Source organism: Aythya ferina (genome assembly GCF_964211825.1).
Source record: "Aythya ferina genome assembly, chromosome: 21".
Classification (NCBI taxonomy): domain Eukaryota; kingdom Metazoa; phylum Chordata; class Aves; order Anseriformes; family Anatidae; genus Aythya; species Aythya ferina.
In genome coordinates, this window is record NC_140319.1 from 3,559,976 (window position 1) to 4,012,239 (window position 452,264).

At 49.4% G+C, this 452,264-nt stretch overlaps 9 protein-coding genes and 5 long non-coding RNA genes across 43 annotated transcripts; 7 read left to right on the forward strand and 7 right to left on the reverse strand.

Annotated features, from left to right (window-relative positions):
• Nucleotides 1–26,849: 26,849 nt before the first annotated feature.
• On the reverse strand, nucleotides 26,850–33,073 carry UBIAD1 (UbiA prenyltransferase domain containing 1). Its single transcript, XM_084494809.1, has 3 exons — nucleotides 32,844–33,073; nucleotides 32,183–32,734; nucleotides 26,850–30,945 (listed from the first exon to the last, which is right to left on the reverse strand). Exons 1-3 carry the CDS (start codon nucleotides 33,052–33,054, stop codon nucleotides 30,458–30,460), a joined length of 1,251 nt encoding a protein of 416 aa, XP_084350935.1. The 5' UTR covers nucleotides 33,055–33,073; the 3' UTR covers nucleotides 26,850–30,457.
• Nucleotides 33,074–33,365: 292 nt separating this feature from the next.
• On the forward strand, nucleotides 33,366–98,489 carry MTOR (mechanistic target of rapamycin kinase). 2 transcript variants are annotated; one of them, XM_084495407.1, is made up of 59 exons: nucleotides 33,366–33,492; nucleotides 34,458–34,620; nucleotides 34,996–35,104; nucleotides 36,408–36,640; nucleotides 37,013–37,213; nucleotides 37,977–38,111; nucleotides 38,563–38,838; nucleotides 39,144–39,252; nucleotides 40,113–40,299; nucleotides 40,485–40,613; nucleotides 41,422–41,666; nucleotides 41,823–42,038; nucleotides 42,318–42,523; nucleotides 43,063–43,185; nucleotides 43,589–43,678; nucleotides 43,772–43,864; nucleotides 44,192–44,326; nucleotides 44,666–44,795; nucleotides 45,016–45,266; nucleotides 46,124–46,165; nucleotides 47,176–47,262; nucleotides 47,850–48,017; nucleotides 48,275–48,387; nucleotides 48,795–48,957; nucleotides 49,217–49,309; nucleotides 49,999–50,145; nucleotides 50,963–51,105; nucleotides 52,152–52,314; nucleotides 52,457–52,602; nucleotides 68,801–68,876; nucleotides 70,960–71,099; nucleotides 73,758–73,858; nucleotides 75,045–75,160; nucleotides 76,523–76,600; nucleotides 76,981–77,088; nucleotides 78,461–78,586; nucleotides 79,233–79,364; nucleotides 82,405–82,520; nucleotides 83,827–83,944; nucleotides 84,701–84,907; nucleotides 85,508–85,608; nucleotides 85,875–85,971; nucleotides 86,606–86,704; nucleotides 87,296–87,418; nucleotides 88,018–88,200; nucleotides 88,850–88,984; nucleotides 89,284–89,458; nucleotides 89,736–89,871; nucleotides 90,463–90,610; nucleotides 91,304–91,426; nucleotides 91,880–91,962; nucleotides 93,500–93,572; nucleotides 94,076–94,150; nucleotides 94,659–94,794; nucleotides 95,093–95,158; nucleotides 95,851–95,931; nucleotides 96,230–96,310; nucleotides 96,823–96,928; nucleotides 97,505–98,489. In XM_084495407.1, the coding sequence occupies exons 2-59, from the start codon at nucleotides 34,501–34,503 to the stop codon at nucleotides 97,518–97,520; spliced, it is 7,608 nt and encodes a 2,535-aa protein (XP_084351533.1). In that variant the 5' UTR covers nucleotides 33,366–33,492; nucleotides 34,458–34,500; the 3' UTR covers nucleotides 97,521–98,489. The 2 variants fall into 2 exon arrangements, with proteins under 2 accessions (XP_084351533.1, XP_084351534.1); XM_084495408.1 differs by lacking the exon at nucleotides 46,124–46,165.
• Nucleotides 53,056–60,185, reverse strand: ANGPTL7 (angiopoietin like 7). Of its 2 annotated transcripts, none has more exons than XM_084495410.1 (5): nucleotides 59,221–60,185; nucleotides 57,400–57,500; nucleotides 56,869–57,063; nucleotides 55,817–56,015; nucleotides 53,056–54,580 (listed from the first exon to the last, which is right to left on the reverse strand). In XM_084495410.1, the coding sequence occupies exons 1-5, from the start codon at nucleotides 59,597–59,599 to the stop codon at nucleotides 54,411–54,413; spliced, it is 1,044 nt and encodes a 347-aa protein (XP_084351536.1). In that variant the 5' UTR covers nucleotides 59,600–60,185; the 3' UTR covers nucleotides 53,056–54,410. The 2 variants fall into 2 exon arrangements, with proteins under 2 accessions (XP_084351536.1, XP_084351535.1); XM_084495409.1 differs by having other exon boundaries at nucleotides 57,400–57,503.
• On the forward strand, nucleotides 98,338–113,649 carry EXOSC10 (exosome component 10; the record flags this gene model as incomplete). Its single annotated transcript, XM_084494781.1, has 27 exons — nucleotides 98,338–98,367; nucleotides 98,518–98,598; nucleotides 98,772–99,062; nucleotides 99,531–99,667; nucleotides 100,185–100,308; nucleotides 100,616–100,720; nucleotides 101,124–101,289; nucleotides 102,078–102,189; nucleotides 102,481–102,556; nucleotides 102,695–102,805; nucleotides 103,224–103,367; nucleotides 103,675–103,865; nucleotides 104,559–104,715; nucleotides 105,242–105,390; nucleotides 105,688–105,738; nucleotides 106,497–106,608; nucleotides 107,276–107,326; nucleotides 107,893–107,971; nucleotides 108,147–108,268; nucleotides 108,605–108,700; nucleotides 109,351–109,425; nucleotides 109,902–109,989; nucleotides 110,182–110,255; nucleotides 110,845–111,013; nucleotides 111,492–111,553; nucleotides 112,809–112,885; nucleotides 113,470–113,649. 27 exons carry the CDS (start codon nucleotides 98,338–98,340, stop codon nucleotides 113,498–113,500), a joined length of 2,961 nt encoding a protein of 986 aa, XP_084350907.1. The 3' UTR covers nucleotides 113,501–113,649.
• A 2,081-nt stretch (nucleotides 113,650–115,730) lies between these two features.
• Nucleotides 115,731–122,191, forward strand: SRM (spermidine synthase). The gene is made up of 8 exons (XM_084495411.1): nucleotides 115,731–116,023; nucleotides 116,212–116,332; nucleotides 116,600–116,692; nucleotides 117,886–118,039; nucleotides 118,858–118,941; nucleotides 119,305–119,450; nucleotides 120,365–120,487; nucleotides 121,039–122,191. Exons 1-8 carry the CDS (start codon nucleotides 115,878–115,880, stop codon nucleotides 121,054–121,056), a joined length of 885 nt encoding a protein of 294 aa, XP_084351537.1. The 5' UTR covers nucleotides 115,731–115,877; the 3' UTR covers nucleotides 121,057–122,191.
• A 5,387-nt stretch (nucleotides 122,192–127,578) lies between these two features.
• LOC311422138 lies at nucleotides 127,579–132,913 on the reverse strand. 2 transcript variants are annotated; one of them, XR_014685200.1, is made up of 4 exons: nucleotides 132,467–132,608; nucleotides 131,389–131,507; nucleotides 130,617–130,892; nucleotides 127,579–128,226 (listed from the first exon to the last, which is right to left on the reverse strand). It is a non-coding gene; the product is annotated as an uncharacterized lncRNA (long non-coding RNA). The 2 variants fall into 2 exon arrangements; XR_014685201.1 differs by lacking the exons at nucleotides 127,579–128,226; nucleotides 131,389–131,507 and adding an exon at nucleotides 129,933–130,063 and having other exon boundaries at nucleotides 132,467–132,913.
• Nucleotides 129,645–132,845, forward strand: LOC311422137 (somatostatin-2-like). The gene is made up of 2 exons (XM_084494864.1): nucleotides 129,645–129,833; nucleotides 132,528–132,845. Exons 1-2 carry the CDS (start codon nucleotides 129,732–129,734, stop codon nucleotides 132,729–132,731), a joined length of 306 nt encoding a protein of 101 aa, XP_084350990.1. The 5' UTR covers nucleotides 129,645–129,731; the 3' UTR covers nucleotides 132,732–132,845.
• A 20-nt stretch (nucleotides 132,914–132,933) lies between the features above and the next one.
• MASP2 (MBL associated serine protease 2) lies at nucleotides 132,934–169,784 on the forward strand. Of its 17 annotated transcripts, none has more exons than XM_084494875.1 (13): nucleotides 132,934–133,056; nucleotides 134,815–134,978; nucleotides 142,826–142,922; nucleotides 150,036–150,255; nucleotides 152,163–152,340; nucleotides 152,590–152,721; nucleotides 158,651–158,847; nucleotides 159,410–159,557; nucleotides 160,110–160,228; nucleotides 162,123–162,201; nucleotides 162,907–163,044; nucleotides 163,516–163,590; nucleotides 164,875–165,819. In XM_084494875.1, exons 4-13 carry the CDS (start codon nucleotides 150,097–150,099, stop codon nucleotides 165,648–165,650), a joined length of 2,001 nt encoding a protein of 666 aa, XP_084351001.1. In that variant the 5' UTR covers nucleotides 132,934–133,056; nucleotides 134,815–134,978; nucleotides 142,826–142,922; nucleotides 150,036–150,096; the 3' UTR covers nucleotides 165,651–165,819. The 17 variants fall into 17 exon arrangements, 15 of the variants coding, with proteins under 15 accessions (XP_084351001.1, XP_084351007.1, XP_084351013.1 ...); XM_084494881.1 differs by having other exon boundaries at nucleotides 132,938–133,056; nucleotides 163,510–163,590; XM_084494887.1 differs by having other exon boundaries at nucleotides 132,949–133,056; nucleotides 150,032–150,255; nucleotides 163,510–163,590.
• Nucleotides 168,022–177,491, reverse strand: TARDBP (TAR DNA binding protein). 4 transcript variants are annotated; one of them, XR_014685204.1, is made up of 7 exons: nucleotides 173,825–174,067; nucleotides 173,257–173,509; nucleotides 172,361–172,524; nucleotides 171,177–171,317; nucleotides 170,326–170,496; nucleotides 169,370–169,957; nucleotides 168,022–168,896 (listed from the first exon to the last, which is right to left on the reverse strand). XR_014685204.1 is itself a non-coding variant. In XM_084494890.1 (7 exons), exons 3-7 carry the CDS (start codon nucleotides 173,492–173,494, stop codon nucleotides 169,427–169,429), a joined length of 1,245 nt encoding a protein of 414 aa, XP_084351016.1. In that variant the 5' UTR covers nucleotides 173,495–173,509; nucleotides 175,269–175,330; nucleotides 177,381–177,491; the 3' UTR covers nucleotides 168,898–169,426. The 4 variants fall into 4 exon arrangements, 2 of the variants coding, with proteins under 2 accessions (XP_084351016.1, XP_084351015.1); XR_014685205.1 differs by having other exon boundaries at nucleotides 168,022–168,864; nucleotides 173,825–174,066; XM_084494890.1 differs by lacking the exons at nucleotides 168,022–168,896; nucleotides 173,825–174,067 and adding exons at nucleotides 175,269–175,330; nucleotides 177,381–177,491 and having other exon boundaries at nucleotides 168,898–169,957.
• A 10,576-nt stretch (nucleotides 177,492–188,067) lies between these two features.
• Nucleotides 188,068–442,717, forward strand: CASZ1 (castor zinc finger 1). 8 transcript variants are annotated; one of them, XM_084494867.1, is made up of 23 exons: nucleotides 188,068–188,761; nucleotides 213,916–213,993; nucleotides 300,488–300,631; nucleotides 347,510–347,595; nucleotides 378,795–378,949; nucleotides 393,629–394,198; nucleotides 399,644–400,484; nucleotides 402,529–402,597; nucleotides 407,439–407,529; nucleotides 409,501–409,665; nucleotides 412,150–412,322; nucleotides 413,050–413,918; nucleotides 415,304–415,445; nucleotides 416,188–416,251; nucleotides 418,606–418,766; nucleotides 422,071–422,193; nucleotides 423,538–423,873; nucleotides 425,412–425,610; nucleotides 426,143–426,314; nucleotides 429,241–429,389; nucleotides 431,306–431,540; nucleotides 432,931–433,224; nucleotides 436,598–442,717. In XM_084494867.1, exons 5-23 carry the CDS (start codon nucleotides 378,931–378,933, stop codon nucleotides 437,851–437,853), a joined length of 5,928 nt encoding a protein of 1,975 aa, XP_084350993.1. In that variant the 5' UTR covers nucleotides 188,068–188,761; nucleotides 213,916–213,993; nucleotides 300,488–300,631; nucleotides 347,510–347,595; nucleotides 378,795–378,930; the 3' UTR covers nucleotides 437,854–442,717. The 8 variants fall into 8 exon arrangements, with proteins under 8 accessions (XP_084350993.1, XP_084350992.1, XP_084350995.1 ...); XM_084494866.1 differs by lacking the exons at nucleotides 188,068–188,761; nucleotides 213,916–213,993 and adding an exon at nucleotides 269,804–270,004; XM_084494869.1 differs by lacking the exons at nucleotides 188,068–188,761; nucleotides 213,916–213,993; nucleotides 378,795–378,949 and adding an exon at nucleotides 269,804–270,004.
• On the forward strand, nucleotides 256,775–258,213 carry LOC311422409. The gene is made up of 3 exons (XR_014685323.1): nucleotides 256,775–256,881; nucleotides 256,986–257,207; nucleotides 257,459–258,213. It is a non-coding gene; the product is annotated as an uncharacterized lncRNA (long non-coding RNA).
• On the reverse strand, nucleotides 286,470–288,373 carry LOC311422394. The gene is made up of 2 exons (XR_014685313.1): nucleotides 288,152–288,373; nucleotides 286,470–287,626 (listed from the first exon to the last, which is right to left on the reverse strand). It is a non-coding gene; the product is annotated as an uncharacterized lncRNA (long non-coding RNA).
• Nucleotides 289,553–290,386, reverse strand: LOC311422144. The gene is made up of 2 exons (XR_014685206.1): nucleotides 289,895–290,386; nucleotides 289,553–289,797 (listed from the first exon to the last, which is right to left on the reverse strand). It is a non-coding gene; the product is annotated as an uncharacterized lncRNA (long non-coding RNA).
• LOC311422145 lies at nucleotides 407,641–409,724 on the reverse strand. Its single transcript, XR_014685207.1, has 3 exons — nucleotides 409,456–409,724; nucleotides 408,560–408,692; nucleotides 407,641–408,276 (listed from the first exon to the last, which is right to left on the reverse strand). It is a non-coding gene; the product is annotated as an uncharacterized lncRNA (long non-coding RNA).
• Nucleotides 442,718–452,264: the final 9,547 nt, after the last annotated feature.

Here is a 452,264-nt window from a genome sequence, read left to right on the forward strand (position 1 = left end):
ATTTAAGGTGTGGAAGCACATTTGTGCAGGAGACCTTTGTGTAAGTTTAGCAAGACCTACATGTTCACAGGAGGTGGAGAGATGCTCCTTTCATACAGGTTTCCAAGCCAAATGGTGTTTATAAGAACTTTCAAGACAATATTTGCTTGATCTGAACAAAAAATAAATAAAAAATAAAAAAGATGAAAAAAATGTTTTTCTGGGGAAATGGCACCAGAAAAAAAAAAAAAAAAAAAAAAAAAAAAAAAAAAAAAAAAAAAAGCGCCAAGTCTGTCATGCTGGGTCCTTGCTGTCAGACATTGAATTTAATAGGGCAACACCTTGGGTCTCTAGGCCACCTTTGACCTTTGATGGTGACAGAGCAGGTCACCTTTGGTGGTACCAAGAGGACAGGGCTCCAACTTCTGCCCAGGCTCCTGGAGGGCACAGTGCTTGCTCTGACAACTGGAAGGAATTTAGTACTGCTCCAGTTAAATCACCTGCAAAAGCAACACGAACTGCACTTACGAAGAATCTTTTGCAGGTGTCAGTAGTGTCTGTACAGAAGAAAACCAATGCAGGGAAATGACCTTTGCAGAGCTCTGTCCATTCAGGTTTTTTCACACCTCTTGCTGGTATGACTACCTGGTAAAACATTACCACCAGCTCCAGGGCAGAATATAAAGTGCCTTTCAGCTGCAGACCTGTCAAGGACATGGGACTATGGTAGGCAGGAGTTTGAAAACACTCAGCTGCAAAATGGGAAGGGGGCTGGTGTTAGGTATTTGTTTAATCCATATCTGAGACAGAATTGGGTCAGACTCCTGAGAAGATGCACACACAGCACTGGCCGGGGAGGAGGGAGCCGGGAGTCCTTGTCTTACCTACTTACCAGCAAACACACTCCCAGCAGTGAAAGGGCTTTGCTCAAGACGTGTAATGTACAAAATCCCACCTAGTAACACCCAGAAGGTTTACATTTGTTTTTGCACTGTTCCTGGGTTGTAATTATTAAGCAAGGATCAAAGAGATTGTGGCAATGTAGTTTGGGCAGAGAAAGGAGAGAGCAGGGAGGGTTTCTAAAGGATTCAGACAGCTGAAATATATTTAGGTGTGCTTGGGACACTTTGGGGAAGTGGGACTGGGATGGGGCTATATTCCAGCCTGGCTATGCACCTACTGGGGACAGGGGACTGCTGCTGGGCTGCTGCTACTGTGATGGCATTAAGGCAGTGTGAGGAGCAGGGATGCCCAGCTGGCAGCCTCCATCACCAAGGGGAGCACAGGATGGCCCCTGTGGGACGCACAGTGCTCGAGCCGCGTGTATCCTACTCAGCTCACTGCTGCTACTCCACAGGAGAGAAGGGGCAGTGGGAATGCTTCAATACATACCTCTGCATTGCAGCAAGTATGCAGAGCCCCAGCACCCCGCAGAAGGGGAAGGGACCAATGTGTCTGGCCCCACCCCGGTCCCACCCACCTTCCCCAAAACCACAACTCAGAAATCCACTCTGGCTGGCAAGTCTCTCCCCTTCCTCCTCTCCTCCTTCTACCTACCTGTTTGCCAGGGATGGTATAACAGGGGCAGGGGATAAATCAGATGCTATATCAGAGTGTTCTGTCCCTGACTGTGTAAAGAGCAGCTTTTGTGACTTCCTGATGTGATTTACCATACAATGACAACCTTTAATGTCCGCCAGTGTTATAATCTACTTTATCTTAATACAATCTTCCCCTGCTGAACTCTCTGGAGTCTTAACTGCTATTTTCAATGGAATTTTTTTTATTATTATGACTTGATACTGTGATTACTGTCGCACTCCCGCTCTTTGTGGAAGGGGAAATTAATAAGTTTTTTCTTAAGCACTTTGCACCAGAGCTGAATACCAATCAGCCCCCAAGCTGGGTTCCTGTGCCTGCTGGATTCAATTATGATCCTTTGCTCTGACTTTCCAAGACACAGCCGTTTTCAGATCAACAGCATGTCAGCACATCAGGCCCTGTTTCACTTGCCAAAGGTCCTCATTGTGGGGAAGAAATATGACAAGCACTGGGTGGGGGAATGTGTGGCTTTGCTACCACTCTCCTATGGCTACCACATTCACAGTGATCTCCACTCACACATCCCTGTATCAGGGCATTTGGACTCATCATGCTATAGAGAGGAGGGTCTTCTTAAACTTTTACTCTTCTTAAACTTCTAATTTCTTCTGCTCAACAGAGTCTTCTGCCTTTCTGGTCTCTACAGGCCAGCAGAGACCTGGTCTGCAGCATTTGCCCAGAGAAGCTGTGGATGCCTCATCCCTGGAAGTGTTCAAGTGCTTTGAGCAGCCTGGTCTAGTGGAAGGTGTCTCTGCCCATGGCAGGGGGGTTGGATCTTTAAGGTCCCTTCCAACCCAAACCATTCTATGATTCTATGATTTGTATAAGCAAGCAGTAAAAGGAAGGCTTACCCACAAAATGCCGCTTCCACCATGATAACATCATATTTCTTCCAGTACTGAGTGCATTCGGTCTGTCACTGAAGTACTTCACTGTGAAAGATGGCTGGCTGTCCCGATTCCTCAGCAATACACTGCGATAATTGAAAGGCAGAGAGAGCGTCATTGCTTCCATGCCTTGAGTTAGATTGATCCCACTTTGCCTTTCACCATACTGCTAGCTATGGCACAAAGTGATTTCCTTCTGCGAGGTAGCATTTCACACCTTGTTTGGACAGGTGTAATTGAGCACATAAGGATGAGGACATGCAGGGGAATACACTTGAGCTCTCATTTTCTACAGTTTTTCTTCTAAACAAAGGCCTGAAACGGAGGCGCTGGGTCGGTATACCCGGCATCCTACAACTGGGAACACACGTGGAATGGATGTTTAATTCAGAAGGCTCCACAGAATAGATACCCAGCCTGCCTCAGTGCAAGCAGCTACAGGCATTTCCTAACTCTCTGTTAAAAACACCTAAGGTACAAACATCTAGATGGAGCTGACTCTGAAATACTGCAGAAAGAGATCAGGGCAGAATGTGGGCATTGTGTGTGTCCTAGGCTCTTGGGGATGATGCTAGAGCATTTGCCTTTCCCTTTCCAGTTCTTTCAGGACCATCAAGCCCCCTGACCTCCCACCTGGCCAACTGCTAAGGCAGCACTGGCTGAGTGAGCAGCCAGGCTCAGAGCCCAGGCAGCAGAGCTATTGCCAGTATTGACCAGGAAAACTGAAAAAAGTGAACATACTCTCTGTAATTAGTCAACTTGATGGATGTCATCGGGTTTGTTTGCTTCCTGCAAAGATGCCAATAGCCTAACAGAGCACACTTCCCCATTATGTAATAAAACCATACAGGTAATTAAAAAACTCCTGGCAGGACTACAAACAAGAACATTATCTATGAACTGTTTCAGTGGAGCAAGAGGAAATGGAAACTGAAGATTCCACTTCATTTGAGGGGAGATGGATTCAAGGGATATTTGAATAAAAGCCGGGCCAGCAAAGAATCATATATACATCAACATCACCTTCTATTCTGCTACAAAATAGCCCTTGTCTATTGCAGCATTCCTAAAGGTCCCAAATTAAATTAGGGCCTCTGTGCACTGCTTTTATTCTATATCAACACCTCCGAGATTTTATAGAAAACCAGACAAAAATAGGCACGTCCTATTTTTCAGTTGAGAAGGAGAGACACGGGAGTTGTCCTCTGTCTCACCGGTCAGCTCCTGAAGTGCACAGATACCTGTTCTCTTAATGTCTCATCCAACACCCTGCCAGCTCACTCAGCCCCACTTTACAAGGAGTAGAGGCTGCAGCTGAGCACTGTGATGGAAAAACGCTTGGAAAGCAAGCAGCGGACAGCAGTGGCAGGCTTTGCTGGCTGTCAGATTCATCTGACTTGGCGTTACAAGGGAAAGAAGGGGCAGTGATGGGATAAACAACCTAAAACTGTGGGCTAAGCAGGAGGTTCGGTGAGGATCTTGCACCCTGCCTGAGCTAGCAGTGAAGAGCCCACTCACGAGCAGGGACAGAAAACAGAGGAAAGGAGGGAGAGTGCAGGAGGTGAGAGTCAGACCTCAGCACAGTTCCCTGTCGCAGTGGCCTGTGGGTGGTTTCAAATTCCCTTTTTATGGCTACAGCAAGCAGCTGAAGATGCAGCTGGAGAATTAAATAAGCTTACTGGCACACTGACAGCTCATTAGGTATGTAAGCCCAGCAGCACGCAGCGCAGGCTGGTGCAGAAGAGGGCACAGAGCAAAGGCTTTGCAGCGGCAGCGCTCTTGCAGGGGTACCCCAGCAGCACACCACACCGGCTCTGAACAGCTCAGCGAGGACAAGGCAGGCTGCCCAGGTCATGGTTCTTAGGATATTCATAACTGCAGCAATATCCTTTCTTTCTACCAGGGCTTTTCTCCAAAAGAACTGACTCTCCAGGTGCCTTGCAGAATATATCAGGCCCCTTTTTGCTCATTACTGACATGCCGCCTCCACCTCAGTGAGCCTCTGATACTTATCCACTGACAGGGGCAAGAAGCAGAGAGCGATGTGTCCTATTTAAATGCACTCAGCACCTCATCACACCAGTGGCTGGCAGCATAATAGCTTCATACAACTCCTGCTGAAGCCAGAAAAATCTAAGTATGGGCTTCAATGAGAGCCTGGAAAAAATCACAGATTTATGACAAGTCCTTGCCAAATACTGTAAATCACTCCGATTTCCTTCCTCTGGTGTACCTGAGAAATATCACCTTCCTATCCAGGATCATGAGCAAGCAACTGTGACCTTAATGCGCATCGATATTAAAGGGCAGGTGCCCCGGACAGCAGCTTAACGGGAGATTTTGGGCAGAAAGGTCGACCAGCTATGCCACACGCAGAACAGATTAGAGCAGGTTTAAGTCAGAAAGCAGCATTCAAGAGCTAAGGGGACAATTTTCATCCTGCTATTCCTGTCAGTCAGAAATCAATCAGGAGGCCTTAGGTGACCTTTCCCTGCCTCAGTTTCCCCTCGATCACAACGCAATTAATTTGTTAATGCTTCTGCCCCATTAAGGATTAGCAGGCGGTGCTCTGGGCATGTGGGCTAGTCCTTTGCCAGGCACAGAGCCTCACACGAAGTACTGACATGAGCACAGATCACAACCAAATGGGATACTAGCTACGCAACGGGGAGAGGCAGAGACACAGATTAGAGCTGTATCAATCGGGTGACTCACCAGAATCCAAACAGTCACCAGGGCTTAAGTGTGGTTTATTTATAGCTGCTGTGAGCACAGAGCAGCTAGATCTCACAAAGACAGCTGAGAGAGGAAATGTGTTGGTTTTTTTTCTCTATTATTTTACCCCTGGGGAATTTATCTTGCTCACAGGAAGAGATAATTAAATCAACAATTAAAGCCACAAAGATTCCTGAGTCACAGACAATAGTGCATTGTATCTGACCTCTTCTGCCGTGCTTACAAGGCTCAGAAGTGATCTTGCTGATCTAAGAAATGCAACCCTCTGGTACAGGAAAGTCACAGGCAGCCAGAGCTGAAGTTGGAAGAAAGCAGAGAAGCAGCCAGGCGGGCTGGAGAGGAACGGGGTGTACAGGGACTGCACCGCTTCTGCACCGCTCAGCCAGGGCCCTGATCTTCCTTGGGGGCCTTGACACTACAAATAATGAATTTTTCAAACTGCGCGTTGACAGAAATAGTGTGAAACTACCCTGAGGTAAGCAATTTCTTCCAACACTGCTCCTTCAGGTCTAGGAGACAGGCAGTACCAGCCAGCTTGGGAGCTAGAAAACAGCTCAATAGAGCCTGCCCAGCAGCCCCAGAAGGAATAATGCCATTCACATTCTTTGCCAGCAAGAGCTCTCTCTCTTCCACCACTGCAAGAAAACAGCAGACCCCTTTAACCTCGATAAATAGTTCTTGTAGTTTACAGAAGCATCATTAAAGAAAAATGTAAGCATGCAAAAGAAAAAATAAGGCAGAATTTCTCCTAGCAGTCTTTTGGTGGCAAAGCAGCCTTCTTAGTCGATAGGAGAATTCCCAATGCAGCCTGTGTTCTAAAACATGTGGGAAATAACATCTCTCGGTGACTTTTCTCTGACACAAAAGGGTTTGTAACAACAGTGCTGACAGGATCCGAAGCTGGAACTCCAGATTTTCAGCTTTGACAATGGAATTATTGCACATTATTCTTTCTAAGTGAATTAAACCCATTAATCATCATAATTAGTAATGCTCTGTGTCAGTGATATGGTAACAGAGCTAGTCATTATACCGTGCTATTAAGAAACTAAAGAATGATACCACAGCCACTACACGCTGCTGCTGCCACTGGCTGCCTGCGGAGGAGGATGTTAATGCCCAAGGCTTAAGAAGGACTCCAACATCAAAGAGATATGAGGTTGGCAAGAGATACCATCACTCCCTTGCTGGCATTCAAGCCCCAGAGGTGCTGAGAAATAGCAGAAGAGAACAAATCTATCCTTGGTGTGGTTCTGCTTGAGCCAGGTCAACGATGGCAGAAATGATTTTGGCCCACGAGGCTTCCCTCTTGATTTGTACCTACAAAGGCCAACAACTGTTAAGTGTGATGACAGTTCCAGTCCTGTGGCACCAGGAATGGGATGGGTTGCAGGATAAGTCTGCAAGGATGCTGAGCTTTGGCACGTTTACCCCAGTGCTGCTCTCATCAACATTTAATCACCATGTATACTGGAACTGCCTTAATAATGTGGCTACCAAATATTAAATATCTATCCATTAACAAATGACTGACCGATAAACATTTATCGTGATGCAAGTGCGCTATACTAACCCAGAATACATAATACTCAGATATTGGACATCTGTTGAGCCTTTACAATCTATTTATGAAGTTTGGGAAATCTGATTGTAGCCCACTTGCCTTTGTTTTAATTTAGTTACATGCACGGGCTGCAAGTGTCAGGGGGTACCCCATGTGCTAGGTGCAATACGACCTCAAAAAAAACACCCCTGATGATCCCTGCCCCAAAGAGCTTACTTACCAGGTAAATCACAACAAAAAACTTTTTCAACCAGTTTTTCTTCATTATTTTGCAAAATATCTCTTGAGAGAGGGAGATTTTTTTTTTTAATCTAACAGATTTGTTACCTGAAATCAGTTATCAAAATGTTTCACTAATTTCATTTTCTATCCCACTCACTAGTCAAGCTAGGTTGCTTAGTTACAATTGTCATTTCGAATTATTTCTGCTTCATTTGTCTGATTCGACAAACAATGAGTTCCCTGATTGATTCTGATGTTGATGCTGACAGAAACTGAATTTAAAATTTCCTTCCTCCCTGTTAGGACTGCATGGTATGAACATTATGGAAAGGGAACACAAAGGAATCAACCTCAGCACCTCATACAGAAAGGATGTTCCTCCCTGTGACACCAGTGAGACAACTTGCCTGGGGTGTGTGAAAGGCAGAAATAAACCAGTGCAAACAGATGAGTATTTGCCCTTTCATCCACGTATACCTCTGCTGGGCGAGAAGCCATTGTCCTGCAGTAGTTGTCCTTATCAGTCATAATTCCACAACATGTTCTTAGGACAAGTGCCCAAATTATCCATAAATTTGGCATGTGGCAGACCCTCACAGAACTATGTGCCTCGTTGGATTGCAGCTTAAATGTTGTTAAAAGCACCAGCCCTCAGCTCCAGGCACGTAGCAGCCCGTTCTCTAGCACCCCCCTTCTTTAACACATGCTCCACTCCATTCTCTTCACTTCACATCAAATCTTTCCTCCTTACCTTGCCACCCCTCCCACACCAGCTTCTAAAAACTGCTTCTTAATAATACATTTGGGGCTCCGAAGCCAAGTATTTCCTATATTTTGAGCTCCATCTAGTGATGTAACCGAAGCCTTGTCTCCAGCCAAGCTTCACACTGCATGCAAGGTATTTTGTGCTGGACACGAGGGGTGTGGGATTGAACAGCACTGGGTAAGAAGCCTTTCTGTCCGAGAAGACATCAGTAACTACAGCTTGTCAGCATCTCACATGGCTGTGTGGCATAGGCTACAACATCACAGGAATGTATTTTCACTGGCTGTTGGGGGGCTAGGTAGAAAGCTAGAGGAAAATCCAGGGTAGCCCAGCAGATTCCCAAAGGATTGCCTTTATATTCAGCACCACAGCTCCTGGCTCTTGCCCTCAGTGGGACAGCTCTCCCTCTCCAGCTCCTCCTGCAGCCGTAGGACTGTCAGGAGCTAACCACGTTTTAGTGGTGCCTTCTCACAGGGAACGGGCTGGCCTCCCAGCGTTACAGAAGGATGCTTGGTACTTGGCTGAACCACGTGGACTGTGCAGCCTGAGGGAACAGTGCTACCACTCGCCGTGTTCTGCAGCAGCAGCGCACTTTGGTTTCCCAAGCCACCAGCACAAGGCATTCCATCAGCACTTGTTAAATTGAGCAACAGAGGCCAATTAAATGATGTCAGAGAGGAATAAAGCAGAGTTTTTCCCTGCATATCTGGCTGCCTTTGTATCTGCATGTAACACGGATGTGCACTGCACAGCACCACGGGTCAGGGGGCAGTTCCAGTGAGCCCAGGATCTCGTGGCAGCTCTCAGGCTGCTGTGGGTGCCATCCCACTTCTCTGCAGGGTCAGTGCAGCATCGAGCTGTGTGCCTGCACAGAAGCAGAGCAAGCCATGGTCATCTCACCCAAAGAGAAGTTTCCTCAGCTGTGAGCTTCCCAAAGCTTCGATCAGGGATGCTGCAAAGTATCTTCATTCTTCCAACCAGATCAGCTGAAAAAGTTTCTCAGCAGAAGGATACCAAGTGCTCCGTTAGCCTCCCGTGCTCTCACAGAGCAGTCTGCTCGGAGTACTTCATAGAGCGTCTGGGGAACCTGAGACTTCAAGCACAGAGGAAAAGGGGGGCTACAGAACAAATGTGGATATAATCCTTTTCCCTGGGCTTTCAGATATCCATACTGACCACTAAACTTCATTGTATTTTAGTGACAATGAAGATGGATGGGCCTTGAGGAACTATTTATGGAGGGAACAGACTCCAAAACAGGATGGAGGCTAGGAAAGAGAATGAGGATCCTCTGTATGGACCCTCAGATCTTTCCAATTCCAGGCACAGCACCTCTGGAAACAAAGCCAAGGAAGTCTCTAGCATATTTCTCTCTCATTCCCTGCTCAGAAGGCACTTGCTGCCATATCATATTTCATGATTTTTGACCTCTTGCCCCCACGCACAGCTAATGAGCTGGCACTGAGGCTGACACACTTTTGGAATCACAGGCAAAGCTCTGAAGATCAAAGAGGATTAGATTCCCAGCAGGGGAAGAAATACAGCTACTTGGAATAAGACAGAGAACTTTCTTGTAAGCCTGCAAATCTCCAAATTACATCCTTTCCTCAACATCCCTTCTCCACTAAACCCTCAGCCTGCTGTTTGCATTAAGCTATCCCGTAGTGCTCGGTTGCTTCTCTTCTCTTTGGTATGTGCTCAGCCTTCCTGGGCATGGTGTGGCTGCCTGAGGTCCCAGGTCATTGCAGTGCTGAGTTCTGAGCATAGGCTGCACTGAGATCTGCCTCAAACCCCAATACAATGAGAACCGTGATAGAAAAATGCCGATCCAAAGAGAAACGCAGGTTATGCATCCTCTAGCTGCTCTCCCCTGCTCTCCCCCTCTTTGGCAGAATGGCAAATTTTGTTTCCTGGAGACGTTTTACTGGGCCATCAGCGGGGAATCAGGAGCACAAATCAGATTATTTATTGCCAGCTGAAATCGCAGAGGTTCCACAATAAATTGGAGTGCAATCTCGTTTACCTGCTTTATCCCACTCCTGCTTTAGAGTAACAATTTCACAGTCAAATCTTTTGTTTAATATTTAAAATGTTCTACTTCCCATTTCTTCTGTCGAGGGAGATCACAATACTCTGAGACAAAATGTTCAATAGATTCTCAGATGGCAAAAAAATAATATAAATCGTATCCAGATTGTTCCTTAATTTAAAGTGATAATAATTTACCAAGACATTCTTAGTCAAAATAAATGTATCTGTATCTATCTGTATACATATATATCTACAGCGTTTAGGACTTCATCCCTCATTTTTGTAAGATTCATGAAAGATTTATGAGTTATTCAGCTACTCTGAGTTCCTGGAATATTGCTAATAAACCTTTCCCTTATTCCTATTGTTACATCTCATCAGCCTCTCAGCCATTTCAGGCTTTTGAAGCATACAGAGATTCTTTTTCGTTGAAGAATTTTAATATCTGCTTCACTAAGATGAACGTCAAGTTTTGTTACTTGGTCAAATCCATCATTTTCCACTCTCCAACACAACTTAAAAGCCAGGCAGACAACACATTAATCCCTTATTAAGACAGGAGTGGAGTTAGATGAGGGGAACCTCTGAAACCAGATAATGAATCTCTACAAATGCTCCAGCCTTTAAAGAATTAAGCTTTAAAGGTAGCTTTCCCTGCAAGTCAATTCAGGACTATTATCATCTCAAAGAATGGACTGATACACATCCCACTCTGCCAAATAAAAGTCTACAAATGCCTTTAAGGGCCCATCCAAGCATGAGTCTCATGCAGCAAGAGCCATGCTGAGATTTTTATTTTGTTGACTGCTCCCCAAGAGAGGATTCTCGCCCCAGACCTACTCCCATGCCCTCCTTTCTCCCTGCCACCTCTCATTCTCAGCTCCTGAGCAATTCATACCAGTAATTTCAAGGAAATCTCTGAATGCTTGTGGATTAGCCACAAACTGCTTCTTTAGCAGACCACAGACTCTCAGAGCTGAGAGATAGCACTTGGTGTAACTCCTACTCACTTCCCAAAGATAAACTGGCATAACAAGGATGTAGTTGTCTGCGTTTAGCCACAAGACATGCTCGTGAGCAGCCCGCAATGCCTAGGATTTTCTCAAAAGAAACCAAACACCAAATCGAGGTAGCTCTAGTTATCGTTGCCCCAGGAAATAAAACGAAGTTAACCCCATCAAACACAGTCTGTTACCTACAATCTAGATATTTCAGCTCAAGCTTCCAGCTCTTCATGCCTTATCTTCAAGGCATTTTCCCTCCAAGCAAGGGTCTGAAGAGGCTGATGCCCAAGCGCTGTTCAAGGTCAGGAACATGGCTGCTCAGCCTGCTAATAGAGACACGGTGACGTTCCTCCTGTCAGCACTAATATAGAGATCCACGCAGCATCTCCAAGAGGCTTCAGTCTGAGCAGATTCTCCAGAGCACATAGCGGATGAGTCCTTTAGATTTTAATCCTTTTGCTTTTTAATCTTGCTTTCCTCGCAGTCTTATCATGCGCTGCAGAGTTGCCAGTGATTAAGCCCGCAACCGAAGGAGGTGAAATTGCCCTGTAGACAAGAGCAGAATAAAAGGAAGGAAGCCCTGGTTCTGCTTCTTATCAGCAAGCCCTATCCCAAAACCAGGCCTGGGGAAATCACCTAGGGAGAAAAACAACTGAAATTCCATCTTAATTACTGATAGAGCTTTCACCACAGCAGTAACTGCATACCTCACCTCGTTACAGACCTATCATCACACTCTCTGGCACGATGAGCAGAACTATTATGCCCATTTCACGGCACCAAGACCAGGGAAGGGAATGAACTAATCCTCCACCAGACACAAAAGCTGCCACTAAGCACAGAATTTACCATGCAAGTTGTGGACTAATGCCTTAACCACTAGTTCCTTCTATAATTTACCTCCTAAGCATAAACTTCAGTAGGAAGCAAGCCTTTAACTATCTTGGTAGCATTTTGCCTCTCTTCCCAGGACAGATCACTGCAGCGGGCACAGACCTGCACTAAATATTACCGTTGGAGGCTCCGAGTCCTGAGAACCCCTTCCCACAATGTATCAGAGGAGATTTTGCTGGTAGCAATATACACATCCTCAGCCAAGTGTCGTACATCATTATGGGTCATCTCCTCTGGACCCAAGTGATCCAGCCTGGAGCCAGCCAAAGGTGCCTTTATGCCCCGTGAGACAGCACCTGTGTGTCAGGGCATGCAGGCAGAGCACAATGTGCTCGGTGCCCTTCCTGCCTGATGTTGGTGTGACGCAGCATTGCGGGAGCTCAGGAGGGCAAAGGGACTCCAAACTCCTGGGGATTAAGGAGCCGGCTTTCCACAGACTTGTCAGAAATGAAGAGAACTGACAACTCTTGGGATTTCGCTTCCTTTTTACTCGGAGAGCATTCTGTTCTTAATTACAGTTGGCAGCCACAGCAACCACCTCATTTGGCTTTGTCAGGGCTGAATTTGACTGCATTCAGAATGGGAAACAATATGCCTTCCTTAAGCCCCTATCACCTTGGACACACGTCCAAAGCTGCTTCTTTTGTGAGGAGTTCCAAGGAACAGGGACAGTACAGGGGGAACTCCTTTGGGCTTAGAGACTTCTCAGCACACCTCGCAAAGAATGACCCTATTGTCCTCCTTACCCCTAAACCCATTCTCCCTTCACCATGAAATGAATTATGAAACAGGAAAAGTAAAGGAGAAGCAAATAGTTTCATCTCCTGGCTTTACACGTGGTACACCGCCAATTCATGGGTGGATTTGAGCAGGCTGCTTCAGTGCAGTGCTCCCAAATGCCCCAGGGAGATGCAGCACCGCATGGCTGAGAGTCCAAGGACAGCCGTTACCCTCCGCTGGGGAGCATCGAACGAGACAACCCGTGTATTGCAAGTGCACTGGCGTTGGCATTGCACAGCGATTCTCCTGAACGCTCTCAGAGCTGAAAGAACTGACATTTACAGCTCTTGCCAGACGAAACACAGTCACACCCTAGAAATCCTGTTTTTACAGTGTTATCGATTCCTCCCAGTTAGGCAACACAGAGAGAGAGAAATGCGCCCACGCATCAGACAGAGTTCAAGCGAAGGGGATCTCAGCTGCTCCTCTTCATGGCACTCTGGTATTTCCTTTCCAGCATGCAAATACCATCATAGCACAGGTTGTCTCTGCCCAAGTCTAGGATTTTACTGAGCATCTGCAAAAATAACTGGTATAAATTTGAATCTTGGCAAAGATCACCCCTTTGCATCTCCAAAAAGTATATCCCATGTTGTTTCATTCTGGATTTTTCTTTTTTTTCTTTCACAGCAAATTAAGCACAGTAAAGCTTTGGAAAGCCTGTGTCTGCTCATTGCCCATCAGCATACCAGAGTCCCCTGCCATGGGATATCAGAAACAACCGCTGTCAGACAAGTCTCCTGCTGCATCCAACACAGCAGCACTTTCAAAGTCTGCAAACAGAGAGGACAACCTGGGAAGCTTTGCTAAAGCAGCCTGGAAACTGTGAAAAATCTGTGTCCCTTTCTTGCTAAGCAGACTGCAGCGCAAAGAGGCTCCTTACATCTCTTGCTAGCAATAGCATCTGGCTGATGCAGAGAAAGGCAATGAAAGTTAGGGAAGGACCCTTGTAGAAAACCTCAGGGCCACACAACACGGAGGAGATAACCAAGACTTCATGTGCCCTGTAGAAGTGCTCTGAAGTTTCAAGCACAGGGAAAAAATAAATAAATAAAATAAAATAAAATACAATAAAATAAAATAAAATAAAATAAAATAAAATAAAATAAAATAAAAATTTGCAAATTGGGACCTCTAGGCTATAAAATGTAGCTCATGATAGAGCAGAGCTCAGCTCTGGAGGTTTTTGAGGTCTGGTCTATTTGTCTGACTCATGTCCCTGTAGCAGTCTGCCTGCCAGAGGCGAGAACCTTTTATCATTCTCTTCTAAAATTTTCCAGCACAACTAAGACCTTGACACACCGAGATGGAGAGAAAAGAGCCTGCACCAAATCTTCAGAAAGAAGGCACCAAACACATTTCGAGGCACTCTCGATCTAGCATCTCCCTTTATTCCCCTTTCAGCAGCCCTGGGAGCAGCTGGGATTTTAAGCACTCAGCACACTTCAGCACAGACTGGAGGATGGAGGGCATGGGAAGCACAACAGCAAGGAGCTGGGGGCTGACAAGAAAAGCATGAGGGATGCAGGTGTTCTGAGCACACAAGGTTTATGGATGACTTACACAGTAAGACACCATCCATTATACTGGTGCTGTCTCGGCTGGATTAACTCCTGGCGGGCAGGAGGCAGCTGGGGAGATGGATTTGCTTTTCTGTCACTCGTGATCAAGCCCAGCGTTCGCCACTCATTCAAACAGGTACGTGTGCTCTGCTGCACAGGAGCTACTGACAGCTTCACGCATTTCGGCAGGAGTCGGCCAACCATCTCCTGCTTTCCTACCAGACTTTGGCAGGTCAGCACAGGGAACACAGCACTGCTGCTTCCCCCTCAGTGCCATCCTACTGCTGCTTGTCTGGGACAAACTCTAACAGAACCAATTGCACTTCCAGGTGAGCAGCCTCCCTGCTGTCTACAAAGAGCTTTAAGATGCTGGAGGGAAGGATTCCCCCAGAGCACGGTGTTTACCAGCAGCACAGCACCACATCTGATGTGAATCATCACCCACCAACGTCACAGCCCCTGCAATCAATCCCGAAGTGTACAATACAAGAAGAAGAGGATGATGCCTGCCTGTTTTTTTTTTTTTTCTCCAGCCCTCCTAGCTAGTCAGTCATCGCTTGTTTGTTGTTTGCGAAGGGAGTTTTTGTGCTTGTGGATTTCTGTTCCTGCCTCTGGATCTACAGTAATCCCATAATTGTGATGCCAAGCAGCACCTGAGGACAATTTTATCACATTCTGCATAATGTGTAAATACCATTAAGTTAGACGGATTTTCTCATTAATTCTCCATCCCAGTGACAAGCCAGGAATTAACACAATTGATTTTCCAGTCCCTGCTCATTATCGATCATCCAGGAACTTAGTCACATCTCATCTGTTCCACCTGGGTCCCAGCATTTATTTGTAGACTTCAACATAGATTCAACTAATAAAAAACAATGGGTGTAGCAACCTCTGTGCCCCAAACCCAGACGAGAACAAATTATATGTGTTCCTAACTCCTTTGGTGGGAAAATTCCCACTACAGACCAGTATCCTACAGAGAACAGGCAGTGGGCAGGTTAAGGAACAGCCTATTGTACACTGCCTGTTGCTCTAACATTTTCCAAATGATGGAGCACACCTCCACGTTGATCCCTAAAGACTTACAGAAAACGACAGTCCGTAGGGTGCTTGTTTCCCAGAGGTGCTCTGTTTGAAAGCAGTGCAAGCAGTAGTGCCTGCAAGGGCCTTCCATGATTTAATCCACATTCTCCTCATTCCTGCCCCGTAATTCTTCCAGCTTTGCTGCTTGTCTCCAGTGACTGTAGAACGGGTGCTGCCTGGCAGTCCTGCAGCAGTGGGGAAGACAGGTTGTCTCACTCAACAGGTAAAGAAAAGAAAGTGAAAAATTTAGAAAAATGTCTAAGGCCAAAATGAAAAGCAGTAAATATATCAACAAAAAAAATCATTTCAGATCTATAACAGGTTCTGTGAGGCTGCAAATGGAGTACAAGAACAAGTGGTGGTACAGAAAGGAATAATCTCAGTGTCTCACAGTGCTTCACCTGTTTGTGGGGCTCTCACCATATCCGTCCCACTGTCAGACCAAAGAAGAAGGAAACATTCCCACAGCATGCTGCAATTGTGCGCTCTCGAGCTTTCCTGACTCCCTTCACTACCATCTCCTGGACCAGGAGTGGAAGTCTGGCACACACAGATTTTTCTGCAGAAATCTACAGGCAGGGCAGATCCTTAAATAGTAGCCTGGCAAATGGCAGTGCTGTTAGGAAGCAGATGTGCTTTCAGCTCACACAAGCCTCACTGGGCCTCAGTGTAAAACTGACATTCTTCTGGATCACATCTTGCACTCCCATTCACTAGCCTGCATCTTCCATCTCTCACATATTCTCTTGTTCCATATCATACTGCTCATGGGATTACAAACTGTGTAAATTTACCTGTTCATCTGTAGCTCACCCAAGAAATGGGGAACCCAGAGAGCCACGCACTCTCTGGAAACAGAAACAAGTGGATTGCTGCAGACAATACACGGTTTCGAATCCCCCTTTCCAACATCGGCTGTTCTTGTGGCACACACAGGCAGAAGGTGACTCACAGACCCAAATCACCTCCCTCTCTCATCCATTGCAGAAAGAGCCATTCACTCTGGCTGTCGCAGATTGGCTGAGTACTGAATGCTTTTGCTTTGCTAAATAGTGTAGGTAAACCTCTCCTTGACCCAATGATCATTTTAAACCTTGCAAAGGTTTAAATTCCCACCACTATCAATATAACGAAGCATCTGTCTTTTATCTGCATCTGCAACACTGTCTTCGGTGTTGTTCTCGTGGATAGCTCTCAGTTCTGTCACGCAGTGGTGAGTTCCATAAATCAAACCAGAAATGGTGGGGCAGGACGAGTAAAGTCTCCTCCCAGGTATTTGAAAAGCACAGCTTAATTGCCCAAGCCATCTGCCTTGCCCTTGCGCTACAGGGTCTGTAAATAAGTGCAGTCTTTTAGAGCCATCACCTCGCTCTCTTTGGCTCATCCAGATCCAGAAAGTATTCAAGACAGGCTCAGAGATGGAATTATCAGTAGATAATAATAATCTTTATGGAAGCTATTTAAGGCAAATTCAAATCTTTTTTATTAGGTGACTTTTGAAACTTCCAGCGCAGGGAGATGGAACAGGTCTGGAATATTAAGCACTAAGAGGTTAGAAGGGATATTTCAATCTGGTGGCTGTTTCTCCAGATAATTGGATTCCTAATCCCTGTAAGGTTATGATCTCAGTTTACTCTGCTGGGACAGAAGGTGCCCAATTAGTCTGATACGACATGACCCAGCGCAGGCTCCAACACTGCCTGCAAGAGGAAGGTAACAATCTGGAAATCATCACAGGAGGGGAAAAGTGAGGTTGCTGCAGATACAGGCAAGTCAGGTGCTGACAGATTGGCTTCTGTCTTGGGTTTCTCACTGGAACAGCCAGTGGCATACGCCTCTCCTGCTGTGGAACAACAGCCCACAACACCTGCAAACACAAGGAATGACAAAGTCCATTCTCCAAAGGGAGCTAGCTTACACGAGAGCCTGCTCCTGCCTAAGCAGAGCCAGAAAAATACATCTCCAGCCCAGATCTGGCAGTCCACAATGAGGAGCTCAGAAGATAACTTGTCTAGGTAGTATTTCTGCTGTGTTGTCAGGGATTTTTGAGGTTATGGTGCTGACAGGCAATAGCATTTAGCAGAAAAGCATGGGGATGTGGAGGTGCTCTGTTCTTTACAGAGAAACTGTTACATCACAAAATTATCTCTCAAGGACCATGAAGTGTTTGTCTACGGCACAGAGGAGCTTGGAAATACAGGGGAACCAAGCTCTTGCAAAACATCTTCATAAATGGGATCAAAGCACAAAGGACAAGTCGAACACGCTGTTCCCATCTCAGGAGGAAATAAACAGAAAACATTGCTGGGCTTACATCTAGTTTTAAATAAAAATAAACATATATATATATATTCTTTTTTTTAAAAAAGAAGCCCAAATCAACAATGGTTTGTGAAGGTCAGTTCACAGAGGCCCATGAACTTCACAGTCCGTACTCTATCTGATGTCTCCTTGGTAGCACTGCTGCTATCAGCAACCACCAAATGTTTGGTGCAGGGACTCTACCAATTAACAAGGAGAAGGAATGTGTCTCTGGAAGAGAAAGCATCCTCAAGGAACTGCTCATTTCTAAATGAGACACTAGACAAAGACTAGTGCTGAAAGAGGAATAAAAATCATGGACAATCAGACAAAATGCTGTCACCTTTCAGGTCTCTAAATTGGCTGTGGCAGCACAAGGAACATTGTGAAAAGAACACCCAACCCTCATGGCTCCTGGGGATAAATCAGACAAACCCACTGGCTTGTTCATATTGGTAAGACTTATTGCACACAGACGATTTTGCAAGTTTTTAACTGCACCTTTTGAGCAGCCAGGGATCTGTCTGAATCCTCTCACACGCCAGTGCTGTCTCATGGATGACATTCTGCTTTTTTTTTTGCCAATTCACTGCGGACCACAAAGGTTTGCACTGCAGTAGGTAAAAAGAATTTCTAACAAGTGTGCTAAGAGCCTGCATGAGAAAAATACAGACACTTTTTAAGGTTATGCTGAAAATAAGACAAAGAAAAAATCTGTCAGGAACCAAGACTTTCTCCTTTTTCAATGGCTCAGTTCATTTCCCCCTGCATCCTGGTAAATAGATCCATTCGTGAGCAACCAGTTTTACGGCAGACTTCAGACTAGAACAGATTTTTATAGCCCAACCTTGAACTTTAGCGAGCACAGAATCCCAGTTGGTGAGACAATAAGATAAGCTGCAGCATCAGCCTGAGCCCTGCTCCAGGACAAAGCACGGAGACCAACATTAGGTGATGCAGTGAGCTAATGGGGCATTGGGGGCAGGGCTGAGTACAATGGCTTGCTTGCTAGCTGGCTCCTTCATGACCAGCAGGACTCTTGACACATCCCAGCAAGGACCTTGCAGATCTAGGACTATGCAAAGATCTGGCAGAGCCTTATTCCATTTCCAGTCTTGCTTGCCTATACAGCTCTTCCAGCTCATTTCCCTCCCGCCTCGCAACCACATATACCTGCTATTCTGCCCATCCAGGGTGTCTACAGTGAGCAGTGATTGAAATGATATTCATGAGCTAGGCACCAAGCCATGGGACTCTCTTCACTGTCACTCACTTAGCAGTGACTGGAACAATTTATAGCAAATTGAAGTATAAGGACTTGATAATGAAACTATTTCATTTCCATCTCTGATTCAGCTGCCACCTGTAGAACTGCAGCCAGGAATGGGCTCTGAAAACGCATTATAAGGCCATTAGAGCTCCTCAAGGCACTGCCTTCATCTTTATGCCTTTACTTCTATGTCCACCCACATCAGCTTTGTTGTTGTAAATGACTCCTCCTCTGGCTGGTCCCTGAAGTGATCAAGGTCTCCAGGCTGATTTATTACCCAAAGGACACAGAATAATGCAGCTCTCTGCACCTTTTTACAGACAGTATCATGTGCAGAGCTCCCAGCACTCAAATGTCCTTTCCTGTCCGAGTGTCACCCCGGTAAAGCTGAAGTAGTGCCTGCTGGAACACCGTGGTCTCTTTGGACTTGTTTCACAGCAAGGACATGAACAGGCCACAGGCTGTCTGACCATCAGCATTTTACAAATGCGAGCATTAGTGTTGTGAACAGCCCTCCTGTCACTGGAGTCAGTTTTTCCCGACACGGGGCCTCAAAAGAATTTCAACTTCCCCCCACAAACAGTTAGCAGGAGAGTGATGTGTAGGATGCTCAGGTTTTGATTGTAAGAAGAAGGATGTACATCAAATTCAGTTTTCCCTAGAAAGTACAAAGCCTCACTGAAGTAAATGCTGAAAACATTTCTTCCTTTTAACTTTTTCTTCATAAGATGCTTTTTACACGAGCTGGAATGAAACAACACTCCCTCCCACACACAGAAGCATACAGATCTCTACAAAACAATCAGCTTGCTTCTCCTGTGGGTTAGCTTGCTGGAGAGATTGATATTGGTTTTGTTACGTCTCAATCCTCAGGAGACAGACAGAGCTTCAAAATTAGATGCTTTTCTTCACCATCTAGAGATGAATTAACTCTCAATGGGAATCTGCATCACTTTCATACACATTTATGCATTCATTCCTTCCTGACTCACAGAAAGCACAAACACCTTGGTGCCACTGCCTCCAGCCCTCTTCAGTCTCCAGGTGCATCTCACGCATGTATCTACATATCAGAAACTGCAGAAAGGGAGAAAGGAATTTAGGACTTGGCTGTTTCTGGCCACGAGCATTGTCCAAAACTAGAGTCCTAAACACAAATAAAGTGGGTACAGACCCATTTCTTGTTTATGGTTCATCTTTCTGAACAAGACAAGGAGAATGCCAGTAGACAAATACAAAGAATTTCTAATCACAGAAGGCACATGCAAAATTTACACACTGGAGCAAGTCACCATCCCAGGCTCCTCAGTCATAAGAGTCACATCATTGTCTTTGTAAAAATGGTGAATATCTCTGGATGAAACAGCACTGCATAAAATACTAAAATTCCCTGCATATAAGAGAGAGATCAGCAGGATTTGTGCACTTTTTATGCAAGGATATTGACAAAAGAGCTACAAAGCCTGGGATAGTGTACGTTCAGCTTCCCCTGCTCATCCTTTCTCTTGAATTTGAACAAGTTAAAATCCTGGGATCCAGTGACCTTGAAAATTATTAGGGATACAGATTTTAGAATTCAGGCTATCACTGCTGAAAGAACAGAGGCAGGGAAGTTCTGTGTGAACGCTGACCCCTTACTGCTTACAGAACAGCATGTGATTCCTGCTTTGTGAGCCAGTTAAAAAAAGGGAAAGAAAAGAATATAATAAATTTTCTGGCACAAAGAAGTAAGAGAGGATTTCAGCTTCTGAGTATCATAAATATATCTGTCCTCTCGAGTCCCTTCTTGATCTTTCCCCTTAATTCTCCTCCCACTGTCCATGTGCAAATGTTGTCCCACCTTTGCCTGGAACCCTCAACTGCAAAGGTCTGAGAAAGCAGGGACACTACGGGGGAATAATGCAGCAAGAAACTTTATAGAAAGCTTACAGCACATCACTGGGGAGGAAGCTTTGTGTTTCTGGGTGGCTAATTAACTTTTACTTAAGAATTAATTTAAAGAAGGAAGACCAGATGAAGAACAGCATGGCACAGCACCAAATATACTCTCAAAGCTTTATTGCACTCCAGAACATAAAAAAGCAAATGAATCTTTAGCATGTTATTCCCATCCTCTCTTTTATTTATATTGACTGGAGCTAAGGTTTACACCACAGTGGAGCTATTCCCCACAGGATAAAATACGACTCAGCTGTGCCATACAGCAGCCTTATGCCACACAGAGGGTAATTAATAATCTATCCGAAATCATTTCATCAGCCCCTGGGACAATGGCTAACAGGACTGGGAAGATGGTTTATTAAACCATCTTTTCATTGGGTCAAAGTTTGAGAAACTGTTTTTTCCCCCAGCGCAGTGATGCTTCACAGCCCTATTTGCAAACAGAGACTGTGCAGGATGCAAATGGGCTGAATTTGCCCACGATAAGGAACAGGCATTCTGTTTATCCCTTTACCACCAGTAAATCAGTCGATTCAGGGAGGGGCTGCCTTTTTTGGCTTGCTGGGACAGCTTAAAACATGTATCTTCTCCATTCTTTGTGCTAAATCAGTGACAAAGCACTGCTTCCTGCACTGATTGAAGCACTGCCTGGAAGAACTTCCCATCCTCCCCTAAAAGAAGAGGAAGAAAGGAGACTGTAGCCTTCCTTGTTAACACTGCTGGGCTAGGCAGCGTTTCCCAGTGAAGGAACTGGCTACTGACCCAGCACTAGGTTCCCTCAAACAGGGGGAGCACCAGAAGGCTGCACGTGCCACCCGTGACAGGAGGACTGAACTCTGGGTCTGCAAACATCTTCGACTTATCAGCCCAGGTAGCTGAACACACGGGCTTTGTGCCTGCTTCACCCACGGACCAGTGCTTGACCTCCATCACTCCCAGTGCTGGACACGCACGTTGCACCAGTTACAGCCATTAATTTCCTTTACCAGTGCCTTATTTGCAAATTTCCACATCTCTGCACGAAGCAGGTGACCTGTCCAATAGGGATTAATAGGAATAATCACCATCTCTCTCTTCTATTTTCCACAACATGCAAAAGCTTTAGCCTAGCCAGGACCTGCAGTAAGACAAAAATCGACTTCTCCATAGCTTTGAATACCTGATTCTCTTAGGCTAATATAAAAAACTCATTGCTTTCCTTGTTCTTACAAACTTGCAAAACATAGCAAAATCAGATCCTGCAGGGGAAGATTTTAAGTCAAATAAACTGCTTTCATTGATTTTTTTTTTCAGCCTCATGAAAATATCGTTTCTGCACTAGTCAGATTTGGACTCTGTTAAAGCAGCTACCTATGTGGGCAGTAGAACCACTGAAGTGTTCTGTGGATTTGTGTCTCAAAGCTGTGTATAAACTCCCAGATGTCTGCTAGGGGCTGGGTCTACTTCAGCTTTTCAGTGTATGAAGGCACTTTTAGGGTCACCCTTCTCAGCACAGCTATGTATTTTCTCAAAGCTTAACAGAATTTAGTATTTCTGAAACCTCTGCCAAGTTTTATTAAAATGGGCCTATGGCTCCACAGCTTTCAGGATAGGATGGACAAACAAATGTGGTTCTTTCACATTGGTGTCATTTTCTTTTGAAACATTCAGTACCATTGCTTTTGACTGAGTCCACCTCATGATTTCCCAACAGGAACAGATAAAGGAAACTGGGGCTAGGAGAACTTGACAGAAGCAGGGAGATTCCCAGGTCAGCATGCAGCTGGATTACTGCTGGGTTGAGAAGCACCTACGCAGTAAGCCCAAGTGCAGTGGACTTCAGGATCATTTTGCCTGTTGCACAAATCCCCCTCTGTAAAATCCAGGATCTGCTCTAAGAGGAGATGATCAACCTTCTGGCCTTCCCTTGGGTAAATACTGCACGAGTTTTGCCAAAACATAATAATAAAAGAAGAGCAGATACCAGGATCTCCCACCTAAAGGAGCACATGATATTATTGCCAGAAGAGCAGAGCTGCCAAGTGCTAGTCTGGTCTAGGACAAGACTCCTGAAAGGCAACAACAAAGAGTAAGATTGCATGAAGCAGATTCTAACCTCTTCTTCCACTGCTGAATTCTCATCGCTTTCAAGCTCTTAGAGCAGTATGCCAGTGTTTTTGTGAGGTCTTCACTGCTTTCCTCACTCCCTGACAAACTGCCTATGTGACACATCACTCGGCCAGCACGTTCACCTTGATTCATTATTGACAGAGCCATCTGATTAATGAGATTCTCCTCCTTGTTGTTTTCATGAGAAAGCAGCATAATGATGCCATAGATTTTTAATTCATCAAACCTCTCTGGCTTTGGCAGCCTTACATGAAGTCAAAAGAGGTCAGGCAGGTGTTACGATTTTATTTGAATTTGTTCTGTTTTTAAAAATTAAAAACATTTGGGTTTTCACATGCCGAGGCTGTGAACTGCAGTGCACAAACTTCTCTTCCAAGACAGCATGAGCATGAAGTCTGGGGCAAGATTCCTTCCAAAAGGATAGATGCACTCGGTCACCCATGCTGTACCTGCAGACCAAACAGACTCAAACTCTGAAGCAAGTCACACCCACCATCCAAAAGATTTCAGAAGCCCATTCTCTGCTTTCAGTGAGAGAGCACCCTCTCGGCTGACCCCAGAGGAATACTATGTCCTTCAAATATTTCCTTCAGACAAATCCACGTGGCCACTAAAACATCTGGATTCAACGGTGGACTTCCCCGGGATCTATGAGACAACTGCATAGATAGGGTGAGCACTGACAGTATTAAGTGTTACCAGAAGAAGGTGTAAAAGAAAAATTGATAAACATGTTCATTTTGGGTTGTACTCTGAGTTATACAGAAGTGCAAAAAACTTATTTCAGGCAGTAAAGCATGGACATTACTCCGCGCAGTGTGGGCCTATGTTTCCTTTAAACATACAGCTGCAATAAGACAGCCATGCTGAGTTTTATTAAACCTTATGAATTTTTTAGCAGTTCTGGGAGCTATAGATTTTAACTTGGCTAGATACTTAGAAAAATAGCTTAAAAAAGCCAGAGCAGCATTTCATTCCTTAAATATGTAATTCAGCAGGAGCAAAATTCTGAATATAAGGCAACCAAAGGTGATTTAAATACAAAATAATGTACCACAGACCTACAAGACAAGCCAATATGTGAGGGGAAGGGCCAAGTTATTAAGGTAACAGACTAGAAAGGAGAACTGTTATGTACTCTTCTCCAAGTGCATGGCCTTGATTAAGCAGCAGACTCAGTCTACTCACCTAAGAAATGGGGAGAATATAACCCAAGCCTTTAATAGCACTATAGAATTATTAAGATTTTCCAACAACGATTCAAGATGTGAGTGTTAAAAGTAATTGCCTGAACAGAAGTGCATCTCAGTGCCCACGGAGTGTGCAGACGCTGCACTTTTCCCCCACACTGATGGTTATTTTTGTATTAACTGTGATGCACAGCTTGGCCCCACTCTTTTGAAAGATGCTCTCAGCATCTGACCACAATAAGCTCGTTAAGCCATCAGCAAAGGGTTTAAAAGTGTAAGATAGAGCTGACTGGCTTTCTTCAAATGCCTGTTTCTGCCGTTACCTGCCTGGGTCAGAAGCATCTGTCAAGCCATAATCTGCACATTAGAAATTCATCTGCAGCCATTTACCTTTAAAATGGAGAAGAGACCAGAGGAGACCCACTGAGGTACCAACACTAACACCAGACCAACACCAATTTTTTTTTTTATTATTATTATTATTATTTTTTTTTTTTTTACAAATAGAGCTAAACTGAATTCCTGTGGAGACAAAAAAAAAAAAAAAAAAAAAGAGGTAGTTTTAAGTATGTATTTGGAAAGTCTCCCTTCTCTATAGTCCTGCAGATTTTTGATCCACTATCTGAAAGTGGGAAAATAAGCAACTCCTAGCTGCCATGGCTGCAAATAAATCCTCCCAAATAAAGAGGAGTGCTGACCTGAGCCTGCGCAATCCTTAAAATCACCATGCTTCTTTTCCAATAACAGTATGGGTTGCTGCGGGAAACATTTTGCAACTCGGTAAAAGTGGACCTCGATTCTAGATCAATTTTGTAGAGCAGCAGCCCCCCTGGCAGAGCAACTCAGCCTCGGGCCCAGGCACCGCAGGATGCCGCAGCGGTACGGGCAGAGCGCTGCTGCCACCTGCGGACAGCCGGAATCACAGCCTCCTCCTGGGCAGCCCTGCACAAAAAGCTGCTCAATTTTGCATGAATTTCCAGCATCTAAACATTTCCTGCTAAAGGTCCAGTTTCTTTAAGGGGAGTTTATTTAAGGGGAGTTTAAGCTGACCGTCAGTATACTAGCTCGTCAGGGATTTGTTTGCAAATGCCCTAGAAGAAAAGCACAGACTGTCAAAACAGCTCTTAGCAGAGGGGAAAAGAACAAACAAACACCACCTTGGGCCAGATCTGTGACAGCACCACAAAGAGACTGCACACTTACACCACAGACCAGAGAATAAAGACAAAGCCACTTTCTGGTCCTTTCTACTTGCTACCAGAACAAAACAGTGTGTGTTACGAGCGAGTGCAGAACAAGTCCAGCAGCAGCTAATCTATCACCCAACAGGCTAACCTGCTAGAGGACGCTCAGCAGACTGGTTTCGACATTCAGGAGAATAGCTTTATCATATTGCTTTGAAAAGATTCCTGGGTTCAGCCTATGTGTGTGGATGCCATGCTGTTCTGCACTTTATTCTCTGAAATTATCTTCAGATGCTATCACCTTGAGCACACTCTGCACCTCAGAAAGGCTGACAAATATTCCCCATGCCTCACTGTCTCTTCTGACTAACACATTTGTTTCAGCATTAAAAAGAAGACAGTGTTCCAATTCTGAGATGGAAAAACTTTGGGATTAAAGCTTTAAATCTACCCTGAGCTCAGCTCATCACTGCAGCTCCTGCACCTCTCACAGTGTCCCTGCCCCACCTCCACAAAAGATCTGTACACACACAACTTCAACAGCAGCAGCCAAATTTGCTGTCTTCTTCCCAAGGCCGTGGTGGAACAAGAACAGTTTCTGTGATGTTGTGTATTCCTCCCCCTCCAAGCATGTATATAATTCTTTATCATTTTCCATTTATCGTTAGCCTTACACACAGAACATTTACTGTACAAAGGACATTTTGTTCAGAAGTGTAACATCTATAATCTGAGGGGAAAAAAGGGGAGCTGTTGAGAGACTTTATCATAAAAATGAATTTACTGATACTCCTATATACCGTCTCTCAAAAATCAAATTTAATGAAATTGCTGAAAGCAACTTAAAATATTTTTCTAATTCTGCTGGAATCAGTGGAATAAGCACATATGCAGTATGTGCTGGGGTGCAAATCTAAATGAGGGTAAATTGTATCTGCTTCCTAAGAAGCTGGCTCAGGCCACAGCTCTGTGCAGTTGGTCAGAAGAGAGCAGCACATACTTTGTTCCAAGTTTAAAGGCAAGTTTGAGTCAAAATAGGGTGGGGGAAAGGAGGGAATTGCTGCAGTTCTGAGAATTCTTCAGGTATCAGCAGAAGGTAGCATGTCTCACCTGCCTTAAAAATAAAGGGTCTCATTAAAAAAATGCCAAGCCTCCTCCTGTGACAGTTAGCCTGACAGGTCTTTAGTGCAGAGTCCATCAGTGCTATTTCAAGGATAGCAAGTGAAACAAACAGCACGGTGAAGGAGGGGCTATCAAGCCTGTTAAATGAAAATATACAGCACAAAGAAAAGGTTTCCACCTTGTAATGACTCCAAGGGAATAACATTTCCTCCCAAACAGGACTGAACATCAAGCCCCAGAACGTGGTGAAGAGGAAACGCTGCCGCAGTCAATATAGTCCTTGGGCATAGCCCTTCACTGACCTGAAAATGGACTTTAAGAGAATATAAGTGGTTTCAGTTACACCCTCAGGTCTCTCTATACTGGTCAAACTACTTTAACCACATATGAAGAAAGCCAGAAAGCACACAAGACAAATAACAGCCTCCTTAAGCTAATTGGGCATGAATTTGTATAGCCAATTGCACCAGTAACCAAGGCAGTAAAATTTCAAACCGTGCTTTAGGCTTTATGACACACAAGGGGAGGCATTATGCAGCCACAGTCCTACAGAGCAAATAAAACCACCGCGAGCCAAGAGCAGAGACCATGGCACTGGAAGAATGGCAGCTCACACAGGTGAGGATGAAAAAGTCCATCTTTATTAAAAAGATTAAAAGTTCAGCTGAAACCGCCTTACAAATGCTGAACAGTATGTGGTACAGAGAACTGCATCAAATGAAATTCTGCTCGTTGATGAAAACATTTCCACTACTCTGATGTCTGCCATTAATGTACGGTGATCACTGCTACTGAACTTTGTACCCGATGATATGAAAGGACAGGACTGTGATTCATAAAAGGATTCTTCCACACAAAGAGGGTATGAGCTTTCATGTACTTAAACTACAACCACTGCAGACAAAGACCCTCCTCGTTCCAGGAGAATTCACTAATATATGTGCAAAACCAGAATAATATAACATAATTTAACACAGCATAGTTAACAGTAACATTCAGACATTCTATTGGATAAGAAGAAAGGCCAGAAGGTGCTTTAGGACACATTTACAGGTGGGCCCCAGATCTGCTCATCTACCAGTGTAGATGCATCACATCGCAACACAGCTCATCAAGAGAGACCTGTAAGAAGTTTAAAAGGTTTATATTCAGGGAAGGTAGCATGGGACAGGGAGGAGAAAGATTTGGATAGAGAGCCAGCATCCTGATCACAAAAGAAACCAGTAAAGGAGCCTCTCTTACTACTCAATGTCTGTGTGGAGATTATTTTGGTCTACTTACATCAGTTAAGTCACCTGTTAGGTTAGTTCATACCCAAACCTCTTCCTAATACTAGCATATAATACTTTTGGAAAGCAGAGATAAAGCACTTTTTGCTTTCAAAGCTATGACAGTGATGTCGGCTCAGCATCCCTGTGAGGTAGGCAAAAATTAGTTGTTTTCTGGTACACAAAGTGAAATGACTTCCTCAAAGGCATGGTGAAGAAAGTGTGATGCATTATCAGTATCCCCAAGAACCTGGAATGACACCTTCACAGACAGGGAATTGTAGGCAACCAGCACATGCTAGGAAGCAAAAGCATTTTAGACTGATTTTAGTCTCCTTCTTACTACTAAATTGCTCTGAAACTCCCCTCCCTGAAAAGTGTTCTATAAACACACACACAATAGTGAGCTCTTCCTTCATCTCTGTAACAAGAAGCACTGGTCCTCCAGCAGCACAGACACCCTGCACAGCCTAGACACAACTACAATTGCACACATTACTCCAGCAACAATCATTTTCTAGATCTTTCTCTCCACCAGTTCAATCACAGTTATTGGACATATGACCCATGTCTTAGTTAATTTAACGAATTTAGCTCAAATACTCTACTTGCATAGGAAAAAAATAACTTTTCTGTTAAACTGATAGCTATATAAAAACAAACTATCATAAAATAAAGCACACAGCTGCTACAAAGGGTAACAACAAAGCCATGCTGAGATTAATTTAATAAACCCATCTATCTATGAGTTTAAGATTAACAGATTCACAGGCTCAGTCCACATCTCTAGAAATGCTTTTACTTTGCAAAATGTGAAGTGGGTCTCAGAGCCAGGCTCTTCTTTATTATGTAGGTACAAAAGAAAAAAAAAACAAGAGTAGATACAGTGTTGTGTATGTCTGTATTCAAAGAAGTTTCCGAAAGCTTCTGGATATCTGCCTACATCTACCTGAGCTGAAATTTTGCTTTTTCTCATGTTTCTAATCTGAACAAGTGTTTTGCTGTAGGAAGCAGCAGACAGTTGCTGAAGCCCATCTTTTCTCATCTTGGGCCTAGTCAGATTAGAAAGATCACTTGCCCAATTTTATTAAAAACCAAACCGGTAGCTTGTAAAAACTTGTGGGCAAGGAATGCTCCTCATTGTCTACAGCTCAGCTATAAAGGAGGAGATCAACAGCTGGATAGCACAAAGCCATAAAAAGTCATTTAACCATCAATAACTTGGCATCATTAACTCAGCTTCACCACTAGCAGCACGCTGCCCTCCCATAATACTCAGTACTCTCAGATGTGTAACTTACCTAGGACAGATGGAGGATGCTAAGTTTATTGCTCATGTTTAACAGCCCTTGATAGGGTGGTTAGCACGCTCCTACTTGGTTCAAAAGCAAAGCTGTGCTCCAGGCACTAACAGCGCTAGTGCAACACCAGTATCAGCTCCTGGGAAGCTCTTCACAACTCCTGTAAACACATATCTCACCAAAACCTAACATACAGGAAATAAAGACTTCTCCTTCAACACAGAAGAGAATTCAGTTGCCACTAAGTAACACAGAATGGAACAAATTTATCTTTGCACTGAAAGTCACTGGATTTTTCCCAGTTGTGTTTGGCATGGTTTGTTTTTTTGTACTGCTCCATATTTATTGAAACAATCAGTTCTCCAAATGGCCAAGTAAGTATCAATGGGTGACAGCTGCAGAAGAAAATAAAACACTGTGAGGTGCAGGTGGAGGAAAAGAGGTGGAAAACCTCACTTCAAAGATCTTAATATTTAAGTGTGATTCAGTCATGCAAAAAATTGGACTCCCTTAGAAAAAGTCTGCTACCAAAGATGACTTCTTCCTGTTCCCAGTTCTAATTTGTATGCAGAGCCAATGAAGTAAGTTTCACAAACCCTGTATCTTTCTCCTTTGCTGCCACATGGGCTTCTTCTAGGTCTTGCATTAGGACATTTGATTATAATACTACAGGTCTCTGACTAAGGAGAGAATGGCCATCAAAAAGATACATTTTTTTAATCTGTTCTCCCACTCCACTAATCCCTGTCCAATCAGAATTTTGGCACCCTGTCCATCAGCTCCCCTTGAACAGAAGGTTGTCCTTTCAGTTAATTCTAAGCAAATACAGAACTGGAAACTGTTTTTCTGCACACTGAGGGCTATTCAGTTGCATGGTTTGCATTTACAGGTTTAGCTTTTATGGCAGAATATAAATTCACTGGTTTTGGCTTAAAGCTTGTGCAGTGGACTAGTTGTGCTCCATTTTAGCACCAACACACCACAGAAATGAGTAATTTTGAATTTTCTAGGCTATAAGAACCAAGCAGAGACAACAGTGAATGAGTCAGTATCTAGTACTTTTCAAGGGGCTTGGAAAGAAAAACCTCAAAATTTGGCTAGGAAAAGAAAAACAGCAAAAATTAAAACATACAACTGATGAAGATGAATTATGCTCACACGGGAGTGAAGTAATAGCACCTACATCGTTATGATGCTAAACAAACATTTGGCAGTGTTTTCTGTTTACCACGCAGGAGCCACTGGACTCCTTGACCATGGTACGGAGTGGTAACGGCAATCGCCACGCTTGCGAAAGGAAAGGACAGTTTACATGAGACTCAATCTTACTTCATTAACAGGAAAAAAAAAAAAAAAAAAAAAACACTCAACATCCAGCGGCAGAAGGGTGGCCTTCTTTAAACTCTTTTTTGTCCTCAGGTCACATTGCTACTCCTGAAGCAGAGCCGTGCAGTTCCCCCTTTCCAAGGAACTGACAGGGGGCTTCTCTAAAGTCTTTTGTACAAGCTAACCAAGACCAGAAGTGATGGAAGTCACGTACAATCAACAGCTCAAAACAGTCTCTGTTCTTCCCACTGTCCGTAAGAGGTCAGCTACCCGCATCATCCCCTGTTAATTGGCATTAATACTGCATTGTGAGGCCTGACTCCACAGCTCTGTTACAGTTTGGGCAGGGCACCAGGCGGTGCTAGTGTGATACCAAAAACATAGAAAAGCCCCAAAAGGAGATTGAGCTTGGCTGTCCGCTGAGGAATTTTGTTGAAGCTTCGACTCCGAAATTGCCTCTCCAGTGAGAATGCCATCGGGATGGTGAGTAGTGGCAAGGCCATGCTGATGGTGTAGCGTGTGGCCAACACACAGAAAATCAGGTAGGGTAAGAAGAGCAGCATGGTGTAGAGAATATAGGAGAACGTAGGGCCGATGAGGATAGCCAAGGTGACAATACCCGCCTGCCGGTCAGATTCCATATCTCGGGTGTTGTTGCTGTGCAGGATGGCCTCAGTGCTGAGCGCTAGTGGGACAGCGTAGAGCAGTGGTGAGACAGACAGATAACCAACCTGCACAGCATGGGCAAACATGACGGCCAGGGGCCCAAAGGTGATCAGGATCACCACGTCTCCAAGTGCAACGTATTTAAATCCAATTCCTGTGGCAAAACACAAGCATAAAACAAAGCATCAAACAACTCAAGTGGCAGAAGAGAATGGATTACAACAGATCAGCCCTTCCCACAGAAATACTGGAAATCAACCAGCACATATATAGCTGTGGCTGAGAAGCTTCTTTCCTTTTTTTTTTTTTTTTTTAAAGCCAAAAAGAATAAAGGAAATGTAACTTGTTAATTTCCCCAGACTCTCATGTTTGTACCTACCCAACCCCGGAAAACACTAAGAACAGGGTCTTCTTACTCAAAAGAAACACATGCTGTTCTACATTCTCAATGAAACTCCATCTAAAGAATATCAACATTCCAAATCAAAACATTCCACCAGTGGAAAAGAACATCTGCAGTGAGCTATACAGCTCAGGAATGTGAAAAATGCATCACAAGAAGTTTCAGTGACAGTTCTGAAGAACACCTAAAGCCATACGTAAATAATGCCTCGTTGCTACAGTCCAACTGAAGAACTTGGTGCGTCCATTCCCACAGCAGTCAGTGGGAAAGAACAGCAGTTAATGGACCAGTGATCTAAAAAATAAAATCAAATACTTTTAATGGCAGTTAACTAGACCATTTGGGTCTTCCAGAAGCCCTCTGACAGGTCAGCTCATTCTGTCCTGGTTTCAGTTAGGACAGAGTTAGTTTTCCTCCTAGTAGCTGGTAGAATGCTGTGTTTTGGCTTAGGATGAGAAGAGTGCTGATAACACCCTGATGTTTTAATTATTGCAGAGCAGTGCTTACACCAAGCCAAGGACGTTTCAGCTTCTCATTCTGTCCTGCCAACGGGCAGACTGGGGGTGCAGCAAGAGCTGGGAGGGGACAGACCCAGAGCAGCTGACCCAAACTAGCCAAAGTGGGTATTCCATACCATCTGACGTTGTGCTAAACAATATATCGGGGTGGCTAGCTGGGGTTGGGGGGGCTGGGCTGCTCAGGGTTAGGCTGGGCATCGGTCAGCAGGTGGTGAGCAACTGCATTGTGCATCACTTGCTTTGTACTCATTATTATTAGTAGTACTATTATCATCGTTATTATTGTTATTATTATTTTCCTGTCTTAATAAACTGTCTTTACCTCACCTCACAGGCTTCACTTTCCCATTCCTCTCCCCCATCCCAGAGAGGGAGGGTGAGCAAACAGCTGTGTGGTGTTTAGCTGCCGGCCAGGATAAACCACAACACATTCACATTCAGGCTCAACACAAACAGGATTCAGCACTTACCTCCAGTGTAAAGGAAGGAACTGGAAAGTCCCCCAAAGTAAATCAGGGCCAGGTGCTCCAGCTTCAGCGTTGAGACAGCATAGAGCCCCGCAGCACAGATACAGCCCACTGTGTAAAGAAAGACCCCGAACCGGACTACATCCTGCGGCTCCAAAATCTGGTCCACCAAAGTCCTGTCATCGCTCTTCTTGTGATCGATGCCTTTGGAGAAGTCATAGTAGGTGTTTACCAAGTTGCCAGCTCCGTGCACGGCCAGGACGGTCACAGCACTTCCCAGGAGCAGCCGCGGATCCAGCGCTCCCTCAGCCCGGTACGCCAGCGCGCTACCGAGGGCCACAGGCGTGAGGGAAGCACTGAAGCTCCAGGGCCTCAGTGCCAGCACGTAGGCCTTGCACTTCTGCCTCCAGGTACCGGGAGGGCCGCGCTCTGCCCCCGCCAGCACGGCGTTGGCCTCGTTCCTCTCACCGCCCCGGGGGCTCTCAGCGCTGATGCTGACCTCCGGCTGCACTGGCCCCATGCTCTCCTCGACGCCTCGCCTCACAGCTACGGCACCTGGAAGGAGGAGAAGGGCTGTGAGGGGAGAACAGGAGGGGAAAGGGGACGGCCCTGTGGGGCTCTGAGGGGGTCGGGAGGCGCCTGAGGGGGGTCGGGGAGCCCTGACCCGCTCGCGCCCCAACGGCCGCCGCTGCCCCGTCACCGCCACAGCCCCGCGCGGGGGGTTCCGCCTCAGGCTCCTGTCCCCGCGCTGGGCCCGTGAAACGCCCCCAAGGCTCCGCTGACGAGGAGCCCGTCCCCGCCGCGCCCCACGTGCCGTTACGGTAGGCGAAGGCCTCTCCGCCGGGCGCCGCCCCGGCTGCCCTTGGGCCCGTCATGGGCGCCCGGACGCATTTGAGCGGCGCACAGCGGGCGCGGCCCCGCAGCGCGCCTCAGGCTCGGCGCGTGCGCACAAAGCGCAGGGGCGGCAGCGGAGGGCACCCGCCAGCCGGCGCGCGGGGAGGGCGGGCCTCCGCCTCACCAGCCCCTCGCGTCCGGCCTTTCTATTGGCCGCACGCGCCGCCAGTTACAGCCAGCCGGTCTCGCGATTGGCCGGGAGCTGACGGGCTCTCCTTGCGGTTCCTCGGGCGGAGCGGCGGGGCTGAGGGGCGGGCGTCTCTTCCCTTTTCTCCGTCTCTATTGGACAGAGGCGGTGCCTGTCAAACCCTTCCCGCGAGCCCATTGGCCGGCAGCGACCCGGCGGGCCGACGGCTGCGGGGGAGGGGAGGACGCAGGGGCCCGGAGCGGCGGCGGTGGCGGCGGCCGGGGCGGAGGCGGTGAGTGCGGCTGCGGAGCCTCCCCTCAGGCGCTTCCCCTTCCCCGTCCCCTCAGCGCCCGCCGCGCCGGCTCCCCGCGCCCTGTCAGCGCCCAGCGGCCCCCCAGCCTCCCCCTCAGCCTCCCCGTTCCCGCTGCCGACCCCCTCCGGCTCGGCCCTCAGTGAGGGACGGAGCCCCCCGGGGGGGCGGCGGCCGCTCGCTGCCTCCCCTCAGGAGCCTCTCCGGGCTCCCAGCCCCGAGGCCGCCTCGCCCTGAGGGGTTTTATGGCCGCCCCGGGGGGATCTGGGGAAGGGGGTGAGGTTTTGGGGCCCTGCTGTCAAGCTGGCGTTTGTGTAAGCTGCAAACCGGGGGCTCAGAGCTTTAAAATGTTTTTTGCCTGAAGAAGCACTCGTGAGGAAGTTGGGGTGAGCGGTGCGACAGCGAGCATCCCGGCGCAGTGACTGGTGTTGCTATAAGTAGGCTGCCCCTCTCTAAATATCTCCTGGGGAATGCAGCGCTTGTCAGGCCGTGGCTGGGGCCTCCCTGTGCGGGCAGAGCAGCGGGGTTGTTGTGGAGGAGCTTGGGTGGAAATGGTGGTGCAGGAGTCAGGTAGGGTAACGGCATCCTCGTGGGAGTGGTTGTGCGTACTTACTATGCAAAACTTAATTTTGCCCTGGTTTGTGTTCAGCTGTTGCGTGACCCTTGGCTTGGAGTTAGAGCGCTGTGGGTTGGGCACCTTACCCACTGCAGCATCTTGTGGTGTTTAAGGAACTAAGGAGCAAAAGGGCTGGGGGGGAGTGTCACAGCCTTATGCAATGATAAGGTCTTATCACAGGGCTGTAGTGCCCCAGGAAGCTAGTTGTTACTTGTACGATTTCATGCTTTTCTGGGACAGCATCCTTCATGCAATGGGTTATGTATTTTGGAGTTAAGAAGTCCAGAGATTTCGGTAACTAAAAGCAGTAACACAAAATGTGTCTGTGAAGAATTTACAGGACTTGATGCCCCGAGCCCCAGCGTAACACCATCATGTCGGGCACTGTATCCATTCTCCAACAATTTGCCAATGGCTTGAAGAGTCGCAGTGAAGAGACGAGGGCGAAAGCTGCCAAGGACCTGCAGCATTATGTCACCATGGAGCTCCGCGAAGTGAGTGCTGCAAATAATTTCTCATCATCTGTCAGATGAGTATAGGGCACTGGCTGGGTGCTTTGGGAATGGACATTTTGGAATACGGAAACTGGCCTTAAAAAGGAGGTGGGGAGTAGCACAGAGCTCTCCTGTGCCCCAGCATTTAGAAGAGGTGAGCAAGCTGGTGACACGGACTGGGTGGTCAAGCACCAGAATAAATAAACTCAGTGGCTCTAGGGCACAAAGAAGAGAAACTCATTTGTGTTTGTGATGTATACAAGGAAATTAAATCAACCATTTAAGTAACCTAGGAAGCATTGTCTTTATGGAGGTTTTGGGGCTGGCAAGGAGGGACAGAATGCTTTGAGCTGATGTGGATTTTTTCTTCTACAGATGAGCCAGGAGGAGTCTACCAGGTTTTATGATCAGCTGAACCATCACATATTTGAGCTGGTCTCTAGCTCTGATGCAAATGAAAGGAAGGGCGGCATTTTGGCTATTGGTAAGTAAAAGTACTGTATGCCTTTGGTGAGTTTTCTCTTCATGTGCCTCCTCTCTTGGGACAGATTTTCCAAAGCAATGAACTTTCGTAAGCAGGGTGTTACGTCTGACTGCTCAGTAAGCTGGGTGCGTGCTTGTTGCTGGGCTATGAAATCTGTCTGTAAGTGTCAGCATGGGAGCTGCTGAGTGCTGAGAGTGGATGAAAACCTGGTGCTTAATGGGCACTGAGCTCTTCTGGGAGTCAAGCATCAAATGCAAGTGCTGATCACGTGAAAATTCTGTTCTCGAGCTCAACTGAGAACAGTTTGTGCTCTTAATTTTATATGCATCACAGTGGGCTGACTTTCTGAACTCTTTTATGCCTGAGTAGATGGATTCTTGTTTAAATTTACCTGCTTCAACAACAGCAGCTCCCATCCCTGGGAGGGGCTCACATGGCTTTGCTTTGACTCTCATCAGCTGCTCTGTCAATTGCTCTGGTTGTGCTTTTGCTGTGATGTGGCAGAGCTGCCTGTGTTTTGACTCTTATGGAAATTAGCTTGGATAAATACCTGTTTTCTGAGCAAGTAGCTTGTTTTGTGGCAGTTACTTTAACAACCAAATAGGAGTTGCCTATGGGTTAGGTTCACAGACATAATCATCCAATCCCAACATGTTTGAAGACAGCGGAAGCCCCTTAGGTAGAGAAATCTTTGTTGACATCTGCTTTTAAGCTGACAGTATCACTTTAAAATTGTTTCTGTGAATTTAGTGCTGTTGAAAGGTGCCGGCTTGACAACCCTGGACACTGATGGCCTCTTTATCTACAGAGCAGGTACAACCCAGGCACTGGCAGTGCAAGCTTCTGCCGCACTGCCCCCTGCCAGCGTGCCTCCACCCTGGCCTGGAGAGACCACCTCCAGGGTTGATGGAGGAGAGCAATTTCCTCGGTCCATTCAGTCTTTGACTTCTCTACTGAGGTGGACCAGCCATGGTAGTTGCATGTGGATGGATGCCTTTCATTTGGGAATGGGTCTGTGGTCCCAGGGTGGACTTTTTTTTTTCTTAAACTAAAAATGGGGAAAATCTATGAAGCTACTTGAAGCATTTTCCCGTCCGCCTAACAAGTTCAGTCTCGAAAGAACGGTGACCTTCTCTTATTACTTGATTTATTTTTTTTTTTCCTGTGGATTTGCAGTTTAGGAAGAGTTAATGGGAATCTTTAAGGAATGGATAGAGAATACTAACTCTCAATCAGGGATTACCTACTGTCTGCTCCACTGATTCTTGTGGACAACCTACAGCACTTGTCCCTTTCTCTACAGCAAGCCTTATCGGTGTTGAAGGAGGTAACGCCACCCGTATTGGCAGGTTTGCAAACTACCTGAGGAACCTTTTACCATCCAATGACCCTGTTGTAATGGAGATGGCCTCCAAGGCTATCGGGCGGCTAGCGATGGCTGGTGACACCTTCACAGCCGAGTACGTGGAGTTTGAGGTGAAGCGAGCTCTGGAGTGGCTGGGGGCTGACAGGAATGAAGGTCGAAGACATGCAGCTGTAAGTCATCCTTTTTGTTGTCGTCACCTGTTGTGGAACGGGGTGGTTAAGCTTGGTTAACAGTGGTAGGAAGTGAGCTTGGAAAGCTGGGGAAAACCTCTGATTGGGAAACAGAGTGGCTGCCAGTCCAGGTCGAAGGATCTGTGACGTTCTTGTAGCAGATACAGTGCTTCTTCATCGCTGCTACCTTAGAAATGCCCATTGACTACATGAGACACCATTGCCCTATGAACTGTAAAAGTACAGAGCTGGATACAGCTCAGGCTCACAGACATTAACAGTTGAAATAAACAGTGCTACGCTCTAGAAAATGAGTTTTGTCCATGGATGTTCATCCTCACAGATTGTTACTGTTTCTCTCCCCACCTCCAGGTTCTTGTCCTGCGTGAGCTGGCAATCAGCGTGCCTACCTTCTTCTTCCAGCAAGTGCAGCCATTCTTTGACAATATTTTTGTGGCTGTGTGGGATCCCAAACAGGCCATTCGAGAGGGAGCTGTTTCTGCCTTAAGAGCCTGCCTTATTCTCACCACTCAACGGGAACCAAAAGAGATGCAGAAGCCTCAGTGGTACAGAGTAAGAAAATAACTTTATTGTGAAACAGCTTCTTCATAATGCAATGCAAATGATCAAGTGCCAGTTTCTATGAAAGTTAAGCTAAGAACCTGCTTCACTTGTGTCAAAACATCTGCTTTATCAGCAGAAAACTGCCTCCCCTGGAAAAGGTTGGAAACATAATGGATTACAAAAGGAGTAGTTCCCTTAGCCCACTCTAAAAGCAAGCAGGAAAATTAATTTTATCAAGAGCCCATTGCTTTATCTGCAGCTCATCTTATGCTCTCGAGTCTGACCTAGTTTTACAGGCACACAGTCTTCCATGTATTGTCATCTTCTCTTACTAGCAGATAAGTTTTTTCTACGCTAGTAAAACTGACTGGATTAGGCACAGATTCTCCTGCCTGATCTTCAGCTTTGCTGCCATTGCCACATGGATTCAAGCTTCATAATATCAATTAAGGTTTGAAAAGTGCAGGCAGATGTTGTGAACTTTGATTCCTCATGGTCAAGTAAGCAACACAGATATTGATGAAATTTGTACCATGGCTTGGCTGGCTGTTTGATTAATGCTGTTAAACATACTGTGTTGCAGAGTCCACAACTTCCGTGTGATTCTTAATTTTGTGGTATTATATTCTCCTCTTGTTCAGTTGAGGTTTGTGGCTATTGGAAAATTACAGGATGTCAGTAACTCTTGACTGGCAATATTACTCCATTTTCACAGGCTTTGCCTCTGTTATGGTCTTTGAGCTTTTTCTTATTTTTTTTTTCTTTCCCCAAGCATACATACGAAGAGGCTGAGAAGGGTTTTGATGAGACTTTGGCCAAGGAGAAAGGAATGAACCGTGATGACCGAATCCATGGTGCCTTATTGATCCTCAATGAGCTAGTGAGAATCAGCAGTATGGAGGGAGAGGTGAGCAAATGAACAAGAGGAGGATTACGGCTTTTGGCTGCCAATTTATTGATTAACAGTTGGTAGCAGCTCAGTAATCTGTGGAAATAATCTTCTGTGTTTGAAATGGGGTTGTTGGGCTGAAAAGTTATCTGAACGTGGACTCAGAGTGTTGATTATTTTAAATTGAGGGGTGTTGGGGAAATAACAGCAGCATGTTTTGGCTGCATAGGTGTCAAGCTCTGATGGAAAGAGTTATTAATTGAATTAATTAAAATGTAAAAGAATTATACAGAATGCAGTTTCTCTTGTTTCATATCAGATACCGAAATATTTTTGCTGGATTTTGCTTAGTTGCTGTTTTCCAGCCATTTGGATATCAGTGGTAAAGGATGCTGCTCAGGAAACGTAGGTAGCACTAGATTGGGCATCTTTTAGCCGGCTACCAAACATGCTTTTCTACTTTGTCTAGCGCCTTAGAGAGGAGATGGAGGAGATCACTCAGCAGCAGCTTGTGCATGACAAGTACTGCAAAGACCTGATGGGCTTTAGTACCAAACCTCGCCACATCACTCCCTTCACTAGCTTCCAGTCTCTTCAGCCCTCTCAGTCAAACGCTTTGGCTGGTCTGCTGGGGTACAGTGCCCACCAAGGAATCATGGGCTTCGCAACCTCACCTGTGCCAGCAAAGTCTACCTTGGTAGAAAGTCGATGCTGCAGGGATCTAATGGAAGAGAAATTTGATCAGGTAAGTGTTCATTCTTGTCTACCAAAATTCACAACACTGGTTCTTGTCATATAATTGCCTGCCTAATAAGGATACAGAGGTCAATGCTGCCTAATACTGAACTGAGGTATCAAACCTGATATTCTGGTTGCGTCACTGTCTGTTAGAGCAATGGTTTAATTTCTTTGGAAGCAGTCTTGATTATCTGTCTTCCTGATAGGTTCTGAAGCCAAATGTCAGTGGAATGCCTTCGGGCACCCAGGTAATAAATGGTCATGCATTACTACCAACAGCCATCCTTCAGAGCTCAATCTGTGTCCTTTCAGGTGTGCCAGTGGGTTCTCAAGTGCAGAACCAGCAAAAATTCTTTGATCCAGATGACAGTTCTCAATCTGCTACCACGGTTGGCAGCTTTCCGTCCTTCGGCATTCACAGGTGAGGAGACAGATGGCTGGATGTTAGTGTTGCTGAAATTGGACTGGAAGTTAGCCAGCTCTCTTTTGTCCAGATGAGTTTGTGCAGGCGATGCAGCAGTAGAAACATTGTGCTTGGAAGATGAGCAGATAAATTCCTCCATGCAAGTGGTGGAAGGGCAGGTGTTTTTTTGTTTGTTTTTTTCAAGGCCAAAATGTTCCTCTGATTTAGTGAATGGATTGAAAGTTATTTTCTGAATTCTGTAATCAGTACCCTAAGAAGTAGAACCTCATTTTTGTCTTTTCTCAGTTCAAACTTATGGTTGCATTCTGCTCTCTTGATTGCAATCCGTATAGCCCTAATATTATCAGCAGAGTTGTTTTCCTCTTTCTGTTACATCTGCCAGGAAATCTCAAGGTAAAATGGGAAATAGCTGCTGCTTTACTGCAGTTCAGTTGATTTATCAAGCAAGTTTAGAAGAACATCTGAGTTGGAGGCATGTCATTAAACTGATCCAAGTAGGTTGGAGAAAGTTTCTGTTGTCTTTGTTATAATGATTGATTGGAAATTTAGAATAACAAGATGCTTGCTTCTTGTTCCTGTATAGAATCTGTAGGAGGTGTCATGGGTCACCTGCTGCAATGTTCTCTTGTAACTCTTTCATTTTGGTGAAATTTATTTAAAAAAAAAAAAAAAAAAGCCTTCTGGGCTTTAGAAATGCTATCATATAGCAGTGTGTTTGCCACTGCTGGTGTCAGCAAATTTTATATTGCAGTGGCTCTCCCCTGGTTTTATACTTGTAAAGGCTTAATTGCAAATTTGATGCAACTACATAAACCTAAAGGACCTCCAATATCTGTTTTGCTCTCTCTTGGTGGCAGCTGATCAGTATCTTCCTGACACTATGAACCATGTTCTCAGCTGTGTGAAGAAGGAGAAGGAGCGTACAGCAGCCTTCCAGGCCTTGGGTTTACTTTCTGTAGCTGTGCGATCTGAGTTTCAAGCTTACCTGCCAAAAGTCCTTGAAATCATAAAGGCAGCTCTTCCACCAAAGGACTTTGCCCACAAGTAAGTATTTGAAGGTTAGGTTTGAGAAGAAACTGAAACACCAGTTTTGTATAATTTTTATCATGTGGAGTGAGATTGCCATGTTAAAATCAAAGGTATTTTTGTTAAGATGGACAACACAAGTAGGATGAGAAAGTGTTTAAAAAATAGCAACTTCTCTTAACTTCTGTGTGGTCCCTTTTCAGGAGGCAAAAGTCTGTTCAGGTTGATGCTACAGTCTTCACCTGTATTAGTATGCTGGCACGAGCCATGGGACCAAGTATCCAACAGGACATCAAAGAGCTTCTGGAACCTATGCTGGCTGTGGGCCTGAGGTAAATACAAGGCACAGGCGCATGTCTTTCTGTCAGCCACTGGATGGCATTGTTGGCTATGCAGAAGGAGATCTTAAAAGTGTTCAGATTGAGAATGAAGATTATTGCTTTTAAGTAGTCTGTATTGATTGCTCTTTCAGAAGAATAATATGTTTTAAGCATCATATGTCCTTTGAATTTCTTAAAAGCATTGGTATCTGCATAAAGTAGTCTTAAAAAAAAAAAAAAAAAAAAAAAACAAACTAATGAATTCAAAAGCAATCTCTGTTACTTCCTACGTTCAAACACATTTGGCAACAACCCGCAAAAATTTAGAAAGCCTCTGAAGGCCTGCAGATCCTTGCTGTATCATATTGACAGGGAAGGAGAATGCTGAATATTTGCACCTAGCTTCTGTCACCTTCAGAGTTCAGCCTGATAGTTCCTATTGGAAATCTCCTAGGTCGTGAATATGTCAATATGGGAGAGTATGGAGAAATCTAAGTAACTCCGTGCTACATGGATGTTTAATGTTACCACCTGGAATTGAATTTAGTTGGTTTTGTGTCTAAAAAGCACAAGTACAAGGAATCACTTAAATTTGTAGTAACATATGCTGCAGTCCAAGTGGTTTGCTCACCAAGTTCATACAAGAACTCAGTTCATATGCCTGAGTTCATACAAGGACCCCTATGCTCTGCTGGTAGGCGTTGCTGCGATGTGCGAATGCCCACAAGTATCTTCTGATAGAGAAGGCATAAAGAAAAAGGTGAAATATGCACCTCTTACTGTTTCTGTTCTAATGACTTTGTCTGCATCTTACCTTCAGCCCTGCTCTAACAGCCGTGCTGTATGACTTGAGTCGTCAGATCCCCCAGCTAAAGAAGGATATCCAGGATGGGCTGCTGAAAATGCTCTCCCTTGTTCTAATGCACAAGCCTCTGCGACATCCAGGCATGCCAAAGGGCCTGGCTCACCAGCTGGCCTCCCCCAGCCTCACCAATATCCCAGAAGCCAGTGACGTGGGTAGTATCACCCTTGCCCTGCGTACACTGGGCAGCTTTGAGTTTGAAGGTAAGAAAGCAGATGAGTAGGGGGTATGGGAAATAAACATTACTGCACTGGAGCACAAATAGCAGGATAACTCAGAATATTCTCTTCAAAATCCTATTCCCAATAAGGCCAGTATTCAAGGGGTAAACCTGTATTAAATTCCCATCTTCTTTCTAGGTCATTCGCTGACTCAGTTTGTGCGGCACTGTGCAGACCACTTCCTGAACAGCGAGCACAAGGAGATCCGGATGGAAGCAGCCCGCACTTGTTCTCGCTTGCTCACGCCTTCCATCCACTTGATCAGTGGCCATGCCCATGTGGTCAGTCAGACAGCAGTGCAGGTTGTGGCTGATGTTCTCAGCAAACTGCTTGTGGTTGGAATAACAGACCCAGGTTAGTTTGGGGTTCAGTGAAATGGATTCTCGTACTGTAAATTCATTTTGCACATGAGCAGGTGAAGATATAATGGTGGTGGTATGGCTTGACCATATTTGACATTAACTTAAGAAACTAGCTTGTTTCTCATGGGTAAAACATTGAGGTAGTGTCTTATGCTGGAGAAGCTCTCGTCGTATTTCTGAAGCTGTGAAGAGTGTTTGAGGCCAGTTGTGAATAAGGGCAATAATAAGAACGGTTTATGGCATTTAAAGAAAAACGAATATGTTCTTGCAGACCCTGATATACGCTTCTGTGTGTTGGCTTCTCTGGATGAGCGATTTGATGCTCACCTTGCCCAGGCGGAAAATTTGCAAGCTCTTTTTGTGGCCCTGAATGATCAAGTATTTGAAATCCGAGAGCTGGCCATCTGTACTGTGGGTCGCCTGAGCAGCATGAACCCTGCTTTTGTCATGCCTTTCCTGCGCAAGATGTTAATCCAGGTAATGGAGAGGGATGGCTGCAGTGAGAATGGAGTATTTGGTAATTGAGATTAAAATGGTGTTAAAGAACTGGGCTACCCAACTGTAGTGAATGCGGGGGGAGTGGGTGGATATATTCATCACTCAGCTTAGCAGGTTTCAGCAAGTCTTTCTTCTTGATAGATGTACTGAAGCTCTAGGGATGTATTAAGGAGGAGAGGATAGTAGTCACTGTTTCACCCACATTAGTCTTTCTGGAGTGCTTTCAGTCTGTATTGAGGAAGAATGTTCTGTGCTGCTTTTAGGTGAATGGATGGTATTGTTTCATCCAGGTAGATCAGTACTGAAGCCATAAATTCCAGTTAATGTTGATTAACTTTAGCTCCATTTAGACATAACTGACTGGACAGAGTGTAAATGTAGAACACCATTTACAAGTGCTGAGATTGCTTTTTCCTTCTGTTGTCACTGGACAGGAGAAAAGGAAATCCAAAGAGTTTTTACCTACCTTTTATCTTCCCTTTCTTATGCTTCTGTTGTCTTTTTTTTTTTTTTTACAGATTCTAACAGAGCTGGAACACAGTGGTGTTGGTAGGATTAAAGAGCAGAGTGCCAGGATGCTGGGTCACCTGGTTTCTAACGCTCCACGCCTCATTCGTCCATATATGGAGCCTATCCTTAAGGTAGAGTGAGGCTCTATCCTTCTCTGTCTCCCTCTCTCACAGACACACATTTTCTCATGGCTTTGGAGTGAGATGATATAGCCAGTGAATGCATGACCCACAGCCTTTGTCAGAAGCTGCTGTTCTGCTTCATTGTAGCAATAGAAAATCAGATTGGTGTGGATGTCGCCTACAGTAATGCATGTATAGCCTAACATATAGACAGTGCAGCCTAACTTGATTCTGGATTTGCACAGCATATGTAAAACCAAGTTTTCATTTACTGTTGAAGTAATCGCCATGATGCAAGGTCAGCCCCTGAGGGATTTTGGGCATAAACAAAAGGAAAGAACATTTTCGGTACTGTATGTACAGCAAGAAGTCTTCTCAACATATTATAATCTGTTCCTCTGTCACCTACCAGGCACTGATAGTGAAACTGAAAGATCCTGATCCAGATCCAAATCCAGGGGTGATTAACAACGTCCTAGCTACCATTGGGGAACTTGCACAGGTAGGGATACTGTAGGTACCTCTTGACCATGCTTGCCAGTTGTCAAGCTTCTGGCAGTGCTAGATGAATAATTTTTTTTGTCATTTTCAATAGGTCAGCGGGCTGGAGATGAGGAAGTGGGTAGATGAACTCTTCATTATAATTATGGATATGCTACAGGACTCCTCCTTGCTGGCTAAAAGACAGGTAAGTTTTTGACAATTTGATAAGGGACTGCAGTGCTTCTTTTGAGAAGTGCTGCAAAATTAACTTTTTGAAGGAAAAGAAGAAAAAAAAGGTGAAGCGGTATTTTTGGAACACTCAGACTCGCTTTTGGTGCCTGTTTGAATTGTAACTCTGAGTAAGGGCAATTAAATCAATCACCTGGTCTAATAAATTGTTGATTATCACTTTCCTTACTATGACTTATTAAAAACACTTGCTATAGAGGCTTTCAAACTACAGACTGGATTGCAGCATGACATACTAGTTTTGAGTAGTGAATTTATTCTTCTCTGCGTTTGATCATTCCAGGTGGCTCTTTGGACACTGGGACAGCTTGTGGCTAGCACTGGTTATGTGGTGGAACCATACAGGAAGTACCCAACTTTACTGGAGGTGCTTCTGAACTTCCTGAAGACCGAGCAGAACCAGGGCACCCGTAGAGAGGTATGAACACAAAGCTGTCTCACAACTGTTTCTATCAGCTCTTTCAAGAGAGCTTTCAAATAAATCCCTCTGAATATCTATATTTAAAGAAAAAAAGGTGAAAGATTATTGTTGTGGCTGATAAAAGTACAATAAGCAAAACTAAAAGGGTAAAAATTGTCAGTGAAATGGCCTCCAGCAGTTGAATGGAAAGGACAGGTGCTTTCTCCAGGCAATCCTTTTATATCCAGGTCTTTTCTCTTTAATTCTCAGCACCTTTCCAAATACCTGGATTCATGTGTTGACTTTTGATTAGTGATGCATTTCTGATTAATTTTCTTTCCATTTCTCTTTTGTCAGGCTATTCGTGTGTTAGGGCTGCTGGGTGCTCTGGACCCCTACAAACACAAAGTGAACATTGGCATGATTGATCAGTCACGTGATGCTTCAGCTGTCAGCCTCTCGGAGTCCAAATCCAGCCAGGATTCTTGTAAGCATCTGGAGAAGCATCTATTTTCACTTCTCTTTCAAATGAATACCTTTGTGATCTACAAACAGACCTTTATTTTATTTTTAATTTATTTATTACCCATTTGTCTTTTTCTTCTGAGCAGATTAGCATGCGTATTTCACTTAGTACTTGGATGCTCCTGAAATGGTATTGGAGAGAATTTAATACGTAGCTTGTGACACTACCTTCTTTCTCCTAGCGGACTACAGTACCAGTGAGATGCTGGTGAACATGGGAAACCTCCCTCTGGATGAATTCTATCCAGCTGTCTCCATGGTGGCACTGATGAGAATTTTCCGAGATCAGTCCTTGTCCCAGCACCACACTATGGTAGTTCAGGCCATCACCTTTATTTTCAAATCCCTTGGGCTGAAGTGTGTGCAGTTCCTGCCCCAGGTCATGCCAACGTTCCTTAATGTAATAAGGGTTTGTGATGGTGCCATCCGAGAGGTGAGTGTACTGGGGATCGCTCCTTCCCTCCTGTTCCCCTGCCCTAAAACAAGAATACATTTAAAAGCAAACGCAACTGGCTTTGGGCATTGCTGTGCTATGTGTTGCTGTCAAGCATGCTGCAGAAGTGAGGTACAGCTCTGCTTTTTCTTTCCTACGAGCGTTTGGTAGAATATCCAGTGGAAACAATTTTTCTGCTGCTTATTAAAATAGTTGCTTCTGAGCATAAACCTTAGATGAACAAAACCTGATCCTGTTTTTTTCATTAAGCTAGTCTTTTTCAGGAAAACAGCTAATGCTGCTCCCAAAGCTTTCAGCGATCTCTGCATTAATGTACTGTTGCAAATAGTTATTATATAGCAGAGGTAGATTCTTTAAGTTTCTGATGCAACCATGTACTTTGACTCATCTGTGAGGAAGAAAATTGAATTTGCTACAGTCTGCTAACATTCAGAGCAGTGTGGGCGTTGATTCCACAGCAGCATTTTCTCTTCCTTCCCACTTAAGTTACAGTTTTAGAAGGAAATGAGAATTGTGTGAAGATGAGAATGGGCCTAATCTGCATCTAACCAGAGATGGCTGCTGTTTGCTGAGCCTTTTTCTCAGGCTGCTGAAAACAATCTCTGGGGTGGAAAGGGCAGTTTGTACTGGTTATTGCTACTGTGTTGTGTACATGGGATGGGTGTTCCCTTGCAGAATCCCAACCCTGCTATAGGGCCACTGTTTTCTCCCAGACTGAACTACTACTCAAATTGGAAGAAAAACCTCTCGTGCCTGGGGTTGAAACTCCTAGACCTGACTAATCTGATTTGCTTGAAAGCTATGCAGTTGTGCACACTCTGTTTAAAAATTTTCAGGTAAAAGAAGATGGTGAAAGTGTACTGGGGAGAAGAGCTGAGGTGGGTACACGTGACACTAAAGCCTAAAGGAGGCAGGTCCTTGTCCTGTATTTAAGCACCCTCTCTCAACACCAACAAAAGGCACAGTACAGGAGCTCAGAGTTCATTTTTGGTAAATATAGGTGTACTGCTCTCACTAAAGAAGCTGATCTTATTTCTTACTCAGTTTTCACAAAACCCTGTAATCTTTCTCTGAGCTCCACTTTCACTGTATCTTGTCACTGTAGTCTTCAAATACTGCATGAATGAATGAAATTTAATATTATAATAATTTACATATTCCTATTTTCCTAGGAAAAAGACTATATACGTGTATTTTATGGACAAGGAGATTTTACCCACATTATTTCATATAAATTTCCAAAATAAATTCATTGCCATGAGTGAATGAAAGACTGTGTTAGGGGAAAAGGAATTGCAAAGCTGTCATAGTATATATGGATAAAATTGTCTCAGTCAAAATTCTCTAATGGTATCAACCATCCTTCAGAAAAAATTGTGATATATCTGGCAATATGTCAAGGACCAAACTCTCTTTCCCAGTAACTTTTCACCAATACATCTTGGTGGGGATGAGGAAGAGTGCAGAAGGAGTATCTTAAAATTTGTTCCAATTTTGCTTACAGGCAGGGGGAAAAGGCTATGGGCTAAATTTTTGGAAGCATTCTTCAAAGATGAATTACAAAGCTCTGTAGTAGCAGAAGTCTTGGAGTTTGTGCTTGCAAGTCTATTCTGACACATTCTAAATTTGCTTACCTAAATGTTTGTGTGCTTGACTGTATAAGGCTTTGAGCCCATCATTTTTTAATACAAGTTTAAAATAAATAATAATAAAATTACCCCTGAGATGAAGCTGCTAAGAATTTAGCCCCAGATTTGGAGCATATAGAAGCTTTGCATGCTGTTTGTTCATTAACTGAGCTTGCAATTTGCTTGTGAAACACAGTTCACCCAGAGTTTCTCTGATGTTTAAATAGCTACATTGATTACTGCTCATTTTTTCCTTCCAGTTCCTGTTCCAGCAGCTAGGGATGTTAGTGTCCTTTGTGAGAAGTCATATTCGGCCCTATATGGATGAAATTGTCACCCTCATGAGAGTGAGTACAATTTTTAAGCCAATGTTTCACTATCAGAAAATGCGGATAGAGCTTCTGTCATTGTCAAATGCATCAATTCCTTCATAAGTTAAGCACAAATTCCGTTTATTTGAAGCAATAATTGCATTTTGAAATAACATCTATTTGGAAAAATAATGTATATTATTTTGAGTAACGGCAATAAGAGCAGCTCCTGGTATTTGCAAGTGCCTGAATTCTTTAGAGTTCTTGGGTTTTTTGTATTTAATACTTTATAATACATAGTTTTAACAAAAGGTGTTTGGAGTTCATAAATAGATGGCATTTCATTTCATTTTCATGTACTGTTTGCAAACACTTAGAGGTCAGGAAAAATCTATTGCCTAGAGGTTGTTTTTAACAGCTCTAAACATACTGGAGAGGCACCAAATGTTTTTAAAACAAACCAGAACCACCCACTTATATAACTACAAGAGAAGTATAGTTCCTCCCTGCAAGCCTGAATTTAACTAGATACTGTCTTCCACAAGCTGCTTTTCTTGCAACTGGTACAGCTCAGCTGAAAGAGAACCACTTTCTTTCTTTCTTTCTTTCTTTTTCTTCTGCAGGACTTCTGGGTCATGAACAACTCCATACAGAGCACAATTATCCTACTTATCGAGCAAATTGTGGTGGCTCTAGGAGGCGAGTTCAAACTCTATCTGCCTCAGCTCATTCCTCACATGTTACGGGTCTTCATGCATGACAATAGTCAGAGTCGTATTGTCTCTGTCAAGGTGAGTGGGAAGCTGCAGCCGGCTGGGTTGATTTGGGGTATTGCTAAGGCAGGTGCAGGCTATGTGCCTTATTCCAGAAAGGCTTCTACAGCTGGTGTGTTGCAAGCAGGTTAGAGATGCAGTTCAGCTTAGGGTGAAATGACACAGACGATAATGTGTTTAAAGTGCAGGGTCAAAGCAACTTTTCACTGGATACTGATTTACTTAGAATGCATCTTTCCTGACTCTGGGTCACATTGGGTCATTTTTCCCTCCAGCTACTGAATGCAATCCAGCTCTTTGGAGCTAACCTGGATGACTACCTTCATTTGTTACTACCTCCCATTGTAAAGCTATTTGATGCCCCAGACGTCCCAGTAGTGGCTCGCAAGTAAGTGTTAGTGGCTCTGCAGACTTTTTTTTTTTTACCTGTGATATTCAGGTTCCTCAGTAGTTGTCCTGGCCATGTGTAAATGAATTACTGCCTAGTTTCTTCCACAGGTTTTCTCTGTGTTAACTCATTACGGAAGGTTATTCTCAGTTGGACATCACAGCACTGTTATTACTTTACTTGGGTGTAGACAGTATTTTTCTGTTTCTCACCTGCCAGAATTTTAGTCTCTGCAACTTGCAAGTTGTCCTGCAAGTGATAGCTGCATTAATGATTTTGGTGACATGTTTTTGGCATTACTGTTGATGGCTAGGAAATCTGAGCATGAATCACTAATATTTTTACATTCTGTTTCTCTTGTACTGTGAGAGATTAGAAGTCTTCCCTTCTTTCTGCTCTGACCTTAGAGCTGCTCTAGAAACAGTGGACCGCTTGACAGAGTCCCTGGATTTTACTGATTATGCTTCACGGATTATTCATCCCATTGTGCGAACACTAGATCAGAGCCCAGAGCTACGAACAACTGCAATGGACACACTTTCCTCTTTGGTATTTCAGTTGGGAAAGAAGGTAATATTCTTCTAAGGCTTGCAAGCTTATAGAGGCAGGAATTGTGTCAAGGATCAAGAACTTAAAGTTGATTGTTTGTAGTACACTCATTCTGGATTTTTAAGGAAAACACGCTTTCCTGCTCTTAGTTGGTTCTGGAATCAGGAGTTACTGAAATCAGACCTTCAGAATTGTTTTCTTATAAGATCAGTCAAAGGTAGATTTTTACTGTTCTTGGTGAGACTGAGTAACCCAGCTTTTGATGCATTCCCCTGTACAGTACCAGATTTTTATCCCGATGGTGAACAAAGTTCTGGTGCGACACAGAATTAACCATCAACGCTATGATGTTCTTATCTGCAGGATTGTAAAGGTGAGCATAAGGATACTTTGGGAATGTTTTCATGTTGAAACTGATGTAGCTGTAGTGAAGGGAGGCTTCGCTTCAAGTTACTCATAAGATGAACAATAGTTGTTGCTGTATGTGTTAAAATATCCTTACAGAGCCATACTTGAGATTACAATGGGAAAATTGATGTCAGCTGGTATCAATTACTTCCTATAGAAAAATCACTACAAGTTCTAGGTATGAACTTGTGTTTGCAACCAGTGTCATTACTTTTTCTCTTGGTTGTTTTTAAATGTGGATTTCCTGAACTGTTTCCACAAGTGCCAGGATTTAATACTAAGGTAACAATGTCTCCTTTTCTGTAATAGGGCTCACGTTTCAAAAACCCAGTAGTTGCTTTGTAATTTGATTAGTATAGGACAAGCAGCATGCTGCTGTCCCAGACCTAGGAGCAAGACAAATAGGAAAGAGTGCTTATTTTCTGTCCTTTAATACTAGGAGCTAATACTTATTAAGTTATCTTAAATGGAAAGGGACTATCATTTGAGTTCACTGGTTTATAAGCTGTAATAATCATTATGAATCACAGTTGTTTGCATCACAACTTGAGCTGTAAGATTAGATAGTGCACTGACTTTATCATCCATTTGGCTTGTAGAAAATTGCTTTTATGTGTGTGGGTGTGATTTTTGTTGTAAACCGTTTTATTGTAGGGTTATACTCTAGCTGATGAAGAGGAGGATCCACTGATTTATCAGCACCGGATGTTAAGAAGCAACCAGGGAGAAACCTTGGCCAGTGGTCCAGTGGAAACAGGTCCAATGAAGAAATTACACGTTAGCACCATCAACTTGCAGAAGGTAGAAGTTCAGCTCTGCACAGCAGGAGTTTGCCACTGAAGGGAGGACCTATTGTGTCTCAACTGAGGAGTTTGTCCAGTGCATCTAAACAACGTTTGTTTACATCTCTTTTCTGTTGCTAGTTCTGGACAAGAACTAAGGTCAAAGTAGTGTCTGAGACTCTCTTTAAAATCAGAAGGTTCTAAGCAACGTAAAAGATAGGAGCAGTTGAATTGCCAGGCTATTAACAACCATGAAGTAATCCTGACACTTTCTCTATATGGGAAGTATGAACAAGACTTCCTTGATTACAAAGAATCATCTATAGCTTCTAGACACATTATTTCAGAGCCCCTGCCTCTTTTTATTAAACCACTTCTCATATCTTCTCTTATATTCTCTTCAAGCCAGCGTAGATCTTAATATAGCTAAATATTAGCTAAGCTACTTTCAACAGTAAATGTATGCAGCACTCAGTGCAATAGCAGGATGGATTAGTTTGAAAATGCTGGATTTAGAAATGTAATTCGAAATGCATTAAGTATTTTTAAGCTGATCTTTCAACAGTGGTTTCATCTCTTGATGTATTTTTGTAGGGAAAGAATTATTCATGTTAAATATTTGTCATGACAGGAATACATTTAGGGAAGATTTCTTAGAAATTAGACTGAACAACTGCAAATGATTTGGACAAGGTAAATGGATTTCAGGGAATTGAAAAGGGAATTTCAGAAATGTGATTTGGAGCTATGAAGAAGTAATTCTGCCTGGTGATGGATTTCTTCTGCTTTTGGATTGTGCTTCATTTGAAGTTAAATTGTCTTGCTTTATACTTCAGGCCTGGGGAGCAGCAAGAAGAGTCTCCAAAGATGACTGGTTAGAGTGGTTAAGAAGACTGAGTTTGGAGCTGCTCAAAGATTCCTCCTCACCGTCCTTGCGCTCATGCTGGGCCCTGGCTCAGGCGTATAATCCCATGGCTCGGTAGAGTATTTACATGTTTTTCAGATCACTTGAAATTACAGATGCAAGCCAGAGATCGTAAGGAGAAAGTTACTTAAAAGCTGTTAGGTTCCATAATAGGGATAGATCCTGCTTTGGGACAAATCAAATAGTTGGCAACTTGATTTTATTTCCAGCCTTCACAATTGGCAGCTCCATGATATGCACAAAATCTTTCAGTGGAGTTCTTCGTATTAGTTGAGAAATAACATAAGGCACATAAAAGCGAAGTTGGAAAAACAGCAGAGTATGAAATAGCTTCAAGGATCTGCTGTGGGTGGATAAAAATTCTTCTGAAGGGAATAAGCTGCTGGGCATTATTTCTTTTGCAACCAGTATCTGGCGAAACTTAATGTTGCTGTAAGGAGTTGCTTGTGTATCTCTGCATGATGGCATAGCCTTGTCATCTAAGTGCATAAGAATCTGACTACTGCTGTTCATCCCTGGTTTAATTTTGTCTTAATGTAAGCTTTATCACTTACAAAATAGAAGAGGAGACAACGTGATGAAAGGTCAGCACTTCCTAGGGAGGCAGAAGTAATGCTAGTGTCCTCAATGCATATTTACAAATGCATCTCAAACTCATTTCACAGTATTTTTTCAGAGTGTTAGCAGTGACAAGGGCTCTAACTTTCTGTTTTTTTCATCACCCTGCCTTGTCTCTTCTCAAGCTTTGCCACAAATACAGTCTCCAGCTATTGCAGTCCTCTAGTGAGCACTGAAAGTGTGTCTGTGTGTGTGTCCAGAGAAATGACCAATCATCCTGTTCAGTGCTGCTCTGGAGAGTCTGTCCTAATGTAAAACAATTGCTAGCATATGATAGTACAACATTGTACTACGGCAGTGTCTCATCCTATTATGTATTCTTAAAATGCAATATTTGGTGCAGAAGTTAGCTTTTGTAAAAGCTAACCACTATGTATCGCAGGTAGAGAGATATAGGTAGTTTTCTCTGAGTAAACGGGCAAGTACCCTGTCAAATATACTTTCTCATCCCTACCTCTTGCTCTTTTTGTTTTCCTTTTCAGAGATCTTTTCAATGCTGCTTTTGTTTCATGCTGGTCTGAATTGAATGAAGACCAGCAGGATGAGTTGATCCGAAGCATTGAACTGGCCCTGACTTCTCAGGACATCGCAGAGGTTACTCAGACGCTGCTGAACTTGGCAGAGTTCATGGAGCACAGCGACAAGGTAGAGATGCTGTCAGGCAACTCTTTTTTCTAATTCTGGCTAGCTGGCTGCTATCTAGTATATGGAAAGGGTGTGAAGAATTCATGTATACTTCCCTCTCTCTCGTACTCAGTTTGCTTTTGATATTTGTGATTTTACCCAGGGTCCATTGCCTCTGAGAGATGATAATGGCATTGTCCTCCTGGGTGAAAGAGCAGCAAAATGTCGAGCATATGCCAAGGCCCTTCACTACAAGGAGCTGGAATTTCAAAAGGGTCCCACCCCAGCCATTCTAGAGTCTCTTATCAGGTAGGACCACAACTGATGAGGTTTCTGTTTTCATATCAGTACCCAGTTTAGGATACCATCAGGATGAATCTAGATAATTCTTAGGATTTCATTTTCTGCCACAAGACTCTGTTGTAGGCTTACCAACTTTGCTTGCATGCTCCTAGCTGCTAAGTTCTGCCCTTTTACTATGTGATTAAAATTCCAATAGAAGCCACAGGAAGTGGAAAGGATGGGGGAGTTTTCTGATTTCCACCTCTCACCCTTCAGGTTCTAATTTTTTGGAGCTGTGCTTTCTTGTTTTTTGTTTTGTTTTCTCCCCTTCTATATTCTTTCATCCTTAGTCCCCCGTTACATTTCTGAGGAAAAATACAGAATTCAGTGTGTTCCCTTTACTGGTATCAGTCATTTGTGCAGCTGTTACCTCTGTATCAAAAGGCAAGTTAAGGAGCAAAGACTTGAAGTAAGTAAGAGTTAAAAATGAAAGACAATTTTTTATTAGAAATTAAAGCGTTTAGAAGTTTTTAAAATCCACTTTATAGACCACGGTTAAAGTAGTTCCAACTATAGTTCCATGCAGTTGAAATTTACAGTATTAATAGTCAAACGTACATAAAGCAGTTCCCGAGACACTATCTCCCATTTCACACAAGACTGAACAATTTAAATTAGACTCAAGTCCTCTGTAAGGTTAATAAAAATATTAACCATAACTATCTTTTCCAACGTATTCAATCAACAGTATAGCTATGGGAGGAGTCTTTGTTTTTTAAATGTTATTTGCAGCACTGTGTTACATAAGGGAGAAACAACATACTGATTTACAACGTGAAATCTCTTAACTTTTAATTGGGTAATATACAGAACAGATTTTATTATTTCTCAGGCTGGTATATTAGCATATGATTTAATAACTTCTGGTGTGTAGTAGTGTTTTGCTTTTTGGAAACATTGGTTTTAAGTGTTAAGTTTGAGTTGAGTTTGTTGGTTGGGTTTGGGATTTTCTTGGCTAACTTACTGTTCTCCTTTTCCTAACTGACATATAGCACACCTATGTTCTAACATGAACGTAATTTGATGGCAGCCCAGGAAGCAGCATTTCAGTTGTCAGGCTTTAGGCGGTCTCTGAACAGGAATAAGTATTGTAGAGAAAAGTCCTTCCTCCGCAGTTCTACCTGCTGAATGCAGCCCTCTGTGAGGACTTATTTGAGACAACAGCTGGAGATGGCAGTAACACATCAGAAGAGAACCTGTGCAATATTAGTTTATCCAAAGTTTTTTAGCTTAATTTTTTTCCTCTGTGGGAATGTAAGCCATTTACCATATGCTAAAGAAAGGTGCATCGAGGACAATTCTTATTGGTGATTCCTTTTTCTAGAAACCACTGCCATTTTTGTGATTTCAGTCCCTCTTGAAAGGAGTTACTCAGCAATGTTTATTCTAGACACTGATGGAATGGGAATCAGGAGGCTTTCTTTTTGCAGTCCTTGTGTAGCTGGTTAATGCAATCCGCTAGTTGCAGCACTAGTGAGAACACCAGTAAGTTTTCTGAAGGTGCTGTAAGTGCGGGAGGTATTTTACATTTTGTCCTAAACTATTATAACACAGTATTTATCCCTTTGGAGGGTCTTAAGAGGATGAGATAAGTTTGAGCCCTGATAACACTAGTGACTGTCTGGTGTTTAGTGTTCCTCAGTGACTATGTGTGTACATAGTTTGTAGTTGTTGCGCAGATGAAGTGGACAATTATATGGTGGGTTTCGTGTTGACAGCTGCCCACCTTCTTGGTAGTGGCATCACTTAGCTGTATGATCAAATATTGCTTTCTTCTATGGCTTGAAATCTTCTGGTCGGATCTTCATCTCAACCCTTTTTAGGGAATAGGTTGATCCATGCCACCCGTACCAGGTGATACCGTCCATGTTTTTGGTGTGTTCTCCTTTGCGGTAGTAAACCCCATTCAGATTGGAATCTGTGCAGCAGTTGTACCAATATCCACCTTTTCAGAAAACAAATTAACAGATTCCGGGTGAGCCATTTATTTAGAACAGGTATGTTTTCTATTAATAACATGAATTATTGCTGTTTGCTAAGGAAAGTGTCCAGAGTGCATATTTAATCTCAGTCTGTGGCCCTAATACAGGTAAATGGAAAACTTAACATAAATACTGAGTACATAGAGGCTTTACAGTCAAACAGTTAAATTAGTTCATTAGCTTTTCATTTGGTTGATTGTTCCTCTTAAAATATTTCCTTGCCATGTTTCTGTCTCTGACTCTGAGAGTTAGCATAGGAAGTAAATTTGGTTTCTTAGTATGGTCACGTTAAGGCCACTAGAAGATTTCTGGACTGCCACTAAGCTGCATTATTTTGGGATAGATATCAACAGTTTTATTTGTGTGTCAGACAGGGGTGGAACAGAAAATTTTAAAGTGTAAGATGCAACGGAGAAAGTTACATGAGGTCTGTCACAAAGATGAAGATAACAGATCGAATGAAGAGTGTAACTTCCTGAGAGGTTTTTAATAGAGTAGGAATAGAGATTATAATTCAGGTTGAACCTTGAGATGGGCATAGCTCCCCAGGAGAGTATTTACAAGTCCCTAATACTTGAAACTTCATTAAAATATTTAAAAACAAAAACCCTTTTAGATATACTGAAACAATTTCCTACATCGTTGAATTGCACCAACATCTGAGATAGTCCGGCAAATGAGGCAGTAATAGGCTGGCTAACGGTATGTGGATGTGAGAGCGGGCACTAAATCATTCGAAGAGCACTGATGTTTATAACATACAGGCTGGCTGTGCTTAAATCATAGGATCATATCACAGAATCATAGAATAGCTTAGGTTGGAAAGGACCTTAAAGATCACCTAGTTCCAACCCCCATACCATGGGCAGGGATGCCACACACTAGATCAAGCTGCCCAGGGCCTCATCTAATGTGGTTTTGAACACCTTCAGGGATGGGGCATCCACAGCTTCTCTGGGCAACCTGGTCCAGTGCCTCACCGCCGCCTGAGTGAAGAATTTCCTCCTAAATTCCTCCTGATTTCCTAAATGAGCTTTAATAGCCAGATCTCACATGTAACTGACAAGCGTGTGACCAGTTCTGGAATACCTTTCCCTTGATTTTGCCATCTAGGTGCTAGTTATTTTGCAAGAGTCCTGTGCACTCAGCAAATTACCCAGAGAGCTCGCTGAGGCCTGGAAGGCACTTGGGTGCTTTACCTTTACGGAACTGGGCACAGTCATCCACGCACTTGTCGTTATCCTTGTCCTTTGTGCTGAAGGCTGTGTTGTTGTGGTACCTGAGGGAGTCACGCCCTGTGTTGCCGGTGTAGTTCCCCACAAACAGACGGTAGCTGTTTAATTCATTGCTCAGGGTGAATTGCTTGTACTGCGCATAGCGTATGTTACCTTCCCAGTCCTGTCACAGAACAGTGAGGAAATAAGCCTTAGAATAGGTTTGAAAATAATCCACAGTCTAGTGATATACAGCACACATTGCATGTCATTTCTCAGTCCTAGTTTTTTTATGCACCTTTTCTATCTCAGGAATGCACTGCTGAAACTTCTCTGCTAAGACAAAGAAACTTCCCTGAGCCAAGCCTCATATTTCCAAGTCTTCTCTGCACTGATAATGAACAAGATGTATGGAAACCTACTGTGCACCTCGTACATTTAACACCCTTGTTTGATAGTGTGCTACCTCAAGTCACTTTGTTCTCTATGAAAGAGCAATTTCTAGATTTTCAGCTCATCTTTTCCCTTGTACATGGCCCATCCTTCAAAGTTATTGTGCCAGCCATAAGCTAGTCCAAGTCAAAACCAAGCCATTATTAGACTGTAGAAATTTTGGGGTGTAATACAATGCAATCCGTTTTGTACACAGACTGAAAAGAAGTGCTGCAAAAGGAGAAGACTCAGCCTTTAAATCTTTATCAGATACCTAAGTGAATCTTTAAATCTGAGGTGGTCAGCAGGTAGATTTCTGTCTGCAGTAGATTCTGCAGGATTCTCTAGAGCTCATACATTCCTGAAGACACAGTCTGTATGGAGACTGAAGGCTGTACTAATGACTTTGCTTGCTGGAGAACATAATTTTGCCTTGTCCTTGAATCTGTCACTAGGTCCCTCCTACCTCCTTCTCCTATAATTAAAGCATGTAAATTCCTTGGACCTTCTATAGAGATAGGAGATGGTATCTGCTACAGAAGAATCACTTCATAAAGAAAGAAAAGAAACAATTGGGCTGCTGAGACCGAGAGCAAATTAATTACCTCCAACTCCACTCGCAGAACAGTGGGCCGTCTTGAAAGTCGGTAGATGTTTTCATTTCCTAGCCAGAAATCTCCCCGAATATTGCCAAATCCTTCCTTGTATTGTTTCCAGTCCCTATTGAAAGATGTCAAACCAACTTTACGTCTTTGGATGATAGTCCAGCCACCTCCATCTGTCTCCATGTCACAAAACACCTAGAACAGGGAAAATGTAGTGCTTACCAGTAGGCTTAGGAAGCTTAATTTCTTCTGAAATGAGACAAGAAACAGTTCTGTTGTAGATTTCACAGGTTGAAGAACTTCCTGTTTTGTTTAAAAGCTTTTTAACAAGAAGAAAAAATTCTGCTATCTGAACTTTTTCCATTTTTCCTACTCAAAACTACATCCCTTCCAAATTTGCCTACATAAAAATGATGGTTCAAAGTGCAGAGCATCATAACTCATGCTCTCTTCCTTTCTGTAGTAGATAAGGGTTTTTTTGATTATATTTCAAAAGACATGCAATATACAGTGTGGACTTGACATCCTTACCTCCAGCTCTGGACTCCCCAGAAATTCATCAGGAGGTAGCTTGTAAACCCCAGAGATTCGGTAGTTCCTCTGATAAAGTGATGAGCAGTCATAGACAGCATCTACTTGAATCGGAACCAGAAAGTAAGAATCTGAACAATAAGAATAACCCCCTCCTATGTGTATAGTTTCTGTAAAGCTTAATTTTGGTACAAGGAGTAATTAAGAGAATAAGACTTCCTGCAAGTCTGTCTTCCTGAAATGGTTTACTTTTGATCGATGCATGCATTAGAACGAAGGCGAGAGCACTGGGACCTCAAGTGATGTGTTTTTTGTGTGTGTGTGTATTATTTTTTATTTTACCTCTCCTATCCAAAGAGAGATCTTAGTAGTTTTCTTTTCTTATTGCATGCGTGTGTGTTTTGGAAGGTAAGAAGGTATTTATTTTCTGTCCTGTTGTCTGTCAGTCCTCCCCTTGCCCAACCACCCCCAAAAAATAAAGGCTTATCCGGTAGAATGGATAGGCCTGCTGCCAGGTGCCTGTTTTGATTGTGTGCTTGGACAGGTTAGCTGAGTTTTGTGGGTGAGGCATATTAACTTAGCAGTTTTTGTACCAGAGCCTGTGACTGAGGCAGTGGCTTTTAAGTTGCAGTCAGTCTCTGCAAGCCTCCTTTCCTTCCTGTGCAGGAGCTGACTTGAAGCTGGTGATGTGCACAGGTATTCTGAGGAAGATAAACTAGGTGAAGCAGGGCTTTATCCGTTCTGACAGTTTTCAATTTAGTACAGACTAAACATCTCTTACTTGGTGGAGTGAGACATGTCTGTTTAAATACCTTCTGGGCCAATTTCTTCTGTTATTTTTTCCATACCTTTACTACAGCTCCAATGAGATTCATTCATGGTAAAATCTTTAAGACCTACTGTAAACATCGAGTGGTGTGTCAAAACTAACCAAATGGAACTTCTTGCAAGCAGAATATAGTGAATAGATTTAGAATTTTTTTTCTTTGCATTAAAAAAAAATAATCCAAATTAATTTTTTTTTTTTTTTTTTTTTGCAAATCCAGTCATCCCAGACAACAGCAATCTTTTTAAGGAAGTTTTAAGCTTGTTGAAATTAATTTCCTTTTAAAAGAAAAGCCAATAAAACCTAGAAATTTCTTTACAGGTATATGAGCTACAGAATGCACCTGCATTCCACATTTATTACAGGCCTGTGCAATCACTGTGTGCAATAAAATCTTCCCCCAGGGAAGAGAGAATTTTTGAACAATTTAAATGTGTTTTGGCTAGGCTTGTACCCAGCTTGCATCATCTCTACCATCGGATTTTTGAGAATTATTCAAATAATGGATCACTCTTTTACTCTGGCTCAGAGATAATCATAAAGACACAATTACAAATCTACAATGATACTTAGAGATCATTTCTAATCGTTTTACCCTCTTCTGGTCCCCTTATCAGCACTGTGAGCTGAAAGGATATTACTGCCAGAGCCATTCCCTGACAAAGGCAGCTCCCTTTCTTGGAGTGGTACTTCAGTGCTCAGAAAATGAGGTATTAGACCAAGTTCATCACTGTGTTAGCACACTATGCTCAGTTTTTCCACTCCCTGATAACAGACATACAGGTAATAAAATATAGCTGGATCTTTGGACATCTGACATGAAGTTGAATTGCTTTCCCTCAGGATCACCTGCCTATGAAGTACTTTAAGCAGAAATATTCAGAATGCATACTTGATAATCACATTAGTGGGACATGCTAGCATTAAGAACTAATTATTATTTAATTTTTTGCATTAAGAGTTGCATCTTGGGAGCTTGGAGTCTCCCTCCTTACCAGCTGAAGTTTGTGTGACCGTCTGAGCTGCCTGGAGTTGCATGATATCTATCTGGTTGTTCATTTCAGAGTATTTGCTCTCAGCATCAACGAGGCGGGACTCCATCTGCTTGGTGCTTCCTTCCAGCTCCATCACTTGCATGACCACATTCACCCAGTCACCTTCCTGCTTCTTGCTCAGCTCCTGCAGCATTCTGCTCAGGTTGGCTACTTGCAACTTGAGCTCTTTAATCTCATCACAGCAGCCTGTCATCTTGGACTGTGCATTCCCATTGATCGTCCTCCTTTTGGGAGGCTTTTGCAGCAGTGCTGGATAGATCACCACAGACACGGTGATAATGCAGAGCCACGCCAGCTGAGCAGTCGATCTTCCTGGCATTTTTGCTTACAGTAACAGAAAACTTCCAGCTGACTGTGAGTCGTCTGAATGCAGCTGGGGTAGGTATGAAAGTTTCAGCAAGTGCCACAGCAGGCTGGTACCTAGCTTTCTTCCAATGAAGTGAGTCTCTGAAGGTGGAGCCTGAAGAAGCAGCCTTTTTTCAGACCCCTCCTGTCAGAGTCTGTGCACTTCAGAAGTTTGTCTCAGAGCATCTTAAATAGTATTTTTCTGTTTACTTCCACCCCCCTGGAGCTATGTGGAACTTTCTGGCTCCTCCCTGTTCATCTGTTCATATCAGGTGTTTACAGAGTGAAATTGGAACAGGTTTCTGCCCAGAAAGGTTGGGGAGAGCCGGCAAGACTTCACTCAGCTCTGTCCCAAAGGGGTGTGGAAGAGGGACAGGAAATGAGGAAAGTTTCCAGTAATTATTGCCTATTGGATTGTAGCCCTCTTGGTGACTAACTCTGGCACTACACTAACATAAGAGCCTTAGAGGTCCAGGACATGAAAAGTCTGTCCAAACAACGTGAGTTTTAAAAAGTTCAAGGAAGGTAGCTCCCTAGCAGGTACCCCTAGCTGCAACAAGTCCTACTAACATATTGCCCAGAAATTGTGCGTGGGGTAATAACTCTATGCAATATTCCTGCAATATTTCTTAATTTGGGGAATATTTTAACAAATTCACCGGTTTAGCATCTAATCCTCCTCTCTCTGGACACTGTCTCTGAAGTACTTGTTTTGTAGAATTCAGTGCTGGTCTTACCAGAGAGGGGATATCTAAGGGTGGAGTGCACAGAAGTCTGCAAAATAGGTAAATCAAAACCCATGCTTCAGTTTACCCATAGTGGACAAGCAAGAGGACATTAATGTGAAAGACAGTGATTCAAATTGACAGGAGATGTGTTTGTTTGTTTTTTTTTCCTGTTTTTTTTTTTTTTGTTTGTTTGTTTGTTTTTTGTTTTTTTACAGGAACCAATCAGTCTAACTCCAGTGTAATGGAGGCTAGTTTATTAATACAATTTTAAGAGAGGAAGATCATCTGTGGGTAATTAAAATGCCCATGGCTATGTAAAGTCTAAAGAATTCCTGAATCTTTAGACATTCAGAGTATAGGTCAAACATCAGCTGACAGAGATACAGAGAGTTCCCATCTCTGCTTTTATATCCTCGAACAGTTAAAAAGTTGAGTATAGCTGTCTGAAGTAGAAGAACTTCTTCAATGGGTGCAGCCTTTTGCAAAAGGTCTACAGCTTTTGTTTTAGATCCTTGTGGATGTGTTGTTTGTCTGCAGCTGGGCTGTTCTGCAATTGCAGTGCATGTGGGTTCTTGTATCTCCTCGCAAAGCTTATGATTGTGACAACTGGCAGATAAGATGCAGTGAAGGGGTAAATGCTGTGAAAGCTTCTTGGTGTCCACGAAAACAAAGTAAAGCTAATCTTGCTCCTTTTACAAAGAAAAAGAGAATAAACACAGCAGATGTATTTTGCCATCTAGATTTTTTTTGCTTGTCCAAAGCGGCTGCAGGATTTCTGCTTAATTAAGATTGCTTAATTAAGCATTGCTGATCTCCCATTCTCGTTTTTAGAGAAATGGGAAGCATCATCCAGTTGATGCAGTTCCTCTTCCTTTGTAGCTTTGTTATACTTGTTGCTAGATTTTTTTTTTTGTTTCGCCTCTGAGTTGCACCACAGCTGGCAAATGGCTTTTCTGTAGAACAGAAATGAGCCTGTTCCCCCTTCCCCTGGGTGCAAAGATTTGGGAGGATAAAAGCATCAAAGTACTGGAGGGGTGGAACACAAATACAACTGTTGTGTAACATTGACTCCTTTCTAAGAGGAAGAAGAGAGGATCTTCTGAAGGGGATCAGAATTAGAGATCTCTAAGGCAGCATGGGTGTCTTGAGGTTTGTTGTGGGTGACTGCCTGTGTGCTGTACTTCAGGCAGAAACCCTTGTAGTCTGTAGTATCAGCTGGTGGGGCTACCGTGTGCTGTCGGTGACCTGAGGTATCATCAGAGATATATGTAAGTAGAATTTCATTAAAGTACTGAGAACAAATCTACTTAGAGCAAACAGTTGGCTTTAGTCACATTCTTGTCGTGGGCATTCCAGAAGCCTTCCATAGCAAAATTGCTTTACTCCTTCAGACCAGAAAGTGCCACTGTGCACGGACGAAAGCATGACCTTTTTGTTCTGCCTCTAATCCTGTCTGAGCCCTCTTCCAGCTGGAGCTTCTGTCATTCCCAGGGGCAAATTCTTCTCAGGCTGCCTGTGATGAGAAACATGTTTTTGTGGAAGCTGGAACAAAGAGCAGGACAAGCCAGACTTTGGCTACCCCACCCCAAATAGTCACCCTGCTAACACCCCCATCATATTACATAGTACTCCGATCCTCTCTGCTGCTTCTCTAGCTTACCAAAACTCTTCTTTGTTTTGTGCAGTCCGAATTTCCCCACACGCATGCTCACATCATGAGGGGCAAATCTAGAAAAGGGTAGCCCCTGTCCTTGCATTCCCTCTTGATTTGAGTTTTGGAAGTACCAAGCATTCAGGCAAGCTCCTTGTTGCATCCAGATGTTACAAAGTGGTGCAGAAAGGCTTCTGAATCCCCACTCTAAACTATTTAATTGAAAATGAGTCAGACAGGGTTTTAATGCAGATTTAGCCCCTGAATAGTGTATCCTACTGCAAGATATCTTTCTCCTGCATACTTTGATTTGCCTGTTTTAAAAAAGATATACTTATTTGCTCTATCATTTTGTGTGCTGTTACACCTTACAGAGAACATTATGCAGGACTGGAAAAGAGCATAAATCTTCACATCTGTCATTACTTTCGAGGAAGCATTAGGAGAGACTTGGACAGACATCTCTCTTGGCAGAGACTTTAGCCTTAATGGAATTTGGCTTCTTTGAGTATTTGAATCTCTCCCTGTTGTGTGGAGAACAGAGTAGCCGTCTATTAGGCAGCAGTACCTATTCATGCAAGTCACTGCCATATAAGATCAGCTGTAGAAGTTGACGATCTATAGGAGTTGATTCCACTGGTGTGTACTGGTGTATTAAAAAATAAATAAATGAATCCTGAATTCAAGTTGTATTTTGGAAAGTGGCATAGCTGTGGGCATATCTAGGGAGAAACTAGTTCCCTGGTTGCTGAGTAGGTCTTCGTCCTACTTTTGTCTTTCCCCTGGCACTAATAGAGAAATCTAGTAGAGAAATCTGGTCAGAAATTCATTGCCTTATTTTTCTTCCATTATATTTTGTAGGTAGCGATACTCTGCTACATGATAGCTAAAAAGATGAGTTCTCAAGGTCAAGAATATTAGGCAGGTCCTTTTTAACTTCATTAAGGGTGTTGGTTTGAAGTGGTTGGGAGAATTAAGTCTAAACATCATCACAGTTAGCGTGTATCCTATGCCTATGATGTTGGTTGACGTTACCTAATTAGAGAAGTGTATTAGTATTACTTAATTAGAACTAGATATCTGGCCCCAGAGGGCCAGATTAAATTAGAGGTGGGTGTAAATGACTGCCTTCGCTGGGAAGTTGTTCTGGCAGGTGTATGTGAAGCCAAGAGAAAGAAGAAGAAAAGCTGTGCCCCATGGGTATTTATTTGGTAGCTAGTCATTGCAAAACCCTTAATATGTATCCGGCAAACGCTTCAAATCTAGCATTCCTGGTGCTTGCTGAGATGGCAAAGACCCTCAGCAGCTCTCTGCTGGCAGACCTCAGAAGTCCATGCTTTGCCAAGCTCTCCAAAACTCTGCTTTTCCCTTCCAGACAGCCAGGAAGCATGAAACTGTTTACCTCTGTCTTTAGAGATACTCATAAATGTTCTATCATTCACTTTGCTAAACCTTTGCATTAATGACTAAATCCCTAGTAAAGTCAAATAAAATTGTAGTCTACTGCAGCTAGTTATAAACACCTGAAGTTACTTTGGAACCAGTGAAACAAGAAAGGACTTGATAAGAAACGAGCTATGTACTTCCTACAATGACTTGTGTTATTTCATGTTGATCTAATAGATCCTTTCTTGCATAACCAACACACAAAAACTCTGTTTCCATTTCACCTCTTTCAGCTAAATATCTTCCTTAGCTATTTTTTGCCTTCCCTCTCTTCACTGACTCTGGTTAACAAAGAGTAGGCGATACAAAACTTCTTGCAGCCTGAGTACCATAGCTGGTAAGAATTGTCTTAACAATTATCACTGCTTTTCCTTTCAAAGCTCGTGAATGCCCTTCTTTGCTTTGCAAGTATTTGTATCAAGATTGAGAACGTGGCCGATTGTAATGCCTCTGAGCACGTGGTGCACTCTTGTTGAAAAGGTGAGGTGGGGGGCTAGCCTGGTCTGCAAGTCACCACAACTGAGCAGCTCATTGCTGGCAGTGTTTTCTCAAATCTATTCATTCCTGGCATTGGAATAATTTTTAGTGGCATGATGGCAATGTTGTTTTTTGGATTGTTGGGGGCTGGAGTACAGGACGTGACACAGGGAGCATTTGGTTGTTTTCTGAAGTTTGTTGAATCAAGAATTCAGGGATGCCTGAACACAAATAAACTGTAGAATTGGGGAAAAGAGCCTATAAAGCCAATTTCTTGTGCCAGAGGATTATCTGTTCCCCAAAATATCTGCACTGTATCAATGCCTTCCACTTCTAATCCCGGAAGCAAGCCCTCAACGTTTCAAAAGGAAAAACAGGCTTAATTTAGGGGGGTAAAATCTGAGAGATAGAGGTTTAATTTTAAACAGAGTTGGGGAGACTGAAAAAGAAGTTTGGCTACTTGTCCAGACATTGCATACAAACTGCTTTATTGCAAAAATCAAGTTCTTCTAATAAGTTTTGGGATGCTTTTTTGAAATAGAAGATGTGTGTGTTGTCTGACAGATAGGCTTGGGACCTCTTGAAGAGGTTTTAATATAAAAAAAAAAAAAACCTTTAGGGAAGATGTGTAAGTGTTCAGTCTCTTGAAGATTCAATATATTTTGAGTGACAGAATGCTGTTAGAGACCCTCAGAGATAATGGATGACTGGAAAGCACTCAGGATTGTACAAAAGAGAATATTTCTAGTAAACATTAGACATCATGCCTGCATTTCGTCAAGGAGAAAATCCATCATTTGAGTGTTATTCCTGCTGAAGCTGGTAAAATTGTTTTTTGTTCCCAGTTCATGTCTGGTTTCTGTTTAAACAGCCTTTAAAATATACAAGCAATAGGAGTGTGTTTCTCTTAAATAACGTTCTTATTTTTGTGATTCTAGCTTAGAAGTGAATGCTGAAAACTTACGTTTTTATTTGATGTCTTAATAGTCAAACAATAGGGTCATATAAGCTTTCACTGCTATTAAAGTAGCTCAAGACTTTTGTCCCAAGATTTTTATATCAGTAAAGCCTTTGACACGATCTCCCACAGCATCCTTGCAGCTAAACTGAAGTGTGGACTGGACGATCAGGTAGTGAGGTGGGCTGTGAACTGGCTGAAGGGAAGAAGCCGGAGGAGCTTAAGCCTCTCCTGAAAGTTGACATATGTAACATATGACCTGTCAGGCCTGTACCTAAAGACTTCTAAGAAAGGGAATTGTCATCTTCTTTTACGTCCTGCTGCTGAGCTATCATGTTGGTGGGTAGTGTGTGGTGTCGGTAGTTGTTTTTTTGTTTTTTTTTTCTTCTAGCTTCTAAACAAAAATGAACTGATTAATTTGTTCTTCCCTTATTGAAGAACTGATCTTTGCCTGAGTATTAAACTTTGTATTATCCAGAATTAGGAACAACTGCAAGGACATCACCCAGTAAACAAACACTTCAGTTACTCTCTGCTGGATTAGCCAGCACCATTGTTTCTACAATGCTTCCACCTTGTCCTTTAATCCAAAAAGACTGTAGGAACTTTTTCCAGGTACAAGAAGAACTATATCCCCCTGACTTCCAGCAGCAGCACTGTGGCTAAACTCCCCTGGAAACTCTGCCTGGCTGGAGTATTAGTCCTTTGGGGCTTTTTTTTTTATGTGCAGGGATGCTTTTCTGTAGTGTCCAGTCCCTAGCACAATATCTAGAAAACAGCTTTGTAATGGTTTTAAAATGTTGTAGAATTTAGGGTGATTTTGCCTGAGCACAGGCCTCATTGTATCTGCAGGGAGAGGGGCAATGCTGTAACAGTGGGGAGAAGAAAGGGAGGGAGGGAAGCACAGAATGGCATGATTTCTGAACATATTTTGAATGCATTAGCAGAGCTCCACGTGGAAATGCTTTTCCAAGAGAAGTACAGTCCGCTGGCCCACTATCAGTAATTGTATGCAGAGAGTTGTGGGTCTGTTAAAAAACACATTTATCAGCTGCTGCAGCAGTGATTTTGGGGACCTGTCAATATGTGTCCAATGATCAGAGCACACTGCATCCCGCAGATGAGAAAAAGCAGAAATCCAAGCTCTGTTAAAGCAAACAGAAAAGCCACAAAACCACAAGGTCAGAACTTAATTAATCCACAAACCATTGCATATTCTTTTGTGTATAAGACTGAAAAGCAAAAAGATGCTGTGCTTACCAAGGTTTTATTGCTCTGAAGAAAGTCTGTAAATATTCAGCCATGTCGATAGAAGCCAATTTGCATGAATCTTGCTTTGGAGGGATTTTTGTGTTCTCCGTGACAGTTGACATTCTGCGTGCAGGTCTGTTTTTGCCAAAGCAGTCAATGTTTTCTATTCCCTCTATTTTGTGTAAGCACTCTCTTAATGTGCTATAACAGTACACTAAATACCTGACAGCTTTCCCAGGCAGTGGTTTATAACAGTCTATAAAATTACTTATCTTTACTCACCGTGTGGGTTAGATCACTTATTACAAGAGTAATTAATGGTTAATAATCACAACGCAGTGTTTTATCTCCTGCTGTGTATTCTTTTAAAGCCAAATCTTTCTTCTTCCTCTTCTCTTCTTTCCCATCCCTTTCCTTAAACTTAACAAGGCAAAGCTTTGAGTATGAAACATTTCATTCTACTTTGGACAGCCAAGTACAAAACAAAAAAAAGAGTAATTGAGTGCATCAGGGAGCATTAGCAAAAGTGCAGTACTAATTGTTGTAGAATAAAAGATAACGGCCAATTTGTCAGGATGCGTTGACAAGAAAGATAAGTTGGAAGTAATTAACTGTCTGACATACTGGAAGTGATGTTCCTGCCAATGGCTCTCTAAATTATCAGGATATGAAATGTGACAGCCATTTATCACTTTTACGAGGCTCTGCTGTCTAGCTTTCCCCTGGGAAGCAAGGAGTAGCATGTTCTTTGACTGTTGTGCTTTAAAAAAGGCAGGGATGTACTCCAAGTGCTTCCCATTTTTGGGTGCCTATCTTCTAGAAATGAGACTGCGTTATGGTCTTAGCCTGACTAAGCCTGATTTGAAAAAGGAAATTTTATTTGACCTTTCCAGATGCCCATAGCGTGTCAACACGTCCGGCCCTTTGGTTGTTGGGAAAGGAGACTGCAGGGACAGCAGAAAAGTAGCACTTGAAAACTTTCTTTTAATGTTGGACTATAATGTGTTTTGTAGCACGCTCAGCTGTTGGGACATCACTTTGAACAGTTTGCACTTGTTCTCTGATGCCAAAAGGGAAAGAGGAGAGCAATGAGCCAGAAACTGTTCATAAATAAGCTTTATAAAATAGCAGGAGCTCGATTAAAAAGTTATTTTCTTCTTTAAAGAGGCATCGAACTAAAGCACTAATAACCAAGCACTGATGTGGAGACAGAGCCGCTTCTGACTGTAGGGACAGAAGGGCAATGTGTGTAACTCCGTAGGACGGTATGATCATTGGTGAGAGCTGGCGTGATGGTTGCTGTTTCTGGCATGATCTTGAAAATTAGAAAAAGAAGAATACCAGTATGGGTGTGCACCAGTGCAGAGGTATTACGTGAAAGAACGTTGGATTGAATCTTTTCATTTTCTTGGGGACATTTTTCAGCTGCTCTAGTGATGTAGCTTTTTTCCTGGAGCATTAAAATCTTGACTGATTTGTAAAGAAGTTGGTGGTCAGTTTAAGAGAAGGGGAGGGATCTGTGCTGTAAGGTCTTTAGTAAATGCAGCTGGTATTTGATTGCAGGAAGGTCTTGTAGGCACAGAGGTGGATAAGATTAAGAAAAAGTCTCAGGAGGAAGTTCCAGCTTAAGAACATGAGATTCTGAGGAAATTAAAATGAAGAAATAGAATATGAGAAGCAGGTGCAGAAGATTTGCTCAAGTCCCTTTCTGCTCACTGTGTTAAACCCTGTTTGAATCCTTAAGTTTAGTGGTAGAAAGAGGAAAAGTGATAGCCAGGGAATTAAAACAAGGAAAAGGGCAGAAGAATCCTTTCCATCATAGTGGCTGGTGATTCTTTAAAGATGGAAGTCTTTCTTTGTAGGTATGCTCGCATGCACACTGATTTGGCAACATCTGCACATTGAGTACCAACAGATATATGCCCTTCTGTGAAATCAGTTGTGCACAACTATGAGTTTCTGGGCCATATGCTTGCCTCTTTGTGAAGTGGATCATCATCCTACACATATACTTCCAAAAGGAATTATGAGTACTAGAGGAATGACTTCGTATCAAAGTTCTTTTTTTTGCAGAGAATCCAAATGGAAATCTTTTGAATCAGTAGTCAGGAAATGCTCTGTGATCCAGTTTTATTTCCAGCATGTAGTGTGTTTGGTATAGACTTTCTTGACAGTGCACCCAAGAAGCTAGTTGTAATGGTAAAGAAAAGCTAAGAAAGATTTCCATTCAGGTATGTTTTCTGGTGATAGGCATGTACTCTGAATTCTTGTTCATGTCAGAAATCCCAGAAGTCTCACGTTCAGCCTGATGTTCTCCTGCATGACTTCTTGTCTTACACTTCTCTGATAAATTTTGCCTCACAAACTAATGGGAATTGTTCTCCTTCCTGTGCAGACTGTTTAGAATTGATAATCATACACAGTCACTGTTCTGTGTAACAAGTCCTGAAAATATATGTAAGGAATATATGTGCACCTATTGTTTTGCAAATAGTCAGGGTGTCTCTAATGTGGTAAATGATTCATTTACTTAAAAGTTTGAAAGAAAAAGTAGCGTTTCATCGGTATTTCTAACTGACACAGAGTATTATCAAGGAGAAGCTCATACCAGCGCCTGAGCGCTGCCAGCTGTGTTAAATGATCTTTCTCTTTCCACCTCTGCAGCATTAACAATAAACTGCAACAGCCAGAAGCAGCTGCTGGGGTACTGGAATACGCCATGAAGCACTTTGGGGAGCTGGTGAGTCCTGCTGGATAATTCTGTTCATCATACCTAATGTTTTCTTTGGGGCTTTTTTGAGGGGGAGAGAGGGCCGGACACGTTCTGTGGTTTTTGTTTTTAAATTAATCACATTGAGGTTATAGCCCATCTTGTAATATTGCATCATTCGGAGTGTAGGTCCCTTGCTGCCTATCGGGAGGTGCGCAGTGCACTTAGCAAGCACTGTATAAAGGGAAGGTAGCTGGGGAAGTCCGCACCCAGAGCTAGGCCCTGCAGTTCAGCAGATGTGCAGCTGGAGGAAAATAAGACCCAGATCATCAAATGCTGTGCTTAAAATTAGTTTAATAATAGCTTATTGCTTGTGCAAGAACCTGATCTGGGGAAGAATTTCACAGCTATAGCTGACAATGCAGGTGTGGGAAACCAGCAACTTGACCAAATAAGTCATTTTATGTGAAGTCTGTTTTTCCTACGCCTTGGGAAAGAAGGGAGTAAGTTCCTGTTCTAAGCTTTAAATGCTTGAGGGATTTTGAGAAACTGCATCAACACCTTCCAGGTAGGAATTTAACTTTAAATTATGCCTCTTTTCTCCCTCATCTAGGAGGTACGTGAACCTATCAGAGAGTTCACAGATGGTATTTTTCAGAGTAGTATGTTGGCTAGTCCCTTACAGCTTTGACTGTTCACAGAAAGAAAACAACACCCTTCTGTATCTGTGTCTTTCTCTTTGTGACTTACCTTTTTTCCTTCCTTTTCTCATTAATAATAATTTCATTTGCATTCAGGGTTTCAAGTATCCGTATTCTCCTGACAATTCTACTCTGTTAAAAACATTATTTTGCACTAATAATTCTTGCAGTTTCTTAAGGCATTTGGGAAGAGAAGGCAGCACTGGGAGCATGGCAGACTAGCTTTTTTCATTAGGAACCACTAGCAAGTGAGAACAGGTATAAGCACAGAATGGTGGAACTCAGTCAGACTGAATTCCTCTGGTGTTAGGGTAATGTGAAGTTTCAACCTAGACTGGAAAAAGAGATGCGTTCTGGTAGAAGAATGGACTTCAGACCATCTTTACAGCTTCTTGTGATTCCTGGGGCGGATTGAGCAGAGCAGATTGTTACCTAATTCTGACCTCACTTTTAGCAGTAATGTAGTTCAAAATGCAGAGTTTCTCAGAATAAGCAATGAAAAGAAATTAAGAGGGTCTGCAAGCTCTACTTTCAGGAACTTAAAATATTATGACTGAGCTGAGAAGTTAAAGGGCTGGTATATAAACATCCCAAGTAGAAGACCTGGCATGCAGAGTGTGGTTTATATTGATTTTGCCTGCAGGGCTGGGAAAAGAATCCACACTGCAGCATATGTTAAGAAGTGAGCTGCCAAGGGCTGAGCAGAAAAAATATTGGCAGAGATCAGGATGGAAAAAATATCAAAAAATCAAGTTGTTTTATTTCTTGAAAATTAGAAACAAAATCTAGAAACAAGAGAAAGGTTTGTGCAGCTGATAAGGATTACCACTTGTTTTTTTTAAGTCTATGTTATTAACTATAGCCTTCACTTGTAAGGGTTATCGTTAGACCCCAACATCCTGCCTGCCTGCCTGCAGTCTTGGAAAATGGACTAGCAGTAGCCAGATGCACTGTGTGGTTTGTGTGTTTTCTTTTCCCCAGTTCATCACTCCGTTCCTCAACACAGGACTGTTCTTCTTACTTGAATACAAGCATGTGCAACAATAGCAAATGGAATATTTTATAAATTTACCATTTTTCCTATTTCCCGCTTTAACCCCCTTAGTCCTCTGCTCCAAAAAGAAAAGCCTCTGGCACAGCCCAGCTACTAAGCTAGTATTTCAGTGTCAGGGAAAAGTGGTGGATGATGTTGGATTGATCTCTCTGGTAAACCTTTCTGTGCAGGCTGGGCGATACTTGGAATCTGTGTTTTCTCTGTATCAGAGAAGTCCATGGGGATATTTAGAATGAACGAAGGGCTAAATGATCACCACAGAGACAGGATTTTCCAGGAAAAGTAGCAGTAGTTAATACAGAATGGTGAATGCAAATGCTGCTATTTATTCTGATTTTTTTTCTTCTCTGTCCCCCAGGAAATTCAAGCCACCTGGTATGAAAAGCTTCATGAATGGGAAGATGCTCTGGTGGCCTACGACAAGAAGATGGACACAAACAAAGATGATCCTGAGCTGATGCTAGGACGGATGCGTTGCTTGGAAGCACTTGGAGAATGGTAAGGGGGAATGCCTGGAGATTGAGAAGAGGATAGTTATACTGGGTAGTCTATCCTTTATTAAGATCATCTGCAGCCTCTCCTCTTGCTGTTTTATATTTCCTTCTAGTTTCAGAAATTCAAGTTACTGTACTTCTTAAAAATCTTGCCTAACTCTTCTGTGGTTACCATCACTTGGGTGATTTTTTTGGCCTGAATTCCTTCTTAATACTGCTTACCTAATAGTTCGAGCATTTCCAGCAATTTCTTGCCCTTTTCATGGTAGTCAGAAATGGAAGTACTATCTCTTAGTGTTTGGGGATGGACTGTCTGATAAGCTAAGGTCTCTCTTAAAGGGAATGTGCAGCCTGATCATCAGATCAACTCAATTTTTAAGAGAAAGAAGTTATTAAATAGAAAAGACCTCTCAGGAAATGTTAACTGGGCAGCATTTGTCAAAAACAACCATAAAAGGAGCTTGTCATGGCCCTACTTTGTAAACTCTATTATTAAAATAGAAGAGATTTCTGCATTTACTTGTGGTCAGACCTTATGCCTATCCAGAACACAGTCTTCTGCACAACTGCTATTGAAGTTCTGCTTCCCAGTAATCATTGGGGGTAAGATTATGCTGAACAAACTGCTCCCACTTTAAAACCCTCTTACCACCTCTTTTGCAGACGACTGCATTTTTTTTTTTATTATTGCTCTTCTCTTTTAGTGCCAATTAAGCATTCCCTCTGTGTGGATATTTGGGTTTTCAAACCCTGTGTAAATGTGTGTTGTCAACATGTAACTGATTAGAGTAAGTTTTCATGAGAAGACGACCTGGTAGTGACTTACAGCCTACTAGTTAAGTAGGGGCTTCTGTTTTTCTCCCCGCTACCCTCAATTCAAAGAAGCTAATTGGAAAAGACACATCCTGTGCACTGCAGTGTGCAGTTCTACCCAGGGGCATAACTGATTTGGTTCAGGAGCCGCCTTTTGTACTGAACTCTTCGTGTCACTAGAGCTCTCTGCTGATGGGTCCTGACGTGAACCCGTGGGATGGCACACAGTAAGGAGATTCCTCTTCACTAAAGTCACTTCACTGTTAGAGAAATGGAGCTGTTTGAGAAACCTAATTCTGACACCATTTTTCTACTGTTTTTGTTTCTAGATGATGGTGAGGCATATTGGGTGTGTGTTTTTTTCAGTAGGAAAAAAAGTATTTTACTGGGCAGTTTTACAGTCACCTTTTTCTAGGAAGTAGGCAGTTTCCAGCAGGGATTCCTTCCTCCTGCAGAACAAATATTTGTGTGATCTACCCTTTCTAAGCCTTCTCCTTTCTCACAAGTTAGTAACAAATATATCACAAAATAATTCCGTTCTTCTGTGGAAACTAGACATTAACTTAAACATGTTCTTGGAGACAATCTTACAAAGATCCGTGAGTTTGTCATTATGGATCTGTGTTGCATCTGTATGCAGATAGTATTTTTGTGTATGTTTTCCTTCACAATGCGGAATTGCCATTGCAAAGTGCTGTCTTCTACCTTGCAACTGACTACAGAGACATCATCCCAAGACTGAGGATTCTGTGGTTTGGTTTCTGATACTCTTCAGAAGTGTTCAACATGATTACTTTGTTCTGTTAGAGTCTGCTTGGCATAGTACAAGATTTAATAGATACTGCAGAGCACCATTATTTCAGTACTGTGTGCAGTGACATTTTGAAAATACAGACAAAATTTTCTTAGCCATTTGTCTTCTCATGTAGTTATGTCTGCAAGATCCACATGACTTTATTAGCATCTTAATTTACTGCTTTTGCTAGGTTTGGCGTGTTTTTTTTGTTTGTTTGTTTGTTTTTCTCCTGGGCTGTTAAGCTGTCAGGATGACTATCTTGCCTGTGGCAGCCCATTGGGTCTGTTTGACTAACTGATCTCCCTTTTGGGGAGGGGAGAGGATGACCATAAAGAAGGCAAGTTGGCAGCTATTTCACTGCTACAAAGAGTATCCAGCCTGAGAAATTCTGGAACTGCATCACCCACAGTAATTGGTTTGATTAACAGAGCATTCACAGTTGGTTTAAAAGACGCAATATAAAAAAATCCTGATCTTTCCTCTCTGCTGGAGATGAAAGATTCAGAGTCCCCTCTGAGATCTTGCCATGACAAGTCTTCATACTATGTTGCAGCAACACTGATTCTTTAATTTCAGTTTTCAAACTCAGTGTGTTTATCTAAAGTGTTTGATATTGTGAGCCATTCACAAGCTACTCAGATCATATATTCCTTGTAATGATTCTTGAAAAAAAAAAATCCCTTGTTTGGTGACTTTTGTGTTGTTTTTTGTTTTTTTTCCCTCTTGGAATATTTTTTCCACTGGATTTATGGGCTGGATTTGACAGATCAGTTCATAAAATAGGCATTACTAACTGCTGAGGAGCAAATGCAAACTATTGTCTGGATTTGTTTTCTAAGCCTAGTGAGTTCTTAAATTATTTCTGGCTGGTAGGGTGTTTATTATCAGACTAGTGTGTCTCAGTTGGCCAAGAGAAAAGGCAAATCCTGTTCTCCACTCTGCATAAAAAGAATTGGGGCTGGTTGTCTTCCAGTATGTGGATACTGATTGTTTAACAAGACATAATTCTTAGAAGAGGCTTTTCACTGATTAGAAATTGTGGATTCTTCTTAGGGGCCAGCTCCACCAGCAATGCTGTGAAAAGTGGACACAGGTTAATGATGAAACTCAAGCTAAGATGGCGAGGATGGCTGCTGCTGCTGCTTGGGGTCTAGGTGATGTATCCTTCCAGCTGTGTGTGTGTGATAGTATATGACAGCCAACAGTGTAGAAGCACAAATAGTTTTAACATTTGGAACTACAAATTTTAAGAAACAGATGAATCAACACAATTACTTACATTGGGATATGAAGTAGGTGTCATTCAACACTGAAGCCCTTTGGAAAACCTGCACTCACATAAGGTCTTCCTGTACAGTGCCATGTAACAGAGACTGCCTCATGGGTCTGAGTAGATAATCAGTTGCTTAACTGGTCCTTTTTGCTTAGTTTTATACTGAACGTAGCTCAGGCCTGAAGTGAGGCTAATAGAATTCTATGATTTCTGGCAGACCCTTATTTACAAATTAGAACTGTCTATTGAGCATTTTGATGTGTTGTGTTGGCTGAGTGGACAATCATAAGTGCAATATATCTATAAATGGTCCATATATCAGTGATGCTGATAGCTAGGTATTTACTAGATAAGCTCGTAAACCTCTTGCTGTCTGCCATCCATTGCTGAGAAAAGTTAGTCTTCTGCTTTGTAGGACACTAACCCATTCAGATGTTCTGGAAATGTCAGCATTTCAACTTTTTAATCACAATGAATGCAAGAAACTTCTTGATGAGAATAACAACCTGCCTAGAAGAAAAATTATCTGGTTGTGCTTGTATATAACTGTGCGCATGTGTATGTATACAGAGAGAGAGAAATCAAAACATGCTTTGTTCAAAACTTTGGACAAGCTGCATACCAAGACATAGTGATAAGTGTCCCATAAACAGGCTTGCATTACATTAATGCAGAGCCCATTAAACAATCACCTTGACTACGCAGATCAAAAGTGCTTTGCTGGAAGTGGTGGATGGTTCCTCTAGGCCAATGTCTGGCAGTGGCAAAGGGACTCAGAGAATGTTAAAACCCCCGTGATTAGCGTACCTAATCATGCAGTGTTAACTGAGAGTCTTTTGACATCTGTCTTGAAGTAGAAATTGATTAATTGTAAAGATCAAAGAGAATTGATTCAAACAGGTATCAATCTCCTATCCAAGTACTGTATGTAGAGGGAACCAATAGAAGTACTTAACTACCATACTGAATTCAAGCCTAGTCACTGATGCCTAAGCACTGTAGCATAATTCTGCTTTTATCTCACAGAGAGAGCTGCTGTGTTGCTGAGGATATCTGTGTCTCTGCAGGTCAGTGGGATAGCATGGAAGAATATACCTGCATGATCCCAAGGGACACCCACGATGGTGCCTTCTACAGGGCTGTGCTGGCTCTTCATCAGGACCTTTTCTCACTGGCTCAGCAGGTAACTATCTTCCTTGTAGGCTTCCCAAAACCTAGTTTAGGATGAACTACATTTAGATTACGTGGCTGCGTGAAAAGACATGCTGTTCTAAAGCAGTTGGCTGTAACATATGAATTGCCCAATAATCTTTTCTTCTACTGATGTATTAGACCTTGGCAATGGAACTAGTTTTGTATTTCTAGAAACACAGTGGTGAATATCTGTGGAAATAGAAGAGGTCCAGAGCTGTAGAGCACAGAGTCTTAGTCATTCTCAGGCTTATTTACTTTTGTCTGTTTTTTAGCCAGACAGTGAAAAAGGATTATCTTAGCAGTGATTCCATTCTGCGAGATCCTGCTTTATAGAAGGCATTACTGAAGTAAGACATGCATAAGATTCTCTACGAGTATTCTGTGCACTTGTATCTGTTGCAGTTTTTTTAGTGAAGTGCTCATATACATCATGTACCTGAACTTCTGCTCTGATTTTTCTGGTAGCAGTGATAAATCTTAAATCAAGATGAGGAATCAAGACAAGGAATGAGTCCGTTAAACAGAGCTGTAATTGTTATGCATACTTGCTATAGAGGAGATTTGCAGAGGGACTTTTTCCCCTCTGTAGATGTGAAGCATGTTGTTTACTTTCCAAGGGAGCTCAAGTAGCATTTCTCAGAATTCTGTGCAGACTTGCCAACTTAGATAAAGGAGTAAGTAGTTCAGTCTGCTCTGTCAAAACCCATACGTAGATTTGGAGTGATGTGCACAGTAAAATTAGCCAGGTATTCAAAGGGGTAGAGTTTGTGATTAACCTTTTAACACTTTGAACAGAAGAAACTATAGATAAAAGATTATGTAATGACTGGAACCAGAGGAGGACTTATTTCATGCTTGAAGAGCATGGCTTAGTGGCAGGGAGAGAAATGGAATTTGCAGGTCCTGTAAAATTCATAAAAACCTGTTGGCTTATGTAAAACAGTGAAAACCATTTTCTGTCATGATATTTTAAGAAAGAGACGTTTCTCGTGTCTTTTTGTAACTGACTCTCTTGCCCTAAAATGTAGAATTCTTTTCCTCCATACATGTTATTGATGGTGATCTCTACAGTGGCAGTAGGATTAGAAGTACTGCAAACTTTGATTTGGTAGAAGGACAAATTTCACAGACTGTTCAAGTGATACATGAAGGCCCCTTCTCCTATATTACCCACCCTTGGACACAGCTTTCCTATCAATTCTTTCTACTGGTAATATCCTTTGCTGATTCTTGTTAGAGATTAGGAACAATGCCAGCTCTGTTCATGGATGGAACAGATGAATAGCAGTTTGAACAGTTGGCTCTAGATAAAACACCCCCACCTTCCCTCAAAAATCTTTTTTCATTTCAGTGCATTGACAAGGCCAGAGATCTACTAGATGCTGAGCTGACTGCCATGGCAGGAGAGAGCTACAGTCGAGCCTATGGGGTAAGCATCTATTAGCCTTCATTTCCATCATTACTGCTTCATAATATCTCGAGAAATTAGGTAAAATTTCTGAGTAGTGTTTGTATCAAACATAAGACCTTTGTAGGCCCACAAGTTAAATGGCTTTTGTCATATAATTAGTACAGTTTCACAAGAACAACTTACAGACAAATTAAATAGTGAAATGAGCTCCACCCCTCAAAAGAAATAATTGACATTTACAAATTTTGAATCAGTGGATCATCTGCATGTCAGTATATAGCAGCCTGTCCTTTACCTGTTAGGAAGCTTATGTACTTAAGATTTTGATGCCAAAATACTGTTCGTTAATTATAGATTCGTCTGTAGTGATTGGGATGGAATGTGATTGTTTCCCTCAGGCTATGGTATCCTGCCAGATGCTGTCAGAGCTGGAAGAGGTTATCCAGTATAAACTTGTACCAGAACGCCGTGAGATCATCCGCCAGATATGGTGGGAAAGGCTGCAGGTACGTCTGTGTAAAGATCAAGGATGGAGAGGCTGATATGTCAAGCAGGAACAGCTTCCTTTAAAGTCAGTTCGATGGCTCAGCACCTCTTTCTCTTTCTATCCCAACAGCATATGTGCTTACATGACTACGTGCTTTTTGTCTCTTCTATGTCTGTCCCTGTTGACTTTTAGGTTAGGCTGCCTGAGGTGTCCGCTGATGTGACACCTTAAAAGGGTGATTTCAGCCTGGAGATGGATGTGTACAGAATAGACAGGTTACTAGCTTCTCTAAAGCTGCTTATCTCGATGTCGGATCTCACTCCAAAATACTGGTTTTGATAAAACTAGAGCTTTTTACCTGACTTATCTGCATTTTAAGGAAAAGGGAATTCTCTCACAATGCTGGTAAACTGGTCAAAGAATTCACTTGTGTGTTAAAGATTGTACTGTTCCTTTTTGGCCTCTTATGAGAATATTTCTAATTGATTAGCATTGTCTTCTTTTAAATCAAGTTTACCAATGCTAATTTTCCTGTGTTTGAAGAAAGTTTGTGCCTTTCTTACTGCCTTCTTGCAACAAAATTCCAGAGCACCTCTGAACATCTAAAAACAGCCAGATATTTTGCACTGCAATTTTTTTTTACTATTAAAAAAAAAAAAAAGCATAGTTGGGGTAAAACGCACTAAATACACCAAATTTTGGTAGGGTGCATGGAGAAAAGAATTTTTCCTCATGCAGAGTTCTCTGCTGCCACTGCTGTATGTGCCTCATTATGAAAGCCTGTTGCTGCTGCATGTTTTTTAGCTGTTTGGGAAACTGTGACAAAGGTTTTAGTCTCCCATCTGCACTCCTGTCTGGAAAAGCTCGGGAGCATTCCGCTGGGGTGGAGAAACTGTGACAGGAAGTGTAATGTCTGAATACAGCTGTTTATGGTCCTGAAAGCAGTACGTACAGTTCTTGTGCGTTTTCTAGCTTCTTTTTAATAATTTTCAAACGCCTATTGGATGAGTTGTTTATTTGGGTGTCAGGGAACAAGCTTTGTCCAACTTCCCAGCCCTTAGTTTTGGGGAAAAATCCAAAAGGAAAAGAAACAGATGCTTTGATCCTAAGGTGCTTGCTGCAGTTGGGAATTCTCTTATTTACCTCAAAATTAAATCTAAGTCGTCTGTGGATCAGTACCAACTTCAGAGCAGGTCAGACACTTAACCAGCTTCAACACTGCAGTACTAAGGAAAAAGCCAGATAGTTCTTTATGTTGGCCTGCTGTGATTTATGGGTACCAGAGGCTCTCCATCTCTGGAAACGTCCCTTCAGATTCTGAATTAGGCTTAATTCTCTGTGGAGCAGATTGCAGATACAACACTAATGAGTTTTCTTCCTTTTTCTCCCAGGGCTGTCAACGGATTGTGGAGGACTGGCAGAGAATATTAATGGTCCGGTCACTTGTTGTGAACCCTCATGAGGACATGAGAACTTGGCTCAAGTATGCCAGCTTGTGTGGCAAGAGTGGGAGACTGGTGAGCATTATCAACCTCTACAACAGGTTTTTAGGCAGCTGACTGTGTCATGCCACTTCAACCTCCCAGCTTCTTTCATTGCCTAAATGGGATGAGCTCTTCTGTGAAACAGACTGGTCAGAAAATGTTGAAATGCTAAAATTGTAACCAGCACGGAGTTGATGCTTGTAGCCAGGGTTGTTCTTGTGAGACTAGTATTATACCTGAGAACACTTTTGAGACAGTTTTTTGTTACCTGCTATTCCTGAAAGTTGTTATGCAGCACTGGTAATTATTAGTAATAGCGCTCTCCGATAGAGCACTCTTTGTCAAATCTAGAAAATGATGATAGTATCATGAAATGTGACTGTTGAAATTGGATTGTAACTGTACTATTTAGTACCAAAAATATTTGAAACAGACTTTGCACGCTACTGGCTTCTGAAATGATAATCTAATGCTCAGGTCCAGCAAAGGTATACAATTTATAACGTGGCATTCTTATGAGTCCAGGAAGCGGTAAAAAGTCTGCTTTGTCTGTATTTTATATGGAGGGTTTGACTTTTTCTTTTTTCTCTTAGTGGCAGGCAGGTCTGGGGTGAATGTGAGATGGAGGTAAGAATGAGCATGTTCTAACCTGTTTTTTCCTCTTTGTAACTTTCTCCAGGCTTTGGCCCATAAGACGCTTGTCCTGCTCTTGGGAGTAGATCCATCTCGACAGCTGGATCACCCACTGCCAACAGTGCATCCCCAAGTGACTTATGCATACATGAAGCACATGTGGAAGAGTGCCCGTAAGGTACAAAAAGAACATAGTACCCTCTACATTTAATTGCTTAGGTTTTGTGCAGTGCCCATACATGTTAGATCTTCATAATCAACACAGAACAAAGGCAAGGCTGAAGGTGTTATTTTCTTCACCTAAAAAAGAGTAACTGCTCCCTTTCCTTAATGTTATTCAGTAGACAAGCTTTTGAAATTTTATTTCAAATCTGCGTAGTGACAGAGAAGGCCTGGCCCAACTTATTTCCTCCATGGGAAGATTATCTTTGCTAAACCAGTATCAGCTACTAATGGCATACAGCTAAGATTAATGGTCAGTAGTAGCTCTTCTGTCCTCACCAGGGTTTTATTGTGTAGGCTCAGTACTTGACTTTTAGTCCACTGTTCTGATTGCCAGGTCTCCACGCTGTACATATGGTCAGGGTTACACACTGAAACGGGGAAGGAGGTTTTTTATTTCCAGTGTTAGAAGAATTTCACGAACAATTTGTACTCTAGCTGTTGAGTAGGACTGACTTTTATTAAGGACATGATTGAAAACTTCTAACTGAAAGACAGCTGAAAAGTACATAAGGTTTTGTCAGGGGAACAGTTTGGCTCTGAAGAGCCTAGGGTGAATGTTTTTGACATTGCAACACAGAGAGAATTTACATACTCAAATCCAATAAGCTTCAGTCTGGGTAACTTATCTTTTTTTTTAAAGATACATTAAAGCTTCCATTTATTCTCATGTTCTGCCACATCTTTTTTTTTTAAAAAACTTTTTCTGCCTTTGGGATTGCCAGCACTGGAGCAGAGCCACTTCTATGGGACGATTGCCATGACCTAACTATTCTTTATTTGAATTTAAAAAACAGAAGGGGATGCTGATGAGGCCCTGTTCTGTTGGCTTTGTAAAACAGTGTAATGGTCTCTTGCTTTCTTCATTCAGGAGTATATGGGTCATCTCTGCCTGCCTCTCTGACTAAAAGTGGGCTTTTCTTTTTGATCTGTGATAAAGAAATAGGAAAAAAAATGCACAAAGATTAGGGGAGGGAAGAGAATATATTTAAAATAAACTGGTATAAGATTTTGTGGAGCCCATGAAGATGGGAAAAAATAGAAAAGCAGGAAATACAAGAAGGAGAAACAAACGTGGCTGCAATCACAGCCTCTTGCTTGTTGAATGATTTCCTATTTTCCTGCAGCACATAAGCTGTGTAAATAGGGACTTTAATACATTATAAGTGGGAGTTTACAGTGCTGAGGGAGAAGTACTTTCCCCAAAATAGCACTAATGTTAGACCTGCATATATGTCCCAGTACTTTCTGAGAGCACGCGTCTGCTGGAAGGGCTGACTCAATGATTCAGACTTCTGTGGCACTTGGAAAGTATATGCTTAGTTTTGTAATTCATAGCTGAAGGTGTGGCTCTGTGGCAGAAGGAGCTAAGTTAGGGTACAGTGAAGTCTGCAGTCAGACTCCAGCATCTGTATGTACCAAACACTGAAAGTGTCTCGGGAATTCTCCTGTGCTGGTACCAGGAGCATTACGTGGCTGGGTGTATGCTTCTGCACTATTTTGAGGTAACTAAACAATACATGGTCAGATGTAGTGATGTGCATAGGCCAGAGGTTTAGGAGAGTGTGTTCACTTGTTTTGGTATCCTAAGCAACAACCCAGTGAGGTTGGCTGGCACGGTATGAAATGACCATTTCCTCTAGCTGAGGAGTTTAAGTTTGATTGGTTGACCTAAAATATTTTCCTTACCATCACTTTGGCATTTGGCAGATCCAGCAGGAGACAAGCTGGGATCTGGATGGAAACCTGCTATATAGCACCTGGAAAGCTGCACAGTAATCTTTTCTTAAACAACAGATAAAAAGGTGGAGAAGTAAACCCCACTGCATTTTGTTCTAAAAAGGACTTTTGCTAGCACCGTCTCTCTGCAGACATACAGTATAGCAAAGCTGCATGCAGGTTTAGGAATTCAATTGTTAGCGAAAACATACTGCTTTCAGTCTGAAGTGCTCTGCGTGTCAGTTTCTGGTGATTAATTTTCAATATTAATGGAAACTGAATAATTTTACCCTGTGTTTTGACTCCACAAGCAGACCATTGGGTGTGTCCAGGTACGAGAGGGGACACGCAAATATTTGGCAATGTCTTTTTGTCTTTTTTTTGATGAATGTCTGGCACAACAGCATTACCATATTTAAGGTTATTCTTCCCTCCCATTTCTAATTAAGTATCTAGGTTATTAGTTGTGGAATGCTCCCACCCTTAATAATGTGATACTTTAATTTTGCCTTGGGCAAATCCCTTTTTCATGACAACTGATTTGTGCATGCTGACATTTGAACTGGACAGATAAGGCATTTCAGCTCAGGTGATTCTTGTCTCACTCTGAAGTATCTCATTCCTGTAGGTGGAACAGAAGTAAATTGGACTCTTCACAGCACATTCTGCAGTTTCTGACCTGAAATGACCTTGCAGATTGCAAGAGCTTTACTCTGATTGCTTCCAGTGAAGCATACACACTTTTTTTTCTTAAATCGTCAGTTTCTTTACCCCATAATTCTTCCCAAGGAATTTCAAAGCATGTCCCCCTAGAATTTAATAGTGGAAGTTGCTTTAGCACTACTGCCCAATGTAGTCTGCTGGCAAGGGAGCAACATACATTTGTACTTCCTAGACAACTTCAGAAGGAATCTAGATTTTTCATTTGTTGAAATAACTCATAGCTTAGGTGCTGTGGCGTGTCCTGTAAATCTAGCCAAAGCTCGGGGTTTAGGAGGGAAGATCAGGAAGCTGCAAATTTCCCTTTAGGCGGTGTTTCTCAAATTGTCTTCTCCAAGCCATAGCATATTACAGATAGGCTTCCCAGGAACTCATTTATTAGGCACAACAGACCTGGTACAAATTGATTCTAGAGTTATATAAATGGATAAAAGGCTTTGAAAGAAAACAAAGCTGTATTTTTTGCATTCAGTGAAGTCTTATTTCCTCCTTGTCTTTCTCTTGCGAATTTTTCTTTAACCCCAATGGTCCTTACCACAACCATCCTCCGATTACAGATTGATGCGTTCCAGCACATGCAGCTCTTCGTACAGACAATGCAGCAGCAGGCACAGCATGCTATTGCGACTGAGGACCAGCAGCACAAGCAGGAACTCCACAAGCTCATGGCACGGTCAGCACCTGGTCCTTGGAGACCCTTTAGCTGTATGGTGACACTGATGTTCTTCCTGAGGTTGCAGGGTCCATGCAGATGATATGTTTCAGACAGGGCCCACTCTTTAATTAAGAGGAATGGGGGATTTATCATTTAGATGGTAGAAACCCCTTTGGTACACATCATTATTTACCTCATAATTTCTGTAAGTGTTATGATGATACATCAGTATAAACGAGCTTGTATTTGTCCCTGGCAGCTGTTTGTGTTTTTCCAGCACTGTGGCTCACTGACAGAAGGCATAGCTCTCCTCTTTCTTTTTTCAGGAGATCCAGTCAGTAGGAAAGAAATGCTTCCCACATGCCTGGCAGATCTCTGCTTGGCAGTGTGTGCCCTTAGTACAACAGCAGTGCTTTGGGCATTCGGTGCTCAGCATGTGATTGTCTCTTAAAATATTGTTGTATTAAAAATACATCTCATAAACTCTGTTTTCCTCCATGAGCCTCGGGTTAACAGATCAGTTCTTTCCAATTTAAAGAAGAAATTGCATAGCATTCACTACTGAACAGATTGTATTTTTTTTATTATTATTTTTAAGGGACGCATGCACTTAATTTAATTTTATGAGAATGGAAACCTGATAATAGCATCATCTTAGCTTTTTCAGACTAACTATCCTGGAAGACACGTTAGTAATGAGTTATTTTTCTTGCACAAGGCTTGCTGGAAAACTCAAAATTTAGAAAGGACAGCCGTGTAACTGTGATATTTAGTCTGAAGGAGCAAAGTAGTAAACCTTGCACAGACCTTTACAGCCACACCCTGCTGCAGTGAAAATATGTTGTTTTTCTTTCCTCTGGGAGGGGATGACTTAACGGGGTTCTGGCTTGGGGGAAGAGCATTCAGTCTGTTTCCACTGGCTGGGTGGTGGGTGTTCTCTCTAGAATTCTAGTTTATATGGTGATAAGTATAGCTAGTCAGCACATATGCTGTGTGCCTTTTATCATCACTAATGAAGTCTTTTGATGCTTTTGCTAGTTAGTTCTGAAATGAATTTTATAACTGGGGACCCAAGTTTGATCCTTTCCTTGCTTCCTAAAAGTGAAACCAATACCTACTTAGCTGCATGCTTACAAGCAGGATGTAGGTGTTTTTGAACCTTACGTGTTCATGCATATGCTCACTGTGTGTAGAAGAGGCCCACTGAGTGGGTTTACCAAACGAATACCTTTCCAACTTTGGATAAGAAGTCTGCCTCTTAAACCAGCGGACTTTGTTTTCATTCTAGGTTCTGTCTGAGTCAATAATCCTTTTGCTTAACCAGGTGTTTCCTGAAACTGGGTGAGTGGCAGCTGAACCTGCAAGGCATTAATGAGAGTACCATCCCCAAAGTCTTACAATACTACAGTGCTGCAACAGAGCATGATCGCAACTGGTACAAGGTCAGTAAGGAAAAAGGTTCCAGGCACAATTGCAGGGAGATCAGTGAATCTGATCACATCCAATAACATAAGAAAGGAAGATAGCCTGTAACCATCTGCCTTGTTATTCTGGGTAGGATATGAAAAACAAGAAAGCAATTATGAGATCCTTTTTTTGAATTTTATCTGGCTGGTACAACTAGGCCACAGTTCAGTTTCTACCCCTCCTTTTGGGACTTTCTCTCCTGTCAGTTAACCATGTAGGAGAAAGGATAATCTAAATGAAAAACATTAATCTTGTATATATCACTCAGTGTACTTGAACTAGGAAAGGACCCTTGTCACTAATTCTCCAAAAAGCCTTTGACTTCAAGGTTGTGAATTAACATTTGATGCCAGATCTTTGGGGCAGCCATCTCCTGCATCTCCTCCCATTACACCTCCCCTAGTCCTAGCATATTATTACTCGTTTTAAGCTTTGAAAAATTAAGGAGCATGGGAATGTAATCTGATTTAATTTCTGCTCCTTTGATGCTGTAATGTCCAACATGAAGCTCTTAGCCAAGAACTCACCGTGATGTTAGGATAATAAGGCAATTAAAACTACAAGTGATTAGAGAAAGCAGAACACCGTGTTGTCTGCAGGGCATTACTTACTGCTCGTCTGTGGACTCAGAAAGGTTGGATTATTATCTCTAATAATTAGAAAGTACAGGTTGTAGAAAGGGTTTCATCATCCTTATGATTTTTGTTGAAGTTCTTCTCTCCTCTTGGCAGGCCTGGCATGCCTGGGCAGTGATGAACTTTGAAGCAGTGCTTCACTATAAACATCAGAACCAGGCCAGAGATGAGAAAAAGAAACTACGTCATGCCAGTGGAGCCAGCATCACCAGCGCCAACACCGAGGGCAGCAACAGTGAGAGTGATGCAGAGAGCACAGAGAACAGTCCCATCCCATCTCCAGTGCAGAAGAAAGTCACTGAGGTATTCATCTTCCCTGCTTAACTTAAGAGATTGGTACTTATTGCTCAGAAATGAGAAAGGTTTTTGGTGGGGAGCAAGCTACTGTGTAGGTCTGGTTTGAGGACGTTGTCTGTGTATATATGCTCATAGCTACAGCAAAAGTGAGGAAGCTCAGGTTAACTCAGTCATAGGGGAAGAGGACTAAAAGTACAAATGACCATAAATTTTATGTGAACAAAGAGCAAAGGCATGGAAGGCTATCCTAGGCGATGCAATGTGCGTTAACAAGTTCTACTGTCTGAGCCCTTTTTGACAGACTTTTACTTACAAGTTATAGCAGAGTTGTAGCTTTTAGACTTCTTTGCTGGTCATAGTTTTGCCAACAAACTGAAGTATAAAAACATTTCACAGTATGTTCCCTCCCATGCTGCAAGATCTATATAAATGCAGATCAACGTAAATATACTTTGTCAAGCAAAAATAAACTTCAGGAGCAACATGGCCTGTGAGGGGTATAAGCAGAAGTCAACTATAACATGGATTAGATTTGTTTCCACTTTTAGGATTCCTGTGGATTGATATTCCTGTGTAGAACTAATGCAGCAATTTTCATTCCAAAAGGATTTATCTAAGACCCTCTTGATGTACACAGTCCCAGCTGTCCAGGGTTTCTTCCGATCCATATCTCTGTCTCGAGGAAACAACTTACAAGACACTCTCAGGTATGTAATAAAAGTGAGTGAAATCTAGCTGATAAAGGCACATGGTTTAGGAATAGGTAAAATCTATTTCTGCTGTTTTTGTTGTGGCTAAACTAAGTGAATGCTTAGTCCAAGCAAATATACATTAGGTGGATGAGCCTTTGTCCTCCTGCCAGTGCTTGGTTCTTGGAAGAGGAGTTTCTTGGAAATGGGTCTGAAGTTATTTGACTGGAATGTTTGGTTATTTTTGTTGTTTCATTCCTAATGAATGCGTTTCTTCTTTTCAGGGTCCTTACTCTGTGGTTTGATTATGGCCACTGGCCTGATGTGAATGAGGCTTTGGTTGAAGGAGTCAAGGCAATACAAATAGATACGTGGCTGCAGGTAAGAAACACAAAGCACTAAGGCAAATCATAGTTTTAGCAGGAGCTTGGGGATCTGTTACATGTTAGGCATCGTGATCCTTTGCTAAACAATTCTGTAGGTGAGTCCTGAGAGCTGTGTATTTGCAGTACAATTTGTAAATGATTTAACAAACATCTTGAATAGACATGGGAGAAACATTCTTGCACTCATTTTTGTATTTATATGTAGACTAGTGCATATGAATGGGAGTGAAGATTCTAAAATTAAAAATGATATGCGTTCAGTGGTGATCAAGTATAAAACAACACTGCTGCTCTGTAATCCAGACAGTGAGTCTATTTCAGGATGGATTTCTAGAATGAGTCTTGTAAAAACAACTTAATTTCTTATTTGAACATTGCCCTTCCAAGACACATCTTACTTCTGTATCAAGGTCCTATAATAGTTTTGCATGATCCTTGTCATCTCACTGAGCCGTTCTGCATTTCGGATGCTGGTTGGAATTTTGCTGTATTATTCTCTATCTCAAAAATGAATGATGGGCCTCTGTCTCCTTTAAAGACTGTGAGGTCTCTGACAGACGGCAGAACAGCCTGTGAACTGAACACAGGATTTGACAGGGATGTTTGGTTTTGCTTATTTTTACCACTAGGTTATCCCTCAGCTCATTGCAAGAATTGACACACCTCGACCACTAGTAGGACGTCTCATTCACCAGCTCCTCACAGATATTGGGCGGTACCATCCCCAGGTAAGCTTTGGCTTAGAGGATGAATTTCATTAGACTTGTAGCCAATGAAGGCTTTTTCTGTATGTTCTATTTCATTGAGTCTAGATACCTGCAGTGGAAGTCACAGCAGGTGAGAATTGGGGCTGTTGTAGTTCTGAGGGACTATTTCACCTCATCCCTCTTCAAATAAAAATGGAAATAATAGGTAGATGTGCCATGCAGCAGGGCAACTTCTCTCCTTCTAATAGAAAATTGGATAGCGCAGATCACCTTCTTAAATCTAATCTAATTAAGTGACTATTAAGAGGCTGCTCCAGAGATGATTTATCTGAATTCTTCCCACGGTGTGGAAAATCACAAAATGCTAAAGGCAGTTTTCTGTTCTTCCTGTTTAATACAGGCTCTTAAAGTCATTCTGCTATTCAGAAAATTAGTCTTCTGAGCTTTTCAGGTTGGAAGATGTCAAATAGCAAGTTCCTACCATCTCTCTCAAGAAGCAAGATTACTTTCTCTTGTCTGCCCCTAAGACTGCTATTAATGTTTTGCTAATCTTTCCATTTATGAATCTCTTCTGTATGGTTCTAAAATGCTGTTGGTTTGTATCTCTTGTAGGCTTTGATCTATCCTTTGACTGTGGCCTCTAAATCCACAACCACCGCTCGCCACAATGCTGCAAATAAGATCTTGAAAAACATGTGTGAGCACAGTAACACTCTGGTACAGCAGGCGATGATGGTGAGTGCTTAGTGTACAGTGAGATGTATTGTGTTTCAGATACAACAACCCAGAAGTGATTGTTCAATGTTCATTTTGTTCAAGTAGAGGCTTTGTTTTGTTGTTTTTTTTTCTTAATTTGGAAGTACTTATAGTATTAATATAAATTAATGAGAATAATTTAATATAAAAAGAACCTTAACATTCAGACACTGAGATCTTCTGTCTCCTTACAAATAGAGATGGAATAGATGAAGAATCATTGTTTCACAGAAAGATATTTTTACTTAATGAAAAGTGGAAACAAAACAAGCATAGCATGGAAAGAGTGATTTAATTCAATTGCTAAAACTTTATATGAATAAGTGAAAAGTAATGCTTTCAGGCCGTGTTATACAAATATATACAAAATTTCAAAGGCAACAAATACAGTGAGAAAAGCCTGATCAACTTCTTGGACAGAGAGGAACAGCAGAATTGTGGGAGTATTTGTAGCTCCCTCTAGCTGACAACAACGATTATTTCATAATCACTAGAAAATAAAGTAGTTTTTCATTAAGTTAGCATGCATTCATAGTGATTTTTTTGACTATTTAATCTTTTTTTCTGTCTCAAAACAGGTGAGTGAAGAGCTAATCCGAGTAGCTATCCTATGGCATGAGATGTGGCATGAAGGGTTGGAAGAAGCATCTCGCCTATACTTTGGAGAAAGGAATGTCAAGGGAATGTTTGAGGTGCTGGAACCACTTCATGCAATGATGGAGCGTGGGCCTCAGACTTTAAAAGAGACATCCTTCAATCAGGTATCAGCAAATAAACTTCTGTTTGCCCTCAGAATTAGGTGGGACAACCATCTGCCCCAGAAGAATTCCAAGAACCACTGCAATCTAATAGAAAGAGGAAGGCTGTTGAGCCTGATTATGTTAGCTGCAGATTTCATTACTTTTGCTTGTTTCTGGATCTGTATGATTTTGGGTGACTATTGTATTACATGGGAATAGCAACGCAGATATGTAGTCAAATATATTTGGAGTCTTAGGTCAGCTGGGTGTCTGAGGTTTGGAAAATATAACTGCTTTGCAGTTGACTCTTCTAACTGCAGTCTGCTTTGCTTTGTGATAACCTCTAACATGGATGGTAGACTTGACCTCTCTCAAGTAGGCAAAAGGAATTCATTTGAGCTTGTGAGTCTGCTGTTAAAGGGTGATTCTATTCAGTTGCCTCCTATTGGGAAGTGCATTTGTAAGTAGCTTTGCCTCGTAAACTCATCACCTGTCTTAGATCTGGGAATCTCGGGATCTTTAATTCCAACATGCTATAAAGATGCGGGGTCAAGTATTTGTAATGCAGTTTGAAAAAAGACTGTGATGCTCTGTGTTGGTATTAACTGGTCTCCACCTGTTCCACTGTAGTCTGTAGAAATGTTTTTCTTGTTTTCCACCTCCTCTCTAGGCCTATGGCAGAGATCTAATGGAAGCTCAGGAATGGTGCAGGAAGTACATGAAATCAGGAAATGTCAAGGACCTAACCCAGGCTTGGGATCTCTATTACCATGTGTTCAGGCGTATCTCAAAGCAGCTGCCTCAGGTGAGCAGAGAGGTTTAGTTCAGTTGTGGGTCTCACAGTGCAAGTTGTCAATACAGATCTGTTTCGTGTTTCCTGGTTATTCAAAACATTCAGTATTCTGGGAACAACTGCATGTGATTTGCCCAGAAGCTGCATAAGCAACAAACTTGCAGCTTACAGAGCACTTCCTGCAAGCAACAGAAGTATTGACAGCTGACTCTGAACTGTTCTAGGCCCTTTGCCAGCATGAACTCTTCAGATGTTTAAATGAGTTTTAACTGAAATGCTTAGGGGGATTATATTTCATTTGTTTTTGGTAGCTCACTTCTTTGGAACTACAGTATGTGTCTCCAAAACTCTTAATGTGCCGGGATCTGGAATTGGCAGTGCCAGGAACGTATGACCCCAACCAGCCCATCATCCGCATCCAGTCCATTGCACCCTCACTGCAGGTCATCACTTCCAAGCAGCGGCCCAGGAAACTAACGTTAATGGGTAAGAGGCAGCAGTTTTTTCCTTATTATTCTGGTATTTAAACAGTTGTTGCTTGTAGGTTGTACTGTGTGTATATATACATATATATATATATATATGTGTGTATATATGTATATATATATATATCAAGTAAAACTTCTCCAACTCTTCCATTGATGCGTTTCTTAGTAGTCTGGTCAGTCTGACTGCCAAATTTCTCAGTTGTTGGGTGCACTTCTGTTTACTCTTCTATGTTTGTTCAGCAACAATAAACTTTTGCCTATTAATTCTTCTGCAGGAAGCAATGGGCATGAGTTTGTATTCCTTCTGAAAGGTCATGAAGACCTTCGCCAAGATGAAAGAGTGATGCAGCTTTTCGGGTTGGTCAACACTCTGCTAGCAAATGACCCAACTTCTCTTCGTAAAAACCTCAGGTATGTGTTAGGATGATCACTGAACGTGCTTATGCACAAGTGACATCCAGCAAACTTACAGTTCCCAAGGAACCTTTGGCACAACCAGATGGTTTGTGATGAAATGGAAAACCTTGTAACTAAGGTGATTTGAGCACACGAGAGCGTGCACATTTGTAGAAGTCAAATTTGGAAGAAATGTATCTTGAGGGAGTTTGTTTTCTTTAATTAAAGTTGCATCTTGTGAATTGTTGTTGTCTTTAAGAGAACCCCTATTTCAAGATAGCTTGAGGTCTGCCTTAGGGATCCTGAGAGCAGTCTTTTTGACAAGGATTTTTTTTATTATAGTCACTAAATAGCTTGGTGAATAGTCACTGGTTGCAGTTCTGTACACTGTCTTTCAACCATAAACATATCAAACCTCATGTGCAAATTATAGGTCATTGTGGGTAACATAATATGTACCTTCTGAAAGCAGTCTTTCAGAGAAAACCATATAAGCCTTCCAAATGGATGTTCCAGGTCTGTTTGGAAAAAAATAACATCATGTAGAAATGTAGCAACTGGTAACATACAACAATTTGAGCTTCGATTCTCCATTTTTTCCTATAGCATCCAGAGATATGCTGTTATTCCACTGTCAACAAATTCAGGCTTGATAGGTTGGGTTCCCCACTGTGACACGCTGCATGCCCTCATCCGAGACTACAGAGAGAAGAAAAAGATCCTGCTCAACATTGAACATCGCATCATGCTGAGGGTAAGGGGTGAAGCTAGCAGATTTTTTGGTACATCCTTTTAGGACCTCGGTGTCTAAGTGCATAATAATGGTGCACATGTTTTTCATGTTTTACCTGTATTCTGATTTGTTGTTGGTACCAGTAATAAATGCAAGAATATCAGGTAAGAGTTCTAAAACGCTACACAAGAAGTGACATTGGCCATAAATGCAACTGTTTCTCCTTTATTGTTTTAGCAGTGACCACAAGTTGTTACCATCTGGTGACTAAAATGTGTTTGGAGTTTTGCATGAATATGATATGCCTTTATAGGAGGTGCCGTGGTGCTGGCATTTGCAAACATTGTGACTAAGGAACAGGGCCAAAATTAGACAGACTGGAGAAACAGAACATTACTAGAAAGGTTGAAATTGCTTGCCAAAAAGGAAAGTGTGTGCCAGCCCAGAAGACACATTTGGAAAATGTTTTTCAAAACATTTACCTCACTGGTATTTTAATTAAGTATGGCTGTGGACTATTTTGTGGATGCTAAATCGCTCATTGTCCCATTTCAAATGAATTCTTCACTGTTGGGTAGTCATACTATGTTTTTTGAAAACATACTGGTCAGTCTACAAATATTTTTTTATCAAGTTTTTGTCGAGTTTACCTTGCAATTATTTGTGTATTATAAAGATTTTTTACAGTTACTGAATGTCACTTCTTAATTACAGATGGCTCCAGATTATGACCACCTCACGTTGATGCAGAAAGTAGAAGTCTTTGAACATGCTGTCAATAACACAGCTGGAGATGACCTAGCCAAACTGCTGTGGTTGAAAAGTCCAAGCTCAGAGGTTAGTTCAGCACATGTATTGGCTTGTGTTTGGCAATCAGCATTATAAGAAATTACCTTCTCTGCAGAATGTGGGAGAGGTGGGTGTATTTACACATCACAAACTACAGATGAATCACTGCAGAATGTGTGTCCCATGACAAGAAGCCTTATAGGGCTCAGATCGCAATGACTGCCAGAGTGCGGTCAAAAGCACAAGACTGGAGAATGAAGTTTCATATGCTGTGTATGGGGAGAAATAAGCAGGAGCCTTGGGATATATTATCGTAATGGCTTAGACATCTAATTCAAGGCCACAGTACGTTTGAACCCCATCAAGTTACAAAGTGTATTGAAACCTAAATATATCACAGTTTAGCTTTGTGCAAAATGCAGTGGTTAATGTATGAGTTTAAAATACAAGCTGAAACACAACGTGCATGACTGGCTTTTTCTGTTTTGTCTCCACTTGTAGGTGTGGTTTGACAGAAGAACAAACTACACTCGTTCACTAGCTGTGATGTCAATGGTTGGGTACATTTTGGGCCTTGGGGACAGGTGAGTATAATTGCAAAGGCTTCTTTTAAATAAAAGCAAAGGCTGCGTAGGCTTCTCAATTTGTTCCTTGGATCTGTTCTTATGATAACATCTTTCAGTGTGGATATTGCTGAGTTGTAATGACACCATCTTTCAAGACTTAATTGTGCTGACATTATTTCCAACACTACAGAATGTGCTGTAGGGTTTTTGTGTCTTGAGTACAGATAAGAGTTTTGGTTTTTTCCTGTTCCGAGAAGAATACGTGCAGGACTATGTCAGGAGCCACAAGTTCTAGTTTTGGCCTTATCTGTCACATATAGAATGGGAAATCTTTCTCCATCCTTCCTATAAAATGGAAATAGTGTTGACTCTTGCCACCAATCTTTGTGCTTATCTGTGCTTCATGCATATGACATTTTTTTTTTTTTGTGATAGCTGTTATGACTGCATATATACACTCAGATTTCTGAGGAGGAAAGACGTGCTATGATCAAGCATCTGTTCTTATTCGCTGAAGTAGCAAAAAGAAATTCAAGAAGTATTTAGTGGCAGAGTTCCCCTCCAAATGGGTTCAATACACTACTTATTTTGCAGCCTGTTTTGCTTGATGGGTATATATTCTGTGAAGCAGGAACCTCCAGTGCTGTGTGTGCTCACAGCAGCTGTCATAGACACATGAATTCCCCAATAAATACTCCTCAAAGGCTGCTCTAGACTGAAAACAAATGAGAGTTGATGTTGGCTTTGAGTATTATTTAAGATGATGGTTTTTTTCTGATCTGCAGTGCAGATGTTTACTGGATGGAAGTACGTACCTTAAACAATTTGTCAAAAGGAAAAAATAAAATGAACAAATATTGGATTTAACATGTGATTTACTGTCAAAAGGGGGACTCATAATTTCCAAAATATTTTTTAGGACAATGGAGTTTAGAATTAAGGTCTGTAGTGCAAAAACAGCTAAATCCTCAAATGTTTTCATGAATAAGTTTTATTCCTGAACTTAAACACTTAGGATGAAATTTTGAACTTAAGGACTTAGATGATGAAATTTTAAACCTTTGAAAATTGGATTAAAACAAAATTGGCATAAGTCGACATGAATAACAGCGTCTTTGTTTCTCTTAGTCAAGACTGATTCTCTTCTCTTCTAGTGGTATCCAGTTTGCATTACTTCACCTCTAGCATAATTCATTACATATTTCTATACTGAAAAAAAATGAAAAAGCATAAAACAAGTAGAACTTATCCTAACTGAAAAATAGATGTTCATATCCAAGAGTTGTACTGATGGCTCTGGTCCAGTGGGTTGTTTATCTTCTATGGTGAGACGGTCTCTAACTCCTGAGAAGTAATTACAAAAATAATGTGATAGACGCACTGTCAGGAAGCTCTTCTGTTCACCCTGAGATTGAAGATCTGAGACAAGAAAGCTGTCACTGGCTGTTCTCATTCATGAAGATAAATATCATTTCAGACTGGAGCTGTGATTTACTCTGTTTTTTTTTTCTTAATGATCTGTCATTCTGCTTTTTCTCCTACTCCTTTATCAAAGACACCCTTCCAATCTGATGTTAGATAGGCTGAGTGGAAAGATCCTGCATATCGACTTCGGGGACTGTTTTGAGGTAAACCTTTGTATTTCAACATAAATTTTAGTAGTATTTCACATTTTCTGGCGGAACAGAAATAAATCTGTTACCCAGGACAAACTGGCCTTGGAGAGTGGTCCTGGGCAAGCTGTTTGGCTCTTTTATGGGCTTCACTTTACCTACTGGCAAAATAAAAATAGTGGATGCTCTGTCTGAGAGGCATGTCTTGGTGATTAGCTAACCACTCCAGAACAAGTAAGGAAGTGCTAGCATCATTTTCCATAAAATTTTTTGGAGCAATTTAAGCTGATGCAAGGCAGTCTGTTGCTTAAAAGTAGCAACAGGGGCACATGTTTAAGCTTTCCATGTTACCTAGTTCATTATCCAGCTTCTCTAAAGAATGCGTTCAAACTCAGAACAACGCTGGGACTTATTTTCTGTTTGTAATACAACCTTTAGGGTTAAAGCAAGAAAAAAAGCTTTTATTAATTCTTAAATATGTTCGCTGCTAATTTATTAATTCTCTATCACGTGTTTAGGTTGCAATGACAAGAGAGAAGTTCCCTGAGAAGATTCCCTTTAGGTTAACGAGGATGCTGACAAATGCTATGGAGGTATACATCCCCTCTTTAATATGAAGGGAATTATTCCTAGGGAAAATGGCACTGATTTATATTTTTTTTCTTCTGTATTTACTGTTATGGGTTGAACTTCTGCAGTCCTGCACAAAGGAGAGGTGTTAATATTTCAGCTGCATTGTCTGTAAGTTAAAATATCTCTTGTGGACTTTACAATACGTTACTATGGAAAGCAGCTTTTTCATTGATGGGGAAAAAAAAAAAAACACTTCAGTTTCTCAGGCCTTCCTCAGTTTCCTTATTTCAAATAGCTATTTGTGTCAACCAAATGCAGCCAATAGCATGGTACTTTACAGCGATCATCTTGATGGCAGAAGGGAGCACAGAGTATAATGAACATGTATCATGTTCTCCTAATGAACAGGGAATGGCAGAAGAGAATTTCAATTCAAAGCAGAAGCTGTTCCCTGCTCCCTGAAGAATAGGGTTGGAGTGGTATAGCAAACAAAGCAGCGTGGTTGATTCACTTCTTTCTTTTCTGAAGGTGACAGGCCTTGATGGCAATTACAGAATCACCTGTCACACAGTGATGGAAGTCCTGCGTGAACATAAGGACAGTGTCATGGCTGTGCTTGAAGCCTTTGTGTATGATCCGTTATTGAACTGGAGGCTGATGGACAGTAAGTTATTCTGATAAACCACTGACAGCAGGAGACTCATCACTCTGATTCAAGTTTTATTCATACAAGAAATCCAGAGGCCTAAAACCCGGTGTCAGTTCGAGGACAGTCTGATTAAATTGTTGGTTTGCAAGTGCTATTTACTGCATATGCTTTTAGGGATTGTAGTGTAAACTTAGCATTGTGGTTAAAACCCTTCTGCCATTAAACAGATGCAGAACTTAGCAACACACAAATTTGCTGCAAAACACTCAAATTCCAGTTGATACTTTTCAACTCTTTTTTTTTTTTTTTGCAGCAAATACAAAGGGCAATAAGCGCTCACGAACAAGAACAGACTCCTACTCAGCTAGTCAGTCAGTAGGTGAGTAAAAACGATGTTATATATCATAAATGTTTGGAGCACTTTTTGACAGTGTACAAGGCTGGGAAGATATTTGAAGTCTTCTTTCTTCTCAAAAGTAGACAAAGAGCTTATTGTCATTAGCTTTTGGACTGGAAGTGGCAAGTTCAGTACTTTGACTCAAAGAGGAGATCCTCTTTTACAGTTAAATTAACACCCTTCTGGAACATATAAACTGATGTAATCCAAGAAATAATTGACATCTGATAGTTATTTACTTATCTAATCAATTTTAGTGTACAAAACTTGGCAAGTAGTCATCTGAGTGTTGAAGATTCATTACATTGAATCTTACCAGTTTGCTTTTGGACTAAATAGTGGCAACATTTCATATGGAGTGTTGTATGGATAAACATTTTTGACGTAGTTTCAGGTTAATTGTGTATCACTTCAAAGTATCTTTCAAGTACACTTTCGTGCAATGTTCCTAAAGGTTGGATCAGGTCTTTCAGTATACTAGCAGGGGAAAAACAATGTTTGCTCCTGTGATACATTTCTGTTAGCAATAGATATGTGTAATGTGGTTTGTCACAATCAAGTATACTATTCAAAGGAGCTGATAAAACCATTTTATTAATGTATCCAAAAGTATGTTATTTTACCTGCCTTTCAGTTTTAAGTTTGTGTTTTTGTTTTCATGTATTTATCAAAAGAAATGTTGGACAGTGTGGAACTGGGTGAGACAGCCCATAAGAAAACTGGGACCACAGTGCCTGAATCCATCCATTCCTTCAGTAAGTTTCTTTGATGTTTTCACACTGATGCAGAAATTGTTCTTAAATATTGAAATTTCACCTTGATCCTGATATGGTCACCAGAGACAGGACACACACAGTTTATTGTCAGCACAGATGAGGAATGTAATTACCTGTGTTCTCAATTCCAAAAAAGGTGACAGAAAATGTACTGGTATTTGGGTTTGTTAGCTCTCAGAATGGTATTTGGGAACGGCAGATGTAACAGTAGAGGAATGTTTTTATTGTTTAGATTGTCCTAATTCTTTTTTTTTTTTTTTAAACTTCTGTCTTGTAGTAGGAGACGGTCTAGTGAAGCCAGAAGCTCTAAATAAGAAAGCAATTCAAATTATCAACAGGGTTCGAGATAAACTCACTGGTGAGCATGTTTTTATGTTTATGTGAGATGCACGTAAAATCTGATGAGATGGATCTGTGCTACTTTTAGTGTTCATATTTTGTGTTATAGTCATATTTAGTATTCATATTTTAAACATAGATTGTTGATGGAAGTCTACTGTCCTGCTTTATAGTTGGCAGCATTCAGTTGTAAAAATTTTAGGCTTTCAAAGTTTTATGTGAAAATACTCTCCACCTGCCAATTAATGCACTTGAAGTGATTGGGGACTAGGATTCCAGCTACTGGAAAGTCACCTGTTGTTAGAAAACACTTTTTAATCTGTTATCTGAATAAGATGGAAGGAAGAAACCACAATGTCAAAAACAGGACTCTGCCTTTAGATGCTCTCCATCTTTGGAAATATTTGTATTTTAAATACACTAAGGGAAGGGAAGTAATAGTCCCATCAGTCCTTAACTTGACACCCAGAAGCCGTTTATATTTAGGACCTGTGACTTCCATTTATGTTTTTTCATACCTTAATTTCACAGGTCGAGACTTCTCTCATGATGAAACCCTTGATGTACCCACACAAGTAGAATTACTCATTAAGCAAGCTACTTCTCATGAGAATCTGTGCCAGTGCTACATTGGATGGTGAGTTTGTCATTTAGCTAACCTTGTAAAAACCTTCTCTGGAATGAATAACAAGAGTAGAGAACAGCCAACAAAAATACCACTTCTTGTGTACTTAGTGATGTGTTGGAGCCTTCTGACATGTTGCATCTGCTCTAGCAAAATTTGCAAGCTTATGACAGATATCCCATAGACAGTCCACCATAAGAAAGTAATTTTTTTTTTTTTTTTTTATGAGTAGTGATGGGGATTTTAGGACATTTAACTGCAATCAGCCTGAGTATTTTAAGTGTTTGAAATAAGGCTTGTGTTGGTCACTGATGCTGATTACAGCAAAGAACCACATGTTCTGAAGAAAGCGTAAAATGACAGATACTTAACTAAATCATTTGAGAGAGAGTTAATATTGGACTGTGCTTAAGGAAACAGACCTTTTTAGGTTTTTTTTAAGCATTAGTTTAGAAAGAAGCGTGGGGATTGCTTGTCAACTATTCCTATAATATGTCTTTAAAAAGGTACCTTGGTAATCTCAGTCCTTCTCAGTGTTGTGAAACTGTGTGCAACTCAGCATTACTACAATATCTTTGTTTTCTTTAGGTGTCCTTTCTGGTAACAGAAGATTCCAAAGTATCCACAGCCTTTTATTCTGGAGGCTTTTGCACTCCAATTTGCTCTTCTACAGACACAAACTGAACGTTGGACTGATATACAGCCTTTGTCAAATATTTTGAAATGTAAATGTAAAGAGTTATTGTATATTAAAAGTTGGTTTAAGCCAATTTATAGCTGCTGTTGGAAAAACACAAGCTGTCTGAAACACAACACTTGATTTGGGTTTCCAGGACAGTGAAGACTGATTGTACCACAGATGTCTATGGCTCCACTTGGTCTTTGGGGAACTGGTGATCCATTGAATATAACTATATACGGGTTTTGACTCACTTTGCAATGTAACTAAGTCAGTTGGAGATTAATTACTGCCCTTATCAGTCGTATTGATGTGACTGCAGTGAGCTCAGTGCAGTTTTGCAGGAGGTTTCAGGAGGTTTTGTTCTGGGGCTGTGAAGGATAAGTGGAGAGGGAAGAGAAGCAGAATTTGTTTCATCCTGTTACCTTGTTGTCAAACTCGATTCTTATCCCCAAATTGGAAACTGTTTATCTGCTTATTACATTAGTGCAGGAGTTCTGTCTCAGACTAGAACTGGATTTTGGTGCAGACATAAGAATTTAAGACCTTGAGCTGAGCAAAATCGGGTGCCTCTGTGCAGACTGCTCGGTGGCAAACTGGGTGCAGGGTATAAATGAAATACCACTTGGGAGCTTCGCACAGCGTCCGGATTAAAAATCAGTATCAGGAAATAACTAGGGCAAATTAATAATCGGCATAGGAGGCAGAAGGGGGGAGAGCTGGTCGTAACTTGAAACAGAAAATGGTTATTAAACGTGAGGGTGAAGATAAAGTTATGATTTATGAATAAAACATATTAAAAACAATGCACAAAATACAACAGAGTAGCCATGTTTAGATGCCATGTTGTATTTGAATATTTTTGTGCCAATAAATTACACCAAAACCGAGAAACATTTGACTCTTCTTGTTTATTCGTAAGAAACTTTTAGGCAAAGACGGGAAAGCAGAGGAAGATTTTCCTGAACGAAAATGCTTCCTGGAACGACAGTTTCTGCAGCAGGTCAGGGGTTTGGATAAATTTCACTTTTTCCGGCAGCTGGAGGCAAAATTAAAGAGTGGTGGCCGTCAGCTGTGGGAAGAAACGGGACTGGAAAGCCTCCGGCGGTCGTCCCCTTCCCCCTGAGGGGCGCTGAGGGCCCCTCAGTGCCCGCCCCCTTCTCTTCTTCCCGCCAGGGGGCGCCACAGCGGAGCCTAGGCGCCGCCTCCCCACTGCGCATGCGCACCCCCTACTCCCGCCTCCTCCCCGCCCGCCGGCGTTCTCGCGAGAGCTCCCGAGCGTCGCGTGGCTGCGGGGGCAAGATGGCGGCCGCCGTTAGCGGGGGGAGCGGCGGGGCGGCGGCCGGGAGCGCGGCGGCCCGGGAGGGGAGCGGCGGCCCGGCGGAGCGGGCCGGGGAGCCGGAGCCGGAGGCGAAGCGCGGGGAGGCGCCGCTGCCCGGCTTCGACGACGCCGACGCCTTCGTTAAGGTGTGGGGCGGGGGGGAAGCGGGGCGGGTGCGGTGGACTACAAGTCCCGGCGGGCCTTGCGCGGCGCGGGCCGTGGCTGCCGGGCGGTTTGCGAGTGAGGGGACCGCGGGGCATGCTGGGGGCTGTAGTCCTGCCCTCAGGGGCTGCGGGGCTGCCCGCGGTCGGTGCCGTTAACGTACCGCAGCAGCCGTCTGCGTGCCGGCGGCTCCAACGAGCGTTATGCCCGGCCTTAAGTACCAAAATGAGCCTTGGGAGCCCGTTGCCGTTATATTTTGTCACTTTAAAGGAATTCTAGCAAGATGCCGTGAACTTAGTGGCGTGAAAAACCCCGAGGGTAACAGGTCTGAGGGGCAGTCGTGCCTCGGGCGGGCTCGGCGTGGTGCGTTTCTGTCAGGTAGCCCCCAGTAAAGGGAATAATCTGGGGAGGTGCTGATAACGGTGTTCTCTGGTAACGGTGTTCCTGCACAGTACGCGCTGGGCACGGTGGTGGCAGCAACAAAGGCCTCCAATGGGCTCCCCCGACCTGGTGACGAATATGACTTCTACCGAAGCTTCCCTGGCTTCCGCGCCTACTGCGAAACACAGGGCCATCGCCTCCTCCACTGGTAAGGGTGTGCTTGAGTCTGTGCCACTGACAGTAGCCTCCGATCCAGAACAGCACATAGCATCCCCATTTGGAAACTCCAGGCTAGTTGGAGATAAAGGGAGGTTTTCAGAGTCATAGAGTCATAGAAACATAAGGTTGGAAAGGATCTACAAGAACATCTAGTCCAACCGTCCTCCTTTTATGTCACTTACCAAATTTTAGCTACTCTTCTATCAGTTCACAGTTTAAATAACAAGTTTACAGAATACTTTTCATAATGGTTTAGGTAAAGAACTATGAAGTGAGCAGAGGCTGATAAAATGTACTAGTCTATCTGTTCAGAAAGTCACATGATTCCAAAGAAATTTATTATAACAGTATTGTATGGGTGTTTTTTGTATTCACTGTGCACTCAACATCACATACAGGTACTGCATTTGTTCAATTTTCAAACTTCTAAGGTGTAGAAAGTTGAAACGAATTGGATGGCTTAGTGTTCATTTAAATTGCTAATACCTGTGCTGTTCTCTTGCAAGTATGAGCAGGGTGATGCAATACCATGGCTGCCGCAGCCACATGAAAGATCACAGCAAAGTAACAGAGCTGGAAGATAAATTTGATATGCTGGTTGACTCCAATGACGTCATTCTTGAAAGAGTGGTGAGCAGATTATTTCTCTGTACTGTTTGTGTAAGCTATTCATCTGTCACAGGTTTGTTCGTTACATAAATTTCAGAGGTAGCACTTCTACAATTAGGTTTAGCGTTTCTGTAATCTGTTGACTTTTCATTTTATTTAAAAAGCTTTTCTACATACTAGACCAGTGTTCACAGCAGCTAAAGCAGACAAGTCATGGCCCAGAGGTAGTGAAGATAATCTGTGACCTGTGAGGAGACTAAATACAGCCTGACATAATAACCTCATAAGCTGAGAATGGGTCTGTAAATTTTCTTTTTCTGGAATTTAGGGTATTTTACTGGATGAAGCAGCAGGAGTGAACAAAAACCAGCAGCCAGTCCTCCCTGCTGGGTTGCAGCTTCCACAGACTATTGTTTCCAGCTGGAACCGCAAGGTGAGGCCTCCGCACTCAGTTTGCTGTGCTGTCATAGCTTTTTGTCCTAGCATTGGTGCTACAGGTTTTCTAATGGAGTGTAGTAGTTAAATGTTTCCTCAGATTTTTTTTCATGCATTCTTACTCCTTTTCTTTGTGTAAAACTTGATTGTAGAATCTCTGTGCTTTCAGTTGCCAACTTAGCTTAATGCACGCAACAGCTTTACTTTTACTCAAGGAATTCAGAGACCTGATTCAGAGAACTGTCATTCTGTTCAGAACTCTTACTGCAGAAGAGTGGCCCGCTTTTGAGTTTGGGGTGTAATTTTATTCCTCTGAAAATTGGGTCAATCTGAATAAAATTGATTCTAGACGTTTATTAAGTCATGTTAATTTTACTTGTGGTTTGCTTTCTTTTTAATAGGCAGGAGAATCCCACAAAAGGACCAAGTCCGAAACCTTCCGATTGCTTCATGCCAAGAACATCTCTCGACCACAGCTTAAGTTTCGGGAAAAGATTGACAATTCCAACACTCCCTTTGTACCTAAACTTTTTATCAAGCCAAATGCTTTAAAACCTTTGCCTGAAGGTAAGATGCTTCCCTTTTGTTTGGTAATCTGTTGGGAACATTTGACACAAATCTGCATTCATAATACAGGAGAGTAATCGTTGACTGTAAAAATGAGTAACAGCAGATGTTGACCATTTAGATGAAGTAAGCTTCGTGGCTCTGTTGTTTACATACATGCAGTGTAAGGGTCGGTCAACATATAACACATTTTTGTTGGTGTAAAGTATTTAACCTGTTCTAAACAGGTATTCTGCTGCTTCTTTTTGCCACCATTGAATGTCCATGGTGAGAGTTCCTCTGGCACCAGGAGTTGTGTTGACTGGTCTATTATGTCTGGCTGGCTTTACAGATAACTCTCTCTAATTACTTAAGAGCAGCAGGTGTAGGGTTAGACCTAGATTCGGTTTGGCTGCTTTATCAAAGCTGCCAGTGAAATATCCTGTCTCGACAACTTGTCACTCTGCTGACAGTGACTCATCCGTGGTCTGCACTGATGTGGGTTGTGCTTTAGTGCATGGGAGCGATTGAAAGATTTTTCTGAAGATTTTTCAATCTCCTTCCAAGCTCTCAGCAGAACCACCTTGCATCTCACTTAATGACAGCCTGATAAAACCTAGTAACTGAATTATCATTGCAGGTGCAGACAGAAATCCTGTTGGCAGCAAAAGCTGCAGGTCTAAATTACAAAGTTTTTGATAGCTCCTGATTTTAATGGGATCCTATGATGGGTGGAGGGAAGAGAGTAGTAGTAGGCAGAGAATGTTGTGTGTGGGACCCGGTCCAGTTGTTCCATATCGGTTGTTCAGCCCTCACAAAAAGTGGACGGGAACGAAAGGAGCGCCCTGAAGACTTGGATGTACCAGCTGCTTTGGCAGACTTCATACACCAGCAGAGGACGCAGCAAACTGAGCAAGACATGTAAGAAATTAAACTGACAGCAAGGTGCTTGGAGTGCATTGATGAACATGCACTTCTATGGTCCCCTTGTGCTGATGATATTTATGTGTGACAGCTCTGCATGTGTCTGTGTCTGTACGCTGCATTGCGTGTGATTTGCTTTAGTCAACTGCAGTTATTTTAAACCTGTCCTTAACAAGAGACAAAATTTCTACTCAATGTGGAAACTACCAGAGCTCTCAAAGTCTCTGTGCACTGGCTTCAGAAAGATGACTGAAGTTTAGTCCGTGCCTGTTTTCCTAATTTCCACAGGTTTGCTCACCCTTACCAGTACGAACTGGAGCATTTTTCTCCACCAGATGGAGTTCTCAAGAAACCAGAGCCCCAGGTTGGTGCCCACGTTAATTTACTAGCAGATGCAGTAAGTTTGCAGCTGGCCGTGCTTGACAAATTTCAGAATTGATGGTGGAGGTCAGGGGTGGGAATTGACAGAGAACATAGCATTCTTAATAATTTGCTCTGCCAGATGTACAGGCCCATCAAGGAAACACCCTGTCATTTTATCACCACACTGGATGAGCTGGTAGAACTAAATGAAAAGCTTATGAACTGTAAAGAATTTGCCCTGGACTTAGAGGTAAGAAACTTGGGTTTTTTTTGTTTGTTTAAAAGTTACATGTATGCTGTTAGAGCCTAAGAGACGATTACATTCTTACTGGTTTTTAGTCTTCTCTCTATCCTGCTGTTAGCATACTTTTACATGTATTTGCTTCGTGGCCCTAATCTATCAGATATTGTCTAGGAGGCTGAATCAAACAGTGGCAATATTTTAATGGCAGTAATGGTTGCACATTTCGTGCTGGATTTAATCCTTTTTAAATTCTGCCCATGCTGCTTTTTGTCATGCTAGAGCCTGCAAAGAGAAAACTTGTTCATCTGATTGTCTTTTGCTTTGAGAATTCCTCTGTTAATGTTTCTTCCTTCATTTGGGGTGCTGTATTTTTTTGTAGTATTACTTCTGTGGTAGAAGTAATAGCTCCCTTCATATTTTTCAGCACCATTCCTACAGGAGCTTCCTGGGCTTGACGTGCCTGATGCAGATTTCCACCCGAACAGAAGACTTCATTATTGACACACTGGAGTTGCGCAGTGACATGAACATTCTCAATGAGACTTTCACAGACCCTGCAATTGTGAAGGTCAGCTGCCAAATTCACCAGAATTCCTCATGGTTTTTTTTTGATTTTTTGAACTTTATCATTGAAAGCACAGTGTATGCTCTGTCTTGGTCTCTTGGCTTTCATTATAATTTGTTCATGTGCCTGTTTCCTTGATGCAAGAGGGAAATTACTTACTGAGTGCACTCATTTAGTTGTCCTGCACTTAATGCTGAAGGTCAGAGAAAAAAGAAATCTGGTCCAAGACACATGAATATGAAACCACAGCACTGACAGCATAGGGAAGAAATGTTTTTCATATCATTCCCAATTTCTGTTGGTCTTCAAGGTCCTTCATGGTGCTGATTCAGATGTGGAATGGCTGCAAAAAGACTTTGGCCTGTACTTGGTGAACATGTTTGATACTCACCAAGCTGCTCGTCTTCTCAATCTTGGCAAGCACTCCTTGGACCACTTGCTGAAGCTGTATTGCAATGTGGATGCTGACAAGCAGTACCAGTTGGCTGACTGGAGGATACGGTAAGAACTGAGCCCTTAGATGTGCTGGAGCTACTTATCCTTGTTTGTATTTTGGGGCAGAAGTGTATTTCTAGTCGCAAGCCCACAGCTGGAGGTTAATCTCAAAGTCAACAAGCACAGCATATACCTGGCAGTGCTTGAAGTTCTTTTGAGCATTACATTTTCCTATGTTTCTTTAGAAATTTAATTATTTGGGGTAGGTGAGGGAGTATTGGTTGATAAAAAGCTTCTGGAATCAAGCTTCTTAGGAACAGCACTGAATCACTGCAGTGTTATGGAGAAGGTCAGTATTTGGCTTCTCAAGAGTCCCCCAAAAATGATCGGTCACCCATAGTAGATGGTGCAGCATTCAGTTAGAGCAGTGAGCCTGACTGTGGGACACAGGTCCCAGATTTAGTTTATGTAGGCTCTGCAGAAAGAGAGAAGTTGTGACAAATACTGCAGCAGGTAGTTCTGACATCTGACTTAGCTACACAGTATCCAGCATCTGAACAAGATGTCATCTGAGTAGGAGAGTGCACAGCATGTTGCTGCTGTTGCCCAGCAAATCCTTCAGGAAGGAAACAGAAGAATTTCCATATTAGTTCTTGGCATGCTTCAGATGCAGTTTGCCCTAATGGGCTCTGCAAAGGGAAGAAGCTGATTGTTTGGGGCAACTGAAATACATTGGTGTAATTTTGGCTCTTTTTCTAGTCCTTTGCCAGAAGAAATGATTCAGTATGCCCGTGATGACACTCACTACTTACTCTACATTTACGATAAAGTGAGGGAGGCACTGTGGGAGAGAGGGAACGAGCAGCCCACTCAGCTCCAGATTGTGTGGCAACGCAGCAGAGACATCTGCCTGAAGGTAAAGCTTCAGCTTGTTGGATTACCTGGATCAGAATACGGGCTTACTAGGGCATCAAGTCCTTCGCCTGTTTCGGCATCTGTTGCATAGACTCATTTTCAGTTGTGTCGTGTGCCTGGCCTCCCCCCCACCCCATATCTGCATGTCTGAAATCAGCTGTATAAATTCACACTGTTATATACTGTCACTTGTTTCGCTAGCCAAAATCCTTGGGTTCAGATTCTCTCTTGCTGTTTTTTGAATGCTGGCACACCTTGGCCTCCTGATGCTTTCAGGTGTACCTTTCCCTGGGGAGATGTTACATTTCCAGCTCTGCTGGACATTCCTAAAACTTCAAAGCCTTGGTGGAGTTGCATTATGAGGCAATTACATTGCATGTGTGGAAACTACCGACTCCGGGATATGTTATACCTGAGTTTACTCCGTTCCCTTACATCTGCATGAGATTTTGTCCTGATGAAGCAAGGCAACTAGAAAGCACTGGTTTGGTAACAGATCATGAGCGTTTCTTTTTTTTCCCATCCAGAAATACATCAAGCCCCTCTTTTCAGATGAATCCTATCTTGAACTCTACAGGAGGCAGAAAAAGCATCTCAACACACAGCAGCTAGCAGCATTTAGGTTGCTGTTTGCATGGAGAGACAAGACGGCACGTCAGGAGGATGAGAGTACAGGGTAGGAAGTTATTTATTACAAATACTGGCTTAAATGAGTCTATTGAATTGTGCAAATGCCCCCAAGAGGGGACAATTCTCTTACGTAATGGAAATTAGTGTACTGAATCAGACAACTTTTTACATTTGGAACACAAGTCCTGTTATGATAGCACTAAATTCTTCTGGGTATCTAGATCAGCCCTGCTTAATATCTTCTTAAATGATTTCATCTCTTCAGATGTTGTGAAATGAGGTAGGCTTGTGTATTTTGAAGGTAATTCTTCACTTACATTCACACTGCCTCTTTGTGTTGTAGATACGTGTTACCAAATCATATGTTATTGAAGATAGCAGAGGAACTGCCCAAGTAAGTTTTGCTCATCCTTGAAGAGTCTCACTTGATTTTAATACCCAGCAAGGTTTTTCCTAGTGTGTAATTACTTCTGCAGTTGGTCCCTTTCTTCCAGCTGACAATACTGCTTTTCTCTGTAGCTCTTCAGTTTACAAGACAAATAAATTGCAGTACTTCTTCAGAAGCCTCTAGAGTTCTGGGATATACATCTCTGTGTTTTATTAGTGGAATAAAATCACATTCCTTTGCATTGCTTTATGTCACACATTTCCCCACCCCGCCCTGAGATTCCTACAGTATTACAGAGCAAGTAAGAGTTCCCCTATAACATCTGTTTTTGTCAGTTCTTAAAGGGAGCTGAGTGGAGGCAGATCCCTTTCAACGCCTATTTTTATGCAACGTTTTCCTCAAACACTTGGCACTCATCATCTAATGTTCCATGCTTGAGAATGATAAAAATGCATCCTTAAATGCAAGTCCACTGCCAGCTTCCGTAGAGGAACGCTGAACAAGGAACAAAATGCAGATGAGGGCAGACAGACCACAAAAAAGATGAGTGAGTGGAGATCTGCATTAACAGTTTCTTCTTACCTGCACAAACTGAGTAGAAAAAAAAAATTCATCTTGGAGAATGAATTCTGACAGATTAATCTAACTTGTCTTGTCCTGTCGCAGTCAGGCCTGTGGTTATATCTGGTTGTGCATCCTTTGAATGCAAATGCTTAACATCAGCCATAAATACAGCACACTGAATTTTTCTCATCTCTCTTTAGAGAACCCCAGGGCATCATTGCTTGCTGTAATCCAGTCCCACCACTAGTTCGCCAGCAGATTAATGAATTGCATCTTCTCATTCAGCAGGCCCGAGAGATGCCGCTTCTCAAGGTAGGAGTAGCTTGTATCACACAAGAGAGTCATCACTTGCTTTCCATAACCCAGGTACTACAGCTAAATGGTGACCTGTGGTGCTGAGTTGTCTGCTGAAGTTTGCTTGAACATTGAGTGTAGTGTTCTGTAGTGGAGCAGGAAGATATATGGCAGTTTTTTCTTGCCCATCTATTGTCTGATGTGTACTGGCTTAGACATTATGTAGTTCCTTGGAAAGCTAGAGCGGGACAAGAACAGGCCCTACTTGAACAGCATGCAGTTGCCTGTACAGTGCCATATCCTTACACTGCACATTTACTTGTGTGAGGAAGAAATGGACCTTGTAGAATTAGTAGGCCATGTAAATGGGTTCATAAATCTTTTTCCACTGTGGCAAAGCAAAAAACAAAACAACAACAACAACAACAAAAAAAAGAACACTTGAATTCATTAAATAAAACCCATCATCAGCATGTAGATATCAGTACGGTCTTCTTCCTTTGATAAAACAGAACCATTTGTGAGCATGAACATGTGCTTTCTGTGTGAGGCATTTAAATATATCCATATGCAGGAAAAGAAGAAATAAATTAATTTTAGCTTGTAATAGATATATTGTGAGGAGGCTAACCTAGAAGAAATAGATCAGGTGCAGTTAACTGATGATGTTTCTCTCCCATTCTAGTCGGAGATTGCTTTGACAGTCAAGAAGAGGGCACCTCTGTCCAACCCGGAGGTAATGTTTGCATAATATTTGTTACCTGATGTCTCAAGCATTAAACTCGAATTAAAAAAAAAAAAAAAAAAACATAGCAAAATTTTAACTTCTGGTAAATTCTTTGTTCTAATCTGTTTTAACAGGTCTCTCTACTTTAGCTTAATGTTTATTTTTCTGTGCTAGACTCGTAACATTACCAGCTGTAAATTGGTATTTTACAAACCACCACAACAACAGCACTTAAGGCTTCATCAGCAAACACTCTAGATGCTGGGCAGTTGCATGTGTGTCAGCCTATATTGATAGATCTTTAAGAAGGGAAGTCTCAGATGAGTTTCTAAGGCTGCCTCATTTATTCTCCTCCTGCTTATGAAGTAAAGCATCTCCGCTAGCCTGTGGGTATTTCCACAGATATGCTTTTGATGCCATTTGTAATGTGCTCTGGCAGGTGAGTTATACTAAAAATACTCAGTCTCTGAATTTCTCCCTTTTCTTTGAATTTTAAGTATCTCTTCAGTATCTGAAAACACATAGATTCATAGAATAGTGTACTGATGGTGTTTGCAATGTGAATCTTTCTGCAGAAGCTGGAGAACACCTTATTTGGACCACATGACAGTTCCCGTATTCCTATGGATGATTTTCAGAGCAACTCTGCATTGGGTAATTAGGACTTAACCTAAAAACTGTGATAATAATGACATGATATGGCTTTGATATGGGGAAATAAGCAGCACTGAGGATACTTTCAGTGAATGTTGTTACACAAAGAGCAGTATAATATACAAGTATCTAATAAAAAAATGTTTTTTGTTTTTTGTTTTTTTTTTCAATGTAGAGTCTGCACCAGTCTTGGAACACGATTCTCTCTTTTCAGACAGTGAGAGAACAATGAATATTCAGGGTGGCCAGCCAGAGTCAACATGCCTCGTTGCTACTGCCACTGTCAGCATATTCAGTGTAAGCAATGTCTGTGATACTGTCAGTGTTTTAAGTATAGGAAAACATTCTTAATAATCTGGTAAAACTGTGTAGTAGTGTTGCAAGAAATAGTAAGGTAAGATATGCATAGGCACTGGCAGGTACTGCCTTCCTGTCAAGCATATGGCATAACCGAGATAATTAGGTAAGGAGGTCAGCAAATTAATTAAACCTCTGCAGAGGATTACTGCCATCACTGGAGTTTCAGATAAAGTGAGAAATAACATGCCTGTAATGGCAGTAGCCAAAGCTAAAAATTATTAATGTTAATGTTTCTTCTCTCTCTCTCCTTTTTTTTTTTTTTTTTTTTTGTAGGAATGTGATGAAGATGATGGAAATGAGAAAGTTTTAACAACTGCACAGAAGAAAGCTCAACGTATAATGGAGTCCTTTGAAAATCCATTTAGAATGGTAAAATTCAAATTCAAAATTGGGTAAAACCCAGTATGTATTTATAATGGTACTGATAAACCACCCTGTGTGGAGGATGCTCTGAGCTGTTTTTCCAGGTTACATGAAAGATCTTGATATAGCATCAGTTGCTGCTTTCTTACTGGAATTGAGAGATTGCCCTTTGGAAGCATACACATGTGGTTTTGTTTTCAAAACATGTTGAATTGCCTCTTAGATATGTCTTCCTAAGTCGTAAACAGACCTCTCATTTTTTTTAATCGAGGTTGAGGTTTCTTTAATTTGCATCACATTTTCATCTCTGTGCCTGAAGTTAGTGAGCTGATTTTACTCCTCTAATAAATGAAACAAGAACAATAGAATACTTTGCTAGAGATTGGGAGTGGCAGATTACTAGGAAGTAGTATCAAAACAACTGTTTTCTGATGTGTGTTTGGGGTTGGTTTGTTTGATTTTTTTGGGTTCATGGTGTGGGGTTTTTTATGTTGATTGGTTATTTTTCCTTTAATGTTTCTTCAGCTATAGCTGTGGTAACTACAGAAAGAAAATGTTTCAAATGGTTTATGTTTAAGTAGCATTGTAGCAATGAGCCTATGAGCACTAATGTCACATGCTGTATTTAAACAAAAATGTTTTTTTCCTTTCTACAGTACTTACCTTCAGAACAGAATCCTGCCTATGTCTCACAGTCTGCGAAGTTTGATCCATCATCAAAAATTTATGAAGTAAGCCTAATTTTAAAATTTCCTGCCAAGTACTACAAAAGAAACAAATAAGTAGACTATTTTACTTTGGGAACATTAGCAATTTTTTTTCTTGGGTTCTTCTTAGAAAAAAGAATATAAGTTTTGAGAAACTTCCTGTGTTTCTGAATCAGTGGTTCATTGTTTCTATAGCATTCGTATTCTTCAAAGAACCTAGAATTGGAGACCTTCCACTCTGCAGTCCCTGTCTGTCAAAGCTACAAACTACTACTGAAGTCTGTATCTGCCTTTGTTCTCATTGGGCTTGTTTGTAGCTCAAGAACTTTTAAAGCACATGGTTTTACTTTACATGGTGCAGCAGATCTTAATCTCTTTTACAATCCAATTTGATCTTTTGTACTTCTTAATGAAGACCAGCATGTGGTAGCAGGTTTATAAACTCCCTTTTGCCATAAAACTTCAAAGAAAATGATCCCAGGTAATTTTTTTCATCATAGATCAGCAATCGATGGAAGTTGATGAGTCAGACACAAGTACAGAAGGAGCCCAAGGAAGAAATAAAAAAGAAAGCAGCCCAGCAGTCAGGTAAAGCCATTCTTTTGCTCATCAATGTGTTGGCTAGCATGCTTTTTCCTGATACATTTACGTTGTTTCTCAGTCATAAGAATACCTTAGGAGATGGATTTTCAAATGGATGAGATTGCTTGACAGAGATTTCTCTAATCTCGTGCCTAATTTACTCCTGCTTTTTACAGTAATGCTTGTCTGTTTCCCTAGCTGATCGTGACCAGGCACAGAAGGCATATAAAGAGGCTACAGAAAACATTGTGTCTGTTCGTCAGCAAGCTATGGTATGTCACTGAATTCCATACTTACAGCCTTTGCCTTTTTTTTTTTTTTATCTTCTTAACGTAGTTCAGAATGAAACCCCAAGCTCCCTGTTACTCTGAAATATTCCCTGAGTTGAAAGCAGCTCATTTCAGGTGACCCGAATGACTGCCTTGATTGGCAGGCTGTCTGTGGTTCTGCCCTATGTATAGCAGCAGGCCCCTAGCAGCTGTGCTGTGCAAATCTTTGCATCCCTCTGTGTCTTCAGAAGGGAATGCGTTCCACTGCTGCACCTCACTGCTCCTTCCTTGCCCAGGTTCCTCAAGATCCGCCTGTGCATTGACACCAGATCTCAGCCTCTAGTATCCTGTGAAATGACAACTTGGCTTTTTGCCTGAAAAGCCCCTACTCTGAGGACAGTGGGGGAACAGTTCAGGCCCAAAGAAGAACACTGCTTTCTTCCTGCACTTTTACTGCTATAGACAGTCCCCAGTTGTCACTGGAGCCCGAGTCCACTGACAGTTCACTTGCATGCTGGTGTTCATGCCTTCACAGAGATGTTTCATTCTCCTGAACTTGTCCTTGTTTTCATTCCACGGGTTGCTTTCACAGCAGGAACAGGCTAATAAGAAGAGGGAGAGGGTCATCAGTGAAACGGGAACAGAATTGCCAAAACAAGAGAAGAAAAGGCCAAAAGCCTCCCAGCAACCAGAGGAGCTGGAAGCACCGAAGCAGTTTACCCCCTTTGATTACAGCAAGTCCAACTTCAAAGTGTTTGCGGGTAAGATCTGGATCTCTTGCTAGAGTGCTGCAGGCTGTGGAAAATGTTGCGAGCTGAGCCCTGAGAAGGCTGTATGTGAACACAGATGCCAAGGCAGTACAAACTTCCAATTCACTTACCTTACAGTGGGGAAATATTGAAAGAAATTTACCTGGGGAATCAACAATTTAGCGTTCTTTTTCTGGTTTGGAAACAAAAATTCTGAAACAGTTGGCTGAGGGGATTGTGGATTCACTGCTTGCTTCTCTGCCCTGTAGAGAAAAGTCATTGGTTTAATTGGACCCAAGGAATTAGGAGGCAAAGGAGATTTGACTCCTTTGTAATAAGCGTTCATTCAGAGGCTTCTTACACCCTTCAGAATCTGTTCTGGATTTTAGCATGAGAGACTGCAGTGAGATCTCGTTGTCAGAGAAAGACTGTGGATTGTACTGTTCTTTCTGGAAATGTTTAGTGATACTTCCTCTCCTCTTTCCCATAGGAAGCAGCAAATCGAAGCAGTCGGCGCAGTTTGATCCTGCTAAACAAGCTTACACAGGCAAGGTACAGACATGTCATGAAAGAAGGAACGGAAATGTTGATGATATTGTGTACCCAGGTGGGGAGTCATTGGGAAAGGTAGCGGACTTTCTCAGGATCTGCAGAATGCTCTCTAACAGCACTTTGTACTGAGGTGCAGCTTCCAATCACAAATTCTTGTGTTATAGCCTGTTCCCATTCAGGAAGAGCTTTCTTAGGGCCCCACAGACTCTTCCATTATTTCTCCCTTTTATACATTGTTCACAGCTGTACCCCCAGCATGACAGGCACACTGCTTAGACCACAGCACTCCTCCACAAATTCACAATACCAAATTAAAGGCACTCTCCAAAATCTCAAAGTCACTCCAGTCACCCCAGGCCTTGGCAGGTCCAGGTGTTGCCTACATTCTCCACCAACTGTTTTTTGTTTGTTTGTTTGTTTTTTGTTTGGTGGTGGTTGTTGCTTTTGTTTTTTTTGTGGGTTTTTTTTGTAAATTAATTAATTGGTAATTAACAACACAACCTTCTGATTGGGAGATTGAAGAGAAGAACAGACAACTACGATCTTAGGGAAACAAATCTACTTGTCTGTGACCAGCACAGGGCAGTTCTTGTCCCCTCCTCCCCCCACAGGTCACTCTGGCAGACCTGGGTTACTATATCCTGTGTAGCACTCACATATGGAGCATTTGGGTGCTGATGCATGATGTCAGTGGGCATTCAAGCATGAAGCAATAGGTGCCCATCTGTCAACTCATTGGGTGCTCAGGTGTTCGTTACGTTCTGAAGCTCATTTCTTGCATTTCAGCCTCTTTCCTGTACCTTCTGCCTTGTGTATTTAATCGAAAGGCAAATAGTACCAGGAAGCCTCTTAGACATTCATTAAAAACATTTTTTAGAAGCAAAACAGGTTTATGCCTGATAGTGTGTAAAATACAGTTTCCTGCAGTCTCTTTGCTGTGTCAGTTTAAACTTGTTTCAGAGAAGGGGGATGGGGAGGAGCAACTGAACAGTGAATTTGGGAGGTTTTAGACCTGTATGGATTGCTCTGTATAGATGGGTAAACGGATACTGTGGCTCACGTGTCATGGTTAAACCAGCAAAACAGCATTTATTCAGGTGCATTCAGTGCAAGTGCATGAAGTCCTAAAACAAAGCTCAGAGTGTAAACAAGCAGTGTTCCTTGAAGTAGGAGGGACCTAACAGGACACGTATCACGTTGATTATACTGTATTTGGCAGCTACCTCACTGTGTTGTTTGTTTTTTTTCCACACAGAAATTTGCTGGAGCTAACAAACTCCAACAGTCAGCTGGAAACCGAAGCATGTCCTACCTGGCAGGGAAGGCTGACAGGTGTGTCATCAGCCTCCTCTCATCACGCGTGGAGCATTTTTACTCCTGTGCTCCAGAGCCATGGGCAAAACGTAGCTATTGTCCTCTGCTGCTGTGGGAGCTTAAGCACATTTTATGGGAAGCGGTTGCATAACACTTACTTATGTTATTTTCGCAGCTTGACGTCAGTTTAAAGGAAAAAAGAAAAGGCTTAGTCAGGATTAATGCAAATAAAGGACAATTCTGGGTGGAAGGTTTGAAATACTGATCTAAAAGTTTGTGTTAATAGATGTGGGAGTCGCTTTCTTTGGCCACAAAGATAGGCAGAGGTGGGGAGAACATTTGTCTAGCTTGGGAAGACAAAAAACAGTACTGCCAAATATGAATGTTCTCGTTCTGAATATACTTACTGTCTAGCTTCCCGGGCTTGATTCTTGTGAATTATTTAGCCAAAAAAGAGCAATGCTATGTAAGGGCAGCCTTAGAAGCAGAAAGATTCTGCACCATGACCCTTTCTCAAAAGAATCATTGAAAGTTATTGTAGATTTTTTAATCTTGAGTGAATGTAAAGCAAGAGTTAAGTCTTCTGTAACTCTCTTTTGTAGGGGTTCCAGACACCACTGGCCGAAGAGATAGTCCTTGTTACGAGACCTGTGGGAGTTGCTGCTGAACAAAACAATAGTCATAAGTACTGTCACCATGGAAAGGCAAATATTGGTCACTGAGCAGTTTTTGTACAGAAATCTTTTTAGCCCATTAAAATCCTTTTTTTCCTAAAGGATAAACATCTCAACTGGTTTGGCTTTTATTATCTTCACATTGTTTTTTCTAATTATACTCACAATGTTGCGTTGTTTCTAATTTTGAAAGTTTATCCTGTGTCCTCAAATACAGTTAGGCTAAACTTGTCAATTGTTTGAAGTTCAGAACCAGCGTGTCAGTGGAGTATGGAGGAATCCCTTGGCATCTCTAAAGCCAGCACAAAAATAATGGAGAGATTCAGTAGATGTGACTCAAACCCCAGCAGTCCAGAGGAAGAAATAAAGCCAGGCTCTTTTATGTTAGACTCTGCTTACAAATTGAACGGCATAGCTCATCTTTTACAAGACAAGGTAATATCAAAAAGAGTATATTTTCCTGTCAGTATTTGTATTTTTAAGCAAAGATTTTAAGAAGAGGGAAAGTGCTCAGCTGCTTTTTGGATCAGACATGGTAGTTACTTTTTCACCATAATGGTGTAGACAGAAAGCAATGCCTTTAGGTAGAAAAAGTAATGACACTGTACAATACTGGCTTGGGTAAAGCCAGTAGGGTTCTGTACTACAGCCGCAGTGAGATTCAGTTGCAGTAATGTTCTCATAGTTTTAAATACCCAGAGCGAGTTACCCTAATGTCTTTGTTGTCTTTGTAGAAAGAGTCTCAGACTGTAAAGTGATTCTAGGATGGCAGAGTTCACTCTAAACAATTGAAGACAACTGAAAGCCAGTGATGCTCCTGTGAAAGAGGTAGACAACGTAAACAACGTTGCCATTTTGGAGTGGGATAAATACAACTTTGCTTGAAGTTGTATTAGATCAGTGGCAGAGCTGCATCCTGGATTGCTGTTCACTGCTGTGATGAATGGAGCTTGCTGCCCTTCCCAAAGGCCTTATCTCTGCTCCATGATTTCCATTTCTGCCTGAAGATTTTCCATTGCATGCTCACGTGTTTTGGCAGTTACCATTATTTCTCTGTTATGTTAGGCTAGGTGCAAGGACTGAGTGGGTAGTGGTAAAAACTTGCTTCTGCATTCCTAACCTGAGGGCTGCATTTTAAAAGACGTGTCAGGAGGTTTGGTTTTTTGTTTGTTTATTTTCAATCATTTCCAATATCTCTGGTGAGTAGGGAGTGGAAGGAACAGAGGAGGTTTATTCTCCTTGCGTATCTTAGGGTGAAGAGTGCCAGCTGAGCAGCATGGTAATGTCGAGACAAAGTCCCTTTCTGCTCATAAAATCTGGCTGAATGGCTGAATACTGGAGAATGTCTCTGAAAAGAGGCAGTTGAATAGCAATTTATTTAAGTGCATTTGCAGGGATTTGACAGTTCCCCTTCTTGTCAGCTTTATGCCTTCTGATACTTTGGTAATTGAAGAATGAGTAAAACTTCCTGAAAGCCCCATTGGCTGCAGAGATATTAAAAGTACTCGGTTTCTTGAAGTTTTCTATTTGCAGTTCTGTGCCAGGTAATGTTTCAAGGATGATCTTAAATGGAAAATAGAATATGGCTGAAACTGTGAGTAGTGGGGTGCTGCCATAGAAGCATTAAAAACATTAAAATGCTTTCAACGGCAGTGACTTGGGTACAGCTATGGAGCGTGTGGAGTCACACGGGGTCCTATCCTCTCGTTTTATCAGCCTACTGTCGCTCAGGATTATTAGAAAAACCTGGTTGACTTTTCGGTATACCCATGGTGAATTTCTCCCCGATCCCGCTCGCTGTTCTGTAACTCTGCCTGCCCGCGAGCACCAGGAGGGCGCCCCTTTTCCCCAAAAACTGCTCGTGCGTTTGCCTCTCCCCCCTCCCTAGAGCTCGGCCTCCCCCGGCCTGCAGCTCCCCCGCCGGCTCCTCGGGCTTGCTGCCGCAGCCCCACGTGGCCGCGGGGCGCCGGCCTCCCCCCCCCCCCCCCCCCCCCCAGCTCCTTCCCCTCCTGCTACCGCTGGCGGCGGTGCTGGCGCTGCCGGCGCTGCTGGCGCTGCGCCCACTGCTCCGACTGCTGACGTCACGGCCTCCCCGAGCCAATGGGCGGCCGCCGGCTCGCGGCTCGCCAATGGGGAGGCGGCGGCGGCGCGCGCTGGCGGCCGGGGCCGGGGCGGCGCGTGGGGGCCCCTCCGCTGCGCCCCGCTCCGCGCCCCGCGCTCAGGAGGCGGCGGCGGCGGCAGCGCAGGTGCCCGGCGGGGGGGGGGCGGCGGGGCCGGAGCCGGGGCTGGAGCCGGAGCCGGGCTCGGGGCCGGGCTCGGGGTCGGTTCCCGGCGGGATGGAGCAGGGAGCGGCGGCGCTGATCCGCGAGGGCTGGTTCCGCGAGACGTGCCGGCTGTGGCCGGGGCAGGCCATGTCGCTGCAGGTGGAGGAGCTGCTGCACCACCAGCGCTCCCGCTACCAGGAGATCCTCGTGTTCCGCAGGTAGCGGGGGGGGAGAGGGGAGAAGGTGGGAGGGGAGGGGAGGGGGAGGCCGGCGCCATGCGGCGGGGCCTGGCGGGGCCGGGGGTTGGGGGCTGGGGGCTGGGGGGGGGGAATTTGGGGGGGGGGCAGCGCGGCTCCGGGCCCGAGGCGCGGCCCCGGTTCCGAGCGCGCTGCCCCGCTCTGCCCAGCACCACCTACGGCAACGTCCTGGTCCTGGACGGGGTGATCCAGTGCACGGAGCGGGACGAGTTCTCCTACCAGGAAATGATCGCCAACCTGCCCCTCTGCAGCCACCCCGACCCCCGCAAGGTGAGTCCTCCCCGTGCCCCTTCTGCTCCTCCTGGGGTCTGCGAGCGAGCTGTGCCCGCAGACCGGCCCCCGTCCTCCCCACTGCCGAAATTTCAGCGTGGAGCACGACCGTGGCACAGCCTGCGTGGCCCCCCGCTGCCGCACGCCTCAGCACCAGGGTGGGACGAGCCCGAGTGGCGCTGGGCTCCCTGCCCCGGGCCACGCTGCGAGAGCTGCTCCCCATCTCCGCTCGCTGACGCCCCGGTTTCTCCCCTCTCCTTGTCCCAGGTGCTCATCATCGGTGGCGGCGACGGGGGCGTGCTGCGAGAGGTGGTGAAGCACCCGACGGTGGAGTCCGTGGTGCAGTGCGAGATCGATGAGGTGCGTTGGGCTGCACGGAGCCGCCCCGGGGCTTCGCGCAGGCTGCCGAGCAGAAAGCAGCCCGTCCTCCTCAGCATCCGCGGAGCTGCTGCTGCTTCACCTGCTGTCCCTTGTCAGTAACGAGCCTGCTTGCTAACGATTCTGCTGGCACCACACTGACAGCGCCACCTCTTTGCCTTGCGAGTCATCTACGTGGCAGCTGGCTGCCTCTCATGTGCTCTCTCTCTCACACGTACGGTAGAGGCCCTTCCAGGCCAGCGGGATCCGGGGACTCGTGCTGTGTAGAAGGGGAGCTCTGGCGTGGTGGAGGTGCTGCTTTTCCCCTTCCCCTGCTGCAGAATGGTGCTTCTCCTGCCAGAGGAATAGTCTCTTTGTTCGGCAGGCTCCTTCCACTGCAAGCAGGAAATAAGCGGGGGGTATTTGTTTCCGTGGCAGATGGGCTGCTTGTCCTCGGTCAGTTCGTTCTGATATTTTCCTTTATTAGAAAGTTTCGCTGTCTCCATGAAGCGAGGCTGCATTAGAAGTGGGAAATGCTGCTATATGAGCCTCTGTGCCCTGTCTCTCAAACTACATAGGCATACAGGCTTGGTTTTCAACAAGCACAGCCCAACATATAGGCATATTTTTTGTTTCAGCCAGCTGTGAGAAGCTGGTAGCGTTCGGTGCAGTTGCTGGGCCTTGAGCCATTGCTGTCTCACACGTGGCTCGTAGGGGTTTCAAAGAGAGAACCGCATTCACGAGGGCATGGATGATGACTATAAAGCAGAGGTGGGGATGTTTCTCACGTCACATCCAGAAACCTGCTGCCATGGTCTTACTTAAAAAAAAGTCTTCAGCTGAGATCACCTCTGCCAGTGATGTCCCCAGGGAGAGCGAGCACAGAGCAGTCAGATCTGTAATCAGATTCTCGTAGTTCCTCGGGGAGCTTTTGAAGCTGCGAGTTCCTCTTGTTGAGTTTGGCATGGGCAGACAAACAGTGTCACTGAACCCTGAGGCCGTAGGAAAGGGCTGAGTGTAGCGTGTTGGCTGAAGATGCTGACAGCTCTTGATGATGTAGCTAGTGAGTTAGATTTGTGCTGAAGGCATGGAAGGAAATGACTCATAGCACTGCTCTTTCGGTTGCAGCTGCACAGTAGCCCAAGAAGCAGCTCCTTGTAGTCCCCACTGACCCGCTCGTGCTCTCTGTGTTGCAGGATGTGATCCAGGTATCTAAGAAATACCTCCCGGGGATGGCAGTGGGGTACTCCAGCGCTAAGCTGACCTTGCACGTGGGAGATGGTTTTGAGTTCATGAAACAAAATCAAGAAGCCTTTGATGTGATAATCACGGACTCGTCTGACCCCATGGGTAAGAGCTGTGGCCATACAAGGGGACTGCTTTCCACCCTGCTTCTGCTTTTCTCTTTTGGCTACCTCCTGGAAGTAATGCTGGCCTGCCCCCAGGCTCCATCCAAGTGGAAAGGCCATTGCTGATTTGATTCTTTTGGTAGAGAAAGGGAAGGGTGACGACCAGAAAATGGTATTAATAAGGCTTCAAGCCCAGTGTCATGTTTCTCCCCTCAAAATTCAATTCTAGCAGCTACTGCTTTTGGCAACAAGGTGATCCTTGAGTCCAGTGATCCCACAGGGAATACAGCGCTGTGTTGGCACAAAGTTTTGTATGTGTGCCCTCTAGTGAAGCACTGGCTTGCAAGCTCTTGGTGGATCTGCCTAGCCCAGAGATGGCTGTGGTGAGGTTGCTGCATTTTTGAAGGTGAGAACTGAGGGAGAAGGGACCAGCCGTAGTTAGGGTGCCTGAGTTCCTTTCATTTTTGCTGCTGTTGCTTCTCTCAACACAGAGAGAGGCACCTCTAAGGGACTGACTGCAGCAGCAGTTCAATTTGAACAACGCTCACTGAAGCAAGAGGCAGCTGCTAGGACTCTGGTAAAGGTCCTGGGGTTGCTACTGAGCAAAGCTAAAATCGTGATGGTTCTGGTGTGGGCTGAACCCCAGGGTCAAAACTCTTTGCTTTCAGATCACCTCCAGCACTTGTGTTAACTGAAAAGCCATATTTGAGGTGTCCCTTTTCTGGTGCAGACCTTGTATAGCCTGGGCATTGAGAAAACTCAGAAGCCTGCCTTCTTCGCCTCTCTCTGGACATACCTCTTTACTCACCTTTCTCACAGGTCCTGCAGAAAGTTTATTCAAAGAATCCTACTACCAGCTGATGAAGACAGCACTGCGAGAAGATGGCATTCTCTGCTGCCAAGGTGAGGGTGCTGTCCCTGGGCAGAGGCTGGTGTTAGATCATGCAAAGTGTGAGGCTCAAAGGGGACTCTTCCTGGAGGGACATGACGCAGGGAGTAAAATTCATTTCAGCCGTGACGCAGGGAATTAAATCCATTTTAGCTCCCAGGTATGGTCGTGGTTTTGATCCATATACGTCAACTCATTAACTGCTGGACTGTGCTTAGTGTAAAACTGGCGCAGTGGTCTTATCTTGCCTTTGAAACCACATGAGCTGTGTGGAGTAAAGCAGGTTTGGGCTTGGAGCTGCTGTTGACTTGGCACGGGCTTGTGCAGTGAAGAGGGGCAGCCCTCACCTTACGCCCTGTCTTGCTCTCTCCCCGTAGGTGAGTGCCAGTGGCTGCACCTGGATCTCATTAAGGAGATGCGTCAGTTCTGCAAGTCTCTGTTCCCTGTTGTGGAGTACGCCTATTGCACCATCCCCACATATCCCAGCGGGCAGATTGGCTTCATGCTCTGCAGCAAGAACCCGGTGAGTTTCAGGCACGTGAAGTGCCCCTTTCTGCTCCCTGGAGGTACCCACAGAGCCTGCCCCAGGGGCTGGCCCCTATGGAGCCTGTGCTGTGGCCCTGAGCGATACCAGCTCAAGGGCCTCTAGGCTTCTGCTTGTCCCCAGCTCAGGGCACTAGAGCTACAATGCAGCTTGCTCAGTGCTCAACAAAATGCAGAGTTAACCAGTAATGTAACCAGTCGCTTTAGAAAAAAAACATAGTTTTATGTCCAGTACAACTAACTTGTAAGGGTGGAGGCCAGTATCAGTTTCCAGACCCTGTTCAGGCTTTGGCCTATTGATGCTGGCTGTTTTAAAGCGGGCACCTGCCTGATAAGAATCAGCTTGCAGTGTGCTTCTCTGCAGTTACAGAGGCCTCCAAGTGAGAGTCAGCATCAGCATGTGAGCTGGTGACTCTCCACCTTCTGACCACTGAGGTCTGCTCTCTTCCCAATCCGCTGCCTTGCAGCTAGCTTGTAACACAACTGTCACGTTGCTGTGGGGAGCCAGCAGCACTTCTGCTGCTGTATTTGGTTTATCTGGGCCACTGGCAGCATGCGCTGTGCTTGACTTAACACAGATGTGGCTTCTGCTCTGACGAGCAAAAGCCTTGCTTCTTGGATGCTCAGGCACAATCTGACAGCTTCATCTGGCACAGTCTGACCTCATATGCAGACATCTGTATACAGTGGAACAAGGGCTAGTCACATGAGGCACGGAGTAAACTCCAGCCCTTTTGCTGGAGCTGCACAGAAACTTTGGCCTCATGCTGAAACAGAAATTCATCTGTTCTCCTGCTAGTCCTTTTGGTTCTCTGCCATGAGCTGGGATGTCCATCGTGAAGCGCTTTGCTTGTTACCCAAACACTACAGGGCCACCCGGCTTCTTTATTGCAGAACACAAATTTCCGGGAGCCTGTGCAGCAGCTGTCAAGGCAACAAGTAGAGGAGAGGAATCTGAAATACTACAACTCTGATATTCATCGGGCAGCTTTCATCCTGCCGGAGTTTGCACGGAAGGTAAGCGAGGCTGTGCTACTACTCCTCCAGCAAGGATGAGGTGTGACTTTTCTTTGGCAGGGTTGGGAGTACACAGGACTGAGGATTTCCTGCTGCCCTAAAGGCTTCTGTGGGCAAGTTGGAGCAGGGTGGCATTTTGTATGACATGGCAGCGAATGAGTCAGCCTAGTAAGGCTGCAGTTCAGTTTGGAACTGTTCTTGGGGTTGGTGTCCCATGTCTTCATGGCAGATCCCTCCTGCTCCTAGCACAAACAAGTCCAAAAGCCTGCAGAACTGGTGTTTCCCACTGGAAAGCTCCAAAAGTCTTAGAGTGAAACCTGGTTGTGGTTTCTAGTGCAACCCAGAGAGTATAAAAAGGATGGTTTGGTGTAGTTCAGGCTGCCTATTTCTGCATCATTGATTTCTTAACTGATCACAACTGCAGGTTCTAGCAGGGAATGCCAGGGATGAGGGTGCATGCCGTGGGTGTGTTTTAAAGCCATGTTTCTGTCGAGGACCATGAGAGCTGCCCCGGGTCCCTCCTGACACTCTTTGTTTTTGGCTGTCGCCAGGCCCTGAGTGATGTGTGAGACTGAGAAGCTGCTTCCTCCCTTCAAGTTGGACCCTGAGATCGTCAGTGATGTGGTGGGGACCTTCCCAGCAGGCTGCAGATTCGCTCTCCACTGTGTGGGATTATTTAACCCCTTGCCAGCCAACATTCCCTTTGATGCGTTAAAGATGGGATATCAGCTAGATAAGACTATTGGAAAGGTCCGCTGACATTGCGTGAGGTCAAAACTGTTGTTTGCAGTACTGGAAATGTAACATGTCTTCTTCCCTTCTCTCTCCCCTTTACCCGTTCTAAATTTGCCCCCACCTCTCCCCAAACTGACACGATATATTTATAACTGACATGTATTTCTGTCTGGTGATCTTCTGAAACTTGGAACAAGTCCAGGAGGTTCGCCGACTCGGCCTTAAGCACAGAGAGCGAGGTCTTTGTGCGCAAAGTTAGCTTGCTCCCTGCTACCAGGAGCTCCCTGCTGATGAGACGTTTTGACTGGTAACGGGTCTGAGCCTTCACGTCCCCCTGCCCTCCTGTGACGCCTGCGCTGTGCTGCAGCACGGCCGGAGGGGTCACGGTGCAAACTGTTGCCATTCACAGTAGGTCTCCCTCCAACCCTGATGGAGTAGCAGTATTAAACACCAGCCAGCCAGCCGGGCTGGCAGCAAAGTCTTGTGGCTTTTTTTTTTTTTTTCTAAATTGGTTGGAAACAGAAGTGCTGAGGTACTAACAGGCCAACTCCTGTTCTTACCCCTGCCATCAGAGTGGTTCCAAAGAGTGTTTATCAATACGTGATAGGCGCTTTATATAAATAAATATAAATATATATATATAAAAAACAAACCTTAGATCCATTGCCTGCTGTGAAGTACTGATGCTGGGGAGTCGGATGCGCTGACAAATCTCTTCTCTCAGTCGTGCTGAGATGCCTCAGGCCTGGGTATTAGCTGGTCCTTAGGAGGCATCGTTATTCCTAATGCTGCCCCCAGACGTGTAAGCTGTTTTTCATTGTACTCTGTTGTGAGATGGATCTGCCTCGTCTGTACTTCTGTTCTAAAGACTCGGTTCCACCGCTGTGCAGTGGGGATCTTCCCAGCACAACCACGGGGCGATTGTCACTCCCTTGCAATCAATTAAACACTCGGCTCTGGTTAAGGTGACATCAGTGTGGGTCGGTGTGCTTCTTTGGGGATGCTAACAGATCCTGCAAGTTTGCTCTGCTTGTCAGAAGACATCCGGGGCACTCAGTAGTTGGTGTCTCTCTTGTCTCCAGGGATGACAAATACCATCAAAAATAACCTCCATTAAAAATGATGCCATTGCTTGTTTTGTGTTGTGACCTCACTGCCCAATAGCTCTGGCTTCTGTCACCCTCTGCACGGCAGAAGTCAGTACCTTCTATCCAAATTGTTCTCTAGACCAAATGTTGCCTCTCAAACACCTTTCCAAGCTGTTCTGTAGCTGCCCATCTCCCTGTAAGCGTCACTTAGCTCCTGTCAGTCGCTGGTCCCACTCAGCTGCACCAGCTTTTCCTCCAAAAATTGTGTTAGCTTAGTGGCTCCAAGGGCCTGAACTATGGAATGAACTCAAGGTGCTGAACAGGCTGGGAACAGTCGCTAGGTGGCATCAGGAGAAGCCAAAAACAAACCCTACGCTCCTACTGAGGGAGATTTGGGCTCGAGAGAAAACTAGGAGCAGAGATTTGCAATGGTTCAGGCTGAGCTTTGCCATAATTGTGCAGCATAGGAGGTGCAGCCACTGACTGCCTCCAGCAAGGGGTTTCTGTGGTCTCAGTACATTCCCTCCTGTTCTCTCCCTTGGGAGGTTTACCACTTTTCCTGATTTTCCCTACTAGTGTCAGTAAAGCTTCTTTGTGGTTATAAGGGTTTGCAAAAGCATTGCTGAGCGGCAGAACCAAATCTGGATCCTGTTTTGGTTGTGTTGAGAAAATCACAGACATTTTGTCTCTTAATTGTCTGGGTAACTCTCTCCCATAGCTACCAATCGGTTAGATTTGTCCTCATGCAGGAAGCTACTGACTCATTTTCATTGCCCAACTCTTATTTTTATTATAAAGAGCAGGCCAGGATAATAGAGGCTGGTTCCAGTTACCCCTCTTTAAATTGCTGTGGGACCTGAGCCCCGTTCACCCTTGAGAGAAAACAACTTCTAGCACCCTCCTTCTGGAACAGGAATCAAGACCAGGACTGTAGTCCAGAAGGCCTTAGAGCAGCTGCCAACTAGTAACATGTTCAAGCTTTCCACCCGCCCTTGGTGAGTACAACAATGCCCAGGAGCAAAAGAGCTCCCTCAAACCTGTTGCTAGCTCTTCCTTCTGTTTCTCTCCAAAGCTGTAAATTCAGCGACTGGGCAGTGATGAGAACAGGAAGGTGAGGCTGTTTGCCATCCAAGGTGCACATGCTCTATGCACAGGGCCCTCTCTACAATTTCTGCATAATTCCAAATCACTCTTCTTTACAGGCAGCATCAAACACTTCAGTGCCTTGCAGTAGGTGAAGACACCTCGGTGTCTGAATCTTCTGAACAATGAACACTCATGAACAGTGCAGCAAGAGGGGTAATGTGGATTTGTGCATCTGTAGCTGGTTCCATCTGAACAGCTCGGAGCACTTCAGGACTGTTAAAGTCCCTCCTGTGCTGCTACCACAAGGTGTACGTGCCATTTAAGCTGCTAGAGCAGTATTTAGCGTGGCAGCCACCTGCCAGGCAGTTGTGCCTACAGATCGATTGTCCCTTCCACAGATGTGTGAGGACTGAGCTGTTACGCTGGAGGATGCTGCAGCACGAGGATGCCAGGGACTGAAGAGAGGCTGGCAATTTGGGTTATGCCCAACAGGAGGAAAGTAATGGACTTCATGCAGAACTGAGCAGGAACCCTTGAAAGGTATCAGCAGTGTCTGCAGGTGGGCAACTAAAACACCTGAGTAACTTTTCTGGAGTCTTAGCTGGCTTTTGTCCAAGGCTCGTCAAGCGAGGCTGTTCGTAAGCAAAGATGCTGTTTGTCTAGACATGCTGCCGTCATGCTCCAGCACCTTATTAAGCTCGGAGCTGTAGGAACAGGAACAGGCTTTGTCCCAAGAACCGTACAATGCAGTATCAGTCAGAGCAGGTGGAGACAGACAAGGTAACAGAGCCTGATGGGCTTCAGCACATCAACTGCTTAAGCCTCTTGGCGCCTCTTGAACTGTCAGACTCCCTGCTCTGCGCTTCACTCATTGACCTAACTCAATTTTTAGGAGTTCAGAAAAGAGCTTAAAAAAATTAAGAGAAATCTCTTGCCTATATCTCTTGAGCCCGTTCAGCTAGTTAATTGGCATCAGCATCTTATTCATCTAGAGCTAATGTTATCGAGGCCTGGCTGAATTATTGATGGAGCTTGGCTGGAGCAAGAGAGACTGCTGAGGTAGGAATGACAATCCATCTCTCATCAGAGAGCAGCAGCCTCAATAAGCAAACAGTCAAAAGAAGCAATAACAACTGCCACCAAGTTCAGGGAGAGGCCAGTGCCTCTGATAAAATGGTGGGGGAAGAGGAGGGAAAAGAGTAGACAAAAGCATGAAGCAGCAGCTCAGTCTAGACAAAGTCAGATGAAATGTCACTAAAAAGTAAGATGAGAATTTTAACTAAGCTAAATGCTGAGAAGTCTCGGTGAAGTTCTCTCGGTGGTCGTGTATAGGGTGGAATTAAATGCTTTTAAAACATGCAGAAGGTGGGGAATGAGAGACAGGGGACCTCAATTATAGCACAGCAATGTGTGAAGCAGATGAAGGCCGGGGGGTCATTAGGAGCACTTAGGGATCTCGGTGGCAGCCTCTCAAGGATGCCAGCTCCGTGTGGGGTGGGACCCGTGGAGGGGGCTACCCTCTCCTTGGTACTGAACGGCTGCTGCAGCCCACGGCTGGGCATGGCCAAGAGGGAATTTGCTTCAGAAGGCTAATTCTGCAAGCCAGGAACAAGGGCGAGATGATGTGTACGATGACCTTCCGTGTGCTTCAGCTGCAGGGGAGGAATAACCAGAACCTCACCCTCCAGCGTGCGTGAATTCCCGTGTAAAGCTCTCCCTGCCAAGCAGTCCCTTCTGGGTGCTGGCAGCCTCCCAGTGCCATGTTAACGTCAGTGGCCTGCCCTTTGTGATCAAATTCCCACGGGGTACAGAGCACGTGCAATCCTCCGGGAATCCCTTGCCACCGATGGGATGAGGCTGGTGTAACAGAGGTCTGTTTGTGTGTCAGGAGGCAGTAACCCCAACCCTCAGCCTGCTTAACAGCACGAAATCCCTCCTACTTGGAGCCAGGCCAGACGTTCTCAGTGGGAAACAGAGGTATTTTGAAATAGGTGCCTCATAGCAAGTAGTTGCTTTATTGAGGAGGATTTTTTTAAGTGGAAAAAACTGAAATGTTTAACTTTGCATATTGAAATAAAAGGTTCAGAGCCTACCACTGAAGCTTTGCACTCGCCCTCCCCTCTTCATCCTGCAGTCCCCTTGGGGTTGACGGACAGAGAAGGCAGCACAACTTCCCCAGCTCTACCTCCCCAGAGAGCCGTAACACACTTGTAGCCGTGTGTGCTCTGACAGCAGCGTCCCTGCGGTATTCCCCTCCTCCTCCCTGCACCTGCTCTGCAGCTCTTATCAGAGATGAGCAGGAGCTGTGGGCTCCAGCCCACGCTCAGGCAGTCTCTTCCTTGGGTTTGTTAGATTAGAGCCGATGAAAGCCGTGGCTGGAACAGCCACCTGAATGCTTCTCCGAGTCCTCCGGGGAGTGCGATGCAAGGGAATGCTGCAGGCCTGGCCTGATAAATGAGCTGTGATTTCAGGCCCATGAACAAATTGGTTTCCCCTTCCAGGATGGCTTGCCACTGTCAGCTGCCTATTGCTTTATTTATTGCATTGCCCTTTGCAACCAGGGCCTCTTGAGGGTGGAGAGGAAGACTTCCAGTGACAGGAAAGCAGAAGCATTTCAGCCCTTCTTGAGCTGCAATTGAGTGCCTCACCTTGGGGAACCAGACATTGTTCTGGGAGCCTGATGCAATTCTCCTACGTGCCTCACAAAGACCCGATGGTCTGAATTCAGACCAGGCAACAAACGGGCAGAAGACAGCAAATATCCAAGCCATAGAGAAAAACAACTGAGAAGTTATCTCAGTCCTTAATGTGGCATTTGGTGCCATACCTGGTGTTTGCTTTTGTGTTCCAGCAGTGCCCAGTCTTCACTGCTGTACAGACACACTGACGAAAGGGCAAGGACCTCCCTCCTCAAAGACAAAACCTCTCCTATTGCATATTACTTGTTCACCCTTTATCACAAGAAGGTTGTTGTTGTCCCAAATGGTGGTGCAGGCTTACCCTGCTGTACTCCTGAACCCGCTCTGCATTAGTGCTGAAGCCACCCTTACTGTGAGCCAAAGTCCTTGGTGTCCACCCAGGCCTTTTCAAGTTAGTCTGTGCTGAGCTTCCACCTGGAGCATCCCCACCTAGCAGGCTCCCCTGGACACGTTCACAGGCATGCTGACTTCAGATAGATCTGTCCTCACTGTAAAGTGGTAGAAACACACGGAAACCATACACAACTCCAAACAGAAGAGAGCATCGAGGAAGAAGACTTCTAAAGGGGTGAGTCAGATAAATGAGATAGAGAAAGTGGTAAGAGGAAATTAGGGGAGGACCTTAAATTTCCCTGTGCAGTGACAAGTGTTTACAGGTAGGAGAAGAGAAATTTGGGCCACCCGAAAGGTCCACCAGCCAGTGTGGTAGGGAATAGGGAACAGTAAGCATAAAGAGTAATCCTGGTGCTATGTGTTGATGTGTTTCCAGTTACTAAAAAGAACAAGTTGTATCGCTAGGGAGTTATTCTGCTTCCTTTGGAAAGGAGGTGGTGCTATAGCCTGTGACCGGGACAGGGTCAGCAGTGAAAGTAATGGAACCAGCAGGGGCTCTGCAAAGGGGCCGGAGGACCAGGGCTTGAGGAGGACCAACTCAAGGGGAAGCAGCAGAGATGTGAGGAAAGGGAAGAACACTAGGGGAGACGGAAGAATCTGTAAAAAAAAAAAAAAAAAAATTAAAAAAAATTATCTGAGACTGAAAGATGCTGTAGCAGAGCAGCTGAGAGAACTTGTTTGGATTTAGAGATCCAGTCCCACTTGTGGATACTGAGGTCTGAGTGCTCTGATGTGTGCCTACGCCCCTGCTCCCAGCTGGGAGGAGACCCCAGCCTTACCCAGGCTAGACGTGCAGCTTTTGGTTGCATTGTTCAGGTCAGCAGAGCCACAGGTTTGGTGCTGGCGTGTCTGGGCAGAAAGTCGCTCCAAAGCCACCCCCCAAGAGACAGCAATTATTTTATTATTGCCCTTTAATCCCAGGGCAGCCCTGCTGCAGGCTGGTCGCTGTTTACATCTCTGCGGACCTTCCCAGAAGCGATCTGCTCTGCCTTGCACATCATCCCTTTTTTAGAAGAAGAACATTGTCATACTTGTGACCCCATTCGCTCAATGAAGCATTACAGAAAACAGCCCATTCTGAAGGCAAAGCTGCACACAAAACCATATTTATTAGAACAAGCAGTTTGGTTAGACCAGATGGCCCCCAGCATGGAGACCTGGTTGCACTGCTTCTGCTGTCTGTCTAGCTTTTGGGCTAATCAGCCCATGAGATTTAGTCCTGACTTGTAAGCAACGGTACAGAATTCACCTGCCTGCCTGTCAGCACAGGCACATCTCACACAGGTACATGCCCTTTGTTCCTCTTGAGCAACCAAGTGTGCTTTCTCCATTTGCTCTTCTCCTCCTGCTTTTACCTCTCCCGGAGCAAATCGGCTGTGGGTCATTTAGCAAGTCCCTGTGATTTGCTTACTTGCTGGAGCCTGCTATTTCGCTGCTCTCTGTCTCGAGCCCCAGACAGGCTGGGAAGTGTTTGACAGAATCCATTATGAAGGGGTAATACAGCAATTCTGATAAACTAGCAAGATCAGTTTAAAAAGAAATGGGTAATGTTCCATCTGAAACGGACGCATGGAAGTTTGCTCTCACAAGGAGGGATGAGAAGCAATGGGGTTACAAAGTTCTCAGAAATATCCATTTCTGGGTTTAATTCAATTGCTGGATTGTCACTTTTCCCCACAAGTCTGCATCACTTAAATTTTTTTCTTCATAACTTTCAGTGAGGGAATTCGGGATTTCTCTGAAAAAATGTATGGAAGAGATGGCATCTTTGCTCTCAAGAGCATCCAGAGTGGTGTAACTGGCATTAGGAGCTGGATTATTTGCAGGCAGAGATTCATCGTGCTGCTTCCAGGATCTGTGACACTGGTAAGCAGTGGAAGTGGGGCACAGGTTTTTCTTGCCTTCTGTTCTTAGTTCTACCACGGCATCCCTTTGGCCATGTCACCTCACTGTGTTTTTTCATGTGCTAAATTAGTATAACCATTTACCTTTTGACTGTTGGGGTTAGTTGTTAAGGTCAGAAAGGGGACTTGCCACGAGGTGAGTGCTGCTGGGTTAGCTGGGAGTTGGGATCCTTAGCTCTGTCTGCATCTCACAGAAAGGAGGCAGCAGATGCCATCCCCACATGACAGGGGCAATGGAAAGCAGGCAGCAGTGCTTAAAAGCACCTGTGGGCCCACAAACCAATCTCTCAGGTGTGACAGCATTTGTGCTGAGGGAGAGACATTCCTAAGTCCTGCTAACCAGAGACCAGCAATGGCCAGAACACGTACCAAGCAGCCTGCAGTCAGTGTCAGTACATCACAAGCTTTTTTCTGAAGTCTCATTGAATAGAGCAGCTTCAGCTTTGACCAGCCTTTCAGTCCTTTGTTTTCCCTATAATACAATTAAATCCAGCGTCTCCAAGTTGGGATTCACTGTGTTGACCTATACTTTTGGGATTGGTTCAAGACACATTGAAATAGTGGGGACTGTTAGCGTTAGGTCAGAGGTTGGACTCGATGATCTTGAGGTCTCTTCCAACCTAGAAATTCTGTGTGATTCTGTGTGACACTAGAAACAAAAAAAACAATAAGCACCAACTGGCTTCCAGGTAGCCTGAAGTACATTTACAAGATATTAAATATTACTGTGTAGCTGCAACCTGTGTCCCCATGTTACCAATAACGGGGAAGCCAGGCTTACTGGTGTTCCACTGTGAGATGCGTTGCTGGATGCAGAGATCTAGGTCCAAAAACCCCTCAAGGCCAGAGCTGTTTGGACATCAAGGGCTGAGGGTCCAAGTCTGTATCTATACTGGTGGCCAGGAGTTTTGCCTCTTCCCTCTGAATCACCCAGCATTGGCCAGAGGTTTGTGCAAGCTGGTGGCCTATTCTAGCCAACATTATGTTCCCAAGCAGAATTCAGCTAACTAGGGGAGGCACAGATAGTGCCTACAATTTGTGGGGGTGAAGAAACAGCATGTTACTGGAGAGTCCCAAACCTTTGCTTCCTCAGTGTCTACAGGTCTGGCACATGGAAAGCCCAGAGGCACTGAAGTATCCCACTCAAGCAGCCAAGTGTTAACAACCTCTCCAAAGTCTAATTTGCCTTTGATATAGACTTAATTGTTTGCGTCACCCACTGGGCTAGGGGGAGGGCTATAAAAGGGGCTGCAGCCATTGTCTGAGGCAGAAGAGAGCCCAGAAACAGCTCCCTCTCCCAGTCTTCCTAATTCAGCACGGTAGTCACAGCCTGTACATCATGCAGCTGGTGGCCAGCCTGGTGTCCGTTCTGCTGCTGGTGTGGAGCGTGAGAGCCACTGCACTGCCCGGAGAAGAGAGACTCGCATTACAGAACAGTAGGGTGAGTATAATGCACCCTGTGCAGGAGGCTGGGTGGGATGGGAGCATGCAGAAGCAAGCTGAAGCCAGGGGAGGGGTAAAAAGGGCAACTGGGCTTTACCTGATGTAAGCACTTCCACCTTTTTGTATTTCAAGGCACTACAGAGCTTCATGCACTGCTGAAGCAGGGGTTGTTACTACAGCTTACTAGCCAGTTTATTTAGGAAAGGTACCAGGGCAGACTTCAGAGATCTGTAAAAGTGAAGTCTAAACTAAGGAAAAACTGGCAAAGAGAACAGAGCAGAAAGGAGATGGAGAAGGAGAAAATAAGATTGCTGAAAGATCATGAGAGAATGAAGCGGAGTACTAGGGAGGGAGAGAAAAGATACATAATTGGTAAAATGATCAAGGGAGATGATATTTTAAATAGGACTCATGGGAAGGACAAATGTTTAAAAGATGGGTTCAGTAGGAAAGTAACAGAGGAATAATAAATGAAGTAATTATATCAGAATAAAATTGCTTTTTCCAGAGTAGTATTCACAATGGGAGTTATACCGACATAGTTCTGCTAGAATAATTACACTCTGAACCAGCACAGCTCTGTGCAGTGGCAGAACTTATTATAGCAATATAATTATCCTACCAACTGGCAAAACTCTAATGTTATAATAGCTACAGCACTATAATAACTTTGTTTTGCTGGACTATTTCCCTAAGAGGCCAAAGGGGTAGGAAACAATAGCATATCGTTATCACAAGCGAGTGCTCTGTGCTGCTTGCCCTTGCCCCGCAGTTTTCTCACCTGCTTGTTCCTTGCCATCCCTGAGGTTCCTCTGAGCTGTGTTCAGTCGCACTCTGCCGCTCCAGTTCACAGCTGTATCTGTAATACTGCTGTATTTTCAGTCCTCAATAGGAGCTACCCTGACAAGTGAAGGATCCCAATGTTGGTTTCAAAGGCACTAACTTCTCCTTTGTGTGTAACCATATCATTCTTTCTGTCTTAGCGCTGGCTCCAGCTCATGCATCAGTGTCTTGCTGCTTTAGGAGTGGTCTCACATCCCATTAACAACAAAACTGGCTGTAAGAAAGAAACATACAGGGTGAGGTGCTAGGGATAGCTTTCTGCTAGAGATCAGGGCTTCTGCAGCTGGCTGGGATTAACCCTTCTGGGGATAACTGTAAACTTTCAGCTGTACATTCTTACAGCAGTGAATCCAGTGCTTAAAAAGTGAACTCTATCTGGAGGAAATGCTAGCTGCCAGGAAAAAAAGAAACAAGTTATATAGAACAAATCGGTAAGTAAGGCTCTGATAAAAAATGTATTCAAGTGTAATGACTCTGTCTTCTACAAGATTTCTTACAAAATAATGACTTCAGTATCTATCAAAATAGATATAATGATTCTCTTTAGAGCATTCTGCAAACTGATAAAAAATCTTAAATACCATTGAAGCAATGTCTACAGTCACCACTGGAGACTGTAACTCAAACAAATGGTTTAAGTATGAAGAATATCAGAATTCTATGTATAAACTACCATGAAATGCATAACAGTGCAAAAGAAAGATCTGTACGTTCTGATGTGCTGGTGGAAGCAGTACAGGGAATTGAGTGCGTAGCTACCCAAAGGTGTGCCATAACCCATCAGTGCTAAGGTCTCCAGCTGCTTCCAAAGAGTCTTCATCTCATGCAACTCAAGAAAAGCAAAAAACAGAAAGGATGTTAGCAATGGATTGGTGTGGGGAAGAGCTGTCTCATTTCACTAACAGCCACAGCCAATCATGCATAAGGAATATCCTCTAACAGCCGGCTGAGCTCTGCCACCCCTGAGTCTGAGGCAGCTAGTTCATCTCCTGAGAGTTTTAGTATAGCTACTTCATTTCTCTTCACTAAGGAGCTGAATCTTTAGCAGATGGCTTTTAACGTCACAGGGCTCGTCTGTGGCTCTACTTGGAGCAGGTTATTTCAAAATATAGCACTTACAGCTAGGAAAGCAGCTTATGAGGAAGACATGACCCAGGAGACACATTTAGCCGAGTTCCCATGTCCCAGCCCATCTCCCTAAGGTTCAAGACATTTCTGTACTTTCAGCGCAGGACTAGGAACCCAGGATGGGCACAGACTGGCTTTTATCTTTTCTGCTGCTACAAACATAACATCTAATTTCTCTTTGTGTGGAAACAAGTTTAGTAATTAGTGCTAAGAAAATGCTTCAAAAATATCCGTAAACATTCTGTGAAGGAAACTCAATACAATTGCCGCTGCCTGTGTTTGTCCACCTTATAAGCTCACCAAATGGTCCTTAGCAAATGCTAGTGCCAACAGAGAGCGTGGTTAGAGAGTACCTGACCCTCCCCTGTGTTACATTGAATTCTCAGCATTTTGTGGTGGGTTGTGGTCCCCAATGTGCTCAATTTAACACTGCTCAGTATTCTGTGCCTCTTCCCTGACCTTCCCAGAATGGATGCTGGACAGTCAGGACAGTGAAGGGAGCCTGGGCTTACTAGGAGAGAAGGCAGCTTGGCATTCACTGGAATTTAATTAGCACAGGCAGCAAGGGACTTTACAGCTAATTTGTGCCTATTTGTTAGCAGCTCCTTTCCAGTTACATCAACGTACATACGCCTTCCCTGGGTGAACTCTGCAAATTACCTGGGGGGTGTCTGCACAAGGGCTGGGACCTCTGTCACCTTCCCCTCCTCTCTGCCCACAGGAGCAGACCAAACTGCGGAAAGATGCCATACTGAAGATGCTGGCGGGGCTGCTGGAGAGCGTGGACGTGGCCTCTCCGGACCTTGAAGAAGAGGGCAAGCTGGAGGAAGAGCGGGCGACGCTGGGGCGACTGGCCCAGCTCTCGCAGCGGGACCGCAAGGCCCCCTGTAAAAACTTCTTCTGGAAAACCTTCACCTCCTGCTAGTGCCACCCTGCCTGGCCCCGCTGGGCTCCCTGCCCACCTGTGAACCCCCGTCCCGTCCCCCGAGCTCCCTTCCTTTACTCCTGCACCCCTGAGAATAAAGCATGGCGCCTCGGGGACTCGTGTCTGCCTCTCTGCGCCCTGCTGGGGCTGGGGGGGCCATAGGAGGCGGCCGCCATTTTGGGAGGTGGCCATGTGGGGAGGCGGCCATTTTGAAAGAGGGCTTCGCAGCCATGAGGGGGCTCAGGGTGGGTGGTGGGGCCGAGGCTCTTTCTCTCCCCAGTCCTTAAGGCTCCCACAGCTGCTTCCTCATCCTCCGAGGGACCAGGTGTGTGTGTGCAGCCCTGCTGTGGTGGGGTAAGGCCCAGGAAGTGGCTTTGCCCTGGCAGTGCATGGGCAGCAGCAGGGTGGGAGATGACTGAGCCCTCTGAGGGAGTCCCCAGTCAGGAAAAGGTGCCACAGAGATTGGTTTAAGCCTGGGTATGTAGGAGAGCAGCCCCCTTTTGCCCTTTTCTATACTGGCTGTAGTCGGGGGGGGATGCTCCCATCTTCATGGTGGCAGGGGGATGTGGCAGAGGGGTGGCTGGGGCTGTGGGAGGAGGGCCTGGCCCTGGCCTGCCTTTGGTGTGACACCAGGTTGTCTTGAGAGCAGCTCCCTGGTGCCCTTTGGCTGTAAGTGTGTCTGAAATGTTGGGCTCTGCATCTGAACTGGGCTGGAGTAATCCCATGAGCTAGGCTCAACTCTGGTTCTCTCACGGTTTCTTGGAGTCCTGTCACCTTGTCTTAAAAAAAAAAATCACAAAACTCCACATTGCTGCTGCTCCTCTTCTTGGGTGCCCTTTGCTGTCTCCACAGCAGTAAGGACTGTGGCTTTACTTCTTTTGGCTCACTGAGGAACTTGTTGAAGCTTCATTTTGGAATTGTACAGATTTTATGGGTAGATGTGTTTGAGGGATTTGTAGGAGGCGGCTGGGGTCCTGTTCTTGCATCTTTAGGTCTGATTTGCAGGAATACCTTGGGGCAGAGAGACATACGACATTCAGTTGCTCCATTTGCTTAAATGCTTAGTAGTAGCAGTTTGTGTTGGGGTGCTGTGTTGTATTTCTGGAAATGGTCACACAAAGAAGACAAGTTACTGAGCCTGCCTGCATAGCCTGACTGGCCACTGGTGAGAAGTAGAAGGCAATTATTTGTAGTGGCTTGGTTTTGAGCCTTTACATTCTGTTTTTGGAGGCTGGCGACCACGAGGTCTCCCATCTCCAAGCAGCATTTTGGATTAATCAGCAGCCAGCCTGTTTTCTTCCAGCTGAAGAAACGCTTCAGACTCCCCCGCTCTCCCCGAATAATGAGTGATACAACCACTCCGGCACCCAGACGGCTGGCTTGCCTCTGCCACTTTGCTCTGTGTCAGGCTGCATTTTCACTGCCTCGTTTGCCATCGAAATTTCTGGCTGTGTCTCTCTGGCTTGCAGGAGGAGTTAGAGCCCTGTGGCTTGTTTTATTTTTCACTCCATAATGAAAAATAAGATCCTTGCTGGGGGAACTCAGTGACTCAGTATATGGGTAATGGGATATGGAGCTTTCCAGCTGTGTTGCCTGGAGCACCCAGCTGGGATGCAGGAGACCTGGTTTTATGCCTTGCTTTGCTGCTAGCGTTCACATTTTATCATTACTCCCCTTTTAATACCTCAGTTTCCCTGTATTTATAATGGGGTGGTGATTCTCATCTCTCAGTATTATTCTTCTAAAGGTAGATGGATGAGAAGTTCCATGTAAGAGCCGTTATTGTTAAGACCTCTGTTGCAGCATGAGACAAAACAAGATACTGGTATCTTGGAATTATTCTAGTAGGAGTTGCCTTATTGTCTACTGCTAAATCTCATCTGTGATACTAATGCTGAAGACTATGTATGGTGAAAAGGAGAAACCCCACAGCCCATGGAGATAGGGATTACCCCTAACAGAAACGGCTAGTTCAGCAAACTGCACTCTGTATTATTTAGTGGTTCCTGGAGGAGAGAGGAGTGAGGCTATTCTTGAGGTTGGAAGTCAAGCTGGAAGTTGAACTCTTCTTTCATCCCCGCAGATGGTTCCTGCTAATGCAGGCAGAGGCGCACTGGCTGAGCACCCAGCAGGAAGTCTGCACCACCAGTGCACGTGCTATGGATAGGGGCCAACACAGTTGAGCCAGCTTTTTTCATCAGTGCTGAAATCAGTGCTTGAGTTGGATGTGATTCTGCAGTTTCCTTGGTAAGTCGGTGTGCTGAGGCTGAAGTGATGCTAGATCCTGCCCAATGACAGCATCTAACATTAGGGGCTGTAGCGTGGTAAATCAGGTTCAGTGGGAGAGGCATAACTGAAGAGTTATAAATAATGTCATATATGGGTGTTTTATTATTTAAACGTTTCACTAAATGACTGTGGGTCTTATAATAGTATATGTCAAGTAGAAGGGACTGTGTTTTTTTTTATTTTGACTCAGTAGCCAACGTATTTTAAAATCACACCTCAGAATACTTGTGCGTGTGCACATGTATGAATGAGCAAATGAATAATGCCTATGCACTACCTCCAGATTAAGGAAAAAGAAAAGAACAAGTGAAAAAGACATGCTTTATTTTACTAGGAGGGAAGCTTTCAAAGTCAGTTGTATACATTGATCACCTAACTCAGTGCATGGTACGGTGGTAATCACTACACACACACACATGCACACACCCCTCAAGCTATCTCATGCTTATGCATAAAGCTTCAAGCAAGTGAAGAAATTATTGCAGGGACAAGCTCAGCTGTGAAACTACAGTATATTCAGTAGCTAGACGTAACTCTGCATATTCTACCCTGTGATAAATATGAAGGAGACCAAGGTAGCTTGTTCCATGTTGAAAACAGAGTAAATCTCATGTACTCTGAGATCAAAATGTGTAGGTGGACAGATACCAGGGAGGAACTAGTCAGGTATTAATGTGATATTTAGTAGCTTCTCTGATGACTTGTTTGTATGTGCTTTTAATAGTAAAAATCACATTTTAATGTGTACTGTCAGATAAGCTAGTGGGGAATCAATACTTCACTGTTAATTTTCAGCCTGGGAAAAGGGAGGAAGTTTCAGTCTGACCAGACTTCACCAAGGTTCTGGCTGGCATCAGATAGCTTGCAAGTGGAATTAAATTTAGTGGGAACAGAAGTGTGCTGCATAGTCTGGTGGTTTTGTATCTGTCGTTTTCAAAAAACGTGAGGCCTGTGAGGAGCCTTTAGTATCGGTAATAGTTACTGAAAGCTGAAGTTAAACCCAAAACTGCAGGAAGAATCTAGTATATGGTTGGCCAAGGTGTCTTAGATTATCTTCTTCAGCTCTGCTTAGAGGCATTAAATGTGGATTTGAAAAGTAGTGAGTCCACGTATTTTAAAAAATAAAAAATAAAACTCTGTTTTGAGCTTGATGGAATATAAAGGGTCAGATACAAGCACTGGGCAAACTGGGAAAAGATCAGCTGGGTTTGTACTAAAGGGGTGTCCTTTCACCACTAAGGTGAGTGGATTCTGGTGCAGCCCTTGGCCATGGAGAATGATCCAGTGGCTAACAGACTGACACGAGGGGTGTTTTTGACAATCTCCATCTGATAAGTTGATTTTTTAGATAGCAACAAACGACAATATTTCTGTGACACAGAAGCACTGCTGTTCTCGTCTTGGCACTCTGGGCTAGATTTGCCTCACGCCTTGGGCTTGGTGCTGGGAGATAATGATCCAAGAGACCGTGCTCTCTGCCGTGTTCCAGCCATGATGCCACACGTAGCTCTGCTTGTGGCTCTGCTGCCTGTCCTGCCACAACTCAACTTGTGTTGAGTAGAAGTGTAACCCAGGTCAAATAAGGCCTTTGTTCACCGCCTATTTGTTAGTCACTGTAAATAGTTTGTTCAGTGACCTTGTTCTCTAAGCTCTGAAAGCCTCTCTTACTTGTGAAGTGGGCTTTGAAGATTTAGCTTCTGTTACTTCTCTGAGCTCCTGTATTCACACAAACCCTCAGCAGCAGGCTGTAGATGCATTTTATATTCCACAAAGACTGTTCAGTGATAGAAGCTGTTACCTTGACCGTTCAGAGTGCATGGAAGCTTTATGTAAGACACGCAGCATAGGAAATCCTGAGTACCAATTACCTCTCGGTAACTTGGGGGAATGTCCTACACAATGGATTTTTCCTGTCTATGCAGAGTTTGAGAGGGGGGATGTCAGGGAGCAGGTGGGAGCTGCCAGAGTGCTGCAGTATTTGTAGAACAGGTCAGAGGAACAGGCAGTGTTAGTGTATGGCGGGTGTTGGGGAAGCTGTAGTGTGAAGGTCTGAATGTTGCAAACACCAGAGACTGGGAATTGGAAGGTGTGCTCTGCTGTTCCAACAGAGATTGAAGAGATGTAGCTTTTACTCTGAGATTCGTAAGGAGTTACAAAGTAACCACTACAGCAGTGGTTGTTTCATAGCGTGTTCTGCACATGGAGATGAAGAAGTACAGGTACGTAAAAATCAGTCACCCAGAGACACACAGCAAACTGGGGCTTGTCAGCATCGGGGGGATGTTTCAGAATGAAGATTCTGACAGATCATTACTGCAGAATAGCTGTTCTGGTTAAAGATGTGTTCTTTATCTCATAATAATTACCACATTCTTAAAGCAGGAAATATTTGGGAGTCAAAGGGCCTGTGCCACCTAAGTGAGACAGGAACTGATGGAGAACACCTCGAGTACTTGTGTGTAGATTTGGGCACCAAAATATAAGAAAGACATAAAACCAGGAGCTTTCCAAAGGAGGGCTACACAGATGGTAGGGGTCTAGAGGGCAACACGTCTGAGGAATGTCTGAGTCCCTTGGTTTGCTCAGCCCAGAGCAGAGCAGGCTGAGGGGAGGCCTCATGGCATCCTGCAGCTCCCTCACAAGGGGAGTGGAGGGGCAAGTGCTGAGCTCTGCTCTCTGGGGACAGCAACAGGACCCGAGGGGACAGCATGGAGCTGGGACAGGGGAGGGTCAGGCTGGAGGTTAGGGAAAGGGTCTGCACCCAGAGGTGTCGGGCACTGGGACAGGCTCTCCAGGGACACGGGCACGGCTCCGAGCCTGCCAGAGTTGAAGAAGCATTTGGACAATGCTCTCAGACACCGGGTCTGATTGTTGGGTGGTCCTGTGTGGAGCCAGGAGTTGGACTCAGTGATCCTTGTGGCTCCCTTCCAACTCAGGATATTCTGTGAACAGCACGCTGTTGTTAATCAGCTTGGGTGAATAAGCCTTTACATTAGGCTGGGAACACAACCAAAGACTCTAGAAGCTATCAGGCTGTAACCCAGACTACTGAGGAGCATTTGTGTGTCACACGAAGGGAGATCAGTTTAACTACCTGTCCTGAGCCTGTGAGCCCTCTTGTAGCAGGCATGTCTGGTCTGTGTATTTCTCTTTGCTGACTCCAGCACCTCTGGAGCTGACTGAGTTCTCATTCTTAGATTTGTATCTCATTTTGCAGCCTTGAGAGGGAGGTACTTAATGAAAATAAGCCAATATTTCAGTCTCTTAAGATAGGAGCCTTGGAGAGAGTTGTTGGAATCCAGATTCAACCCTTCCAGCATGTCTGCTTCTCACTTGTTAAAATTATGTAGGGCTTGTATAAAGTCTCAGAGGAAGTATTTTGGAGGTGAAGGAAGCCCTTCAATTCAAAACAGTCACCAAAAAAATCCTATGTCTTCTGCCTCCCCAGAGAATGGCTTAGGTTGGGCCGGGTAAGGGTTTTTGTCTAGCAGGACTGCAGTGCACAAGGAAATCAGTAACTGTGCCAGGAAAGAGCATAATGTCTCTGTGGGCTCAGGGCATTCAGCTGGGAATGAGGAATTATCTGCTCTAGCAGTACCTTGGGGGCCTGGAGGACTCTTGTTTAAAAGTAATTAACACGTAATGTAAAAAATTATAAGTGATCTTATAGCTGGGACCTTGCTGAATCTGGCTCGAGGTTAAGCCTCCTTCCTATCGTGAGATTGTTTCCTGGCTAGGTAAGTCTGCTGCTAAAAATGCCCTTTGTCTCACCAGCCTGTGCTTGGCTGGTCTGCGTTAGTTTCCTCTTGACAGAGAGGAAGAAGCCAAGGATTTATGGCAGTGCAAAGCTGCCTGTTCTGGCTTGTGCATTGCAGAAATTGTCCAGGAGGCTCTTGGTCCCCTAGATGATGGTTTTAGAGCCCATCATTACAGACACATCTGTAGCTTTGGTCACTGTTGCGTGGAAGGAAAAGAGTCTGCAAATCTAGCTGATGTAGTTGTGCCTTTTTTATGTATTTGAAAACGAACTGGTCGTCTGGATGGCACTGGGTGTGTTGGTCTGCGTTGACTGGTGAGCTTAGCACAGGCAGCAGCTTAATTCATAGAGAAAGGGGAAGGAGAGTATTTCCAAGATGATATTTTAAACAGTGCTTTTAATTCTTCTAGCTGGGACAAGACTGCACGGTGAGTCCCCTGCTGCAGAACAAAACCCTGAGGTCAGGGCATGTCCCCACACAAGCCTTTGCCGTGAGAGCTCTGCCTCTCCTCTTGGCCCTGTGCTGCTAATCTAGTCAGATGTAAATCAGTCCTGTGGTGAGAGGTCCCTTGCCAGAAGCTTAGGTGCAGGTGTACAGGCAGGGAGCTGCAGCTGCCTAAAAAGCCATGGATGTTCCCTTTTGGAGCCCAAAACCATGGGGAGCAAACAGCAGTCTTTTTGCTCTTAAATACTGGCTCGCAAGCAGCGCTCATCTTCGTCTGTGAACTGATGAATTTACCCACTGCTGGGAGCCAGCAGGCTGGAAAGTGCCTTGTGATTGCTCTTCCGAAAAGGCTAACTGATCCACTTTGGTGCCTGGAGGCAGCTCATCATGCCGTGGAACAGAGTGGGCTAGAAGCAGAGTAACTGAGAAGAAATGCCACTGGTGACCTCTCACTGCATTGCCGAGTAAAAATGGGAATGTCTCCGTATTGCAGAGCGGTCTCGGTTGTGTGTGACTCACACTGCTGCGAGGGGCTCATAAACCCAGGGCACTGAGGTAAGGGAATGTCCTCCCTCACTTCAGCATGCTTCATTTTGACAATATTCTGCTTATTACTGTGGCATCATACTAAAATATGAAGCTACTGAGTGCGTACAGAAAAAGTGCTATTTCAGACGTGTATTTGTATATTCTTCTTTTTGGATAAGTTGTAGCTTCCATTTTTAATTAACTAGCAGCTTTCAAGAAGGAGTCTTCATGAGATGATCCACCTTTGCTAGGATTCTTCTGCATCAAATGAGATTATCGTTCCTGTTTAACAGGAGGCAAAGTTCCAGCTGGTGTATCAGAGATCCTGGAAGAAGCAAGCATGAGTGTGATCACAGTCTAGGAAGTCTCTTGGGGTGCGAGCTACGTCTACATCCATATTGCTGCACCTGGTTCAGGGGTATGTCCACCTCTGAACAGTCCCAGCCCCAAGAAATGCTCCGCATGGAAGAAATGTGCCAAGAACTCCCCATCTTTGTCAGCTCCTATATCATTTGTAGGATCTCGGCAGGCAGAGAGACAGGTTAATGTGTTTCCTGTTGCTCGAAGTCCTGGTCTGACAGCCGGTCAGTTCTGGCTGCAGGCCTTCATGGCCTTTGAATGGCAGGCCGTAAATCAGAGCTGGCACTTAAAAGAAGAGCTGTAATGAAGGCCGAAGGATTCAGGGAGAATTGTTTTCCTGCGTCCCATCCCATTTTCGCACGTGCACTCACAGACACTCGCCCTGTCTCTCGGAACGTGTGAGCAGGCTTCACCTCTCCGGGAAGATAGACTGCCTGGTAAATGAGATGTCATGGGCCAACTGCCCTAGCATTAAGGAGATTATTTCCAAATGATTTGGAAAGATTTAGCATGAGGACAGAAACCATAAATAACAGGGAGCACTTTGGAAAGGTAGAGATGGCCTCACGAGCTCCTGGGAACTTCCCAGTGAGAGGTACAAGCCCCGAATGTGAGGGAACTGCCTCCTCGAGGGTGCACCACGGGACACATGGGGAAGAGCAGCCAGCAAAGGTGAGTTTGTTCCACGTGGCCCCCCAGGTGAGTGTGACAACGCAGGCTGTGACCAAGTCCTGACCAGTCCTCGTGCAATTCAGTATCTGATGCCCCAGGCTGGCCACCGAGAGCAAGTTAGCCCAAGAAATGGGCAGAAATGTGTGAAATGCTGTTTGCAAAACACCTCTTGGCTGCAGGCTTGCAGTGGCACCCTACAGCACAGGACATTTGGCCCTAGACACTGATTGCGCCCGCCTTGCAGCGGATGTTTGCCTATTGCATGCCTCAGCTCTGCACATCTGTTGCAGAGTGAGTGGGACCACGTTGGTATCCTTTAAAAGATGAGCCTTGTTTGCCCACAAATCACATGGAGGTGTTTTGACTCCTCCCTGGCATTTGGACTCTGCTTGGGCCCTTTTGTTCTTGGAATTCGAGCACTATTAGCAGCAAGAATAACTTGAGGAACAAGGAGTCCTGCTGGGAGATGACCCTGGACTGGCATACCCGCTGTGCAGTCCCCTCGGTGATGTGTTCCTGTGTGTGGCTCTGCACTCTCCTTTTGCTGTGGCTGTGTTCATCGTGGCAAAGCAGCTGTTTAACCAAGCACTGTCTGCAGACATCCACATCCAGTTAGAGTGTGCAACGCTGAATTCCTGACCTGCCTGAAAAATGGGGTGGGAGGGGGATTACGGTGGTACACAAATAAAAACCTCGCCATCTTTTGAGTCTTTCTTAAACGAAAATATGTTTCCAAGTGGAAAGCCGTTTGGTCCATCTGTGTCCCATTACTCAGCTGGGCCTGTCATCCATTTTCATTAGGCAGGGCCCGAGCGTGTGGGTGGGGACGGAGGCCCAGGCAGCTGCCCCGGACGCCAGGCTAAAAAGCAGCATATGGAGAAGCCTAATGTATGTTAACAGGCAGCAGAGACCAAAATTGAAAGAGTAATGGCCCATCCGCACGCGGTAGCCTCAATGAGACAAACTCTCAGCACCAATCTGTCAGCTGCAATTTGGGGTCATTACAGCGCTGCTAAGCAGAGGCTAACAGACAAGTCAGAGATCTGACGTCACCAAGAGCAGTTCTTTTAGCCGTGCAGGCACTCTGGCTCAGTTTCCTCCTCGCTAACATGCATCAAACAAAATATCTTCCTTTCCTTCCCCACAGGGATTCTTCCTACCAGGCCTCCGGGAATCCCAGCCAAACATTTCAATTACATGCAATGATCTTTTAATTTGCTCTCTCCTTGGTGGCTCTGCATCGCTCTTGCCCCTTCAGATAAACTCATGTAGAGCAAGAGCAAATTCACAAAATACAGCGAACTGTTTCCCTCCTGCCAACCCCACAGCACCTGAAATGTTTTCATGTTGACCCCTCTGAGTTTGTAGCCTGCTGTTGTTAGCCAGGGAGGCTCAGTGCTGCGTGCTGGGAGTGCCTTGGCATTCAGGGTAGCGTCCAGGTTAGATCCAACATCCTGGAACCAAGTTCACTCTGCGTTTGGCCAAATGCTTTTGTTTACCTCGGGGCTCAGCTTTGCTGTAGCACAATAAGCTCCTGAAACTGGTGGCTAGCTGAAGTCACTGGCGGGTAATATAACTGGGGGAATTGAGGGTATAATTTCACAGAATCCATGCTTAATTTTAAATCAGAAGGCTCCAGCATCCACCAGGCCTCTCTTTGCTTGCCAGCAGGCCCAATGCCTCTAGGGTATGTCAATTTCTATTATTTTTTTTTTCTGTATAGAGCTTTGAGACTCAGCAAGTTGTGGGCCTGCTGTTAGCAGGTGAGAACAGGTGTCAGTATGGCCAGCAGGTCTGAAAAACTCACATATGTAATCACTTACGTTCAGCTCCCTTCTTAATCCAGGGAGTATTTAAGTACCAGCACCCGAAAACTTGTTTTTGTGCAGTCAGGTTACAGCCTTGCCTATCTCCAAAATGCAGATTTTTCTGAGACAGGACACGTTGCTGTGCTGGCATGAGCTCACTCCCGCTTTGTAATGCTTCTGTTAAAGTTCTGCTTTGGGAAAACTGCATGTTCATGCTTTAATTTTCTATTTGCAGACTCCCTCTGTTGTTCAAGTTTTAATCACGGTTCCTGCGAAACTTCGGTGTTATGAATTTCACTGATCCTGCTGAGAAGTGACAAAAAGGAAGCCAGGTAACTGTCCCACTCGTTTGAAAGGAAAAGCTAAATTTCTCTGTTAAAAAATCACAATTTCATCTCAAATCCAAGCATTTGTCACTACCCAAAACAAAAGCACACAAGAGCAAAGGATATTTCACTGGCTATTGCTTTGTGGAGATTTCTGTGAGAAAAGTAAAAATGAGCAAAGAAGGTGAGGAGTAAAGTGTCCATGCAGGACAATACTCTTGCCCTGCATTTGTTGTTGTTGTTGTTTTATTTCTCTTTATAGCAAGAAGCAAGAGCTTTAAGATGAAATTTAGGCAATTTCATTCCAGATCTGGCATGAAAGATGCTGTCCAGTTTGAATGCTTACAGTTCTTTGGGGCAGAAACAATTTTGTCATTCCTGCCTGAAAAGTAAGATACATAAGAGCAGCATTTGTAAACAGTATACATCTAGAAGGGACCACACTTACCCCTGATTTTTTCTCCAAATACAGGAGAATAACCAGGAATCCCAGACTTTCCCCAAAGAGGGGCTGATTTGAAATAATTGGGAAAAGTCCATTGCTCCACGGAGGTGGCAGGCAGAAGTTTATCACAGCTGGTTGCTTAGTAGGTAGTTTTGTTGGTGGTGTTTGTTTTTTTCCTGGAGTGCTACAGGCGTTTTAATATAAGGGTTCTGATTGATGCGACTGTTGGCTCTGACATGGCCTTCAATCTATTTTCTTCAGGGCAGGAATGAGGCTGTGTGCATTCAGAGAGGGATTTAGCTGGAGGGAAGATCTGTCCATTTCAATGTATCATACTAGCTCTTCGGTGTCTGAGCAATAGCTCTTATTTTGGGAGTGCTTTGGACTGGCTTTACCGTTTATCTAGATCAGTGGGTAATAGCCTCTGTGTTAGAAAAAAATGAGGTTATGGGCAATTGCAGAGGAAGAGAAATCATGAAAAATGTTTCTGAGTTGACCAGGGGTAAGTAGAAAATGCATTTGGATGTATAGATTGACAAGAAGCCTGCGGGTTTAATGAATTTGTGAGCCCTAATGCCACTGACACCTTATTCTAGGGTGTGTTTCTAGCTTCTCCTCATGCTTGTAGGGGGAGGGAAACTCAGGAGCTCACCATCTCCTCCAGTCTCAGCTTGTTTAGGAGGAGAATACAGTTCTCTGCAGTGTTAATTACTGCATGTAGAGGAAGAGCAGTCTTGAAAGAAGAGGGAAGAAACCAAAGACTGAAATGGAGAAAAGCAGTCAAATTCTGAGTTCCAAAGGCAGACCTCGTGCTCTCAGCTGAGAGTGACTTTGGTGTGGAAGATGAATGAAATCTGGGCGCCTCTGCTTTGAAAACAGGGATTTCCACCAAGGATTTCCTCCCAGACATGAACCAAAGTGGTGGTAGCTGGAATCTCCAGAGTCTGGGTCTGCAGGCTGGCAAGGGTTTACGTTTCGTTCAAGGAAAGATAAGATGGTGGTGAATTGCATGGAAACTAGAAGGAGATGGATGTGGTTGTTCTGCTAAGCTTGCTTTTCTCTGCTTCCTTGACAAAGGGTTCTTTGGAAAAGGCTGTTGCTCAAGTGGATCCTCTTGGAGGCTGTGTTCTGGAGGACAGGGCTCACACTGATAACCTGGTTTAAGCTGACAAGTGACTTTCCAGGCCTGGTGTGTAACCTTGTGGCAGGTGTGTAACCCCCAACTGCTCCTCCTAGCTGAAATCCAGTAATTCCTGGGTGCTGTTTTGGGAGCCAGAAGGTCTTCTAACTGCTTTGCAGGACCAGGCTGCTTGCTGAATCGGACTGTGATAGGTTCAGAGAAGGCTTTTGATTAGCTTCACTCAGTTCACAACAGGGAGTTCCTGAGGAGATCAGTTTTGGTTGGTCTTTGTGTCATCCAGTGCAGAGCTTTGTTGTATTCTTTGTGGTTTTCTGTGCTGTAGCCCTCAGCCTACCTTCCCTGCTTTGAGACTCTGTGTTAGACAAGAGGTTCATGTTAGACGTGTGTTACTCACTCGTCCTCTTTGTTCCTCTCAGCTGTTTGGAGGCAGGCTTACCCCAGTAAAATGTGTTGGCCGCGCCTGTAACATGCATAGCGTCTCCGCTTGGATAGAAGACAGCAGTGTATTTTATAGCTTTGGCTCTAGCTGCATCTGAATTGCAACCAAATTCTCTTCCCAGCACAAACAGCTGCTCCAGTGAAGTCACAGGCTTGGAGCTGGCCCAGCAGACACATTGCAGCTACCAAGGATGTGGGCGGGAGTCAGCCGGTAGCTTTGGGAGCTGGTTCAGTGTTTGAGACCCAAGTGCAAAGGACTGGGGAGGAAAGGAAATGGGCAATGGGAGAAGATTTTGACCTATGCAATTCTTGTGTTGTCGTCTTCATGGCAGAATGGGAGCTTTTCCAGAAGGCAGAAGGATGTGACCAGCATTTCTTACCTGTGTGCTGTCATTTTGTCTCCCAAGGGAGTAAGTGCGTGCAGTGTAGGGCTCTGCTCTGGAATTTGTGTAGTCGTGTGTGTGACTACATACACATACACCCAGGCAGTGGCTGAAATGTGCTGGCTTACATGGAAACCACGTGCTGTTGGATTCTGCAGCTGGGTAATATTGCACAGAGGTTTTACAGGTGTTTACACAGTGTCATTTTGATTGTGTGCACATATATAACGTGTAAAGTGTGCACACACTCACTTCCTAACATGTGCATGTGCACATGTACACACACACAGGCATGCACATGTTCAGAGGCATTTGCTTTGCCCCTCTGAGCTCTGTGGTGCACCCGGAGAGGTTGTGCTTCACAGCCTGACACCAGCCCCATGCTGATGACAATTACCCTTCTTTTGGGTACCTCTATTGATGGCAGAGGAGAAAAACTTTAAACCAGTATTTTCAATCCAGAGGTTTTGTTACCTTCATGGACACTTTCAGCTCAGATCCCAGGGTGCTTTCAAATGAGGCCCTAGAATTGCCTTGGCTGTCCTTTGGAAATCAGTGTGTACAGGGCAGAGAAGGCAAGTCCAGTGATTTTTCAGCGCTGGAGAAATGTGCCTTGGCACTCTGCAGCAGCTGGAGCCTGTCTTTGCAAACAGAAGCTAAAACAACCAGGTAGCAGTGGAGAGTGTGGGCAGGAGGTGGGATGGAAGAAAACCATACCCTAATTGAAGGGAGAAAGTATCTTGCTTCATTGCTTGAGCTTTCTCTGCCTGCTGTTTTTACCTTGACAAGATGTTTTTTTTCCTATTTCACAGCAGCTATTCTCTTTCCCCTGCCCCGCTCCATCTTCTGCTTGCTCCGTCTGTGTGCCTGTCTTTTGATGTCAGTCACGCTGGTTGATTTGCGACGAGGAAACGACGCCTCTTCCTCTGCTGCATCCTCCCCCCCAGTCCTCCGAACCCCTCAATGCAGAAGGATCGGATTTAGGCACGGAACAGCAAGCATCAAGGCAATCTCTTAGGGCTCTGCAGAGACAGCTGGCATTTGAGAACTAAGGGGCAATGGGGAGCGAGGTCTGTGGGGACCACAACAAGCAGTATTGCGCTCATTTGTTCTCCAGGTTTGTGATGCGAGGATAGCCACTGCTGTGTTCGATGGAAAGAAGATGGAAAGGAAAAGCCTTTGCAGGCTTCTCCTCCATTGATTAACCAGCCCCCTCTTTGGCACTGTCCCCGTGTCTCGGATGTGGAGGCATGGTAGATGGTCACCGTCCTGCTTGGTGCACCTGAAGCTCCTGATCTTGATGATGGTCAATGGTCACAGGGCTTTTGGTGCAGCTGCTGTCAGAAGGCAGGAGCTGCTTTCAGAAGCCCAGAGGTGGTTTTCTCCATGGGCATGATGGCCAAGTCGGGATTTCCTGAGACGGTGTGAGGTTTTGCACAGTCCATTAGGTAATGGGACTGGGATAAATGGTCTGGGGCTAGATAAATAGTGTGGGACTTTCCTGATGAAGTGGATTTGGGGCTGTATTGACTTTACTGCTAGATCTCAGAATTTGTCCCAACTGAAACTGTTCCCATGGGAACATGGCTTTGGCAGGATTTACATCAGGTAGTGTTCTTCCACTTTGAAACCTTCTTGTCAGATGAAACAGCTACCCCAGGGCTTAACCTGGACCTCCTAGTTTTGATGGGGTCCCTAGCTGTGCCAGGTTTCCAGCTTTTTCCTCCTTTCAGTTGCTTCCTGCTGCTGTCTGGTTTTGCAGGAAAACAGAGATCAATTCTGTGGACCACAGTGGTGCCACCCTGAAGGGCACAGCGTTGGCTGAGCAGCTCTGCTCTTGCTGATTTATTCATGTGCCTGGCTCAGCTGTCTGCACTTGCTGTTGCCACAGGAGGGATTTGAAACCTCTCCTGGATAGACCTCAGTGGTAACAGTAGTAAAAGTGTATTCTGAGTCACAGTACAGGGGCTGAAGGAGAATTTGGGTGCACACGGGGTCACTTCAGTATCTTTGTTAGGCCTCTCTCTGATCCTCGGCTTTCACAAGTGCTGGTGGTTCTCCTGAAAATGATGGCTTGTGTTTGCACTACCCCAGTCCCTAGGCATGGAAGGAGGCAGGGGCACAAGAAGACAGCTGGGCAGACTTCACGAGAGGCATCTGTCGTTTCAGATAACACCCAAGCTTCCTAAAGTGGGTCAGCAACTTGGCAAGTCACAGACATCTGGAAACTGCAGTGACATGGATGAAGTCCACTCGTCCTTCAGGCTAGCTTAGGCCTGTGCAGACAAAAGGGAAATTGTTGGCAAGAGGAGCATCTGTGGGGCCGGAGGTTGGCCATCTCAGTGCTCAGGGTACTGCTCTACCTGGCTAGCAGATGCCCAGCAGGCTTTTGGAGCTGGAAGAGTTCTGGGCACAGAAACAGGACAATGTTTTGGGTACTGCTCATGTCAGGTGTTGAGGACTAAAATCACAGTGGCGTTATCTATCCAAGGATCACACCAGAGGAAGGCCAGTATGTGCACTGCACCAAGCATTCCCAGTTTCTCAGACTCCAGGATTATGATTTGTTAAGTCAGATTTCTTGTGTCAGTGCCAGGCAACCACCAGTTTCAGGGACCACATCAAATTCTGGGGCTGTGGGAAACTTCCCAGACCTGAGATCAGAACTGATCCACGCCTCTGCTGCTAACCTGCGCAGGAAGCCTGATGTGAGACACTTCTGGAAGTATTTCTCTGTAGGAATCAGGTACCAGCTCAGTTAGGCAGGTATTGATTTTTTGCAAATTTTCCTTTCTGTTCCCTCTCTCCCAGACAGTATAAAGTCCACATTTGCATGTGCTGATAGAATCACTTTAGCAACCCGTGGGCCTCGGGAAAGCCTCAGCCCCTCTGGGTTCTTGTCTATTAACCATGCTTGTGGCAACTGCTATTACTCAATTGATTACTGCTACTGGTTGCTCCTTCACTTTTATTAAATGGCATTTTCTGATTGCAGTCTGCTGGATGGTTTGTTGGCTTTAGTTTTTTTCATGTAATAACTCCTGCTTTCCTGCCAGCACCAAATTCACTGCCTGGGGTAATGCTTTTTGGCTGTTCAAAAGTGGATATGAAGAGGTGTCCATTTAATTACGTGGCATCTCGGTATAAATTGCCTGCGTGCATAGTGTGGGAGTCTGTTCCCTGCTGCAAATCAGCTTTCCTGTTCTCTCTCTGTTTTTGTTGGGGAGAGGTGGGACATGGTTCTGCATTAAAGCCAGATACAGGCTTTTCACCCTCATTTATTATGCCTATCCATGGGTCTTTAGGAAACCTAAATGCTGATTTGGGAAGAAACAGTCTGTGAGCAGTGGCATTAATAAAGCTTGATGTCCTACAGCATTGGTTCTACCAGTTGAATTCCATGGGGTCTGTCAGGGTTCTTTGTTTGGAAGTTTGTAGCAGTGTGAAATCCCTGAGTGGACTCCCAAATACTTAAAAAGAATTTGAGTTCGTTTTGCAGTCTTCTCCTCAGAGTTTGCCTAGTAATGGGAATTCATTTTTCTTTTTATCCATCTGCCTGTTTCCAATACATTAACATCCCTGAAACTGTTTCTCTTCTGCCAGATTGGGTAGAAACTGACTGTGGAGCTTTTAGAGTTCCTATGCTAGGGTGCACAGGAAGATGTGAGCACATTTCCCTAGCAAGCCAGGTTCAAAACACTTCATTTTTCACATATACCTTTTTACCTTATTGGTGTTCCAGGGTGGATAGGCTAAAAAGGCATCCACATGTAGAAACAATGCACGGGGCAGGCTGCAGTCAACACGGGCTTGCACTGGGTTCGGATGAGCAGCATCTCTGAAACTTGTGTCTGCTTGCTGCAGTGCAGTGCCTGCCCCGCTACTCAGAGCTGCCTAACTGGGCCTGCTCACTACTCTGAAATCCTGTAGCATGCCCCACTACATCGTTTTCAACACTTTCCTGCCTGGACAGTGGCAGGAATTGTGCTTCCAGGAGCGTGCTCTCTGCATTGACAGTAATAGCCGTTGGTTAGAGGGAAAGAGCATCACCCAGCTCCTCACACTCCCCCGTGCACACACTGGAGCCACCCCATGTACCTCCTCCCACTGCATTCCTGCAGAGCTCTGATACTGCTGCTCCCTCCCGGAGCCAGCAGCACTCCTAATCCTGCCGTTCCTCTGCTGGCTGCCTCTGCCTGTCATTGACGGAGGCCTCATGCACTGAAATAAGGCTGGTTTTCAGCAATTGCTCTTCTCAGAACTCAGCAGGCTGGAGGGGGGTGGAAGGGAGATAAACATCAGAGTTCAACATCCAGACAAACACAGCAGAGCACACACAATAAATACATCCGCCCCCAAATGCAAATACATCAGAAGAGGTTCCTGCCCCAGGGCTCGGAGCAGAGCAGGCTCAGGCAGGAGAGCAACAGGATGAGGTGAGTGCAGTCACAGGGACCTTCCCAGCTCCCCTGGCCACCTGGCTCTGTGCAGGCCTTGCAAGGCAAGAGAATGATTGTGATCTGCAGTGTGACTGCTGGTACCTCCTGATTCCTGCCACTGTCAAGTGAGAGGGGTGTCTGCCATGAAGGTTTCAGCTAGCGCTGGGATATCAGTGATCTGACACCAAGATCAGCAGCTTGGATGCATGGCAGTCAGGGTGTAATGAGCTGACACTCACTCTTTCTCCTTTTGTTTCTGTTCCTTTGAGGCAGGCTGCTTCTCTTGCTAGCTGCGCTTTACGGTGGAGTAACTGGCAGTATCGTGCTGCAGAAAATGTATGGGAGGATCACCTCTCCTGACTTTCCAAATACCTACCCCAATCACAAGGAGAGAATCTGGAATATCACCGTCCCCAAGGGATATTCCATCCGCATCTACTTCACCCACTTCAACCTGGAGCTGTCCTACCTGTGTGAATACGATTATGTGAAGGTACGTGTAGGTCAGGTACACCCTTTAAAACTGTCTGTGTGTGATCCTGGGCACATGCAGAACCAACATAACTGTTATAAACAGTTGGTTCTAGTATGCTAGTGAAGTTCAGGCTCAGCTGATTTGTAAATGATGTGTTTGCTGAGGCCCACGGGACCAGGAAGTAGGGCTGATTGTCATGTTGGAACATTTGAAACTTAATTTTGTTATGCTCAGAAGACTCTGATGTTTCCCTTTTGTGAAGCAAAAAGTTTGAGATGTTGCCCAGAACAACATTTGAGCTTCATTTTCCAGAGCTACAGTGTATGTTTTACGTTAACATGTAGTACTGTACCCAGCGTATAATGGGAGACATAGAAGTGTAAGTGGTAGTCTAAACAAGATATGTCAGCTTGTCCAAACATGCACTTGCAACACTCGCTATTGTGCTTTTGCTAGCTAATGTGAGAAACAACCTCGGGAAGAGAAACAGAGATACTGGCTTCGGGAAGTGTTTGGGTGATGAGCAGTGTCCCTGAAAGGTTTGTACTCCATGTGCTAGCGTGTGCTGCAGTTAGGAAACCTGGCTGCTCATTTAAGGCCATCCTACCGCTGCCCCATTTTGTTGTTTGGGTAGACCTGATATACATCAGAGAGGGAGCTGTATGCACAGGGAACGTGCAAAACCACTGCCCTGACAGTGCTTCAGAATCTGATGGGACCAGGTCAGACAGCCGTGTCTAGGAGGATCTCATTTCTATGGTTTTATATTCTTTGTGTCTAAAGAAGGGCAATAAAGCTGGTGAGGGGTCTGCAGAACAAGTCTTAGGAGGAGCAGCTGAGGGAGCTGGGGTTGTTCAGCTTGGAGAAAAGACTCAGGGGAGACATTATTGTACTTCACAATTACCTTAAAGGAGGTTGTAGTGAGGTAGGGATCGGTCTCTTTTCCCAAGCACCAAGTGGTAAGACAAGGGGAAATGGCCTCAAGTGGCACCAGGGGAAGTTAAGGTTGGATATTAGGAGAAATTTCCTTTCTGAAAGGGTTGTGTGGCATTGGAACAGGCTGCCAGGGAAGTGGTTGAGCCACCATCCCTGAAGGTCTTCAAGAAACGTGTTGATGGAGAGCTTAGTAGTGTGGTTTAGTGGTGGACTTGTCAGCACTAGGTTAAAGGTTGGACTAGATGATCTTAGAGATCTTTTCCATCCTGAATGATTCTGTGATTCTAGATGGCAGGTTGCTCCCGTTCCCCACATCTGTGTTGTTCTTCCTGCAATTTTCTTTGGGCAGGACAGAGTACTCATTTCTGATAGCCTGTAGTGTATGCACTACAGGCTATCAGAAATTTTCAGATTTTAATAATTTTAATAATCAGATTTTATCGCTACCAGGGACCACATGACCCCCATATATCAGAACATTTATCTTGTATTAAAAAGAAGATAAATGAGGAGCTGCAACTGTAATAAGTGAATCACAGAACACATGAGTCACTGGCTTAAAGAGACCTTTTGTTATACATTTGAATTTGTCAGTGTATGAAACCTTTTTATCCCAGTTATCTCTAGCTTTGGCCTCAGTCAGGTCTCCTACACACAAAGATTTGACTGTCACTGAGAGCTCAAAGTTAACAAGAGCATTATGTACAATAAGCAAAGCCTGGTGCTGACAGCCCGGGATGGCCTCAGCTTTGTGTGGGCCTTTGAAAAGAAAAAGGGAGATAAAAGTATAGGCTTAAGTCACAGAGAATAGGGGAAATCCTCTTATGTGTCACTGGATCTGGATTAACCTCCAGAAGCACCTTTTGAGAGCATCCAAGTCTAGAAGTGGCCTGAAGCACTTCTCACACACCATTAAACTCATGCTGTCCAAGCAGGTTGGGAAGAGCAAAGCTCTGAGATCGCCTGGTAGATCTGTCTGTGTTTTGCAGCTGAGCTCTGGTGGGAAGACCTTGGCTACACTATGTGGAAAGGACAGCACAGACACCGAGGAGGCTCCGGGCAACAAGACGTACCTCTCCACTGACAACACCCTCACGGTGGTGTTTCGGTCTGACTACTCCAATGAGAAACCATTCACAGGCTTTGAGGCCTTCTATGCTGCTGAAGGTAAGAGCCCAGACCCACTTGTGTTGGGAGAGACCCAGCTGTGGTGGGGTTGGTGCTTCCCTGGGCTCTCACTGACTCTGGCTCCTGGTGTTAGGTGAGAGAAGGCAGCCTCAGTGCATGGAGACAGAAGCAGAAGGGCACAGACACCAAAGACAAGCAAGCCACCCTCATAAAAGCAGTGGTTCAGACCAAGACCGAGTGCTGTTAGAAGGTGTTGGTTGTCTAATTCTTTTGTGTTTCACCCATTAGATGTCGATGAGTGCAAACATCTGTTTGATGGTGAACCCCTCTGCAATCATCACTGTCACAACTACGTGGGGGGCTACTATTGCAGCTGTCGGGTCGGCTACACACTGCATGAAAACAAGAGGACGTGCACAGGTGAGCCCTTGCAGATCAAGAGAGACTTTCCTAGCTACAACATCCACTTAAATTTAGGTACAGCACTGGGATCAAGATCAAGGCTGCTTTTTTGGGTTTTGTTTTTAACATCTCCTGTGGGATGCTCCTCCTAGAGCAGCTGGAAGGAGGTGTAGGGGCTTAGTCACGTCTGTGAGTAGAGAGCATGCTTTGCAGAGTGGCTGTGGGCTAATTGCAGCCGTTAGGGCCAGCAGTATTGTGGTGCAGTAAAATGGTGCACTGGCAGTTGGCAGGTCCAGAAGAGAAGCCAATGGCTGGTGTGGTGTGAAGGTAACTTGCTTTGGCTACTCCTTAATCAGCATCCACCCCTGTTCAGCTTTAGGCAGGTTGAACGGGGAAGCAAGAAAGTCATCTTCTGCTGCCCACTGCAGACACTACCAGGCTTCGTGGCTGTCAGTACAGCCAGCCCTGCAACACCCGAGTTTATCGTGCTGTCTGGGTACTGAGATACCGAGTGTTCTGGACCTGATTTGTGGATGTGTTGGAAAAACTAACAGTCGAGTTGCCAAGTCTCATGGAGAAAGAGTTTGCTTACTGTCCCTGGAGGGACCCAGGCTGAGAAGCAGCACAGTCCACCCATCACTGACAACAGATACAATCATCCACTCAGTAAATGAGAGGCAAGGCCAGGCACAAAGCACTTCTTCAGAAGGACATACAGCATGAGGTGTACCTAGCTGACTCCTGCCTGGCTGTGCTGTTCAGTGCTCAACTGGGGAAAGCTTATCTGCTGGCAGGCGGCGAAGTGTCTGAATCAGCACAGCGATCAGCTCCTCTGGATTCACTTTGTCTGCAGTGGAACGTGTGCCTACACATGGTAGCACATTCAGCCTTGGTGCGTGCAGCTTTGCCCACCTGGAGCTGAATCCTGTCTGAGAGAGCCAGTGCACAAAACTGCTCACAAAATACGTCGTAGGTGGGCAGATAGTCTCTTTGTGCTTCCTAGGGCTGAAATGCAGAGCTGGGTGTAACTTAGAGTGCTTATGGCAACCGTGACATTTCACTTCCCAACTACAGCCCGTTAAAAACGCTCTCCAGCCATGGCTGCCTGGGTTTGATTCGATTCAAACTCCTCATATCTCCACTGTATTAAAACAGACCTATCCGTTGTTCAGCCTCTCCTTCCTAAAGTGATGGCTTTTAGCAGAAGTGTATCAACAATACGGAAGGGCTGGGCTACCGTGCACTGCTGATGGGTGGAGGCATGTGTGTTGGGAATTGTGGTGCAGCCGATGTGCTGGAACTTGTTCGCATTTCAGAGGCCTTCAGATGCAAGTGCTGCAGCCATTCCAGCTCCCGGGCTGGGCTGGAAAGCAAAGGTCTTCATTGCCTTCATGACATGAGGGCAAAAGTTGCCCCTTTGATTTTTGGTTCCTGTCTGGGTGGGCTGATATTGACAGGCTCTTTTTTTCTCTCCTTTATTTTCCAGCGTGAGATAATTAAGCTTCTCCTCGCTTAGGCAGAGATGGAGACAGATGTGCTGGGAAGAGCTGCTGTGCCCTCCCCCAAGCCCTGCCTGTTGCAGTCTGACCAAGGGCCGCAGGCTTCTCTTGCTTGGTGACTTGTATGTCTCGTTTCCTTGCCTTTCAGACCTGCTTCCTGCAGCCAATAAAGAGGCCATTCCATGTTGAAACCTCATGGCATCCTCTGGGGCATTCATTCTCTTGCATTTCCCATGTGTCAGTAGGGAAAGAATGAATTAGATAATGCAGGGGCTCTTAAGAGAGAAGCTGAGCATCACAGCTGCCTGAAGCCTTTTGAAATTTCTTGTCCAGCTCTTGTTGCTTGACCTTCCAGAGTTCTTGAACTACAAAAAGACTACATGTAGAACTGCACATGCGTTCCCTACTGTTACTTTTAGGTAAGCTCTTGTCTGCACCCAGACTTGTAGATTGAAACTATTTATATTCAGAGCCCACTCCTGGGAAAGGTTTGATTTTTTTTTTTTTCCTGGATCCAAATTTGGTGACTCTGACCGTATCTCCTGAAGGGAACCGAGTCATATTGCTGAAATTTGGTCTGGTGAACAAAGCCTCAGAGTTCCAAGAGTATGGCAAAGTGATGAAAATGTCACCAGGGCAGTTTAGGAGAGGACTAGTGTCTTGCATTCATACAAGGGAAAGCAACAGTGCCCCCTGCAAAGCTGATGCAGCACAAGGAATGCTCTTCCGTGCAGTTTGCAGCACTGGTTGATAACTGTCTGAGTCCCTCATGGTGCCCCTTACTACTCCATATCCATATTAATTTGTTGTCCCTTTACACTGTACCCTTTTAGGGCAGGGACCATCTTGCAGCATGTTGGAGGACTGTTGTGCTTGGTTCTTTGTCAGAGGGTACAGCTCCCCTTCTCTGTGGCGGAACCAGGATGATAATTGCAAGGAAGAGGTTAACAAGGCAGAGCTGAGCAGCTGAAGGTGAACTGCTGGAAGATAAAACAAGGCTTTGTTGAAAAAGCTCAAGGGATTAAGGATCATTAGTCAATCAGCATTTCTTTATTTCTGCAATTTAGCAGGAGTGCTTTTAATCCTCATTTATGAGGCTTAGTGCTTCCAACCCCCGGCTCTGCTCTTCAGTGCCTGGAGTAAATGGGGAGGAACCCTTTCCCAGGTGAGCATGGGAGGCACTGAGAGTCTTGGAGATGAGACGCTTGACTCGTTTCGGGTCGCTGCGTTTTCAGGCTTCTGTGTGATCTCGAGCAAGTCACTCAGTGCTGGCTTTGACTGTCCACCTGCAAAAGGAGAGGTAACATCACTGCCCCGACTTACCTGGAGATGCGTAGTAAGTGTCACAGAGGGTAGATGCTGCAGGGGACTGCTTGGTGGTGGACTGGTTGTGCAAGTGATTGCCAAGAGGGCTGCTTTATGGTCACAGTGAATTTGTGATCAAAGCAGCTTGAGTTTTTGTCATGGCTCAGCGACACAATTTATGATCCACTTTTCATTAGAGACCTAATGAGCCAATGACAATGGACTTGCAAGTTTTGAGCAGGTCGTTTTTCAGAGTTCAAGCCTCTGGCAAACAGCTCACTGCGGTTCTAATAAAAATATGACCTGAGCATAATTGAGTACTCTCTGGACAGCCTTAAAGCCTGGACAGAGAAGTCAAGGGACAGCATTTCTTCTGGGAGATGTTCAAAAATTATTTGATCCTTTTTGTGCTGGCTAGTTTATGACTTTGTTGCTTGCGGACTTACGGAAAAAAAAAAAATATTGCCCTGACAAAGGGAACTCCCAGCAGCCACATGCAGGAAATCAGAAATGAAAGGTAAAGTCCAAGCCTCTCCATCTTCAAGCTGCAAATTTCTTTGGACTAGTACAGGGAGGGTATCTTCTGTTGGTTCAGCTAGTTTGGGCTGCTCATGTGAACTCAAGTCAAGAGAGCTTACTGGTGATGACTAAAAATTTTCCAAACAATATTGTGAAAATCTCCCATCAAAATCAGTAAACTGAATTTAAGGGAGAAGGATGAAACAAAGAGTGGAGAATTATTAGTCTGTATCTTTCCCCTTCTTTAGTCCCCAAAAACAAGGTGAAAAAAAACATTTTCTGACTTACTGGGATATTAATGGTGCACTGGTCTTATTACTTGTACCTGCGTATTCCTTCTTTACGCAACGGATCCCATGCCCAGGCAAAAATGGTTTTGTAGGTAATAGGAAGGGATTCTGATGCAGAACTAGAAGCAGATTTCAGATTTTACCTTCTTAATGATTTCAGTGGGGAGTTAGGGGTGTAAAGATAGTACTCATTACGTTGTGGTTTGTATGTTTAGGATAAGACTTCACACTGAGTCTTTTTACGCACTCAAGGATTTATATTTTATCTCTTCCTATAATTGCCTCCAGACTACTCCTTTCGGGGCTGTAGAACAGCAATAGATATTATCAACGCGAGGAAATTTCAGTTCTTAAAAGAGACACGGATTTTTTTTCCACTGCCATAGCTGTGAACTGTAGACTGCTAGAGCTGAATATCAAGTAGGTTTCGGGTTTTGGGGTGTTTCTCAGCCTGGGTTTGCAGCAGGTGGGAAGAAGTATTATAGCAGGACCTTAAACCTGGGAAGAGGCAGTGAACTCTATGTGTCCCTGGCAGTTATCGTAAGTAGCACCTGCAGCAGCGTGGCAGAGTGTGCTGGAAAACATTCTTTATTCTCATATAGCCATGAAATGCCTCTGTAGTTTGAGGCAGAATCAGTGGAATTACAGAAACGTGCATTTAGCTGAGAAGAATGAGATAATAACAATTAAGAAAAAAACCCACTTGCTGATAATTCTCTACAAGTGCAGCATGAAAGGAAAAGATTTAATTCCCATTGTAGCTCAACTGATTTCTTCTGGTGCAGAACAGTGTGCTGTTAGGGTAGATGCAGAGGCAGCCAGAACCTCCATGTGAATTAGTTAAGCTTTCTCTGCTTCTTTGGATTAAGAGGGGCATTTCAAACAGGATTTTAAAATTAGGAGACTGCTCAGTTTCCACAGGATAGGCCTTTATAGGTATTTGTTGACCGTTTTTCTCTGTGTCTTTGTGAATTGTGTTTGAAAACCTAAGACAATAAATTCAGAGTACAGCACATACAGATGCTCAGTCACTGTGATGATGGAAAGGTTTATGTCAAATAAAAGCAGTTGCTCATAACTTTCTGGGAAGATGGACAGAGAAAGATTGTTCTAAAATTGCAGCTTCTTCTAAAAGAAACACACAGGGGTACCCAAGTGCATCATTACTTGTGTTGTGGTATTGTTGTGGTAAGAGTCACACAAACATAAAACAAAAAGATAATCCTTCTACCTGCTCCTGCTTTCTTTTCCAAGTAAAAACATACCAAATACTTCCTAAAGCAGCAAGCAGTGCTGTTGCATAGATTATAGGGTCGAAGCAGGTTTCATTCTCTGAAGTAAAAAGAGCTTAGAATCCTGGCTAATGAAATCCGCAATTAGTTAAGGGACAGTCACGTTCATTTTCTCATTCAAAATTCAATCCTTTTCCATTAAAATTACAACCATAAACTGCATGGTCTATTTTAGATGATAATCTGTAAATAAGGACTGGCTAATGGCATTTTTGTTGATGGAAGTTAGCACAGTGTATTTGAGGATACGATTCAAAGTCAAATGATTTCCCTCTTACAATTAATTCAGCATCACAGTGGTGCAAAAATATGCCGGTGTTATCAGCCGGTCCAGCATTCCTCATCAATTAAAGGATTGCTCATACAGCTCTTGCAGCACATCATAAAGCCTTTGTTCCCAGCTGATCAAAGCACCACTTCACAGTGATCAGATGCTGTCAACAAGCAGAGATCCTCAGGGCACTTGTGGCTGTTCCTTCTTGCTTCTCTTCAGCAGGGAGCATTTGTGGCTCCAATTGTGTCAGCAAGAGGCACAGCTGGTTTTGCTCAGAGAATACAATTACATTCTAAATGTCTGGCAACAAAGGCATTAAAAAGAAAGAACTGCATTCAGAGGCTTCTGGAATTGAGGAGCTGATAGCTGTCCTAGCACTCTGCACACTCTGGTGTAGCAGAGGAGCTACAAATTTAACACCTTGGAAGGTTTCTGATGAGCTTCCAGCCAGCACACTTCAGACCACCAGCCCTGTGGCTAAGTGGTGCTCCTGCTGATGTCCTTCCCCACGCTGCTTCAAAGGTAGGAGTGCAGGATAATGGAGGCCTACCCCAACAGAGAGGGGGCAGCTTTCTCAGTGGTGACAAATGCCTGCTGGTGGAATGGGCGACTCGTGTTTCAGTTCATAGGTAGTTAAATCCGTGGTTCTGAAGCTTTCTCTAATGGACAACAGTAGGAAAAGATCAAAAGATCCACAACTGTTCCTCAGTATGGCTCGACTGAGTTAATGCATCTGTGATCATTTTCTGTTATTTTTTTTTTTTCTAGCCCTGTGTCAGAACCATTTTTTTACTGAAAGAACTGGAGAAATCTCCAGCCCTGACTATCCGGCACCTTATCCCCCACTCAGCACCTGCAGCTACAACATCCAGGTAGAAGATGGCTTCCTGATCACTCTGGAATTCGTGGAGACCTTTGATGTGGAGACACACCCAGAGGTGCTGTGCCCCTATGACGTCCTTAAGGTAAGGTGAGGCTCTCACAGCCTTTGTGAGACAAGCCCAGCTCTTTTACTCCATCTTTCTCAGTCTGTGTCTTGCTCTGTCCATTTCAAGTTTTGTCTCTCTCTGTATCTCTCCTCATTCGTTTTTCTTCTCATCCCTTCAGTTTTATTGTTCTGTTCTCTCAGCACCTTTCTCCTTTGGGAAATTCACCCAAAACACAAATGCAAGCTCACATGTCTGTGATGACTTCAAAGATTTTGGATCATCATAACTTCTGCCCCCATCACAGACCAGTGATAGCAGGGAACTCAGTTAAATTGTTTCCATCCAGTTTGCTTATTGATAAGACGGATCCAATGATCACTTCCCAGGAATTCTGTAGCATTTAGGATGCTTGGAGAAAAGGCCCTCTGTGAGTTACTGGAGTGGCGAGCCATCACTCTAACCAGCTGCCTTTCTTTTGTGTGCTTTGCAAGAAAGGGCTAGTGAAGTTCAGGGAGTCATTGAATTAAAATCATTTTGTTCTTCAATGAGCCTCGTGGGGGAAGGAGTAAAGACAGTTTGTTTATCTTCTCCATTTTAGATTAAAACACCCAAAAAGCAATTTGGCCCATTCTGTGGGAAGACTTTGCCTGCAAAAATTGAGACACAAACTAGTGCTGTGAATATAACTTTCATAACTGATGCCTCGGGAGCACACACTGGATGGAAGATGAAGTACATGGCAGCAGGTGGGTAAGAGACCTCTGTGCAGTTCTCAAGTCCCAGCTACTTTGGGATCTTCATTCTGGAAAGGCATGAATAGTGCCTGAATAATCATGATTTGAAGCAGTAGTTTCATACTTAGTTTTTGGTAGTGTATCTATTGAACAATGTATCCACTAAGTAGTTTACTTCTGAAGTAAAGTTTTAAGAGAATCCCAGAATTCCTGCTGGCCTTACAGTTAACCTCTAGTTTAGGCATATGATTTTATTTTAAGGAATAAGCTTCCTAACCAATGAAAAGTTAAGAGATGTGTGTGTAGGCAACACGTACTGGGCCAACCCTGTCTGCGTAGCCTGCCTCTGGACAGGTTGCTGCACACTTTTGATGTGAGAACATCACGGTCAGTTCACGTTTTTTTTCTCTGTTCTCAGTAATTTTAAATCTGTGTGTGAGTGAAACAGCGCAGAGAAAGAGCAGAGAGAGCGTTGGCATCGTCCCCACGCCCTCCCCAAGGGCCTTGAGCGGTAAATAGCAAAACCACTTTAAGGGGAATACTGTGTGCTCTGATTCTCTGCAGGTTTGCCATGCCCCAGTCCTGAAGCACCACCTCATGGTCACATAGCACCAGTGCAAGCGCAGTACACTCAGGGCGACCGCTATGCTCTCTCTTGTGACGTCGGATACGTGCTGCTTGAAGTAGGTGAACCGCGGCAGTCAGCCCTATTGGACGTGATTTCTTAGGGGTTAAACCTTTTCTCATTAACAATTTCTGGTGCTCACATAGAATCATAGAATCATAGAATCATAGAATATCCTGAGTTGGAAGGGACCCTTAAGGATCATCAAGTCCAACTCTCGACACCGCACAGGTCTACCCAAAAGTTCAGACCATGTGCCTAAGTTCACAGTCCAATCTCTTCTTAAATTCAGACAGGCTCGGTGCAGTGACCACTTCCCTGGGGAGCCTGTTCCAGTGTGCAACCACCCTCTCTGTGAAGAACCCCCTCCTGACGTCCAGCCTAAATTTCCCCTGCCTCAACTTAACCCCGTTCCCGCGGGTCCTGTCACTGGTGTTAATGGAGAAAAGGTCTCCTGCCTCTTGACAACCCCTTACGAGGAAGTTGTAGACTGCGATGAGGTCTCCCCTCAGCCTCCTCTTCTCCAGGCTGAACAGGCCCAGTGACCTCAGCCGTTCCTTGTACGTCTTCCCCTCCAGGCCTTTCACCATCTTCGTAGCCCTCCTCTGGACACTTTCCAACAGTTTCATGTCCTTTTTATACTGTGGTGCCCAGAACTGCACACAGTACTCGAGGTGAGGCCGCACCAGCGCAGAGTAGAGCGGGACAATCACCTCCCTTGACCTACTAGCGATGCCGTTCTTGATGCACCCCAGGATACGATTGGCCCTCCTGGCTGCCAGGGCACACTGCTGGCTCATATTCAACTTGCTGTCTACCACGACCCCCAGATCCCTCTCTTCTAGGCTGCTCTCCAGCGTCTCATCGCCCAGTCTGTACATGCAGCCAGGGTTTCCCCGTCCCAGGTGCAGGACCCGGCACTTGCTCTTATTGAACTTCATGCGGTTGGTGATCGCCCACATACTACAGTTATGAGGCATACTCAGTACACTGAATTTGTCAGCAATTGCCCTGTCTTTGACATCATCCCCAAAGACCTGTGTCTCCGTGTTTGCCTGTGTGCATGTTTGCTGATGTTGATTGATCACTGCTGCTTAGAGATTTGCATCTAATTACATTGGAAGAATAGAGTGATTTTACAAAAGATTTCATGAGAGCAGCGCAGTGAGAATTTCTTGTTGTCTTTCATTTGTTATTTCATCTCTCCAGGGAAGTTAAAACTAGGATACTTGGTCATTCCTGCTGAATGCAGCATTTCACACTTGGTTCTTAATAGCATTGTGCTTCCCAGCAGGCAGTTTTGGAAGATGCTTTAGGCTGTGTATGCGTACAGCAAAATTTTACAATCACAGTTAAGTGGCTGTGTTTTCAGGGAAGCACACGGACTTATTTCAACAATTATTTTATAATCTGTCTGGTTTGGTAGTTCTACAAATTTACTGTTTATGTAGAAACAGAACACAGCTAAACTGATATGCCAGTTAGTGTTCATCAGGAAATGGATAAGAAATATGGATGTGTGTGGAAATAGATAAACACAGGCTGTGGTCCGTATTGTCCTTGAAATGCGCTGACTGGTTCTGTGTGCTGTCATTACAGGAGACAAGGCAGCTCTAAGTGGTAGAACTGCTACCTACAGCAAATGCAAATTAGCCTCAAATTTCTAGATAGGGTAACTGTCCCTCTCATTAACAGCCATCCGCTATGGGCTTTATTAGCACATTGAAGAGATTAATGAGGTCGGTGTAGGAACGACTTACTTTTCTCATTCAGAAAGTAGTGCAGCAGAGCAGTTGTAAAGACGTTTTAAGCAAATAAAAATCTAGTTACTGTGTTTTTGCCTTATGAGTGAGCAAAGAAATGTGTAACTGGTGCTGTTTTTTCTCTAATTAACACTGTTAATTTGATGTGAAAGTAATACGACCTTTTATTTCCATTCACGCTTCTTGGAGAATGAAAATGTTGTGATGTCTTTTATAGCGGAATGCCAAAAGAATGCTTCTTGGAACAAACCAATGGCAAAGTGCATCAGTAAGTCAGTGCTAATATTTGTGAATTGGAAAATTTCTGTGTAAATACTGGTTATAAGAAATAACAGAAGAAATACATTTCTTCTGCTTGGTAACTGTTCCTTTCTTGTCCAAGTGCATTTTGGATTTGTAAGTTAGATGATGTTTCAATTTCTACCATTCTTTAAAATCTCTGAAAAATAATGGTGGTTATTTCAAAATAAATAAATACGATGGTCCTTTGAAATACCTGCACCATCTTCCAGCAATTTTATATAACAACATCAATTTTAAGAATTATCATTGGAGAAAAACAACTAAAGTACTTGTACTCATAGGGATTTATCTTTATTTTAGTTAGTACGTGTTCCGTAGTAGATGCATTAGTTTCCTCTGTGTATGTTGTATGTTGTGAGAGCTGCGCAGTCACAGCTTGTCTCATACACGGGGTTGCAGATTTTCTGAGAAAACCACAGCCTCTACCAAAACCTTTACAGCTCCTAGTACTCAACCATGGTGTTATTAATGTCTGTCTTCCTGCCTAATTCTGAGCACATAATCTTCACCAGGATTTCTGTTCTTGGATACCTTGAAGAAAGAGGCCTTTTCCTGAATGAAATGTTGAAATCCTGCTTGGTTAGGTTGACGTTGAGCCGACTAGCTTTTGTTGTTTTTTTGTTTGCTTGTTTGTTTTTGTTTTAATACATACGTTTTTGAATTGCTTTAGTTGTTGACTGTGGTCAGCCTGAGGAGATGGACAATGGTGCCTTCACATACCTTACGGGGCCTGAGAAGACCACCTACAATGCTGAAATTCAGTACCACTGTGAAACCCCCTTCTATGTCATGAAGGCTAACAGTAACGGTAGGTCATAAACACCAGCTTGAAAATGGTTCCTGGTTCTCTTGGTATGAAGAGGGAACACTGACTTACATAGACATACCTGTGAAAGTCAGCAGGACCTTTCCAAAACATGGTGCAAAGGCTGAAAACTTTGGGAAATGTTATTTGTCTCTTTAAGGACTTGTACGTAAGAGTACTGCAATGTCCCCAGGTGGGCTCAATTCAGTAACAGTTGGGAGCTTAACACATTTTTATCATTCCCCAGTTAGTGGCATTACGTGCTTGCGTAGTAGTGAAGGCTTCAGGAGTATTAGATCCTGAGAACAGCCAGAGGGGAAGTACGTGCTGTAGTCACTTTCTGATGAGTGCAGTAAACATGAAGGAGCCCTAAAACACGATGACATTCTGCAGCCATTGTCCGACACTTCTGAATTGCTTGAGAACTATGCCCAGCTATTTTATGCACTTGGTTTTGTTTTCTCTGAGATGCAGGTAAATATACATGCAGTGACGACGGATTCTGGAAGAACTCCAAAGGAGAAATAACACTGCCTGTCTGTGAACCAGGTAATGCAGGGATGTATTACCATTGTTGGAATTAGCAGTTACAGAAGAATCATAAAGCTGTCAGCTAGCACTTACTGCTGTTGGTACACAGTCATGCTTTGTTACAGGGATGCGAGGTAGACTATACATAGGTCTACGCTGAAGGAAGCAGCTTGTTTTTGATGTAACACGTCTAAGTGCATCATGTTGGAACTCAAAAATTCTTGTGAAGAGGCTAAACTCTATCCTAAACTCCTAACCTCTAGCCTAGTGACCTACAGATGCTGGGCTCTAATGAAGTTACTCAGCTAAGTTTTTCCATTGTTTATGTACCCAGCTAAGTAATAGATGTCATAACACACATATCTTATAGTTTAAGTACCTTTAAGTTGATGAGGCACTTTATTTTAGAATGTTCGTTTTAAAAATCAGACGACCGTCTTTATGTTACTACGATTTTCCAAAACGGCAAGTGCAGTAATAGCTCCTTCAGCAGGGAGGAACAATAAACTAAAACTGTTCCAATAATGACATAGTGTGACTGGCACTCCTCATAGTTATCCATACCGAACTTATATTTTCCTGTTAAATTGTTCACTGTTTTTAACAAATATTGGTCTTACCAGAGGTTCTCTACTTCTGCTGGTATTGGAGATTAATGCCAGAAACTCTGTAGTTCAGTTCCCCCTGAAGAGAGTAAAAAGCTGAACCATTTACTCCAGTTCCATTCTGAAGATTGCAGTTTCATAACTAAATAAATTCTTGTTTTTCAATTGCTTGGAATTGTTTCTGACAGGAAAATTGAACCAGTCTCCAGAATTATTTGAGAGGGGGAAAAAGCCACTGAATACCCTTAATGCAGAATATGTTTTGTTTGTTTGTTTTTAGATGCTCAAACTGCTAAATTAGTTACTCTGTAAAATTACTCAAGATACAAAAATGAGTTTTGGGAGAAACACTTTGCAATATAAAAGCCTAATTGTTCTTATCTTTTAGATTAGAATGTCCATATATTCCAATTACCTTAATTTACATTTAGAACAAATGCATCGAGATCTCTACGCCCAAATTCTTAAGCAAAACTGTCTCTCTTGATTATAGAACTTTTCCAAAGGCTGTATGTTCTACTGACTAATGAAAATTGTATGCTAAATCAAACATTCATTTGGAAGCAATTTTACTATTCAGAATAATCTAGGAATTACATCTAGAATCATTAACTTAATTTTACCCATACCAGCATAATGAATCAATGTCCACATCTTTAAATGTTAACATTTATTGCTGCATTCTTTGTTTTTGCAGTTTGTGGAGTGCGGAGAAGTGGAACTGTGGAACGTATATATGGAGGAAGGAGAGCCAAGCCTGGAGAATTTCCTTGGCAAGTGATGTTAATTACTGAGCATGGAGGTTTAGGAGGTGGTTCGCTTCTGTACGACAGCTGGGTTTTAACAGCTGCTCACGTTGTAGTTGAACAGAGAAACCCCTCAGATTTGAGGATTAAACTGGGGATTTTGAACAAACGTTCAGATCACTATGAAGAAGCCTGGGCAGAAAAAATTTTTATTCATGAAGGTTACAAAAATGATCCTGTTAATTTTGATAATGATATTGCCTTGATTAAACTGAAACATAAAGTCCCCATCAGTACCAATATCACACCCATTTGTTTACCAGGAAAAGAAGAAAGATTTCAAATGAAAGCAAATTATATGGTAGCTGTATCGGGTTGGGGAAAGACTGAGACTAGGAGCTCTTCCGTTGTACTGCTGTACACCGAGTTGATAGTTATCAGTCAGAAAGAGTGTACAGATGCATATGCAAATAAATCATTTAATGGAAAACCTCTCATGGTAACAGAAAACATGCTGTGTGCTGGAGCTGAGGGAGGGGGCAGAGATGCATGTAGTGGGGACAGTGGAGGACCACTGGTGTTCTTAGATGCTCAAACCAAAAAATGGTTTGTTGTTGGCATTGTGTCCTGGGCTTTAGACTGTGCTGTTTCAGGGCAGTATGGGGTCTATACAAGAGTAACCAATTACATCCCTTGGATTGAAAGCATCATTTCAAATAATTCTTAATTGTCAGTTAAGTGAAGTTACACCAGCTCTTCACTGTTACTTGGGTTACAGTACTAGCTAGAATATTTATGTACTTGAAAAGCACCACTACATCTTTAAATGTTTAACTTTGTTATTGAGTTAACTGTTGTTTACATATAATATAAAAACAAATGCTTGAGTATCCAAACATTTTTCATCTTTGTATTTTCTTAGGGGCTGTTAAAAGATCTTTAGTCTATGACAGTTTTGTAATTTCAAGAAACTTAAGACTTGTGTTGCTCTTTAAAAATACAGTTAACAAAATAATTTTGTTTTCTTTCAAATAGCATTGTGGATTCTTGTAGGACTGCAGCATTACCAGCTAGCATTTGAATGAACACCCGTCCACTGACAGCATGCGGAGCATCAAGGTATTTTAAACCACCCCCTAGCGTATAGAGGTAGTTGAAGGATGCCAGTAGTACCAGCAGCCCCCGAGTTGGAGAGCACATGTATAGTGCTCTCTGCTTCAGAGAGACCCCACCGGCTCTGTAAGTAACTGCTGTATTAAGCATAGGTACAGCTGTGCAACTCTTGCCTTAAAGGGCTTCCTGTTGTCAGCTGCAAAACCTGTTTCTCTGAACATAGCTTTCACCTTTGAACATAGAATTTCAGTACAGCATCAGCTGACAAGGTTGTCAGAACTAACTGGAAGCAGTTACACATTGTCTACAGTAACTCTTTTACTAAGTGTGCCCAAATGGCATATCCCCTTACACTCATCTAGAATTCCTGTTTCTTTTATATCACATTCTTTTGTTAGTTATACTATCATAGAAAGTGAAATACTGAAAATTAAATCTCTTTAAAAAAAGACTCCAAACACTTCAATATAATAGCAATAGCATTTTATTTACTCACTTATAAATACTAGAGTTTGCAAAGCAGTTAGAAAATATTACTAAAACTTGAAAAGTCTTCTAAAACTTTCAGAGATTTTGTTTGAGGGTCAGGGAAGGCTAAGATTATTCGCAAAGACTTAATGCTGCCAACCCATTTGCTAAAACCTAGACCTGGACTTAAACAAGTTAAACAAAATTAAAGCCATGCTAATCACAAAAACTTACCATACAGTTCCTTGCAGGGCTGTCACAGTTAGTCTTTGGAGGTCCAAGAATACCATTTTTAAGTGTTACTCAGCAGAAGTAGCTGGTAATAGTGCAAGTGCTAAAATGCAAAATTCACAATGGTACAGAGTTTGGAGATTATTCTGACTTAAGTGCAGAAAAAAAAAAAAAAAAAAAAAAAGATCTAAGCAACTTTTTGCAGTGGGATATGAACAACAAGCCCGGGACTAATTTTCAGCCTGAGTGTTTGCCAACCCCCCTTTAAAATGTACATTGAGACCTAGATGATTTAATACTGCAATTCGAGTGGAAAACTAAGAGTAGTGCAGTTTTCTAAGAGTAGTGCAGTTTTATCAGCTGTTTAGCTGGTCTATTCACAACTAGAGGTCTATTCACAAACCTCAGTATAATATTCAGTAATTGAGATATAACTTGAAAACCTAAAGAGGTTAAAAACCTGAGTAAATCCATACTCAGAATAGCTATATAGCTACAGCGCAGCAGTACACTGTATAAGAATATGGATCAATCTTCAGTAGGCTTCAAGTGCAAGTAGGTTAAACAGTTCCTCAAGCTCCTGCCACCCGTGGAAATAATTTTCCAACAATTTCCCCTGAAACATCCTGCTCTTTGTTAAGAATCTGCTTCTTGTTGGCGCTTTTGCACTTGTAGTAAACATTGTTTTCCAGATAAGACTTCTGACAAAATCCACATACATTCATCTAATGCTTTATTCAGCTGGGAAGTCTTTTCTGTGACTAGTTTTAAAAATGAATTTAGAGCTTTCTTCTTAGCTAGATGTGTTGCAGAACCCTACTTCCCATCAAGGGGGCTGGTCTAAAAATACAGGTTAAAAGCCTGCATCCCCAAAGGAGATGCCACAGACAGAAATACAGCTGACAGTGTTTGTCCCCCCTCCAGACTTCTCATGAACCCCCCCACACGCCAACTCCTGAAAAAATAACTTTCCTTGGTATAGATGCAATCTGGAGGGAACTGCTTACCATTCTAGGTGCAGACACCCAAACTTGTGGGAACTGGATTTTAGATATATACGCATCACTGAACAATGCAAAAATACAATGGCTTAAGGTTGGGTGTCAGGTATCGATACGTGATGAGTGGTGGCTCCGTTTGACTTGTCAACTTTTAGAGCATGCTTATCTGAAACAAACCGAATTACTGCAAAAAAAAAAAACTTTACAGAAGTTCATCTCAAAAGAGTAAAATTAATTAACTGCTATGAATTCTTTGCATTCAGGGCTGCAAAACAAAGACACATATTACTTAAATCAGTTTTATTTAAGAATTTCCTACAGTGACAAATCTTATAAAAAGCATCCAAACACGAAACTGCAGCAAACAGCATTCTTATGGATATCTTACACAGTGGAGCTTCCACCCTGAAGAGGCACACTGAGCTCGCTAGTGATCTCTGCTGCATGAGCTACTGCAAAGCACACCACAAGCTCAATGTTCTCATCGCAAACCCCATCATCTTCAATTCACATTACCACACTTACAAATCATTAACAGAAAAAAAACACACACCATACAGCATTCACAGCAGTTGACATAAGGGAAAAAAAATACAAATATTCGTTTCACATAAACACATTCAACTAATTGATTAACTAGGTATAAAACCCACTTAAAGTCTTCCACATGTGGATGTCCTTTGAATGCAATAAACACTCGTACTTTATTTGCTATCATTGCTCTCTGCACACTCTCTCACCAAAGCCACAGGATTGAGAGACATCTCGCCAAGTAAAATAAAATCCCATAATGCACCACCAGGTCTCTGCATGCGCTCTCTCCTTTATCTCGCACATACCAGCCCTCTCATGCCTCGGCACCACCATCAATCCCACACAAGGTTTCAAAAGTTCAAACAGCCTTCTGGTTCCATCTCACAGCCTTGCGTTCATAGCGTTGATACGACTCCATGAAATAAAGAGTAGCGGATAAAAATGGAACACCCACCGTCTAAGACGCAGCATGTGCAGTGTGATGAAGTATTCTTGGATGAGAAAGCATGTAGACAGAAGTATTCCTAAGGCAGAATATTTACAGCACTGCTTTCAATGAAGTGCTTCTTCCATACACATTTGAAATGAGATGAACTGCGGAGATTAAATGAAGCCTTCATATCGTACTTTAGTATGGAGGGGAGACAGTGTTAAAAAAAAAAAACAAAACAACAAAACAACCAACAAACAAAACAGAAAAACGACACTGTGTTCTCCAGTTGGGGCACTTGGAGATTCTTATGGTGGGAGCAAATTAAAAACAAGAGGGAGAGAATGCTGTTTCTGACCAATGGTTTCCATTTTGAACATGCAAAGAATTCAGGTAGCCGGGAAACAAGGGATAAAGTACTACAGGAGAAACCTTTCCTATTGATTGTAGTGTTAGTTTACCTATCAGGCAAACAGCAGTCCACTTCCAAACATTCAGTATTCCAACAAGTTAAGTAACAAAATTTATAAAATTCCTTTTACCTTTCTTCTTCTTCTTTTTTTTTTTTTTTTACAAAAGAAAAATGTCAAAAATACTGCTGAATATACTGCACATTGAACAAACTGATTTGGAAAACTTTAGTATATATGTAATTTACAGTATACTTACCATGAGTTAGAAAAATTTGACTTCCCACCATAGAGTCAGTATCAGAGCCCACTGCGTCTACATTCCCCAGCCTGACGATTTGGAATCCATGCTTGAACCAAAGCCTCCGTTAAACCCACTGCTGGAGCCCGCGTTCGAGGCCGAGCCCCAGCCTATTGCCGCTCCCGAGTTGGAACCGCCGTAAGAGTTATTTCCTGAACTAAACCCCTGGTTCTGCTCCCGCTGCATGTTGCCTTGAGGCTGGTTGTTTCCCGACGGCCCTGACTGGTTCTGCTGGCTGGCCAGCATGCCCATCATTCCCCAGCTGCTCTGCAGGGCTGCCTGCGCTGCTGCCATCATGGCAGGGTTGATGCTAAAGGCTCCGAAGTTCATTCCCCCACCCATGTTACTGCCCTGGTTGTTACCCAGCCCTCCCCCGCCTCCCCTGCTGTTGCCAAACCCCCCCTGATTCCCAAAGCCTCCCGGATTACCACCAAATCTTCCACCTCTCTCTAACTGTCTATTGCTATTGTGCTTAGGTTCAGCATTGGATATATGTACGCTGATTCCTTTAATGATCAAGTCCTCTCCACAAAGAGATTGGGCAACCTATAAGAAATAAGGGATTAATTAAATATAGGTTATTCTTTTTGATTTAAAAAACTATCAGCAGTATAAGACAAAAAAAGCCCACAAGATTCTGAGCAGATATTTAACCTGCAAAAGAAGTGTACGTATACTTAATCCAATTTGAGGTGTTTTATCTTCACACTTGCTACTGCACTAAGTGCAGAGTACAATCAGTCTGTCCAAAAGCATCTGAGTAACCCTACATAATGCCGTAGATCAAGTCAAGCTAACGCCACTGGAATTAATGAGGCAGTGGACAAGTGTTTCATGTGGCATTCCAGATACAAACACACTATCAAGCTGAAACACAGGTTGCCTGAATTTGAGGTTAAAATATTTTAACTTACCTGATCATCTGCAAACGTAACAAAAGCAAAAGCTCGGAAGGGTTTAGGAATGAAGACATCTACCACTTCTCCATACTGAGCAAAGAACTGCCGGAGATCATCTGCTGTCATGTCATCAGTGCAGCGCCCAACGAACACTTTTCTGCTGCGCAAAGGTTCGTCAGGACTTTGCTGAAGAGAATTGAACAGAGCAATTAACAAACCTCACAATTACTCGAGAATTGAGCAACTTTCCCATAAGGGCCCCTTTTAATCTAGCCTGTCCTACAGACTGACAAGGAAGTTTGGAAGTTTAAGACTTAAGACGTTCTGTTCAGAGAGAGAACCTGGTACACTCTGCACCCTGGTGCAGATCAACTGTTGCTACCTTTGTTTCTAGTTAAGGACAGTGACAAAGCCATTGCAGGACAGGTCATTCTGCTGTATGCAACTGTGTATACACACAGGAAATACACAAACAGAAGCTTTGGATTTGGTTCTCAATTCAACAAAAGACTCATTCTGACCTTTCCTAAGTTGTACATTCTGCCTCCTTTATTCTCCATTTATTCACACAGCAGACAAGTTAAGCAGGTCCTGCTCAATGGTAAAACATGTTATTTTCAGGTTTCTATCCGTACTCAGTTCCCTGATGTAACTATTTCCCCAACACTGCTTTTCACTCCCTGTCCACCCACGTCCTCATTATTTTCTTTCCCTACTCTCACCTGTCCTGTCTATTCACAGACTCAAAAGTCACATCCAAGAAGGGATGGTTAATCTGTTCATCTGCTCACTTAACACAGTTGCTAAAAAAAAAAAAAGTGTACTTGTGAACGTTTGATAAAATAAAATTGGCAACATGAAAGTACCTTCGAATTGGGAAGCTTACAGTCACACCATCTTCCATCTATCATGTGTCGCTGAGACATTACTTTCACCTGGGTTTCATAATCCGTAAACCGAACAAAACCAAAACCTTTTGAGTGACCAGTTTTAATATCCTTCTTAACCTAAGATTAAAAAAAAAAAAAAAAAAAAGCAGACTTTTAAAAAGAACACAGTAGTGTGCTTGTATTTGTGACATAACAGTCAAACTATTTATGAGTCATCTCCTCTATCACCCTTGATACTAAGATCACCAGGAAAGAGTACATACAAAGTTTTGATTACCCCCTTGCATGCAAAGCATCACAGAATGTTGGGGACCCTGAAAGAATATCTAGTCCAATCCCCCTACCTGTTCCTAGTGAACTAACTCTAAAGCTCTGTAGTCTCAGCAGAGGCCTGTGATGCCTACAACTTTAAATTTATTCCAGTTGCTTTGAGCCCAAATATTAGCATACTAAAACAACATAACCCAGAACAGGATACAAATATTTTGTAGCATTGCAACGGCATTGCCAAATGTTCTGTTTGAGCAGTGCAACTGCCAAAGGGGTAAACAGGCATGGCTGCACAAAAGGCTTTTTTGTTACATGGCTGTAACAAAAGGTACAGAACATAAAGAACAAACTGAGTGTCCCGGGGTCAGGTGAGATCCCCCCTTTTGTGAGAATAAAAATATCCCGCATGAAAAGAGAAGACAAGAAAACTGCAGCAAGCTTGTCTTGTGCTAACAAAGTAGTGCTAACACAGGAGTAGCCACCTGCTTGGAACGTGCTGTTCCTGAATGAGTTTATTAAAAAGTTCTGTTTGAAAGTTTATCAGGCTTGTAAACGCTCCCATCACAACAATCTCCAGTTCCTTAACAGATACGTATAAACACACACATATTTAGCTGCAACAATTAATAACTAATATAAATTGAAGAGCTCATAAAAAACCCTGTACCATTAAGTCCACCTGCATGAATTACCACTTCCAAAGACTTCTGTCTCTGTACCTACGCAAGCCTGCAGCTACAAAGCTCATGGAACAAAACACCGCCTAGGAACAGACACGCTGCTTCAGATCTGCTCTGAAATTACATGACTCCATTTCTTTCCACTGGCTTCATCTGAGGACTCCTTTCTGAATAACATCCCTCCTTTCTTGAACTGCAAAAGGATTTTACCTGCACCATGAGAACTTCTCCAAACGTACTGAAGTATTCCTTTAAGTCTTGCTCAGTGGTTTTCCAGGGTAAACCTAGGACTATCAAATCTGAAGTCTTCTGTACTGCTCGTTTTACTTTCACGGCTGACGATGCATCTGTTTCATCCATTTTTCTCTTATTATCTGAATATAAAGATGTTCATTAGAAAGCATCCTCCTAAGTCTGGAAATTGCTTCCGCTAATTATGAACAGCACGGTATAAAACCATAGACTACAATGAGAAAAAGCAGGCTAGATAAACAAGTGCTTGCTGCTGGTGCTTATTATGATGATCCATAGCCAACTGTCTGCAAGTATTAGGAGAGAAAAAAAAAAAAAGAACAGTCTACATTTAATTCCTCCTCAAAAATGTAACCTGAGTTTGTGTTATTTTACTAAAGTACCATCTAGTAACACTGAGAGTCCTACAAGGACATGGACAAGTCAAGTGTTTGAAACAAGAACTTTAAAATAAATTTTTGGAGGGAATGTATGTGCATGTATCAGGCTGCTCTTCTCCTGAGCATCTTTCAAAAAGTACCTTTGACCAAATCATGGCTTGAAGAGAGGCCCTACCTGTGAGTAACACAGCAGTCTTCAGAAAGTCTGTATTAGACTGCAAACTCTTTCAAAGATAATGCAAAACTTTGTTACGATAGTGCCTCTCCAGCTAGAGAATTAAGAAGACTACTGCACATGTGAAAACTCAGTGGAGTCAACTTTACTCTGCAGGACAGACACGTGATTAAAGTCACGGCACTTCTGTAAATCAGGTTTCAAAGCAGCCGCTGCCATGTTACATTAGCAGCAGCGCACGTGGACCTCTTCACTACAACCGTACGCTCGCCCCAAAGCCTGAAGGAGCACTGACAAACCTTTGGGGTAATTAACGACATAGACCAGGTTCCCCCAGCCCGCCTCCGGGGCGTGCAGGATCCCCTCGACCAGCCGGACGCCCCTCATGCACTGCGACACCGGGTTCCTGTAGCGCAGCCCGCAGGCCCCGGGGAACTGTGCCGTGACGGTGGACAGCAGCACGGTGCCGTCGTCCTCCGAGGGGATCTCGATGGGCTCGTCGTTCTCATCCTCCGTCACCCGGATATACTCCGACATCTTCGCGGGGACTCACTGCGGCGTGCAAAGGGGGGGGGGGAAGAGCCATAAGCGACCGCCCTCAGCGTCCCGTGGCGCTCCCCGTTCTGCCCTCACGGTGCCACCCCCCCCGTGTTTCCCACAGGACGCCCTCAGCCCCCGCTCTCGGCCTCGGCCCCGCCGTACCCAGGCCCCACAGCGGCGGCTGCCGGGGCCCGGCGAAACTTCCCCAAGGCCCGGGGCCGGGCCCAGCCGCCGGGGAAGGGCTGAGGGGAGCCCCCGAGCCCTCCAGCGCCCCGCCTGCCGGCAGCCTCGAAGCGAGGGGACCCCCGAGCGCTCGCTGCCGCTCACCGGGCACGAAGGGAGCGGCGTCTCCGGGAGCCCTGTGCCGCGCAGCGCCCCGCCGCCCTCCGCTGCCGCCGCACAAAATGGCGGCCGCGGCCCCCCTCAGAGGCCGGGCCGGGCCGCGGGGCGAACCACCCGCAGCACCGGGGGGGGGAAGAGGGGGAGAGAAACAGCGCGGCGGGGGCACGCCTGGCTGCGGGGAGCGCTACGGGACCGGGGCTGCGGCTCGGCTCGGCTCCATCCGAAACGGCAGACAACGGAGCCAGGGCGGCGGCAACAAACGGAGAAGGGGCGGCTGCCGGTAGTGCTGCCCCTCCCCGCGAGGCACCGGTGGTACGGCCCGGGCCGCGCCTGCGTCGCGCGCGGGGCTACGGGAAGGGGCGGCGGCCGCCTCAGAGCCCCCTCACAGCCCCCATGGCGGCCGGGCCACCCCCCTGAGGCGCCCTCCTGCCCGCCCTGTGAGGAGCTGCGTTAGCCAGGCCGGCCGGCGGCAGCTCGGTTCCGTGCTCAGAATTCGTTAATCAATCCCCCCAGGTGATTTGTTCTCGCCTCCCTCCCCCGGACGGGGGAAGCGGTGGGGTCAGAGCGGCGTCCTGCTATGGCCTGAGGTAAAATAGTTTTTAGGAGTGGTGGGAGTTTGTAAAGAAAGGTGTAGGAGTTTTAACGCTGTCCTTTAGTACTTAAGGTTTGCCATAGCACGACTTAGTGCCAGACAGAATCTCCTCGCTTAATGAAGAGGCTCAGCAGTTAAACCTCAATATACAAACTATCAAATTTAGGAACTCCAATGGCCAAGGCACACTCAAGCCACTTTTCTGACACTTATAAAAGCCGTGAGAAGAGCCAGCTGCGCGTTTTCCCAAGCTGCAGTCACAGCTGCCAGCTAGGCTGCAGGGCTGACCCTGATCTGCTCCATACAGGTGGTGCAGAACAGCCACCTGAGAGAGAAAGGTGCCAGGAACGTGGTGATTGCCACCTGGCCTGGTTCCTTTTATAAGACTGATCTGCTTTTGGTACCATAATCGTCAAGATAAACTCCACAGTTGTGTACTTCACAGCGATAACACCGTAAAGCTATAAATCGGTAGCTATTCTACAGTTCTAAATACTTTATGTCTGGATAATTGCCATTTCACATCTCCAAGTTATTTTATTCTGATACTTAACTAAATAAGCATATCTGGTCCATTAATCAGTCACATTAGTTGCAAGTTACAGCAGAGACATCTGTAACACAACCCGTTCCTGCTTCAAGATACGAATGGGAAGCCACCCAGGGTGGTTGGTGGCAGGATTGTGAAGTCCTGCCTGCCATCACCATCGGGTGAGAGAAGAGTGTACTGCAGGGCTTACTCCAACCAGCTCAGCTCTGGGACCTAACCAGTGGGCTACGCCATGCCACCTTTATGAAAATAATTCCACCACCACCTTACACCTCCTGGCTTCCCACCTGGTCCCTTGTGCCACTCCTCCAGTCCACATGTGGGGTATGTGACCTTCCTTGCGTTGCTCCTAAAAAATAGAAATAAGAAATCTTATTGGTAAAGATAGAGACCCTACTGCTAAGAAAGGCTAATCCAGTCCCTTGCATCAATCTATACAGAACTCCTGAGTATTTCAGATTCCCACTGAAGATTTCTTGGAAAAGTAGGCTGCAGCACCACTGAAACCTAGCTCATCTATGCCCTCGTTACCTTAGTCTCAGCCTTATTTAATTACCCTTTCCCACTAGAGTTCTAAGAGGACTTGACAATACACAGACTAGCAAGATAAGCTTGTGCTCCACCTAAGCAGGAGAAATTCCTACATTTTCTGGCTATCCACAATACACATCCCAAACCCAGTTCTGGTGCTGCCAAGTCAGCACGGAGGCAGCCGGCGTTGTTTGAACACGTTGTGAGGACTGAGTGTAATTGCAGCATGTCAACATTACCTACTGCACTATTTCAAGTCAAAGCTATAGTTTAGCAATCATGCTATTTGAAGAGGTTGTCATGGCATTCAGCCAAAGTGACCTCTATCTAACAAATCATCTGGTGGTAATTTCATTAATGAGCAGAATAAGCATCAACTCTGAACTAGATTCTGTGCAGGCAGGAGCCTGGAGAGAGCAATGAGCTCGATGCAGCTTGCTGCCTGTAAAACAGGCAGGGGAAGGAGGGTAATTACTCACAGAGACTGTTGCCTCTGGAGCTTGTTCCTCAGTTTTTGCTACAAACAAGCTTAAAATTAAACAAATGTGACTATCCATTTACTGTAAAAACTGGGATTCTTACAGTGCTTTCCTTCTGTTGCTTAGCTTTATGATTAGATTTAAGTTAAGCAATTAGCAGTAGTATTGCTCTTGAAGTAACTACACCAGTGGGCATGCAGCTAGTTAATTCACCAGTTCTCTCACACTGGCAATTCACAGTGCCCATGGGTGCAGACAAATGCAATACCGTGGTACTCGCCATCATGTATATTGAGTTAAGTGTGCCCACAGGCACAAAACAAAATGCAATACAATAACTATTTGCTGCTCTAGGTTAAGCGTGCTCATGGGTACAAGCAAACTGAGTGTAATGATCAGCTGTTCACTCTCCCCAAAGCACTCGGGGTGGAACATCAATGGGCATCTAAATATAACCTCATGATAAAAGGAAGAGACAAACCAACAAAACGGGTACTGATAAACAGGGAGTGCTCGGGCCTATTTCTAATTTTAGTTAGATCAGTAAAAAAAGATTTGAATAATGATGGCTTATCAGTGCAGTCAGAACCTAGCTTGGCTTTGCCAATAGTTTATAAGCTGCATCTCTCACCCTTACTCAGTGGGAATCTCTTCTTCACATCAAGTGTCTCCTGCTTTGCTCTGAGTGGAAGGATGATGATCACATTTACGCCTCTCCGGGCACAAAACAAGCATTCTCTGCAGAAAAGTCTGAGCAACTTAGAAACATTGCATTCTCTGTGATGGTTCTCATTCTACATACGTTTAGTGAGAAAAAAAGAAAGAGAGCTATATTGTCACTATCCCAAGGACATGCCTGTAAGCAGCCTGCATCCTTTAATCAGCCTTCCCCTGCTCCTTCATAAGCAGTGTCCTCTCTGCCACGTGCACCAAGTAGAGCCCACCCTGGATGTAGTAACCGAAAGGAGCAGGTCACCCTTCGGTTACGTATTTCTTTTTGTCATTTAAAGCCATTTGAGCCTCCAGTTAAACAGGCTGTATATCACAGATACCATTCCCCTGAAGGAACAGGATCAGTAGTATTTCATTTTCCTAGCTACAGTTGAAAATCCGTTCACACACATGCAAAAGAGAGAGCAGTGTTTTACAATACTGATCTTCCTTGGAAAAAGCTGTCACCACAAGGACATTTGCAATAATTACTTCCTCCCTTCCCCAGAAATGCCTACCGTAAGTAGAACTTTCCACACACAAACAAAGGAGAATGAAATAAACATATGGAATAAAAGCAATCAAGAACGTTAACTGTGAGCTCCCCAGTACGGATTATCCATCTCACCAGAACTTTTTTTTTTTGTCTCTCCAAGCAGAGAACACACAGAGCCATACCTTACAGAGCCATAAGCACACCAGTCCCAGCCCCTGCTACCAGGCTGCTGATGTTCTTCCTCCTCTCCAGCTCCCAGCAGGCAGGAACAGTCCCACCATCACAAACCCACTGTGGTGGTGTTAAATCACTCCCTGTCCCTGAGGGGTTGTTAAAACGTGAAAGTGTTCGTTAGTCTTCACTTTTTTTTCTTTAAGCCTTAAATGCTGAACCCAATCTCACATCAGCTTTGCAGTAGTTTTACAAAGGAGATCACAAACATTATTCAACTCAGTTCATTTGCAAGTTATCAATGTAAAAATTTACTAATACCTAGCTGCCTAAAACAACTACTTACAGAAAGGCTTCTGTTAAACAAAACAAGCAGCTTCCGCCCATGTAAAGTACCTGGAAAGATCACTTAGTCCATTGTTCTCACAGCAACGCTCCTCCTAATCCCTTTAGTTAAAGCAGCTTCTGAGACTTCATTACAGTGCCTGACACATTTCAGGCAATTTTTCCCATGATCCTAAAAAGCCATGATTTCAATTACCTCAATTTTAATGGTTTAGTCCTGTTCCTTAAAGGGGCAGGGTTTCCTCCTTCCTTATTTTATGTCCTTATTTACTTAACTCTTCCAAAACTGATTAAAACTGATTTTTTTTTTTTTTTTTTAAGCACACAGCAAATGCAATTGAAGTCAGATTTTTTTTTTATATGCTTAACTCTTGTAGAGACCTAGAAGGACTCAGTGCCCATCAGCCTGGGTCCTTTCAGCACTAGTAGTAGTTTTGAAAGAAAGAAAGAAAAACAAAACAAAACAACAACAAAAAAAACCACCACCACCACCACCAAAAAAAAAAAAAAAAAAAAAAAAAACCCTTTGTCCATATTTCCCTAACTGAAACCCTACGTAGAGTCACTGCTGTGTCTTGTTTTACCACCAGACTTTGAGTGTTAGTGGAGGAAGAAACAATCCGAATAGGCAGTGAAGGTATCTGAGAGAGGGGCTGACTAGATCGATGTGGTTGTGTCTTGGAAGCAGCTGGGATCGGCCACCCAGGTGTGGTGGCACCCCATGGCATACAGAGGGGTGCACCTGGCTGGGAGCTCTGTGAGGGAGGAAAATCACTGTGTGGTAGTTGGGACCCAGCAGTGGTGACAAAAGACACTCTGAGCTCCAGGGGTACTGGTGGCAAGTGGGTGCTGACGGCTGCCTTTGCTCCGGAGCTGCAAATAGCTTCAGAAAGCAGGTGGAAGCCATGGAAGCAGGAGTGGTGCTTCTGTTGGCTGTGCACAAATGGCCTTCTTGTTGCAGCGAGCAAGCAGCAGTGCTGGAGCTTTTTCTTACGGCTCCTGCTGACGCGGTTACTAATTCTTGCCTATTAAGGCAAAAGTAACCCACGGTAACGCCAGAGCAGTGCTCTCAGGAAATGCTTTCCCTGATTTTGTGCTCTAGGCTCCCAGAAAAATGCCAGCTAATATACAGGCAGAGCAAGGCTAGCATAAAATATCACCCACTTGTTTTAGCTCGCAGAATTAGGAGCAGACACGGCATACTTGGAGGATTTAAGTTAGTGGAGTTTGTCATTGTGATTATATACAGGAGTCTTGCCTTTAGAAGCTGAAAATCAAGGTTCAAAGCACAGCACCAGGTAGTATCTGACATCTTCACCATCTTGTTTGATTGGTACCTGTGGGAACTGCCAAATGTTTGCATCTTGTACACAGAGAATGCAAAAATTAACTTCATTCTGTTTTGTTTGGCAGAGTCACATCACACCATCTGCAAGTCACCTCCCTAGTCTTTCTGGACCATCCACAGCAGAGCCTGGGAAGATTTTCCACCCGTGATTCTCAGAGGAAGCTAGTCAGTTCCCAGAGCTAAGTTCCTGGTGAAGATGTGGCAGGTATCTTCCAAAGGAATTTGTTGTCTTTTACAGTATACTGGAGCTGGGATTCAGAGACTTTTTTTTCTTCCCCCCCCCCCTCTAGATTTTCAAGTAACTCCCAGCACAGGAGTGGAACTTCCATCAAAACATATTATCATAAACCAAAGCACTAAATCCACAGATGGGGAGCTGTGAGAGCTAGCTTCAGGTCCTTAAAATTGCAATTGTTGGTGTATGACAGAGACCCTAAATATTGAATACAAACATTAGCATTTACACTGGAAGTTAGAAATAGAATCCTCCAAAGGCAAAGCCATAGGTGGCTTGGGGAAGCTGTAGCTACTGTTCCTGTAAGATCTGGAATAATGTGAAGGACAACTTTGGAAGAGTTTATTTAAAAGCTATTTTGTAGCATTTTCCTTTTTTTTTTTTTCCCCCTTTTTTTTTTTTCTTTTATCTTAAGGGGTGGGCAGAAAGGCAGGGTATTTTTTCTTGCTGTTTCTGAACCATGCACACTGAAGCAAGAGCTCAACTGTAAGACAAAGACTGTTTTTAAAATGGTTTGGTTGTACTGCCTGCTTGGTGATATTTTTTGAAGTACATTTGCTGAAGATTTATGTAAAATCTATCTTTTGTCTACTTAAAATACGTCAAATGGATGTACGGGGCAAAATTTAATGCATATGGGTTTTCATTATTTTAAATCATTTGCAATATAAGTGATTTACTGTGACATCAAACATTTGTTCTTTGGCTGTCCACCATAAATTGAGGTCCACCCAAATTTCCACTCCTAGCTATATTTCTGCATCCCTCCCCCAGTATCTATAACCTCAGTTCCGTGATTCTTCATGTAAATGACTTTCAACAAGGAGAGGAGGAGAACACATAATTTGCCTTAATACAGGTAATTTTGAAAGAAGAGCGAGACCTTTACATGAGAAATAGGTGACAGCTATGGAAAGGGGAGAACTAATGCATGTAGAAGACAAAGTCATTCCTGATGAGAGTGGTGAGAGCTACTGATCAACCAGATGTGACCAAATGGACTTTTTGTGCAGTTGAAACTGCCAGGGATGATAGACTTCTATCTTTCGCTTTCTGAGTTTTTTCATGTCTTTTTAGCATCGTTACATTTATAATACAATTAATCCAACCCCAACCAGTTAATCTGAGGTAAGCCAGTTTGCCCAAGGTCATTCTGAAAGTCCATAGTGCAAAACTGGTGACATGTGACACCCAGAACTGTGCTCTCATGACAAACCTTCTCCTAACAGCTGTAAAAGCCTTGAGACACTCAGACTTGTTGAAAGACCTTGTGGGAAACCACATTCATTATAGCTTTTACTGGTTGTGTCATGTCAGTTAATAGGACACAGACCTTTGGACCCATCCTGTATTTGAAGCCTTCCCAGTTCAGTAGTTACTGAAAATTGGTGCTACATGGTAGCTCTTCAGCAGCCTATACTACAGGGATTAAACACCTGAACTCAGCCCAGTTTCTCATCCACTGATGTCTTCTCAAAACCTACTAAGTTAGCAGACTGTGTTGAGATCCTAATTTCTATCCACTCAATTGAAAGACAGTTCAGTTTGAACCAAACATATTTGTGCAGGCTTCCCCGACCTATACCACATATCTAAGCTTTGCCATGACTCCTTCTCACTGCCAAAGGATTTCACTATTATTGCCTACTCCTGCCTTTTTAATAAGGCATCCCAAATTTGAACTACCTAAAGATTTGTAGCAATTCTGAATGATATTATAAACTTCAGCAACATCCTGAAGGCAATCTCGCTTCTGACATCCAGACTATCTGCCCAATTCTACAGCTACAACTGTCTGACAATCACCATTTACATATTTGATGTCTTTCCCACAATGCTAGTCCTAAATAGCCCTGCCAATTATCTTAATCCTGAAGTCAGAGCAGGTTTAGATGCTGTGGTGGGCCTGCATGTGCTCATCTTCATTCTAGCCTCCAGTGGCTCTACTCCTGCAAGATCCAATTCAGAAAAATGTTAGCACAGCTCTGATTTATGTGCAAAAGTGCAAAGGAGAGCAGAAGCTTTTAGTATCTTGGGAAGTGGTTAGGAATTAAGGCCAAAGAAAGGACAGTCATGTCCATTATATCCTTAAAAAAAAAAAAAAAAATTAGACCGAAAGTCCTGGCTGCTGAACCGTGCCTGGGCTGGCAGATGTTCACAGCTCTCTTGGCAGATACTGTAGAAAGCTAATGGGCCCATTTAGAGCCCCTCCCTTACACAGTGGCATTGAGATGGTTTTGCAGTTGTGAGGTAGGCCTAGCAGGGCTGTAATAACAATTTCAGCATTTTTCCTGAAATGAAGTTAGGGAATACATTAAATATTTTAACAGCTCCGCTGATCTCAACAGGAATCTCCACTGAACCTAGCACATCATTCCAGATGTGGCTGAGGGAAGGAAATCTCATGTGAAGTGCAAGGCTGACACCTGGAGGGGACTGCTGAGCTGCAGCTACGCGAACCTGGAGGAGTCAGGCAGGGATTCAACACACAGCTTGGGTTAGGAAAGCTCAGAGGAGATGGCAATATCCTAGGTTTTGGAACTGCTTTTTTGTAGTGAAGGTGTACTTTAGATATTCTTCCCTCTCCCCTTTTCTAACAAAGAAAAATCCAGATTTCTGTTTCAGATTTTCCATGTATATTTTTAGGAGGGGAGAAGAACAAAGAAGCAGACTCTGGATCACCCAGTTCTTCACTTCTTCCATGTTCAGGAATACTTAGATCAAAAGTTATCTGTCCCAGTAAGCTGCTACAAAATGCAGGGTTAGTTTGTCAGTCGTTTATCATGAAGTCTTTGAATCACTACATGTCAGTAGTGATTCTTTCTGCTGCTTCTTCACTATTTGTATAACCGTGCTGTGAGTTTCTGGAGTACAGACTTGCAGGGCAATTCCTGCTGTCACAGCTGAAGCTGGCAGGATTGTGTTAGGTGCAGCACGGTCTTTTCATGTCTGGCTCTGTCAGCATGCACGGTGAGGCTTTTCTTGAAGCTGACCTAATCAAGGAAACACAAGACAGCTTCTGGGACGAAGTCTTCATGCCTTTGGAGGTTTGCTTCCCAGCCTGGCAGTCACCCATTCACAGCACTTACTCAAACCTTCTCAGTAATCTTTCTTCTCTGCCAGGAATCATCTCAGTATTTGTGAAAGCTGTTTTTTCTCAATCTAATTTTAGAATATGTTAATATATGAGTTATTTACTGAGCTGGCATTACCATACACTTAGTATCTCAGGAACCCAAAGATTATATGTCCATTACATCTTCTTAATTCTATTTGTCATTGCCAGTGTGGTTCCACTCACCATTACATTTGCTTAGCAATAAATAGTTGTTTATAGAAATGGCCAAAAAATTACACTTATTTTCAGAATTCTACTAATTCACCTGCAGCATACCTTCCTCAGCCTCCATATGTCTTCACTGGTATACCTCGATCCTAACTGACTACATATCTTTCTCTTCTAGCCATCAGACCCATAAAATATCACCAATATTAAGTTCACCCTGATGAGCATACTAAACTACTCCACGTACATTCCCCACACAGACCAGCTTCATCAGTGAGCTTGCTTCATCAGAATACTTGCTTGCTCCAGGCAATGGGGAGTAGAAGAGAGGCAAACTGCCAACTTCAGCAGTAAGTCAAGACATTCAGTGTGCTGGGGGTGCTTCTTTTCAGCCCTGAAACCTGAAAAGTATAACACCATCCCTACGGCTCCTGTTTCTCCAGCATTTATTAACAGTGACATGATTCTAAAGAGGCAATAACATCTTTCCTCCTCCTCCACCCCAACAATATTGCCGAAGCTGGATTGTCAGTTATGCTAAATTATACTGGATCACATGTGGTTATTCAGCAATGTAGACAAATACCAATTCAAGATCAAGGGTGAACTGTGGCCACTAAACTTGTTTCACTTGTGACTCATTCCAGACTTAAAACCTGGCTCTCGCTGACATTTTATTAACCCAATTTGTCATCCTCCTAACCCCCATTATCCAACCCAGGCAGATTATTTACTTTGAAAAGATGTGTAGATAGAATCCACACAAATCTTAAATAGATCCAGGTGCCATAGCTAAATTCCAGAGGGAGCTATGGTCATAAGATATATGTGCTAGTCGAGTAACTTATATCCTAGATACTTTCAAACTCAGTGACATTCTCACTGTTTAGATATTGTCTGGACTGTCACTCTTACAAAGCAGCGAGCAGCCTGGCACATTCTTCAGGTCTGTGCGTGGTCCTAAAGTCATCAGGAAAGGTAAATTTAAGCATATATTTAAAGACATGCTAAATATACTCCTGTTTTGGAGTCTGAATCAGTGAATAGCCCCTCCTCAGCCACTCCCTTTGAATCTTTGTATTTGTCCCAAAATAAAGCATTCAAGCCAAGAAACAGCTTGCTAGCTTCTAGAGAATTCATCATTTCCAGTTTGCAAGCTTGAGGAGAGAAATCCAGGAAGCATCAATAAATCCACTCTGACAGCAGAGTAAAGCACTGCAAAAGGAGTAACATGTCAGTGATGTGACTTAATTTCCCAGAGAAAGATCTTCTTCTTTATAGGTGAAATAAAAGTGCCAGCAAAGTCAAACAGCAGGAATTGTCACACTTGATTGACTCTCAGGACAAAAAATAAAAAGGCAAGGTAAATTATGTGTTTTTACATATAGCAGGTAATAACATACACTGAGAACCTCTGCACAGCAGTATGATAAAGGCATGTGTTCCCACATCAGCATTCATTTAATCAGCATGTTTTAAACAAAATGAAGGTTACGTGCCAAGGAGCTTTACGATTTGGTGGGATTCACAGATTGGACATGAGGGGGCAGTCTTATCTGCAGTTTATTGATGGCAAAACTCTGCTGTGCAATATCGAGGCAGGGTCATTATGGGCAGTTTGCTTTGGAGTCCCAGGTTGCAATGTCAAGATCTGGAGCTTTGCCTCTTTCCAAACAAGGGTCTCATCCAGGCTTTTCAAATGTCTTTATTCAAAGCTGAATACGGTCCCTTTAAATAAGCAGAGATCTCAGTCCGAATGGGGAATGAAGCCCAGGCTACCAACAGTTATGAAACCTCTCTTTTTGAGCTTACAGGCTTAGGGGCCGCTGCTACACTCTGAGGTTAATAATCAGTTTTAATATTCACTTAGGGGGCTGTAAAAAAAGAATGAAAATTTCCTAATTTGAAAATGGACTTGATTGGCAGCTTTATTATCTCTGTAAGGTGCGTGGCATTCCACACAATCAAGTCGTTTTTTAAAATAATCTCACTGCTTAAGTCGTACACGCTGCTAATTGCATTTTAATAAGTCTCTTTAAAATCTTTCCATATTTTTTAATATCCTAATATTAGATAAGTGATTGCTGGGGACACTGGAGGGCACTGAAGTTTATAGAAAGAGGAACACCATAATGAAGCTTTATTGGGATGGCATCACCAAACAATTGCTGTGATAGCAACACTCCCAAGCCTGGAAAAGTGCCAAACATTCCCCCTGGAACTGACTCAGACACTAGCCTCTCTGGCTCAGGACTGACGCAGAAAATGGATGCTTTCTGGTTCATAAAATGGCCTCTTTCCGGCTTGGAAATGACTGAGGAACTGTCCACTTTTGATTTGGAAAGAACTTGGGAGCTGGTGTTTCTCCATAGAACAAACAACTTTGAAACTCACCTCTTCTGCTTTGAATTATGGCTTGAAACTAACTATAAGATTTTTTATTTTTTAATTTGACTAGGATGAAACAGAAGGCTTTTTTTCTTCCTTTAAAAAACAAACAAACAAACAAACAAAAAACCATAGCTCCATCCAATAGCAGAGGTTGTGAAAAGCTTCAATGGGAATTAGAAAACCACTTCTTTCAAGTGGAAAGATAACCTTCCATCTCAAAGATCAAACCCAGTTAAGATGGAGAGTATTTGGAAAAAAAATACTACAGCATGGGGTCATTGGGTTTCTATACCTTATGCAGGGAAGATGGAAGAGCATTCAAGAATACCAGCAGTGACACAGACTTGATCACTCTAAAATTAAAGAAAAAACTCTATAAAGACAGTTGGACTGAACTGACAAATTCTAGATTCAAACACTCCAAACTACAGAGAATTTCAAACTCCCATTCAAGCTGGACCCTGCACGCGCATCCACAGGGTCAGCTATTGCATCAGTTACAAGCCAGTGGTGCAAGAAGGTGCCCCACAACATCTCATATGAAGTGTCCAACGCTTTTCTGTCTGAATTCTGCCTTTGGATTCAGTGCTGTGTTCCCTATCTATGCCAATTGCGTTTCTCCCAATTACGACTGGCGGACAATTGATGTCATTTTCAGTGTCATTTAGTAGCATCATCTATGTAGAAAAAGAGGAAAAAAAGTAATCCCAAATTAACACAGCCAGAAGCCAAATTAACATAATGTAGAAGACAGCATAACTGGCTTCTGTGAAACTTCACCAAGATAAAGGGACATTTTTTGCCAAAACAAAATGGAAATGCCAAGTTTTACATTATACTGTATTTTGTCCTCTGCAATTCCAGTTTATTGGGGCCTTGGATTAGAAAATTCTTTTGAGAACAAGTGACCAATACATTGCCTGTTCCTATATATTTTATCCTTAATCTCATCCTCTGAAATCATACTATAATAAATCACAATGTCAATTTTGTTTTAAGAAATATAGAGCTTCCAGTAGTTTCCTAGTGGCAAAGAAAATGTTCTATCTTCTTAAAGATTCAAAACCTAGGAAACATAAACAGAGAGTGCTTAATTGACTTTTTTCTTTTAAGTCTCAATATTCAGGTTGTTTTGCAGAACCCAGCTATATGAGTTTTAATACTTGAAATGGGCAATACTGATATAAATATCTTGCATTAGTTTGTTTGAAAGTGAGCCATTTTCTTACTAACTGAAGATCTGTTTGTCTATCCACATATTTCTTCTGTACATCATCAGACACTCCTTGGACTCAGTCCACAGCATCTTTAGGTCTGATCTTATTCCCACTGAAATCCAAAGGAGTTCTGCCACTAACTCCCAGTTAAAAGTGGGATCAAGACCTTGCCACTGTAAAGGATGAGTAGGAACAGGTTGTATATTAATACTAAATTTCGTATTACTAGTTGTGTTATTTTCTGGGTTTAAGGTGAATGAGATACCACTGTAAAGAAAACAATATTCCTGAAATTAGCTGTTAAATAGAAAAGAGTTGTCAGTTTGCAAAATTTCCTGTCTTCCTTCTCTTCTCCCTTTTTTCTTTCCCTTCTGAAAATGAGAGCAGAAGGTCTCATCCCGCACTGACAGGCTGGGAGGCACATGTTCAGCGAACTTCTGCACAGGAAGTGAATGTCCAGGTCATATTTATCCCTTTTCATGTGGTTCTTTTAATCCCCCAGATTGAGTTTCAGAAGAGTTTTACAGTTTCAGTTTTACAAAGCAAACCTTCCTTTAATGTTGGCATTTTAAAGAAAAAGCTTCAGTCAAAACATGTGTGTTTTACATCAGCCAGATGTGATGTTTGGGGGAGCAGGCCACAATGTGGCAGCCAGCTCTGCTCCAGCAGCCAGCTGGGTTGGTGCTGGACCTTGAGTGGGAGCTACTGGTTGCAGTCTGGGGATCGGCCTCCTGACTCTCTCCACCAGGAGAAACAATAATAAAAAAGTTCCTAAGCAAAGTTGAAGTGTAGAGTATGGTCAGTGTTGCTAATGACTTGCATCCCGGTAATCTAGATGGACACAACAGAATACAACAGAATACAAACTCATGACCTCAAAGTCTATTCTTATCTTAAGTTAAAGAGGAGGGGGCAAAAAAAACACCTTAATTTAAAGAAAAATGAGGTGCTGAAGGTAGCAGAGGTATGCTGACATGCTACTCAGCACTGCACTGGTAGTCAGTGCTCTAGAAATAAATTTTCTACGTTTTCTTCTCCCTGAATATCACCATCTCTGTAACCTGCTGCTTCCAGAAGCTCATCTTTGTCATTTTAATTGAAAACTAAACAATAAAATGCACTCAGAGGCCTATAACCTCAGCAGACTGCAACTTAGCAGTTATGAGTTACACCAGTCTATAACTTACCAGACACACAACCTCAGCTGGGCAGGGCACTTTCTTTTTTTTTTTTTTTTTTTTTTTGAGCTTTCCTCTCTAAATCTCAGCCATCTGTGACAGGGTGGGGGCTTTGCTTCTACCTTCAAAAGCCTTTCTTGGAAGCCCTGCCTTGGTAAGGTTGAAAGGACATCGAGGTGCTTGAGCGGGTGCAGAGAAGGGCGACGAAGCTGGTGAGGGGCCTGGAGAACAAGTCCTACGAGGAGCGGCTGAGGGAGCTGGGCTTGTTCAGCCTGGAGAAGAGGAGGCTCAGGGGCGACCTTATCGCTCTTTTTAGGTACCTCAAGGGAGGCTGTAGCGAGGTGGGGGTTGGCCTGTTCTCCCACGTGCCTGGTGACAGGACGAGGGGGAATGGGTTTAAGTTGAGCCAGGGGAGTTTTAGGCTAGATGTTAGGAAGAACTTCTTCACTGAAAGGGTTGTGAGGCACTGGAACAGGCTGCCCAGGGAAGTGGTGGAGTCACCATCCTTGGAAGTCTTCAAAAGACGTTTAGATGTAGAGCTTAGGGATATGGTTTAGTGGAGGGCTGTTAGGTAGAGCTTAGGGATATGGTTTAGTGGAGGGCTGTTAGCGTTAGGTTGGAGGTTGGACTCGATGACCTTGAGGTCTCTTCCAACCTAGAAAATTCTGTGATTCTGTGATTCTGTGAAATTTGCACTGGAGAAATAGATCCTAGTAGCTAGGGCTGTGCCTAATGGGTCCACGCTGCCTCAGGGCTGCTGCCCCTGTGAGGCAGGGTACACCCTAGTGGGCTGCTGTTTCTCTCTTCTTTTTTTTAACAACCCCCCAGGGTTGTTAACTTGGTGCTGGAGCACTGGTGGTACTGGTGTCCGGCCTTGCTGGCTGTACAGGAGCCTGATCCTCCTCATCCACACAGCTCCCTGTGCTGCCTCAGGGAGGAGCACGGCGCCATTGGCCGCCATTTTGTGGCTCTGAGAGCTCTTTGGGGTTGCCTCAGGGCTTGTTGCTGCTCTGTGCTGGAGCACTTATGGAGGAGCTGGGGCAAAACTGAGAAATCCCAGGGCTGAAAATCCACTTTATTGCCTCTGGGGACAACAGGTTTCTCACCTGTTTTCTTCTGTCTGCTTGTCAGTTTTCTTCAGGCAGGATAGGGCCCTAAGGGAGCACCCTCTCTGAAGGCAGCCTGTGGAGAGCTTGCTGTGCCCTCAGTTTGGGACAGCCTGAGGAGAAACTCCTGCAAGTGTCGCTCCTGGTGTCCCACCAGGCCTGGTAGCAGCTGGGACAGAGTGAGGGGGGTTTGTTAGTGTGAGGGTCTTGCCTGCGTGGTGTGTGTTTGGCCATTGAGGTTCCCTGGAGAAGCAGCTCTGCGCCTTGGCTCCTGTACCAACAACAGGTGAGTATTTTATTTACCTGATTTCCAAAAATCCATCCCTAGCTGAGCATTTTCTTAATCAGTAAGTTGTAGGGCTCTCTTTTGAACTCTCTGGAAATAACAGCTGTGGTCTCTTGAGCTGACACCATTATTTTTTTCCTTTAAGTTTTGTGTCAATCCAAGGTCACTGGCCTCCAGGCCTGGGCTCTCCATTGATCTCTTTGAGTGATATAAATAGGTTTTCAACAGAGTTGCCTGCTTTCCTGACGGCAGCTAGGTATAGATTTTGTCTTTACTGTGGCTAAATGGTATGGTCAGATGGCTTGTAGTAAATTTGGCAGGGGGTTAATTTGATGTCCTGGAGTCTGAGAGACTGGAGGGAGTTGGGCTGGAGTGTGTTCCTTCTCTGGGGTAAATCTCAAGTTGGTAGACACTACAAATTATTTTGTACAAGATAGCTTTTTATAATATGCTTGAAAGGAGTATATAGTACCATTTTATCCCTTTGTGGGGGGGCTGGGTTGAAGAGGATGTTGTTGTGGCACTTGGGATTATCTGGGTGGACCAACTGACTGCCTTTTTTCCTGGGAGCAGGTGAAAAACCATAAAGATGAGGAGAGCTGGGTAAGTTATGTGCACTGACTGGATTCATTTAAGCCTTTTGGCACCGTGCCAGGGCTGCATTGAGTCATGGTGGACTGAAGTGTTTTTTAAAGGGTTTAGCAGGTACTCTATTTAAAAACAGATTTTGCTCAGAGTTGGTTGAATTTGTGGAAGCCTGCTGCAGTTTCTTACACAACCCATGTGTCTGCATCTTTCTTTGGCTGATAAATGTCTTGGTAGATAACACAAAGAAATAAATATAAACATGTGTGGTTGCGTTTCTCTTTTTTTCCTTTTGAAGTGCACGAGTATCGAGAACCTGATTGTTATTTATCCTTCTCGGCTATTCCTCTTATCCCTGCTCTAGGTTTTCTCATCTTAATAACTGACATTGTTGCTCTCAGGTTCTGCCTAGCATTTTTTTAATGCTCTCCAACAGAAGTCAAGCTTGAGCTTGAGTGACAGAACTTCATGACACTATCTTTTGGAAGTACTGATCACTAGCAATTCCTTCTGATGTCATTTGTATGTAGAACTCTTGGCTGTCTTTGTAAATTTATCCTGAAATAAGGAAGAGTGAGCAAGCTAAACTCTTCCTCAGGTATTATGCCATTGAAGCTAGAGCATCTGCTGTGGATAACTGGATTAACGTCTGCCTAAACTCTTGCATAAAAATTGCTCTATCAGATATAAGAATAACAAATGTGATAGGAAACTAATGTGCAAAAAAGTTAACTCCCTTTTCAGACTACTTCTTCCTCATACATTAGGAAGAGAGTCTCAGTGTAACTGACTAACATGGGAAGGAGGCTTTCCTTTGTGCATCCGGATTGCGAAACACCTTCAACTATGGAAAAAGGTCTAATGGATGTGGCCTAAATCTAGGATATGGAGGATTAGCCCGTCTTTGCCACAGATTCTCTGTGACTGTCCATTTCATTCAATCTGCCTTATTTTTGCATGCAACAATCCTACAATGCAGAGAGGTAATAGAATAAAATCCATCAGTAGTTGTGAGGCACTCAGCTGCTGTGGTCAGATAAGTACCACAGTGAAGGAAATTCCTCTAAGCATCTATTAAGGACAGCACTTCACAGGGCTATTGCCCCTTCTATCCAAGGTGCATGAAGCATTCCATCAATGCTACTTGTACTCCTTCAATACCCACGAGAAGCAACGCATTATAAATCCCATTTTACAGATGGGCGAACTGACTTTTCCCCAAGTCCCAGAGTGGTTCAGTGACAGAACTGGGAATTGAACCATTAGACATTTTCCTCTTCATGACAGCTCTGTACAATCCCTGGACTCATTTATTTTCCCTATTAAAAAAGAAGTAAACAAGTATTTTCTTTCTGAGACCCGCTGAGAATGGGGGATTGGGGAAAAAATGGAAGTAAAATTAAAAATAAAATGACATAAGTCCCCCTTGGCCCTGGGTTGTCCAGTCTCCTTTACATTCACACTTCTCTTTGTTATGTTTCCTTGAAGTTGAACCTCCCTAGAGAAGGGAACCTCAGAGTTTCTGGTGCTGGGGAAGAAATGCTTCAAGAAAAAGAAAAATAATCGCAGCTGCAATGTTAAAAATAAGAAGCTAATCAAAGGCAGCCCATGTGGGCGCCACTTTCATCTCTCATCTTCAAAGAGGTGCAAACAAACATTGTCGGCGTGCCAAGCAGCAGCCTCGGCGGCTGACGATCCCATTACTCCTCCAGCGTCCACCCTCCCTTTCCATGCTGCTGAGCCTGTAGGCATGGGACTCCAGGATCACTGCCAAGGTGGGAACCTCTAGTCACCAGAGGGGAAGCCACATATGGAATTCCTCTGTGGATTCAAATTATTTCATAACAAACATGCTTGCACCCTATAGATCATTCCTTGTGCTATTGCCTTTAGATCCTTTCTAGTAACAATAAGAGAACCTTTCATTACCCAAGGAGCAGAAAAGCCTCTAGATCAGAGGTTTTGTCCTGGATTTTTTTTCCAAAGATTTGGTTATTAAAAATAGCCAGGCTCTGATGAAATCCAGATGCACTTAGTGCAGTAGAAGACTGTGGATTAGTAGTTAAAGCAGTGGTACTTAGGCAATCTGCAGTACTGGTTTTACTTCCAACACCTGAGAAGTTGTGCTGAAATCAGTGCAGCTAACGTCTTCGTGTCTGTGCACCCTGCATTTACGTACCTTGATGTAAGCCTTGGCTGTGCCTGCACACCCTAGTACAGTCCCATGTAATAATAAGATAGCTAGCTCTAAATACGCCAGTGAAGGTACCAAGGCTAATAATGAGAGGCTGTGCCCAGGCTCATATCATGGTATTCATGTTCAGTGTGTTAATGCTGTGATATTGCTGCTTTTTCTGAGCATTTAAAGAAAACTTTGGTTTCTGTATGTGTTGTATGGTGCAGCACAGTTTACCCCATATCAGATAAGAGGGCAAAGAGGAGAAGGCAAGGGGACTGAACTCTTTTCCCCACTCTTGAGATTTTCAGTGGAGGAGGGTGAAAAAGAAGTTCTGCTCATGCTGTCCTACCTCATTCGGGGCACAGATGAAGCTTTGTACGTGGGCACAGGTCTGCTACAGAGACATTATCACTTCATGGCTAATGCACTGGATGAAAATGTAGGATCTGTTCAACTCCTGTGCTCTGCCACTGGTCTTTGGGGAACTCTTGGGCTACTCCACCAGCTGCAAAACCCTGATGTTTTAGCTAAATGACTTTGAAAGCCGTACATTGAAAGAAGTAGGCGTTATTTCTTAGAACTGAGCCACATATTGGTGCTTGCCAGAATCTTGGCAGAGAAGTTGCCTTCACCACCTTGTACCTGTCTGGGGCTTTCCTGCTCTGCTAACCTCATGAGCAGCATTACAGTAGCTGCAGGAACAGTTCACTGGTGCGGTCATCCACTGACAGAAGCTCCGCGTTGTGTTCACAGGGAAAGACCGGGAGATGGAGGGAGGGAGTCGAATTGGATCCAGCTCATCGTAATGAGGAAAGCCTGTCCCAGCCAGGGAAGGATTCAATTAGGAGGCCGGAGAAATATGGATGATACGGGGAGGGCACCAGGACATCTGGGGCTGCCACTGCGAGCAAGAATAAAGGTGCTTTGCATAAGAACAGGATGCAATCATAAGGGAAGAGAAATCTGCTCCCAAGTAGCACTGATTCCCCCTCCCCTCTACAGTGCACAACAAGGTACAGATTAGACCATTACACCCAGGGGAAGCCACAGAGTCGCACTCTTTTTCATGGACAGTAGCAGGAAATCAGTGGATTGGAACCAAATGGGAGGCCTGACTCAAACCAGATGTGACCCCAGGGAGATCAGAAATGCAGAGATGTTTTTGCTCTGACATATCCGCCAGTGTTGAGGATGGGGGAAGGCAGAGGGTGGCAGCAGCCGATTAGATGCTGCTGGATTATATCATGCTGGTAGCAGGCTGGCTGGGTGTCAGAGCTGGGTTTCAACAACGAGGAAAGGGTAGGGAACTGTTCTGCTGCTTCACAGTCAAAGCCGTGCATGCATCCCAAATTTTAGCTGGCTCGTCACCTGCTTCAGCAGCAAGACTGCTGGGACCTTTGCTGTCACAGCCACTCTCCTTGGGTTAACCACGTGTGACTCTTGTCATCAAGCACTGCTGGCTAAAGGTACCCTCTATTTCCATTCAGCCTGCCTTGTAGAATAATCTGAGTCTTTTAGGTTTTAATTAATGAAAATTAAAGCATAGAACAATGAGAACGTGCTGTGGAGCCCCATTTAGGTACCAGGAGCTAAAACACAGCTTGGTGTGGCTGGGGTTTAGATTAGCTCTTCTGTGCCTAGTTCTGGCCCCTTACTTAACAGTGACTTGTTCTCAGACCTCGGGGGCAGTGTAGAATTGAACTGGGTGGACAGTTTGCTTAAAGTCCCAACTATGGAGTCCTGTGATTAGGTGATGTTTTTATTTTTTTTTAACCTTTCATGAATCAAAAGCAAGTTCTGGCATCAATAGTCTCCAAAAGAAGTCTGAAATTGTATCACTGGAAAGGCACTGAAGTCAAGTCAGTACAAAGTAATCCAATGTATTCATTCATTTTCAGATCTCATGATTATAAAAGCCTGATGCGTGAGTTTTTTGCTTATTTGATTCTGGCAATAATGAAATGAAATGACGGGAAATCAGTTTCTCCCCTGGCGCTCTCACTCTCTCTTCCTTCGTGCTCTCCAAGCAAGGAGTCCGGAATTAACTTCAGTTAGCATTAGGCTCTTTGAGGCTTTGAAGACAATGACCAGTGTGTCCTTTACTTTGTGCCAGGCCGCAGGATGCTGGTAACAGGCGAAATCCCTTTTCCACCTGTTCGCTTCCCTGTCAGTGCCTTAGACAGAGCAGTTGGTTGGTGAATGATCCTGGCTGAGGGAGAGCATGCAGGAGTTTATGTTTCACGAGGAAGTCGTGCAGCTTTCTCGTGGTCCCATACCAGCACAGACTTTCCTTTTAATGGACTGCCTGTCCTTATTGTGCAGACACTACAGTCAGGTTTGATCTGTTAATTATGAATGGTTCTGTGGGTGAAACTACTGCTCTTCTGCTCTTCTTAAAGAGCCTGCACCTAGTCAATAGCCACTGAAATCCATCACTCTCCTTCTGCCCACTTTTGGGGGCTTGGGGACAGTTGGGAGGTCTCTGCTTAGCCTAGAAAATAATTCTGTCCTTTTATATCTGCTCCACCAGCTGGAGAGGCTGGCAGATCAATAAGGGCTTATCAGAAAGAGCAGAAAGAAGTCAAATCCTTTCTTCCTTTGTGCCATTTAAACGTGGAGCATGTGAAGGACAAATGCTCCACTTGTTTGACTGGATGGCTTTGTGCTCTCGTAGCACGGGTGCAAATGTGAAGTCAGGGGGAGGAATAGGGCAGACCGGACCTGGAAAGAAGCCCGTGGCTGCCTGCAGAGTGTCTGTGGCATCAGAACGCACCCAGATATCATCCAGGAGGAGCCCGAGATGCGGTGAATATGGACCTGATGATACAACAGGAGTATGTTGCTGGAGACCCTGTCAGCACTCTCGTGCTTTACAACTCTATCTGACCCCTCCCAGGGATGGAGGGTGAGTTTCTGGTTTCCATTAAGCCAGATGAGACGCGGTGTTGACAGGACTCAGCAAGGTTTGCAGGGGAGTTCTGTTAGCTGGCCACCCCAAGCAGTAACGGGGCCGTGCACGGGGGGCTGTTGTCATCCGGGTACCTTCCAAGGCAGGCCAAGCTCGCAGCTTCTTCCGTGGTGGAGCGGAGCCTCCTCCTCCCCCTTTCCCAGCCTCTTCACTGAGCAGAGCCCACAAGCCAACCTAGCTGTGAAGGAACAAGCTGCATTTCACTGTGCTGCTGGTGGTGCCTGCATGGTGTTCAGCATCAAATGTTCTTTCCCCAGTGTGGAGGAAAGGTTAGGAAGTTCCTGCTTTGGTGTCTCAGCCCTAAGAGGAATGAGTTTATAGGATGGGCATCGCAGAAATCCCTGTTTTCAATAGGGAGAACTGTCCCGGTGCATCGGTGATGAAACAGTACAACGTGCTGCTGACTTGTGAACATTTCCCTTGCAGGAAGATGCGGTGGGACAGCAGAGGGTCTTCTCTGGGAACCTGTATTCCACATCCTTCGCTTACCCTGCAGAATCCCTGATAAGGATTGCTCCTGAAAGTGAGCAGGTTTCTCCAGGCTGTTACTTGCTAACTAACAAATGAAAATAATCTGAGCGTTGGGGTGTGGTCTCGCCCTTTGTTCCTAATACCTTGGCACAGTCGAGCTACCCTGAGAATAGGGGAATTTTGTGAAAGCAGAGTTTTCCAGGCCTGTGGAGGGGCAGGGCCTGAAGCTGAGACTGAATCTGTGAAGCAGTGCATTAAATAAACTTCTGTGCTATGAGGGCGGTGAGGCCCTGGCCCAGGCTGCCCACAGAAGCTGTGGATGCCCCATCCCTGGGGGCCCAAGGGCAGGTTGGATGGGGCTGGGGACAGCCTGACTGAGTGGGAGGTGTCCCTGTCCATGGCAGGGGGGTGGAACTGGGTGATCTTTAAGGTCTCTTCCAACCCAAACCATTCCATGATTCTCTGAAATAATGTTTTACTTTCCTGAAGAAAATGAAAATTGGCTCCTCAGTGAAGCACTTTCCAACCAGCTTACATAACTCTTGCTTGGAAACTAAACTGAATTGACCAGTTTGTGATTTATGGCAATTTCCTTTGGCATGTGCTTCAGTGTGTTTGCTCCATTGCCATGGCAGTGAAGGAACTACGTATTTGTCCAGCTACCTCGGCACATCCTGGCCTTCCATTGGAGACAAAGGTGGAGCTGACTCAAAACGGCAAGGAAAGCTACTTAACACTGAGGAACTTGGAGGTCAAATGTCGTCTTTTTTCCTATTTTTCTGCCGCTTGCACATTATCATTTCAGGCTGAGAAAGAAAAGCCTTGCAGAATCACTCTTCACATTTATAAAGCTGCTTTTATCCAAGGGTCTTAAGGGCTTCATCAACACTTAAGGGCTTCATTGGGGGTTGTGCTTTCTGGATCCGTAAAGCTATCCTGTCCGTTTCTTGCCTAGACCTGCATAGATCCACAGATCTTTTTTTTTTTGTCATCTCTTCACAAAACTGTGGTGAAAGTTTCTGGGTGTCTTTGGCCTGCATGGTCAGAGTGTTAAGGATTTTCTGCTTATGCAGAGCCAGCATTAAATGAGCAGCACAAACTCAACAGTGTGAAAAAGGGTATGAGAAGTCAGAACTGATTTTAAGGCCGTAGGTGGAGTAAGCTGCAAAGCCAAGGGATATTCGTTCTCCAAAACAAGGGATCTCATCCTTTTCTGTAACATGGGACTGAGGAAAGACAGAGAGGGGTGTGAAATACTAACCACTAGTAAGACTGAAATTCAAGACTGGCTGTTGGATTCTTGTATACAAACACGTGAGAGCTTGTGTGTGATAAAAGTGGGGCCCAGGAACTTTGATTTTGAGATTTCATCTGCTTTTGAAAACCTCGTTCCTCTCAAACAGTAACTCTTCAGTTCATGGATCTCACCTCAGCTTTTGGAGTCAAATTCTTGGCTGGGTACACTGAATTTACTTAGGTGATCACATCTCTTATTATGGTTCTTGACTGTTGTCACAGCATCTTTGGGATCAAAACGAAGTAAGCTTCCCTTACCAGCTGCAGTCCAAGCTCTCACATGAGCCAGAAACTGCTGCTCCTGCAGTGATGGTTAGATACTTGGGTTTTCCCTTCCATGATGTATTAACACCATGCAGAGATTACCAGGAGCTGCAATTTCAGAGTAAGTGGCTCTGTGGTTCCCAGCCGTTATTGCAGGCGTAGCTTTTAGCGTGGAATGAGTTACTTGAGGGTTTCTCAGCTGCCTTTGACAGGCAGCCAGTGTGCTGGGATAATGGTGTCAAAAAGGGAGCCGAGCTGGGATGTTCCTTTAAATAGGCAGACCAGGCATCCTTGGGGAAAGCTGATGATGGGGGCAGATAATTCACTCTTCATGTTAATTCTTCTCCGTGGAGCCAAGGAACAAGCCTGTTAAAGTGTTTGCCCAATACTTCGGGGCCAGCAGTTATAATTACACTTATTCTAATACATATCCATACACTTGATGACTCACTGATGCAAATCTGACTCCTTCCAGAGGGGTTCTGCAGCAGAGGGTGGCAGAGGAGGAGGCAGAATCTGATCCCGGGCTTTGAACCCAAGAGTGAGACTTCTGCTCCCTTACTTCTCCTTGCAACTGCGATGGACTTCAGTGGGGAGCCTGGATTTTACTTCTGGTTTAGCTGTGGCTCTTCAGTGAGACCTGACCGAAGTTCTTTGCTGAGACAATGTAATTGGGACATAAGTGAATTCCAGTCAGTTCAGGAAACACATCCTTTCAGTTCCTGAAAACATGCTATTATTAATTAAAGAGCACAAATACTAAGGGGGCCGCACGCCTTTCGTTCGTTGGTCTCAGACTTATGTCTCTCCATTCGTCTCTTCTTGCTAAATTTTTCAGTGTTTTTAACATCAGACTGATGTTACGTATAATTACCAACTTTGCACCAAAATTATATTTGACATGGCTTGTGTGGGAAATTAGAGCATTTCAGAGACTACAAATTCACCTGGGAAGATGAGCCAGGCAAGACAAGGCAGCGCAGAGTGGAAGTAATTTGAATATTACATGTGCCCTCCTGAAAATGCCAAAATCATTTAAATTGCTAGAAAGGATATTTTCCCTAATTAACTGTGTGTGCTGGAGGGTTCATAATAACGCACTGGATGTGGAAGAATGGACCGGCAGCACGGAGGCTGCCTGCGCACCGCAGGGGGCAGCGAAGAACTGGCGGTAGGAAGGAAGAGCCCCCCCTTGTCCCTGAAAGCTTCAAGGTATTTATCCCTGCAGCTGTTTACCTCCAGCGAGGGAGGTGTGCTGGTGTGGGGAGATGCCCAGCTCCTGGTCATCCCTGGTGCCAGCTACCGAGGGGAAGGGAGCGCGCAGATCCTTGGCTGTTTGCTGCTTCAGGAGGCTCTAACTGCCTCAGCTCTGCTCCACCCACAGGCATCGCCGTGCTGCTCTCCGACACTTCTTCAGCTTCACAGGGTCCCACAAATACAGTCTCCATTCCCCTCGCTTTGCTCTTTACTCCCTGGGGCCCTGCTGATATGTTCTCGCTTCCTTCCACAATTACAGTGATAGCCCCAGTTAGACCAAGCCAAGTCTTTTTTTTTTTTTTTTTTTTTTTCCCCTCTCTAAATTACCCTGATGACTGTAGACGTTCTGGGGAGATGTATGCAGGGAGAGCAAGAGGCGGACACTCTCTCACGGATCTTCTGTCTTCCTGACATCGATTGTTTAAGCACTAAACCATTCGCTGACTCCTGTGACTCTAAATGATGTGGGGCTTTTTCGAGGTTTTCCTCCCCACAGCTACAGAAACCGCACTGGAGCGCTCGTCCCTCTAATGCGAGGGCTTCCACCTGTGACTGCGGAGTGAGACTGCTGCCGGTTCCATCTCCTTTTCTGCCATCACCGTTCCTGTGGTTTCTGCTTAGTTACATATTCATTTTTATAATGCAATTATCATCTTGTGGGATAAAGGAGGGGAAGACACCCTAATTAGCTGCTTAAAGCACTTTAAAACTGCATGTGTCCGTGTCCTTAAAGGAGACAGGGCTGAGTGGATGCCGTCGCGCTGTGCTGCGTGCTGCCCGTGGCGAGCAGGGACCAGGATTGTGCCCACGCTGGCTGAGCCCCTGCCATGGCAGTGGTTTCCCGTTGAACTGTCACGGGGCCTGGGTCCCTGCTGCTTCCTTGCCCCACGAGCTATCATTTGCACCCTGGCAAAGTGAATGTAAATCATTACCTTGTAGTGCAAGTGGGGAGTTTTGGCTCGGGAGCTTTTCAGAGCTGCTTTATACAGAATGAATGGTAATGTGGATTTCAGGACAGGGTGGAAATGGGCTTTAAACTCTCCCACACCCACCTACCTGCCTGGGATCCTGAAGCACTGTAGTCCAGGTTCACAGATGCAGAGGCATCTTATTCCCAGAGAAATTGGAATGAGGCGCCTGCGTTCCCTGGGGATCTAGCCCTTAGCTTCATGGAAAGGCTGCTTTGTAGCAGCAAGAAGGAAAGTAAATATTGGCCAAGGAAGCCAAAGCTAACACCTGCGTTTTGGGAAATTGCCCTGGCATCTTTAGTGTCCACAGAGTGGCTGGGCCTTGTGGTTAAGATTTCAGCATGGTCCTTGGCTTGCTTCCCTCGGAAAGATGAAGAGCTGAGCTGATTTGAGAACATTACTCCTGGATAGCTCATTGATCCCTCGCTTGCTTTCTGAGGACTGCAGGCAGGAGCGATGCTTGAAGCCTTCCCAAATGCACACGCCCCAAACTGTCAGCTTCATGGGCCCGTAGCCCCTTCCCAGTGATGGCTGCCTGGGAACTTCAGTGCGAGGGCTCAGCGCCGCTGCGGTTCCATGGCCTGGTGGTGATGGCTCCGTTCAGGAATGATGAAGGATGATGTGCCTGAACGGGAAGTGGAGTGGCTCCAGGAAAGCCTGAAAAACAAGAAGCCTTGTTTAGTTTTAAATGCTGATTGTTTTGTGTAACTTCGGCAACTGTTTACTCTTCTTGCTGGGCAGGAGAGGAGGGAAGTGGATGAGTAATGCACCCTGATGAGCGACTTTCCTTTGCTCATAAAGTGAGAAGTTACACCCTCTGTCAGATCCATTCTCATGTAGGCTGTGGCCTTGATATTAACTTGTGTCATCTTTCCTATTCCTTTACTGCTTAGTGAGGCAGGAAGAGGTCTCCAGAAAGAGCAGTCCATTTTTCAGCCCAGCCAATGGCACTCCTGCTGCTGGACTCCAGAGTTAATTTCTTTACCCTCGAGGCAGCCACTGATAGCAGAGAGAAAGGATGGATGGATGGATGGATGGATGGATGGATGGATGGATGGATGGATGGATGGATGAGCTGAACCTCTAGTAAAAACACCTTACCCAGGCTTCTCTGCATCATGTTGTATCTCCTTACTTGTTGCAGCATCTGAAAATGCTTCCACTGTGCACAATGAAGGTCTGGTCTCCACCTGTGACATTCCTAAAATCCCCATCTCAGCCACTGGTGCTTGTGCCCTGTAGTGGTTCTCCACACACCGGGCTTGGGATCCTCCGCCTTTTTTGCAGCTTGTACCTGAGTCAGGGCACTTCACGAGCTGCCTCCTGCACTTCTCAAGCCCTTCTTCCAGGCAACTCAACCCCTGCACATTTCTCACCCTGATTTAATCCAAACACCCCTCTCTCGTGCCATCCTTAGGCTCCCCCTGCTGTGGGCAGGCCGGTGGGGAGGCCAAGCAGCCTGGCACGTACAGCCCCACCCGTGTGAGCAGCGCTGCTGCTAAGCCCAGCAGGAAATGCCCTCTGGGCACCGTAACACCTTCCCTGTGGTGGCATCTCGTGTCGGTGGTGTGCTACAAGGAAGGATCCACCATGCTCAGAGCACCTGGAGGTGGCAAGCGCTTACTGTGGCCTCCTTGTGCTAGCAGAGCTGCCCCTCCAACCCAACCAAGCAGATTCTCCTGGTTTCCTGCTCTCTCCTCTCCTGCGTGATTTCCGTAGTCTCTTTTCTTGGCACTAGATGGTGCCAAGAACCCTCGTGCAGTTGCAGTGAGTACGAGGCCTCTGCTTGCTTTGTACCTCAATGAGAAGATGCCTCTGGCTTGGTATGCAGGCTTTTCAGGAACTGTTTTTCGCCTAGTCCCCCAGGGGCTGTTTCCCAGATCTGCCTCTCAGTGACTGTGCTTGCAGGCCCTTGTGTTTCCAGCAATCAAGGAAGAGATTTATGAAGTGGAAAGATGTCACAGAGATGAGCTGGCGTGAGGGGAGGGAGGGAAAGATTATCTTCTGGGCTGTGGGCAGAATTTTCAGAATGTACAATTCATAATGTCTTCTCTGGAATTGCCTTTCTCCTTCTTTTTTCTTTAAAGAGCATAACCTTTAGTGAGAGGAAGGAGACTGCACGGGCTATCCAAACGCAGGTACGCAGTGAGCTCTTCCCTGCACAGCTCTCTGCCCTTTAGGCCTGACCTGAAGCAGCTGCTCAGGAAGGACTTCTGTCCAGCAAGGTGGCTGCACACCTCGTTCCACCAGTGCACCTTGGCTCTGATGTACCGCCCGCAGCTCACTCCCAAGCAGGGGATTCTAGCATTCATGCAATTATCTTCATTTGAGGAACCAGCGTCCTTTAAGACAACCTGAAAGCAGCAAATTTGGTATAGCCATGTTCTTACAGGAGCTAAACACAATGCCGAGTCCCATTAATGCTGATTATCTCCAGAGTCCTCAATCTGAGTGAGAGAGATCCTTGTTTATTTTTGGTAAGCCATTTTAAGCATCGCAGCTAATTTCAGGTGCTGAGAAGTGAGCAAGTAGCGTATCTGGGGATGACACCCAGCTTTGTGTGTTAACCCCTCTCCAGTTCCCAAGAGCAACTCCTCCAGAGCTGTGCAAGGCTTTAATTCATCAGTTTCCGACGCGTGTTTCCTCCATCTGGGGCTTCCAAACCAGTTGTCAATAATTCCTGGCTGCTGGAGCAGACCCTTTCTTCCAGACCATTTGAAGTCAGCAAATACAGCAAGTTTGATTTTTGCTCCTGTGTTTGCTCTGCGATAGAGGTAATTTGCCCCACTTTTGTAGAGTAAATGGGCACAGCAGCAGCAGGTGTATGTATGTCATGGTTTGCTGTGGCAGGCAGTTAAAAAGTAAGATGATTGCATTCCTACTTCAGGTAAATATTTTCCTTAGTCTTGCCCTGTTGCTGTACTTACTTTTTTCCCCCCTAATTTATTTATTTTCTACTTATCTCACTTCCCCCCTCCTCCCAGCCCTCTGGCCAGCCTGCCTCCCCTCCCCTTCTCCCTGTCCTCCAACTGACTGCCCATTCAGGCCACCGGCAGTCACATCCTCTTGACATCATCCCATCAGCAAGCTGAGGCCGTGCCATGTTAGCGTGCATGATACGTTGTGACAAAAGCAGTACAACCAGAGAGGGAACCGGGGGGATCAAGTACCCCCCGAGGCCTTCGGAGAATCGCAGGGAATGAGAGGGAGAAGCTGTTTGTTACCAAGGATGTGCCCAGATCCAGCTGTTCTGGGGATGTTAGATCCGGCTGTCAGCTGAAATATTTAAAGGGGATGTTTTCTGTGCTTGGAATAAATACTGCTGCTTCACTGCGGCTCACCTCCACTTTCCACTGGTACTCACCTGGTGTCCTTTGCGTTCCTGACTTCAGCAGCTGCTCTCCAGGCAGGTGTGATCTTGAGACCTCCAAGCCCCTTCTCTGCGGTGAACGCTCGGTGTTGGAACCAGGAAGCTGAACGGGGCAGCTGGGGCCGGCTGTGCAGGTTGCGGGGCACTGGAGACCAAGCAGTGGCAGGACTGAGCCTGACAGCTAAGGCGTGGGGCTGGGAGGCAGGGCGGCAGGAGAGTTTAGCAAAGATGGGGTGGGAAAGGGACCAGTGGGGAACATGGGACGGTCTCTGCCGGCAGCTGACTCCAAGATGTAAGCCCTGCGAGTAGATGGAGACCTGACGGAAACAGCGGGACTGATTCAAACGCCCAACGTGCAGGAGAAGGAGTTTGGCAAGTGGAGGCTGCAGGGGAGGCTCCTTGCTGCCGTGGGACCTGGCCCTCCCCACAGCAGCTCTGTCAAGCAAGACAGGTGCCACGTGCTTTGCTCCGGTGCCAGGCAGTTGTCATAAAGCTGCTGTGTTTGTATTGCGGCAGTAACAAAAGATGCTGGGGCTGGACTCCGAGGTGTTAGGTGTGCTGTGCAGAAACTGAGGGAGGGAGCTAGGACTAAAAAAGCACAAGTTCACTCAGATAAGGCGAGCCGGACAGAAATTAATGGTTGGAAAGGGCTGGCTCAAAAGCAGGAGGGACTCTGCGTTTCTGAATGTCTTCTCCCTTTCCCTGCCCTTTCTCTCCTTCTAGAATGCAGACCAGTGTTCTCCTGAAAGTACAAACCCCATTTCCTTGACTAGTCATTCAAAAAAGTACGGCGTTTATTTCCTTAAATATCTCATCTTTGGCTCTGCAATAAATACCGACCCAACCTAAAAATTGATCCCCATGGTCCTCTGAATGAGCTTCCAGAGCCACCTGGTAATGAGAGCAGTGGTAAACTGCTGAGGAGCCTTTTGTGGTACCCTGTTCCATCAGCGGCTCTAATACCTTTTTGATTATCTCAGTGGACACAGATATAAATGCTGTGCCTTGGATCCCTCACTTGCAAGCTATCTCCATATTTTTTTTGCATTTTCTTTTTAAAATAAAAATGACTGCTGATGTTTATGCCCCTGTAATACATTATGTATTATTTTGTTTTAAGCGCTGCCTTTTGCATCCTGACAGTAACAATAAAATGTGAGTATGGGATTCCTAATACAGACAGACTAATGTTTCCACTGCTAGCCTTCCCTATCTCTTCTTTTTTTTCTTTCTGCTCTCTAAGCACTTTTCTAAAGGCTCCTTTTATATTCCTAATAAAATTAGAGCAAAATACATCGATTTACTGGAAAAGAGGGTATGTTTTTTTTTTTCTCCTTGGTGATAGCACTTTCTTCACCCCCACCTTAAAAACGCTGGTGAATGTTCCACATCAAAGACCTCCCATTTCTTGGGGTTTTCTTATCAGTTCCCTGAATGATTTTTCCCTGGCTCTGCTCGAGAACACTCTGCTTGGTGCCCCCACCACAGACCATTTTGGCTGTGCTGGTATTCTGAGGTAATCACCTCTCATTAATGCATTTTAGTCCTATCTCCAAGCACCAGCAAGTGGCTGGTCTGCACATACTGGGAAATAACCTGGATGGCACCTTTTTACTCTGCGTCCACCAATAGATCCTACAATCCATATCCTGATGTCTGACTTTTTTTTAGAGCTAGGGTTCTCCTGTTGCCCCACTCCTTTGCTTGTCTCTTACACCGAGTTGAGCCAGCTGTAAATTGTTATCAGATCAAACTTGGTGGTGGTATTACACTGGTAATGATCATACCTGATAAATTAGTGCTGTTGTGGTCGTACAGCCGAATCTCATGGCTGCTGTGCGTTGGGTTCTTTATCTCCTATTGAGATTTAGGCTAATTCCATTTTTTTGGAGCTCTCTGATGGCAGCCTGTGTGTAGTTACAATAAGGGGAGGGGACGATCGAAGCCCATCGAGTTTGTTCATACTCTGCGCAACTGGAAAGCTTTCAGAACCCGTCACTGTGCTTTGGGGATTTTAAATTTCCGAGATATTCTCTTGGTTATGGAATGGGCTAAAATCTGTCATGCTGATTTAATGAGAGAGTAGGGGAGGGAGGAGACAGACACACAAAAAAAGCAATTTTCCTTGTAACAGTTGTGTTAAAATATTGATACAGATGCGTAGTGGAAAAACTTAACGAGTTGTTAGTGTTAGAAATAATGCCAGCATTAGACATCTCTTGTGTGTGAGTTTCCAAGATGGTTTTCAGCATTTCTGGGAAAGAGATCTCCTGAGAAAAGTGGAATTGCTGTACCTGGGTCAGCGACGCCTCAGCCTGGTGTCCTCTCCCAAGGCCTGCCCTGTCCTTCACCGCAGGAGGTAGCACTGAGGGAAGCCGTGGTGTGGTTAAGACCCGACTATTTTTACCAAAAGCTCAGAGTAAGGCTGGGTGATAAATGTTCCTCGGTGCCCTTTGTACTGCATCTCTTACCGAGGGTGTATTCAGAGTTCAGAATCAAGGTTTTGTGGTTAAGGCAGTGCGCTGGCACGTGCACTTAGCTGGTCTTGATTCCAAACCCTGCTGCAAGCATTATACCTTGGGCACATCGCTTTTTCTGTGCATTACGTTTATAAAATGCATTTTTTGGGTCTTTTTCTCCATGTAAAACCCCAAGGTTCTGCAGGGCTAGACACACAACAGAAAGGGAAATGGCTGTCTCGTACAGTTGCACTGGTTTTGGTACCGTGATTCCCCAAAGCCTTGATGAAGGCTTTGGTTTCTGGCATCCAGCTACCACTGCTGCTTGGGTCCCTTGTTGAACCGAGAGGTCTCAGACTTCTCTTTCAGATGGTGGCAAACCATCCGAAAAAACCCCGGGCTTGGGTTTGCCTCCCTCTGCTCTGGGTTTACCAAAGAGATTCTGTAAGATGGACACAGGCCATAAGTGGGACTTCACTGGGTGGCCCATGAAGTCTTCCAGTGGTTTATTCTAAGCGTTGGGCTCCTCCACTGGTGCTAACTCCCGGACAAATCACCAAATGAATCCATTCTGCAGAGCATAAACCAAATGAAACTGGGTGTGCCGGGCTCTGTTAATACAGATCTCTATCCATCGGAGACTCAGCTGAGACCACTAAATCTGAGCATTCCTTTTAAGATGAAAATGAGAAAGGAATTAATTTTAATGAGTGATGTTTTTGCTGCCGCTCGCCCTGTCGTGTGCGGCCCCTGTGTGCGCAGTGTGATCTGCCATCATGTCAGTGCTCCGTGATCAAACCCCTTCCAGGAGGGGATACTTTACATGGGTTTCTGTGTCAATGCCAGTCCCTGAAGAACGTTGCCAATCCATTAAGAGCCTGGCAGCCTGTACTGGGAAATGCTAGCATGAGCAGAGAAGAGAGAGACAAGCCTGAGAATAAGGAGGCAGGAAAGAGGAAGAAAAGATTAATCTGAGCAGAAATTCTGCATCAGAAAAGGGCTTCCAGGGCTTGCACTTTGCCGAGCACTGTTCACCTTGCTGAAGGGCTTAGCAAGAAGACTTGCTAGTTGAAAGGACTTTCCTTAGGACTCTAGCACCATTCCTGTAGTGCTCTGACTCTTGCATGCCAACACCTGATATTTTCGAGACCTGAGCTATGTATGTGCTGGGGCTGTGCTCGTCTGACAGCCTGCTGCAGACGAAATGCTCGAGCACTCTCCAGTAATACCCTTTGAGTGTCTGGCCCTTAGCGTTACTGAAGGAGTGTGGCTGTGCATTGCATTCAGTCAGTGTTGGTTCCGTTCTTGGTCAGAAATTAAAGACAAGAAGAACTGATGGATCTCCTCAGTCAGTCCGCTTTCTTTCTGCATCTCTGTCTCTGTAGAAAGCAAAGACCAGGCCAAGCCTGTGGCCGTGGTATCTGTTGCTGCTCCTTCTGGCCACAACCTGGGCTGAGAGCTACCAAAATTTTTGTCTTGTTTTAAACAGTCTGACACTGGGAGGGGTACGGCTCCCAGGCAGGAAGGGTAGGGCTTTCCTTTGGGGGTGATGCTGGGGTAGGAGCGTGTGCTGGGCTGGAGAAGGCTGCAGTCAGAGGGGGATTGCACAGCACAGCATGTGGAGGGCTCGGTCCAGATTCCTGTCAATAGCAAATAAACTTGCATTTGATATGAATTGGTGGGGGAGGAAGGACAGTAGCTTTTAATAGGAATCGCTTATCTGGAGGTAGATCTGCACAAAACCCTCCTCTGTCCCCTTGTGTCAGGGCTTCGGTCTGAATTCTTCCTCTTCCCTTCCCAGTACCAAAAACGCCACTGTCTTCCCCAGCTGAAATACTGATTGTTTGAGCAGAAGGCAGAGAGAGCTCCATCGAAAACCCACCACATCCCCACAGGTGACCACAGTGACAGAGCAGCAATGTCTGAAAGGGCAAGGAGTCGGTGGAGCAGGGCTTGCTGCAGCCCTGCCATTAAATGATCTTGGGTAGGTGAATGGCACCGAGTGCCCAGCTGCAAAAGCTGTCTCGTGAGGGAGTTCCAGCTTAATTATCGAGTGTCCTGCTTGAGATAACAACACCTTAGCAAGGAGCTAGGCAAATTATAGAGCAGGCAAAATCTCAGAGGCTTTTTTATTTTTTATTTTGAGAGGATGAAGGGGGATGGTTCCCAGTTTCCCCATCTTTGCTCCGTTCTGGGTGAAAACCGCTCAAGGTGCCTGCCGTGCTGCACATTGCCTACGAGTGGGAACCCCCAACTTGTTTCCTTTCTCTTTGCTGGGCTTACCTTTATGAAAGGAGCTGGGGCATCCTGTTCTGCCAGACCCCCAGCCAGCGTGAGCAAATTACCACCAGCCTCTTAACGAGAGCACCTCTGACTGCTGTTGCCTCCTGGGCTCGCAGTGCGACTGACCCCGTACTGCGGACAGAGAAAGGAGTTGTGGGTTCCTGGGGAAGGCTGATATATTGGGTTCCTTTCTGGCTGGGCCCCTGCCCGTGCCCTCGCCTGTGGGCTCTTCTCCCTCTGCCAGCTTCCCCTCGGAGCACCAAAGTGCCCCACAAACCGCACGCCCGGAGTGCTCCATTCAGGTTCGCCCGTCTTCAGCTCCCCGTTTGCCTGGTCCCTGAAGCGGGCTCTGAGAGCAATCAAAGCCACTGCAGTGCAATTTCCGACGGAGAATTTCCTTCCTATTTCTGAGTGTGTGTGTGTATGTGTGTGTGTGTGTGTATTTACGTGTTTAAAAAAAAAAATCAAAACATTTTGGTTTTGTGCACTAAGCACTTTTGAGGGCGATATGGGGCCCTGTAATACGGAGGTTTATAACCTCCTCAGCTAATGCTCCCTGACACTCTGTTTTGATATCATTACTACATTATACTCACAATTTTTGAGTGAAAAAATACAGTACTTAGAAAGTCGAAATTCATAAATAAATTCATGTCAAACCGCACTTAATATTGATTTTGTTAGTGTTCAGATTCAATAATAAGGTACTGCGTGCATGAATATTTAAATATAATCATCATTTCTGCATCTCCTAATGGCCTCTGCTCTTCTACACTCAATTTAAACACAATTTAAAAACTATAATGTATTGAAAAATACTAGGATTTAGCAATAAATCACCATTGGGATACTCCAAGCCTTTTATAGGATGGCTCAATATCTGCTTCTCAAGGGACAGCACAATTAGATTCATGTTTTTAAACTTCTCAATTATCCATATACCATAATTTTATGTGAAAGTTTGTTTCTCTTCCTCCCCCCTCCACCCCTGCTCCCACTCCTCGCCCCCCACCAGATACTCTCCCAGTAGGAAGCGGAGAAATCGCTAAGTGTTCTCTTAGCTGGGTTAGTATAGTAAAAAGGAGTCAAAGGTCACAGTCCTCAAACTGAATTAAATCCAGAGGCTGTCAGGGAAAGCAGAACGCTGACTCACTTAATCACATTATTTGGGGAAAAATCTAGGGGGAGGAAAGAGATAAAATGACTCAAAATGAACTCGCCAAGGAGGAAGCGGAGTTTTTATATTTATTTAAAAAGCAATATTCGTCTTTATCAAATAGACGCAGGGTGGTTCGATGAGGATGGAGCTGGCTGGACATTTGCGCAGTCGCAGGCAGGAGAGCGCTGGCAAGCGTTTTTCTCCTTAGCAGGATCAGTGAGGCAGTGAGAGGAGGGGAGGATGCGGTGCCCTCGGTTCCTCCCGTGCCAGGCTGGGTGGTTTGTTGGTGGGGGGGGTTCTGTAGTGCTGGTCGCTCACCCACCCGAACGGCACGCCCTCTGAGGTAGGTCGTTATCGTTACCCTCATTTTACAGATGGGGAAACTGAGGCACTGGCGGGTGAAGCAACGACGGCAGAGCTGGGAGCTGGTCCTGGGCTTGCTAATGCTGGAGCCTCTGCCCAAGCTGTACGGCCGTTTTCTCTCTCCCGCCAGCATCCCTAGAGCCCGTGATGGACACGGGGTAAAAGCGCTCAGGCGTTGGGATCTCAGCAGCACTAACACGCCAGGAGAGCAGTAGGTCTGATGGCGCGGTATTGGCGCTGCGATGGCTCGCCCGTTCTGTAGAGAGCATTTCTGTCCCGTGTGAGGAGACGGCCAGGAGGTCAGGAGAGGCCGGGGAGCCCGGTGTCTGGTGAGGAGGCCGTAGCCGTGCCACGAGGTGCCGCCGGCCGTGTCATGCTGGGAGCACCCTCGCTGCTCTATACAAAGTGAGCACCGCGCGGGGACGGGAGTTGCAGCTGGCCACGGATCAAGGCGTTGCATGAGGAACACGGCACACGCCCTGGTGGCGGGGGGCGGGCGCAGGTTGGCTGGGCTGGGCAGGGACTGCCTGTGCAAGCCTCCTTCGGGCCGTACCAATCTGACCGGTTCACTTCTATTGCCTGTTTCACCGAAATTCGTTACGACTGTTTTCTACAGAAGTTTACAGCGTGTCACTGGAACTGATTTTTTATCTGTTCGTCTGGGGAAGCGTCAGCTCCGACTGCATCGGGGTCATGAGCAAATCTGGGAAGTCCTATGGGTGGTAAGATGGAAGTAATCAGTGGTGGAAAAGGCCAACCCAGATGTCATGTAACCGCGTGCCGGCCACTGTGATTTGAAGGTCTGCTCATTCAGTTGTGGGAGGGAAGGCACCTTCCTTCCCTTATGAGGCAGGAGCCACTGTCACCTTTCTCTAATAGTCCTAGAGCTCCCTTTGCTCTCTCTTCCAGTGGTCTGCAAAGTATGTTTGTAATCCTCCTGCTGAATATTGTCCGTCTGGTGTTTGGCACAGAAGAAAGGAAGGGATAGCAGACCTCTCTAAGAAACAGGGAAGCAAGGAAAAACTATTGCAAAAGTTATGTGGATATTTCTGAAAACTTAAGGTGTTTTTTTTTCCTTTCTGTAATGACTGTGAGCTTCTTTAAAGTGTCAGAGTAGATGCAAAATCTTATCCGAAGGGAACTGGTGTGTACCCTTCATGGCAAGTGCAGCTCATCCCATGGATTTCACCAGTTTTTCTGTGAATCTTCTCTTCAGATACAGAAGCAGTGTCGGAAGTACCTGGGCCTGGGAGTGGTGGTGTTGGGGCACCACTGGCCCATGGCACTATATCTTAGTGGAAGCTGTTGGTAAAACCTTGCCAAAAGGCAGAGATGTACCTGCAGGTGGAGGTGCAAGTTCCAGAGGAGCCCTCGTAGGTGTGAGAGGTGTGAGTAGAGGCAGAGGAGCCAGGAAAAAAATGGCAGCAAGAAAGCATTGAAGGTTTTGCACGTCCTGCCTGCTTGTAGATCCTGCTCAGCCACATGTGACACAGCAGTAGGAATTTCCTGCCCTGCCTAATGTGGTTGTGTCTTTCCTTTTTATTTTTCTGTGTCAGCGAAATACTTGAAGCTGCTCATGTTTTAAAGCCATGGTTCTATTTTCAGGACCATCTTATTGCAGTAGATGGAGGGGGGTGAATTTAGCACTCACGTCTTTGTTCTTCCAAACCACCAGCCTGTTGGGCCGGCATCCCCCTGTGGCATGCTTCCCTGAAGGACGGTCACTCTGGGAGCTGGAGGCTGGGCTTCTTAAAAGCTTGGCTTCTGGGGGAGTGTAATGAGAAGCCCTGACCTGTGAGTGGTGCGGGGCACGGCAGGCGGAGTGGCTGTGCCTTGCAGGTGGGCACAGGGAGGTCTTGGCCCTGGCCACAGCCCCTGCGTGGTGGCCCAGCAAGGGCAGAAGGGGTGGAGGAGCTGCTCTGTGTCCCCGTGGGGGGACACGAGATGCGTGCGGTCACAGGACGCAAGGGTCAGCCTAGTGCTCGTGGGTACCAGCTGAGCATTGCTCAAAACAAGTGCGCACGGTGAAAAGCCACTGGTATCTGTGGACCGTCCCAACAGATGTCACCAACAAGTCTGTATTGATTGCTGGGGTTGGTGTTTTGGCAGAGCTGGAGGCAGATGGCACATTGCTAATGAGCAACGAGCACTGCTGGCACGGGGTGCAGAGCAGTGTTGGGTGGGATAGCGGAATGGCACGGGGCCACGGGCAAGTGAGAGCCATGTTTGACCGTCTTTGTCCTCTCCGCATTCGGTCCTTTTTCCTTGCTGCATGAAATCTAAATTTCTTAATCTCTTCTCTGAACATTTGGTCTCGTTCCAGCTTCCTGTGCTAGCCCGCTCTCTTCCATCCCATCTATATGTGCTGCTCCTTTTTTTCTTACTTGATGCTCAGGCCTTTGCCTGGGATGTTTCTGGGTCCGGTTGCCAGTTCCCAACAGCATCCCCTTCATGCCTACACCTCACCGGATCCTGTACAGGAGAGGGAGCAAGGACTAAGGCTGCTCCTACTGGCTGGTAGAGAATAGGGTGGGGGTCACGCTGAGCCTGAGAGAAGGGCTGTGGATCGCTTCGGGTCCCAGCTTGGTGAGACAGACTCAGCAGATTGGATTTTTGACTATTATGAGACTGTTGCTTCTATCATACGGAGACGAGCATGCAGCCCTGCTGCACGGAGTATTGCACGGGCTGGTGCTTGGGCTGTCGTGGTGGTGAGCATGTGCACCGAGCACACAGACCCTTCAGCTGGGGGGGGTGCTGGCTGCAGCACTCACTGCTTTTGTGCACTTGCAATTCTATTTATACATCATAAATGCTCAAGGGTGGCTACCACTTGAGATCTTTGAATGAAAACAATTCTTTCCAGCTCTCTGGTCTCTGAAAAAAATTAACTTACATGAAGAACCCAACCCACAAAATTCCCAATCCAAACCTGAAGTAACCAGGAACAAGGTAGTTCAGATCTGGTTCAGACACAGGATAGAAGCTACATCCAGTTGCAAAGCTCAGATCTGTATTCCCACCACTCATCTCTTAGCTTTCCACAGTCGGGTACATGGGACTGAATCAAATGTCCATTAATGTATGTCTGTATAATTTTTTGAGACTGTTTTGTGGCTACTTAGATACCACAGCATGGTGCGAGATGCCCATTTCTGTTGATGGCAAGCAGCAGGAAAGTATGGCTAACCCAAGCAGACATTCTGCTGTGGTTCTTTGCTGGTATTCCTTTGTTACTGGCTGCACCCCCAGGTGCCGGATTCCCCTTATCCAGCTGCCTAAATTCCTCTTAGCACGGAAGAACCATTTCCTGTAAAAAGTTATCCAAGCTCAGCACCTCCAGCTTCATTTACTGATGTTGCATGCGACAAAACTCAGTCCCCAGCAGCGCAGAACCTGGAGGTTCTTTAACCACGTGCCCTGCAGCTGGAGACCCCTGGGGCAGCCTCCACGGCTACTTGCTGCCCTTTGTCTTGCTAGATCTGTCTGGACTAAAGCTGATGATCAGAGGAAACTTGGGCAAAGAAATGCACTGAAATGTGAAGGGTAAATCCCTCGGTCTTCAGTTGTGATCCAGTAATTTTTTAGTATTTAGAGGTAAATAACTGTGAGTTCCCTTTCGTGTGATGTGAGCTGTTAACTTCTTTCTAAGTTGTGGTTCTCCTTGTTGTAGTTTCTGGAGGAGGGAAATAGTTTGATTCTCCTTCAGAGCCTGACAGGAATGGCCAAAAATCTAGGGTGAGGTGCAGCTACGGGGAATCCGTTTGAGAACCCCCTCAGTCTCTGCAAAAGCCAGCTCTGCGGTTGCCCTGAAAGCTTCAATTTCCCAAAAAAGGAAAGGGCAAAAAAGCCTTGAACACTGACTCTTTGAAAGCTGTGAAACTTAGAACAGGTGTGAGCATAGGCAGCTGCCCGGGCGCTGTGTGCAGATATTCCTGCTAATGCCTCCTTAGAACTTAATCTCTGAAACCATCTGCTTATGGTGAGCACATGTCCCCGAGGAGGGGAGGGAGCAAGAACAAATCCTGCAGCCCCTCTGCTTCTTCCACTGCAGCCTGGGTAAGAATTTCCAAGAGCAGAATGAGCTGGAGCTGTGTGCCAAGAGGCCTCACTCCCAGCTTTTGTGAGGGAGGGAAACTCTCATGGCAGTTCTGTGACTTCAGGCTGGTTGCTGTGGGGTCGGAGATCAGGATCTGGCTCATGACTACCTGAACAAAACCAACACGAGACAGGCTTTGGAACTGCCATCAGCAGAGCCCTTGGTCCCTGCAAATATGTGGGACCAACTTTTCTTATTTGGGGTCAGTGTCTAAGATCAGCCCAAACCTCCAGCAGAAACCTGACTTGCATTGCTTTGATTTCCAGTCTTCAGTCCCTGGGAAGCTGATCCTGTAGGATGTCATCTTCTGCGCAGTTATCCTAAGAAACTCCAGTGGAGCCACCAACAGTAACTCTGAGGAACTCACATCTCCTCATTATGCCTTTTTTCTCCTCAAGTTTCTTTGCTTTTTGACTTTGGGACAGACAGCCAATATATCCGAGGGTCATAGAAGTGACCATGGGTGACTCAAAGCCACCCACCGCCCCTTGCCATGCTGCCTGCTCTGCAGCTGTGGCAACTTGCAGAGGGCAGAGTGCTCTGAGCCGCTGACCTGTTAATGGAAAGCTAGTTCATCAGCTTTGGAAAAAAAAAAAAACAAATGTACAACGGGCCACTGTTGCCCTGCGACTGCCAGAAGCAGTGTGGTGACAGGAATGGGTCATGCTGCAGCCCATGACTGAAGGGTCCCCAGCTTCAGAGAGACATTCAGGGACTTCCTCTGCGTTTGGGGCTGGCCATAAAAAATTGATCATCCTTTGTTACAGCTTCACTTCTGTCACTTTCCATCCCAGAGTCTGTTTTTTACAGAAAACAAGCTACATTCATCAAAAATGACAGAACACAGACTTAATGTAATCATGTATGGGAACATGAATTGCAAATGCAGAACACAAGCACTAAAATGTATTTTCCATTACCGCCACAAAATGAAATAATCATGAACATTTTCCCCCAGAATGAGAACACATGTAGAGTACACTGACACCTTAAAATGCTGCCGTGCCCTGGCCTCAGGTGCAGGTAGGTTTGGTGACCGCCGGCAGGGCAGAGATCTGCTGGTACCAGGAGCAGTGGCTATCTTCTAATCCTCACCATGGAAACTTGTGTTGGTTATTAGTTACAGCAGCTCCTGCAGTCGTATTTGGGTGACATTCTGGTCATCGCTGGTTGTTAAAGATCTCACGGTACTCTGAAGCACAACTCAGCAGAAGTGCTGAGAAAATAGACAGTGCTGTGTATCTCCTTATTTCTAGATCCTGCTTCTAACCACTGTTGGATCACTTGCTGCTAAGCTGGAACAAGTCTCTCACCCCTACTCTGCTTTCAGACACCAGTTGCAAAAATGCAGATACACCTATTTCAAATAATCTGTTGCTAACCAGTTCAGTTGGCACAGGACGTGTTAATCAAAGTCTTCCTTTCCCTTGCAGATTCACTGGACCACAGTTTTGCCATGCTCTGAACATCTGCTGTGTTGCACTCCAGATGCGGCTGCATTTCACAGGCAGGTAAAGTTATGCTTGTATTTCTATGTGAGTCTTTTAGTTGTTTGTAACTTGATTTAGTATAAGAAATAATGTAAGGGGCTGGATTGCTTCTGTTGATCAGGGTCTCAGTAGAGAGAGGAGAAAAGGGTGACAGAATTGGGAATAACCTCTCTGTAAACTAAATTAAATCCAGTAGTTGTTCAGTTATTTAGATTATTTTAAACACATGCAAGTTATCCAGCCTGTACTTGCCACAATTCTGCAAATACAAAGCCACTAATAAGAGGGGTTGGAGCCTGCCCCGCTGAAGGATAGTTGGATATGGATCATGATGATGTCTGGAAGGGAAACTAGTAGTTTGATCAAAGCCGTGTGCTCAGCACTGAGTGCTGATGGAATGATATAGAGAGAATAAGGCAGGAAGACAGTGGCTGGTTTACATCTCATCTACCAGAAGCTGCTATGAGGGACTTATTGATCTCTGATGCAGCCACAGGCCGTGGGTTAAGTGATGGGATGTATCTGAGAAAGACCAGTCTAACTGCACCCAACAGGAGGTGCTGAAGAGAGCAGCATGCTGTGCTGGGCCAAACTTCTTTCCACCCACAGAGAAGGTGGGACCCTGTCATAAAGAGAAGAGGAAGAGATTTTATTCTAAATGAGTTAAAATGATGTCTTTGCATGAGAGCACTTCAGATTATAAAATATACATAAAACAAATAGACTCAGCAGCTGTAGAATCCAAGAGAAAATCTGGATTTGGAAGAGATTCTTAACTTTTTTGTACTACAACAGTAAGTAAAAACATTTGGTCTTATGCATTTTTCCAGCTGTTTACACACAGTCTGCATTCTCGCCAACAAGTTTGCTTAAAGACCTTTACAGGCATGTTCTTATGGTCATATAAATGCAATCTGATGTATATGCACATATATCCGCATCCTTGTACGTTTGACACACTTTGTGTATGTGCATCATCTCATAGAAATTAACTTCCTCTTTGAATTAATGTGCTTTTATGCATATACATCAATATGTCCCAGGGTGCATATATGTATCTTTGTTCATATTCCCATATATGCATGAGGTGATCAACATAGTCAAATTGAAAAAATAAGTTATTCCAAATCTGTGTTATTTCTCATTTCGTTCCCAAGGGGTAAATGGAACCGTTCCAAATGAAAGGTAATCTTGGGACCTGAAGTTTTACATTTCAGCATACAGCGTGGTTTTAATGCTCTGTACCTTAGACTGTAAGCTCTTCAGGGCAGTAAGCAGATTCCCTTCTTTATTTATGCAACAAAAGCAATGACAGATTATTTAAGACTTCAGGTGCTAGGACAATGCAAATTAACAACAATGGTCAGATTTTATGGAAATATGAGTTGGACAGGAAGATGCCCCCAAAGAATCCACAAAAGCCAACCTTGTAAACTTCTGCAGCAGGTTTGTCACTGTTTTTTTTTTTTTTTCTCTTTCACTGGGTTGAAATAGTTTACCTACAGCTTTGAACACATACCCATTTCAGTGTTCTCTTTGCATGGCTTGTAAAATCTAGCACACATGAGCAGTGCACACTTGTATCTAGAACTAGTATACACACACCTATGTGGTAAAAAACCCAAGCTTTCAGAAATAACTCGTAAACATTCATGGAAAGCAAATGTGTCATCCTCTCAGGTAACCAACTATGTGCAGCATATATGTGGCATTGGAAAAAAGTGTGTCATGTACATAAATCTGTGTAAACTAATAGAGAATTTATGCTTCTGTATGTTTATTTTGGGTATATGTCCGTGTATTCATGCGAATGCTGGATCGGGAAATCAGTAGAGGCAGCGTGTACGCACCTTCCAGAAGAGGGCATCTGTCTCCCAGTGCAGGCAGCCTTGCTTAACCAATGGCCCCCAGCCTCTCACACCTGGGCACTCGCATCTTGCTTGCCAATTTGAGGTTAACAGTGCCAGCACAGAGTGAAATATTAAGGCAGCCGCTTGAAATTCAAAGTGTTTCTCTTAATTAATGGGTGGATGCCACAAGCTGATCCAATCCAGCTCTTAAATTAATCTTAATTACACGGATTTTGTAACTTTGGCATTAGCCAGCCACACAAAATATGTATTTCATAATCCTAGAAACGGGTGAAAAAGACTGCTGCTGAGCTGAGAAGTCAGCTGATGATTTTATCAGCCTCTGTGGCTGTGGGTGTAAGTGTCATTGGGGTGTGTCTGAGATCGTATCGGGAAGACCAAATTAATTCACTCCTGCAAATATCAAAACAAGCTTTTTTTTTTTTTGCCGGCAAGTAGGGAATAGGCAAGAGATTTCTGAGCTGCTATATTTGGAGTTTCTGTGCCATCCAGTGCATACAATAAAGAAAAGAAGCATCAGGGAAGTTGGTGATCCATCGTGTTTGGTAATGATTTATGAGTGCGTACGCAAAGATTACAGCTTGAGCCTTTAGTTGTTTCCATTGTACTTGTTGATTTGGAGGAAGGGTCAGGAGCTTTTGTAGCTCTGCCAAGGGCTTACTGTGTGAGACTGGTGAAGAGGAGGGAAGCTCTTTCTCCCTGTGCTTCCATTTTCCTTCTCTGCACGTCTGTCCATTCAAATTATTATTATTTTTTTCTGGATAGAAGCTGCCTCTTAGTATGTGTCCATTCAGCGTAATACGGCATCTAGGTGCTACTCTACTCCAAATAATGATAATGGATAAATTGAATTATCTCAGGAGGATTTATACTGGTACTCTGTTAGGCACGAGCATACAGGATCTCTCCAAGCATCCATCATGCCAACTTTAAATAGAAAACAGAGCTGGGAATAGATCGTCAGGGATATTCATAGGAAATGCAGACACACAATTTGCCTAACCAGTCACTGCATATTCTTCAAATGGGAAGCACGGCCTCGTCTGTCCCCAGGGATTTGTGTTGCCTTGGGATTAGCACTGCTCGCTGGATTACACCCCTGCTCCTGCAGATGCAACTTGAAAAATGACGGGTAAACCTGGGAGCGAGCACGGTTGTAAGCTGTTCTTGAGTCGTGCTTTAAGTCATAGGGTCAGCACAAGAGCAGGCTGTATATAGCCCAGAATGACTACTTGTGAAGTGCATTTGCGATTTGTTCCCTGCCATTACTGCCAACCTGGGCGGGGGGAGGGTGGTGAAAGAGCAGAAGATGTGTGTGTGTGTAATTCGCCCACGGAGAACCATTTGCTGTACACAGCTCTACGTACATGAGCTCTACGTACATGCACACTCGTGCATGGAGGTACACATGCACCTTTCATTCATGCCTCACAAGCATCCCTTTTTTCATTTGCTCTACCGTACAGGCATCAGAAGTGCTTGTAGAGAGATTTTTTTTCCCCTCGAATGGGCTTGTAAATGCTATTCTTATGTCTGACCTGTGATTTCTCTCAGTGCCTGTCTGTGTGAAGCACATTGTTTGGAGGCAGTCTGCCCATATTCTTACAACCGTTTTGTATTTGGCTAATCTGATATACTTGCGTCTTTCTGGTTAACATTTTTACCTTCTAAAGCGTTTCCTGAAGTTGCTTTACAGGGCAGGGTTAGTTTGGATATCAATTTGGGGGTTTGTTTTCATAGTACTTTTGGAAGCATAAGTGGGAAAATGTTAAACCTCATGTCAATTTGCCTAATTGATGTGAAACTTGATTGTGGCCGGGGAGGAGTGGATTTCCCTACTTCAGTCTTATGAATAATTTGCTCATCTGAAAAGAGAGAGAAAATCCAGTAAATCCTGGCAGCCAAAGCAACTATTCTCACAGCCTGAGATTCTCCCAAAATACCGAGAAAAAAACAGGGAAATTATGTGCCTGACACCCTTGGGACCCTTTGTAATGCTGAACCTTTGCATTTTGTTTGTTTTGGTTGGAGCCGATGGAATCTTCCTTGGAGTCAAATTATTTTTACTCCAATTTTGTGGGATTTCTTGTGCTTTTCTCTAAAGCACTTACTGCGCAAGTAACGGTAATGGAATCTGGATTAGGCAGACTGCTCATGAAATACTATATCATTTTGGTGTTCCTGAATGCTAGAACATGCTCAGTTCTGAATTTTTTCGATCTCCAAGGCTTGCTGGAGTTGGTGTGGCTCGAGTAGGAATGACACAGAACTTCCTGGGTTCTCAAATTCAAAAACCTCTAGATATCTGAACTCATCCAGCAATGGGGAGGAAGCCAGCAGGCAAATGGAGAAACCTTTCCAGCTTTCAGTGGAGGTAGGAAGCAGAATGAGTTAATGTTGGCCCAAAGGGCCACAATAAATAATGAGAGCTCTTCCAAGTATATCGGGGGAAAGAAATATGAGAGAGAAGGTAAGCCCATTAATAAATTAGGAGAGAGCTGGAATCAATGGTGATTCTAAAATGGCTGAGCTACTTAACTTTTTTTTTTTTTTTAATTGGTCTTTAAGAAGAAAAATATAGAAATGGAATATGGACCATTAGGAAGTAATGAGCATCTTGGCACCCTAGCTGTTGATGTAAAGCAGATAAGGGAACACTTGAAAGAATGGATAGCAACAAATCAGCAAGTCCAGCTGATGAGCATCCTGGGATGTTTAGGGAATTGGCTGCTGAATTCACTGAACTGCTGGCAGGTATTTTTGAAAAGTTGTGGATTAAACAGGCAGGTCCTTCATGATAAGTCCATATTAGTAGTTCTGGAACAAAGACCAGCCTTGCAAAGCTATCGGGAGCGATCCCAGCAATTACCACGTTACACAGCCCATTGCCTTTTCAGTTTGAACAAATGCTAAGAGAGGAGTATGCGAGTTTCAGGAAGTGTAAGTTCATAAACCGGCCAGGCTGCCAATCAAACCAGGTAGTTCTTTTGCTTCACATAATCAACATTACCACTTTTGTCTTCTCAGTGAACATGCACAATTCGACCAGAGCTGAATCAGCTGTGCCGGTGAAAACCCACCTAATAAACTCACCTAATGGTTTGTGGATTTCAGTTTAGCTTAATGTTTGAAAACGCGGCTCCTTCAAGCAGTTCACTACATAGATCTGTTGGTGTAAGCTTTCTGCTGTAAGACTTCAGGCTGCTCCGATTCTTCTTCCAGATGAATTTCTTGATTTTCAGCAGCCTGGTGCTGCTGTGTGAGAGGCTGAAATTTGTCTTTTTTACCTGCTGCTAAAGTTGCTCCTTCGAGGTGAGGTACAGTAGGCTAAGCAGGTCATGGGATGTTCTAGACTGTCAGGATGACAGCCTCGGCCTGCTGATCCAGCACAGCAAAATCCATTCTCCGAGTGTGGGGGCAGTCAATACGGTGCCACCTCTACAGGCAGATATAGGGAAATGGGGGTGGTAGCTTTCCTTGAAAAACCTGTGGGGTTTCCAAGTCTGCAGATGGGATCCTAGCTTTTTCTCCTGATTCTTTGTCTGGACTTACAGAGAAGATTGATAAGCAGAATGTAGTGAGTGATACCACTGGATAGTATTCCTATTACAAAAGGATTTCTCCTGTAAAAGATGCCTGTGAAAGGGCAACGCTTGCCAGCATGGAAGAATCACCACTCTGAACGTAATGTGGCTAGTGGAAGGCAGTGTGTGAGCGCTGCTCAGGACAGAGGGCCTTGGTGAGCTGCCACGTAAGATGCTGTTGCTTACTGGAGGCAGGTGCTCTCCTCATCCAACGACTAGCTAGGTGGTTTTTTAATTATTATTATTATTATTTTTAACAGAAAGAACTATAAAATAGACGATGAATCATTTACCCAGATCAACGATTTACTTAAGGTCTTATTAATGCCCTTCTCTGAAATTTAATGAACAAAGCACCCAGCAGTGCAGAGCTTCCACAGATGATGGTATTTCAGGGCAACAAAGTTTTGTTTCCCACATTTTCTTAGGAATTGAGGTAATTACCAGACTTTTGCATAAAGTTATCATTGCAGGTTAAAAGACTAGAACTGTCTCTGTCCAGTAACAATACCTGTTCCCTTTCTAACTTTCTTCCCAGGGTATTCATTCTGATTTGATATCTGGTTTTGCAGAGTCCTGAGTTAACCCCGAAAGCCTGCACTCAGGCAGCACCTATCTACCAGCGCAGCTACGATTTGGAGCTTGTCAGGAGGCTGCTGGCCACTGACTTTGGGGATCAGTGCCAGCATCAAGCTTGGGGAGGATCAAGATTTTGGCGATCAAGTCAGGATGGCTTGCTAACCTCATGCACGTGTCCCCAGCTCTGACACGGACAGGGACACCGCGCTGTGTCTGGTCCTTCAGAGTGCGTAGCTGAGAGATGCAGTGGGGGAGAACTCGCCCCAGGTGTTTGATACCTTTATTGCAGATTTTTTTGCCATTTGCAAATAATGTATGGAATATATTAGCGCAGAAGCTGAGATTCTCCAGCAGTTACATTGCAATTGTCTGTCTGTCTTTCAGATTTCTCCTCCTACGTGCCTTCTTTATACCCCCCAGTGATAGAGAAAGCTTAGGCTTAAACGATTTCAGTGGGTGAAAGGCAGGAGGTGGGGAGGGAACTAATATGAAAATTACTTTAATTTAACAGTCTGTCACTCACAGTGGCCCAGAGGAGCTCTAAGACCATTATCAGTGACCCTACTAGCCACCCTTTCCTCAAGCATAAACTTGAACTATTATGCACGCTTATGGGTGAGAGCATACTTTCTTCCCTACCTGCCAGTTAAGAGGTAAAACAGGGAAATGTTTGTTGATGGAGGTTGAGGACGCTATGAATACGGAGCCAGAAGTTGCCTTGCACAGGGAGTGCTCAGAGGGCTGCAGAGCACTGGGTAGGTCTAGGTTTAGATGCCTGGTAAAGCAGGGGTCCCAGAAGGCATCATCCCCATGCGTGGTCACCGAGGACGCAGCTCTGGGCTAGCATTACTTATTAAATATCTCTGGTGATACCGCCCAGGGACCCAAATGCTGGTGTGTTCGACAAGGCCCTAGTGGAGGTTGAACAGGGACACTCGGCTGTCTGATCTCTCCGGTAATGGAGCCCTGGTTCACGGCTAAGGCTCCTAGGTCCACAGTAATGAATGTAATTAGTTCTAATAATGGGTGAGGTGATGCTGTCAAATGAGAGGTGGGAGGGTTCGGCTGGGTTCTTAGGGCCCCATTCTTGTTTATGCAAAGGTTGTTTTACACCCGTCTGGCAGCGCAGAGGCCTGAGAAGTTAGGAGGCTGCCCTGCGGGGCTCTGGCTGTAACCTCCACCTCGGCTCATCCGACAGCGCTGGAGGGCATCAAATACCGAGCCCATACGGTGGACTAAAGTCTCCACTGGTGTAAATCTGCATAACTCCTTTGCCTGCGTAGAAGCTATGCTGATCGAGGCCAGCTAAGGACTAGATCCAGGCAATAAATGGGTTTTGCCTTTAGTCTGTCTGTTAGTCAAAGTCAAGTCCTTCAGATGTCGTGTCCCGTGCAGTGTTAGAGAAGGTCACGTTTCGCCTCCTCTCCACCTGGGCTGTCCCCTCTCCTCTGGATAAACAGTATTTCCCCATTGCATTCCCAGTCCCTCACGCTTCACCAGAATTAAATTCATCATTCATTTTTTATGGTTTATACATAGCAGTAATTTATGTTTTCAAATATATTGAGGTCACACTTTAGCAGAAAAAGAGTGTTTCACATTTAAATTGAAGGCATGTTCATTCCATTAAACGGAGATGTTTTGGATAATTTTAAAAGGCTAAAAGTAGTAGAAAGTAACATTAAAATAAAATTTGAGAGATGTAATTACACCTAATCGTACCATAAAATAATCAATACTGCATTACATTATTTCTGACTTCCCCAGTTATAGCCTTTTTTTGTTAAGCTTTTGAATATTGATGAGGTTAGTGGGGTCGCAGTCGACTCTCTGAGGTCTAATGGAGGTGGAATTAAGGTGATGTCCTCTCCTATTATATCTGTGTGGGGAGGTGAGCTCTATACTTTCTCAAACTGGGGAGATAACATGGCATCAGAAGCCAATACCTCGGCAACATTTCTTGAGCTGAGATTAGGCTGTCAGTAAGTGCTGACTGGGAAGCTGGCAGCGCTGTCTCCCCATCACAGCCCCACTCAATTACACACGCCGGGACGCAGAGGAAATGATGTTCGCGTCAACAGAGATCATTAACAGCTGGAGACCAGCGTGTGCGAGGCGACAAGAACCAGTTCCTTCCAGTTCAGCCAGGGCTTTCTGCGCTTCCTCTGTGAGCCTGAGAAGGGGTTTTGTTGTGGCTCTTTGCTCCCCGTCTCCCCTGCCCCTTTAGTCCCTTCCCCCTGCACCTGACCCACAGCTCTCCGTTAAACCAGCAGCCCCATGTCTGGACTGCACAGCACTCCTCCCTACCAGGCTGTGCCCGTGGGCATGCAGGCAGCAGGGTGCTGGGCTGTGGTTCAGCGCCGATGGTGGGTCTGGGACCTCGCTTCCACCTCTGTTTGTCCCCAAAGGTACGGTCTGACCGCAGCTGCGGGGATGCCTCTGCCGCCACAGAGCGCTCGGTGTGAAGGGCTTGCTTTTGTCCTGGTCAGTGCTGCCCTTCGTTTGGGATCGTGAAGCCTTCCGAGGGTTTATCTTTGGGAATTTTGGCCTGTGTAAAGAAAAAAGTCCCCTGCTGGGAGACAGTGTTGGGAATTTTCCCTTGGCTCAGCGTGTACCCTCCTAATGCTTCCATGGCGTGCAGTAGGGCAGTTTTTAGCATCTAAAGCAAGTGATGGAAGGCTGGATAGCCCAAGCTCTGCACCCAAATTTCTGGTATTGTACTGTTCTGTGCCTTCCTGCAAATGTTTGACCCTAGTTTAACCTAGGGAAAAGGGAGGAGATCTGACACTGAGCAATAATCGTAGGATTTGTATTTTGCCTTCTGTGCCCATGTTTCTCCCTCCATACAACAAGCATAATGCTCTTTTTACTGAAGTCTGTTTTGCACAATATAGACAGGAAAAAAAAGGTTTCTTAGCTTTTGGTAAACCCTCTGAAAAAGGCAACAAAATGTCGTTATTTTCCTGGGTTCTGATAATAAATATGGATGGAATTTTAAAACAGAACCAAATCTAGCAGTGCCCCTGCATTATCCATTTCACATTGCCACAGCATCCTCAGATTACAGTGCTCATAACAAAAGGAAAGATAACGAGCAGGCCCATATCATTACCATTAATAATAAAAACGATATAATGTATTTTTAAAACTTTCCTTAATGCAACACCAGCCCAGTCATCCCAACACTCGAATTATCACAACTGCCCCAAAATACGTATACAAATACGTAGATAAAAGTTTCAGGACACAAAATGCAGTTCAGGTGCTGGGTGTCCCCCTGCCCACCCTCTTTCTGCAGAGGTTCACTCTCCTTTCCCCCCACCCTTCCCGCAGACCAGCCGTGCCCCAGCCTTGCAGGCTGCCCGTTAAATGATTCCCCCCTTAGACCCAGTGCAGTCTCAGGGGTCTGGCTGTGTGCAGCCCCCCCACAGCCCTCATCCCTGCCGTGCCATTGCTGAGGTATCTTCCTGGTGCCTGTTCCCAAACTCTGCTTTCCCCATCCTCTTTTGCTCCATGCACCCCGTTTTGTTCCTGCTCTGAATCCAGCTGTTAAAGATCGTGGTGGAAGGTGGTCATTTGCCCACGAGCAAGCAGTGGCCAGCCCTGTACTGCAGACACGAGGCACCCCCCTCTTCTGATTAGGCTGAATTGCTTTCAATTGACTAATATAACAAGCTGCTGCTGCTTTTTCTTTTTTTTTTTTTTTTTTTAAATTTGAAAATGGAAGGGACACTATTAGGAAATTTACATTTGCGAATATGATATTTAATTAGCAATATTAATAAATTAATAGAAGTAAAGAACCTTGTCGAGACTCCAGATTAATAAAACATGCTCTCGTTGAGTAAATGAGGTGAGCCAGGGATGTGATGCCTGTAGAGGATACGGGGGAAATCTCACTCCCTAAATACCCCTTAAAAAAGGATGAGGGGCAATAAGGCGTTGGGGCAAAACTTTCTCTGTCTTCTAGCACCCCTCACGGTTACATGCTAGCCCTTTCCCTGTCATGCCACAATACTTATATATGAAATGAAGTGCAGCTTTTCTGCCTGCATTCAGCCTTGCCCTGCCAGGAAGCTGAATGAGTCAGTGGCAGGGAGTGGAGGAGAACCAGAGCTTGCGGGTGGAAGGTAACAGAACGGACAGTGACAGGGTAAATGCTTGGAAATGTTTGGTAGGATCCATTAGAAAGCAATAAAAGAGACTTCTAATATTTTCTGATCTGATCCCCTGCCTACCCTGCTGCACGGGCTCTCACTTAGCGATGGCAGCATCCAGCTCAGTCTCTGCAGACCAAGACGTGGGGAGCTTTGCCCTGGAGGGATGCTCGGTGCAGATGGAGCAGAGCCACGCAGGAGGCGACGTCTCAGCGCAGGCTCAAGGAGGGGAAGTGGCACAGCACGGGCTGGGCTGAGAAGAACGACTGCGTTAGGCAGAGGTCAGGCACCGCAGGAGAGAAACGGCTGCGAGGTTCACAGGGGTCGGGCTCAGCGAGGTGTCCCAGTCTCAGCGTGCATCTGTCTCGGGGGCTCACCCAAGCTGGAGCCCAGTCCTCTGCTGCTCGCTGAGCCACCCGTCTGCAAGGCTCCCCAGCAGAGGCTCCAATTTAGGCATCCCCTAACTATTGATCGGAGCTGTGGCCGGTCTTTCTGTAACCTCAGCTGTCCTGGAAAAACCTCTCTGCTGCATCCAGCAGGGCAGTGAACACAAACGAGGGTGGTGCAGGCCTTCCTTCCCTGCTACCTGTACTGCTGGTGCTGCAGGCACTGCTGCAGGGGAGGCAGCGGCGTCAGGACCCCAGGGATGGGTCAGGCAGGAGGCTGCAGTGCCAGGTGACTTCAGTGCCTCTCGGTCACGGTAAGTCTGGGACAGAAAGGGGAGAACGCAGCTCTCCATAACCTCTAGATATGTGTCAGGAAGCCTTTGCAGTGTGATGGCAGTGAATCATGAAGTGCACAGAGGTACCGTAGCTGGTGAAATATTCCTGTGTCTGTCTGCAACTGGGGCAGCCTCTTTCCTTGATCCCTGGCTCAGTCGGGAGAGCAAAGGAGAAGCTGGCCCCTCGGGAACGCAGCTAGCAGTCAAAGCACAGCTCTCCTAGGGCCCGTGTGACATTCACACACATCACTGTGAAGTCACGCTCTCCTGCAGAGCATGGGAGAGGTGATTATTTATTAATGTACCGAGCACTGTCCCCATGCATCACTCTGCCTGCGCTGCAGCCTCGGCAGCGAGGCGCGGGGACACCACAGGGCTGGGGCCCTTTGCACACCAGGGGAAGGCACCGCAGGGACCCCACGGAACAGCAGTGGTGCTGGAGGGAGGAAGGCAACCACATGAATTGTCTGGCACGGTGCTGGGTTTTGTTTTGTTTTCTGCACGTTCAGCTCTCGTGGATCAGCATCAGACCCCAGAGCAGCCAGCTTGGTGCACCACATGCCTGCCCTAGGAGCCCAGCTTCTTTTCTGCTGTGTCGTTAATATTAGTGTGGAAATCTTCCTGTTCCCTCTAACTGCTGGGGATATTGGCATGTCTGGGCCATTCATGGTTCATCCTGCGCTGTCATTCCTCCCTTTTGTGCCAAGTGTGTGGGAAACTCTCCCAGTTTTCCCTAACTCAATGAGAAGGAGCCTGAACTCCAGGGGAAGCACTTTTCTTTGGGAAGGAGGACAGGCAAGACACGAGCAGTCTTCTAAAATTTGTACAAAGGAGGATAATGAGACGAACATGACCACCCTTCCCAATCCCCTGGTGCCTCAGCTGCTCTGCTCCCTTCCCCAGGGACAGCTTGTCCCTACTACAGGGTTTGTCTTACGCTCCTGCCACCGACACCTCCACTCCTTGTGGGAAAGTTAGCTGCTGGAATGGCATGTGCACGGGCCTCCTGGGAGAGGTGGAGCTCCGGGAGCAATTAGGAAATGGCAGAGGCACTTGTGGACTCTGGCTCGCGGTGCCACTCTTGGCGTAGCGAGCGCAGGGTAGGTGTGGCAGAAGAAAAAGGAGAAAAGTTGGCTTGGGCGGGGTGCGGGGAGTAGGGCCGGGTGAGGAAGGCGTGAGCTCAGAGGTGCAGGCAGGAATGGAGCTCGGCGGCATGTGGATGTGAAATATGCATTGGGATCACGTTGGGATAAAGGAGAAGCCCCGGTGTAGGCAGTCATTAATCTGGGAGATGTGGGCCACGATGAGGCGTTGCGAAGCTTAGCCCGGAGGTGGGGCTGCCTTTGATGGCAGCGAGCGCATCCGCGGGCTCTGGGGCCGTGCCTGGAGCGAGGGCGGGCGGCTCCTGCCTCCCCTGGGCGCTCCCTGGCACCACGGCCGCCTTGCCCAGGGTCTGCAGGGGGCTGTGGGCACGAGGGCAGTGCCACCGAGAGCTTGGACTGACATTTCTTTGGTGATAGAGGCCGCTGGGGGCTCCCAGGTTGCAGGGTGGCAGCCCTTGGGTCTCGAGCTACAGAAGCCCAAGGCTTTTGTTCCCAGTCCCAGGGGTGTCCCCTCCCTCCCAGCTGTGTTACGAGGCACTAGGAAAACCCCACAGCAAATCCGACGGAGCTGGGCTGGCTCTTGGTGCTCGGAGCCCGTTTCAGGGCCTGGCGAGCATCCTGAGAAAGAAATCCCGAGCCGTGCGCTCTGCCCCAGGCGCCGGTGCTTATCACCCCTGTGTGGGCCTGACGCAGCCCAGGAGCTGGCAGCAGCCTGGGAGCTCCCACAGCTCTGCCCCACATCGCCTCCTGACCTGCTCTTCCCGTCCTGGCTCTGTCTTTAGCTCGGGCTGCCAGACGGCTGCTGGCTTGCAGGAGAGCACAGGCCACTCTGAAACCATTTCTTCCCCCGTCACCTGGGCCTGAGGTCGCTCACGTGAAAGCCTGGGATCAGAAGCTTTCCGCCGCGCTCCGGTTCAACCCCCTGCCACCAGTGACAGGCACCCGGGGCAAGCCCCAAGGGGTGTCTGCGTCCCTCCTGCCCCCGTAAATGACAAGGGAGGAAATTGCAGGCCCAGAAGAGGTGGGGAGGGGGCATTGTGCAGAGCTGAAGGACCAGGGGGACAGTCGGCACATCCCTGAGCCTGACCCTTGAGGACACGGATCTCAAAGGGGCATCTTGGTGCCCTGTGGGTGCTGTGCAGCCTGCCTCCAAGCCCTGTGCTCCTGCTGCTGTGCCACTGCTCGAGGCTCACAGCACGGGGACCAAAAACCTCTCGGTGTGTCCTCCTGGGGGTGCAGCCCTTCTGGGGGGCTTCTTGGTGGCCTTGAGCATCGCACTGGGGTGCTGGGGGGCAGCAGGGGAAGCGTCACTGTAACCCCAGCCCTTCCTGCACTGCTGCCTGCCCCGAGCAGGGCTTTGCGGGGTGGCAGGGGCAGCCAGCTGCAGGGAATTAACGCCTCCCGCTCAGGACACGATCCAAAACCCCAAATCCCCCAGTAAAAGTCAGCCTGGGGACGGTGCATTTTGGGGGAAAGAGGTGAGCCCAGTGGGGCTCCTGCGACGTGGAGGTTTCTCTGTGCCACTTCTGCACCGCACCCTGCAGCTCCCAGCGACACGGCAGGCACCTCCCGCACCCCGTGCTCCGAGAAACGCCTTCCCCTGAGATCCCTTTGGGGCAGCCCCTTCCTTCTTGCCTTTTTTCCTTCCTCCCTTCCTTCCTTCCTTCCCCCCGTCCCCTCGGTCTCCGGGCGCTGTGCAGCAGGGGGCGCCCGGGGCACGCCGGAGCGGCTCGGCACGGCCGGGCTCGGCTTGGCACGGCCCGGCACGGCTGGGCTGGGAGCCGCAGCCCGGCAGGCAGAAGCCGGCCCAAATTTTGGCAGCTCGGCCGGCCCGAGAGCGGCCCGGAGAGGCGTTTGCGGCTGCAGGTACCGCCGGCTGCTCCTGCCCACGAGGGCTGAGCGCAGCCCGGTTATATAAAGTTTAATTAGAATACTTGGCTCTCGCGAAACGCTTTCTATCTGGAGATCTCAAAGTGCTTTCTAAGCATTAAACAAGCCTCGCAATGCCCTCTCCTGTCTTCATGTGGGAGGGTTTGCTACACCCTTTTTTTTTTTATTATTATTTATTTGAAATGCTGTCAGGAGAAACTGAGGTGCGGAGATGGGAAACGACTTGCCTGGGATCAGCCAGCAGGTCAGTGGCAGAGCTGGATGCACGACTGAGAAGTCTCCTTGATTCGTTCCTGGCTTTAATTCCTCGGGAGTGCTGCCTTCCTCTGGGAGCAGCTGTGCCCTGAACCCACCGGGTTTGGGATCCCAGCGGCCCTGTGCTGATCCCCAGGGAAATGCCTCGATGGCCTGCACAACTCCCAGCAGGGTCGTTTTTTTGGGGGCTATTCCCCCATCCCTGCCCGGAAAGTTGTGGCCCGAGCCTGCCCACGGTGGCTTTTCCCTGTTTAATCTCATGGACTGCTGGCAGGAAGGAGCGGGGCCTCGGCTCAAGGTCTCGCTATCAGAGGCTGGGGAGCCAATTTGGCTGCAGTGCCTCTACCTCAGAAGGGACCATTCCCTGGCATCTCCTTCTCCTTCCCCATCCCCCTGCATGAAAGGTCAAGGAAATGAATGGGACAGCGCGATGTGCGAGCCTGTAAATATTTAGCAAGCCGCTCGCTTTTACATTGCAGATTTTGCTCCGTGGGCATGGCCGTTAATATCAGTGAGGCATTAGCTCCGAAAAGCGCCCGTCACACTGTTAACACTGAAAGTGCTCCGTCAAAGCGCCTCGCCATGAATTACGGGACTCGAGCTTTCTTTATTAGCCCGGAGTTTGTACAGCAGAAACATCAACCTCAGACCCGCGGCGGCGGGAGAGAAGCCCTGGGAGGAAATGAAAAGGAAAGAGCTTTACCTGCAGAAGGGTAATGCCCTGCCAAGGGCTGGGACGGGGAGCAAGCTCTGCTTCCACGCGGAGAGCTCGCCTCGAGAGACTCCTAAAAGTAGCCCTGATCTGTGCCACCTTTATCAGAAGCCACGTTATGAGCAGGATGATTTGGGGGGGCGGGGACGGCCGTTCCCTTGGCTCTGTCGCTGTGGCTGCGGAGATTTTTTTTGTCTAGGGGTAGGGGTGGTGAGGTTTTGGTGCTGGGGGAACCTCTCGTCCCCAGCCCCCCGACTGCAGCCGCTCTGCGGTTACGTGTTGGGCTCAGGGTCACAATTTGACTCAGATTTCGTTTCATTTGCACAAAGACTCATTGACGCCCGGGCCTAATGAACATCAATATTCTTAATGACAAGGAAAAGATCTGTTTTATGGGACTCCAGACAGGCAGTGTCTCCGTGCTCCTTCTGCAGAATCGCAGGAAAATAGCCCCAATCTGCACACATTTGGGTTTCCACCGTTACAAAGTTCGAGCCCCCAACCCCAGAGGAAGCTCCTCAGATAAGAGCATCTTTCTTGGAAACCTCTGTCAAAGTTTTGCAGAATTAACTGCTGCGCTGTCTTCTCAGCCTGTCTTCTGTGTTTCCAATAAGCAATCCAATTACACACATTCTTTCTTTAGAGTTGTGATGATACTGTTGGTTTTCCTGCCAAAAGATTGATAAAAACACGATGGGAGTTTTTGTTGTTTTCTGATTTTTTTTTCTTTTATTTTCCCAAAACTAAAAATTCAAAGGGAAGTATTATGAAAAAAATAATAATTGCTGCAACTGAAACACAAGATTGAATGGGCTGCGTTTGTCAGCTTCACTTGCACTTCTGTTTTGTTTTGGGGGGTTAGGTTATGTTTTTTTTTTTCCATATAATTTTGCATTTCTACCCTCAGCCTTTTGCATCTTTGGCTACCAGATGTGTCCCACATTGAAGAATTATTTCTCCTCCCTAGAGTGAAATAAATGCAATCAATATGAGTATTGCTCTCAGGGCCTTGAAATATTACATTAATGTTCCATGTGGTGACATTTTAGCTGGAATTTTCAAATACATTATGATGGTTCAAATTAATATTTATCAGATCAGCTTTTATATTTTGCAAAAGAGAGAGAGGGAGAGAGAGAGAGTAAGCATTATTAAAATACAAAATGCAGATGAATTCCAAAATCGATGGTCCATTTTACCAGCACTTTCAAGGGGCTGTGTTTTGCTTTCTGGTTTTGTTTTTAAATTTATTAGTTTTACAGGCAAATCTATTTATCTTCCTTCATTTATTTTTTTTTTCACCCGTTCAGGGTTTTTCAGTTGTTTCTTTCTTTCACTCTTCTTTATTATCCCAAAATGTAAATTATGACGTTAGCTGGGTTTTTTCTTTTTTTTTTTTTCTTTTCAGTGATTAAATCTGCTACATGACATCTTTGTCCTTTCTATAAATTAAATCATCTTTGCTTTCCACCTTTAGCCACTGCCAGCAGCAATACTCTGATTGCCAGCAATAAAAGTCCTCACTTTACGGTCTTTATTTCCTACACAAAGCAAACCCCCCCTCCTTCTTTCCCCTGTGCTCGTGGTGCTTTTTTTTCCCCCCTTTTTTCGCCAAGGGGGTGGTGGGACTAACTCCTGTTTTCAATGTTTCTCCATAAACAAGGAATTTGCAGAGAGAGATTGTAGAGGAAAAAAAAAATCTAAACCACATTCCACTTTATTTCAGTCATTCCTAAACAGATTGTTCTATGAGGTGGAAAATCCAGGCAGATTAATGGTGTCATTTGTTTTGCTTTTTTATATTTCTGTCTCCCCCCCACCCCCCAGCCCCCTTCCCACCACTTTGGTTTGGTGAAAATGTTTGAAAAGTACCTTTTCTAGACTAAATACAGCTTTAAAGATTTGTGGATTATCAGCTGAATTTATTTGGTTGAAACAATGCTGCTTGCAGAATAACCCTCTTTTCCCCCCACATGGAAAATTGTAGGAACTGTCTAGGATCTTACAACATTTCCTTAAAAGCTTTTGCAATTCCTAGCGGAGAATTTTTGGAAGGGTTAATATTCCGGTTCAGAACTGAACGCTACTTCCAAACTTTTCCCACTTCCCAGCTTTTTTTTTCCCCGTCTCTGAAATACTTTTGCTGTAAGAACATCTCGTTTGTGGCGTACAGACAGCCACAGGACAGAAACACACAGGTACGTGTGTGCACACGTGTGTACATATTTATATGGATATATAAAAACCTCTTTATGTATGCTTACATACACACTCGCGTGCTCTCTCTTGCTGTCTCTGGGTGTATAGATGTACATACTCCAGGCTGCCCTTCCTATTTTCCTTCAATGCTGATCTGGGCAAAAGAACGACAGGAAACTTAAAAAAGAAAAGGAGGAGGAATCGATTGTTCGACCCGCACTTGAACTCTCCTGAAAGAGATAAAGCAGAATTTTCAATAGGTCCCCTGCCCTTTTCACCAGGAGGGAAAGAGGAGAAGAAAAACAAGAGATATTTATATGACAGCAGCTGCTGAAAATAGCATTTCAGAGCAATAAAAAAAAAAGGCAAAAGAGATTCAATGGTAAAAAAAAAAAAAAAGAAAACACAACAACAGAGAAACTCTTTTTCTTGTGCTCCCCAACAGGCGCATGAGCGGCTCGTCCTGGAAATGCATGCATGCCTCCTATAGATCTGTTTGAAATTATAGTTGTCATTGAGAGTGAATTTATGCTTCTATTGATCTGCAAAAGGAAAATATTAAATGGTTTGGTTTTGATCTTTAGCTGACCTCGGGGTCAAGGGTAGCCTAAGATTAGTATTCATAGAATTCATCAACAAATTGTAGTCTGCATCTACTTTATGCAAACATAGGGAAAACACTGAAAGATAAATACAAAGCAAAATGACAAACAATTTCACCACCACCCACCCCATCAAAAAATCAGCCCTCTGACAATAAAAACAAGGAGATACATACATGCACAAACCCAGGTAATTGCACACAACACAGACGGGGGAAACAGCAAGAAAATACAGAGAGAAGCACACAGACAGAGGCAGTGAATTACACACACGGGAAAAGACGCACGACTCAGAACAAATATCAATGCACAACTATACTGAGACATGCCCGCGTGAACGCTCCAGCGTGAGTGCAAGGGAACATCTGAAGAGCAAGATGAATATCAAAAGGACACTTTTATACAGATGTACCTACCCGGAAAAAAAAGATGCACTTCGGTAGTGGAAAAGAAAGGAAAAGGGTATGTTCACAGAATCTCACGCAAAGCCAAAAAAAAAAAAAAAAAAGAGCAAGCAGAAATACAGTTAAACAGGTGCACATACTGATATATGCTGACAAACAGTGATACACAGTTGTAAAAATGTGATGACACACACACAAATGCAGACACTTCTGGTGCGAGGCATTGTGGACCTCCCTTGTCCTTAGTAAGCGTGACACAAAGTTAGGGAAACAAAGCAGAGAGAAACGTGCTCAGGTGGGAGTGAAACGTGCTTGTGAAAGTCCCCCACCAGGTCAGCCCAGTTGTTCAGAAATTCAGGGCTGAATGCTCAGAAGAACAGCGAGGCAATTTCACTTCCTGACGGACGTTCCCCATTCCTGTTTACGTAGTCATCCCAGACACAGAGGAAAGCATCTGTGACTGTGTGGACAAAGCCAAAATTGCCCAGAAACTCACTTGGGCACCCTGAGAAATCTGAGTACAAGAAACCCGGTGCTTTCCAGGGAGACCCAGCAAATACCCGAACAGGTGAGCAGGGTGGAAGATGGATTCTTAGCTGTGTTTCCAGAACTACATCCCCTTGTTCCCTGGCAGCCGTGCTTTGCACCAAGTCTTTGCTTCTGTGTTTTCATTGCCACTGAATACGTGCCAGAAGGCATGGAGCACTTGTAAATGGGCAAAAATGTGTGACAGGAAACAAAAACGTTGATGCGTATTGTTATAGTCAGGTTTCTGCCAAATTCAGCTTTTTTGACTAAAGCAAATGTTGTTGAAAATATTTTTTTTTTTTAATTTCCTTTTTGTGTGCAAAATAACAAATCCAGCATTTGCTGAGAATATAGCCATCTTTCACTTTGTTTATTTTCCCTGCTGTAATTAAGATGCATATTTTCATATAAAAGCCTCAGTCGGCTCCGAGGCCTGCCGTGCTTTGTACCAGGTACTCGCATTGCTAGAAGCAGCCCTCGTCCTGAAGAGCTTGCAGTGCAGGCAGGGGAGCAGAAGAAGGAAGCTGGAGCATCTCTGACTTAGCAGCGAGGCCCCGAGGAAGTGGCGTGTCCAGGCTAGCCGTGGAGGCTTGGCAGAGGTAGGACTTGGAGCTCCATCCCCTGATCCACAGCCCGTTGCTTTGGGAATGAGATCATCCTCCTCGCTTGATTTTAATACACCTCGGCATGGACTACTAGTCATTTAGTATTTGGGTGATCCAGTTACCTAATGGGAGCAGTACTGAATGTGAACAGTTTTTGAGCTCAGCTTGTGGATAGGCAGGGCTAATTGGAATGTATTAACATAGCCGAGCCATGAGAGCCCAGCTCTGACCTCGCTCGTCTGGCCTAGGAGCACGTTTGCTGCTGCAGCTATAGCAAATCCTAGAAGGAACTGCATTCTATCACAGGATTTCTGACACTGAGCAGCGTGCGTTGCTGGAGATGGGTTCTGTAAGTCACTCATCTTCCATTGCATGGGCCCCTAAAGTCAAGGAGAGTGAGGAGAGTGTGAGCTGTGCAGCCTGGCCCTTCCTTAAGGCCAGATCTCCCTACAGCACAGAACCAGTGCTCACCACGCCAACAGGATGTTCTTCGTTACAGCTGCAGGACAGAGCTGGCCCCTTGCACGGTCTGTTCATCGCATTCCATCTTCTCAAGGTGATCAGGAAACTATACGGTGTAATGGAAGCACGTCCCAAAATCCTCCTCATGGTGGGAAAAGCCTTGTGTACAGGTTAGGCATTCAAAACTACTGCACCCCTTCCTGACACAACCCCACTGGCATTAAACTTGAATGAGGTACTGGCTGCTTTGTGGCTGGGGATAGAGGAAATGCAGCTCGGAGAGCAGAAAAGATGAAAACATTTTCCCCATTTGCTCAGTGCCCAGCAGTTTTAGGTTGTATTCTACTAGTAGCTTTTATTCATCGACTCTACTGAAATACATTTATATATTGGGCAGCTGCTTCTTCCCAGGCTGTGTCAGAGTATGGATTCAATGATGTTTTCATCCTTTTGGCAGAGGTAGGGGAAAGGGTGTGAAGGAGTCAGGGAAGAAGCAAGGTGCAGAGGTGGAGGCAGCAGGAGAAACTGCTGTTGTCGTTTCTGTTTCATTGTTTACTGTCTATGACTTTGTACAGCTTTTAACTCCGCCGTTTGGCAAGAAAGCAGCTGGCACCACTTGCCTTCTTTGGAGTGCGTGTGCTGCCCAGAGAAAGAGCCCGGGTTAGCTAATGGGAGAGATGGGATCTCCTCCCAGCGAGAACGTGGGCTGGAGCCTCAGACAGCGGTGAAAACCTCCCAGATCTGACCTCTCCCTCTCCCTTGGATCTCTCATCCATTTCCAATCAGCTCCTTTTCTTTTTGTGCTGGTTTACTTCAAACAAGCTCCTGTATCTTTGTTCCTCTTTAAAATACCATACAGCCATCTCCCTCCCCGTCTTCCCTTCTGCCACCCATGGAGAGGCCGGTAGCTCCCTCTGCTCCCCGCATTAATGCTGAACCAGTTTCCCCAGCTCGTGCTGCTGGCAGCGCTCCTCGAATGGCGTTGAAAACCAGGTCCCTCCCATTTGTCATTGTTAGCTTTCCGTAGCACTTTCTCCCCGTGTAACAACTCAAACCTGGGTCTATTGACTGAGTCCTAAATGGCTGATGGCCAAAAATTCTAGGCAATTTCAGTGGGACCTGATACTCTTCATTTCTGGTCATAACTTGATCATATAATTTGGCTGTGTACTCTTAAAGAGCTGCTGTGGCTGGTGAAGTCATTCTTATATCCATAACAGTTTGTAAAGCACTTAAGGGTACCTTTGGATGAAAAGCACTAAATAAACGTTGAGCGAGATGATGTTATTTATCCGTGTAATCACCTGTCACTTCCACCCAATTTTTGTTCCTCCCTGTCCCATCCAATCGGCCATATTATATGCTCATGCATATGGTCATGCGCTCATCAATCCACCTTTATCCATATGCACAGACACTCAAGTGTTATGAGAGCTACACGGAAAGACAGATGCATGCATCTAATCCTTCCCTGCTCATCTGTCCTCATCCAGCTCATACAGACACAGAGCAACATTTTTTAAGCACTTAAGTGACTTAGGATCCTAAGGTTCATTTTTGAGAGGCTTAGGAGTTTAAATGCGCCTGGAAGTCGGCGAGATGTGTTCTCTAGATTACAATTCCTCAAGTCCATAAGTGTCAGATTTTCAAAGTGCTCTCTTTATCTAAAGATTCTGATAGGCACCTCGTAGATTATCAAAACTGTTTAAGATAGGTACGTAAATCCATCCGATTTTAATGTAGCCTGCCTTGAAAATTTTAAGACCCCTCTGGGCACTTATCTTTCAAAGGCATCTAAATCCTTCTGAAAAATTGGTACCAAGAGCCCCTGAGATCCTTTCAAAACCAGTCCTTAAGTTACTTGCCCATAGTGAAATATCAGAAGAGTGACTGCTACCTTTGGTAAATCCGTACCTTAAAGATGGGAGTTACAAAACAAGGCTGTCTTTGCCTTGGTATCTGAATTAGTGAATGAAATATGGTGTTTGGTGAGCCCACGGCCACGTAAAGACATCAGGAGAACCCCTTGTCAGCTCGGGCAGCAGCACTGGCCCTGTGCCGATCCCACCCATGCCTGTGCTCCCTCATTGAGGGACTTCATCACCAAGAGGCAGGGGGACATCTGTGGATTTGACCATCCAAACCCAGGTTGGTGACATTTCTAGGTGGGATGCTGGTTGGTGGTGGCCAGGGAGAAGGTTTGTGGGGAGGGGCTGCTGGCTCTGGCGCTGGGACAGCCTCACTGCGTGCAGCGGACACTCACTCGTGCCGGTTCCAGCGTCCCGTCGCTTTAGACAGGGGTCTGCAGAAAAATCCCATCAACCAACCAAACTTTCCAGGAAAGAAAGCGAAGCAGAAAATCCTGCCCCTCTTATAAATTATGCCCAAGTAGGCTGAGCTGGCAAGCACGCCTCCAAGTGTGAAGTTCTTTCCATTTTATGGCTACGAGTTCCCAAGAGCCCATCTTCTTTCTTAGGGTTTTTTTTTTTTTTTTTTCATCTTGAAGCTTTTTTTTCACCAGGGTTGGAGGGCAGATACTGTGTACATGATTTGGCTGCTAGGGGCAGGAATCTGTCAGCAGAAAAAAGGCCGTCAGCAAGAGAAAGTGAGCTGCAAATTGTCCATTTCTAAACTGCTCGTTCATCTGACACTTGCAGACTCAGAAGCCACCTGTTCAGCCATCAGTCACCAAGTGAAAATGAAGCTTTCCTTAAACCAAGATTCTGACATATACAGAAAACTAAAAAGAGAAAAAAAGAAGAGAAAAGGAAATTCTTTTAAATTTGCTCTGCTGTGAAATGGGAATAGAAACTAAACCTAAAACCCAAGCGAAGGTTTTTATTTCCCCTTCTCTCCAAGCTGTAATCTAAGTGCTTTTTCAAACAGCAACACAAACAAACAGAAAAATCCAGCACCTTTCACGCAACATTTCTGCAGAAATCCAGGAGTGTTTCTGAAGACAGAAGTCGCCACCTCCCCACCGCCCCCCAAATAGTGGCAGATTTTTGGGGTGTGACTGCCTCCTTGCCAAAAGAGCCCTCCGCATGCTAACAAGTGGTGCAGCCCTTTGAAGTTGCGAAACTAAAGAGTGGATTAGCTGTGATACCAAGTGCCGAGTAGGCTTTCCCCTTTCCATGCAAGGTCAAATTAAGACTGGACCAGCCAGGGACCCAAAAGTAGCCCGCACCAAGCAGCTGATTATTTTTTGCCCTCTTCGGGCGCAATGCATTCGCCTCTCTGAAGGAGAATTTCAGGGTAGCAGCCAGCAGGGTAGGCTCTTACGTGCGAGGTTTTTCTGGCTGACCACAGAGCACATAGCCGATGCGCCTGATCAAATAGCTTGTTAATTTCATCATTTCAGACTTTTATGGTTTTTCCAGTTGCTGCTGCTTTTATAAACAAGCATTTCGGTGACCTTCCCCTCCGGACATCAGCGCATTCAGCTCTGCAAGAATCCCAAGCTCTGAAAGTTTATAAATAAGCCTTCTATCAAGTTCCACAACAGGTGTGACCTCCCCCCCTGTCCTAAAACTGAACAGTTTCAACAAGCAAATAAAGGCTGCACAGTCCTGTCTTAAAGGGGAAGCACTCTGGAAAGTAGTATATAGGCCCTGGTACACCCCACGGAGCCTGGCCCGTCTGCGAGCAGGGATCGGGTGGCCGTAGCCTGGGGACTCCTGTCTCTTTTAGGTGGCCTGGGTAAGCCAGGGTAAGAGGCACAGAGTGGAAGGTTCTCCCCGTGACCTCCATCAGCATGACATTCCCGGGCCGGCCCACGCACTGACCCCGGAACTGCTTCTGGTAGGTGCTGAGCGCTGCGGCTGCCTGCCTGGCAGGAGGTTTAGGAGGCTCCTGCCACCAGCAGGAGATGCCCAGACGAAGCCTCTTCGCTCCTGGTGGGGGTCTTGCCACCGTGTCCAGGGCTGGTTGGCAGCACTGAGCAGAGGAGGAAGGGTCAGGTCTTGTGAACTGCGAAGCGGACAGTCTCAGACTGGGGTGAATTTGCTTAAAATGAGACTGTTCCCCTCATTTCTGGTGTGTTGCATGCATTGGACCTACTGCTTTTCTGCTTTCTTCAAAATATTAGAGGGAGGCCGGCCTCTTGAAGAGAGGAAAGTCATCCGAGAGACCAGTTTCTTTCTGTGGGTGAGCACCTCCAAAGCTGAGGTCAAGACAAAGATGGGGCTTCCATCTGTGTCCGAGGGTCTTACCGGTGTCACCCCCTCCATTTAGCTGCGATACGATCTGAGCAGAAATTGTGAATTAGGGTCAAGAGGCATTCACTTATGGGAAATAATATTTATTTCTCTCTCTCTGTTCATTGCAACTGGATGGTGTTGTCTGATTATGAAAGTTTGAAAAGAACCCAGATGACTTGAAGTGCCTAAGAGGGCTTTTGGTGTGACAGGCATATGGAATCCCAGCATGGTGCTCAGTGGAAAGATGCTGGGAAGTCTTTGAGGCTGCAGGACATAGGGGGCACTTTGGCTCCAGTATAATCCACTATAACTGGATCTTAGTATCGTTGTAAAAGAGACTGGCTATAACCACTGAGACAGGAAAATACCGATATAACTGGTGCAGCTGAGGAAGCCAATGCAGCAATAAGACAGGAAGACCCAGTACCCTCGGTGCGGCGAAGGGGGTCGGTACGGCCGCTGTGATGGGGAATACCTGATGCAATCGATACGTGCTGTGGTGCTCTGAAGCTCGTGGGGTGGTGTACTGGGGGACAGAGTAACTCCACGACCAAGAGGTTTGATAAAACAGATCAATAGATGTAAGGAACCCAATGTGATCAATTGGAAAATGGACTGAATACTATCAGTGGGTGCAGAGGCAATGATAATGATATAATCAATGGACAGAAAGTATTCTGGCTTTCAGGCCTCACGCTGCCCATCCTTGACGCTGGAAATTGCTTTAAGGAGTAGCTGCTGTTACACACACAACAGACGGTTTGCAGGAGTGTGAGCATGTTGCTGTGAAGCAGAAGCAGTGCCAGGATGCTCCACAGTGGCAACCTGCCCTTGTCCATGCGGTCAGGTAAATGGGTGCGTGGAGCGCGTGTAAGTGCTGAAAGGCGTGAGTTTTATCCGATGTACAGAGTCAGCGCTGCTGCAGGTCTCATGCTGCAGTCCTTTTTCTGCAGCATTATGGAAGGATTTGGTTCTAAGAACATCCTAAGTACCCTGCGGAGAACAATAAGAGCAGCCATTTGGCTCATGGTGAGCCCCCGTCCCTTCTAATGCACTTGCCGTCCCCCAGGGCCACGTCTAATTACTGCTCAAACACAATAGTTGCAACGATGCATCATGCCAAAACCATCCAGAATAAGCCTCACACAGTGGGATTTGTTGTCAGTCTTGCCTTTTTTTTTTCTTTGTTTTTTATTTTTGCGCAGTGCTGGTAAGAAAACTTTTAAACCCCCATCCCTGTTCAAGGATCTGCAGCATCTGCATCTGGCAGGCATCCCCAGGAGATCCTAAAGAAAAGGTTAATTCTGAGCTCCACGAGGATCCCTGGATATTTTCCACCTTGGTGAAGAGAAAATCCCTTCCTGGGAAGTCCCTGCACACAGAGGCTGTGGTGTGGGCAGGTTTTGCTCTCCACTAGAAATTAGAGTCCAGTCCTTCCCTTCAACTAAACTCAGCCTCTGGTGGGATCTTCTCTCTCGGGCACTGAGCGCCCTTTAACAGGACGAGACAAGCTCTCTCTGAGAGGGATGTGTGTAAGCCATACATGTAATGAGCTGCCATTTAAAATAAAACTGATGTATTTGTCTGCTGAAAGGGCCAAGCTTCATCTCCACCTGATCCCTTCCTCAGACACTGTAAGCCCTGGTAGTCATTCCCCCCCCCCCCAAGTTCTACCCTCAGAAATTGCCGTAATTTCTCAGGGATTAGGGTGTGGCCATTTACAGCAAACAAAGATAACGTGGAGCTTGCATGCAGGCATATGATGTAAGTACACAGGAGGATGCCTGCCTGTGCTCAGGTCTCTGCAGAAATGCCTGGCTGCGCGTTATCTGCACGCACAGCAGGCAGATGGGCACACACAGCCCCAGCCCCTGGCAGTTGTTGCAGGCGTAGCGCGTACCTGGCGGCAGGAGGCTGCGGGGTAAAGATGCTCTCTCGCTGGTGAGCTTCTCCCAGCGCAGTGAGCTCGAGCCCTGCCCCACGGGCAGTCCGTGGTGCTTCAGGATTTCACCAGCAGTGCCTCTGCATGGTCAGGAGCCTTCCAGAGGAGCTAGTGGAAGCTCATATCCATTTGCCAGCACGGATGGTGACTCAAAACCAGAGCCCAAATGCAAGAGCTCCCTACTATAAGGAGGCTTAACGTTTGGATCCCCATATGATGGCCTAAACCTTGTACGATTGTACCTGACACTAAAGTCAATTTGTAGTCACTAATCCAAGCAAATTTGCTGACTCCTGTACAGTCAGGCATTGACCAGTGCCCTGCTATAGCCTGAAGAAAGAGCAATAACTTCCATTTATGTGAACTCTCATGGCTGGTGGGAGCAAGGGGTTGCTCACACCTGGGTCTCAAGTCCTACCTGGGGGCTGGGGGAGCGCTGCGTTGCGTTACTAATTAAAGGATGTGCAGGTGAATGAGTGGAAAAGTGGGAAATTCAGAGTGTCTCTTCTTTGTTCAGTATACTTTGCATGGTCCTCATTGGCAAGAATGGCAGATAGAAGAGTGCAGTGGGAAGGAAACACAGCAGTAACACAGCTCTGCAACAGCTCTGTAACACGGCCAGAAAGCCGTGCGTGTCCAGGAGGTAAGCCTAGATTGAGAACCCGGTGCTCCGAAATCTCTGGTTACTAGCAAAAGCATTTGAAAGCAAATATAGACACAAATTAAAATGATACCATTTTTGACAAAGTAGACAGTAGTTGAAATATAATGAGGCACTGTAGAAAAATGCCCCTCCACCAAGTGAGCACTTGCCGGGCGGATTAGCCAGCATTCCTTCTCCTCCATTGAGTGGTGTCACAAGCTAATAAATATTTCAGAATTGGCTGTATTCAATCCAGCCCTTGTCCCGGTTGACGTCTGTTCTCTCAGTTTTCAGAAGGAGACAGGTGCAGAAGGATGAAAAGGGATTTAATTACTAAACATCCCCTACTCCCAGAATCCAAACACATGCTGTACTGTACATATGCACCACACCTACTGTACTCACAAGCACATATAATACTCCTGCACACACAGCTACACCTACTACACTGCGACACACACTTATCCAGTCCACAAACGCTCACAGATTGGGCTTTGGAAGCAGAGGATTCACATTACACTGCACCGATGTGTTTTGGCCACTGGGCACTGGAGGCACATGCGTGCCCCGCAGCTACAGCACGTATTGCTGCCCTAGACCCACACACCCACTTGCAGAAACTCAGGAAAGACAGAAATGGGTTGTTTGTCCCCTCCTTGTGGCCAGTCCCTAAAAGAAGAAGAATTGGTTACAGCTGCCAAACAGCAAATGTAAAGAGTGCGTCTGGGGGGTTGTTCTCGTTCGCTTTTTGTGCCAAATGTCCTGTGCTTGGTCCCTGCCACGGGGCAGCCGCCCAGAGCCGTGCTGTGCCGCGGGACACCCGCGCCCTGCTCCCCACGCATTCCCTCGCTTCCAGAGGGTACATTACGTGCCTGCATACACACGACTTATTTGCTGTATTAATGGCTGCTGCGTACACCGTTTGCTCTGATACAAGGAGCGTACAAAGGCCTGAGCTCTAACCTGAAATACTTTGTCCTACCAGGCTAGATTCTCAGGTAGGCACAGCTGGGGGCAGGTTTTCCAGAGCATCCATTTAGATGCCACGAGGAGCTGGGGAAATGGTGCTGCTCACTTGGTTGGCATCAGGGCCCCCGCCGTGGGGATGCCATCTTCTCTTCCAAAGATGTTCCCGCTGTTTGGCACTGAAGATCTGGTAGCACTTTGCACAGTGACAGGCAAGGAGCGGTGAGCAAATTTCAGCATGAGAAGCTGCGTCCAACTTCTTTGCACTTTCCTGACACTTCCAGCCCCAAAGGCTGCTCCTTCAGTTCCTATTCCCGGCCTGGCCGTCCCTGTGGGTTGTCAGCAGCAGTTGTGCCCCGCCGCAGGGACAGCTGCATGGCAGAAAGGGCAGTGGTGGGCAGCGTGGCTGAGCTACTGGAGCCTCAAGGGGCCTGGGAGGGAACGTGGCTCCTCCGTGCTGCCCCTCGCCCATTGGCACAGCTCGGGTTGTTTTATGCCAGTTGCCTCGGTTTCGTCAGCTGTAAAATGAGGCTAGTAACATGAACTTCTGTTGGAAAGTGATTTGAGATTGACTGAGCTAGCAAATACTTGTCTGGGTGGTGGATTGGAGTGCTTTGAGATCTTTGGGAATGAGGGACTCCTGAGTGTACCGGTGCAATGTGTTGCTGCTATACAGCTTTAGCAGGCACAAAAAGCAGTGGAGAGGAAGAAAAGGAAAGCTGGGTGCTCCCCGAATCCCTCTCCCCCTGGAATTGTGCTGTTGACTCCAGTCTGAGCAGGATTGGGGCCTGGGAGCTCAAGGGATAGATGGTGATAAACACCAAGAAAAGCAAAAGTGATGGATGATGAAAGCAAATGGTTCCGTGTCTGGGCTAGAAGGGGTTTCCAGATAATGTATCACTTAGGTCAGATGCAGAACACCATCAGTTTTAAAGCTAGGTAATTAGTGTATCAGAAAATTGGGGGAAATTATGTATCTTTTTAAGATGGGCTATTAAAGAAAGCCATGAATTATTGAGAAGGGAAACTGCTTTCTTTGTTTTATTTAAGTTAACCTTGGAGAGCAGAGAAAGAACACCAGCATGGGTTTTTTTTTGGGACACATGTTCTGTATAAGAGCACATATGGTTGCAATGATATTAGGCCCCCCACTGCATCTCATACACCACAAACACACGCGTATGTGCACATATGTGCATTCACGCATACGCACACAGTAGAGTCTGCAAATATTCTTGCAGCACGTGCCCGGTACACACATGGATATGCATGCTTGTTATCTTTTAAATACAGAGCTCTGTGCCCACTCAGAATAAAAGCAGTTAGACCTGGTATGTATCACCCAAATAGTTGGAATAGTATACTTAAATGTTGCACATAGAATAACACATGATAAATATAGCCTGTTCCCACCGTGCTTACACGACTCCAAATACTTCTGCAGACTCATTTATAGATGCAGAAATGTTTTATTAAAGTAATCTTGGGTTGCGTATGCATCCCTAAATTGTGATCATAAATTCATATTATCTTTACACAAATACTTGTGCAAATTATAATGCTGAGCAGAAGTGCTGTGCAAGTTCCTGGATGGTCCCATGTTAAGATTTTTGTTAACCTGCAGATTTTTAGCTTACAAACTTTGCCTGTTTACCTACAAATATTTGGATCCATATACATTTGTGTATGTCCTGTTGTTGGACTATGTGCAGTCAGCACAGAACCCTGTCCTCCCTATAGCAATGGTTCAGAAGCTGAATGATTCAGAAGCTGAGTTGGACCACATTTTCCATCTGACTGGAGGATTTTAGGAAAATTTCTGTGGAACTCCATTTCCATTAAAGTCTACAGGGTTTTTCTGGAAGAGACGGGCTGCTGGGTTAAAAACAGGAGCGCTAATTAAGTTGATTCCACTGTAACTCTCATGGTTGGTTGGCTCCACTGTCTGCGTGACCATAAGAGTGTTAATTTGATTTCATGTATAAAGTGTGTTTGTTTCCCTAAAGTATGCTCTGGGTCCCTGGTTCTTCAAACACACGTACACAGGCTCAGGTTCTGGTGCAGGAGGCCCCTTTGGCCTCACCACGACTCGATGGGTTGGCACAGCAGTGTGCATTGCTATGTGCCCATCTCAGATTTTGCAGAATCACAGCTTAAACTGTACAAAACTGTCCAAAAGAGCACCCAGCACAAGCACCCAAAGGATCGGTTCATTTAAATGGGATTCTCACCATTTCATAACCCAATTTTCTTGTAGTCTGGAAAACCTCAGTGGGACCACAGGAGCCCAGGTGGGAAGCTCTCGTTGTTGGCATGGGGACTTCTGTAGGCGTGCTGCTGCTTGGGCAGTGGACATCATGCAGTCCCTCGTCGTGTCTCGTGTTTGCTGTTGTAAAGCTCCACTATGACCCAAACCAAGCGTTTGTATCTCTGCATCTCAGAGCACTGAGCAAATCAGATCCGATTCCCATTTTGCTGTTGGTGCCCATCTGTCCTGGTTGTGGCGCAAGCCCTACTCTGCAGCTGGGAACCTGGGTAAAACCTCTGGCTTCATGCACGGAGCAAACCCCAGCAGGATTGTTCCTTTCGTTGCAGGGGAGAGGACTCCCCTGTAACGATGCTGAAATCAGGACCCTTCACCAACATTGGTGCTTTTTGTTTTTAAGCTTACCAACCATTCCAAAACAACAGGTTGTGCGATCCAGTGAGCCTCAGTCTTCCAGTAGGGATAACGTGGAAAGAACAAACCTCGCCTGTAATTTATTTGTAAAACCATAAATTAAAACCACTGTAGTTTCTTTCTTATGTGTGATTCTGCTGTGGCACAGAAGTTTTCTGTCCATGGAGTGACCTGTTTGGTTGCCTTTGTACCTCAGGATGGTTGGGATGCCTCTCCTGTTTCTGTGTGCCATAGGTTGACCTTTATCAGGATGAGATTTGGAAATGTTAAATTATGAAAACTTTGACACTTTTGCAGAAATGCTCATCTATAAGGGATGAGGCCTGGGAAGTAGGAATTCAGTTGCAAGAAATAATGGGCTTAAATTGCCGCAGGAAAGATTTAGGTTAGCCATTAGGAAAAACTTTCTTACGATAAGGACGGTTAAACATTGGAATAGATTGTCTAGGTAGGTTGTACAATCTCCATCAGAGGAAGATTTTAGGAACAGGCTAGGCAAACAAGAATGATGTAGATATGGCTGGTCCTGCCTTGAAGTGAGCGGCCAGACTATGTGACCTCTAGAGCTCCCTTCTAATCCTATATTCCTAAGATATTAAGATTTAGCCTTGCTTGGGTTATAGCTAATACGGCATTGTGTGCAATGGGATGGATGGGTAGTTGGATGTTGAGGACAGATAAATCCTTTCTGACATTAACACTAGTCGTAGTTATGGTCCATCTAAATTCCAGTGCATTGCTTAGAAAAATGTGCCCTTTAATTTCCTAATAAAACAGCTGGGTAAATTCTTCTACTTGCAGCTAAAGAAAAAAAAAAGAACACTTGAAATGAATTTTTAATACAGATTTGAGTGGGATTGCAGCAGGCGCTTCTGATCTGATAATTGCGCTAGATCAGCCAGAGTCGTCGTCAGTTTGTGCCATCAGAAATTTAGCGTGAGAGTTTGGTGCGGGTGCGGGCTGCTGGGCCGGGGGCGTGCAAGGTCTGCAGGGTGCCGAGAGCAGGGAGCTGGGCAGCAGCGGGCACCGTGGGCATGGCCCTGGCAGCCACCAGCAGCCGGTTCTCATCCCTCTGGGTCTGCTCAGGAGGAACTGGAGAGATCCTCACCATTTATTTAACCCGTGGCCTCTGCTGAAGTGGCCCAAAAGAGCACGCAGCCGGCACCGTGTGCGGCACAGGTTGCAAGTAGGAGCTAAGACCCCTCTCGCTGAGCCCAAAGGACTCCAAAGGACTAAGAAAAAGATGTTTGGAGGTTGTTGTAAACAAAACCACTTTTTTCCTTCATGCCTCACTTTTATAAACATCACAGGAGCTGCCATTTGGGGAGTCACTGACTTTAGGACCAGTGAGGCTTTGGAAGAGTCCTCTGCAGGTGGAGCCTTTACGGGTCCTGCTCTGAAGGCTGGCTGTAGCCTACTGAGGTTGATCTCTGTGTTCCCTGTGCAGACACAGGCAGAGGCACACTCGCCTAGGTGCTGGTTCAGAGAAGCAGCAGACCTAGGCACCGCCGTTCGCGCTCTGGGGCAGCCTCTTTCCTTCCCTGACGTTGAGAGGTTAAGGCTAAATCTCTCCGGGCAAAAGGCAGCCCATTCGAGTACCTTCCCAAGTTTGTTTTTTCTCCCCCTTTCCCTCTTTAAGACTATCCCAGGCTCATTACACCATCTTACTGACTTCCCTAATTGACAGCGGAACGTGTTGGCTGGTTTTGCTGTCAGTACATCCTACTAGTGAGACGGAGCTTGGATCCGCCAAAGAGTGCTTTTGTTGGCTTGGCATGACTTAAATTAGTTTCTAGAGGGAAATGAGCTATCTTGGTAAAAGCACTTTGGTTCCTGTATCACTGCAGCTACACTCCAGCTTTTGGTAGCGTAGAAATGCAGTTAAAAAATCACGGCCCTAATTGACATTACCATAAATAATTCCTAGCACAGACCTGGCTCCGAGTGAATGGGGAAGTACAGCAAGAAAAGCCTCCGTGCCCCGTTACCAGCTGCCCTCAGCCAAGTCTTGCCTTCCAGTCCTCCCAGCTCTGCTCCTGCGGCCTCACAAACCAGAGACTGGTCCAGTCCCCGGCCATCGGGAGCGTGGTGGTGAACAGGAGGGGGATTCAGGCTGAAAACCCGGGTGGACTTGGGTTGCCTTCCCCTTCCCCAGGCTCTCCTGAGCACTTGGTTTTTCCCTCAGCCTGCCAACGCTTCCAACCAGACAGTTTTGCTACGAGATGAAAGGGCAAAGATTCTCCGTGCCTCGCTCCCTGTTTTTTTCTTTTTCCTTTCTTTCTTTCCTTTTTTTTTTTTTTTTTTTTTTTTTTGTGCCATTCTGGAGAGCCATTGGCTGCTGCCTGAGATATCCTGAGAGATGCGGCAATTAATTTTCTTTTAATCAAGGTCGGATGAAGTAAATTGGTGCGGCTCTGCAGCCCCTCATTTTCTGTTTTTGCAGTGATGCAAAACAAATATGATCAAATTATGCTCCTTCTCACCTTATTGAATTAGGAAGCGTGACTGATCCGGGAGAGCTGAGATGTTATATACTGTACCAATCCGCACCATCCCCCCTCCCTGACAAAGCCATCGGGAATCTTTTTGCAGGTTTTTTATTTCCAGTTCGGAGGCAAGTGTGGGAGTGGGTGTGGGTGGGGGGGGAGAGTCCTCTTTATTTTCTTAGTCAGTGGGGTGAAGCTGTGTATTTCACCTCACAGTGCTGTGTGAGTAATCGCGGTAATCAGGTCCATCTGGCCTTGGGAATAGAAGCTGACAGGAGGACAAAGAAGTTAAAGAGCAGGCCTGCAAAGAGAAGGGCCCTTGGTCTGAGCCGACAGCAGCTCCTACCTGCCTGTCTGTTTGTCTTTCTGCCTGCCTGCGGCTGCGTGGCCGGGCATCTGCTGGGCTCTGGGGCTCATGGAGGGTGCTGGGGGGCTCCCGCCCGCTCTGCCCTGCACTTCGGCAGCCTCAGCCCCAGCGCCCTGCCCCTCCATGCCCCAGCCACCCTGCCTCTGCACCACGGGTAATGAAGTTCACCGTGAGATTCGCAAATGAAAAGCACTACATAAGAGCTAAGCATTATTTGCACTTTGTTAGCTCTTAAGGACTATTTTGTGTTAATTTCATTGCAGCGTGCCAGAGGAAAGAGCAAGGAGGAGAGAGCCATGCTAACACACAGAGCTGTCTCACGGAGCTTTTGCTTATGGTTAGTTTATTCATGTAATCTAAAATGAATGTTATGCTGGCTGACAGCATCCGTTTGGTCTCAGTACATGGAGGAACATTACAAAAGCCGTGATCAATACCACTATGGACGTACAAATTGCAGTGTCTATGGTCTTGGAACCCAGAGCCGAGACGTCTCAGCATCCAGCAGGCTCAGGCTGCTGTGCTGCCATTTATTCCAGAGGGTCTCTAGTGTGTGGGTAAGGGCTGCAGGAGGAGGTTCCTCTGGTCAAAACGTACAATACCCTGAAGGGAATGAAACATGGAGATGCATCAGGGAAAATGCATAATGCTTGGGCTAATACGTTCGCTCTTCTCTGAAGGGTACTCAAGGTGGATGTGAGCTTGACCTAAAGGGATCCTTTCCAGCATGATATTCATAGAAATAGACAGAGAAGTCTCCTGGGAGGAAGGAAAGTATGTAGTCCATCTTCTACCCTAAGGCAAAATCAAGTGATGACTGCAGGATGAACTTTGCTGGTACGTCTTAGAGGAGCCGGCCCCAGCGAGCGTGGGTCAGCAACAACAGGACCCTGGGACGGGATCCCACTGAACTGTGAGCTGGTGCTCTGCAGGCAGCACGAGGCTCTCTGCACAGATAATCTCGTTTAGATGATCTCAGTGGTCTCTTCTGGCTTCAGAACTGATGCTTCCATTAGAAGCAGTGCTCAGTAGGTGTGGTGGCTGGGACTCAGAACAAAAGGGCAGGCTGAGAAAGGCAGTCTGCCTCTGACCTGGATGCAACAACTGATGTTCCTGTTTCGATCAGAAGCCGATGACACTCAGGACCCCTGCTAGGTAAAATACTTCCCTGGATCTGCTGTGTGATCCAGTAAATTGGGGTTATTTGGCTTTTTATTTTATTTTTTTTTTAAGAGAAAGAACTGGAGAGAATGTGCTTAGACCATAGGTGTTAACATAGACTTTAGGTGATTCATCGCCCTGACTTTTTTCCATGTCCTGTCAGTCTTGTTAGGATTGTGGGACTCCTTCTGCTTAGTCAGAGCTCAAAACCAGCTGCTCGATCTCTCCTCCTTAATGGGGAGTGAAGGAAAAAAGAAAAGAGGTAGGAAACAGGAATTCCTGTGGAAAAACAAACAGACATAGAGAAAGTCCTCATCCAGGCTGAAGAAGAGGGTGAAATTTCATGGTAGAGAGAAGACAAGACACCAAGGTAGTATTGGAGAGCATTTTCTTGTTCACATTCTTTACCCACCCTTCTCTGCATGTCCATTAATCCCACAGCCTCTTCCTTTCTTTGAGACACTTCTCTCTGAGGTGTGTGGCTCATGACTGCAGCCAGTGTTAATCGAAACTCTTCCCAGCAGGAGGGGAAAACTTGAAGCTCTCTTTGGTCTCCCTGAAAACTCTGTTCCTTCAAAGGCTGTGCGTACAAAAGGGCTTTTGAAGCACGCTCTGTGTACCAAATTACAGGCTGGGCCAGGACCCTGGCTGTAGTTAATGACAATGCTGAGGGAAGGAGATGCTTCTTGGTCGTATGGTCCAAGTTTAGGCTGTACCCAGCAGAGCATAAACAGAAAGCGGCCCTGAAGAGGAGTCTCCAGGACTGGAGGGATTCACTGGGAGATAGGGCAACAAGGATTGATCACCTCTCTCCTTCTGTCTCCAGCCCCCCCGGGTTGCCCCATGCCTTAGGACGCAGCGTATCTCCTCTGTGCCTTTCCTACAGGTTCCCTTAGCAGTATCACGCAGCTGCCAGCCCCCATCAGTGACCAGAAGTCCTCTGACCACTGATTTAAGGCCCTGCAATCGCCTCCTGCTTTGCAGTGTTCAGCGTGGCTCTTGGCTCCCACCACCTGTGTCCTCTGTCTTACGTAGGCTTGAATCTTCTTTCTTTTCTCTTGCATTTTTCTCCCATTCCCTCATTTTTTTCAGCTCCTCCCTGTAGAAGATAGATCCAATTCCTTCGGGGAAATAAAAAGCATAGCAAGCTACAATGCAGAAACCCACCAGCTCAGCAGATTTCACTTGGTACAGTTTGGCATCTGATCCTGCCCGTATTTCTGTGAATCATTGTGCCATTCGTGATCAGAGCTCCAAATGAAACTCACCAGGAATTTTTATTACTCCAAGAACAGTGAAGTAATAGTCCCAACTACCAATCACTGGAGCTGCCAGGACAGGCTCCCAGGGGAGCACAGGGCAGCACCACTCTAATTGTCCTTTTTTTTTTTCCCTTTCCTTGACAGTAGGCAAGGAACCTCAGCCCCTTACAGCTCTCCCATCCTGAATTTTCTTCCAGAAACTCAGATCCCGTAATTTCTGTTGCCTGTGAAAAACACGTTTAACTTTTGGAATCATGCTGCCTTTGTGGCTGGAAGTAGTTGCCGAATTGCTTTCTTAGAGTCCAATTGTTACAAATCATTAATAACATCCTCCACTTGGATTAGCTAGTAATAACCTCGTCGCTATCCCTAGATCTCGAAGCTTTGTGTGAAGGAGGTGAGGATCATTATTGCCATTGCACAATAATTGTTTTTTTCACGGAGGCACTAAGAGGTGGGTTGCTGTGCCTGCCCAATTCTGGAGCCTCAGTCCTTGGGACCACGCTCCTCACGACAAGCGATGGCAAAAGCTCTTCCCAGCCTGCAGGACCCAGACTTTACCAGGAGCCAGAGGCCGACATAGCAGAGGGCATCGAGGAACTTGCTGCGAGGAGCAGAGGAATGCTGGTTCAGGCAAGCCCACACTGGTACGGATGCCACAAGGAGCTCTGGTGTGTGGGGAGCTGCTACGGGCTGAGGCTCAGCCTCTTGCAGGTGGGACAGGAGGACAGGACCTTCTCGGGAGCAGCTGAGGGAGAGGCACAGGACAAGGAGCTGCTCTTTGGGTGACTTCTGGCACAGCACAGAGCCCCCCTGCGTGCTCACCACCCTTTGGGTAGCAGACTTCACCTCCAGCACCTCTGGGTGCAGGTGCTGAGAGCAGTCGGCCGTGCCTGCGGTGCCCTGTTTCAGCTGCCCCTCCCGGAGGAATGCCCTTCACTCCGCACGCAGGGCTTTCTCTCGTCCCATCGAGAGTGGGCTCGGTGCCACTTTATACTTTGGAGGATCATTAGCAGAAATCATTAGCTATAATACAACCTCCCCCATAAATCTCCCCTGCACCTGGATCATTTGTCCATGCCTAATTTCCATCTCCCTAATTTTATGATTTGTCCCTCATTTGATGAGGGTTCCTTCCATTAATTGTGTAGTAAGTGCTTCCAGATAAAAGGGCTGAGGAGCTGACCCCATCTTGGAAAGACACGGTTTGGGCTTTTTTCCTGAAGGGTAGAGTCCCTCTGAAATATTCTTGCTTTCCTTTCAGAGGGCATCACTCCAAATCTTAAAGGCACCACAGCAGTCTCCCGCAGGGAAAATGCCTCTTGCAGATAAATCCTGCTCGATGGAGGCGCTGCGAGGCAGATGAGAGCAAAAAAGCTGAAGCCCAAGGTGTCCTCTGCCACGTGGAGAAGTCTGGTGGGCACGGGCTGCGGAATTCAGTCCCGACCAAGGAGTAACCCCTGCTCTTCGCCCACCGTGCCCCTCCTAATTACCACACTTGCCCAGAAGCAGTTCTGTGTCCTCCCTCAAAAAAAATCTCCTCTGCTGAACTATTTGGTGTTGTGCTAGGCTGCAGCAAGATCCTTCGCCTGTGTGACAGCGGGCAGGGGGGAGCTTCCCATCAGCAGAAGGGACTTTGCAGCAGGCCTGCAGAGCTTCCAGCTTTCTGCAGACCTTCTGGGTGGTCCCAAACAAGGCAGCGCTCTCAGTGCCTCCACTGCCATCTAAATAAGATGGTGATACTAGCAGTAGGGTGCCATGAGAGTTTAATTAATTAATTTGCAAACTCTGTGAGACCCTGGGATGAAATCCGTTGCATCAGCACAAAGCGGTGTTCAATCTGTGCTGCATACCCGGGACTGGGAGCATCCCAAAAGCACAGAAAAGCGAACCCAGAAGAGGTGCAGCCAAGCTCTCTGAGCACCTCACGGAATAGCTGCTGCCTGGCTCCGACAAGCAGGAATTCTTCCAAATCAGAGCACTTGTCCTTGAACTTGCCTCACACTCTCGCTCAGTGTGAGGCAGCTGAACAGCTCGCACCGGGACAAACACGACCCGCTGGAGCTCCCCGAGCTGAATTTGACCCAGTGGATCTGCTCTGCTGCGCCATTTGCCCTCCTCCCAGCCTGATCCTCCCCATCTTTTCCCATTCCTGTCCTGTGTTTGATGTGCTTGTTACATTTCAGAGGGAAGGCTCGAGCCAAAATTGAAGCAGGGAGCACAGGAGCTACCACCGAGCCACCTCGGCTGCGAGTGGTGCAGGAAGCCGGGGGGGATTCTCAGCTCCTCTCTCACTGACTCGCCTGTCCCTGGAGGTTGGTACAGCCACGAGGATCTGTGAGGTTCTTGCCCTGGTGCTCTTTTCTCCTGAGTTTCGGAGTTTCTGCCCGCTGCAGGGGTAGCACAAATTCAGAAGAAGGGCGTAGGAGAGGAGGGAGGCGCAGTGCTGGAAGCAGCTTGCACATTTTACAGGTAACATTATCTTTTATTGGCATCCTAAAAAGAATGTCAGGCACTAGAGTGTTTTTTTTTTTTTTTTTTAATTTCTGCTTCACTGCCATTCCGCTGCAGGATTTTTATCACATCCGTGATGCCAGCAGAGGCAGGCAGTGCTCAATGACACAACTGGCCATTCACAAGATTTCTGGAGGCCTTTTGTCACATCCTCTGGAGCAAGCTGTGAAGGTCTCGGTATCATTTCTCTCTAAAGCTGCAAATACTCTGCGACTGAACGAGGCACAGGGCTCTGTGCTAGGCAGCCAGACCAGCGCTGAGGCTGTCCCATTGCTTTACAAGTGGGACCAACACTTGCAGTAGTTTATTGAGGCAGGTTTCCAGCAGTCCCCCAGGCCATGGCAGGTTCCTGCTCTCTCTGGCAGTCAGCAGACATTGCTGGTGATGCCTGGGCCCGGAGGAGCATGTCACTGGCTGAGCGTCTCTGGGCCCAGGTAACTCTTCTCATGGACACTTTCCATGTGCCACTTGTCATGGCTTCTCATTTTCACAGCAGCCGAGTTCTCTCTGGTCAAAGTTTGTGGGAAGAGAAGACCCTGCGGACCAGCAGCAGCAGCTCTGGTGCCAGCAGGCCGGCCTTGCAGCCTGCCTTCTCCTTCCTTCCAGCCTGCTGGTTTGCCCAACTGCTTCCCTGGCAGTAGGCAATAAAAATAGAAGTGTGACTGCTCTCTGTGCCAAACCCATGGAAGAGTAAGGACGGCTGTGCTGCTGCACAGAAAGCAGGAGTGCGAGATACCAGGTTTTGGATGGCTGGGCTGTTTCAGGGGAGAACAGGAGAAGACTGAGCACTGGGACTGCTAGAGAGAGCGGGCTGCTGGAGCACTGTCAGCTCAGCCCTCCAGAGCAGCAGGCACGTGTTTTAGGGCCCCTGGGGGTTTGCAGAGCCCTGTGTGACAGCAGGGCCGCCTCGGTGGCTGTCCCTCCCGTGGCCATCACCCCAGCCCCGAGGCCGCCTGTGCTGGGAGCCCTCCAGGGGCAGATTTTTGCTGTGGGACTTGTGCTGCCCCTCGGAGCCCAGCAGCAGCTGCAGGGAGCCGGCAGCTGAGGTTGTTGGGGGTGGATGGAGGGGGTGGGACCAGGCTCTGGGTTCTCATCCTGAGTTTTGCAGTTGCTGTCAGTCCCCGCAGAGGCCTCTCCTCTCTTCTCACCGAGGAGAGCAGCAACCAGCACTGCGCACCTGCCCTGTGTTCCCTCAGCCTTGCAACCTTCTCCTCCTGCACGGAGCCATGCAGTAAGTGCTGACGTGTCCCCTATGGCCAACGCGATGGCATGAGAAGGAAGCTTTGTCTTGGCTACCTTAGCATCTGCTGTGGCCCATTCCTTCCAAATTCAGGTGTCCCAGATATCAGTGACGGCAGATAGAGAGGCAGCTGGATGCACACACTCATGTGCATCTTTTACTTGTGCCAGTCTTCAAACAAACCAGGAAAAGACACGTAAGATGGTGTGAGCTGGCAAAGCACTGCCTGGGCTTGCTCCCACCTGAGGGAGGGTCTCAACCCCAGTGCTCCTCCGCCTTGTTGCATTTCTGAGGAATAATTTCTGCTAACTTCCTTCCCTAGATTCCTTTTGCCAGAATTATGCTTTTATGAGCTGACATGAAATTTTGGTAAATGCCATTGAAATTCACAGAGCACTGAATTCGGAGCCTTGTGGCGATAAGCAAGATACAACTGATTGTACTGATTCACGGCGTTCTCCGAGAAGGTGACACGGGTCAGAGTTAAAGCACAGAGAGTGGGAAGCCCGCTGTTCGGCTGCGTGGTTTCAAGGTGAGGTACGCAGCAGCACACCTGGCCTGCAGCAGAGGCAACTGGAAAGCCAGCCTCTCTGGAAGGGCTGAAATCATTGTTTTCCCTCGCAAGGAGGGACACTAAATTAGCTAATGACTAGAGCAGGATCTAGGAAACAGGATTTCTGAGTTCCTCACCCTGCTGTCCCACTGCTTTGCTGCACGGACGGAGGGAAAGCATTCCCACACTCTTTTCCTCAGTTACCATACTCGTGAAGTAATGCTGTGCTTTATAGAAGAGTTTATTTTCAAGACATACACGGCGTGTCTGCATGCCATGGCACAAGGACTGGGTGTCACACACAGCTGAGGGTACGGCCTCTGAATGTTTGCACTGAGCTGGGAGGTATCAGGCAGCGGCGAGCAGAGGAGCTCCCAGCACTGTTGGTAGCAGCGCCAAGGGTTTAGGCAGCTCCCACCTGCGGAATATCCAGCTGGGGTTGAAAATGGTGGAGAAAAACTGATCTCAGTTGTTTCTGGCAAACAAGGACGGAGTGGGTAGCTGTACAGTCCAGCTTTGGGAATTCACCTGAGTTGCTCTGAATCTCCTCTGGAGCTGTCTCCTTCCCTGCACTGTACTGGAGAGCTCGGACTCCTCAGCTGGGTGCTCCGCAGGATCACAAGCTGGGCGTGTGGCTTAGCTGATGGAGATCGTGGGTACACCCCAGCACGCTTGAAGCAGGTAAAGGTGGCCTGCCACCAAACCTGCAGTGTGTGAGAGCCCAGCCACACAGATCTGCCCCAGGGTCAGAGCAGGGCCTGATGGCAGCAGTGACATCCTGCAAAACTCTGCTCGGGTGCAAATCTCTGCACAGCTAGCGAACCTCGCCTCTCCGAAAGTGCTGCTAGGATCTGCTGCTGATCCAGGCTGCCTAGAAAGCTGGATCTGAAGGGACAGGAAAGTGCAAAAGTAAGGGCTTTTGGTTTTTTAGGTAGTCTGATTTTTAACTATGTAAATTCACAGGGCTGTATTCTGATGATTCAAACACCCTGGGTATGGAACAAACACTGGAATTCCTTTCCAAAAGTATTTCCAACCCACTCAGCATTGAGAGGTCTGATCTTCCTTTTGCAGTTACCGTACTGTGCCGGCATATTATGGTCTGGCTGTCGTCTGGATGTGTGTGTACGTGTGTGCACGCGTGCACGTGAGGAGTGCTACTGCAAGTGCAGAAAAATGTGGAAATGGGAATGTGTGGAAACGCCTGTGAGTGGGAACACGTGCAAGAGGCTCTCTGTGTGTGACAGAGGGCACGTGCGTGCCTACAGGCTTGTGCTCATGTGGGAGTGTGCATGTGTGGGAGTGTGTGCACGTATGTAATTTTGTGCCTGTGTGGGAGAGAGGAAGGGAAAGCATGGTAAAGTTATTTGAACCTGTTTGAAGGTCGGGTCTCCCCAAGGTTATCTGCTTTTTTTCCCTTGAATCTGTAAAGTAATGGTATTCACACTCACTACTTGAGAAGTGTTTCTTTTTATAGCTCTTCCAGATGACAAATAATGCCTGTTTTTGAAGTCCTTTTTAAGTCATTGTTCCCTGGACGCAGATACCATGTTTGGGTGCAGGAGGGGAACGGAGCGCGGAGCTATTTCCCCTTTCTGTCTGCAGGGAGCTTTACTGGGACTAGTGAAATTCCAGCCAGGATCATCCAAGGGGCTGCAGCCTCCCAGCGTATGAGCTGATAGGACACCCTCTCCTTCAAGCCCCGTGACACGGGGCGACACAAGCGGCCTCAGGCACCACGGCCCACCCGAAGTGGTTCTGGTCGGGACCACGGGGGCTGTAAAACCCAGCCGAAATCGGCGCTGGATTTCCTGGAGTAAGCCGCCCCGAGTCAGCCCATTGAGAATAAGCCAAATTCAGCCTGGGAGAACGGACAGGTGTCTGGATCAGAGCCACCCCTTGTTGGGGGCTGGGGCTGGCTGCATTTTGCCCATCCTGAAGTATTTTGGGCGCTTGTTGCCCCCTGTGGGCAGTACAGATGTGTGGGCAGCACACCAAGTTCTCTGCCCCCAGCAGACGGGCGCCGTGCTGCAGGCACTCGATGACACTGTTCCCTCGCCCAGCCCTCGCTTTCCTAAAACCAGCCCCTTCTCCCTCGCCTTCCCTTACTCCCAAGTGTCCTCTCACGCTGCCTGAGCACAGGGGTGTAGCAGGAAGCCTCATTTTGTGCTGCTGTCCTGGGACAGACACCTGGTGCACGCCACCGAGCACCTCGCTGCCCAGCCTGGGGCTTTGGGGCACTTGTCCCCAGTGAGCACTGGGCTCGTCCCCATCTCCGGGGCCTGGCCACGGGTGTGCGGTGCTGCTGCAGGTGGGATAACCCTGCTGCTGCTCAGCGCCCACCGTGCTGGCAGCTCGCTGTGCCCGGTGGCTGCGGTAGGAATATTTGGTCAAATAAAATGAATGGGGCTTGTGGGGTTTGGGCCCAAGGGGATTGAAGGTCCCCATAAAGGCGCTGGGCTTCGTGCTGGGAAAAGCTCACAAAAATGGCTCGTGGGGAAGAACGAGGAGGGCGGTGGAGAAATAGGGAACGGAGAAGGGTCAGCAGGAATCGAGGATTAATCCAGAAGAGGGGAGGGAGAAAGCCTGGCTGAATGGGTAAACGGCCTGTGAGCAGGAAACGATATCTGACTTAATGTATTAGTCAGACAGAAAAATTAGATGGTGTAAACCGATCCTTCCTGCAAGGGGTGCTGAACTTTTTTGGTGACTTTAGAAGGCCATGTTTACAGTAACTTCAGCTCGTGACCAGGCTATAAAGGCAGGCTCTTTGGGACGGGGAGGAAGGAGTGTTTCATTAACGCACACACCTGCCTCCACGGGCAACCTGGCCTTGCAGTTACCAGGCTTTTTTATTGTAAGATTGTACTTTGTTTTTTAACATAGAAATATAAAATATGCGTGTGTATCGCTTATCAAAGATGATAACATTCACAGGTAAGGGAACATAAGTCCACTTTATAGCAATAAATTATCTTCCCCACCCTTTTGGACTGATTAGCAGCTGTGTCTCACCTCAGCTTTCTGGAGTTTTCCTTTTAATTTTTCACCTGAATTGTTTTCTCCATTTCAGCTGCACTCGCAGGGGGTGTTTGTATAAAAGCGCCTACAGGGATTTCCGATCGGTGTTCCCACTGAGCCCCTGAAATTACACAGTCAGTTGTGAGATGCTCGCCCTGAGCGTTGATTATCGCAGGGTTTAATTTTAAGAACAAGAGGCAAAGGTTATTTGAACGTGCACTAGATTTCTGTTCACCTGTGTGAAGCCCCCCCCGTTTGCTCTGCTTTGCGCATTCCATTGACGAAGCGAGTGTTAAATCTTCGGCAGGCTGAGGGTGAAACCGCAGAGCTCTTCACCAAAAGTCTGGATTTTAGAAGCTGTGTGCAGGGAGTGGTGCACGCCTGCTGGGGACAGCTCGGCACGCAGCACGAGGGAACCCAAGACCCTGACAAAGCGTCGCAACCCGTGGAAAGGCAGCGCGTCTCCTACAGCACCAAGCCAAATTTATTGGTATTGGGGAGCGATTCAAGTCAAACTGCAGCTTAATAGGTAACTAGTAAAGTCGCTGCACTAATTACTGGTGCTGTTCCAGAGCAAAATGTGGCTGCGTGGTGGCGTTTATGTTGGTTCCAACAATTGTGCTCTCCTGTATGGCTGCAGTTGGTCAGGAGCACGGTCAGGTGCTGCCTCGCAGTTGAGGCGGGGTCGCTCATTAAACTGCAGTAATTCAGCTACCTGAGATAATTTGTGCGTAACCTTAGCAAACAGGCAATCCCCAAACTTTTCCTGTTGCCTTTCAGGACACAGCCATAAAATCCACTTTTCCAAGTCTGTGAGCCTGTTGGGAACACAACTTCGTAATGGTCTCACAAAGAAACAGTTGAGTAACAGAGGGATGGATAAGCAGAAACAAAACTCATGGTTTTCCCTTAAATCCACTGAAGGAAGTAGGCGTGCTGAGGGAGATGTGTGCGAATCATGATCCAGGACTCCAGAATGTGAGCAGTCCCTGGAGACAAACTGACTCAGGAGTTACTCAGAGGTCTTTGGTACCACTGGGACCTTTCCAGCACTGGTGGCTAAGCGAGCGCTCAGCTTGGTGGCTGCTGTGTGCCTGCTGGAGCCAAGCGACACGCAGAGATGTCAGACACTTCCCGCTTTAAATGTCCTGTCTGGCTTCGGCTGTGTGAATGGCCCAGCCGTTTTGCATCCAAGGTTTATTCCCTGGGTCCTTTGCTCAGGTTTTGTACAAATGCAACCCGAGCACCCTCCCCAGTACCTGAAGTAGAGCAAGGACTGGGCACTGAGCCCAAGACCGCTCAGGAGACTTTATGGGAGCTTCTCCAGCACATGGAAGGAGCAAGACAGAGCGGGGCTACCTGGGGCTCTGCTCCCACCTCTCCCAGGACTGAGGGCATCGCACAGAGGTCAGACCCAAGCAGGTCCCTGGGCGTGCTGAGCGTCCCTCCTTCCTCTTGGGAACAGGCGCTGGCAAACGCTCACCCGCGGCAGCGCGGTGACCTTTGTATTTCCGTAGGTATCGCAGGTACAGCGTGTTTGTGCTGTCGGAGCAGGAAGGAGAGCGCCCTGGCACCAGCCCAAAGCACCCACAGGGAAAGCAGGAGCAGCTCCGGGCACCCCACGGGCTGAGCGTGGGGCTGACATAGCCAGGTCCCCGCGGGAGCTGGGACCCCTTACCCCCAGCTCACCGGGCTTTCTGCCCAGCCTCAGAGCCACCCTCTGGTTCCAGACATGAACCAGAACCAGGGTCCGGCGCTGTTCCCTCCGCTGGCTGATTTCCTGCTTTGTTCAGAGGTGTTTTCACAGGGAAATTGAACCCTTGGTGCTCGTAGAGCCGGATTCCACTGGCAGAGCTGGGCGGCAGAAATGTGTGGCAAAGGCAGAATCTGGGGCTGGGAGCTGGGAGTGGGAGGGTGGCACGCACGCTTTCCTGGAGGATGATTTTCTGAAGGTGAGGAAGCTCTGCTGGTTTTGGTATCAGACTAGAGGACAAATGTTCCTTGCCTTTGATCTGTAGCCTGTTTCACCCTGTAGGATTTTCACAAGAGGATTTATCAGCCTGTGCGTTTGTTAAGTTGAAGGCGGAAAGGGAAAATAGTCCCTTCAGTCTTTGCTGCTGGAAATTGCTCTGTATGGAAACCTGGTACACAATGAGAAATAAATAAATTGAAACCCAGAGCTGAGAAATAAACAATCCCTGTGGGAATAGTGTGATCACAGGAAAATAAGAAGAACAATAAATTGCCCTTCTGTGAGGTTTCAGGGCTCTTAAAAACCAGCAGATCAGCCTCACAGCTCCTTCTGACCGTGGTGGTGATCTTTCCCCCCTGTTTTACAGATGAGGATGCCGAGGTGCAGAGTGGCCAAGCAGTACAAGTTGCAGTGTTTGGTGCGTCTGTACATAGCAAACACCTCGTAGAGACACCTGAGCTAGCTTGCTATCAGAAGGGTGCAGCTGTAGTAGTGCAGGGATGTGTCTGGTATAATTTTCCACTGCTTGCAGGGCTTCTTTAGCAGTAGCTTGGGTATCTCTAACCAGCACCGTATTGTTCTGTGCCGTCATACTTGTAATCTGATTCATAGACTTCTCGCACCATTGTGATTTTCTGTCTGACCTCTTGCATAGCGTGGGCTGAGGAATCGTCCCAGGCTCTGCATTTTGCAGGCAGCAGAAAGCAGAAAGCAGAAAGCAGAAAGCAGCCCTCCCAGGTGGTAGCGAGCGAGTCCAGATGGGACAACGCAGCATTTGCCACCTCTTGGCTCGGAGGTTTCAAGGTGCATTTTTCCAGATAAACCAATTCTGGGCTGATTGTATGATCTAGCTGCTGATGGATGCTTCTTGGCTTTATGGTGTTAAAAACGAGCAGGGGCTGCTTCTCCTGGAGGCAGGAATTTGGGAGAAATCTAAAGGAGAGGGAAAGGAGAGTGGCCCCCAGCTGGAAGCGGGGGGTTCCCCTGGCTCCTCGGGACTGGCCTCTGGGGGTCACTGTAACTGCAGCCAAGGGGTTTGGCCGGGGCATTAACCAGGCTGCAAGGAAAGCCCAGTTTAAGGCTACGCTTCCAAAAGGTGGTGCAGGCCTGGCCTGGGCTCTTAAACTGGTTCTCTGCTTGCCCGAAGGTCACCATCTCAGCGGGGTTGCAGGGGGAGCCTTTCCGAAGCGCAGACGTGGACTGTGGAAGCAAGCAGGTCCTCCCATGGTTGCAGAAGGAGGCCGTAAGCCTCTTAGAGGGCAGCGGTTTATAGGAAAAATAGCCATAAATACATCAGGCAATGGATTAGTAACGTGTGTGTGTGGGTGTAGTACATGTGCATACATATACATACAGGCGTGCAGACACACGCAGCGCCGTTTCTGCCAAGCGTATGCTAAGTGGTATCGCTGAAACAAACTGCCAGCAGAGGTAGGATCTTTTGGGTGAAAGTGTATATGTTTGAAAACACAGCGCTAGCAATACTTGCTTTGAACAGACCACTGGGTACAGACGGAATCCCACTGCCGAGGCTCGGCAGAGAGTGGCCTGAATCAGGCTGCGTGCAGGAGCTGGTGAAACGAGTCTGCGAGGCTGAATTTGTTGGGGAGCTGCTGCTAATTACACCGCATTGAAGGCTGTTTGCAGACTCAAGGCTAACCTAAAAAATCCGAAGCATATTAATTATCGCTACCTGCTGCAAAGCCCCTTTCCCTACGAGTTGGTTTCACAGTGCCCTGGGCAGGGGGAAGGAGGGAAATTTGCAGACACAGAGGGAGAAATTGCACTGGCTAAGAATCAGCACTTTAGGCTTCCTTGTTGCTTGGGAGCGGTGGCTTCCATTTTTGCCCACGGATCACAGCGAAATGCTGTTCTCACAGAAAAACTCTGCAGATTTCAAAGGGCGAGGAAGATCCTGTGCGTGCTGGAGGAGAGTGGCATGCAGAGATGTAACGCGGAGATACAATATTTAAAGAGAGTAATGAACAACTGTGGGCTTGATCCAAGCGTCTATTGAAACTGATTAGACTCCTTTCCCAGACTTCAATGGGATCGGGTCCTTGATATTTTCTAAAGACAGATATATATTTAAAATTATTTAAGAAAGTTAAGATGATAGAGAGATTGTCAACTTCCAGCAGCGGTGGTTAGATAGTGCAACACCATCCTCCTAAGAGATAGATGCTACATCAAGATGATCAGGGAATTATGTGCATAAAATAAATCCTCGGGCTTCAAGATAAGAACACACTGCAGTTTCTTGCCATATGGTTCAGACTAAAATTTCTTGCTAGCCCAGCTCAGATTCTCTTCCTTCTCCTTCCTGATATGCTCCAGCTGAGCTCAGCTATTCTTGGGCTGGTTCTAAGCGTATTAAGAAAAATGTGTGTCAGTGCCCACTGCAGCTTCTTTTCTGTGACCCGAGCGTCCCGGGGCTGCCCTGCGTGGCCGTGTCGCACTCTGATGGCTTCGGGGGTCTCTGGCCGTGCCGGGGGTCTGCCTGCATGTGGCAAGGAGCAGGGCAGGGAGCTCGACCTGGAGAAAGCTTTGCCTCACCCCAGCTGTGCTCCTGCTGCCGTGGGAGGCGAGTGCTGGCTGCAGCAGGGAGCAGAGCACGGAGATCTCACGGGGAAGAAACGATGGGGAAAAAAGTCGTGGTTTGGGCCAAAGCAAAGAGGAACCTTCCCGTTCGGTCAGGATAGAGGCTTTTGATGAATTTTTGCAGCCGCTCTGTTTCACACGAGCGAGGGAGAAAGAGAGAGAGGGGAAAAAAGAGAAAGGGAAGGCAGTTAATTTGACTGAATAAAGATAAAAGAATGCAAGTGCCGCCGAGTTTGCTGTTTCTCTGGACATTGTGTAATGCTGCGGAATCGGACGTGGTGCTCGGGCTCCTGCACAGAACTGCCCAGGGAGGGATCCAGCCTCTCTGCTGAGTGTTTTTCAGAGGAGACTTCCTCACCTCTTCTCCTCTCCACGAGGCATCCACTTTGAAAGCAAATTTGTGGCACTCTGGGCTTCCTAAATCAGAGCAGTTTGCCTTTGATCTGAGCAGTGAATTTCTGTTTTCTCCCCGCCGCAGGGAAATGCCAGGATGCCTGAGCGCAGCCCTGACACACGCTGTCCCTTACAGCCCGGCCGGTCTGGGACGACCCCGGGCGTTCCTCCCAAGTTATTTCAGCTTTTTGGGGTGGGACGGAGGGCTCCAGGTGCTTCATTCGGGAACAAAGGAGGGAAGGCAGCACTGCAGAGGTTGCAAGGCAGAGCAAAGCCCTTGGATTGCAGAAGGTCTGCGAGGTCCCACCAGGTCTGGATTGATTAGTATTCAGTATTTATAATATCTCCATAATGGTAAAACAAAAGAAAACAAGCCCAGAGAATGCATTTTTAATCATCAATCATTGCTCTTTGTTTGTCGTGAATGAGCGGCGAGGGGAAATAGTCTCCCATAATCACCTCCCTTCACATCGCCTGCCACACGGGCCTCAATGATGTGCTGAAAGGGAAATAAACAAACAAGCAGCAGATCTCCGACTAAATCCCAGGGACCTGGGTGCTACGTGGGTTATCACACCCGCAGACGGGGTCCTGCTGAAGATACAAGGTGGGGGATGGATGTGCAGAAGCAGGAGAAGTGAGCATGGGTGGAGCATTAAAAGCAGGACAGAAAGAAGGGCTGGGGGCTCAGAGGGGCAGCAGGTGGAGGAGGAAGGAGTGAGCAGTGGTGAAATAATCGGTGACCAAAACGCATGTAAGGACAGAGGCTTCACACGGGACGTGGGACATTGGGGTGGAAAGCTTGAAAACCCACCTAGTCCAAAAGAATTTCAACCTTTGCAGTACCCGAGGATCACGTAACTTTAGGATTTCCACATGAAAAAAATGTGTGTGTTTTTTTTTTCAAGGATAGCATTCACACTAGAAAAAAAAAAAACACTGAAAAGCCCACAGTTTCTATTAAGAGCCCCAAACCCCATATCTTATCAGGAGCAGCACCACGCTGAACTTCTCCAATGGGATCCCCACTTTGATCTCCCAGCAGTTCTCACAAGGCCTTTATTGTAGTCCCAAATGCCTCTTGGGAGGGAGGGAAACATTATAATTCTCCCTTAATAAGCGAGATAACAGGCTGCTGGGAGGGTAAGGCCCAAATTTCCTAAAGCAGGGCTGGTGACTCCACACCCACTCGCCGCGCTCAGCTGCATGTTCTCAGAGCCGGGAGCCCCGAGCCATCAGGACGGGCTGTAAGGAGCAGACACGCTACATCTGAACCCTATTGAAAAATAATAAAAAGGTAATGACTTTGTCATTACTGGACATGGGTTTGTCTGTTGGCGAGGGGGGAGGCAGGGGAGGTTTTCTGCGTTCAGGCTATAAATAACGTTGCCCATTATCCCGCGCAGTTCCCGTGCATTCCTTAGCCCCTGCTTCGCCTCCAGTGCTCTGGGCAGCCCATGGAGCCCCCCGTGACATCCACCAGGCTGGCACACACCACAGGGAAAAAGGAAAGGGCCAAGCATGTTTGTGCCCATGCACCAGCACCAGCAGGACCATAAGGACCCTGAGGAAGGCAGAGCTAAAGCAGTGGCCTCTTCTTGCCCGGGAGGTGGGTGCGGGGTGACCACACGGGAGCAAGTGTCAGCGCAGGGCACATATTGGAGGGATCACGTTTCAGAAGAGCCCTTCGATGAAAGTGCCTCCCTCGATAAAAGCTCTCCGTGATGCTGAGATGGAGTGCCGGGGGGTGCCGGCTTGTAGTCGGCTCGACTTCACCCCCCTAAAGCAGCCACGGGGCCGTGTGGCAGCTCCACGAGCAGCTGGAAGTTGGTTGCAAAGCCTGGCGCTGGAGAAGTTTAAACCAATTAGTAAAAGGCCAGAATAAACCGTGGTGGCTCTGTCGTAACCAAAACCTGGGCACTCACCAGTGCTGCCTCTCCATTTGGTGGAAGACATGCAGAATTGCACATCTCGCTGGGTGGAGTTCCCTGGTGCAATGGGGACGGGAAAGTCCCGGAGAGCTGCTGGGCCCTGGGACCCACCTGGAAAATAGCAGCACTTAAACCAAAGGTGTGTTTGGGAGGCAGTGTCCTGAAATGTAGATGCCTACAAGGATATTTTTAAAACTGCATTTATATAACTAGCTTGATATAATTAAGGACTGATTTCAGCTCAAACAAAATAACTCCCTCTTGCACCCAAATTGGAGTCTCCACACTGAGAATTGCATCTGTTGAACTAAATTAGTCGGAAAATCAGGACAGCTTTATGCTGTAAACAGACGGAGAGCCGTGGAGGATATTCCAGTTCTGTGTCCAGCTCTGCCACTGATTCACTGTGTCCCTAGGCAAGACTCTTAAGTTTTCCCATCTATAAAGTGCAATAAAACCTGTGTAGGTGCCAGGTGATGTAGTGCTTAATTAATTAGTAAATTAATATAATGAACTCTAACTTGAAGGTCTGTATCAGCACAAATGAATTGTTAATATAAATTTTTATTATTTATTGCTATTTAGTTGATTATTTTCTAACACAGGCAGGCTATTACAAACATACAACTTCACACTTGAATTCCAGTTTTATTATTGTTGTTGCTTATTTATTATTGTTTTCTTCTGCATTTATTTATTGTCTTTAGTAGCCTCCCTTAGGACTAAGCCCCAAAGCAGTGGATATTACCCAGGTGCACAGAACAGTGAACTCAATGGAAAATTTGGGGGCAGAACTGGGCTTAAATACCAGATCCTTCTTGCTAAACGCCAGGACTTCTGCTTGAACCTTTATACAGATTTAAGGCAAATAAAGCAGATAAGAACGGATTCTAAACCAATTCTTATCTCCCCCACTGTATACCAGCCAAAAACCCGTCTTAGTCTGTACACCTATAATATGCCCCACGCAGTTTCAATATTTTTATTACATGCTTGCGTGCTGATAATTGTTATATATATTTCTAAACAAAAGTTGGAAGTTTCAAAACTCGGGGCCTGATCCTTTTCGATACAAGTCTTGCCCCACTGCTGCCGGTGAAGCAACGCCTGCTGCGCTCCGCGGCCGTGGCCCAGGGTACGAGGGGACCGCTCCGCTCCCTCTTCCTGCTGGTCTGCACGTGCAAAGCAATGGTTAGCTGCCTGGGAGCAAACGGCCCTTGACAAACAGTGGCCACAGGTTATTCTGTGACTGCTTGTGCCACTCTTGTGATAAAAGAGCGAAGGCAGATAATGTTATGTCTGCGGCTGAAAAAATGCCTCCTCCTCCTGTGCAATGACTTTTCATTTTCCATTACGAAACTAAGCAAATCCACAAGATTTTTCTAGTGCATGTCTGGGTGATTTCTTCATTCTGCCAGCGAGCTGTGAAGCAAGAGGAGAAGTCCTGGGTAGCACCTTGGTGTGCTCTAGGCTTGGCAAAGGTTGCTTGGGATGCCTGCTGGCTGGGGGGTCGTCCATTTGGGGCGGATAACTGGGTCCGGTTTGGTGGACCAGTCAGCCTAGAGCTCGGCCTCCTCTCTTACAGAGATTAAATGTCCCTTGGAGGAACTGACGTGGCACAGAGGGCAATGTAAAGCATGCCAGCTGCTCTGGGAGGTCAGGAACGAGGCATCGGGGCCTGAGGCTGTGTTGCCCCGTGCCTCAGAGCTCCAGGAGCCCCTTTGGTGCAGCCCTTCGTCTTCCCCTCTGCACAAAGCAGTGGCCACATCGCAGCAGGGTGAGCTGAGGACAGCGTTCGAGCCTTCAGCGCGTAGTTCTGTGCTTTTGTCATTTTAATCCAGGCCCTTCTTGTGTTGTTTTAGCACCATTTTTCTTGTGTGAGGAATTTCGTAAGGCTAAGAAAGTTTTCTCGGGCTGCACATGGAAGGCTTAGCCAGGTGGGAGCGCGTCCTGGGGTTACCGCCTGGCCTCAGCGCTCAACCCACAACAGCTCTGCTGTCCTCGATCCAAATACTCCCTTCTGTAGGGCTTGCACTACTCCTCACGCTCATATCTCACCGCTTCCCAGCAGTGCATGAAGGAACTTGACAGATCCTCGCTCTCTGTGTCCTTGCACCCCGTAGGCGATGGCGGCGTGCCTGCACAAGCTGCCGCCACCCCACCCGGGTGGAAACCAGAGGACCCCAAGCAGAAGGGGGGAACCGTTCTCAAAGCTGGGCTCGGGAGAGGAATTTCAGGATTTAGCGGCGAGTTTTGGGCAGCTGACATAGAGGACAGTCTAATAATGAGTTTGGATGTTATTATTGCTAATTGCTGAATGATAAATAGCAAGAGAGGTGTCCTACAATTTCAGTCCATGGAAATTTATTTGAAATATGTAGTTCAATACAACCAATGTGTTATGGGCAGGCAGCTTGCAGTGAGCAGGATGTCCTCTCCCCAAGGGCAGCAGCTGATGGTGTAGCTGCATGATACGGTAACTGAAGAAAGACTGGGAATACACAAAACCTTTTTGGAGACGGAGGGGCATGTGGAGTCTGGGCTGCCAACGGTCTTGTGCAACCAAACTGCTTGTTTGTTAAATGTTCAGGCGAGCAGGAAATAGCAAAGGCAGGACCCATAGCTGTGTAAGGTCTGACTGGTTACAGTACGTACTGGTAAACTGGAAGGGGAAGGGAAGGATGGTCATGTCCACAGTTCCTTTTTTTTTTTTCCTTTTTCTTTTTTTTTCCCCGTTGTTGTGTTGTATAGTCAAAAAAGAAAAGAGCAAAAATGAGAGATGTTTTGGTTAGAACTGAAAAGTCTTCAATCCCAACGGGGCTGAAGTGGTCTGGTTTGAGTCAGACCCTGAGCAGTGGGCAAGGAATCTCCCCTGGCAAGAAAGTGAGTCTGCGCTGAGCTGGCCCACTCCTCGCACACATCTCGCTCTGCTTCTGCTAGCAAAGGCGTGGCGGTGAATTTTCCACTTGGTGGAAATGCTTTTAAACCATTGCAGAGATGTGGGGAGAAAGACAGTCGTCTTCCAGTGGGCATCAGAGTGAATTTTGGTATGTCCAGAACTGGAAAAAGGCTCTTGAGGTTGCCTCCCCAGTGGCCATCTTGCTCCTTTCTTAGTCTTCCTGTGCTTCAGACCCACTTTTATGATAGATGCAGATGCCGGTGCTTATGGTTTGGGGGCAGTATTGACACAAGAACACAAAGGACTTCTGAGGGTGGTGCCTTATTACAACACTAAATTAGCTGGAGAGAGATTACTGCACCACTTAAAAGGAACTCCTGCAATGGTTAAATCTATACAACATTTTCATCCACTGTTCAACACGGAAGTAAAATTGCTTTGGGTTGATGACAGGAAGATGCTGCATAAATAGTTAAGTATGCATCATTTGCAATTTGCTAAATTATTTTATTTCTATCTAGACCGGGCTGTGCAAGGTGTCATTACCTCATGCTCTATCTGATGGAGGAGCCTTTGCTGGGAACTGCCATGGCCGGCACCAGCCCTGGGCTGCGCGGGGCTTTGCGCAAGCGAGCTTCGGAGAGCAGGGACAGAAAGGTCAAAAGACACCCGCAAAGCCACCGAGCTGGGCTCCGAAACCAGTGTGGAGAGAGCTTTGGGGCAGGCTGTGCTTGGGCTTGAAGGTGTTTGAGGGGCAGCTGTGGGGTGCCAGAGCCCTGCCGCCTGCAGGGAGCGGCGAGCTCTTGGCGAGACGCGCGACCGCCGCAGCGCTCCGTCCTGTCCCCAGCCCCTCCTAACGAGGGCACGCCACGGCGCTCCAAAATGAGCCGACTTGCAAGCAGGAGGAAGACCATTCAGTCTGCGCTCAGCACCTCAGATGAGAGAAATGCAAAAAAGCGAAGGAGAGAAAATAATAAGAAGTAAATGCAATTAAAAATAACGATTCAGACTTAATTAAAGGGCCCTCTTCTCCCAACCCTTCATTCTTCAGGGATGCCTCATAAGGAGAAGAATCCATAGCTTAGGACCTGCTCTTTCATACTTTTCTACCAGAAGCTGGGACAGTTCCTTGCAGAGACTCATGCTTTTTAGCCTGACAGTGTCTCTCCAGCATAAGAATTCAACAAGTTTGGTCTTTTAACTTCAGGACTCTGTAAGTACTCGCTGCAGTCACTCGAACAGCCACACAGTTCTATTTACTTCAATAATCCCGTTTTCATCCCTATTCTCCTGCTTTCTTATTGTGAGCAGGTAAAAATACAGAACCACGGCGTGACAAATACCAAACAATATTCCAATAAACAAAAGCCCGGCTTCTGCAAAGACGCAGACGCTTCAGACGCTCCGAGCATTTCCCCAGAAGCGCGGCTCTGCGCCGTAAATTCAGCCTGCTTAGGAGCCTGGTCTTCGCAGGGACCTAAATATTTCACCGAGGAGATGTACATTGCTGAACTTGTCTGTTCAAAATTCATGAGTCAGACCCCCCGCCAGCTGCCCAATTACAGGATTTTCTCAAAAGCTGTTAAAAACCCATTTCTTTGGAAGGTTCCTACTTGTCCCCTGGCTTCTGGGGCTTTGGGGAGCACGAGGCCACATTTCCAAGCTCCCTTGTGTAAACACAGGCGCTAGAAACATGTCATTCCAGGGGCTGGGGATCAAAGCAGAACACCAAATATTGGAAGACTCACAATAAAAGCTCAAGAGCTGGCAGCGGTCCTGCAAACACTCATGTATATGAGTCACTTTTACTCACATGAGTCGTCACATCGAAATCAGAGGAATTAGACTATTATTATTAATTATTGTTATTATTTACGTGTGTGGCAATAGCACGTAGGAGCCGCGATCGCGGAGCCGGGCCCCATTGTGCAAGGCACCGGTAAATCCAGTGCAAAACCGTGGTTTCTGCCCCAAAGACCTTCCAGTGCAAGCATCTGACAAGAGACAACAGGTGGAGACAGACACAGGCAGGGAAGCGCACGGGAAGAGCGAGACGCTCCTGCGGGAGGCTGTGTGTGGGTGTGCTGACGCAGAGCTCCCTGCTCCCAGCGAGTGAAGTTGGTCGAGAGTTTACAGGTCTGCAGAGCCGGGGCCTGGGGCAGCCCCGATCCTGCAGGCCAGAGACGGGGGCAGCTGCCTTCAGCGGTGTGCAGCCCCAAGGGACGAAGCCGCGCGAAGGCGGCGGTGCCGGTGTGTGCCATGGGGTGCCAGTGGGTGCCATGGGGTACCGGTGTGTGCCATGGGGTACTGGTGTGTGCCATAGGGTGCCAGCGTGTGCCATGGGGTACCAATGTGCCATAGGGTACTGATGTGTGCCATGGGGTACTGGTAGGTGCCATAGGGTACTGGTGTGTGCCATGGGGTGCCAGCGTGTGCCATGGGGTGCCGGTGTGTGCCATGGGGTGCCAATGTGCCTTAGAGTACTGGTTTGTGCCATGGGGTGCCAGTGTGCTATGGGGTGCTGTTGGGTGCCATGGGGTACCTTTGTGTGCCATGGGGCACAGGTGCGTGCCATGGGGTGCTGGTGGGTGCCTTAGGGTACTGGTGTGTGCCATGGGGTGCCAGTGTGCCATGGGGTACTGGTAGGTGCCATAGGGGTACTGGTAGATGCCATGGGGTGCCGGTGTGTGCCATGGGGTACCGGTGAGCCCCAACTCTTGAGCCCGTGGTGCCCTCGCTGTGGATGCTGTGGCAGAGCCGCGACCCAACCTTCCCCCCCAGCCCTGCCGTGCAGCACTTGCAGCAGGACGGAGGACAGCGGAGAAGGAGCAGGCTGAACCCCAACCCCGTGCTCCCAGCTGGGGGCTGCGCTGCCTGCCCGCTGCCCGCTGCCCGCTGCCCGCCCGGCTGCGCGCACCCAGCGGGGACCCCCCCGGTGCCGCTCCCGCAGCGCTCCCCGACTCGCGAAGTTCGCAGGGAAGCGGCCGGGAGCCGGGGGGGGGCTGCGAGCAGCGCGGGGCACGGGGACGGAACCGGGGCGAGCTGCGAGGGGGCCGGGGGGGGGGGGCGCGGGGCCGAGCGCGGTTCCCGGGGGAGCTCCCGGGGCAGCCGCCCCCCGCCGCTCCCCGTGCCCCGGGCAGCGCGATCCGCTCCGGGTTTTGCGGCCGCCCCTCCCTTTCCCCGCCTGCCCTGCCCGGCTCCGCTCCGTGCCGGCTCCCCCCCCCCAACCCCCCCCAGCCCCTCTCCGGGCGGGCCGGGCCGGAGCAGGAGCGGCGGCTGCGAGGAGCGAGGAGGGAGGGGAGAGGGGAGAAAGGGACGGGGGGGGGGGGGGGAGCCCGAGTCCGCTCCGCGTTTTGCAGCGCGCCCCGCTCGCCCCCCCCAGGTAGCGCTCGGGGCCGGCGGAGCGGCGCGGGGAGGAAAAAATCCGGGATCAGGGCAAGTTTGGATGGCGCATGCGCCCTGCCGCCCGCATCCCAAACACACGCACATTGCCCCGCGCTGCACAACTCGCCGAAGCCGCCCCGGCGCAGGTAAGAGCCCGCACAGCCCCCCCGGCACCGCACGGCCCCCCCCCGGCACGGCACGGCCCGGCACGGCGCGGGCAGGTGGGCACCGCACGGGCTGGGGGGGCCCGGGGGGAAGCAAGGGGGGAAACGGGGCGAGGGGCGGCGAGCGGGGAGCGGGGGCGCCGGGCGCTGCCCCCCACGGCCCTGCCCGGCCCTGCCCGGGGAAGTTTCCTCCGCGGGACCCCCGCAGCCCCCCGTTGGGCAGGGGCCGCGCGGTGCCCCCGTTGCGGCAGGTTATTTTTACCCGGTGGCATTTGCAGAATGCGCAGCTGATTTGCCGGCCGGAGCCAGGAAGTTTTTTCTCCCCCCCCCCTCTCCCTCCCTTCCCCTCACTCCATTCCCCTCGCTCCCCTTCCCCTCCCCTCTGCTCTCTCCCCCCCCCTTCTCCCCTCCCCGGGGGTCCCGCCGGGTGCCGGGGGCCGCGCACAGGTGGCGGCACCGCCGGGACCCCCCCGGGCACCTGCGGGGAAACTTCGGGGGGTTCGCACCGCCACCCCCTGCCAGCCCCCTGCCAGCCCCCTGCCCCGCTCCCATCCCCAGCTCCCCCCCCCAGCTCCCCCGTCCCCGTGCCGGCTGCGCCAGGTGCCCTAACCCTAAAAACCCTCAATTCCCCGCACAAAAAAAAGGTAAAAAAGCAGCTTTGGGACTTCTTTCCAGGAGTCCTGCCGCTGCTTTCCACCTCCCCTTTATTTATGTGCTGCTGCCACCTTGTTAGCTACCCGAAAGGTGGCTCGGAAGAGTTTATGGGGGAATATTGCTGAACTTCGGTAATCAAGTTTCCAGATCTTATGCCTCCTGTTTAATTTATTAGACTAGTTATTTATTCTGTTGATGATAATCTGTTGCTGGTTTCTATGGAGATGTTAAACTGATCTCTTTCAGAAATCAAACTCCATATGCACTAAAACGTTTAAAGGAGCAGTGTCCCCTTTTGTTGTCAGACTTTGTACCTTTTCGGTGCTTTTATTGGGCTCCCGTATATTCCGTATATTGAAGTCTGAAGTTGAGGCTTTGTGCGAGACAGAGCTTATTATGGCTAACAGAAAGTCAGGGCTTTGATCCTTTTTTTTGCATCATCATTTAAAACAGATCATTTTTCCCCCCTCATCACACGAGATAGCAGAACCCTTTCAAGATCAAAGCGTCCAGCTAAAAACTATTGTTTAAAAAAAAATAGAAAAAGAGCCTGTTAAATTAGGGGGATGTTTCCTTAATCTGCTTATTTTGTTCTAAAGGTTTTTGTAGCGGTGAAAACAACAACAGCAGCAGCAGAAACTTGTGGCAACTATATTGTTATTTTTATACCTCCCAAGTCCTTTTAATGTTAAAATAAGTTCAAAGTCAAATATCCCTAAAGATAAAGTGCTTGTTAGGGTGTTTTTATTACTTGGTTTCCGAATGTGGAAGGTCAGAATCCAGAAAGCAATCGCATTAGAGAAGGTTTTAATAGTCTTTGTCTCATCTTAATGAGAGAGAAATCTCAAAAACATTTTCCCCGCAACATTTATCAATTATTTTAGAGAAGTCTCCCTGCCTGTAGCTCACTTTCGGGTATTTGCTAACTTATCCATCGCCTTCTTACGTGCCATTCCCTGCGGTATCGCCTCGTACAAAGTAATCGAGGTGAGAGAAGGGAAAATTGTGGTGCTTAAAATTTGTACAACTCGGACTGGGCTGGTCAGGCTGACGGACACAGTTGGGGTTTTTGCTCATCTTCTGGAGGAAAGTTGAAAGGTTTGCAGAGAAAATGCTACCAGCACGCTGCGTGCTTCATGTAGCAAAAAGCCCTTCTTGTACTTTCTCATGGTGCCTCTTCAGAAGGTTTCCCCTGCCTGAAACAGAGACGTTTCTCCTCTCGGTACGCTTCTGCACTCAGCTTAAAAATAAAGGAATAATCCCAGAGGAAATAGTGCGTGGAGCCCTTATAACTCAAATCTATTTGCGTGTGTGTTTGTGGATATATACATATATTTTACATATATATACGTGCATATGGAAAACACCTAGGTGGTTTATGAGCTGTCCATACCAGACTTTATCTGTTTTTTCCTCGTTAATTTTTCTCTTTTTTTTTTTTTTTTGTGATTCTGAGTGTGGTGGATCATTTAATTTATTTTTTTTTGTAAATCTTCTGTTTATTTGTTTGATTTGAATTGCAAACAGAATTGACTCTGTCAAGTAAAAAGAGGAGGGGGGAAAAAAGGAAACACTATGGCTTTAAACTCAGGAGTTTGCATATTCTCCTTGTATCTTTCCCCTTTGCTAATTATTGTGTTGTTTTCAGAGCAAATATGTCATATCCATGGCGACCAGGCAGGTTTATTGTCTTTCAGAAGCAATAGCTCACATAAGTAATTAATGACTTCTTTTTTTTTCCTCTGGCTTAGGTTAAACAGATCATTCAAGGAAAGTCATATCTCTCTCTCCCTCTCTCTCTCTCCTTTTTTTTTTTTTTTTTTTAGCCCAGTGACATAAGAACATGAGTTAGAACAAGAAAATACTTTAACCAAGAAGTCAACAGCTTATTTTTCCTCATTTCTTTTTAAAAGCTCCAAGTGTCAGCTTTCCCCACACATGACGTTGTCATTCTCGCAGTTTCAGAGCGAAGCCTTGGTAGAGGGAAAAGCCACTGAAAGCTGGAGTTCAGTTGGTGGCTGTGCAGCTGAGCAGAGCGTGTGCGTGGCTCTGGGCGGACATGTGTGGGGAGGAATTATTCTTGCTTAAGGGTTTTGCTGTGCACTGGGAAAAAAAAACATTTCCCTCGCTCTTCCCTCCCTCCCCCCCCCCGTTCTATCTGCATTAAAATCAGTGTTAAAATAAAGGTGTGTTTTTGTATCTTACAGATTGTAATTCAAACAGTTTCCAGGAAAGAATTAGTAATTCATTTTTATATACGGCGTATATACACACACGCTTGAGCTCCACCCAAAACAATCAAGCTAGCTGGAAAAAAAAAAAAAAAACTTATTTCCTTTTTCTTTTCAAGCCCAAACAAACTTGCACAGTGACTTTCAAAAGCTTATTGCAAATAGCCCCCCGTTTTTGCCAGGAGTTTGCTGCAGGTATGGATCTTGCCCCTTCCCTTCCCAACTCTGTTTCTTCCTATTAAAGCAGAATTTGCTATCTGTCCGAGCCAGGGGCTGGTTATCCGCTGTGATTTACTGAGGTGGTGATTTTCTCCCCCCCGCCCACCAGCACCCTCACTCCTGTTTTGTTTTTGCTAATTTCATTTTCCGAAGGATTTATACACGGTCCAGCTATATAAATTCCTCGGGAGATAAAAGCGCCGCACACTTCCATAAACAAAAGCTTTTACTCTCATCCTATGTTCCTTTTTTCTTCGAGTAAAAAGGAAAAAAAAAAAAAAAAAACCCTAAAAGCAAAACCCCAACCCATCTGATTGAGGCAGGTATCGTAAATGCGTGCTGGTAATGATTCTGTATTCCACAATGCTGCTACTTTAACTTTTAAAATCTGTTTCCTTTCTGGTTTGTAACATTAATCAAAGAGCCGCTTCCTTCCAATTTTTCCACAGACTGGGGCTAATTAGAACCACTCGAATCATATTTTGTAAATTCCATGTGGATGTTACTTTGGGTTTCAAGATCGCAAATGCCTCAGGTTCAGCCTGCCTAGGCACTCGCAGGCTTATTTTTATTAATGCTGCTGCCTCCCAAACCAGTGCATGGTTTCTCTCCATCCAGCCCAAATAGATCTGTGGGTTCGCACGTGGGGTGTGTAGGAAGCAGACGCGAGTTAAGGAAAAGGAAAGCCAAGAAGGAAAGGGATTTTGCACCGTGGTTTCCCCAGAGCAGCAGAGAAGCCCTAAGTAACGCGAAGCTGAGGATTCAACAGACTTGATAATTGAGCCCTTAACCTCCTGATGTCTATATCAGAAAAACAGAGCCTAGCAGAGGGAGACAAAGAATAAAAGCAAACAGTGGCTAGGAGGAAGCTGGGGAGACGGCCGAGATGTTGAAGTATGGTTCAGGATGCGTATAAATCTCTATATTGCGTTTCCTTAGGCTCGGTTTTTCCCTCTGGCGAAACGCAGCAGGTTTAAAGGTGGCTTTGGGAGAGCCCTGATGCTTCGAAGGCAGCCGCCAGCCTGGCGTTTGTGTGGCACCAACAGCTCCAACTTGGGGAGACTTCGGGAACGGGCGCTCCCGGCTCCCTCCTGCCTTTTGTTTTTTGAGGACCGGGCTAGTGATTTTTTAAAAAAATATCTTTGTGGGCAGTTAAAGAGCCAGAAGTTGGGAGTTTGAGGTCGTGTTTGTTAGGCTGTGCTGAAGGGATTTGAATCGAAGCACTTGGAGCACCCGGCAGGGCGAGTGCCTCCCCGGCGCCGGGGGCAGCGGGCTCGTGCCAGGGACCTCCAAGTTCACTCGCTTTTGGTGAGAACCCTGCAGCTTCAAGGAAAAGCAAGAGCGCGTCGTAAATTTTGCTAAAATTAATCAACCGTTTAAGAGCTCCACGTTAACGAGGTTTTCCAGGCAAGCAGCTTGCTTCTCCTCTTCTTCTTCTTCTTCTTCCTCCTCTTCTTCTTCTTGCTCGTTCAAAGTCCGAGAGGGCTGGGGGAGAGGGGGGAGAGTGTGAGCGAGAAGGGGAGGGGGTGGGATTGGAGCAGAAATAATAAAAACAAAAAGGCTGGATTTGTAGAATATAAATCCTCATGTGTCCTTGATCCATATTGTCAGGTTTTTTTTTTTTTTTTGGTCGGATTTGTCCTGTGTGCCTTTGACGGAAAAGGCACGTAGAGAGAGAGAGAGAGCGCGAGCGACAGAGGGGGAGAGAGAGAGACGTGTCACTGCTTTGGAGCTCATTATCATTCTTAATAAGTCTTAAGGAATAAAGAGGAGCATTGAGTGTAAATGCTGGGTAATCCTAACACTCCTCAAGGTGAGAGGAGTCTCGAGGACACAGAGAAAGAGAGCGAGGAGGAGGGGGCTGCTGCGGGGGCAGCGGAGGAGGTGTGGATGGAAGCGGTTTTAGGGAAGGGGCACGGCTGGTGGGGCGCCTGGCCCTGCCTTGGGCTTCGTCCCACGGCCTGCACCGGGAAAAGTTGGCTCCAAGTTGGCATCCCGGGACCGTGGGCAGCCCGTGGGGCGAGCTGCGGGCCCGTGGTGGTCTCCAACAAACTTCTCTAGGAGCAAGGAGCCCGCTGCCCTCGTGCTGGAGGGTGCCATGTGGGTCGGCGATCCAGCCGTGCCTCGCTCCGTGCCGCCTCGCCGCTTCCATCCCTGCACACCCCGTGCTCGGCTGCCCCCAGCTCGCCCTCGCTGGGTGCCAGGGCTCCTGCTCCTGCTCCTGCTCCTGCTTTCACCCAGCCGCTGCCCTGCGCCTCGGCCGTGCGGGCAGGATGCGGCCGAGCGGACACTAGGTGGCTGCCTGCGAGGCGCTCGGCTCCTCTAGTCCTGCTGGTGGGCTCCTTCGCTCAAACTTCAGGCTGGCAGCAAAACGCGGAGAGCTCTCTGATCGCGCCGAGGATTGCGATGTGGCGCTGCCTCCCCGGCAGCCTGCTCGCAGCCGGGTCCGAGCCCGTGAGCCCCTGCGGGAGTGGGAAGGGAGGCGAAGGCAGGGGCTGTGCTGCTGGCTGCCACCCTGAGGGGTCGGGAACCTGCCTGTGCCGCCGGGTCCTCCCCTCTGCAGGCTCTGAAGGGTGCACTGTGCCTTTTGGGGAAAGCGTTTGGGGGTTGGCAGAGCCCTTCTTACCGTGCCGGGGTGGAAGGGAAGGTGCTGTGCCCGCAGCCGTGCCTGCTGCTCCTCCTCTCTGCTCTCCTACCCCAAGCCCGGTTACAGGCACGTGAGTTGGTTTCTGTGTTCCCTCTCTGGTGCAGCCCGTAGCTGCTGGCTAACGGAGGAGCTTTGCCTTTTTTAAGAGACTCTGCGTGCCTCGGAGCAGGTGGGAAGGGGTGGCGATCGGTTGGCCTGGAGGAGAAGCCGAGCACAGTGAACTCTTGCTGAACGCTGATTTTCTGGGCCCAGGTGCTTGGCTTCAAGGTGAAGTGTTACATTGGTAATATTATCAGGTATTAAGGTATTAGTGATAGAACTGCGGGGCTTGCCTGGGCTTGGCAGGGAACCACTGGGGACCTGTACTGGGGCTGAGTTCATCCCGGTCACTCCGGTGGTGCCCTTCCAGCCTGCCCCAGCCCGGAGCTGCAGGCAGCAGCAGGCTTTGTGCATCCCTTGCCTGCCGAACCGTCCTGAGACCACCGATGGCATGGACCAAGGAGGGACGGGTCCTCAGACCCAGGGGTCTGCCTGCAGCCCCTTGCACTCGCCCAGGCCGATGGCAGGGGGTGAGATGTCAGCTAGGGCCTTCCACACGTGGCTGAGCTGGGCAGATGGGCGCTGGAGGTCTGGGTGCCTGTGGAGGCCTCGCGTGTAACCAGGGTGGCAGGGGAAGGCCTGGTGTTGGCAGAGCTGTCGGTGATTCAGGGCCTGCGGCTCCCTGCCCGCGTTGGCGTTTTGGGCTGGTTTCCTCCAGCAGGTTTCCCGATTTCCTTCTGCCACCGGTGGCACTGAGTTGCAATAAAACTTTTCCATTTTGGGCCCAATGCTCTGTAAGGACAGCGTGCAGCGGGAGCTTAGCATGGAGAAGGATGCTTAGCGGGAGTGGGGCTGGCTGCCTTGCGTTACCTGCTGGCACAAACCCGCCTGGGAGGTGCAGGTGGCCGTTGGCTGTCTCTGCTAAGCCACTTGTTTCTTTCCTGCTTTTGCTCCTACAAGCGAAGGGAGCAGGGTGCTTTACTCCCTGTCCGCCCCGCGCCTTCCCCAGCATGGCGAGGCAGAGCCCTGTGAGCAGCACCGTGTGAGCGCAGGCGACACAGACGCATGCCGGGCGATGCCATCGCGGCTCGTGGCCTCAAGCTCCCTCCCTGCCACCCTTCCCAGCCTGTCCCCATGCCGTGGGAGCAGGGGCTGTGCAGATCCTCACTGGCCTGCTCGCTCCATGATGCGGCTGGCAAACAGCTCCTGGCCTGGCTGCCTCCCCAGGCGGCCGTGCCCGCAGAGCATCCTCTCGGAGGGCTGCTGGTGGCGAGCCCCTCCCTGCGCCCGGCCGGGCTTTATAGCGGGGGAGCAGTGTCCTTTCACACTGGTGAGCCAGCAAAATCTCTCCCCGGGGTTATTGTAACCTCTCTGCAGCGATTTGCAAACAGGCGTTGGGAGATAAAGTCTGGGTGCCGAGCTCGGGGCCAGTAGGGCAGATATGAAGCGGCAGGTTTATGAAAGGGAAGGTGTATGAAATGCAGCCTGCATCTCCCATTTCACTGCGCTATGCCAAAACACACAGTTTCTTATTTCAGTCACTGTGATCTTTCAAGGAGGTTAATTTCCATGACGAACTCCGGGCCACGTGCTCGGAGGATTTATCTAATTAGACTGACACTTTTCTTTTTTAAAAAAGAAAATTAAGCTGCACCTTGGAGGACTTAAGTATTTTAAACTGTGGGAGCGGCAGCAGGCAGCGTGATCCCTGCTCGCAGAGCACGGAGAGAGGAAATTTCCCCTTTTCCAGTTTCCCCTTTAAGACTTCACTAAAGGTCCCCGTGTGCTTAATTCTCGTGCATGGTGGCTGGATGCTAAAGAGTGCTTCATCCTGCCTGAGCGAGTCCCTAAAGCCTCAGCCGGCTCTTTAACTCGTGCACACTATTGATGTTCTTGGCTGGGACGTGTTCGGGACGGAGCGGAGGGTAAAGGGGAGACGCGTTAATGCTCCTGAGCCACGTCCTAGAAAACCTGCATCCTCCCCAGGCAGAGCAGAGTGCCCGCGGCGATGCAGCGGCGAGGTGCTACACGGCCCTCATCCGGCACCGGGTCAGTGTCCTTGTCTGGTGCGTGGCCCCATGGGAGACAGAGACCCTGGAGAGCCCCCAGCCCTTCGTCCAGTTTGGTCGTGTTTGGGATTCCTGCTGAAAACGCCTTTTAGATGAGCTGGGACTGGGTTGTAATAAAAACAGAGGGGTTTAGGCTGAGGCTGGTCCGTGCGTGCGAGCGCCGTGCCTTGCTGTGGCTGGAGAGCTCTCCCGCTGCAGGCAGGGAGTGATGCTGAATCTGTTCCCATCAGAGGGCTCCTGGAGTCCTGCTTTCCGCTCGCTGCCTGCTGCTTGGCGGGCTGCTGCTGCTGCTGCTTGTGAATCCGGGTCCAGACCACTTGAGGACCGGCACTGCTCCAGCCCAGGAGAGGCAGGGAAGGTCTGTGCAGGGCGCTGTGCTTCTGACAGCCCGGGCTGGGGCAGAGCAGTGTTTTAGGGGGTCTGGTGTGAACAGGGGGAAGTGTCCGTGCAGAAGGTTAGCTTTGCTCACTGGTGGTAATTCCTAACCGGTGATAATTCACCGAGTCCTTCGGAGCTGTTCACGTTGCAGCGCTGCACGGAGCGAGGAGAAGGCACCAGGCTCGGCCAGGGAGGTGTCTCTGGGTGTGCTGCGGTCCCCGGCTGCTGCACTGAGGGGTCCGCGCTGGGTTAAGCCTGAGATTTAATTTCAATTTGTCTTTGGAGAGGAAAGGAACAAAAATAAATATTTCCTGTCCTTTCCCCCTCACCCCCCCCCCTCTGTAATGCAAAAGAAAAGGAGAAAGAAAAATAATAAAATCTGCCAGGCACTCAAAGGTCTAACCAATAAGAGCCCTGGCGGCTGGGGAGCGATCGTTCTGGCTTGGTCAGCCATCCCTAACAAGTTACGGGTTGTATAAACTCCCAGCTTACAGCTGTAAATTTACTCAATTTTGAATACAGCCACGAGCTGGCTCAGCAGGATCCGAAGCCGTCTGCTCCAGTGGTCGTGGTATGCTCGAAATGCCCTGCTTCGGGGGGCCCCGGCTTTGGCCACGTCAGCGTGGAGTGCTGGGTCCTGCACCGTGCCACATGTGGCTGCCCAAAGCTGTCACCGTGCCAGTGCCAGGAGGGCAGGACGGGGTCCCTGCACAGCCCAGGACCCTCCCTGCAGGGCTCGGAGGCCGGGGGTGGCTGCGAGGAGCCCGGCTCTGACGTGGGTCGGTTGCTGCAGAAGGGCCCGGGCTCCCCGAGCACCTGAAATGGTGCAACAGCCTCCGGTGCTCCTGGAGAGCTGAACTTTGGGCTCCTTGGTGCTGAATCCTCGCTGCAAATGGGAATGGGTTATTTGTGCTGAAAGGGAATTTAGCCCAGGGATGGAAGTGAATTGTGGTCGCCCCTTAAATGCTAAGAAATGGGGCAGTAAGCAGCGGGGTGAGGTGGGCTGGGGGCAGAGCGGTGCACCTGCCCGAGCCTTCCCCCTCCCGTGTGCTGCATTTCATTGTGGCTCGGATGGGGAAGTGTTTTGTCTGAGAGAAATCCTTTTGTCTTGGAAGGAGGTGTGGGGTGCTGCCTGCAGCTCTCACTGACACCTCTGCCTTCACCAAAACCCCTGTGGTGCTCTCTGCTTGCTGGGCGGCAGGGATGGCTGGAGCCTGCCTGGGCCGTGCCCTGCTCGTGCCATCTCCACAGCACGGGCAGCTCCCTGGGCTCAGGCTCCCCCAGGTACAGGAACAGCGGGGGAAAGGCCGTGCGGATAACCTGGCTCTGAACACAGCAAGTGCTCGCTCCTGACCTCAGCTCAGAAAGGAACACGGGGGGATGCAGACGCCAGGTTTGGGGCCGGTTTCCTCCTCGCCTTCCTCCTCCCCGCTGCGGAGCGGTGCTGGCTCCCCAAGGGTTAAGGTGACTCATGGCCCTCTCCCCAGCTCGCTGGCAGAAGCTCCATCCCAGCCTCTAATTGGTGCTGTTTGCTCTGCACTTTCTCGCTCTGGTTTTGATGAAAACATTTAACCGGGAGCTTAGTGTGCAGAGGCTCCCAGCTGACAGCCGCCGCGCCGCCTCTCCCGACTTGTCCTTGCTGTGTAAACCCGGCAGCCCGGCTGCGGGGCGCAGGGGAGGACGAGTGTGCCCAGCCCCTGCCCCCTGGCTCCGCTCCTGCTGCTGCTTCACCTGCCAGGCCCTCGGGGTCCAGCCCTGGCTCCGCTCTGCTTCACCCTTCAGCAGGTCCTGTGCCACGGAGGGAGGCGAAGCTCTGGGCTCTGTTCCACGAGGGTGACCTCCTCCTTCCTTCCTGTGCCGTTAGGGAGCTTGTGCAGGGTTTTCCCAACACCATTTTTTGTTCCAGCTGTTTCAAGCAATAAACCACTTGTCTGTAAGCTCTTGGAATGAGTTTCACCCCAAGAAGTCTTGGCTGCTTTTGATTTTTGCCACGCAAGTGGCGGAGAAGTTACCAGGCCTTGGTGGAGACAGTCCTGGGAGCGGGCATGTCCGAGCCGCTCAGCTCCTACCTTCCAGAACCCGTAGGCAGAGCAGAGCTGAAACAGCCCCCGGGGGAGATGCCAGTTTATCTGTGTTGCTGCTGGAAAACACATTCAAATTTCTGCCCAAACAAGAGATTGTGTCATGCAAGAAATTCATGTGAGCCCGTCGGGGCTGCCACTGCTCTGATATTTCTTTACGTTTCTTGCCTTATCTCTGGTATCTACCCCATGCACGGCAAAACAAATCCAGATGGGAAAATGTATAAACCAGAAAATCTGGATTCTCCGTTCCTGGAAAAGCATGGTTCCTTGTTCTCAGCCGCCTCCGTGTGTCATGGGGTCTGCCATGAAATGATGCCAGAGCTGTTGAAAGAGGCCAGGGCTGCGCTGAAGGAACGCGGCCGCGATCCAGCGCCCTGCACGAGCGGTGGGCAGGGGCTGGAGGCAGCAGGGATTGCCCTAGGGAGGGTCGACCACCACGGAGACACTTCTCGTCTTCAGATCCACCTGAGGACCATGTTCTCCATGGAGCTGAGCCCACTGAAGGAAATTTTCTGCCTCTTCCCTGACCCTGAGCTCAGGTAGTTGGGAGCCAAGCGCATGAACCTCGTTAGGAGCAGCAGGGGCTGGGCCAGGCGCCCGCTCGGCACAACGTGCTGCCTGTTATCAGCCCCGAGAAAGGGGAGCGAACAGGTGTAGGCTAACAGCGCAACTGAGAGAGACCAAAGTGCATCATAAAATAAACAAACAGGCAGTGCTCCAGCTCCCCCAGATGCACCATTGAGTTGCAGGGTCTACGGCGTGCTTTTGAACGTGCTCCAAGCAAGCGCCCGCCTGGGGCACCGCTTAATTTGCAGCCAGCATCGGGCTGCTGCTTCCCCGTGCTGCTACAGCCTGGAAGCCCCCGGCCCCGACGGCTGTTTTGGGGCAGCGGGAGGGAGGTGGCGTGGATGGGGCTGGGGTCGGGAGAGGAAGCAAAGCAGCCCTGGATGCAGAGAGGAAAGCAGCATCCGTGTCATCAGCAGGGATCGTAACCACCCCGTGCTCGCCTTCCCAACCTCTCCGGTCTTTAGGGAGGAGCGCGTCCGTTCTTGGCATTACAGCCTTCCATCCAGAAATGTCTCCATGTGAAGAGCTCCTTGCCGGGTTTGGGTCCTTACTACACGAACCCCGTTTGCCCCGTGTTGCTCGGGGATGGCCGAGCTCGCGGCGGTGCTGCCGGCGTTTTGGTTGCGTTTCGCGGAGCAGCGGCTTGGCTCCCTGCACCCCGTCAGCAGCCAGAGCCTCGGTGTCTTAGCGTGACTCAGCCGCTGGAATTGTGCTTACCCAACAATACCTTTTGTCCTTTGCCCAAAACTCTTGGCCAGGAAAAACGAGGGGGGGGGGGGAGAAAAGAAAGAAAAGATAAAATTCTGCATTTCGTTGTCCTTTCATCGCAGGTGGTGCCAGTTGGTTTTCGCTTTATTTGTACAGGGTGGGGAGTAAAGAAAAAGAAAACAAGGTGGAACTCGGACAAGGCCCAGGAAATGTTTGAGCCTGACAACAAACTTCCTTTTGTTCAGGGGAGCAGGGGGAAGAGAACAGAAAAAAAGGGGCAGAAGACCAGCTGAAACCAACCTCAGCACTGTGCTCCTGGGCAGCTTTCTTCTTCCTACGTGTTTTTGTTTGAGGTTTTTGTTTTGCTCAGGTGTCTTGTGATAGCTCTGTTTGCACTGGGGCCTTTGTGTGCTGCCTTCCAGAAGGTGGATGGATGAAAGGTTTCCTTGCGGACACCGTTGTCCTTGGAAGGGGGGATTTGTGATTTAATGTAGGGTTATCTGGCTGACTGATGCAAGATCCTTCCCCTCTGGCCATCCTGAAGGGTGGAAGGAAGGATGAAGGACCACGCCGTTCGGGAGAGGCAGAGGAACAGTTCAGAGGACGCAAGTCGTGGTTTGAAAAACAGAAACCAGAAGGGTTTGTTGGTGAGAAAAGGAGGAGGACTTAGGAGGCAGCTGTCAGGGATCCTGCCAAGAGGACTCCTGTACCAGCAAGTGGTAGGAAATAGACCCAGCCACAGGAAAACTCTCTGAGCAGCTTGTTGTTGGCCTGAAACCTCTGCTGCATCGCCCACAATGACGTTCTTTCACAAGAAGAATTGGGAATCGTGGAACAGCTGCCTGAGAGGCACTAGGAATCGCAGTGACCTCGTGCTCTGTGGGGCCAAATGGATTCTGGCGGGGCCGGGCTCCAGCAGGGGGTTCCAGCCAGCTCACTGGTGCTTTCTGCTGGCACCCTGCGGGCCACGTGGGGCCCTGAGCTCCGTGGGGCACTGAGCCCACGTGGTGTCTGTGGGAACAGTGGGGCTGTGAGCAGCCTGGGGTGAAAGGCTGGAGGGTCTCCTTGGCCAGGCAAGAAGGGTGTTGCACTGCTTCATTTGTGACCTCACATGGGCACCACGATGTGCTGCGTCAAAAGGAGTGAATAAAGTTGGATCAGCAGCGAGGCAGGTGCTGGCCGTGCTCTCCGAAGAGAGGTTGCGTGTTTGGGGTCGGGGTGTAAGGGGGAGTGCAGCCGGAGTGCACGAGAAGGAAGAACAGAGAGAGCTAACATCATGGAGCTGGAGCGATGCTGTCTGATGCTGCGCTTCCCTCAGGTCTCTTACCGAGGCTTACCCTTTTTCTGATGATGGCCAAAATCAGCGATGCGCTCAGTATAATAGACGAACAAATTCCAAATCTGCGTGGCACTGGGGAGGTGCATTCCCTGCAGTTACCTTGAGGTGCACCCTTGGCGCCCTTCCTTTTCGGCACGGGTTCTCCCGAGTTTCACCCGGCAGTGCTGGGGCTGCTCTCTTCCCAAAGGTGGATCAGAGCCCCCTGGGCTGCGGGACACGGTCCCAGTGAGCAACACCAGCACACAGCCTGGCCTCGGCGAGTCCCAGGCGAGAGCTGGAAGGTTTCAGCGACAAAATAACGCTCCCGCAGCTTTACGCTGGGAGCCACCGCGCTCGGGCTGGTCCTCAGCCCGCGCCTGAGTTTTTGTCTCTGCACAATGGAGAGAATAAAACTTGTCTGCGCCGCGGCTTGGAGCGGAGAGCTGGGGGCCAGTGCCAGATGAGAGGCAGCTCCGCAACGCGGGCTGTGCTCCTGCTGCTGCTGCTGCTGCTGGGTTTGCCTGGAGTTGAGGCGTCTGCTGCCGGGGGGCTCGGGGGGTCCGGGGGAGCTGCCTGGGGGGGCTCGGGGGAGGAGGAGGAGGAGGAGGAGGCTGGCAGCGGGGTGCTGGCAGCAGGAGCGGTGGCGGCGAGCGAGCGGCTTCCCTGCCGCCCATTCCACACGCAGGAATGACTGTGGGGAACGATTTCAAAGCCACCACTATGGAGATTAAGGGGATGAGAATGTAAATCTCAAGTAAAAAGGTAATTGAATGTAATAGCAAACACTGCTCGGTCTATGTTAATTTTAGCTCTTCCCCTGGATACAAGGCGCTGTATTAGTGTTTTATTACCATTTTGTTTGCACTAATAAAATAGTAAAATTTATTTCAAGGAAGTTGAAGGATGGTTTTACAATGCAAATTTGAAGAAATTGGACTTTTCATTTACGCCACTGCTATTTTAAACCCTGAAGGGTGTAAATTAGCCTCCTGTGCCTGGGTGAAATCCACCGCTTCCACAAGCAGGGGGAGGATTTGATGTGGGGGAGAGGAGAACAAAACCAAATCATCTGAATATTTCAGAGAGACGGAGATGTCTGATAGGAGAAGGAAGGCCTGGGACCACCGGGGGGACGGGCTGGAGCCGAGTGGGAGAGCTGCTGGGCAAACTGAGGTCTGTGGTGAGCATCAGGAAGGGCAGAGCAGGGCACTGTGCCCCGTGCTGGCACATCTCCACACCTCCTGCTGATGAAAGAGGCGATGGTGACCGGGGCCCACGGATGCTCCTGGTGGTGGAGAGCTCCCAGCAGCACGGAGGCTTTGGGTGGGTTGTGCTGGAGCTCCCGGAGCCCCATGCTCACGCTGCCTGTACTTTCCTTCTGCTCTGCTGCCGTCGTCTGGGTGCCGGAGCCCAGCCCATGGGCGGCCGGGCTCTGATTCACCGCTGAGTCACGGCGCTGCCCGCAGCGGAGCCTCTGCTCCTCCAGCACGGTGACCTCCTTCGGGCAGGACTCCCCCGGTGTGCCATGGAGAGGGATGGGCGCATGCTCTGGTCCCTTTCACCTCCGTGAAGTCGTTTATCGCAGCTGTTCCCATCACACTGTCTTGCCACTGCTCAGCCTTGCTATAAACGATGCTGTAAAGGGCAAAGACACGGACTCGGGGCCCTGTGTGGTTCCAAAGGTCCCGTGCCACTTGGCCACGTGCCTCGGGGAGCCGGGCGTCTCCAGGTGTGGAGGCATCCGCTTGGCAGCTCGCTTGGACCCTTCCAAGCTCCTGCAACAGTTCGGAAAATCTCACAAGGTAATTTTGGGAGCTTCGTTCTCCTCGTGCCAGTTACTTCTGACCGTGTTCACCTGCACACGTGGCTCCGTCTTCAAGCAACGCTAGCATCAGGGGAACCATGTTTCTCCTGCATGGCTGAAAAGAAGATTTTTTTCTGGTTCTTGAGTGAAATTATGCCTTCAGTCACTGTCCGGGCACCTTCTGGCTCCACCTCACTGCATGGGCTGCCTTTCTGGAGCAACGCTACGCATTGTGTGCCCACCCTGTAGGGCTGAGCTCCTGATTTTGGTGTGAAGCCCTCCAAGAACCCTTTTCCTTCTGGTAGCAGACTGATGGGTACCTGAAGCACTCCTTCTTCCCTGGCAGTCTCTGTCCACAAGTGTCAGTGACCCTGCTGCCAGCCCGGTCACACTGCTGCAGGCTGCTCCTGGGTTGTGATCGCCGAGGCACTCGCGTGGTGCCTGTGCTGCTGGCCTCACTGCTGCATTCCTGGCCAGGTGGTACGGAGGGAGCTGGGGAGGAAAAACCAGCTCCGTCTATCTGATCGTGCAGCCAGGCAGATCTCACGGCTTTCCTTCGGATCAGGAATATCATCTATTCATGATTTTAGCCTCAAGAAGCCTTTCAGGACAGAAACCACTGCACGCAAAGGTGGGACAGAGCTTCGCCGTGCTGGTGTTCGTGGTTCAGAGAGCAGCAAATCCACTGGGAAATTGAGGGCAGGCTCCAGGGGCTGAGTTCTTGCCACTGTGCAACCTCTCCTAGCGCTTTAACGAAGTGCCAGACGTTTGTGAACCCTCTTGAAGGCTCAACTTGTAGCACGAAGCCGCTAGCCCATGGGTGGCATCAGGCAGCCCTCAAACTCCCTGCCCTTCTTCTTTGGTGGATGAAGCAGAGGCTGAGCCAAGACCGAGGGCGTTACCAAAGAAAGCAACGACTTATTTTTGGCATTGAGATGGTTTCCTATTCCAGGCAAGTCTGGGGAGCAGCGTGGTTGTGTACCCAAGGATTTAAGCAGTACATTAAGCAGAGGGGTTACACTCCGGGTGGATTTCAATCAAAAACTATAATTACATCAAATAGCAAGCGGAAATGGAAAAAGAGGATTACTAACTCGACCCTGAACGCTGTTGGCTGCTGAACCTGCTCCATTATTCACACCCCCTCTATTGCCCGAGGTGGGGTGTGTGTAGGCAGTAAGGCCCCCCCTCCTTTTCCCATTTCCTTCATCCGTTTGATGAAGTCAGAGGCCCTGTGTTGGTATCAGTGCTCGGAGGAAGGCTGGAATTTGCATGACTTGGATTTGGGACTTTGCAGGGCAGGTTTGGTCTCCCCGTGCAGCTCTTCCTGGCTCGGGGCAGGCAGCAGGGCTTGGCGCAGGCAGTCGTGGGAACCCCCAGGCCCCCGAGCTCTCTCGCTCTGTGTCGGTGGCAGGCTGCTGCCCTGGGCTCATCGCTGGCCATCCTAAGGAAACCGGGAAGCTCAGGAGTGGAAACGTGGAAGTAGAGAGCTGGGATAACTGTAGAGGTGTGCTGGGGTTGTTAGAGCCGTCCCGTGGCTGTGTGCAGCCTCTGAATGATGCTGGTTTGCTGGGGAAGACACCCAGCCCCCTGCCCTCTTAGCATTTACTGCGCACCCACATCCAGAGTTTGGTTTTGGGAGCTCCCAGGCTTGCTCTCTGGTCCAAGAGACTTCCAGCAGTATTTTGAGATCCTGCCAATATGCAGAGAGTGCTGTACCTGGCACCTGCTGTACCTGGCACCTGCCTCCTGGTCTTCGCCTGCCTCCTTTCCCTCGTCCTGCTCTCCCAGCCCGTCCTTGCAGTCCCCTTCCTTCCTTCCTGGCCTCATCCACTTGTTCCCCACACGTCCATCTCACACCTGGGGTTGGGACGATGCGGCTGAGCGTGCTGAGATGGGAGCGCTCGCCAGACAGGGAGGAGGAGGTGTTCAGCCACCCTCTGCCTTCCCGAGCCTGCTTTCTCAGATGGCTTTCCAGATGCCTGATCGCAGATTTCACAGCCCAGCCCAGCTCCCGTGTGATGGGATCTCTTCTTCCCTGCTCACACTACGGGGCAACCTCCTGGACCCTCCCCGAGCCTGCAGCCTCCTTGGGCAGGCTCATGCTGGGAGAAGCAGTGCTTTCATGGAAGGGAAACCCCAAAACGCTGCGTTGTGTGGGGAGGCAGGAGGACCATTGGGGTCTGGGAAGAAGCAGGAGGGGACCGCAGCCTTTCCATAGTGGCAAACATGCACGGTGAGGCTTTGCCAGCTCCAGTTCCTGCATCAAAACCGTGTTAAAAGCCAGCTTTTGGAGCATTTTGCTGTGCTTGGCCTCGTGCTGGCATTGTCTTGCGCTGAGGGACCTGGTGGGGACGTGGTCAGAGCCTGGGTGTCCTCGTCTGCTGGTGACCAGCACGTTGCATCTGCCCCGGGCTGCTTCTCTCATTTGTCTTAAAAAAACAAGGGGTGGCCTCTGGCTTTCCTGCAGCTCTTCTTTTGGACTCTTTTGGGGACGAAGGGCCTGACTGCCTGCCCAGGAAAATTGGTGCTAATTCCAGGGCCTCAGGTGTTCCTTGCCCGTAGGAGAGGCCCCTGCATTTTGCCCCACACCTTGAAGGCGTTGGGTGGCACCGCCAGTTCTCTGCAGGAGATTTTAGACTTTCTTTCTTCAATGCTGTAATTTAGGAGTGTCCCTCAGCTGGTGCCTGTGAGGACGAGCTGTCTCCTTGCACAGGAGTGGGAAATTCCCTGGGCAGTGGGAATTGTCCCCGTGCTCCCGGCTGTGCCCCACGGCCGCGCTGCCTTCCCCACCTGGAGCTGCTGGGAGCAGAGGTGCTTTGTGAGCCTGAGATAAGACTCCTTTCACAGGGACAGATGTTTGATTTCATAACACAATACAGCGAGCTGTAAAAAGAAAGAAAAACAACACAACTATCCAAATGTAGGTTTCATTGAAAATCATTTTATTTTGTATATTAAGGAAACAGCCGTGGCTAGAAACCGAAATCCCCGTTAGCAGGTGGGAGAAGGAGTAATGTTACTGATTCGAACAAACTCTCCTTTTTACACAAACAGGGAAAAAAATCTCAAAGACAAAACTCTGACCAGGAAAGTTTTGCATTGTGCATTTTGCTTACTTTCATTTTTAAGTTATTTCATGCTCTCTCTGCAGTATCTAGAGTCAGATACAATGGGTTGGGGGCTAGTTCAAGAAAACCAAAAAGTCACGCTGGTTATGTTACTGTCCAAGAGAGGAAAATGGGAAAAATAAATGGTGAGAAATAAATTACATCAAATATTCTAAAGCTCATCTTAATTTCATATCTGGTTCTGTTGCGCACTTTAGAAAACACAAAAATGCAAACATTAGGAAAAAATGTGTGAGAGATGCAAGAAGAGTTGTCCTGCTTTGTGCCAGGTAGAATTTACCTCTCCTCTCTGCTGCTCCGAGTCCTTTCCTGCAGCCATGAATGAGCCGGAGGCAGGGGATCAGCTCGTGTGCCTGGGTCTCTTCTAGTCCTGGGCCTCAGTGGTTTCCATGTCCAACTGTGACCCGTCTTCTGTTTCCTTTTTTCCTTTCCTAACATAATTTTGGAAATGACAACTCCTTCCGTTCTCTTGTCCTTCTGTAAACTACAGTTACCATTCATCGAATGATACCACCTCTCCGTACATGAAATAAAAGGTTTGATTTTAAGGGGATATCATTTACAGGTGTGGAAAAATAGAAGCAGGAGGTGAGGCTGAAAAAGAGGAGCAGAGCATGCAGGTTGAGGCACCCATCTTGGAGAGGTGTCTGGCCCGTGGGCTCCAGCTGAAGCCTTCCAAAGCTGCAGGTGCTCAGAAATTTGGAAGAAACGGGTCTGTACTTTTTTTTTGCCAAAGAGAAATGTGCACATGCACGAGCATTTCGAGTTGCCATCAGACCTCCTGCGTGCCCCAGCTCAGCCGTTATGGCACCGAAGGTCCCGCTGCTTCCCAGGGGCCGGCTGGGAGAGCGGCACCGCGGCGCGGGGAGGAGGGAGCCGTGAGCCTGCGGCCCCCTGAGAGCAGGAGGCATCTCACCTCGGGGAAGTGATCTTCATGGGTTACTAGTTTTATCAGCACCACATCCTTTTTCTAGTGAGAGAAGGAAGAGGGGAGAGAAATTCCATCCGGCTCTGCTGATTCAGTGGAGTAAAGAGGTGGAATTCATTAGGAAAAAATTGTTTACGGCACAGCTTTAGTCAGAGGTGCTTCCATTTTAACATTCTGCATTTTTATGATGGATTGTTTAAAAGACAAAGCAAGCACTAGGGGCTTCTCGGTGTTTTTGTTTTTATTTTTTCATTAAAGTTTAATTGCATGACTTGTTATGTGATGTAACTTCTGGAAATGCCTGTTGTAGTTGCTTGCAAAATGATTTTTGATTTGTTATGTTTGAATCTGAGGTGCAGGAGCGTTAAACCTCAAAGAGGTATTCAGACATGCATATAGAGAGGAAACATAGATATATATATATAGGATAGGTCCTGGCTAATGAAAGAAAAGAACTGAAACTGCTGTGAGAGAAGAATCTCCTTTATTCAAAAGCTCTTCTGCTACATCACTAGGACAGAGACTAAGGGCCCTAAAATTAGTATAACTATAATTTATATCCACCTTAAGGACACTCTGCCTCCTGATCAGTAATGGAGCCTTAAATATAAATGGATCCTCATCTTGCAAACACTCAAATATTTTCTTTACTCACACGAGGAGTCAAAGGACGGGTTTGTATAAGGAAAGTGGGGCATTTGCATAAGTACTCACAGCATCAAACAACTGGGAATTTGTACTGCTTAAACAACAACAGTCACATTAAAATCATACCGCTTTAATAGTTCAGAAAAAAATACAGTGAAAACATTGAAGCTGTAATAGATGTTGCTGTTTGTATTGGTATCGATTTCATAATTTGAGTTGTCTTAATCTTGGGTGGGTGAAGATTAAGAATCTCCGCGTAGAGGTGTGTGCGCAATGAGCGGTAACGTCTTCAGCAGCCTCACTTTGCCTGGAGATGGTGATTTGAGGGCTGAATGTTTCCTCCATAAACCCTGCGTTTTGGAAAACAAAGGGGGGGGGATCTTGATAAATAAAAATCTCGAAAGGAAAACATCCATTAAACAGTGAGCTGGCGGAGAAAGTGCTTACTTCAAACAAGTTCTCCAAACTTCGTTTGCAGTGTAAACACGACAGCAGAGACCTCCGAGTGCACGAATCACACTGACTTCTCCCCGCTGTCCAGTGCATAAATGCCCAGATTAAATCCGGAGCATGTATGCTGAGAAAGGGGAGAAGGTGGAAGACGTCTTTGTATTATATAATCTGAAGCCTTTTACATGCAAAGCATTTACAGCAGTTTGAGATACGGTGGTTAAACTGATAGCCTGCATGGAAGTAATTATTTTGGCTCAGTGTAAATTGATTAGTAACAAATTTCTACAAAATAAAAAATAAGAAAAAAAAAATAAATAAAAAATAAAGTTAAGAGATTGCTGGGCTTTAAACCAGTACAAGTTTGTATGAGGTAATTTCTCCTCCTCATCTGTAAAAATCCATGTCTCTGAAATGGTCAAGTAAGAAAACTAAAATGTAAGGAAATTCACTCTGCAGAGCATTTGTGAATTAAGGTCAACATGTTCGTAAAATGATGATAAAAAAAATTAGCAGTGGTCACCTTCAGCTGTGGTTCATTTGAAAGACAGCTGAGCCTCATCAAAATAAAAAGCAATTCCTTCAGAGCTGGGGAAAGGAGGCAAAGTTAACACTTTACCAGCAAACAGTGGCTGCTTTTCCCCAGAAGTGGTGCCGTGTTTAGGGATTTCTTGCTTCCCATTTGGTTTATGCTCACCACTGGGGACTGGTTTTCACAGGAGTGATGTGATGCACATGTCTGGGGTGTGCTTTTGCACCCAAAATGTGTCTTGCTTCTTGGTGCAGGTAAGTGCAGGTTTCTGGAAGGGCACACGCTTCTTTCCTCTTACCGTCCCTGTGAAATTTGTGCCTCTACTTCTATTTTTTTTTTTTCTGGGATTTTTTTTTTTTTGGACTCTGTTGCTCTGTGTAATTTGCATGTTTGTATGGCAGCGTGTTCTGGGCTGCGGTTCCCAGTGCAGCCCACGTGCCAGAGCAGGCAGGTCTGGAAGGGGGCAGTTCTGTCTCGGGATGTCTGAACCTGTGGGCGCTTGTTGGCAGGGGTGGGAGATGAGGCCGCCTTCCCTTCTCAGCATGGCAAAGAGCATTTGGGTCCTTGCTGCCTGTGGCTTGAGCGATTCTTCTCTGTGAACCAGAGAGGAGCTGAAGCCTGGTCCTGGACTGATGCCCTGCTGAGCAGCTTCGCTCTGTGGGCTGTCAAAAAATAAATGTATAAAATGGAGTTGGGGGGAGCGCAACAAAATAAGCTGGAGAAACGGTCTTCAAGTGTAAATAGTAATCTCCTCTTAGACTGAGAATTTTATTTAGCAAAGCAGGGGATAACCTAGTGGTTAGAGCCCAGGCAGAAATCTTATCTCCTAGCTCTGGCTAAATGGCTCCTTGAGTTTGCTCAGGTTACTTTAACTCCTTCTCTTCCCCACTTCACCAGGAGGTGAAGGGTTCCCCGGTGGCGTGGTGTGCCATAAAGCTGGAATTGTGAGCAGCAGCTCTGTCTGCAGGCGTGGCGATTTCACATCAGAAACCTCCGAGTTCCCATGCACTTACTCTTTTTTTTTTTTTTTTTTTTTTTTTTCCTAGTGAAATAATTCTGGCTTTTAAAACTAGCAAAAGCAATTAGTTCACTCCGGGGACCAATAGGTGGAAACATGTCATCTTAAAAAATGGATTTGGTTGTGGGGATCTCTGAGGCTTTCTGCTGGGCTGGAATATTCCTGCTGCAAGCCATGTCTGCAGGCACGGGGTGTGCTCTGTGCTGTGAGGGAGCCGGCCTTGCTCAGCGCCGTGCTGGGGGTCGCTCCTGCACGGGCATCCACGGGAGCTGGACCCGCGGCGCGTAATTGTCCCGGGGAACCAGAACACTGCGTGTGCACTTCTGAAATTGGCCGGGTTAATAAAACGTGCTGATTGCTCCCCGAGGATATCAAGGCGCTGGATGATATTAGTAAGGGTCACCGGTTCAAATCTGGGGCAAGTTGGAGACTGCGCCAGGCGCGGTGCGTCCCCGCGCGCTTCCCTGGCGGGCAGGTGAGCGGCTCGGAGTGGGCAGCAGGAGGGGGCTGAGGGGGGCTGCACCGAGCTGCAGAGAGAGAGCACTGCTGTCCCCAGCCCTGCCCTGGGGTCGCAGTCCCCTCCCCTGTATGGTGTTAAAGCAGGGGGCTGCTCACCCGTGTCCCGTGGGTTCGCAGCCCGTCACGCACCTTGCAAATTCGGTCGCGTTATTTACCTATTTGTGGTGTATTGGGAGCAACAGTTAATTTGAATGCCCCGGTGTATGTTTTTAAACAAAGATGGTTTATGCCGAGGCTTCCAAGAGAAAGGGGAGGTGGAAATGACCGGTGGTTGTAGGGATTCAGGCTGCCAGCCCGTATCTTCCACAAGGGGTGGGAACATTTTCTGGCCTCCCTGGGGAGGCAGTGCCAGCAGTAAACCTGCCCGGTGTCACCAAAAAGGGTTTGGTAGAGGGAAGGCAGCGCTCTGGAGCGGTGTGATCCTCCTGCCCAGAGGCTGAGCAGAGCCTTCCTGGCCTTCAGCTGAGTGCTGCTGGGGGGCTGCTGCTGCTCTGTGCACAGCAAACCAGCGGCTCCTGGCTGCGCTCCCTGCAGCATCCTGCCCCCCGAGACACACGGGAAGCTGCACGACGTGACACGCTGAGCGGGAGGGCAGCTCCTGGTCAGGCACTTGTAATTTTGCTGCCTTAGCTGCTGTTATAAATTCCTCGCTCTGGCCTTTCACTTCTGATATTTTTTCCTTTGGCCAAATCCAAGACGGTTTTGTTACCTCCGGCTCCCTGCGGACGCGGCAGCTTCGGGCAGTGAAATATGCTGCAGCCCTCGGAGGGAGGACGGGGCCGCTGCTGGGAATCCGCGGTGCAGAGGGGTTCCGGGAACAGGACGGGGCTTTCGCCTTCGTTTCAGCACTGCCTGCCTCCGTGTCCAAGCACAGGAAGAAGAAACCTGCCGGTTGTGTGCCGGGGGAATAGGTGGAGGTGCTGTGGGATTTATGACGTGGAGTGAAAACCCCACAGCAGCACGGGGCGTGAACTGGGGAGCTCAGAAGTGCTCCTTTGGGCTTTGCTCAGCGGAGGAGCCCTGCACAGCAGGCGCCTCTCCTACCCTGTGAGCGACCACCCTCGTGATGCTGGGGATGGGTCCGTAGGGAGGAGAGGAGAGCAGAGCCCAGCCTGCTTGAGAGGCAGTGCTGAGGGTTAGGGGACGCCTGTGAAGGGCAGAAAAAACTCCTCAGATCCTGCGACGTGATCATCCCGTTCCTCCCAGGGCATGGTGGAGGGCTGTAGGATTTGTTTCAGAGCTGAGAAGTTGAGGGATATCAGTGAGGTTCCCCGAGGTGGCTGGGTCGGGGCCCTTTGCGCACTCCCTCCCCTACACACGTACAAGTTTTCTCTGCAGATCTGGCCTCTCGCAGTCAGAGGGGAGGGCACAAGCTTCTCCCAGGGGTGCCCCTGTCAGGCACCACAGCCAGGCAAGGTGGGGAACCCGGCCAGCGAGCGGGCGGGCGCAGGAGCGATGCTGGGAGCCAAGGCTAGTCCTGCTGATGTGGCCCTTTCTCCTGCAGCGGATCATAAAATATGGCTCAAATTTTCATTACGGCCTCTATTGATTATCTTTTGGGACAGATGAATTATAGGGAACATTAAATTAAAAAAAAAAAAAAAAAAGGAAATATTTGAATGAGTTTGGGAGGTCGATGCCAGAAAGGCTGACGCACCGAGCCTTACCGGCACTCGCCCGCCTCGCGGCCCTGCTGGGGTCCCCCCACGGCTCTGTGGGGTCTGCTGGGGCTGTGAGCGGGGACAGCCCGGCCTCGGTGGCTGGGGACAGCCTGGCCTTGGTGGCCAGAGCCTGCCTTGGCTGAGAGGTGGCTGGGGAGCTGCCAGGCTGAGCCTTAGATGGCACTGGTGGGGTCTGGCTGGCAGCACCTGGCAAACGGAGGGGCTGTGGATAGAAGAAGGCCAGCTCGCTGCTTCTGGAGACAAATCCAGGCGTAAATACATGCAGTGATGGGCTCCCAGAGCTTGCCCTCTGTCCCTGAACCAAAAGAAAGGTTGGTGCCCACCTAACTGCCCCCTGCCCGTGCCAGGCTCCCCGGTGTGCTGCTGCGTGGTCGGGCGCTGCTGGCACCTGCTGAGCCGCCGCGGTGTTGAGGGAATTGGGCTGGAGCAGGGCTGCGTGCTGAGGCCATTTTGTGGCAGATGCGTATCGGGTGCCTCCGTCCGCAGATGGCTCTCTGGGATGGCCTCAGAGCGCCGGGATCGAATCATCCCCGTCATGCGTCTGAGCGAAGGCAGAGCAGGGGAGGTCGGGCTCCTCGCTGGCTCTGCTCGGCGCTGATTTTTGAGGCGGTTCTGGGAATTTGTTCCTGTGGGTGCTCTCGGAGCCAGGTCAGCGTTTCCAGGTCGTGCTGTGTGCCGTGCGATGCCCTGTGCTGCTCTGCAGGAGCCAGGCTGCACCCTCTGCTCCCCTGCAGTCCCACAACCCCAGGTGCCTTTAAATCCTGGGCACTCTTTCTGCAGCACAAAGTGAGCAGTAAATTGATGTCACCTCCTCCTGCGGTAGCAGGGGTGTCCTGGAGCAGGCACTCAAATGAGCCGGGTGGCGTTAAACACCCTTCTGTGCTCTGGGGTGGCCGCTGGCAGCCAGTGCTTCCCAAAAACTCAGGTTCCTTTTCCAAGACTGAGAAGGACGCAGCCGGGGTCCCTCTTGGCCACCCATCTGTGCAAGGCAAAACCCCCCCGGCCACGCGCCTGCAGCCAGACCCGGGGTCCTGGGGCTCGGGGAGGCACACGCCAGCCCCACACCCTGCTGCTGGCTGCCTTTATTTGCACACAGGTGGCTCTGCTCGGGTGCCCCCAGCGTGGAGGAGCACGAGCGAGGCACCTCATGCATTTTCTGGGTGCTTCGTGGTGCTCAGAGCATGGACGGCGTCAGGGGAGCGCCAGCCTTCAGCCCTGCTTCTGGGGGCTCGGGGCAGGTGGCAGGGGCTGGCGTGAGCGCTCAGCACACGCTTGCAGGGAGGCGTTCGGCTTCCTCGCGGGTCCCTGCGGCTTTCAGAAGCCGTCCACAGAGCGTTGGCTTCACCTGGGCGAATGCAAAGAGGTGGTGGTTTCCATGGCTGCCCGGCCTGGCCCTGGCGGCACACCCTTTTTGTGTAAGCTGGCTCCCTGGAGTCGATTGTGTTTTGGCAAACAGCTTCATAAACTCCTCCAACAATTAAACCGAAAAGGAGGAGAGAAGAAAAAAAATAAAACAAAACACAACAACAACAACAAAAAAAGCAACGAAACCCATGCATTACGGGGTGAGACGGGCAGACAGCTCGGAGCAACTCCCCTGGAGCTCGGTCCCCGTGCCCGGAGCTGCCCCAAGCCCCCGGTGCCGGCGGGAGGCAGCCCCGGCCGCTCGCTGGACGTGGTGCTGGGAGGTGCCCACACGGCTCCAACCCACCGAGCTGCAGCGAGCTCACAAACACGAAGGAAAAGGTCATGTTATTAGCTTTTCTTTTCTTTTCTTTTTTTTCTTTTTTTTTTTTTTTTTTTTCAAAGCTGCAAACATCTCCCTCTCTGGGAGGGGAGGCTGCACAGATGCCAGCTCTGATTAATTTAAATATTTACCAATCCCATTTTTTTAATTGTGTATGTTTGCGCTCTGTTTGTGTCCCATAAAATACCTGGTGTTTTGGGCGTACCCCGTTTGCAGGGTGCATGAGATCACACTGAAAAAATGCAGTGAAAAACATTTTCATGCCACGACACATCAAATAGGATTTTGAATTAAGATGAAGATATATTTTTTTTTTTTCCCCCTTTATCTCTGAAGTTTGGGTGAAAGGGTTTTTCTTTTTTTTTAATTTATATCAAACTAAAGAGGAATCGCCCCACAAATTCCTCTAAGAGCTACTTCTGCCTCGTCGGGCCGGGCGATGTCCCTGGATGTGTGCAGGTGAACCCAGAGCACCGAGTGACCGTGGCGTGGGCACGGGGGCTGGTGGCTGTGCGTGCCCCGGAGCTGAGCGTGGTGCAGGAGCTGCTTGGGGCAGAGGCTCCTCGTGGCTCCTCGGCCTGGGATTTTGTGTGCTTTTGGCCATGGCGGCTCGCAGTGCTGTGGGAGGGAAGGTTTATTTGCGGGTTCAAGCAATGAAAGTGCTGCCCATGTTCACTCCACCTCCTGGTAATTGCTTTCCGTGCCCATTGGGTCAGTCCCAGCCCAGCTGGGGTGGCACGGGGCTGCTCCTTGGGAGAACGGGGTGTCCCCAAGCAAGGGTGACGTTGCTGGGACCTCGATCGTGCCACCTCCTCTCTGCTGTAAGACATCCCGGCCCAAAACTTGAGTCCTGGGCAGGGACTTTCCATTTCTGTGCCTACAGCTGGAGGTGGGCTCCATGAGAGTCCCCTCCAGGACACTCTGATCCTGCAGCGGGCCCAGCTCCAACCTCCCGCTGTGTGCTGGGGAAGGGAAAAGGAGAGCGGAGAGGTCGGGGTAGGTGTCGGGAGGCAGAAGTTGTCCTTGGCCGGGCCATTCGCCAGGCTCTGGAATTGGACCTGTTACTTTTGAGGAATGTAGGGCAGCGCAGGAGAGATGTCACGGATGCTCACGGGGCTCTTGCCTCAGTGTCCTAGGAAAATGCCAGAGCGTGGGATGGCGAGCAGCAGTAATTACCCCACAGCTTCAGCTCCACCACTGCACTCTTTGATCACTTATTACTTTTCTATTCCTTCTGCTTCTTGCTGTAATTGTTACAAAATCTCCCTGCTTTGGGAGGGGTCCAGGACTCCAGGGCCCAATTGCATCTGCCCTGATTCAGAAAGTGGGTCATGCCGCTTGGTCTGGGAAGAAGATACACATCTTGCTTAGCATGATATTTATTAGGAGATAGGGAAGGGAATGCAACCGCGCTGTTGCCTAGAAAATTGCTCTGGGGGGATAGCGAAGGACTTGTGAGGGCAGAGCACGGGAAGCTCTTGCGCACCCGGTGCCTGCCGAAGCCGTGCCACGATCCCGGCTCGCCCGCTCCCCTGCTGGCGAGGCAGGCGGCTGGGGAAGTGAGGATGAGGAGGGGACCCGTAGCTGTCCTCGCCAGCTCTGGTGGGCTCCTCGCCTTCCTCAGAGTGAAGGCTGGTGGGAGCATGAGGTTTGGTTTGGTTTGCGCACGAGGACGTGCTGCTCCCGGAGCTCCAAGCGAAGCCCTGACCTGGCTGGGTTTGGACGAGCGAGCAGCTCTGCTCCCGCTCCCCAAAAACGCAGCGAGCCCGGGTGCTAGGTGACACAGAGCAGGTAGAAAACCTGCATCCAAAGCCTAGAGCCATCTCCTCTGGTGTCGCTCTCATTAAAGAAAGGAGAAGGGAGCCAGGTAGCAGCAGGGGGTGATCCTCCCAGCCTCGCTGCAGCAGGGTCTCCCGTAGGGACGCTGCCCCAGAGCGCCCGGCTCGTGGGGGGTAGGAGAGCGTGGCCGATCCTGCCAGGCTGGCTGGGCCTGTGCTGCTGCTTGCTGCGAAATCACCCTCGGGATTATCCAAGAGAAGAACTGGCAGCTCCAGTAAGTTGGAGGGCCGGATCCCCAACTCGTTTAAATTGGCATGACTTCACTGGAGCCAACGCGACTGCGCCAATCGTGCACCAGGTGAGGATCCGGCCCAGAACCTTCTGAGAGACCAAGAGGGCACGGCAGAGGTTCGATGGAGCCCGCTTACAGGCACGGGGGCTTCTGCCAGGGGTGGCCCCTTGGTTGTTCCCTTCTACCCTGGGCGGCTTCATGGGGCTCCGAAGTCTTGTGGCCATGGGGAAAGCCAACACAGGGCTCGCTCAGGAGGAAGGGGATGCATGACACACAGATCGGGGGCTGTCTTCAGCCTTACCCCGTTGCCACCACGAGTTTTAATTTCTCCTAGGATGGAAGGAGAGTTTCCACTTCAGCCAAGTGTCCGCGTAGCCGATGCCTGCTCCATTGGGCAGCGTTGGGCACATGCAGCCAGAAATTGCGGGTTCAATATTGCTTTCCCAGCTCCTCACCTCGTTCTCGAGGCGTTCTGGGGTGTGTGAGGAGGAACATCCTGGTGTGTTTGTAGGGGTTGTTTGCTGCAGCAGCGGGCTCCGTGCGGGGCTGTGCAGGATTCCCTCCAGCCCCCGGCGCGCACTCACATCCGGGGTGGATCTGGACGGTGCTTTGGCAACTCCCGGTGCAGCGGCACAGGGCCGGAAGTGAAGAAGGGATAAAATATCCAGCTGAAACTGCTGTAGGATGTAATTACCTGAGCTGGAAGGGGGCCAGGACGGCAGGTATCGTCTGCATCATCTGCCGGTAGTATCAGAAGCGCCCGGTGTGGCAGTGGTCAGGACGGAGCAGTGACGTGGTTGGAGCGATGGCAGCATAACGACGTTTGAAGTCGCTCGGTGTTTGTCTCCACGGCTGTGCCGTGCACGTGGTACCCACGAAATGCTCCTGGGGAACGGCAGGCCACGGATGGATGGCCCTGTCCTGACGCTCGTTCGAGTGCTCCTACTTTTTCCATTTAAATTAAGAGAGGGGAAAAAAAAAAAAGCTTAAGGAAAAAAATACAAAAAAAAAAAAAAACAAAAACACAACAAAGGAAATTGACTTCCCAAAAATTGCACTAAGCTAACATTTGAGGCCTGGCACAAATCCATCTCAGCCAGGAAACTCCGAATTAACCAGTGCGTTCCCACGCGGCCGGGAGGGCGCGCACGGGCCGGAGCTTTGCACGGCGGGGGCTTGGGGCTGGGACCACCCGACCTGCGTGGGGCACGCAGCAGAAGCTGCCCTCGTGCTCCTCCAGACCACAGCCTCTTGGTGCAGGGCAGCCGCTGCCGGCACCTGAGCAGGGCACCTTGCACCAGGGCTTTCCCCGAGGGCTCTGCGTTGGTGGAGCAGGGACAGGGCGATGCAGCAGGCACCTGCGAGCTGGAGAGCTTCCACCCGGGCTGCAGGCGAGGACGAGGTTGACAATTCTTCATTCCCAGCTTGCGCGTGATGCAGCGAGGCGTAAATCACCGTGCCTGACGCCGTGGGTTCGGGTCGGGTTAGAGGGGAAGGCAGGGAAGCGCCGGCCAGGCCGGGGGGCAGCGCTAGGGCTGGGAGAGCCCCAGGGGTCACGGGGAGAGGCCGGGGCAGAAATAGCGCCTGGTGCCGCGGGTCAGAGGTGGCCGGAGCTGGCAGGGCTGCGGGAGGCTTGCAAAACACCTGCTGAGTGCTCCTCGCCTCGGCACGATGCCGGCGGTGCCGCGTGTCTGCCAGGGCTCGTTTCGCTCTCGGGTTTGGGAAGGGAAAGGGCCGGGCCCCGGGCACGCTGCGCGGGGAGCTGCGGGCACGGCGGGGCTGCCGGCCCCTTCTGCCCTGAGCCTGCACGGCTTTGGGGTGCTGCAGGCACAGGGCTTCGTGTCGGGGCCGTGATAGCATCTGAGTGCAGGCGCTGGGGGAGGTAGGGATGTGTTAAGGCTGAAAATATTTACAGGTTTTGAAGTTGAAACGCAAACAGGAAAAGCCCTTTAAAAAGTGAGTGTAGTGGATATTCAAAACAGGGATTGCCATGGAAACGCCACAATATTTGCTTAAATTGACACAAAGGTTGCTGGTTGCAGGGTTCTGACTTCTTTGGCTCCATTTTCTTTGGCCCGGCACCTATCACAAATTGATCTCAACAACCCTCTTTTGTTTTGCTTCTTTTATTTTTGTCTGATGGAAGCTTAAAAAAAAAAAACACGCGCCACCGCCACCAAAACCCTCCCGTGTTCAGCTCCCACCTCCCAGAAGAGTCCGAAGCTTCCGAGCTTCTGTCAAATGTTGGAGCTGGGACGTGGTTTAATTTTGTAAGTAAGGTAAAAGTTCTTGTTCTCTTAATCTCTGCATTTATCCATTTCCTGCGTTGGAGGAAATGGAAGGGAATTGTCTGAACTGTCCAGGGAGCACGGGGAGAAGGGTGAAACCTGTAGCAGAGGTGGAAGCGTGCGTCCGAGGAGAGCGCGAAGGGGGAATTGGGACTGGTGTGGGCCAGCTCGTGGCCCAAAATGTGTGAGGTTTAGTTCTGGTTCCCAAAGCTGCCTCGCATTTGCCAAGCAACCTCTGACAAGCGGCTTAATTACCGTGTGCCTCGCTAAACTGGAAATAAGGACTCCTCCTTTGGTGTGGTCGTGTTTGTACCGTGTTCGGGGGGCTGATGGCAGAGCTCCGTGCTCCCCGTGGCTGTGACACCAAGCAGGGACGGTGTCGCGGCCCCACGTGTGCCCGGCGGGCGCGGGGGGAAGCTGCTCAGTAAGTGGCTTAGCGCTGCTGCTGCTGCTGCCCGACCTGGATTTCTGGCTGCCTGGGGAAAGTCGGAGCCTGCGGCCCACCGGGCGGGCACCTGGGGGTTGTGCCGTGACCCCTGGGCTGCCAGCAAAAGGGCAGCGGGACGCGGGGCGCGTGGGGCAGGGGGAGCGGTGCCGTGCCCTGCTGGCCGTGTGTGACCCGGGGCTGAGGTCCGTGGGAGGCTGTGACATTCGGCGTCACCGCTCGTGATTCACCTGAGCTCTTGTGCTGCTCGGCAGGGAATGTTCACTTCCTTTCTGCACCTCTCCTCAGGGCAAAGAGACTTCACCAAGTGAAGGGAAGCCATCAAAGTCGCCCCGTCTTCTGCTGAGACCGCCTCCAAAACAAAGACCCTGACCCCTCTCCCGGCTTTGTACACTGGAATGGACCTTGAAGCCTGTGACTTCTCAATGCAAGGTACGGGCTTCATTCTATGATCAGTTTTGAAGTAGTGGGGTGGCTTTTGCTCTCCAGAGCCTCCACTCAGATCCCTGGGGCCTATAAAGTTTAGAAGAAGTACTGAAAATCAGTGTTTGGGTCACGGATGCATGACGGGGTCTTGGTTTGTCATGGGCTGGCTCACGAGCAGCCCCTGGCCTTGCTGCCCATCTCTGCCCGGACAGAGGCACCCCCTGACCCAGCAAAATGCTGGTTTGAATAACTGCCGGCCGTAGCCAGCTTCTTCCAAATGAGCTGGTGTGCAGTGTTAACAATTAGCTCAGTGGTGTGCCAGAACAGGCTGGCACGGGAGTCCCCCGGGTAAGTATTGTGTGGGATGGTTTCTGATTGACTCGTCTCGCAGCAGAAGAGGAGTTTGAGAATGTCTGTGGTCACGGTGGGAAACTCAAAAGGGTTGTGTGGGGGTGGGACTCTGTGTTTCTAAAAGCCATTTTACTTTCTTCACTGCTTGGCTCCCGTCAACTGCTCCTCTACAAAGAAAGGTAGGGCAAAACATGGCCTGGAAGAAAGCAGCTGTGGGATAACATCGGGGATAACGCGTTTCTTTCCAGTGCTTTGAGGGTTTGGGAGGTACCCGGTGGCACTGCCACGCTGCTCCAGGTGGAAGGGGCTGAGGATCCTGGCTGTGTGTGATGTTAGGGCTGATCTAGATGATCTTTAAGGTCCCTTCCAACCCAAACCGTTCAACGTTTCTGTGATCTGCAGGGGTGGAGGTTTTATTAGGGGGGTACCTGCGTACTGTGATGGCACCGCTAAAGGACGATGGTGCCTCAAAGAAGATCAGCAACCCCAAGTGCCTGTGGGGATTGTTTATCACCGTGTTCCCCTGGTTTTGCTGCTGTGCCATAAATGGTACCTGGGCTATGCCGTGGTGAGTCACAAACACGGCTGAGACCTGGGCTGCGAGGAGCAGGGCAGAGGAGCTGCGTTGGCTCAGAGGGGAGAAGTCCCGGAGCGAAGATGTAGCTCTGGGGCTTCTCTGGCAGCTCTCCCCGGCCGTGTGCGACATGGGGGAATTTACTCATGTTCCAAACGTCCTACCAGAAAGAGCAACAGCCGTGATCCTCTAAGGCTCAGCAGGGCTTAGCGCTTGCCACGTGTTCAGAGCCTACAGAAGCGAGTGCTTTCAGCAAACCTGCCAGTAAATAAAGCGTGCCTCAGGAAGGGATACGGGTGAGCTGTGCCTTTCCACACCTTCCTCGTGCTGAAACTCCTCCAGGGTCTGGCATGCTTTATTTGGACAGCTTGGTTTTGAACTATTAATGTAGGGAACTCTGGCTTTTATCCCTCTGTAAGCCACTCTAGTGCCTGTGTCCCCTTTTAGAGCAGTGGCATGCGCCTTCCCCAGCCTCCAGAGGTGAGAGAGCTTCCCAAATCGGAGCTCTGCCCAAGGGGATGGGGTGCTGGACCACGGCAAAACCTTGATGGCTTTATGAAACAAGATATAATTTTCCAGGTTGGCTGCAGCAGGTGAGTTTTCCATCATACATTGTTATGTGCCTCTCCAGAGAGGCCCCGCATCCAGGGGGAAGAACTGCTGAGGAAGTTGCTGCATGGGCTCAGGGTCTGCTGACCTTTTCGCTGCTTTCTGCTGGGATAGCTCCTGCTATTGAAAGCCCTGTGTGTCCGTCTGGCATGGGCAGCACCTCTGGGACAGGAGGTTTGGGAAGGAGACTGGCACATCAGAAATTCCTTATGTGAACCTTAAGATTTGGGTTCTTGTGGATCAGTAATCCCTTGGGATGTTTGCCTTCTCCTAGCAGCTCCTGGGCGCGCTCTGTCTGTGTGCACTTGGGTCCTTCTGGGGCTGGGCACAGAAGCTCATTAGAGACAACAGAAATATTTCCCTGAACTCCAGCTGTTTTCCGAGGTTCCCCTGCTTCTGCAGGCATCACTCCAGTGAAGGGAGATGCGTTTAGCCTTTCAGGCATGTGGCTTTGTGATCGTTCGTGCTCTGGACCAGAAATCCCTGTGCTCCAGTCTTCAGCCCCGGAGCAAGCTGTATGGCTTCTACTTTCAAAACAAGCTCAATTTACTTTGGGCTACAGAGGCTGCTTGCACGTTCTCCAGAGCCCATCCCTAGGCTGTGCTTGCTGTTTCACTTTCTGTTTATAAGCACACAGTGCTCAGTCCTACAGCTGTAGGGGTTGGAGGGCTTTTCTTCTTGAGCTGATGAAGGGGTAGCCTTTTAGGCAGGAAAAAAATGTAGATAAGTACGTGGAAAAGTGATTAGAAATACCTGCTTTATCTCTCTTTGAATTTGCAAAACGTTTCCCCACACTTCGACCCTACAGTAAGCCTAAATTTGGGGTTAGCTTGGGCTGAGGGTGTTGGGCTGGGAGGGGGGAGCTGTGCTGGGGAGCAGGGAGCAGCCTTGCAAAATCCTTGTGGAAATTTACCCGCCTGCGTACGAAATCAGCTCGCCTGCCTTTGCCAGGAGGAGTTTAGCTGGCCCATTACAATATCCATCTCTTTATGTATTACTCGTTCTGTGAGAGAAAACTTTCCCAGGCGGTTACAAAACTCAGTCTAGACTGCAACGTGTGGCACCTGGCGGTGCCGCGCCACATGCCTGGATCTGAGCGCAGTGCCTGCCCGGGCACCCTGCTGGGGCTCCCAGCACCCACCTGCATCGTGGCGAGGGCTTTCCACTCGCAGCACGCTTGGTGCAGAGAGCTCTGGCCCCGCTCCTGCCCGTGCTGGTGTGAACGGGGCTCTGCCCTGCCCGCTCACGGAGCCAGGCAGGTATTTTTGGGGTGCCTGTGCTCAGCCCGGCGGTGCCCGTGCAGAGCGCATCCAGCGGAGCAGAGGAGAGGGAGGATGCTAAAAGCCTGCCTGGGATAAGAGCGGGGTTGTCACATCCATCTGCTCAGGCCCTGACGAGCAGCTGATCCATATTGTTAACATATTGCCTGCCATATGGGCTAGCTCAGCTCTCCAGGAACGCTTGGGAGACCTGACCTCTAGTGTGACAAGACGTGAGCGTGAAGGACGGGTTGACAACAGCCCTTGGGTCTCGGAGTGTGAAACCGTGTCCCAGCCGCTTCCACCGCCCTTCCCTGCGTCTCTCTTCCCTCTCTTCTCTCTCCGAGGGTTTTCTCCTCCCTCCCTTGTTTTCCGCATCCCTGGTCTGCGCTAGATCAATGACCTTCACTCCTAACCAGACTGGACAGTTCTGACTCCCTCCCCCGGGCCTTCGATCAGATGTTTGGTTGGCGGCTGTGGAAAGCTGAACGGGGGAAGTGGAAGGCGGGGAAGGAGCATCGTGTGCTTGGCAGGTCCTGTCCTCACCCTGTCTGCTCCGGGAGCAGGACAGGGGCCTGATCCTGTAGGGTCCTTAGCACGGCCTCACGGGCAGGCTGCTGCAGGCTCTAAATGGAGGGCTGGGACCAGCAGAGGCATCTACACAGGGTGAAAAAGCTCAGGGCAGGGCCTGATTTTGTACCCAGAGCCGTCCACACGAGGGGTAGCAGTGCAGAGAGTCCCTCCTGCAGTGAGGGGCTCAGCCGGGCAGGATTCGGCCCCGCTGCCGGAGGAGCCCCGAGGCTCACGTGTGTGGGTACGTGCAGAGGCTTAGCCCTAAAGAAGCCCAGTGCTTAAGCGAGGGCTGGCAGCTGCCTGTCACACAGCAGAGCAGCCTGCTCCAAAACTCGGGTGGAAAAAGGATGTTTGGTGCCAGGGAGATGGGGCCGGGCCCTGGTACGCTCAGACCTCGCCTTCGCCGCCACCGTCAGTTCTTTGGGCTCCTGCAGCTGCTGGTGGTGGAGGTGGCTGTCTCTTTCTCAAGGCTTCTGCCTTCACACTTGAGCTTTCTGGAGATTAAATCCTGGCACAAGTTTTGACGCAAACAGTCAGGATTTCAGCCCTGGTTCCTCAGAAGAGGATCGGGATGTTTCTCAATTGTTCTCACCCATCGGCTCAGCCATACCTGCGGGCGCGAGGTGGCTTCTAGGCCGCCAAGAGAGGGCTGCCTTCTTTTAAACTCCTGTCCCGTGGAAGGGAGTATCTTCAAAAAGGTGGTGATCTCACCCTGCTGCTCTTCCTAAAGGTTTTAGGCTGGTTTAGGTGCTTTTTCCTTCCCCATCCATCTGCAGTTGCGAGGAGCACTGGCAGTGTTTGTTTGTAGAGGAGCCCACTGAGGTATTGCAAAATAAAAACACGGCGATGAGTCTTGGTTTATTTACTCAAGCTTTGGTGATGTAACAAACCTGATTTTATGCTAATAATGACTCAGAAGCAGAGCTGGGAGGAGAAGCCAGATCTCCTCATTCCTTGAACCATCTGACATGTTTCTTTCTACCCTCACCAGATCCCCCAGGTCTCCTGGGTGGGATGCAGGCACCCCGGTGAAACAGCCAGCTCAAAGAAAAGATGATGGGTGCTCTGCCAGGCTGTAGGGCTCCACTGAACATTTAGGAACGTGTCTGGCTGTGTGGGGGACCTCCTGTCCCCCAGCTGTCCAGCAAGAGCCAGCGGGGCGCTGACCCAGCGGGGTTCCTCAAGGAGAACGGGGCTGGAAAGCACTTGGAGCAATCAGTGAGTGGGCACCTGAGTGTTCAAGGGAAATGCATGTTCAAAATGTGGTTCTTGGAAATCTGTTGATAAAACGGGGAAAAAAAAATGTGAGAAATGAACAAATATTGTACCGTGAACGTGATCGGCTCGCTGACGTCTTCCACTGGGGCTCGTTCCAGCGCGGGCGCTCAGCCCACGGGGCGGTGCTGCAGGTGAGGCTTATCTCCTGCTGGAGCTGCATATGGAAAGGCTGTTTTAGCATATTGCCTCTGACAAATTATGTATTAATGCCGGGGCTTTTTGTTGTTGTTGCTGCAGTTATATATTAACCATTAAGAGCCACAGGTAAGCCATCTGCTGATGTAAAGCAGCAGAGCTGCAGTTTCAGCCAGCAGAGGTATCCTGGTTTTTGCCGGGGCAGTTTGCGATCTGCCTCGGTGTCTGTCTTGGGATTCTTGCTGAGTTTGGCTTAGCTGGGCGTTAATAGGATGTACAGGAGAAAAGAGGAGAGGACAAACTAAGGTGAGTTTGAAAGTAAAATGAGCAAACACTATCGCTAGCCTTGTCCTTCCAGAAGTCAAGAGCCGCTCCCCTCCTCCCCCCAATTATAAGGCTCCCTAACGCCGAGCTTTCTGTGTTTAGGATGTGCAAAGATCACGTTTCAGGTGGCTGTGCCCTGTCGGTGGGAGGGCAGGGGGAGGCACTGTACCTATACCATGGTACAAAGCAAAAACCTCACATAGCTGGTGAGATCCCGGGCTTTAAGGAAAACACCGAGCACCGCAGGGGTGCTGAGTGCCTGGGCTGCACATCCACGCCGTGGCCCTGGCAGAGCTGCCTCCCACCCGTCCCAGCTGCAGAGAGGGCAGGGAGCACCCCAGGACCCCACCACATCGGGCACCCGGGCTTGTTCTTTGAGCCCGGCCGTGCTACCTGTCCTCCCCTTACCCCGTCCTCTTCTCCCTCGTTCCCCAGTGCTGCTTTTTATGGGTTCACAGAAAGGAGAGGAGATTTTTCTTTCCCTCGTTTGCTTCACTCCATCGCTCCCATCTGTCCACCCAGGCCCTCAGTCCCTCGGTTTTTTGGAGCCCTGTGGTTTTGGGCTCCCTGGGATGCTCTTCAGGGCGAGGCTGGTGTGGGCAGGAGGTCTGGCTCACAGGCCAGCGCGCGCAGTGGGGGCAATGTGCCTCTTCAAATTAATCAGTTTTCTCCTCCAGAAATGCTAATGGGGGAAAAGCAATTAAAGCAGCCTGTTTTTTATTAAGTAATCTGTGTTAAGAGCTTGTAATGAAGTTTAGTGCCGTTGTGACTCGATATTTCAGCTTCACCGGTTTGAGTCAAAACAATCCAAAGTGGGAAGGGAGCGAGGAGGTGAGCTGCCCCCCGCTCAGCCTCGCAGGTGGAAAGCTCAGGGACCCCCATCCTCCTCCTGTCCTGCCTGGGGGCTTGAAAACATGCATCCAAGGATGGCTTCCTCTGGTTTAAAACATGTTTGCAAATTGGGGATGACTTTGGCCCCTCGGAATATCCTGGCCTCGGTTCTTGGGGTAATTACAAACACCGAGTTTTCCGCGGGGAGCGATGAGCGGAGGAGGAGGGCGCAGCAGGAGGTTTGTGTCCGGCCGGGTGCCTCTGAGCAGGCTCCTGAAGCTCTTCCAACACCTGGAGAAGTTTCAGCAGCACAGGGTGAGGGGATGGCATCTGCCAGGGCCTCTGCTCCCTCCGTCGGAGCACCACGTCCCCGTGCCCAGGGCAAACCTGCTGGGTGCGAGCAGCACTGGAGCCAGCCCCTCTCCTCTTCCTCATCTTCCTCCCATCCCAGGAGAAGGCAGGAGGGGAGGGGGGGAAAAAGGGACAGTGTCTCTTTAAACAACTCCATGCCAAGCCTCTGCCGTCCTGTTTTATCTGAAGTCCAACCGCATGTTGTTCCAGGGCCGATCCGCTTTAGCTAATTAATAATCTGACAGGAGCCACCCAAGGGATTAGCTGCTGAGACGAGCTAGACCAAACCCCCAGCAAATGAGCCCCGCGCTCCCCGGGGACTCGGAGGTGACTTTGGGGGGCAGGGGGCTGCACCACGTGCGGGAGGGTGGCGAGGCCCTGAAGGGGATTTATGGCAGCTGGGAGGGCGAAGGGGGAGGCGAGGGGTTGCGATTTATGGGATGTAAACTAATAAATCAGTTAGTTGAGGAGGGGAGAGGGGGAGCGCCAAATTACAGATAAGGCCTTAAAGGAGCAGCGTGGGCTGGTGGCGCCCCTCGGGCAGGGGGTGCCAGGAGGGTCCCTGGGGTGGACCCCTCGTGGCTTCTCAGGACAGAGAAAGAGGGGACTGCAAGGCAAAGGCACGATGGTGCTGGTGGGACCGAGTGGGGAGAGGTGGAGAGCTGCAGGGTGGTGCCCACAGCTGGTGGCTCGGCTTTTGTGGCGGAGGTGGTGACACCACGGGGAGCTCGAGGCCACCTCTCGGGATCCCAGGGGACAGGGCTCTGGCAGCTGCGGTGCCCCTGGCCTGGAGGGGTAGGCAGGTGTGGGAATCTTGGTGCTCCTGTGCACAAACCCACCTGCGTGGCTTCAGCCTCACTCATGACCACGTTGCTGTGGTCCTGCTCACAGCCCTGCTGCTGCGTCCTTCACCCCCTGCTTCCCTGCCTGCTCCACACGGTTAGCGCAGGGGCGTGCTCGGAGCAGCACGAGCTGCTGTTAGGAGAGCTCTCAAGACAGAAAGCAACACGTTGGCTTCTCCAAACTTCCTTCTTCAGTGACTCTTCAGGCAGTGGCCAGGTTTGGAGTTTCCTCCCGAGGCAGGACTTTGGTTTTGTTCCGGAGGCTGGCACGGGCCCGGGATGCACTGAGGCTGTGGGGACGCGCTGAGGGTGTGCGTCGGTGCTGCTGCTCCTCGCTCCAGGAGCCACGTGTCTGCTGGGTGGGGTGGTGGCCATGGGTGTCGTGTTTTCCCCTGCCTCTTGCAGTGAGCCCTTCTGCCTCTTGTTTTTCCGTACTGGTCTCCTCCAGTGCCACGAAGCCTCTCCCGGGCTGAGGTTGCTCCTGAGCGCGTGCCCAGGCCTCCGCTCTCTCCGGGGGCAGCTCTAATGCACAGGGTGGTGCACAGTGGGGTTTCCAAAAGCCTTCTTAGGCAGATCTGTAATCCCTGCCCCAGCTCGGTGCCAGACACAGCCACAAGCTAATGGAGAGAGACCTGGGCGAGGTCTCCCTGCAGCCCTCTAGCGAGCCTCCAACCCCTCGCCAAAGGCGCAGCTCTCAGCATGGCTCCAGGGGGGACACTCCTTTCTCTCCTCCCTCCCCGCTTCTCCTGCGGCAGCCCCAGGGGCGCAGGGCCCCTGCCCGTGGCCAGCAGCGAGGCTGTGGATGCGGAGCAGCCCTGGGAGCCGGGCGAGCTCCTCCTGCTGCTCCCCAGCCCGCAGCACCCCGAGGCTCGAAGCCAGCCCGGCCCCGCCAGCAGCTCCGCGGTGGGCGCTGGGGGAACGCCTCTGCTGACGGGGTCCTGAGCTCCTGTGGGAGCTGCCCTGGGGGAGCACAGCACCCAGCACATCGCTCTGCCGGTGGGGCGACTGCATTAAGCAAACCAAACTCATCTGACTTCTTCTTTTACATATCTCCATCTCCAGAGCTATCTCACAGGGTCCCCGGCGCAGGCGGGCTGGGAGCTCGGCGAGCCCGGGAGTGCTGGCCCCCACGGAGCTGTGCTGGGCTGCTGAGCCACCTGGGCTGCTGGAGCGCTCCACAGCCATCAGAAAACCTCTCCCTGCCCTCCTGCTGGTGCTTCGCATCCTCAGCCTCGCTGCTGGGGCTGAGCTGTGCGGGGAGGCTCCTCCGGAGGCTGTGCTGGCAGTCGCGCCGTCGCAGGCTCTCCTGCACACAGCCGCGGTTTGGCCTCCCTCCTGCAACGCTGCCAGTGGCCCACGCTGCCTCCTGACCAACATCATTAGCGCGGGTATTTATATTTCATTAACGACATTAAGCCAAAATGGTATTAAAAGCAACACCAATGATAAATAGCTTATTAATAAACGGGCAATCGGCTGCACCACGCGCAAATTCAAGCCCTTCCCAAACGCGTCTCCTGCCACTAAAACCAGCCGCTTAACTCCTGCCCTCCTGGAGAAAATTGAAGGGGGCTTTAGGGGAGGGGGGGATGCTTTAGGGGCCCCAGCAGGTGTCTGTCATTGATCCTGCTGTCCTGAGCCCTCTCTCCCCACGATCGCAGCCCTCTCCCTGCCGTGGGCAGTGCCCGTGGCCCAGCCTCCCTCGGCTGCAGCAGGCGCAGGCTGTCGCTGTGACCTCTGAGGACAGCCAGCCCCGTCCTTACTGTTCCCCGTGTGTTTATCCTAGGGATTAAGAATGTTAAAAATGTGGCTTTTCATGTAAGCTTGTCAATCAGTTTATTTTTATTTTTTTGTTTTTGTTTGCCCCCAACTCATTAGGCTCTGAAATGACTTCCCATGCTCCTGCCCCACCCTAAGTACAAAGGCTCTTTTATTGCTCTTCCTGCTCCTTCTTTCAGCAGTAAATTAATTGCATCAGAAACTTGGATGACTTTGGAGTTGGAGGCCCCTCTCACACCACTTCTGGGTTTCTCGGAGGAGAGGTTCCCCTCGCCAGACGTGGTGCCTGCACTTTCCCAGCGGGGAGGACGTGGCGCAGGGCTTTGCCGTGCTCGCTGCGGCTGTGCAGCACAATTCACTGCCTCCCTTGCACCTGGACACGTGGGTCCCCTGCTCCCTGCCCTGTGGGGTCAGCAGCACGCGTATACAGCTCCCAAATTCCAGGGCAGCTCTCCAGGTGGTCAGGCTCACCCGTAGTGCTCTGGCCGTGCACCGTGCTGGCTGGGCCTGCAGGTGTAACGCGGTGACCGCGTGCTCTCCCTGCCGAGGGCTGGCTCACCTTTCAGTTTGCGTCGTGCGAGGGCTTTACATGGAAGGCGAGACCTCTGTCCTAGCCTGGCCATGTCTGAATGTCACCTGGCTTGTAGCACTGGGCTTCGTTTTCTGCACCTACGTTCCTAGCTCTAAGCACAGCGGTGGTCCTGAGGTCAGGATTCGAGGTTTCAGCTGCAATTTTCCTGCCTCCTCCTCTTCCAGTCCTTGGTCCCTCTGTTAGGGGCTGTGCTGGGGAGGGAGCAGAGGATTGCAGAGCAGCCTGGGTTCATCTCCACGACCTGTGCATCTCGTGCTCCTACCAGGAGAGCAACTGAGCTACAAAGGGGGGTGGGCAGGGTGCAGACCGGCAGCATGGGGCTGCTGCGAGCACCTTTGCTGTCCCCTGGGGATCACCACGCCGACCTCCCCTGCCCAGCAGGAGCTGCTGAGCACCACTGCCTTGGGTAAGGGTGGTGCTGAGGCTTCCTGGGACTGCGGGGGATAAAACCAGGCTTCTCCCTTCGTCCTTCTCCGTTCTGCTCCTTTCCGTGCTTGCTGAAGGATCCCGTTCACATAAACCACCGGTGCCAGCCAGACCTCGGGCTGTTTCTCTCCTGTGAATAACCAAACCAGGACTCGAGGTCTTGAGTCGTGCGTTTGATGGGGGAAGACTGGTGGTGGAGACTTGGGTGGGAAGCAGCAGCATGACTTCCCCGTCTGCTCAGGCACGTGCTTCGTGGGAAGCCCGCGGTGCTGCTGGGGGGACGGCTCGTGGCTGAGGGCTGTGCCCTGCACCCTGCCTTCAGTCCTGGCTGTGCCGGGGGGTGCCCGGGGCAGCCCCCCCAGGGTCGTGCTGCAGGGGCGTGGGGCTGCTCAGCACCCAGCCCCCAAAGCGTCGCGCTCAGCGCCCTTCCCTAGCAGTTTCCCAGCCCCACGAGCTGCCTGCTCCACCGCGGCTCCGCGGCGCGTCTTCCCTTGAAAGGAATTTTAATCAAACTTGACTGAGGAGTTCTGAAAAACACGAGGAAGTAATTAGAAATATGAATTTACAGCCTGCTGGAGTACCTCCCTCTCTTTCCCTCTCGCTGCGTAATGCCTGTGTTTGCCCACGTCTCCTACCGTTACCGGCCTCATTCCTCAAGCCCTCCTCCGCTCCACCACCTCGCTCCAAACCCCGCCGGTCAGATTTGTGACCCTCGCCCAGAGGAGACAAGGGGGAGCCAGCTCTGCCGGGAGGCTGCAGCCCTCGCCTTCCCCTGCGAGGCAGCGAGGAGCCAGTAGGACAGTCCCAGGAGGAAGTTGCAGGTTCCCTGAAGGAAATTGGCTGGAACAGCCTCCCTGATTGTCTGTGATTTCCCAGCTAGATAGGCCCCAGGGGAAGGGGTAGGCTGGAGCAGGGTGGAATCAGCCTGGAAATGAGGATGGGCTGGATGCTTCCTCCAGAAAGTGGTGGTTGCTGCTTCACGCTCTTCACGAGGGTCTTTTGGGGTTCTCACATGGGAAACCTTTATCCTGGGAAGGCGCCGAGCTCGGATGAGCCTGGGCTCCATACCCAGCTCCCAGGGCAGGTCACGTACCCGGTGTGGCTCATGGCTCACACCGCAGTGCTGGTGGCTCTGCCCCTGGTTCCCATTTGTGTGTCCTCCTCCTCTGGTCCCACGAGAGCACGCGGTGAGTCCTGGGGTCATCGTACAGCCGGGCGAGCTCTCAGCTCAGTGCTCAGCTCACCCCACGGCTGCGAGCCCTTCGCAGAGCGAGAAGAGCCGCGTGGGTGAGGCTCCAAACCCCGTCCGGGTGCAGGAATTAAGGGGCAAGGTGTGAGCGGTGTGTGGGGGCAGCAGGGGGGCTACACCACTCCGGCACTGCTCCTCCTCATCTTCATAGTTCTTTCTTCTTAGAGCAGCAGCAGAAACAGCTGGGAGATGGTGGGAGCTGGGGACGTGGCTCTGCTCAGACAGTTGCCAGCCTGCGCGGGGATTAGGAAGGGCTCTGAATCCGCGGGCGGAATTTAGCAGAAATGGGCAAATCAGTGGCTTTGTCTGCGTGACCCTTCAGCGGATTAACGACCAAGCTTCTAACCTGTAGCTTTCTTTTCCTTTTTTTGAGGGTTAGGCCCTGGGGGTGATATCTTTTCCTCGGCCCAGAAGGGGCCAGCCACCACGGTGCCCATGTCTCTGCCCGACGCGGGCTTGGGCTGAGAGCCCCCCGGGGTGCCTGGCTCCGATCCTCATTTCCCTGGCAGGGATCTCTTCCTGACAGCAAAAAGAAACCGATCCCAAACGCCGTCCCCAAATCTGCTATCAAAGAGGCTGCTACTGCGGCCTTACCCCGGGCTGTTTGGTAAGAAGGAGAGAAGGGGGAGTATCATAAGTACTCCCTCGGGATCCCCTCTTACACTCTCATTTTCCTGTAACCACTTTGTTTTTTTGGCTAATTAAAGACTCTGAGCAGTTTTCAGCCTGTGGGGTTTCTTTTATTTGGTTCCTTAGCAATTAACTTTTTTTTTACTGAGCAAAGTTTTGACAGAGCTGGGTAGGAGCTGGGGCCCACGTCTTGGATTAAACTTCCAGGTCTGTTCTCCGCAGCCTTGTGAATCCAATCCCTTTCCTGTCCCTTCAGTGGCCCGGTGCTGCTTTCTCATCCTCCATGGATAGATCTCAGTCCCACCCGCTGCCTTTGTGCTTGCTTCTCTGCCTTCACGTCCCCAAGCCTTTTTGGAGACCAAGGAGCCTTTTTGGGGACCCAGGAGCCTTTTTGCCCCATCCTCTGTGGGCAGCGAGCCCCGTTTGCCCCGAGGTGGCTTCCCTCTGTGCAGCAATTTTCCCAGGACCATCCCATGGGGTAGGAGGAACCCAGCCTGCAGGAGGATCCTTGCCGTGCCCGGGGGTCTCAGGGTGCTCACAGGCTTTGTGCCTTTGTGCCCTTGGGACCCCTGTGCTCCCCCAAGCCCCCCCAGGACATGCAGCCGGTAACCAGCATCGGGTGCGTTTCTTATTCCGAGGGCTGGGGCTTTTTGTTGTTATTTCCCTGCGAGCTGTTCCCTTTGCTGCCACGCAGCGTGGGCGGCTGCCCCTCTCCACAAGGCGCGTGGGCACCGCAGCACCGCCCCGTCCCGGGGCTGCTTTGCACCCCCTCGCCCCCAGCCCCGATCCCTGCGGGGAGCGTGCCCACACCAGCACGGTGCGGGGCGGGCGTGCACACCTGCAGCACGGGTACACACACACAGGCACCAGTAGTGGTGCTGGCACCGCTGTGCCCGCTGCCCTCAGCCCCTGGTTTTGTCCATCCAGCCGTCCGTCCTTCCATCCATCAGGTCCTCCACGTGGTCCACACGAGGCACGGCCGGCAGCAGCTCTTCGACGTGCAGGAATCTGTACAAAACTTTTTTAAAATGTTTTTTTTTTTTTTTTTTTGCTGGTTGCTGCTTAAAAAAAAAAAAAAAAAACACCACAAAACGCAGCCCCCCCCCCAGCCCGCCCTGCGTGCGCTACACCAAACTTTGTCATCTGCAGGAGGTGCCCAGCCCCGTCCCCAAGCGCTGGAGGTCTGAGACAGTTGGAGTGCAGGAGGGAGAAAAACCGTGGTTTCCAAGGACTGATTAGATGGCATGCCAAGTGTATTAAATTTTGCAGACATTTTAACAGCAATATGCTAGATAGTTGGGTGTCCCCTGAGGCTGCTGGATTTTTTATATCCTTCACAGAAGGTCAAAGCCCTCTCCTGCCTGCCCCCTCCCTCTCTCTCTGCTGTCTCTCGCTCTCCCTTTCTCTCCCGTTCCGTGTCCCTTTCTCTCTCTGCCACCATCCCTCTTTCCCTTTCTCTCTCTCCTTTTTTTTCCGCACTTTCTCCTTCTCTTCTGCTCTGTGCATGTGAAATAAAAGATCAGGCATTTGCGAGTTCCCTGGTGAGTGGAAACTCATGCGCTCCCTGTGGTCTCCCGGCACAGAGATGTGTGTGCTGGGGCTTTCCCCTCTCTTTTCTGCACTTTGTTTTGGGGAAAATATGTTTTCCTCCCTTCACTCCCCAAACATCAGTGTTCTCTCCCCCCTCTCCTTTTTTATTTTTTTATTTTTTATTATTTTTATAGAAAAAAAAAAAGGCAGGAAAAGAATCCATCTGGCATATGAATAATTGAAATGGCTCAACTCTGTTCCTGTTGCTGTTGTTTGCTCTCAGTTCCTCCTCCCCCGCCCCAGCCCCAGCATCCCCCCCGGGGCTGGGAGTCGAGGTGAGGCCGGATGGATCCCCGCGGGAGGAGCAGGGGGCAGCAGGAGCTGGTGGCTGCCCCGGCCCTGGGGAGGGCGGGTGGCCACGCTGCGAGCTGGGGGTGCTCGTGCCGGTGCCCGTGTGGGTGCCACCCCCCCTGCCCACCCCAGGACCCGTTCCCCACGCCACCCATGGCACTGCCGGCCCCACGGGGCTGCCTGGGGGCAGAACGGGCCCCTCCTGAGCGTGTGGGGCTGTGCCCTCAGCATCTTCCTCTCTGCCTGCTCCCTCCTCTGCCTCGCGCATCTCCTGGCCGCTCTGGTCCCCACCGTGCCACAGCTCTGCAGGACTGGGTCTTCTTCACTGGGATTTTCTGCAGCTCCCTGCTGCTGCTGTGCAGGGCCAGTGCCATCAGCATGGGGCATCCCGTGTCCGTCCGTCTGTCCCAGCTGTAGGGCCAGGCTGCGGACAGGGTGCCAGCAGGGTGAGACACCTTGCACCTCGCTCCCCGTAGGGTGGGCGCTCTGAGTGATGCTATGGGGCAAAACTGTCAGCAGCCTAAAAGAGCACACTCCTTCCTTCCTTTGCTTCCTCCCTCCCTTCTTCCCTCCCTTCTTTCTTCCCATCCTTCCTCCCTTCCTCCCATCCTTCCATCCCCCACGGAGCACTCGGGTTCCCTGCGTGGCCCCCCGGTGCCAGCCCCGCCACCCACCCTGCGCCCGGCACCCAGCGCAGCGCCCGCTGCCTCTTCCAAACCATTCCGAGTGAAAGCAGAGACCTTCAGCACATTCATTCTGGATGAAGACAGGTCTCCAGATGACAGCCTGATCCATCTCCTTCCCCACAAGGCAACTTCCATCCTCCTCCCTACCTCCCCCTGCACACACTCTCCTTCCCCTCTGTCCGTCCGTCCGTCTGGCATCTCCCCCAGCCCGAAGCGGGGGCCGGACCTTCAGACACCCCCCTGGAGCTGGAGGTGGCAGGCTGCCTCCGACGGGTTGTGTGTTTTGCAGAACGTCTTTGCTGTGTGCATTTGCGATGATACTTGGCAGGCGTCGGTGCGCGTGGTGTGTTTTTGGGGGATGTTTGTGTATTGTTGGGGAGGAGTTTATATTTAGGCTCTGTTTTTTGTGGTTTGGGCAGGTAATGTGTGTGCGGGTGAGCTGTGTGTGTTTATCGAGCTGTGTGTGTGTTTTCGGGCTGTCTGGGTGTTTGTTGTGTGGGCACATGCCTGCAGAGCGTGTGGATGGAGACGTGGGGATGTTTTCTCTTGTGTGGGGCCGCTGTAGGAGTTTGGGCTCGACTCCTGAGGGGTTTGTGTGCACTCCGGGATACACACCCCACGTGTTACCTACCGCTCTCGTAGGCAGTGTTTGTGATGTTTACTAATTTGATTAATTCTGGTGTTTGGAGGGATGGGTTTTGGTGAGTCTGGAGCGTGCTTGGAAGGAGTTTTTGTGAGTGTGCGCTCACGGAGGGCAGGAAAGGAGGCGAGGAGGGAAACCTGCTGCAAAATGCAGAGTTGGGAGCGCCTCGTCGATACCGTCACTGGTGGGCTTTGGAGGGCAGGAGAAATCATGCGAGCAGGCAGATAGTTCCTCCTTCCTTTTTCTTTCCCTTTATTTTTATTTTTTTGAATCTTTTATAGATCTAGGAAAAAGCAGAAGTATTTCGGATGGAATTCAAATCAGGGTCATTTAAATATATGTAGATACACAGGTCTTTTTGTATAAAGACTCCTACACATGATAAAAAAGTTGCATGTAAAATCTTTGGTAACCCAGCACTTGGTACAAATAATGAGATATTTATATCTAATAAAACTGGTTTGATGGGGAAATCATTCTCTTCTCTGCGCATTTCCATTTGAAGACAAGTTTCGGTGCTGGGGTTTGTTTTTTTTCTGACAATAAAACCAAGGGTTTGGCACCAACAAAACAAAACTCCCCGTAAATATCTAAATATCTGCTCTCTGCCATAAACACTCGGAGATCTGCCCCGTCACGTCCGAGGAGCCTGCGTACGCGCTTGGGGCTTTTCATGTTGCTCGCAGCGCGCTTTGCGGAGAGCCGAGACCCGGAGCGCGCCGCGGGCAGGCAGGGCGACTGCTGGCACCGGCACAAAGCCACCCGCCCCGTGGCCCCGAGGGGCTCCTGCACACCCCGGGGCCCCGTCACCGAGGGCATCCCGAGCCCCTGGTGTGCCTCAGGGGGGCACAGGGCTGGGGACGCACCGGTACCGGCGCCCCGCAGCGGGGATCTGTTGGCGCAGTGCGTGGAGGTGGCAGGTCCCCGGTGGCTCCTTGCTGCCCAGGACAGATGAGGACACCCGTCGTGGTGGGGCTGCCACCAGGTCATGCTGCTGAAGGGGACGCCTTTGGGATCTGGCAGCCCCGTTGGCAGGGCAGTGCCCAGTCGGTTTGATTTTTTCCCCCGTTCTCAGCCAGGAAGAAGTGTGTCACGCAGCCAGTTGCTGGTCCTGGTTATCGACCGCCGTTAACACAGCTTTCACTTGGAAATGCTGCGCTGCGGGCGGCTGCAAGGGCATCCAGCAAGGAGCTGAAGGGTACGGGATGGGATTCACATCCCTGCCCCAGCCATGGATATCCCGGGGTAGCCGAACCGCTGTCCTGGGGCTCCTTTGGTCTCCACGTGCCTGTCCCGGTGCCTTGTGCAGGAGGAATTGGCAGGGAGAAACCCCGGGGCTGGTGGCCCTCGTTGTGTTTTACATCCTGTTGGGTTAAACAAAGGCAGGAGCTCAGATTCTGTGCCGTTCTGAGCCTCGAACTGACATTAAATGGCAGCCGAAAGCAAAACGTTGGCGCGTGCGGCAGGTTTTCACTTAGCAAGCATCCAAGTGAAGTGCTCCAAGAAAGCCAGGCTTGCTTTTTTCTGGGTGGATTCGTGCAAAGTTGGACCGCTGCTCCATGGAGGCTGCTCATCCCAACAAGTTTTGGTAAAAACACGGTTCTGTTTGAGTGGGAAGCTTTGTGTTCAGTCTATTCTACAGAGGGTGACTCACAGTTTGTATTCTGTTAGACTTTGACAGCGTTACCAACATAACGTAACGTTGCATCTGTTGATTTGGGGAGGTTTGTGTTCATTTAACTAAGCTGAGCATTTTTGCCAAGGCTGGAAAGCCAAAGGCAGAGACCGGAGATGCTGCAGGGAGGCTCGGAGGCCCCACGGTGCCGGAGCCCCAAACTTTCAGTGCAGCTCCCCCAGGCCCCGGCAGGATTTGTCCCCTCCATGTCCGCGTGGTGATGCCCACATCACTCCCCGGTGCTTTATCCCCACCACCACTCAGAAAAGTGCCACCAGCCTGTGACAACATCCTTCTGGACGTGACGGGCTTCGCTCCACGCCGGGGTTATCCTGCTGGAGGTGTGGGGGAGATGGGGAGCACGACCAGGGCCCTTCCATCAGCTTTAATAGCGCCTTAAAAAAAAAAACAACAAAAAAACAGCAGAAATTAATTCACAGTCCTCCCCGAAGAGGAACAAGATCTTAGTAATTGGCACCTGGAAATGTCACTCAGATTTCCCCTCCTTGTCTCCAGCACTTTGATGGCGTGTGTTGCTGCTGGATGTGACTTTAACAAAAAAGTTAAAAAAAAAAAATTAAAAAATAAATAAAATAAATTTAAAAAAGCCCTTCCTTCATGCATATGGAGTTTTTTGGAAAAAAAAAAAAAAAAAGGTATTTTAATGCTTTCTATTAAATTGGGACTAAAAGTGGTGTCTTAATTTGCATTCATTAGCATATTTGCATATAGATCACTGAAATGGTGGAAGAGGAGAAGAGCCTATAAATGAAAATTCTTTTAAAGGCGCAGGCAGCCTTTTAGGTACTTTCAGCCTCTCTCCCCTTCGCCAACCTCTCCTTGACCTCTGACTGGGGGGCGTTCGCCACGGGGCTGGAGGCTGCATGGGGTGGCCGGGGCTCCTGGGTATTGGGGCTCCTGGTGGCCAGGTTTGGGATTTGGGGCCTGCGGCCAGCTCCGGGGCAGCAAGGAGAGCTGCGGGTCCCCATGCCTGAGGTTTCCAAACCTCCTCGTTCATCTCCTTCTCTGCCAGGGGCCTCTTGCCTGAGGAGCTCAGAGCATGTGGGTGGCGATGGGGGCGAGAGGAGGGCTGGGCCACGCGAGTCCAGTGGGGTTTTTAGGGGGTTGCCTGGCTGGATAGGTGGAAAAGATGCTCTCGCAGCTCAGCTCTGTCCTCCAGATCTGTCACTGGGCTTTAATTCCTCTGCTCTGCTCTCGCATGCTTTCTCTGTAGTGTCTCTTGCAAAAAAAAAAAAAAGATCTTTTTTACATCATAAAACAGGGGGAAAAGCGTTTGTAATTCTCCCCAGGCTTTGCACTGATTTGTTTGTGGTCGGTTATAATAATAAGAGGCACAGTTATTCTCTTTTTTTTTTTTTTTTTTAAATAAATTGCCCTGTGATGCGAGGTGCCGTGCAGCTACAGACCTTCACCCTCCGGTTCTTGCCTGGCGTGCCGCGCTGCCGGGCTCCGAGGAGCAGTTCGAGAGGCTCCCGGGTGCTCGTTGCAGCCCGCGGGCGGCTGCGGGTTCCCCCACAGACAGGGCAGCTCCTTCCAGGCCAGGACTGGAGCACGGAGATGGATCAGTGAGGAGGAACACCCCTTCCTGGGGAGCTGAGATGGGGATGGAGAGGGGAGCAGCAGCACCCAGCGGGGTGTGACGTGCCCAAGGTCACGGAACAGGTCGGAAACGGAGCGTGGAAGAGCTCTGCCCTGACACGGAGCCGTGCTGCAGGCAGGCTGGAGTGTGTCTGAGGCGAGTTCCCCGGCATTCAGGAGAAATTCAGGCAAAGGCAGCAAGATAAAAACGGCGACTGAGGCTGCAGCTGGCGCTGAGCCGGGCTGATCCTGGGTAATCAGATTGCCGGCCGTGTCCGGGAGATGATTTGGCCGGGCACGAGCGTGCCAGCGCCGCGCTGGGCGCAGGGCTCCCCGCTCCCCAAATGTGTCCCGGTGATAAAGCGGGGAGAAAATGGGATGAGGGAGTTCAGCTGGGGTGGGAAACCGAGTGTCTGAGGAAGGGAAGGAGAGGGATCGGTGCCCCAGCGGGGCTCAGCTCCATCCCTAACGTGGGATTTGGGTAAACACCGGGCAGCCCCAGCATCCCATGGACACGGCACGGGGAGAGAGGCTCCTGCCCACGCTCTGCTGTGGTTCCCCGGCCCACACGGAGCTGAATGGGCTGGAAACGGGGAGGGCTGGGGCCGGGGGAGCCGGCGCTGCACCGCTAATGAAAATCGGAAACCGATGGCACAGCGCAAGGTGCCCAGGCAGCAGGTTGTGGAAATGAGGAGGGGAAGGGGGAGGGGGCGGGGGGCTAATGGAAGCTTCTGCGAAGCGGATGTCGTATTGATTGCTGTGTGTCTATATTTATATATTATCAAGTATATAAACTTCAGCAGATGTATGGCGCATAGATAAATAAAATGCATGCTGAAAAATTAATGAAATGTACATGCAAATCCACCGCCATCGATCACACCGGCTGCCAGGACCAGAGGGCTTTTTACTTTTAGGCTTTTTCCTTCCTTTCTTTCATATGCTCTCTCTCCTTCCCCTCTGAAAAAAAAGAAAAAGAAAAGAAAAAAAAAAAAAAACACCACTTGAGAAATTCCTCAGGCTGGGCCCAGCTGAAACGTGGCGGGGGCTCATGAGAGCCGCGGGGTCTTGGAGGCGAGGGGAGGCAGCGGGGCTGGGGCAGGGCATTGCTTTGCCATGGGCAGCGAGGGCAGGGGTCTGGTGGGTGTAGGAGAAGTAAGAAATGTTTTTTTGAAGTGGAAGGGATCAGTCCTGTGCCCACCACCAGCCGCTCCTCTGGCGGTGGCGGGCAGGAGGCTCCATCCAGGGCTGTGCTGGGAGGAACCAGCAGCGTGAGGTTTGGGCCTCTGTGGGGTTTGTCACTGAGTGCTGCAGGAGCAACGTGTAGGGAGAGCTTCTGGGGTGGTTTTCCATCAAGGACAGCAGGTTTCTGAGGAGCTAAACGCGGGGATCTCCCTTCGCATCGGGACGAACCCAGTCCTGCAGGGCTTGGAGGAGCGCGGTGCCGGGCGGGCGGCTGGCCCGGCTCCTGCCACGTTAATCCCCAAGCTGCAGGTATGTCCTGTCTGCTCCTCACAGCCCTCGCTGGGGTTTTCCTTACCCAGCGAGGCAGCTGGAGGCAGGAAGCAGAGGGCTCTGTGTGCAGGGTTTGGCTCCCTGTGCTCTCCCTGCCCTTCCAGGGACACTTGCACGTCTCTGGTCCCCACGGAGGAGCAGCTGGAGCTGGGCACTTCCCGACAGCCTTTCTGCCTGGTTTGTCCTTAGGTGCCGTCCACCTGAACGGCAGCTGGACATTGCTGCTCTCCCTTTCCCTGCTGCTGTGTCCTCGTGCCCTTTATGCTTTCCTTTTTTACCCCCTGATTTCAGCCCCTGGGGTGAGCCGCCGCTGTCCGTGCTGCCTGCAGGTGGGAGCACCGGAGCCCACCTCCCTCCCACCGTGGGTGCTGCCAGGGAGGAATTTCCTCCCCTCGGCAGCCCTCGCTTCATGCTGGTGCCACAAACCAGGCGACGAAGTGGAGATTCCTCCTCCCAGAGCCCTCCTCACCCCGCAGAGGAGCAGGGACACGAGCCCGGCACCTCCACGACGGCACAGGACGGGACCCCCGGCCCCATCCCTGCTCCCTCCCGGAGCCAGGCAGGCCGGAGCTGGCAATTAAAAAGCGAAGGCAGCCCCACGAAGAGGAGCAGCGAGGCAGGGCGGATTTTTCTTTGACACTTTTCCATTCCCCCCCTGCTCCGTCTTCTCCCGGTGTTTCCAGGAGACTCTCTCGTCGGCTCAGAAAGCTGCGTAGGCCCATGGCGGCTCAACCTTTCCCTCTCCCCGAGCCCCGGTCTAATCAACCCCTATAATTTATGCAGAAAATATGATTTATATTTAATTTCACCACACTTGCATTGTTAATTTGAGATGTAATTAACCCGTCGCTATGACAACTAATTTCGTGATGCCGTAAATTACCGCCGTCTTTTCATCAAAATTCAGTTACTTTGGCTCCTGTGTGCAATGTACTGATGCAATTAGGTTGCTAAGGGCAACCCAAAAGTGTTCAATTTCTTTTGTGTATCTGCAGTGGGGTAGAAGCTCTGGTGTGCTATCCCAAAGTCCTGTTTTCTTTGCTAAAGAGCAGGGCAGACGAGTCCGTGGAGGAATGCGCGCGGGGGAGACGGAGCGGAAGAGTGTCCTGCGCCGGGGCTTCCCCGCGCCAGCCTCCCCGCCGGGCACTGCTCCTCTCGTCTGAGCCCAGCCGAGCTCCTGCTCCTCTGCCCTGCTCCCTCCCGAGCTTTCCTCCTCCACGGCTTGGGGAGCGAGCGGGCAGCGAGCTTTCGGCGCCGCTTTGATGCCAAGCCCCGGCGGCGAGGCTGGGTCCTTCCCAAAGAGTTTGTGTCCCTCCGAATCCGTGTGCGCGCGCGGAGAGAACTTGTTTATATAGATCTTCCCCCCCCTTCTTTATTTAAAACAAAAACCCTCTGTGTTGCTTTTGTCACGTTAATTCCCATTTTGCCAACACCAGGGGCCCAGGCAGACGAGTTACCAAGGAACACAAAATTTTAATTAGTGTATTTTAATCATTCAGGCTTTCCGAGCTAATCCACATACCCTAGAGAATTCCCGAGATGCAGCACTGCTCTGCTTTACCATTTATTGTTGAGTCTATTATAATTACTGTTAGCAGGTGGGGACTGGGAGATGTTTATTATGAGTTTTTCATCTTTAGTATAATTACCGAAAAAAAACAAAATAAAAAGATGTCGGTGCATTTTGTTTTCCTAGAGGTTTTTTTTTTTGGGGGGGGCGTTTTTATTTTGTTTGTTTTTCTTTTTTTCTTTTTTTCTTTTTGGGTATTTTTCCTGCTCTTTGCAGGCAGGTGCTCACCAATTAGTGCCTCTTTCTCTCTGTTTGTTTTGCTGAGCACTGCCTCACCTTTACTTTTTGGGGAAGGAAGCTGGAAGCCCGCGGCTCCCAGACGGAGCGAGTTCACTTCATTTTGGGCAGGAGATTAACCGAGACAGAACAAGACACATTCAGGATCCCAGCCACCGTGGGTGGCGGGGTGTGCTAAGGGGGGACGTCTCCGTTTGGGGCGAGTTTGTTGTTTTTTTTTGCCTTGCTGCTCTTTCTGAAGCGGTCGAGGTTGACCGGGGGGAGCGGCGCCGAGGCCTCGCTGCGGGGCCGTGACTCGAGGCAGCACCTGTAGTTTCACCATCCTGGGTCCTCCGGGTTTGATCTCGCTGTGGGTTCACCCTCACCAGAGGAATGAGCTGATTCTGGAGCACTGAGGCACTCGCTGCGCCCTGTCCCTGTGCTACGGGCTCCTGGCGGTGAGCACCGGGCTCTGGTAGCTTAGCCAGGCCCCCAGGCGTGAGCATTTCAGCCTCCTGTCTGCATATCCCAGTCTGCAGTTTGGTGGGAGTCCCAGAGCCAAGTTCCCCGTGTTTTGGGGCTTCTCTGGGAGGGTGCTGTGCTGGCCAGGACAGCTCTGCCCCGAGCCGTGCCGCATGTCCCCACCTCTCCCCGTCCCACAGAAGTCAGCCCCTGCTCCACCCGGCACGCCAAGGGCTGAGGTCAAACATTTTCTTCTCCTCGATGATGATTTTCAAGTTTTCCTGGAAAATTCCACATCTCCGCATGAGGCCAGGGCCCTGGCTGGGGTGAGAGCAAGCAGGATTAATTAATAAAGCTCAGTAGCGCACGCAGGAACTCCGTAATGTAATTGTAGCTGCTGGAAGAAATGGCCCTGGAGTCGGAGGAGTCTGTGAGCGCGGCACGGGGCTGGGAAGGGAGCCCCTTCACCCCGCACGTCCCTCGTGCCCTGGCTGCCTCTTCCCTTTGCTTTCCAGTTGGGAAGGGGCTGCTGGGCCCCCGGGTGTCCCCAAGGCCTTTGCTACTGACCCCTGCTCCCTGCCCTGCGCTGCCTGCCTGGCTTTGGGGCTCTGGGTGCATTCACCTTTGGCACGGCCCCGTGGCCCCAAGGGGTGCGGGGTGTCCCCTTCTGCCCCCTTGCAGCTCTCCGAGCTCTCTCCCTGCTGCTCCAAGCAGCTCCATCTCCACCAAACCCCCTTTGTGTCCCCTCAGCCCCATCCTGCATCGTCCCCAGTGCCGGGCTGCTGGCACAGGCTGGTGCCGGGTGCTCGGTGCCCGGAGCGAGCGCGGCCGAAACGCCCCTGGGGCAGCTGGGGACGGATCCGTCCCCCCGGGGTGACAGCGCCGAGCCCGGGCGGCGGGGGAGCCCTTTTCTTCTGCTGCCTCCAAACTTTCCCAGCCCCGGCCGCGGCTCTACAAAGAGGCCCTGGCCCCGTGCGCGGGGCCTTCCGCACGGAGGGGTCTCGCCAGCTCCTCTTTATTGAGTCTTCAAGCGCTGGCAGGACACTCCATTAAAAAGCCATTCGCCTTTGTGTCCCCGGGCCCCCAGCCGGCTCCCGCTCATGTGACACTGGCCACAGTTGTAAAACAACAACACAAATAGTTGGCAACTACCGCGGGTTTTTTCAGGCCGGGGTCGGCATGGCAACTGGCCCCAGTCAATCACCGGCCAGGCGGCCGCCGAGGGGTGCGCACCGAGCCCAGGAGCCCGACGCCTCTCCTGCACCTCTGCTCCTGCTCGAGGCCACAGCTTGAGCCTTTGCTGCGTGGAGATGGTGCTGCAGGGGGGAAAACCCCAGCTCTTGACCCCAAGCAAGGCTTCCTGCAGCTCAGACCCCTGCCGCGGGGTCCCCGTTGCCGCTGGCAGGGCGCCACGGGGAGAATCCGTCAGCACCCGGCGCGGTGCCAAAGGGGGCGTCCGCCCCCCAAGCTTGGCACGGCGCCGGGGTGGGTGTGGGGGGGGGCATCTGAGTGTCCCCCCCCTGCCTCCTTCCCCTCGCACCTGGCAGCGAGCCGAGGGGCATCTGAGTCCCTCTGCCCGTGGCGCCGTGCCCAGTGGATCAGAACGCGGCGCCTCGTCCCCGCGCGTGGCCCCGTGCCAGCTCCCAGCAGCGGTGTCGGCCCCCTCACCTCTGGCACGAGGACGCAGGGCCGGCAGGAGGCTCGGTGCTCCCCAGGACTCTTTGTAGGCAGTGTGAGCCCTGAGTTCTTGCCCGGAGGAGGGAGGTGGCACGGCCGGGAAGGTGCTGGGCTGGCCCATTTCGGGAGCCCTACAGCCCGCTCCTCCCACCCCCAGTCCCTGGTGGGTCTGTGGGACCGGCTGGGTCCCTGCTCCTCTGCTGGGCTTCAGAGCACCTCAGCGCTGCTGCCTTTCCCAGCTCTGCTTTAGGACCTGTTTGCCTCTTCCCTTACATCCCAAAGCTTCCCTGAGGCCTGCCAGCCACCGGCGTGGACGTGGCTGACCCCAGAGCCGTGCCTGCAGCAGCTCGCTCGCCTGCGCCCTCACCGCCTCTGCAGGTAGCTCCCAAGGCTTCCTCAGCCCCGTGCTGCTGCCGTCACCTCCACGTCTCCGCGTGAGGCTCCCCGGCTGCCTTGAGTAACTCCTGAAGGGGAGGAATGTTCAAAACCCGCCCGTGTAGTGAGCTGGCACCACATCCAGCCACCGTCTGCTCTGTGCCAGAGCTGAGCAAAGCGTCGGCGCGGGCGGCAGCTCCGTCCCATGTGCCAGCGCTGCTTGCACTGCACGGGAGCTGCTGGCCCAGGCACGGGAGGAGTGATGCCGTCTCCTTTGCCTCTTTGCATCTTCGCCCCTCTCTGTCTTGGTTCTCTCATTCATTTGTTCTTAATTATTCGTTAATTTCCTCCCCTCCTTCCTCAATTTGTTCTCTCGGTCGTTTGTTCTCTCGTTTGTTTTTTTTTCTTCCTTTTCCTTCTGTTGTTTGCTGCTCGATTTCCTTCCTTCATTCCTCTCCCACTTAGCTGTTCTTTCACTCATTCCTTCTTTTTTTTTCCCCGTGTTCCCTCTCCCCTCCCCTGGGCATTCTCAGTCTCGGTGGCTTTTTCCTCGTGCCGTTCCCCATCCCAGGTGCGTGCCTTCCCTTCGCAGCCCTGCCTCTTGGCTCAGCCCTCCCAGACCCGGTGCTCGGTGCCATCCCTTGAGCTTCCAGCCTGCCGGGTGACCATGGTGAGTGACACCCGACGGGGACAGCAGGGACGGAAAATCCCTCGCACCCTGCCCACGGAGGCTCATGGACAGGCCACCAGCACCCTCCTGCACCCACGCCTGCCCCCCTGGCACCCCTTCCCCTGCCCCACCGCCTCTCCCCGCACGCTGCCAGCTCGTGCAGCAGCTCCAGCGCCTCGGCAGGCGTTGGGGCCGTGCCCGTGCACATCTTTGCTCGCGTGTCTCGCCGTGCCATGTGCTTTCCCATGCAGTAAATTACCGCCCGCCTTCGGCCCACCTCCCGCCCCCCTCCCCGGTACCCAGGCCCACTGAAGTGCTGTCACATAGTAGCTGGGTGAACTCGGATCCAAAGGTTAATATCAAAATCTGGAGCGGATTACCTAAAAATTACTTACAACACCATTAAAATTCTGAACTCTTTTTGTTGTGGCTGTAAATTAATTTAAAATGTCAGTTTTTTTGAGAAATCCAATAAGAAATTGAGCCAACGGAGCAATCTGTAAACTGTCTGGCACAGAGGAAAGTGTGTCTTTTCAATCGACAAGAAAAAATATGGGGCTTAACTGGAACCATATGGCAGCGCACTTGAGAGAAATCTGCTGGAGAGGAGGGAGGGAGGGAGAGAGGGGGAGCCCGGGCGGGCAGAGCCGCGGCTGCCGGGAGGGGAGCGGGCGCCCGGAGGGGCCCTGGGCAGGTGCACGGAGGTGGCCGGGTGGCACCGGGGTGGCCCAGGGCCAGGGGACATCCTAGGAGGCCTCCTTGAGCCCCTCGCCATGTGGCATCCCACACGGAGCCTGCAGGAGGGGTCCCCGGGTCCCGGCACCGTGTGCGGTGTTGGGGACGGTGCCGGGCTCAGCAGGGAGGGCGCAGGAAGGTGGCGGGGTGGCAGCGGGTTTGCTTCCCCTTGGTGGCCCTCGTCCTGCCACCCAGCCCCTCCTGGCGACCCCTCCTGGTGGCAGGGCCCTTGGGTGGCTTCCCAGCCCCGACCCCAAGGGAAGGTGGGTGCCGGGGGGCTGGCGGGGCCGGGCTGTGAGGCTGTGTCCCCTGCCCCAGCCCCCTCTGTGCTGGCTCGCGGCCCCGCAGCATTCCTGGTGCTGGTGAGAAACCCGGCTTCCCCTCCGTGCCTCCTGCCTGCCGACATGTGTTACCCATTAGGCCTTAATTTCAGAAGATTTACAACACATTAAGTAATTTGTAGGTTATTTCAACTTTAATCTGCTGAAGTCGAGAAAATCAAAATTAAATTCAAAACACACGGATCTTCAAAGTAGCGGGATTGGGGACGGGAGGGGGTTGTTTACCAGCCCTCGCTCCTCTCCTCTCCCATGCCACTGCCGCGGCGTCTCCCGGCCCCTGCTGGGACACGGCCCTTGTGCCACCTTGCTGGCAGCAGGCCCCAGGTGGGGCTCAGCCACCTCCTGGTTCTGGCAGAGGAGCACCAGCGGTGCCGGGAGGATCCTTTTTGGAGCTCCTCGGGCTCAGAGGGGGCCGTGGGGTTGCCTGTGCCGGCCACCTGCATGGCACGGGCTGGGAAGCGCCGTGGTGCGCGGTGGCAGAGCCTCTCTCGTCTCCTGCACACACAGGGCAAGGGCACGCGTGGCTCTGTCCCTCCCCACGGTCTCCTTCCACCTACAGCAGGATCAGGGGAGTGCTGTGCACGCTGTGGGTATACATTTGATGGTCTCAGGGGGTTTATCCAGCTCCGTGTGCCCAGTGCCCCCCTGCAGCTCTCTGCACTGCTCCGCCGTTGGGTTCTGCACTGCTCTTCCTTAAGCTCTTGGGGAGGGAGAGGGAAGGAGCTCGATCACGGAGCTGGGAACCTTTTCCGACAAGCGGAGGCTGTTAGGGCGTTATCTTGGGGCTCAGGAGATCTGAGACCTGTCCCAGCTCCCTGTGCCAAGTTTGCTGTTGATCAAGCAAGGCGCTCGCCCCTTTGTGCCTCCGTTTCCCATCGGCGTGGCGGAGGCGTGGGTGTGAGGAGCAGGGGATGGATGAGCCAGGGGTCCTGGCGGCCGGGCCGGCTGTGTCCTGGGGTGGGCTCCCCAGGTGCTCTCCGTGCCTCAGTTCCCCATGTGCGCGGGGTAAATAACAGCTTTTTCCTTCTCCCCGGAGTTTGATGAATGGAAAGTGTGTGTGTCACGGCTCTGCTATTCAGCGCCGATCTCTCCACCCACATCCCAGACGGTTTCCGGGTTCCCAGCCCACCAAATCCCTCAGGCATCTCTTCAGGGGCCCTTTCCTCTTCCAGTTGAGAGCCGCCTTATCCCAGAGCTGGGTGGCGGGGTGCAGCAGACATCCCATTTGGGAGCGATCCAGGGCTGCTGAAAGGACGGGCGTGCTGACGAGTTGCTTTTTGTGCGTCCCTGCCTTGCAAGGGTGCTCAGCCCGGAGCTGACTCTCCTGCCTCCACTGTCTGCGAGCCAGATCCTCTGGAAGTCGGCTTTATCAGGAAATGTGTCACCGAGTTACACGGAGGGCCACGAGCCCTTCTGAGGGCGATGTCCCCGCTTCTGCTCCGGCGAGGAATCTGGAGGTGCAGGAAGTCCTCGAGCACGTTGCGCCTCATCTGCATCTGTAGGTTTTCCTGCTTCAGGCCTGAATACCTGGCTCTGTCCATCTCCCGTTCTTGCCTGCGCTGGGAAATTTTTATCAGTCCCATCGTAGATTTGTATTTTCTCTGAGATTGCTTCGCACGCCTTACGCAGCTGCTCTGACCTGTTTGAGGGGTAGATATGGATGCAGATGTGGAGAACAACTCCCGGATTTTACACAGACCACTGGGCAGCCACCAGAGTAGTAACTTGCAGTCCCTTTTGGCCTGGGTTGGTTTTAAACCAGATGTCAAAGCATGTGTGGTTTAAAGCAGAAATTGTTTTCCTAGTCTCTGCAGAGTTCATCTCCTGGGTCTTCTCTTCGTGAGGAAGAAAGGAAAGGATTTGTGTAAAGCAGTTGTTTGCTAACCTTTATGAAAAGTCTTGTGTAGAAAAGGTAAAAATTAATTTCGATATGTATTAGCTGGTCAAGCTAAACCCGAGAGAGTTCCTCAGATTCGCACTAATAAGCTAAAACATGTTAAAGCTCCAACCTGCCTTATCAGCGCGAAGTATATCTCTGTTGGAGTGGATGGCAGAACTCCAGTGACTTCATTAAACCCCCAATTTCTCTTCAGGGTTTTGGTGGTGTCAGGCATCTGCCTTCTTTTGCTGCAGACCCATCCCAAGACCCTGAAGGCTCAGTGGGACACGTGGTGTGCACAGATCTGTGCCTGTGTCCTGCTGGGGAGTGGGTGGTGTTGGAAGAACCCCGAGTTACTGGAGATGAGCAGGACATTTGAGGATCTCCTGGTGGAGGGAGGTGCCATGGGAGACGAGCTCTCCTCTGGCAGTCCCGATGCCGTTTGGTTCCCACCTAGCGCCCTTGATCCCCTTGAGAAGATCAGTGAAAGTTCAGGCTTCGTGCAAGGCGAGTGAGCGTCAGTGCTTTCTTGGAGCGAAAGGGGAAATCGAGGCACAGGAAAAGTTAAATGAATAATTTACAGGTGTTGGGGAGCCTGTGGCGGAGCAGGGAGTGGTGCTGGAGCAGCCGCCTCTCAGCCCTGTGCTCTGACTTCCAGATCAAACGTTCCCAGACTGCCTTCAGTGGATGGGAGGCAGCCGAACAGAGAGTTGGCCTGATTGATGCCCTTTCTGCTCATAATCACAGAATCTCCCTGTGGCAATTCCAGCAATTGCTTACGTGGGAGGTAATGGCAGGAAAATACTCACAGTAGGATTTGTATGTGCTTTGTGTTTGCCTAAACCTGATCTCCCTGAAGTCCCAGAAGCGGGGCTCGCCTCCTCGGTGCCACCAGCACTGACCCCAGCGCTGGGCACTCGGGCGAACTGGTGTCGCCTTCTTGCTTCAAGTGCAGGTGGTAGCTGGGGAGAGGAGGAGGAACCGGCCACGTGCGAGTAGTCAGCTCTCCATCAGGTGGTTTCCTAGGACGAGTGTCAAGAAAATCCACTGGGAACCTCTGTTTCTAGACCCTTCAGCCCCTTGGGATGCGCCCCAGCTGCTCGGCCCACACTACCCCAGCCAGCTGCCACCTAGACGTGGCCTTGCTGACTTGCTGTGCCCTTTCCCATCTTCTCCCTCTTGCTCGTTTCTGTGCTTTGTGCTCACCGGTGGGCAAAGAGGTGGTGCCCGCTGTGCGCAGCGCGTGCGCTTGGTGTGCTCAGGGTACGGCCAAGGCGAAGGCAGGTCGTTGGGTTAAGGGCACTTGGGAAAGGTTGGGCGTGCTCTGCCCCGGTCCGATGGCGTTTGGTTCGGTGTCTTTGGATCAAAACCACTTCCCGGTTGAAGTGCTGACTTAGAACTTAGAGCTGCAAACGTGGCCCAGAAATGCTGAGCTGGGCAGCGGCGAGGTCCCAGCGAGGCGCATCTCCCGCGGGCACCTCTCCGGGAAGGCACAAGGCAGCACGGAGACACGGAGAGAAGGGTGACACCAGCAAATCCCCGGGTGGCTGGGGGACATGGGAGCACCTGGCCCAGGAGGGGGCACAAAAAGCTGCCCAAAAGTGCCTGGTGTGCCGGGGGGGCTGCCCGTACAGCGGGAAGGGCCCCGGCGCAGCGGTGCGTGCCAGGCAGGTATCTGGCTGCCCTGCTTCTCCTTGGTGCCTGCGAGTCTCCGAGTCCTGGTTCACAGCTCCCTGCAAGCCAGGGATGGAGGAGATCCTATGAAAATGATGATATGTGACAATCAGTCACAGCAATTAGTGTTTTGGTTAACAGGCCTTTTTTGTTTTCTCTCACCCAGACAGAATGTCACAAATAAATCCTCGCCTGCATTTGCATATTAATTGGATCGGAGACGTCAAGCATCTTTCATTAAAGAAAATGATCTGCATATTTGGAGACATAAAATAGTTATTTTGATGGGTTTTTTTCATAAGATCAGGGGGTGGGGGAGGAAGGTGATGGGAGCAGTGGAAATTGAGGTAGAGTGAAGGCAGAGAAAGCAGCTTCTGCGGTTAACCCCGTGTGGCCCAGAGCTAGCTGGCACCCAAAGCGACAGCAGCGATATAAATAAATAAATGTCGGGGCTCCCAGCAGCTCGCAGAGCGTCGTCCCCTCCGCAGTGGGGCCGTGGGGATGGTGGGTAGCCACAAACACGCTTCCATAACGCCTTTCCTCGCCAACTCTCCCCAGCCTCGCAGCTGGGTGGTTGCAGGGCTCTCCTCAGCTCTTTCCTTTCACAAGCGCACCTCGGCCTCGTGGCACCTCGGCACCATGGGGTCTCCGTGCTGTGGGTGCTGTCGGTGCCATAAGGATGTGGCAGCCCCAGGGTGCCACAGCTCGCCTTGGGGATAGGCACCCTGCCCCTGGGGACCACCAAGGGACATCTTCACGGCCTCGGGCTGGTGTCACCCCGCTGCCGGCTGGCACAGCGGTCACCAGGGTGTCCACCAGCTCCCTGCGTTCCTCCAGGGGCTGCTCTTCCCTGCCACGGGCTGGATTTGAGGCAGGGAAAGAACTCCCCCAGCCAGCGCAGGTCGGCGGCGCTGCACCAGGTAGGTAGGAGGCTTCACTCTTGAACTCGTGCATTGCTACCCCAGACGTGGAGTAGTTTTTTCCTTTGTTTTGGCAGCAGCGCTGCCCAACAGCCCAGGGCGGGATGTAAGGAACCTGACCCTCTGCTTTTGAAACCGTCTGGGGAATTTCTGTAGGCAGCATGCAGTGGCTTGAGATGGATTTTGGCCAGGACACTGAGGTTAGCGCTGCGATGGGATCCAAGGGTAGGTGCGCGTGAAACTGCTGGTGTTCGGGCAGGTGAGCAAGTCACCGCTTGTCCGCCGCGCTGCGGTACGGGACCGCGAGCACGCTCCCTGCCTGCTGCGAATTCCAGGTAAAACGGATTGCCCTGAAACCACCGGCAGCGTGGTCTGGGCGGCGGGGGGAGCAGCCTCGTGTCTGCATCCCCTGAGCCCCCTCCTGCCCTCGCAGCACCAAGACCTCCCCAGGCTCATTTCCCTGCTACATCCCCCAAGGACGAGCAGCTCCACGCCACCGGCTTGGGGCAGGGAGGAGGTGACAAGGGCCAGCCAGGTCTGCAGACGTGGCACGTTGTTTGCAGAACGCCTTGCTTGGTGCTTCCTTGAACACTAACCCGTGGCAGAAATCCCCCTGAGGACGTCTGCTGGGGTCAGCGCTGAGCACTTGCACTGCTGTGCTTCGGAAAAGAGGAGATTTGGTTCAGAAAGCCCACCTGCCTGCTGGGCAGAGCGCCGGGCTTGCTGTAGGGTATCTGGGCTCGAGCAGAGCTCTCCGAGGCCTCGTTGGCTCGGGGCAGTTTCCCCACATGGCAGACACAGCTCCCGCGTGAAGCCGAGGGGGCGAGGGCGAAGCAGAGGCTCTGGTTAGACGAGTCCTCCGGAGCCGTCTGCAGCCGGAGCCCGCAGTGCGGGGGTGCCGGGGGAGGCTTAAGGAAATCAGTTGGGAATAGATGCGAGATCGTTTCCCTTATCAGCCCGCCGGGGGCAGGTCTCTGTGGGCGTCTGCTGCAGCTGCCAGGAGCTGGGGAAGTTGGGACATCCCGGGGCGCTCGGGGCTGGCGTGGGGACCCGGGTCCTCTCCTCGGCTCTGCCGCGACCCACCCCACCTCAGAGGCGACTTGGACAGGGCATCGTGAGATGAAATCCTCTCTCCGAGCCTCGGTTTCCCTTTGTTTGGCCCAGTCTCTGCGGGGCAGGGGCTTCTTTGTGCCCGCTGGGTGCAGGGGGGCTCAGAGCCCGCAGCCCTCTTCGGCACAGGATAAAACCTCGTGCCCCGGCTGGCAGGGCTGTGCCTCACACCCCTGCCCTGCCCCGGGTCGCAGGAAAGCCTGCAATTAGGCAGGGTTCCTCTCCTCACCCCACACATCGAGGCCCGTTGCTGCTGTTTTGTTGTTTTTTTTTCAGAATGCTGATCCTAGGAAGCCATCAGCATCCAGGGAACTTTATCACACACACTCGAAATAACCCAGAAAGCTGCCAGCCCCATATTAGGGAATGAATCCCCGTCGGAAAGTAAAGCGAATGCAGAATTTATTGACAGGCTCCTGTGACTGCAGGCGGTTTGCCACCCAGCCCCCACCTTTACCTCCACCCCTCCCCGTGACCAACAACCCCCAGACCCGCTTCTGTCCTGCAGCCTTTATATTTAGCACGTCCGCATCCCTCGGCTCAGCCCCTTGCATTCCCCAGGGGGGGGAAACCCAAACTGCGGGCAGGGGGTGCGCACGGTGTCCTCCCCCCCTGCCCCACTCTGCGGTGCCCTCCAGCTCGGTACAAATGAGTTAATGGGAAAATGGTCAATGGGATGGGAACCCCACAGCTGCCAGCCTAAAAATCCTCCTCCTGAGCTCCGACTGCGGCAGGATTTGGCACAGCGAGGTGGGTCGGTGAGCTGCTTGGAGCAGGAGGGGAGCAGCGCTGAGCCCCTTGGCCCCACCAAGGATGGGGCTACTTGAGTTGTTCACGTTAATCCCCAGCGGCTGAGTTTCCCCGTTTGTAGCTCTGTGCCCTCGCTGCAGCCTCCAAACACCTTTTGGAGATCCCTGGAGAGGTTCCTGGCGTTTCTGGAACGTCTGCTGGAGTGCGAAACTCAGCTCAAAGCTCGGGGTGCTCGGCTGTGACTCCTAACCAAAGGTTTTCTTTGTGAATTTCGTGAGCGGGGTGGTGCAGGAGTACCCATGGGACAGCACGGCCATCAGGGTGCGTGGCTGCAGCGGTGCCAAATGTCCTGCACTGCGCCCGGACAGGACGCTGGCACGGGGAGGTTTTTCCCTCGCAGTTCCCTCCAGAGGCAGGGGACCCCCAGCCTGCACCGTGCCAAGCCCACCAAGGCCAAACGTCCTCCCGGGGGGCTCAGGAGGCCGGGGGGAAGGCAGCAGGAGGGCGGCGGGGGCTGCAGCGGGGCCGGGGAGCTGGGGAGGGAGGTGAGGTGTGGGGGGAGCCGCAGCTCCGAGCGGGGCTCCTGTGGTGTGCGGACAGGAGCTCCGGATCGTCTCCCCTCAGCGCCTGCTGTCCTTTAGCAGTCGGCCGGCACCATCAATCACACCCAGACACCATCAGGAAATGATTCCCAATCAATTATAATTGCTCTTCACCTACTTCCTGTATAAATCACCGATGTTTTACTGCAGATGCCAATGAAACAGGGGAGCGAGAGTCTCTTCCCTCAACTTTCTGCGTGCGCCGGGCCCACCCACCGCGTTCCTCGGGATGGCCCTGCCAGGCTGCGGAACAGCAGGTGATTGGGATGTGAAAGCACTGGCAGGTTTTATTGCTCCTCAGAGCAAGGACGGAGGGGAGGAGGCGGCGGCTGCGAGCTCTCCGCGTCCCCGGGATCCGTCGGCAGGTGGGGAGAGGGGCCGCGAGGCAGTGCTCCCTGCACAGGCCCCCGATCCTGCTGGAGCAGGTCCCGAGGGAGCTAATTTCCCAAGGGGATCCCTGCTGGAGGTGGCCAGGCCGGTGTCCTCACTTTTTTTGTTGGTTCTTTTCCTCCTGCCTCTCTTTAATGGCTCCTTGTCCTTCGCCTCCCCCACGCTTGTTTGCCGTTCAGGGAGAGGCGCCGCGGTGCCCGGAGCTGGGTTTGAACCTGGGCATGAGCCCTGGGTCGGGCAGCAGAGACCAAACTCCGCTCAAATTCAGGGTATCAAAACCTTACAAGCTCTTCAGAATGGGATGGGCCATCTCTGGGGAGGTTCAAGGCTGAAATACCCCCTGGGGTATCTCAAAACACCCAAATTCAGCGCCGAAATACTGCACTTGGATGGAGAGGGGCAGAGAGCCAAGGAAGGAGAGCTGCTGGGGCAGCACGGATGGAGAGGAGGGGAGCGAGGGGGGCTCAGACTGGGGGCAAGGACGTGGACGTGGGTGTGCGTGGACGTGGGCACAAAGGGCTGGGGGAGCCCGGCCGGGATCGAGCTCGCCGGGGCGGGTGCGGGCGAGCGACGGCAGCGACTTGCAGGCAGCTGATGATTTTATGGAGTCCTCAGAAGTCCAAAGTTATGTGTGTTTGTTAAGCGCCGTAACGCCGAGTTTATTTAATGTGGTTTTAACTGCTGCACGCTTTTATAAATCAAAATAATTAAAAATAATAAATTTGAAGGTTAAACAACAGCCTGCGCCGTGGCAAAGAGGAGAGAGCGTGGCTGCGGGCTGGGGCTGCGGGGAGGGAGTCGGGGGCTCCGCCGGCTGCCTGCAGTGGGGCCGCGGCGGGTTGCAGCCCGGAGCAGCGAGGAAAGGCAAGGCCAAAGTCCAGGCTGCGGCACGGCTCCGGCTTTTCACACCCCGTCCTGGCCAGCACGAGGAAAAGCCCTTCCGAGGGGCAGTGCAGATCTCCCATCTCCCTTTCTCTGGTTAAAAACACCTCCAGACTCCCGGCTTTGCTGGCCTCCTGATAGGATTTTCCGGCCGTCGATGCTCTTCTTGTTGCAGGGCATTTCTATCGATGCCACGTCTCAGCCTGCGTTATTTACGTGCAGCTCTCGAGGCTGTCCCGGGGTTTGGGGCAGCCGGACCCGACCCGGCCTCGTGCCCCGACACCAGGCACCGAGAGGGACCCCCGTGGCGTGGGCGCCGTGCTGGGGACCCGGGGGCTGGCAGCAGCCCCCCCTGCTCGTTCCTGCTCACAAAGAGCACCCGGAGGCGCCTGGGCCGGGGCCGTGGAAGGTGCTGGAGAGTGTGTGTGTCTCTTTAAATGCTCTTTGTGTCAGCGTGATAAGGAATTTGATGGCTTTATCAGAAATACCAAAGCTTTATTTAGCAGGGTGAGGCGAGCGCCACTCGGCTCCACACAATCTGCTGATAAATTGGAGGAAAAAAAAAAAAAAAAAAAAAAGAGGGAGCGGGGGGAGGAAAGTCTAAACTTTCCCTGATTGCACGTGGGAATGGCCCGGCTCCGGGCACCTTCCCTGCAGCCAGGCGGCGAGGCTGGGGTTGTGCGGGCGTCCTTGCTCAAGACCAGAGCTCTTGTGGGGGATGCAGGCAGCTCGTTTTCCCTCTGCCCATTTCCTATCCCACTTTCTGGTGTCCCTGCTGTCACCCAGCCATCTCCTGCATCCTCCCTTTGGCCAACAGCTGGCACACCACACGTGCCTTGGGATGTTGAGGCCCTGGGATTCCTTCCCCATCCCTCCATCCAAGGCAAGGCTGAGCAAGGAGCCTGGGGTGGATGGCCCCATCCTGGTGGCATTGTGTAATGCTCGTGCTGCTTTGCTTCCCGAAGGGCCAAGCCTTCACCTGGAGGTTAAATCCCAGCACTGGGGCTCCAGCCCCATGGGCTCCATCCCCAGCTCTTCCAGCAGCTCCCTTGTGGATGTCTGCTGCCTTCTCCTTGCCCCTGTCAAGGGCTCCAGAGCAGCAGCCGGGCTCGCAGCGGAGCAAGGAGCAGCGTGCGGGGACTGCCCATGGCCACGGATCCACCGAGGTGAGGGATGTGCACGGCCGTGCCGAACCAAGGCTGCCCCGTCCTGCAGCACGTGGAGAGGAGGCAGAGCCAGGCCCAGCGTTTCTCCTGCTCCGTGGTTATCATCAGCACATGACATCCATTATAGATCGTTACCATGTCTCGTTGTTCATCGCGTGCCTGCGAGCAGGCCACACACATTGGGACAATTCGGGGCCCTTCCTGATCTCGTGCCTCCACACCTTTTCTTTCCATCCTTCTGTTCATTCTTACTCCTCCTCTTTCCTTTCTCTCTTTCTTTTGATTCCTCCTCTCCCCTCGGCTTGCACGCACGCACACACACAGGCGCGCACACACAGGGCCCGTTCACAGTTGGATCATCTGTTCTTGGCTCTCGCCCACATCTCTTTTTGATGTGGTTTCTGGAGGGTTTGGACCAAGTCCCCCATTTCTCTCTCTGTCATCAGGAAGCCTGCTGCAGCCTCTGATTCCAGCCGGATCTCGTTAACTCTCTCTTAGGAAACCTTGCCACCTACCAGAGCAAGCCCGAGCTGTAAGCCTGGCTGGAGAGCGGGGAGAGGGCTGGAGCTGCCCCAGGTTACAGCCCCGTGTGAAGCACTTTCAGGTGCAAAGCACTTTCAGCCGTGCTCCCAGGCCAGAGCATCTTTTGGCTCGCTCCAAGCCCTGTTTGGTGTATTTCTGGCCCTGTAGCCCGCTCGTCTGAGCAGCACAGAGAGCGCCGCGGTCCCCGGGCAGCGCAGTGTGGGTCCCGCAGGCACTTTGTTCTCCTTGGAAGGCAGCACGGAGATGCCGTGGTTGTGCCCGCGTGAGGGTGAGCGGGCGCATTTCGAAGAGGCTTAGCAGCAATTAGGTTTTAAATGACCCCTCTTCTCCGGGAGGTTTTTCAGATCCCAAATCACTTTTGGGAAGAGAGGCTTTTCTGAGTGCTCCGTGTCTGATCTCCGCGGCGGCTGCAGCGCAGCTGGCTGCTCTCAGCAGTGCGTTGGAGTCCCCTGGGGGCTGCTGTTAATAGTTGTGCTTTCAGCACGGAGCCAGTGGATGGGACAGGGGACAGAGGCAGGGACGCAGCCCTCCCCGCTCAGCACCCGTCCTGCCGCTCGGCTCCGCTCCGGTCCCGTTAAGGCAGTGCCAAAGCTTTGGCCAGCCTCAGTCCAGAGCAAACATTTTCAGGCAGGTCAGTTCCAGGGCTGGGGATGGGGTTTGGAAGGAAAGACCCGGGAGAGGGTTTGATGTGATAAAACGGGGAGGGAGGCGAGAGTTAGATTGCTTTGGGCATGGGTAATGGGGCATGGAGACCTCGCTGACTCAGCCAGCGCTGCGAACTGTCCCGGTCACTCGAGCAGCGGCCGCTTGGCCTCGTGTCTGAAACCAGCCCATCATCTCGGGTGGCTCCCCGGCAGGCTGGTGGCCCTGCCACAAAGCATCTGCCAGGGCAGCGCTGAGCAGCCCGTGCTGGCCGGGAGCTGGGACCCGAGGGGCTCAGACCCCCGGCTGCCCACACAGCTCAGCATCGAGCCGGGGAGGGTGCTCCTCGGGGCTGCCCAGAGCCACTCCGGGCACGCAGCCCCTGGGCAGACTGTGCATTCGCTGCAGCCTGGGATCCTGGGCTGAATGTGCTCCTTCCTAAAGGAAAATGGGAACAGAATGGGGAGCAGAATGGGGAACAGAATGGGGAACAGCCTCGGGCTCCTCGGCCGTGGGGCTGGGGTGCTGGGACGGCAGAGCTCCTCCCCGAAGCCGGCTAATAGAAATCAGTCCTGATTAGGATTAGTCCAGCCAGCACTGAGCTGGCAGGCTGATAATCTAATAAAAATTCCCAGGATTGGTTTACTCCGGGGAGGATTTGCGCTGGACGCGGGAGGAGCAGGATTAGCCCAGCTGTGTGTGGGGAGGGAGGGCGGGCGCGGGTGGGCAGGGAGGCTGCCGAGAGGGTGGGGGCAGGCAGACAGACAGCAGGAGTAAGTGGAAGTGACAGGGTCAGAGCAGGCCTTTGTCCTGCAGCCTGATTAGAGAGTCTGCCCCCAGTTTCTTACACTTTGGGATGTTGTCGAACAAACCGGAGCTTAAATCTGTCAGAGCGCGGCAGAGATTGGAGTTGACGTCCCGGGAACATATTCCTTGCTGTGCAGAAATCCAGGCCCTGCTGGGAAAAGGGAAAACACCCGGCCCAGGCCCCTCGGAGCTGCAGGACGAGATGCTGCTCCTGCAGGCAGTGTTGGGCAGCCTGACTCTTGCAGACGCCAAGGAGCACACGTTGCAGCCTTGCCCTGATTTTGGCAGCTCCGCACCCCCCTGGAGTCCCCTGGGGAGCTGCTGGGGGGCCTGGTGCAGTGCAGGGCACGGGGAGCACCCATCAAAGTCAGGGCAGCCCTGAAACGTGCGTGCCCGGTTCTGTGATTCTGAAGCAAAAACAGGGAGGGGAGAGAAGAAGAAGGAGTCAGAAGTTTTCAGCCAGAGGCTGCACGAGACAATAGGTGGATTTTTCCCAGCTGTGTTCTAGGGCACGGTCTAAAGGTGTCCTGGCAGCCTGCTCTGGCGTCCTCGGCTGTGGTGCTCAGTGCAGGGAGGAGAGAAAAGAGCTCCACAGTCTGCTCGACTCATCCTTTAGCTCCCTCTGACTCCCTTCTCCTCCCCTTCGGTTCATCCAGGCTGCCTCTTCTGTTCCTTGCCTGGGAAGTCCATCGCAAAACGCCAGCCTCTTTGAACTCATCCCATCCCCGTGGGGACGCAGCAGTCGGAGGAGGACCTTGTTCCTCAGGGGGAGTCCTGCCTGGAGCAGGGGAACCAGGACAGGCACCCCCGGTGTTGAGGGGCACGAGGCAGGGGCTGCCCAGGATGCAGCCCCCCCGAGCCTGAACTCTGCAGGGAAATTAGGGAAATGCCCTCACGGCTCTGGAGGTCGCAGGTTGTGCCAGTTGTTTTTTTTTTTTCCCTTTAACAGCCGCAGCTGCCGTGGCTGGGTTGGAGCCTTTCCATCTGAGGGCCTCTGTCCGTGGGCCAGCATCCGAAAAGCTGCAGAGTGTGGTAGCTGCTCGGGTGGTGCCCTCCAGCCATCGGCCCTCACCCCCAAAAAGCAAGCGAGAAAAAGCCTCCGAGATGAGCCCGAGCTAACTAAATAACGAGAGCAGTGTCCTCTCCAGGCTCGGGTAGCTGCATATATGATTGTCAACTTGATGAAATCCCCCCGGATGTAATGAGCTGATTTTCTGCTGTTAATATTGCATCTGCTGATGAAGGATTCGTTAGGATAATGGAACGAAGCTAAAATATAAATGACTCGCTGTCAAGAAGCAGCTTTTGCTTGTGTTCTCCTGACAGTTCCCCGGCCATGGCGAGGGAGTTGTGTGTGCTCCGCACACGTCTGCGAGGTGTGCGCGGTGCTTCGGCCCTGCGTGTGCGGGGACACACGTGTCACAGCGGGCTCCCTGCGAGCCCACAGCCCGGGGAGCCTGGTGCCAGCGTGCCCGGACCCACCGGGGGCCAGGTCTGTGCCCCTGGGGAGCTGCCGACAGCGAGCAGAGGCCAGGGAGGGTCCTTGCTGTGCTGGTCTGGGGCTGCCCCGTGGGCTTGGGGCTGCACTTCACTCCTGCTCCTTCTTTTTGTAGCTGCCCCGTTCCTTTCTCCCGTGTGTTTGTTTGCAGAGCAGCGGTGTTTTCTTTCCAAACAAGAGAAAGCAGCACTAAGTGCACTAGGAAGCGAAAGCGCTCCCCGCTCGTAAAGCTTTTCGAAATGCAGAGTATTATTTTCCTTGACAAATGCAAAAAAGGTTTTGAGAAAGGCGCTCGTCTCGCCGCGGAGCCGTAATCTCACACCTGTGCCTGCAACCTCCAGGTCACTCAGAGCAGGGGGCTTTCTGCTCCGTGCCCGCAATGCCACGGGACCCCCTCCCTCGCCGGGGCTGCGGGTGCTGGACCCTCGCCGTGGGATGTGCAGGGAGGGGAACCCAGGAAAATGTTTCTGAGCATCTTCGGCACCTCGGACTTTCCGTACACTTCCTAAAAGCATTAAGTGAAACGTAGCATTGCCAGCCCTTCATTTTACCCTGTGCCTAAGGACATTCGGTGTTTTCCCTCCAAGTCTGTGTTTCTGGACACAGGAGGCCGAGTGAGAATCTCAGCTTTCATTATTTGTTTGTGTGTTGTTGTTTTTTTTTTCTTTTTAATCGCATTTCTAGCTCTTCTGATTACCAAGGAGGAAAAAAAAAAAAAAAAGAATGAAAACACGAACTGTAATGGCTCAAAAATGAAATTAAAAAAGGCCCTGCTTTCCATTATTATTTTTCAAATCACATTTTTAGCCAATAACGCCGGGGATCGGAGCGGTGATTTTTTTTTTTTTTAATAGCTGGAGCTGACACTGGGGGCTGCGATGCTTCTCCCGAGGTGTGAGGCCGCGACGCCCCGGCCTCGTGCACACCCCGGGAGCGCGCTCGGGCCCCGCCTGGCCCCGCTCCCACTTTTGGGGAGTTCCTCTGGCTGCTCAGGGGCTGCTGGCGAGGAGCGGCGTGCTTTAATTGAATCGTTCTTTACAAAAGACCATGCATATAAATGAGGGGGGAGGGAGGGGAGGCACGGGAATACCGCGGTAGAAATTTTGCGTCGGAATATGTTGGGTGGAAAGCAGCGAAATCAAGGGTGTCCGTGGGGGGGTGTAGGCATCCGCGTGGTGCTTTCCCAGCCCTGCTCCTGGAAACACTTCTTCTCTTCTCTCTCTCATTACAAACCTGACGTTGGAGAATGTTTCCAACTCAAGTCTGGCTTAAAAAGTCTGGCCATGCCTCTGGCTGGAGGGGCTGGGTGCAATTATGGCCTGCCCCGGCCCCCAGGAACCCGTAAAGAAGCCTCCTTGCATCAGGATTTCCTCTGGCGAGCCAGAAAAAGCAAAGTGGGGACACGCAGCAGGGGATGGGAGGTACCCCCGGTGGGAAGGTGGGGCAGGAGAGGCGGGGAGCCCTTCGTGCCCAGCACAAGCTGTAAAGCCCTGGGCGCGTGGGGGAAGCTGGTGACCAGCAGCAGTTCCTCTGCTGCTTCTCAGCTGTATCACAGCCAGTCCTGGCAACCCCAAGTCATGAGCTGGGCTCCAGAAACGTGAGCTCATCCCAGAAGTTTGGAGACGGAGCAGGGAATGCCCAAGGCTGCGGCGTTCCCGGCCTCGCTCTCCGAACCCTTCGCTGCTTCTGGGCTTCTCTCTGCCTTGGCGAGGGGGCGGAGGCGGGCAGGGAGCTGTGACCAGCGGCCCTCCTGGCATCCCCGAGGCTTTTTGTGCTAGGGGCAGGGAGCCAGACCCCGAGCCAGCCTAGAGCAGCCCTGCTCCCTGCCTCACACCCACTCGGGCTCTGCTCCCAGCCTCGGGAAGCTCTTTTGAGGAATTTGATTGCAAATTCGGGCGCTGCTGGGCTGCGACAGCGCGGTGCTGCCGGAGGGACCTGGCCTCGGGCAGGCTCCACCTGCAGTGAGCATCCTGGGGGAGATCACAGCCCCCCCACGGCATTTTTCCCCATTTTTCCCCATTTTCACCCCCATCCAGGTCCCCAAGAGCCCCGCCAGCCCCCGCACCCCTTCCCACAGGCCGGGTCTCCCGGGCCAGCGCCTGGCGCGTATCGGCGTGTTTCTGTGTGTCAGGCTGATTTTTTTCTTTCCTGGGGTCCCCTGCTTCATCATTATCTTAATCACTGTTGTGTTAAGTTTCATGCTTCCTTTGACCTTTATTTTCGGCCTGGTTATGCTGTTTATCTGCCTCTGACACTTGTCCCCTGGTGCTATTGCCAGGGAAACCCAGCGCAGAGGCCTTTCCCTTTTCCCCCCACCCCCTTGTCCCTTTCTGTTCAATTTTTTTTTTTCTTTCCTCCTTTTTCTTTTCTTTTTTTTTTTTTTTTTTTTTTTTTTGTCTTTTAACATGGTTTTCCTAAAAAGTTTTTTAATCAATCAAATTCGAGGCAGAAAATAGGCTTGGTCACGCCTGGTCCTTGGGTCGTGTGACACTCACTCAGGGTCCTGACAGCTCCTCAAAAGGGGCGCAGGGGCCGGGGGGGCCGGCAGCGCGTTTCCCCAGGAAAGGCCCCGTTTCCATGGCGCTGCCCCCACCTCCCCACCGCCCCCCGGCCCCGAGCCCTCGGCCCCGCACCCGGGGCGCTGGGAAGCGCTCGTGCCCTTGGGGGGGCCGGCGGGGGCCTGGGCCTGGCTGACAGCTGCCGGGGTTCTTCTCCGCCACCGCAGCTCGCGGGGAGCCAGCGGGAGCGGCGGGCCGTGCCCCAGGGCCCCCGCCGGACCCGCATAATCAGGGGCTTTGCACAAATGCCCCATTTTTCATCCCCGGCTCCGGCGGTTTGCGCCGAGAGGGACGGGAGATCCCGGGCGCCGCGTGCGCCTCGCCAGCCCGCGGTCGCTTCTCCCTCTCGTCCCCCTGCTTCCTTCGCTCCCGTCCCGCCCCGGGACACCCCGTCCCCTTCTGCCGCCTCCAGCCCGGCATCAAAACCCTTCCTTTACCCCTCCTTGCTCCAAAAACTCTCTTCTTGTCCCCAAAACTCTCTTCTCCCACTCCCTCCTGGCCGCCGTTTCCCCTCCAAACCCTCCAGCCCCCCCCATGCCCTCTCCAGTCCTCCATTTACACACGGTCTTTCTCTCTCTCTCTCTCTCTCTGTCTCTTTTTTTGTAATTAATGATTAGTTTTAATTGGTTTGCTTAGGCAGCCTGACAGCAAATTAGCAGGAGCCGGCCCAAGGCTGCCGAGTGCCAGGTTTGGGGACTGCGGGCAGGTGTGGGGCAGGAGGTGAGGTGGGCTCCACACATCGCACCCGGGGCTGGCGGTGCCGAGACACGGCGGTGACATTTGGGGCTGCCGTGTCCTGTCCCTCTGGATCCAGAGGTGGCCAAAGGCAACAAGAGCAAGAAGCTGTGGGGTTTCCTCCGGGATGGGGTTGGCTTTGGGATAGGGTTTCCTCCAGGATGGGGTTCCTCCAGCATGGTCTCCGTACCTTTCCACTGCCCCGTGCACCCGTTCTCCTCTTCTTTTTTGCATCGTCTCCGTTGGGATGTGTTGGGCTCTGCTCAACAGGTGTGGGATGAGGGCAGCGGGGGGCAGCAATGGGTTCCCCCATGCCTGGGGAGCCACCAAGCAGGCGGCTTTACCCTGTGCTAAAGGCAGGTAACGGGGAGGGGTGGGAAGGCAAAGGGGGGGCTTTGCTCTTTTCTTCCTTCGCCGTGATTTCCCTTCGCTTTGCTTTTCTTTTCTTTGCCTTTTTTATAGCTCCCATTTTTCTTCTTTATGAGAGGCGAACGGCAGGGTTCTCCCAGGGCTGGGAAGAGCGCTCGGTCCCAGGCTGCTCCCAGCCAGATGGAGGGGAAGGAAGGGAAGGGAAGGGAAAGGGGGGCAGCGGGCCCGTAACCCTGGGGGAGAGCTGCGGTGAACGAGGACTGGGATGGAGCCCGGGGCGGTTGGTGAGTTTGGGAGCAGCGGGCAGACCCTGACCTATTTGGGATGCCCATTGCCCTCATTTTCAGCCCAAAACTTTGCTGGCAGCCCCGACTGGATGGATGCAGGGGCCACCATGGGGACGTTCCTGTGCTCTGCTGTGCCCTCGAGGGAGGCCGTGAGCTCCTCCCAGCATCCGTGCCCAGCCAGGGCCCACGCTGGCACAGCCCCGCTTGGTGCTCAGCTGCGAGTGTAAGGCCAGGAGTTGTGTTGGGACAGCCCGGCCCCTTCCCCAAACACCCCCGTGTGTGAAGCTCACCCCGGTGGAGGTGCTGGTGGTGCCCGCAGGGACTGGTGCTCGTGGCCCCCCTGCCTTGGGGGCTGGTCCCAGGGCTCGCTCCTGCCCTGGCCGTGTCGGGACGTGCTGCTCTGCACACCCATGCCCGGGTGTCGCTCCCCAGCCCTGGTGTGGCCCCGAAGAGGCCCTCACGTGGCTTTGGCAAGGCTTTGGGCCTCAGCTGAGCTTTGGGCTTCTCCAGAGCAAGGCGAGGGATGTGTCTGCCTCCGCCGGGAGAGGGACAGAGGGTGCAGAGCACCTGCTAGGAGAGGCTTGGGGTCTCCTGGCTCATTTCACTCCCGTGTGATCTTGGCTTATCTCCACAGCTGCCGTCCCTGCAGCAGCAGAAGATGCGTTTTGAAATGCTGCAAAGCTTCCACGTGCGGAGTGCTTGGCAAGTCAGCTTTCCTGTCCCTTCCCACCCCTTGACCCTGTCCCTCAGGGAGCAGCTTTAGGACCTTCCCACTCCCCGCTAGCTGCCCGCACTTGGCTGCACTCCTGTGAGCCAGAAGGGCTCGAGGAGCTGCCGTGGGCCAACGAGACCAGGACGGATGCAGCAGGGCCTGGCGATGAGCCCAGCTCCGTGCCATCCCTCTGTCACCCAGGTGTTGGTTGATGCCGAGGGGCGAGCCCTGCTCGCTCTCTGCCAGGTGAGGCTCGGGCCGGGCTTTGCCACAGCTCCTGCTAACGGGGCGGCACTCGGTGCAGCTCGAGGCCTGAGGAGCTCATCCTGCACGGCGTTTGCTGAGCTTAGTGCCAGCATGAGCCTGATGAGGACAGTTTTTATACTCGGTAGTGCCACTGGTGCCACTGGTTCAGAGGGAAACTGAGTCAGGGCGCACTCAGAGCACCAGCATCACCCCGCCCGGCGTGCTGGCACATCCCTTGGTGCCAAATCCGAGCGAGGGCAGCAGAAAGCAGCTCTGCCCCCTGCCCTGCCCCACTCCCCGCTCGGCCTTCAGCTCTTCCTCTCCTCTTCCTCCCCAGCGCCCGCGGCCGAGCCGGCTCCTTTAAGGCGGGCGCGCGGGGGAATTGCGCACGGTGCCAGCCTGCGCTGCGAGCGCCGCTCCTGCTTCCCCCCCGGAAAGTTTCCTGCCCAATTGTTATGTGCGATCCGATCTGAAAGTTGCTCTCTAAGCTTCTTGTCACATTTTGACTTAATGAAGTGCAACTGGAGTGGGAATTGGGGTTCATCACGCCAGTCTCACTGCGCTCCCTTGTTGTCAGAAAACAGGGGCGGTTGGGGACCGTAATGCAACGCTGCAAGTCGTTATCATTCCGGTCAGTCTGTTTAACACAAAATTAAACAAAGAACTAATTAGTGCCTCATGAATTAATAAATGCGCAGTTGCCGGGTAGGAAGGGGAGGAAAGAAAAAAGGTTGTTGAAGGAAAGATACTGAAAAAGTCGAATTAGGATGTTGTGTCAAGGGGAAAAGAAGAGAAAAAAAAAAAAAAAGCAAAAGGAGCCCACTTTGGCAAAGAGTTTGGATCCGTTGGTTTCCCTGGAATAAGCTCCCTCCTCCTCCTGCTCCTCCTGCGTCCTGCTCGGCCGCTCCACGGCAGCTGCACTGAGGCGGGCACGGGGCTGAGCGAGGTCTGGATTTCTTCATGGTGCTCCCAAGGAGCTGGAGCTGGGCTCGGCGGCCAGTGGCCGGCTGTAAATATTTACCCCAAGAGCTCGGGGCCGAGGTGCGGGCTGGGAACCCTTCCCTGGGCACGGGGAGGCTGCGGGGACGGGGATGGCGAGCGGCTCCTTTCCATCCCAGCACCGGGAAGCCCATTTTTTTTGGCGGAGAGGGCAGTGGGGACGTGTGGGGTTTGTCCCCTTCCAGCTCAGGAGGGAGCCGCGGGGTCTCCGTGGCTCAGGGGCAGCCGGAGCAGGTGTCGGGGAGGAGGCGAGGAGGCAGGGGCAGCGGTGGCAGCGCGCTGCTGGATGTCCTGCAGAATTCGAGGTTGTCCCCGGGGCAGCGTGTAATCGGGGATTAGCGATGCCCCGCGGCGCTCCCCCAGCCCTGCACCTCACCAACGCGGGGAGGAGAGCGCGGGGCAGCCGGGGCCTTGCACCCACACCGTGTGTGTGCCCACCCGTGGGTGCCGTGCCGTGCCGTGCTGTGCTGCGAGCAAGAGGGCTCTGCTCTGGCGCATTGTCAGGCTGGGAAGCAGGCAGAGCTGGGGGAGGGAAGAGTCCATCCTTAAGAGGACATGTCAAGTACAATTAGCGTTATCTGTCTAAATATGTACTGGGAACACAGAATACAAGAGGAGGCCTGGCTGGCTTTAATGGAGACATATGCAAGGTCATATTGCCTCATACAATCCCCCAATCTGATTTGGGGATTACACATTCTAAGTAAATTGGCGTTATTCCTCTTGCATCATTGATAAGCTGCGGCCGAAAGAAGGGGAGTAAAAAAAAAAAAAAAAAGGAAAAAAAAAAAAAAAAACAACAATTAAAAACTCCAACCCAAGAATTGACCGTGCACAGGGGTGAGGGAGCAGAGCCCGGGAGGAGCTGGGGAAAGGGGGGACAAAAGGGAGAGAGCAAAAAGGAGCACGACGGGATGGAAAGAGCAAGCAGGAGAGAACAAAAGGAAGAGAAAGGTGGCAAGGACGGAGGGTGCCCGGCCAGGAGAAGGATCCCAAGCCGGGGAGCTGCGAGTCCTGCCCTCAGCCTGCCCAGCCCTGGGGTTTGAGCAGGAGGCAGCTGGTTGTGCATCTTCCACACCCCGGGGGCTGCCTCTGCTCCACGTCCATGCGCCCGCCGGGGCCGTGCCAGCAGCTCCTGCCCGCCCTGGGTCCCGGCCAGCACCCCGCAGCTATCTTGGGCGCAGCGCGCTGGCACCGGGCAGCAAGGTCCCTCGGGACAGGGGCAGGCAGCGGGGCAGCACAGAGCTCCCCCAGCCACCTCCCCGTCACTTCCACCCTCTGCGGGTGTCCCCGGGGGGCTGAGCGGGTCACACACCGCGCCAGAGCCAGGGCTCCTGGGTGCACGGCTCCTTGTGCCTGACCTCGGGCTGGTTTTTCATTTCGCTGCCACATCGCAGGACTTGTGACAGCTGTTTGGGCAGCCTGGCACTGCAGAGACAGCGGGGCAGGGCCGGGAGCCCTCAGCACACGGCGTGAAGCCCCCCCTGCTCCCTGCCACCTTCCCTGGGAGAGGGAAGTCCCTGGCTGGCTGCTGTGGCACCGTCCTCCCCCGGGGCGAGCTCTCCTCCCACCCTGCTGTGCAGGATAACCCCCTCCGGAAGTCTCACGGCACGGCTTTTATGCTCTGTCACATTTTTGGAACATATGGTTTTAAATAATTCAATTTACTTTTCATGTGTTTTGCTGCGACTTTTTTTTTTTTCTTCTTTTCCCCTGTCCCTTTTTCTCTTCCCTCCTCGCTCTCCGCCTTCTCGGGGAAGGAAGGAGGAGGGGATGGGGGAGCTCAGAGCATCAGGACCCTGCCCTGCACCCCCTCGCCTTGTGCCCCCCAAATTACAGGAGGGAGGCTGCCCACCGGGCTGGTGAACCTCTGGGGGTCAGCAGGGGAAGGGGGAGGGCTGCGAAGGGAATAATTTGGCACGGAGCAGAGGGCCCCCTTGGCTGCGTGGGTGCTGAGCAGCACCAGGGCTGCCGTGGTGCCTGGGGAGCAGGACCCCGGCTGCTACAAGCTGCTCCCTGTCTGCTAAATCGTGCCCAGCCCTCGCCAGGTGCCTCCTGTGCCAGGAAACACCGGAGCACCGGGTGTCTCGTGGCGTGCACGGCGCTGCACGGTGCGGCCAGGAGCAGCAGGGCACTTGGTGATGTGCGGGTGCCCCATGCTGGCCCCTCTGGGGTGCTTGGGGCTTTTTTTGGGGTATGGCTATGGTCGGGTGTGCCCTGGGTGCTAGCTGTGTGCATTAACCACCTCCTTTCTCTTCCCTCCCCAGGATGAAGTGAATTTAGAGCTAAAAACCAGGCAAGAAACCAGGCCTTGAAACCTCCGAAAGGTAGGAGAGACTTCAGACTGCAATGGGTATGTCACTACGCCCTCCTGGGTTCTCTTTTCCTCTGCGTGTCTCTCACACTCCATGCTCTGCTCCGCGGCCGTGTCTGCACTGGAGCTTCTGGGACTCGCCCTGCGTCACTTGGAAGGAGGGACGCAAAGAGAAGAAGGTCTAATGCAGACACGGCCCCTGTGTGTCCTAATCCCGTCCTTGTCTTTGCACGGCAGTTGTTCTGGGCACCCCATTTTGTCATTTTGGGTTTTCCTCCACATCCTCCCCGCTGCCTCTGTCTGGTGAGCAGCGTGCGGCTTCGTGTCCATCCGTGCGGGGTGGTGGGAGGAGGAGAGGGGCCGGGGAGGGGATGGATGTGGTCTGCCCGCCGTCAGGTTTTGCTGAGCTCGGTTCACACACACAGGTTCAGGCGGCGATGCGCGCGCTGCCCTGCTCATCTGGCAGGTTTTTATCCAGTCCCCCTGCGGCAGCTCCGTGCCTCCAGCAGAGGCCTGACTTCTCCGGGCTTCCCCTTACCTGCACCCCGTGTGACCTCAAAACCCAAGTTGGGGCTCTAGAGCTGGCTGCTGGCTTGGTGCTGGATAAGACTCGGGCTGAAAGGGGGTCTCCTCTCTTCCAACCCTCGTCTCCACGTGCTAGGTGGGTCCCTGTGCCACCTGCTGAGCAGTCCCCGCCCCTCCCCACTGCCTTCACCCGCCAAGGCTCTCCTCTCCCACAGCCCCACTCCTTCCCTAAGCACCAAGACAAGTCCAGGACGAGGCCAGTGGGGACGTGGCAGTGATTTGGGAACGCTGAGCATGCTCTGCCCTTGGGGACATCACCCTGGGGGCACCAGGAGCGCTCCCCATGTCCGCACCCAGAGCATCCCCGTGGCCGCGGGGACCCCCGGTCCTGCACAGGGAGCTGTGGGGCTGGGACCGAGCGGGATCAGAGGGGCTGGGGCTGCCTGGGGGCCCCGAGCCGGGCCGGGCAGTGTCAGAGGTGACCGGTGGAAGGCCAGTGTTATGTAAATACCGCTGCTGTAACACGGGGGCCTGAATGGCCCCGCGCGTCCATCCATCATCGCTGGGGAACAGAAGCCTCCCTGGGAGCACGGGGGGCCGGCAGCGCGGGGCGCGCAGACACAGGCAGCATGTGCCCCGCTCATAAACTGTTTGTTTTCTTTTTGTCTCTGGCGTTTCGGGACGCCCCGCTGAGAGCAACGCTCGGTTTTGTCCTCGCAACCTCTCCCCCAGCCTCCCCCCCCATCCCCAGCCCCGCCAGCCCTTCCTTTTCCTCCCTCCTTCTCCCCTAACCCGTAAAAAAAAAAAAAAAAAAAAAAAAAAAGAGGGGGGAAAGAAAAAAAAAAAAAAAAAGAAAGTCCCCTGTTCACATTGCGGCTTCTTTCTCTGACTTCAAAGGCTCCCCATCATTGTTTGGGATCGGCAGGCAGTGGCCCTGAAAACGTGATCACAGCCGGGCACAGTGTAGGTCAGCGCCGAGCGCCATGCTCCGAGCGCTGAAAGGAGCAGGCAGATTCTTCCCTTTTCATGCTTCACAACCCTGGTTACAGCGCTCGGCCTCGCCCGCGTGCGCCTTGCTGCGTGGCTATTCTTGCTCTTTTCTCTTCCTTTTCCTCCCTCCCTCTCTTTCTCTCTCGGTCCCTTACTCCTCTGTCCATCCGCTGCCGTTCTGCTCTCTCCTGTGCCCGGCATCACTCACTTTGGGCACTTTCTTTCCTTCCTCCCATCACATTTCTTTCTCACACACTCTTTCTGGGCACAGCTCTGCTTCCTTCCCCCTTTTCCCTCTCTCTTCAGTGCTGTTTTTACGCGATTCCCTCTTTTCTTCCTCCCTTTCCCCTCTCCTGCGGATCAGGCTGGAGCCTGCCTTCCTCGCGCTCGCCCTCCCCGCTCAGCAGCAGCCTTCCTCTGACATTTGCCCGCGTTTCTCCCCCCGCGATATCTCACGCACTGTGCCCTGAATTGCTGAGGTTCCGTAATCTGCGGATTAGCCCCAGACAGCCCCGTCCTCCCCGCAAGGTGCAAGCCGCCCGCTCTCATGCGCAACGGGCGAGCGGGGAGGGGAGCGCGGCGCCTGCGGACGGAGCCAGCCCCCGAGCTGCCTCCAGGGCTTTGCTCTCCACCTGCGAGGAGCTGGCAGGAGGCAGCATCGCACCCCAGCGCCTGCAGACAGCCACCGACTTCAGGGGGAAAGCAGAGGAAACGTTTGAGCCTCGTAGGTCTCCGCGTGGAACACGACGCCGGCGGTGCTGCTGGAGGGCAGAGCGAGGCAGGGGCTCCGCGAAGCAGCTCCAGCGCTCCCAGCAGCCATCCCAGCTCGCTCCCACAGCGGATTTCCCACCTCGTTGCACCAACACCAGGGCCAGGTGGTGACTCCCTGCCTGCCAGCAGCACCTGGGGCCCCTTTCCAGCGGGCTGTGCCCCCCTGGCCCCCACCGGGGTACGGCCGCCCCGGCGGCACCGCCGGCGGTGCTTGTGCCTCTGGTGATTTGTGAGGTTGTTTTAATGGCGAGGAGCCCACCAGGACTTGTCTCTTGCTAAATAGGCATATTAAGGGACATTGCGGCAGGGGTTATAGAGTAATAATTTGTCCTAATGAGCCGGTGTCACGTTCTCCTCGGCGGGGCCGCGCGCGAGCGGGAGCCGCGGTGGGAAGGGGCCGCGCTCGCTGACCTGTCCGCACAGGTTAATGACGCTCGGTGCAGCCGGGGACAGAGAGCAGGGGCTGGGGCCAGCCAGAGCCACGGCTGGGGCCAGCAGGGAAGGCTGGGGCTGTCCCCTGGGCTGCATGCCCTGGGACGAGCAGGACGGGTGGCAGGGTGGCAGGACGGGCTGGGCATCGAGTGTTGGAGCAGCGCTGTGCACGCTGCAGAGGGCAGGAAGAAGCAGAACGGGGGATTCTTGTCCCTGAGGACCTCTGTACCCTGTCCTCGCAGGGCAGGACACGGCCGTGGCCACCCAGCACCTCTCCAGCTACAGCACAAGCCCCGTGCGCCCTCTTCTTCCTCCTCCCACCCGCCTTGCCTCGCTCCTCTCACCCCCCGCTTCTCTTTGCTTTTCTCTGTCTCCGTCTCTCTCCCTTTCATCTACTCGGAAGGCTTTACTCTACTTCCTTGTCACCCTAATTGATTGCATTAACCTTTCAGCGTATTGGATTTCCCCAGCACCGTGCAGAGAGCACTGTGCAATATGCTTATAATCTGGGCTGTAATGGACAGGGAGCAGTCAACGAGCCCCTGCTCCAGCGGCTTCTGCTGACAACTTCTCGGGGAGGGCAGAGGGAGAGCGCCCACGGGCACGGCCCCGCCGTGGGGTGGCACTGCCAGCGTGCAGGGACCCAGCTTTCGGGGAGGTCCTGCTGGGGGAGCAGGAGGAGAGGGGCTGCTTTGCCCCCATTCCTGGGGTTTTGCCTTGTTTCCGAGCTCCCCTTCCTCCCCCTGCAGCCTCGTGCTGAATGAGCGGGGCTGCGCGCCCAGGCACTTGTTGCTGGTTGCAGGGTGAGAAGGCAATGTCCTGATGTCCTGGAACCTGGGGGCTTCCCCACTGTGTTTGCCGTCGCTTTTCCCGTTAATTTTAGTGGATGTGGACTGGGGGAAGATGGACACTGCCCTGGGGGTTTAAAGATGGGAAGGCAGGAGCGTTGTGCCCGTGCCAGGCAGCAGCAGGGTGCAGGGATCAGGAGGCAGAAGCCCTGAGTTACATCTCGGGCTTGGCCTCGGGTAAATCCTTTCACTTCTGGCACCTCGTTTCCCCCGGGATGGCAGAGCAGGGCCCTTTGCACCATGCAACCTGCTGCGGGAGAGCGGCTGCAGGGCGATGCCACCGAGTGTCACCACTCGCCCTGGCTGCAAGGCAGCCAACAAACCCGCAGGAACGAGCACCCGTGGGGGTTACGGGCTGGTGGGCAGCTGAAGGAGCTGCAGCATCTCCTGGAAGGTGGAGAGATTCCACCCCAGGGCTGCTCAGTGCTGGTGTTTGCAAACTTTGTAGGGTCCCGGGCGCACAGGGCAAGGGGTCGGGCTGTGTGGGGCAGGTGGGGTAAGATCCCGCTTTCTTCCTGCTTTTCTGGGGAGAAAGGAGGAAAGGCAAGAGCCAAAGAGAGGAAAAAAACTTTATTCCAGGTGATCGTGCAGAAAAGTGGGAGGCTCCGTACAAGCCGGGAGGAGGTAGCCGAGGGGAGGGACTTTATTTTAGGTTAAACGGAGGAAGAATAGGAGCGGGGAGAAGAGGATGAGAAATGTAAAACGAGCGAGCGAGAAAAGAGCGAGCGAGAGCAGCACCTCCTAAATGGAAGAGTAAACAGGCACTCGGAGGCATTAACTTAATTGATTGTTCTGCAACAGGCTGAACGCTGTGTTATTCTGTCGCCGTGGCAACAACCCAAAAAAATTGTCAGCCTGTTTGGATGAAGTGAAGCGAAACATTCTCTAATTTGCGGTGATCCGGGTGTTTGTTTTCCTTCCGAAGAGGCGGGGGCTCTATTGATCTATTGTTTGCACAGAGCTTTTATTTCATGGCGATCCGGGCGCGCGGGAGGCTGGGGTGTGCTCGGGGCAGGTGAGGCTCTGCCGGGACCCCCGCTCGGCCTCGGGATGCGGCAGGAGCCCAGGGCTGCGAGCTGTCCCGGGGAGCCCGGCTGAGGAGCGTGGCTGCGATGAGCCCGTGCCAGCGTGGCTGCTTTGCTCTGTCCTTTCCCCTTCCCTTTGGGCCCTCTCACAGTGTGAGGGGAGGGCTGAGAGCAGTGCCGGCACCCCAAGCGCCTTCCCGGCCCCTGCTGGCCCCATTCTGTGCGCACAGCCTTGTCTGGGCCTGTGGGGATGTCTCCATGCACACGTGCTGGAGAAGAGGGGCCACGCGTGAGCTTCATCCCCAGACCACAGCGGTGCTGAGGTAGCCAAGTGCCTGTTTTGATCTCCGTCCTAGCAGAGAGGGAACCAAGAACCCAGGAACAGCGAGGGAACCCTGCCCATCGAGCAGCCTTCGTCCCCTGGGCTGGGGACAGCGGTGGCACAGAGGGCACGAGGCACCCCAGGCCGTGCAGGGGCTCGTGCTCCTCGCCTGGTGCGCCTGATGGCAGGAGGTGGGCGCTTGGCAGCGAGGGGAAGGCTGCCAGGAGGGTGCCACGCAGCTCTGGGAGCCAGCCCACAGCAGAGCCAGCAGCAGGGTGGCTCGGGGCCAGGCAGGGAGGGAGGGAGGTTTCCTCGTGACAGAGGACAGGCCGCTCGCTGCCCTGCCTTCTGCGGGGTCCGGCACGTCACCAGGGCACGTCCCCACGCGGGCACACCCCCAGCACTGCCCGGCCGTGTCGCAGCGGCTGCACGGGGCTCCCCAGCTGCTCCCCGTGAATTCAGGGAGAAACAGCAGTGCCCAGTGCTGCAGGGCGCTGCTTTGCGGGGTGAGCAGGGCCAAAACCCGCTGTATGTGCCCTCCCTGCTCCGTTCTCCCTTGTTTCAGGGGATTTTCCTCCCCTCCATCCCATTTGTAGCTCTCCTGCTGCTGCCTTTTCCCAGTGTAGGTTGCCGGTGGGTGTCCTGCTCGGGGTCTGCCCCCTGTGCCCCTGCTGGGTGTGCCTGGGGGGCACCGTGGCAGGGGGCCCTGCCCACCCCTGGGAGAACGCCAAGCTGCCAGGGAGCGCAGGGTGGTTATCGGCGTCGGGAGAAGCTAAATAACCCTGTAACTGGTATGAAGGTGAATTCACGGTCTGGTGAGCACTGAAAATACAAGAGGGCTCGGAGACAGGCAGAGTGCGGAGAGGGGAATACGGCTCACCCACGGCTCAGGGCAGCGCTGGGTCTCTGGAGAGCACTGCGGGGCCATGGACCGTGGCCGTGCTGAGCCCTCCAGGGCTGTGGAGGGTGGCTCGCTACCGCAGGCACGGTGATGGGGGCAGCAGGCACACACCGTGAGCCCCCCGGGAGAAATTCACACCCTTATGGCTACGGACAGCCCTGCGGCACCCGGCCACACGGCCCTGCACGCACGGGTGGCCCTGGGGCTGTGCAGGGCTGCGTGCCACGGCGTGTGGCCGTGCCGTGCCGTGCCGTGCCGTGGGTGCAGGGCTCTGCCAGGCCTCCCTCGTGGGGATGCACCCACGGCCACGCAGGCGTCCAGGCGCAGAGGCGCACGCCACCAGTACAATCCTGTGCCGCCTGCATCGGGCTCGCAGTCAAGTCAAATTCCTCTCTGGTGTAAGCACTCTCCAGTCAGGCAGCGCAGACAGATTTATCCCAGCCTATCTCGAGCGTCTGTGCGGCTACCTGCTGCGAGCGGGAGAAGGGCTGCGGGGAATCTCTTCCCCTTCCAGCTGGGAGAGGCTGGTGCCTCGGAGCGCGGGGAGCTCGGCAGCGAGGAAACCCCCTTCAGCTTTCCACCTGGAGCTGGTAACCTCCCCGTGCCGAGTCCCGCAGCGGGGGGAATCGCAGCCGAAGCTGAGCCAGCGGTGATTTTAGCGTTAGACGTTTGCAGAAGAGACTTTGATTAATTCGTAGTAAAATCCAGGAGCGCCCGGGTGCCAGCCCCACATTCCTGGGTGAGCCGGCGACCGAGGTGCGCGCTGGGCGGGCGCCAGGTGCCTGAGCAATCCCCGCGGAGGTGGCAGCGCCATCCAACCCGCAGCCTCTCCCTGCTTGGGCTCCTTAATTATTAATTTATTTTTCTCCCTTCCTTGGCAAAAAAAATAGTATTTGGTAACGACCTCAAATTGCAAAATGCTGATGATTTGGAGAATGTGTCACAGAAGCTCCAGGGTGATAAAGGGGAGACGAATCCCAGCCAACAATCCGGCTCAGCCAGTTTGCCTATTTATTAAAGAAAAAGCCCAGATCATTAACTTTTTTGTTGTTGTTCTGTTTGCGGGCAACTCCCTGCTGGCAACTTTCGGGCGCCCAGTAAATTAAACCGAGTATCGGCCTGGTTCGGGGCAGCTGGAGCGCTTCGTTGGAGCTGAAACGCGCTGGAAACTGGGCTCGTTCCTGGTAGCGCATGAATAAACCCTTTAGGGTACCACACAAAAGTGCGCTCCGGCATAAAAGCGGTGTCAGAAAATCCTCCCTCGCTGCCTCGCGGAGGGTCAGGTATTGTGACTGGAGAGCCGAGCTTCTCCTCCTACTGCTTGTTCGCGCAGTTAATTGCCCCTCGACACTCGGCTGTGCCGCGGTGGTCCCCGGGGATGCAGGGCTGGGAGCGAGCATCTGTAGGCACAGCCTTTGTCGGTTCCCCCTTCGCCTGCTTGGGCTGGTTGTTGAATAAAGAAGAGTTCAGGGATGGGCTTGCCTGCCTGGTGCCTCTGCGAACGCTATCAGGGGAGGGTGATCACGTCCCCCTGCTCCCGAACATCCCACGTGTTTGCTGGAGCAGCGCTCCGAGCTAAATCGGTTTGCTGAGGGCTCCAGCTTCCCTTAATTCAGCGTCAGGACCAGGCTTGCATGGCTATTATTCAAGAAGCTTTATCAGAAGCACAAAGGTAGCATCTGCCCTCCCGCTTCCCTCTGGGCATCGCCAGCTCTCCTGCCCTGGGTTTGGCACACCGAGACTCCAGGGACTGCCCCACGGAGCCCGTGTGCAGGCAGAACTCGTTCCAGCTCCTGGAGAGCCTGGGCCGGGAGCCGGCTGCGGGAGCACGCTGCCTCCTGGCTCGTTCCAGCAGAGCAGCACCGAGGAGCAGGGAAGCAGCTCGAGCGGAGGAGCTCGGCTGGGAACAAGGAGCCAAGGCGCTGCCGAGGTTGCCAGCCTCTCCCCGGCCCTCCTGCAGCCCGCGGAGCTGCGCCCGGGGCTGGATTTGGGCTTCGGGTCTCGGCTGCTGCCCGAGCGCCTTCTTCCCCGGGCCTGGCTCGTGGCCCTCCAGCAGCAGCCCTCTGACGAAGCCTCCCCAGGCCCGTGCTCACGTGGGCGCTGATGGGAGGAGAAGGGTATTTTTCAAGGTTTCTGCTAGGTTTTTTTTTTCTTCTGAAACACAAGGATGTGCAATTTTTTTAGTTTCAATTTAGCATTGGAGAATTTTATAATTTAGTAATTAAAATCTCTGATAGGCTTTAGAAATTGCAGCTAATTGAATTTAATGGGAAGATGATTTTCAATTTTATTTGATTACCCGGACCCCTGGCATTGGTATTTATGGGAAAAAAATGGGAAATGTGCTGTGTGGGCTAAGATGGCATAATTGAATTAGGGCTAATCGGATTTCTTCGTCATGAATTTCACTATAATTTTCCTATAATTTTCCATTAGATATCTAGTTTACAAATATTCACAAAGAAATGAAGCTCTTTCGGAATGGAGATTGCTGGCTAACAGGATTACGGGGACGATAGCTCGGCACTGCCAGCCCGGGCTCCTGCAGTAATGCAATCGCTGCGTCTGCCTCACACTTCCCGCCCGCCGCTGCTCCCCGCACCCCGCCGGCCTCGGCCAGGGCTCCCGCGGGGCCCCGAGTGCCGCACGGCCCCGCACGTGTCCTCGCACCCGGGCTCGCACGGAGCCAGCCGCCTGTGCCCCGTGCCAGTGGCGGTGATGCTCGGCGGCCTCGTTGCACAAGCAGGGCCGTGCTGTGTGGCTGCACGCGTGGCGCAGCGTGGCACGGTCCCCGTGGGCGCTCCTCGCTGTGGGTCCTGCATTAGGGGCTCCGTGTGCCCACCTGGGGATGCTCCCATCACGTCCCGGAGGAGCGGTCCCTGCTGCGTGCAGCCTTACAGGGTCTCCTTTCTCTGCCCTTGCTCCTTGTTGCCTCTGTTCCTGCTCGACCCACGTGGAATCCAGAGCCAAGCTATGGAAACCGCCCCCGTTGTGCGCTGGCTCGCGGCTCCTTGGCCAAAAATCACCCCTGGGTTCTGCGTGTGCCCCGTGCCTCGCAGCAAGGGCTCTGCCCGGTCTGGGACCTGCCCTCGGGCAGCGGTGTCGTGGGGCCGTGGAGCCGTCCCGCTGCCCCGTGTGCTGCTCACAGGGCAGCTCAGGGCTGGCCCAGGGTGGCACTGGCAGGCAGTGCAGGCAGAGCTCTGCAGTGCCAAGGCCCTGCCCTGGCCACGGTGCCCAGGCAGGACCATCCCCTCGCCTCCTCGCCCTGCAATCCCCAGGCTGCACTTTTAATCGCTGTAGTAAATTGTAGTTAATTGGCAGCGCATCCAAACCCCTGCCACTCCTCGCCCCCAAGTCTTCAGGGCCCCCGTGGAGCAGGAGGACGCGCAGGGCGCGCTCGCTGCCCCCAGGGAATGGCCAAAAGGGGGGCAGCGCTGGGCAAATGGTGGGTGCTGGGGGCTGTGGGGTGGCCACACGGGGGGAGCCAGTGTCAGATGGATCGAGAGAGGCCAGGGGAAGGGACTTGGCCGAGGAGGTGCGGGCAGAGCCTCGCCCGGCACACGGAGGCTCGGCCCAGGCGCTTTGGCAACGCTCGCGGGGCGCCGTGTGCCAATAATGTGATTGAAACTGAATTGAGAAGGAAGGAGGGAAAGAGGAGGAAAGGGAAAGAAAGCACGGATTGTCTGCTCCTGCCGCCCAGGCCCCGAGGCCTCCGGGCGCCTCCCTTGACGAAACAGAAATCAAACAAAATTACAGAAATAGGGCAAGAGCATTTGCCTAATAAACTCCCCGAGCAGGAGCAGGAGGAGGAGCGCGGTGCTGCCAGATCTCCAACCTGCAATCTGCGAGCCAGCGCCCTGAGCCCACATGAATCCAGAGCACGGCCCCGGGCCCCGGGGTCAGCTCCAGCGAGGGAGGGAGAAACTGCCAAGAAAATGGGCTCAGCATTAAAAAAAAAATAAATATCAAAACACAAAAGAGACGCACAAAGGGGGATGTCCCACATATCAGCGTGACTCACCCCCTGCTCAGCCCTGGCACACTGTCTGCGGGGAAAGCATTAAACTGTAATAATAATAATAAATTAATCATCCTTCCCCCTCCCATTGCACTTTTCATCTGAGGATCTCGGAGCACCTGGCAAACATTAATTACCGAGAGCTCCCGACGCCCCTGGGAGGGTGGGAAGGGACGAGGAGGGAGCGCTTCACCTGCCGCGCGGGGCGGCCGCCGCTGGGGTCCCCAAAAAGCTCCGTGTCCCGGGGGGGTGACGGCAGGGGAGGGGGTGCCGCCCTAGGGAAGGGGCATGGGGTCCCCAAAGGAGCCTTGGAGAGGGGCAAGAGCGCCCTTTTCTTGGGTAAGAGGCAAAGGAGGGAGGATGGGGAAATAAAACCCGATCCTGTGACTGGAGATGGGTGAGATAGGAAATCGGGCCTCGCCGTTGCGTCAGCTGCAGGGCGTGGACTTCACCTGAAAAAACACCTCGGCGAGCTGTGCCCGCCAGGAGGAGTGGGAAGGACGGTGGGCAGGCGGCCGAGGGGACGCCGGGGGTGTGTTTGGGGTTATGGGGAGGGGGGTCCCACGCGTGTGTGGGCTGAGGGGAGCGGGCAGGGCACGGGGCAGGGAGGGCGGGGAGGGTTTGGAGCCCTTTTGGCGTGTGGAGGTGCTGGGCCGGTGCGTGTCGAAGAACAGGTACGGTCAGAGGGCGAGCAGGAGGCTTCCCCGCAGCGAGGAGGTGGCGGAGAGGGCCGGGTGAGGTGACGGGGTGGCTGTCACACACCTGCACCCGGCGGAGGCGTCGGGCCCCAAAGGAGCTGCCCTTACCCGGCCCTTACCCAGCCCCTTACCGGGGCGCTGGGTGGCACAGGGAGAGGGGCAAGGCCCCGATGGGACCGGGGTGATGGCTGGGCCCACGTCCCTGTCACCAGCACCAGGTGCCCGTGGCACCAGAGGAGGTGGCATGGCCATAAGGTGCTGGCTTTAGCCTGATTTCGCTCAGTGGCCCAGCCCCACGGTGCTCGGCTCAGGCCCTTCGCTCCTTCCTGGCCCCTCGTGCCTCCTGCTGCCACTGCCTGGCCCCGGCCCGGCCCCGTTTCACCAGGCTTTGTTTAGATTTTTTTTTTTTTTTTTTTTTTTTTTTCCGGGAGAAGCCAAAATAGTTGTGGTTTTACAAACGACACCCCCTGTCCGCTCCCTGCTGCCTGCCCTCCGGCCCGGCGTGCCGCCCGGGCGCTGCGGGAGCCTGCGGGCACCGGCTGCTTTGGGCAAGCCCCTTCCTCAGGTCCCTTTTTGGCAAGCCCCTGCCTCAGTTTCCCCATTTGGGCAGTGGGGGAACGGCTCTGGCCTCCTTCGACAGGCACACCGAGTGCTGCTTGGGGCAGGGATTTAGGAGCCCCGAGTTCACGGCTGCTCCCTGCCCGCGGAGCCGAGCGTGGTGTGTTCCCCAAAACAGCCTCCAACCTGCTCCAAATACCTATTTAATCAGGTAAATAATCTGTTCGTTTGTTTTAAAGAAAGAGCCTTATATCTCTGTTTACCCAACACGCCTCTTAGAACCTCCCTCGCATTCTTTGCCACTTAGAAAAATAAAGCAACAAAAAATGAGGAAATTCGCTGCAAAAAATATATATATATAAAAATAATCATAGTAATAAAGTGGTGGGGGCTCGGCGCAGCACGGAGGTGATTTCCTGAGGGGGCAGCGGGTGGGGAACGGGGCAGGGAACCAGGAAGGGAACGGGGCAGGGAAAGGGGGAGGAATTGGGGCAGGGATTGAGCAGGGAACCAGGCAGGGGAATCGGGCAGGAGTAGAAGGAACCGGGCAGGAATAGGGGCAGGGAACCGGGAAGGAATAGAGGCAGGGGAATTGGGCAGGAATAGGGGCAGGGAACCAGGCAGGAATAGGGGCAGGGGAATTGGGCAGGAATAGGGGCAGGGAACCAGGCAGGGGAATCGGGCAGGAGTAGGAGAAGGAATTGGGCAGGAATAGGGGCAGGGAATGGGGAAGGGAAAGGGGCAGGAATAGGGGAAGGAATCGGGCAGGGGAATCGGGCAGGATTAAGGGAAGGAATCAGGCAGGACCCGGGCAGGATTAGGGCCAGGACCCGGGCAGGGAACGGGGCCGGGGGTAGGGGCAGGCACCGGGCAGGAATAGGGGCAGCAACCGGACCCGGGGCCGCCCCCCCCCCGCGTCCGCGCCCCGCCGGGAGCCCCCCGGGGCCGCCCCCAGGGGTGACCCCGGCCCCGGCCCCGCACCTGCCCCGGGGGGGGAGACCCGGGGGGGACCCGGGGGGGTGCCGGGGGGGGGGGCGTGGTGGCCCCGTCCCCGTCCCCGCCTCCCGCAGCGCCCGGTGCCCGCCCCCGGCCCCGCTGCCCGAGTGACTCGGGGAGGACCGGCACGGCGATGACATCAGGGCTGTAACAACTTGTTATTCGGGAGCAATCAGCCGCAATTAGGTATTAATTAAGTATTATGAAAGTTGATTATTTAAGTGAATTCGGCTTTCGGCTCTCCGACTATGGTAAGTACAGCACAATTGTCCCTCGCCTGGCTCCGGCTGTGTGCGTGCGTCCCGGTGTCCCCCCCCCCCTCTCCACCCCCGGTGCCCGTCCCCATCCCGGTGCCGGCCCCGCTCCATCCCTTTCCCCTTTCCCCTCCGCCCCAAAACTTTTCCCGGGGGCTCTCCGGGCGGCGCCAGGTGCTGCCGGGGCCCCGCAGCCTCTTTCGCTTTTCTTTCGCTTTTCTTTACGGAAGTCGCCTTCCTCTCCCTGCGCCCCGGGACCCGGTGCCCCCCCTCGGCTCCCCATCTCCCCGGTCCCCCCGGTGCCCTCCCCAGCCCCGGGCCGGCTCCGTCGCTTCCCGGCAGCCGTGGCCGGGGCCGGGCCGAGGATGCGGAGGGGAAGTTCTCGGGGTTTTTGTGTTTGTTGTGAGTTGTGTGGGCTGTTTTCTCTTTCATTTCGTTCCCCTCCTGAGCCCCGGCGTCTCGCCGGTGCAGGTTGCCGGTCAGGTTCCTGCGCTGTGTAAATGAAAAGGAATTTAATTTATTTGGGACAAGGCAGTGTGGGACGAGGAGGCTGCTTATTACATTTAATGAGTATTTTTTTTGTTGTTTTTTGTTTTTTTTTTTTTTTTCCTCCCCATCTCCGACCTGGGCAGTATCTGGGATGGGTTTGTTAGGGGGTTGTTTTCGTCCTTTCGGTGTGGGGTGTGCGGGACCTCCCCACCCCTTCCACCCACCCGGGCTGGGTTTGTGGCTGCTGCTGGGCTCCGAGGCCTCGGGACCAGGCGTGTGTCGGGCCCCAGCTTCCCACAGCCACCCCTCTGCTGTCGGTCCCTTCGGTCGGGTGGCAGGCCGGGCTCTGACACCAGCCCCTGTGGCCGTGGGTGCCCTGGGGCGAGCTTTCCCCTGCCCCTCACCACGCAGAAATGTCCCCGGTTTGGGGGCTGTAGGAACCCCTCGGGCCACAACCTGTTTGTGGGGCCGTACCTGCTGCCCCAGCAGGCCTAAACCCTTCTCCCCCACCAAAAAACCCAAATGGCAGCGACGGGCCGACCAGGCCTAGCGCTGGCGAGTGCCACGGTCGGGGTAATTAGCAGCGGGGTGCGTGCCTACGTGTGTCTGTGGTGCCTTTTTTTTTCTTTTATATAATAAGGACTACGGCGGTAATAAACTGGTTGATGATTGACTGGGCCTGAACTATGTACCCAGATATTTTGATGGAGGGGATAATTTCGTCGTCGTCCGTCTCGTTGCTTTATTTATCTATCTCCCCGCTGCCAGGGCGCGAGCGGCTCGGGGAGCGCTGCCACCCGCGGGTGCGCCGTGCCGGCTCTGCCCGGGCCCGGCCGTGGGCGTGCGGCTGCTCCCTCCCGGATCAAGGAGCTGGGAGGCTGCGTGGGCGGCCCAGGAGCTGAGGATGTGGTGAAACTGCGGGAGGGCGAACGCTTTCAAGAGTCACAAACAGCCAGCGGCCCCCCAGCTCCAGCGGCTGGAGGTCCCGGGTTGGAGACGGGATCGGCGGCAGCCGCCTGGTGCCGCGGGCTGGGCAGGGGAGGTGGGGTGGCTTCTGCTGGATGCACGTCCCCAAAAGGGTCAGCCCAGGCAACGAGTGTCCCCAAAAGGGACCCTGCGTGGCCTCGGGAGAGCCGCAGGCTCGTCCTTGCCGCTGCCGTGCGGGTAGCGTGGGTTTCGGTGCTCGGGTATGGGAACCCAGCGAGAGCCATGGAAATGAGGATCTGGGAGATCTGTTTAAGTCAGCATTACGGTCTGTGTGTGGGTGAACCCGTCTTGTCATGATCTCAGGGCAAAGACCTGCCCCATAATCACCACCTCGAACCCTTATCTGCTGGGGCCAGCTTATCTCCCTCCTCGCTGCCTCTTGAATCCTCTCCAAGCCCCGAGGCTGCGGCTCCCCGGAGGCAGTGCCCGAGGGCTGCCCGCGCCTGCTGCCAGCTGGCAGAGCCGAGTCCGGAGGGGTTCCTCTCCCGGAGGGACCGGGTACGTGGGGTCTGACAGCCTGCCCTTCCCAGGGCTTTCTCAGCTCAGGCGGTGCCTGCGTGGACCTTCGAGGGCCGGCAGCTTGCACGGCGCTGAGGGGCTGGAAGGAATTCATGGAGCGAGTCCATCCACCCAGCATCGTGGCGAGATGTTCCCTCCATGTGACGTTCTGCGAGCCGGGTTGTAAATATCTTGAGTGACTGGGCACCTGTCACTTCCTTTGGGAAACTGTTCCCCAGCCTAATTATCCTTGGTATGAGATTACAGGAACTGATCTCAGAATGGACACCGAGAAACCTATGCTGGACAGGTTGAGAAACATCTAATTTTCCACGCAAGGGGTTATTTTGTGACTGTTTTGTTAAAGCATTGCTGCTGTCTGAAACACCCAGCAGATAGGAACACCTCCTCTGGGCTGGAGCCAGCTTTTTTTTTTTTTTTTGCTTTTTTTTTTTTTTTTTTTGGCAGTGCAGATTTTTGGCGAGAGGCTGGCTCGGTCAAGGTTGGTGTCACTGCTGAGTTCATGGTCTGCGGGGCTCACACGGTTTGTTTGGGCGTTGGGATCACTCTCTCCTAGTCCTGTGAGACGTTTGGTGGGTACAAAGCATTTGGGTGTCTCCATTTACCCAGTGAAGGCCTTTCTGTAGGAGATTTATTTACCCAGGCAGGGATTAATCTGCCCATCGTGGTGCTAAGCAGGGCCCAGCCACTTCTTGCAGGGCGTGCTGCGAGGCCAGCTGGAGCTCGTAGGTGTGTTCAGCTGCTTCGGTGCTGGAGAGCAGCAGCTTGTAGGGCCAGAAAATGGGTCCCTGAGTTACCCTGTCCTGCCCATGACCCACTGGGTCCTGATCCTTGTAACAGCGAGGGGTCTGCTGTGTCCTGCTGCAAAACGGTGTCGGGGGGGGACAAAGTGCACCGAAACCAGCTGCGAGTGGTACAGGCACTGCCGGAGAGGAGCAAGTATTCGAGGTGCCACTTCCACCAGTTTCTCTCTGTTTTTATGGGAACAGTTTCCCACTTGCTGCTGTCGCCGAGGGCTCTCCGAGCTGGGAATCTGCGGGGTTTTCTCCTGTCAGCCATCCTCAAGCCGCGAGCCCCGGTGGCCTCTGTGGCTCTCCCTCTGCCCCCAGCTCATCCCCCTCGGCTGCCGCCTAGCCTGCAATTTAGGTTTCCCTCTGAAAAACTCGGCTGCAAGTCTCCAGAAAGTAATGAACAGTCCCACGGGAGGTGCTGCGTCTCCCACCTCCGGCTGGGCGCCTTCCCTCCCTCCCAGGGCCGCCGCCGCCGTTCCCAGGGCTTGGCGAGCGCCGGTGCCACCCAGGGCTCAGCTCCCGGGGGTGCTGACGCTGCCGAGGCCGCTCTGGCCCATCCAGCTGGGGTTTGGGAGAAGCAGCGGCCGCCTCGTCCTCAGCTGCACCTCGGCGAGCAAAGAGGGGGCAGAGGAGGCTTGGCTGGGAGCAGGGGAGGGGCAGGACCTGCAGCCAAAAGTCCCACGCGGCTCCGTCTCCTCCCCTCCGGTTCAGTGCGGACGGGATCAATTTGGACGTCTTCAGCAATAAAAAATGCCGATGTCGTCCTAATTCACCAGGCCCCGAGATGACAGCAAATTTACATTTTTTAATTAAACTAGCAGCCAGTTTTTATGAGAGGGGGCTGGGTTATGCAAATCAAATGGTTGTGTACGAAAGATTAGGAGAGTTTGGGAATAAATTCCACAAATGCTAATAAAAAAAAAAAAAAAAGGAGAGAGAAAATGAGAGGGGGGAGAGAGAGGGACATTGTTCCATTAGCCCCTTTTAGGCTGATTTCCCTGGGGAGGAAGCAATGGGGGGTGAGAGATGGCGGCGGCTGGCGGAGACAGGTAAAATCCATTTTGAGGATTGAGAGCCCCTCGGACCAGGACCTTGTTGCTCCGTTCCCTCTCACAGGGGAGATGGAGGCAGACAGCAATAGCAGGAGAAAAACTTGCTGCCTCTGATCCTGGTGATCCTGCGGGCTGGAAAGCCATCGGCCTCCTGCTGCAGCCCGGCCGAGGGTGCAGGGGGGCAGGAGGACACGGCTGGGTGCTGGAACAGGACCTGGGGGCAAGGCCAGGGGGGCACAAGGGGGTCCCAAAGGGGCTACCCAGAGCTTCCATGGATGGGGACAGTCCTTGGGCTGGGGGTGCTCCCCGGGGGCTTCTCCTCCTCCTCTGCATGGCTTTAGCCAAGGGGTCCTGGCCCCTGCTCCCCTCTTCTTCCCTCCTTTGTTCCCGTGCTGAGCCCAGAAAGTAAAAGATCCTGCCGAGCCTTTCGGAGGAAAAGGAGTTAGAGTGAACCAAAACCATCTGCTTCGCTCACATAACGTGTGCTTGTTGGGATTTCCCAAAGAATTGCTCACTTGTGGATTTGCTGCCCTCCTCTCCTGCCTCTCTCGGGATTTTCTTCCGTGGCACTTGGGAGCTAGGTGTGGTGGCCAGCTACCAGAGCGACTGTTTGCTTTGCCACGGAGAAACACAACCAGCAAATTTCTGGAGGCTGGGAAACTGCTTGAAGCTTCCAGTCCTAGGGCAGTTTCATGCTGGGAATAAAAGCTGAGCAGCCCGGGTCGGTTGGCAAGGGAGAGCGAGGGGTGGGGAGGAGCAGAGACGAGGAAAAAGGATGGGAAGCCTGAAGTCACCGGGTGCACTTCGTGGCAATCCCCTGAGGATTTGGTGCCTCACTAGAGAATTTTGCCACCCATTCTTGGTTTTGGGGTGTGAAAGGGTGATTCACCTCCGTGCACATGTTTTGCTCTCGGAGAGGTGACATTTTAGCAGGGCCTCTTGTGAAATCACTAAAAACACCGGGCTGCGCTGGAGCGTTTCTGGAGGTGCTCCCCACACCCAACACCTACGTCCCCGTCACCCCGGCCCCGCTCGCCCACGTCCACGCTCCCGGACACTCACGTGCACCGGGGCTGCTCTGGGGCTGAACTTTGCCTCCTCCAGGTGCTGGCCCAAGGCATCGCCTTCCTCCTCGCTCCTGCTCCTCTGTGGCACCGTGGCGAGGAGCGGGTCAGCGTCGGCAGCAGGAGGAGACGGGCACGGGCACTGCCCTGCACGGTGCCTGTCCCCGGGCACTGGTGGCCTTGGCACTGGGCAGGCGGGTGGGTGTGCAGGGGATTTTTGCAGAGCCAGGCTTTGGGCTGAACGGGGGCCAAGCTCAGCCCAACCCCAACCCAGGGAGCTCCAGAAAGGCCTGCGAGACGCGGCAGAGTCTGAGGCTTCTTCGGTGTGGGATGAATAACTCCCTAATCTATAAAGTGGGCAGAATCACCCTCCCCTGAGCAGCCCAGAGCCAGGGCTGGGCGCTCCAGTGATGGAGATAAGCGAGGAGGCCTGGCTGCCGGCCACGCTGGGTGCGGGTCGGGCGCTGCGCTCCTCCCTGCAGCCGGGGCGCGGTGCCGGGGCCCTGCGAGAGCCCGGCCTGCTCCTGGCAGCACCCAGCACGGGCACCTCGGTGGCCCTGGGGCTGTGGTGGGCCCACGAGGAGGCTCCACACCTTGGAAGCGAGGCCCCTCCGCCGGGACTGGCTGGGCCAGGGCAGGGGCAGAAGCAGGAACTGTCAGCTTCCATCGCTGGGAACCCGTCAGAAGCCAGCCAGCAACACCAGCTTTTGTCTGGTCTTTCCAGAAAAACCCGGCGGGACCTGGCATCCCAGGGCATAATTTATTATGGAAAAATAAAATAATAAAGTCCCGATCCCTTTGAGGCCTGAGTCATAGAAGCATCTCCTCATTAAAGCGGCTCCACCTCTCCGCACGGCGTTTGCCAGCACCGTGCCGGGATGAATCCGCTCCCCGCCCAGGGCTGCCCCCTCCTTCTACCCAACCAGGAGCAGTGCAGGTGGCTCCACGTCTCCGGCCAGCTTCTCCCCGAGCCTCCCTCTGTGTTTTGTAGACAAACATCTTCATCTCTTCACCTCCCACCCCTTGTGCCATCAGGGCCCGGCTCCCGCGTCCCCAGCATCACGGGCGGGGGCGCGCGGTGGCTTTCCACAACTCGAAGGTTTTCCACAACTCGAAGCCTCCTTCCGAGTGGCCCCGCTGGAGCAGGGAGAGGAGAGGAAGCTGCTCCTGCAGTAATTACCATCTGCATGTCCCGAAGGCAGGCAGCAGATGTTAGCAGAGGAGGACCCGGTCGGAAGAGGGTGGGGGAGCAGAGGCTGGGGAGAGGGCCTGATTTTGGTTCGTGATTGAATATTCTGAACAGCATCTGAATATTCGTAACAGGAGCTCGGGAGGTTCTGCAGAGTTGAGCCGTGTGCTTGGAAACTTTCAGAGAAAGCTCCCTCTCGCTGCGTTTTCAGGCTTTCACTTTTCTCAGACTTTCTATGTAACTCTTCTCGCTAAACACCCTTCCTTTATGTCCTCCTTCGTTTCCTCCTTCCCACAGTCCCTTTGCTCTTTGTCACCCTCCTGGACTTCCCATTCTACCTTTGATCCTGCCTTGGTTTTCCTTTCCCCTTTTTTTTTTTTTCCCCTCTCCACCTCCCCTCCATTATCTTGCTCTCTGTATTTTTCATTTCCCGATTTGTCTGTGGGCTGATATTCAGACGAGCGAACTTCTTCCAGTTAAAGGAGGTCATGAATATTACGATTTTTCTATCAAACAATGAAATATGGCTCAAATTACGCTAAAGAATAGGGCCCTTTTCATAAACCACCTGCTGTTTTTTTTGAAAGAAAGCACACAACCGCTCGCCTGTGCGCTTCAAGCAGTTGTCTCTCATCTCCACCTCGCCGGGCTTTTGCCGTTCCAGTTTTCTTCTGCTGAATTCGTTGCTCGTGGTGCCGGGAGCCTGCTCTTCCCAGGCCGCCAGCACCCAGCGAGTCTGGCTTCGGGCAGGTCGGGACAGGACGGGGCTGCTGGCAGGATCCTGGCTGCTTTGAATGATGGTTTGGGATCGTGCTTTTTTGATTGCGGTGTGTTTATTTTGGGGTTTTTATTTTTGTTTTCGACAACATTTCGGTCTGCCTCCCGGCTTGGCTGAGGGAGGGAGGTGGTGTTCAGGTGTCAGCCCCCGGGGGCACGCAGACGCACGCGGCCGCCCTGCCTTCTGCCGGCCTCGCTGCTGGGGACCTGCATCCTCGGGAGGGCTGTGGCCAAACCCTGCCTCCCGAAACCTCTGGGACACGCCAGGCACTTGCTCCACAATGTCCCACATCGCCTCTGGGCCTGGCTGGGCCCTGCTGTCCCAGCAGCTTGGCCAACAAGCCCGCTGGCAGCAAGGAGCGGGGCCGTGGGGCCGTGGGACGACCAGGCAGGGGGGGACTGCCACAAGCAGGCATGGGCAGCGCCAGCGGCGGGGACACCAGAGGACAGCAACTCATCTCAGACTTGTGTTTTGATTCCAGTCCAGCCTATTTATATTCATAATAGCTGCTATTTTTTCCCTAGTTACATGGACGCGTCTTGTCCTCGCTCTCCTCTGCCTTCCCCGAGCAAACCTTGCTGCTTCTCGCACGCCTGCCCTGGGCGGCGCGGAGCATCGTCCCCCTGGGGCCGAGCGCGCTGCTCCCCGGGGAGGCACGTGGGTGCCGCGCTCCCTCCCGCAGCCACGGCCCCGCCGCCCTCTCCCCCCGGCCCCCGGGCAGGAGCCGCGCCGTACGCAGCCCGGGCTGTGCGAGCACAGAGTTTGTTTTGCCAGGGTGACCTGTTTAATCATCTCATTTTCTGGTGGCCGTTTATTCCTCGTTTCCACGGTTACAGCCCCATTAAGAGGAGAAGCAATAAGGCAGCGAGTCAAACAGGTAATAAAAACATTAAAGCCATGTGCGCATTGGGAGGGAGGGAGGGCGAGCCGCACGCAGCGAGACGAGACCGGCCGTGCCAGGGAGGCGGCAGGGGCGCCGGAGCCTGTGTGGCGTGGTGACACCCGGCTGGCTTCCCAACCTCGGCAGGGGACCGGCTGCCAACGCGCCCCGGCAGCGTCCCGCCACGCTGCCCTCGTGCGCTGCCACTCAGGGCGGCGTTGCTGCCGTCAGCGGGCTGCACTCGCCAGCCCCGCGCTGCTAGCGCCGAGTTAGCAGCAAGCACTTGAAGTCAGAGCGTTGCTGCAAGCCCGTGTCAGTCCAGGGTTGTGACCGTCTGGAAACGCTTGTAACTTGCGGTTTCTGTTGAGTTACTGTGATGCTGGAGGACCCAAACGTTTGCTCTTAGAATAGCTCCGCGCCGTGCTCCTGCTCCGACCGCTGCCAGCGGTGCCGGTGTCCCGGTGAGCGCGGCTCTGCACGGTTTGCTGCGGCACAGCAAAGCAGCACGGGCTGCTCAAAGCACTGCGGCCGTGCACTTGCAGCTCGGGACCCCAAAAAACACACCCTGCTGTGGCACGACAGTGGGCACCGTCCTGGGCATCCCGCAGCCTGCAGGAGAAGCCAGGCTCCCTGGGGATGTGTGGATGCGCCTGGGGAGCTCGGTCCCTGCTCTTGGCACAGTGGGAGCAGGCAGGGTGAAAGCCTTACTTCTCAGTTTGCCCACCCAGATGGCCAGCTGGAGGCTGAAATGATGTCTCTAAGAGTAATTTAAAAACTTCCTTGGATGCTCTTAAGTCCTAGGTTGGGATTTTCCAAATCACTTCGTGCTGGCCAAATCTCGTTTCTCTGGCGCTGGGTGCTCACCAAACGCGCCACGTCTCGGAGCAGTGAGGAAGGCTCTGGAGAGCTGCCCTGGGCTGGCGGGCATGGGCTCTTCGTTTCAGACAGCCTGGGGGATGGCTCTGTCAGCTGATTTAGTAATTAAGCACAAAAATAACTCTCCAGGACTCCCTCCATGTCCCCGCAAAGGGCCCGGCAGTTCCTGGAAGTGGGGCGCGAGCGGTGTGCTCGGTGCGGGCTGCTCCCAGGGGGCGGCACGGGGAGGACGGGCAAACTTCGAGTGGCTGAAAACTGCCTGTCTTTGGGGGGGGCTGGCTGTGGGGGGCACAAACGGGCGTGTACCCAGGGGCTGAGGGGTCCTGCCTCTGGATGGGGGGAAGGAAAAGCAAACAAGAAAAGAGAACGAGAAAATAATCATGGAAATGCAGGGAAATGACTTAAACCCACTCCAAGTGGGTTTTACCTGCTGGCTTCCTCTGTTGCACTATCTTACCCTCTTACAGCCCCTCGTTGCCCTGTTGGGATATGTTTTTTAACTTATTTATTTCTGCCATTGCTTTGGGTTTTATAGTTTCTTTTCTCCGGACTTTATCAGAAAGCATATTTGTGGTGAGCGCCTGTGAAAGGACCTGGCTCGCTGAGTAAATATTCAACGTGGAAATGAGCGGCGTGACCTTGAGGGGGGGGAGAGGGAGGAAAGCTAGGAGAAATTCACAAAAAGCTGCAAAAGAAAAGAGTCAGGAGAAAGGAGGGGAAGCGAAAAAAAAATCCAGAAGGCCTGGACGGGCTGGGAGAAGTCGCAAAGGTGGGGAACATTTGGGAATATTTGGGTCTTTGGGTTCCCGCGGCGGTTGGCCACGTAGCGTTACACGTCCCGGAGAGGCCCGGTCCTCGGCCGTGCCGAGCAGTGACACTTTGAAAAATAGGCCCATTTAAGGTGCCTCGAGTTGGGCAACAAAAGTCAGTAGTCACTTTAGCTCATCTTGGCCCGCGTTCAGGAGGGTGAATTTTATCCTTGGCGCGAGGCCAGTGGGAGGCCTGCGCGCTGTTCCCGTTCCCAGAATAGGACTCGGGGTGGCTCCTGGACCTCGCGGGTCCTTGGGGCAGGGGCATGTGTCCCTGTCACCGGGCTCTGGACGAGTGTCTGCCGCATCCCTGCTGGAGACCGAGGTGTAAAGCCTGCGCTCTGGGCTTCCAGAACCGCTGCATTTGGCTCCAGCCTTCCCACCTCCCTACTGGAAGATCTCAGCTGCCTTTAAAACCAAACTGCAGGGGCAGGAGCGAAAAGAGCTGGCTTGCAGCAGTTTTACTTTTTTTTTTTTTTCTGTACGGGATGTTCCTCTAGCGTGTCCTTAGTGTCTTGATGACCACAGCAGTGGGAAGCCCCTCGGCCCTGCAGCTGCAGCCAGCAGTGCAGCTGCCCCGTTGAGCTGGGCACGATGCGGCTCCGAGCATCGCAGGAGGAGAAACCCCTGCGTGTGTCCCCGGGCTCCTGGCACCTTCCTCTGCCTTTGGGGGTCTGCGTGCCCAAAGGACAGTTTGGGCCCGTTTAGGTTCCCCTCCCAGCTCCTCGTAGTGTCGTTTCCTCAGCTCCCCAAACTCTCTTAATTTCCAAGAGGGGAAGTCTGACTTCACTGGCATCAGCACTTCGACACGGCGCGCACTGAGCTAAGCAGTTGGGAGCGTGGGGTGAGGAGCGTGCTGAAGCCGAGCCCACATTTGTGTTGAGACAGCACTGCTAAAACGGGAGGGCTGCACTAGTCACCTTTACACGCACATCTTCGAATTTTTCTTAATTTGGGTGGAGAAATTATTTATTTTCAGCACAGAATTAGATTTTTCCCGCTCCTGTGGGTGAGCCCTGCTGCTCTTGTGGATTCCTGTCCAGTTGGGGTGCACGAGACAGTAGGGAAAAGCCTTGTCTAGGGATGACCTCGAAGTAATTCCCCTCACAGCACGCCGTGATGTCAGCCAGGCAGCGTGCAGCCAGCCTGACAGGGGGGAAACTGGCATAAAAACAGGGCAGGGGGCCGGGGCTCTGAGAGCAGCCGGAGCAAAGTCACCAGCACGAGTGCCAGGGCGAGGAACTGCAGCCGCACGTTTAACAGCTTTGGATGTTTGCTTTCGTGTGACAGTTGCTGTTCAAGCAAACAGATCGGAGAATTCCAGGCTTGCAGGGATTTCGGGGATTTTGTTAGCCGTGTGTGTGTTGGATCCCTTCGGCACGGGGTGGGCGTGCGGGGCCGGGGGGGCAGCGAGGAGGGCCAGGAGCCTCGCCAAGCCTCCCCTCCGCTCCTGTCTGCATTCCCTGTCCTGCAGGCCGCAGACTGGCCTCACTGGTCTCCCAGCAGCGTCTCTTGGTGCAGACCAGTTCCCTGCCCCGTGCCCTGCCCCATGGCACCGAGTGTCCCCGAGCAGCCCGGCCGGGGACCCCGCAGGACGGAGGGCGCCGTGCCCCTGGCCCTGGGCTCTGCTGACGCTGCCCGTGGGCAGAGCCGTGTTTTCGCGGTTTCTCCTCCAAAAGGAAAGCCTGCAAGGGGTGAGGGGCAGACTCCTCGCAGCGAAGGTGTTAACAAATAGCAGGTGATTAAACATGACAAGCAGTGACATTTCTGTGTGGGGTTCTCAGTACCAGCAATGCCAAGAATGAAGCTATAAACCCTGACATTTTGTGTTATGCACTGAGGTTTTTAATAGACATCTTTCTCTCCCTCCCCCCTGTTTGTTTCTCTGACTCCTTTTTTCTCCTCCGTCCCTTTCTCCCGTCCCCTCTGCTCTCCCCCCTGCCCTCCCACCCCCCCTCCCCACCCCAAGCGCCCCTTTCCCTCGCTGCCCCTCTCTCCGCCACGCTCCCCCCCCACCCTGCGCTTCTCCTTTCGTTCCTCCCTCCCTCCCTGCTTCTCCTGCCGACACTTGCCGAGCTTTCTCTCCCCTCGCAGCCTCCTTCCCTAACTCCTCTCTTCCTCCCTGCCTGTCCCTGCCATATGCACAGCCTCTCGCAGCCGCTCTCTCCCGCCCGCGCTCCCTCCCCGGGCTGCGCGCCCGCCGCTCGCAGCGCTGCCGCTTCCCCCGCTGCTGCTGCGTCTCTCACATGCTCTCGCACTTGCTCTTTTCTTCCCCTGCTTCCCCTTCTCTCGCTCCTCTTTGTCTCCGTGCCTCCCCGCTGCTGTCATCCTCCCTCTGTCTGTTCTTTTCCACTCTCTCCCTCCCTTCCCCGGCTCTTTTTGGGGCCTGATGTAAGTCGCTAACCGCGGGCAGCCGGGCCAGTTGCTTGTCAGGGAGCAGGTGTCCCACCCCTGAGTGATGTTTTTGTTAATAACATTTTTGCCCTGACTCAGAAGCCGGTGTTTTGGAGATCGCTTGTTGCTTGTTGTTTTTTTTTTTTTTTCTAATGTCCGGGAGCTGAGCAGGCCGTGCTTTTGGGAACAGTTGCCGGGTTTGTGCTAAAAGGACCGCAGCAGTTGTTGTGCTGAGCGAGAAGCCTCGAAACAACTGCAGATTCCCTCCCGCTCGCCCGGCCTGTCCGTCCGAAGGGCGTTTGGAGGTGACGCCCGACGTGCCGGCCCCTCGTGGCCGCCTCTCCTTGGAGCCACGGGATCGAGGTGCCCGTGCCCTGGGATGGGAAAACCTCCCCTCGCCTGCCCTGCTGGTACGGGGCACGAAGTGAGCGCAGTGCCGCGGGCAGGGGGCATCTGGACACGGAGCTCTGCTCCGTGTGGGTGTCTCAGCTGGCTGCTGGCCCCTGGGGAGGGTCCTCAAGGAGCTCCCGGGGGTCTCGATGGCTTCCAGCCCATCCCCTCATGTCCGTGCTGAGAGCACCCGGGGCCGGCGAGGGGCTGCGGTGGGTGGGCAGCGAGGCCGGGGCTGGGGCAGCGCCCACGAGGAGGTCACAGGGCCCCGGTGCAAAGGGCTCAGCAGGTATTTGAAGCGACTCCAAGCTAAACTGCAGCTGGAGCCCGGGTGTTTTCTCTTGCTTGACTCTGCTGGCGCTCTAAAAATCAAAATACTTCCCCCCGAAGGCTTCGCCTTCCCATAAAAGTGCCTCTCCCGCCCCGTCCGCCCAGGTTGTATCGATCCGGCACCACAGACGGTGGCTGCAGCTCGAGTTGCCAAGTAGGGCAGATCGATAGAGACTTGCTGTGGGATTTTTGGCAGCTGGGGCATCCATTTGTCCCTCCTCCCCTCCCACCTTCCCTCCAGGAAGCCGCCGGTGTCACGGTGAAAGCAGGTGGAGCTCAGCCCTGTCCTTAACTCCTCGTCCTTCCCCATCCTCCTGGTGGCCCCCGCGTTCACCTCGTGTCCTAGGGGGATCCCCGCGGGCAGGATCTGTCCCGTAGCGCGAGCACAGCCCTCTCCATCTCACTATCCCCCGGTGGGGCTCCCCGAGGGGCAGGAGGGCAGGAGGCAGCATGTGGCTGTGCCGCCAGCCGTCCTTAACCCAGGGCCAGCTCCTGGCTGCCGAACCTCTGACAGGTGCCGAGCGCCGCGCGCGGTGCAGTTAATGAAATGAGTATTTCGGGGAGAGGGGAGGGGGGGGGAGGGAGGCTCTGTACTGCACCCTGGGGCCCTGGGTTTATTAATGGTGACCTGCCATTAAAGACTAAAGTGCTAACCTGGTCATATTTAGCAGCTTTCAATGGTATCCCAGCGGCCTCCGCCTGCAATATCGAGCCCTGCCTTCCCCCCGCAGCCCCAGGCCGGCAGGAGCTGACTCCGGAGTTTTCTCTGCTGCGATGGGTCTGGTGGGCAGTGCCGAGGAGCCTGCTGGATGGACGGACAGATGGACGGACAGAGCGACCCCCTCCCCACTGCCAGGGCTTGGCTGGGCCTGGGGAATGCAGGGCTCGAGGCTGAGAGCTCCAGGTGGGAGCCGGGGGCTGCTCCCGTGGCCACGAGCCCTCCTGCACCCAGCCAGGAGGGGCTTGGGGACGCCGAGCATGGGGAGATGTCCCCCGTGGGGATGGCAGCAGCCGGGCACTGCAGTGACAGGCGCTTGAGAAAGGTGCTGGGGGCTGCTGCTGGTCCCAGCAGGAATCAGTGATCGCAGAAGGAAAAAAAAAATAAAAAAAAAAAAAGGCCCCCGAGTGTCCTCAGAGCTGATTCTGCTCTCCATGGCTCCCCAGAAGCCAGCCCCTGCTCGGCTCCGTGTGCCAGCTGAGATGATTGCCTTCCCTGATCACTTCTTCCTGGATTAAAAACTCAGCCCGGAGCGTTTTCGCCTTGTGTTGCTGCGGGAGGGAGGCTCGCTGGCAGCTCCGTGCGGTGCCGAGCGGGAGCGGGCGGGGAATCCCCCGGCACGGCCAGCTCCTGCTCCCCGCACCGCATCACCGGGGCTGAGGGCACGCCGAGCCAGTCCCTAGGGGATTTCTCCCTCTTTATCGAGCCCCGTGAGCCGCAGCTCATCCATCCCCTCATCCCGTCCTGCGGGCACGTTTCTCAGCGTGGGCTTGGGGCCATTCCCCGGCAGAGGCAGCGAGGGCAGGGGCCTGGTTCCAGCGCCGAGCTCCGGCCCTCGCAGGCTCGCAGCAGGACGAGTGGCGGCTTGGCAGCCAGGCTGGGGGCAATCCTCGCTCGCTCCGTTGGCTCCGCGCCCCGGCTGATCCGGAGCCAGGTTCGCTGTAATCCCTACATCCTGTTGCAGGTCCTTAATCAGCTGGAACCGGCCTGGAAAAAAAAAAAAAAAAAAGAAAAAAAAAGCAACCAAAAACCCCAACCCCAACGTGCTGTGGTTAGCGGGGACGGGCTGCAGCAGCCGTGTAGGGCTGGGGGCAGAGGGAAGGAGGTGCTGGGGGGCTCAGCGGGACCCCAATGCTGTTCCCCTGCTCTGGGTTTCAGGCATCAATTCCCCCTTTTTTTTCACCCCTCCATCCCAACCGGGGATGCCACCCCCTCGACCAAGCTGGAAAAGTCTCCGGGTTGTTGTTGGGTCGTGGTTTTCTTTTTTTTTTTTTCTTTTCTTTTTTTTTTTTTTTTTTTTCCCCGTTTAATGCATAGAATAACACTGATGGGTCTGAACAGCTCCAGCCAGGCGACGAGGGGAAAGAATAACAAGCTCCTGGATGTCAGGCGAAATTATGGGCCATCGCTATTTAGGGTGAGTCTGGTGGATTTAGGGCCTCTCTGTTCTATTGTCCCGGCTGCTCTGAGCATTGGAGCAGGCGAGACACAAGTCGGGAATTTCATCGCGGGGCACATGCAGGGCAAGGACGCTCCTGAGCCTTTCCGGGGCTGAACAGTGGTGGTGAGGGACAGGGGACGGTGCTGGATGACCAGGCAGTGCGATGGGGCACCGGGAGGAGGTAGATGTGGTGGTCCTGGAGTTCTAGGAGCTCGCCAGGAGCACGCAGAGCTTGGTGTCCCCTCCTTGTGCCCAGGTGATTCCCCCATCAGCCCCCAGCTGCTCTTCGGCCTCGTGTGAAGCACTCAGGGAGGTCGTCAGGGGAAAGGCAGTGCCCAAATGGACGCGTGGCACGGGGCTTGGGGGTTTGGGGGCTTTCTCTTGGGCTGATTTTGGTGCTGCTGCTGCAGCCGGGGCTGGCACCGTGCTCGCGCGGGCTGCCAGGTATTAGGGGGAAGGGCCCAGACAGCGGCGTAAGGGAACACCGAGAGGATGAGGAAAGCGTGATACGAGCGGGTCGGCCCTGGGAAAGTGAAGCCTGCCCAAGCCCTGAGCAGGGCGGATCCTGGGCTTCCAGATTTTGGCAAATACACCGTGTCCCATGCCAGGGTGGGGAGGAGTTGCGGAGCGTAGGAAAGCCGCGCTTGCCCGGCGTCAGCCTTGCTCGGCAGGGTGAATTCTTTGCTTCTTTGGGGCTCTTTTTATTTGACCGGATTAAAAAGCCTATTTGAGTTTCTTAAACCATTTAATCTAAAATCCCCAGGTAGATGCGCCATTGGATTCAGTTTTAAGCTTATAAACAAAATAGGTCTGTGTTCGCCTCTTGGTTTTGCTGCAAAGCGGCGCGGGGTTGACCTGTCCTCCCTGCGGCGGGCAGGCCCTGGGCTCCTCACATTTGGGAGCCCCCTGAGCTGCCACCGCCTCCCCTTGGCTCCAGGAGCCAGGGCCAAGCTCCACCAGCCACGGTGAGCGACCAGCACGGTTCCCAGGGCTTTGTGCCCCCGGAAAATGCAGCAAAAGCCATTGCTTTGGTAAAAACCGTAGGGAGATGGGGAAGGAGGAGGCTGTAGGAGAGTGGGGAGTCTGGGAGGGATGCGTGCTGCAGCGTGACACCGGCGTGGGCCGGGTGATGCTTCCCGATGCCCTCAGTCCTTGCAGAGGAACTGCTGCTCCTCCTCCACGCCCGGCTCCTCCCTGGGCTTGCTCCTGCGCCCGGCCTCTCCGCTCCCCCGGGGTTCTTGTCGCCCTGCCAGCTCCGCACGGCTTTATGGCCGCCACTCCCTGCGCTTCTCAGGAGGGTTTTGTGGACACGGGACCAGTTGGGGCTGCTCTGAGACGGGCCGAAGTGGGACAGCTCATGGTTTGGGTTGGCAGGAGAGAGGTGCTAGAGGCACGCCGAGGCTCCGCGGGCAGCGGTTGTGCTCCCGGTAGCAGCCGGTGCCAGCAGCTCCAAGGGGAGGCACCAAGCCCTGCAGCGGGCAGATCCCAGGGGATCTACCCCTGCGTCTTCCCCCACACCCTCTCCATGCACCCAGCAGGCAGATCCAAGGGGCTCTGCCCCTGCATCCTCCCCAAACCCTGTCCACGCGTCCCACAGAGGCGGCGATGCCCTCGGTGCGCGCGGTGACGGCGCTGAGCTCCATCCCAGTGTGGCCACGGGAAGGCAGAGCAGGGGGTCTCCTGCATCCCCGGCTCACGAGGAGATGCTCTGCGGGAGGTGGTGGCCAGAAGAAGGTTTCTCCTACTCCCCCACCTCTCCCGAGGAACCAGAGGCAGACAGAGGGACGGGCGTCTGTCCGGTGGCAGCCCGAGCAGGAGGGAGCCCTCCTGGCTTTGCCGAGGGAGCCTCTTTCTATATGGAAATGAAGAATTTAGGCTAATGGAGCTCAACCATCTCTAATTTTGCGATGGCAGGAGGATTTTGATTGAAAGTAATTAAGCAAGCTAGCTGTAAAATTAATTAAAGCAAAAGGGGGGGATTTTTTTATTGGATTGGATAGCGATATAGCGGCTGTCAAATGGGGGACGGATGGGGGTGACCTGAATTCTCTGCCCTCCCTCCTCCCACTCGGGACGTTTATGTCACTTTAATCTCCTTACAGCGGCTGGTGTGCATTTGTTTGAAATAATCAAGGAAATATGGTCAGAAATTGTCAGCTTTCAGATCTAATTTACCTGACAGCCCTGCGCGGACCAGTAAGCCTCTGTGTGCGTGTGTGTGTGCGGTGCATGCGATGCTGTGGGCGTGGAGGGCTCCTCGCCTCCCTTCTCCCCCCCTTTCCCCGTTTTCCTTCACCCCGTCTTCGCTCGATTCCCAGCAAAATTACTTCTGGTGCAGCTGGGACCACCTGGCACCCCCCAGGAAAAGGAGATAAGTTGGAGAATTTTCCTGCGGTCCCTTCTCCACCCTCCCCCTTCCCATCGCTGCCTCCTCCCAGCCTGCTGCCTCATCCTTGCACCATAACCAGCTTTAGGGTTTAGGCAATATAGGATTAGGGGAGGTGGCTGTAATTCTTTATTCCAGATGGCTGGCAACTGCTAAACCCACTGTCACAAGCACCGGGTTATAAAAATACTTAAATTAGGCCCTTTGTTCCAGCCCCCGGCCCTGCCAAGTGGCGCTCCCGGTGTCCTGCCGCAGCTCGGCTCGCCCAGCACGGGTGGGGACGCCGAGTCGAGGCGGTGCTGGTGCTGGGAAGAGGAGGCTCAGGGCTCACACCTACCTGGATTCCCTCGCTCAGCTCCATCTGCTTCTTTTTGCCGTCAGCACTTCAAGAGAGCTCCGGCAATAGGCAGAGCGAGGCACGACGTGGTGTCGTCGCAGGTGAAGGTCCTGAGCCCGGGAGGTGCCAGGGCCACGGCTCCGAACGTCCCACGAGGGAGCCTGCTCTTCTCGAGGACCCAGCTTTCCCCCTGTCCCTAACCCTACAAGAACCTGGTGGCCTTGGCCCAACTCTTTGCAACACGGGCAGGGAAGGCGGCTGCCGTAGGGTCAGCGTTTCCTCCGAGCCACTGCAGTGCTTCACATCTGCCTTGCTAGGTCGGCTGTCAGGGTTATTATTTATTATTTATTATTGTTCATTAAGTGCTGACAGAGTTGGGGCTTTTGTTTGTTTTGTTTGGGTCTCCATTTAGAGGCCTTCGCTGCGGCAGCCTCCAGTGCCAAGACTCGAGGCGCTTTTACAATTACAGCCGTGATCCTATTGTATTGTTTATGTAATGACTCTCAATCCCGAGGGATTCGGCAGCCTGTCTTCAACCCAGGCACCCAGCACCTGGCAGGGAGAGGGCAGGGCAAAGGCTGGCCCCGATGCCCAGGGAAATCTCTGGGCTTGGTGTTCTAGGGGATGGTTAATGCGCAGACAGATCAGGCCGGCCCTCGCGAGCCAAACACTTCAGCCCCTGCAGAGAGACTTCCACCCCGTTAGGTGGCTGGGTGGGGGCCCCCCTGCAGCTCCCAAATCGGCTGATGAGGGCAGGACGTGGTGTATCCATGCCATGCTGTGGTGGGTGAGGAGCTCATCACCACGATTCCCAGTTTTATTCCCATCCCTGCCACCGATCCGCTTCGTATCCGGAGCCTCGCGAAGGCGTAGCGCCGTGCCAGTGCGTCCTCATCAGCGTAATGGGTATAATTAGGCGGCCCTGATTGAAGATAGTGCTGAGGGCTGAGTGTGCCAGCAGACTTGCTGCTGGTGGTGAGAAGCCCTTTCCAAAAAAAAAAAAAAAAAAAAAAGGAGGCAAGACCCAGAGTGTAGAGCGCTGGTTCCCACATGGCATTGCAGATATATGGAGTACAATCTCTGATGGATCGGGATCTGCTGCCCCAAATGGAGCGCTGCCCTCCCCGCAACCCAGCAGGAGCAGCGTTAGGTGCGGGCCGAGCGCCCCAAAGTGTGCACCCAGCCAAACACGGGGAGCACGGGATGGGGCACCGCCGATCCCCGGTGCTAAGTGCAAGTACCACAGAACGCAGTATCGGGAATAGCCTCAATAATGCCATGGCCGGCTGGCTGAAAGGGAGCTCGAGTTCTGGGACGTGGACCAGGCTACCAGTGATAATGGTATCTGAAGGCAGTGGTGTCTGGAAGCGGGGTCATACTGTGCTGGCTGCTCCTATTTCCTTCTGCAGATTGCAAGACAAGATGACTAAGAGTGCATTAGATAATTTTCTAACATAACATTCCCTACAGGCAGTTACTGGCATTGCTGTAGAGACGTCCTGAGCACCGTGTTGGAAAGAAGTGCACAATTTCTTTCTGCCTTGTGACAATGCTTGAGACCCCCGTGCGGAGCCGTGCCCCGTTCTGACTGCAAGGCTCCTTAGACATGGCTGAGGAAAATGCACGTGAGTGCTGCCCCGGGGCCCCCTCTCCCCTTGTTTCACACCTCCTTGTCCCTGCTCACCACACAGCCCCTCGCTGCCCCCAGCACAGCCAGGAGCTGCCGGAGCGTGTCCTGGCGCCGGGTGGACGGGGTGAGAAGTTTGGAGCTGGGTGGCGTGCCCGTTCCTCTCGGTTTGATGTGCGTGGGGTTGGAGAGCCATAAGCTCAGCTTTCCCATCGCTGTCAGCTAGGGAAATCATTCCTCTGAGCTCCGCGGAGTGACATGAGCAGCGGAGCAGGCGGAGGGGGGGGAAGCCTGGCGGGTCTGGTGGAGGAGAGCCGAGGCACCGGGCTGAGAGCGTCGGGGGTGGTTGACACGTCTGGGGGTGGAGGTGAGCCGCTCGTCCTCAGTCTGGGCCAGCACAGCCCTTCAGAGAGCAGACAGGCAGCTCAGCTCACAGCAGGTCGGAGAAACCTTGAAACCTCCAAAGAGGAGACGATCAGGGACGAGGCACAGCAGAGACACAAGGAGCTGGAGCTCCCGGGGGGCTGTGGAGCTGCTGCCCCTCGGCAGGGTCTGGCTGCTGCCCCGTGCACCCCGTGGGCAGCGAGGGAAGGAGGCAGAGCTGGAGGCGCCAGTCCCCAGCGTCTTCCAGGCAGAGGTTGCCCTGCTTGCGGTGGATTCGGGGGCTTTCTGCAGGAACTGTCTCCACGGGCAGGTCTGAACAAGCTGGTCAAGTTACTCGTAATTTCCACCAAGAAAATTGAAACCCTGAAATAGGAGGGTTGGGGCGAAGAGGGGATGGCGTGGCTGGCTGAAAGCAGCAGCCAAGCCCAGATGGGTGCTAACAGGGTGCACCGGGGTCCTGCAGTGCATGGCCATGTAGGAGCAGGACTGAGGACAGAATTTTTGGGGACAGCCTGGGTGGGGAAGCTGCCCCGGACGGGGAGGACAGCCCCGTGCCACGCTTGCAGCTCATCCGCTGGGACCCACTTGGAACCCAGGGGTGCAGGCGGAGAGCATCCATGGGTCCCCCTCCTTCCATCTCACCTCCTCCCTGGAGCACCAGGCAAGTTTATCAATCTACACCAGAACGCAGGGAAATCAGGGAGGTTGCCAAGGTCTTGGCTTCATTAATTCTGAACCCGGCGATGGCACCCGCTCGCGGGGCTGCTGCTACTAGTGCAGGCTCGCCTCGCGGCTTATTAAACCTGCACCTGAAACCAGGCTGAATTCAGCCCCGTGCCGTCTGATTCCCCGTGTCCCTCACTCCCTTGGTGCCTGGAAAACAGCTTATTAAAGCTCACCATTGGTAATTGCCTGGGAAGTCACATTTTTAACGCTTTCCTCCGGTTCTTGAGAGCTGAAGAGCTGAGCTGTTGCCTTTCCCAGACCGCGGGGTAAATAAACCGTGTTGGTGGTTATTTGCGGGTGATAATGGAGAGCTGGAAACCCCTGAGCTGCTGGGGGTAGAGCGAGCCCCGTTGGGTCCGAGGAGCTCCAAACGTGCCTTGTTTCTTGGTCCCCGTGCCCTAAAGCAGCACCACAGGAGCAAGGCACCGGGTGCACCATCGGGGGGGCACCGGCAGAGGAACCCAAGAGAAGGGATGGGCTGCCCGGACTGCTCTAGCACCACGTCAGTGGTGTCTGGGGATGTTTTCAGTGCAGGATGAGTGTGCAGGGCCAGTGCTCGCTCGGGTGATGTGTCCTGGAGAGACAGGGGACATTTGGGGCATCCCGTGTGGGTGCTGTTGCAGCAGGCAGAGCGGCTGCAGCTCCAGCAGAGGCAGCACCGGGGGGCTCGGCCTCCTCCTGCACCCCAGCAGGGCAGAGCAGGGGATTTTTGGGGGAAGGCTTGATGGGAGCGGGGTGGAGGCAGCACTCCCTGAGCTCACACCATGCAGGAGATCCTCCTGCAGGGAGCTGTCGTCGTGTTTGCAAACTGCGCGGTGGCACCGGGGGAGATGCAGCAAACACGGGGCCGCACTGAGTCACCCCGCGGGGGGACAGCCAGCGAGCACCGCGAGCTGCTGAGGCAAACATGGGCGAATCGTTACAATAGGCACCAAAAATATCTTCACATGAGATCTTTCTGCATTGCTGCGTGTTGGGTAACGGGGAGGGCCGGCAACCTAAGCCGAAACCCTGCCCACGTGCTCCAGAGCTCATCCTGGGCAAGGCGAGCGACTGGCTCGGGAAGGAAGCAGGAGGAGAAGTGGTTTTGCTCCTGCGGGAGCCCCAGTGAGCCACGAGGCTCCCCACGAGGCCAGCTTGCAGCAGGAGCGGCCCCAAAATGGCTCACGTGCTGGTGACCATGGGGTCCCCAGCACGGGGCAGCTCCTGGGGGGCTCCCTGCAGCCATCTCCAGAAAGCCCAGGCATGCCCTAAGGGACCCAATTCCCAAAACCCCAATCCTGGGGGCTCATCCAAAGGAATCTCAGCAGAGGCAGAGTGCAGGGAGGCTCCCGGCTGCACATCCCCAGGGCTGGTGGAGTCCCCGTCCCCCTGCCCTGCTGCCCGTGCCCCCCCTGCACCCTCACACGGGGCTGGGGTCGTGCCGTGGCCCCGGCCCCCTCCTGGCTCGGAGCTCCCGAGCTCTCCCCTGGTTTTTCACAGCCTTTTTTTTTTTTTGCTGCCAGCGCAGGGCACTGAAAAGTGCTGGCACTGCCAAAAACCCTGTGTGCACTACGACTCCCCAAACATCCCTTTATTTTTATTGTTCTGTTAATTACTGTTTAAACTTTAATAAGTCACTTCGTCAGGAGGGGGGACCTGCAGTGAGGTTTCTGTGCAAACACTGGGCCCGGCGGTGACTCTGGTGTAACATAACCCTTTATACAATGTGAGAATGTTTAGACTGTAACAGAAACTTGTTATTTTAATGACAGTTAAAGGGGAAAAAAAAAAAAAAAAAAAAAAAAAGAGAAAGAAAGGAGCGAATGAAAAAAGGGAAGCGGGTTTGTTGGGGAAATGGCTCATCTCAATCTCGCTGTCTGGCCTCTTTTCTCCCGGCCCTAACGGCAGCGGGGTGAGCAGCTTTTATTTTATGGCTGCTGCCGAACCGGCCCCGTTCCCAGCGATGCCCCGCGCTCCTCCTGCCCGCGGTCCCCTCAGCTCCACGGGCAGGAGATGCTGATGGAAGCAGCAGGGCTGGCTGTTGCTCGGAGGCAGCAGCAGATGCCTAAAGCCAATTTGAGCTCCGTCTAATTATTCTGACCCACACGAGAGACTTTCCCCTTCTCTTCAGCGCCTCCTCCACCATTTAAGTTTTTAAGGAGCTGTGCTGAAACAGATGCTGGCACGCCAGAGATAAGAGGGTCTGCGTCCTGGGGAAAAAAATGGACTTTTGGGGTTAGAAAATGCTGCCTGCCTTCACCCAGTGTGCTGGCATCTCCCTCACACCCCTCCTGGCCTGCCCCGAGGCCGTGGCACTTGGTGGGCTTCATCCTGGATGTGACCATTGGGACTGGGATAAGCCCCGAGAGGGAAGGGGAGCAGGGAGGTGTCTCGGGGTTCACAGGTGGCCCCGAGGCCATGCCAGGCCCATCGATGTCTGCCCTGCTGTGAGGGAGCACAGGGTGCCCGTGCAGTGCCCGGTGTCCCCGTGTCACCGTGCCAAAGTCACCTCCAGGTTGGGCTTGGCTATATTTAGCGCTGCCTATAGACCAGCCAGCGCGGAGCGATGGACATGATGTGAAAACCTCTCCGTTTCCACCGACCTCGCTGCTGCTGCGCTGAGCTCCCCGGCTCGGGGCACAAGCCCAGGGGAAGGGACAGCCCCGTCCGTGTCCCGACAGGATTCGCCTGTCCCCTCCTCGCACGGGCTGGGAGGGGAAGGGATGCAGAGGGCAGGGGCAGGAGGATGCGGGGTGTCAGGATCCCTTTGGGGACCGCAAGGACCTTCCCCAGCACCAGCCCCGTGCCAGGAGCCCCAAATCTCTCCGCAGAGCCCCTCGCTCTCAGAGTTTGGGAGCAGAGCAGGAGCCGTGGGCTCGCCGTGCTCGGGGCCGTGGTGTCCCCAGTGGGTGAGCGTGCGGGGAGCGGGCCAAAACAGTTCACGCTTCCCTCGCCCGCTGCCGGGGCTGTGATTGTTATTGATTGGCTTTGCTGTTCTCGGCACTTTGTGTTTTTCCAGCTGAGCATTGCCTGCCCCTTGATTTGATTTTTTTTTTATTATTTATTATTCTTTTTTTTTTTTTTTTTTGGCTCTTTCCAATGCCCCCGAGCGTTGCCCGTGGGGCAGGTGCGTGCCCAGTGTGCACGGGCAGGGGGCTCCGGAGGGGCCCAGCAAAAAGCAAGGATTAAATCCCCGGGTGTGCGCTGCCCCTGCAAGTGTCGTGCAGTAGGAAACCAGCGGCAGGGCCGTGTGTCAAAGCAAATACCAGCCATGTGGACGGGTCTTCAACCCGGATGCTCTTCGGCCCCAAAGATTTGGGTGCTTTGCCCTCGTGTCTCGCTCGTGGTGCCGGCCGTCGGACCCCGCGGGGCGCCTCGCTCCCCCGGCGTGCCCGCAGCCCTCCCCGTGGGCAGGAGCCGTCCCGCTAGGAATGGCATTTTCCAGGTTCCTGCGTGAGGCTGAACATGTCCCAGCTGCGAAAATAACGAGCCGCAACACCCTGTGGAAACAGGAGAGCAGCAGCGACGCGTCTGTCCGCTCTGCGCAGAGCCGGGTGGAAACCGGTGCCCCAAAGGGGAGCTCGGGGTGCGCAGCCGGGACCGGGGAGCGTTGGTTTGGAGGGGCCAAAGTGTGGAAGCAACAGATACCCGTGGGCCTCCCTGCAGGACAAGTGGGTTGTGGCCAGATGTGACATTGAGTGGGCTGCTCGGGGTGGCTGTGGGGCAAGGGGCCGGGTCCTGGTGTCCCCACGCAGCCCCAGCACCGTCCCCTGCCCGGCCACCGCCTCCCCCCCGGCCGCTGGGGTCACTTTGGCTGGCGAGTGTGAGCTGAGCTCAAGGATAGAGCCCCCTGGACGGAGCCAAGGAGCCGCTGTATAAAAAACGCTGAGGTTTTCCTTTTCTGTACAGCGCGTTTCCCTAAATTGCCTTTGACTGTGTGCATCGCTAATGAAAGTTTATGCCCTTGTTAGAAGGACAGGCAGGTCCGTTCCAGTTAGGGCTGGGTCTATCCTTCTGCCAACTGCCCTCCCCAGCACACACACACACACACACACACACACGCTCGCTCGCTCTCCCTGGTGAATAAGTGGAGGCTGTTATAAAAAAAAAAAAAAGAGGGGAAAAAAAAAAAAAAAAAGAGGAGGGGAAAAAAATTTCCATATTTGTGTAAGTTGCTTTAAAAGCATTTTATCATGTCATAAAAAAAAAGGAAAGTACTCTTGGAAATTGATCCTGCACACGAGCCCATTGGACAGAAGGACGTCGGGATGTTAATGGCTATTTTGCTCCAGGGTGGCTTATTAAAAAATTTATACATAAATGCTTAAAATTGCATAAATTATTTAAAAAAAAAACATAGTAAGCAATTTGCAATCCCGATCCACTTTTCCCTCTTTTTCTTTCCCTCGTCATCCTTTCCTTCCCTTCTTTCTTACCAAAAAAAAAGAAAAAAAAAAATTCCTTCCCTCTCTTCCCACCCGGGTCCCCTCCCTGTCTGAAAATGCGACGCGTCCAGAAGTGCACATGGATGGGTGTAAAATCCACACGATTTTAAACACGACCCGCCGCCGGCCTGTGGAGCCTGCCACAGGGGGAAATAACAAAAAAAAAAAAAAAAGAGGGGGGAAGGAAAAGAAAAAAAGGAAAGAAAGAAGTTTGGATATGATGAGTGTTCCTCGCAGGCGTGGAATGTCACCCACATATCCTGGAGATTGTACTGGGGAGGTTTATGATGGTTTCCCATTGATTTGTTTCCCCGACGCAGCTGCCGACCTCTATTGAGGGACAAACATAATCAGCACTGACGCAAATTAGATGGTTATTCGTTTTGAAAATTGACAGAAAAACAATAAAAAAGATGAAATGCTCCCAAATCAATAGATATAATGAAATTCAAATAATCCGAGAGATGAGGTCTCCATGGCAACTGATAATGTGGAAAAGAAAACAATTTAATAAAGGACAGACACACTTTGAAAACAGATTGGGCAAAGGGAAGGCGGGGGGGCGAGGGAGCAAGGGGGGCCGTGGGCTGGGTGGCGGTGGGAGGGGGCGGCGGCGGTGGGGAGCCGGCAGCCGGCTGCCTCTCCGGTTGGTTGGCGGTGCCGCGGTGAAGGATCACTGTCCATCCCAAGGACGCTTGCCATAATTAAGAGAGGCTTTCGGTCCAGAAAGTGCAGATTCAGGTTTTAATACACAAAATTATTTCAGGAGCACTGAATCGGAAAGTCGTTTGTTATGACCTTCCTGAGAGGCCTGGAGCAGGGCATGTTGGAGGCGCGGCGGCTGAGCCAGCTGAGTTATGGCATATTTGTGTTTTTATAGTGCGGAGGGGAGGGGGGAAGGGGGGAAGAAGGTTAAACAGTATTTACAGCTCAGTTGTTTTCAGAAAGGAAAGAGAAATAGAGTTCATGAAAAGATGCGAGCGGAAGAGAGCAAGCGAGGGAGAGGCAGAGACCCCCCGCCCGGCACGCTCCCGCCGCGGGGACGCCGGCTCCAGCGGGACGCTCGCCGCCGCGCTCCTTGCCTTGAGGTGTGGGGGGCACAGGGGCCGGGGGCGCACCGGGGCCGGGCTGGGGTGCGGGGCTGGCCCTGCCGGGGCCGCCCGTCTGCTCTCAACCAGCCGCAGCACAAACCTCTCCCGGCACGGGGCCGGGAAACACGCGCGAGCGCTGCGCTCCTACGGCCGGCTCTCCCCGCGTGGGTGCTCGCTGAGCGGCACTCAGTGTGCTGCGGGGAGCTGTGGCCATGCACACGTCGTGCTTGGAAGGCTGCAGAGCACGCAGGGCGTTGGTGGATGTCGGTGTGCCTTCCTTCGCACGCCGTTCGTGCGCTCGGAGCTTCCCAGGTTGCGCGTGCCGCAGCGCCGGGTTGCGTGTGCCGCCGTGCGCACGGTGCTGCGCCCGCACGGCCACGTTGTAGGGTGTGTGCACGTCCCCTCTGATGGGTGCTGGCGGTGAGCGTGAGCACGTGGATGGGCTCACGAGGACAGGGGGAGAAGAAGATGGTGAGCCCTGCTGGCCAGGAGAAAGCGCAGCAAAAGGCAAGGCAGAATTAGCCGCGGTGCGAGACCACGATAATGAACTTTTTCTGGGCCTCTGTTTCTCAGTGGTGCAACAAGCATGCGGGCTCCCCGCTCCCGGCGCTGCTCCTGCCTTCCCACTGCAGTTAGTTAGGGTGCTGACAGGGGCCAGCTCGCCAGCAGCCTCCCAAATCCCCGGGGTGTGCAGGGAGCCCCTGTCAGGAGGAGCTCGCTTAGCCCCTGCCCTCAGCTACTGCCACCATCAGCTGCTCCCCATGGCTTTGGGCTGGGTAAGGTGTCTTGGGGCAGACACCAAGGGGGACTGGTGATACTGGGGGTGATTCCCTTCCCGGGCTGTATCCCAGTGTCCCTCCCAGCTCCCGGTTACTCCCCCAGCACCAGGTACTTGCAGCTAAGCCTGGCTGAGGTGTGTGCCATCCGCCAGCGTGCCTGCCCCGCAGTCACCAGGAGTGCTGGGGCAGCACGGGCTGCATGAAGACAGCGAAAACAAACCTCAGCAAGGTGGGGCTGGGGTCTCCGTTGTGGTGCTGAGCAAGGAAATTCCATTTCTCCCACGGCCTGCCCCAAAAAACTCCTCCCCAGGTGATGCCCGGAGGCTGGTACCAGCACTGGGACATCACCAGTAAGTGAGGGAGAGCAGGGAAAGAAAACCCCTGGGGCTGAAATGGGCAGAGGGGAAACGTGAGCTGAGTTAGCAGAGCGAGGAACAGGTTGCCAAAAGTCCTCCCCGAGCCTTTGCACATCACCAGCACAGGGCCACCAGCCCCTGGGCTTTCTCCCTAGGTCCCCCTCTCCCCCCTCACTGCTTCCCTGCACCCCTTGCCCTTTTGGCGATCGCAGGGGGCTCGTGTCTCCTCTCCAGGTGGGCACAATCATGGCCACGGAGAGGGGAAGGCAGAGCCCGTGCTGGCATGGGGCTGCCCTGACAGCCGGGCTGGCATCGCCCCTCGCCCCTCCGCTGCTTTCCCCTGGGTTTTCTTCACAACCTGTGGGCAGATTGATGGTGGGCCCGCGAGGTTAGCGGTTCCGCTTGATTTATAGAGTTACTTAGGCTGAGTGAGGCCACTTAGGATAGTAAACCTTTTAACTGGACTAAAAAAAAATTAATAATAAATAAAAAAGGCGAGGAGGAGAAACTGGACCAGCAAAGCCGATCCTCTTGGCGCGGTGTTACCTAAAGGACTCCGAGGACAGAAAGCTCCCAGGGAGCGTCCTCGCTGCTGCTGAGGACAGGTTTTTGTGGCACCAAGAGCAGGAAACTCTGAAAACATTTCAGCACTGACAGATGCACTGCGGGCTTGGCTGCAGGACGCTCCTGAAAGCGCATCCAGCCGCCCTGCAGCGGTGCTGTCCCCCCGGCACCACGTCAACTGCAGCAGCAGCAAGGTGCTGAGCCTGCGGGGCTGGGCTAAAGCTCCGACAGCTGCAGGGCTGCGGAGACCCGGCGGGACGGGGGCAGAAAGGGAAGGGACGGGCAGGGACAAGGTGCTGGTGGCACGGGGTGAGCGGCAGCACCGGGGCTGGCTCTCGGAGCTGGGAGCCGGCGCAATCACAGCGCCTTCGGGCTCAGGTTTTGTGACCTGCTGGGGAAGAGGTTGTGGTGTGTGTTCCTAAAGAGCTGCGGGCGAGGATTAGCCCTGTCCTTCCCCCTCCAGATGTGCTGAAAGCCTGCAAAGAGCCGGGGGGTGGCGGGGAGCCGGTGCCCGTCCTGCCCACTGCGGGCTCGGGAGCGCCTGAGCCCCGGCCCCTTGCACCACTGCAGCAGCACCGGGGCTGCGCTCGGGCCAGCTCGCTCCTAGTGTGAGGTCTGCGCTGCCTTCCTCTCCCTGGCCAGTGATATATGGCATAAATTAGGCCTCTGAAGGGGGATACTGCATCCTTAAGAAGAAATATGTCCTCATTTTTCTTAAACACCGTTTGCACTGAGTGAAATGTTTAGAAGGGACGCTGAGGGATAACTTTATTTCTTACTAGGGAGTTCAGAGCCGTTCAGTTAAACCCATAAAACACTGGGAGTAGGGAAGCTGACAGCCTGCCCGTGCATTAGAAAAGCCATTACTCATCTGGGGGAAATTCGCCCCATGCCGGAGCCTGGCGTTACCGGTGGGGTGGTCCAGGGGAGGATGCGGGATCATCTCCCGCGGCCAGCTCGGGGGTCAGCGGGATGCTCGGGGTGGAGGAGCCTCGGGTAATACTGGTATCAGAGCAGAGAGCTGCCGGGCAGACCTCGAAGCACCGGGTGAGCGTTGCGGGGTTCAGCCAGGTGGGTCATGGCCCTCATTCCTCCTCCTCTGCGTGGGAAACGAAAGCGCAGAAAGCTGGGGAGAGCTTGGGTGAAGCCGTGCCTGAAAACCAGGCTGGCAGCCAGCGCTCCTGGCTCCTAACCCCCTGCTTCAGCCTCCGAGACCGAATTCCCTCCCAGAGCAAGGAGCGAAAGCCAGGAGCCAGGGCTGCGGGGTCCTGCAGGGCTTCCAGGAGCACAGCAGCACCTTCACGGCTCCTGTGCCGAGCCCTTGCTTTCCCGTGGGATTTAGAAAATGGAAAGAGGAGGTGTTGGGGGTGGCAGCAATGGCAATTCCTCTCTCGGCTGGGGTTGGGGCGCGGATGTGGCCAGGTGGGCTCCTCGCCCCCCGGTCACCCGGCCCCGTGGCAGGCACGGACGGCATCAGCCACCACGGGGGCGGTGACTTTCTGTTTGGTGCTTGATTTTGGAGGCCTGACACCAAAAGATTTAATATTTGTTTGAAATGAGAAACAGTTCTCAAATGAATTTGGAGAGCCTGGGAATTAATGGCAGCTCCCCCCCTCCACACACACACACACACACACACACACACGCTCCCCTCCCCGTCGGCTCAGCCCCCCCTTTCAATTTCTGAAGCCTGCTGATTTGAATATTTATAAATATCAGTAAATTATTTATTGTAGCAATCTGCTGTGCCATTTCACCAATCGCCGTTAACACTTTAGGGCTCGCTCTCCAGGCGGACGCGGCTGCAGGGAGCGGGCACGGGGGGTGGCAGTGTGCCGGGGCCACCAGCACGGCTCCGGCACCAGCAGGGTTTGCGTCCACCTTTTTGGGGCACCAGAGGAGCTGGGGCAGGACGGGGACCTCTGAACTGGGGACGCTGGAAGGGGATGAGGCTGGAAAGCCAGGCTGGTGCTGGTGGGGACGATGCCCATCGGGGTGTGCCGCTGGCTGTAGGTGCCCTTGCTGGCTTTGGGGACCTGGCTTTGGCTTGGGGAAGCTCCAGCAGTGCTGGATCTGCCGTCCTGCCCCTGATCGAGGACCTTCTGCCCTTGATCTGTTTCTCTGCTTCTCTTTGCCACAATTCTGGCTAAACGCTGCTGCTGAGCAGGTTGAGCCAAGGGGAGCTTGCAGAAGGGAGCCGTGTCTGGCCTCCGTCCCTCTGAGCCAGGCTCTGGAGTGGGAAACGGGGAGAAAAGTGGGCTGGCGTGCGGCTGGAGATGCCAGTGCTGAATGCAGTGCTGAATGCAGCCGGACTGCAGGCACAGGGCAGGGTCCCCGGCTTCCCCCCCCCCCTAATTCATGGCTGGGGTGTGCAGGGAGAGCCCTGACGGCTCGGGGGAGGCAGGGAGCGAGGACACCCTTACGGCTGCTTCCCTTCTCCTCCTGCTCCTGCTCCTGCCCAGGGCAGAGCCGGGCCCAGCTCCACACCCGGGGCTTTCCCCGGCTCGGTGCCGCCGGGGCGCGGGTGGGCCCCGTGCGTGCAGGTCGTTAAAGAGCCTCTGCGAGCTCCCCAAGGCCGGCCAGAAGAGACAGCATCCACTAACCCAAGGTCATTTCCTGAGCTAAAAGCAATAAAATGTTTTATTGATAAACCGGAGAGGCGAAAATACACAGGCTGCATCCACTCCCACACGGCGTGGGCCAGGCCGGGGCTGCTGCTGCCTTCCCTTCGCCCTGGCCCTGCCTGGTTTGGAGGGGAGGTGTGTGCCGCGGGGGCTGCACCTTGGGCTGCCTTCCCCGCTGGGATTTGGGGCGTAATTTGGGGGAAACACTCCGGGTTCTGTCCGAGGGCCGTGCCTCCTGCCCTGCCTGGGGCTCTCCAGCGGTTAAAAAAGAAGAGCCCCCCGCGCAGCGCGCCGGCCCTCCTTCCCTCCCCCTCCCCGCCCCAAATAATGCCGTTAATAATTAATCGAATGAGAGCTTGCAGCTCCTGGAAAGCTGGCGCTGGGACCTCCCTCCTGAACGGAGCTGCTCAGCTGGGCTGAAAACTCTTCAATAGGAATATGAAAGCTCCATCTGTTCCCCGCGCCTGGCCCTCTGAAGTGCCGGTGCGCCGGCCCTCCCCAGCCAGCACCCCCCTGTCCCACAGCACGAGCCCTCGCCCCTCCTGCCCTGCCCCTCCCCAGCCCCTCAGCCCATCCAGGGGGTCCCCAGCCCCCCCAGGCTCTGCCCACACCACCCGACCTCTCCTCCCCCCTGTGCCAGCCTCTCAGTGCGCTGCCACGCGCCGGGGCCCCTCCGTGCCATCCGCGGGGGCCGTGGTTGTCCCCAAGGCCAGGCCTTGTCCCCGAGGGACACTGAGCAGCGTGGTGGCTGCTGGCAGGGTGTGGGGCCGGCGGGGTACGCTGCCGGGGGCATTGTTTTGCCAGGAAGTGCTCAGTGTAAATAGAGCATGTGGGAGAGTTTGTCCTGGGCAGAGATGAAAAGTCGCCGTGACAGGCGCAGGTTATAAACGGCTTCCTCGGATTGATGGGGAATCAAAACATTTCTGTGGGGAAGGAGAAAATGAAGGGGGATGTTTACTTAGCCGGGAGTCTTTAAACAGTGCCGTGCGGACAGGGGGTGGTGTGGGGGGGATGTGGGGTGGGGAGCGGGGCCGGGGAGGGACCCCACGGCTCCAGGGTCCCTCCGCTGGCAGCCCCGACCCCGGGCAGGCGCGGGGTCACCCCGCAGCACCCCAACCCCATACCCACTGACAGGCACAGATGCTCTGGGCCCTCCAGGGCCATGTCCAGCAAGCGGGGTTCCCCTTCTCCCTTTGAGGTTATCAGGCTAAAAGAGGGGACCAGGAGTAGTGAGGTCCCTCCTTCTCCAGAGACACAGAAAGAGGGGACGGAAAGATGAAGTGATGCGTGCGGGCTTGCCGAGAGCTGGTTGCAAAGTTGGCAGAAGAAGCCCGGAGTCGTGGTTCCCTGCGGTCATACGTGCACAGGTGGGATGGGGATAAACACAGCATGGGGTCCTGCTGCCCCGGAGCACGTCCCATCCCAGGAAGGTCTCTGGGAGGGCTGCTTTTATAGGTCAGGGGGATGGGGAGCTCTCTGAGCTTGGTGTAATTTTAATATAGGCTTTAGGAAAAGATGCCCGAAACGTTAAAGAAGAGCATCAAAGAAACCCCACCTGTGGGGGAGAGGGGAGAGGGGAGAGGGGAGGGAAGGGCAGGAGCCGGGTGCAGGAGCGGCAGGGCCAGGAGTGGGAGACGAGTTGCAGGCTCCCTGTAGCTGCTGCGTACGCGGCAAGTGCAGCCTCGGGAACGTCTGTTCCCCTCTTCCTTTGGATAAATATTTATATATCCATTTGCCGTCTGGTGCACGCACTTGGCTGCTCACCTCCAGCCCAGAATAATGGGACCTGCTGCGGCTGCGGGGCGGGGGGCAGCGGCTTGCTGCGTGCCTCCCTGCCCCATCACCCCAGCTGCCAGCGGGGCTGTGATGGGAACGGGGATGGGGAAGCACCGGGCAGCACCGGGGCCGGCGGCTGCCCCGACCCCAACCAGCTGCACCCCCGGAGGCTCGGAGCCCCCCGGCACGAGCCCTCGGGGTCCTGGCCGGGCTCCAGCTGGAGCTGGCAGCAGAGTCCCGACGTGGTGCCCGTGGCGCACGGGATGGGCCCGCGCTTTCTGCCCTAAATAGAGCGGGAATGTGACGGGAAGGGAAGGAAGGTGCCAAGGCGCAGAGGCTTCGGCGGCGTCACGGGCGCCTGCCGGTGCCCATCTGTGCACGCAGGGCGGGGGGATGTGTGAAGGGAGGCGCGTGGGGAGGCGCAGGGGGGTGTTTTTGGGGAGACGGGAGGCTTTAACCCATCCGTGCGAGGCTCCACGGGGCTCCGGAGCAGCTCCCGTGCCTGCAGGGGCAGGGATGCCCTCGGGGGAGGCAGGTGCTGAAAGCGTGAGGGCACCACGGGGGGCTCGGTGCCAGAGGGGGGAGCGCCGTCGGGATGGGTAGGAGCACATTTCGCCTCGCTTTTTATGGGGTTGGTAGGTTTGTTGGGGGGCGGGGGGGTGTTTTCCTTGCAGTCCTTGACAGGGAAGCGTGTCTGAAGCTGTCAGGAGTTTACGCTAAGCAGCCACCGGCTGGCTCTTGGACAGCAGGTCTAAAGTTTCAGTCTGTTTGTATTGGGCTGTCATGTTACGGGATTAGGGGCTGTCACGATGGCTTCTGGATGCATTGTAGGGGGTCTGATGAATCTCGGCGCACTCCTGTGGAGCTGCACCTCCGGGCGGAGCGGCCACGAGGGACTCCCCGAGTCGGTCCCATGGGGACTCGTCCCTCTTCCAGAGGGACACGCTGTCCGGGAGCACATCTCGGGGACACATCCAGCCATGTGTGCAGAGCTCTGTGTGTCCCCAGTGCTTTAGGGGTGCTTTTCCTGAGCCTGGGGACACAGAGTGGGGTCTGTGGTGGCACCCGGCCCCAATTGCAAGGCCCAGCTCTTGCCTTGGGGCCTTAAACCCTGCCCAGTCTGCGGGGACCGTAAATAAAAAGAGAGGTGAGGCAGCGCAGCTACTTTAGAGTCAGGTTTTTGCTTTTATTTGTGATTGAGCCTTGCTAATTGTTGGTGCAATAATCATGCGAGTGACTCCGTGATAGGGACCATTTAGTTCAAGATTCTCCGTGACCTTGAAGTTAAGACCTTACCTTCTTCCCTTCTCCCCCCACTTTCTCTTACCCCTCCTTTACTAGCTGTCACATATGAATAAACTACATTAAAATAACAAACCCACACTAATTAGCTGATTGTGCTGGGAAGTGCGAGAGCAGAATTTCCTGTGTGTGTGAGAGCAGAGCGAGCAAAGGGGCCTGATCAACTGATGCCAGCCCCGGGCGATTTTCTCATTTTTTTTCAGCACACCAGGCTGGGGCTGCAGCGCGGGCACTTCCCAGTGCTCCCATCAGCCCTACTGGTTCTCCCTGCTCCGTACTGGTTCTTTTCTCTAAGCCTGTGAAGCTCCTCACCATCCCTAGGGTTAGACGGGGAGGCTGCTCCCTGCTCCAGGCGTTGGGGTGCAGTCTCTGCCTGGTGTCTTTTTGGGGCCGGGCCACACCACGCTCACCTTCCCGTGGTGTTTGGGGCCTTTTTGGCCCCGTTCAGTCATAAACACCTGCCTGTGCCTCGAGGCTGGTGGGCTGCGTTGGGACGGGCAGGTTGGGAGCTCGGTGCCTTGGTGCCAGTCCCACAGCACGGCCGCGCGCGACGGCGCCGGGTTGGGGGCAGCCATTTGGTGCCGGGGTTCCTGGTATCCCGATCCCTCTAACGCCCTTCCTCGCTTCTTCCCCCCTCTCTCTTTGCAGCTGAAAGAACTATATGCACTGACGCAACCTCAGGAAAACCCACAATGGCTGCCAAGCGCAAAGGCGGCCTGAAGCTAAACGCGATCTGTGCCAAGCTGAGCCGCCAGGTCGTCTTCGACCACGGGGGAGCCGAGCAGGCGCGCGCGGACAAGGGGCCGCAGCGGGAGAGCAGCAACAAGGACCTGCCTCAGCCCGGCACCAAGGAGCCGGGGACGGAGTTTTCGGATGGACTCAGCCGCGTGCAGAAGATCGAGGAGGACAAGAGGAGGGAGGTGATCGAGAAGTGGGTGAACGGGGAGTACAACGAGGAGCCCTTGCTGGGGCGGGCCGAGGGCAAGGAGTGTAAGGGCGCCGAGAGCGCGGAGGTGCCCCCCGAAGGGGTTTACATGGTGCAGCCCAAGGGCTGCAGCGACGAGGAAGACAACGGGGACGAGGCGGACGCGCTGAGGGGCTCGCAGGATGGCGCCTTCCTGGACGACAGGGACTCCGACGGGACGGCCTCCAAGGACGATGCCTACCGGGCCTCCGGCGGCGAGGCAGCCTCCAAACTGGGGGCAGGAACAGCCTCAGGTAAGCCCCCCACCACCCACCCCTGTGTGGGGCAGCTCCTCAGCTGTGCTTTCCGGGGAAGAGGCCGAGCTGCTGGGTACCTGTTGGCTGTAGGAGAGGGGTGGAGGCTCCCGAATCCCCCGGCAGAGGCCTGCCTCCCTGCTGCGTCTTTGCTCTTGGGACCGTGCCCAGTTTGCTCAGTGCCCTTCCTCAGTGGGTGTGCGCAGGGAGGACGGGTCTGGGTGACTCTCCCCAGACCGTAGATCCCGTGGCAGGGTAGGGCTCCTTCCCTAGGCTCCTTCAGGCGATTCACGTGGGGATAACCGCCTTGTGTGTTGTTTCCTGGTCATATTTTTCTGCGTGGAAAAACAAACAAACAAACAAACAAAACCAATTGTACCCTCGTGGCAAATCCCTGGTGGATTCTGCAGTGTATTCACACACACCCTGGCTGTACGGTGCGGGCAGGGTGTGTAAGCTCGTGGAAGAGGACACCAGAATCCATCCTGCATCTCAGCACGGTGCACGCTGCCGTGTGCTGGCATCCTCACCACCATTCCCATCTCTCCCATCTTCGTTGGATGGGGCCAGTGTGGCAGGATGTGACAGCCAGGGTGTGCTGGAGCAAACCTGGGGTGTCTGCACCCCCTGTGCTTGGACCCCACGAGTTTAAAATCCCCCCGTGGTCAGGCAGTGCTGAGCCTCAGCTCCCACTCTCAGCTCCTCAGGGCTGTGCTACCATCAGCAAGCGTGGTGCGAGCCACTGTCTAGTGCTAACTTTCTTCGTTTCCTTCCTTCTTCATCCCCTGGTTTTGCCCAAATTCCCCTTTCTTGGCATCAAGCAGCAGCCTGCAGCAGAGATGCCCAGCGTGCAGCCAGCCCCGGCTCCTGCAGCCCCCGCTCGGGGCTGGATGCTGACTCGTGCGGTTGCCGGTTTTCCCCCAGGCTGTGTGCGCATTTCTTATTTTCACTGAGCTCCTGCCTTTTTTTTTTTCCTGTGGCTCATTCAAAAGCTGAAATCAGCAAGAGCTCCTGGGGAAAGCCCCAGCTGAGTTTCTTGCTCATTTTCTGATACCCAGGTCGCCCCAGATTGATTTTTGGGGGCCGGATGAACGCTGAGCCCTCGGTAAAAGCTTAGGGCAGATTGAATGCTCGGTATTTGGGCACAGGAGCTCCCTCCCCCTGATTTGTCACTCAGCTGGGCTGGAGCCGTAATTGAAAGATCTCCCCCTAATCTGCTCCACCTGCGCACACCCCTCCCCTGATCCCAGCACTTTGTGAATCCATCAAACTTTCCTCCTTTTGTGTGTGCCCGTGTTTTCCTCCTCCTGTTAATAATGCAGCCGAAACTCATCTCCGTCTGTCCGTTCCCCTTCTGGAGAGGCACATTCTCTAGTCTTCACGAGTTCAGTGGCAGCGCACATAATTATGCATATAAGATATAAACAGAGCTGTTTAATTATCCTTCGCCACATCAGTGACAGAGTAATTAACAAACATTGCAAGATCAATGAGGAAAAGTGTGACCTTCAGTTTCCTTTGATAGGAAAGCCCTTGTCGTTCCCAGACACAAGGTGATTGTGCCTGGACTCAGTTTTCAGTTTGTTTTAATTCCCTTCAGCCCGCATTTGCAGCTTTTCTTTGCCACGAAAACTAAAAGGAGGGGAACCTGGGATGTAAAAATACGTTGCCAACCTGTGGAAAATGAAGAAGAAGAGGTTTCTCGTTGGGTAGGAGTTCTCAGTAAAATGCTTTCCTAGGGCTGTGTTGTCAAGGGACTACACAAAAATGTGCAAGCAGTCGTGGGGGGCTGGAGGCTCCTTTATATTTAGGGCAGGTAACGGCACGTGCGGGGTCAGGTTCACCCCACGTAGGTTTTGCCTGGCAAAGGGACGTGCTGCCAGGTCTTGCGCGTGCATTTCGAGAAGCCTGGCGCTAACGTGGGTGGCAGCATTTCCTTGGAAAGCACAGAGCAAAGCCTCTGGTGCTGGAGAGGACAAAGTTCTCCTCTTCCGAAGCTGTGCTCCAGAAAATGGCCTCGAAGCTCTTCGGCAGCGAGCCCCCTTGGTGTTACTGGGGGCAAGGGAAATTACTGCCACGGGGTTTGGGGCTGCCTGCACCCCAAAGGAGTTCTTTCCTGTGCCCGGGGGGTGGCAGGAGGCTCCTATTGGGGCCCCGTTTTTTTTCCTGAGCCACCCATTGAAAACAAGGGCCTGAGGAGTCGGTGCTGAGCCTTGCCTTCTGTTCCTCCCTCCCCATCAGCAGGGAAGGCTGTGCAGGAGCCGCAAAGCTGGCGTCCATCAGGAGACGTGTGTCAGGCTCTGGCCATGCAGATGCGTTTCCTCCTTCATTCACACACCTCTCCTGCTCCCTGCCCGCCCCGTGCTGCTGCACACACATTTATATATAGCATTCAGGCTTCCCCGTGCAGGCTCTGACAGCGATCCCTTCCTACACCCCCTCGCTGGTGCCCACATACCCAGGAGATTTTCCTACACCATCCCGTGCTCTTCCCTCTGCCCATTACTCGCATACTGGGCTAACGCAGTCACCGGGAGCTTCCCCCCGTGCAAGCTCTCAAAGTTTTCCTTTCTTTTCTTAGCCTGTTGGCTGCGTCCCGCAGAGGGGAACACTGGCCCTGCTCTCAGCAAGGAGGGCTTTCTCTCCAAAATTTCCTGGGGAGACTCCACTGGGGAGAACACGCGTGGCGAGCGCCAGCTTCTCCAGCCCCCAAATTTCCACGTTGCCCCTCCCAAGCAGGCTGCAGGGCAGAGCCGGGATGCCCCATCCCCCAGGACCCAGACCTTGCTCTCCATTTGGGCTGTTTTGCTTTTCCTTCCATATATAGTGTGCTGCTGCAGGCTATTTTTAGCCCCCTTTTTTTTTTTTTTTTCCTTTTTTTTTTTTTCTTCTTTTAGCCAGCTCGGGATCCTTTGTGATACGATAGCTGCTCCCAGACACACGGATCTCTGCTCTTTGGCGATGCCCACAAATGGAGAGCGGCAGCGAGGGGAGAGGGAGAGCCCTTTTGTTATCACACAGAAGGGGAGAGAGAAAAATGCGAGGCAGGGGGAGGGCTGCGCACTTGGCGCGGGGATTTGGTTTCCCAGCCGCTGTCCTGCTGCCTCGCCTCTGCCTGCTGGGGTTCCGGGGGGAGCTGTGTGTCGGGGACAGTGAGGGTTTGGCCGGGTCTCAGCCTCTTCGTGGTGAGCCCTTCCCCTAGGTGCCTCCAGCAGAAGAGCCTCAAGCCCTCCGGGCAGCCACCCTGCGAGTAAATGCGGGTTGGTGTGGGTTTAGGGGACAGAAAGTGAGATGGTTTGGGGGATGAGGGGTTAAATCGAGGGTATTGAAACCCAAACTCATGCACGGACCTCGCAAAGTGCAAAAAAAGACCTGAAAAATCACCCTTTCCCATGGTTTTGGGTAGTGCATCTAGTTGTGCCGGCTGAGGTCTAGCCACATGGGTACCAAAGATGCTTTCCAACACCAAAGGTGCAGAAGAGAGAAATTTGGAAAGGAGCTGGTCTCCTACAGCATTTCGTTTTCCCAGTATTACAAGAAGATGCTAGGCTTCCTCAAATATCTTCCCTGGGTTTGTAAGTCTGTAGGGCCTGAGCTGAGCTGGATCTGCAGAACCGACTGGAGATGGGCTGGGGAGGGTCTGGCTGCCTGCTGGGTCTCGTGTGCTGCACGTCAGGAGGAAGAAGGGAAAGGGCTGGCTTGTTCAAGGCAGCAAAAATCACACCTGATCATTGAATTTCCTTTCGGATCCTATCTGTGGTGGGCTTTCTCCACCTGGAAGCTTGCAGCTTGGCCCAGGCTGGCTGGGGTTTTGTGTGCAAGGCTGGGAAGTCAGGGATTGGGAAGGAGGCTGGGGGATTTGTACAGGTCCAGAAAGAGGAAAAGCAGAACAAATTTAACAAAGAGGAAAAGCAGAAGCAAATTTAACAGAAACGGGGTCTTCTTGTAACACTTGTTAGACCCATCAGGGATTTCTGGGGATTAATCACCTTTATTGCTCATAGGGTTACACTAAGATGGAGGTGGAGAGGAGAGAAGAAGAGGTAGGAAAGAGAACAACCTGAAAGCAGGATGGAGTGATTTAAATTCATTAAATTAAATGTGTGTGTGAAGGATAATTTCGATGGCTGTGGAAAAGTATTGACTCAGGAATGTGACTCTCACGGTTGTGCACGTTTTGGTGCCTGTTTCAGGCAGCCTCTCCCTCCGCATGGTCCCACGGACACAGATTTGTGCGAGCTGGTGGCTGCTGAGCTGGGACTTTGCTCACTCACTGGGACTTGTGTGTGCAAAAGTGCTCAAGCAAATGTGTGCCCAGGCATCTGGCATCCCAGGTTGTCAGATCCCAGCTCCTAGGGGTCCATTTTCACACCTCGGATCCATTGACCAGTTCTGTGCCTTGATGCTTTCCTTTCCGACCACGTTTCAAGTCAGCACTGGTTGGGTTTGAGCTCCGGACCCAAACCTCCACCTGCTGCTGGGGCACCTGCTGGTGCTGGCCCCGGGAGCCTTGGTGCCCCCGAGAGCTCCAGGGAGGGAGTGGAAGAGATGATGAGGGAGGTTTGAAGGACTCCTGCACACAGTAAATCTTTACTCCGCGGGAGAAAGCAAGAGGGAGAGGAGGAGGAGGAGGAGGAGGAGGAGGAGGAGGAGGAGGAGGAGGAGGAGGAGGAGGAATGCTGTGTCAGACCAAAGCCTAAATGAGTCCAAGCTGCCACATCAGAGCGATCTTTATTTCCTCCTTTCCACTGATATTGGGTGACCTCCAGATGTGTGTTCTTCCTCTCCCGGTGGCCTGGGAGGCTGCTGGGGGAGCAGGGCAGGGAGGAGGAGACCGGAGGCAGGCGGCGTTGGCTCAGCTCCCCATTCCCCCCAGCAGAGCAGCCCCCCAACCACGGGGACAGGCAGTCTCTCCTCTGGAGCCCACATCAGGGTCTCCTGTCCCCAGCCCCAAATCCTAGTGGGGAGAAGGCTTGGACCCATTTTGCACCACTCCATGGGCATCCCCATCCCTTCCTCTGCCCCTGTCCCCCGCCAGCTCCATCCACGTGCACCCGCACACAAGGACAGAACCGCGCGAACCCCGGCATATCGGCGCCAGTCTCACTTCCAGTAAAATTACTTTTTCTTCATATTAGGCCAAGGCAAGAGTGCAGAGACATTTATGAAACTTTGTTTAATGTACTGAAAAGCCATCGGCTAGAACATTTAGGAAATTGATTTTCCTGGCATTGATGAACTCTTTTTATTTTACCCCAGTATTAATTACTTTTTTTTTTAAAACAAATTAATTTAAGAGTCGTAAAACCTAACAAGTGAGCCAAACGTCAGTAGATCATGTTCCCCTCTTCCCTTACCCCCCCCTCCCCGCTCCCAGTGCCGGTAGAGGAGGAGAAGAAGAAAAATCAGCCCCTGGCGTGACTCTCTCCCTCTGGTTCTCTGCAGGGGAAGCTTCATCGCTGCGAGACTACGCGGCCACCACCATGAATGAGTTCCTGGGCATGTTTGGCTACGATGACCAGAACATGCGGGACGAGCTGGCCCGCAAGATCAGCTTCGACAAGCTGAACGCTGCTACCTCAGAGGCCACCGCCACCGCGGCCTCTCTCTCCGGCGAGGACGCCCTGAGCAAACGAGCCCGCTTCTCCAAGTACGAGGAGTACATCCGCAAGCTGAAGGCTGGAGAGCAGCTCTCCTGGCCCATGCACTTGGCCAAATCGGAGGAGCTGGGCTCCAAGCTGGGCAAGGAAGGCTCCTCGGTGCTGTCGCAGCCCATCCGGGTGCCAGGGCCCGATGCCTCCCTGCTGACGGAGACCAAAGCCACCATCCTGCCGCTGCCCTCTCCGAGCAGTTCCCAGATGCAGGGCCTGATGTCGCGGGCCTCCAAATACGACTTCTTCATTCAGAAGCTGAAGACGGGCGAGAGCATCAGGCCACAGAACGGCAACACGTACAAGAAGGCCTCCAAGTACGACCTAGAAAACGTCAAGTACCTGCACCTCTTCAAGCCTGGAGAAGGAAGCCCGGACATGGGAGGAGCCATCGCCTTCAAGACAGGCAAGGTGGGCCGCCCTTCCAAGTACGACGTGAGGAACATCCAGAAGCTCACTCCGGTGAAGGCTCCAGCACCCAGCCTGGCCCCTGCTCCCCTCGCCAGCACCCCCAGCAGCACGCCCGTGGCCGGCCCGGAGCAGTCCGTCTCATTGCCATTCAACACTCCCGAGTACCTGAAGTCAACTTTCTCCAAGACAGACTCCATCACAACTGGAACAGTCTCTACAGTAAAGTAAGTGTCCTCCTGCTCTTCTTAGCTTTGTATTAGGGTTCGTGCCTAAAGCCTGCGTGTGGATCAGGGGCATTACAGCTCATGCCGTTAATGAGATGTTTCTGCTTGCTCCGTGCCTGTTCCTCTGTCAGCCTTACAGCTCCTTTTGTCTCGTCTGCACTGAGGCTGTGGCCTGCCTCCCGCAGTCACAGCCATGAATCCAGAGCCCACTAGCTCCTGGGGTTGTCTGCTGAAAGGACAGATAAGGGGACGTGGTGCTGTCAGCACTCTGAGGTCGAGATCGTAACTGCTTCCTTCCTTCTCCCTGCGGTGCCCCAGGCGGCCAGCCATGGCTGCAGGAGAGCCTGATCCTCGCTGCCATCCAACTCGATGGCAAAACTCTGCTGGCTGTTGGCAAGATGGGGCCTTCTGTGCGTCCCAGACCACTGAAGACATTTTAGTGCCTGATTCCCATTAATTTTCATAGGAGTTAGGCATAGACGTGCTTTTGTGGGACCAGGCCTGTGTCTTCTCAATTTGCCTGTTCCTTACACAAATAGAGGTGATTCAATTACCCCCCAGACTGGGCAAACTCATTAGCCCAATTACCACTAATAACCTCCTACACACACAGTGCTGGCAATCTCTGCAGCGATGCTGTGGACTGAATGGAGATGGCCAAAGGCCTTGCCAAACCTTGGCTTCCTTCGTAGCTTGGCTTCCAGAGGTGGGAGCTGCAGGAAAGCCAGCGTTGGACCGAGGGACACAGACGCACCACCACGCTGCATTCATGCCATGGCACGGTGAGAGTGCCAGGGCTGCTGGGGGTCCTGAAACCTCTGCTGCCACATGAAAAAGGGCCAAATTCTGCCCAACAGACACTTTAAATCTTACAGTCCCATGATTTATCCGAGTCAAGCTGCAAGCAGGGAGGGAGGCACGTGCCTGTTTTGTTCTGATGGCTCGGATTTACCTGTCCTCACTGTTGGGAGGCCTTGGGCTGAATCCTCACCTGGCTGTACGGCAGAGGGTAAAGGATTATTGCTGTTCTCTTCTGCTCCCTGGTCGGGGTGAAGCTGGTACGTGCTCCAGATGGCAGGCAGGCACTGCTCTTACTAAAAACCACTGCTGTAAATATTCCTGGAGGCACAGTGCCTTGTTGTGAGGGGTGATGTGGCCGGGGGCTCTGTGCCTGCCGGGTCTCTGGGGCGCTCAGCTGCCGGCTGTGCCACGGCCACCGTCGAGCTGTGTGCGGGGGCTGCGAGCCTCTGCTCCTCTGCCTCCGCGTTGCGCTGGGATCCCAGTCTGATTGCCTTTCTCGTGCTCATTTCCTGCCGCCTGCGGATGGGGTTTGCAGCACCATGGTGATCCCTCCTCCCCGTGCCCCAAGACTGCCTTGGCTGGGGCATGGTGGTGGGGCTGGGGGTGACCTGGGGCACCTGATCACACACTGGAGCACTGGAGGCTCTGATCCTTCTCCTTCAGGCTGCCTGCTAGACACAGGGTTTTGTGCTAAAGGAAGGCAGCTCATTAACTGCGCTGGTGGAGGAAGTGCTCCCTGCTGTCTGGGACCTGCCTTCTCCTTCAGACCCCCCTGGGCCCAAAACCCTGGCAGGAATTACCCCTCCCTCTCACACATACACACATATCCCAGCCACGGGTTGCAGCTCTGCCACCTAACGCTATGAAACCTGCCCTGAGCTCGTCTTAACTCCAAGCAAACCCTGGGCAAAGGTGTCCTTGTTAAACCAGGCTGCAGAGCTGCCGTGAGTAGGAGGAGAGGGTGAGTAGGATGCAACTTTCTGCTTCCTAATGGTGCCTAGTCACCCGAGCTCATATGGCATTTGGGTGCTGTTTGGTTGTTTTGTGATTAAGGTACATAAATGCCTCATCTCTGCAAAAGCAGGTGGTATTGCAAGGTGCTCAGGGAGCTCTTGGTCTTCCCGTGGCCACCCCAGGTCCACACACAGGTACCCAGATACCTCGAGGCGTGAGAGCGAAACCAGGAGAGCGGCCGTGCCCTGTCCCTCCGCTAACCAGCTCTGCCCTGTGTGTTTCTCACTAGGAACGGATTACCCACTGACAAACCAGCCGTCAGCGAAGATGTAAATATTTACCAGAAGTATATTGCCAGGTAGGCAAAACTCCGGGCTTTCTTGGGGAGAGGGCTGGAAGGACGAGGGCGGAGCGGTGGGGGGAGGCAGGAGGTCTCGGCCAGCCGGGCCAAGTGTTTAAAGCAGCCCTTGGCACTTCCATTTCCCTCTGGCATCTGTGCTCGCTCTGTTCCCCTGCCTGGGAGAGCAGTAGCTGTGAGAGGTGTACAGGCATGCCAAGAGCATGCTCGGCTCCCCAGAGCTGTTAGACGTTGTGACAAATAGTGGAAAAATGTTTCCCTGCAGAAGCCCGTGATGTAAATGGGAGCGCCGTCTCCTAGCTGTCAGGCTGTGCCCGCTGCGGTGCCAGCTCCTGCCTCTTCCCCCTGCCAGGTCCAGTGCCCACGGGAGGCAGGCAGAGAACATCTCGCCCCTGAGAACCCAGGCTGGGAGGAATCCACGAGTGAAATTGAGTTTAGGCAGGTCTCAGCATCAGGGGGGGATATTTACCCCAGGATATTTTGCAGCTCCTTCATTTGAGAAACCCTTTGTGAGGAAGGTGCGGGCTGGGGCACCTCAGCTCAGCTCTGGACGAGGAACAAGCGATGCTGAGAGGGAGCCCAGGCTGCAGTGCTGCACGGGGCGATGCCACCAGGGACAGGGGAGGTTATTGCACGACACCTGCCTCTTTTTGTCACTCACCAGCCCCTGCTCCTGGCCTGCTGGATCCTCCCTCCGTACTGGCACGGAGCTAACCATGCCAGCCCCATGTTTATGGAAGGACACCGGTAGGGAAACAAACAAACCCTTCTTTCTAGAGATAAAAGCGAAGGGTTTGCTCCCACCAGCACTTGGCCACTTCCTAGCAAGCAGGGAGGGAGACGTGCAGCGTGCGTCCCCACCTTGCTGCCACCTCCAGAAGCTCCCTGGGGGCAGCCGGCTGCTGGGGAGCTGCGAGGGAAGCTTTGGCACGTGGGCAGGGGAGGCAGGAACAGACCCAAAGGCGATGCCCCTGCAGCCCTTCTGCCCAAACCCATGATGTAGGAGAAAGACAGAAGACCACATGGGAAGAGAGGACGTTTGCACACACATCAGCCCCTCGCTGCCTCCTGGGAGGGTCCGGGAACGAGAGCAGGGCTCCGAGCCCAGCTCGGCGTGGGGCAGGAGCAGCAGTGCCCTTTGACTGCTGAGACGGAGCTGGGTTGTGCTCGGAGGTTGCAGAGGGAGAGGCGATGCCACTCGCTCTGTCCCCAGTTCCCCTCTGAAGCAGAGCCCTGTGTAATCGCGACCACATCCACGCCTCGGAGCGCTCTGCAAGCCCCTTCCCCGGGGTCAGGCAGGTAACCGAGGGAGGCTTGTGAGATAGCTCAGGGACACCACATCCTGCTCAGAGAGCTCCGCAAGCCGCCCGTTGGCAGCACAGCCACTTCCCTTCAATTTACACACAATTTTAAAAACAGTTTAAAGCCTTAAAATCAAGGGGGTGGGGGGGTGTGGGGGGGGAGAGAGACACGACACTGTATGTCTGCGCTGCATAATTAGCTTAATGAGTTTGCCAAAGCCACTGCCAAAAGCTGCCCAGGGATAATCCATTCTCTCACACAACAAAACAAAACCTCTTACTTAGCTAGTTTGGGTTGGGTTGTTTTTTTGTGCTTTTTTTTTTTCCCCTCTATATTTATAATTAAAAAAAAAAAAAAAAAAGACCACAGAAAAAATTATTATTATTATTATTAGTGCCTCAGCAGATGGTGCTTCTGGCAGCACTTGCTTAAATATTTATTTCTGTGTGGGTTTCCTCCCCCCCTTGTAATTGGGGTGGGTTTTTTTCTTCCTTCTTTCACATCATCGTTACAGGGTAATGAGTCTGTAAACACTCACTAAGCATGCTGACTTCTTTATTTATTATTTTTATTATTATTTATTTATCTTGGTTTTTTCGTTCTAACTCTTGCCAGATCGAGACTAGTTCTTTCTGGCAAAAAAAAAAAAAAAAAAAAAAAAGTGAAGAGATTAAAGTAAGGGAAGGGGGAGGGAGTTGCACTTGTGAAAATGAATCTCTGTGCCTGTGCGCACAACTCAGGAGCCTGGATTTGCATATCGGCGTGCTGAAATGGGCTGCAAGTTTGCAATCAGGTGTGTGTGTGTGCTCGTGCCTGCTCATGTGCATGCAAACTGCGGGTCCAGTCCTGTAAATTACCAGGGGTGTCGATGCTCCTCGGAGCAGGGCATGGAGATGGGCGCGTGTGTGTGCGTGTAAGTGAGTGGGTGCTGCGCGAGCTCTCCTGTTAGGGAAAAGCTAAACAGATGCTGTGCTTTAAAAATTAATAGCTTTGAACTGTTTCAAGTGTCAGAAGAAACAGAGGATAAAGATAACCCTTTAGGAGCCTGGCCCTGCAGACTGCAGGAGCCGCCTCGCCCCGTGGTGCTGTGCGTGCCGCTTCCCTCCTGCCCCGGGCGCTGAGCGTGGTCGAGCGCCCGCCGCTCCCTTCCTGCACTGGGCACCCCACAAACACACCCACAACCACTCCCACCCATGCACACACACACTCACACACACACTCACACACTCACACCTCTGCCAGGGCAGGGTTTGCAGGGCCGGGGAGCTCACTCAGCTGATGCCCTTGGACCTGAGCCTGTGAGCGGCTCCTGTTGGGATGCTCCAAGTAACTCATCCCATCCGGGCGGATTTCTTTGGTGCCTGGCCCTTCTGCTGCTGCAGTTGGCATCTCTGCTGCGTTCGCATCCTCGCTTGGGATGCCCTTTTGGACAGCTCTGCCGGAGAGCTGCCTTTGCCAGCTCTCTGTCTTCCCCTCCTCCCTGCCTGGCCAGCACTCCCCAACCCTCCAGCCCTTTGCTCTCTCCTCCCCATCTCATCCCTGCGGCAGGGAGGAAGCTTTCCGCCGAGCAGTTCCTCGGCCTTTCCAGGCTGCTGACACGCAGCCCCGGAGCAGCAGGACGGGCTGCTGGGGTGCTGCTTGGTGTCCCAGTGACTCAGGCTGCTGCCCATGCCCCGTGCGAGCCTCGCCGCTGCCCCGCCGCCGGCCGGGCTCGCCGCCTCCCCTCCCAGCTCCACACCTCTGTTTGCGCAGCCAGCGTTGCTGTTTGCCTTGTGGTTTGTTTCTTCTCCGCTGCCGGGGTTTGTTCCAGTTTCTCAATCACCTGTTCTGGCGTGATCCCGATTTCCTGCAGTATTTCTTCTCCTTCCCCAGGGAAAGGCAAGTCTGCTCCTGGCATCTGTCCCCGTCTCCCTTTGTGAACGCTGAGGCAAAGAAGTCATTTAATTTTTTAGCATTGTCTATCTTTTCTGTCAATTAAGCCCCCTCTCCATCTCCAGGAGGCCCTGCTGTCTCCACAGTTGACCTCCTCTTCCTCACTGCACTTCAGGACGTGTATTTAGTGCTGCTTTTCATCCCGGCTCCCTTTCCTGCCCTGCAGCTTAGTGCTTACACAGTGCCCCTTACAACACTCCGTAATCCTCCCTGCTCCTGCCCCCTCCACCCATTGCCCCAGAACACCTTCACCCCCCTTTTTTTCCTTTTTTTCCTTTTTTTCCTTTTTTTCCTTTTTTTCCTTTTTTTCCTTTTTTTCCTTTTTTTCCTTTTTTTCCCTCTCTCCTTCCTCATTTCTTTCCAATGCCCTTTATCATGTGCGCTCCCGGTGCGTTTAGCACAAAGTGACGTGAGGAACCTTTGAGCAGATGGCACTTTATCTTTGAATGTTTCCCCTCTGAGTCCCCTTCCCTCCGCTGCTTTTCCCTTTCAAGCTCCTCCAGGTTCCTCAGGAACACACACCGGAGATCCCTGCACGGAGCAGCCCGGCGCTGCACCACCCCTTCCCCAGTTACTGCTCTGTCTGGCAGCCCAAGCGTCCATTTATCTGCAGATACCATTCGGCCTTTCTGCCCTTTTTTCCCACCCCGTATGCCAGGACTTCCCAGATTTGTTGCGTGGAAGGCTGGGTGGTGGCGAATGGAGCGGGTGCGCGTTGCTGGCTGCTGTCCTTGTGCCCTGCTCTCACCTGCACGTGAGGCAGGCTGGAAGCCCCGTGGCTCTGCCTTGCGGTATCTTGTCGTGAGCAAATGCTGCATCCACCTGGAAGATGATGATTAGTGGGACTGGTCAGTGCTGCTGTGCATGGGGAGGGACGTGCACACAGGTCTGCCTGCAGCGTTCATCCTGGCCCTGCTGCTCCATCGCCCTGTCCTTCCCTTACTCTCCATCTCACTGGAAGAGCTCCTACATAATCGTGCCATGATTTTCCACTGCCTTTGTGGCTTACCCTCTGCTGCTTTGCAGCCTTCCCAGTAGCGTGACACCATATTGCAACTAGAAAGAAAAACACCGAGGCATAACTTGTACAAACAAACGAATGCCTGAGCTTTTCTGAGGTCCTGCTGGATGCGCACATGCCGAGGGTCTGTATTGGACCGATGTTAATTGGTCTCCTCGTGGTGTGGGAAGTTTCTGAAACTCACTGCTGAGATATCCAAACTAGATCTGTGTGGTATGTAGTTCAGGGAACCAGCCGCACTTTCTTACTCTTCCCAGGTAAGCAGCTTCTAAATAATGGAGGTGAATTTCCAAGAAAAGCACATGCAGCTCGGGGAGGTAAAAGCCCAGAAAGATCTTGCTCAGGAAACACCTTTTTAAGCAGTGACAAATAACAAAGGGAAGGTGGGAGGGATCACCACCCTCGGAGGTGGTCAAGTTGATGGGGTTTGATGACCTGAACACGTGGGATGAAGGAGTGGGACCTACTCCCTTTGTGCCGTGCTTACAGACACTGCTGCCAGGACAGGACAGGACAGGACAGGACAGGACAGGACACCGTTTCACTCTCTTCCTTTCTCCCTTCTGTGCTCCTCTCGTGCTCGCAGGTTCTCTGGCAGCCAGCACTGTGGACACATACACTGTGCATACCAGTACCGAGAACATTACCACTGCCTTGACCCAGAGTGCAACTACCAGGTAAGGGAACGGGAAGCAGGGACCAGCACAGCTCCCCGAGTCCTGCCTCGGGAAGATTCGTGTCTCCCCGTGCTCCGTCCCACATGCACACATCCTCATCGCTCTTTGTCTCTGAAAAGAGGGCAAGATATATTTTGAATTTGCTAGAATATAGATCAGCTCAAGTCAGTGGGAGCTACTCCAGATTTACATCAGTGAAACCAGGAGAATAAATTCTGCCTCGTTACAAATTGTGCCCGAAACCAGGGCATGCTGTTCTGCTAGTCTGCCTCTTCCCCTCCTGCTGCCCGAGCGAGGCTGTAGCAGCAGTAGCTGCAACAAAACACCCAATAAGACCAGCAGCAGGCCGGGATCTGTGGGGAGAGCTTGGGGGCAGGAGCATGTGCGATGCCGTAATTGCTGGGAGAAGTGCCAGGGCAGCGACGTCAAGGCAGCCGAGTCACGTGCCGGGAGTGTTTACCCTCGGCCCAGGTCTGCGAGCTCGCCTCTGCCACTTCTGTGGTCAGGCTGCGTGTGTGTAAGGGGGAATCCCAGAGCTCGCCTCCACCGTGCAGCAGACACAAGTCCTGCCCTACCCCTTGAGACCTTCTGGTCTCAAAGGAACGAGTCTGACCACAGCGCGGGAAGTTGATCTGGCTCTGCTGAGCTCCGCGGCGGGTTTCTATTGATCCAAGGAGGGTTTTTCTCTGGGATGTGTGTAGTGTCCTGCCAGCCCAGCGTTTGGTAATCGAGATGAGGCTGTCCCAACTGCAACACGGTGCACCACGAAGAGAGAAACGCAAAGAATGGAAAGACAGGAAAAAAAAAATTGTTATGATTGGCCTCATGATTATTTCCTAAGGAGTCTGGAAGCTGCTTGCAAAGGAGCTGTCTGGTCTCGCAGGGAATAAGGATTTAGGCTGCTTTTTAAAATGCAAATTATTTTATGGCTGAGATATATTTTATAATAAGTAACGCTCTGTAATAAGTGGGCACAAATTAACGATGATTGGCAATAGCAATCCTGTACGTACGCCCTGGGAAATCATACCTCCAGCCTCCAAGGGATTCCCGGTGAAATCTATATCCATCTATTCCCATGCCAATACCAACGAGATTGATCAGGATTGATATTATAGGAGGAAAGAGTGGAAGCGATAATCATTTGTTTCCTGTGAGGGAGACTGGAAAAAGTTGTTAAACATTAGAATACAGGCCTTTCCAATTACTCCTCAAAATAAATGGATATTGATTTCTTTTAAAAAATCAGATTTACTTTCCCACCTTCTCTGTTAAATATTGATGTCTGTGGGAAGTAGAAATGAAAAGCTTCATTTTAAAGGCACTTAGCCTGCTCCGAGAGTGGGGTACCCCTTCAGTACTTCAAGCAGGTAGACGGTGAAAGGGATCTTCTGGTCATCCAGATTTAGCTCGGAGCTCTGCTACCAGCTTTTCCTGTGACTGGAAGAAAGTTCTGCACCCGTTCCCTAATCCCACCTTGCAGGGGTGGCAGACGGCTGATAACGGGAAGATGCTATAAAAGAGCAGAGTGTTTTTCCCAGTTTCTAGTCTGACATGAGTGTGGCAGCCAGTGTCTTGCTAACCACTACAGAGAGGGATTTGGAAGCTGGGATTACTCTCTTGCAGGCTGTTTAGTTCACTGGCTTGCTTTCTAACTATAGCAGTTCTTGAGATAGTAGCAGCTAAAATTATGTTAGAAGAATTGCAGCCTTAAAGCTGCAGGGAGCATATTCCGGACATCACCCCAGTGTCATGTTTACTTCAAAGTTTTCATGTGCATACACTTGCCCTTTACCAAGAAAATACACGCACACAGTTTGTCTTTAATCTGACTCTCTTGGGGTGACCGCTGCTGAGCTTTAGACTCCCGGTACCATAAGTTTATTAACAACAACAACAAAAATCCCTGCCCCCAGGATTACTCACCCACTCCCATCACGTGTGTCTCACTCTGTCTCTGTATCTCTCCAGAGATTCACTAGTAAACAGGATGTGATTCGGCATTACAACATGCACAAGAAACGTGATAACTCCCTCCAGCACGGCTTCATGCGCTTCAGCCCCTTGGATGACTGCAGCGTGTACTACCACGGCTGCCACCTGAACGGGAAAAGCACACACTACCACTGCATGCAGGTAACCGCTGCGCCGGGGACTCCGTGGTAGCACCTGAAGTGAACCGAGAGCTGTTGTGTGAGCTGAGTCCTTTCTGGGTGGACTGAAAGCAGTCTCGTGTCCAGGCGGCCCAACCCTTCCTCGCTAGAGAGCAAAGGGGCGATGCAAAGTGCTCTGAGCCTCTCCTGCTCGCCTCTGATTCAGGCTCCTCTCTGGAGAGGCTGTTCCCTCACTGCACTTGTCCACTTCTACTTGGTTGTAGAAGCCTTGTGCATGCAGTGAGGCAAAGGGCTCAAGGTTTCCTGGCAGTCTTGGGCTTCACTTGTTCAGGCAAGTCGCCTTCTCTGAGATTTGGGGGCCTCTCTGCAGCAGCACTGCTGCCTCCACCAAATCTGGTCTGGTACTCCCTTAAAATCAGACTTTTCTGTGGAACACCTGCCCTTTAACACTGGGTTCATTTCCTCCATAATCAGTTTCTAAAGTAATTAAATTTTAATGTCACCTATCTAGACTTGACACCCCTGGTTCTCCATCTCCTCTGCCAGTGGTACTGGAGTTTACTTTTCTGTAGTGTCAGCTGTGAGCTTTGATTCACAGCTGTGAGCCAGGCTCCAAGCTGTGTGCCCGGAGCTGGGGCTGCTGCCTGGATCTAGCTGTGACCCCTTTGCTGTTTTTAAACACGGACACACCAAATTGTTTAGGTCTTACCCTGATTGTGCCTTAGATTAGAGGGTTTGATATATGCTTGTTTCATTAAAATTGTGGCCTAAACCATTGCCTTGAGAATGTTGCAAAGGGAGAACCACCAGGCAGTCCTTAGTGAAAGCTTTTCTAACTCCTGTCTCCCTTCCTGCCCGATCCCAGCAGTTTAAGACCCCGGTTACAGTCACAAGGCCTTAATCACATGCTTAAATGCTTTGCTGGGATAGACTTAAGCATATGTTTGACTTGAAGTCAGGTAAGCTCTCTGAAGTCAATGGGGTTTAAGCACATACTTAAACGTTAGGCATGCACTCAAGTACTGTCCTGAATAGGGGCTGGTTTAAGCATGTGCTTACAAGCTGTTGATAAATTGGGAACTTCATGTGACTTTCTCTTGAGGACATTTTCTGTTATTCTTCATAATATTCATTGCTCAGTTTCTTCAATCGACCAGGATGGGATTTGTTTAATTTTTTTTAGAGCACAAGGAACGTTTCACAGCTTTAAGTCGCTCTGCCTTTGAATAGAGACCCTCTTTTCCACAGCTATATATGGGTAATTCCATTCTGTGCCCACTGTCTTCCAGTAAAATAATGCCCATGTAAGCAGTGTCTTACAGGAAAGGTGTCCGAACATAAACTCCCAATTAAAGAAAATATTGCTTAAATGGCAGGATTTGTGCCATCCATCTCATGGGTTTTTTTTTCTTTATGTCCATAATTGGTGTGGATAAAATTCAGTTAGTTGTTTATATAAACTGACATTTTTTTAGGCTTTAGCACCAAGAGCTGCATTGCAAATTATTCCTAAGGAGGTTTTTGTTTAATTCTTTTTTTTAATGCCGTGCAGGGTCTGTCTTTTTTCAAGGTGTCAGTGCAGAGAGAGAGAGGCTCTTTTATATTGGAAATAGCTGGAGATCCCTTTTATTTTTTTTTCTGGGTATTTGTCATGGGTTTTGTTATTGCCTGTTTGAATCAACCTGGGCTGAACTGAGAGGTGGTGTTTTCGTTCTCTTCACTTCTGAGATGGTGCAGGCATTGGCACACGTTGTGCTAGAGAAGAAAAGGAAAAAAAAAAATCCTCCCTCAGCAGGGCTGAGGACGTTTTCAGATTCCAGTGTTTTTTTACTCAATATGGCAAAGTTGCCCGCTTTACCCAGAGGAAGGCAGGTTTTCAGCATTCCGTCCTCGTCACACCATTCCCATTTTGCTCCACAAGTTTAACATTATTGAACTGGTAGTCTTGAGCAGTGACAGGGAAAAAAAGCCACCAGTTTGCTAAGATCAGCTGAACATAGGGTATGTGCTTTGCTCAGATGAAACCTGCATATTACGAGCTCAAAAGATTGGCCTCTTGTTGCACTACCCGGCCTTTCTTCTAGAAGGAAGGAAGATGTAAATAACTCATTCCCAGGCAATTTCACATCCCGCAAATAGACACAAGTCCTGCTCTGTTCCATGTTGCTCCAAGATGACAAAAAGTAATGGCATCTGTCAGTCTGTTCTTTTCTCCTTAGGAGCAGGAACTCTGCTTCTTTCCTCCCCACACAGACACGATTATCTGTAGCTGGTCTTTTATCTCTGCATCCTCCCCTTTTTTCTGCCCGGAGAGTAGCTTTTGTTCGTGACTGCTCTATCAGTCTTTAAACTGGGAATTAAAGTGATGACTTAATGCTCCTAGGAGAAATGTCCAAATGGAACTCTGAAATGTATGTGTGCTGCTCATATGTTTATTATCGCTGATGTTAATAAGATTGTGGTGTTAGAACACTATACTGATGACTCCCTGTTTTGCCTGGGGTAGGTGGGTTGTAACAAGGTCTACACAAGCACCTCGGACGTGATGACCCATGAGAACTTTCACAAGAAAAACACGCAGCTCATCAACGACGGGTTTCAGCGGTTCCGTGCCACGGAGGACTGTGGCACCGTGGAATGCCAGTTCTACGGGCAGAAAACCACTCATTTTCACTGCAGGTGAGATTGCAGGAAAAGACGGGAATCCTGCCTCTGAGATGGAGGGTCTGTTTGCCTCCTGCCACGTCGTAAATTCAGGATTGTGCACAGGGCCTCAGTCTACCCTGGCATGGCCTACTCCATGCTGCTCTTGTGAGAGCTCGTGCTCCAGGGCAGATGTGATTCCCAGGATTGTCATTGTCTGCAGTGATCTGAGGAAATAAAGAAAACAGATCCAGGAATCACTGGGGAAGGCGATCACAGCGCTCATCCCTGACAGTGTTCAACTCGGGGGTGGGGGAGGGCACTAATACACTGCTAATAGCACTTTCATGCTAGAGCTCATTCCAGCCAGCTCCTCCCTTTCAGGGCCAGACTCTGCCTTCTGTACACAAATGCTCTTCTATTGATTTCTCACATTTTCAGGAAGAGTGGGAAAGCACAGTTTGTATCTTAGTCCCCTTTAGCTGCTGTTTTGGTTGGAACTTGCAGTGGGGTTCTTGCAACCCCATATTATCCTGGTTGTTTCTCAGTGTCGGGTTGGCTTCCAGGCTCTCACACAGCAGCATTTTTTCCTTGACTTGGTGTCACAGGTTGGCCCACATAAAGCTCCTTAGCCCCTTTGCAGCCAGGGCCACTGTCTCATCCTGGCCCCAGTCCTTATCCCAGAGGGTGGCAGGTGACAGCAGCCGCGTTGTGCTCCTAGCCCGCACAGCCAACCACTCTCTCCTCCTCGATGCCCTTGCAGGCGACCTGGGTGTACCTTCACCTTCAAGAACAAGTGTGACATTGAGAAGCACAAGAGCTACCACATCAAAGATGATGCCTATGCCAAGGATGGCTTCAAGAAGTTCTACAAGTATGAGGAATGCAAGTATGAGGGCTGTGTCTACAGCAAGGCCACCAACCACTTCCACTGCATAAGGGCAGGCTGCGGCTTCACCTTCACCTCCACCAGCCAGATGACCTCCCATAAACGCAAGCACGAGCGCCGGCACATCCGGAGCTCGGGAGTGCTGGGCCTGCCTGCCTCTCTCCTGGGATCCAAGGATAACGAGCAAGAGGAGTCCAGTAACGATGACCTTATTGACTTCTCCGCTATGAGCTCCAAGAACTCCAGCCTGAGTGCCTCCCCCACCAGTCAGCAGTCTTCCGTTTCTCTCATAGTCCCAGCTGCGCCCTCCTCTGCTGCCGAGCTCGCTTCCTCGCAGGCCAGCAAGCCTGCCAACAGCATGACACCAGCCACCAAGATCTCTGGCCTGCTCTCCCAGGCTCTTCCCAGCAATATTCCCTTGGCCCTGGCACTCTCCAACTCAGCGCTTCCTGGCACAGCTGGATCCTTCTTCCCCATCATCCCCAGCCGGGTCTCCACGCCGCTTCCCGCCAGCTCGGCTAACCTGATGGCTGCTGGTTCGGCCGGCGCCAATCCAACATCATCTGCTCCTACAGATTCCTCATCCCAGGCCATCTCAGGATCTGGTGAGCCTTCGGCTACTTCTTCTCCGGCTCCAGCGGCGTCCATAATGGAAAGGATCTCTGCTAGCAAGGGATTAATCTCTCCTATGATGGCCAGGCTGGCAGCAGCTGCACTCAAGCCCTCTGTGGCACTGGAAGCAGGTGAGTTACTCCCATCAGCTGCCCTACTAGCAGAAGGAATGAGTGCCTGATGATATGGAGAGGAGGGAATGAGAAGCCACCTGGTTGTCCAGGGGACTGGAGGTGGGGAAGGGGGTAATAAAGAAGCAGAAATGGGCAAATAAATTTGGACGTGACCAGTTCGCCTTCGAATGGCAGTTAACCCCTTGGAGCAAGTGAACCCTTGAAGGCAGTCCCAGCATGGTTTCCCAGGTGCTTCCACGGCCTCCTGCTGACCATGGCCAGGACCTGGTTGGCAATGTGGGGTCAGGGGGGGCTCTGCCTGTTGGCACCCCCTGCTCTGGGCTGCCCCACAGCCGGCACCGCCAGCGCTGCCCCTGGGCCCTCCTGGCAGGCGAGGAGGGAGCGGGACGAGGGCATGTGGTGAAAGAGGGAGGGGAACTTTCGCATGCTTTTAAAAATTATTCTTTGAAAAATTGTTTCCTAAAGCAGAGAAAGGTCATTGAGGGAACGATTTTCCTTTATTTTTTAATAAAATGCCACTTGCTGGCTGAGAAGCAGCTCGCCGTCAGCTGTACTGCCGGAGGGTAAATTAATATTTTAGTCACTTGGGGATTGTGGAAGAAAGCTCCGCAGACATGTTCCTGTCAGCAACTTTTTTCCCCTCCTTTTTTCTTCGCTTTTCTTCTTCTTTTTTTTTTTTTTTCCTCTTCAATTTGTTTTCTTGTTCTTCCTCCTTTCCCCCTTTTCCTTCAATTCGACTCCACACCTCACGGGCCCGGCACAAAACCCCCTGCCACAATTTAAAAAAAAAACACCCTCATTTTTGTGGGGGGCAAGGTGGTGGCGAGGGCTCGGCCGGGCCCGGTGGCTGTCACCTCCGATAGCCCCGGCCTGGGCAGATGGTGCTGCCGGGCAGGCGCAGTGGCAAGGCCGCTGCCGTCGCTACGGCAACGCTGGGACTGGGGACGGGGACGGGGGCCTGACTAGCAGTCGAAAGCTGCCACATTGCCTCAGCATTAACGGAGTCTTTAATAAACGCTTAAGAGGCAGCCCCGCAAATTAGTTATGACAGTTTGCGCAGAGAATCAGGTCTCCCCCACGCTCCTTCCGCCCTTCTCCTTTAAAGGGCCCATAGCCTGGACAACTTTGACATAATTTTGCAATAATTATCACTTGAAGAATTTCCACGCTGGAGTGGACGTCAGAACCCATCATGTCATCTTGGCAATAAACGCTGACCAGCAATCCTGGCCCTTCCCTCCCCCCACAATTTTTCTGTGCTTTTTCCATTTACGCAGTTGCGATAGCGATCTAACTTGTGTGTTTGCCACTGCAACCCCATCCTTGAGCTACCTTTTTCGTTTTAATTTTTACAACCTAATTTCGGTGCCTTTCTCGAGCAGGGAATGGACAGGCGGCAGCTCCCGGACGGTTCAATCCAGTGCAGGTGAAGCAGGAGCCGGTGGAGGCCATGGGATCGTCCTCTGGCACCGGGCAGGAGTCCCTGCAGGAGCACAGCCTGGACCTGAGCATCAAGGACCATGGGTGAGAGATGAGTGCAGGCAGGGGCATTCAGGCCTGGCCAGCACCGACAGCTGGCCTGGGTCTGGCACGTGCTAACCCGTAGCTGAGGTGATGAACAGCTGAAGGTGCTATCTCAAAGCCTGTGTCTCACTTGTCCAAAAGCTTTCCTAAGAACAGGAGTGCTTGGGGATTGTTCTCTCTGCAAAAACTGCAGCAGAACTGATATTGGGGATACCTGAGCCTGCTCCACATCGACCCTTGTACACATTCCTTCCCATACTTTATATAAAGCAGCCTCAGTTAAGGACCCCCGCACTTACAGTCAGCTAGAACTATCACTGATGCCTGTCAAACACTAAGGTTGCCTTTCAGTGTGCTTAGCTGTGGCCATAAGGCTCGTAGCCTCGCCTGCTCCCCTGGTTTTGCAGTGTGGTTTTGAAAGTTCAAATAGGTAGAAGGAGAAAAAATATGGGGTGGGTTGTGAGTCAGCTGATAAAGCAGTGTGATGGTGTGGGCACTGGGGAAGAGGTCTGGGTTGTTTAATAGCTGAAAGAACTGAATTCAGCAAACTTGCAGCCCTCTTCCTTTCTGTCTTGGCTATCACCAGTAAGAGTTTGGCCTGCCCAAGGGAGGGTGGGCATCATTCTCTTCCTCCGGATGCAGCAGGTGAGGAGTGAGGCAGCTTGAAGGGAGAAGGATTAATCTCAGTGCTCACAGTCCCTGTGCACATCTTAACTAAACCCTGTTGGTTTGTGTGTTCCAGTAATGAATCAAATGGCCACACAGTCTCGGCAAATTCATCTCTTTTATCCTCGCTTATGAATAAGGTAAGAGCCATCCATCAAACGCCTTTCATTCCCCCCACCAAGAGAAATTAAAGCTGCGATGGCGGGGAGGGAGGGGGGAAGAGATGCGTTTGTTTTTTAATGTTTTGCCTCTAATAAGATGAGTTTGTACCATTTAAATTTTGAGACCATTTTTCATCGGGTATAATTTCAGAGCCACTGCTTACGAATTAATTTAATGAACTGGCTGAAGAAATATATTGCAGCCTCTGACACCTTTTTTTTCATCCTTTCTAGACGGAGGAGGGCTCCGAAAGATTTTTTTTTCCCCATTTTTATTTCCAGAACCTGGCAACTTCTCTCGCTCTCTTTTTATAGTTACTCATTTTTTTTATTTACTTCGAATGTTTTCTTTCATTGGGGGAGGGGGAGGAGAATCATTTGTTTTTATGAAAGAGAATAAGAAAAAAATCAGAAGTTTTGAGCTGAAATCATCAATTTCTGCCTTTCTAGTGTGAGTAATGGTGTCCAACAGAGCCCACTTTACCATGTTATAGAATATTTATTTTAAATAATGCAGAGTTTCTTTTTCTTTACTTTTTCCTTAAATTATACATCATCTCAAATATATATTTCCCTTTCACATGATAAATTCTACTGTACCAAGATTAATTTTCCTGTTGTATACAACTGCATTAGAGATCAGGGCCGCCTTTGAGCCATGCTTTAATATTCCACTGTGATAGGTTTTACAGGCAGAACTATTGCCATCCCCTTGGCTCTGGGCGTTACATGCATCAAGGCCATATAATCCTCAAGAGAGGGCAAAGTGACTTTGTCGGGTAGTCTCTCGACTCCTTTCTCTGTTACTCCATCACTCTTCACACATTGTTTCATGTCTAGTTTTAGCCTTCTACCACTTTCCCTCTGCACTGGTTCTCTGTTACACTGGATTTCTGGTGTTCCCTTTTAAGCTTAATTTCTTACTCGTTCCTGCACGTTATCCCTCTAGTGACTCCAAATACGCAGTTCTTTCTCTAGTGAGTAAATCTATTTAGTAAGTCTGCTATTGGAGATCCCAAGTCCTTCTGAAGGCCCCAGCTCAGGAAAATTCTTTTTCAATAGATGCTTCGCTTGAAAATCTCCAGTTGAAGCATATGTTTAGGAATAAACGTTTGCTTGTGTGCAGCCCTGCATAAAGGTACAGCATAAAGGCATGCACCACAGCATAAAGGTTCTTGGCATTATGCAAAATAAGTGCAGCGCAGGTATAAAACACACTTCTTCAGGTTTCTTCCTTCTGTACAGTAGGAAGGGGATTAAAGAATGACATAAAGCAGCAAAGAATAGAGCCCACTGATTTGAAGGAGCCCGTTCCAGGACTAAGGGTTGCAGACCCAAGCTGTGTGTGCTCAGGAACACACCGTGCTTGCTTCTTCTTGCTGCACAGAATTTCTGTTGGTAGAGAAAACCTTTATTATTTGCCTAGGAATAAAATAAATAAATAAATAAATAAATAAATAAAAATAATGTTAAAAAAACTTTACAGAAAAAACATGAGCTGAATTTCTGGCTCCAGCCATAAAGAACTGCAGTCTCCACATAGCAGCAGGGGCTTTACCTTCAGGGGGCATTAAGAGAGGCTCAAACAGCCAGGGTTCCTGTAGCGTACTGCAGTTTATTTAGGGGGGCTGTCAGGCTTAATTAACTGATCTGTATAAAGGGCTTTGAGATCCTCAAGGGGGTGGAGTTTCAGTGCAAGTATTGGGCCTGATCCTGCTTTAATGCATACTGTGCATTTCGCTGTTGTTACTGGAGGAAAGTAACCATTGTTAGAGAGAGCAGCAAAGCAGGAACAGGCCTGGGGAACTGTGCATTTATTATGAACGATTTTTTTCTCTCTAAGCACTAGAGAGACTGAGTAACTTCCTTTTTCTGTTCTGCACATCCTGCACCTGGACCAGACCTTCTTGGTGTGGAATCTATTTGAAGCCTTTCAGACGAGGCAAATTATGAGTCCACGTCCTGCTTTGTGGACAATATATCCATTTAACATAGAAAGTGAAATAAGTCCTTCAGTGAAGTTAGTTTGAATTTCCAAGGACTTTAGTGTGCACGTCTCCCCTCGCCTCAGTTTCCCAGTGTACTGAATGGATGCCTCACTACTTCCCACAAGAGACACAACCACTAGATGGGCTTTGTGACAGCTGGGTGGAGGATGCCACAGCGTGAGGTGTTACTCAGCCTTGCTGCTGCAGTTGAGGCAGCCCGTGCAGACGACTTCTCTTCTCTCTTTGAAGAAACAGCTTTCCACAGGATGGTCCTGAGGGCATCCAGACTAGCAGTGTCCGCAGCTGCTTGCTGGGCTTGATGCAGTGTCTGTGTTCTTGTTCCAGATGTCCAAGACCAGTGCCAGCCTTGGCAACCTGCTGAACATTAAGGCAGAAGGTGATGGCAGCCAGGCTGGGGCTGGGGAGCCAACACAGTACTTGGGCAAGGCAGTGAAGGCACTTGTCCAGGAGAAGCTCTCTGAGCCATGGAAGATGTACCTGCGCCGGTAAGGAGGGCATGGAGCTGGGAGGAGAGGAAAGGGAAACGGTTTTCTTTGCATAGTGTCTGGCTCACTGGTTCCTGTTTGAATGATGAGTTCTGTCAAATTTAAAGGTCTGGTTCTGTCACATGCTGATCACCTTCTGGAGTGCAGTTAGTCCTCAGTCCTGGCTGGCTGCAGGAGGTGTCCTGTAAGAAATGACTGTCCATGTAGAGTTGTTTTGCAATGGGAGCACGAGGGCCAGCTAGGAGCAGGGCTCTACACATCACACTGTTTGCCTTGGCATACCTCAGGCTCCTCTACATGTCCCAGTCTGCAGGTCCTGGGGACCAAGTGTAGCTCACTCTCAGCACCGAACCACTGTTAGGCCAGGTTTAGTTGTTAAACACAGATCACAGAAGCCTTAAAATGTTGTGGAATTTCCTCTGATCATAGAAGTGGTGCACTGAAACAAAACAAGGAGTCCAAGGGGGAATGGGAACTGCATGGTTTCTGCTGTTTTTGTTGTAGACGAGGAGGCTTGAAAGGAAAATGGAACAGATACAAAACTCACCCACACGCAGACACATGCACATACATGCCCAGACAGACACATGCTTTGAGCATACACAGATACACCCCGGCAGACACATATGGGTTAGTGCTCTGACACAGATCTTTGCCTACAAATGCCTGTGGACACTTTGTAAATCACAGACTTTGATGGAAAAGACCAGAAGGTCTTCTAGTCCCTCTGCCCCTGGCTAGTGTGAGATCCTTCCCTGCAGTCCATTTGCAAACATTTTGTCCAGCCTAGTTTTAATTATGCCAAGCAGGGTGGCTGTTCCCTTGTCTCTGGGAGCATTATTCTACCTCATAATACATTTCACTGTCAGGATCTTTTTTCATAGTATGCTGCCTGAATTTCCCTTTTCATAATTTTGTTGCAGCTCTCCTAGTTACATACCCTTGAACCACAGCAGAATTCTTCTCCACAAGTGGAGTTCACGTCCTTCACCTCCTAGTCACAGATTTTTAGCATATCATTTAACCAACTTTATTTACTTCCTTTTCTCTGACTTGGTAAATTAGTCCCTTCAGCCTGCTGATCATGTTGCTGCTGTTTGCAGAACTGGGTTGCTATTCCTGCATCCCCACACCAGAAGCTTTCTGCCCCATATACGCAGCTCACAATTGCACTCCCATCTTTGCATTATGTATATGTATTGTGTTTACCATCCACTGTTACACAGGATTGCTTGTAATGTTGCTCTCATGAGTCCTCTATGTATAAAAATACCCCCCGATGTATTAGCTGTATTTTTCCAAATATGACTCTCCCATGCTGAACCTTCCCCATGTCTTGCAAGGCCTCTCTCTGTGTTATTTCCCTCATCTTGCCTTGGTGTTGCCAACTCCTCCCAGTTTAGTATCTTCTGTGAATTTCATTAGCACGCTGTTTACTCCTTCTCCTAGATTACTAATGAAGATGTTAAATAAGCTCAGACCTAGCCAAAGTCATCCTTGCAGCATTCACGAGATACCTCCTCCCAGCTCGATACGTCGCTGTTTGTCATTAGCCTTTGTTTACGGTCCTTCAGCCAGTTTTCAATCCATGTGGTAGCATTCACATCCAAGCCAATTTGAATTAATTCTAAGCATATGCAAGTCTGTATCAAAACGCTTTACTAAAATCCAAATATATTGCATCCCTTCATCCACTAATTTTGTAATTCTATCAAAAAAAGCAATTAAATTTGTCTGGCAAGATTTATTCTTTATAATCCTGATGCTGTTTATTGCTCATGGTTCCTTTATCCTCTAGATGTTTAATGATTTTCTCCTCCCTCTTAATATTTGTTCCATTACTTTACTGGAAGGAGAAGTTAAGACTAGAGGTATGATAATTGCCAAAGATCACTTGTCTTTTTTTTTTTTTTCAAAGAATTGGTACCTAGATTTTTTATTTTTTTTTTCCCAGTTCCCTAGTATCTCCCTCTTCTCTATGGCTTAAAAAATAACAAATAGTAATGCAATCAGTTTGTGAGTTAATTTCCATTGCACTTCAGGACATGCATCATCCAGACTGGCTGACTTGTGCATATTTATATTTTCCAACCAGTCTCTTTATCTGTTCTTCTAGAAGGTCTTCTTTTCATCCCTAATTATCTGTCTTGTCTTTAGTGTCCCTGTCCAAAGAAAATGTTATAAGGCAGCCATTTTTGACTCATCACCTCCCTCCCATTTTTGTCAGGATTTCGAAGTACAAAATCTCCGGTTCCTGATAAAACAACCCCTTTAGCTTGCACTAACTTGGTTTCTTATCTCTTCTCTTATCACACCTTTTCTTTCCTTCATCTTCTCCCTGAAAGCCTTAACTGACTGCATGTTCTCTACACCCACTGGCCCTTTCATTCTCCAGTTCAAGATTATTTTTTTTCTTTTTCCTTTACCTTCAAATCGTTAGGAAGTCCCCTCGGGACCATGCAGGCTGCTGTTTGTTTCTTGCTTTCCTGCTCATCAGAGCAATTGTAGACTGTTGTACCTTAATTATGCAAGATTCCCCTGTTAAGTTTCAAATCCTTCCTGCCAATGCTTTTTACTTGATTTCTCGATTCCCTGTGATTCTGGAGTTTCTTGAAATCGTGTGTACATTTGCTACTAAGGATGGAGACTCTCAGCAGGGGATGAGCAGTGCTTACTTGCTTTTGTTCTCTTGACCATTTCCTCTGGCAAGAGATGTACCTTAGATGATGCCTTTTGCTCTGCTTTTTGCATTGCAGCATTGTTTCTCGTGTACTTCAGGGACCGTGCTATTCTCTATTTATGCATATTAGGCTGTAATTGCTATATAGGTGATGCTTTGTCTCCCCCATCCATGTGCTAGCCTGTTATTTTAAGTGTGTGTTAGGGGGCGGAGGGGGATTCTGGCTCTAGATTCCCATTAACCACGGTTGTTCCTTCCCTGTGGTACTCCCAGTAAATTCAAGCAGATTTACTAACCTTTGTTCGTTCCTCAGAGCTCTGACTTTTGTGTACGGACACTCAATAACATTAAAGATTTTCATCTTCTGTTTCAGAGTAGTTCTGTATTTTGCTCCCACTAAAAGCGAATGGGAGTTCAATCACTGACAAGTCCAGTTGCAGAGAAATTAGGTTCTCGTTCTGCATGTTCAGATCTATGTGACTGGCCATAATCAAGCAGCGATCCCAGCAGGGACGTGAGAAAACAGGATGGTAGTAGAGCTGAAAAACAAAAAGAAATGTCTGTTCCGCTACTGCTTGCCTTCTGGGGCCTTCTGTAAGATGCCTGCTTGTCTGCTTTGGCCAGGTTTGGTACCAAGGACTTCTGCGACGCGCAGTGTGACTTTCTGCATAAGGTGCATTTCCACTGTGTCGTGGAGGAATGCGGTGCCCTCTTCAGCACCCTGGATGGAGCCATCAAGCATGCCAAGTGAGTAGGAGAGCCTTGGGAAACCTGGAGGAGACTCCACACCGCACTCAGTGCAGGAGGAGGGTCAGGACCAGGAATGTGGGCAGTCCTGAGGGCAGCCTCCGGGCACCCACCCCTTTCCTGTGTAAATGTGCTCAGCTGACATGTTTGCAGAACACGATGTCCTCTTTAATTCTGTTTCACAATAAATGTGCTCAGTTTGTGACAGGTGTCTCACGCAGCGCTGGCAAGGTTGAGAAGTGGGCATTTGTTTTTCCTTAGCCTACCTGACAGACAGTGTGGTCAAGGAGACAAATATTTCCCCCAGCATACAAATACACTGTACAAAGAAATAAGAGAATAAGAGAGGGAGGGGGACCTGTAACCCCAACCATTGTCACTGGATGCAGACTCTTTGTAGAGCAGCTTCCCGTCACTGCAGTGTGGAAAGCATTTTATTTTTCTTTGTCTTGTCACAACAAATGTTTTTTAACAAGCTTCCCTAGCCCTTAGTTTATATGGCTTTGTTTAAGATGCTCGTATCATACGGATGAGGATCTTCAAGCAAACTGTCCAGCCCAAGACCAGCTTCCTCACCTTGCAACGTTCTATGTTGTAAACCCTTGTCATTTCATATCATTTTGGAAAGCAGCAGTGGACAGCCCAGGGTTTGGTAGCCAGAAATAGATACTATGGCCTATATTACAGCAGCTGTACAGCACGCTCGGAATTCCAGGTGACTCTTGGGTGAAGAATGAAGTTAAGCCATGCTCCCACTGTCACAGTGAAGGGAGTAGCAAAGGAAGGGCGGGATACTGGAAGTTGTTGCTAATTTCTGTGGAGCAATCTGCAGTTTAAACCCATGCCAAGTTCCTTTTAAAGGCAGTGGAAGATTTGCCCAAGTAGAGAATGAGAATGGCCTTCAGCAGCTGGCCACATGGCTGAGTGTGAAGGGGTTTAAAGGGAAGGTGCTGTTGTGAAGTTTAAGACAGAAAGATCTGTTAGCACAGCTCGTCTCTGGGGCTGGAGGCCTGTGGTTCACTGCTACAAATGACTGGCTTCTCACAACAGCCATGGGAAGCTGCCCTCGAGTCATATTGACCTTGCTGTCTGCAGCCATGCTTGCACCGCTCTGATTTTAACACGTTATCGAACCTTTCTGTCTCCACCCTGCTTAATAAATTCCCTTTTCCTCACAGATTTTCTAGGAGGACCCTAAAGCTTTCCACAAAGTGGGCAGAGTCCCTTTTAGGCTTTCATCTCAGCTAGTTTGTTTGCAGACTACTGCCACGTTCTTGTTGATGTTTAATCATATGACATGCATTGGCCAAGAAGCTGTATATAAATTACTCCATCTTTTTGCAGTTTTCACTTCCGAACCGAGGGCGGAGCTGTGAAAAGTAACTCCGAGTCTCCCTTCTCAACTACTACTGAGAGTAAGGCTTCACTGGCCCCTTCATCACCATCTGCTTCGTCTGCCACCATGGCGAGCGCTCCTGCCCTCGACGTGCCCACCCCAAGCCCGGCGACTGTGCCCTCTGCCCCCACGCTGCTAGCTTGGAAGCAGCTGGCTTCGACCATACCCCAGATGCCTCAGATCCCAGCATCAGTGCCTAACCTGGCAGCTTCACCCTTGGCAACGACTTCCCTGGAGAACGCCAAGCCTCAGGTCAAACCCGGATTTCTCCAGTTCCAGGAGAAGTAAGTTCTTGTAGACACTGCTTGCCTCCTTGGTTCCTCTCCAACCTCACAATCCCCTTTACCTTCACCCACTGAGAGGCCTTCTGCCAAGAAGGCTCTCTGGGCTTTATCTTCCAGGAAAGTTACTTCTGTATACTCTAGAAAATACCCTCAGCTATGCTAGGGAAAAAAATGGATTTTTCAGTACAACTGGGAGCACTTTTAGATACAAGTGTAGAGCAGAAATAAACTTATTGACATAAAAAGGCTCACTGAAGCCTTTTTTATACCTCATGGGAGGCAAACAGCTCTTTGCAGTATTTTTGACACTGAAGGCTACAGAGGGAGCGTAGCATCTTTAAAGTTTTAAGGTAACTAACAGTAGATATTTACAAATGATTGATGAAAAAAATGTCGGATTTCTTTGGGATTTGTCCCCAAATAAGATCTGTGGCCTTTTCATACAAATGTCACCTGTAACACTGAGTGTTACAGCATCATTTTTTTCATTGAAGAAGCCGGGGGGTCAGGTAGTAGAGGAGACACAAGTGCTTGGACTCTGCCTTAAGCAGGAGTGGAGCCCTCGGCAGCTTTAGGAACAGGGAGCACCCTCTCTCACTTCAGCTTTGTCAGTTTTGAGTTCTGGCTGAACTCCTCCACAAGTGTAGTCAGTCTCCTGACATTCTGTGCATCTGGGTTTGTAGTGTTAGTTTACATACAAGGTAACATACATTTCTGAATTGTGTTTTTTTGATTGTTTTTTTTTTTTTTTTTTAAACCATTCAAGAAGTTTCACAGTGGTGCTGTGATGATTGTTCTGGTATATCAAGAGGCAGAAGCTAGGTTGGTTACAGGAGGGCACGATCAGGTTAGGCATTACAGCTTAGCTGTTCAGGTTGGTAGAGTATCACTCTGGGCTATACATGAACAGTCATTTGCCTGCTTTCAAAGATGTGCATTAACTCCACTTCACACCTCTGAGTAGCTAGCAGTGGGTACAGTGCTCGGGATCCAAGAGATCAAGGGTCAGTTACCTCTGATCTGTGTGTGCAACCTGAAATCCATAGGCTGGGCAGAGGGGGTAAGGTACCAAAACTGTTTAGCTGATTAAATAGACCATTGCAGGTCTTGTCTAATTAGGGGAAGCCCTGGCATCTTCCAGTGCGCATACCCAGGAGTTTCATTTCAGTTACACAAAACGGAGACAATAGAAACAATCCAAATCACCACTAAGACAAGTACAGGCAGAAAGGGAATACCAGTACCTAGCCAGACCTCGAGAGAGAGCTTTAGATTAGAAGTGTGGCCCTGAAAGACTACAGATCCCACCATGCACTGCTGTTATTTTAACAATCTTAATCAAGAAAGTGCAGTAGCTTGCTAGCATTGCAGTAGGGTCGCCAGCATCAATTTTACTAAAGAGGAAGGTGGCTATGGGAAATCTGTAGGCCATGTTTGGAACAGAGGCTTCAGCTGGGCTCCCCTTGAATTAAATGTTGGCAAAGAAACAAATGTGTGAAATGAGTGAAGGTGATGATTGGGTTTTGGATGTATTCCAGTGATCCCTGCCTGGCAACGGACTGCAAGTATGCCAACAAATTCCACTTCCACTGTCTCTTTGGGAACTGCAAGTATGTGTGCAAAACCTCTGGCAAAGCAGAATCCCACTGCCTGGACCACATCAACCCCAACAATAATTTGGTGAATGTGCGAGACCAGTTTGCTTACTATTCGCTGCAGTGTCTCTGTCCAAACCAGGTAAGAGGAATTCAAAAGCAGTGTCCTGGCCTGAGGACATGCACGGGAGAAGCATGGGCAAGAATAAGTAGACAACACAATAGGAACTGAGGCCAAGAGGTTCAGTCCTGGTCTAATGACAGATCCATGGAAGGGCCTCAATTGGTCTAGCAAAATGTTTGGTTTCCATCAAACAGAGAATCCCACTGCTTTTGTGTTGAATTGAAATGATGAGATGAGGAAACTTGAATGATCTAAGAGACTCAAGATGAAGTAGAATAAAAATTGGTGATGACTACTTTGAAAAGCCACCAATTAGGGGGAAGTGATGGAATCCTAGCTGTGTGTTGGGGTCATTCATGTGTAGAATGGTGCCATGCAGAATACATGACAGGGAACAAGTTTGCGTTGTGGCTTATGGAAGATGAAGTAGATATGATGCCGAGTATCAGTTCGGGCCTCTCTTGCAGGGACAGCATTAGTAGCAGGCAAATGAGAGTGCATTTGTTCTAGATCTGCTTAAAGCAACCCGCCTTTTTGCTCTCCTCTCTAGCACTGTGAATTCAGGATGCGAGGGCATTACCACTGTCTTCGTCCTGGCTGCTACTTTGTGACTAACATCACCACCAAGCTGCCCTGGCATGTGAAAAAACATGAGAAGGCAGAAAGAAGGGCAGCCAATGGCTTCAAGTATTTTACCAAGCGAGAAGAGTGTGGCAGACTGGGTGAGTCTTCTCCTCTCCCCCCACGCCCCCTCACCCTTCCCATGTAGTCTTTTCTACATCCAGGCTAAGAATACCACGAGTTAGAGCATGTGAGCTATGCTAGAGATGTATTTGGTTATTAAATCACTAAACAAACAAGAAACAGAATCAAACGGAAATCTGCTCCTGATCTGCCTGAGTTGAAGCATGAGGGTTCCTTTTTTCTCAAATAGACCAAAGATCTTAAATGACTAGAAGCTGTAGTATAGAGGATTAAAATATAGATAGATAGATAGATAGATGCATATACCTATATGTACACTTATCTGGAGATACAGGTTCCCTGCTGGTCATGATCTGTTAAGGCAATCTTATTTTTCTTTTTTCTTTTTTTTTCCATTTTTTGGCACTTTACCGTCTTTGGGCCTAATGCCTGTCTTGGGCAGAGTTGAAGGGTGCTCTTAGGAGCAAAAAAAAAAAAAAAAGCATATGGGAAATGTCTGTTCTGATGAAGCTCTTGTTCAAAGGTCCTTCTGCACTGACCTCCAGTTGCTGCTTCACCTGACTCCAGGCAGCTTCAGATGACTTTTTTGTTGGTTTTTTTTTGTAGCTGTTGCCAGGGCTGCATACTGAAAGCCAAAGGGTAAATAGCATGAGACAGAAGTATGGAGAAGGGCATTCAGTAACCTGCTCCTTCCTCTTCTGAACCTGTTCTCCACAGCCACTTGTGAGCAGCAGGGAGCCGGCTCTGTGCCTCGAGCCCAGCCCTCCACCAGCGCATGGCCGAAGGAAACACCTGCAGTGTGCACAGCCTCAGCCCGTGGCATGCCCACTTGCCAAAACCATTAGCAGCATTGCAGCAGTTATTAAATCTTCGGGCCTCTAGTGTAGAGCTGGTAAAACATGAGCAACAGCAGAGAGCAGAATGGGTTCCCAGGGAGGTATCCTCGAGCTGAAGCCCATTGCTGTGCGCCAGGGCAAGTCCCTAGGGAGAGCTCCATCTGAGATCCATCCTGACCTACTGGTGTTCACTAACTGGGAGTCACGTATTTGTCGTGTGCCTTGCTGTTGTCACAGACCCAGCCTTCCCTATCGGTCCTGGCTTAAGGTTGAAACAAAAGAGAGTTCAGAATAACACTTCCGTCCTTCCTGGCCATACCATGCCTCCTGCCCGATGCTGTTCTTTCTTGGGCATTGCAGCCACCATAACTAGGGCCAAACTTTTCAGCTTTGCATGCATAAAAAAAAAATGTATACTCAAATGGCAACTTGTTTGTGGTAACCAGGGTAATAAGTGTCAACACTCCAGTGCCAGTACTCACCTAGGGCTCATTTACACATGTCAGTAGATTCAGCAGTTGCTGTTATTTACTCAACTTTAGGTGTTTCAGGTGATAGCAGGGGCTAGACAAAGCAGGACAATGATATATGACACCCAGCCTACACGGCTGCCCTGGCAACGGGCGAGTCTTCACCTGCCCTTTGCTGATACCATTTCAATCCCGCCAGCACTGTTTGTTCTTCATCCCGAAGAACAGCGACGTGATGGGGAGGGCAAACGAGGTGGGGCTGTGGGGGAGTGGAATACCTAAACAAACAGCAACTTGGCTTGTACATAAAATGCTATCTGTGAGCTAAAGATGGGCTGGGTGATTCAGGAGCTGTTTGGCAGCAAGCTGTCTGCAGGCTGTGCATGTGTCAGCAGTGTTTATTTTGGGAGTGAAGGGGTACTTGCATCCAGCGGGATGTACATACGCCTATAGCTTGGGCTTGCCACGCATTAAACGTACGTTTTAACCAACACTCTGCATTTGCCTATGTAGAGACAGGCAGCACGACAGGATGGGGTAGCTGGATGTGTTTGTGTGGGTGTCGATGGTTATACCAACGTGTAAATGCACGTCTGCTTCTCTGTGCAGCTCTCTCTTTTAGGTTAAATATGCATATAGCAGGTGCAGAAGCACCAGCCTGCTTTAGGGGCTGTGTAAGTTTATTAACACACACTGCATCAACAGATAGACTTTTATAGATACGTTTTTGTGCCTGTAAGCATAGGTGGAGAGGGAGGGAGAGAGACAAATATGTATGTATGTAAGTAAAGGCAGATGGGTGTAGAGAGATGAATAAAACTGGGGCTGTCTGTAGCCCTGTACCTGAACGTCTATAAGATGATGTACAGGGGCTGACGGAGAACAGACAGAACCTGACTGCTGATATTGCTTTAGCTGCAACAAGCCATTATTTATCAGCTATTGAATGCAGCACCTTAACAAGGTACGCAAACTCCCAGCATGCATGGCAGTGCGTGCCAGGAGCAGAATGTGTGAAGTGCTGTACACCAGAAAGTATAGAAATTGTTGTTTAGTAGCTGCCCCTCCTGCACTACAAACGTGGAGTGGCAATAAACACTTTCTGGCTCTTTCCATCTGACCAGAGAGCATACACTGTCCAGAGCTGGGGCTTTTAAGAGACTGCTCTTCTGTTCTGAGAGCACAGTTAAAGGGAAAAAAAAAGAACTTTTCATTTCAAATCTAATTGTGAGCATGTATTTTCAATTGTAAATCCTGTGATACAGTTAAAAGTCTTGGTTTTGTTCCCACTGAAAAGCAAAAGGCACTAGCTCAGACTGGGGAGCAATAGGCACTGCTAGACATAATGGCAACTCTCTTCCTCTTTACATAAGGAGGGATGAGGCCAGTCTGCAGTTCTGGTCCACTTTTTAAATCTCTGTACCCTATAATCCTCTCTTGCAGTTGCTCAGCAGGCAAAAAAATGTGGTTTCTATCATTCAGGACTGTTCCTGAAGAACCCATGACCATTGATAATCTCCAGTCTACCAAAAATCCATAGAGCAGCAGCTTTGTCCTGTCTCCAGACCATCTTCCCTACAGTCTTGCTCTCTCTCGGTACCTTTCCTGTACTACATACCTTGGCTTTGTGTCTGCAGGTTGCAAATACAACCAGGTGAACAGCCACTTCCACTGTATTCGAGAGGGCTGCCAGTTCTCCTTCCTGCTCAAGCACCAAATGACATCCCATGCCAGAAAGCACATGAGACGGATGCTGGGGAAGAATTTTGATCGTGTTCCTACTCAGGTGACTGGCTGGTTATTTATGTTGTAGCTCTGTATGTAGTGATAGTCCCTTTGGCTGCTGGCTGCAGAACTGCATTGATGCCAAGATGCTCAGACCAAGCTCCTAAGGACACATGTCTGCACTGGGGGATGCACCTGGGATGTGTGCGTTCACCTAAGCTAGTTTCAGCTGATTTGACTCCTGTCATATGAGGAGAGACAACATCAAAGCATTACTTAGTCTTAACAGCCTTTCCTCGTGAGTTGTTGAGAAAAACATTTGAGAAGGATAACACTAAAATATTCATATTTATAACTTGCATGCACTCCCTCCCCACGCTCTCAGTATACACCAATTGGCTTATTAAAATTAAAGTGCTTAGGATGTGGAAGAATTGAACATGCTGGTTAAAGCAAACATTTCCTGTTGCACATAAACAATTATTTGCTGCTTCCATCTAGAAACACCAGTTTCAAGATTTCTCTTCCTTTACTGATCTGGCCTTACACTGGGGCTCTCCTTGTCCTCTCTCAGGAAGTACCAGGGCAGTGCAGTCACTTTTGTCTAACACAACCAAGAGCAACTGCCAGATTAGGTTTTTCTGTTTCATGAATAAATTGAAGAGGTTCAACTGCAGCACTGACCTACTGTTCAGAATGGCAGCAGTCCTGCAGCCTCCTGTTTGTTCTTCTTACTCCTTGGTTGCATTAATTGCACTGACTTAGGAGATGAAATGAGCTGCATTTATTTGAACACCTGTGACTAATCTAACCCTAAGGACATCTGGTATGTGAAAAGCAAAAGGTGCTACCTGTAGAAGCAAGATGGGAACCCTCTTCCATTCCACAACACAGGACTGAGAGGTCCCTGTTAGCTGTCAAGTACTGTCAAAAAGTTAATCATTCCAGTCTACTGCTGTTGGAATTAATGAGTTCACACATGCCAAGGAACTGGTGTTACTGTTACGGCAGCTTTTGTTCTTAAAATTAAGTGCTCAGGTACAAGAATCAAACTCAGATTTAACAAACAAATCTTCCTCCACTACAGAGCCCTAAACCTCCTAGTACACGCAGAGCAGAAAATGCTAGTTTTGACTTCCACCTCCCTCACTGGCAATCCCATGTCACATTAGCAGTGGAAAAGCACTAATTGTGGCCAAAGCAACCCCAAGAGCATACAGTGCACATCTTAATCTACGGCTGTGCTTAGCCCGTGGAGCAGTCCAGCAAATAGCAAAAAGAAGAAGAAACCACAAATCGGGGCACGTAGCAAAGCTCACAGATTGCTGCACTGCCACTGCCTGTCTGCATTTAACCGTCCTAACTCCATTTTTTTCCCATTCGTGAGTGCTTGGTAGGCATTTAATGGTATGTTTGGCTATACATTGCTTCTGGGTACCTACCCAGGTGTAACTACCCAGGTGTAACTATCCAGAGGAGACCACGCCATGCCAGGCCACGGCAGCTGCACGTGAACAGAGTACAGCAGCAGACACACAGGTCACTGGTTTCAGTCTGTGATCCCCTGTCGCCGTGTCTCAGCATGCAGGCACTAGGGCAGGCATGTCAGTAGTCGTATTCCCAGTCTCTAAATGCAGCAGGACCTACACAGTAAGGTAGCAATGCCAAGATTAACACCTCCTGCTTTTGAATGCATCAGAATCCACACACCAGGATATTGGTGCCAAGATTAACACTCCCAGCCTCTGAGCGCATCACAATTCACATACCAGAATACATGTGCCAAGTTTAATGCTCTGAGCTCCCAGTGAAGGAAGATTCATGCTCCTAGCCACAGTGCCATGGGTTCCACTCACGAGCATGTTCCAGTTATCCCTCATGAGCAGTGGCAGAGGGAAATAAACATGCAGACAGATGGTTTTGGTCTTGGCATCGTTCTTTTGGTGTGAAAGTCCCCGTCCTGTTTTCTTGCTGCAGGTTATTGGCCACACTCCAAGAAATGAAAATCTCCCCCAGGTTGGCAGCATGGCACCCAGCCCAGCCTCATCAGGAACCCCAGCTTCCTTTCAGGGACCCCCGAGCATGATGGACACTGAAACAGATGAGTACATGGATTACACTGGCTGTAGCCCAGGGGGGATCTCCTCTGAATCTTCCAATATGGACCGCAGCTGCTCCAGCACTCCAGTGGGCAATGAGAGTACATCAGCAGGTAAGGAAGAAGGGGGGGTGACATGGATCGTCAGTTGCCTGCTCTCTTGGGAGATAAACTCATGAAGAGAGGCCAAAGGACAACTGCACCTTAAAATACAAATTGCACCAGCTTTACGATAGTTCCTCTTACTAACGTAGCTCCCTCCATCTTTTTTGAGAAGAGATCCGTCAGAATGTGCACTTCAAGGGTCCATGAACTAACAGCATATCTTTCTTCTCCCCTGAAGAGAGGTTTTTATCCTCTGTCTTGGAGTGGATCTCTTTGAATAACTGATTTAAAAGGAAAAAAAAAAAATGTTGCAGGGCTCTTCTGTCCCTGGCATTTCCCATTATCTTTTTATATTTCTTTGTGCAGCATCTGAAGTCGGGCATTTTTTTCTGATACTGTTGAGGTACAGAGAGGCTGTACAATAGCAAATATTATATGCAGGAGGGAAAAAAAGACTACCGCATCTTCAGAAAGCAACATATAAAAGCAGCTCACTGAGCTCCCTGCCTCATGCCTCTTGTGCCACTTTGTCAAGTGTTGCACAGAGGAGACCTCCATCATTCTCCTCTTTTTTGCAGTAAGTTTCTGCCATTGTTTCCTGCTTGCAAGGATAATGGGTAGCCATCTCCCACTGCCCCGTGTTACACAATTATCTCTTCAGTAGCGTGGTTTCTTTTATGAATTCTGTTATCATCTAGTGTTGATTCAGGGATCTCTTAGCTCTCCTTCCCAGCGTTAGGTGATACATTCTAGATAAGCTGCCTCTCTGAGTTTGCTTTAATTTCAAATACGTTTTCCTACTCTGCCTTCCCACCCCAGACAGGTGAAGGTTATCAGATAGCACCTCTAACCACATGTTACCTTCATACAAACACTGCTGGGGCATGATAGTGGGTGCCCCATGGCATCAAAGCTCCTCCAAAGAGTTCTGGTGGGACAGCACTTCCTAGCTCTCTCTCCCTTCTCAGCACACCATCCAGCCCAAGTCACTCATCCTAGGAAATGGTAGTGAGCAAGTCCACCTGCCCAAGGTGTAAGACAACCCTCACGGCTGTTAGTTGGTACAAGCTGGCACCAAATAAATGAACAAGGACCAAACAAGCAGGAATTTCTGCTTGAAAGCCTGTGGCTCTTCCCCCACGCCACTACAGCCACCTTACCTTCTGCACAGACAACCCTCCTCTTCCTGATGCTGTCAGTTCCTCACCTTCCATTTCTTCTCTGTTACAATTCTGTTTCATACATTTGTGAATGTATTTTCCATTTTCATCATATTGCTTCCGCTCCTGGGTTCTCATTTTGGTTCTTTTGTGTTTTTTGTTTTGTTTTGTTTTTGTTTGTTTTTGTTTTTCTTTTTTTTTTCTGCTTTTTTTTTTTTTTTTCTCTCCACATTCTCCAGGCTGCCTGGTTCCTTCTACTGCTACTGCTGCTGCCGATGATGCTACCCACAATGTACCACAACCTCAGCCACCACCTCTGCCTCCATCTTTCTCACAAGCCCTGCTTAGGTCTCCCCTTCCCACCCTCCCCTATCTTTTTTCTCCATCTTGTCTCTCATACTCTCTGCTCAGTGCCACTCTTGGATCCAGCAGAGGCATTGTCATGCCTGCCGCCAGCACCACTGGGTTTTCGCCCATCATTGCCACTCCAACTCCAGTAAAAAGTGACGTTCCCTTAGTTCAGGATGCAGCAGGTAACACTTCTTTGCTTTCTCTCTTAGTGTCCTTTGCCCATCTCCTTTCCCCACTCACCCTGCCCACGTTTTTCTCGGCACCTTTGGGTCAGTAAAAAAAGCCTGTGTCACTCTGTGCCTCACTTAACTTTATCCAAGGGCCCTTCCATGCCTGCTCCAGTTCTCTGCTGATGCAGTAACCACAGCCAAAAACACAGCAAATCATTGTGAAAAATTCAGAGCGATTTCCACCAATTCCAAACCGTGAGATAAATCTAACAAAATCCACAGTTAAAATCCACTTTTTGCCTCTTAATAACAGCAGGGTGGCCACAAAGCAAACTTTTGCTCATGTAGCATTTATGGGGCTTGAACTTCCAGCTTAGATCTTGTAGGCCACCCAGCTCAGGGCCTATCAGTCTGCTGCACACATCTCTGCAGGTGAATGTCTGACAAGGTACCCAGTTCCAGTATTTTTATAGCTCCTTTAAGCTTCACTGCCTCCTATTCATATATAAAGCCATAAAATTCAGAGCTGCTTTCCCCAGTGCAAGTAACAGAGGGAAGTACAGTCAGTGTCACTACCATGACATCATCAGACATCTCAGGCTGTTTCTCACACTCTGTTATTTGCATCTGCTCTTACAGCTGCAGAAAATACACCGAGAGTTTTAGTTTCAAGCTGCCATGTTTCCCATGTGTGACTAAGATCAGAGATGTCTCAGGCTGGGGATTCTCATTCCAGCTGGGAATGGTTTTTAGGGTGTGTCTCAGCTTTGGCTTCTTTTCCCAACTCCCAGCTCTTTTCTAGTTAATTAAGAACATATTTGTGCTTAAAGTTCACACTAAAGAGGATTCTGGCAGCCTATAAATGTCCCAGTCATTCTTCCTGCTGGCTTTAGTGTGTGCATGTGTAGTAATGCGCAAATCCAAGGCGAATGGTTGGGAGTATGGCTGGAAGACCAGCTCTACTTGGAAGTTCAGAGGTTTTTGTCACACGACTTGGCAGGAGAAGCACCCTTGCCCTGTCCAGAGCAGTGTGTTCCAAGGAACAAAATACGCAAGAAACCATTTTTTTGCCCTTTTTTTAACTGATTTGCATGTGACCTGAAATATCTTACCTTTGTGCTGTGCTTTCTTCTAATTATATATTTTTAAGTTTCTTTTCTTTTTACCTGTAGATCTTCATATAGTTTCCTGAATGTTTACATTAATATTAATTTTAAAGACAAGCTTATGGCATGCTCTTACCATTGAGGTTTGCTTGGGATTAAATCTGTTGAGGCTTGTAATCTTCAGCTGGGCATTAGGGACTGAATTCTGTCTAGTGGCTAATGAGTGTAGTAGGTTATCTTCTTTCTGTTTCATACACTTGCTCTGAAACTTTGGCTGTATGAGAAAACAAAATTGGTTTAACTAAAGTTATAAATACATCTGTTTGAACTGTTGTAAGAGCTGGGCAGATACACTGAGTTTAAAACGGGTCAAATCTAAATTCTGCTTATTTTGCAGATAGTCCATCTTTTTTTCTAAAATGTCTTATCTTGTATTGCTGTCTGAAGGCAGACACGATTACCACCCATATTAACGATGAAAGACTTGGTGGTTTGGCTGCAATTTTTTTTAAATGAAGGAGTAAGGAGTTGATCTGGATAGCAGTGATTAGTGCAGGCAGTGATCTGCCTGGAAGCAGAAGTGTGTTTTACAATATGTTTGCAAGGGGGAGCAGACAGTGGTCACAGATTCTATAGCTAAGTTTGCTAATATAAACCCGATAGTGATAGAAAGTTACTCTTCCACTGGTAGGCTGCCTAAATTAGCCTTAATAAGCAGTTCCTACCCCCTTAAAAATCACTAAAATGGTCTCACCACGGATGCCCCAAGCTGGCATCCCTACTCGCAGTCCGAGGGGTGGAAAATCTTTTGCTCTTTGCTCACCCCGCAATCTGTACAGCCCAGGCACGTGAACAACCCACTGTACGAGATTAGCTTGCTGCTACCCTGCCCGTAGACTTACATCTATCAGTAGTGTCAGTTTAACTTTTGGAGGCTTCCTTGGATGATCGCCACCTTCGTTTAAAGGGTTGTCAACCGAAGGGCCAGATATGGCGAAAATAGCATCCATCACTTTTAATACCTGCTTATCAGCCAGAAAAAAAATAATTCTACAACATTCAAACAAATGACTGTTTCTTCAGTCTCCTAGATGAGGATGCAAGCTGCTCTGGACTCTCAGGCCCCAGGCACTGCATGTCACAAATCATGCCTCTTTTTAAGAGGTTGGCAGTTTAAGCATGAAGATGGAGGGGAAAGAAAGAAAAAAAAAAAAAAAAAAAAAAAAAAAAAAAGTACGTTTCAGTTGCAAGCTATAATTTCCAATTACACTTACAATTTTGCACCTGGTGAGAAATTCTTCTTGCCTCCAACCTTGTCTGCGCTGCATGTTGATACTGGAGATTGTGGTTTGATTCTGGAAATAGCAGGGAGAGGAGAGAAAAAAAAAAAAGTTAACAGATATAATGAGGTCGAGTCCTTGATGTCAGGCTTGATCCTAGGGGACGTGAGCAGTAGCCAGTTATGCTGGCCCTGTGAATGAAACTGGAAGACAGATGAGGGCTCTTTATTTACTAGGGGCATCATGTGATTTTTGAGACCCAAGGGAAAGCTGTGGAACTGGTATTTTCTCTCAGAGTCCACTGGCTAGTGATGATGAGAATTAGCCCCATTGAACATCTGTCCATCTGTCTTTCTAAGTGCACTCATCGTAATATGTAGGCTCATTACAGTGAGGGATGTTGCAGACTCCTGGCCAAAGTCCATCCTATTTCTATAAATCCCCCCCCTTGCACTTTCAATCACGCATGGGATCTTCCTTCACTTCCTGCTGTCCTTGGCAGTTGCAGTGTATTACGGTGTCCTGCTCACGAAGAGCCTGGGTAGGGGAAAACATTACACACGTGCCAGTTTTTAGACTACTTACACTCATTCACCACTTGAACCCCAGTGAACTCCGGTAAAACACCTCGGTCCTTGGTCTGGACCAATGTAAACTCTGCATTAAAGTCTGATTTAAGAGGAAAACAGGACTAGAGAAAACTAAGAAGCAGGAGAAAGTGAGAGTTGCAAAACAGAGAAGGAGCAGCTAGTACTGGGACTAAGCTAAATGAGAAAGGCAGTTAGAGGCAAGGTGGATGTGCTGAAAATTGAGGGAAGCGATGGGCAGCGGGCACCAGCCACCCATGGGCGCAGAGCTGAGGCTCCCTTAGAGCCTGCGAAGCTGCTGGGTGGGAGCAGTTGCAGCTGTGCCTTGGCAGGTACAGAGCTTGCCAGGACGGTTAGGGGATGAGGAGAGCCCTGCCTGTCAGCAACGCCACTCTTCGCTTTCTCTCCTCAGGGAATACCATCACTATGCCAACTGCCTCGGGGGCCAAAAAGCGTTTTTGGATTATTGAGGACATGTCCCCGTTTGGCAAGCGCCGCAAGACTGCATCTTCACGCAAAATGCTGGATGAAGGGATGATGCTGGAGGGATTCCGGCGCTACGACCTCTACGAGGACTGCAAGGACTCGAGCTGCCAATTCTCTCTCAAGGTTACCCACTACCACTGCACGCGGGAGAATTGCGGCTACAAGTTCTGCGGCCGTACCCACATGTACAAGCACGCCCAGCACCACGATCGCGTTGACAACCTGGTATTGGATGACTTCAAGCGCTTCAAGTCTTCACTGAGCTGCAACTTCCCAGACTGTCAGTTCTCTGGCAATAGCACACACTTCCACTGTCTGCGCTGCGGCTTCCGCTGCACTGACAGCACCAAGGTGACAGCCCACCGCAAGCACCACGGCAAGCAGGACGTCATCAGCGCTGCTGGCTTCTGCCAGTTCAGCTCAAGCGTGGACTGCGAGGTGCCTGACTGCAAGTACAAACTCAAGTGCTCCCACTTCCACTGCACCTACCCTGGCTGCAAACACACGGTGGTGGGCATGTCCCAGATGGACTCGCACAAGCGCAAACACGAGAAGCAGGAGCGAGGGGAGCTGCCTGCCATCTCGCCCGGCCCCGAGGGCCTCGCCCACTCCACTCTCGAGTATGACATCCAGAACTCTTCCATCAACCTGGACAGTTCCCTCAACCTCAGCACTGACAACAACAGCTCCCTCTTCTTCCTGCAGAACGCGGCAGGCGTGGGCCTCAATGATTCCCTGGACCTCAGCAAGAAGCAGTCGGAAGCCACTGAGGGTCCGTCCCCGAGCAGGGCCGGGACCACCCCTCAGGAGAGGGGGGCAGCGGCGTCTGGCTCCGGCGATGTGGAGGACGAGGATGACTCTTCCCAAGAGGACGAAGAGGATGACGAGGAGGAGATGAACGAAGAAGAGGAGGATGATGAAGAGGAGGATGACGATGACGACGACGAGGAGGATGATGAAGAGGAAGATCTGAACACAGATTCTGAAGAATCGCTGCCCGACCCTGAGGGCCTGGCCACTAAAGATGATGGGGAACCAGAGGAGGCCGCTTCTTCCACAGACCATGGCGATGCTTCCAGGCCACAGGGCGAGCCAGCCCCAGCCCTTACTCCAGCCTCAACTCCTGCTCCGGCTCCAGCTGCTGCCCCAGCCTCTACCGTTGCTCCAGCAGCTTCTCCTTAATCTTAGAGACAACAGCAGCAGTGGTTTGGTTTTGCTCTTACACAGAATTACTAAGAGGACCCCATATGAGGCAAGAACAAAGATTGGGATGGCAAATGAAAAACAAACTCCGTGGCACACGCACGAGAGAGAGGAAGGAAGGAAACCCATAATCCACAGGCCCCATAAGAGACAGGTTCGCAGCGGGACTGGTGCTGCATCACTTCGTTCTGCAGATCACAGAACACGGGGGCAGGACGCAGCCAAAAAATACCCTTTTATACAGACACGGACCTCGAGGGTACCAGCTGCTTCTCCTTGCCCCCCGAATGGTGCGTTGGGCCTGCGCCCATCTGGGGACCCTTTGTTATAGGTGGGGTTCTATCCCCCCCGTTTTTCTTTCTGGGTTTTATTTTTCCATGTTTTCAGTTGTACGATATTAATAATAATCTCCACTTCTTGGAGGGGGGTGGGTGGGAACAACAGGTAATGAATTTTAGAAATATATATTTGTGTGTGTGTCTCTTCTATATATATAATGTACACACACACACACATATATAACATGCAAGGAATTGGTGTCACAAAGACGACTAGCTCAGCTTTTGCCAGTGGGAAGGAGGGGGTGAGGGGTGCGCTCTCTCCCCCCCCCTTTCTCCCTCTCTCTCTCTCCTTTCTCCAGCATTAAATGGATGGCATCAGACAGCAAGGGTGGGAGTGGGTATTTATTGTCACATAAATGAGAACGCATTAATGAATGAGCAGGGGTGGGAATGGGACACTCCTCTGTTCTTCCAGATCCTTTTTACTATTAATGATAATAATTTTGAATGCTATTTATATTGTAAAACTTTCTCTGTCTGCAGCTGTAGGGCACCTCTCCCCATCCCTGCTGCTCTGCCTGTAGGGATTCAGCTGAAGTAACTCGGGAAGGGCGCAGCGGGCAGATAAAGGGTTTGTCACACTGGAGGACTGGGGTTAATCTCCCATCCAGTTCCATCTCATCCCGACCCCCAGGTGCCTCCCCTCCACGGAGGGCGAGGCGTTTTTGTGGTGCTTCAGTATCCCCATCTCAGGAGGACTCGGTTGAGTCAGGAGGTTGTGAGCTGGCACGCTGTGCCGCGGCGCAGCACGAGGAGCGCCGTTATCGCAGGAGAGCGTCCCAGCCGTTAAAGCAGCCTTGCCAATACTACTTGCTCGCTGACCCGCGCAGTCGCACCATGACAGGTATGTCCCCACACCCCCAAGCCCTCCTCCCCGGCCTTTCATCGGGGACGGACAAGTCTGGCTTTCTGCATGGACTGAAATGTAGCTCTGGTGACTTCTGGGAGAAGGTGAAGGCGCCACTGCGGAGGGAGGAGAAGGCAGGCAGGCGGTCAGGGTCCCCCCGCGGGACGTTCTGCTCCGCCTGGGGTCTCCTTTGCTCAGCACTAAGCAGGGGCTGTTCTGCAGCACCTGCGGAGCTATTGGCCCAGGCATGGGGTTTGCAGCCACAAAACACGAGGCTGCTGCAGCCTACGTGGCCCAGAGAGATGGGGGAGATGCCAGCTGAGGCCAGGATGTAGTCCAGCTAAAAAAAATTAATGCATTTCTGGGTCCACGCTGATAAATTTTGCCAGGTAGGGCTAATAGCTTGGGCACTGCACGAGCAAATGGATTACCACGTTGGGACCTGCCACCTCCAGAAGCTTGGGCTTTCCCCTGGTTACAAGGCACTTCCCTGCTCTCTTTTCCTAGCCCAGTCTGGGAACACACACTACAGGAGGCTGCCCAGGACTCTGACAGGTGAGACAGTAGCTGTTTGACCCCAAATCCTCACCTGAGTCTGAGAAAGAGGGCTTGTCTACATAAACACAGGCTCCAGAAGGACTAGCTGTATGAATTAGTTCTGATAATAGCTATTTCAGTGCCAGTTTGTAAGTATACCAGCCTAGCAAAAGGTTCCTTGTGTCTGAAGTTTGTCCCCTTTTTTTGTTGTTGTTTAAATCTAGTTATTTTTTTTCCGATGACATGCAGCCCCCCCTCCAAGAGCACTTCAGCTCCAAGGGATCCCCATAATTTGTTTCCACCCTGAACAGAAAAAAGCCTCGAGGAGTTTAGGTTGCCTTTTTTTTATTATTATTATTATTTCCCTAAGGAACTGGTGCAGATCAGGTCTGATTTATAAACAAGCAGATCAGCTGCGTAAATGTGGGGACAGAATGCTCAGATAATGTTTCAAAAAGAAAGGCAAAAAAAAAAATATTAAGAAGTTGTACAGTATTTTTCCTGTAAAGGTTATTCCTATATATAGAACAAAAGAGAGACAACCCATGCCAGGGGGACGAGGGGGGGTCACCTGCCTTCTGGACAGCCCTTAGATACGGTTAATTGTGTGCAATTTTTATTCTCTTTTATTATTTTTTTTTTTAATTTAGTGTTTGTTTGTAGGGGGTGGCAGGGGAGGGGGGCCTTAAGTCTATGTTTTGAGGCTGACTTCACACTCCTAGCACTGACCGGAGCTGCACGATTCCGAATTTTAACTTGAATTTTGTAGAGATGAAACAAATGAAAACAAAGCAAATGAAATATTGTTATTACTAGTTTGTAGTTTATTTAATACTTTGGAGTTCTTTTCCTCTATCAGTTATTTGTGTGGCTTTTATTTTTATAGGGTTTCATTTTTGTTTGTTTGTTTTTGTTTTGTTTGGTATATCCCCTGCCCTCAGTTGTGTGTTTTCTAGCACAACCCGATTCTTGAATATAAGGAAGCTCTCGTTCCTGGGGCCGAGTGAGGGAACGAGGGCCTGGAATTTATAGAACTGGGATGGGGTAAAAAAAAATATCCTAATTTTACCAGCATTTGCTGCAGGTTCTGTACTTGTACATGTTTCCCATACTCAACTACCCAGATACCGAGGTGATGGGCTCCAGGAGGCACCCTCGGCTGTAACACACGCCCCATCTTGCCGAGTAGTTGTTTTTTACTCTGTACCACTGAAACCACCCTGATGGATGGCACTGACTTTTGGGGGGGGACAGGACCGAGCCCACGGCCTTCGGCACCGCATCCTGCAGGCGTTAGGTGAAACCCACCCGTGAGCGCTGTCAGCAGGGTGTGCGGGGCAGCCCGGTGGCGGTGCCACGGCCGGGGCTCACCTCGGCCACTCGGTAGCACTCAGGACAGAGGGGGCCACGTCCCTGCTGCCACCGGCTGGGAACCTGCACCCAGGCACGGCACCTGAACCTCTGCCCCAGCCCCATCGCAGCAGTGGCCACGCAGCGCGTTGCTGCGGGACGGTGTGGGAAGCAGCAGGGTGTGGAGGAGAGGGGCAGAGGGTGCTGGTGGCTGGAGCTGGACGATGGCATCGTCCCAGAGGCAGCTTGAGGCAGGTGTGGTCAGCGCCACCGGGCCGGGATCCGTGCTGACACGGGGCCGTTCCGCACGTGCCAGAGGGGCCTGTGTTTATCTATGCACACCATTTTCTCCCCCAAGGCACCCTACTTCTCCCCGACGTCTCAGCCTTTCTCCCAGTCCTTTCTCACCTCCTCTCCAGGAGCTGGCACAGGGTATGAGATTTCTCTCCCAGCAGGTTATTGCTAAACTCGGTGCCCGTGTGGGGCCGACCCCAGAGGGCCAGGGTCCTCCAGGTTCCCTGGCAGGGCCGTGGCCACGCTGCCCTCGCAGCCAGAGCCGGCAGCGGGCTCGTCCCACCCCCGGTGCACTTCTTGTCCTACCTTCTCCAAGCCTTGTTTCTGTAAAGCTCTTACTACGTCTATATTTGCAACAACAACAACAAAGTCAAAGTTAAACCCGTCTTTTTATTCTGCCATGTTAAGGCTTTAATTCAGCAAAACTCTTAAGCACATGCCTTCCTATCCGGCAGAGATTTAAGCCCATGCTTAAGTGCTTTTCTGAACAAAGGCCCCAACAGCACAAAGATCCCTATGACAGCAAGGTGGTTTCCACTTCAAGCTATCATATCAACAGGACTGTTAATACAATGCTATTGAAATAAGTGCTTAAAGACTGACCAGAGAAAGAGAGAGAGATTCAACGAACTGTATGAGGAGGGGGAAAGAGGAGAGAGGAAACGGAACTGTTCTGTCCAAAACAAAATGAAAAACAAACAAAATAAACCTTGAGATGGACCCTCCTGATTCTGCTACCATTCACTGCTGAAGAGCAAAAAATGAAATAAAATAAAAACTATTGACTAGATTGTTCATTCTAGCCACAAACTCAACTGGATTAAAGTCTGCGTGGAAGGAATTTTGTAAAGAAAAAAAAAAAGTAAAAAATTTTTTTCCAATGTAGCAAAAAAAAAAAAACTTTAAAAAAAAGAAAAAAAAAAGAAAAAAAAAGACAAAGAGGGAGAATTCTAGCCTTTTGTAATATCCATATTGCACACTAGGACTATAAGCCATTGCTAGCTCATTTTGAATTTTAAATGTGTAATTTTTTTGTTTTGTTGTTGTTTTATTTTTTTCTTTCCGTGGGGGAGGGGGGAAATAAATGCTTGAACCACCAATGCTCTTTTTAATGTTTTATAAATATGTATGTGTATATATATAAATATAAAAATAATATGTATGCACATATATATGTGTGTGTGTATATATCTATATGTATATACATATATATAGATATATAGATATATATATAGGTTTTGAGACAAAAATGCAGAAAGTGAAAAAAAACACCCTAAACAGGATGGTGTGCTCTGATTTACTTGAATCTGGTCTCTTCAGCACCTGCGTTATTAAGAACTGAATATTTTTCCACTTGAATTTAGTGCTATTAGAAATTTAATATATGTGTTTTATTTATTTGATTTTTTTTTGCATGACTGATGCAAGGTTTGACATTTTCACTCAATAAAAACTGGAAAAAAAAAACAACAAAGTTTCAAGTGATCGAGTTGTCTTCTTGATTGAGGAGGTGTTTTATTTTTTGGACAGCTAACAAGTCTTGGAGCAGTTCAGGTCTTTTAAGGCACCACGGTCCCAGTAATGTCCCTGCACCCATTTTAACAGCCACTGTTTTAGCACCAGCACTATGGTGATAAGTGCAAAAAGAACAGGCTTCTCTTTTTACAGACTCTGGCTTCAAACTTTTTAAGCAGCCCTGCAGTTTTATTTGAAGTATTCATCAGGGCCCCTGATGGAAGCGATGCTAACACCTCTGTGATTTGCTAAACGGGGGCCTGAATTAGCTGCTTGCATTTTGACTTCTCTCTTCCCACGTTGGCCTCCAAACTCACGGTGGTGAGCTGGGATTCACAGTGGCACTGTGCCTGCTGTAACCCACTTGAAATGTTACAGTGACATTCAAAGCTCACTAAGTCAATACATGTTCGACTGTCACCCTAGCAAATAGAAACGGAGCATGAATGGAACATGCTGTCTGCATGGAAGGGGTGGGACTGCTAACTCCACTAATAAACACTAAAATGCAGTGCTGAAGCCATAATATTTTGATAGCACAAGAATACATAAATCTGCATGCCATACATCAGGATCTGAAAGAAAGCATTCCTACCTGGCCACTCCATAGCTTCCTCCTGCTGATGATACTCGTACGTGGCATGTGCAAAGTGAAGCAACTGCCCCTGGAGATGTGAAAGTCTTTTCCAGGCAAGAGGGTGTCCTTACATCCACAGTGCCACACAGCACCGCCGTGGTGCAGCCGATCCAGCAGTTGTGAGCACTGGCTGCAAAGGAACAAGAGATTAGATAAAAGCCCGGGCACTGGATGCAGCTTGTCCTCACCGTTCTCCTACCTGAGACTCGTGCCAGGCCTGGGCAGGGCCACACCAGCGGCCGTGCTCTGAGCGAGGCAGACGGGGACAGGCAGCAGATGCCAGGATTGCGCTCCCGGGAGGTTCTGCACCACGGGCGGGCGTTTGGGTGTCTGCAGCCAGCCCCTCGGCCTCCACGGCAGCCTCTGCAGGGCCAGACCTGCACCAAGAAGCTGGCCTGGCGGGGAACACTGCTCTGCTGCCTGCCCTGCCCTGTGCTATGGGGGTGAGGGGGCAAGGAGCAATGACAAAAGTCTTGTTTTACCCAAAGAAAGCCAAGAAACCCCCTCCTGCTTCATTCATCCCCCACCATTGCAGCAGCTGGGTGCCTGCGCCCCGTCCTCCCTGCCACCGGTCAGCCCAGGAGCAGCGAGCAGAGCTTGCCAAGCCTGACGCACTGGCAGCAGCTGCCTCCTTATTAGCTGAGAGGATTAGACTCCTCTCTCTTTCAAAGCCCCCTGGTCGCTCTGCTGCAGCTCCCAGCCATCCTGTTTTCAGATGTCATTATCTGAACACGCTCCTAATCCGACCTTGGAGCACAGAGGTTTGTTCTCACTGGAGCTCTGCCCACAGCACACGGGATATTTACATCACTGCCTTTCCGGGGGGGGGCACAACACGACTCACGGTTTGAAAGCTCCTGCTGGAACTTGCCTGCTCTCTGCGGAGCTCTCACTGCACTCCGTAAAGGAATGACTAAGTCGTGGGAGAAGCAGCGAGTTGAGCAAATCAAAGCCTCAACTACTGCATTTGTTCCAAGCCCTCCCAACTGTGACAGTGCAGCTCTGCAGCTCTGCATCCAGCCCCGGCGCTTGGGGAGCCTCAGGCAGGGAAGGCAAAGTGGCAGCGGGCACCTGGCGAGGCTGCTTGTTTGGAAGTCTGGACAAAAACTGGGCAGTTGCTGCTGTTACGTATTGATTACATCAAGCCTGTCCCTCTAACAGTGGTTTTGGAGTGCAGGTCCCTAGAGTTATGCACACATCCACAAAATTTACACTGCCTGATTTACACAAGGCACTCGGTACCACTTTTCAGCACACTACGGGCTTTGCGCAGCACCCACCAGCACAGGCACCCACAGAGGGAATATCCCTTGGCACCAGCCCAAATGTGCAGCTCAAGCAGAGGAGCCCTGCCTTCTCCTTTCCAGATGATTCATAGACTTTAAACCAATACAGGCAGCAAAAGTTCAATTGCCTCAAAGAAACAGCATTCAAAGTATGCTAGGACACAGAATAGGAGAGCAGATGGTTCTGCTGCTGCTTCCCATCACCCTGGTTTTTAGATGCCATTAGCATGCCTAGCCCAGTCTAAGCACACAGACCTGTCCTTGCTGGAGCCATACAGACTGATATGGACAGAAACAAAGACAACAGAATATCCGTGTTGGCCTAGAATAAGGGTAATGGCCACCCCGGTGCCTTAGAAAGATGATAATCACAATTTGTCCAACTACTTCTTACAGCTAGTCTAGCACGAGGGCAGCCAGCAGCAGGTGTGCAGAGCGGGTGCCCAGAGAAACCCCGCACAGCTTGCTCAGCTGAGCAGGGAATGCAGGAAAGCATGCCTGGCCGGGAGGATATTTACTCTGGTAGCACAATGCCTCCTACACCCTGGCAGAAGGAAATTCGGAATTCTGATGTTTGCTGGTACAGAGGAGAGGCAGCTTTATGACGCACAACACATACTGGGCACAACTTCCAGCTGGAAGGACCGAGGCTCAGCGCTGGCTTCCTGCAGCAGACTGACATTAAGAAAGGCTTGGAGACCTGCTAGGGAAATAGGGCAGTTAGATGAGCCCATCTTCATGCCTCTAGAGAATGAAATTTGGAAGGGAGGAGGATTTTAGCAGAGAAGGGTACTGGTGGAGTCCCTGGGTAGGAGGCTGCCTGGGGAGCCCAGCTTCACAAGAGTCCCCAGGGCAGGGCAGGGGATGTGCACACCTACTGATGGGGAAATGGGACCTGCCCCTGATCGGGGGGGGGGGGTCTGGAGGCTCCCAGCTCTCTTAGAAGACCAGCAAGAGTTATTCTAACACAGCCTCATCCCTGTGACAGGACAAGAGGCCAGAAATGGACGCTTTGACAAAACACAGACACAAAAGGAAAAAAAAATAAATCGCACAATGGAGAGGAAAAAAAGAATCGAGCCAACTTTTGGTACAGTCCATGTTGTTCAGGTATGGGAGCTAAGACAGAAAACAGCCATTAATAGATAACAAGTAGCTAATAGATAACAAATATCTTAATCTTCACCCAAAAAAAAAATACATATATATATTTTCATTGGGCATAGCAATGCAAAGCCTTTCCACGCAGTAAGGTTCTGCACCAACAATCCCACTACATGGTGCCCACAGATGGCATCAGCTGCTGGGGGCCCGGCTGAGATTTGCACCTCTGAGCTCTTGCACCCGGGCACAGCCCCGTGCTCTCAGAGCCACAGGTGCCTCCTTGAACGGCCACAGGAAGCCCTTCCACAGGGGAAGCTCTTGGGGAAAAGGGAGGAGAGGAGCCAAGCAAATTTCTCCCTCTTCCCTTCCCCCCCAGTTGCATTCCAGAGGCCTGAAGCTTTAAGACTTGACAATGAACTCTCACATCATCTTCAATGGGAATGTGAACTTTAAAGACTTCTCGGGCTCACACCTACTCCAAACAAAAAGCCAACAGGTAGCTGGGAATTTTTGAGTTTCACATATACACAAACATGCAAATGAATAAATGATTTCTGTCTTTCTCTACAAACCAAAGCCGAACTTGGCTTAATTTGACCAAACTGGGGAAGAGCGAGAGCATGCACAAACTATCTGCACACAAGACTTGCACACTTAGAGCAGTGGGTACAGGTTTGCACAGTGCTTGTGTGGGACAAGGGGAGTCTGCCAGTCTGGGTGAATGAAGCACACACCAGCTTGTGAAGGACCTGCACGGCTGCCATCTCTTACACCTGCTGTATTTTATGGGTATCTGTAAGCCAGCTGCTCTGTGGGTATGCATAGTTTCATGGCTTTTCCTGATCATGCAACTTTTTTTTTGTCTCACGTATCTAGAGAGAAAAAACAACATGTTAGGCTGTCCACTTCTAGCAGAGTACACAGGAGGCCTTGCACACAACTTCAGTGCCATGCACGACACCCGTAAGGAAAGGCACGATGCATCTTTGTGCTGTAGACACAATAGCTCAAATCCAACTCTCGGGCAGAGAGCCCTGCTCTTCGGGTCTCTGCTGCCCTGAACCAAGCTCACCAGTACCTGCAAGCCGCCAGCTCCTCACTCAGGAGGCAGCAGCCTCTCCCAAAGGGCTGAGGGCTGGCAAAGGGGGCAGAAAGGCACCGCTCAGCACCTGCAGCTCCAGCGGGTGGTGGAAGGGAGGACAAGTTCTTCGTGGTGGCCCTGGGGATGGAGGGGGGCTCCTGGCATCCCTACCACGTGTCCTGCTGCACGGGTCGGCGCTGGCTCAGCAGACGGGAGCGGGGCTGGGTGCTCTGGGCCCGGGTCCTGCTCTTGTCCCTGAAGTGCCCCAGCCCCATCCTGATGAGGAGGGGTGACCGATGGAGGCGGCTTCCCTCCTTCCTTTTGCTCTTTTTTGGCAGGGAAACTTTTAAACAAACAAATGAAGAAACACTGAGGATTTAAGTAAACAGACAAAGATTTATCTGACAGGCAGACTAAGGAGCCTTTCCCTGCCCCCTTCCCTTCCCACAGGGCTGGGTGCTGCCTCGTGCTCTCATTACCCACAGCTTCTGCCCCGTGCTCTTGCTGTCACCAGCGGTCCCTGGGACTCTCCTGTGATCCCAAGGCCAAGCTCTGCTGAGATACCAGAGCCCTACAGTCCCCAGCATCACTGAGGATAAAACAAAGCCAAGATCTGCACCCAAAGCAAGTCAGAGGGAACCAAGCTGGGTCGCCCAGCCACCAGGCACCGACCCTGCGAGCCCCATCCTGGCTGTGCACAGGGGACGGAGGGGAAGCAGCTCTGGCTGGTGGCCGGGCAGCAGCGTGTCCCCCTGCCTGTCCCCAAGGCTGTGATGGAGCCACCTGCACAGAGAGGGCTCCCCACAGCCAGCAGGGACCGGGGACATGCACGGTGTTCCTCTGCTGTAGGCGAGGGATCGGGCTCTGCCTCAGGATTTTAGAGCTGGGAACAAAAGGAGGCAAAACCCAGGTGTAACAGCGTGATGTTCCAGCTCCCAGCACCTAGCTCATTCTGGGGAATGGATCAGACTGCAAGCCCCAACCTCCCTTTCACACCCAAAACTTGTGTCTGCTGTGGTGGAAGAGTTGGTGTTACCAACTAACAGCACCTGCTGTTCGTGCTGTCTGAGGGCAGGGAGCAAAGAGCAGATCCTCCACGTCGGAAAGCTGCAGGAGTTCAGCACAGAGCCTTTTGTGCATGCACACGTCAGTTTAAGCTGCTTTAACTAAAGTAAACTGTTCAAGGAGATGGAAGGATGTCCACCCCAAAACTTGCTCTACTTTAATTAAATCGTTACAGAAATTAATTTTAAAGAGGTGTTGCTCTGGCTCCACACAGATGAAAAAACCTCAGTGCCAGCTTATCTAAGTGGAGGGACAAAGTTGAAAGCAGCCGGTGTCTGAAGTGGTAGGGGGCAAAAGAGAAGAGCATCGGGCAACAGGAGACAGGCAGGCACGACGGAGGGCTGTAACACCAGCGGGGATGCTGTAGGAACAGCCACGCCAAGCAGACAGAGTAACTGAGAGACAGACAAGCGAGCTGGCAAAGTGACAGACGTGAAAAGAAAAATAGGCAACAAATGCACCAGCTGTACTCGTCGATGCTCTGAATCAGCCCTACCCAGCAATCACCTCCTCGCTCGGGAGACACAGTCCTAGAGAGAAGCAAGTATTTTATCTGAAACCAAAAAATGCAACATCAACTTCCCCCCCCAGCCCCTCTTCGGGCATGTTCTTGCAGCTAGCATCACGAAAGATCTCTCATCATTTGCACAAATACAGAAGAAAAAAAAAAAAAAAAAAAAAAAGGTTAAATCCTTCAGCAGATGCAGAAAAGAGGGACTTAAGAGGGACTTGGGGGGGGAACAAGGGCATTCTTCTAAGATGCTCCATACTGTAAGTAACCCCTGAGCAGTCCTTGCAAAGCATTTGGGGAGATTTTTAGTCTGAAAGACACTTTACAAAAATAAATTGTAATTGAGTTTAATAATCTTCCCCTTTCCAGAAAGGGCCTGACAGATGCTGCCTAGTGCTCACTTCTGCCCCATTTCAAATATTTTTACCTTATTAGGATGAAATATATTATTTTTCTAATGAAAGGAGCTTTTTTTTTTTTTTTTTTTTTCCAAAGAGCCGGTTTTCCCTTCGTCCAGCTGGTGCCTTTATTAGGTTAGTGCTTGCTCCCTTTTGGGGATGGGATTGTTTTTTTCCCTGAGCTGTGAGAGACCATGCCAGCCCCTCGATCTACAAGTGCGCAGCTCAGAGCTTCTGCTGCACAGCAAGGGAAGGACTTGGGCCCTGCCCTCCATCCTCCCTCTTCCCTGCTACCCTAGATTCACCTTAGCTACACTTGCACTATTTTATTTTATTTTATTTTTTGACAGCGTAGGCTGTGGTAAGGGCCAGCCTCCCATCAGCATACCAGGTGGACACAGCTCAAGGGTGACCACAAAGGCTGGCTCCCGATGAAGCAGCACGGGCTGGGAGACAGGAGGATGAAAGGGAAAATGAAGGAAGCTGGACACTCTCCTGCGCCCTCAGGTAAATCATTTCCTCCGTTTCACCTGCCAGCAGTATTTATTTACGTTTCCTATCTCTGGAGGCCAAGCCCCTCTCTTGGTTTGCACTAGCAGCGGGACAGAGCCCGAGTCCAGGCTGGAAGACTCACCTTGAGCTTTTGGTATGCTGGCTCACCACCACATGCAGTTTGTGCTGCACAAAAGACTCCACCACATGGAAGGGACCTTCCAAAGCCCCCTGTCACCAAAGCCTTGGGAAACACTTCACTTGCTCCACAGCCTGCTGGGTGTGAAGGCTCTGGCCAGGCATGGAGACCCCGACCTGAACACAGCAGGGCTGCACCAAAAAGCAACCCTGGCCCTGCTGTCCCGCCTTGGTTTCCCCCAAGCATCACAGTGCCACACCAAAGGGCAGGCAGCCCCTGTTTCTGTAGAAGGCACTGCAAATGTGAGCACCAGGGCGGACACAGACTGGGTTTTGTCTCATGTCTCTGCCCAGCCAGCAGCCCAGCACGTTGCCTCCTACCAGCACGCACTGGGGGAGCTGGGGAGCCCTGCCAGCAAACCCCACCGCAGGGTGAGGTGCCCACTGGAAATGCAGCCAGTTCCCCCAGTCTACCGAGGACAAAACCAAGAGAGAACAGAGTTATTAAAAAGCACTTACTTGCCAGAACCAGCCGAGTCGCAACGTGCAAAGGCCAGGTCTAAAATGTCTGCCTCGAAGCTGGGGCAGCACAGACTGCTCAGGACAGGGGAGCAGCTCCTCTCCCGCAGCTGTGCAGCCCTGGCCATCAGCAGCTGGGGACATTGGGTACAGCTGGGCAGTGTGCTGCAGGGCACAGCTGGTAACGGGCTGGGGCTCTGGTGTGAGCTGCAGGACCTGGCATGAAGCCTGGCCCCCAAAGTTTGCTTTTTCTTGTCGCAACTCAGCATTCACCAGTCAGTACTTTTTGTCGTTGCATGGGGAAACTGAGGCACGCTACAAGTAAAAGGTTCTGCAAAGTGTCATGCAGCAAATTAGCAAGAGCATGAGGGACCCTGCAATCCACCTCCTTTCTGATCCCAAACACTGTTAGGGAACACCCTGGCCACGCAAAAGGCAATAGAAAATTGTTCCTGCTTCTGACAAAGGTGCACATAGAGCTGATTTGTCACATCCAGGGGTGAGGAAGGTTGGACAAAGACGATCAGGAGACATGTCTCTTTTAATCCTTTCACACTTTGTCACATTTTTTTGAGTTCCCCGTGTTTCTCTTGGAGCTATTGAAAAGGGAGCTTTTATATCCTTAAATTACTGGAAAGCACCAGCCTGACGTTAATTCCTCTAGGGGAGAGCACAGGCTCACAGGGTTTCACTGGAACGTGCCCAAATGACACTGTTTAGAGGGAGCTCCCTTCACCCATTTTCTACCCTGTACCAAGAACCTACAGAAACCATGCTGCGAACCCACTGAACTCACCAACCTGAGTGTTGTCTTCTTCTCTGCCAAAGCCCAGGCTGGTTACACTAAAATACAGTCCTTGAATTATGCAGCTGGTGAGTGACTGCCTGCCGGTGCTGTCTGTCTTGTTCTGCAGAAAAAGAGTTCGCTACCTGGTCACCTTTAGTTAACGTGATGTGATCTCAGTGCCTACTAGCTAGTGAGCTAGACAGCAGCTGATACAAGAAGCTTGTTTCTAGCCAAAAAAAAAAGAAAAAATAATCACAAGTTAGCAGGCAGACTACGTGGTTCATTGGGACCAAAACACTTGCCCTGAAACTCCTGCTATGCTGGAAAGAAAGGCAAGAAATTAGAGGCTGAAGAATAACACTCATGATTCCCAAAAATACCTACTGGCAAGAAGGTCTGGCTTCTTCCAAATTCCCTCCTGGTGGGCTGGATCTCTTCAACGAAGTACGCAAGACCCCATCAGCAGCCAGAGGCCCAGAGTCAGAATTTTTGAGCAATGGGCTACGGGGGAGCTTTCTGTGATTCATATGGGGCTGGGGTAAGGAAAAAACGTGACCTATTCAGCTGGTAAAGGTTGCAAGGAGCAAAAGCTGAGGGAGGAAAAAGGGCAGTTGAGGAAAACTGCCTTTTACTCTGCACCAGAAATCTTAAGGTAAATTAATTGAACACTGGGAACATGAAGGAAAGGGGGGAAAAATGAACCCGCAGGGATGCTTGTACTGTAAACCTCGTAAGTCACTCTGCAAGGCACATACCTCAGCAACATATTTTCCACATTTCACCAACTGCTGTTGTCCAGGCACTTTCTATTTTCAAAACCTTCTATGTATATAAAATGTACACAGGCAGGACAACACTTTTTCATTACATCCCTGCGTTCAGTCGTGTTTTCTTCTCACAAGGATTCTTGGCATGGAGAAATGAAAAGTGCCATCCCTTAATAAAAGCCTGTCCTTTTAAACACTTTCAAATTTGCCCTGTTTTAGCTAAACGTGACGTTCTTTGTGAACGTTAAACAGCGGAGAGAGAGACGGAGAGGGAGCGGGAGACACACACACACACTCACTCACTCCTGGGGAAGATATTCGTCCATTTAAGGAATGAGAAATCATCACATTCAGCAGCAGGTCTAAATACAGTAATATGAAGGTCCCTTACACTCCCCCTGAGCAGGAAAATGTCACTCTGTACCAGACACCCAAATACTCAGGATTCAAGTAAATCCCTCATTTTTAAGGAGGGAGCCAAACACTTCTGTTGAGCAACGACGGGGCTGCAGTAGCGAGGAGCTGCTGTACACCACTTCTCTCAATGGCTTCTGTGCCGACATGGCAGGGTTAGAGACCAGTCATGGGACCCGGCACAGCATTCCCTGCCCGCAGATAAGCCTCGGGGCCATGGGATATCTCACACGCTGCCTTCAGCACCTCCTGCTGCCAGGGTGGAAGGGAGCGCTGCGCCGCATTCTGCACCCTGCAGAGCCTCCTG

Excerpts from the sequence above, each read along its gene's own strand:
- UBIAD1 (XM_084494809.1), bottom strand. The coding sequence starts at position 33,054 with ATGACGGGCCCAAGGGCAGCCGGGGCGGCGCCCGGCGGAGAGGCCTTC. Across the intron at positions 32,735-32,843 it reads GGCCGTTGGGGCGCGAGCGG|GTGCCGTAGCTGTGAGGCGA; the intron begins GTCAGGGCTCCC and ends TCCTCCTTCCAG. Across the intron at positions 30,946-32,182 it reads TTCCTTCCTTTACACTGGAG|GAATTGGATTTAAATACGTT; the intron begins GTAAGTGCTGAA and ends GTTTTGCCACAG.
- MTOR (XM_084495407.1), top strand. The coding sequence starts at position 34,501 with ATGTCGGGCACTGTATCCATTCTCCAACAATTTGCCAATGGCTTGAAG. Across the intron at positions 48,388-48,794 it reads GTCCCAGTAGTGGCTCGCAA|AGCTGCTCTAGAAACAGTGG; the intron begins GTAAGTGTTAGT and ends CTCTGACCTTAG. Across the intron at positions 89,872-90,462 it reads TCTCTTCGTAAAAACCTCAG|CATCCAGAGATATGCTGTTA; the intron begins GTATGTGTTAGG and ends TTTTTCCTATAG.
- ANGPTL7 (XM_084495409.1), bottom strand. The coding sequence starts at position 59,599 with ATGCCAGGAAGATCGACTGCTCAGCTGGCGTGGCTCTGCATTATCACC. Across the intron at positions 57,064-57,399 it reads TGGGGAGTCCAGAGCTGGAG|GTGTTTTGTGACATGGAGAC; the intron begins GTAAGGATGTCA and ends TCCCTGTTCTAG. Across the intron at positions 54,581-55,816 it reads CTGTGCCCAGTTCCGTAAAG|GTGGATATTGGTACAACTGC; the intron begins GTAAAGCACCCA and ends TTTTCTGAAAAG.
- SRM (XM_084495411.1), top strand. The coding sequence starts at position 115,878 with ATGGAGCAGGGAGCGGCGGCGCTGATCCGCGAGGGCTGGTTCCGCGAG. Across the intron at positions 116,024-116,211 it reads GAGATCCTCGTGTTCCGCAG|CACCACCTACGGCAACGTCC; the intron begins GTAGCGGGGGGG and ends CGCTCTGCCCAG. Across the intron at positions 116,693-117,885 it reads TGCAGTGCGAGATCGATGAG|GATGTGATCCAGGTATCTAA; the intron begins GTGCGTTGGGCT and ends TCTGTGTTGCAG.
- LOC311422137 (XM_084494864.1), top strand. The coding sequence starts at position 129,732 with ATGCAGCTGGTGGCCAGCCTGGTGTCCGTTCTGCTGCTGGTGTGGAGC. Across the intron at positions 129,834-132,527 it reads TCGCATTACAGAACAGTAGG|GAGCAGACCAAACTGCGGAA; the intron begins GTGAGTATAATG and ends CTCTGCCCACAG.
- MASP2 (XM_084494873.1), top strand. The coding sequence starts at position 149,683 with ATGCAAATACATCAGAAGAGGTTCCTGCCCCAGGGCTCGGAGCAGAGC. Across the intron at positions 152,722-158,650 it reads AAACAAGAGGACGTGCACAG|CCCTGTGTCAGAACCATTTT; the intron begins GTGAGCCCTTGC and ends TTTTTTTTCTAG. Across the intron at positions 158,848-159,409 it reads GCCCCTATGACGTCCTTAAG|ATTAAAACACCCAAAAAGCA; the intron begins GTAAGGTGAGGC and ends TCTCCATTTTAG.
- TARDBP (XM_084494890.1), bottom strand. The coding sequence starts at position 173,494 with ATGTCGGAGTATATCCGGGTGACGGAGGATGAGAACGACGAGCCCATC. Across the intron at positions 171,318-172,360 it reads GAGAAGTTCTCATGGTGCAG|GTTAAGAAGGATATTAAAAC; the intron begins GTAAAATCCTTT and ends TTTTAATCTTAG. Across the intron at positions 170,497-171,176 it reads GTAAGCTTCCCAATTCGAAG|CAAAGTCCTGACGAACCTTT; the intron begins GTACTTTCATGT and ends AATTCTCTTCAG.
- CASZ1 (XM_084494865.1), top strand. The coding sequence starts at position 359,843 with ATGAAAGTTGATTATTTAAGTGAATTCGGCTTTCGGCTCTCCGACTAT. Across the intron at positions 426,315-429,240 it reads AGAAGAGTGTGGCAGACTGG|GTTGCAAATACAACCAGGTG; the intron begins GTGAGTCTTCTC and ends TTGTGTCTGCAG. Across the intron at positions 431,541-432,930 it reads CAATGAGAGTACATCAGCAG|GCTGCCTGGTTCCTTCTACT; the intron begins GTAAGGAAGAAG and ends CACATTCTCCAG.